General features: G+C 35.8%; 26 protein-coding genes and 2 long non-coding RNA genes across 42 annotated transcripts; 14 read left to right on the forward strand and 14 right to left on the reverse strand.

Moving 5' to 3' along the window:
• The first annotated feature begins 1,013 nt into the window (after positions 1-1,013).
• LOC128236068 (uncharacterized) lies at positions 1,014-24,020 on the forward strand. Its single transcript, XR_008261244.1, has 2 exons — positions 1,014-1,494; positions 22,191-24,020. It is a non-coding gene; the product is annotated as an uncharacterized LOC128236068 (long non-coding RNA).
• Positions 24,021-30,610: 6,590 nt separating this feature from the next.
• Positions 30,611-31,731, reverse strand: LOC128235644 (uncharacterized). The gene is made up of 3 exons (XM_052950448.1): positions 31,556-31,731; positions 31,071-31,233; positions 30,611-30,766 (listed from the first exon to the last, which is right to left on the reverse strand). The coding sequence occupies exons 1-3, from the start codon at positions 31,729-31,731 to the stop codon at positions 30,611-30,613; spliced, it is 495 nt and encodes a 164-aa protein (XP_052806408.1).
• Positions 31,732-61,310: 29,579 nt separating this feature from the next.
• LOC128235378 (protein artichoke-like) lies at positions 61,311-65,665 on the reverse strand. The gene is made up of 5 exons (XM_052950187.1): positions 65,618-65,665; positions 64,696-65,478; positions 64,164-64,325; positions 63,060-63,267; positions 61,311-61,548 (listed from the first exon to the last, which is right to left on the reverse strand). Exons 2-5 carry the CDS (start codon positions 65,472-65,474, stop codon positions 61,447-61,449), a joined length of 1,251 nt encoding a protein of 416 aa, XP_052806147.1. The 5' UTR covers positions 65,475-65,478; positions 65,618-65,665; the 3' UTR covers positions 61,311-61,446.
• A 2,045-nt stretch (positions 65,666-67,710) lies between these two features.
• LOC128234094 (DNA topoisomerase 2-binding protein 1-A-like) lies at positions 67,711-128,511 on the forward strand. 4 transcript variants are annotated; one of them, XM_052948088.1, is made up of 46 exons: positions 67,711-67,898; positions 68,744-68,827; positions 70,340-70,423; positions 71,305-71,447; positions 73,223-73,268; positions 73,854-73,940; positions 76,521-76,628; positions 77,495-77,568; positions 80,832-80,959; positions 81,907-81,972; positions 82,745-82,912; positions 83,336-83,496; positions 85,070-85,143; positions 88,276-88,365; positions 90,555-90,677; positions 90,872-91,005; positions 91,882-91,971; positions 106,555-106,659; positions 107,492-107,601; positions 107,859-107,971; positions 108,898-108,957; positions 109,564-109,692; positions 110,201-110,856; positions 111,369-111,428; positions 112,778-112,905; positions 113,788-113,883; positions 114,224-114,304; positions 114,480-114,608; positions 115,238-115,384; positions 116,335-116,418; positions 116,883-116,951; positions 117,910-118,203; positions 118,998-119,074; positions 119,836-119,873; positions 120,342-120,407; positions 120,932-120,982; positions 121,353-121,434; positions 121,758-121,914; positions 122,384-122,459; positions 122,925-123,046; positions 123,912-124,005; positions 124,764-124,870; positions 125,784-125,906; positions 126,401-126,522; positions 127,006-127,206; positions 128,082-128,511. In XM_052948088.1, the coding sequence occupies exons 3-46, from the start codon at positions 70,346-70,348 to the stop codon at positions 128,155-128,157; spliced, it is 5,223 nt and encodes a 1,740-aa protein (XP_052804048.1). In that variant the 5' UTR covers positions 67,711-67,898; positions 68,744-68,827; positions 70,340-70,345; the 3' UTR covers positions 128,158-128,511. The 4 variants fall into 4 exon arrangements, with proteins under 4 accessions (XP_052804048.1, XP_052804047.1, XP_052804049.1 ...); XM_052948087.1 differs by lacking the exon at positions 68,744-68,827; XM_052948089.1 differs by lacking the exons at positions 67,711-67,898; positions 68,744-68,827; positions 70,340-70,423; ... (3 more) ...; positions 76,521-76,628; positions 77,495-77,568 and adding exons at positions 78,564-78,699; positions 79,425-80,154.
• Positions 93,935-103,053, reverse strand: LOC128234095 (uncharacterized). Of its 3 annotated transcripts, none has more exons than XM_052948093.1 (2): positions 102,501-103,017; positions 93,935-95,765 (listed from the first exon to the last, which is right to left on the reverse strand). In XM_052948093.1, the coding sequence occupies exons 1-2, from the start codon at positions 102,836-102,838 to the stop codon at positions 94,373-94,375; spliced, it is 1,731 nt and encodes a 576-aa protein (XP_052804053.1). In that variant the 5' UTR covers positions 102,839-103,017; the 3' UTR covers positions 93,935-94,372. The 3 variants fall into 3 exon arrangements, with proteins under 3 accessions (XP_052804053.1, XP_052804054.1, XP_052804052.1); XM_052948094.1 differs by lacking the exon at positions 102,501-103,017 and adding an exon at positions 96,414-97,046; XM_052948092.1 differs by lacking the exon at positions 93,935-95,765 and adding an exon at positions 99,288-101,683 and having other exon boundaries at positions 102,501-103,053.
• Positions 128,512-131,359: 2,848 nt separating the features above from the next.
• LOC128235645 (uncharacterized) lies at positions 131,360-139,483 on the reverse strand. The gene is made up of 10 exons (XM_052950449.1): positions 139,433-139,483; positions 138,511-138,629; positions 138,138-138,204; positions 137,258-137,411; positions 136,479-136,639; positions 136,001-136,154; positions 135,466-135,738; positions 134,125-134,397; positions 132,852-132,951; positions 131,360-131,767 (listed from the first exon to the last, which is right to left on the reverse strand). Exons 1-10 carry the CDS (start codon positions 139,481-139,483, stop codon positions 131,623-131,625), a joined length of 1,497 nt encoding a protein of 498 aa, XP_052806409.1. The 3' UTR covers positions 131,360-131,622.
• Positions 139,484-139,749: 266 nt separating this feature from the next.
• LOC128234209 (D-ribitol-5-phosphate cytidylyltransferase-like) lies at positions 139,750-146,338 on the forward strand. The gene is made up of 9 exons (XM_052948290.1): positions 139,750-140,136; positions 140,348-140,502; positions 140,800-140,900; positions 141,371-141,520; positions 141,790-141,894; positions 142,483-142,528; positions 143,201-143,307; positions 143,961-144,218; positions 144,440-146,338. Exons 1-9 carry the CDS (start codon positions 139,988-139,990, stop codon positions 144,530-144,532), a joined length of 1,164 nt encoding a protein of 387 aa, XP_052804250.1. The 5' UTR covers positions 139,750-139,987; the 3' UTR covers positions 144,533-146,338.
• Positions 146,339-147,235: 897 nt separating this feature from the next.
• Positions 147,236-158,236, reverse strand: LOC128234210 (metaxin-2-like). The gene is made up of 8 exons (XM_052948291.1): positions 158,106-158,236; positions 157,245-157,292; positions 156,402-156,521; positions 153,985-154,061; positions 153,061-153,192; positions 151,367-151,492; positions 149,784-149,860; positions 147,236-148,767 (listed from the first exon to the last, which is right to left on the reverse strand). The coding sequence occupies exons 1-8, from the start codon at positions 158,146-158,148 to the stop codon at positions 148,602-148,604; spliced, it is 789 nt and encodes a 262-aa protein (XP_052804251.1). The 5' UTR covers positions 158,149-158,236; the 3' UTR covers positions 147,236-148,601.
• Positions 158,237-160,486: 2,250 nt separating this feature from the next.
• On the reverse strand, positions 160,487-168,975 carry LOC128234207 (uncharacterized). Its single transcript, XM_052948287.1, has 6 exons — positions 168,885-168,975; positions 168,546-168,599; positions 164,901-166,973; positions 164,272-164,439; positions 163,537-163,729; positions 160,487-162,403 (listed from the first exon to the last, which is right to left on the reverse strand). The coding sequence occupies exons 3-6, from the start codon at positions 166,963-166,965 to the stop codon at positions 161,506-161,508; spliced, it is 3,324 nt and encodes a 1,107-aa protein (XP_052804247.1). The 5' UTR covers positions 166,966-166,973; positions 168,546-168,599; positions 168,885-168,975; the 3' UTR covers positions 160,487-161,505.
• Positions 168,976-172,154: 3,179 nt separating this feature from the next.
• Positions 172,155-188,652, forward strand: LOC128234211 (ubiquitin carboxyl-terminal hydrolase 2-like). Its single transcript, XM_052948292.1, has 13 exons — positions 172,155-172,222; positions 173,238-174,144; positions 174,483-174,542; positions 175,596-175,722; positions 176,011-176,122; positions 178,614-178,727; positions 180,093-180,157; positions 180,715-180,818; positions 181,226-181,303; positions 181,472-181,550; positions 182,053-182,154; positions 182,917-183,040; positions 184,382-188,652. The coding sequence occupies exons 2-13, from the start codon at positions 173,311-173,313 to the stop codon at positions 184,470-184,472; spliced, it is 1,890 nt and encodes a 629-aa protein (XP_052804252.1). The 5' UTR covers positions 172,155-172,222; positions 173,238-173,310; the 3' UTR covers positions 184,473-188,652.
• Positions 188,653-190,683: 2,031 nt separating this feature from the next.
• LOC128234206 (mucin-17-like) lies at positions 190,684-213,469 on the reverse strand. Its single transcript, XM_052948286.1, has 9 exons — positions 213,336-213,469; positions 211,525-211,582; positions 210,194-210,326; positions 209,517-209,589; positions 209,012-209,092; positions 206,779-208,212; positions 203,351-203,487; positions 202,642-202,755; positions 190,684-202,239 (listed from the first exon to the last, which is right to left on the reverse strand). Exons 1-9 carry the CDS (start codon positions 213,370-213,372, stop codon positions 197,362-197,364), a joined length of 6,945 nt encoding a protein of 2,314 aa, XP_052804246.1. The 5' UTR covers positions 213,373-213,469; the 3' UTR covers positions 190,684-197,361.
• Positions 213,470-214,532: 1,063 nt separating this feature from the next.
• LOC128234208 (POU domain, class 2, transcription factor 3L-like) lies at positions 214,533-243,530 on the forward strand. The gene is made up of 9 exons (XM_052948288.1): positions 214,533-214,615; positions 230,173-230,240; positions 230,821-230,970; positions 231,710-231,922; positions 232,683-232,808; positions 236,919-237,059; positions 237,639-237,773; positions 239,761-239,830; positions 240,386-243,530. The coding sequence occupies exons 2-9, from the start codon at positions 230,184-230,186 to the stop codon at positions 241,075-241,077; spliced, it is 1,584 nt and encodes a 527-aa protein (XP_052804248.1). The 5' UTR covers positions 214,533-214,615; positions 230,173-230,183; the 3' UTR covers positions 241,078-243,530.
• A 1,692-nt stretch (positions 243,531-245,222) lies between these two features.
• On the reverse strand, positions 245,223-272,461 carry LOC128234603 (eukaryotic translation initiation factor 4B-like). 3 transcript variants are annotated; one of them, XM_052948921.1, is made up of 18 exons: positions 272,431-272,461; positions 271,247-271,396; positions 268,888-269,072; positions 267,261-267,368; positions 266,638-266,689; positions 265,486-265,569; positions 264,459-264,555; positions 264,180-264,334; positions 263,360-263,681; positions 260,475-260,494; positions 258,832-259,141; positions 256,573-256,673; positions 255,764-255,972; positions 254,140-254,307; positions 253,169-253,256; positions 251,524-251,707; positions 250,954-251,026; positions 245,223-248,251 (listed from the first exon to the last, which is right to left on the reverse strand). In XM_052948921.1, the coding sequence occupies exons 1-18, from the start codon at positions 272,441-272,443 to the stop codon at positions 248,189-248,191; spliced, it is 2,382 nt and encodes a 793-aa protein (XP_052804881.1). In that variant the 5' UTR covers positions 272,444-272,461; the 3' UTR covers positions 245,223-248,188. The 3 variants fall into 3 exon arrangements, with proteins under 3 accessions (XP_052804881.1, XP_052804882.1, XP_052804880.1); XM_052948922.1 differs by lacking the exon at positions 272,431-272,461 and adding an exon at positions 272,197-272,227 and having other exon boundaries at positions 255,764-255,954; XM_052948920.1 differs by lacking the exon at positions 272,431-272,461 and adding an exon at positions 272,197-272,227.
• Positions 272,462-274,445: 1,984 nt separating this feature from the next.
• Positions 274,446-278,868, reverse strand: LOC128233939 (uncharacterized). Its single transcript, XR_008260817.1, has 3 exons — positions 278,838-278,868; positions 275,791-275,955; positions 274,446-274,749 (listed from the first exon to the last, which is right to left on the reverse strand). It is a non-coding gene; the product is annotated as an uncharacterized LOC128233939 (long non-coding RNA).
• Positions 278,869-278,898: 30 nt separating this feature from the next.
• LOC128234047 (leucine zipper transcription factor-like protein 1) lies at positions 278,899-290,963 on the forward strand. Its single transcript, XM_052948006.1, has 10 exons — positions 278,899-278,983; positions 280,245-280,375; positions 280,843-281,037; positions 281,773-281,911; positions 282,581-282,646; positions 283,847-283,927; positions 284,797-284,865; positions 285,685-285,777; positions 286,539-286,642; positions 287,529-290,963. The coding sequence occupies exons 1-10, from the start codon at positions 278,981-278,983 to the stop codon at positions 287,551-287,553; spliced, it is 906 nt and encodes a 301-aa protein (XP_052803966.1). The 5' UTR covers positions 278,899-278,980; the 3' UTR covers positions 287,554-290,963.
• A 124-nt stretch (positions 290,964-291,087) lies between these two features.
• LOC128234046 (uncharacterized) lies at positions 291,088-311,504 on the reverse strand. Its single transcript, XM_052948005.1, has 7 exons — positions 311,229-311,504; positions 303,962-304,611; positions 303,620-303,715; positions 297,098-297,284; positions 295,733-295,821; positions 294,378-294,594; positions 291,088-292,929 (listed from the first exon to the last, which is right to left on the reverse strand). Exons 2-7 carry the CDS (start codon positions 304,569-304,571, stop codon positions 291,864-291,866), a joined length of 2,265 nt encoding a protein of 754 aa, XP_052803965.1. The 5' UTR covers positions 304,572-304,611; positions 311,229-311,504; the 3' UTR covers positions 291,088-291,863.
• On the forward strand, positions 305,551-306,215 carry LOC128235646 (uncharacterized). Its single transcript, XM_052950451.1, has 2 exons — positions 305,551-305,844; positions 305,931-306,215. The coding sequence occupies exons 1-2, from the start codon at positions 305,551-305,553 to the stop codon at positions 306,213-306,215; spliced, it is 579 nt and encodes a 192-aa protein (XP_052806411.1).
• On the forward strand, positions 307,310-307,744 carry LOC128235647 (uncharacterized). Its single transcript, XM_052950452.1, has one exon. It carries the CDS (start codon positions 307,310-307,312, stop codon positions 307,742-307,744), a length of 435 nt encoding a protein of 144 aa, XP_052806412.1.
• Positions 311,505-315,145: 3,641 nt separating the features above from the next.
• LOC128234893 (uncharacterized) lies at positions 315,146-334,336 on the forward strand. Its single transcript, XM_052949501.1, has 6 exons — positions 315,146-315,312; positions 321,660-321,764; positions 323,176-323,294; positions 325,971-326,028; positions 326,413-326,562; positions 327,582-334,336. The coding sequence occupies exons 2-6, from the start codon at positions 321,698-321,700 to the stop codon at positions 327,776-327,778; spliced, it is 591 nt and encodes a 196-aa protein (XP_052805461.1). The 5' UTR covers positions 315,146-315,312; positions 321,660-321,697; the 3' UTR covers positions 327,779-334,336.
• Positions 334,337-338,806: 4,470 nt separating this feature from the next.
• On the forward strand, positions 338,807-362,945 carry LOC128234111 (endoplasmic reticulum membrane sensor NFE2L1-like). 2 transcript variants are annotated; one of them, XM_052948125.1, is made up of 10 exons: positions 338,807-339,111; positions 344,096-344,227; positions 347,863-347,962; positions 350,030-350,109; positions 350,818-350,937; positions 352,639-352,860; positions 355,637-355,961; positions 356,265-356,540; positions 358,672-358,760; positions 359,046-362,945. In XM_052948125.1, the coding sequence occupies exons 1-10, from the start codon at positions 339,061-339,063 to the stop codon at positions 359,883-359,885; spliced, it is 2,235 nt and encodes a 744-aa protein (XP_052804085.1). In that variant the 5' UTR covers positions 338,807-339,060; the 3' UTR covers positions 359,886-362,945. The 2 variants fall into 2 exon arrangements, with proteins under 2 accessions (XP_052804085.1, XP_052804084.1); XM_052948124.1 differs by lacking the exon at positions 338,807-339,111 and adding an exon at positions 339,432-340,251.
• Positions 362,946-389,687: 26,742 nt separating this feature from the next.
• Positions 389,688-404,102, reverse strand: LOC128235060 (cyclin-dependent kinase 2-like). The gene is made up of 8 exons (XM_052949766.1): positions 403,875-404,102; positions 401,809-401,886; positions 401,073-401,193; positions 400,142-400,312; positions 398,278-398,379; positions 394,488-394,557; positions 393,915-394,048; positions 389,688-392,435 (listed from the first exon to the last, which is right to left on the reverse strand). The coding sequence occupies exons 1-8, from the start codon at positions 403,988-403,990 to the stop codon at positions 392,325-392,327; spliced, it is 903 nt and encodes a 300-aa protein (XP_052805726.1). The 5' UTR covers positions 403,991-404,102; the 3' UTR covers positions 389,688-392,324.
• A 2,275-nt stretch (positions 404,103-406,377) lies between these two features.
• LOC128235154 (dynein axonemal assembly factor 8-like) lies at positions 406,378-435,929 on the forward strand. 2 transcript variants are annotated; one of them, XM_052949895.1, is made up of 29 exons: positions 406,378-406,512; positions 411,255-411,430; positions 412,283-412,418; positions 412,821-413,264; positions 414,419-414,511; positions 415,079-415,357; positions 416,019-416,153; positions 416,753-416,879; positions 419,229-419,369; positions 419,589-419,756; positions 420,361-420,496; positions 421,027-421,168; positions 421,805-422,043; positions 422,391-422,532; positions 422,831-423,763; positions 423,998-424,219; positions 425,186-425,292; positions 426,033-426,165; positions 426,658-426,837; positions 427,080-427,329; positions 427,643-427,877; positions 428,760-428,955; positions 429,571-429,665; positions 430,218-430,308; positions 430,805-430,922; positions 431,437-431,527; positions 432,286-432,371; positions 432,649-432,745; positions 433,518-435,929. In XM_052949895.1, exons 1-29 carry the CDS (start codon positions 406,497-406,499, stop codon positions 433,596-433,598), a joined length of 5,289 nt encoding a protein of 1,762 aa, XP_052805855.1. In that variant the 5' UTR covers positions 406,378-406,496; the 3' UTR covers positions 433,599-435,929. The 2 variants fall into 2 exon arrangements, with proteins under 2 accessions (XP_052805855.1, XP_052805856.1); XM_052949896.1 differs by lacking the exon at positions 406,378-406,512 and adding an exon at positions 410,790-410,861.
• Positions 435,930-437,660: 1,731 nt separating this feature from the next.
• LOC128234213 (uncharacterized) lies at positions 437,661-449,573 on the forward strand. Of its 2 annotated transcripts, none has more exons than XM_052948294.1 (9): positions 437,661-437,848; positions 440,525-440,646; positions 441,349-441,477; positions 442,540-442,603; positions 443,168-443,295; positions 443,953-444,071; positions 445,428-445,560; positions 447,225-447,321; positions 448,192-449,573. In XM_052948294.1, the coding sequence occupies exons 1-9, from the start codon at positions 437,776-437,778 to the stop codon at positions 448,248-448,250; spliced, it is 924 nt and encodes a 307-aa protein (XP_052804254.1). In that variant the 5' UTR covers positions 437,661-437,775; the 3' UTR covers positions 448,251-449,573. The 2 variants fall into 2 exon arrangements, with proteins under 2 accessions (XP_052804254.1, XP_052804255.1); XM_052948295.1 differs by lacking the exon at positions 437,661-437,848 and adding an exon at positions 437,868-440,139.
• A 1,342-nt stretch (positions 449,574-450,915) lies between these two features.
• On the reverse strand, positions 450,916-463,244 carry LOC128234212 (zinc finger protein 37-like). Its single transcript, XM_052948293.1, has 5 exons — positions 463,141-463,244; positions 460,261-461,536; positions 459,725-459,892; positions 457,372-457,505; positions 450,916-456,232 (listed from the first exon to the last, which is right to left on the reverse strand). Exons 2-5 carry the CDS (start codon positions 461,510-461,512, stop codon positions 455,636-455,638), a joined length of 2,151 nt encoding a protein of 716 aa, XP_052804253.1. The 5' UTR covers positions 461,513-461,536; positions 463,141-463,244; the 3' UTR covers positions 450,916-455,635.
• Positions 463,245-474,804: 11,560 nt separating this feature from the next.
• LOC128234270 (protein mono-ADP-ribosyltransferase PARP14-like) lies at positions 474,805-495,990 on the forward strand. 2 transcript variants are annotated; one of them, XM_052948412.1, is made up of 25 exons: positions 474,805-474,904; positions 475,097-475,232; positions 477,474-477,590; positions 478,324-478,662; positions 479,112-479,369; positions 479,542-479,778; positions 479,987-480,140; positions 480,852-481,122; positions 481,567-481,896; positions 483,060-483,150; positions 483,816-484,404; positions 484,688-485,037; positions 485,821-486,249; positions 487,079-487,161; positions 487,322-487,561; positions 487,682-487,903; positions 488,464-488,566; positions 488,800-488,985; positions 489,150-489,335; positions 489,813-490,013; positions 490,113-490,282; positions 490,718-490,868; positions 491,035-491,168; positions 493,673-493,844; positions 494,412-495,990. In XM_052948412.1, exons 2-25 carry the CDS (start codon positions 475,118-475,120, stop codon positions 494,618-494,620), a joined length of 5,337 nt encoding a protein of 1,778 aa, XP_052804372.1. In that variant the 5' UTR covers positions 474,805-474,904; positions 475,097-475,117; the 3' UTR covers positions 494,621-495,990. The 2 variants fall into 2 exon arrangements, with proteins under 2 accessions (XP_052804372.1, XP_052804371.1); XM_052948411.1 differs by lacking the exon at positions 474,805-474,904 and having other exon boundaries at positions 474,923-475,232.
• Positions 495,991-502,654: 6,664 nt separating this feature from the next.
• On the forward strand, positions 502,655-531,007 carry LOC128234271 (protein mono-ADP-ribosyltransferase PARP14-like). 2 transcript variants are annotated; one of them, XM_052948413.1, is made up of 24 exons: positions 502,655-503,108; positions 508,427-508,690; positions 509,340-509,663; positions 510,031-510,288; positions 510,472-510,708; positions 510,908-511,073; positions 511,792-512,062; positions 512,505-512,837; positions 513,652-513,742; positions 514,418-515,006; positions 515,288-515,637; positions 516,421-516,849; positions 518,038-518,120; positions 518,330-518,569; positions 518,691-518,912; positions 519,475-519,577; positions 520,269-520,454; positions 520,618-520,803; positions 521,631-521,828; positions 521,932-522,101; positions 523,633-523,783; positions 523,952-524,085; positions 527,372-527,543; positions 528,177-531,007. In XM_052948413.1, the coding sequence occupies exons 1-24, from the start codon at positions 502,991-502,993 to the stop codon at positions 528,383-528,385; spliced, it is 5,484 nt and encodes a 1,827-aa protein (XP_052804373.1). In that variant the 5' UTR covers positions 502,655-502,990; the 3' UTR covers positions 528,386-531,007. The 2 variants fall into 2 exon arrangements, with proteins under 2 accessions (XP_052804373.1, XP_052804374.1); XM_052948414.1 differs by having other exon boundaries at positions 512,505-512,654.
• An 8,261-nt stretch (positions 531,008-539,268) lies between these two features.
• Positions 539,269-554,524, reverse strand: LOC128234808 (uncharacterized). Of its 3 annotated transcripts, XM_052949332.1 has the most exons (9): positions 554,337-554,523; positions 551,067-551,351; positions 550,169-550,468; positions 547,465-547,701; positions 547,213-547,338; positions 546,877-546,931; positions 546,021-546,040; positions 544,307-544,368; positions 539,269-543,446 (listed from the first exon to the last, which is right to left on the reverse strand). In XM_052949332.1, exons 1-9 carry the CDS (start codon positions 554,431-554,433, stop codon positions 543,366-543,368), a joined length of 1,263 nt encoding a protein of 420 aa, XP_052805292.1. In that variant the 5' UTR covers positions 554,434-554,523; the 3' UTR covers positions 539,269-543,365. The 3 variants fall into 3 exon arrangements, with proteins under 3 accessions (XP_052805292.1, XP_052805293.1, XP_052805294.1); XM_052949333.1 differs by lacking the exon at positions 547,213-547,338 and having other exon boundaries at positions 554,337-554,524; XM_052949334.1 differs by lacking the exons at positions 550,169-550,468; positions 551,067-551,351; positions 554,337-554,523 and adding an exon at positions 549,257-549,663.
• Positions 554,525-561,513: 6,989 nt separating this feature from the next.
• Positions 561,514-576,615, reverse strand: LOC128235387 (collagen alpha-1(XIV) chain-like). The gene is made up of 8 exons (XM_052950200.1): positions 576,575-576,615; positions 576,069-576,230; positions 575,244-575,323; positions 574,600-574,671; positions 570,429-570,636; positions 567,523-567,683; positions 562,782-563,055; positions 561,514-562,026 (listed from the first exon to the last, which is right to left on the reverse strand). Exons 1-8 carry the CDS (start codon positions 576,600-576,602, stop codon positions 561,905-561,907), a joined length of 1,107 nt encoding a protein of 368 aa, XP_052806160.1. The 5' UTR covers positions 576,603-576,615; the 3' UTR covers positions 561,514-561,904.
• Between the last annotated feature and the right edge of the window lie 101 nt (positions 576,616-576,716).

Below are 576,716 nucleotides of genomic sequence, written 5' to 3' on the forward strand. Positions count from 1 at the left end.
TAATTTAAAAACCATATATCATATTACCATAATTTGACAAATAAAAAGATATTGACGTCAAAATTTAATTATTTTGGTGTATGATATTACCGATTTCACGGAAAAACTGTGTTATTATTCGGTATCCATATTATTGCCTTTAAATGGAAAATGAGCCGCTCCTATCCACACAAAATTAAATCGTTTTTCAAAGAAGTAGCTCTATACAACCAGGAACAATCTTTAAACTCCAGGACCCATCCTTAGTCTTATCAAAATACGTATCCTGATTACTATGCAAAAGGTAAATATCTAAGGACTCAAAACAGCTTAAGTTACATATGAAAAGTACTTTTTAATGCTGGGATGGTACAAAGGCGGTATAACATTCAACCGCATGTATTCAAACATTTGGTGATGTTTCGCCGGTCGGATGACCCGGGGCAATTCAGTACAAGCTTTTAAATGCCATAGGTCAGTGCACCTTAATAGTGAGTGGGGGTGATTTAGTGCAATAAAATAGTAGGGTTTTTTCAACTGGTTTATGTTTTACGTTCACACACACACGCACGCACGCACGCACACACGCACACACACATACACACAGTTTAGATATTCGACATACGATCAGCTAGACACCCACCCAATTTCATACTTCTTACTGACAAATTAGGTTATCAATAAAAGGATTTTGTTGGACTAAAATTTACAATCCGCCAGTTGTCAATCAAATAATTAATTCCCCAACTGGTAAACTTGTAATAAAAAATAGCGCATGTCTTGCATTATCCAAATCCTCGGAAACAACCTCAACAAGTTGATGTGGTTGTTTCGGCGACTTGTAATTGGAAGCACATGATTTGATAATCGTGTTAAATCAGAGACAAACGTTGCGGTGTGGCTACAGTCAACAACGCACGATTGTATGTGGTCAGTTGGTTTGCAGTCATTACTGGTTCAAACAATTACCAAACAGGCAGCCATAATACTTGTTAATAGTTTGTTTTCAGCAAATCACAAACCATCGATAAAATGACCGTTAATTCAACCGCAAGCATGCCAGTTGTAAACAATAACATGTTTTTAAAGATATATTATGATAAGTTTTGCGTTTGGAATTTCGAAATATCCGTGTATAAAACAAGTACAAATGAACTGTTCAGGAAGTTAGTAAGAACTCGGTCACAAATATTTTTGAAAACATTGGATATTATGCAGTGTGTACTATATTGAACTGTAATTTTCTAAATGTATTACATTTTTGAAAACTGACCCTTAGAGGTTTCTACGAAACAATAAATATATTTTAAAAATGTATTATTCTTTGTTCTGTATTTAAGATACAAGCAGAAAATAAGCTAGTTGTTTATGAATAGTATGTGTATGAACGTGTTCACCACATGCGTCAAACATGAGCCGCCACATGTATTGCATCATCATTAACGGTCGAGGAAACATTCCAAACACCAGGAGAAAATAAAGGAACTTATTATTAAAACAGATATTCTTTCAAAGGTATGTCAACTATTTTAGTATATTAACTGAAGTTCTATAATAATTTATTTATTAAAGTAATGAATGTTAATGCATGGGAACATTATAAAGATGAAGCTATACTTTATCTATTTTCTTTCTTGTTTTAATGCACACAAAGTTATATATCGCCTGCATTAAGAACGTGTTTTTAGTGATTTAGTCTCCATTATAGAGTTTCCTATCTTTTAGGCATTTAGTGTCATGATTGACTGGTGCAATCTACTTTGACTATTGTATGGGAGTGAAAATTAAATTTAATTAATATGTGATTATTTGAAAGTATTTATAGTTTTTAAGCATTTAAGCCAATCACAGAAGGGCAAACGTTTAATTTCCATAAAGATCTCCAAATGAATGATTAAATGATCGATTTTTTTTTGTTTACTGACCCAGCAGGCTGTTAATTAGAAATATCAAAATCTGTATGCATATTAAGTTGAAGCAATACAGATGTAGATTTTATATTCAAGGTTTTGCAGTTTATGCATCTATGTCATTGTACATATAGTTTTCGTCTTCGTATATAAAGGTGAAATATATTTTCATTCAATATTTGTTTATTTACATTATCGCTTCTTCATTTAAGATCGTAATGTTGTTAGGATTGTTGTTGTTTTTCCTCCAAAATTTATGTGAATGACATTTGCTAAATGCATCAAAATAACGGGGGCGTTGTTTTCGTCGTGAGAATACATTCATAAGATGAACATTAAATAATAATGACTAGTCCCATTACTGAATCCAAATAATTACATTGTATGATGAATCTGGCACTCACGTCGCATTGGTGAGGCAAACTATTTCGTTTCAATTTGTATTCGAACGGCAAATATTACGACATTTCAATAAGAATACACGGCGATTAAAAGGTTGATAAATATCAAACTTGAAAATCATAATTTAAACATTTTTTAAAGAAACCACTTTTTTGTCACGTTTGTAAAACGAGTTCAATTCACTAACAAACATATTGTACCTTGATTTACAATATATTATAGTATGTTGTTATTTCGTTCTTGACTAGTCCAATGCATATGTGACAGTTAAAGTCAACACAAGTGAGAATAATATTTATCTTATTATATACATTCTACTGTTCAATGTATAATAATCAGGCATTTCACACATTGATCGACAATATATTCTAGTATGTTGTTATTTCGATATTGACTATTTCAAGGTATATGTGACATTATCAGTCAGGAATGTCCATCAAATTATATACATACTAATATTTTTAGATGACATTATGTATATTTTTATGTATATTATTATATCAAAATATATGTTTACCATCCCTGACCGATACGTTTACCGACATGTATCTTTCAGGGCATTTGCCCCCAGAATATGCGATGTGAATAGTGTATGTTGACAGGTGTGAGTGGTAAAATGGTATAGGTGTCCGCCTCTTGGAGAAAGGGATTTAAGAGTAAATAATATCAGATTTAAGTTGTCTTCACAATCGAGCTAAGAAAAATACTATTTACTAAACTGACTTGTTTCACGTTTTGGTCTTCTTTGCTTAGACTTTTGACCCGTATACCATTCAACAAGACCCCAATGGAGTGTTGAGAGAAGCGAAATGGATAAGGTGTTCGCCTCTCATCCAAGAAAGCATTGGTTCGATGTACATCTGAGAATCGGTCTCTTTTCCTCTCAAAATGTACAACAGTACTTGTTTCTACCCAGAAAACGGACTCGTGAGTGATCGATCTGGGTTTTTTTGTTCAGCTTGATTTGTCCTAGTAGTTCTAAAAGCATAAATTTATAGTGGCTTTGTTTAAATTCGGGGGAATAACGTACTAGTCCGAAGCCTGAGCCGCCGGAAAACCGGGTCAATAAGAAAATCACTTTTTTGATTATCTTAAATTTTCACATTTTGAATAACTAATCCTTTTTAGTTACCATCTGTAGTTTTAGTTCAAAACTCCCTTACTTGATTTTTACCTAGCTTTAAACCATTCCAAATGCTTAATGTCCGTATTGGCCAAGCGTTCTAGCCTATCCTACTGATCAAAGTCTTGATTTGATTAAGTACAATCTCACCTAGTGCCGTGTAGGCCGATCAAACACACGGATTATGCCGGTCATTTAGTGCCGCTATATCCGGCACTCGGCGGCGTACGTAAAATGGTCTTAAAGGGACTGTACACCAGATTGGCACGAAAAAAAGTTTTTTTCTGTAACAAATCTCAGGACAATTATCTAATAAAATGTGTTACGCTTTGATATCATAATTGTAAAAAAGTACCAAAAAGTTAAAAAAAAAAATTGTGTCGGAGACCGGGTTCGAACCCGTGACGCCAAAATTGCAGTCTAGCGTCGTATCCACTGAGCTACGAAGGCTCACTCTACTTTGGTGACATAATTTAGCTATACACTTACCTCGGTAATATCACGTGATAACACCGACTAGCCAATCACGCATAAGGAATGAATTCTACCTGGTAGACATACCCAGTAATCTTTTTTGAATGGAAAAATACGAAATAACTGCTAAACTAAAATAAATTGTAAACTTTGTGGTACTTCAGTTTGTAAGTTTCAATACATTGTACACATCGATGCCAAGTTTATGTCAGTTTTCGACAATTTTCTCTTTTTTTCGCTATTTTATCATATGGAGTACAGCACCTTTAAACGATTGGCTCCTCGGAATTTGGATTGTAGCCTGGCTTACTCAGGTGTATGCCATTGCAAATGTATGTAGCAAATAAAGCCATACCATTCATGTATGAGTAATGCCATTGATAGAATTTTGGCCCATAGACAAATACGTAAAACACGATATTTTAAGAAAATGTATTTGCAACTGAAACTAAAAATCTTTTAACGGCAGAATAACATTGCAAAAAGAAATGAAATAATTTGATTTAGATTATGTGATCATAAAAAGAAAAACAATATCGCGAAAACGCGCTAACTATTACGGTTTGTGTTCGGCTGGTGGTATTGAATTTTGCGGAGTTTGATATTGTTGTTTTCTTTTTTCTTACTTTACGTCATGAATAAATAACAAACGCCTGACTAGTGTTTTTGTAGATTTTTACTCAAAAGACGTAGGTTCTGAGGTAAACATAATTAAGTACGTGCAATAATTTATGTCTGAACTGTTTTTGTGCATTTTAAATAACAATTGTTATGTCGACTGTTTACCATTGATTTTAGTAACGTCCATATGAAGAAGAAAATATTAAACTATAACAATACAATGAACACTGCATGAACAAACCCAGAAGTCAACATTTCAACTATAAACCCTTTTAGAGGCCAACAAAGATAAGGGCCCAAGTAACACTGAATGAGAGACCGCGAAAAGACCACACATGCATCAACATAGCTTTACGAATAATGAATGGGAATAACGCCTTTTAATGTTTACTAAAACACAAAAAACTTGAACACGAGTTCACTTGGAGTTTAAAATACTTTATAAACACATAATTTCACACTTGTCTAAGCATTTATTAATAATTAAATTATTAAAAATATAAGCTTCCCCGAAGTATCTTAATAATGCGTTTAACTTTGATCTATATTTTTTTTTTTTTAATGTTTTATTTAAATGTGCATCGAAATTGGCAATTTTACAAAATACAAAAATACCTTTGATACAACAAAAATCTGAAAAGTATTACTTTCATGACTTATGATATTTTACATTACAACCAACATTAACAGCAAATCAGATCGCATATCGACCTTCAATAAACGTTAACAAGTGTAGTGATTTAACTGGACAGACGGGGCGCCATCATTTGGTTCACCACCTGCTGAAAACACGTTTTAATCTAAGTCAGCACTTATTGTGTAAAATCTTAATGGCTCGCTTTGTCTGTTCATGCCTTCTTAATCATTAAAATTTATTACAAGAAGGTTGATTAAGATTTATTTTAATTAGGTTGAAGGTATTTTGATAGCAACGACTGACGTTCTGCTCAAAGCTAAATGGCAAATGCATAGATATATCAATTGAAATGCAGGTTAAGGCTTGATATGTCACTGGGCCAGTAAATACGGTCGCAGACTGTTTAACTGAAATGTTCAGTGATAAATCATTCGCAGTATGAATGCTATTTTGCGTAAGTTTAATGAATGAGAGGAAATAACGGTCTCGTCAGTATTCGACATTGAGTTTAATGAATGCATCCACGACGTCACACGACTATTAATTAAATGAATGGATACGGAAAAGTGTTCGCTAATTTCTCGGTTTATCTACACACAACCTTGATAAGCTTTTAATAAAGAAACAAATAGACTAAACCATTATTTTTAACTTTTTCTGATTAAACCCATATATTCAACTTAAAAAAATGTCTATTTCGTCTGACTTTCTCCTTTCCAAAATAATATTGCAACTCCAGCATATATTCGCAGCAGTTATACCAGGTCAAAACTGTAAAACAATGAGATGAGGAATAACAGAGTTAAACAAATTGACATCCGTGCCATTGAATTAGAATAATATTAGGAAAAAAATTAAACAAATGTTATCAAAATATTTCATGATCATGGAAGGGATACTACAGTGGAAAGTCTTGAAAACAAATCTTTTGACAATGGGCTGTCACAGGAAAAAATATTTATTTCCTGACATAAGCTCAAAGGGAGAAACTCAACGCCACAGAGAGCAGACACAATGCACATTGCATGATAGCCACTCGACGAGAGACACTCAATGCAACAGACAACAGACACAAATACCATATTCAGACAGACAATCGACGAGAGACACTCGACGCCATATACTACAGACACAATGCACATTGCCTGACAGCCACTCGACGAGAGACACTCAACGCCAGAGACAACAGACACAAATACCAGACAGACAGTCGACGAGAGACACTCAAAGCCTCAGACAACAGACACAATGTACAATGCCTGACAACCACTCGACGAGAGACATTCAAAGCCACAGACAATATACACAAATACCATAATCTGACAGCCATTCGACGAGAGACACTCAACGCCACAGACAACAGACACAATGCACATTGCCTGAAAACCACTCTACGAGAGACACTCAACGCCACAGACAACAGACACAATGCACATTGCCTGACAGCCACTCGACGAGAGACACTCAACGCCACAGACAACAGACACAAATACCATAATCAGACAGACAATCGCCGAGAGACACTCAACGCCACAGACAACATACACCAATGCCATAATCAGACAGACAATCGACGAGAGACACTCAAAGCCACAGACAACAGACACAAATGCCATAATCAGACAGACAATTGACGAGAGACACTCAAAGCCACAGACAGCAGACACAAATGCCATAATTAGACAGACAATCGACGAGAGACACGCAAAGCCACAGACAACAGTCATAAAGGCATCAATCCACACAATCCATCAGCCACGGACCCGTATTACACAATCAATATTAAAGCTGCACTCTCACAGATTGAACGTTTTGACACATTTTTTGTCTTGGAACGAGCCAATTTTTGCAGTAGTGGAAATTTATATTATTTATGTAATTGTAGTTTTTCAAACGAATAATTATTTGAACACTTGTTATAAAGATTCACATCATAACATTTAAAAGTCGATCAGATTTTAACAAATTCAAAATTACTGAAGCATACACGTCAGAAAATTGCAGATAGTACATGTAACTAGTCGTTAAAGTCTTCAAGTTATGTCAAGTCCATTTGATTAATTAAATTTAAGAAACTATATTATGATTTAACCATAGTTTGACAAATAGCAATTTGTTGACATTAAAATATGATTTATCTGGTTTATGATTTTACTGAGTTCACGGAAATCGCGCGCTTACGTTTGCGGTCTATACAGTTGACTTTTAATGCGAAATTATTCGCACAAATGCTGACAAAGTTAATTGTTGTCTTTTTACTTTATTCTCAAAACAATGCAATGGATTAAATTCATGGACTCAAAAAAAGTTTAAAATTTAGCGCTGGGATGATATATACAAGACAGAGTATGACATTCGAACAGCATGTATTCGAACATCTGTTGCTGTCTGGCCGGTGGGATGACCTGGGGTTGTTTAGTACAGGCGTGCACTTTAAATACCATTTGTCAGAGCACCTCAATAGCAAGTGGGCGTCTTAGGGCACTTTATTTATTTTATTCTTCGTGTGGGTTATGTTATTCATTCACACACAAAAATAGTTTGTACGTTCGATATACGATAAGCTTGACACCCCAGCCTTTTTACCTTCGTCTTACGGAAAGACAAAGAGACCAAAAAAGGATTTTAATTATGTGACATGAATTGACCAGCCGCCATTTGTCAATCAAATAGTTAATTCATCACATGTAGGTGTATTTTTAATTAAGCATGACTTGCACTTACTAAAACACTCGTCAAACTCTCGATAAGTTGTAATAGTTTCTTGGCCGACCTGACAATTGTAGCACGTGATTGGATATCCATGTTTAATTCATAGAAAAAACGTTGAGGCGTGGTTACAGTCAACAACACACGGTTTTATGTGTGCTCAGTTTGGCCGTTTAAATGTGGCTTTGGGTTGCAGTCATTCTAATGAAATGACTGGCGTCATTACTGCTTCAAACAATTAGCAAACAGGCAGCCATAATTGTTTTTGATTATAATTATTATAAGCAAATCACATAACATCCACAAAATGACTGTTAATTGAACCGCAGGCATGTCAATTGTAAACAATAACATGTTTTGAAAGGCATATTATAATCAGTTTTGCGTTTAGAATTTCGAAATATTCGTTTTTGATAAAAGTTCAAATGAACTGTACCGGAAGTAAATATGAACTTGGTCACATATATTTTGAAAACATTTAATATAATGACGTGTGTACAATATTGAACAGTTTTCGAAATGCATAACATTTTAAAGGGATTTTTTTTTTTGAAAGCTGGCCCTTAGAGGCTTCTACGAAAAAGTATATTTTAAGATACTAATACCTTATTCTTTGTTGTTTTTTAAAGTTGTTCATACTTTTATTACTTACTATCAATATTTTAAATTAAACTGCAGTTTCCTTGATATTTACGAAACAAATAATAACAATCTCAAATACGCTAGCTGGTTATGAAACGTATTCCCCACGTGTGTCAAAACTTAGCCGCCATATGTATTGCATCACCATAAGCGGTCGTGAAAACATTCGAAATATCAGGGGCAAAAATTGGGAATTTACTATTAAAATATATACTCTTTCAAAGGTATGTCAACTTTTTGCGTACATTTACTAATTAAAGGTTTAAGACTAATTTACGAATAGAAGTAATGACTTTTAATGTATTGGGAACATTATAAAGCCGAAGCGACGTTTTATCACTTGCTTTTTTGTTTAAATACGCACGAAGTAATATATTGTCTGCATATGTGAACTCCGGTTTTCTAAGTCACCTATTGTTGCCTTTAAGGGTTCTTTCAATGATTCCTTTATTTTTGTCGTAATAATTAATTTATATATTTTTGTAAATGTTCATCATGTTTATTTATTTTATCTTCTTTATAGATACCGAACATATTTCCTTGACATTTCATCGTCTTTAAGTGGTACCTAAATTTTAGGCATTTTGTGTCCTAACCAACTTACTAAGATTCATGCACTGGTGATACTTCGGTTAAAAACGTATCGTGTATTGTTAATTCGAAAGTAGTTATAAAATTATAATGTTCAAGCTCACAACAAGACACCTTTTATTTTCATCAAGATTCCAAATGAAAGATACCATGGTTGCTTTTGTATTAAGTGACACAGCAGACCCCTTACAGACATTAATTAAACAATTGAAGACTACTCCCACAACTGAACACGAATAGTTACAATTTTTGAAATGTAATCTGGCGCTTACGTCACAATGATTAGACAATTTATAACGTTTAAACTTGTATTCGAACGGCAAATATATGGGCCATTCAACCATTTAATACGACAAGTTAAATGTAAATCAATATTGAAGTTAAAATTCATGATTTTAACTATCTACTTTAAATACAGCCACTTTCTTTGCCACGTTTGTTTATAAAAGTACTCAATGTATAAAAATCAGTCATTTTACAACTTGATCGACATTATATTGTTGTATGTTGTTATTTCGTTATTGACTATTTCAAGGCATATGTGACAGTGAAAGTCAGGAAAAGTGATATATTTTTACCGTCCCTGACCTGTGTCTCAGTGCAAACTAGAGGTGTTGATATGCGGCTTTTTTAGTGTGTGTTGACATATAGGTGAGAGTGGTCAAATGATGTAAGTTTCCGACCCTCACCCAAGCAATCATCGCTTTGAACCACTTCTATGACTTGTTCACTTGGCTTCTCATGAAAGACACCAGTATTCCAGCTTGATTTGTCCAAGTTGTTCCCAACGCATTATTTTATAGTGTCTTTGTTTAAGTGTGAGGATGTCGTATTGGTCCGAGGCCGGAGCCGCAACAACTATCTGGGTCATTTAGAAATCACTTTATTGATAATTATTTTAAAAACCTAATCCTTTAAACTTTTATATAAAATTAATTGACTTTGTATTATCCTATCGTTAAATCAATCCAGATGCTTGATGTCCGTATTGGCCAAAGCTTTAACCACTCAATGCTTGATTTCCGTACTTAATCCGTTTGATTCCTACAGACTCGTTTGAAAATAGTAAAGAGCAAAGCAATTTACATTGTATTCGTGGAAGCAGTAAGGTTTTACATTTTGATTTTGCTTGTATAAGTACATGATGCCACTGTTGGTATTATTGTTAGGTTGGTTATTTGAAAACAGGATTCAACCACACAAATGCGGCAACACTAACATTTTTTAAACCAAACTTCACATGAAGCAGAATTAAATAGAGCATCGGATGTTCTTAAAATGGCTACTTAGATGTGTAGTCTAATGGATTTCTTCTTTCGCTAGCATTATGTTGGCTTATCATATAAAAAGTGATTTGTTTGTCGTATTATCGGTAATTGGGCGTACGTCCAGAGAATTTCTTCAACGAGTGGCTTGTATGAACTGGGGTTTTAACCCGGCCTATTCAGGCGTGTGTTTTTGTAGCGAACATAGCCATACAATAGATGTATGAGTAATTACATCGATACAACCCGGTCGCATATACCATACGTCACAAAACACGAACTCTTTGTAGTAGTAACTAAAGATACGAGGGCAGACCCAGTAGTCCTCATACCCTGATTATCAACTGCCGAAAGACATTGCAAAAAGAGATTTAGATGATAATAAAATAAGGAAAAACAAGTTTGCAAAAGTACTCTACTTATTACGCTCTTGTGTTTATATGTGGTAATTATTTTTTCCAGGTTTGATTGTGTTGTTTTCGTTCATGATTTTCAACTTTTTTTCTAAGCAAAAGTTAAGTGCCCAAGTGAGATTGACTGAGAAACAAAACGTACAATCACCATAAGTAAAACATAAACTTGAATACGAACAATATCTGGATACTATTACAAACAAATCACTGCATAGCTGTTTAACGAGAATGCGTGTATCTGGTCACAAATTACGTGTGGAAACCGGACGATATGGACCGCACCGTGTCAATAGAGAAGATAGACTATGCTTATTATGTGTTAATGCTTTAAGAGACATTGAAGATGAGTTTCATTTTATTTTAAAATGTGATTGTTACAAAGACAGTAGGAAACGTTATATAAGCAAGTATTACAATAGAAACCCGAGTATGAGTATGTAGAAATTGATTGAGTTGTTTTCATCAAATAAAAGATCGGTGTTAAATCGATGTTGTACATATATAAGCAAAGCTAATGAAATAAGAAATTCGCTTATAAATACTATCCTTTAATTACACTTGTTTGTATTAATATGTTTTGTTTCTGTATTATTTGTATTTATTTACCAACCTTTTGTGTTATAATTATTTGTATGGATGAGAAACAATATGTTTAAATCCAAATAAATCATCTTTCTGTTCTGTTCTGTTCAGTAAACCTCACAAGCATCAAAAAACTTGTATCAATGATTGATGGGAAAACCGCCTTGTAACAGTTATTGAAACACAGTTAACTGGGACACGAGTTCACTGGGGGGTTTAAAATAGTTTATATGCACATAACCTCTCATTTATCAATTGTTATCAAATATTACATACTTAAAAATATAAGCCTCCCCGAAACATCAAGGCATCGAGGTATTTTAATATTGCGTTTAAAATTTATTTCATCGAGCTTTTTCATGTGTGCAACGCAGTTTTTCAATATATAAATAAAACATTGCTACAACAAAATTTGGTAAAACTTTGTATCACCTTCATGATTATTTATACTTAAGAATACAACCTACTTTAACAGTTAATGGGATCGCCTATCGGCCCCAAATAAGTGTTAAAAAATGAGGTGTTACAACTGGACAGACCCGACGCCATGATTTGTTTCTCCACCTGCTGGAACAGGTTCTAATTCAAGTCAGCACATATTTTGTAAAATGGCTCGCTCGCTTCGCTTTGTCCGCCCTTCCGAGTCTTTAAGATTTAACTCAAAATTTCTGACTAAAAGTCAATTACATCGGTTTGTTGTAGATATTTTCATATGACGTTCCTATTAATGCTAAGTAGCAAATGCATAAAGATATCAATTGAAATGCAGTTAAAGGCTTGTTGTTTCACTAGGCCAATAAACACGGCTGTAGACTGTTAAACTGAAATGTTCAGTGATATATGGTTAGCAGTATGAATGCTTATTTGCATAAATTTTATGAATAGGAGGAAATGACGGTCTCGTAAATGATCAAGATTTAATAAATGCATTTGCGATGTCACGCGACTATTCATTAAATGAATGATATGAAAAGGTGTCCGCTATTTTCTCGGTCTATCTACGTACAGCCTTAATCGGCTTTTGATTAAAACATATTTAGGTGTGATCTTATGTATGATTAAATCCATACAATTAACAGTTAATGATCTTAAAATACGTGTATTTAGTCGAACTTTCTCACTATAATTTCAAAATAATATTCCAGCATTTACTTGCGGAATTTATACCCTGTCAGAACTAAAATACAATGATAAGCGAAAATACAATCAAGTAGTATAACAGATTAAAAAGCGATTTAGATACAAGTTTAATTGAAAAGGTATAACAAATTAAAAAGCATTATTAAAACATTCCGTATCATCGATAACTGACGGAAAGCTACAGGGGAGAGTCTGGCTTACAATTATGATTACAATTGGCTGTCACAGGCACAATACGCATTGCCTGACAGAAACTCGAAAACGCCACGGACAACAGACACTATGACCATAACTAGACACTCGACGAGATACACTCAACGCCAAAGACAACAGACACAATGAACATAATTAGACACTCGACGAGAGACACACAACGCCGAAGACAACAGACACAATGAACATAACTAGACACTCGACGAGAGACACTCAACGCCAAAGACAACAGACATAATGAACATAACTTGACACTCGACGAGACACACAGCGCCGAAGACAACAGACACAATGAACATAACTAGACACTCGACGAGAGACACACAACGCCGAAGACAACAGACACAATGAACATATCTAGACACTCGACGAGAGACACTCAACGCCGGAGACAAAAGACACAATGTTCATAACTAGACACTCGAAGAGGGACACTCAACGTCGAAGACAAAAGACACAATGATCATAACTAAACACTCGACGAGGGACACTCAACGCCGAAGACATTCAGACACAATGACTATTGCCTGACAGTCACACAATGACCATCACTCTCTTGGAAGTGCAACATCAGACGAACCATATCTAAAAGTCATGAGAATCAGATATCGTTTTCTAATGGTAATTTTACTACTGTTGACGGTTCTGTTGACGTTAACATGCGCCAAATGTCAAAATTGTCAAAGCGTTGGCTGGATTGGTCTCGTGGATGTACGGTGCGGAAATGTGGGAGAAGGAGAATGCATCGATTTTGGAGATATTCCACATAACAATTGTGTCTGCGTTATACGATTTCGGAGATACCAATAAATGTAGGACTTGGAATAAACGCATTACGTATGAGACTGATCTGTTGACAATATGTTGATAACAGTACCTTCACAAAGTCATGGAAAATCTGTAAATAATCTGTTACATTCGATTTCTGAAAATGTTGTTAGTGATGAATAGAAAAAGAACGCAGTTGATTGCGCTATATTTATTTTGATTGAATTTATTAAGATAATAAATGGGATAAATAAGCTATTAGGACTGGGGAAAAGAAAAACAAAAAATGTTTTCCATATCGTTGTTCAAGGCCACAGTGCCGGAAATAATATATCATTAATTCATTCACAAGCGACTAAAGGGAAGACCTTCACCAAATTCCGAAAACGAAAACTCGCAAAGCCAAATAACGATGACAGGTACAATATAAGGAAATAAAAAGCGTTCTTTCTTTATATAATTATAAAGTGTTAACGGTATTATCGTATTGTTAAAACTGTGACATGCAATATTTTATGTATGATTAATGATGTCCGGAAATAACTAAGAAGGCATGATATGAACAAATCTCATTGACACTTTTGCCTTGATATAATGTTGCATTCAGTTTTGCCATTTTCGTGATTGATCATGTTGTTATAGAGGCTTAAAGGAAACATTCATTCTTTAAATAACTATAGAATGTAACGTTATAACTGTGACGTGCAATATAATGTCCGGAAATAACTACGAATGCATGATATGATCAATTCTCCTTAGAATGGTTTGTAACACGATGGACAAAGCACATAATGATCGTTACGAATTTATGGTATGCTCAGTTTGGTATGCTCTATGGATACCAATGGTCTTTTTTCCGGATTCAAATAAGTTCAAGTACATATTTAATAAGAACAATGTGATGGTGCATTTGTAATAATTGTATGGTGAGCTCTTTGGATGATCGTTTTAACCGACCATACATATACTGCAAAAGTACAAATTATATCAAAATATATGATATGCATCTTGGTGGTTGATGATGTTGTTTTACAGCCTTAAAGGCCCATTGCTATGGTTTGGTGTAAAGGAACATCATTATCTATCCATCTATACTTTTCACATAGCAATTAAAAAGAAAGAAGACTTATACCAGCAATTTCATATTATTTTCAACAGGTATTTAAATCGATGGATAACTATTGTATTTTACTTACAATACTATGTCAGTTGTTTTACTTTTAAAAGTTTCAGATATTAAGAATGCGTCGTCAATGACTTATAACGTGCCATATGCACATACATATACATGTCATGTACGTAAATGACTTATTGATTTCAGAACGAATTTGCTGATCCCAAACATAATGTTACAAGCTGTAATATGTTATTTAAGTGTTATTTGTTCTATGATTCGGAATGTCGAAAGGTCGAGATACATGTCGAGATGTCGGAAACCATCGTATATGGCCGCTTACCTTTGTTAATTTCATAAAGAATATGGAAAAATAATTCAGTATGTTATAAACTGAGGCGGTATAAACATAATAATTTTGAGTAAGCTACATTTCATAAACAAAAACATGAAAGACATAAATATAACTTACATAGTGGTATGGTCACTGGAACACCTGAAATTATAGTTTTTAGAAAGGTTGCATTTTTCAAATGTTTGTTGAGTGTGTAATTTTTTTTTTTTTATTTTTTTAATTTCAATCTGGAAACTCCAACTTAGACCCTTTCATCAGATTGTTTTATCATATTTTACTAAAATGTCGCTGGCCCTTAAACATCTCATAAAGTATTTCAATACTGAATTGGAGAGTGCTAAGAATACAAAGGTTCATCATTTATTGAGCAAAATATAAAATGGAGGAAAGTATCGAAAGGTCAACATCGTATGATCAAATATCCCTCAAATATGGAATGTATAGTTTATGATTAAATAAAAAAAACGATATTAATGACATGGAATCAAGCAAATGCTATGTAATATAACCTACTCAATTCTATTTTTACCAGAAAATCATAAACCAACCAGCAGATGTTCCCAAATCGGACCGCAAGCATGTGAAGTTGTAAACAATAACAGTTTCTCCTTTTTTGAAGAAAAACGTGTTATGATACGTGTTGCATTTTGTTATAAACAAAATAAAATTTCAAAATATTCATTTTTAAATAAAGGATAAATGGACTGTATCCTTGACGCATACATTTAATAGAATAACGTGTTTACGATATTAAGTTGTTTTCGAAATACATTAGATTCTCATTATAAAGCTGGTCCATAATCATAAGGTTTGCCTTCTTTTAAGTACGAAACAATTTATTTAAACACATCGAATATCATTTAATATCTTAAATTCTGTTTTAATATTAACGTTTTTTGTACTTTATTTAAAACTACTAAGAAATTAAACTGTATCTGCATTTTCTTTAATATTTAGGATACAAAAAATAAGTTTTTCAAATACGCTCTTTGTTTATGAATGATGTATTTACACGTATTCCCCCACGTGTGTTAAAACTGAACCGCCTCATTTGCATCACCGTTAATGGTCGTGGAAACATTCGAAACATAAGGAGCTTAAAAAGGAATTTGTTATTTAAGCATAATTGTATTCTTTCAAAGGTATGTCAATTATTTTTAAATTTACTTATTAAGAGGGATGGAATTTGGTAATTAAATACATGCCTTTTGAATTAATGGGAAAATAATCTAGAATTGAAATGCACATGAGTTAATATATTTTCTTGATTGTGTATTATCAACTTTTGTTGGAAAAAAATGTCTTGCCCGAGAGAGTTCTTTAAATAGTTTTCTTTTTCTGGTCGGTAGAATGAATTGATATAAATGTTTAAATAGTGCTAGTGCATCATCGTCATTAATATATATTCGTTTGATATGTTTCCTTGACTATAATTTAAAGTAGATGTATGGGGACAAAACTTTAATTTATGTATTGGTCATAGTTTATATGAAAATACTCAAAGTAAGGAAACATTCAATCTCAGCACAGCTGCGTATACTTTGACCTCTAAATAACTAACATTATCGTTGAACTTATGTTTGTTTACTGACAATGAACGCCCCTTACACACTTTTTGTTGTTCTCCCCTACCCCTGAAATGTGTACGGGTAATAAATTGAAGCAATATGAATGCCGGTTTCATTTATTACACAATGTCATGAACGAATATCTGGTCATTTACATATAATACTCGTCTTTGTATTATAAGATGAATTATATTTTCATTCAAATCAGTTTTTTCAACTGTATTTTATCTAATAACGTTCTGGTGGTATTGTTTTCCTTCAAGAAATTCTTCGAAGGGCGTGTCGTTCATGCATGACAGCATCGGAGCTTATGTTGTCGTCAAGAAAAATAATGATATGTTGAACATTAATTTAAACAGGCTACTCCATTAACTGAATACGATTTTTTTGTGATTAGTAATTTGCGCTTGCGTCACAAAAATAATAAGAGTTCAATTTGTATTCGAACGGCAAATATATTGGCAATTCAACAATCAAATATGATAAGGAAATTGTCGACCATTACTGCATTCAGCCATATATCTTCTATAACATCCTTTTTCGCCATGTTTTTATTCAAATCAAGTGAAGTTTTTTTTTATTTCACTCATTTCAATACGTTCATGGATAAATAAGGTAATACATAGAGAATACTTGGAAAGTGCCGTGGATGGGGAAAGATGAATTTTGAAGCCAAGCCAGGTACACATTCTCATACCGCGGCACCATCAAAGTATTCTATTCATCCTGTCACTTTTTTATGAAAATATGAGAAATTACCTTTAAATGGTAAAAAAAAATTCAACCGAAAACTGATCTCGATGATGCAACAGCTTATTTACGAACATATATGTATAAAGTGTAGATTGAAACAAAACGGCTCTTTCTTAAAACGGTTTTAATGCCGAAATGAGTTATTAAATATTGTGGAAAAAACTGCAAAATAGAGAGTAGGTCATGTATTTTTGAATATATGTTTCATGTGCTCGTATGTACTTAAAATAAAAAGTCCGTTACCGCGTTATTGTTTGTTGACTGTTATGTGATTGGTCAACTGGTTAAGATGTCTCCCAGCAAAGAGGTCACGGATTTGATCCACGTCCAGGGCTCGCCTCTTTTTTACAGTGGTTCGGTTAATATGCGGTGAACTGTGGAATTGATACGAAGATACGCAGTCGTAGTCGAATGCAACCACTATCCATATCAATAAATACTTACATTATGATAGTATCAATTAGATTCAAGTTTTAAATGATCCAGTTTAGATAGTTCAAATGAAGCAACTTCAGAAAGTTCTGCGTTTGCTACCGTTTACAGTAATCAAGCTATGTTGGTAACGCGCAAAACAAGTAAATCAGGCGAAACATAAAATCACAGTAATCATCCGATAACTGCTTTATATCAGAGGCGAACTATGGAGGTGTAGCACTATGCGATATGATCACATAAGACCTTACCAATTCAAACTATTTTGATTTTGGTTAAACATTCTATAGATTAACCATTAGAAAAAGTGCGGAAAAGGTTGAGCCCCTTCACCAGAAAGTCAACTCGGGTTTAACAGTCCGTTTAGATGGAGATTTTCTATGCAATGCTCGGAATCAAAGCAAAACGCTATGGGCGAGGCAGAGACATTCTATCCACTTGGAAACTAGTTGACTTTTTTACTAACATACCGCTGCATTGGAGTCGTCGTATAGCGCTCGATAGCAACGCTGCGCCGGCGATCAGTGTACGGATTGTTACCTGGCCTTTTCCGGGGTATGCCACTGTAGCGAATTATGTTCTACCATGAGTGGCATCGATTCAATCTGGACGCACAAAAATACGCCACAAAACTCGAGTTATTCAAAAATACTGCTTTGCATGATTGATTATGATTTCGTGATCGTTTTTTTGCCACTACAATGAACTTCGTATCAAGTGCAACTTCTATTGTGTATCAATCGAATTTACACATAATAGAAAAAACGTTGTGCACACGTCAGCGTTTTGGTTTATTCGTTAACGTATCGTGTGGAACTAACTACTTGCTCATTATCACACAAGGCATTCATGCATCGTTCATTTGAACAGTTTAAATCGTTTTCACTTCTAACGACAAGAAAACGTTTTGAAGATTTAAAACTGACTGTCCGACGATACAAATGTATTGTCTCTTTATTGCGAACGTGATTCGTAAAATTGAATGACGAGCACATTTGCTAAAGTTATTTGCAAACAGAAGAATTTATTCGCAATTTAAACTCGGGGTTTAGGTCAAGCCAGTTCACGTAAAGAAAATAGTTCGTGTCAGTGGTTGCCGAAATACACGGGAAAATAAGGAAATAAGAGTATCTGTTTACTTTTGTGGTATTTAAATCATAAACAAAAAATAAACCGAAAAACAAATTTCAAAAACGCCCTAATTATGTACGTGTGTTTTGTGTTTTCTTGTTCGTAAAGGTTTAATATAGTTGTTTCCCTTGTTCTCTTTTTTTCTTGGAATTGCTTTATTTGAACGACCACCAAGTGTTTTTTTCCGAACTATTTTGTTCGCTGTACGCAAAAGACGTATATGTTGTATATGTATCACAGGTAAATACGTATATTCAGTTCGTCGTCTGTAACATGACTCAGTGTTTATTCAAATTGTTTATGAAAATGGGAAGATCCCTCATTATCAGCTTATTTTAAACGTACTGCAGTCCGCCCAAACAAATGAAATACACATCAAACATTAAAAATAAGAATAAATCCTTAAACCCTTCTTTTTATCAAATGTGAATTTATTACTTTAGTATAGCATGTTAATTTCTTAATTAAATCTGATTTATTAAAAAAAAATATATATATATATATATTCCTTAATTCCACCCTAGAGTTATTTGAATGTTAAACATTTGAAACATATACAAAATAAAATTACAAACAAATGATGAGACTCACTATGAACAGGAATTAATTCATAGATGCATGCATGATATTTCGTAAACATGTTTACGATAAAACACGTTCATAAGATTTTATTAAGAATAAACATTCTATACTATACAAAGTTAACCATTGGTAAAAAGAATTATTTAATGATTTAACCTTATTTTTTTCAAACGGATTTCAAAGCAGAAAAACGTATTTGGTGGAGAAGTAGATCACAAGCATTGTTAAGATTAATTTCGTATCTGTATTTATCTTTTTGCTTCGGAAATATAAATACATTTCTATTCGATATTTTTTTCAATAACTTACCAACGTGTTCAAGCAAAACAAAATGTTTGGCAAAATAAATACAGGAATGGATAAGTGACATAGCAATAAAAAATCATGTAGTCGATTAAAGTTTTCGCAATTTTCGAAGTCCCTGCTAGAACAAATTTATTGTTTGGTGGTCGTTGATTTGCATGTTTGATGTGTTTAATTTGTTTGCTCGCGTGATCTGCAGTACGTTTAAAATAAGTAGATAATGAGGGATCATAGCTTTTCACTGAAAGAATGAATAAACACTGAAGTCATGTCGTAGACGACGAACTGAATATACTTAATTACATGTGATATTAAAAGACATATCTGTTATCAAGGATTATTTGTTGAATATTGGTCTGCTGTGTTTTCATTTTGTTTTCAATTATCTGTGTAAATCTCTTTATACAAGCAATTTATAAGGTATTGACTTGAGTTCCGCTGATAGAAATCGTGACATGTTTAAAGAATTAATGCCCCGGGGTTACAAAATGGGTTACAAGTGGTTTTATGCGGTTTAAATTATTGCAAATTAAAAGATCACTTAACTTAAATACGTTCAGAAGATTGCAACGTAAATGTGAATTTGACAGAGAGCCGATGAATCTAAGATACATTTTGATGAGGAACTGAGGGTAATAAGGAATTCTAGACAATTACGCAGAATATTGAAATGTGTTGCTTTACATTACCTTTTACGAATGGTCAAAATGTCCTCAGCCAATTTATGTCGGGTTTCATTTAATAAACGTTTCATAATCAATAAACTTGTGAGATGTCGCGTAATGCTACTGTTCACTTAACTTGTTGGAAGTCTTTAAGTTATTAAACAACAACCGTTCGAATGTCAGTTCTTTATTGTTCCACGTTCTTTCTAAGTATAATAATAAGTTTTAAATACAGCATGACATTTAAGGTAATCCCGCATTCTAACTGCCGTCCATTAAGGACCCAAGGCCGCTCTCTTTGCCTTGCCTAACCCCTCTGTCTCTTTACATCCAAAATCATCTCTCTTATACTAATTTGTGGTCTGAATATGACAGCTTTACAACCCAAGGAATACACGTTTTTGTAATTGACATGACCATTTTGTACATTTGTACCAGGTCGGCTGTCAACCACTTTCATATTCAAATGAAAATCAAATATGCCCTACATTACTTAACATACAGTATGTAGACACATATCCATTTAATTAAATCTTAATTATATCTTAAATATAACGTATTACGTCACATTCTATACTTAACTCTGTTACGTGACAGAGATAGAAGCAATGGCCATACATCCTGGTACATGAATAAAGTAATATTTCTTTCAGATACTTTTTTCAAAAGTTTAGTCAATCTACTCGCTGTCAAAAAATGGTCAGTCTCTTTCTCAATTTGTAAAAAATAATAGTGCATTTTAAATTAAATGTTATATTTGATATAAAGGATCATTTTCATAACTTGTTTTACTTATATCGATAAGATATTCCCTTTGAACGTACCGACTGTCGTTCTTTTCAAAGTGAGGAGGCAAAGGCGTTGATACATCTATTGAAATGACAGTTTGGGCTTAGTGTGTCACTGGGCCAGTAAATACGGTCGCGCCTGTCAAAATGTTCAGTGATAAATTGTTTTGCATTTAATATGAAAAGCTATTTTGCATAAACTAGATGAATGAGAGAAAATAACACTCTCGTATTTGCCATTCAATGAATGGTGTCTCGCATCCATTCATCAACTGCGTGGATAATGCAAAAGTGCTCACATACTTCTCAGTATGTCTCCGCCTTAACTTAATAATTTATGCGTTTCTAACAAAGAACGATTAAGGTGTACCTGTTTTAGTGATCTCATGATTAAACCATGTTTGACACAGTTTCTTTAACAAACATGTGTTTCGTCCAACTTTCTTCTACTCGGGTTGGCAGATATACCTTGTGAAAAACCGTAATGCGACAAGATGATTAAATTAAGGGGCTTTTGCCAAATAGTAATATAAAATAAATAATAAAATAACAAAGAAGGCAGCCAAAGTTTTATATTACGAATTTATATCTAAAACCTGCTGGAAGTACACAAATGGGAAGAAGTAGATTAATTTGGATTTCTCAATTTTGTGGTCGTCCTTATTACTGGCTCGATTAATTTACGTATATAGTAATAAATCACAACAACGAAAATGTAACACTAAGTTTATGTCAATTTAAGATTTGTTTTTAAAGCGGTTTCAATATCGCTATTGTTTATTCTACATGGTTTGTTCTTGTAGTTTATACGGTTCAATCTAATGCAATTGTGTTAGTATTCATATTGAGTTTCGAACAGTAAAATTTGTGCGATAATGTTTGCTATTGTATTTAACTCTCTCTCTCTCTCTCTCTCTCTCTCTCTCTCTCTCTCTCTCATGTTTAATTAATTCAACAATTAGTATGCACTTGTTGTTTTTTGTAGAATTTTATAGTTTTAACATAAAAACATTTATTTTTATTTTTTCAGAACAACCATGTGCTCTATATGATAGCAGTCGAATAGTGACGTAGGACGAACATTAATAAGAAGTCATGGGATTCGATTATCGTTTTCTAGTAGTAATCGTGCTAATGTTGACGGTTCTGTTGACGTTAACATACGCCAAACGTCAATATTGTCAAAGTGTAGGCTGGATTGGTTGTGTGGATGTAGGGTGCGGAGATGTGGGGGATGGGGAATGCATCAATCTTGGAGATCCTCCACATAACAACTGTGTCTGTGTTATACGATTTCGGAGATAGCAGCATGTGCAGGACTAAGAAAAAACGCTCAACTTATTGAAAGTGTTTTATGACTGTTCTGTTCAGTAAATGATTCCTTGTAATTTTGCTAATGGTGAAAACTGTACCTTTTCAAGAACAAGTATGTGATCTCTGACATATCTATCTATGTATGTTTGTTAATACCTGACTGTAATCTATTCCTTACGCTTTCGGAGACATTTGCAACTTAGGAAAGGAACGAACAACAGTTGGATGTATTAATCATAATTGGAGTTTTTAAATTATAAATGAGACAAATGTGTGATTGTTATACACTTGCTGACATTTCAGTTGAAATCAGTAAAAATAGTGTTTTTTCAGACGGCTATCAGTTTTTTGAAATGAGTGTAGCTTTATTATGACATGGAAAAATCAGAACCAACTATGTTTTATATATCGTGTTTCAATAATACCATGCCAGGAATCTAATATCATTCATTCATTCACACGCGGCAGAGGGAAAGACTTCCATCTATTTTTGAAAAAGTAAATGTGCATAGCTGAATGGAGCTTACAACTAAAGTACACCATATATCAATCAAAATAGTTCATTCATATCAGACACTACCTAAAGGTACATTGTGGCGTTGTCTGATGTCAACATACGCAATGTTATACGTGCAGCTTTATATATGTCTCTCCATAATATCTACCTCATTAATTCATGATAATTGCCAAGTCTAGAAAGCAAGCATGTGTGATAAAAGATGTTAGTATATAACTCAAAGGCTGCATCATATTAATGAATCTCCTTTTGAAAGAAGATGGAAAAGGCACATAGTGCAAAAATTGTATTGAATGTTATTTATGAATGTTTATTCAATTTGTTTGCACATAATGTTATGATTGTATTGTACAGTAAAACCCCTCTATTCAGACCACCTGTGGGACTTTGAGGAAATGGTCGTAATAGCGGGGTGGTCTTATTACTGAGTTTGTGCCGATTTGTTTTGTGAACGGTCAAGGGGTCGAATTCCTTGGATTCTTAATATGTACGTGTACATGCATTACTCGGTATAGGTAATATGGGTTTATAGTAAATTCTAATCAAGCAGAGAAAATAAATAAACAGTTATGTCTTTTATTCATTACATCACTAATATTGTTGTTTATTGTGTATGTTTTCTCGAATCGTAATGCTTGATGCTATGTATGAGTGTTGGGTGTTTTTACTCAAAGCGTAATGTTTAATGCTATGTTTGAGTGTTTATTGGGTGTTTTTACTTGTAGTGTAATGTGTAATGCTATGTATGAGTGTTATTGGGTGTTTTTACTCAAAGTGTAATGTTAAATGCTATGTATGAGTGTTAATTGGGTTTGTTTAAGCATATACTTATGCATGAACATATACTATCAAATTATGTGATAGTGCAAAATAGACGTTAGTTTTGCATCGTATTTATATTTCTTGATGTAAGACAATTTATATTGGAACGTGCTTGTTTTGTCATCGTTATTTTTATCATTGCATAATTTTCATTGTATGAATCTATTTAATTTCCGTGAGTTGAATAAATATGTTTGAACTAAATCATTTCCCATGACAGTCCCTCTGTTTATCCCCGTCAATGTTTTAGGTCGTTCAGAATCGTATAAAAGCTAGATCACCAGCTTAGGCGCAAGAGTTCCGGTATTAGTGTAACTTTCTAAAATGCTATTTTCTAAAACAGAAAACACGATTCTAAAGGAACTCCTAACGACAAAGAGTCAGAAAAAAGTTGTATTAGCAGTTGGTTTTAAATTTTGCCTCTAGAATATTAACAAGGTTTTCTAATAATTGGTCTTAAGACATAGTTTTAGCCATGACCATAGGTTTTAAGACATTTTGGAGAAGTTTTATGAATATTAGGTAAACATTGAGAGTTACTTACCAGTTCTTCTAAATAAAAATCTGTTTTTAGAGTAAGTCGGAAAAAGCAAACAACTTTGTTTTGCCTATTATTTTCCATCAATTCCATACGCTATCACTATTAATGTAGGTATAAGCACAAATTTTATCATTCGGAGCTCCTCAGCCATTTTTATCGAAAACCACGGATGTATTTGGACGGTTTACATACTCAAAAATTGGTACGTTTAAGTCCGCTGCAAGTAGATCACGTAGTAATTTAATTAAGCAGTTAAACTTAATGAGACTAAACTCTTGGGAATCTACATTATGTTTGCAAAAATACACTTAACTGGCAATCAATTTAAACTTAGATCAATAAATACAACTCTAAAACATTACATTTAATAATTATATAATTCATAAATTTACGAACTACTTCAAATGATGTACCGGCATACATTTCGAGGTTGTTTTCGATAAAAAAATGGCCGAGGAGTTCCGAATGAAATTTTATCCGACTGTTTATGTTCGTATCACTGATATTATTGTTTTTCATGTCTTTAATCTTTGGATGGAATGTAATAGAACTTTATACAATGGTACAGCACAATGAGAACGAGTTCAGTGTACATAAATCATTACACTATTTTAGAAAATTACAGAGTTATTGCCTTTTTCTGTGTTTTTTTTTGTCAAACCTTTGTCCGGACAATAACTTGAAAACTACTAGATTGAATTTCATAAAACTTCATACAATGATAAATCATAATGAAAGGCGGCGTTCGGGAGAATTAATCACCTTCAGTGATAACTCTAGTTAATTTTGTTATCATGCAGGCCTACAACTGTACGGAATTCAAACATTTTTAGTTCAAAAAATATGTTCTTATTGATAATGATTACAACTGTTCATTTTTAAGAAACACAAAGGTTGTAATATTTGTTTTAAAATTTCTTCTATTATTTTAATTTACATATATTCATGCTTTTTATCGATCACTTGCCATCAACATGCAGATACTCATGTAAAAAGAATTGTGTTAATTTTAGCGTAACTCCTGCTTTACAGCAAAATGCCCTCTGTAATATTTTATTCATATTGTTAATTTTCATAGCTGACACAAAAGAGCATTAACTTTACTTTTGATGATATTTCATCATTGTTACAAGCATTATGTTTGCCTTTCAAGTGAAAAATGTTTTTGTAATGACCTATGAAATGTGAACGAGCAGATTCTGTTACATTTTTTACGTGTTTGCTACTCGAATTCTGCAAAATAGGTGATGTGTGCCTGTTGAACTTTCATTACATGCGTGGAAACTGTTTGTAGTTGATAAAATCACTTTTTGGAATAAAACTGATATGGTGCTAAGTTGTAAATGAGTTTGAGATAAAATACCGAGTTAATGGAATTAGACTAAATAGTGTGCTTTCCAGCGATCCTACATTTCCTTCTTTTTTCCACTTCCTTCCTACTTGAAAGGTCTCCTTTTGTTTCCTACTTTTTGGTAATTCTTTCATAAAATTCGTCATAGCTGTGAAAATACACCAACATCATGCTATATAGAAAATGGTAAAAGGAAGTTCTTAAATTAATGAAAAACGTATTATTTTCCGTACCCTTTAAGCTGGATTTGTTTCTGTAGTTATTCATATAAATATTTATACCAACTGCATAACTGGTCAAATACTACTGCATGACCTCTGATTCTGTTCTCTTGTGCGCATTCAATGCTTTCTAGGAAGGATACTTTTGTCACTTTGTATATCATTCTTTTAATTATTCGACATAGAGTCACAAAGTATTTTTTTTCATAAGCAGCATCCAAAAAAGTGAATGTATCATTTCGTTCTCGATTCATTTCTACTGGTGTTTTCTTTTCGTGTTATCTTACATAATCTTTTTGTTCCCTGTACGCTCAAACTTACAATAATCCAAAATGTGTTTCCTACGGTGGAACAGAGGTGACATCCGTATACTTTATTTATATAATGGCCATAACTTAGTAAATTGAGGCCACAACTAGTAATTTGTTGTAAAATACATCTGACATCAACTGAATTTATGAATAAATCAGACACAAGCACTGAGAATGTAAAATTATAATGCAATATGAACACCGCTATCTTTCGTTTATGTTTTGCTTTTCTCGCTTAAGTGAAGTGATCACTCCCATTTGAAATGACAAAAGTTTTCATGGTGTTAAAAAACTTTTTCACTCGGTTGTTGGATAACATTGGTCATTTCTCATATTATGTACAACTAATTCCAGTTTCAGATTTATTTAAAAGAATGCAACATATGACAAAGTACAAATATGCATAATCAATAGAAACATAACAACATACATTTGTTTAAGATATTTGATTCATGAAACACAACCAGAATAAAAAAAAAAACAGAGCTAAAATGACAACATTTCAAAGTAAATAAATAGAGAATAGTTTTCAGCTAAACTATTCGAGGAATGAGGAGGTCTTTACTACTCGCCCCAGCGTCGGCGTCCGGTTCAAGTTTTTGGGCAAGTTGAGATTTTCACTTATAACTTCAATATTCTTCATTTAATTCACTTAGTACTTCAACACAGTTGTTCAGGGCCATGACGTTATGAGGTTAGATAACTCCATATTATGCTTTATACAAATTATTGCCCCTGATTGACTTTGGAATTTATGTTAATGTTTTAGGGCAGGTTGGGATATTTATTAATAACTTCTATACCCTCCACTCATTAGACTTAACAATTAATTAATACAGCTCTTGTTTTACAAAGAACTGTTTTGCCATGAAAGTGGTCACTCCCTGTTTTTTCAACCAGACTTGTGACTGGCTTAGGTCAGGTTAAACACTTGACAAAGGAGAAGTTACACACCATTACTCTGCCAGCACCCTTAAGAGCCCTCCCAGGCGGGTTATCTACTGTAGAGGTCCTAGCGAGGAGTAGTACTGGGCCTCTCAGAACATTTCTACGGGGCCACACTGGTATTTTATGGGCATAATGCCAAACTAATGATCAAGATACACGAAAAGATATACTGAAGCAAGTATCGCGTGCATCAGCCGCATAGTCCGATCAGTATCGAAGGGATGTCTGCAATCAACATCATGTACTTAAACCACCAGTCAGGCTTGAAAACTCGAATGAGTTCACCTTCAAACATGCATCATTGGGTAATGAAGCAATTGTTTGGCCACAGTCTCACTTTGTCTATTAAAAAGTAGGTAGGAAATGGTTACTAGTATCGCAGATACCTATTTCCGTTTATTTGTCATCACCATCATGACCACCACCACCAACACCGTGCTTATCACCATCATGACCATCACCTCCACCTCTACCACCACCGCCATCGTGCTCATTGCCATCATGACCAATACCACAACCACCGTGTTCGAAACCATCATGACCACGACCCTCATGACCATCACAATCACCACCGTGCTTATCAACAACATGACCATCACCACAATCACTGTGCTTATCACCTTCATGACGACGACAATCATGACCACCACCTCAACCTTGCTCATCACCATCATGACAACCACAATCATGACCACCACCTCCACCGTGCTCATCACCAATATGACCACCACAGTCATTACCACCACCTCCATCGTGCTCATCACCATCATGACCACCACAATAATGACCACCACCTCCACCGTGTTCATCACCATCATGACCACCACCTCCAACGTGTTCATCCCCATTGGACCACCACAATCATGACCACCATTTTCACCGTGCTCATCACATATGACCACCACAGTCATGACCACCACCTCCACGGTGCTTATCACCATCGTGATCACTACAGTCATGAAAACCACCTCCACCTTGTTCATCCCCATCTGACCGCCACAATCATGACCACCACCTCAACCGTGCTCATCACCATCATGACCACCACAATCATGACCACCATCTCCACCGTGCTCATCATCATCATGACAACCACAATCATGACCACCACCTCAACCTTGCTCATCACCATCATGACCACCACAATCATGACCACCACCTCCACCATGCTCATCCCCATCTGACCACCACAATCATGACCACCACCTCCATCATGCTCATCACCATCATGACCACCATAATCATGCACCATCTCCACCTCAATGACTATCACCATCACCACCAGCAAAACCATTACTTCAATATCCATCACTAACTCCACCTCAATCACCACCACCTCCACCTCCATCACCATCACCATCATCAACTCCACCTCAATCACCATTTCCATCTGCACATCAATCAACATCACCATCACCATCATCACTTCCACCTCCACCATCATATCCACCGCAATCACCATCATCCCCAATACCATCACCTCCACCTCAATTACCATCACCATCACCCTTCCATTTCCATTTGCACATCAATCACCATCACCTACACCATCATCACCTCCACCTCAATCACATTCACCACAAGCATCACCACCTCAATCATCAACAGTAACATCACAATCATCACCACCTCCACCGCAATCACTAACACCACAAGCAACACCACCTTCATCACCTCCACCATTTCCAACTGCACATCAATCACCATCATCATCACCATCATCGTCTCAACCTTCACCATCACTTACAACTCCATCACCACAACCTTCACTTCCACCACCTCAACTATTTCCAACTGCATATCAATCACCTCCACCTCCGCCATAATCCGCACATCCATCACCACCACCTCCACCCCAATCACCATCACCATCACCAACGTCATCTACACCACCATTTCCATCATCACCTCAGCCTCAATCTCCATCACCATCATCACCTCCGCCTCCATCATCTCCACCGTATCCTCAATCTCCATCCAAATCACCACCACCAGCATCATTTCACCGACCTCCATCATCACCTCTACCTCAATTATCACCACCATCATCACCTCCACCTCAATCACCATCACCATCACCATCATCACTTTCGCCACCACCATCACCTCCACCGCAATCACCATCACCACAACCAGCATTCTCACCTTCACCATCACCACCACCTCCAATACCATCACCTTCACCTCAATCACCATCACCATCACCACCACCAGCATCATCACCACCACCTCCATTATCACCTCCACCGCCATCACCTCCAGCTCCATCATCCTTCCATTTCCAACTGCACACCAATCACCATCACCATCATTACTTCCACTTCCACCATTAACTCCAATACCATAAATTCAACCTCAATCACCATCATCATCACCACTTTAAGTATCATCACCATCACCTCCACTATCACCTCCACCTCCATCACCTCCTCCTTCATTACCAACACCTTCATCACCATCACATCCACCTCAATCACCATCACAATCTCAAACACTAGCATCATCGACTCCACCTCCACCATCACCTCAACCTCATCACAACAACATCCATCACCATCACCTCCAACATATTCAACTGCACATCAATCACCAACACCATCACCATCATCACCTTCTCCATCACCTCCACCTCCATCACAACCATCTTCACCAGCATCACCACAATCAGCTACATCACCTCCACCTCCATCACCTCCACCCTCACCACAACTTCCAACTCCACCTCTGCATCAATCACCAACGCCATCAATGCCCTCAGAATCACCAACTCCATCACCTCCGTCCCCACCATCACCACCATTTTCAACTGCACCTGCACATCAATCATCGTCACCACAACCACCATCATCACAAACACCTCCACTATCACCTCCATCACCACCACCTCAACCTCAATCACCATCACCACCACCAGCATCATCAACTCCACCTTCACCATCACCACTACCTCCATCATCATCAACATCCCCATCATCACCTCCATCTCAATCACGATTTCCAACTGCACATCAATCACTATCACCATCATCACCTTCACCTTTACCAGCCTTCCATTTCCAACTGCACATCAATCACCATCACCATCACCACCACCAGCATCATCACCACCAACTCCATCACCTCCACCTCAATTACCACCACCTCCATCACTTCCACCTCCACTTCAATCACCATCCCCATCACCACCACCAGCATCATAACCTCCACCTCCACCATCACCTCCATCATCATCATCAGCACCATCATCTACCCCCCTCAATCACCATAACCACCAGCATCACCTCATACATCACCTCCACCATTTCCAATTGCACAGTAATCACCATCACCATCATTACCTCCATTTTCACCATCAATTCCATCTCCATTTCCACCACCTCCACCTCAATCATCATCACCATTACAACCACCTCCATCACCATCACTTACACCTCAATCACCGTCACCATCAGTATTACCAGCATCATCACCTCCACCATAACCTCCATCACCACAACCTCCACCTCACTAAACACGACAAGCATCATCACCTCCACCTCCACCATCACCTCCATCACCAACTCCATCAACATCAACTCCACCTCAATCACCATCATCATCACAACCACCAACCATCACCACCTCGACCTCCATCACAACCACCTCAACCTCCATCACCTCAACCCCATCACTATCACCATCACACTCACCACCTTCATCACCACCACCATCATCACCTCCACCATCACCTTAATCTCCATCACCACCACCTCCACTTCCATCAACATCCATCACCTCCACAATTTCCAACTGCATATCAATCACTATCATCATCATCGTCTAAATCTTCCCCATCACCTCCACCACCTTCACCTCAATCACCACAATCAGCATCATCATCTCTACCTCCACCTCAATAAACACCACAAGCATCATCACCTCCACCTCGACCATCACCTTAATCACCACCACCTCTAAAACCATCACCTCCACCTCCATCACCATCACCACCACCAAACCATCATCACTTACACATTCACCTCCACCATCACCTCCATCATCACCACCTCTATCACAACCACCTCCACCTCAACCTCATCACTATAACCATCACACTCACCATCTTCATCACCACCACCATCATCATCAGCACCATCACCATCATCACCACCTCTACCTCAGTCATCATCACCAGCGTCATTAACTCCACCATCACTTATACCTCCATCACCACTACCCCCACCTCCATCACCATCACCTCAATCACCGTTTAAAACTGCATATCAATCACCATCACCATCACCATCATCACCACTAGCATAACCTCCACCTCCATCACCTACACCATCATCACCACCACTTCAATCACCATCACCATCAGCATCACCAACTTCATCATCATCAGCAACATCACCACCTCCACCTCAATCACTATCACCACCAGAATCGCCACCTCCATCAACTCCACCATTTCCAAATGCACATCAATAACCATCACCATCACCATCATCACCATCACAATAAACACCTCCACCTTCACCATCACCTCAACCTCCATCACCACCATTTCCACCTCAATCACCACCACAAAAACCATCACCTCCATCACAATCATCTCCACCTAAATCACCATCACCATCACAACCACCAACATCATCGCCTCCACATTAATCAACAACACCTCATCTTCCATCACCTCAACCTCAATCACCACCACCTTCATAACCACCAACATCATCACCACCTCCACCTCAATCACCATCACAACCACCAACATCATCACCATTCACCTCCACCACTACCTCCACCTCCATCACCAGCACTTCCATCTCCATCACCATTACCTCAATAATCATTCCCAACTGCACTTCAAACATAATTACCATCACCATAATCATTTCCACCTCCACCATCATTTCCACCTAAATCACCATCACCATCACCACCACCAGTATTATCACCTCCACCAACACCTCCACTTCCATCACCACCACCATCATCACCTCCACCTCAATCACCATCACCACCAGCAGTACCACCTCCATCACCTTCACCAATTCCAACTGCACATCAATCACCATCACTATCAACATCATCACCACCACCTCCACTTGAATCAACACCAGCATCATCACATCCCCCTCAACTCCATCAAAACCACCTCCATCACCATTACCTCCACCTCAATCATCATCATCACCGCCAGCAGCATAACCTCCACCTCCACCATCAACTCCACCATACTAAAGTCACTTCCACCTCAAACATCATCACCTCCACCTCAATTACCTAAACCTCAATCACTATCACCATCATCCTTACCATCACCTCCATCGCCACCACCTCCACCTCAATCACCTTCACCTCCACCAGCATCAGTTCCAACTCAACCTCAATCACCATTACCATCATCACCTCCACCTCAATCACCATTTCCAACTACACATCAATTACCATCACCATAACCAACATCACTTCCATAATCACCTCCACTTCGACCTCAATCACAATCACCATCACCACCACCAGCATAATCACCTTCACCTCGAACAACACCTCCAACTCCATCACCATCACCTTCATCAAAATAACCATTTCAAACTGCACATCATTCTCCGTCACCATCATCACCTCCACCTCCACCGTCATGATCACCTCAACCTCAATCCCCATCACTATCACCATCATCACCTCCACCACCATCACTTCCACCACTATCACCTCCACCTCAATCACCATCACCATCATCACCTCAACCTCCATCACCTCCAACTCAATCATTATCCCCATTACCACCAGCATCAACACCACCTCGAACATCACCTCCATCATCACCACCACCAGCACCACCTCCACCTCAAAAACCATCACCATCATCACCTTCAGCTCTACCTCCATCTCAATCACCATCCCAAGCGCCATCGCCAGCATCATCACCTCAACCATCATCTCCATCACGATCACCATCATCACTTCAACCTAATTTACCATCACCACAAGCATCACCTTCACCATTTACAACTAAACATCAATCACCATCACCATCAACACCTCCACATCCATCCCTACCACCTCCACCTCAATCATCATCTCCTGCATCACCACTATAACTTCCACCACCATCACCATCATCACATCCACATTAATCACCATCCCAATCAACACCACCAGCATCATCACTTCCACCTACACCATCATATCTATTATCACTACCATCACCTATTCCACCACCAACATCATAACCTCCACGTCAACAATCACCTCGATCACCGCCACCATCAACTCCACCTCAATCACCATCAACACCAGCATCACCTCCACCATTTCCAACTACACATGAATCACCATCGTCATCAGCTCCGCCAGCATCAAAGCCTCCACTTCCACCATCAACACCACCAGCATTATCACCTACACCACCACCACCACCTCCATCACCTCCACCTCAATCGACATCACCATCACCTCCATCATCATCACTTCCACGTCCATCACCTAAACCTTTTCTAAATGCACATCAATCACCATCATCATCACCATCATCATCTCCACCTCAACCATCACCTCCATCACCACCAACTCCATCACCATAACTCCACCTTAATCATTATCACCATCACCACCACCAACATCATTACCTCCACATCCCCCATCACTGCCACCTCCGTCACCACCAACTTCATCACCATCACCTCAACATTCATCACCTCAACCTCAATCACTATCACCATCAACACCATAATAACCTCTATCACCACCACCTCCACCTCAATCACCATCACCACCACCAGAATCATCACCTCCACCTCCACCACCAGCATAACAACCAAGTCCACCTCCACCACCATCACCATCATCAACTCCACCTCAATCATCCTTTCCAACTGCACATCAATCACCATCACCATCACCATCATCATCTCCACCTCCACCGTCACCTCCACCTCAATGACTATCACTATCACCATCGTCACCTCCACCACAATCTCCACCACCACAATCATTGTCAACTCAATCACCATCACCATCATCACCTGAAACTCCATCCCCTCCAACTCAATCACTATCCCCATCACCACAAGCACCGTCACCTCCACATCCATCATCACCTTATCACCATCACCATCACCTCCTCCACCTCAATTGCCATTACCATCATCACCTCCAGCTCCACCTCAATCACAATCCCCATCACCTCCTCCATCTCAATCATCACCTACACTATCACCTCCATCACTATCACCATCAACACCAGAATCACCTCCACCGTTTCCAACTGCACAACAATCCGCATCGCCATCAACACCACCACCTCCACCTCAATCATCACCTCCAGCACAATCACCACCATCACCTCCAACTCCATCATCAACTCCACATAAATCACCATCACCATCAACACCACCAGCATCATCACCTCAACCTTCACCATCAACACCACCAGCATTATCAGCTCCACCACCATGGTTACCACCTCCATCACCATCACCTTCACCTCAATCAAAATAATGATCACCACTACCATCACCTCCACCTCCATCACCATCACCTCCACGTCCATCACCTAAACCTTTTCCAACTGCACATCTATCACCATCATCATCACTATCATCACCTCCACCTCCACCACCACCTCCATCACCAGTACCTCCACCTCCATGGCCTGGACCATTTTCGAACTGCACATCAATTACCATCAACATCTCACCATCAACACCTCCACCTCAACAATCACCTCCACTTCAATCAGCATCACCTCCATCACCATCACTTCCACCACCACCACCTCAACAACAATCATCATCACCTCCACCTCCATCACCTCCACCACCACCTCAATCACCATCCCCATCACCACCACCAACATCACCACCACCTCCACCTCCATCACCTCATCTTATCACTATCACCAACATCAACTCCACCTCCATCACCTCCGCCTCAACCATCACCACCATCAGCAACACCATCATAAACTCCACCTGAATCACCATCACTACCAGCATCCTCACCTCCATCACCTCCACCATTTCCAACTGCACATCCATCACCATCACCATCATCACCTCAACGTTCATCACCACCTCCACCTCCACCTCCACCACCTCCATCTCTACTTCAATCACCACCACCAGCATCCTCACATCCACCTCCATCACCAACACCTTCATCACCATTACCTCCACCTCAATCATCATCACCATCACCACAACCAGCAACATTACCTCAACCTCCACCATCACTTCCACCTCCGTCACCACCACCTTCATCACCATCACCTCCAACTCCATCAGCTCAACCTCCATCACTTTCACCATCACCACCATCATCACCTCTATCACCACAACCTACACCTCAATCACCACCACCACCACCACAAGCATTATCACCTCCACCTTCACAATCACCTCCACCAGCATAACTACCAAGTCCACCTCCATCACCATCACCGTCATCAACTCCACCTCAGTCACCATTTCCAACTGCACATCAATCACAATCACCATAACCATCATTACTTCAACAATCACCGCCAGTCCCACCTCAATCACAATCACCATCACCACCACCAGCATCAGCACCCCATCTCAACCAAAGCCTCAAACTCCATCACCATCACCTCCATCAAATCAACCATTTTCAATTGCACATCAATCACCATCACAATCACCATCATCACCTACACATCCACCATCACCTCCACGTCAATGACCATCACTATCACCATCGTCACCTCAACCACAATCACTTCCACCACCATCACCTAAATCACCATCACCACCAGCATCACCTTCACCGTTTCCAAATGAACATCAATCACCATCACCATCACCATCAACACGTCCACATCCATCACAACCACCTCCACCTCAATCATCACAGCCAGCACCATTAAAATCATCACCTCCACCTTCATCACCTCAACCTCCATCATCCTACCATCATCACCTCCACATCAATCACCATCCCCATCAACAACACCAGCATCATCACTTTCAATTCCACCATCACCTCCATCATCTCCTCCACTTCAATCACCATCACCATCATCAACTCAAGCTCCACCTCAATTACCATCCCCATCACCATCGCCAGCATCTCCACCATCACCTCCATCACCATCACCATCATCACCTCCACCAAATTCACTATCACCACCAGCATCACCTCCACCATTTCCAACCGCACATCAATCACTATCACCATCATCATCAACACTTCCAAATCCATCACCACCACCAGCATCACCACTATAATCTCTACCATCATAACCATCATCACCTCCATCTCCATCACCTCCACCTTAATCACCATCCCCATCACCACCACCAGCATCATTATCTCCACCTCCACCATCACTACCTCCATCACTATCACCTCTACCTCCATCACCTCAACCTCAATCACTTTCACCATCACAACCACCACATTGGTCACAACCACCATCATCAGTAGCACCAACAACATCATCACCATCTCCACCTTAATCAACATCACCATTACCTACACCAGCATCATCACCACCACCTCAATCACCATCATCACCTCCACCTCAATCACCATTTCCGACTGCAAATCAATCACTATAACCATCACCTTCAACTTCACCATCCCCTCAACCTCAATTGCCATCACAAAAACCACCAGCATCATTATAACCTTCACCTTCAACATCAACTCCATCTCCATCACCATTACCACTACAAGCATCATCACCTCCAACTCCATCACCACCACCTCCATCCCAATTACCTCAATCTATATCACCATCATCTCTTACATCACCATTACAATCATCACTTATCCTCAATCACCAGTATCACCTCCACATCTATCACCACCACCTCCACCTCAATTACCATCCCCATCACCAACAACAGCATCATTACCTCCAACTCCACCATCACCTCCACCCCCATCAACACCACCATCATCACCTCCACCTCAAATACAATCACCACCAGCATCACTACCTCCATCACCATCACCTTCACCTCAATAACCACCACCAACATCATTACCTCCACCATCACCACCACCACAACCTCCATCAACAACACATCATCACCTCCATCTCAATCACCATTGTCAACTGAATATCAATCATCATCACCATCATCACTTCCACATCCACCATCACCTCCACCTCCATCACCACCAACTTAATCACCATCACCATAACCATTTCCTACTGCACACCAATCACCATCACCATCACCACCAGCAGCAGCAGCATCATCACCTTCACACCAACACCATCATCTCCACCTCCATCACCATCACGTCCACCGTCATCACCTCAACCATTTCCAAATGCACATCAATCCCCATCACCATCACCATCATCACCTCAACCTCCATCATCACCACCAGCTCCACCTTAATCACCATCAACATCACATCAAACCACCATCACCTCCACCACCATCAGCATCATCACCTTCACCTCAATTACATCACAATCATCACCTCAACATCCACCATCACTTCCACCTCCATTAACTCCACCTCAATCACCATCCAAATCACCACCACCAACATCATCACCTGCACCATCTCCTACACCTCCACCATCATCATCTCCAATTCAACCAGCACCACCCCCTCCACCATTTCAAACTGCACATCAATCACCATCACCATCACCATAATCACCTCAACCTTCACCATCAGATTCACCTGCATCACCACCACCTCCACCTCAATCACCACCACCTCCACATCCACCTCCATCACCATAACCATCATCATCTCCGCCTCAATCACCATTTTCAACTGCAAATCAATCACCATCACAATCACAGTTATGACTTTCAAGTCCACCATCTCCTCCACCTAAATTACCATGACCATCACCACCAGCAGCATTATCACCTTCATCTCCATCATCATCTCCACCACCATCACCATCACCTCCATCACCATCAACTCCACCTTAATCACCATCACCACCATCAGCATCATCACCTCCATCTTCACCATCACCTGCATATCCATCACCACCACCTCCATCACAATCACTTCCATCTTCATCACCTAAACCATTTCCAACTGCATATCAATTACCATCACCATCACCATCGTCACCTCAATCTGAATCACTATTTCCACCTCCATCACCACCACCCCACTTCAATCACCATCACCATCGCCATCATCACCTACACCACCATTACCATCATCATTTAGAATTAATCACCATCATCATTTCGACCTCTATCACCACCACCTCCACCTCAATAACTATCCCCATTACAACCAACAGCATCATTATCTCCACCTCCATCTTCACCTCCACCCCCATCACCCCCACCTCCACCTCCATCTGCAACCTCGCCACTATTTCCAACTCCACCTCAACATGAATCCCCATCACCTCCACCATCAACACCACATTCATCACCACCTCCATCACCTCCACATCCACCACCACCACCATTTCCAACTCCACATCAATCACCATTATCACAACCACCACCAACTACACCTCAATAACCACCACCATCACCACCACCAACATCACCACCTCCACCATCTCCAACCTTATCACCATCATCACCACTACCCCAATCACTATTTCCAACTGCATATGAATCACCATCACCATCAACATCATCATTTCTACTTCCCCATCACCTAAACCTCTATCACCACACCCTCCATCACCATTACCTCCACTTCCATCACCTCAACCATTTCCTACTGCACACCAATTACCTCCAACATCACCATCATCACTTCCATCTCTACCTTTACCTTCACCTCAATCACGATCACCACCTCGAGCATTATCACCACCAACATCACCTCCACCTCAATCACCATCACCACCATCATTAACTTCACACTACCAACATTATCACCTCCACCCCCACCATCACCTCCACCTCCATCACCACAACCTTCATCACCTCCACCTCCATTACCTCAACGATTTCCAACTGCACATTAATTACCATCACCAACACAATCATCACCTCCACCTCCACCATCACCTCCCTCTCCATCACCAACACTTCTACCTTAATAATCAACACCATCACCTCAAAGCACCATCACATCCGCCGCCATCACCATCATTACCTTCACCTAAATTACCGTCACCATCATCAGCTCAACCTCCACCATTACTTCAACCCCCATTACCTCCTAAATCACCATCCCCATCATCGACACCAGCATCATTAACTCCACCATTACCCCCACTTCCATCACCTTCACCATCATCACCTCAACCTCAATCACCATCATCACCAGCATCACCACTTCCATCACCTCCACCATTTCAAACTGCACATCAATCAGTATCAGCATCAGCATAATCACCATAATCACCTCAACCTTCACCATCACCTCCACCTCCATCACCACCACCACCTCCACCTCATAAACCACCTTGCTCATTATCATCATATTATCACCATCCACCACCTTGCTCATTGCCATCATGACCATCACTATCCACAACCTTGCTTATCACCATCATAACCATCACCATCCACCGTCATGCTCATCACCATTATAACATAACTGTCCACCATCTTGTTCATAACCATCATAATCATGACTTTCCACCACCTTGCTCATTACCATCATATCATCACCATCCACAACCATGTTCATCACCACCATAACCATCACCATCCACCACCTTGCTCATCAGCACCATAAACACTACCATCCACCACCTTGCTCATCACAATAATGACCTTTATTATTCATCATCTTGCCCCTCACCATCACTCTCCAAATCCTTGCTCATCACCATAATGACAATTAAATTGTGAACATCCCTATCTGTCATTCACGCTCATTATCATCATAACCTTCACTATACACAACCTTGCTGATCACCATCATGACCGTCACCATCCACCACCTTGCTCATCACCATCATGATCATCACTATCCACCACCTTGCTCATCACCATCATGACCACCTCCATCCACCACCATCATACCATCACTATCCACAATCTTGCTCATCATCATCATGATCATAACTATTCACCACCTTGCTCATCACCATCATTACCATCACCATCCACCACCTTGCTCATCACCATCATGACCATCACCATCCACCACCATGCTCATCACTATCATGATCATCCCATTATGACCATTACCATCAACCACCTTTTTCATGACCATCATGACCATTGCTCATTAGTATCATGACCACGACCACCACCTCGGTGCTCATCACCATCATGACCATCACCACCACCACCATGCTCATCACCATCATGACCAAGACCACTACCACGGTGCTTATCACCATCATGACCATCACCACCACCACCTTGCTCATCGACATTATGACCACAACCACCACCAGGGTGCTCATCAACATCATGACCATCACCACCACCACCGTGCTCATAACCATCCTGACCATTACCACCAAAACGGTGCTCATCACCATCATGCCCATCACCACCACCACGGTGCTCATCACCATCATGACCATCACCACCACCACCTTGCTCATCACCATTATGACCACAACCACCATCACCATTGTGCTCACCACCATCATGACCACAACCATCATCAACATCGTGCTTACCACCATCATGACCACAATCACCATCACCATTGTGCTCACCACCACCATCACCATCGTGCTCACCAATATCAGCACATCCACCACAACGACAACCGTGCTTACTGCCATAAGCACATTCACCACCACCACCACCACCACCGTGCTTACTACCATAAGCACATCCACCACCACAACCACTGAGCTCACCACCATCAGCACATCTGCCACCACCACCATCGTGCTCACCACCATTATCACATCCACCACAACCACTGTGCTTACCACCATAAGCATATCCTCCACCACCACCGTGCTTAACACCATTAGCACATCCACCATCAACACCACTGTGCTCACCACCATCAGCACATATATCACCACCACCATGCTTACCACCATAGGCACATCCACCATCACCACAACCACTGTGTTCACCACCATTAGCACATCCACCACCACAACCATCCACCACCACTGTGCTTACCACAATCAGCACATCCACCACCACTGTGCTAACCACCATCAGCACATCCAACACCTCAACCATCACCATGCTATCCACCATCAGCACATCCACCACCACCACCATGGTGCTATCCTTTATCAGCACATCCACCACCACTACTGTGCTCACCACCATCATCACATCCACCACCACCACCGTGCTCACCACCATCATCACATCCACCACCACCACCATGCTCACCACCATCATCACATCCACCACCACCACCGTGCTCACCACCATCAGTCACTGAAACATGGAACCTATTCAGTCACTTATTGCAATAAAACTCTTATACATAATTCAAATAAATATCATAATTAAAGAAGCAAATATCATATATATGAATTAACGTGCTTATATTTCACGAATATTGTTTAAAATTAATTTAAATATGTTCACTACACTAATATATCTACATTGCTGTAAACTGTTTTCCACTTCTCAATTCATGAGTCTTTTCTACCAGTCTATTATAAGCCACGTGCAAAATTATACATATGAAGCCTCATAATTGTTCAACTTTTTAAATAAAGGTAGTATATAAGAATATACACGAATATGAAATAAACATTTTCTGATACCTGGGTTTGGTTAAGAAAATCTTGGGAAAGAATGCTGGTGCCTTTTAGTATTTTCGCTATAAGATTTAAAAAAACATCAGAAAATGTCATTTTCAGTTTTCATGGTTTTCTTAAAAAATAAATCAGATTTGTTAATTCAAAGAACATTTTAGAAAATAAATCAAAAATATTGATTAAATAATAAAGATTTGAAAATTCACACCACAATCATGACCACCACCATCCACCATCGTGATCACCACCATCTTGACCACTACCATTACTTCAATGCTAATCACCATCATGACCACAACCACCATCACCATCGTGCTCACCACCATCATAACCACAATCACCATCACCATCGTGCTCACCACCACCATCACCATCGTGCTCACCACCTTTATCACCATCGTGCTCACCATCACCATCACCATCGTGCTCACCACCATCATGACCACAACCACCATCACCATCGTGCTCACCACCATCATAACCACAATCACCATCACCATCGTGCTCACCACCACCATCACCATCGTGCTCATCACCACCATCACCATCGTGCTCACCACCATCAGCACATCTACCACAACCACAACCGTGCTTACCACCATAAGCACATCCATCACCACCACCACCACCACCGTGCTTACCACCATAAGCACATCCACCACCACCACCACTGTTCTTACCACCATCAGCACATCCGCCACCACCACCATTGTGCTCACCACCATCAGCACATCCACCACAACCACCGTGCTAACCACCATAAGCACATCCACCACCACCACCGTGCTTACCACCATTAGCACATCCACCATCAACACCACTGGCTCACCACCATCAGCACATATATCACCACCACCATGCTTACCGCCATAAGCACATCCACCATCATCACCACCACCACTGTGCTCACCACCATCAGCACATCCACCATCAACACCACCGTGCTCACCACCATAAGCACATCCACCATCACCACCACCACAATCAGCACATCCACCATCAACACCACCGTGCTCACCACCATCAGCACATCCACCACCACCACTGTTATTACCACCATCAGCACATCCACCACCACCACTGTGCTTACCACGATCAGCCCATCCACCACCACAACCACCACCACCATCGTGCTATCAACCATCAGCACATCCACCACCACCACCACCACTGTGCTATCCACCATCAGCACATCCACCACCACCACCACCACCACCATGGTGCTATCCACCATCAGCACATCCACCACAACCACCGTGCTCACCACCATCACATCCACCACCACCACCGTGCTCAGCACCATCAGTCACTGAAACATGGAACCGATGCAGTCACTTATTGCAATAAAACTCTTATACATACTGGTAATTCAAATAAATATCATAATTAAAGAAGCAAATATCAAATACATTAATTAACGTGCTTATATTTCACGAATATTGTTTAAAATTTAATTAAAATATGTTCACTACACTAATATAATTGCTGTTAACTGTTTTTCACTTCTCAATTCATGAGTTTTTCCTACCAGTCTATTATAAGCCACGTGCAAAATTATACATATGAAGCCTCATAATTGTTCAACTTTTTAAATAAAGGTAGCATATAAGAATATACACGAATATGAAATAAACATTTTCTGATACCTGGGTTTGGTTAAGAAAATCTTGGGAAAGAATGCTGGTGCCTTTTAGCATTTTCACTATAAGATTTAAAAAACCATCAGAAAATGCAATTTTCAGTTTTCGTGTTTTTCTTAAAAAGTAAATCAGATTTGTTAAGAACATTTTAGAAATAAAAAATGGTCATTTAATAATAAAGAATTGAAAATTATGTCCATAAATTTTAGGCAAAAATGATAAGCTCATGAAGAAGATTATTTCAATGGTGGCTGTTTTCTTTCTATTTAAAATAACAAAATTGATCCGACATTTCTCCACAATTTAAAATGCATTATAGGTTATTTTTACTTTGAGCAAATTTTAATACAAAGGAGTGAGCAAAAAATACAACATATCTTTGTTATTGATGTTGTCCACAGCCTATTTTGCGAACAAGACTGCCAATGTAGCCCCATCACAACTACCGGTATCACCTACGCCATGACAACCACCACCACAACCGCCATCATGCCAATGTCTCCCGGTGTGCACCAATCTAAATGAAACAGCTTAGGAACTATGGACAAGACATTTAAAGAGCTTAAAAGGTAAGCTTAGGGATATTCATTATCAATATCATTATCACCATCATCATCATCTTCATCTGCATCTTTATCACCAACATCATAGTTGACCACAACAAAAAACATTATGACAACCACTACAATCATCATTGTCATCACCATCCCCACTATCATCACCTCAACCACCACCACCACAACCACCATCAACACCAAAACCATCACCATCACCACCATCATCACTACCACCACCATCACCACCACCACCACCATCACCACCATCACAACCACCATCATCATCACAATCACCACAACCACCATCAACACCACTATATCCACCACCACCATCATCATCATCACCACAACCATAACCACCACCATTACCATCACCACCACCTCCACCACCATCAACACAACCACTACCACCACCTCCACCAACATCACCACAACGATCACCATCACCATCACCATAACCACAACCACCAGCACCATCGCCAGCACCATCACCACCACCACCACCACCATCAACACAACCACCACCACCACCTCCACCACCATCACCATAACCACCACCAACAACAACACCAACAGCAACACCACAATCACCACCAGAACCATCGCCATAATCACCACCATGACGACCACTACCACCACCACCACCATCATCATCACCACCACCACCTCCACCACCATCACCATAACCACCACCACCACCACCAACAACAACAACAACATCATTATCACTGCAACCACCATCACCACCACCAACACCACAATCACCACCAGAACCATCGCCACCACCATCACCACCACCATCACCATAACCACCACCATGACCACCACTACCACCACCACCATCATCATCACCACCACCACCACCACCACCATCACTACAACATCCACCACCACCAGTATCATCACCATACCCACAACCAACAACACCACCACCATAATCATCACCAACAACACTTCTACCACCAACACCACTTCTACCACCATCTACATAACCACCACCATCATCATCACTACCACCATCACCATCATCATCGCCCAAACCACCATCACCACCTCTATTACCACCTTCACCATCACCACCACCTCCACCATCAATATAACCACCACCACTACCACCACCATCATCATCACCACCACCACCATCAACATAACCGCCATCATTACCACCACCACCATCACCACCACCATCATCACCACCAATACCAATACCACCACCATCACCATCACTACAACCACCACCACCACAACCTACACCACCACCATAACCATCACCACCACCATCACCACCACCACCACAATCAAAACATCCACCACCACCAAATCACCATAACCACCACCAACACCACCACCTCCACCGTCATTATCACCACAACCACCATCACCACCACCAACACCACCACCATCATAACCACCACCTCTATCACCACCTTCACCACCACCACTACCATCACCACCACCATCACCATAACCACCACCACCATCACCACAATCAACACAGCAACCACCACCACCATCACCACTATCACTAACAACCATCATCATCATCATCATCATCATCAACAACAAATCATCAACATCATCATCATATCATCCCGATCATCATCACCATTATCATCATCATCATCATCATCATCATCATCATCATATGCAAGACCATCATCACCATCCATTACATACGTAACCCTTGTACACTGACTATGCATTTTTGTCATCAATTCTATTATTCATTATCTATATATTTACCTAAAGATGCTAAGTTTCATAAACTTAGATCGCCCGCTTCAATCCAGCTGTCAAGCTAAGCACCAGCATCAGTGAGTTGTCACCCATAACCTACTCAATTGCATGTGTCATCACTTCATTTGGATGTTGGACACTTCCAGTACAGTGGACACTGAAACATTGAACTGATCATGCAGTCATTTATTTCAATAAGGAGTTTATATATGTAAAATTAAAACAAGTAGCTGAATAAAATAAACACATATTAAACATATTTAGTGTTAATTAACTAATATTATTCAATAGTAATAAAAAATAAACGGCTAAATAACTATAACAAGAACCACCATTTCACACTTAAATTTATATAGACATAACTTTTACGACACCGTTCACCTAATGGCATTAATACATTTAAATAGAATAAATTAACACTTTCTTAAATGTTGATATAGATTTTACGGGACCTGCTGACACAATACAAACCAAAACAAGATCAATAGTTTTCATGTACATATATTGTTATGCGATGAATTGCGATCCAAACAGATCCGAAGATGTTGTGTTCATCGCTATATTTTGTTTTCACTTGTTCATTAAAGATATTCATACGCATTGTTTACTATTTAAATGTTTGACAAGAGAGGGAGGCTGACATCATAAGAGTGCGAGATTGTGATTGAAAGAAAAATCGGCAAATGCGGGTTGATGGTTTTGCTGTGGGCCACAGATCGTGTGAAATATTGTAACTAAATAATCAGTCCAGGGTGTGGAGAAGGCAAACCATCCTGCCAAACAACCCCCATGACTGAGTGAGAGTTGCCGTACCCTTTCCATGAAACAACATTGTTGCATGGTGAGAGAATCATCAATGTTACTAAAATACACTTACTTTACAGGTGCACCTGTATGTTATTAAGCTTTGCATCTCTTTATTCATGAATATGTTCTGTTCTAGATATATTTTTAAACTCTTAAATGTAGGTGCACCTCTTTCATAAATACAACTGCACCTCTATATTTAAAATTGAGGTGCACATCTTTAATATACAACTACACCTCTATATTTAGACTGTCATGCCTTTTCTTGGACCTACACCTTAAAAAATTAGGTGAAACTCCATTTTTTCAATTTACATCGCCATTTAGTAACTAATTTCCACCAAAAAGGTTAGTCAAGCTTTACTGGCTTGCTCACACTCAATAGCATGGTCAAGTTTGTTATATTAATAGCCATTGTGTCAAAATTCCTGCTTATTATTTAGTAAAAAGTCTAAATGAGATGCCTCAAGAAGTTTGTGTTGTTGACAGTAAATACTGTAAACACCGTCTGGATTCACTCAAATCCGTGTGCAATAAGACCCCAGCTTCTCGATAAATCTTAAGGGTAACAGACTTAAAAAGCTTGAACCTGTTATAAAATATTTCCATAAATTGGGGCAAAGAAACATGACATACAAGATAAACAAGAGCCGTCGTAAGACAGCGCGCTCGATAACGCCACTTTGACTTAGAAGTGAATACAATAACGATGTAATATTACCAAGTTTGGTCTCTTTATGTCAAACCCAACTAAAATTATTTGATACATAAGGTGACTTTGATGCTGCCCTCCCACCAGCCCGCCCGAACAATGACGCAAGTCATTCAAATAACTTTATTTCCCATTATGAAAATGTGATTAAGAATATACAAATATGCCTTTCAAAAGAAATTTAAAAAAAATATAAAAATCAAGGGCCATAATTTGTATTTAGGGTTAAAATGGAGTTATGTTTCTTGTTGCAAGATGGTCGTAAATAATTTTGAATTTTATTAAGTGCATTGAATGAACAGTATAGAACTTTTTTATTAAAATCCCAACTTGCCCTTAACTTTTACTTGCCTAAAACTTTAACCTTAGTCAATCAGGGGCCATAACTTGTATTAAGGATATGGAGTTATGTAACCTCATTGGGTAACGGTCCTGAACAATTGTGTGAAGTATTAAGTCAATTGATTGAAGGGTAAAGAAGTAATTAATAAATATCCCAACCTGCCCTAAAACTTTAACCTTAGTTCCATAGTCAATCAGGGGCCATTATTTGTATAAAAGATTATATGGAGTTATCTAACCTCATTATGTGATGGCTCTGAACAACTGTGTGAAGTATTAAGTCAATTGAATTAATGGTATTGAAGTTTTAAGTGAAAATCCCAACTTGCCCTAAAACTTTAACCTGCCCTAAAACTTTAACCTAAGTCAATCAGGGGCCATAACTTGTATGAAGGATAATATGGGGTTATGTAACCTCATTGTGTGATGGTCCTGAACAACTGTGTGAAGTATTAAGTCAATTGAACAAAGGGTTATAGAAGTAATTAATAAATATCCCAACCTGCCCTAAAACTTTAACCTAAATTCCATAGTCAATCATGGGCCATAATCTATGTAAAGAATAATATGGAGTTATCTAACCTCATCATGTTATGGCCCTGAACAACTGTGTGAAGTATTAAGTCAATTGAATGAAGGGTATTGGACTTATAGGTGAAAATCTCAACTTGCCCTAAAAATTTAACCGGACGCTGACGCCGACGCCGGGGCGAGTAGTATAGCCCACCTATTCTTCGAATAGTCGAGCTAAAAAGTCATGTACATACAGTGTACTAATGCTCAATAGCAATATGTTTGGTCATAAAGAAGTTGTGTTACTGTAGTAAAGGACAATTAGATTTCAGTGTAAATCACTTGTAAATGGGATATGTCAGATTAGAACAAATTACAAACTTTTTCTTGTATTTCTTAATACATCCATGCCACCTGGTTTTTGACATTACAGCTGTGGACTTATTTTCAGCAATGCAGGTTTTGCCATTTTGTGTATTCTTGGAGGCAATAAGTTTGGAAATAAACCGGACTAAATTGCCAGTGTGTTACTTGCTCTTGATATTAACATTCGCTTGTTATGACATCATGATCAGTGTTTATTTCCAATTGGATTAGCGTTACGTTGTTTAACTATTGATATCGAGGTTCCAAATATCAGCTATTCTTGATCGTATAATCTCATTGATATACTGTTTGTTTCTTTCCTAATTGAATTTCTTTCATGCCGTTTTTGGTGCGGCTTTGAGATAATATCATTTTCTTATGAAACTGCTGACTTGTATTGGTCTTTGGACTGTATTGTGCATCTATTCGTACATTTTGTTTGCTCTTTTAAGCAAACATTTCTTAATTGCAAACAAGTATCAAAACTTACTTCACATATGATGCAGAATGATGTTTCATTTAGTGTGCATATGAGATTCTGCTTATGAACAAGAAAAAACAATCACAGCAACACAATGAGATCCCTATCTAAAGAAATATTGCTTCTTTTCATTAATTCATACTATCAAACATTCATGAATATATTCATTTATTTGAAGTATATACATTGAAAAACTTGACATTTCTGAAGGCAAAAGAATAAATAGTGAGCTGGTTTCATTGAGATAAGAACCTTTTCCCTTTATGCATTAAAGAAAACACCTAAATACACTGAAAATGCCTTAAAGGGACTGAACACCAGATTGGCACCAAAAAGTTTTTTTCTGTATCGAATCTCAGGACAATTATTTAATAAAATGTTGTCAAAACGTTCAATCTGTGAGAGTGCAGCTTTAAAAACACTAATTTATTGCTTATTTCTATAGCTAGGCTGGTTGCTGAAGCCACAGAAGTATTTTCAAAGACAAACACCAATGCTGATCAAAACTTGGTCTTGTGATGGAATTCATTACCGGTTCTTGGCAAGGATTTCAGAGAAAGGAATATCCTCTCTAAGTAAGAAAGAATTCTAAGTATGTAATGTTTCAATGCTTTCAAACCTTTGAATTGTTAAAAACTGATTGCAAAATGTCCAAAAGACTACTGGTATATATTTAATAATTTTGTCAAGAAAATCTTTGAATTATGAACTTTTCTGCATATTTATCACATAAATGCCTTAGTACATAAAAGGTTGTGTATGCCTCCAATGAGTGTCTACAGGCATTTTCATTCTTAAACAGTAGAAGCAGATACTTCTATTCTGTGTCAAACACTGATTTTGTGTCTTGCTTGCAGATTATGATGTGCCAATAAGCTCCAGTTACGTGAAGCTGCGGCCTTTCGCCCTTGGTAGTTATAAGTCCTGCAATCTGAATCCTGAGGAGATGAGGCTCTGAATTCAATAGTTCAAAAGAATAAAGTATAGTACTTGTTTGTGTGTAAATTATTCCAAAGAGTGAGATTTATAGCAAATCAGGTGTAAATTAGCAACTTTTAGACAATGGTAAAGAGCTGTACTCTTAATTTTAAGCCAAATCTAGTCTTCAAAACAGATACTTAAAGCAAAAAAAAATATGAAATGGGCATAATAATGTTATTGCTGCATTTTCTACATCCTGTAGCCACCTCAAACATGAAAACACTAGCAGTTGTCATAATTTTTTCAGTTTTGGTTGGGGTTTCTGCCATTTCTTATGTTGCACCATTTGTCCCGGAAGCAATCAATTTGGCATTTAATGTAGTGTTGTGTAGAATGTCTATAAATTCATGATCACTTTTTTTTGTTAAACTGAACATTTCTGTTACCTTTGTATATAACTGGACCAGAAAATCATAAATTTGACCCTTTGAAACATTTCAGTTTGGCGCTATGTCATTTTTTATATAAAAAGCTAAGTCGATAAAGTGAAAAAATCTTATTTTGCTTAGAAAAAATGTTATAAGAGTAGGCAGGCCATTTTTGTAACTTGCTGTTTTATACTACACCATTGAAAGCTACAAGGAGGACTTTACTTGGTCTAATAATTCCAATGCATGAGGAAATAATGGCTCTTAAAAAGTTAATGGCTAACTGTTTGATGGAAACAGGGTTGGAACTTAGACTCGCATACTCGCAAAATGCGAGCGACATTTGCAAATTGCGAGTGGCTTTTTCTAGACCACAAAATGTTAAAAGGAAAGTGGAATAAACATGAACTTAACTCTGTTACAAAGTCAAGTGTAAACAGCCTATAAGTGGCATGTTTACAGTACCAGTATAAAGAATACAGTACAGAGTCATGCTCTAGTAAGTTTTTTTCAAAAAATAGAACAAATACGGAAAAAGCCGAGTTTTATCTTGAATCTTTCAGGGATGCTCCGAGGGGTGCATTATACAAAGTGAATTAAAGTGACGTTATCACCTAGCCTAAATTTGCGCACTCTATGCCAACCCCTTCAACCTTTGAATATATTTCTGCCCAGCTGTCAAAGTGAATTACGACTTCATCAATCAATATTTTTATGGTCCAAAGCATCCATGCTACATTTACTGTTATTTGTTTTAAATGTATAATGTTATCATTTTTGATACTTATATTCTTAGTGAAATCTGTAGCGTGCTTGCCGAATGGGTATTACTCGATAGCGAGGTTAAATATACAAAGTGAACGATGTCAAATTATTGGACAGCTTAAGTGTTATCAAAAAGCGGCCAGCATCTGATACGTCTTTTTGTACCCCCCCAAAAAGAATAAGCCATCAACAAGTTCTAGTAGTCCAGTCACTTAAAATTAAGATTGATACTTTTTAATATTCAAAACATGTCTTAGGTGTTAATTTCTACTTTAATAAGACAATATTATAAGGGAATAATTAAAGCAAATGATAAAATTGCAAGTTGATTTTTCATTTTGCAAGTAGCCTCAAAAAGCACTCGCAAAATGTTGTGAGCGCTCCTCAAAGTTATATTAAAACCCTGGGAAATAGCTCTTTCTGCCTTTAATGAAAACACCACAGGTGCTAATACTCATTCTGTGTTTAAGATATCATTTCAGTATGTGTTGCATACGGCCTAAAATTGAAGTATTTTAGAATTACCTTTAATTTATTTAACCATATGATGGAATATCTTCTTTGCTAAAAACCAGGTCCTGATTCTATTATATTTCCAATTTTCATAAATATATGTTAAAATTGGATATAAGCACAAATTGGATGTTCATTTTAAAGTCATATAAAGTAATGTGAAAGCGCTCCATATAATGCTGGAACTAACTGTACTGTGAGAGCCCAGGCACAGATTAAGCCCTGGGCTTTAGGACTGACCCCCCACCCCCACCACGATGGGCTCAAAGATATGCTTAGGGGAGGGCTGGTCTTTTTCCTGACAAATGCATGGCTGATTTGACCATTGTCTTGCAGAGTATTCTCTTATCACTAGATCAATACACCATGGTTTGTGACAGTCATCTGGTCAGTAGGCTACTAATCCCTTCCCAGGGGAGGGGGCAATTAGCTTTGTCTAGAATACTGTGACATTGTTAAAATTCAAATTAACCTTCTGAACAATTAAGTGTATTACCAAAGGATATAGTTTTAAACTGAAGGAGTTAATGAATGAGCTAATGTAAGCATAATTAAAGTACATTCTTGTTCTGATTATGTTGTGAACTGTTAAACTGCTTTATTGTGAATATATTAAGAGTTTACAACATATATATATATATATATATATATATATATATATATATATATATATATATATATATATATATATATATATATATATATTTTAATATCAATGACTCATGTTTTGTTGAATAATCTATGTTGTTAAATGCTATATATGTATTGTTGTTGAATGTTTATTATATAATCTAAGGTCTCATACATTAGATAATTAAATATGTTCATACTTTCGGCATACATTGTTATATTCAATGATGAAATGGTGCTAACAACGTCAACTACAGGGAATTTGATAACATACTTAGAGCCCGTCTAAGGCAGTGCCTTATTTCATATTATCATACTGTGTGAAAACTTGCCCCCTTAACGATTTTTGTATCAAGCTTTGGGACAGCTGTTTCAGCTGAACTAATTCTACTGAATTATGAGCGAATATTCAACTACTTCACGTTAAAAAGTTAGCAACGAAGTAGTTTATCACATTAAAAAACTCAAACCAAGTTCTGAACAATCGACCCATTGCTCAATCATTTCTTTCATATAAAAAGCTAACCTTAATTATCCACCATTGCGACACCAATGATGTGTTTCTGATTGCGTCTCTTTAGCCAACTCTACTGGAAAGGTTTCACTTCCGGTTAGATGGAGCGACACTTCCGGTTCCGTTGGCGCTGAAACATTGAACCTATATGTATGTTCAAAAATGCCGTCTTAAAGAGTTAACACGAATACCACTTAACTAACACCATTAATAAAAGACATTTTAAGATGTAACACCGAAGTAAAATGTATGAGCCGCATTGCGCCATTTTGGGCCTTCTGTCATCTCGTTTACGGTTATTATCTGATTGATTATTTGAATTAAATGACATTTCAGAAAGAAATTACTCAAAATTTTATGATGATATCACTTATGCTTCGAAAGATACGTGTTTACAAGTAAGACCAATGTTTTCCACATTTAGAAAACTACATTTGACTTCACGCACATGACAGACTTACGAAAGTACTTAATTGAAATCACGTGAAACATTGACGCATTAATATTTCAATATGCATATCATCTTCGTTGTTTTCTTAATAAGGAATCTTTCTGGAACATAAATAAAGAAATATTTCGTGAGTCATTTTTATACCGATAATCCGTAGGGCTGTTGAAGACAACTTCTATTTTTTTAGACAATTAAATCAGTCAAAATAAGTAGGGACGAAATCCGTGTTTTCTGTGGAAACAAGAGTAATTAAATGGTCATAAGTCGTCATTGATGCGCCAATGTCAATCCTTCAAAGGAAAGAAGTTTAGAAGAAACGAATATACATTTTTTTATGATTATTTCATTTGTAATAGTTTTGAACGAAGGCTTATATTCGCGCAATGCGGCTCGTATATTTATACACATTGTATTCTTTCTTATGTTTTCCACGGCCTTTTCTACCTTTACTTAAACTGTTAACCAATTTAACGATTTGCAGTATTATATGTAATACTATATACGAAAATGAAACAAATATATACGTATTCGGGCTCGGTTAATATATATAGGGAAAGAAGCAGACACCTGTATAAGAATGTTTATTGTAAGATGAATAAGCAGAAATTTTTGTAGTGGGTCATGCAATAAAGCTTTCTGTTAAGTTTCAGTGAATTTGGCCTGGTAGTTTCAGAGATGTTTTAAAGTAAAAAAGGAAGTTGGCCAGATTGTTGTTGTTGTTGTTAATCAATCGCGACCCCTTGTCGTATTTTTGTAGAAGGTTACCCAAGGAAGCTTCCTGTAAAGTTTTATTGAATTTGGACTGATAGTTTTAGAGAAGAAGTTTTTTAAAGCAAAACAGGAAGTTGCCCTTTTGTTGTTAATGTTGTATTTGTTGATCAATCGTGACCCCTTGTTGTATTTTTGGAGAGGGTCACCAAAGGAAGCTTCCTGTAAAGTTTCATTGAATTTAGAGTGGTAGTTTCAGAGGAGATGTTTTTAAAAGCAAAACAGGAAATCTGCTATTTTTTGTTGCTGTTGCTGGTGTTGTTGATTAATCGTGACCACTTGTTGTATTTTTGTATACGGTCTCCCAAGGATGCTTCACGTGTAGTTTCATTGAATTGGACGGGTTGTTTCAGAGATGTTTTTAAAGCAAAACAGGAAGTCGGTCAAGTTGTTGTTGTTGTTGTTGACCAATCGTTAACTCGTGCTGTATTTTTATAGAGGAGCACCCATGAAAGCTTCCTGTAAAGCTTCATTGAATTTTAAATGGTAGTTTATGAAGAGATTGTTTTTTTTAGGGGGACACCCAAGGAAGCTTCCTGTGAATTTTCATTGAATTTGGCCAGGCAGTTTCAGAGGAGATGTTTTAAGCAATTACTGACGGACGGACGACGGGCAAATACCGATCACAATAGCTTACCTTGAGCACTTCGTGCTCTGGTGAGCTAAACATAGAGAAGAAATAAAAAATAAGACTTCTTCTCATCTCCCTCATTGGCGAAAGAGATTGTTTGCGCACACAAAAACAAACAAACAACTCTTGATCTTATGATAAAGGTAACACTCTTGTGGACATTTTGCTTTTTGCCGTTTGACAACAATTGAAAGCAAAAAATAGCAGCATAAAACCAGTAGAAACAGGGATATTCGTACAAATCATTAAAATTGCCAGCAAGCTAAGTGCAAGGAAAACACACAACATACCTGCAATCCCGAATACAACCATTACGAAACATCCATCTTGTCCAGGTTCCCACCTTCACCTGACCAATGTAAATACAAGGCTGAATTTATCGCTCCATGCATTCACACCTATTCGACACATGTCCAGGGGCAAAATGCATATTATTATTACCTAGTGTCTATTTTGCTTCGAAACGTCCACTGAGAGTGTGGACGCGCTGGTCATGATTTCATGAATGATATATAGGGCCCGTGAGCTAATTTTTAAGCTTAACTACGTGTGTCTCAGGTGGACGAGTGTTTAACGACTTAACCTGTTGATCCGTCGACCCTGGTTCGATTCCCCAAAAACGGCTAGATATCTTTATTGTCCTTTGAAAGGTTTATCTCAGAAAATGAAATCTTTTTAATTCAGTTTATCTGCCAAACATTATTGACAGTGAAGATAAATGTTAATTCCATGTCATTATATGATTAAGATAATGCATTCTAAAAAGTTCGATATGTTTATAATTAGTTGCCCCCCCCCCCCCCCCCCATTTAGAAAGTCCTGGAGCCGCCCCTGGCCTGTTTCATATTTTAATACGTCATTCCCTTTTTGTGTGCAATAATTTCATTTTAATTAGTTGAATCCGTTTAGTTGCAGCGTGTAATGTGGACCATTGACAGAATGTAAGTGGACCATTGGTAGAAACATGTATAGTCTCGGTACCGCATCAATTGTAACTTTCTCGATACCAAATTTAGATAGTTCTCAAGATACCGCTACCAGGGTCTTGTAAACCCAACCTCCACCAGGGGGAATGACTTCGAAGCAAGTGATTAAGATTGCGTTTAAACATATATGTTCTACTTCTTTGGAGACCAAATGTCCCTGCTCCAAGTCACTTAAAGGGGCTGTACTTATGATAAAATTGCGGGAAAAAAAAGAAAAGTGTCGAAAACTTCATAAACTTGGAATTAATGTGTACAATGCATTGAAACTTACTAACTGAAGTACCACAAAGTTTACAATTTATTTTAAGTTTAGCAGTTATTTAGAACCGATATTTAGGCTGGAGGATAATTTGGTTTTGTTTACAAACAGTGTATTATCATCTTTTTTTATATCTCATCTGAAATGATTCTGGTCGTGTATTTTTGATAGAAATTGAGATCATCCTTTAGAAATAAAGCGTATTCGCAAATAGAAACATTCTAAAAACATTTAACACCAATCATAGTGAGATTTTATGAAATTTCCGATTGACAACACTGACTTATATCATTCTTTTTTCCCTTGTCAAACGCATCCGAATGTTGTTTTTGAAATTAATGCACAAAAAATAAAAGCCAATTTTACTACATATACTTTAATTTTTCATTAATTGTACGAAACAGCCCTTTGCTTAACAAAAAAAAAAACAAATTATATAAAAGATCTGGCCCCAATATCATGAATATACATGTACTTAAGTCAAATCTCAGTCTCAACTCATTTTCCAAATTACAGTATGGCAAAAATACTTAAGTTTTACTACTTTTAAAAGCAAATATGCATTATGTCTATTAACATTATTGTTCAATATTCTAAAAAAAAAATCTACAGCACAAAATGTACTTGAGTAAAACTCAAAAATAATAAATTTGACTCAAGTACAATTTTTTCTCTCAGATACTTTTTTATATAAAATATTGACCAAATTCTTTAATCAACATAATAAATGAGAGAATGCAAATTTAAAAAGGGTAAAACATTCACAATTTTGAATCATATGATGCTGTAATTTGATAAAAAGAGTTGAGACTGAGATAGATTAACTTGAGTATTTTCGTGATATTGGGGCCTGAATCGTACAAAATACGATATCTTTACTTTTCGCCCATTATTACGTCCACCGACGTCAAAGAAGACTGGCAAGCGACCTTGATGACACTATTCATCGAATTGCGGTAGCATAACAACGCATCCAAAAACCGGCCGGTGATGTTGTTGTTGTTATTGTTGTTGTTGTTGTTATTTCCCAGTTTTATGACCCTCCCGCCTCTTTACGAGGATATCAGGTGTGGACATACCAGCTTTACATGGTGGAGGAAGACCTCAGGTGCCTCTCAGGGCAATATTCAGGCTCGAGCTGGCCCTTTGGTACAACCACCGACGTTCCGAAAGCTAGCTATTGAGCTTCCTCACATGAATGGTCTTGACCGTGAGCCTCGCTGGCCCAATGGAACTTAATGCTTAATAAAACGGATAAGTCTCACCAAAGGGATATTGTTTCGCCGTATCAAATCTTTGCCAATAGAAACAGATGACCAAATGGAATCGGGATACATAGAGAAATCCTTTTGCAACTTTCAAGGTACACGGTAGAACATACTTCACATACATTACATCATTATTCAATCTCACCAGTTGGACAGTCTACATATGAATTATATCATACAAAATATTGCAACTTACCATACATTGCTGCAACTAATTCACTATATATCCACGGTTGGAATGTCATTCACAAATGTATAATACTTTTCATTCATAGAAAGTTGGTTGTAGTACCACGTGGGTGTCAAGTCATTGAGTACATACAAAAACACGAGTTAGCTCATGATATTCACGACTGGATAAATTTCACTCCATCTAACTTCTATTATACAAACACTCGGACTTTTGTGAACTACTTGTTAAATTTTATAACAAAATGTTTTATATAAACCTTCTAGATTTACCATTAATTGCAAAATAGTTCACTACTACTGACTAACAATCATTTATTTTTTGTTCACATTTCATTTTAATGCTTCTCGTTAAATTTTACCTGTTTGCTAGAAAACTGTTTGTATGCTTTAGGCATTATTGCCTGAATGCATTAAAAGTTGTTGTTGTTGTTGTTGTTGTTGTTGTTGTTGTTATATATGATTTATCGTTGACAAAAACGGAACATCAAAACTAAATTAAAGTAGATTTTGACTTTTGCATCGCAGCCGACCCTTTAGTCGTATTCACTTAAAAACACAGATGGCAGGTTGAAATTTTTGAATATACAATTTGCTACAAACGTGAGTTTGTATAATGTGTTGAAAGCTTCATTGAGCTGACCTTATTCGATCAGTGTTTGATAGGCCCTACATTTTTTTTTTATTTCGTTCGGGTAACCCGACCCTACATACGGAAAAGGCGCCGACCCTACCGTTTTTATAGTCAATTTGAAAAAAAAAAATGAAAAACTAAAAAAAAAAATTTTTTTTAAATTAATTGCTTTTCAATATGTAGTTTAAAACCTTAAATTCTTATACAGAAGATAACTTTAACACCATTCTCCAATGTTGAAAATTACATTCTTAAATAAAGCCTTATTAGAAAATAAAGCCTACCTACCCTACCTATTTTTGTAAAGGATGTTACGCTAACCAAACAATTCATTTTTTAGGCCTAGTGTTTATTTTCCAAAGAAGGGTGAACTTGACGCTTATGTAATAAAAACGAACTTTGAACTCGTGTTGGTTGAAAGTGACCTGATGTTTCATCAAAATTAGAAAGGTTTTTATAGTACGATACATATGGTACATATATGTCGGTACCATTCATGTGCCTACCTTTCACATTTCTTTTAAAATTCTTATTTGTTCATAAGGGGTTATAACTCAACAACAGTTAAAGGTGCACTCTTACTCCCAAATAAGATTTACCACAATTAATACAATTGTTTTAATAGAACAAAAAGAATGAATAACTTTAAAAAAATGCTTATGAAGGATACCGAGATTGATTTGAAAGGAAGGTACAGAGAATAAGGTATTTCTACCTTATGAAACAATAGTAGATCACAGTAAATATTTTACCACTCACCAATCATTTAATATATTTTTCGCGTTTTCTGCTATTGAATACACGGTTACAATCTTGTTATCAGTAATTAATAGTTTCCATAAATGCATTATTAAGTATGTAGTTTACATAGGTTTATCGCTCAAAATTAATGTTTGTTAAACATGTATAGGTAGTGATTTTGAATAAGAGTGTCACTTTAAATATGTATGTTCATTATTTTACAATAATAGAGGGGTTTTATGATTCACTTGTACATTCGTTGAAGTACACATACATTCAAAGAAAACGCTACACAGATTGGTCCCACGCCATTTCGTGGTAATTTTGTTTTGAAGTTGCATAACCAATTAGTTTTGATAGCGCACCATACATACAACACACGTCCAGGGACAAGTTTGCATTATGGTCACCACGTCACGTCCACTCATTCAGACTATAAACAATATACGTACTTAACGTCATCAAGACATCAGCGTATATTTGTCATCGTATAGAGACAAACATTTACAACGTGATAGTATGAAAACTAAATGTCCCAACACGCAGGGGCGTAGCTAGGGCTGTAGGCCCGCTGATTCCATGTGAGTTTGGGGACTTCTGCATGCACATAAAACGCAATCAATTATATAAATAATTAGCAAAGATCACAATAAAAACAAGCAATACACCCTGTAAACGTTGTTTAAATAAACACCAAACTTGCTTTGGAATAAATAAAACAAAGATTTGTGTTGTTCAAAGTGTTTGAATAGCTAGTTTGTATTGCATTTTGCGTTATTCAGATTTTGTCATTTTCCAGAAAAGTTGTAGGCCCAGGCCAACAAGGTCTATGTGTAGCTACGCCACTGCCGACATGGAAGGATACATGTTGGCGGAGCAAGAGGCGCGTTTTATCGACTTTAGCCACGTGTTTGGGGGACTTATTTTTCGACTTTATTGATTTTTAAGGCTCTCAATACTTTTTTACGACAGAATTCTTTTTTGATAAGTGATACATTTTCGATGACTGTCGGTATATATAAAAACATCGACGTTGCTCGCTCGAGACTCTTTCAAACAACACGAACATTATTTCTACAGTCGACACAAAATCCTTATAAACATAGCTATATAAATTTTGATGGTGTTTTATCATTCTTACAAACATGTTTTTTAGAATTCTGACCCTACATACGATGTAAGAGTCCCTTTAATATCTGATTGACTTTTAAACTACATCCTTTGCCGTACGCTAATATCGTTTTCACATAGATAAGACTATAGGGAATGCAATATTGATAATCGTGTATATGTAAAAGTGCATCGATTTTAAAGGCGCACAATATAGTTTGATGCAAAAAAATGATTTAATGCATTATCGTGTTTAAATCGCTTGATTGAAATGATCAAAACAAAAGCATATGACTATGTTCAGATCCAAACATATCAGCGATATTTTCGCGCATGTTTTATATTTATAGCTACTGAGCTATTAATTATTTATTTAAGTAAGAATATTTTTTATCTGTACCTTAATTGTGTGTTGTTGTTTTTTGGTTTTAGTCATTCTGGTCAAAATCTTTTTAATATGCATCAACCTTTATTGTGTGCCTTTAAATAACATCATTATTTCTATGACCTTTTATTTGTAAGACGTGTAAATGTAGAATAATGACAATCAGAAATTTAAATTTCTAACTAACAAAATGTCAGAATTTTTTGTGGAAGACATTTCGACTGATTTCGGCAAAAATTGAATACTGTCACGCAAATGCATTGAAACAAATAATTCTGATATATAAGCGGATGGTATGGTGATAATTAAGTCCAGAAGTAATGCCATGGTTTATGGGAAATGTCAAATGTTGACATGAATGTATTTTCATGTGCTAATCACTATTCCAATAAAAGTACACACAATGTATACATCATGGAATAGTGCATGATTGAATCTGTTTCCTCACGTAAATCATCTGCAAACAAAAACGGATGTTAAAGATTGTTTAGAGTTTATATCGTACATGCATAGAAAAACATTTGGCGGTCGAATTTTCCATATGTGACCTTTAAAACCATATATATGGACATGATCTGAATCCCCAACTACTGACTGGTTTATAGTTGAATATTCAACTAATCGACTTGAAATGGTCGAATATCCGACTAGCGTCTACATATACGAATAAAAGTGATTTAAAACAGTGTTTGTCGCAAAGATATATATGTGTACATGCATAAACAAACATATGGCGGTCGAATTGTCCATATGTGACCTTTAAAATCGTATATATAGACATACTCTGAATCCCCAACTACCAACTGGTTGGTAGTTGGATATTTGCGAATAACCGACTGGAAATAGTTGAATAGCTCAATATCCACATCTAACTCTGATTTTTCGAATCCCTAACTGGCAACTAGCAGGTATTTGACTATTCGAATCCCCAACTGGCAACGGGTAGGTAGTTGAATACTGTAGTATTAGTATTCGAATCCCCAACTACCAACTACCAACTACCTTCCAACTTTACCGACATATATATGTGTGTACGTGGACTGTAAGGGGTTTCCTCGCGTTTAAAAGGACTATCCACTAAAACACAAGCTTGCTTGTAACTTGAAATCCATATGAGTGAAGACGAAAAAAGTCTACGAAATAACATCTATTCAAATGAGAAGTAATTGTTTTTGATTTATTGAAAATCAAAACATTACTCAACTTTAACATACTTCGCGGAAAACAATCGCTATCAAGAATGATGTGAGAGAGTCGCCTTTTATTTCGCCAATGTCATCATAAACATTAAGAGGTAAGCTAAACATCAAATTCCGATTTGTTGACCAGCAGTCCTCGCGAGTCCGACATTGTCACTTGGATATCTTCGTCTTCTTTCGTGTACACCGCCGAATAATCCCCCTAGAAATGGAACGTTACAATTTATGTCATATGTGGCTTAATGGTTGGTAGCCAAAGGCCCGTTTTATAAAAACTATAAGTCTTGAATGGAAAATATTTAAGCGTCAAAATTACGTTATTTTGCAATACATGTTTAAAGACTGGACTTCTGAATAATTAAAGTTCAAATTGAAATACGATAGTGCGGTCATATATAATGTATCTACAGATCAAAGAGTTTTGAAGTAACGACTACATTTATTTATTGAAAAGGGCACTGTCGAACAAACAATCAGTTGACGAATCACAGGATTATAATTATTTCGTACATAAATATTACGGCATGGTTGCATTATTCAATGGATTATGAAGAACCTCGCGAAATAACCTCGACAAGACAAGCTGAAGTGAAATGTTGAAGTGAGTGAAGTGGCGACTAGCAAACGGCAATTGTTCACAATTGAAAACAATGGCTTTCTCCCACCTCAGATAAGTAGATAGATAGTCTTATCTTGCCCACAGGCGAAGATAAAATGCCCGTATGGAACTCCTTTTTAATGGTCACCACATTGTAATTACCTCCCTTGTTGAAGACTGTCGTCAGTAGCATCAAGGAAATCTTGTCTTATGGTAATATTTAGAACGCTAATTAATTATTTCTCGCTTCAAATGTCACCATAAAACCGTTTTCACGCACCATTCAAGAAATAATGCTTCATTCTCCTTAGAACTATTTAAAAAGACCGATTTTACTATTAACATAAACTGGATCACTGCGCGCATATCCATGACAACCACGTGATATCGCATATCCATACGGAATAATTTTCACTAAGCACAAAAGAGTTCCAGCAAAAAATACATTTTCATTTAATTTTGTTTTACTGAGGTGGGAGAAAAATCATCTACCATAGCCGCTCGTGTAAGATAGGTTCATCCCGACCCTCGCGCAGGGTGTTTTACGGAAACTCGGTAAACCTCGTTTCCGCAAAACACCATACGCTCGGGTCGGAATGAACCTATCTTACACGAGCGGCCATGAAGATACTTATAATCTTTTGGCCATATTTCATATTGAAAAAGTATTATTAGTTCATAAAAGCAAAAGGATTACTACAAGCCAAGTTATCCTTAACCAGAGGTTTATACAGTTGATCAGTTACCAAAACAATGATTACATCTTGTCGAGGTTGTTTCGCAAGTTTTGTTTATGATACATCCATATTTTAATAAATATATAGACAAACCGCAGCCATTTGAATAAAACTGCTTATCCTTTGTTGTTGTTTTGTCAGAGTTAGCAAAAATATGTTTTGATTGGTTGATACTTATCCAACAATACTCGTGTACTTCGTAGTAAACAGTTGATTTGCTATTGTTTTAATCAAATTTGGCCAAGTCTTTGCCCATGTGTTTGCCCATGTGTTTTATCATTGGCGTTCTATTTTGAATTTTAAAATCAGTTTGTTTGATTGTTTGATTGTTCTTGTTTTATCAACATCAGTTATGAATAATGAATAAACGGTAAACACCTTGTTGTCGCTTTTCGTTGCTCGCCGAATCTTGAACCGTCTCCGTATTGATCTAACCACGAAGAAGGCTATCAGCCCTACACAAACGGCTACAATTGCTGCCATGGAGACGATGAATATTATTTTTCCTGGTGGAATATTGCAATTCAGCTCTTCTTCGGGTAGAGAAAGTAAATCTTTGCCATTAACTCTTGAGAGGTAGCGACACCTAGAAATTGAATTGATTAATGCAAGTTAAAACAATCAGGCCAGTTTATTCCACTTTATAGAACACATTTAAATCATTTATTACCCAGAGAAACAGTTAATATACTAAATTTGTATATAAAAACTATAAATGCATTCCAAATTATAAAACAAATGCATCTCTTCAACCTTAGTATTTTTGCGATTTTGTTATTATCGGGGTATCAAGTTTTAAATTGAATGAATAGAAGTATATACTAATGCACCAGTCAATTGTAACCACGGTCCTTCCAGGTCCGGGGAATAGCGGGGACTTTGACTTTCGGTCCAGCCAAATCCGGGTAAAATCCCCGCCCTGCGGGGACGAACTGATGGTAAAATCCCCGCTAAAAGAACAGCACCACAGGGACACTAGGTAAGGCCCATTCCCCGCTATATTGGGCGCAAAGACAAAACCACCACATTCACACGACACTGCGGGCCACCAGGAACATAAAAATACGGCCCATTCCCCGGCTATCCCCGGTATATCCCCGGACCGGGGGGAGGGGGGGGTGTTATAATTGACTGGTGCACAGTACTTCTAGAAGTAAACCCAACAAATGACAAAGAAAAGCTGTCTGCATAAACCTTTTGCACCTTTTGTTATAAGAACTTTATCTTGCCTGAACTTCAACAGTTTACTTTTCATCAACTTGACACATTGAAATGCATTTTTCTTTTGAAAAAATACATCTAGATAAAGGATTTTAGTGATTTATGTTACTGTTAATGGCAAAATTTGCATTACACATAGTTCTTAATTGAATTTGATTGCGAAATTACTAATTAGTTGGTGTCCTGAATTACATTAGCACTGTCCGGTTTACCGCAGGCACTGGTCCAGATATATCTGAAATAAGGTTGCCAAAAACTTACTTTAAAACAATGTCTCTGTTTGCTTTATCTTCGACAACTGCAGAAGCGATCCACTTCATGCGACAGTCACAGTGAATTTCATTGTTGCTGAGGTCAAGGACTTTCAAAGTGCCAAGGTCAAGTGGAAGGTCGCCCGGAGCAAATCGCATAATTTGGTTATTCCTGTAACAACAAACGAATATAGACAAAAACAATGGGACAAGCTCAATGATAAGATAAACAATAACAATTGCATGCAAAATGAAATAAAATCACATTGCAATTGCATAGTCATGGACCGGAAACAGTGGCGTGTGCATGTCTTAAGTTAAATGCATTTATATATCATCGTATAATATGGTGGTTTTAGTAGCGTATATCCTTGCACATTGGCTGCATTAATTTGATTGTTGCCAGAAAAAAAAAACGCATCCCCGTGCTGTGTTAAAGAGAAACATTAATGTCTAAAGGAGGAAATGGCAGAATCATTGGACGAGAAAGAAAGCAAGTATTAATAATATCGCCATTTTATCCTGATAAATCTATCACTAACCTCATATAAAGGTTCTGTAAAGATTCCGCATAAGTCCAAATATGGTCGCCTACGTGGACGGTTTCTATGAGGTTGCTATCCAAGTACCAAGTCTGGAGCTCGGGCAAATGAGGCACGGTATCAAACACCTTGATCAAGTTATGGCTCATGTCAAGGGTTTTCAAATCATTGAGCATTCTTAACGCTCTTCTGTTGATTTCTGTCAGTTTGTTCCAACTGAGATTTAGTGAAATCAAAGAAGGCAGATCTATAGAACTCGCTTCTAATGTTTCCAATTCACAATAGGATAAGTCCAGAATTTGAAGCGACGGTAGTTCAAAATAGTTTAACAAATCTGCTCTCAAAATCTTTAATGGGTTCCTTTTCAATCGAAGCTCTTTCAACTTCCTTAAATCCATAAACATGTGTTCTTCCATCCCTGAACCTTGCAGATAATTTTTTGATAGATCAAGTACTTTAAGACCTTTTAATTTCATTAAAGCGTTTGGTTCCAGTATTGAAATCTGGTTGTCAGAAAGGTCTAACGTATCCAGTGCAGTCAAAGATCCGTAGTCAAGATAGGTGATGTTGCTTATGTGGTTGCCATGGAGATCTATGATTGTGGTTGGGGTGGGGATATGGATGCCAGTTGGAATATCCTCGAGCCCTATCCCCGAACAGTTGTATATGCCCTCGGCCGTCTGACATTGTCCGAGTATACTGTCCGTACTGGAAAGCCCGGTTATAGATGCAATGGTCAGTAAACAGCTGAACAAACTGACCCTGGTGCAGTGTACCATGGTACTGAAACAGAAAAATAGTTTAGAAGATTTGCTTCGGCATTATGTTTATTATAAGACAAATGTAAATACAATCGTATCGGAGCACCAGTTTAAACTAATTAATAGAATATAATTAATAACAAGGAGCATATAAGTCATACCTTGTTTAGTAATATGTCCTCACAGAGTTTGCCCTTCAAATATTTGGCTTTACACGTAAATGCATATAAATCATTACTTAAATAGTATTGTATCATTACTTAAAATAAGAAGTAGGCCCGTCGCCTAATTTTTAATTGTCGTTGCTTTGATGTGTATTCATAAAAATCTATCTTTGTTCTAAAAGCATAAAATGCAATGTGTCTATATAAAACTTGTATCGTGTTTTGCATAGCACTATCTCGTACGTGTATCTTTTCTTAATAATGTGTTTGGCTTCATAATGAAATAGGCGTTTAACATTCCGTAAACGGGCCTCAACGCGGTAAGCTTGCTAATCTGGTTGATGATGATACGCCGGCGCAATTGGCCGATAATGCTGATAGTAGTATAGATAAACCGTTAACAGTCAAAAATCATGAAATCATGATCTATATTTAAATAAAATATCATCACAACTGATATGGTTTGAATATTAATGCAATAGTATTAAATACTTTAAAATAACATCTAGCTTGCAAGTTGCGCCAGATAAAAACCGTGGTTTAGTTATGTAGACACCGTCACCGTAGTGTTATTTTTTAAAAACATTTTTTTTAATTTTTATACACTTAGAACCTTTCAGCATTCACCCTTCGATATGCTTAAATGAAAATAAAATTGATGTCATATTATGTCATATAAATATGCATAAGCTGCATGTTCGTGACTCTGAGACAAACTGAGAAATCTTCACACACTTTTTGTTCCATTCGTCATTCATGACTATCTCATAAATCGTACCAGACCGAAAGCCTGTCAGCGCTTTTAAGCGCTTTCAATTTAATTGTAAAAGTGTATAATAATGCAATTAGTAGTGGTTAAAGGTTGTGAGTATATTATGTAACACCTAACACATCTTATTAGTATATGTATGAATGGATGTGTACTAGTATATCCGGTAGTATTGGCCCAATCATGATGAAATATTTAATAAATACAATTAATAGATATGTAGGATTCCAAACAACATCAGCAATTTGGACATACCACCGAAGTCTGAAGACTGAAAATGTGGTAGAAAACATTTGGGATAGTTAGATCGCCGTGTGAGAAGGAATGACACAGTGCCACAGACCATCCCCGAGTTTCGGGCGAAAATAGTTTAAGAGAGGGTTGATCTACCACAGAAATATGAACACCGTTTAAGTAACATCCATAGGATGACGCGTTCATGCTGTGATCAACGGTTAGGGTGGTCAAACGCGGTATTTGCACAATGAGCTACTAGTATCATTGCATGATATTATTATTTTGCGACGGTGACTTTTTACGCGCCATTAAATTATTGCTCATACTGAATTAAATTTGTGTTTGTTATGAAATAAACTAAATGGAATATCATGTCATTTCTCTTTCCTATATAAACTGAAATTTCATCACGATCGGGCTAATAATATTGACAGAGATACGCGATCATTTATATATGCTCACTTATAGGACTTGTGAAGTACTGTACTTACATAAATTAATGGTACAATCGCATAATCATTTATTTTGTCACGGACCTATAGGTTTATAGGTCCGTGATTTTGTGTAACTACATACTTACAATCTTAAAGCCTTACTTAGTATTAAACTATTAGAGAAAAAAATAGTGAGTACAGTATATAACTATACACGATGCTTTACTAAAAAGATATGTTAGGGAAATACCAACGAAATTCCAAATTGGATAGCTGACGCACTAAATGCGAATGAGGGAGATAAGTGGGCGGAGCATAGCGCTTTGCAAACAGTACAAGAGCAGTATAAAGTGTATACTGTATAGGAAAACATAAAATAAGTTTACTTCTGCCCCCTGTGCATTTTTCAAATACAAGGTTTAAAAAAGACCAGTTAGCAGCACGTACCCTGTGCTTACCGGGGAAAATGACCAGTACACTATATATCATACATGTATGGTGATTAAAAAACTACATATAGTTTTTTATGCCATAAAAGCTATTCAGAACTTGTGTGACTTGATAAACATGTTTTAGTCTTCACTGGGGACGTTTTAAGGGGAGGTCACTGCGAAGAAATTGTTGGCGTACAAGGTGAACCGTTTGCTGTTTAGGGCGTAATATCTAAAATAAAATGGCGCGGAGTAAACAAAAACAAACTGTCAAAATTTGATTATCCTTTGGCTGAGAAACAGATCACAGAAGAAGGGACCCCTGCAATACAAATTAGATTTAATAATACTCTAAAATCCGCGGCATGTGTTAAATTTATGTCGAGAAAATTACTTTTTGATCAAATGTAAGTTGATATATTTTCGGACAAAATATATTTTGGATACTCTCAGATATTTATTTAAGTTAAAAGAATTGCTAAACGATTTGATCAACAATGTTTCAATTATTAATATAAAGTAAATTTATATTAGTTTAAAATTAATAGGATGAGTTACAGGCTGTAGTGTGTGTGGGTAAGCATCATCTGTCGGTAAGTTTAGTCAGTTTGAGTGCTGTGCCAGTGTTCCAGCAATTGTTGGTACCTGTTGAATACAGGGCACACTTTTCCTCCTTGGCTTACTTTTGTGGTGTCAGTTGTAAGACCCCCTAACCTGGCTAGACCACCATGTTACTGTTCTGGTGTTTGTTGTTTAAGCCCGACACCTGACACACTTTTCTTCCCCATTTAATGTACTTGTTGTAAAAGTAAATGGCAGCAATGCCTGGATCTGCCTTAAAGCATGGGTAAAAGTGTTTTGGCATGAGCTGTTCTTTCCTGGTTTGAGAAGTTAAAAAGACAGGTTTATGACCACACTCCTCAAAATTTTGATAGTTTCTCGGAGTTTAACAAAATGTATGATTCCATCACCTATATTTTTAGTGAGAAATGCCCTGATCTTGCAGGTGCTTATTATGCCGTCATGCTTTAACATGTTGAAAAAAATCTAAAAACAAGTACTGGTTGACGGTACATTTCCAAACAGGACACAAATCCCGAACGCCGGCTAAAACGCGCGTTTGTTTACCGTGATCGATTATTTGATGATCTAGATCAATACAGAGGCTTGCCTTGGTCACACTTGCGAAGTTTCATCTTGTTTTGTTAAGTATTTTTCTAAAAAAATGCCATTCAATGTTTATACCTTAAAGATCAAAATGTAGCACATGGGGGAATGACGTCAGAGGGCGCACGTGCATCTTTAGGTTTTGCAGTTATATTGACCTACATTCAAGGTATTTATAAATAGAAATCACGCTTTACAGTTTAATTGCATGTTTTGAAAAACATCGGAAACAACAACTAACTTTGCAGCTAAGTGTTTATTTAATATAACATACTTATTAATTATAGTTGTATGACCATGTATTTTCGCTTTGCAAGTGTTCAGTATTTGTGCTCTCCATAGCATAAATTTAAGGGCAATTTACTGTCCATATAATGAACGATTTCGTTATAACATTGATGAGATCGTGAATCTGTACTTTGACAGATGTTGTCACATTAACCAAAGATGTTTCATATGCAATTTTAAATTTCTACAACAAAAACTCTCCAAGATAACTGTGATAAACCTCAAAAAGGATCCGGATTTGTGACCTTAGCCAGTAGGGGTGTGAAAGGTTGTGGAAAGGATGTTGACATAAACAGTGAGATGGGAAAAATGGGCTTAAAAAAACTTCATTTGAGGGGTTAATTGAAATTGAATGGTTCACATCATATACTTAAATGTTTTATATTGCGGCATATCTTATTTAAGGAAGCAGTTGAATTAAGTATAATTACAAGAGACATGAATAAATGATATAAATGTGTTTACCTTTAACAACCCTTTGAATACTTGTGTCTCTGGAGCCTCCTGGGGCTTCTGGAACCCTAGCCAGGGCTTTTCCCTGGACCCACCTGGCCTCCAGCGATTTTTTCTGGTCTTTCAAATTTTCTCCTTTAACCCAAGTGAAAGTTTAATAGGGGAGGACTATGTTGTGTGCGTGGGCTAGAAACAGCCACCATGTTAGCTCTTTTAGTTTGATCACCTTACCAGTGTTCTGGCAGTCATGGATTTGAGTCCAATTCCAGGCAAATTTTTGCTACCAGCTTTACTTTAAACCATAGCAGCAATCATGCCTTTTTTATGGAAACTTTTCACTTTTCTCAACTCTTATTTCAGAGCAAAACTTGGAAAAGTGTATCAATATCAGTCATTATGAAAATGTCAAAACTAGTCTACATACTTGAGCAACTGAATTTGTCATGGTCAAACAGACAATCAAAGCTATACAGCTCAACACGCCCTAGTCAAATCATTTGCCACTTTTGAAAGTAGAATAACATAATTGCTATTTAAAAAATCTCTTTTTCAAATAAGGTGGATTTTTTTGCGAGATATTTTCTGATTGTGCTGTGATTATGGAAACATTCTCAGCTATTTCATGAAACATGTTGATTTGGCTTGAGATGCCTAATTTGTTACTTTAGTGGAATATACATCCATTAGCAGGGTATAAAACAATAAGGCATCATCATTGTCTATTACATCTGGGCATTTGCATGCCAAATAGGCATACACATGACGTATTGCGAAATTGGCAAACCACACACGTAAAACTGACACTTTCCCGAAGTTGGTAGCAACTTTTTTTTTACTTTAAAAGTTAAATTGTATCTTTTTGCTAATAATCCGTTTGCTGAAACAATGAAATACATTGTGGGGTAAGTGTTTAAATAACATTTATTATTGTAAATTTCAGATAGCTATGTCCAATTTCCAAGTTTTGTGTGTGAAGATTGGTGATGAAGGGCCAACCCGTTCCATCATCGAAGATGCATTTAAGGTATACTATAAGTATACAGGGATTTTCTTCCTGCTTGGTAGTACATGCCTTGCCTTCTGTGGGTGTCAGGAGAGAAGGGTGGGATAAAATAAGCATGCATAACTGGATAAGCCAGTCAGGGTAATAGAATCTCCAGAGGTGACTTCAACATTTTGGGAAAACTGCATAGTTTAAAAGTTATTTTCAGGGGTGAACTCATTTATAAACAGCCCCAGTTGTAAAGATTTTTGAATGTGTGTCACCCATTTATTGAAACATCGCCAGTAAGCGGAGCAATTTAATGTCAGCCAATCGGAATTTACAATGAGAACACCCTCCATATGATTAAGTGCGAAAGAATGATAAAAAATATCGTCAAACTGTTAAAAAATAAAGAAAACATTTGATAATTGCATTTAACAAACCAGAAAGGCCATTTTAAGTAGTGTTGCCTTTGAAGCATATGGTCATTTCAGGCATTTGTAAACATTAAAATCTAAAAAGCTTAATTCGGGATGACCCACTCACTCGTGGCCTAGACAGAAAGGGGGTTGAACCCCAACTAGGCACTGTCCTGGACCTGCCAAGGGTCTTAGCTTGGCCCCATAGACCCCTGGTGATTATTGTTTTCCACCATTTTTACCCCTTTGGTATATTAGGTTTTGGTCTCGAAAACTATATTGTGAAACAATTCAACATTCTTTTTATTGTCAAACAATTTTACAATTTTTATTTTCAAACAATTTCACACTTTTTACAGTAAAATAATTTCACATTTTCTGTAAATAATTGTGAAACAATATTATTTTATTGTGATACGATTTGACACTCTTTTTGGGGGATTACAATTTTTACACTTTTTGATTGTGAAATAATTTCTATCTCTTTATATTGTGAAACAGTGCCTTAAAGATGAGAAGATGTCCCCGGGGTGGTACACAGAGGACAAATGTCTCACTGTGAAAGAAAAGAAGAAGGGTGCCATCTACATATTTGAGAAGTTCTCGGGACCGGCTTATGATCACATCTCTGGTCTTGGCAATAGGTAACTTATGTGCTGCCTGTTTAAAAGTAAAGCTTTTTTACGACTTAAAAACTATTATACGCCAGGTAATCATACTTACTGTTTTACCTGTGCATGTAATGGTGTAATTTCAATCATGATTTGCAATTAAATAGAAATTTGAAAATCTGTAAGATGAATGCTTTGCAAATTGATACATAGAAATTTAACTGTACTATTTTTTTATCTAGATATGATTTAAGTTGTAGGATTCTCAATAAGTTTTGGCTGTAGTGTCCTGAATTGAAAGGTGTTTTTTGGAATGAAATATTTTTTGGCAAAATTGAATCGGCCTTCAAGTCATTTTAACTGTCCGTTTTGGCAGAAGCTCTTTCTTATTTATATGCCAGTATCTGCAATAATATGAAGTTAAATTGTGATTTAAAACAGTATTTCTACATGAAAAAGCTGTTTCATCAAAATTTCTTAGAGAGTTTTTGTACCTGGTAAAGGTTTTCTATTGCTGAAAACCTCTCATAGATACAAAAATGCTGTTAGGATTCTTGATGAATCAGCTCCCAGTTTAATAGTCTTCAGTCGAAGTTTGCTCAAACTCGCATTTTTCAAATTCTTTGTTGGCTCAAACTGGATGTAAAGGACCAACTTTTTTATACTGAAGGTAAGAATTCTCACTTGGCTCAAATTTTTTGAGACTCGAGGTATTGTCGCTGATCCTTGCGAGCCAACAGGGCTTCAAATGCGTGATATATTTCACAGTTAATTAAGTTTGTACTAGCTAGGCTTCCATTAACTTTCAATTTACGTATGATATATTGTCTGGCTAGTATGATTTTAGAAAACATTTAGGACTTTCTAGCACTGGTTTTATTTCAGTTAATTTTAGGGATGGCAACGAGTAGTAAAATTAATACTCGAGTACTCGGACGGTCGTTCGATCGAGTACTCGGGTACTCGATTACTCGGAAAAATTGAATATGTGTTCGCAAAGACAAGATTGTGTATACATGTATCGTTAATGACGTATATTGTGCGTTGGTCGTATTATTGATCATTTTCACATTTAAAGTAAACTTTCATTACGTATTTTTACTATTTTAACAAAAAATGATATAAAAAGGAAACAAATGTTGTTTCAGGCTTTTAATTTGTCTTATTCGTTTCATTTTATACAAGAATGCACTGCAGAAATGAACAAAAATCAGAATTACAATGAACAAAAAATTAATAGCATACATAAAAATATTCAATACGAAGTTCAGTTGTTGAGTTGTTTACTCTACATTTTTTTTTAAATTATAGTTTTTCGTACTGTGTAATTGTTGTTTACCTCATTAATATTCATAATTCTTGATTTAATATCAACCAATCAATTGTGATAATCATTGCAAAAATAGTTAAAATGCGCCCATTAAAAAATCAATTTTCGTAATGGTCGAATTGTGTAGGTGAAAGCACCGCTATCAAAACTTCGCTAATTGACATCAGTTTTAATTTGAAATAGGGGTCCTTTGTTGACAGTTTGCAACTATCATAACAACTGTCAACTAATTGATTGAGGTCAATTGTGTACACAGCGGGGATTAGAGGGACCGTAAATTGTCCTCTTGGCAACTAACCAGATCTGATATTTTGTCTGTAAATCGTGTATTTGGTGATTTTTATAGATTTTTTTATTTTTTTTCCGAGTACTCGAGTAGTGATTTGGTACTTGAGTACTCGGACGTTCGATCGAGTACTCGAGTACTCGGGTACTCGTTGCCATCCCTAGTTAATTTATATCCATATATTGTTTCCAGGGTTATTGGACCACTGTGTATACTGACCTGCCTGGCCTGCAATCAGGTTTGTCCATGTGCTTAACTTTGACAGAACTAACCCACAAAATTAATATGATCAGACATCAGCATTTTCTATCATATTTTTTTAATAAACGAACATCAATACATATCTCATTAAAATTTAAGATAATTGATGTTATAATATCATGGAAACAAACAGTTTTTGCATGTATCACCCAAAATAATACAATCAACATTTTCTTTAATATTTTCAAATAATTGCCAACAATAGAGATCTTATATGTATATAAACTTCTGATGATTGATGTTATGATATCATTGAAACAATTAGTTTTTGCACATTTTACATTAAATGAACAAACTTACATAGAAATGATCTCTATTTTATCTCCCTAAAAATGGGCATAAAAGTCAATGTGTGATTTTTTAAACATTAATTGGATATGATATAATATTATCATATAAATAATGAATAGTGATGCATGGTGTCTTAATTCCTTTTTGTTGCAAAAAATTCCTCTTTGGAAGGACCCTAGTCACATTCCCTAACAGCCAAAATATAGTTTAGTTTAGTTTAGTCATCAGGCGATTGTTAAAATAATCATGAATGTAACTTGTGTCTTTGCAGAACATACCTCGAAAGTACCAGCCCATCTATAACCTGGCGATGAAGGATATTATTGTCTGCTGTTCTAGCGTCAGTCGTGAAGACAGGGTGAGACATTTGTGCATTAGTGATGTTCTATCTTAAGTTGCGAAAGACAGGGTGAGACATTTGTGCATTAGTGCTGTTCTATCTTGAGTTGCGAAGACAGGGTGAGACATTTGTGCATTAGTGATGTTCTATCTTGAGTTGCGAAGACAGGGTGAGACATTTGTGCATTAGTGCTGTTCTATCTTGAGTTGCGAAGACAGGGTGAGACATTTGTGCATGATTGCTGATGTTTCTTGAGTTGCGAAGACAGGGTGAGACATTTATGCATGATTGCTGATGTATCTTGAGTTGCGAAAGACAGGGTGAGACATTTGTGCATGATTGCTGTTGTTTCTTGAGTTGCGAAGACAGGGTGAGACATTTGTGCATGATTGTTGATGTATCTTGAGTCGCAAAGACAGGGTAAGACATTTGTGCATAAATTGCTGTTCTATCTTGAGTTCGAAGACAGGGTGAGACATTTGTGCATAAATTGCTGTTCTATCTTGAGTTGCAAAGACAGGGTGAGACATTTGTGCATGATTGCTGTTCTATCTTGAGTTGCGAAGACAGGGTGAGACATTTGTGCATGATTGCTGATGTATCTTGAGTCGCAAAGACAGGGTGAGACATTTGTGCATGATTGCTGTTGTATCTTGAGTGGCGAAGACAGGGTGAGACATTTGTGCATGATTGCTGATGTATCTTGAGTCGCAAAGACAGGGTGAGACATTTGTGCATTAGTGCTGTTCTATCTTGAGTCGCGAAGACAGGGTGAGACATTTGTGCATTAGTGATGTTCTATCTTGAGTCGCGAAGACATGGTGAGACATTTGTGCATTAGTGCTGTTCTATCTTGAGTCGCGAAGACAGGGTGAGACATTTGTGCATTAGTGATGTTCTATCTTGAGTCGCGAAGACATGGTGAGACATTTGTGCATAAATTGCTGTTCTATTATGAGTCGCAAAGACAGGGTGAGACATTTGTGCATGATTGCTGATGTATCTTGAGTCGCAAAGACAGGGTGAGACATTTGTGCATGATTGCTGTTGTATCTTGAGTTGCAAAGACAGGGTGAGACATTTGTGCATGATTGCTGTTGTATCTTGAGTTGCAAAGACAGGGTGAGACATTTGTGCATGATTGCTGATGTATCTTGAGTCGCAAAGACAGGGTGAGACATTTGTGCATGATTGCTGTTGTATCTTGAGTTGCAAAGACAGGGTGAGACATTTGTGCATGATTGCTGTTCTATCTTGAGTTGCAAAGACAGGGTGAGACATTTGTGCATGATTGCTGTTGTATCTTGAGTCGTGAAGACAGGGTGAGACATTTGTGCATTAGTGCTGTTCTATCTTGAGTTGCGAAGACAGTGTGAGACATTTGTGCATGATTACAGGGTGAGACATTTGTGCATAAATTGCTGTTCTATCTTGAGTTGCGAAGACAGGGTGAGACAATTGTGCATGATTGCTGTTCTATCTTGAGTTGCGAAGACAGGGTGAGACATTTGTGCATGATTGCTGATGTATCTTGAGTCGCAAAGACAGGGTGAGACATTTGTGCATAAATTGCTGTTCTATCTTGAGTTGCGAAGACAGGGTGAGACATTTGTGCATGATTGCTGTTCTATCTTGAGTTGCGAAGACAGGTTGAGACATTTGTGCATTAGTGCTGTTCAATCTTGAGTCGCGAAAACAGTGTGAGACATTTGTGCATTAGTGCTGTTCTATCTTGAGTTGTGAAGACAGGGTGAGACATTTGTGCATTAGTGCTGTTCAATCTTGAGTCGCGAAAACAGGGTGAGACATTTGTGCATTAGTGAGGTTCTATCTTGAGTTGTGAATACAGGGTGAGACATTTGTGCATTAGTGCTGTTCTATCTTGAGTTGTGAAGACAGGGTGAGACATTTGTGCATAATAATTGTGTCATTTCTTAACAACACTCACAGTTGGAAAATATTGTGTCATTGTGTGCAAAATGCACAAAACTGAAAGGCCTTAGACATGTAAAAATTTATTTTTGGCTCAAATAAATCCAGCGTTACATTACAAAACTATATAGACTTAAAGGTTTTCCTTTAATATTTGTTAATACTTGAGTCAGGATTTAACCCATATGTTTAAAGTTCTGACAGAATTTGATGCATATGTTAATACTTATGGCAGGATTTAATTCATATGTTATAATGTTGGATTCAACCAATATTTATATTGTAACAGCAGCATTTGACTCATACATGTATGTTCGTATTACCGGCAGAATTTGATGTATTTGTTTATAATTGTGACAGGATTTAACCAATATTTTATAATGAAGGCAACATTTGACCAATTGTTTTATAGTTACAGCAGGTTTTGACCAATATGTTCATATAACGGGCAGAATTTGATGTATTTGTTTAAAATAACAGCAATATTCAACCCATATATTATAATGACGGCAAGGTTTCACCAATATGTTCATATAACGGGCAGAATTTGATGTATTTGTTTAAAATAACGGCAATATTCAACCCATATATTATAATGACGGCAAGGTTTCACCAATATGTTCATATAACGGGCAGAATTGGACTGATTTTTTTATCTATTGACAGGATTTGACCCAGCATCGTGTGGAGTTGATGGGAGGAGAGTTTCAAAAGGATTTCATGGTGGAGGTCACACATCTGGTTGTTGGTGCTGTAGGAAGTCAGAAGTACCAAGTAAGCAAAGTTAATATTAATAACGTAAATTTAACTTCAGCTCTAGTGAAACAAAAATATCAGTATACTGGTGGTGAAATGATTATTACATACTGAAGATATTATAATTGCATGCTTCCGTGAACAAGAAGTTCAAATTGTTTTATTTTACCTTATCTTTTTGCAAAGAATATGTGAGTGTCATAAAAAAAAATATGATTGAAGTTTGCTTGTGTCACACAAACTCTTGAACCTTTAAAAAGTCATTAAGGATATGAACTTGAAACTTGGTGAAAAAGTTTGGGTTGAAAATGCCTACATATGTAGCAAGTCCCATTACTCTTGTCTTAGAACATCCCCTTAATTGCCAGAGAAAAGCTTATATCATCTTGGGTATGCATGGAATTTAAGTTATCGTTTAACATTAACAAGCAATTTATTTTATCTGGGCTTATGTTAAAGGAAGTTTGGAAATATATTACTTTCTAAAATGGACTTGACCTTCCAAAGTTGAGTCTACAGATAGTGTATACTTTAAAGTTAAAAAGTTCAGAACCTGATGTTTTAGGTGCTTGTATTGCCATAAATTTAAATTATTTTTTTGTTTAAATATGCTTTTGTTAACTTTGCATGTTTAAGTTGCATATCATTATGACTTATCTCAAAAGAGTCATATCATAATGGGGAATAGGTGTGTGTTTCTCACACAAGAGTTTGTGGAATCCACCCTGTTTGTTAAGCATTTTTTGTGATTGCGAGTTGGAAAATTTCATATTTCAGAAAAAAACATCTAAAATTGATGCCAAGAAATCAATTTTCAATTTTATAATTAAAAAAGAACTTTAACGTAACCAATGTGATGACTAGTGTGTTGTGTTCATTTTCAGGTAGCAGCCAAAAACAACTGCCAGATTATGACCCTGGAGTGGGTTAACAAAGTCTGGGAGAAATCACAACTTGAGTGAGTACATACATAAAGATTTTAAGCTTGTTGGTTATTTGAGGAAAAATGTGTAGGTAACGTCATAGCCTTGGCGTTGTTGTCATAGCCTTGGCATTGTTGTCAAAGCCTTGGCGTTGTTGTCACAGCCTTGGTGTCATTGTTGTCATATCCTTGGTGTTGTTGTTGCCATAACAATGATATCATTGTTGTCGTAGCCTTGGCATCGTTGTTGACTTTACTTTGATGTCATTATTGTCATAGCCTTGATGTTGTTGTCTTAGCCGTGGCGTCGTTGTTGACACAGCCACAATTTTTATCAGAGAATATCATGATACAGATTTTTTTTTTTAATTTAACTTTCTCCATTTAACATTTCCTTTACTGAAATAGTCTTTGAAATCAAGAACTTTCCAAGATAAAATCCTACATCATATTCACTAACGTTTGAATCAATATGTTGAGTTTCAGACTCGGGTTCAGAAAAATGATTTCTTAAATGTCTCAAAATATCTATTATATAACTGATTTTGACCAGTGTTTGCCTGATTGTAGAATAGATTATTTGTAACACATACATATATTTTTACCATATTTGCTCCTTAAAGCTGCACTCTCACAGATTGAACGTTTTGACAACTTTTTTTTTTTTTTCTTGGAGCGAGCCAATTTTATCGAAACTCCATGGAAACTAGTTATATAAGATTGCTGACAAAAAATCATATCGCAGATTTTATATTTGATTTCGAAAATTGATGTTATGAACACAGGGATGAAAAAATTCCGGATTAATCCGGAATTCCGGATTTCAGGCCTCACGGATCGATTTTGAGATATATGTAATTCCGTTGTGTTTTTTTCTAGGGAGGGAGGGGTACAGGGAGCGATTCGAGCTATGTTCGAACAATATGGGTACGAAAGGTTATTTTTCCGGAAGTGTAAATCCGGAAATTAACGAACATATTTACGTCTTGCCAATCGAGCTATATGATTGGTTAAACGTCGGGTGATTACGGAAATTACCGATCGGACTAGAAAACAGTATCCGGATGGTTCGTATCCGGATATGACAGACGACGAAGATTAATAAACGAGTATTGGAAAAACACGACCACCACCAACTTCTAAAAACATCGATTCGTCGATTAAAAGGTATATTTGCTATTTAGTTTAAAGAGAAATTGCCGAAACGTTACTTTTAAAGTTAATAGAATGTGTTAAAACTGAGAATGGCTTTATGCGCATGTACTGATGTAGCAATATTTCGGACATCCCGATTCGGATTTTGTTATAATAAATGATTTTTATTTTACAAATTTTATTTGGCCGATTGAAGTTTACGATGTAAACCGTTTCTTTATTGTTCTCATAATGTTTGAAGCATTGTTCTCAATAAGAAGTGGCTGTTGACCATAATGGAAGGTTCAAATGAAAATCACTATCCCCACCCCTGACACATTCAAGGTGGCTGTAACAACCATTTAGCATTAGATAAGCGAGCAGTGTTTTTATCCTTTTACCAGTTCACCAATCACTTTTTATCATGTTACCTAAATTGTGTTCTCTTTTATACCCTAGTTCTCACTTTTCTGATGTGATTTGCCTCATCAGTTTTATATTTTTTTCACTAACAAGCCGGTGCACACCGTTCATGTCAGTAACACTCGGAAGAGGGGTTGACATTAAACTGAGATAAATAGATAGATAAAATTGGGTTGTTTAAAATTTAAAGAAAAAATAAATTAATATTTTGTAGTAGTAATATATATTAACTAAGAGCAATCAGTTTATTTTTTATTTGAAACAGTTCAACAAATCTTCTTGAGGACCCAGTTTGAGTGAGATTTAATTTCTATAGTTGTAATTTGTATTTCCAGGTATGTTGATGGTTCCAAAAGTCAGGGATGAACAGACACCTCAGCCAGTGCATCCGGTTGTTCCTGTCATTGACCGACAATTCAATTCAGATGCCATGATTCTTGGATTTATGGCTGAACATGACCTTCCATAACCCTGGTACCACATGTAGTGAGTCTTACTTAAGACTCTTGCCAAAGATACAAAAGCTCTCAGCGAATTAAAACTTCAAAGGTGTACAGCATCATATAAGATGACTTCCGGAGAGGCAAGCCATTTCAATGATGAACTTGTTGAGGAGTTAAGTGATACTCGGTGTGTGCTACTGGACACCTGTAACATCATGAGGAGAAAAAATCCAGCTTTGAGACCAGAATACGTCAACATGTCCCTCACCTCATAGACATTGATGGTGACACAGCCCGCCATGTCCACAACGGTTACCCTGCCAAAGCATTTACAATCCCATTTGGATATTACTTGGAATTCCGAATAATTATTAATATAATATATAATAATTAATAATATTATATTCCATCAAATGTGCAGATAATGGAATAAATACTCTTATGTCTGATATATAAAATTTGAATAAATAACACTTTACAATAAACATTTGCAAGCTTGATATTTGATATGTTATTCATTATTATTTATCAAACATCCCACAGTATAGACTATTCATACACAGGCATGTGATCATAGCCAGTTGAGTTTTATGGGAAGTGGACAACTGAACCAAAATGTCAGGTACATGTCTTATGCCTGTGACTTAAGGTGAAAAAGTAAATTTAACTTTGTTCAAAGACAAAGGTGTTAAACTTCACTGCTAAGTTGATAATTGTTCTGATTGCGGAAGTCTCCTGTTGGACATAATTATATCTACCAAACCGAAAGGTGAACTCCTTGAACACTATTCTAAGACAAAAAAGGGTATTAGAAACTCTGAAATACTGAAAGCTTTAGGGGGGCTCGCCCCCCTTGTCCCCCCACCAGGGCTTTGCCCTGGACCCATCGGAGGGCCTTTTGCGGCCCCCTGAACCCCACGCAGACATTTTCAGGATTGGCAACTTGGCCCTGTTATCATCCCTGTGAACAGAAAATCTATGATCTGATTTTTTGTCAGCAATCTTATATCATTGGTTTGCAGACATTTACGCATAAATTTGCTCTTTTCAAGACGAAAAATACAAAAGTTGTAAAAATGTTATATCTGTGAGAGTGCAGCTTTAAACAGCACTTTTTAAACAAAAGTTATCTTTTCTTATTCTGAGTCCCAAACTAAGTCAGAATGTTTGTGAATACATTCTCAGAACTTGAACAAACCTGTAATACATTTCACAGCGACGAGCTTTTGCTGATTATGACCAATAATTTAGTTGAATAGGAAGATACATGTTAATGATCATACTGGTTTTCTTTTACAGGGCTGTTCACGGGCTCGATGAGCAGTTTCAGGACTTGAAGTGCCCAATATTTCTAGGTTGTCAGGTGACGGCTTCAGGGCTCAGCAATGCCGACCGGAGTGAGGCTAAGCGACTTGTGGAGAAAGAAGGTGGACAAAGTTTTGAGTTGAATTAGTCCAAGTTTTTTTGCAGGGCATACCACAAGTCAGATATTCTGACCAATTCTAAATTGCAGAATTCTTTTAAATCCTGCAAAATGTCCCACTTTGACAAATTACCTTTGGTATAGTCATTCCTAATTTTAAGTAGCGAAGATATTTTGCCAACTACTAGTTACAAGATGTCCTAGAAAGAAGGGCCAGCAAGGTACTGCAGCCATTAGATAAAACTAGTTAATTCATCGGATGAATGTGTCCAAAGAATTTATTGTCAATATTTATCCAATTATTGCTATTAAACTATCAAATACAGTTGAACACCGCTATTCCGAACACCGTTTATCCGGAATTATCGCTATTTCGAAATTATTTTTCGGTCCTGATTTTACTTCTTCTTTGTTTTACTATGTTACTATTAAAATCAATGTCAGAAAATGAGCGATTCATTTAGGTGATGTATTGTGTATATAATTGCTGGTTAACACAATCTAAATATCATTTGAAAATGTCTATCTTATCTGATTCGATCTCTGGATTGCTCATTCGACCCGCTACCGAACAATCCGAATGCATACATGTGCTGTCATTTTGTTTTAAATGTTTTATGTTGTTTTAATAAAGAAGTAAAATAACGAATTATTTGTCATTTATTAAACAATAAATCAACAAATATCTTTGTATATGAAAGATAACTCAAACCGAATGTATCGTATTGGTAACGTGTAACCGACATTGCAATCTTCACGACTTAGTATTTCATGTATTCTATAATTCGTGAACACTGTCATTTGCGAAAAATTATTAATCTGAAACACCGCTTTTTGGAAGTAATTTGTTTGGTCCCTACGATTTCGGATTAACGGTGATCAACTGAAGTTACAATGCAGGATGTATTTTTCATTCAAAAGGATGAGTGTTTGATGATACATCTATTTCAGGGGGAACATATTCCGGGGAGATGAAGGTCAAAGAATGCACCCACCTCATCATAAACCAACCTAAAGGTATTCTATATACTATCCGTTGTTTGGTTAGCCCAGTGGGTAGGGCAATGGCTCTTCACTAAGTTGACCTGGGTTTGATTCCCGGTCTGGGCTCATGTGAGTTTGGTTAGTGGTCACCAAGCTGGACAAGTGGGTTATTCTCGGGGTTCTCCAGTTTCCACCACAACATAAGACTACACTCACACGCAACATAGTGCCAATGAGAGTGACATGGTAAAAGTTGATGTAACTTTCTTCACAATCATTGTCAAAATAAGTTAAGTTTAAGCTAAAGTTTTTATAACACTAGGGTTTTAGCCAGGTTTTTAAAAGGACAGGGTGCTGCAGGAAAGGTAAAAATGAGTTAGGTGTCAGGCTTTGAAGAATTTGAACATTATGAGTTTCACTCCAAATTCCATGAGGACGTGTTTGTCCAGGTTTATGATGTGACTAGTAAACCACTTTATTGGTTTAGCAGTTATGCATGATTATACCAGAGTTGTTCAATGTCATGTCCTTTGATTTGTTGACCTAGCATTAAGTGGTACAAAAATAATATATTGTCTACAGTCATACCGTGTAGTGGTAGTGGTGAGGAAGCATTATAATTGAAGTGCCAGTCACTTGTCTGTTAAAAGATATATAATAAACCTCTGTTAAAACAAAGCTTAAGAGGTACCAATTTCTCTGCTGGATTAAGTGGCCGCCTGTCTAAGCAGCCAATTTGACCTTTTCCCACTGTGACAACTTTAATAGTACAGGATTGACTATATTCCATATATCACTTCCACAGGCCAGAAGTACCACTTTGCCAAGAAGTGGGACATAAAGATCGTTCGGAGCGAGTGGCTGTACGAATCCATAGAGAAGGGCTTCTGCCAGGAGGAGGAGGGGTATGGACTGGAGGATGGGGAAAAGGGGCACATGCATACATCCACGCCAGAGAGGACAGGGGTCTCAGGTAAGAAAAAACAAATTTTCTGGTTCAGGTTACCCGACCCTTCCTATAAAATAGGCGCTGTCACTATAGTCTTAATGGTCCTAAGGTTTAAAAAGATAGAATAAAAATTAATATGTAGTTTAAAGAGCTTTATACTGAACATTCCTTTTACACCTTTTTCTCCATTAATGACAAAAACGTTCTGACATAAAGATTTAAAAAAAAATATTAAAAGCTACCCTACCTGTTTAATTTTATTTATTTATTTTTTTACCTATTCTGACCGTTTTTGGGTTAATTTTAACATTCAAATTTGGAGAAAATATATATACATTTTTGGTGGAAATGTAAGCCCAATTACAGCTAACAAACATCTTGAAAAGTCATGTTGATGAAATTACAGCTTCGATTTTGTTCTGACAGTTAAATGTTGGACTGTTTCAGCTTCAGGGATATCTGACATCAGCAATATTTCCATGATATCGATGGTGAATGTGAACGAAACAGCCAATGTCACAAATATGACCCGCTTGGAGCCTGCCGACCCCACCCATGGGCTTGACCTAACGAAGGTGCCCACTGACACGTTCCTAGATGAATGTAAGGTATGACCATCATGTGTGTGTAACAGATTTAACCCACAGCCCCTTGATCTGCAGGCCAACATTACAGTGTCACTATTAAAGCTAGCTCAATAGTGAGGTAGTAAAAGTGATTCTTTATATGCTCAACATGTTGTCCTCAATTTTCAATATAGTCTCAAATTTTGGAGATGTATCATGCTGCTTTTGAAAGCAGCTTTATAGCCTTTGTACAGTACAGCTTTGTCTCGAATTTTGTAGATGTATTGTTCTGCTTTTGAAAGTAGCTCAATAGCAAGATAGAATAAGTGATTCAATATATGCTCAACATCTTGTTCTCAATTTTCAATATAGTCTAGAATTTTGGAGATGTATCATTCTACTTTTGAAAGTAGCTCAATTGCAAGACAGTGTAAGTACCTCTATATACGAGCCGCATCGCGCGATTTTGGGCATTCGGACATCATTATTACAAATGAAATAATCATTAATAAAAAATGCCAAAAATAATTATTTTTATATGTAAATCAATTTCTTCCATACTTCTTTCTTATTAAGGTTTGTCATCGGTGCATCATTTTCTCAACAGTTTATGACCATTGGTTGAATCATGTTTCCATAGCAACCATGGATTTCGTCCCGACTGATTTTGACTGGATTAATAGTCTGTGTTTAAACCGGCCAAATGTATTAAAAATACAAAAATGATTCATTATTTTTATCTTAATTTATGTTCCTTAAAGATTCTGTGATAAAAAAATAACTGAAATTATAAGTAAGTTGTAATATTGATACGTTAATTTTGCATGTCATTTGAATAATGTGCTTTCCTAACGACATCACTTGAATGACGTCAAATTAAGTATTAAAAATATGCAATACATGGTCTCACTTGTTTGTAAACGCGTAACTTACGCAATTTAAGTGATATCAACATGAATTTTTCTGAATATCTTCCTGAAATATCATTTCATTCAAATACTGTAAAACATTGTAAAAGCAAATATGTGTCCGAAGGCCCAAAATCATGCGACGTGGCTCATGTGTTGTCCTCAATTTTTAATATGACTCAAACTTTGGAGATGTTGTGATGCTTTTGAAAGTAACTCAATAGCGAGACAGTATTAGGGCCTCTATATATGTTCAGCATGTCCTCAGTTTTCAATATAACTCCAATTTTGGAGATGTTTTGCTTTTTTAGAAAGTAGCTCAATAGCGAGACAGTTTTGGTACCTCTATATGTGATATGCAAAAATTTAAAATGTTTTTGGGAGAAAAAATGTTTAGGTTATGTCATGGCCTGCTGTCAATGTTATCGTGCTAGTACAACCTTGTGCATGACTAAAAATACATTTAAAATATTTAAAAAAAAACACAAAGTCAATACGCATGTATAGCAAAGTCCATAACTCTTGCGTTTAAACAGTAATTGTCTGGCTCTAATAAAGTTATGCCCGTATTTCAGCTGAAAATACAACAAAGGAGCATTGTAAGTGTTCACTCCAGGGCACTTTCATTTTGTAAAGCCTTAGTAAATAATATCCTTACCAGGAGGTTGGAGACTGTATCATCCTGATGTTTTTTTTATGATTTTTAGATCTATTTGAGCGGATTCAGGGGAGCCCAGCTGGAGAGACTGAGGAAGATCATCAATGCAGGGGGAGGGACAAGGTATACCAGATATGAGTACTTACAAGGCTAACAACCACTGTATAATTGTCATTGAAATAGACAATAATTGAAATAGAATATGGGTGTTATCAGGGAGGTATATAATGAGCCTTGCATCATTGCCATGCTAATAACTGCTGATTATAACATTTAAAGCTGCACTCTCACAGAGTTTTGACGACTTTTTTTTTTTGTCTTGGAACGAGCCAATTTATGCAGAAATGCATGTAAAACAATCATATAAGACTGCTGAAAAAACATAAGATTGCAGATTTTTATGTTTAAGTTCAAAAATTGATGTTTTATGCAATTTTCTATTTATTTTGTAACGGAAATATGAAAATCTGCAATCTGATCTTTTATCAGCAGTCTTTTATCTCTGGTTTGCAGATATATATATTTACGCAAAAAATTGCTCATTCCAAGACAATAAATGAAAAGTTGTAAAAACGGAAAATCTGTGAGAGTGCAGCTTTAAGGAATGAGCATAAAACATTCTCCATATATTAAAGATGACATACATTGATGTAAAAGGCATTTTATGTTTAGTCATTAAAGTTATACTTTAAAGTAAACAAGCCTGCATTATCTTTGTTTTTGACATGAAACAAAGCCCTGTTAAACATAAAAATATCAGAATTTGCGAAAACATGTACTTCCCCAGTGCTGGGCTTGTGAGCTTGGGGTTAACTTTGAGCACTGTTTGCTTGTTGGTCAGCTTAGTAAAACAGATATGCATTGATATCTGTATAATGTGTATAATTTTATTCTGCTACATTTATTATGCCCCCCTTCGAAGAAGAGGGGTATATTGCTTTGCACAGGCATGCCGGTCAGTTGGTCCGTCGGTAGACCAAAGCTTGTCCGAGTGATAACTCAACAATTCCTGGACGTATGGTCATCAAACTTCACATGAAGGTTGGGCCTGACCTGGAGATGACCCCTATTGATTTTGGAAGTCATCGGGTCAAAGGTCAAGGTCACAGTTACCTTTAATGGTAAAATAATTTTAAAGCTTGTCCGAGTGATAACTCAACAATGCCTGCACCCATGGCCCTCAAACTTGACATGGAGGTTGGGCCTGACCAGTAGATGACCCCTATTGTTTTTGGGGGTCATCAGGCCAAAGGTCAAGGTCACAGTGACCTTGAATGGTAAATGGTTGTCCGAGTGATAATGTGACAATGCCTGCACCCATGGCCCTCAAACTTGACTTGGAGGTTGGGCCTGACCAGTAGCTGACCCCTATTGTTTTTTGGGCTCAATGGGTCAAAGGTCAAGTTCACAGTGACCTTGAATGGTAAAAGGTTGTTCGAGTGATAACTCAACAATGCCTGCACACATGGCCCTCAAACTTGACTTGGAGGTTGGGCCTGACCAGTAGATGACCCCTATTGTTTTTGGGGGTCATTGGGCCAAAGGTCAAGGTCACAGTGACCTTGAATGGTAAAAGGTTGTCCGATTGATAACTCAACAGTGCCTGCACCCATGGCCCTCAAACTTGACTTGGAGAATTGGCCTGACCTGGAGATGACCCCTATGGTTTTTGGGGGTCGTCTGGCCAAAGGTCAAGGTCACAGTGGCCTGGAATGGTAAAAGGTTGTCCGAGTGATAACTCGACAATGCCTGCACCCATGGCCCTCAAACTTGACTTGGAGGTTGGCCTGGCCAGAAGATGGTCCCTATTGATTTAAGGGGTCATTGGGCCAAAGGTCAAGGTCACAGTGACCTGGAATGGTAAAAGGTTATCCGAGTGATAACTTGACAATGGCTGCACCCATGGCCCTCAAACTTGATTTGGAGGTTGAGTCTGGCCAGACGTTTGTCCCTATTAATTTTAGGGGTCATTGGGTCAAAGGTCAAGGTCACAGTGACCTTGAATGATAAAAGGTTGTCCAAGTGATAACTCAACAATGCCTGCACCCATGGCCCTCAAACTTGACATGGAGGTTGGGCCTGACCAGTAGATGACCCCTATTGATTTTAGGGGTCAAAGGTCAAGGTCACAGTGACCTTGAAAGCAAACTCGACAATTCTTGGACCTATGGTCATCAAACTTGACATGAAGGTTGGGCCTGCCCAGTAGATGACCCCTATCGACTTTGGGGGTCATCAGGCCAAGGTCAATGTCACAGTAACCTTTAACGCAAAAAAGTTAACAAATCTTCCCCCACTGATATCTCAACAATGCCTGAACATATGATCATTAAACTTGACATGGATGTTAAAGGTCAAGGTCACAGTGATCTTGAATGGTAATAGGTTGTCTGAGTGATAACTCAACAATGCCTGAACCCATGGCCTTCAAACTTGACTTGGAGTTGCATCTGACTTGTAGATGACCCCTTATGATTTAAGGGGTCATCGGGTCAAAGGTCAAGGTCACAGTGACCTTGAACGAAAAAAACTTGTCTTGTGATAACTTGACAATGCCTGCACCCATGGCCCTCAAACTTGACATTTAGGTTTCTGGTGACCAGCTGATGACTCTGGATTTTGAGTTCATAGAGTCAAAGGTCATGACGGTCATAACACACTTTATCCTCACACTTTAATGGTCATAATCTTAAAACAGCAACAAATCAGCTGTCATTTTGGTCCATGCATATTTCATTCAATTGTCCATATAATCCTGACAACATGGCGCTCAGGGAGGCATAATGTTTGACAAACATCTCTTGTTGATGGATTTTTATGAAACTTGTGTCACATGTTCTACCAATCAAGCAATGTGCAGAGCACATGTTTTAATAGCCCAAATTCAACAGCACAGTCAATGTAGAAGGTCAAGGACATGAACCTTGTTTTGAAGGATCTTAATAAAACTTGGTTAAAATGTCCTCAAATCAAGCAAAGCACAAAACCGATATTGGAACTGCCCTTAATCAAGGACACTTTCATGTCCTTATTTTCTACAATTACAGAAGATCCTTATGAAATTTTGCTCACTTGATATAAAAAAGCAGAAAAAACATAATACCCTCACTTTTTATTCCTTATTCTTTATTTGTCAGGGATAATACAGCTGTGGTTTGAACTTCCTTTTTAAGTTTACAATTACAACACTTCAACTTGTGTTGTATACAATACACCAAGGTAATTATTGAAAAACATCTAATCCATTAACTTCAGGTTCAACCAAGTAACAGACAACCTTACACACATTATAGTTGGGGAGCCCATACCGGCAGACATCGACAAGATCAAGGCTCTCAATCACAGGTACAGTGGTAAAAGGCAGGAAATGCAAATGTCAGGCAGCACAAATGTCATGCTATGCAAATGGCAGGCAGCATCAATGTCATGCTATGCAAATGTCAGGCAGCACCAATGTCATGCTATGCAAATGTCATGCAGCACCAATGTCATGCTATGCAAATGACAGGCAGCACTTATGTCATACTATGCAAATGTCAGGCAGCACCAATGTCATACTATGCAAATGTCAGGTAGCACCAATGTCATGCTATGCAAATGTCAGGCAGCACCAACGTCATGCTATGCAAATGTCAGGCAGCACTTATGTCAAACTATGCAAATGTCAGGCAGCACCAATGTCATACTATGCGAATGTCAGGCAGCACTAATGTCATGCTATGCAAAAGGCAGCACCAATGTCAGCCCATGCAAACTCCAGGCAGCACCATTGTCAAGCAATGCAAATGTCAGGCAGCACCATTGTCAGCCAATGCAAATGTTAGGCAGCACCATTGTCAGCCAATGCAAATGTCAGGCAGCACCATTGTCAGCCAATGCAAATGTCAGGCAGCACCATTGTCAGCCAATGCAAATGTCAGGCATCACCATTGTCAGCCAATGCAAATATCAGGCATCACCATTGTCAGCCGATGCAAATGTCAGGCAGCACCATTGTCAGCCAATGCAAATGTCAGGCATCACCATTGTCAGCCAATGCAAATGCCATGCAGCACCATTGTCAGCCAATGCAAATGTCAGGCATCACCATTGTCAGCCAATGCAAATGTCAGGCAGCACCATTGTCAGCCAATGCAAATGTCAGGCATCACCATTGTCAGCCAATGCAAATGTCAGGCAGCACCATTGTCAGCCAATGCAAATGTCAGGCAACACCACTGTCAACCAATGCAAATGTCAGGCAGCACCAATGTCAGCCAATGCAAATGTCAGGCAGCACCATTGTAAGACCATGTACATGTCAGGCATTACAAAAGACAGGCAATACTGAGGCCATGTAGCACAAAACTGTGTAGCTAATGCAAATGTCAGGCAGCACCAAAGTTAGATCATGCAGATGTCAGGCAGCACCAATGTTAGACCATGCAGATGTCAGGCGGCACCAATATCAGATGTCAGGCCATGCAAATGTCTTACCATGAAAATGTCAGGCAGCACCAATGTAGGACCATGCAAATGTCAGTCACCACCAATATCAGATGTCAGGCCTTGCATTTGTGAGACAGTACCAAGGTCAAGCAATGCAAATGTCTGGCAGCACAAATGTCAGGCAGCAAAAATGTCAGGAAAGCATATTTAAGACAGCACAGATGTCAGGCAGCACCAATGATAGGCAGCATCAATCTTATACCATGCAAATGTCAGGCAGCACCAATGTCAGGCAATTCATATTTCAACACTATTGTAAGACCACGTGAATGTCAGACAACACAGATAACGGACAATTCAAGTATTAGGCAACGGTAACAGACTCGGACAACTTTAAAATTTCAGGTATCACAATTGTCGGGCAACAGAAATCTTAGGCATCGTAAATGTCAGGCATCATAAATATCAGGCTACATAAAATGTCAGGCATCATAAATATCAGGCAACATAAATATCAGGCTCATAAAATGTCAGGCAACATGTCAGGCAACATAAATGTCAAGCAGTGAAGACTGGCAACTAGACAAATGCTAATTATTCCCATAGGTTAACTAAAGGTAAGTTATTGTGTATCTGAAAAACACTATTAAACAAAATAAAACATAAAATGTATAATTTTAGATCACACTGAAACAATCGAATGTTATGTCATTTTCCACTATTGTATTTTTGTTTGATGTCACTTGTGGACAATTGCCAGTGATTGAAAAATGTTGTTTAAAAAAGTAAAAAACTGTAACTCACCATTGTATGTTGATGCAACCAAAATGACAAAATAATATTTAAATATTTTTATATCGTCCCCCAAAGAGAGCAAAGAGAGGCATAAAGAAGTTGGAAAGTTAGTAAGTCGATAACTATGGTGACTCACTCAATTTGTTCAAGTTTTGATTAAACTTCAGGGAATGGTCAAGGAGTAAAGTACATGGGTTCAAACATCTAAGGTCAAGGTCATACTTAGAGGTCAATTGGCTATCAATCTAATGAGGCCGAATCGGAGGCAATAGTTATGTTCCTGTAATAGCTCTCATTGATTCTCTTTTTAGGCCAACTGTGGTGAACTGCCAGTGGCTGGTGGAATGTTACCAGCAGGAAAAGCTTGCACCAGAGGCGGCGTATATAAGCAATATATTACCCACTGCCAAGCCGAAAACACCTCCACCCAAAAGGTATGGACTGTTTAGTTATTCTGTTTATGTATGCCATGCCAGAATTGTTCACTTTTTATCAGCACATTGTATTACAATTTCTGTCATTTGGTAGGGTGCGTCCATCGCTTCAAGCGAAACTCTTGTTTTCGGTCATTTATAGTTGTTTATGCCTATTAAATTTACATCCTATTACCCTTTTCCTACTTTTCCAGCAACCGTCGAGAGTCACGAGTCCAAGAAGAGAAGTTGGTTACAGAGCAGGTGGCTGGTAACCATGGTGATGATATGGAGCACATCATGAGTCAGTACATGAACAACACGGCACAGGAGCAGCCCGAGCCTGCAGGTCAGTGCTGGTTTTATAAAGAGACTTTGAGACATCGTTGATCACATGTATAATCAGGGGTTCTTAATTTCAGGATCAAATCAGTATTGGGAGATTTCAACTTCAGACCTTGAAAAGAATTTATATGACTTCTGAAACAATTTTATAAGGGGTCTTAGCCCCTTTACCCTGTTTTTGACATGAATCCCTCATAATCGAACAAACCTCCACCTTTGTTTTTTGAGCATTGACAATTATAAGCTTAATGTTATAACCCCTGATAACATATCATTTTAATAATGGTCTTAATTCTTGACTGCTATTTTCATGCTTTTAAAGTTTTGGTGTATTTTGTGGCACTAAAGGATTGTGCTTCCACAATGTATTCTGATAATGGCAAAAAACACTGTACAATTTTCTGTAAACATCTGATTTTTAAATGTGTGGCCTTTTTTGTCAGTCAATTGACACAACTATACACATTTATGTGTAATTAAACATAAGGCCTAAAAAAAAAATACATTTGGTTCGGGTTACCCGACCCTACCTACGGAATAGGCGCCGACCCTACCGTTTTTATAGTCAGTTTGAAAAAAAAATGAAAAACTAAAAAAAAAAAAAAAAAAAAAAAAAAAAAAAATTCGTTTTTTTTTTTAATTGCTTTTTAATATTAAGTTTAAACCTTAAATGCTTGTACAGAAGATAGCTTTAACACCATTCTCCAATGATGAAAATTATATTCTTATATAAAACCTAATAAAAAAAAAAAATATAAAGCCTACCTACCATACCTATTTTTTTTAAGGATGTAACCCTAACCAAACAAATTTTTTTTTTAGGCCTAAGTATATCAATGTATGCGTTTCTGAGTATATATATATATTTGCCTTCTTGCAGGAGGTAGTAACGATACGACGATGGCGCCACCTATGGAGGTACAAGACAGGGGAAAAAAAAATTCAGGCCCTGATGCAGATAACACTACAGGTATTGTGAAAACTTGTTCTTATATGTTCTCTGTATGTCTGTTTTGTATGTCGTCTGAGAATCATGGAAGACACATAAGGATGTCTTTGTCAGGCAACGGCGTTTTACACTGTACTGAAAATGAAAGATTTGAGGCTTGAATTTACACAATTAGTATCTGCGAGTTGCTGTGTGGTGAATGTTCATTTAAGTTACAAAACCATGATTTCAACTACGTTTATTTTGTTTTAACCTGCATAAATTCTAATTTTAATGGTCCTGACCACAGTATCAATGATTTTTTAGCTCGACTATTCGAAGAATAGGTGGGCTATACTACTCGCCCCGGCGTCGGCGTCCGGTTAAAGTTTTAGGGCAAGTTGGGATTTTCACTTATAAGTCCAATACCTTACATTCAATTGAGTTAATACTTCACACAGTTGTTCAGGGCCATCACATGATGAGGTTAGATAACTCCATATTATTCTTTACACAGATTATGGCCCCTGATTGACTATGGAACTTAGGTTAAAGTTTTAGGGCAAGTTGGAATATTTATTGATAACTTCTATATCCTTTGTTCAATTGACTTAATACTTCACACAGTTGTTCAAGACCATCCCACAATGAGGTTACATAACTCCATATTATCCTAAATACAAGTTATGGCCCCTGATTGACTTAGGTTAAAGTTTTAGGGCAGGTTAAAGTTTAAGGGCAAGTTGGGATTTTCACTTAAAACTCCAATACCATTCATTCAATTGACTTAATACTTCACATAGATGTTCAGAGCCATCACATAAGGAGGTTAGATAACTCCGTATTATCTTTTATACAAATTATGGCCCCTGATTGACTATGGAACTTAGGTTAAAGTTTTAGGGCAGGTTGGGATATTGTTTAATAACTTCTATACCCTTCATTCAATTGACTTAATACTTCACACAATTGTTCAGGACCATCACCCAATGAGGTTACATAACAAGTTATGGCCCCTGATTGACTTAGGTTAAAGTTTAAGGCAAGTAAAAGTTAAGGGCAAGTTGGGATTTTAATAAAAAAAACTTCTATACCGTTCATTAAATGCACTTAATAAAATTCAAAATTATTTACGACCATCTTGCAACAAGAAACATAACTCCGTTTTAAGCCTAAATACAAATTATGGCCCTTGATTTTTTTTGGATTTTTTTTTTAATTTCCTTTGAAAGGCATATTTGTATATTCTGAACCACATTTTCATAATGGGAAATCAAGTTATTTGAATGACTTGCGTCATTGTTTGGGTGGGCTGGTGGGAGGGCAGCATCAAAGTCACCTTATGTATCAAATAATTTTAGTTAGGTTTGACATAAAGAGACCAAACTTGGTATTATTACATCGTTACTGTATTCTAAGTCAAAGCGGCGTAGTCGAGCGCGCTGTCTTACGACGGCTCTTGTCTTTTATGCCAATTGATAAAATTGAGAACAATTGGAAACGATTCTTTTTGCAGAATTAAAAAAATCACAAAATTTATCTGGTTTATAACTGTTTTTAACCTTTTTAATGTTGCATAGTTTATACTGGTTTATTGATGTTTGTTTATGCATTTATATTGCATTTTACCAGTATAATTGTATCTCTATAGATCCTATAAGACATTATTTTGCGCAAAAATGTATGCTTTATTTTGACGTTATCAACGTTGACGTCATTTGATGTTGACGTCATTTCCTGTTCATTATATACATACAACCTGATGAAGGCCGAATGGCCGAATCGTTGTTTCATAAATAAATAATTTGTGTTGAAGTTGGACTTCTTTAATTATCACCATATAGATTAAATGTTAAACATTGATAATGGAATATGGTGATAAACTAATTTGATAATTTGTTCTTTAATAATTGTAACATGATCACCAGCTTTCTTGATAAGAGTGATATAAAATGATGATTGAATGACCCTGTATACATTTAACACACCAATTGTTAATACTGAATAATTATACACACATTATTAACTGCAAACATACATATAACTGCATAAATCACATTTTTAAACCAATCCAAAACAACTGGGTTGGTTTTCATAATTAATTTATAACAATATTGATGAAGTAAAGATTTATTACTATTAAAAATATAAGCCTAAGACTACAAAGTGAATAATATGTGTTTTCATGTAATTAATGTATAAAATATTGAAATGATTTAAACTTCTTTTATTACCTAATAGTCAGGAGTTGACGCACAATGTTTATGTGGAATCATTAAAGTGATTGCACATCAATAACATCCTGAACAATAAGAATGAAAAAGATTGAAATTGCTGAAACTTGTAATGAATACACATGTAAATTTATTAATAAACTTAGATTTTTTTCTAAATTCTACCATTCAGTTGCAGAAACATGAATGTCTTTTTCGACAAACAGTGTCTACTGTAGGTCCATCACCAGAATATCATTTTGTTCTCCCCCAACAATAAGCCTGCCTGTGTGGGTGCTGTACCAGATTGCCTTTGTGCTGTTGATGCCATCTCCCTTCCTGACCAGTGTGGCCAGCTTCTTCCTGCCTTCCTGGTCAACTTGCACCACTGTCTCAGAGTTAGTTGAGCTCACAAACACATATCCACCCTCACTCACATGTACACTGAAAGGCCAGTTCAAGTCCGGGTCCTGCAGTGTGGCCAAAATGTTGCCTGTGGTGTCAATTGTGACAACACTGTTGTTAGATGAGGCAGGGATGAAAATCTGACTGCCATCAGTGCTCAAGGCGAAGCAGTTCACTGTAACTTCGCCAGATGTGTCTTGATATACTTTCTTGACCAGCCTACCTTCTGTTGTGTATAGGTACAGGGCAGTGAGTGAGCCCACATACAGCTGGCCCTCATGGTGGCTGATGGAGTAACATTTATGGTCAACTGAGAACTTCCTGGTCATCTTAATGGTTTCAGCTGACACTGTGAAAAAGTGGACCTCATGTCTTGCAGTCCCATTTTCAACAGCTACAGCCACTTCATGGTCTGAGATGTGGCAGATGACACGTGGAAACTCAGGGAGGGCACAGTGTGATGTCACATTATATCTCCTGTCTAACACCTTTACTTTGCAATTGCTATAGTCTACAAGAACAAGCTCTCCTCCAGGAAGTTCTGTCATACCAAAAATATTACCATCTTTTTTGTCAGTATTTAACTGTACTTTAAATCTTTCCTTCTCTTTCACTGTGTAAACCTTTGATTTATCATAGGACTGCATGATTTGTCCAGCTGAATGTTCCAACTGTAGATCAGGATACGCCTGGATGTTTGCCAGTGTCTTCAAGTCAGACAGTAGTTGTTCAACCTGTGTGTTTGGCTTATAAGTGACAGTCACCTCTGGTTTCTTGGTCATCTCCTGTAGAAGTTTTTTGGCCTCTTCTGTCTTGTCCTGGCATTTCCTGTGGCCAATGTAAGAGCTAGACTCACTGTCCTTGCCCTGGATTTGGACAAAGTCCAGTAAGGCCATAAGCTGGTCATGTAGGAGGTCACAGTGGTCAATATCCTTCTGTAGTGACTTATCAAGGTCAGCCAGGACACTGTCCATTTGTTCCACTGTCTTTTTCTCCAGCTCATCCAGCAGCTTGTTCAGTGAAGACCGGACTGCCTTAATCTTTGTCAGCATGGACTTGCCTGAAGCCTTGAGAGAGTTCTGGTTCTTCTTTCTGGCTTCTGTCACCTGGTTGAGGCTGGCTGTTACCTTGGTTACATTGGCTGGAAGCTGCTTGAAGTCTGCCATCTTGTGTATGCCCCTGGCCAGGTCAGATATTAGGCTGATGCTTCTGCACATCCTGTTACAGTTTTCAAAGGGAGATAATAAGCTGTTTAATGATATTTCCTAAGTTTTCGAATGTTAACAGTGTTAAAATTCAAAATTGTAGAATATTTTTTTACTGAAACTTTGAAAGGAATAAGAAAAGTAATTAAAAAACATAACCACAGAATATGACCACAGTTTAAAAAAACAACAATCCTTTTAAAGATGTGATATTTATTTCAAAACAACTTTACTAGTCTAACATAAGGGAATTTGTACGACAATTCCTGTAAATGAAATTCTTGATCGTATGGAATGTGTCCTACACTTGCTGAGAAGTATAAATATTTTAAACATAAACTAAATCCAACCCAATAATGTGAACAATACTCTGATGCAATTACATGTAGTCAGTCATTTTACAACCTTAACATAATTCATGAATATTTTTAAGTCTCAAGTCTACATTTTTCACTTTTTAGGGTATTTTATATAACGCATATTGATTACTTTGTGGTAAACAACAGAATAGTTCATACAGTACATGATATTTATTTATCTACCTCTTTTCAAATAGGAAACATGCTTAACCAGACTTTAAATCTGGAGACAACCATAATTGATGCATAACTGAACCCAAACACTTTTTGTATGAGTATTAAAGGATGAAAGAATGAGTTACCTATGGTTTAGTGACACACAGATGTGACAACAGAGTTCATTGTGACCCTCACACAGCAGTTCCAAGACTTTTAGAGGGTGAAGGGCACATGTTACCAGGGCGTCACCCTGCCCCACCCACTTGTCCACATCCTTTCGTCCTAACACAACATGGCGCTTGTGTAGTTTGGCATGAAAGGTCAGGCACTTGTCACAGTAATATTTTGAACAGTCCCCACAGAAATGCTTGGCCTCGATGTTGAGATTGTCATCTTTACACACAGAGCAGGAAAAGTCATGTATCTCATCAGAGGCATTTAACACTGATGTCCTATGCTTTGAAGCCATTTTTTTCCATAAAGTATTGTGAATTTTTTTTTTAGCTGTTTAAATAGTTCATGATTTTTCAACTCCTCAGTTTGTTTTGATCTCATCTCCCATGACAACCTGAACAATATATATCCCATAAGTCTTTGCTTCTTTATTTCCCAACCAGGAAGTTTAAACCCTTCCAATAATCTACTTAAGTAGACCTTAGGTGTGTTAAATGAATGTCAATAACTTCTATAGTAACTGAAGACTTGAATGAAATATACAGATCCATGACCTATGACATGCTCTTGTTATTATTCTCATTAACATTAATATCAATTATGTTAACTTTATCTTGGCACATTATCTCAATGTGCATGAATGTAACCCAATTGATTATTATTAGATTTAAATGAATATCTGTTAATGTTTTCTGGAATAGGGAAATATGAACCCAGCTCAATTTACAGATATGCCACTACTTTCATTTGTTAATTTTCTTTTATGAAAACAATTCAATTTATACTTGCCCTGATAATCAATTTAACACTGTCCATTGCTTGTAGCCTTGAACTGAATCAATACTTAATTTGCGTTTAAGGTCTGCATAACTGAAGGTCAAGTAGAAACAAAAAAAAATATTACAAGATAGGTGGTTTAATTGTAGAATATTTTACATGTTTTGTGAACTTAATAGCTCATAAACGGTTTGAAAAGGGTTATATCGGAGTCACCATGTTTGTTGGGCAGCCTTAGCATAAAGTTGTGGAGCGAACATCTGTTGTGAATGGGACAAGTGCCTAACATATTTTCTGCTCCTTGTCATTGCCCTTTAACTGAAATTTCACTTGATATTTATGTAATTATTTGTGGAGCAAAAAAAATAGTATACATTAATCGCCATGAAATGTTCCTACAGGGTAAAATATGTTAACAATTCAATAAAAGTTGGTTATGTGACATATACCTCCTTCTATGTTCACCATGGATTGTTCAATCGGTACACATGATTAGCATGAAATGTACAAGTGCCTTAAAATATTTGCAATTAAATTTCAGTTTTACTTGATGATTTTAGCATGACTTTTTACCTATTTTCTCTCTCAGTCTGTGTAACAGTCAGAATTGAAATTTTCACAATGGGTTCAGATTTGCAAATTTCAATTGTCCTGTGATGATCTTGACTATGACCTTATGACATACTTTCTTCTTTTTAAAGCCCAGCAATAAACAGCAGCTAATTTGGACCATATACTAATTTCAGTATTGTCCTTAGTTGATCTCGCTTGTAACCATTCGACCGACTTTCTTATTTTTGAAACTAAAGGAATGGAATATGGACCTTGTGTACAGTTTTGCAAACATCTTTCAATAGTGTGCTTTGGTAACCAAGTAGATTGTGTCCATTTCACCCACTTTGTTAGTTTGATGCCAAAGCTATGAAAGTTAGACACTTTGTTCAGTTTTGCAAACAGATTTCAATATTGGCCTTGGATGACCTTGACCAAATTACTTCATATTATTGATGCTACAGCCTTAAACATCAATTCAATTTCAAGGAACTACTGTTAAAAAGGCAACTTGTCATTGCTAAGCAACATTTTGTTTTCAAAACTTGTCACTTATGCAGCAATAACTTGTGAAAAATACATATGTTTTACTTTGTTGTCTGTTTGTATATTTTTTGGGGTCACCTGCAAAGCATGGTGGACACACTTCCTCTGGTAGTTGCATCCTAGTTGCTAGCACCACACTTTCCAATAACTCAGTAGCTTGAATGACTTGGTGTAGACTCTTTAAATTTGGTATGCACATTGGTCATGGTCAGTAGATCACTAGATGACCACTATTTATTTTGGAGCCAGTAGGTCAAAGGTCATTGTCATGATGACCGTAACTATTAAGATTTATGGGCACTTATGTTTCCAATAGATACAATTGAACAAGTTGGTGGAGAGGCTTTAAACTTGGTATACACATTGGTCACTGTCAGTCATTCCCAGTCTTTTTGGGGTCAATAGGTCTAGGTCATGGTTACCATTACTAGAAAACTTCTGGGTGCTCCCGATTGACAACACATCCGATTTACAGAATTATACTTGTACTTTGAACCAATATGAATATTAATTCCTAAGTATCACAACAAGAAGGCAAACTCCCACTTTCACAGTGCTATATTCATGTTATAAACACTTTTAGCTCACCAGAGCACGAAGTGCTCAAGGTGAGCTATTGTGATCAGTCTTTTTCTGGCGTCTGTCTGTCCATGTGTCCGTCCGTCAACAATTGCTTAAAAAACTTCTCCTCTGAAACTACTTGGCCAAATTCAATGAAACTTCACAAGAAGCTTCCTTGGGTGATCATCTACAAAAATTCAACAAGGGGTCATAATTGATCAACAACAACAACAACAGCAGCAACAACAAAATGTCTGTTTCCTGTTTTGCTCTAAAAAACATCTCCTCTGAAACTACCCCTCTAAATTCAATAAAACTTTACAGGAAGCTTCCTTGGATGACGCTCTACAAAAATACAACAAGGGGTCAGGATTGATCAACAACAACAACAACAAAAAGTTGTTTTATTTTTGAAGATTTTATATGTTTTGTATGGACACATGAATATTTAATATTTCCAAACTCATACTGAGAGCTATATATAAGTAATACATGTGCTGGGCCTAACCACATTCAATTTGATACATGCAAATAATTGGGTTAGTGTTTAAAATTATATTTTGTCAATTAGTCCTGCCTATGTTTAAATCGGCCAATATACCTGATTTAAATGTTATTGGAAAAATAAAATGGCTGACTGATGATCTACCTTAATCATGTTCAGCAGATTTGAAAAGTACTCAAATGAATTTTGTTTTTTTTGCAAAATTACTGCGATCCCATTCAACAAAAATGATTTGGAACACTTACAAATTGTTTCATGCTAGGCTGATTAAAGGTTTACGAGTTCATAGTAATAATTTAATGAAAGATGAAGACCAGATAATGTTAAACATTGATAATGGAATATGGTGATAATCTTTCTTGATCATTTGGTGTTTGATAAATGTAACTTGATAAGATTGGTATAGAATGATGATTTAATGATCCCATATAGATATAGTACACTGAATTTTATACTCAATATACACATATATCGTAAACTGCAAACATACATACAACTGCATAAATCTCGTGTTTCACATTATCCAATATAACTGGGGGGTTTCAAAATTATTTTTATAACAATATGGATCAAATAAAGATATGTTACTTTCAAAAGTAATGTCTTTAAGACTTACAGAGTGATTAAAATGTGTGAAAATGTAATGAATAGATATAATCAGAAAAGAATTATAACTTCTTTTATAACAAATAAGTCAGTAGTCAAGCCATAATATTAAGGTAGAATTATTGAACTGATTGAAACATCAAGGACATCCTGAACAATATGAATAAAAAAGATTGAAACTACTGAAACTTGATGTAATGAATACACATGTACAGGTATAGGTAATTTTGGGCATTCTTCTTAATGCTAGTCAACACAATTTAAGAAACTGAATTTGTTTTTTTTTCCACTGACAATGTCTACTGTAGTTCCATCACCAGAATGTCATTTTGTTGTCCCCCAACAATAAGCCTGCCTGTGTGGGTGCTGTACCAGACTGCCTTTGGCATGTTGATGCCATCGCCTTTCCTGACAAGTGTGGCCAGCTTCTTCCTGCCTTCATGATCAACCTGCACAACTGTGTTCGATAGAGTTGAACACCCAAACACATGTTCAGCCTCACTCACATGTACACTAAAAGGCCACTTAAAGTCAGGGTCCTGGAGAGTGGCCAGAATGTTGCCTGTGGTGTCAATTGTGACAACCTTGTTGTTAGATGAGGCAGGGATGAATATCTGGCTGCCATCAGTGTTCAATGCAAAGTGGTTCACTGTAAAATTCCCAGATGTGTCTTGATATACTTTCTTGACAAGTTTACCTTCAGTTGTGTAGAGGTACAGGGCAGTGAGGGCACCCACATACAGCTGACTGTCATGGTGCTTGATGGAGTAACATTTATGGTCAACTGAGAACTCCCTGGTCATCTTGATGGTGTCAGCTGACACTGTGAGAAAGTGGACCTCATGCCTGACAGTTCTTTTGTTTACAGCTACAGCCACTTGATGGTCTGAGATGTGGCAGATGTCCCGTGGATTCTCAGGGAGATCACAGTGGGATGTCACTTTGTATTTGCTGTCTAACACCTTTACTCTGGAATTGCTACATTCTGCCAGAACAATCTCTCCTCCTGGAAGTTCTGTAATACCAATAACATTACAATCTTTTTTGTCAGTATTTAACTGTACTTTAAATGTTTTCTTTTCTTTCACCATGTAAACCTTGGATTTATCAGTGGACTGTATGATTTGTCCAGATGAATGATCCAACCGTGGATCAGGATATGCCTGAATAATTGCCAGTGTCTTCAAGTCTGCCAGTAGTTGTTCAACATGTGTGTTTGGCTTAAAAGTGACAGTTTCCTCTGGTTTGGGGGACATATCATGAAGCACTTTGTTAGCTTCATCCATCTTTTCCTGGCATTTCCTGTGGCCAATGTAAGAGCTGGACTCGCTGTCCTTGCCCTGGATTTGGACATAGTCCAGTAAGGCCTTAAGCTGGTCATGTAGGAGGTCACAGTGGTCAATATCCTTCTGTAGTGACCCATCAAGGTCAGCCAGGACACTGTCCATCTGTTCCACTGTTTTTTTCTCCAGCTCATCCAGCAACTGGTTCAGTGAAGACCTCAGAGTCTTGATCTTTGTCAGCATGGACTTGCCTGAAGCCTTAAGAGAGTTCTGGTTCTTCTTTCTGGCCTCTGTCACCTGGTTGAGGGTGTTTGTTACCTTTGTTACATTGGCTTGAAGCTGCTTGAAGTCAGCCTTCTTGTGTATGCCCCTGGCCAGGTCAGATATCAGGCTGATGCTTCTGCACATCCTGTTACAATTTGTCAAAGGGTGTAATAAGCTGTTTGACAATTACCAAAGGGAGATAATAAGCTGTTTGATGTCATTTCTTTAGATTTTGAAAGTTGGCAGTGTTGAAAACTAAATATTTTAGATAAAAAATTTACTGAAACTTTTGACAGTAATAAGATAAGTATTTGAAAACAAAACCACAGAACATGACCATAAGCAAGATCATTTTCAAGAGAAAACAATCCTTCTTAAGATATGATATTTATTTCGTAAAACTACTGGCTTCACTGGTCTAACATCAGGAAAAAGTTAGACAATTCTTGATTTATGAAATTTGTCCTACACTTGCTGTGAATTATAAATATTTTAAACTTAAACTAAATGCTACCCAATATTGTGACAATTCTCCAGAACATTTAGTCAGAATGTTTACAACATTAAAAAAACAATTATTTTCAACTATTTTTTAATTTATAAGTCTACATTTTTCTTTTTTAGGGTATTTCTTTGGTTTCTAATGGTATACAACAAAAAAGTACACAGAGTACATGATATTTATTTACCTCTTGTCAAATAGGAAACAGGTCTTACCAGACTTTAAATGTGGAGGCAACCATAATTGATGAATAAACAGAACACCTTAGTGCAATAACTCAATAACTGCATATAAACATAGAAGCAGATATTGAGTTCTTGCACTAAGGTGTCGATTATTATACACTTTTTGCCAGGGGAAATGGGGCCAAATTTTGCACCTGAACAAGTCGAAAATGCCCTGTGTCTCATGTTAATGCATTGAAACAAACATTATAAGTAAGGTTGAAAGAATGACCTACCTATGGTTTAGTGACACACAGAGGTGACAACAGAGTTCATTGTGATCCTCACACTGCAGTTCCAAGACCTTGGGAGGGTGAAGGTTGCACATAACCAGGGTGTCACCCTGCCCAACCCACTTGTCCACATCCTTTTTGCCTAACACAACATGGCGCTTGTGTATTTTGGCATGAAAAGGCAGGCACTTGTCACAGTAATATTTTGAGCAGTCCCCACAGAAATGCTTGGCCTCTATGTTGAGATTGTCATCTTTACACACAGAACAAGAAAAGTCATGTATCTCATCAGAGGCATTTAACACTGAGTGTTTCAATGATGTACTGTGCTTTGAAGCCATTTTGTTTCATAAAGTTTCGTGAATTTTTCTTTTACCTGTTTAAATCTCTGAACCATTTCATGATTTATAAACTCTTGTCAGTTTATATTCACCTGACCTCACATGGCCATCTGATTAATATATATCCCTCAAGTCTTTGCTTTTCCTTTCCCTACCAGGAAGTTTAAACCCTTCAACAATTTCAAGTTGAATGAACAAAACTGATAGTGCGTAGGTGTAGTGTTACATCATGAATGTGAATTACTTTTAAGGTAGCTGCAGATTTATAAAAAAATGTTTACAAAACTAAAATCTATGGCATACTTTGGTAAAAAAAATCATGTTTTTTTAGGGTCAGTAATATTTATATTTTTATGTAAAATATAAAAAATACTGCTTGTTTCAATGATAAAACATTATCAGACCTTTAATGAATGAGTGTTTTATTTAAAATATGACAGAAAATGCTCTATAATTCACCGAAAGTATTAGTTACACTATTGAAAAGAAATTATTTGAATTATTTATTTATTATATTTTTTTTTACAAAATTCTGTTAAATTGATTGTCTGTCAGTTGCTGTTTGGTGAATGTTCATTGAAGTTAAAGTAAAATAACTTGATTGCAACAAATTAAAAAAAAAAATGTTACCAACAATTAACCTGCCAAACTTGAAGAGATGAGACAAAGAATAAGAATAGTGGTTTTATTCTAGAATAGTTCATATGTTTTATATCTACACATGAAAATTTAATATTTCAAAACTCATACAAGTCAAATCATAATACATTTAACAATTCTATTTAAAAATTTAAATGATGACATTCTACATTAAGTATTACATGTGCCAGGTCTAACCATGTTAAATTTGATAATCACATACATGTATAAGCGACTTAGTGTTTAAAATGATCTTTTGTCTACTGGATCAGCCTATGTTTAAATCAGCCAATATACATGAACCATGATCTGTTGTTTTCAAACTTATTTTATTACAATATGGATCAAGTAAAGATCTATTACTTTCAAAAGTATTAGTCTGAGACATACAAAGTGAATAAAATGTGTTATAAGGTAATGAATAAATATCATATAGAAAAGGTTTACAACTTCTTTTTAACATAATAGTCAGCAATCAATGCACAATGTACATGTATAATCATTGAAGTGATTGAAACATCCAGGATATCCAGGACAATATTAAAGAATGATAAAGATTGAAACTGTTGAAACTTGTTATGAATAAACATGTATAGGTATTGATAAACTTGGAAGTTTATTCTAACTGCTACCATTCAGCCGGTTAGTCCTTTTTATGCCCCCACAAAGTGGCGGCATATAGGGTTGCCCTTGTCCATACGTACGTACGTACGTACGTACGTACGTACGTACGTCCCGAAGATTGTTTCCGATCTAATTCTTGAAAACCGTTTGTCCAATCCTCACCAAACTTTAAACACATGATTGTGACCATAATATCTTGATCAAGTTCGATAGTCATGGAAATCGCTTTAGTCATTTAGGAGTTACGGCCCTTTTTTGCCAAAAATTCCCGAAGATTGTTTCCGATCTAATTCTTGGAAATGGTTTGTCCAATCCTCACCAAACTTTAAACACATGTTTGTGACCATAATATCTTGATCAAGTTCGATAGTCATGGAAATCGCTTTAGTCATTTAGGAGTTACGGCCCTTTTTTGCCAAAAATACTTCAAAAATATATGTTTCCAATCTAATTCTTGAAAAGTATGTGTCCAATCCTCACCAAACTTTACATACATGATTGTGACCATAATATCTTGATCAAGTTCGATAGCCATGGAAATCGCTTTTGTCATTTAGGAGTTACGGCCCTTTATTTGCAAAAAAAGACTTGAAAAATACGTCCCGAAGATTGTTTCCGATCTAATTCTTGAAAACTGTTTGTCCAATCCTCACCAAACTTTTAACACATGTTTGTGACCATAATATCTTGATCAAGTTCGATAGCCATGGAAATCGCTTTAATCATTTAGGAGTTAGGGCCCTCAGATTATCCTGAATAATCATTATGGCTTATTTTCTGTGACAAAAAATCGAAGTGGGGGCATCCGTGTCCTATGGACACATTTCTAGTTTAAAACTGCATGTCTTTTTTCACTGACAGTGGCTACTGTAGTTTAATCACCAGAATGTCATTTTGTTCTCCCCAAACAATAAGCCTGCCTGTGTGGGTGTTGTACCAGATTACCTGTGGCCTGTATCTCCCTTTCTGACCAGTGTGGCCAGCTTCTTTCTGCCTTCATGGTCAACTTGCACCACTGTGTTTGATGAACAATCTCTCCTCCTGGAAGTTCTGTCATACCAAAAGTATTACAATCTTTTTTGTCTGTATTTGAATGTATTTTAAATGTTTTCTTCTCTTTCATTGTGTAAACCTTTGATTTATCAGAGGACCATATGATTTGTCCAGATGAATGTAACAAGGGCGCATGTTACCAGGGTGTCACCCTGCCCCACCCACTTGTCCACATAATTTCGTCCTAACACAACATGGCACCTGTGTAATTTGGTATGGAATGTCAGGCACTTGTCACAGTAATATTTTGAGCAGTCTCCACAGAAATGCTGGGCCTCGATGCTGAGATTGTCATCTTTACACACAGAGCAGGAAAAGTCATGAATCTCATCAGAGGCATTTAACAAAGAATATTTCAAGGATGCCATTTTGTCCTTCTATTCGAGCAAGTATCGCAATTTGTTAGTTTTCTATTTAGATATCACACTTTGAAATGGTTAGGTTCAAAGTCGATTTTTGAAAAATTCTGTCTTGTTGATTGTAGATGTAAGTTACCTTATCACAAGCCACTTAGCCCATAAATCCTTGTTTTATCGGGTTTTGACAAGGAAGAATTTGACCTTGTTAATAAAGAGCTGTTAAAAGTATTATTCATTTCTGTGTAACTTAAAAGTTGAAAGTAAACGTTGTCTTTTTAAATTTCTCATGATACAAGTTTGCAAACATGATTTCTATATATAATTTATAATAAATGTTTTCTTTATATCAATGTGCACATGTAAACACAGTCACCCACTGTTTAAGTATCATAGTATGGACCACTCTAGCATGCCATTCTTATGTGCATATGTATAGTTACTCCCCTTGTTATCATACATACTGCATGCATCTGCCATTTACGGAATTATTAGTCCTGTAGTCATAAGAGTAAAGATTGTAAGATTATACACAGAATTATTATGTCTGTAGTAATAGAGTAAAGATCGTTGAGAGTGAACACAGAATTATGAGTTCTGTAGTCATAAGAGTAAAGATCATTAGAGTATACATAGAATTATTATGTCTGTAGTAATAGAGTGAAGATCCTTAGAGCACATTTCATTTGTAGTTCTATGAAACCCTTTACAACCACCATAACATAACACAGTTTGCATAACTGAAGCTCCTCAAAATCCTACTCAGACAATTAATCTGGGATTCCAAAGGAGAAGAGTTACTAGAACTAAGCTTACGCAGGAGCAAACCACTAAAAATCTTAAGTGCTTGCAGGGTCATAGTCAATGACGATCTAAGACTTGAATACTATCCTTTGTGTCTTTCTTAATAGCTTTTGACAATATTATTTCTTGTGTGCCGACATCTTGCTTGGGTTCCTGCATACAGTACAAGACACTGCAAGTATGAATGAGTGTTCTAAATAAAGCTTGTATTCATGATTTATACCCTTGTGTATTTAACAGCATGCGGGGAGTTGGAGTGTGTGTTTGAGGGGCTGACATTCGTGCTGTATGGGTTTGAGGAGGAGTCGTTACTGACCATTACAACCTACATACAGGACAGTCGAGGTTTGTTCTACTTTCGTTTCATTCACTAATGTAAAGATTTCCTGGGTTCTTAAATGGTAACTAACTTACCGTAGTAAGGAGAAATTTATTGAAGCATTTCTTGTTGTATGTTCTTCATTTGGAGGTATTGCCAGAAAAATCATCCTAGATCCATAAATTATATCAATAAATTTCATTGAATATTCTTCTTTGTTTATGTATAACTTTGTAGTCAAATATTTGGGTAGATTATAACTTCATGTATATATATATATATATATATATATCAATATAAACATATTTCTGCTTAAAACAAGACCTGTTTAAGATACATTAGGTGAGTTGTCATAACTACTGCTTATGTTTTGTTTGAGTTTATCAAGGTCTGCCCACGCCCATTGGCTGCATTATGGCTCGATCTTGTTATGACACCATCATGCATTAAATTGTGTTTAAATGCCATAAGTGTTATGAGATAGAAGTGACAGCAATTCGCTGTCAAATCCAGACATAGGAAGACTTGAAGAAACTGAATGAGATACAAGAGATCTCTTAGTTCTTTAATGTGCTCGATGTTAAGCACCCATTCACAGGATACAACTTTCCTTGGTTTAACACTGAGTTAATTTTCCCAGTACTGCCCTCAAATGCCAAGGGATGGGAATGGCAAGGGAGAAACATCTAATCGTTTGATGCGGAGGGGATTTGAACCCTGGACCTACCGTACCCAAAGTGAACGCTCTACCACTGCACTATCAGAGTGGTACTTACTGCTCAAATTTTATATACTGCTTAAATTAAAGACCACCAATTAATATCTCAATCAATATTCAGGTTTTTCCCACATTTTCAGGTGTAATTCTGCAGGCCAATGCACGAAGGATCCCGGACTATGCGGTGGTCCCTATAGATGGCTTCCCTGTAGATCGTACTGTGAACAACATCGTGACCAATGCTTGGATTGTAAATAGTTACAATCAGATGAATAGATAAACCCAGCTCAATTATAGGCTCCGTATAATTTTCTTTCCAATAACATTTTTGCTATATTAATTTTCAATAAAGTTATTTCCTTTATTCTTATCAAAATTCATTAACTTGTCAGGTGGTGTTTTTAATAGCAAAATGATATCCATCTTGATCTGTTTTTTAATATTTTAATTAATTAATGGAATATTATGCATTCAAATTATATAATAAACCTGAATGTGTGTTTTTAGCAAATGTGCCTGGAGCAAGGTCAGCTGCTGGATGTACATAGTAACCCACTGTTCAATCCTCTGGAGATCATCACGGACACACAACCCCTTCAAGGCTGCGTCCTGTCTGTGAGGTAAACACTGTACTAGAATGATAAACTTTTTAGCTCAATTGCTATTGTTTTATTTCAAGGTATTTTCCTTAATGTCTTCATAGGCCTTTGGCCATAGCTCAAAAACTTGTCAAAAAATGCCCATCGATGGTTTGAAATAGTCTTTCAAAATCTTTAAATATGCCATAACTTAAAGTGACACTCTTATTAAAAATCACTACATACACATGTATAACAAACATTAATTTTGACTGATCAACCTTAAAGAACTTACTAAATAATGCATTTATAGAAAACATTGATTACTGATCACAAGATTTTAACGGTGTATTTAAATAAAATGTAAAAAATAAATAAACGATTGGTGAATGCTAAAAGTTTAACTGTGGTTTACTATAGTCTCATAAGGTAGAAATACCGTGTTTTATGCTCATTTCTTTCAAATTAAACTCTGCATTCTTCATAAGGACCATTGTTTTCGTCATTTATTAATCTTTTTTGAATATTTAAACATTATTGTCAATTTAGGTAAATCTTGTTTGGGAGTAAGAGTGCATCTTTGATAATCGTTCAAGATAATTACTTGAGGCCTGGAAAATATTACCAGTGATAGGGTGCTAATTTGTTTAATAATTTCCAAAGATACAAGTGTCTCACCCAAAAGGTTGTAAGTTCGATACCCACCAGGGTTATCTCCTCATGACCTCTCAAAAAAGCATGCGGTACTGGTTTTTCTGCAGGAAACAGATTAGAGAGTGATTCGTATCAGCTTTCAACTGTTTTCACAATCAAGCTGTAATAAATTATATTAATCCAATAGCCACTTTAGGTTATATTCCCGATATTTCACACATATGCAACATGTAAATAACATTGACTGATGAATGGTCATTAAATTATCACTGTTATATGCAAAACATTATATATGGCATGGTGTTGTTTTTCAGTGGGTATGTAGGCACAGAGAGAGACACACTGGCTAGCATTGCTGAGGTCCTCGGAGCAAAGTAGGTGGCTGTTCTGTATTCATGAATATAATTCGGACTGAATAAATTCTGATTTTTCCTTTCCTTAAATCATATTATCTTGTAACCTGTGATATTAAGTGACCTTGATAAGAAATCAATCAAAATAGAATTGACATTGTTTGTGTTATCTTTGTGAGCATTGCATATTCATGTGCAAAATTTGGGGATTGGGGGGGACCACAATTAAAGAAAACACCTAAAATATTTAGGAATCATATGTTAGTCTGTTGAACTTTGGGGTTGAAACACTTTGAGTCCATATTTTTATGCAAGCACTGAGAAGTGATACAATCCAGAATTCTTGCTTTGATACATAGTATTTTTTTCATTTCAGACCTTTAAGTATTTCTAAAATAAAAGTAAAATAAGTTTTTATTTCAAAAGCATTTAAATTGACGGAAAAGGTATTTCTTTGGCAAGGAATTGCTGAAATCATTAGTGCATGTGCACAAAGATACTGTCTGATACAGATTAGACAACACAAATTTAACAAATTAACATATGATTATGTTCAAATCATATTTTAGACGGCAATTTAACAGTATGAATTAAAAAAGGTTTTATTTCCCAAGTGTTTCATTGCAGGTGTCAAATGTATTTTGTGCGTGCAGCCAAGAACACCCTGCTTCCCAGCACGCACCTGATTGTGTCTGCACCGGAGGGATCGAAATATGAGGCCGCAAAAAAGTGGGGCCTTCCTGCTCTCTCTAAAATGTGGGTAGTCCATTTCATGGTATTCTTGTCTGATTTTAGAAAGAAAGAAAAAACCAAGTTATTGTCATTGCCATGGTGCTGTTGTTAGCGTCCTGCATATACATTGACCTTGGAAATAACTCAATAACTGTTCAAACTATTGAAATAAAACTTAGTACAAATGTTTCAAGAGACAAAATGCACATGTATAGCAAAACCCATAATACTTGCTTTAATGATTCGGTTATAATAAGTTATGCCCTTTGATTGCCTATAGAAAAAAAAAATGACAAGCCTTGGCATTAACTCTGTGGCACACTTGTTTCTAATTTGAGGGTTTTCCTTAGATTGTATAATATTGAAATGTGACCAAAGAAACAGTTGCAGCACTTTTAAAAGGCTCATTTATGTGATGTATTATAGGCAAGTTTGAGATTCTGTACATTTAATGGTATGTATGTTTTGTACTTAATCCCATCTTCTAAATGAGGCTCAAAAATATCATCAGCATTTCTCTTATTTCTCTCAGGTGGCTTTTAGCATGCGCCAAGTCTGGGAAGAAGGTAGAGGAGGAAAAATACCTGATAGAAAATGTCTCTAGTGATAATCAGATGCTTACTCAAACACAAACCAGTCCAAATACCAGTCGCCAGTCTGCTGAGGAGAAATTAAACCAGTCAACAGGAAGTGCTTCCTCTGACAATCAAAACCAGTCCAGAGCACCTGCAGACTTTGCGCAGGTAAAGGAGGACAATGCTGCCCCTGACAATGATGATGATGATGATGACACAACTGCAGATCCAGAGGAGATTGATGGTGCCAATGATGTCAGTGAGGCTGAAAGAAGTGCAATTAAAGATGGTGATAATGACGCTGCTGAAAAAACAAGGACTGGAGAACCTGATATCTCCAAAAAGTCAGAGTCTAACATAGACTTTACACCTTACGAAGATACAGATGCAATGCTTATGGAGCTCAATACTCAGAATGATATTACAAAAGAGACAGACACATCAAAAGCTGATGTGAGTGTTAAGTTAGACAGATCTGTGAAGACAACGAACCCACTGCAAGCCAAGTCGAGCCCTGTAGCAGACTTGAACAATCAGCCCAGAAGCAAACAGGTGCAGTCTGTTAAAAGTGTAGACGCTACCAAGAAAACTGACACTCCACCTTTGGAAAGATGTGAGTTATATAAGATAAAATTGAAATTTTAAGCCGGTCTTAATTATGTTAGATATTTGCAAAGCTCTCTGACTTATTTGCCAGAACAGAAAAAAAGAACTTGTTACCTGTGTTTGTGTTGAACTAAGATTTGTTAATTTTAATAACTTCATCAAATCCTCTTAACGAGGACAAACATGTCAAAACAATTTAAGCTTGTCTGTTTAAAGTTGAGGTATTGGCATAGCCCTGGTGTCTTCTGAACCCATGTCATAGTACGAAAACTTAAATTGTCCATAACTCAAAAATGTTTAAGATATCCACAAGAAACACATGTTGGAAAAATCAATTTGTCCATGTGTAGCAAGGTCCATAACTCTTGACTTTAACAATTGTAAGGTAAGGCCCCATTTTTGACTTAAAAACCAATTGCAATTATATGCCTTTGGTCTTTGATTTACAGCTATTTTGGGGGATAAATAGATGTTTTTTTACTTATTTAACTTACCAGTATTTTTTGTGTTAATTTCCAGTCAAAAAGAAGTGGGGAGACAAATCAGATCTTACGGGAACGCCGATATTGTCCGACAAATGTGAGTAGCTGCCTTCTTGTTTGCAATTACCATAAGAGCTTTTATATGAGAGCTTTTGATATATTCTTGATGAATGAAGTTTTTGAATTATTAGGTATTCAGTCCATAGATGGAGTTCTTTTCATGTGTATAATAATGCTCTATTAATCTTCTCCATTAACTTAATATGACAAAAGGTAAAACTTGGTCTAGTGGTACAGGTGTCTGCCTTTCATTCAAGCAGTTGAGAGTTTGTGCTGCACCAGGAGTCTCAAATCAAATATAACAAAATACATATATGATACTAGATAAGAGTTGTGTCTCTTGGTTAACAAAGCTAAGTGTTATCTATAGCTACATGTATCATGAGTTAATGAACAGTGCAGTGGATTTAATATGGGTAACATTTTCTGATGTCATCAGATTATAGAAATGCACAATGTCAATGAGTTTAGAACCTTGTTTTCCCTTTCTCAATGACTGTTTTCATTTTAATGTTTACAAAACTTAAGTTGTGAATTTGATCATATCCTTGGCATTATTCTCACCTCGGGCCTTATTCAATATAAACCTTATCCTTGGACATGCCTCAGTGATTTCACTCAGTGTATTGGTCATTTATTTTGACTGTTTAATCAAAACACTCAAGAACCAATGCAGAAATCTGGCTCTTAAATGTTCACAGACACTCAAACTAATGTTTTCCTGTAGAACAAGTATTCTGGCGAATGCCAGAATTGATCTCGGTCCGCTTGATCATTACAAATTTAAAACAACTACTTAGACCCCTGGCCTGCGGAGACAACTGACAGTACAGGGTTTTTGAAGAGTATTTAATTGTAACATGCAATTTCATTAGAAGAAGACTTGTCTCATGGATATTCATATGAAGAAGATATTGACAGTCAATCTTCCGACAGTATGTATGAAATTTGACGTAAGAATGGATCATGGTTGCCAACGATGTGAGTCACAAGACAAAATGATGTCTATTGTAGTTACAACTAATGTCTTGATTTAAGAAGATGAATAAGTAACTTATGTTTCTGGGGCCCATTTCAGTAAGGGGAGTTGCATTTTGTTTTCAAAGTAGAAAGATAATTGCTAGAAGCAGGAGGCAATTTAAGAGCCGTCCCACATCAGGTTTGAAAGAGGCATCAAAAGAAATAGCCAGATGGGCTGACACAAATTGCTGTGTTTTTTACCCAGCTAAAAGGTTATTTTGGTAGCTATGAATTCGGATCTTAGATGCAAAGATGTTGCTGTCTGCAGATGTAAGATTTTGTAAGTCATAATTAAGATCCTTCATTGACACAACTGAATCATAGCTTACTTTGACCCTGACATTGATATAATATGAACTGTTTCAGCTGCATTTGACAAGTTAAAGGAGATGCCGGTGCCACGACGTAACTGGCGTTACGATGACTGGCAGACAAGGAATAGCACAAGTCAGAAAGAAAATGTAGCAACTCCGGAACCAACCAAGGCTATCAAGGTCAGGACCAAATTAATTTGATGTTAAGCATCATAAAAAGGGTTGTTGCTGCAGACTGCGTATTTACTGTGGCTTAATTTATGCATGGACTTTTGGTTTTCTACGACTCAATAACGGATTAAGTTTAATAACAATAATATTAGTCAAGCGATATGAACAGTGAAGTTCAGTTCAGAGAGGTCCACTATAGACCTGCAAATTGATCCTTTTTCTCATGATTTTCGGAAGTGAAATCTGCTATCAAGGTCATTTGTTTTAAAGATAAGATTTTTATTTCATGATGCTTTTTATTTTTCTTCTGGTTATTAAGGTTATGAATTTGTATTGAATTGATGCTTGGAACGTAGAATTAATTTTGTAAGGGTCTTAGCCTGACATAATCAAACCAGTTAATTGAATGACCACAAATGTTGCTCTCTTTATAGATGTAAAGATTGGCATAACGGGTTAGAAATCAGCTGCATGTTTGCTACATGTGGTCGGTTTGTGACATAAAATGCTGATGGTTACATTTGTGCACAGTGCAGGGTCTGTTACATGTGGTCAGTTTGTAACATGATATGCCGATCGTTACATCCATGCACAACTTGTGGCCAATTTTCGTAACAAATATATCACTGATCAGCGTTTATGAAGGGCTTTATTCTTGTAGAAAGAAGTAAAGTTGCCATATATTTGACCTCATTTCAATCATTGGGAAAATGTGTAAGAGTTGTCATTAGGTCTTTTCCATCCTTATTTATAGCATGTGTGCCTGTCTAATAACACTTGCATTTAATTTCTAATAGAGAAAACATTTGTTTCTGAGAAAATAATTAGTGCACACATGTTGTTAACGAAACAGAAATTAGTTGTGTGTAACCTATGGTTTGTTCCCTGCAGGAGCTGAGGAAAGCCGGAACCAGTAAGGAAGAAAAAGTGACGCCCAGCAAGTTCCTCAACCCAAACGTCAGATACATACCAAAGTTTGAAACAGAGGTACCAAAATAATTATAAAAGATCACTTACATGTAGATGACTGTGGAGTTCTTAATCAGTCAAGCACCTGTGACCTAAAATTTGTAATTCTAAGATTAACCCCCATTTTATTTACATGTAGTTCCAAATGCTATTTTTTAGGAGATATTTATTCCCTATTCTATTTTCAGGAGATCTGTATGTATTCCCATGCTTTTCTTAGCAGATCTTTATATCCCTTGATATTTTAGGAGATTTATATTCCCTACACTATTTTTAAGAGATTAATACTACCTATTTTCAGAAGATGTATATTCTCCATGCTATTTAAGGAGATAAATATTCTGTGTACTATTTTCAGGAGTATTTGAAGTCGCTTGTCACGCCAGAGCACATACGAGACAAGAGAGCGAAGGAGAAAGTCAAACACAGGAACAGTCTGGTAAATAATGGGACCATAGTTAGGACTTGTTATATATTTAATACAACTGTAAAACATTTATCCAAACTTGACTATATTGAAAATAAATAAAATTCCATACCAGGGGAGACAATTAAAATTTAACAAGATCAATAAAAAGAATAAATAAAAAACAAGTAAAAATTGTATTCTCCAGGATGACGATGCTTTGTATGAGGTCATGATGACACGCGCAGAAAAGAATATCGAGCAACGTCGCCGTGAGAAAGAGGAGCACGACCTCCTATCACAGCGAACACAGGACGAGGTGGATGGGGATGTGGAGGTAGGCAGACAACAGTTTTTGTAGCTTGTTTGATTGAAGAAAAATCATAGTATTGCCTTGTTTTTATTCTGATATCTCTTGATACATTGAGGCTATTATTATAGGACTCTTTTGTGATGTCCTTTATCATGTCGAGTTTGGTGTATAAGCATAGTGGTCCATTCAGATACACAATCAATTTTACACCAAACAAGATGTGATACTGGTCAAGGCAAGCGTCCTATTGTATTATTCTTTTACTTAATGTCTCTTTTAAATGAGTCCATCTTTTAATGGGTGTATGTAGTCTTAATTAACAAAACTGTTCGTTGTTTTTACATGACATTTTCCGGAATTACCTTTTCTTTGGCAAGAACACACATTTATATGCCATTTTGGAGAATTGGCCTGTGCCAGGTATTTCCTTCATAGAGGAATAAAGATACCATTTCAAAAAGGAAGGGAAGGAAACTGCACCACCCTTTTTCTGCTGAATTTAGCTTTTTGGCTAGAATGTAAACTAACAATAAGCTGGCCTCTCAAACATTGCTTGCCCTTGAGGAATGAAGTTACCATTTAAAATAAGGAAGGGAATAAAGTAAGGGTTTGAGTGTACACTGAACATCATTCATTTTTATGTTACATTACAGGAAGTACCCACAGCTCTAGTGGGCGTGGTTATTACAGTCGGGCGTAGGCTTGCCAAGGACCAGTCAGAGTTTAATGAGATAGTTACCTCCCTTGGTGGAGAGTACCGCTGGACGTTTGACAACTCGTGCACTCACTTCATATTTCAGGTATGTAGGCCGTATACAGGGCCCTACTTTTTATTTTGTATTAAGCCCTTTGTAGCTTGATTATTTTTTTGGTAGAAAAAGTACAGTCTTGGCTTTGTTGTCATTAGTGGGGTTCGTTTCATCAGCGTAGTTATTCAAAAATTGTTTGCATTGTCCATTACTCCAAAATCATTCAAGCGATCTTGTACAAAACATGGTACACATGTTGCCTTAGATGATAACTTTAAAGTGATTTTACAAACACATTAACAGTTGATCATAATAATCTTGAAGTTAATTTCCATAAAACTCTGCAAAACAATCATTATGCAATTTAAACCAAAGTAGAAACTGTGTGGTGTAGGCAAGTGATTAAAACTTTGCTAAATTGTCCACAGGTAATGTTTGGCTAGTTATGCACATTTAGATTATTTGATTTAGTAATTATTGGATAAATATTGACCAATCAATAGACATGATGGCTAACTTTTACCAATCAATTCTTGGAAAAATATTGACCAGTCAATAATCATTTTGGCTAACTTAAACCAAACAGTTATTGGATAAATATTGCCCAAACAATAAATATTTTGGTTCACTGACCAAATAATTATTGGATAAATTTTGACCAACCAATGAACAATTTGGCTAAAACAAACAAAAGGGTTATCCAGTTTTTTACAATTGGCTGCTGAGCTTGATCCGGTTAAAAGGTTCTTGGTTATAAGATTCTTTAAGAATTTGCGGCTAGTTGTCTAAGCAACTTGTTGCAAAGTTGCTTTCTGGATTATGTCCTTCCTTCTAAAATGTGATTCCATTCCAAAGTGTTTGGTATTTTTTCTCCACTTCTTTAAGTATGGTAGTGTAGCTGAAATTTTAATATTTTCTTTCAAACTTGCTGGAACTCCCTTTACATCAAGGATCCCTATTTACAATGTTATGTTCAAAGCATGAATTCTCACTTGTTTCAGGGTCGACAAAATGACACAGCAAAGGATTTCAAGCAGGCAAAGGCTAACGGCCTTAAACTTGTATCCCCACACTGGCTATACATGGTAAGATATTTCTTAGTGATGGTTTAATATTTTATTTTAAGACTCACATAAGGCTTGACAAAGAAAGGTTGTCCAGTAATTTATATAGTATCTTGATTGTCTTGATTATAAGCATTGTTTTATAAAAAAAATGTAACTCAGAAACTATCATAGAGGTACATGTATGTAACGGTGTTAAACTCTTGGAAATAAAAACATGCACACATTTCATGCTTTCAGGTAATTGATTTAGAAGCAAACATATTGTTTAATGTCAGAACTGATTTTTATGCCTGAATGATAATATGTATTGTGTCAGCAATTGCCAAAAAACACATAATGTACATGTATACAAATGATAAATCCCTGTGCTAGCTGATGGTTGTGTGATATATAGAGTCCTAAAAAGATAACCAGTTGGCCATCAACCTTGTATGACTGCTGGCCTATGGCCAACTGGTTAACATTTCTGTGTTTGTTTCCAGTGTAAGGAGCAGAATGTGAGGGTGGATGAGTCGCTGTTCCCTCACACTTTCAACCCAAACCTCTCACTGGTATGTACCTGTATTTGTAGAATTATTGTTCTCCTAATAGTTTGTACTCCTAATAGTTTATACTCCTAATAGTTTGGACATTTTTAACCCAAACCTCTCTGGTATGTACCTGTTCTTGTATATTATTATACTCCTTTTCTTGTAGAATTATTGTACTCCCAATACTTTGTACCAATAATTGTTTGTGCACCTTCAACCCAACAAAAATGTCTTGCTGGTACATTATTGTAGATTTACTTGCATACCTATCAGACTTAACCTTATAATTTGTACTCCTAATATTTTGTTCACCTTTAACTCAACCAAACCTCTCTGGTACATTTTTGTAGAATTACTTTTAACACCTAAGGATTGTACACCTAAAAAATAGTACTCAACTATCTCAAGTATCTACCAAATCTTTTTCTTTTGTAGAATTTCTTTGTACACCTTATAATTTGTACACCTTCATCTGAACCAAACTGCTCTGGTACATTCTTGCAGAATTACTTCGAACACCTTATTGTTTGTATATTATCTTAAAGGTTACACTAGTACACCAGTATTTCCCTGAGGTCCACTTTGGTTGTTGGTGTCGACAACCCCTTAAATGCTGAGCCGATGTTCTGACATGCTTTTATTGCTGCAACTTGCTTTATCCCTGCACACAACATGTCATAAAACCTATCACTTGCAAACAGTCAAGTTTTATGACATACCACATTCCGTTATTAGGCAGTTGAAATAAGGGCAGCATTTATAAATGTGTTGGGATATCAACCATTACTCTTAAACAGTCTGAAACATACAAGTTACACTATAAAAGAATAAAGGCTGAACAAAAATCTTACAAAAACGGAATGGTAACCCTTCCCTGACCCACATTGTTACCACTGACATCTCTTCATGAAGTCCTGGTGGAAATACTGTGATCACCATGCATGTACGGTATTCAATGCTTATGAATTCATTGTTTCAGTCTGTGGTTACAAAGGGAAGAACACCACTGAGGACCCCGAGAAGTACGAGACGAAATGCCCGGACAAATATGGAAAATTCTGCCAAAGCCATGAAAGAACCCATAGTTATCTCCCTTGACAATGACGAAAAATCCCCTGTAAGATTGATTAGTGGCAGTTCTTCAAATAAGGGGAGCAACTCAGCAGGAGGTAATAGCGATAGACCAAGAAGGGGAGGCAAATCACCTGTGAAAAATTTAGTGGAGAAAATGGATAGCCCTTCGAAATCTTCATCAGACGAGGAAAAGCTACAGGTTGATACTATGTTATTATTTAAATTGTGGCTATTATTTTAAATTTGTTTTTTTTTCCAAAAAGAAAGTGATTTGTCATGCAATTAGGCATTTAAATGTCTTTTGAAGATTTAGTCTGATTTATACTAAGAAAGTTCCACAAACTGATTTATTTCTCTTAGGCCAAAAAAAACTAATTGTTTGTTTAGGGTAACCTTCCCAAAATTTCTAGGTAGGGTAGGTAGGGATATTTTTTTATTTTTTTTTATATATTTTTTCAAAATCTGTCGTAAGTTCAGAGTGTTTTCTTGCACATGGCAGTCTTTCCTACATTACTGTCATTGCCTGACTTTGTTTTATCATATAAACGATAATTCTGATTAAAATCTGCATTTATCCGCCCTTTGTTACTCTCTATTCCCTAACGAATATTTTTTTTGCTCAGAAACGGAAAAAAATAGTTAGGGTTGGCGCATTTTTATAGGTAGGGTCGGGTTACCCGAAACAGACATTTTTTTTTTTAGGCCTTATGTTTTACAGCTGAACAATTTTAATTTTCAATAATTAGTGGATATCACAATACAACACTTCTGTCATCATTTACATAATTGACTTGTGTGTAAACATTTGGTTAGTTGTCACATTCTTTCATTAAGTGAATCGGATTCTAGTTTAATCCTTATTTTCTTGGTTAATTGTCTCTTGCTCTTTCCCTATCCTTCAAATATTTTAATGGTAAATTGACTTTTATTTTATCTCTTTCCTGCAAATATTGTCATGGTAAATTGTCATATGCTCTATTTCTCTCATTGCAGCCACAAGATACAGGTGGTTCCCTTGAGATGAGGGAGACATTGTCTAAACACCTGGAAGATGTCATGGCACAGAACAAGTACGTATTTACAAGGAGGATAAAGATTATGCATAATCCTTAAATAAGAATCAAGAGGTTTACTTTCAAATATGAAATTATATACATATATATATATTATTAACAGCTTTAAAAACAATCTCAAAAGGGGTCCAAGGTCTTTAACTTTGTGTTGGAATTGAATGCCTTGGAAAGTCTTTCAGGTTTGGGAATTAATGTTTGTTATAATTGGTGTATCTAATGCCCTTTATGATAGGGCTTCTTTAACTTCTCTGTTTAGAAAAAAAACAGCAGATTCATGTTTTGTCATACATAACTGTATTGTTCTTAAAAACAACAAAAAACACCAGTACGTTAGACGTGAATTTAAAACTGTTAAAGAAAACAACATGAAGCATATACGATACAGTCAAAACCCTTTGGCTTGATATCCCAGGGACTGGCCAAAGTACTTCGAGCCTCACAAATAGCGAGCCAAGCAGGAATGTTTACAAAGAGTAAAACAAAATCAGTCCTTAGCATCCAGTTTGAGCCAACGAGGGTTTCAGCTGTAGTCCATTTTTAACTGTGGTAATAAACATAGGTCTGTATAGCTAGTCTCATAACTCTAATTTAGGTATGTGTTAAGTTATGCCCCATTGATTTGCGAAAAAAGAAGATATTTTGGTAAATAAATATGCCAACATTGCAGGAAATGAATTAAGTTTGTGAAGAATTCTTTCTGTAATGCTAAATATACACCATCTTGATCACTAACTTTATATTGTTCCATTGTATTACAGAGGAAAGAAACGAAGAACAAGAAGTAAAAGGCTTAATTGTAAGTAACACTGATTGAGAGTTTGCTACTTAAGATTAGAAAATAAATTGTAAAATTCCACTGTGCCAATCTTTTGGACCTTAGTATCCTTTGTTACTCGAAAAATGATTAAGATCGAGATGCTGATGATATAACATGAATTTCCCATTGACACCTACAGCATGCTGTTCTATGGTAAATTATTTTATTATAATACATATTTCACATGAAGGAACTTATGTCCAAAAGTCAGAAAACCTTTCAAAAATTATGGTTGCATTAAGAATGTACTGAACATTAACACTATATTAATTACTCCATTCAACAAAGACTCCACTTCCAGCTAAAGACCTGATGACATGACACATTTTTCTATCACTAAATGTTATGGAAAATGCAATGGGTAAAAACTATGAAGACATATGTAAAAATAGAAAATGCTTAATACTTATACTGTGGTGTTGTATTTCTAACCCTGTGTCACTGTAGGCAGTGGACAGCTGAGTACGCCTGAAGATGCCGTATCCAGTGGGAGAAAGACTCGTAAAACTCAGGGTAAGTTGGTTTCATGCCTTATTTCTTAGTTTCGTAGGTTTTAATATGATTCAACTATAGGATAAAGGTGTTAAACTTGAATGTAGGAGGAGTACCCCATGATTGTCTATGAGAACTTATTATATGATAATACATATTATATTTATTCATATTGTTATAAGCTTGTCTGTTTTTCGAAGGAAAAATGTTGAAGTATAATCATATCATTGGTGCCGTTGCAGGCTTAAGAGTGCAAAACCTTGGGAATGGCCAAAAACGATAAAGGTTTTAGCATGAAACTTAAGGCAATGCACACAAGTAAAACATGTAATTCTCACCTTGATAATTGTCGAGTCATTCTCACTGGAAACATAACAGACAAGCATTGCCTCTCTTGTTTTTCATATTACATGTATCATGGACATGTTAACCACGTATTCATGCTATATTGATACTCATATACATTCATGGCATACACACCGAGGTATTGAAAAGCTGTTTAATGAAAATCTCTGAACTTTGCTTTTAATTTTCACACCATTTAGAGGCTGTGCAAGATGATTCTGGCAGCAAGGGCAAACCCAGTTCCGCAGATGGTAAGACAGCGCCAACATTTCCTTATAACAATTTGTTTTCATACTGATACAAACCAATGTTTGATTTTGTTTTTATTTATGCCAATAACGACACTTCTGTACCTCTGCAAGACCAATAGAATTGTGTTCATTATCAAGTAGGAGTAGTCTATTACTCCGGTTCCACCTGTGTTTATGTTTTGCTGTTTTTCTCTGTTAGTTTACACCAATAATTAAACTTTCTTTATGTGTTTTTCTGGAGTGCATATTCTGTAACATAAAAAACTTGGCGTCAAAATATCGTGGTCATTATGAATTAACATGTAAGTATTTGTGTTTGTATGTTGAGCTGTTCACATATACATGTTACTGTTATATTTGCATATTGCAGGTAAATCTAGGGAGGAGAAAAACTCAGTAGAGATGGCCCCTTCCCAGTCAGTACATGTTGTTTGGGATGACCCCATGGGCAGGTAGGCAGATACAAGTAGTTGATGGCAGTGTTGTAATCAAAATATAGAGAACATGGCCCTTCGTCCACTATAGAAGACCCCATGGGCAGTTAACAGATTCAAGACGGCTTTGTTATAAGCAAATGTAGAGAATATGGCCCTTTGTCCTGTAGTAGTTGCCTACTACAGATGACCCGTAGGCAGATACAAGTAGTTGGTAGTTGAATGCTATAGATGACCCCGTAGTCAGGCAGTTGATGACTTTATCTTTTCATGGACTGTCTTGCATAATCTTGTCTTATTCTACCTTATTATGCCAAACTTCATTGATCTTGTCTTAACAGGCTTGAACAGGAGAAGCTAGCCCTCCAGCTGGAGCGGGCCAACAGCCCAACTCAGGACGTGAATGGGCTGTACGATGTTGACCCGCCAGATGCCCAGTACTCTGATACAGACGATGAAGAACCCCACCCACCAGTCCCTACATTCCAACAGAAACAGGTAAAGTTTGGATGGTGACAAGTCAAGGGCAATATTCTGAATGGTATCGTAAAGCCCAACGATTGGTATTATATTGAGGATGGCACATGTTTTACCACATATCGAGTACTTATAATGGAGCTAAAATAAACAGTATGCACTCTAAATCATTTAATATACAGTTTATGTTCACCTTGTTGTTGTATTCTATTAAATTCAGGCTTATTTATGAAATCATGATTTAAAACTTTCGACTTCAGACTATGGTACATTTGAAAAGTGAGGTGGTTTTTGCTGGACATTTATATTAAAAAGAGATACATTGAAATGGATGTATATGGCTTTTGAAACTATTTTAACATTGGTCTCAGCCCCTTAACCCTGCCTGGGGCCTTATTCCCACAATAATTCCAAATCAGTTTTCGTGATTTTCATTTTTACAGTCTGAACAATTTATGAACAATAGGGAAACCTATTTGTTATGTTACAGGTTGAAGAGAAGAATACACCAAAGCAGGGAAAACAGGGCTCAAACAAAACCCCGACCCCTGATGGACCAACTATAGGTAGGCATGCCTGGTTATACAGTGCTGGATAATACAGTGCACATTGCTTTACTCACATTCTGCACCATATTGATAAAAAAATTAAAACACGTTGTTTTTTTCAGATTAATTAAATTCCCAAATCTTGTGAACTTATTAATGTATTTATGGTAGTTTAGTACAAATACTTAACATTTTGTGTAAACATTTTGTGTAAAGAATTCCAATTTTGTGTAAACGCCAAACTTACAGCAAAATTGACTTAACATATCTTTGTTTACATTTCAACAATGCTATGTCACCTATTTGAAATTTAGATTTAAAACGGTTTAATTTTTTAATTTCTTAGGTAAAAACCCCCCAGATCCTTACAAGTCCTTGGAAGGTTGAATGTTCTGCTGCACAAATACTGAATTACTGGGTGTCTACCTATTGGCTATTCTGAATTATAATATCAGTATACCTAAATTCAATTTCATGTTTTAGCCTTCCCTGTCAACAAGCCTGCACGGGTGACTCCACCACGACCCGTCGAGATGGAATCACGTGAAGAGGAGACGCGTCCGAGATCCCCACCTGTGATCATTATGTCAGGCCTTGATGCTGCTGTATGTATTACTGTATGCTGTATGTTTGCTGTAACCTCCTTTGCATTGTTATTTCACTTTGATGATAGATAACTTCTTGGGCCGTCCTTAAAACATAGTTTGATCACAATTGCCGGACATTTCATTTCATTCGGTGCGTATGTTGTGAATTATTTGAAAATTAAAATAAACAAGTAATGACAACACTGAACCAGAAAACAGGCTGCAAAATGGTTTAGTGTTGTTGTTGTTGGTTATTGTTGTTGATGTATGTGTGGTGATGTTATTATTTTTTGTTTGTGGTGTTGATATTGTTGTTGGTGGTTAAGGTAGTGATGGGGGTTTTCATACTCAAGATGACAGAAAGGTTTCGAGTCAAGGTATTTTTAAGTTATATGTGCCCCTGCAAACAAGTACAGTTATTACCAATGGTCTTAAAATGATTGGCTTCATTGAAAACAGAACTCTATGTGTTTTTTCTGGGAGGGTTTTGTTGTGTGTTTCGTAAATGAAACCAAGTTTCCTATTACCTGTAAATCATTAATATTTTGTTAAAATACTCTGCCATTGCTTATAGTTAACATTTCATGTACTGTGGCTGTAAAATTGGTCCTAACTTTCTTCAGGAAGAGTGGGACACTTATTGGGCTTTGATTGAAGAGCTAGGGTGAAATGTTCTGGTTTGGCCCCAGTTTAACAATGCTTGCTCACATCTCATCATGTATATTTAATTTTTGTATTCATTTTCTAGAAGTGGGGCACATATGGGGCTCTGATTGAAGAGCTAGGAGTTAAAGTGCTGTTTAGGGGCCAAGTTTAACAATGCTTGCTCACATCTCATGATATATGTATATTCAATATTCAACTTTTTGTTTTCATTCTCTAGGAGCGGGACACATATGGGGCTCTAGTGGAAGAACTAGGTGGAAAAGTGCTGGATTGTGCACAATTTAACAAGGCCTGTACACACCTTGTTATAAGTAAGTGTACCTACCTTTTCAACTAATTGTCAGCATTTAATAATGAGTGTTCTGTTTGCCTTAAGCTTGTTAATTGTCCATCTACACCTACACCTAGAATCTAAGTTCACCATGAAAGAGGAAATATTACACAGGTCCACTATAAGCAGTATTGGAGCTTTTACAATCTTGTTTATTCTCTTAATGCATTGCTCTCTGATTGTAGTTTCTTTATTGTATTGCTCTCTTTTTGAATCAATCATTGTATTGCTCTCTCATTCTAATGCTTTATTATGGTATTTCTCATTGAATTTTTCAATGTATTTTTCTCCTATTGTATTTTTCATTGTATTGCTCTAGTTTTATTTCATTCTTATGGTACTGTTTTCTTAATGTTTTGCTCTGTTGTTGTATTTCTCAATGTATTGCTCTGTCATTGTATTTCTCAATGTATTCCTCTGTCATTGTATTTCTCAATGTATTGCTTTGTCATTGTATTTCTCAATGTATTGCTTTGTCATTGTATTTCTCAATGTATTCCTTTGTCATTGTATTTCTCAATGTATTCCTTTGTCATTGTATTTCTCAATGTTTTGCTCTCATTGTTTTGCTCTCGCGTTTTAGTACCAAATTCGATTTGTTCATTCTCTAATTTTTCTCATCTAACGGATGTGTAATACTTGTGTTTGTTGAGACATATTTCAAAAGTTATATGGTCATAGGTAAAAGCTCTAAAAGTTTTTGTTATGCCTGAGATATTTGATTGAATACTTTTTCAGACAAGATAACACGGAACGAGAAGTTTCTGGCATGTATTGCCTCGGGAAAGTGGGTACTGCACAAATCATACTTTGACGCCTGCAGGGAGGCAGGGAAGTTTGTTCAGGTAAGGCAAGAGACAAATCATATTAACAATCTCATTCAGTTTTAATGAAGAAAATTTGAGTTGGTGGGCATAAGAATTTATAAATTTTTAAGCCCTTAAGGGATTGGATATAATAGTCACAATGTGTGTCCATCTGTCCATGTTTGTTAATCATTATCTAGTCTCAGATGTAATTGATTAGATTTGAATGAAAATTCCATCAAACTTCACAGAAATGTAAAACAACATGGGATGGTGTGTGACACATAGCAGTTGTGCCCTTGCCTCTATGGTCAAGGTCATACTTCAGAGGTCACTTGGCTACAACTCTGAAAAGCCCAAACAGGAGATCATTGGCTTAAACTGTAACAAGCCCAAATCATGGGCATTTGTCATATTCCTGTGACAGCTCTTGTTTAATAAAACAAAGATAATTTCAGGGATTCGTTGTATGATTAATTACAATTTTAGACTAAATAACAGGTGTAAAGTTTTTTTGCTGGAGAATTGCATTAAAAATATGAAGAAGTACCGTAAAATGGATTTAAATGCCTTCGGAAACAATTTAAATAAGGTATCTAAGCCCCTTTAACCTGCTTTGGGCCTGAATCTCTTATACTAATTTTCAGGATTGGTATTTTGTTCTGTTGCCATCCCTGTATATGGTTATGGTACGTTTAGATTTCAGGGCTGTCATCTGATTTTTTAACCATTTCATGCCATAATATTTTTTTCATTTGCCATATGGTTATTTTTACATCCAGATTATATTCAGATCAAAAGTTATTGTCAAAGTGTTTGTGTCAGCAAAGATGTCTTGTATTGCAGAAACAAACAGATTAGTGATTGTTATCAGCTTAAAGCTGTCTTTACAATTATGCTCAAATAAATCGTACAAACTAAACATAACAGGATAATGTGTTACTGTGTACAGGAGGACTTCTATGAGTGGGGTAACGAGGGAACCATGAGTCTGGTAAAGAATATGGAGAGTACAGTCCGCCTCCTTGCATCCGCTGCTCATGACTGGAGGATAAAAACACATCAACAGAGACTGGTATGTGGGTCGAAAATCAAATGTGCATTTAGTAATGTCCCTGATTCCAAGAAGCTTGTGTGTCAAAAACTAGGTCATTAGGAGAAATATTGCGAACAAACGGTACAATATATCTGCTCCAATCTTCATGAAATCAATCAGAATATTTGCCTCAATTATATCTTTGATTGGTTTGAAACTAGGTCACTGTCAAATCTTAGAAAAACTTCGTAAACACTCTGGAGGCAATAATTTTGCAATATCTCTGGACTTATCTTATTGAAACTTAAGGTGATAAGAATTTTGGCCTTTATGAAATCTTTTATTTGTTTTACACTGGGTAATGTGGGGTCAAAAACTTTTGCAAACAAAGTTGTATCTCACATTCAATGTTCGTAAGAGTCCATCACTCTGCAGCAGTATGCATGTTTCACCAAAACACTTGATTTCCATTCCATCTTGTTTGTCTAATCAGGTGGGTGATATCATTTCAACCAATTTGCTTGTAATTTCAGAAATCTCCTGAATGTTGTGGGGCATTTTCCAGTTGGCGCGTGATTCTACACTGTGATCCAGGAAGAGAGGGGAGCTTCACTCGATTACTGGCTGCTGGTGGAGCCACTGTCCTCAATGTCAAGTAAGTAATAGCAGTATAATAGTTGCATACTTGTATTTGCAGTCATTTTGACCAGATTATCAGTCTGCATGAATTGAACCATGTGTTAAAAGATACCACATTAGTACAACATTTGCTTCTTCAAGTTTTTGTTGCTAGCCTGCCATTCTATCAGATTTTGAACAGTTTGTTTTAATGTCAAATGATTAGTTTTGTCTTGAGTTAAAGCTTCACATACTGCTATTCTAGGCATAACCTCAAAACAAAAGTTGATATGAATATTTCTTATATCATCCCATTCAGATAAACAATGTATCACCATCTTTTCCAGGCCTCCCTACCCCTCGTGTCTTGGCAATATGAATATTTCATATATAATCCAAATCATCTTTTCAGGCCTCTGTACCCCTCAAACCCAGACAGTCAGGCCTTTAGAAACTTGTGTCTGGGCAACATAAATATTACATTTATAAACAAAGTCAGGTACATTTCCATTCTTTCCAGGCCTCCCTACCCCTCAAACCTAGAGGCGACCCACGCCCTAGTTGAGCTTCACAAACTGCCTCTCTCCGAAACTGATCTCGAGAAACTCGTGTCTTGGGGCTGTCTCTGTCTCCTGCCCGAGTACATCAGTGGCTTCCTGTGTAACCCGGACGTGGATATCGCCAACTATGTGCCGCCACAGATACAGGAACTACAGGCTAGGTGAGGCAGGGCATGGAAAATGTCATTGCTTATTTGCTGATGTATGCTTTTGGAGGGTCTTAATTCTTATTGTTGATATAAGTGATATCATTATGTCAATTCAAACTTGATGAAACAAAGTACCCTGTAGACGGAATTTATCAAAATTTATATTGTGTAACAAATGCTGGTCATAAAACAAGAACAAATTATTTTTCTAATTTAATGTACCGTAGTCTAAAATAGTCTAGCGGTAGAAATAAGTCATAAGCACTTGGTCAATCTAAAAAAAAAATTGTGCTACTGACTAAGATGCTCCTCCCATAACTATTGTTACTGTACCGGACTGTATTTTGCAATGATAAGTTAATGAAATGACATTTTATGATCATAAAGATGAAGGCAACCATTTTACCCACAATGTCATATCTGTTGATGTACCTGAGGCCCATTTCATTGATGGATCTAAGTCATAACTTAAATTATCTTGTAACTTTAATTATTTTGATTTTGTATACATTCAAAACCTGTTGGCTCATTATTGCTTTGCTTGATTTCCTTGTTGGCTCGAACTTCTTGTCAAGGACCGATTTTGTTTTATTCTTTGTAAGCATTCCCGCTTTGCCCGATATTCACGAGGCTCAAAGTATTTTGGCCAGTCCCTTGGATATCATGCCAATGGGTTCTGACTGTAAATGTCACTACTGGCAACAAGTTGATTGTTTTGTTCATTTTCAATACTCACTAAATGTCTTTTTCACACAATTTTAAACATGTTGCACTAGGATCATTTCAGTTTATGACCAAGATCAACCAGTCTTTATTGGGCCCCAGTATATTAATTATTGTTTTAGTAATTTTTAATGTCTTACACCTTTAAACATTTCTCTTTTCAGGCTTCTTGGTACTAGCAGCAAGAAACGGAAATGTTCGTCAACAGGAGTCTCGCAGAAACGATCAAAGCGCCGATAATCAAAGACTTCCACTTATTTAAGTGCCTTTACATGTGATTATAATTATATTTTTATCAAATTTTTATGTTCTTGAATGGAGCATATAATTATACTATATACATCACTGTTGAAATATTATTTCATGGTTATGCCTGTTTTGTGTTGTAGACTTGTGTAAAATATTGACAATAATTACAAAGTGAAAAATACCACTGTACATTATCTAATGTTAACAAGGATATTATATTTTTGAAATAAGAACTCCTACTTAAAATGATTGCAAAATTAATTATTAAAATCTATTTTTTTGTATGGTACAAGATCATGCTGTTATATCTAAAAGTTATCTATGCAATAAAGGGATTCAGTTATTTGTTTCCTCTTTGTTTCCCAGAAGTGTACTTAAAAAACGTTCCCCCACCCCGTTTACATTTGACAAGTAAATAATAGCTAGATTTACACAAATCAGATGTGTCTCCTGTCGGAGCATTATAAGATCACAGTGACCTTTGATCTTCTGAGCCTAAAATCATTTGGGATCATCACCATCACATGTGAATACCTAGTTTACTGACTACAAGAAGTCATTCAGAAGTTTTTGATGGGAATCGAAATGATGCTGATGCCACAAAAGCCGAGGTCAAACAAGCGTATCCCTGTGCCATCCTTTGTTGGCGACTTAAAAAAAACCCATTACTTATATAATAAGTTCCCCTCTTTATTTTACAAGGAAATTCATAGAAGAGCATAGAAAGTATAAAATAATTGCGAAGCTGAAACATTCAAATAAACATGGGTTTCATCTTGCTGCTGTAAGAAAAGGACATTACTCTGGATAAAAATATCATTGGAAATGGGACATGCCGGCAATATGCACTACTAGGGTTACCATTAATAATCCAATAATCCAGTGAAGTTTCATTAAATTTACCAGGAATAATTGAGATGATTCGAGACAAAAAGAAATGGTGAACAGCAACAAAGGCAACTAAAGCTGTCTGCAAAAAGCCAGCATTTTCAAACCCACAGTTAAATGAAACTTGACGCCGAATGGTGACCTGTCTGTAAGAAGGGTTTTTGACAAGCATAATAATTAATGCTCTTCTGTACGGATTGCAAGTCAGAATAAAATGAAGTTGAACAATAAGCAGAAAATTATCATGTTTATAATGGCAAAGCATTTGGATACATTCTTCTAGGTGTTATATATAGAGGTGCACCTCTAAATTTATCATGTACTCAATTTATCAATGTTCTAACAATATACATTTCAACTTATGACCTCATAGTGTGACATTGACCTTTGTGGTACATACCTGGGTCTTGTGCATGACACTCCACCTCATCATGGTGAACCTTCATGGCAAGTTTTGTGAAAATCCTATAATGCATGGTCAAGATACAGCCAGGACAAGGCTGTCTGGACAGACAGACCCTCATACACAGAACCTGTAACATGCCGCCCCAACATGGTGAACCTTCTGGCAAGTTTTTTTGAAAATCCTTTAATGCATGGTAAAGATACATACAGGACAAGCTTCAGTCTAGGTCATGGTAAAGATACATACAGGACAAGCTTCAGTCTGGACCAGTTCTATCAATAGTACTCATTTTCACATTAAACCTCTAAGTGTGACCTTGACCTTTGAGGTAAAGCTCTAGGTCTGGTGTGTGACATGCGTCTCATAGTGAACTTTCATGACAAAAATGCATGGCCAAGATACAGACATGGTTCAGTCCGGATAGTTGAACTTATGCCCACATGCATGCACATACCGGGAACTGCCATTGCGTCACCTATATATATGTAGCTCACAGCAAGCTGGATCAACAAAAATGAAACAGTATTCAAGTGTTTTCATGAATATGAACATCAATGTTTTATTAGCATTGTACTTTGACAATGAATGAAATTTGTGGAAACTTGAAAGTGAATCAAGGCAAAAACATGGTAATCTGACCAATGACACTTCAAGTGTAACCATGACATGCACCAACATGGTTTTTGCACATGACACGCTGTCGGTTTTTTAAATCCCCTGATGCATGGTTAAGTGACAGCCCAGAAAATAAAATAAAAGTTTTGACCAATGGCACTACAGTTTGACTTTGATCTACAGACATGACGCTTGTACTGAATTATTGAGTATCACTGCCTGGTAACAAGTGTATGGAGTTTTATGTTGTTGAAAGATATGACCAAAGGTTTTCACACAACAAACGCCCTGATGATGAAATTTCATGTTTATTTTTTATGAACAACAACAACCAACCTCAAAGTCACCCAAACTGAATATGAAGATAATCACTGTCTGTTCAAATAAGTCATTAAAGCACAAAGCAATAAGATTTTGAATGAATAAATAATCATATTTAATTTCATAAAATTAAATATATAATGTAATTAAATTTTTCACATGCTCAAATAGAAATGTTTTAAGTGGATGAAACTATATAGGCAAACACCGAGCAAAAAGCTTCAAAAACTTGAACATAGAAATCTTGTTATAATATTACACAGTCATGGAGTTCATTCAGTACATCATTGGAATATATATGTAGGTTTGCACATGTGAAAGTCACATGGCCAACAAAATATATGGACAGTGTGAAAAAATAACGCCTTCACACTCACTGCAAACAACTCTGTTCCCAATCCTATACAAGCACAATTCTTTCAATGACCTTCACACTCACTGCAAACAACTCTGTTCCCAATTCTATACAAGCACAATTCTTTCATTGACCTTCACACTCACTGCAAACAACTCTGTTCCCAATCCTATACAAGCACAATTCTTTCATTGACCTTCACACTCACTGCAAACAACTCTGTTACCAATCCTATACAAGCACAATTCTTTCATTGACCTTCACACTCACTGCAAACAACTCTGTTCCCAATCCTATACAAGCACAATTCTTTCATTGACCTTCACACTCACTGCAAACAACTCTGTTCCCAATCCTATACAAGCACAATTCTTTCATTGACCTTCACACTCACTGCAAACAACTCTGTTCCCAATCCTATACAAGCACAATTCTTTCACTGACCAAGTCGTTCATTTACATCATACCTATACCATTCATTTTCAATACAGGTTGTCAAGTCTATACAAAACTTCTACTCTCTTTAACTGTAAGACCTGAACATTTTTGTAACTTTTTCACAAATCTCAATATATCAAATCACCAAATTCTATGCACTTGCCCAGGTCATAGTGTATTAGACACTGGATTTGAAATACTTAATAAATACATCCCTAGTCTTAAAATAAAAATGGTTTTATTTCTTACAAACATTTATACAAAGCCCATACACAACAACTTCTAATATCTATACACACTATGTATATGTGTAGCACTCAACAGTATTTTCGTTCCCAGCTCGAAAAGGTTTCATTATGGACTAGATGAGTATTCTGGTTCCCAGTCTTATTTAACGAGACTGGCACTACAATGATTGTTTTGGCTCCCAGCTCTACAGCCCGAGAAACTCCCAGGGCTTAATAAACTGGCAAGCAAGCTCAAACTCATCACTGTTGAAGTAATCGTCTGGGTCGGAGTCTGAGTCACCAAAATGTCTGCATCCCAGACCAAGGGCCTCATGGACACGAAGGGAAAACCTGCAACATATACATGCTCATCAGCTGCTCATCATTACTGATAGGCAAAAAAGGGGAAAAAACTTATATGATAATAGTTGTATCTGATTGATAACAATGATGAATCATGATTAAAACCTCATTAAACTTTCGAACATTTCTAGTGGTTTTGATGTCACCCAAAAGTTGTGGGTTTGATTACCACCAGTAGTACTTTTTCATGGCCTGGAGTGATTTCAGTAAGTGTCCCATTTGTTAATCTTTTATAACAACATTTAAGTGTGGTTGTTTTTTTTCCTGAACACAATTTAAAAACTAGAAATATCGCAAAAAAATTGAATGACTCCGTATCATAGTTATCATAGCTCTTTTCACAATCGTTGCAAAATATATAATATTGAAACTAACTCCAAAAGTATTTGAGTTAATTATTTCAATCTTCATATACAGATAGATCTTACTGGGGAGAAGTGTAGTGCAAAGGATCCAGAACTCTATCTTTGGTTTGTCCAAAAAAGGGGTAATACTAGTCAAGGGCAACCTACCCATGAAGTTTCATGGTCCTATGTTAAATGGGATCCCAATTATTCTGAGAAAAAAGTTTTGATTAGACTGACATTGACCTTTGATCTTCTGATATCAAAAGCAATAGGGGTCATCTGCTGATGAAATGCCAATCTACCACTGAAGTTTTATGGTTGAGCCATTTATTGTGAGGAGAAGTTTTCACAAGCCTGTTGTCCATGACATTAACTTTTGACCTACTGACCTAAATAGGGGTTATCAGCTTATCAAGAAAAACCTACTACTGAAGATTCATGGTCCTAAGTAAATCAGTTTTCAAGTTATTATGACTTAAAAAGAGGCAGTTGACTTAGCTTGACCTTTGACCTACTGACCTCAAAATAAATAAGTGTCATCTGGTAAATTGGCAACCTACTATTAAGTTTCATGGTCATAGATCAAAGTGTTCTTGATGAATCTGCAGACAAAAGTTTCATAAGGTTATTGTCTTTGACCTTCACCCTTGACCTACTGTCTTCAAAAACGTGATTTACCCTATTTTCCAATATTAACTGAGATTAAATTCATCATAAAAGCTTACCCTATGTTCTCAAGCAGTTTGTCTTGGAAGGATTCCTGAACCAGCGTCTGAGCTAATTCACTCCTGAGTGTCTGCTTGTTATGGTGATCAACATCATAGTCTGGAGTAACAACAGTAAAAAAGTTCTAATTATTTATGCTATGACAATGCCCCCCAGAAATTATTGGAGAAACAGATAAGCTGAAAATATGAAACAAACAACAACAATGTTAAATAAATCACTTTTTTTGCAATGTTACACAAAAGTGGGGCCTTATGTTTTTTGGGGAACAGGAGTACTCCTCTTGTTCAGTAATAGTTTATCATGATAAGCTTTCAAATAATTTACTTTAAAAGTCATAAAACTGTTCAAGAGAATAAAAATACCGAATAAAAAATGGTGTGCTTAGCTTGATCCTGTTAGAAGGGTCTTAATACTTTTCAAACAAGAGCTGTCACAGAGACAGCACGCTCGACTATTCCGCCGCTTTTCAGTGTAAGGATTGAAAAGTTTTGGCAAAACATGCATGGATCACTGTTAGATTAGATATTTCATTACAATATTAACATAAATGTGGTTATATGTAAAATTTTAACCAGAATTTTTAAGTCTAATAATAAAGGGCCATTATTTGCAAAATACAGTTATCTTACTTGGTTATTCAATTAGGTTGGGTGGTTGAATACCATTGTTGTAGTCTCAATGCAATACATCAAATAGTTGCTGAGATATTATCCTATGTGTGCTAACATGCAAGACCTGAACCAGAATTTCTAAGTCGCATAATAAAGGGGCAAAAATAATATAAGATGAAAGAAAGAGTTATCTTACTTGATTAAATAGGAAGGTTAAATGGTTGGCACCTGTGTGTAAAGTTTCAACGCAATACATGATGCATTCGCTGAGATATTGACTTAAATGTGGTTACATGCAAAAGCTTAACGAGAATTTCTAAGTCGAATAATATAGGGCAATTATTTTGCTTAAAATGTAAACTAGAGTTATCTAACTTGGTTAATTAAGTAGGTTGGGTGGTTGAGTACCATTGTATGAAGTCTCAATGCAATACCTCAAGTGGTTGCTGAGATATTAACCTATGTGTGCTTGCACACAAAACCTTAACCAAGGTGTGACCCCGACACTGACGCCGACACTTGGGAGAGTAGTATAGCTCTCCTTATTCTTCGAATAGTTGAGCTAAAAATTGGGGCCCTGATTTCATTTTGAAAGACTATACTTTGTCTTGATAATGTTATAACAGATTGATAAGCAAAGCCACAAATACCAACTTACAACACATTGGCTCCACGATTCCCTTGATGGCCATCTCCCTGTGGTTTTCCCCATCTGTGTCCTCGCGCCGACACTTGTCTAATGTATGACGTACAAGGCTTCCACAGTGGCCGAAATATTTCCCGCAAACCACGCACTCCGTCCCATCTCGGAACTGAGGGGCATCATGTGTGTATCGAGTGTGGATGGTATCATGCTTTAGAAACTTCTGGAAGTAATGGTCCTTAAGTTTGTCAAAGGCTTTGTCCCCTTCAAAAACCTCCTTGCATATCCCTGTGAAAAACAAATTCATCAATTCATTATAAGTCTTTTAGCATAATATATGAGAGTTGTCCCAAAAAATAATAGCTAGGTACTGTAAACCTGCGCATGCAAATATTTTCAACATTAGGTTTATACATGACTTTTAATTTTGAACAGGCTATCAAAGATCTCTGCTAAATAACATGTGAACATCATTTGCAATTACTATGACGTCATATGTGAAAAATTGATGAAGTCATAAACAGTTGCTTAGTTTGAGGTTGCAGGTCAGGCTTTTTTTTGCGGTGCAGCTAACGCTAATCCAGTGAAGCACTGATGTCTGCCACATTAGCATTGAATAGGGATTTGCCTGCTGACTGGTTTGTTAATTGGTTCCATCTTTTGTGAAATGTCACCACTGATGCATGGAGCACTGCGTGGAATACTCGGAGAGAAAGGCGCATGACTGATCCTGGTGCTAACATTTTGAAGTCAGAAATTATTTGACCATGCGCTGTATATATGACAGTAGATGTGAGGTTTGTATTACCAAATTGTTATTTGTTACACATTTGTTTTCTGACAATGTTTATCATAAATATGCTTAAAACATATGTTAAAATTACTTTATTTCATTAGTTCCCTGCTTGTCATTGAGTTTTGGGTCAACTCTCATATATCCTATTTATGCAACTGATGATCCTTTCCATCTTAGCTCATGTTGCATCATAATTTATAGTAAACGCATTTTAAAATGTAGAAATATATAGGCATATATACTAAAATAATTAGGGGTCAATCAGTCTTCAGGTTAAGTTTGAGGATTATAGGTAAGGCATTGGTGACTAATGACTAGGACAGGCCTTTCACCATGCATCACGTTCAAGGTCACTGTGACCTTTGACCCAATGACCTCAAAATCGGTAAGGTTCATTTACTGGTCACGCCCAATCTCCAAATAAAGTTTGAGGACCATAGGTCAAGGCAATGTCGAGTAATCAAACTTTGGTCTACCGACCTAATGACCGACCAACATGTGCAAAGGAATATACCCCCTCTTCTTTGAAAGTGGCATAATTATATAAACAGCTAACCCACCACAATGAACCAGATCTAGCTCTGGTGGTTCTCTCGTATCCTCAGCAACAGTCTTTCTCCAAGCAGCCCAGCGATCTTTTGTTGCTCGTTCAAACATATCATCATCATCATCATCACTTAAGCAATCAACAATGTAATCCTCATCATCATCCTCATCATCTTCGTCATTGTCATCCTCATCATCGTCGTCATCATCATCATCATCATCACTGTCAATGTGATCTCCTTGGTTTTGAATACCGCCCCCTTTCTTTATACCTTTTTTCTGAGTATCTGTACAAATATTACAAACAAATAGTTTTTCTTCTTCTTTCCTCCATGTGAACATACCTTTTTCGTCCAGTCATATCTTTACAAAATTTCATAGAATTGTAAAATTTACTTCAGTAAGCAAATTGATATGAGATTAACCATTATCCAAAGCTAGGAGGATTGAAGTCAAACACACATTTAATTATTAGGAAAAGGATATTATCACAAAATAAAAGTTCATAAGAGTGAGAAGATTGTTAAGACACAAGAAAATTAGTTTCACCTTCCACAACATCACTGAAGACAGCATATATTGGATGGACATTCTCCACAGCAGAGGGTCGATAATGGATCGTGAGATCGCTGTCTTCATAGTCGCAATAGATGGTTACTCCAGACTCCTTGAAAACAACTTTCTTCAATGTGTTTTTGTCCAGCTGGAAAATTAGACAACAGCTGGAATATTTAACCTATTAATCAGCTGGAATATTTAAAATCAGCTGGAATATTAAATCTATCCAATCACTGAAATATTGAATAACAGCTGGAATAGTATCATATTGTTTTTTATTGCTGGGAAATCCTTTACAGACTAGAATTTAACCCTTCAGAATATAAATAACAAAAATGAATAATAAATAAAATGATGAATTGTTACATAGTTCTCAAATTAACGGGTCAATCTTAAAAAGTAATTTTTCAATATTTCCAAGTACACTTCACATTGTACATCATATATATATATTTTTTTTTTTGCTCACATTTACTGTGAAGATTGGTTTTTCAGGTGAGACACAGTCAAAGTAGAGTTCCATGGTCCATTCGTTGTCATGGTGAAATGCAAGAGAGCCATGTTTCCACTTAGTTTGGTCGAGAATTGGACAATCGTATTTGAGTTGACCGGTAAATACCAGACTGGAAACTGAAAACACCAGGGTTGGTATTCATAAATCATCTTCAGACATTTCCTTACTTAAGTCAATTTCTTAAGTTAAGTATCTCACTTGTCAATTATTTTATAATAACCTCATCATTGAAGTTATTGATTTACTTTTTATAATGTAAAAACATTCCTATGCTTTCCTTTTTAATATGACTTAAAAACTCTAAAGAAATGACTTAAGTTAAGAAATGTTTTATGAATATAGCCCCAGGGCACGTATTCAATACACTCAAATAAATATGTGAATGCACATTTTCCCTGGAGTATAAAAAACACTTAAAAATCCCTTTTCTCCTCAAAGCAATCAATGCGAATGTCCGGACAGCCTGACATGTCCGGTTTATTTCCATTTTGATTGACAAACTTCTATTTTGGGCAGTCACAATGTCAGGTAAAAAATAAGTTCATCACTTTCATTTGGTGTATAATGGGTCCATGCTTATTGCTAATTACTTTGTTATAAAATCACACTATAAAATCTGCTGGATGGCTATTAATTAATAATTTTACAATCTTGATGCAAAAAAAATGATTTTTCCTGATAAACAAAATATACTAAGATCAATTAACCCTTCTGACATTTTGATTTTGACATACCATACGGTTCCATGGAGCAAAGATCTGGTCTGAAGTCCGGAATATTGACCTGCAGCACCGGTTTTACGGATTTCATCTTGTGCTTTAATGCCCCAGCAATGCTCATCTTACCCAAGTCTTGAACCACCCGGTCAACTGGCTCAACCTCCTCTTTCTGAAGATAAACATGTACATTATGACTGCTGTTAATGGGAATCCAGCTAGTATGGGGACAGGGGCCTTCGAAAGCATTCTCATTCATCAAGAGGTTTGACAATGATTAATCTGTTGTACGCATAGCATCATCACTCTGGTGTAGGAGAATGTTTGAAAAGAAAAGGATTAGTCCCTTTTGGAAGGGAAATGGGGCCGTGCCCTTCCTGATAGGAATATAGCCAGGGCCATTTCAAAGGAAATTTTGCCAGCACAGAAATATAGAATACGCAAATATTATTATTCTAAAAAAATATTAAATATAACGGTAAAGGTTATTCATATATAAAAGAGAATCACATACTTATAACTGGATTACAGTGAAAAACGCATATTGCAGAAGAAATGCTTCTATTTCAGCTATTTTCCCTCCGCTTTTCGGTATTCACCTATTTTGTTATTGGTAAAAGTGACTGAATCGAGTCATTTATTTGGCGATGACCTCATACTTAAAAAATCCACTAAACCAAGTTTCACCAATAAAATATAAGTCAGTTATTATAGTTCATGTATTGCAATAAAACAAAGTTGCAATAAACAAGCTTTATACTATGGTCACTGTCACTCAATCAGAAAAAAAGGTTAAATTTGTAATTTAAGAACAATAACCTATACTTATTCTTCAAACAATCAAGCTCAACATTTAAAACTTGTTTCAAATACTATAAAATGCTATGATAAGCCTTACATTGGCTGGTTCTGGATCACTGTGGCTAAAAAAGCATTTATCGCCGAATCTACATCCCGACGGAAGACTGTAACAAACACAATATTAACAGCATATTATAAGCCAAGTTTGCTTAGAATTAAAAAGAAATGATAATATCTGATAAAAGGAGTACTAAATAACGTTTATGTTTACTTTAAAAGTCAGCAGAACTTCAATATAGGCTATATATTTATAATCACAATTGATATGGAAAAAATATAAAACTATTAAAACAATGCTATCACCACTGTTTAAAAGATAGTGTTTATTTTTGGCTTAAAGTTTAGTTTATAACTACAAATAAATGTATATTACAAAGGAATGAAAATACATTCAAGATTGTCTCACAAACCTGAAGAATCTACATGGAGGCAAACCACCCTCAGGTTGGCTGTGAACGAAGCGGCAATTATCTCCATTCCAGCATCCTCTTGGAGTGTTGAAGAAGTGGCAGGTAGTTCCACCAGTTGCCTAGAAATAAGCAATTATGCATTAAATTGTCTTTAATTTAGATAATCAATGTCACAACATGATTCTTTGCCCAAAGTTGACAAGAGAAAGCTATTGAAAATGTTCAAACCAATAGAATGGTATAAGGTTTAAATACTTTTAGTTATCAGGATGTACATGTACAAGTATGGTAAAATTTCAGGCTGCCGAGACTACAGCACAGTAGGGAAAGATCAGATGTTATACAGGTATATAAAATGTTCAATTATTTTCTATAAATTCATTTTAAATAGTCATAAACAATTATTACCCAGCCAAAAACACAAATTGTTTGTTACAAATAATGACCTTTTTTTAAAGACTACATTGTTTACACCATGTAGGTCAACCTCACATGTGGAAAGTTCTGGCTAGCAACTCAATCCCCAAATTTTTATGTCTTATAATAGAAGATGAAGTATTTTCTCAAAGGGTAAATAAAATTTCTAATATCAATTTATACATTGAATAGCTTTTTATGTCGTAAAATTTGTGATTAATGGCGGCAATTAAAATTGTTGTGCTGCATTCACTATTGAATTAACGACAGGGAGTATGGATGCCACAGGTCTGCGAATACTAATATCATACAATTTTTTGGCATAGGATTATATGTTGTGGTTTTACAGGGAAATATAAAAATATCCAAATAATAGATTTTCCCTGAAACACCAATTGTTGACCTAGAGACCCCTAAAATAAAAAAAATTCAAGTGAACATTTTTTTCATTATACTAGGAAATGAATGCATAAAATTCGTCAGGATGTATCATTTATAATACTACAGCGCTTTCTTTTGGACGTCCCTTTTCAACATGGCCTCCCCCACACCACATAATTTAAAACTCTTCTTTTCAGGGCATTAAAGTTGTGGTGTCGGAACATTGCATGGTTATTTGTCATAAAACAATTAATGATGTTAAATCAACATTAGAATTAAACCTTTCTGATACACAGAATGTTAAAATACCATTTTACGTTTACAGCTTTTCTGATAAGTAGAATTTTGACGTATCGCGGGAAATTGCTCGCGCACGAATTCTCAAGCGTTCACTGATCTTGATGATATCACCGAGGCGCTTGGATGTTGTAAACACTAAAAAAACGCGTAAACTGCAAAAAAAAAATCCCACATAGTGTCAATAAAGTGTTGTACCAAAACCAGTTAAGATGTCACTATTTTTGTCTCGTTCTCTGAAATATTCAATATTTTGACGCTGAACTGTATTGTCAGTGTTGAAAACTTGAACACTGGTGTCATTGTTCAAGTTAACAAAGTCGAGAAGACATTTTTTGGCAATCAGGCATCACTACTGTAGCTAGTGGTTCTGTTGGTAAACATGCTGTCTGCTGATGGAGTGAAGATGAGAGTGTCGGTTGTGCTTCCTGCAAGTGGTACCGGGGACAGATTTGGCACATGTGTACCTAAACAGTTTAGCCCTCTGCTGAACCAGCCTCTACTTCTTCATACACTCAATGCATTCCACAGGTTAATTTAAAACATACTTATAATGTTTAAATGTGAGTTCAAAGTTAACCGTACAATTCTAACTATGGTATGATTAAAAATAATGTCTTCAGAAAATATTATTTTTACAAGTTTGAGTGTCCTAAAAATAAATAAATACATCAGTTAAATAAAGTTGATGATGTTTTATGTGGATTATATTTTACTATCATCATGTTCATGTAAAATTCAGGCTGGAATGGGTAGGACATGTTGTGATGGTGGTGTCAGATGATGCCCTTGAAGAACTAACCAGCCAGCTCAAGGAATGGCCAAAGCTTACCCTGGTCTGTGGTCACTCAACCAGGCATAGATCCATACAAGCTGGCATTCGGGCACTCGCTGAAGGTAATAAATTATTGTATTGTTTTTAAGGTTACATGGATGTCTGTTAGTTTGACATCAATTAGTACCTCGTTTAGAGATACTATGTTGCTCACAGTTTTTGCAAGGTTAATCAAATATCAGTGGTAATATTTATATTAGATATCAAAATTCCTAGCTGATTATACTTGAATACACTTGCTATTATTCACATATAAAATATGTGTAAGAGTAAACACTTGAAAAGCCACTTGCCATCACGATACATAAAAATATTTAATAAGGAATGCATCATTTGCATCAAAACAGTATGTTTTACAGATGGGAGGCCCCCAGATGCTGTTATCATTCATGATGTTGTTCGGCCATTTGTAGAGGAAGAGTTAATTAAACAGGTCACTCTCGATGCAATCAGATACGGGGTAATGTCTTAATGTATTGTTTAACCATGCAGTAACATGACTCTCCGAAATACATGTATATCATCTGGATATCATGTACAAAAAAAGAGTCCTTATAAGGCTTATATAAATTAATCATTACACGTTATTTGTTCAAAAATTCTTGGTAAACTTGTTATTTATTGTAAAATATAATGGTGACCAATTAATGCTGTTTAATCAGTAAAAATGGCAGTAAAAGTATTGTCTGGGTTAAAATATACTGTCTGTTGGGTATCCCTTGTTCAAGTAACATAAGATAGCATTTGTTAATTTGTTCAAGAAGTTTTATTGCTATATATTAAGTTACTGTCTTCGTGTTATAGACAAAATTCTTTATTAAAAGTACACTTGTTGACCTTGAATGAATCTCTTGTATTCTTTTATGCATCTTACATTTGTCGCATGTTGTTTATTATGAATGCAAAAAATACCTTTCTTTAACCATCTAGGCGGCCGGAGTGGCAAGACCTCTTGTTTCCACGGTGATCAAAGTAGATGGGGAGGGCATGCTGACCGAGGCTCTTGACCGCAGCCAATACCGAGCCAGCGAGATGCCTCAGGCTTTCACCTACTCTGTGATTAAGGAAGCATATGACAAGGTTCACCATATTGAATTTTTGAAGTGTTATTTGTGTTTTAATATGTTTTATCATTGTCTATATTTATTAACCAGTTTTCAGGATGAACAATTAAAGGTGCATTTCATGTTTCATGTTGAGATGGTATATTTTGCTAATTTCTTATGGCAGGTATATTTTCTGCAGTACTTATGTGCATGTTTCAGGCAGTTCTCAATTGGGGATGATATATTTTGTTAAGTTCTTGTGCATGTATGTTCCGGGTAGTTCTTATGTTGTACATGTTTCAGGCAGATGCTACAGACCTTGACTATGGCACTGAATGTCTGTTGCTAGCTCTAAAACACACAGGCACCAGAGCCAGAGTGGTTCCTGGCCCAGACTACCTTTGGAAGGTCAGATACTACTGATGTAAAATTGTTCACACTTAATTATGTTTGTATAATTATGACCAGTATTTAAACAGAAATAAGGTTAATCATTCCTCAGAGATGGAGAAATGTTTGGGAAAGTTGAATATAAATGGTCAATTTGAATGTTTTTCGAAGAGAAAAAGTAGATGTATTGTCATAGCCTTGATGTCATTTTTGTTGTCGTGCAAAAAATTAACCTTTGCCGTAACTAAAAAAACTTATTCAAATCAAACATGTTTCCAAAGAAAATAGGCACATGCATAGTAAGGCCTGTAATTTCTGCTTGATTAATTGTTAAATTAAAACCTTGTTTGACTTAATAAAGATCAAACAAACTTTGGTGAAAGCTCTTTTGAAATGTGAATTTGTTAGAATTTGCAAGTCTTATAAGTGCAAGAAATGCATGGACCAGTCATAGTGTTTTGCTGTTATACACACCATTCCAACTAAAAGTTTTATTCTGAGTTTCATGGTTTTCAAACTAGTACTGTCTACAAACTGTAGAACAACATGTACCAGTATGTCAAGGTTTGTTTGAACAATTTAATTAAGAATATTATCTTATTCCAGGTTACCTACAAGAAAGACTTGTATGCTGTAGAAGGGATTATGAAAGGTATTATTTAACCTGTTGTTTCCATCAGACGCTTGCCTCCATACTTCTTCCTACTGTTTGCAGAAAGACAAAGCGTATGGGGCTTTTGAAATATTGAAATGTTTCGGTGATAACTTGACCCAAATCCATAATTGTCTGTTTTTAGAACATCATCATACAGCCAGTTATGGGTGTGTAATATTTTATGACAAAAACCATAAATTTCAACTGCAAGATTGCACCCAAACTAAAATCTCAGTTATTTTAGTGTGCTACTCATATCAATCAGAAGTCCACAAAGTCCTCAACTGGCTCAATTGTAAATTAAGTTATTCTGCAAACAGTAGAAGAATTTCTGATGAACTATGGATAACATTAATGAATTCTGATTTAATTTTACATGTTCGTTTTTCACGATCTTTATATTTTGGCAAGTTTAACTATGATTCATTATGCTTACACCATTGTTTTACAAAAGCAAAAATCCATTCATGATCAGAAGTTCTGCAAACCAGTCATATGTCTGTAGTAGCTTTGTACTTTTTGATAAAGATTTTCGTAGATTCAACCATTTATTTATATAACAATCCATGAATGATAAAATATCAAATAAATTTCTCAATTCAATTTGATCAAATTGAATTGAGTTCAAATAAGTTTTGTCTTCCATTTGTATGTTTACAACTGTTGCAGAGCAATTGCTGTGCGCTGCGGTGCGTTTTTCTGATGGCGGCGAGGATTTGGAGCTACTTGATGCAATCTCTACCTGCTGTCAGCTGAGATCTGTAACTGTCTTACGGGTAAGCAGTCTGTGGCGATGGTAGAGTGGTTAACAAATTGGAATCTGGATCAGAGGGTCCAGCGTTTGGCCCCCACTTGAAGCTTTGTCAATAATCAGTATTTGTTATCACCCATGAATAATTAAATGGTTCTTAATTAATCACATATAAATGGCAGATTTTAAAACTGTACATTGCTTTTCAGAGCTTCTGCTCTATTGCAAAGTAAATAAATATTACTTCTAACCTGTGTTGCTATGTACATACACATGTATTTATTAGGTATAAAGGAATTTCTCTTTATTAGTTCATTACAATATGCTAAAACAATGCTAATTCTGACTATTAAAGTATTATGTATTAACATTTAAAAAATGAACATATTGACAAACTCAATGGAATTAGAAAAAAACAAGACTCATGCAAAAAATGTTTTTAAATTATTATATAGCAGTTTTTGTATGTATTCCTTAACCATTGTTTAAGCTTTCTTCTGCTTGTGTTTACCTCAGATCTATGACCTGATTTAAATAAGAAACCCTATGAAGCAGCCATGATGTCTGCTTAAGACATCTGTCAGGGGGCTGGCCACCAGAGGATAGGCTGTGTTGGGTGACATTTAGCTTAACTCTACGGTATAACAACTGGCATTTAAGTTTTTTTCAATATTTCAGAACAATGACCAACAAGCTAAGTGCAATTCCTGGGTGTTCATCTGTAAGTCTGGGCCTGCTGACATGGACACTGGACTAGCTGACGTGTGTAATCATGTGACAGCCAAGGATGGAGAAACACAGTTTGTGAAACCATGTGTCATATGTGTTCTGAGAGTAAATTGTGAGGATACAGAGAGACACTTTAAGAATCTCATCTCGAATCAAAGCGAAAAACACCCCAGCTCCGTGTGGTATGGGATTGTTTCACGCAGGAAGGTAATGACCAGTTCCATTTCTTGTAGTGCAAAAAGTTCAATTATTCTTAGACTGAGAAAAAAGCATTAGATAAGCATTAAGTCTGCAATGCTCTTGTTAAAAATAGCAATTAATAACCTCTCATTACCATTTAATACTTGTAAAGAATGTAAGATAGGCTACATTAGGTTCATTTTAACATGCACTAGTGAAACTTTCCTTGTGGTTCTGTCATATTTTAGGTGTCTGATGCTGAAAAGATAGGCAAAATGGTGGCCAGTCTGCTGTGGACCCGAGAAGAGACATTGACTGGCCAGACATTTACTATACACTGACCTCTAGTCAGATATTTACTATACACTGACCTTCACCATACTTGGGAATACTTTTTTATGGTGATATAATTGTTGCATACGGTAGTAATTTACTCTTTTTATGGTACAAATTGTTGTCCCTTATTGATGCCATGCAAAAATTAAGAATGTGATGAACTAAATGTCTTTAAAAACAAATAAACTTAAGTTAGTTACAGCACTGATAATAGTGATTTTGGACATAAATGTTTGGTAAACTTGCCACCGAAACAAAATCTCAATATAAAAACACAAACAAGTTTATCTACTAAGAAACTAGTGATTATTTTTCATTTTATTTATTTTATCAATGTTTTATATAATATATAAATTCATGCCAAGTGTGTGGTGTCTGAAGGACTCAACACATACTATAACCAGCCCAACTGCATTCATATTCCCGATAATGACATCGATTAAACAATTTATTACTTATATTTACACTAATAGCTCATTATTTCTTTCCAGAATTTAAAAAAAAAAAATTAAATTCATTTTTAGAAAACATTACAGTAATTCTTGCTCACCCATTCTGTAAATAGAACGACACAACTGTAACCGGAAACAATTTATCATATGACATCACAATAACGTGGGAAGAAAGAAATGCTTCTGACACCAATACATTTAACAAATAATAAATTAACACTTCAACATGCTTAGTAAAAAAAAAATTGGCCTAGTAACACAAACAATAACATGATAAGCAATTTGTCATTTTATGTAAAACACAATGATTCATGGTCTGAAGATGTTGCATTCATCGGAATATATTCGCAATGGCCAAAAGGCGGTTAATTTAAGGAAGGGTAGTTTAGGTGTAAATATTAACAGATAGATGGTGCAACTCATATATGCCATTCTACTAGGGCATAAAGCAGGAGTAGTTCTGGATTTCCTTGTGATACACTCCTTGAACTCGTGACACATTGTTATCTTGTGTTTCAATAAATACTAATTTGACATGTTGATGATCTCTTTTTATATCTTATATGGGTGTGCATTCAATGGAATTTACACTATAACAGTCATAAGTTACATGTATGTATGAAAGTACGCAACAATTCTTATTCATGTTTTGTGTTGTCAACACTTGCTGGTCAGGTGAAACTTGAGTAATGTTTTATGAAAAAGATATTAGCACTATTGTGCATGGTTGTATTTGACCTTTTTTATATCCATTTTACTTTATACTATATTATTTTGGTATACATATTACTTAGATATTATTTTCATGTGCAATGAAATACTTTGTACATTGTACATGTAGCATTCTTAATTTTTAGAAATATTTATATTATGGTTGTGTTGCTTAATTGTGTTTTGAGTAACTAGTCAAGGTATTGTAAATGCCTTGGTCTCGGTGTCCTCATTGGGGATAGTTTGCAAAAACTTGGCCATAACTTTAAAAACCTTTGCAAGATATTCACGTGAAACTTGATCTTCATGTTGCCAGAAACATTACATACTTGTGTAGCAAGGCCAATAACCTGTCAGTGAGTCATGTTCCTATTCAGCTTGGGGAAGAAAACAGACGAGCATTGGCATCCGCCTGCAGTACTCTTGTTATCTGACAGTATAACTATTAGTGAGTTGTTGGGCATATTAGGGGCCCCGTTTTATTTATTGACAATACTCAAGCAGACTTACTTAAAGTGTGTCTTTTGTTGAGTATTAGACCAAAAACAAAAGCACAAACTATTGCGCCAATAATATAAGCTTGATGTATTAGAATGAGATTTTAAATGAAGTATTTGTAATAAAATAAATGTATTGGATTTTAAACAAATAAACTTATCATACCTCATTTGTTGTTGGATATTATGATTGCACTACAAGTTTCTACTGTGCAACAGACTAAACATTAGCTTTTCACTATTTATCACTATTTACCGCACAATTTTAGGTGTCATACTCCACTGAAATGCTATGCTTCAGGGGCAGTACTGAGTACGGTAGTTCTTGCATTTCAAAATTTGGCTCACTGAAATGCTATAAACACCATTTTAGGGGAAAAAGCCATTATGCTTGATGCATGTCTGACTATGCTATATACAAAACATATGGGGCAATAGCTGTTGTTTTGCTATCTAATTGGCCAACTTATACAGCACACATAACTTATATAGCCACTGATTTTGTTTTGCTTGATAAAATGGTTGACTGAAATGTCATACACCTGACTTGAGGTGCAATAGTTCCTGTGCTTGATAGATGACTTAATAAAATGTCAACTACATGCCTTTAGGGGCAAGGCTCCTGTGCTTGATAAATGACTTACTGAAATGTCGTACACATACCTATAGGAACAAAAGCTCCTGTGCTCAATAGATGGCTTACTGAGATGTCATATACATGTACCTGCCTTTATGAGCAATAGCACTTGTGCTTAATGGATGACTTATTTAAATGTCATACACATGCATGAGCAATAGCTCTTGTGCTTAATGGATGACTTATTTAAATGTCATACACATGCCTTTAGGAGCAAAAGCTCTTGTGCTTAGTGGATGACTTATTTAAATGTCATACACATACCTTTAGGAGTAAAAGCTCTTGTGCTTAGTGGATGACTTATTTAAATGTCATACACATACCTTTAGGAGTAAAAGCTCTTGTGCTTAGTGGATGACTTATTAAAATGTCATACACACACATATTTTTTTCTTGAATTAAAAACAAACCTTTTATAAATAATTTTATTTTTGTAAATACAGCATAGCATAGGTTATGTTATTTATCACGAAAAATGTTGCTAGCATAGAGTTATTCTACAAATTGTAATTGCACACTGGTTTTGTACTTCAAGTAGATGCTTTTAACAATCACTGTTTCTATGACTGTCATATTATAACTAATTTGATTTGTGACTCATGTCTGAACAGCTGTTATCTTACGCAGTGCCCCAGCTAGGCCAAAAATGTAAGGAGCGATTTCTTATCTAGGAGAATTTCACCAGTGCAGTACTACATGATTTGTACTGTTAAAAATCTCTCCTAAGTATGAAATCACCATTCTCGTTCACCAGAGTTACGTACCTTTCACCTGAGTGACGTACCACACTCTGGTTCAAACGCCCCGTTCACGATCGAACCTCTGATAAATGAGAATGGAAATCACTAACAGGTATGAAATCGCTCCTAGGTAAGAAATCTCTCCTAGGTATGAATCCCTACCAGGTATGAAATTGCCCCTAGGTAAGAAATCACTCCCGTGTGTGAAATCACTCCTGTGTTTGAAATCACTCCTAGGTATGAAATCTCTCCTAGGAATGAAATCACTCTGCCTTTGAAATCACTCCTAAGTAAAAAATCTCTCCTGGCCATTTGAACACAACATACCTTAATATGCAACACAATAATTGATAATTTTCCAAAAAAACACCAAAAGTACTTTTATTAATGTCATGTCTCGTTAGGCCTAATCTCCCAATATGATAAGGTCTAATAAAAGCAAATAGTGTCCATATTGTTAACAACTAAAGCATAATTATATGAACAAATAACATACTTAAGTTAAAAAATAAATGCTTCTTCTACCGTAAGAAGTACTTTTACACAAAAACTGTCAGTGAACACATTATATCTTAAGCACTTTGATTAACAAACAGTTTAAGCATTATATGACCAAAGTATAACAAGTCTATATTAATGACCTTAATGTTTATGAAATTATCGATTAAAAGCAGAGTATAGATTTATACTTTCAGTTATTTCAACTCCCCAGTAAACATGAAGATTCATTATATTCAAAACTTGCAATGCAAATCAATGGGATAAAAAAAAATGAATAAATTTCCTTTTTTTCAATCTGACTTCTGCGGTAGTCAAAAAGGCGCAAGCCAGCTTTTTCTGCACTAGCAATTTGCTCAAATTTGGGATAGGTCAGTCTTGTTATATCAATTGTTGGCAAGAACTGGTGCAAGATATCGAACTTGTTTATCCAAAAGTTTAATTATCCATGATTGCCCATGTATTATTCAAGATCTAAAAATAAAATGCAGCAAATAACAAAATAAAATATTTTGAAACAAAGCACATTTCCGAACAAATCAGTAGTCATTGTCCAGCTGTTTATAGTATTTCTGGTCGACTCGTTTACAAAACTGGACGAGGTTGTCGTATTTCCCTATGACCTGGGCAAATTCCTTGTTGGGCAGATCAGTAGTAAGCAGAGTGAAAAGGTGACCAAACACAAGGGCATCAAGCTCTGTTGGTCTGAAATCAAAGGTTTGTTTAAAAAAATGTTATTTTTCAATACTAAGGCTGATTGTTCAGAACTCTGTTGAAGAAAACAACGTTGTTTATGTCATCGTTGTTATCTTTCTAATCTTTATTGCTCTGGAAGTTTAATGGATACACTTGTGATCCGCAGTATTTCTAACAAGATAATGGACGACTGTTTCAGCAGTACTAGTTTTTTGTGACATAAACATGTGCAGATTTTTTTTCTTTACAAATATGTACTCTTTAGTGGGTCTTATACCAATATTAAAGAATTTATTAGTGTTTTTACAACACATGGGTCATATACAATCAGATGGCTTATCAGTGATTGGAAATTGCCCAGAAATTCAAGGTATCATAATTCATCTGGTCTCAGAATGAAATGGGTTTGATATATGAGCACGTCACCAAATAGTTCATGTTTAAAAGTTTACAACAATGTTGTTAATCACATTAACTTGAACAAAGTTCTGAACAATCGGCACAATATGTATCAAATTTGTGAAATAACTTTACTTAGGACCATTACAAACATTCTCTATGGCCGTATGGCCCCTAAGTAGTAAATTCCACACTTATGCGAAAAACAAGAAGCTCATTTGCTGAAAGTGGCAGTCGGCCTTCTTTGATGTGTGAAGTCAATGAGGGGCTAAAGATGTTGCACTTGATTCAAATTTCACTTGTTGTTTTCAGGTGGAACAAAAGCCATGATCATCCAAGTTCCAATACCTTCCAAAAGTTTAGTTCATTTGCAAACAGTAGAAACTATGGACATATATGGAAGATAATCTAGGTTGCTTACTAGGTTTGCTTTTTTTTTTAAATATTTTGCGTTGTCTCTATTGTCCTGATTTCAACAGTTAACCAGATTGTTCCCATTTATCTCAATTAAAGACTAAAAAAGCTGCTCAAATCTAGTTCCTGCACTGATGAGACTAGATAATCATCAAATCCTCAACAGTCATACATAAATTTCCATATGACTAGCGATTTACAAGGATACTTACTTTTTTCCAAAAAAGAAGTCCTGGGTGCCGAGTCTTTCAGAGAGAGCCTCACAACAGGTTATCACTTCCTCACAAACCTGCAGATGAAATACAAACACAAGCTTTATCAGTACACCTATAGAGATAGTGATACATGAGAGGCTTGATTTTGCAGATAGTTTTCCTCTTTTAAAGAGCTGCAAAGTCAACTGTCACACGTATGACAGTGTATCTCACTATCTGTCACACGTTGTATGACGGTGTATCTGTGACACACTGTATGACGGTGTATCTGTCACACGTTGTATGACGGTGTATCTGTCACATGCTGTATGACGGTGTATCTGTCACATGTTGTATGACGGTGTATCTGTCACACGCTTTGTGACGGTGTATATGTGACACACTGTATGACAGTGTATCTGTCACACGTTGTATGACGGTGTATCTGTCACACGCTTAATGACGGTGTATCTGTGACACACTGTATGACGGTGTATCTGTCACACTTTGTATGATGGTGTATCTGTGACACACTGTATGACGGTGTATCTGTGACACACTGTATGACGGTGTATCTGTCACACGTTGTATGATGGTGTATCTGTGACACACTGTATGACGGTGTATCTGTCACACGCTGTATGACAGTGTATCTGTCACATGTTGTATGACAGTGTATCTGTCACACGCTGTATGACGGTGTATCTGTCACACGTTGTATTACGGTGTATCTGTGACACGTTGTATGACGGTGTATCTGTCACACGTTGTATGATGGTGTATCTGTCACACACTGTATGACGGTGTATCTGTCACACGTTGTATGGTGGTGTATCTGTCACACGCTGTATGACTGTGTATCTGTGACACACTGTATGATGGTATATCTGTCACACGTTGTATGATGGTGTTTCTGTCACACGTTGTATGGCGGTGTATCTGTCACACATTGTATGACGGTGTATCTGTGACACACTGTATGATGGTGTATCTGTCACACGTTGTATGACGGTGTATCTGTCACACACTGTATGACTGTGTATCTGCCACACGCTGTATGACGGTGTATCTGTGACACACTGTATGACTGTGTATCTGTCACACACTGTATGACGGTGTATCTGTGACACACTGTATGACGGTGTATCTGTCACATGTTGTATGACGGTGTATCTGTCACACGTTGTATGAAAGTTTAATTTAGACGATATATCAACCACAAGTTAGTAACAAGGTTTGCAGTTAATTTTTCTATTTTAAAGAGATGTGTAGACAAGTTAAACAATAAGTTTTGGGTATCCGCAAGACTCTGCTGTTGTGTACTGAAGATGATTATGCAGTTCTTTTTTCGCATAATTTCTCATGGTCATCAATAAACCTTGAACGGTATAAATAAATATTACCAGAGATAATCGCATATGCACAAGATTTTTTAAATGACTGGTGGACAGTAGATGCACAGAAAAAACGATTGTGATATAATAATTAAATTGTAGAAAAGTAAAAAAGAAAAATACATAGATAAATTAGCTTGCTCATGTCAAAGTGACAAATATAAATTCAAAATGAATAATAATGTTGTAAAGTAACTTGATACTTACCTCATTAAATGATTTATTTAGCCAATCCACAACGGAAAGTTTTCTCTTTATGTCAAAGTATTTCTTGCAGGGTAAAATTCTGTTGAGGGGCCATGGCTGCATACAACCATATCGCTCTCTTGTTACCTAGAATAAAATATAATCATAAGGCTGCATACAACCATATCGCTCTCTCATATCACCAGTAAAACTAATATAGCAAAACTGAGGTGATCAGTGACCTTGACGCTCTAGACCTTGATCTTAAGCAAGACATGTCATCTTACATTTGTTACTTCAGCTGAATTATTTTAAAATCCCTCTTTGCATGAAAAAAATTATATATGGGACCCTACAGTGAGACAGTTGGAAAAAGAGACGAAAAATATTCCTATTCAGCCCCCACTTTTTGAAGTGAGGTTATAAGTATAGCCCCCACTCTGTGAAGCGGGGTTATAAGTAAAGCCCACACTTTGTGAAGTGAGGTTATAAGTATAGTCCCCACTTTGTGAAGCGGGGTTATAAGTACAGCCCCAACTTTGTGAAGTGAGGTTATAAGTATAGTCCCCACTTTGTGAAGCGGGGTTATAAGTACAGCCCCAACTTTGTGAAGTGAGGTTATAATAGCCCCCACTTTGTGAAGTGTGGTTATAAGTATAGCCCCCACTTTGTGAAGCGGGGTTATAAGTATAGTCCCCACTTTGTGAAGCGGGGTTATAATAGCCCCCACTTTGTGAAGCGGGGTTATAAGTATAGTCCCCACTTTGTGAAGCGGGGTTATAAGTATAGCCCCCACTTTGTGAAGCGGGGTTATAAGTACAGCCCCCACTTTGTGAAGTGAGGTTATAATAGCCCCCACTTTGTGAAGCGGGGTTATAAGTATAGTCCCCACTTTGTGAAGCGGGGTTATAAGTATAGCCCCCACTTTGTGAAGCGGGGTTATCAGTATAGCCTCCATTTTGTGAAGTGGGGTTTTAAGTATAGCCCCCACTTTGTGAAGCGGGGTTATAAGTATAGCCCCCACTTTGAGAAGCGGGGTTATCAGTATAGCCTCCATTTTGTGAAGTGGGGTTATAAGTATAGTCCCCACTTTGTGAAGCGGGGTTATAAGTATAGCCCCCACTTTGTGAAGCGGGGTTATAAGTACAGCCCCCACTTTGTGAAGGGGGGTTATAAGTACAGCCCCAACTTTGTGAAGTGAGGTTATAATAGCCCCCACTTTGTGAAGTGTGGTTATAAGTATAGCCCCCACTTTGTGAAGCGGGGTTATAAGTATAGTCCCCACTTTGTGAAGCGGGGTTATAAGTATAGCCCCCACTTCGTAAAGCGGAGTTATAGCTATGTGTTTATGTTAATGCATAGCACAATATAATAATTGTTTATGTAAATGTCTCTGCAAGTTCTGGGAGAAAATGTTTATAGGATACCCTTTAATTGACTTGATTTTTGTAAATGATTCATTCTGGCAGTAATTTACGCATGGGCAAAGATAGCATTTGTAAATTAACAAAAGACATTAAGCGAAATAGCATTGACTTTGTTTTAATCATTACTCTACTCTTCAAAAAAATATAGTTTTGGGATTGTGAATTTGGCTGAACTTTGGCCAAAAAAAATCAGGAAAAAACATTGAATACGGTCTCTTCAGCATTTTTGAAGTGTCCCTAGGTAACAAGTACATCAAGATCACAATATCTGAAAAGTATAACACATACCTGTTCATAAACATCTTCCTGTATCCAGGCTAGGTAGAGTTCCGCGTTGACTAGCGTGTTCCCGACAAGAGACATGTAAGCCTTCAGCTCGGACTTTTGTATGTCTGGTAGATCAGCACTTAATGTGAACCCCTGTTATGGGAAACGCAATTAATTCAAGTACTTTCCAAATTCTGCCATGGACAAAATTTAGTTGAAGAAGAATAAGAATAATTACAAAAACCTACCAGTTGAAGGGGTGATATAATTATTGCAAGCAAGATGTAATTAGTTGGAGATTTATCTCTAATGCTGAGGGTTAGGACTAGGTATCCCTGAACACCATTATCCCCTAAAGTGCTTACCAAAGAATAGCACATTTTTATGTCAAATAATTCATTTAAAAGAAAAGATCCATTAGGATGGATGGTATAAGCTTGTACTATCGGAATTCAGGAGCATTTAAATAATACAGAGCATTCATCTTGAGTGATGTCCTAAACCTGTTAAAATAAAATTCTAGGAAGATTTACTATTAATGCTCAGGCCAAAATTTCTCGAAACTTCTTTAAGTCCCTTATAACAGGATCAACCTAAGCTCAAGAGTTCTTTAAGAGTTTTTAGATTTTAAATTCGAAATTATCCCTATGATTATCACAATTATCTGTTTTCCATATATCAAAATAAAATTTAAGTATTTATTTGGCTTATGGAGCTAAGCGCTTGTTAAGCTTAAGACATTTCGAGAAATTGGGGCCAATGTTTTTTAACTAAAAGTTTTTAGAGCTTAGTTAATCAAACTATTTTACTATTAGTAGTCAGAGCTCAATTATTCAGCAATTTAACAACAAGTATTTAGAGCTTAGGTAATCATTCTATTAAACTATTAGTATTCAGAACTCAGTTTATCAAACAATTTAGCTATTAGTATGAAGTGTTTCTTACCCTTGTTTGAACAGCTGATATTATTGGCTCCATTTCAGATATCAAAAATGGACCAATTTGTATAAATGGAACCTTCCCTGAAATGTTCATCATACCCATTCAAATAAGAGATAAATATCCAGCTGCTTTTTTGTTGTGTAATTTTATTACATGCATATATATTTATATGATAATGAATATATATTCTGATATATCGTTATATACAATGCTATGTTTTTGTTTCAGACTGTGAATACCATGCTTTCTTTGTATTTTGTAATTAAAATGATTATTTTTTATATATATACGAACAAAATACATAATTAATTTGTATTCTTATGGTATGGAATAAGAACACTTTTCAGCTTTTAATATTAAACACAGATCAATCTGAAGATGTAAACAAACTAGATTATTTTGTATACGATTTCCAATTTAATATAAATTGTGAAACTTAAGGGGAAGTAATCATGTTTAAATTAATTTACTATTCATATATCTACCGTAAATGACTGGGTATAATACGATAGGGGGTATTAGACGCAGGGAAAAAAATCTGTGAAAAATCCGAGGAAAAAACTTTTAATCTATGTTTTTGGTTAAAAGACGCATAGAAAAAATGTCAAAATCGTCCGGCATTTTCAGCCACCATGTTTGTTGACAGTGACAAAAAAAAAATTATTCATGAAAATGGCGATGGTTATCTTTAAAACCATACAACCATACTGTCGAGAATGAAAAGTTATGTAATGCAAAAAATATTTTGACAGTGCCCATCTTTGCTTTTTTATATGTAAGTTTGATTATTGTTTAATTCAATTTATTATTCAAAATAATATTGAATACCGTAATTCACAAGAGTTCGGACACCATAAATTAATTATTTTTTTCGCTCTCCGAATACATAGAAAATTATCATTTTTACACTTTATTTCCATGTTTGTTTAACCTGCCTTTTTTCTTCATGTTTGCTTTTTACCACTTATTAATTTATCCGTAGTAATCAATGGTCATAAACTTATTTATTACGCCTATAAGTGTAAATCCTTCATGAAGTTAATTAAAACACCATTTTATACATGCACTGAACTGAATAAACACATTCTATCGGCTTCAGATCAAAGAGTCACACTGTGTGACGTCACATAACTTACAGTTATACCCACGAGGATCTCGTGGAGAGCATGGACATTGCTATGCAGGATTAATGTATAACTGTACGATTATTGCTTCATAGAGTCTATAAGTGTGGTACAAGTTTGAAAGCTTATTGGCAGATCGTTTTACAAACATGCCATGTCGATGTTTTCTTAATCCCTTGATTGCCCTTGTTGTTTGTTTAATCCTCAAATTAATACATCACACTTCCTTTTCAACAGGCTATACATCGTTTAGGATGGGTAGTAACTAATTAAATTGTCACAGTGGTGTATACGGTTAGGTAATCTAGCCAGGCATTGTAAAGATAAAAATCAATAATCTTCGTCTGTGAAACTTGGTAACCATGAAAGTTATGATTGATGTCCTTTGGGTGTCCGAAAATTAGGTACGCAAAAATAAATTATTTTGGGAAATAATTATGGGTGTCCAAATATTTAGAGTGTCCGAACTCTTAGGTGAATTACGGTAACTTTAATCGAAAAATATTTTTGTTGAAATTATAAACGTCTTACGATATACCGTATCCCGATCTTCAACTGCCGTTTTAACCCGTATATACTCGATCAATATGACGCGAGTAACATCCTTTTCTACATAAATCTAAACAAACTCTCGGCTTGAAATTGACCTCAGAAAAAAAAGTTCAAAAAATTGTTACTGGGTATTATACGCAGGCATTTTTTTGCATCAAAATCTGAGGAAAAAAAGTGCGTCTAATACCCAGTCATTTACGGTATTAATTACCGAGACACAACTCATGCTATTTTGTTCATGTTGAATGTTATCTAATATGAGCCGGTGGCCTGTAACTATAAACTGCTGAATTGATTTGTTTGAGAGTAGTGAATTTGATAATGATTCTACAGAAATTGTCTACACTATAACATGACAGGTCTGTCCTCCTATATTTGGGGAATGGGTAATTTAGTGTTATTTTTGCTAAAAAGGAGAATTTTGCAAGTTGACATTTGCAAAACATTTTAATGCAAATTGATGTAATATAGATATACATGTATCAAAAACACAGTACACAATGCAGTGTCAATAATAAATGTTTTGTTTTATTTACATTTGACATTATCAAAGTTTTTTTTTGTTTTTTTATTATGTTGGTGAAGTTTAAACCACAATTTTGGGGGAAAAGTATATTCCTTGGTTCAGGAAATAGGGCCTTATATCAGCCACAAAACTCTTTGAAAGGCAGCCCTGCATTAACAACTCAATATCCAATTTCTTTGACTAAACTTGCAGTATTGTTTCTTTTAAAAAATACAAACCTGAAGGTGACATTTCTTCTGCATTAATTTTCAACTCAGTTGTGAAGTTGAGGCCACACATGTGAAGATAGGTCTTCACACTCAGGCAAGCAGCATAGTCTGGAAATGTGATCTGCTCAACTGCAAGAGAAAAGTCAATGTTGCATCATTTGTGTTAAGAAAAAAGTCCTTATATATAATGTTGCCTTTTGGAGTCAGACAACATTAGCTCAATGAGCTATTTTGTGACATAACAGGTGAGATCTAACAGATATAATGTATTCTATATAAGCCAGTACTATAATGCCTAGCGCCAGGCAAGGGAGTTACTGTAATACCAGTACCTTTTTTGCACGGCACGGCTAGGATTGAATCAGACTAATCCACTCTTGAAGAAACACTTTGATGGATGATTAAAAAAATTGTGTTTATTGCACCATACTGTCATATAATGTTTCTTCTAAAATATGTAAAGAAAATTGTAAGCATTAACCAATTTATGGTCTCTAAACATGATACATGGAGTAATTCATTTTGCTGTGAATTCCTAGTCCAAAGCTCATTGGGTTTTTTTTTTCACAGGAACAATTATTCTTAAACATTTGCTTTGCTTTTTAGTAATGTGTGTAAAGAAATATGCTTGAGACTCTTGAATATATGCTCAGGACCCAACGTTATGAAAAACAAGTATCAAGGCTTTTCAAGAGGCTTTGAAAACGAATCAATGTTTATGTACTTTAATCATAGTGATTCTAATACATAAACATTTTTTATGATTAACCTGATACTTTATTTCTGACAGGGATAATGTTTATTATTGGTCTAAGGTTCTGAGTAGCATTTAAATAATACAACAGGTGTTACCTTGATATTGCTGGAACAGCTTGACATTGTCTGGCCATCTTTCAGTTGCTGGAAAAAAATGAAGTCTAATAGACCATTGAATGTTATGCACCAGTCAATTGTAACCACAGCCCCCCAAAGTCCGGGAAAAATCGGTTTCAGCTAATCCCAGGTATAATCACCACCAAATTACCAAAACAAAATCCACTGAAGGTAAGATAAGCCATTTTATAAGACACTTTCAAATTCACTTCCAGCTCTCTACAATGGGATGAAGATCATTGATTATACAACATAATGAAAAAAAAAAAAAATTAACGCATTTCTTATGAACATTATTTGATTAATGTCTAATTTACACACTAAAAATATTTTAGATTTCATTCCAGTAAAGTGACAAACATCAATTTGAACAGGCTGAGGCTATGGGGCCACATGTGTGCCTCAATACCTATGCCATCACAGTTAGAGATATATAACAAGATAAATTTCAGGAAAAGTCAAGTGCCACACCTTGAAGTCTAGATGTTTTTTACTGTTTAGTTAAGATGTGCTTTTGCTGTTCAACACCATAAATCAAGATAGCGCTGTCAGAAAAGGCAGTCAAATTTTAGCTTCGTGACTTAACGTCACGTCATTATGTACAAACAAATTTCCATAAAAATACATTTTTTTTGAAATTTTGCTGTTGTAATATTTTAACATTAATAGATAAAATTACGTTTTCAATATCAAGAAGTTGAATAAAACAACATCTAAACTATCAGATCACCTGTCACTAGTGTCAGTGTCAAAATAACTGTCGCGAAAATACATTACTTTTTCGTTGAAATTTAATGACAGCATATGCCATATACATATATGGAAGGTAAATCTACTTACCGCCTAGCTCAACCTTAACCGCCTCCATCAATAGTGATGTCATGTCAGAAAACAGAGATTTATGGTAAAATAATCAAAAATGTCTGCTTCGACCTTTCTGCGTCACAAAACGCGTTACAAGACGCTTGACAGAAATCGGGATAGTCAAAACGGTAATTTCAAAACCGGCTTTTAATATTCCAAATAATTTAGGAAGCAAGAAAAATTCAATCGTGATCCAGTGTGATTATTTTTTTTGCATAGCTTCAATACATACTACATTTGTGAATGTTAGAAAATAATTGTTTTGTAAAATGTTCTTAATTTAATCCAACTAACCTTTCTGCTTAAAACAAAATTAAACAGTTTAACAAAGACAGTTTTCAATATCTTTTATAAAAAAAATTGTGTAAAGTTTAGAACTTTCTTATAATATCTATGTTGTATTGAACTAATAATCATTCTCATTGATTGCAAGGAAATTTGGTGATTGTCTACTCAGTGACTGCGGCAAAAAAGAAAACGTGTGATGGGGTTTTTTACTTTCAACACCACAGAATTTAAGAAGGCTTAGCAGTAAATTTTCTGCACAGCATTTACACATTCACTCTGATATCAACACAAAGACTTGAGAACCTTTTTCTCAGCAGAATACAGTCTAGATTCTAAAAAAATGGATGATTTTTTAACAATAAGCTCATGTTACATTGATACAAAAAATGTGTAAAGCAAACTCCTATGGCAGGGGCGTCACTTAGGACTGTTACCTTTTGACCTGCGCCCCTCCCTTAGAACCAAAATTTATATGGTTTAATATTTTGGCAAATCTGGAAATAAATATTCCTTAAGTTAGATGCAATTTTTTTTGTATGTTTTGCAATAAGTAAGTTTTATTAGGAAAAATAACTCTTATTTCAGCATGTACCTCAAAATTTCAGTTTGCCAAAAAAAAAATCACATTTATTTTCAGAGGAAGAAGGATTCCTAAACTCATTTGAGGAAAATCACTCTTTTTTCGCACTCAAAAAGTTAAAAAAGGGCTTGTAGAGAATAAAATTCAACCATTCTACAATTTATCTACTCTATAAAATGATGATATGGTATTTCAGTACTCTAGAGATTTGTGTTCATTTGTACATTTGCTTTGATAGAATTGTGGTTGAAAAAAGGTCTACCGGTACATTCTTTTTATACCCCCCAAAACAAAGTTTGAGGGGGTATACTGGAATCGGGTTGTCCGTCTGTCCGTCTGTCTGTCTGTCTGTCCGTCTGTCTGTCCGTCTTTTTTTTGTCCGGGATTCATCTTTGTCGTTATTGAACGAATCTTTTTCAAACTTTCAAATATTAATGACCATGATGTAAACCTGTGCCTCCGTGGATTTGGTCAGAATCGCATGATCCTGAGTGGAGTTGTGGCCCCTTAATGAGTTAAATTGGGCAAAATTAGCTTTGTCCGGGATTCATCTTTGTCGTTATTGAACGAATCTTTTTCAAACTTTCAAATATTATTGACCATGATGTAAACCTGTGCCTCTGTGGATTTGGTCAGAATCGCATGATCCTGAGTGGAGTTGTGGCCCCTTAATGAGTTAAATTGGGCAAAATTAGCTTTGTCCGGGATTCATCTTTGTCGTTATTGAACGAATCTTTTTCAAACTTTCAAATATTATTGACCATGATGTAAACCTGTGCCTCCGTGGATTTGGTCAGAATCGCATGATCCTGAGTGGAGTTGTGGCCCCTTAATGAGTTAAATTGGGCAAAATTAGCTTTGTCCAGGATTCTTCTTTGAAGTTATTGAACAAATCTTTTTCAAACTTTCAAATATTAATAGCCATGATGTAAACCTTTGCCTACATGAATTTGGTGGGAAATAAATGTATTGCCTTGTGCGTTCTAGTGATACCATAACTAAGGCCAGGGCAAACAACCTAGACAGGGAAGGGGTGGGGGGTATTCGTTAGCCTTTGGCTTACAGTTCTAGTTATGGAAGTTTCTGGTTACGGTATCTCCCTTTGATTTCTGTCCCTTAATTAATAATAATCTATTACCGGTAATAGAAAATTATAATAATAATTATTGCTAATTTGTCTAATTATTGATCATTTATTGCTTATGGTTTCAAATCTTTTGCTATGATCCTAGGCTTATAGGACAATACTTTTAAATTTTATGTATTGAAAGCATCTAAAACCACCGAGACAAATATTCCACCATAAAGGTTGTATACTTGCTGTGTTCATTCTGTTGATTATACAAGTATTAATAAAGTGAAGTCAATTTTCTTGAGTGGAATATTGTGTACATGTCCATGTACATAATGCTCAAGACTAACTTTCAAATAATAACTCTGTGCCATGACATAAAACGGTACGGATTAATAATGATAAAATAACATGACATATTTAAGTCAGTTTTATTTTCAATCATAAATTATATAATATCTATATGGTATGGTATAAAAGTGTACAGAAAACATTTAACGAGATGAGACATTCTGCATTATCAGAAATCCAATAATTTATCGGTTACCCTCACATCGGACATTTCAACAACAATTAAGAAATAAAAAAAAATAATCACATAGCAAAGTCCTTAACACTTGACTTACAAATTCACTAAACATCATCATAAACATAGAAACCATTAACGAAAAGATAACAAACAATACATCCCTGAACGCAACAACTTGATGAACATCAACGAGAGAAAATAAACACTCATAACATAACGTACAATCACAGAATGAAGACTTTGGAATGTTAAATGTAAAATATATTAATGCTTAAAAGCCCACTAATAACATCCTCGGATACCCACAAGTGACCCATTCTGTTATACTCCATTTCTCGATGAATGGCAAGTCATGATATTGGGTGGATCGTAGGTATCTGACGATGAATAATAAGAACTTAATGAGTCTTTAAATATATTCATAAAATTAATTATCTGTAATGACTTGTTGTAACTGTATTTTCTGAATCTGAAGTAATTAATTAAATATCAATCAAATTTTAATTTTCAATAAAACCATACAATATGGTCACAAATGAGACATATCTTCGCAAACAAATAACAACTTTTTTAAAATCATTGTTCAAAACAAACAAAAACAAAACACTCAAAAACACACAAAATAAGAGCTATGCATGTTATAATTGAGAATAACATATTTCGCATAGAATCATGTAAATGGTACACTGTTCGATAATACTTTCATCAGGCATTAAAACAAAGCACAACATTGTTCAATAAAATTTATGGATATAAAAAAGAAATAATGCAAAACTGTAATGAACAGAGTATGTTATGTACTGATACATGTGTAATTCATGGAGAATGGACAAAAACAATTTTATGTCCTTATCCAAATTCGGTGATGGGGCAATATTGTCTAAGATTATTTGTCCTACTCTCATGTTTAGTACATATTCTGCAGTCTATATTGCTGACCCTGAAGACTCTGTATGCTAGAGCCAAGAGCTTCTTGCACAAGCCTGTGATGTTCCTGAAGCAACAATGTGCCATCCGCGTTCAAGGCCACTGATATCATCCCATCAGTGGGCCCTTGCACAGGGCGTTGGTCCCCCTGGGGCATCGGCCCTAACCTCTGGGGCTCAACTACACCTTGCAATATGGACGGGCCCATTCCACTTTGGTACGGAATGTTCGCCACTGTTGTGAGACCTGGTATACGAAGTGGAGGGTCAAGGTCACTTGAATTGGACAAAAATGACTGGTTAAGTGAAAGGGCAGATGTTGTAGACTGGTTCAGGTGTGTGATGTCATTGGCCGATCCCGAAGTTGGGATAATACCTGCAACACTCATACTAAGATTCAGGGTGTCCATTCTTGATGTAGAGGTCGTTGAAAAGTCAAGGTCATCCGTGCCCTCCCCAACCGAGACCAGTTTCTCATTCTTCGTCAAGGACTTTTTCTTTGGAGTTTTATCAGAGGCATTACTGCCAGCAATTGCATTGATTGTTGGTACCATTTCTTTAGACACACCATGATTAGTCTCCATGTGATTGTAAAAGTAAGTTTCATCCAGGAATTTTTCTTTGCATACCTGACACATGAACTTTTTACTGTTTATATGATACTGCTCGTGTTCAATAAGAGGCTGTCGCTCCTTGAACTTTTTCCGACAAAAGCTGCACTGATATGCAGTTTCAACATGGCACATTCTGTGCCGATCAAGATTATCTTTGCGAGAAAATTTGCTGTCACAAAGATCGCAGGCAAACTTTGAGTCAGTGATATGTGTCTGCTCATGTCTACGTAAACTTTTAGCATGCTTGAACGATTTGCCACAGTACCTGAAAGATGAAAGATAAAACTAGAAATGTGTACAATGAAACAGATGCCCCCACTTCCCACCTTACACAAAACACAAAAGCAAGAACCATAATTCCCCCATTGTCGACAAATTTGCATCAAAATAACGAGTGGCACAATGAAAGACTTGGGGCATAAAAAGGCAATACCAAATTTTCCGCCTTAAAATATTCCTACAAATTTAATCACAATAATTTACTTTGAACTAAAGATATGAGGAAAAAAACCTTTTTAACTATGTAAAGTAGCAGTGACCTTAACTCCAGGTGCACAACTGCACTTGCAGACTATCATCTTGGTGAGAGTTTTTTTACTCTAACTCTTTTTTTTAGATAAGCATTAAACTTAATTTATTTCAATTATGTCAAGGGCCATAACTCTGCTAGGCACAACCACAAAATTCCAGATGCAAACAAACCTTACAAAATTATCAACATCCTCTAAAGTTTCATGACTCTGGCTCAGAAACTTAAAGAGACAGACACAAGATTCCATGCTTTATATGTGATTACTTATTCAAGGGCCATAACTCTACTCTTACTGGAGGCAGTCACATAGCCCAGGCTAACAACTTCAATAGCTGCTAAACATTCCTGTAACATTTTGTGACTATGGTTCAAATACTTTTGCAGATGTGGGCGACAAAAGATTGAAGGCTCAATAGTCAAGGGCCATTACTCTGCAAGTACTGGGTGCATCCACATCTTCACATGATGTTTAAAACTCCTGTATGGTTTCATCCATCTGGCTATCATACTTTTGGAGGTATGCCCTACATAAGATTTTGTGTCAGACAGATGGACCTTTGAAAATCTTTATGCCCTCCCTTATAAAGCGGAATATTATAATTATACCATATATTGTTTTAAACAGTTATCTGACAAGAAAATTAAGAAGTTCTGACTGAAATAAACATCTTTACATTCCAAAATACTAGTACTTTATCACTTATTGTCTTGGAAAGGGTAACATATAGTTCCTGTTTACCTTTTTTCCAAAAGTAAAATTTCAATTAAGTTTAAAATGTAATACTCGAAAGTTGTCCGACATCCCATCATCTCTGATCAACCATTTTATAATTTACACTGTATCACAAATTTCAAATCAAACAAACCTGCAAGTCTGAGTGCGTTCATTTGAGTGGCTGAACATGTGTTCCTCAAGCTGCGACTTTTTCCCGTATCGCCCGCCACACACCTTGCACTCAAAGCGCTTGTCCCCAAGGTGCACCGTACGATGGTGATGCAGCAGTGATGTGCTGTTGTTGAACTCCGCACCACACACCGAACACAGGTATGGTTTGTGTCCTGCCAAAGAATATTGGGAAAAGTGTCAGATTGACTATATATGTTGCAAGGCTAAACAAGTAACATTAGCTGATGAGCATTGATGGTGATGAACATATGTTTAAAACCTGATATTAACATGTAATTAAGAACCATGTACCATTCCTGGCTGATAAAAAACACTTATCACGATGAAGCTCGGACTTGGCATTGAGCCCTGAAACTCTGATCCAGAGTCCAATATGCTAACCACTTGGCCCTCACCACTGATGAAATGTTCATTTAATAAGAGATACTTCATGTGAAAGAATCAGTATTTAAAGAACTTAAATTTTATTTTTTGCATATAGAACTTAGCAATGCATATTATGGGCTCGATATGCACATACAAAAAGCATTACATTTATCACCAGTCCCTGCTAATGATCAATAATGCACCTGTCAATTGTAACCACGGCCCCCCAGGTCCCAGAAATAGCAGGGACTTTGACTTTCGGCATGGGCATGGTTACAATTGACTGGTGCATAACTGGTAACTTGCTAATGTTGCACGGATATTAAACCTGTATGGGTGAACATGTGCATCCTGAGTTTATGCCGCATGGCGAAGCCGCGCCCACACACCTCACACGTGTGTTTGGTGGGCTCGTCATGGAGGGCTAGGTGGCGCTTTAACTTCCGCTCACTGATCAGACCCTTTCCACATACCTCGCATGTGAATGGACGCTCACCTGCAGTGGTCAAAAAATAAGATTTTCTTAATCAAACCTCAATATACAGATTTTTCTCAAAACAGGTAAAAAGTGTGTGTTTCAATATGTACATGTAGTTTAAAACCTTTATAGCTTCATACAGAAGATTCATTTACCACAATTCTCCAATGGTGATAATAACGCTCTTACATAAAGCCTTATATATGATAATAACGCTCTTACATAAAGCCTTATAAACAAATAAAATAAAAAGCCTTCCAACCATGCCTGTTTTTGAAAAGGTTGTTACCCTAACCAAACCATTTGATTATTTTTTTAGCCTAAGAGAAGATAGCTGAAGACATTCATTTATTTAATATTTCATATAAAACAAAGAAGTATGGATTTTTTCTAAGATTTGCAATTCAAACTAACATTCTTCAAATTCAATTGAGAACCCTCCATTCATACTAAACCATCTCATAACCAATTTGTTATACCAGTATGAAGACGAACATGCACGTCCAATTTGGAGCCAGGCACCATTGTGTTGCATATTTCGCAAATCTCCAGTAGCTTCCGTCCCTGTTTTTTACGTCCTCTCTTCTTCTGAACGCCATCTGCCCCATTGGCCACCTTGCTGTCATCTCGGTGAGTGAGTGTTTTATGTCGATCCAAGCTACTTTCTTTCACAAACTTCAGATCACATTCATCACATTCATAATTAAGCTGGTCCTTATGCTTTTGTCTTTCATGCTTTAGTAAACTTTGAGAAGTGCTGAAAACATCTCCACAGAGATCACATGATATGATTGTATTGCTCACACTGATCTTTCCCATTTTCAAATCTTTTGCTGTCTTTTGATCAGTTGTCATCATAATTCTTCGAGGCTTTGTTGATTTTCGCTTTCTCTGAGACCTTTTATGAATTTTATCAACGCTAAATTCAGCGTCTTTCGTATCAAGTATCTCATTATCTCTGGAATTATCAATCAGATCATCAACAATGTTTTCAGTGTCTTCCATTTGTAAAACCTTATTGTGTGTTCTGTCATCTATATCTTTAGGTTTAGGATGGACTGTTTCTGGAATATTGTCAAATAAATCATCAATATTGTCATCAAATTCCATCATTTGATCATCATAATCAGTGGCCACTACATCATTCTGACTTCCATCCAAACTTTCGACTTTAACTTGAACAAATTCTTCACTTTCATCTGGCTTTACCTTTTTCGGTCTTCCTCGCTTTCGTTTTGGTTTTTCCGGCAACAGCTCTCTTGAGACCTTACTTTTTCTAAGTGGTTTTGGTGCACGGAATTTCACAACCAGCTTTTTTGGAATACATTCTTCTGTTGTAGAGACATCTTCAGACAATCCTGCAGTTTGTGTCGATGAGCAAGCAGTATCAAACTTTGGGAAAGCAGTTTTCAGAACATGGTCATAGTGGTAAGAGCCTGTGGAACAATATGCTTGAAGATGATCATGAAGTTGACACATCACAGTAAATTTCTTCCCACACCCACCACAATGAAAGAAGTCATCAGTACAATGTTTGTGCTCAAAGTTTGATGCAACAATTTCAATAGAATTTCTCTGTGCTTTGTTACTTTTTACAGCTTTAGAAGATCGTTTCCTTGTTCGTACACCTTTTGGAGTAGGTAAGCTTCTTTGAAAAATACCTTTGAGGTCGGAAGGCATAAGACCAAGATTTTCAGAAAAAGTATTTTTCTCCTGCTTTAATTTTTCCATGAGTTTCTCTTCATTTGATGAATTTTCTATTTCACTGTTTTCAAAATTATTTTCCTGACTTTGACCTGTTGAATCATTAATGTTGCTATTATTTTCTTTAGCCTTTTCTTTTATCACTATATCATTAGAAGAACCGGATCTTTCCTCAGGTTTGTCTGGAACACCTTCTATACTGATGTCATTCGGCTTATCAAATTGCATCTGTTCTTCAGCTTCAACATCCATTGAGCATGTTTTAGCACATTCATCTTTCTCTTCTTTGGTATCAATAACATTGTCAACTTCATCTGCAATGATTTCTAATGCTGATAATTCATTCTTATGCTCTACTATCTGTTTATTTTCTGAATCATTGGCCTTTGATTTGTCACTTGCAATATTAACGTCAGAGTGACATGGGCCACTATGAAGATCATGAAAGTCATAGAAATCATTAAGGTTAACTGGTTCTTCAACTAGCACATACTGAGCATCAGGTATAATGTCAGAACTTTTATTTCCATGGTGGCTAACTTTAGCGGTTGAAGTAAGCAAGTGATCTTTTGTTATCGTTACAGTGCTGCAAAAATTAGTGCTTGATTCTGGATTGCTTACAAGGAAGTTTACAGGATTACTTCTATCAAGACTTGTATTAGTCTGGGTCTCATTCAGAATAGCTGATTCCAACTCATCCACATTGGATGGAGATCTCTGTGAGAAAGGGTGTTCAACAAGTTCTGACTGATCTACAAGGCTCTCTTGAAGTCTCAGTAGTTCATCCATGGCTTGGTCAATAGAAGAACTTCTTGGCTTTGGATCGTCATTCATCTCCATGGCTTGGCCTGAAGAGACATAAAAATCTTGAATCATGGTTAAGACTATGTTCCCAGCTTTATTGGCATACAGTGGATCAAAATTAACACAAGCTTGCAAGCCCAACACTGCTAAAATGCTTTCTGGGCTTTCTAAAATTCTTAATTCTGAACAGCAGGGCTCGTTTATTTTTTAATGTGGTAAGCACCTGTTTCAGTCATGTTCCTCCAAAAGTTTAATGTCAATCACTGGGATTAAATTGAACAAGTTGATCAAAATGTTGAAGGTACTCACCAAAAACTGGAACCATTTTACTCAAATATTGTCTTTGAAGACCACAATTTTCATTAGCATTAACAATTTTTTAGGTCACTTAATTATGGCTGTGGTGTTGCGTTATTTGTTGATTGGCATCATCATGTGATGTTATCAATGTATTGTAAAGAGGTCTAAATATACACCACTTATTTAGTCCTGGTGGCCTTGTGGTCTAGGCATCAGTAAGTTATCTAGGACTACCCAAATATCATGAACTCCTGAATGAAATTTAAACATGACATTGTAATAGACTGCACAACATGCATTTGATGGGAATCTAACCCATGAGGGCTCGCTCTACAGTTGGAAACTTTACTGCACCCTAAAGCTAGCTCTGAAGTGAGACAGAATAAGTGCCGCTATAAAAATATCAAATGCCTGGTTGCATTTCCCTCCTCCATTTTAAAATTCATCCAGGACTTTTGGATACTAGGTTTAATTTACAATGACCTTGCAGCTAAAATTCAACAGGAGTTATATCAGTTGGGCACCAAGTGACACAGGCTGCAAAAACTGCTATGTGCATCATTCTGATGGTGATCAAACCCATGACCGCTTGCTCTGCAGGCAGGTACTCTACTTTGTCCCTATGTAAGCTTTGACAGTATAAGTGCTGCTTTATACATATCACATATCCGGTTAAAATTTCGCCATCCATTTCGAAAATCATTCAGGAAACTTGGAGACTAGGATCAATTTACAATGACCTTGGGGCTTTACATCATAAAATGTGACATGAGTTATTCTGTTGTGTGCCAAATGTAACATTTTATATATGTAAAATTGTTGAATTTATAATCATTAGTGTGTACTTGTTTCATAATTTAATTGTTAATCATGCATATCTGTAATGTGTACTGGCACAGACCATGTGTATGGTCATTCAATGTCACAACCCTTTGGCCACGCCCCCTTATCTTGTCCTCCAATCCTGCACACTCAACAGTACATGTATTAAAAAAATGCAAGATTATGCAAACCAAATAAATATTCAAATTTTTGCATAATGAATAACCTTTCTTGTGAGTATCCAAAACTACGGATTCAATGATGTTCAAGTATTTTCTCAATTAAAAAATTGGTAATAACCTTACTGTCAAAAGTAGAGTTATGTTTTGTTTTATTATATAATTATGATTACTGTAGATTATTTTTCATAACAAGAGTGCGTGTGAGGCTAAATTAAAACCAGTGGGGGAGGGTTGGTAGGGATGTGGCATGGTAGAACAAAATGTTGTTTGATACAAGCTATATAACAGTACAGTATCTAAGTTGTCACACACCTGTGTTGGGGCCTCTGCACAGGGGAGATAACTTGTGCTCCTAACTTGGCATACCTGAAAATTGTTAAAAATTGTAATGACACCAATTGCAACTTATTCATCACAATGTATTAATGTAATTGCTATTGTTAAAAATATTTATGCTGTGCGATAAACAACAAATAATTACTTTGATATTCCAGAATAACTTTCCTGTCGAAGTGGAGGCCATGACACGTCCAAAATCGAAACGTCAAAAGGTCAATATTTTTCCGAAATCTTTAGACCTCAATTTGTAGTCAAACAAAAATAGTTAATGTAATGTTCACTAGATATATGCAAAATACAAAAACAATATACCATTTCTGTAGAAAGAAGCATGCAAAGGCCGTTGTAATGTTGACATTGCTGACCCAAATCTCGTATCAATGGAGGGCCTTATTTGCAAAGGGAGCCAACTACAAAATTAATTTTACAACCGAATGTTTTAATCGGGATGAGGCCCGTATTTTCTTTTTAAGGTAGCACATCCCTTGAAACTCTTCAATTTTAATGCTTTAGCCTATGTTTTTAAGCACAGGACTACAAATCTTTTGAGGGTTTCAAGGTAGTGGTTCGAATCCAGCCAGAAGCACAAATATTTCTTTATTTTTTCATTCTTTGTTTTTATTAGCTAACATTTTTTACAAAAGTTAATATTGTATTTTCATTAAAAAGTAATTATATACATTTTTACACATAAATATTAGCTTCTGTGAAGATTTTATAACTTGCAGGGACGGCTGAAATAGTTGGTTGGGAATTACAAACTTTTTATTTTAAATGAGACGGTAAAATATTTTGATTTTTTGGCATAATGTTCCCAAAAGATGAAAGATAATTATTAATAAAGAACAGGTCAGGCGTATTTCTAGAACTTGTTATTTTTGCTTTTAAACATTGATGTTCCAATTTTACGCGGTCAAAACAGTTTGTTGAAATTGAAATACCATATGACTTTTTCAGCACAGTATGATTATATTTGTTGGTGATGTGATCATTTCTTGTTACTCTGATACCAAATTATTACATTAATGTTGAAAAATAAATAAAATAAAGGATTGTTCTTGTCTCTCGGGTGATGTCGTTTTCATCGACAATTCTGAAATGGGGATAGGGTAATTCAAATTTAAATAAAATTGTTATTTGACGGTAAATTTTATTTTAAATTTTGTTTTTGAATCCAGGAAATGATACACATTAAGAAATTATCAAGCTGATCATAGTTTGAAATGGTGCCCATTAGGGGTGTGCTACCTTAAGTACAACAACATATACATGTACATGTGCCGTATTGTGCCGGGTTAGAGACACGTGGCTTAGTTAAGCTTACAAGTAAAGTATCGCTGTTTTTTAGTAAAACTATGGATCTAAATTGCTTTAGTTACTAAGTACATTTTCTGTATAAATTAGGGCGTGACACAACCAGTGAGTGAACAGCGATGCGGCAAATGAACAGCTGGGAAAATGTGTCATGAACATATTTATGAACATAGGAAGCTCTTCAAAGAGACTGTAATAGGTATACAACGATAATTTGGCCAATATGTACCGACCACAATACAAACCAAAGGCGCTTAGAACTGGGGATTCATCAAATTATAGAAAAGGGACAACTATAGATGTCGTCTGGTTGTTTTGGTCCCAGAAGGCTTACATGTTAAGAGTATACAAATATTTTCTTCCAAGTTTGTCATGATTATTATCCTCATTGACCTCTGATTTAATAACTTTTCAAACTACCAATGTTCCGCTTGCTGTAATTAAAAAGTGCAGGCGTGTAGGAGCTGGGTCCACAGGGGCCACGGCCCGCGGCATTTCGTTAACGTGGTCCATGCTATTCTGTGTCTACATGATCAATTTTTCGGGATATTTTAAGATATAAGATCATACAAAATATACGAAGTCTTGAGACAGGAATATCAATAAAAAACATGTATATGTATATATATATATATGTATATATTTTCTCGTCCTATTTTTTCATGTTTTGTGCTACATGAATTAAATTAGCTTTACACTCTGCTTCCAAATTGGAAATAATTTACTGTAAATGCCAGAATTTTCTATTCATAAGCACATATGGAAAGTCAAAAAGTAGCTCTTAAATGTACAATTTAACGTACACGTTGGTCTTATACATGACGAAAACAAGGTTAATCCTTTGAAATGTTAACTCGGGAAGAACAGCTAGGCACCATGCATACATTACATTTAATGATGATGTCGAAGTATTACGTCAACGTTTGTTAACGTCATTTAGTATAATATTTTTGACGTTGAGACACATTTACAAAACGGTTATTTCACGACAGTGTACATAAACAGAATATGTCCGCTGATAAATCATGCAATTTTCATACCAATTATTGCGTATGAATATTAATGGTTTCTGCGTAAGTTCTCTTGAATTCAGGCTGATTGAAGCGACGATCGAAAGCCAGCGCCTGTGTCCCATCTGACAACTGTTGATCGCTGATAGTCGCAATAAATGCGGGATTAATTGTTCTTATATAGCGGCACTGACTAACAAAAAGTTGTCTTCTTCAAGGTTTTTGATCATCCGGGATATGAATATGGACCATACACAGGCCCGTTTTAAACACCGCCAATAAGGACTGGATTGAGTAGTTTCGTTATGTTGCTTGCAACGCAATAACACCGACAAAAATAATAGTGTATAAAAAATTATACCGTTCACGTATGTCACGTAAATGACTGACGCCGTTTTTCAGATTGGGCGGTTCGGATTAAATATTGACATGATCAAATCGATGACAAATAGAACGCAATTTCCAAATAATCTCACAACCATGGTACAATCTTGAGTTTGGCTTTACTGTTTGTTTTATATGGAAATCGTGTGACTATTGACGCCAGACCTCTACCGCACCACGTACAGACGCTTGAATGATTGATAAAGTATAGGAGTTCACCGTGCACATGACCTACATGTTCGGGAAGCTATAAGTATATAAGTGTTTACATTTGAAAAATATATAAAACACTTGTGAGTGATATTTTTTTTGAAATTCAAACTTTTTTTTCGCATAACTTCTTTTGCTGAGTATATCTGGGAGTAGGATTAAATTGTTATATACATACATGTATATTAAGTATAGCGCGCGAGTTCGATAACGATCAACGCATTCGTTCAGACATCTAAGACATCTGCGCACAGAATAAATATGGAGATTGTATTTGACAAAATTGTATTTCATAATTAATGAAACATATCCAAATGTTTAATTATTTGTTTACACTGTAATTATATGTAAGGATATTTATAAGACAAAGAAATTTACAATTCGGGGTCTTTTGTAACGTTTCCATAGAGACACGGAGTAACTATGTCGTAATCAAGATGGCGACAAAAATGTAATCGGATAGGAGGCACCTTATTTATAAATCAAGTGAGTGGTTTGGAACCTCTTTAAATTCGTATTTGCTTTTCACGATATTATTAAAATTTAATGTAGTGTCCGTTTTTATATATTTTCTCCCTTTCTACCACATATGCATTTAAATGGGCGTGTCAGAAATATGCCAAATATTTTGACAGGTGATCGCACTTCGCAGCGATTTATTTTCTGCCTGGAAACAGCGAAAATGTTAACAGCCTCTGCTGACTAAGCGTTATCAAATAAAAAAAGTTGCAAGTATGTTTCATATGTTGAATCAAATGTTAGCATTTTTTCTACCAAATTGTATGTGTAAATGTATTTTTTGAAGATTTCTGAATCATTGTATTTTCATTGCTATTTGTCTGGTTTAAGGTATTTGGACTGCTTCCAAAACATGATAGGCATACATGTTTTGGTTTAAGTAAGTTGCTTTTGTTTGCAAAAAGTTGGAAGTCTTCCTTTTACAAGTATTTTATCAGAACAAGATAGTGGCTATGCCCCATCATTTGTGTTTTTGCTAATTTGTTGTTGCTTTTCGTCCACAAGTGAAAATGACAAACTATTGTTTATTATAAATTTTCAAATTGTAATTAGGCCTACATGTTTTACTACTATCATTCATATTGAGTCTGCAGTAACTAGGTCTTGTCAACAGATATAGCGTGCTTCATACTTTGCATTTTAAGGAATTGTTATATCTTTCATTTACAATATAAACATACAGTATAGCTTTGGGGCTTGTTCAATATAATTTTGATAACTAAGTTTTAGAGCTTCATACAAGTGCAATAGCTACCGACAATGAGTCAGCCAACAAGCTTGTAATTTTATTCAGTTTATAGATGGCCTGAAGTGTCCCATGTCTCTCCGCCCATTCTTAATCATGAAGATGTAACTTCATGTCATCTATTACACTAATGATAACAGATGAAATAGCAAAGCAGCCACCAACATAAGGCTTTTACTTGAATTCTTACTCAATTGCTTTAAAAGTTTTAAAGTTTAAAAATGAGAATTAAGATGAGCATATTATGTTAAATAATACTGTCTGAAAATGCCCTTTTTCTGGGATTGATGATGAGTCTTGAGACGAGTTATCACAGAGCTTTTAATGTAAAAGCTCTTGGTTTTCTAGAGGTACATTGTACATGATATTAGTTAGTCAATATCATGTATGGTATGGTGTTTATATTTCAAAGACAGAAGGCGGTTTGTTGTGGCAATGTCATTTTATTGGGATTTTTTTTTAAATTCTGTTATTGTTTTTCAGATGAAAAACAAACTAAAACATGAAGCAGATGTGAATAGCCAGTGTTGATAGGATTATCACCAGACTTACCTCAATGAGTTATCGTACACCCTACCTGTCTCCAATCCATGGTGCAACAACTGGACTAGGAACGATGCCTGGTAAAACGAGTGGAACTGCACTATACTCCTCATCGTATGGCAGTAGTAGTACACGTCTTGGATCTGCTGGCAAGTATAATACCATCACAGGCGCCCCGTCCAGTCACTATACACCGTCCAGACGCCCTCTCCCTGCAGGACCCGGACCGCTCGATTCTCGGGGAAGGAAGATAAGTGATACCTCCCTGAGGTCAAATAGCAGTGCAACTCGTAATGGACCTCTCAAGGCGGACCATACATTTGGGACTGACTCAAAGTATACAGCATCTATAGGAACACTACCTAGAAGATATAACTTGTCTTCTAATAACCAAGGGTCAGGGTCGTCTACAACGAATGACATTTCGTCACGACATGTTCGCTCAAGAAGTGTTTCAAATGTGCACAGGACATCTGAAAACTCAGCTGATAGGCTTTCTAACAATTTATCGAATTTACAGTTGACTAGTCATGAACGTGTTAAACCTTCTCCTAGAACTTTAGGTTACGATGATGCTGTTGGAACACGTGATAGAGAATCAAGAAGAGACACACACGACTATGGGGAAAGCGGTCGTGCTGGTTCAAGAAGTAGTCGAATGACAAACGGTTCTATATATGGTACAGATGATTTCAATTCATCTCGAAATCGGGAAAATATAAGTCGAGGTACTAGTTTGACTAGGGATTTAGACAATAGCCGGAGAAGAGACAGTATTACCGACTCACAAGCAGTCCAGGGCTCAAAATCTCTGTCGAGACAAAGTTCAAGTAGTTCATTATCAACAGTGAGTTACAAATATTTTTTAATGTATAAAATTTATGTTTTTGATATAAAAATATAGATATTTTTTTATGAGCATTATCATATTTTTGTTGAGAGCTCTATTATATTTTCCTTGAAGCAGTTGTAACAGTTGAAATGTTTGTTGTAAAATGTTATCTGAAAAAGTAAATATTTCTGGCAACTATTCTTTAAAAAGTATCAGCTGGATGATGTTATTACAAATTGTAATTTAATATTGTTAATAACATTACCATTTGTAAAATGAATTTTTATAAATTTATACATTGTGAAACTGTATGTATTTTTTACATATTAATTTTAATTGTCTTTGTTTTGTAGGGTTCATCTCATAAATACACCTATGCTGGACAAGTTGGGTTACGGAATATTGGCAATACTGTAAGTATTTATCATCATGGATTAAACATAGAATCAGTATGAAAATGGCTTTTTGATTGGCTTTTTCATGATTGTTTTTTATATTTAAATTTATAAATATATTTGAGCAAGGTGTGATTATGATTGGTGTAAAAGTTCAAATCAGTTTAATTTTTAACTTTGAGAAATTTTCTATAAATATAAACCTTTTTGTCTAAAATCTTGTTATTTTTATTCTAAAGAAATACATTTATAAAAAGGAGCTAAAAAACACAATTTATTAACAAAGGTCTTTTACTCAAATTTATCCTCTATTGGTTTTAAAAGTTTTGTTCACAAGCCCTGCATCTCTGTATATTTTTAGTGTTTCACATAATCATTTAGTGCCTTAGTACATAATATGTGACTTTGTATACCGGTAAATAAGTTGATAGGTCCGAATATCACATTTTTTAAATAAAAATCAAGTTTTATGACCTCAGCTGTACATAACATATTTTCCGGTCCGGAATTCACAAAAAAGTATTATATGGACCGCTGACGTCATAATACTGTTGAGTGTGTCTTGCAGTTTTCAAAACGCCAAAAAATTGTCACGAGTAAACATTTTTTGCTTCATATAACACATCAAAAGCTATTTTTGAATATTGTATGGTAATGTGTTAATGTTTGGTATAGAGTTAGAAATATAACGCACCACTTCAGGCCATATGGCTTTATAAGGACCTGCCAGTAGGCCCCTGAAGGTGAATGGACTTCGACTAATGTCTGGGTACATCTACACTTTCGGTTGCAGACTAGGCGTTCCCTATAATGTCATATAACCCTCAATGGTGTGTAATATTTTAGTGTTTCATAAAGCTAACCATTCAGTGCCTGAGTAATACACATCCATTGATGGAATATTGTTTTGTATATTTTCAGTGTTTCATAAACTCAATCATTCAGTGCCTGAGTAATATAAGTCCATTGTTAGAATATTGTTTTGTATATTTTCAGTGTTTCATGAACTCAATCATTCAGTGCCTGAGTAATATAAGTCCATTGTTAGAATATTGTTTTGTATATTTTCAGTGTTTCATGAACTCAATCATTCAGTGCCTGAGTAATATAAGTCCATTGTTAGAATATTGTTTAAAGGAAGACTATGTTATGGATAAAAATAAAACAACTAGCAAGTTGAAAGGAGGACTTATAGTGGGTGAGTTCATATTTAGTGCTGCCCTATATCGCTTTTTTAAGTTACAATAATACAATGAAGTAGAAGCATTATGCCTTTCTAGCAGTTTTTATCAACAAATATCTGGTTTTGCATAGTTTGAATTGATCATAAATTTTCTACCAAGTTAGAATCCATTCATTTGGATAATTTGCTTGTGCAATGTTTATTCAGCTGCCATCTTCTATCAGTGATGATGACCAAGTGTATTATATATAGCTGATTATAAATTGCGAAGTAACTCTAGTATGTCTATTTCCTTTTCTCAAGCGTATGTGAGCTTAATGACATCGTTTTGGAAGGAAAAGAGTACGACCTACGTGTCTCCGAATTCCTTCAAGTCTCAGATCCAGAAGTTTGCACCTCGGTTTACAGGCTACCAGTAAGTTGTATTTAGTATCACATAAGATTACACCACAGTTCACAGGCTGCCAGTAAGTTGTAAAATATCACATAAGATTACACCACAGTTCACAGGCTGCCAGTAAGTTGTGAAATATCACATAAGATTACACTATGGTTCACAGGCTGCCAGTAAGTTGTGAAATATCACATAAGATTACACTATGGTTCACAGGCTACCAGTAAGATGTGAAATATCACATAAGATTACACCACAGTTCACAGGCTACCAGTAAGTTGTAAAATATCACATAAGTAAGTTGTAAAATATCACACAAGATTACACATCGGTTCACAGGCTACCAGTAAGTTGTAGAATATCGCATAAGATTACACCATGGTTCGCAGGCTACCAGTGAGTTGAAAAATATCACACAAGTTTGCACTATTGTTCACAGGCTACCAGTAAGTTTTTAAACATCACAAAAGTTTGCATCCCAGTTTACAGGCTACCAGTAAGTTGTATAATATCACAAAAGTTTGGACCAAAGTTGCCACCATCCACATGTACATTGTACAAATTATAAATATTTAATTATTGCTCATTTTGATTAACTTTTTCTATCACTTAAATGCCAACCGTGATTTACCCACAATTAAGAGTGATTTCTAATGCAGTAAACAATCAGTTAAGAATATAAGTTTATAAAGTGAATAATACACATGTATATATGATTTCAAGCTTTATTGGAAAACATGAATTTTACATGGAATAAAAAAATCACCAGCACATGTTGTCTAAAGTCTGGTATTATGCATATATCGATGTCCTTACTTCCAAATGTTGAAGATACAAAATCCCATGTTTTCAGAAGCAACATTTTTAGTAATTAATTTTGGTAATTTGTTTACACATTTTTTACAAATGCCGAAGTTACAATTTTTAGCTCGACTATTTGAAGAACAAGGAGGGCTATACTACTTGCGTCGGCGTCGGCTTCCGGTTCAAGTTGGAATTTTCACTTATAAGTCCAATACCATTCATTCAATTGACTTAATACTTCACACAGTTGTTCAGGGCCATCACATAATGAGGTTAGATAACTCCATACTATCTTTTATACAAATTATGGCCCCTGATTGACTTAGGTTAAAGTTTTAGGGCAGGTTAAAGTTTAAGGGAAAGTTGGGATATTAATAAAAAAACAACTTCTATACCCTTCATTCAATGCACTTAATACTTCACACATTTATTGACAACCATCTTACAACAAGGAACATAAGTCCATTTTAACCCTAAATACAAATTATGGCCCTTGAATGATTTTTTTTTTCGTTAATTTTTTTTTTTGAAAGGCACATTTTTATATTCTTAGCCACATTTTCATAAAGGGACAACAAGTTATTTGAAAGACTTGCCTCATTGTTTTGGCAGGCTGGTGGGAGGGCAGCGTCAAAGTCACCTTATGTATCAAATAATTTTAGCTAGGTTTAAAATAAAGAGACCAAACTTGGTATATACGAAGAGTTTATAGACACCTTTTATTGGAATGCGTTTGAGGCCCCTAGGATCAAGGTCAAGGTTACTATTAAAAAATAGAAAAATGGTTGGTTTTGAATAACTTAAGTGTCTACATATTCAATTCATATTGTGACCAAACTTGGTATATAGGAAGAGTTTATAGAGACCTTTCCTAAGATTGTGTTTCGGGCCCCGAGAGTTATGGTCTAGGTCAAGGTCACTGTTGCTAAAAATAGAAATATGGTTAGTACTAAATAACTCAAGTAAGGGTTCACATAGTGTGACCAAACTTGGTATATAAGACAAGTTTATGCAGGGCTTTCATGGATTGCCTTTTGGCCCCCTAGGGTCAAGGTCACTGTTACTAAAACTGAATCTCTATGCCACTCATTAAGAACCTGGTTTTGTCACATCGCGATTCTTGTTCACTTTTTAATATGATTGTTTTATTGCTTTTGACAGGCACATATTACATTGTTATTGTATTCACTTCTAAGTCAAAGCAACATAGTCGAGCGCGCTGTCTTACGACAGCTCTTGTTGAAGTTACAATTTCTGAAGGTTCGGCATTTTTGCTTCTGTGAGATGTCCAATCATTGCTCGAGATTTTGATCACATGATACAACACCATAAATTATTCTCATTGGACTATTTACTCAGCATTTTGCAGTTAGATGCTGCTTGCCTTAATGATTTTAGTGATGTAAAAAATTCCGAAACAGAAAAAAAATGCTTTTTCGGCATTTTGAAGTGTGGCCATCGATATATCTTTTGAAGGACAGTCACAGGCATTTTATCAAGAACTCTTAAGAACAGTTTTGTTCCTAGAAATAATTTTCAACAGTGCATTACTACCATTGAAATACTGCTAAGAAAAAAATTGCTCCTAGAATTTTTTTCATTTTTCTTGAAAAGAAGTCATTTTTATGACCCAAGTGCAAAACTTTAGCCTAAATACATTCTATGACCAAAATGAGAAAATGCAGCTTTGCATGTTTGTGTTCCACAGGCAGCAGGATGCCCAGGAGTTTTTACGTTACCTGCTGGAGGGTCTGCACGAGGATGTTAACCGCATTACACAGAAACCTAAACACCAACAGATTGATGACGAGAAGTTCTCCAGGTATATAAATTATTAACTGTGATGATGTGAATTTAGGCTTGATAATGCTGACATGAGCCTTTTTAACTCAGGGAAAATCTATTAATGCTGTACCAAGCTTGTGTTAGTAAAATTCAAATTTTTACAATACCTTAGTTTAGTTTATACTTATTTCTTTCCCAACTGAGAAAACTTTCTTATTGCCTCACAGTAAGGTTGCGAACAACTTAAGCATAATTATGTTAGCTAACAGCTGTTGTTGCTATGTAGCTAAATGAAATTAGTGCTTATACTAAACTAATTGGATCCAGATATATACATATACATCACCGACCTGCCAAACATAAAACATACATGTAGGTCTTAAATCCATGGAATTGAAGTAATTTGATTGGCAGCTCAGACAGTGTTAATCACTAGTTATGATGTATTGCCTGTGAGGAATATTGTTTTCAAGTGATCACAATGGTTATTTTAGCTTCAGGTTTCCTAAGGGATTGGATAATTGATGTAATTATGAGGAGATTAATTGAACCAGACTGTTTATTACATTTAAGAGCAGTACGTATCTCGATGAAATTAATATCATAATGGACATGCGTCTGTTGTATTCTTTGCTCAGCATTGTTTTCTTCTTTTCTCTGTGTTGTGGCCTTTGAGAATAGCTCAGATAGTTTATGCACTGTAAGTTTTAGTTGTTGCTTCTAAAACTCAGTTGTTTCCCTTTTTTGTTATTGACTTTTGGAGTCATGGATTCAGGTGCCCTTTAAAAAGCTACAGCCATTACAGTGCATTTGATATGTAATTGAATTTTTTGAAAACTTTGTGGTAAATTAATGCTTTCAATAGTTATTTCTCTTTTATGATATTTACTTTTGAAATTATGGATGGCTGCCCTTTGAAAAGCAACATGTACAGTCATTACCGTACATTTTGATATGTAATTGAATTTTTTAAAAACTGAGGTAATTAAATACTTTCAACAGTTATTAAAACTCATTACTTAAAAAGATAAAGTATTGATCTACCATAATACAAGTATCAGAATGTGATTATTTTCGCAATACTAGCATGGCTAAAAATCGGCCATGAAGCTGAACATTGAGTTATTCTTTGGACTTCCTGGTATCATTATAAGTAAAGGGAAGTCAAAGAAGCTTGGACTAAATAAGATTGCCAAAACCAAAATTTCATTAATCAATTATTTCAGTATGTGATTATTGGTGACTTTCTTCAATATTATATCATAAACTTAATTGGTTTGAAGCATGTGAAATAATCCTACGATAAAACAAGAAGCATCATTCAATAAAACTATAAAAAAAACAAGAATCAGTTAATAAGTGCCCTTCTCCAAACTAAGTCTTTATATTGTTTCTGTTTCAGTGATTCAGAAAAGGCCCTGGAATACTGGAACAACTATCTCCGCTATGACCATAGTCGTGTTGTTGGTACGTATAGATATAATCTGAAGTTTCCCATCTTTGCTTTTTGCACATTCGATATTTGTGTGTTAAAGTGATCAATGTTTTGTACTCATTTTTTTATATTATTTATGGAACAAAAAAATAATAATTTGCCATAAACCCTTGATGTTGTCTGCTGAATCCGTCTGGTGGCAAAAACTAGGCCTTATTTTGAAAACTGTTCAAAATAGTATCATGAAACTTGGTGCTTATGTTCTATGATATCATTCACATTTCAAGCAAGTCCCACAACTCTTGCCAAATATTTGTAAAGTTATGCACCTTGATTGACAGAGAATAGGATGAGGGTTGGCATCTGCTTGCAGAACATTTCTTAAAATTCTAGAAGTTGCCTTAATATTGAATTCACAACATTTTGAAATAACTTGTGTCTTCTTTTCCAGTTTTATGCTGTGACTTACACAACAGAAAATGTTTCATAGATAAAAATGTTGAATCGCAATTGTGATTGTCCATTATATTCTCTTTAAGTTTTTGTTTGTCACTTTTTAGTCAACCTGATGTTTTTTTTTGTTTTCCAGAGATCTTTGTTGGTCAGTTGAAGAGTGAGCTGAAGTTTGACAACTGTGGACATCGGTCTGTGACCTTTGACCCCTTCTGGGACCTCTCTTTGCCCGTCTCAAGGGTAAGTCAGGATTCACTGGTTGTATAAATGTGACATTGTCTGCGGAATTGAGCAATGTGTAAGGCAGTCACATATCGAGAAATAGTCTGACAAAGTCACATGAATAAATTTTAGGATCATTATGATTAGAAAAAGATTTAACATATATGTGCTTTACAGGGGGGAAGAGCATGATCCTGAAATTACGTGTATTGCAAAGAAGTTGCAAATAGCCCAGATTTTTACATTCTTATGTAAAATGCATTATAGAAATAAAAAAAACAAAACTGAATTACTAAAAACAGCTGCACAAGGTTTTATATCTAAGTTATAGGAATTTTTTATCAGTTTAACTTCCAGTTTGACATGTTGGACAACATTGTCATATTATGTTACAAATGAGTGCAAGAACTTCTCTTTGATTTCAGACACGTTCGGAGTGTGATATTCTGGACTGTTTGGGACTCTTCATGAAGGAGGAAAGATTGGATGGTGATGAGAGCCCGGTAAGGAATATTTATATTTTGATTTGTATTCAAAAAATTATCAACAACCATTGGTAGAAAATTGAAAAAGAATATGCACGCTTTATAACACTTATTCAAACATTTTATTACTTTGTAGTGACATTTTCATTTTTTGTTGAGTTTTAGCAAAATAACTTTTCTTTTCAGACCTGTACTAAATGCAAGAAGAGAAGTTCTTGTACAAAGAGATTTTCAATACAGAAGTTCCCTCAGATATTAGTGCTTCGTATCCTTTCACTATATTTGTTTGTTAATGTTTTGGCTGCTTGAAGTACCTGGTAATATAAACTAGGGTTTTAGCTGAAGAGTTATGGAAGGGTGCTGGAGCCTGTGCTTTTTTGGTAGCACTCTTCTGTCCTTATGGAGACCAGAAAAGGCACCCTTCTGCCTTCCTGGAAATAAACGCTTAAAACTGTCAAATATTTGTTTATGTTTTTATTAAAATCGCAATTGTTTTTGAAAGAAGGTTTATAAACCAATAATGGGAATAGTGATTTTTATACTTTGTGCCTCAGTGCTTAAGAATTGTTTAAATTGCTCAAATTACCTTGAGAAAATCCCAGAAATGCTCATTGTACGCTGAAAAGGTCAATTTCTTTGCAAAGCCTGTATGTAGTACTGTCATTTATGGATGAATGTGTTTAAATTTTTCTGAAATGTTTTCAATTTATATATGTCCACACTTTACGGAATATGAGACAAATTGCACCTTAACCATATGCGTGCAGATTTAAAGAGGTTCAGCCAGGAGCGATACAGTCGAAAGATTACCACTCTGGTCAACTTCCCGATTTCCAACCTCGACTTCTCGGAGTTTGCGGCCGAGAAAGGTACAGAGTAATATCCTGCTGAATTAAGTGCTGAATTATTATACTTTTATAGTTTTAACAATGATTAAAACACTGACGATGAAATTAACATATTCTTTTCATTGTATCACCTTTTAAGATGTTTCAATTTAGTTTAAGGGTGGAGTAGGCATTAAGGTGACTTACCTGTACATGCGTGTTGATACCCTATGAAGCACATACCAAGTATTATGGATAGCAGGGCCTATATTCATCAATGTCTTGAATCTGAGTAGGAGACAAAGACTCGAAACAGCATATCTTAATGTTCATATAAAATTGCTCTAACAAGAGCAAACATGGTAAAGATTGCTGTATACATGATTAAAATCAGGCAACACTTTTTTGGTCAAATAAAGTTATATGGAATATAATTTGAAACATTTCTGAGCGCTTAGTCTCAAACATTATTGAATGTGGGCCCAGGCTGTACAATGAACTATAATTTGTACAATGAAATCTAGTGTCATGCTGGATTTTCCTTGTCGTAAGGTACACACAATCAAGTTTGTACAGATATGAGGTGGGGTCTAGTTGATAATGCGTCTTGCCCTATATCCAAGAGGTTGTGGGTTTGATCCCTATAGAGCCCCTCAAAACAGACACCAGTACTGGTTCCTACCCATATAACAGAATCAAGCATGGTTCTATCATCTACCAGCTTTCTTAACAATGAAGATAAAGATATTTGTACTAACGAAACTGAGTTAGTACGGTGGGTGTATACAAAGTTGTGTGTTACAGGTCAACGTCCGGTATACAACCTTTACGCGGTCAGTGAACACTCCGGAACCACATATGGCGGACATTACACAGCCAAGTGTAAACACCCGTACTCCGGGGAATGGCACAGCTTTAATGATACTCAGTAAGTAGACCTGCTGGGTTTTCCCAAGGAATTTTCATATGAGGGTTATCCAGTTGTTTTATGTGGTCCAAATGTTACTGTTTCTGATGGTGCTACCAGGGATACACAGTAGATTGGAGATGGGAATCCTTAGCTAGAAAATTGGTCAGTTTTGCATCAGGGACCTGAACTTGTAACAATTTGGGTAGAAATTTATATGGAATAAGTACAGGCCCCAATTTCTTAACAGGCTGAAGAAGCTTATTTCAATTAGCCAAAATACGTACTTTAATTTGATTTTGATAAATAAAATGGTTTATTTTGAATATCATAATTTATATTTTGGTCTGGTATCAATTGTGAAATGTTTACTTCTTTTGAGAGTTTTTAGACTTCAATTATCTTTAATATTATTATACAAACAGTTTGTACCAAACCAAAACTAGTGAGCTTACCTTGATCATGTTATAAGGGAAGTAGAAGTTTCGAGAAAATGGGGCCTGTTGCCTGATGGATTGATTGTGTAGGGAAATTCTTAAAAAAAGAAATAGAAAAAAAGATGTTTATTCACATATTACCAGCCATTCCTTCCCTCATGTGTTCTTGCCCATTCTACTAAGCCTGTATCTAAGTGTACAAGAGCAGCATAGCTTCTAGCGAGTTCACACAGTCAAGGAAAAGGCAGGAAAAAATGTTTTATTTCAAGGTCTTGGTAAAATCTGGGATTGTTCAATTGGTCAGGGAAATTTGTGAAATTGGCAAAAGTCAGGGAAAGGTTAGGGAAGTTTGTGAAATTGGCAAAAGTCAGGGAAAGGTCAGGGAAGTTTGTGAAATTGGCAAAAGTCAGGGAAAGGTTAGGGAAGTTTGTGAAATTGGCAAAAGTCAGGGAAAGGTCAGGGAAGTTTGTGAAATTGGCAAAAGTCAGGGAAAGGTTAGGGAAGTTTGTGAAATTGGCAAAAGTCAGGGAAGTTTGTGAAATTGGCAAAAGTCAGGGAAAGGTCAGGGAAGTTTGGAGCCTGATATCAAGGGCCGTGGAAACAATTTGTAAAATAGCAGAAATAATTTTGAAATAATAAAAGAAAAAATGATGAATTAAAAAAGCCAATACACTATACCTATGAAGGGGTGGTAAGGGTCGGCTGATTGAGAGGATGGAGGCCAACATTACACTCAAAGATTAGAATATAAATAGATGTTAAATTGATAAGATAGGAAAGGGAGCCTCATTCTGCCTAGTCACTAGTCCTATTATTTATTTACATAATATATTCCCTTTATTGGCTAATTGCATGACTAAATGACAATCAACATGGTGTTAATTGAGGTAAGATTATTATTATTATACTTATCTCATTATTTCAGTGTGAGTTCTTGCGGAGGAAACCAAGCCGTATCGTCAGAGGCGTACGTGTTGTTTTTCGAGCTGGCAAACTCGAGTTCATCTCGGCTCTAGGGCGACAGCACAACGTCCAGCTAGTCAACATTTGCACAACTGTGATAACTGTTAAGACGTTATGATGGCCCTTTGCTGCAAGGCGGCATAAACAACTCAGTTCTTTGATAGACAAAATTATGGATACAAAAATCAGAATAAAAAAAGCATTATTGATAATGAAAATATTACTGGTCTGTTTTTTCGAAGAAAAAATGCTGAAGAGCTGTTGTAGCCTTGGTGTTGTTGTTGCTGTCGATGTCGTTGTGCAAAGATTATTTAATTGGCCATAATGCCATAATCATTCAAGATATTCAAATGAAACTTGGTATACACATGTTTTCAGAGACTTGGTATACACATGTTTTCAGAGACTTGGTATACACATGTTTTCAGAGACTTGGTATACACATGTTGCCAGAGACTTGGTATACACATGTTTTCAGAGACTTGGTATACACATGTTTTCAGAGACTTGGTATACACATGTTTTCAGAGACTTGGTATACACATGTTTTCAGAGACATCACAAACATGTTCAGCAAAAGTCAACAACTCTGGTTTTAATTATTGTAGAGTTACTCCATTTTTTGCGACTTCAGAGTTACAGATGAGCGTTGATGAGCACTTGTTTCAAACTGGTTTTGTTATTTGTTGTAACGAGAAACATCGAAAATGGGATTTTAATACCTGAAATATGTTGGCCAGTTGTGTACATGAACTTGTATTTATTTTCATCGTTATTCTACAAACAGATATTAATGACCTGTTTCTGACTTATATCTTGGCTAGGTATCAAGTATTCGAATGACATGAGATTCCATTTGAACCTTGTTTGGTTAAAAATCTATCTTGGATAAGGTCCAGTAGCCAATTGCATAAACTGGTTTAGTCTTTGGTTTGGTTAAAGTTTGCCAAAATATTTATTGATTGGTCAATATTTATCCAAAAATTAATATTAACCAATGAAATCATTTTACATGCACACTAACTGAAATATAACCTTTGGACAACTTATCCAAGTTTTGTACAATTTGCTGCAGTTCACCAGACCAAATTCTGTCAAAAAATATTTTTTTGTTGCCATAAGAATGATCAAGATACGTTTAAAGGCCAAGAAGTCATTAAAGAAACTGGTCATTGGCGATTTACATGATGTGGAAGCATTAGTTATCATTTACATTTAGTATACACATTTGACTTATAATTGTTTTACTGCTATAACAGGTTTATGATATTAGAAATATATTAGGATAATTTGAATTATAATACCTAGTAAATTTTATAATACAATACATAATTATAGAAGCGAGTATTTATAATTTTGAAAATGGTTTTGCTTTTAAGTTTTTCTTATATTTGATAGTAATTAAGATAGGGTATCCTAATAAGTATGTATACTACTATGTTATAGTATTTTTTAAACAAAGTTTTCCCATTGGAATATAATGGGAGATAATTCCCAATGTAATTTTTAGCTTCTTATCTAGATTATAAAGATGAATGTTTTGGGGTGGGGGCTGAGGGGGTATATAAAAAAACATGAGGTATGTTGAAACTTTGGCACCTCTTCCCTGATTACAGTGCACTTCTCTACTTGACCGATATTTTGTCAAATAAAAAACATTGTGGCTGGAGGTTGGACATGGTTTAGCGTGGAAGAGAGTCTTAATATTCCATTTCTGGAATGAAACATTTTCACTCATTAACATGCTCTATTTCTCACAAATGAATAACATTGTAATCAGGTATACCATTTTCAAATCATTTGTTTTGTTTTTTGTTATTGCTTTTGGCAACGTTTGTTGTATAATATAAATATACATTAGTTTTATACATGTTCACTTTTTAGTACTGCACGCTTGTTGGGTTCTTTTGATAAACAATGAAAATGTTGATAAACAATGAAAGAGTTACATTATGAACAAAAACATGTGTTAGAAATTGTTCTGTTATAATGCCATTCCAATGCCCAAATATCACTACTCCTGCAAGATGCCAGGCATTTCACGATTTGACGAGTTATGCATGTAATATTTTAATTCAAAACCTGGGGAAAATATCCAAGAACTAGAATAAAGATGGTACTAAATTTACCCTCAATACGTTACATGTCGTCAAGTTATTAATGATTGGCCTTTGTATTAGTGGAGACTAGTGGCTTTTTAAGTACTTTAAGTTAAGGAGCTGAATTGCTTATTTTTCCAGGAAAAAAACTTAACTATTGATTGAAAGTTGTTAATTTGAATAAAAAAATTGCAATCAACATTTTTTTTGCAAGTTACTCATTTAAAATATTTATGTTTTTAAAGAATTTTTTTGTTGAAAAGGGATTATCTTTTATAAAGTTCCATACCTTATCATATAACAGTACTGTCATTCAATGATATGATTTGTTTTTAATTGTTATGATTTTAGATTGTGATATTTATAATGATTGTGCATATTGTGAACTTATTTATTTGTATAAACGATTGTTAAGGCATGTGTTATTTGTATAGCGTTTTTATTATTCAAAGGACAGTTAATTGTTGGAAAATTCAAGGTTATGAAAAATATTGATGTGATATTATCATTTACAATTTACTTTTTCCTCTGTTATTTTTATGCCACTTTTTCCGTCATTATTTATTTGTCTCAGCAATGTCTAAGGCAATTTAGATTCAAACCTACATTTTCAGCCAATGAAATCGTCAATAAGCGTTAAATAAGTATCAAGGTTTAAATCATAGACCAGAAGTCATAATTTGGTTCCCATCTTGCTGAAAACATGTTATAATCTACGTTAGAACATATTAAGTAAAATCTTAGCGAGTAAGAACATTGCTTGCTCCACCCACCTTTCTCATTTACATTTCACCTAATATGTTCTGAATAGGATTTGTGGGACATTCTGAATTCAAAGTTTAAAACTGTAGGATTATATGAGCTGTCTCCATTTTATTTTTTACAAAAGTTAAAGGAACTCACCTAGATTTTTCAACTTTATTATATATTATATATTGAGCTAGATTGTTCAATTTTATTATATATTATATATTGAGCTTGTTTAGAGTATTTTTGTCTCCCTGTTTATCTAGTACAGCTGAAACAACGCACACATATTTGTTTATACAATTTAGGTACACATACACTTATTATTTGAGATAGACAAGAGTATATTTAGAAGAGTACTCGTGATTTTAGTGTCTCGTATATTAACACTATTATACAACATATGTATTTACACTTACACAATAATTTTTCATGCATGCATCCTTGTATGGAATACAATAATTATATACATTTGCATACATTTGCCATAGTTAAGGGCTATAATTTGCCAGTTCCATGGCGACAGTTTTAACGTTTTTTACCATATAGCAGGTACTGTTTATATTTACCCATGTTTAGGGCTTATTGTTTACCCTTTAGTCCACTGTTTTTAAATTTCATGTTTTACCTGGTTTTCTCCCAAAAATGTTTGGTAGGATGAGGAAATATAAATAGAAGAAAAAAAAGAGAACTAATATACTAGAAAAAAAATCACATTATCCACCTCATTTCGAATGTAACACAACCATTCCATATTTTCATTGTAATAACACAAGTGTAATATACTTTAATAGACATTGACGATTTTCGCCGTACTAATTTAGCGTCAAACTTATCTGAAAAAAAAACAACTAAAATTTTCATTTTTTGGGAAAAATGTGTCGTCATATTAAAAAAAATCATATTTTTAATTTAATACAAAATTGAATATAACCGTAAACAGAAAACTGATGAAGCCTGCTAAAGGCTGACTATAACATTTCCTAAACTCGTTTCATAAATGTTTGTATTAAATAGCAACTCATGTAAAATCCTATATATTTAATCAAGTTTATTGTCAATCCCAAATGCAAGAGTTGTGTCAAAATCACCATATGTTTTAGGAAAACATAGGCCTCAAGTTCAGTACTAAAAAGGATAACTGGCTAAAAGTAAATAGATGCTGGATTTGAGAGTGGGATTTCCAATATTATTAAAAAAATGTATATATTTTTCTTTCCTTCTATTGTGCCAAGACATAGTCAGAAAATCAGTGGAACAAAAAATCTACGAACAGTGGCATAGCATGCACCTCAGAGTTTACCATTGCTATTTGTTTGCCTGCTGTGTACAACAATGTTTGTTATCACAGACACATAATCATGATAATACATCAGGCATGATTGTTCATTGTGTTGTGTTTTATTGGCTAGTCCCTTTCTTCCTGGATAGCGCAGTGGTTACACTCGCTTCTCACCAAGGCAACCTGGGTTGATTCCCGGCCTCGGCTCATATGAGTTTGGTTTGTTGTCCCCAAGTCGGACAATTTGGTTCCTCCGGGTACAACGGTTTCCCCCACAACAATTGTGGTAATGAGAGAGAGAACTATAATGTTATAATAACTTGTTTCCCAATTGTAAAATAAGTTTAAACGACAGTCCAGGTATTGTGATAGCCTTGTCCGTGGCGTCTTGCAAAAAAAACACCTTGGTCATAACATTTTTAAAGGCCAGTGATTGATTGTGTACTAGGTTTCTTGACAATTTTTTTAAACTGTTAAAGTAATACACTCTAGTCAAGTTTAGCAACATCCCAATTGCCCGTTTTTCTTGTACATCTTGCCGAAACTAACAGAAAGAAATGTAGGCATTAATACACGATACGGTGGTCATGTGTACTAAGTTTCAGACCAATCATATTATCGGGGGAAGTTGTTTGCTCCATAATTCCCAATAAATATAAAATAAGTTAACACTGAGGTTGGACCCTTGTCAAGGCAAGCGTTAAAGGGAGATCAGTGGTGCTCTTGTTTTGTTCAAACTAAGGCCCTCAGTGATCATTTTGACACCAATGGGATAATACTAGATCTGCACATGTTACTCTTTAGAGGATGAGAGTGGTCTATCGGTATACATGTAAGTATCCACTCACACAAGAAGTCGTTTTGAGTACCCTCAAAGAGTATCCACACAAAGTGGTGGTTTCTACCCAGAAAATGGCATCAAGAGTATGAGTAAGACATGTAAACTGTCAACTGTCTTCATCAAGCTAAATTAAATGAGTACTAAATTTCCAAGTAATCATTTGTGATGCCTGTTTGAAGAGCCCATTATTTAAAAAAAAAAGTATAACGCAGAATATCCTTCATATATTGATATTGATAGACGAAAGGAATTGAAAAAGGGGCATTCAATTTAAGAATGCAGAAATTTGGTTTGTCATTTCTACACATACATGAACCTGGGCCCAGACCGGTTCCATTGATGTCACGGGCTGAGTGACTGGTGCAACATGTCTTGGTTTGACCTAAAACCAGTCCAGAAAACCAGTTCTCAGGATACGTGCTAGACAAGATTTTCCTATAAAAGCTAGAGGAATCTTGTCAACTCCAGGGCATGGCCAGTTTTGTCTTTATGGGCACAATATGAACAAACTTGCTGGAGTACCACTTTATGATGCTACATACAAAATATCAAGGGTCATTGCTTAGCGACTTCAGACAAGAAATGTTTTTTATATTAATCTATAGGAAACTTGTAACCCCCAGGGCCGGGCTTCTTTTGGGCCTAGTGGTTTCAAGATAGAAGTTCCTCGCTGCAAGCGATCTTTAGTTATTGAGCAGAAAGCTTCTTTTTTTCACCCCGAGGTAATCGCAACCTTGATCTTTCACATTCTTATTCCAAAACCAATAGGGGTCATGATCAACTGGCATACCATTTATAAAGTTCCTGGGTGCAAGTGTTCTTTAAATGTTGAGCGGAAACTATTTTCAGCTCTAGCTCACCACCAATATATCACTTTTCACCTGAAGGTCTCCGCAACCTTGACTGTTGACCTACTGATCTCAAAATCAATAGGAGCCATCAACTGGTTATGACCTACCTGCATACCAAGTATGAAGTGTCTGGACCTAAAGGATCTTCAGTTATTCAGCAAAAACCTTTGTTTCATCTTTAGATCACTGTGACCTTGACCTTTTGACCTACTGATCTAAAAATCAATAGGGGTCATCTGCTGGTCATGAACATCCAGCATACCAAATACGAAGTTCCTTGGTCCAAGTATTTTGTAATGATTGAGAAGTGTGGCGTATGGACAGGGTAAAAACAGTATGTCTTCCCCAGAAAGGGGAACAACATAATACTGTAAGTCCCCTTTTCCCAGGGGGCATAGTCAATTAGTATCTTACACTAGCATGGGAAGAAAACAACAAACAGCATTACAAGATTATCTTATCTATATTTACTTGAAGCATTATGCTTATGGGACAAAAACAAGGACAGCTGAGCAGAATGTGCTTAACAAAATTAAAATGATTACTACAATTAACAAATATACGATGAATGAGTTTTATTTACATGTGGTAACTAAGTAAAAATATCTATAAAAGTGTGTACTTGTACTGCACATATTTACAATAATGTAAGTCAATCTATTATCAAAATGGGAAAAAATAAGTATCCAGCATAAAATGTAAAATGTCATTTTTTGTAACTTGATATTAAACAACTGGGTAACAATCCAGGCTGTTTTCACAGCAATATAGGGGAGAGGTAAAAACACAATCAAAAACAAATTTTAACATGTGCATGGTATTTTGAAAGATTGCATTGCATGAATGAGTGTTTAATTATTGTTGATAATGAGCAAAAACTGAGAAATACACCCACTGTTTTAGGTAATAGAGAACTCAAGATACTAATATGCCTAAATAAAACAGGACAAATGAACATTAAAGGCAGCCAAGCACAGATGGATGCTTTTACATGTATAAACCTAATTAAATACAAATTAGTGACAACATCTTGTACTAATCATTCATTTTCATTACATAATCAGTGCTTAAGTTCAAAGAAAATTGCAAAATAAAGCAACAAAAATGAAACACATTTTGAAAAGTTGAACTCCAATTGAAATACTTAGTTCTTATTTTAAAATTGAAATACTACATTAACTGTTTGCATTAGTTCCAAATACATCTAAAAATAGATCCTTTCGATATAACCCAGAAATTGGAAAAAAACAACAACATTTATTAACTTGCTGTATATTTCAAATAGTAATTTTGTACTTTTGTGATACTGCATACATTTCAATCCCAGAAGTATCTTCTTTTTTTTTACTTTTTTATTTTAAATGAACTTAGCTGCCTTTAAATTATTCTTAATATTATCAAAATACTGTGCACAATTTCTCGAGTCTCGAAAATGGGAAATGACAAAATAAAACATTTTTATGATTAAATGTAATGCTCCACATTTAACAATAAATAAGCAAACATTTTGTTAAATTCATTCACATTGAATATGTCTGATGATTTTCTTTCATTCAATGAATAACATGAACCAAAGACAACATCGTATTTTAAAGATAATTAAACAATTGACAAAAAAAAAAAAATTGCCATAAAGGATAAAATTTATTAATGAGATTCTTTTCAAATTGCATAAATTGCCTACAATTTGATCAACAATGAATTAAGTAAGGTTGTAAATGCATTTTAGGGTATAAAGATAAATGTTTGACACTGGTGTCACCATCTCCAAAGAATTGGGTAAGTAAGCCAGAATTTGCTGAAATGTCATTTTAGATAAAGTCGTCCTTGGCACCCCAGCGAATTCATAACAAAAATAATACCCGGGTCAAATCGGCTAGCGAAACTTCATAAAGCTTGAATATTTATAAGCAAATTCTGACCAACAAATTAGCCAAATATGCATTTCAAGGTACTCCCTTCTGTTTCTGATAGAAAAGTAAAAGAAATAAATCTTTAAACCTGTACAATTGTCTTAAGTTTAAAGCTCTAAATCCTGGTATCAGGATAAATCCTGACCTTTACAACCCCCAATTAACATTAAAAACAGCTCTCATTGACACATCTTTTTAAACTAGAAAATACCAAATGTACCCAAAAGGAAAAATTAACAGAAAAAAAGGGTTTTATGGCAATAAATACAATCTGTTCTGGTGGAATAAATTATGCTTTGTCCAGAAACCAGAAGCAAACATTTTTTTCAGTACATCATAGTGATATTTCTCAAGGTATCAAAAAAATGGCACTCTTCAGTTCTGGCAAAAATGTTCTCGCATGACATTGGCATTGAAAAATATCTATTTTAAAGGTTCAGACATCAAAAAAGAATTGTGTGAAACATGAGTAAATGCTTGTTTCAATGATATAAAATCATTTATTAGTCCAATTAGAGCTCTATTGTTAATATTTTTATTCAAAATGTGCATGAAAATGCCTGATTAAGCCAAAAGCATTAGTAGCACACTTAAAATTTGATTACTTTAAGCTCAGATTTACAAGAGTCTGTTTAAATGAGCATGTGCTAATTGTAGTTTTGTTTTTTGTTCATAAAAGTAAATTAATTTAGCTCAATTTCAACAAAGACTAAACTAATTGTTGCTGATATAATTTCTGTGAGGGAGACCCTTACTTTTCTTTGCTTTTTAGTCGTTGACTCAGATAAAGCTGATTTTGGCATTAATGCCTTCAATTCAGTCATATCAGATAACACACAAAAGATCAGATCTCAATTATTTGGAAAACTGCCGAAAAAGTGTTTTTTCTGTAAGCGTTATTAATAACGCTTTTAGCCATAAAACATAAATTTTTGAACATTAATATGAAAATCTGTGATAAGCAGCCTTATATCACTGTTTCCAGACATCTACGCAAAAATTTACTCCTTCCAAGAAATAAAAGGTTGTCAAAAAGGTCAATCTGTGGGAGTGCAGCTTGAAACCCTACTTGCAAATTTCGTGCAAATATGCAGATGTCAAAATCATTAGCAGAAGCCTGCAAGCAGTACACAGTTAAAATGTCGGGCTGGCTAGAAATCTGAATTCTGGCCAGGCATGTTACTTCAGCCAAATAATAATGCAATAATTTGTGTTTGTTGAATCAAAAGCCTAATTTTAATGATTGAACACAGCATTTAACAAATTAATAAAAAAAAAATAAACACGATACAGATCTGATACAGTTTACCCTAATTGTAAACACAGATATGCCTGACTTCAGAAAAATCCTTTATATTACCGATTTTCAAGGTATTTAAATACTATCATATGCAAATCAATCAAAACTTAACTGCCACAAAGTTTAACACAGGGCACTTGAACTACTTTTTCTATACAATAATGATATGTGTTATTCTGAAAATATAAAATAAAGTAATAATTATAGTTGTTAGAAAGATTATTCTGACAAGTATTTACATTTTCGTAAAAAAAGATAAAGAAAGCGCAAAAGTTATAAATAAGCAAGAAATAGATAAGAAGTAAGAATTTACAGTAACCATGGAAATCAGTTGGCCAAAAGAAATTTAGATTCCTGTGCTATTTTTTGAAAAAAATAAATTGGGTGGGTAGGGGCTTTATTTTTTAAATAAAAAAAGATTTCGTGCACTCAACCTATGGCAATGCTTTTCCCAATTTTTATCATTTCACACATTTTTTTAACAAATAAAATAAGGAGAGGTTGGGGGGTTCAGAAACAGAATGTTTTCACACTCTGGCCTTATGGTACATTAGTAAGTTATTATGTATAAAGCAAATATAAGCTAAGAGGTAGCATATCATGTCCTTCATATGTGATAGAGCGATAGAAATATGCTTATAGACAACTATCTACATTTTAATTTTTACAACCTATAAAGGTATATAAAATCTTTAAAAAAAACTGATGTTATCGTTCAAGATTGGGCAGTGTGTCTTTAAAATTGCAAAACATGTACTTCGAAATTATTTTTTAAAATGTTCAGCCCATTAAATTCCTTGTAAGTTAAATTTTTCAGTTTCTGCAATGAAACTAAATTAATAAGGAATTTGCTACGATAAAACTTAATTCACAAGGAATTTACTTAGCTTAATAACTCAAAGGGGCTTGACTCAAATATATAAAAGTTGCACTCTCAGAGATTGACAGTTTCAAACTTAAAAAGAAAAACATTTGATTAAGCTGATTTTTCAATGCCTTCAATTCAGTCATAGGAGGTAACTCAGAAATAGAACAGATCTCAATTGTTAATTTTTCTTACAGCATAAGAAACGCTTTTGGCTATCAAACATCAATTTTTGAACATTCAAATTTTATGAAAACTTCTATCTGCTGTTTGTCAGCAGTCTTATATCACTAGTTTCATACATCTACACAAAAAAAATGGCTCATTCCAATTCAAAAAGTTAAAAAAGTTTTTTTTTACTTTGTTTGAATCTGTGAGAGTGCAGCTTTAAAACATGAGCATACCCTTGTACCAAGTTTCAGTTGAATATCTTAAATGGTATTTGATTCATGCAGTGTTACAGTTTTTGCACAATGATGGCACAGCCACCTTCAACAACGCCAAAGTTATCATGTTACCCAGAATATTTTTCATTTATCAAAATAATTATTAAAGTATACCTCAGCGTTTTTTAAAAAGTCTCTCAGCGTATGTTATAAAGCCTATTTCAGGTAAATCATATTACACTTACAACAATTTAATAAAATAACCTTAATGACATTAATTAAATAAATGTCACAGCATGAAATCATTACATCTTCATCAAGTCGTAATAAAAGCAAAAAAGTATTAATCATGCCTTTCTAAGGCAGAGAATTTCAAACAATTACTGTATTATTTTTGCTAATATTGAAACTTATACAACAATAGTAAGACATCAAACATTTACAAACCAATATCATTCAATGTCATGTTAGCACCATAAAACGTTTGTCCATGTTATATACAGACAGACACATAGAGAGTACAAAACAAGGGAGCTGCAGAGAGAAAGCCAACGCTCATCTGTTGTCTTTGTGGGAGGGTCATTTGAAAAAGGGGGATAACTCAAAATATATTAATGCTAGAGTTGTGGGCATCACTGAACACATGCGTATTCATTCAGAACACCTGGGCCATTTTCCATTGAAAACAAACCCAGATGTATATGGACAGTTTACAATGTCAGAAATCTTTACATTTAACTATGCTACAAGTAGATCCCCTAATAATTATTTAAATAATTATTTTATTAAGAATTTTACAAACTACTTCTACTGATGTACCAGCATGCATGCAAGGTCATTTTTCATGAAAAATGGCAAAGCTGTTCCAAATGATGCGTATTGTCTCAGGTGACCTGCGTACCAAGTTTAAGTTGAATATCTTAAATGACAATTGATTCAAGCCCTAAGTTACAGTTTTTGCACAACGACCACCCTGCTGCAGACGACACTAAGACCATTACAATATCCCGATTTTTTTTCTTCGCAAAAACAGATGAGCTTTAAATCTTATTTACATTACATTCATTCAATAACAACCTGTACAGTATCAAAAACCTACCAACAATCCAGTATTATTCATATTGTAGAAATTTTGAGAGAAAATACATGTATCATACAAGTAAAATACTGTTAAAATATATTAGTATTATACAATCCATGTTATCGTGTGTGAATCTACACAACAGTTAATATTTCATTTGTAAAGCTATTAAGCATATATATATTTTATGATGTACATAAAATGATAGTTATTTTAGCAAAGGATATATGTAATAAACACAATTATAAGGAATGTCCAAACGCATGGCACATAATTACACAATCATAGTCAATGAAGAAAACACACATAATATTATAATCATATACAATTCATGATAAGTCTGTAAGTTCTAATTTAGCACTATATGAAAACCAAGACAAACATTGTTCATGTGAACTATACAAACATTGCATTACATTAGAACATTACCAGTATTGATGAACTCTTTCAATTCGAAGTACATGTACCGGTACTTATTACTAATTCACTATGTAGACTATTAGTTTGTTTATATATATAATTATATTACACAATGATAAAAAAAGGGCCATGAAATTGAAAACATTGAAAGACAGTACGACAGGGTTTGCATTCTGATCGCGGAAATCTAAGAATTGGAACGAGTTGCGTTGGCAGAGCACTATTTGAGAGAACAGAAGAGGCCTAATTACCTAAGCAACCGCAAAATTTTCAATATGTTACATGTCATAATAGAATTAGTTAACCAATTAAAAACAGAGCTCCAAAATGTCCTCACTGTTTTAACAGTATATTTTAGATGGAGACATGTTATGACATGTTTCTGCGGGGCAGCATAATCTCGCTACAGGGAACTTAAAAAGGACTTTCTTGTAACTTCCCCATGCATACAACTTTGCTTAAGACCCCTTTCAGGCTAACTGCTTAAGTAATATAGCCAAAGAATTCAAGTATTTTGAATGGACAGTAAAAATAACTAGCCAATCGATTAAATGGAATCACTGAGGCGTGTCTAAGGATAAGAATAAGAACAATATTGAATACAGCCCCAGAGGTAATGGACTAAATAAAGTATAAATAGTCCGTATGAAGACACTGGTGAATGTATGAAAGACAGGAAGTTAAAGATTGGGGACACACAATCAATCCATTTGTAACAAGCATATTTATATCTACAAAACAATTAGATTCAACAAAGTAAAGCCATTTGTTCAAAGCATTTGTTAAAGAAAATGAATACATGTCCATTTCAATTAAATAAAAAACACATAATGATATCAGGCCGTTCGTTTAAGAAGCCTATGAAGCAATTTTTAATTTAGTTTGGAGGAAAGATTTTCAACAGTATAATCTTTGTTTAAAATCTCCCCAGGTAAGAATTGGCTCCTAGGGCTCTTGACAAAAAAGCTTTAACTGTTTTCAAACCATTTTAACAGTGCTAAATTAACAATGATCAGTTTATAATTTCCCAAAAAATAATAATTGAAAACTAACTACTGAAAATATTGATGATGTCACTAAATGCTTTACCAGGTTATAAGTAACACATGGATTATAAACTTGTATATCTTTTAATGAGGCAAGGTCAAGGTTTATATCTAGTGGTCATGCATGGAGAAGTTTAGCGGTGGGATGAAGGATGGATGACCATGACTGTGGAAGGGACCCGCCATTGATGTCGGCATTCTCCCATCAAACCCATGGTGGTTCGATCCAAGGATGCTGTTCAAAGACATGACCCCTGGGTGACCTCGGTTGTACTGATGATGGTGCTGCATTGCATTGTGTTCCATTCCCTGGTAGTTTGTGTGGCCAAACTTTATTGGCGATATCGGCAGTGATGGCTCGTTCTGAGATGCTCCGTCGGAGAAAATGTTGTTCAAGTTAAAGTTCCCCATGTGTGGGGCCGTGTGTGGGGTCAGCTGGGGAGCATTGCTGTGGTTACCATGGAGTGGGTTCATTCCGAATCCAGGCTGGAAGTTCAGACCCAGTGGAGCATTCTGGGATCCCCGTGTCGGCATGAATGGGTTGCCGAATGGAGGGCCTATTTCTGTATTTTTTGGCACAGGAGTGTTTGAATTAGGAAACCTTGGGCCAAGACCAAAGAAGTTTCCTGGCTGGAAGTGTGGTCCTTCGTGCTGCATAGCTCTTGACTGTGGAGAAAGGTTCTGCATAGATTGGAAAAATGGTGCCATAGGTGTCATACTTCGGTTGGTCTCAAAAATGGAGTTCGATAAATTGCTATCAACCTCCATAAAAGGAAGAGCTTTGGACTTTTTAGAAGAGGAGGATGATGGATGCTTGGAGCTTCTTGAAGGCTGCTTTGCCTGTCTGGTCTGGCTAACCTGGGGGTTGGGCTGAGAGGGGGCATTGGCGATGGGAGTGGTTGATCGGTGTGACTGAGGCGGGGTAGGGCGTGGTGGTTGAGAACCACCTCCATTCATGGGAACAAGCGGAGGGGCCGCCTGCTTCTGGGGCGGCTTCACCACACTGGCCTGTGGGGCCTGGGGGTTGGCAGACTTCCGTCCCCCTGCATTTACTGGAGTGTGGCTTAGTGGCTGGGTGCCAGAATTGTCCCTGCTAAAGCTGGGTGGGCCACTGTCAAACCTGTTGGCAGGAGGGAAGCCAGGAACCATGGGGTTAAACTGTGAAGCTTGTGGGAGAGCAAACGGGGTTTCATATGGAGATCTCGTCATATTTCGTCCCCTCTCATCTTGTGGCATCATGCCAGGTGGATGGTGCAATGGTGCAGTGTTTAAAGACTTCGGTGGCTGGTAACTAGATGAATAGTAAGACTGTGGATTGTTGTGCATTTGTGGAGACCTTTCCATCGTGCTACCCCGCTTGTCTTGACTGCTGGATCGGGATGGTGGTCCTCCCATATCCATAGGCTTGTCTTGAGACTTCCGCATCTGTTCAGTAGGGCTCTTTCCAATATTTGACTTCATTTGGGGGTCCCTGAAGAAGTTATTGTCATGTGTGGAACTTGTGATATTGTATGGCAATGGGTAAGGATCCTGGATGGTTGCCGGACCTGATGCCTTTTGCATTTTCTGCTTACTGCAGGAGGGTTTACCAGCGGCAGAGTGACGTACCCCTTCATCTGACATGACAGCCTGGCTCTTGTCTGAGCGTGACATGCTGTCTCGGCCCATATCCCCTGCTGGAGGATGCATCACATTGTTTCCCCGGGGCATCTGGTCGGAGGCCCCCCTGTTGTGATCGAACATATGCATACCAGGCATCGAAGAGGGGAGGCCACTCTGTGAGGCAGGTGGGTTGGAGGCAGATGACAGGACCGGTGGGAAGAATGGAAACTGGTGCTGCGCCATGCTGCCTGTTGCTGTGGAAACCGTAGTGGAAGTTGTTGACAGAGAGAATGAGAAAGAGTTGAGGTTGTTTGTTGAAGGGCCACTAGAAGTATTATCCATAAAGTTCCCAGCTGTGCTTGTGATGGGAGGCAGGTTAAGGCTTATGTTGGGAAAGTCTGGCGAGCTCTCCGTAGGAATACGAGGCAGGTCACCTCCCTGGTTCGGAAAGTCACTGCCTGGCAGCATTCCCGCATGTGTGGCCAGCGAGTCCGGCCGATGTCGCATACCGTCATCTCTACTGTTTTGAACAAAACTGTCCACAGAGTAGGCATTGTTTCTCACCTTGGACATAGGATTGTCAGGCTTCGGCTGGTTCAAGGTTGAGATGTTCACATTTGGAGGAGATTTTATCACTTTCTCTGCCTGTGTATTGAATAGTGAGTCTGCTGAGTAAGGTACAGGATAGTTGCCCATTCCCGGCCCAGACTTTGACACATTGTCATTAGGCATACCATGGCTCAAGGCTGACATTGCCCCATACCCAGGATCTGAACCAAAGGTGGGACCGTACCTGTTGTTCTGTGAAGAATTCATCGAAGAACTTGATTGATTCCTTAGAGATGACCCCAAGGTCATTTGAGGAGTAAATGGACCATCCATTCCTGTGTTAGGGTTCCTATTGCTTTGATGAGATTTTCGGCTGTTATTACTATTACTATTTGCATTTGAGTTCATATTAGATGTATTTGATTGGTCAATTGGAACTTTCAAATTATCAGACAGATTACCCTTATTCATATTGCTACTGTCATCAATTTTAGCAGGGTTCTCAGTCGGCTTGGTAATGTCATTATTCGATGTTGTCATGGATTTTGAAGAGGTATTTTCACCAGACCCCTTAACAGGTGAACAAGTAACACTAGGCTGCTTATTCTTCTCATCAATACCAGATCCTCCTGATGCTACCTTTGTATTCACATCCAACACTGGAACATTATTCAAGGCACTAAAAGAGCTCACTTTGATGTCATCAAACTTATCTGGAGGTGAGGGCTTCTTCATTGGAGACGTGTCTTTCATAAAGTTATGTTTCGGAGAAGTAATGCTCTCATTATCCGACATGATACCCTGGCTGGGCGACACAATGCTCAATTTCGGTGACACAAGTTCGGTAGAAAACGAGCCAAGGGGTGCTGGAGATACAGTCGTAGAAGCATTGCTCTTCGGCGACACAAGCGCCTGTTTCGGCGACACCATGGAGTTGTTGTTCGGTTGTGGGCTGGGTTTGTTCGATTGCTGGGGTGCTGGCTTTGATGACGTTTGTCGATTTGTAGTCTGAGTTTCTGGACGAGGAAGCTTTTTCGATGGAACTGGGAACCCAAACAGGCTCGTAGTTGTGTCAATATCTGGCATAATTGGCAAAGATTCAGATATTTTATTGTTGACATCACTTGTGTCAGATTTTGTTTCAGCTGTTTTACTATTGTCTCTAATCGTCAATTTGTTCTCTGCATTATCAGAGCTATTAAAAACCAAGGACACATTGTTTTCTTTGGAGCAACTAGTTTTTACATTCTTGGTAACTGCAGCTTTCTGAGTTTGCGAGTTCGTCTTTTGTTTATTTTGAGCACTAGATTTGTTCTTGTCCTCTGACTTTTCATTCCCACCTGTCAACAAGCAGTCTGGCTTTGCGGGCGTCCCAGGCAAGCTGGAACTGAAATCCTTACCACTAAGTGGCAACAGAGAAGGCACAATAGAATCTGAATCATCAAAGTCATACACAGACAGATTTGCAGGCATACTTAGCAACTCCCGTGAATTATTAACTTTACTTTCTTTCACAGGCTCTTTACTGCTCTTGCGTTTCTTTGCACTCGGTTCGCTCTCACTGTCAGGAGCTTTACTCCTTTTACTTTTCGACTTCTTGCCTACCTTAGAGCTAGGACTGTCCATATCAGTGCTGCCCATTTGTTCAACCTGATCCAGAACGTCAGACAGATCATTCGGACTGAACTCGATATTGTCAGGGATATGTATTAAAGTACTTTCAATGTCCATTTGAGAATCAGAGTCCATTTTCTCCACTTCCGGAACTTTCCCTTTACTGTTTACAACATTAGACTGTTTCTTTGAAGTGTTAGCTTTACTTTTCGAAGATTTACTTGGTTTAGGGCCCATGTCTTTTTTACCTTCACTGTTCTTAGAACTTTTGCTTTTCTTTTGTTTCTCATTGCTTGGAAAAACTGAGCCACTTTTATTGGACACTTGTGCCACATTGTCTGTGATATCACCAAAGTCAAGCCCACCTGCTATTTCCTCGAGAGTATTTGATAGAGAAGTCACACTGTCAGTATTAACAACACTTGGAGTACTCACAACAGGCGACACAGAATTCACAACCTTTGTGACAGTTGTAGAAACTTTAATTGCTTTACCTCCATCTGCCACAGAGTTTAAACCCAGCACAGCTTCCTTCAGGCCACCCCCTGTACTGGAGGTTTGTCCAGTCTTCTTAAGCTGTTTTGAAGGTGACTTGTTCTCATCCTCCACCTCTGTAACACTGGTGTCAATGTGCAGAGGATTGTCATCATTTGCATCATTAAAAAAGCCACCAACTGTTGTACCTTCCCCACTTGGTGAGGAGAATATTGATTCAGCTGCTTTAGCAAGAATGTCAGTTGATTCTGATGATATTGCTGAAACTGTTTCGGGGTCGGTGGTCGATTCAGGTATTTGGATTTGCAAAGAGTCCGACAAAGAATCAGGCTGAATGGATTCCTTCCCTTTTGTTGAACTTTTTGAGGACTTTTTCTTTTTAGAAGGTCCGCCTGACACCCTAGGTAGCCCATCTGCTCCCAGGGGCTTCGGGCAGATGGCGCGTTGATTCTGGTTATTTTTGCTGTTCTTTTTCCCTCCTGCTGACGTCGTAGGCACGCTCTGAGCGGGTGTGGGTACTGGTGCACTTGTAATGGGATTTGATGTTATCTGACCCGTACTGGTTCCCATCGACTGAACAGGATTTTGTCCTGCAGGCTGACCTGGGTTAACGGTTCCCAGCACCTGCATGGTAACAGGATCCAGCACCACAGTGGTCAGCTGGCCATTGATGGGCAGACTGATCAATATTGGGGTGGCCGATGTTTTGTTTCCTGCCTGAAGACCCATCTGAAAATAAAAGAAAACACCTTAACTTAAAACGTTCTAAAATTGAGTAGCTTATATCACATTGCTTTATTGGTTTATCATTAATTTATGTAGATGTTTTCAGTTGACCCAAAAGTATTGAGATGCCATTCAACTATAGCATAAATTTAATTACGTATTTCAATTATTTATAAAATGCATCAAAAGCTGATAAAGTTGTCTCAGTCATACATCTTTGTCATTTGCATTTCAAACTTAATATGACAGAATTATTATCAACAATGTTCATTTTACATCATGCTGCAGCAATTTTGTGCCCAATCAACATACTTTTACAACTTTTCCCCATAACACAGTCAGAATGCAACAAAGGAAATAGATTATACAGGTACAAAATGAGGTTCAACATTGTTACTAACTAACCATGTTTGGTGGCGTCTGCACACCAGTCAGTTTGGGCTGGGTACTAGTGGAGAAGCTAGCCTGGGAGCCGGACATGGAAGCATTCACCATCTTCTGGCTCTGCATTGTGGATCCCTGACATAGATAAAACAGGTATAAATGCGGTAAAACACTTCATAAGGTGACGTCTGCTCATCATGGAAAAATATGATGCTATATGATATATGAAAAATAAATCGCTTGCTAATTTTCTGGCTTTGCATAGTTATAATCATTATTATAGTAATATCATAATCTATTCAGAATTTATTTACCAAACAAATACCATCATATTTGTCCATCTCCTACGCCATGAATGATGATCTCCCTTGATGAGCATATATCTCTTTCATGGTGTATGATTTGTGTTGTCATGACACTTATTATAATTGTGGAAAAGATACTGAGTGGCAGGCATGCTCTATATCATAATTCATGAATCATACCTACCATATCTCCTATTGAGTGATCTCCCTTGATGAGCAGATACAGCATCTCCTGCATGGAATCTGATTTGTGTTGTTATGAACATTTTATTGTGGAAATGATTTTCCTGTTTGTACTTAGCGGCATCCATGCTCTCAATCATTAATCATGAATCATACTTATCTCCTACAAAGTGATCTATCTCCCTTGAAGAGCAAAAATCGCCTTCATGGAGTTTGGAATCATACATCAATTAGAGAGTTACCTGTATTTGTGTGCACATGACACTGTTCATTGCGGAGGTGGGTATCACACTTGTACTGAGGGAGGCCGCTGTGCTGGACGTAGCCGCCATCAACAGATTTTGACTTCCTGGCCCCGATAACAGCTGACCTTCCCCACCTGAAAAAAGAAAAATTCAGTATGATGTTTCAGAATTTCAATAGTTTTGTTATAAGGCTAAGCAAGTTAATCTACTCTCAACTATATCAATGTTTACCACAAGAGCACAGCAGTGTGAGCACTAGAGCTTGTTGGTTGCTTTTCAGTTGAAAAAGGGACATAACTCAACAATTATCAAAGCCAGAGTTATGGGCCTTGCTGTACATATCACACGATGTGTATTTTGTCTCTGGCAACATGTATACCAAGTTTCATGTTTATCTTACAGGGATGTGATTGACATGGCAGCTGAAGGGCTGAAACCATTTCGGCAATGGGTTTTGGGGCGCTTTATGCCCCTAATTGGGGTCATAGGGGGTGAAGCACCAAGCCGCAGAAGCAAAACTGTATTTTTATAATCTCTTTTGACGGCTCTCCAGACTTAAAATTTGAGGCAAATTGTAGAGTCAATACTAATATCAAATGAAGTAACAACCAAAAGCAACCAGTTAACTTTATTAATCAGTTAAAAAAACTTATATTAAAAATGTTTCATTTTTTTGCTGTTTTTTTTTTTTAATCTGAGGAAATCGGCGAACCCCATGGCTTTTTCTGCCCATTTTGGGAAAAAGACCCTAGACATTTTGGGAAATTTTGCGTCGTGAAAATGCGGAAATTGGGAAATTTTACAGTGAAAAGAAAAAGCTGTCTAGTCTCCTGTGAATTAGGAAATGATTTAATATTAGCTTATTTTCCCTTTAAAAAACCCACAATGGCTGAAATATCAATCCTTGGAGTGTAAATATCTATTGCAATAAATCATGACAGATAATATTTCATATCTCTGAATGTGATGAAAATCAATGATTTCTGAGTTCAATTACCAAAAAAACTTCACATCACATAATTTATTAGGATGTTGAAAATGAACCAGTACAGGTAAAAAGATTTCTAAAAAAAAAAAAAAAAAAAAAAAATTTGGGGATTGGGATTTTTTTCTGAAGATTGGGAAAAATATCTTATATTTTGCTTTGGGAATGGGTCCGATAGTCGGACTCGTGGATACTATAGAAAAAGCCCTGAACCCATTGACAAATCACATCCCTTATGTTATTATTGTTTTTAGTTAGCAGCTGCCAATGAAAACAATGCCAAAGCAATGATAATAAGTCAACATTCTTCGAAAAACAGACAAGATTTGTTTTTGATAAGCGTGTACAATGCATGTCAAGAGGCAGTTGCCCAGTAGGAAGGTTTTGTTAGAAAATGTATTGCATACATCATTTCAAATAACATTTACACTATCCTAAAGACATGTACATACATCATTGAACTTGCTCCATCTTACCTATTTATTTTAGGGATGCAAACGAATGGCAAAATCTATATTCGAATATTCGGTAATTCTTTCGATTGAATATTCGATAAAAATTGAATCTTTAAAAAGTTATAGTTATCTATGTATTTTAGTTATAAACCACGATACCCTTTTCTTTATCTGTCGAATGTTTCTAGTGTTATCGTAATACAATACAATACATAGCAGCGTGTCGAATATTATTACATCGACATATGAAATACATATCTTGCACATAACAAGCACATAACAAGCACATACAATTCAATGAAATCACTCATCAATAAAATCATCACATATGATGGCCTTGTTCTTATTCAGAAATATTATCTTATCAACAAGATCACATGACAGTCTGTTTCTAAGTTTGTTAACAATGAGTCCGGCGCAGGAGAAAATTCTTTCTGATGGCACAGACGTCGCAGGTATCCCAAGCAGTTGGCGAGCAACATGTGCAACGTGAGGAAAGCGTCCCTCGTTCTTTTTCCATCATGCAAGTGGAGTGGCCTCCTCGTCGGAAGGTTCGTGCCGGTACCGACGCAGCTCGTCGTTAGCCGTCTTGGTCGTCTTTGGAACCATGAAGCTAAGACGGGGTCGTTTGGAGGGTGTTGACACACTCTCGTCGGGGTTGGCAACCGAAATGGAACATCGTCCAATCTACTCTCGAGCGCGTCTTCCGTGTAGCGCCGCTGTTCCGTTGACAGGAAGTCCAGGTCTTTGTAGCGGGGGTCCAATAGAGCGGCAAGGACTAGGGTGGATGTGGAGGTGGCATCGTTCGAAGGTCGGAAGCGGCGACGAAGATCAGCAGCAATAACAACCTTCACTTCCTTGACGACATGGGAATCAGCCTCGCATGCACGGAGTGTGTTGTCCAAAAGACTTGTCACGATGAGATAAACTTCACTGCATGACACGTTCTTCTCCGTTGACATATACGAAGTCGTCTCAGTCAAATGACTGAGTACGTCACTCAGCTCGGAGACGACGGTCCACTTGCCGTCGATTAGTCGTCGTGCCCATGTACGACAACCTCACACTGCATAGTTTGCACGTGACAGATTTCTTGTCAACAGAGCGCGTGAAATAAGTCCATACTTCAGATGTGGCTGGCATCTTTTACGTTGTTAAGAAATACAAATCTAATATATAATAATAATAATAAGTTTAACTTATAATGTTTTGCGAACATATATTCTGAAGGAATGAAGTGGTATCTACTTTCAGCGTATAATATCAATCACCGATTTGAGCAATATTGCTCAGCTTAATTGGCAGGCAAACTGACAAGAGGGTGTGAAGGCCGCTTCCTTAAATTCTTAATTGGCATGGTCATTTAAAAGAACTGAAAATCAATTAAACTTGTTTGATGTTACTTCCTAATAGCCAGTTATTTTACAATTATGGACACTGTTTATAGTACCCTACGATCGATCCCTAATTGACACATGACGCACACTCGATTGTCATCTCGTTAACGCCTCAGGCACAAGATGCGTATTGTTGTAAAAACAAGACAATATAATTTTAAACACAACAACTGCCCTAAAGACTCAAGGTTTATATCATTATTTTTTGAAAAAAATAATCGAATATTCGAATACCGATTTTAACATTCGAATACTAAACGTTCGATCGAATATTCGAATATTCGTTTGCATCCCTAATTTATTTTACTTCAGTAAGCAAAACAATCAGAACTGGAGATAAAAAGTCAGTCACAATATTATGTCAATCCAATTTAGTATCATGTTCTTGAAATACCTTTTCCCCTCTCTAATATTTGCTTTAAATACAAACAGACGAAAAAGCATGAATTCTTACACTTAAGCTTGGAATAAAAAAATTAACTTACCCCGCTGCATGAATACAAAATCGAGAAATTTTGACAAGCAATGAAAACATTTGACCAGTGCAGGGCTTGCAGGCATGTTAACATTTTTTTTAGTATTCCTTACCTGTGTGAATATGCGGTCCTGATATTCTTGGGGTGTGACCTTGACCTGGGACATTTCCGGGATTGGTAACCACAGGAACAATCTGCCCATTGGGCAAGATGAGGGCCGAGGGCAGCTGGCTGTGCTGACCTGGAACATTCAAGGTCATCTGACCCTGTTGCCCGGCAACCATGATGCTCTGACCTTGACTGTTCATTCCAATGATATGACCTTGACCTTGGAGCTGGCCCTGCATTTGAGGCCCTATCTGCTGCAGAATAGGGCCATTAGGGGTCTGAATGATGTTCCCCTGAAGCAACCCTTGTTGCTGCTGCTGCTGCTGTTGTAGAAGATTTTGGAAGTTTCCGCCTCCACCTTGGCCTAGAAACTGGTTTTGCAACATTGCCTGTTGTTGAGCAAGAGCTAACGCTTGATTTTGATCGATATTTCCTGACTGATCTTTGATTATTGCTTGCTGATTCTGAACGGACATCAACCCTTGCTTCTGTGCACTTTGAATCATATTTGGATTATTAGGGTCAATGCCAACAGGGACTTGTGCTATGCACGGAATTCCTTGTTCATTTATAAACATAATCTGCTGCATTTGTTGTTGGCCAGGGCCTACTCCAGCCATATTCATCATTGGCTGGCCACCAGTGGATAACATATTGGCCATACCAGCCTGAGAGCTTGTCATGGAACTTGTCATGGAGACTTGCTGATTACTGGCCGAGGCTGAGCCAATGGGGTAGTTTTGAGCGTCAGATGCACTACTTTCTGTCAACATTTCGTGGTTACTCGTAGCCACAGTAGCTAATGTCTGTAAGGGATTGTTCTGTGATATGTGTGAAGATTCATGTGATTCATGTGACTCTGCTATGGAGGGGGTGAGAGCTGCAGACGATGTCTGACTGGCCGCACTACTTGGGGTGATGCCAGCATCCTGCATTGCAAGCTGCAGAAGACCAGCATCACTCTCATCTGTTGAACGATTTAAATTGTTCACATTCCCCTCCCCTTGTGCTCCCATATTGTCATTAGGAGTGTGATTTGCCACACTCCCGTTCTGCTGCAATGTGGGCATGCCGGTTCCTGCCATCATCCCCGGCATACCTGGCACCATCTGGTTCCCATTTCCCATCATTCCTGGCATCATGAACTGGTTCCCAGCCTGCATCATCATAGGATTAAACATGGGCCCACTCATGAAGGAAGCCCCCGAGGGCATGTTCATGAACTGGCCACCATGATTAGCACTACCATCCTCGGAACCCGTAACTGACGAGGAAATCATTTCCTGTTGCTGTTTATCTTTCTCTCGCTTTTCCTGCATCTGTTGAAGCTGTGAGCTGATGGAGTTTTTCTTCATTTTGGATTTAGGCCTAGGGCTGTCCACTCGAACGTCAGTTGTTGAGCTTACACCATTTGTAGGAAGAGATTCTGTTGATAAACCTGAAAATTCACATATACGCATAAGTTAGAAGAAATAAATAATTATGGGAATTAACATCATTATAACTCATATGAGACATCTCATCAATTAATGTTCGACAAAATATCATAATATCTAGAAATTCATTTTTATATTGGGTAAGGGTCACAAACTAAACTGATTTGATTCAATCATGAAATCATATAAAATTTGCCTATCCTAAGGTTAATTAGTTTTGAATAAAATATTACGGCTACTTTGGCATAAGGACTTAAAAACTTAATTGTACAAAATGTGCATTGGTAAAAAGCTATACATAGCTTATATTTATATGTTATATGATATCCAACAAAAAACAAATATTGACTTGACTTGTTGATGAAATGGTCTCAGGGGCAGTATTCAATCAACTTCTTAGATTGAACTTAAATTTAAGATTAGAAACTAAGTGCTTTTATTGGCCTGTATATTAAGCTGACCAATAGGCTGAATGGAATCACTGAGGCATGTCTAAGGATAAGGATAAGATCAATATTGAATACTGGCCTGGTTTACTAAAAAAGTATTATTATCCTAAATGTTTTAATATTTAACATTGCATTTCTACATGTATTATAAGTTATCACTATATTTAGGTTGGACAGGCTTTGAAGCCGGTTGACGTAACAAAATGTAACATGTATATACAAAACCCATCCCTTTTATCACAAGATGACCATATTATGCTATTGCGATAATTCAAATTTCACACATTTTTTTTTATTAAGAAAGACATCAGAATGCTTAAGTTTTCGCATGATCAAATAATAACTACTGTACCGGCGGCCTTGATGATGTCTAGGTACTTGTCTCGTTCAATGTTTACAGTGTTCAGCTCCTCCATCAAGCTTTCTTCTACCACTGAAATAACAAAAACACACACCAAATATAAGCCCTTAGCTTTCTCATCACTCCTTACGACATTATCCATGATACACGTGATGTTCAATATATTTTCATGAAACAGATAATGCTTAATCAAGGACTGTCAACAGAGAAAAATGCTCCACAATAAAACCAGTTATATATATTTAAACTGCATACAAGCCTATTTTAACACAATAACCTGTAAATAACTGTTTTATTTATTTGAATAAATAAATCCGCCTGCAAATGAGCCAATGGAAGGATGTATAATGAGTCTTCTAAAAGTTTTCAACTATGGGTCAAGGAAATTTCCATCTCTACTAAATATTAATATCTTGAAACCAAAAGCAAAAGGAGGCAACCATAACTAGACTGGGCACTTCTTCATAGCAACCAAAATATACAAAATGGTACTTACAAGCAAACTTGGTTCTTGCTTCCTTCAGTTCACGCATGTAAGTCAGCGATTTCTCCACAATTTCCAATGTGCTCTGAAATTAATATTTAGTAAAAGATATTGAATATCATTGTTTAGTTAAATCAAATTTATAGGGACTCACTCATGTTTTTTGGACATGTTTTTTAGTTTTAAAACTCCATACAAAAAAGTGCATTCTACAAAAAACATGGGGAAGTCCCTTTATAGAAGGGATTAAAGTGACTTTGATTTTATTTAATGAGTCATAAACAAGAAATGTTGACATCGGCTTATAAGTACAGAAATTATTTCTGAATGAATAAAAGTGAAAAAAAAAAGATAATGAGAGTAAGGAAAATCCTCAAGCCTTAATTCCAACTTGCACGCCTCCACTTAAAAATCAAAAGCACCAATGATAATTTGTTGCTTTCCGTGAAAAGGTGTCATAACTCAAATATTATTAAAGCCCAAAATATAGGCTTTGCTACAAATGTATTTTGCAACATATGTACCAAGTTTCATATGAATCTGAACATTAATCAGTTATGACTACCACGGCTAAAGTTTTTGCTTGACAATGCCATCAACACAAAGGCTTTGACAAAAGCTAGACTCATTTCTTTTTTTTAAGAAGAAGAACAGTTGAGCATTCATTATCAAAGAAACATGTTACTAACAAGTCTCTCCGAAGTAGAGGGGGGAAGGAGCTCGCCCATTCTGGTGATGCAGGCCTTGATCTGCTCCTTGCGTTTTTTCTCATTGTCATTATGCTCACGTCGTCTTTTAGCTCGCTCACAGGGTACATGAATACTGAAACATAACACATAGTTTCTCAATTTAATTGAAATACTGTTACCACACGCAGAGGCATATGAATATGTATGTGGATAGTCAGTTTGTGCAAACGTTTATTTAAAGTTACAATATTTTGGGGCATTGAGAATGGGTTGAATATGTTCCGAAATTGGTATTTCCAATAATAATAATAATAATAGATAACCCAATATAGAACAGGTGTAATGAACTGCATAAACAACCCCCACTACATGCACTACTTCGTTACTATATACCCCAGATACAGAATGTAAACCTTAAAAAAAATCCCTGTAGACTGTTTGTCATAATCAGCTGAAACATTGGATAGGCAACTGCCGCCCCTGCTCTTGGGTCTCTTACAAGTGCTACTAAAGATATGGAATAATGGGTTGAACATTTTCCCACTTTGATTGATTGTTTATTCATGTTTAAACACACTCAATATAATAATATATGATTTTTAATACAAAACATAATGTTAACATTAGATTATAGCATGAACGGTTGAACCAAAACAATATATTAATGAAACTTATCACAACATGCTTAGTTTTAACATACAGGCAAAATATTAAAATTATTAGAATTTTGAAACTATAGTTGGTCACTAGACTTAAGTTAAGAGTGTAATATCAAAGGATTTTAAAATTTTAGTTTTACATTTTTAGGGCAACAAGCATTGAATAAAGATGTTTGTTTCAGTCTGATTTTTGAAGCACAGGCCCCATAAGGCCTTAGGAATAATCAAATTCTTAGGATAGATGGGAAAATCACAAGGCCCATGCAGTTTCATACCAATGCCAAAAAAGTGCATGTACAGGAGCACTGGATGTTCAGAAGAAAGTTTACAAGCCTCAGGCCTTTGGGCTTTTAAAGTACATTTTGTGCAGATCATTGAATTCCTATAGCCATCTTATGTTTCAAAGTAAAATGTTGCTGTGACCAATGGTTACATCTTGTCCAAAAACAGGTTTGTTAGGTAGGCTTTTATTTTTTTATTAGGCTTTATGTAAGAGCATTATTGTCATCATAATGGTGTGAAGGTTATCAGTTTTTATCAGTATAAAGCTTTTTAGACTCCTTTTTTTTTAACCAACAGTCTTAAAACTGCAAGGTCAGTCCTTATTTAGTAGGTATGGTTGGTTAACCTGAACACAAAATTATTTTTCTTTAGGCCTTATGCTTGTTTTACCTGTTTCCTGTGTCCTGCTTCTGTATGGAGCTTTCCAATGACTGGGATGTTTCTGAACCTGAAATTTGAGAATTTCATTAGAGAACATTTTGAAAATTTACTTGAGGCATGTAAAACAAAGATTGTTTTTCGTTTCCCGACCCTGGCCTTAATACTTTTAATTTGATAAGGTGTGAAAAACCGTTTACCACTGTTTACACATGACCTCTATTAGTTTATAAGGGCATTTGAGAAGTTAATTATGATTATTATACGCACTGTAATATTTCTATGTTGCATGTTTAGAAAATGTGCTTTTTGTCAAAATGAACTTTACTATCCATTCAGTTAATGGTTTTTCTTTTACATTTTTAGATTTAGAATACAACAGCCTTTACACATATGAGTTATATCCACAACGCAATACATAATCTGTGTCGAAGTAAACATTCGGTTTGTCGACTTCAAACTTAAAAACAACACTGAAAGACAATTCATATAACTGGGAAATGGAAACTCTGGTCGTTCAATACATCGGTTCCTTTGAGGTCTTAGCTTGTACCCTTGCATCCTCGAGCGATCACAGTTTTACTGTTTATATATAGAATTAGGGACAAATAGTGAATACTCTATTTCATAAAGAATTAATGAACTGTAGTGCATAAAAACAATGCCATTTTTTTTTTTAAAAAGCAGATTTTATGACTGCATTTCACATAATAGTACCTGTAAATGTGAAAAATAACTGTGACTATTGAAATAAAATACTTCATTATTTTCATATGTAATTTCTACTTAAAACATGCCATTCTGTAAAATATTTCCCAGGACACATGGAATATGGTTTCCATTTTAAAAAGTGGATTGCAGACAAGGACAGCATTCACATGAAAACCCGGCCAGACACATTTTCAGTAATGAGCCAAAGTTAAGCTGACATTGACAGCTGGTTTCAATTTATATCAACTATGTACAGTATTAGCTACAATAATGAGCGATCAGGGAAACTTTTATTATTTTGACATTTCTTATGTATCCCTGTAACGCTACAACTCTCTACCATTTAACACCCGGCAAAAGAATATATGGTAATGTTGTGTATCGATTTTGAATAATAATGACGAAGTTGTTCAATACATACCAGACAGTGATCTAAACTGGATTTAATTTGTCATTAGAGTCGTTATTTTCACATATATATATTCTGGGTCACAAATACCGTTATACATGTACACAACTTGTCAGATTTGTCCCAGATTTACAGATATCGAGATACTTGATAAACAATCAACTCATGTACCCGGTAAGTGTTTTATGATAACTGAACATGTTTTTTTGGCATAATGAAATAAATAAATATGTGTTTCATAGTAGGCAATAATATTTTTGTAGAAATGTGAATTTATAACAGAGATAATTTCAAAATTGTGGCCGCCTGAATTCTCTGCACACGGACAGTTCGCTACTTTCTGCCGGGATGGTGGACGTCACGAGTCTGCCATAGCAAAAATATAATCGTCAAAAGTCTCGTTGACGGCCACTTAGGGTGACTATGTACAGAATGTTCTTCAGGTTCATGTTCTTATATTTGTGATGAAAAAATATAGCTATTAAGAAATAGATAAAACTTATTTGTTGTACCATTTCGCCCCCCCCCCCCCCCCCAAATAGGAGAAATTATGGCCCATATATAAATCAAGCCTGCAAAGGCATACAAACAAACCCAATCAAAATGAAATTAGCTCCCTCAGTCACTCAGTCAATGACAATGTTTTGTTTGGGACAATTCATTCGGACAACCGTTAAAGTCTACACTTCAGTGGGCTTATTACCATGTTTGTCAGGCGTTGTAATCGACGAACTGTCCATACTTTATGGAATGTATGCTAAACTTAAACACAGAAGCGATTCATTTCAATAAAAATAACAATTTAAAGATCAAAGGGATTATTTCTCTTTCAGGAGCCGCCATTTTGTGACGTCATTAATAATCATCATCCTCGTTTTCGTCAGGGTTAGATTCTACTTATTCTTTTATTGTCAACATACTCTTACTGAACTCCATAACGGTTTTAGCTGGGACCATTAACAAATCCTACTCCACAGGTTTTTAGCGACTGTTTCAATTAAATATGGTAAAGAAATATATCAAAAAGTATGACTGCACCAAAGTTACCATTTGATAATAAAATAAGCCAACTTCTTCTATGAAGAGGACCCCAATGGGGCTGGGCGTAGGAAGAAATTTTTTAGCCCCCAAAAGGGAGTGTACAAACGACCACAACCACCACCTTACCCAAGTGCACCCCTCTAACTTCAACTCCTGGATCCACCCAAACAGATAGTTGCAGAAATGCTTTACAGGCGTAATAAAAAATATTTCAAATAATGTTTGAAGATAACTCATTTCCTCCATTCAGATAAAAGTGCTGCATCCCATCTTATCATTTCGTATATTATACCCTCCTACCCAATAGTCCAACCCAATTTACCTGCCCTGTCATACTCTGCTCTGCCCTGTCATGCCCTGTACGTCATGCAATCCCCGTCCTGCTCTGCCATGCCCATAACCGCCAAGCCCCGCCGTGCCTCGCCGTGTCCCGCCGCAACGCGCCCCGCAGAGTCCCGCCGTGCCCATATCCTATCCTATCCTATCCAATCCTATCCTATCCAATCCAATCCAATCCAATCCTATCCTGTCCTGTCCTGTCCTATCCTATCCTATCCTATCCTATCCTATCCTATCCTATCCTATCCTATCCTATCCTATCCAATCCTATCCTATCCTATCCTATCCTATCCTATCCTATCCTATCCTATCCTATCCTATCCTATCCTATCCTATCCTATCCTATCCTTTGTTCTGTGTATACCCTATATCCTATTATATATCCTTTCCTATACTACCCAATCTCCAATCATATCTCCAAGCTGAATCATATCCTTGGTTTGACAACGCCATTTATGATTCGACTTTAAATTTGCCGATTTATGAATAATTCATGCTCGGCAATATTCGTACATTTCCGTACAGGTCACATTTGCATTCGGAAAAGAGAAGCCAAATAACCAAAGTATTTTCCTCGCTTTTCATCATTGGTAAAGGATTTCGGTAAGTATTTGAAACTGCAGTGAATTTTTAAATGTTAATGTAACACAAATAGTATATTGTCACGACGTGAACTTTTGAATCAGTATTTTTACGAAAGATAATTACTAGAAATTATTATTCAAAATGGCGGACATTCTTGTCATTTTCGAATGAGAATTCTTTGTTGTTAATGAATCGTGCATATTCATAAAATAAAACTATGACATATCGATCAGGGAATAGTTTCATTGTATATTAACAATGAGTATCCCTCTAGAGATCAGATTTCATGAATATGATAAATATTACTTTATTTTGTTGAGACTTTAGATGAGTAAAATAGTTTGACTCAGACTTAGTTTAAACTTTAGTAAATGTCTTGAAACGGCTTCACATCAATTTTATCAGTGGTTTTCTATTTTTTGTATAATAAAATCATTGTTAAAATACCAAATTTGCATAATAGAAGATAAGGATAAAAGAAATTATTGATGAAAATCTTTCCTTTTATGACTAAAGCAGATTGCATGTAATTTTCGTAAAGCTATGTCACAGTATGTGTCTGTTAATTCTCTTAAATAGAGAGGTACTGAAGAACATTAGAATCACTAACCGTCTTTTATCGAGCATCTACTTAAAAACCCATCATCTATATATAATAAAAGTGATTTTTCTGGATATAATCATCCATCTTTAGACATCAGTGTTTTTTTTGGTGCAATTTACTGCCTTCTAAAAGGCTGTTTCCCCTTGCAAAAAAATGTCCATTTTTCCCAAAAAATTATAATTTTTTCCCAATTTGATAAATGCACATTATGTTGGTGAATAAAAAAGCAATGAATTTCTTGAAAAATAAACAAAATTTGGACAAGATTAATTCTTTCACAGCATAAAATATGCATAAAAAGGTGAAAACATATATATTTGCCATTATATTTGCTATTTTGATCTGGATTTTTTTTTCCAATCTGGACTTTTTTTCCCAATTTGCAAGGCACAGGCGGTAAAAATATTTAAAAAAAAATCACTGGACATTGTTTTTATGTTTTTGCAGCTGTTATTAAAACCCAGGCTGCTGTAGACCTATCCAAACATCAGAAATGCATTGAAGTATTTTTATATTGCAATAAAATGCATGTTTTCGTTGTAACAAAAATATTACAGTTATGTGTACAATTCCAATCAGGAAGTAGATCTCTGACAGTCACACTTTTTGCTTTGTTTTAGATTTATTAAATATGAAATGTCTAGTAAAACTCAATCACATATATTTGTCAGGGTTTCCGCCAGGAATTTCATAAGGCATGTCGGAAGGGGAGGGTTTGGGTTTCCCCTCCCAACGTCGATTTTTTTTATATTTTCGTATCCAAAATGGTGCAATTTCCTGCATTTTAAACAAGTTTACAGTTATGTTCCCATGATTTAGAATTACCAACTAAAGTCCGATTAACATTAAAATTATTTGTGAAAAGGTTTAATGGTTTCTCTTCCTTGATTATTGGTATTTCTCAAGTTTTCCGACAATTAAATATCGACGATATTGATCGACTCGTGTTTCGTTTAGTGCGGGTATTATTTATATTGACACCGTTGACATCACAGCAAAACGTGTAAAGCACGCTGCATGCTGGAACACAAAAGAGTCCGGAGCAAAGCGACTGCTCGTGTATTCGTATTTAAAGCTGCAACAGCTAATATTTTTAAAGCCTGGTTGGCTAAATAATAACTTAAAGGGAATGTAATGTGTATTTTCAGATTTATTTATCTTTTTTCTAAATAAATTAAAAGAACGATAAAATAATCAAAGGTTAATAATAAGCAACACAAAATATAACTTTACACTTTTAAGACGGTTCTCAGTTATAATTTAATAATTGGTTAACAAACGGACACAGGATTAAGAAACAAAATAAAACGACACATGATTTATGTTACCGAAATCAATTAACACTTATTGTTAACTTTGCGTTCATAGATGATTATAGGGATGAAGGTCGCAATTACGACAGTGGTGTTTTTCACGCATTCCCATTCTGATAAAGAATAGGAGGAGTTTGGTTAATTGGCACTGTTGAATCTCACCGACACGCCTTCATGCTGTCGTCGATCCTGAATGGCTGATACAAATGTCGTAATAGTCCCGACACGCCTTCTGGCTGTCAGTCAACCGTTGCAATCGCAACAAAATTGTGTATTGTCAAAACTGATGATTGTTTTGATAAGGATTGTCGCTACGCGGATTAAAGCATGTCGGCATAATTAACGCGTGTCGGTAATTGGCCTTGCCAGCGAAAGGCACGTCGGGCCCGACAAGCCATAAAGGGCTGGCGGAAACCCTGTTTGTGATGTTTCTTTTGTTTAGAAAACAATACACTTTTGTCTGCTTTTTTGGCATTGGTGTGTGTATGTAACAAACACGGTTTGTCAGACATCAGATTATTACGGAAAAAATATGTTCTGTGTGACAAAATTACACGGTATGTAAATGCTAAAGGACGGCTTTATTTTATAAGTATTTGTAATGTATAAAAGAAAAAAACAGTCTCTAAAATTGAAATAAATTTAATCACATCATCTTCAGAAAACATTTGAGAACTTCTACTAATCAAACTTAAATTAAACCCCATTTGTACACCTATTTCAGACCATAGAAAAACAAAAATATTTTACTTAATTTCCACTAATTTTGCATGCTTTTAACTGACAAATAGCTTAAGTATACTGTTCAGGAAAATATCTCCATAAATTACATGTAAAGGGTATCTTTAATCATTTTAAGAAAGTGTTCAAGATAAAGAACCTTTCTCTATATTGTTAACTTAAAGCCCAATTGGACAGACAGACTTTCTATTTTGCTGCAGGATATAAATTAAAAGAAAAACATGACTATCTTGTTTTTTTACTGAAAGCTTTAAAGGAAAGTAATTAATGAACGTAGTTTGCCACACAAAGATGTGTTGCCTCCCTTTACAAGCCCTGCTATATAAAATCCAGAAACTGATCAAGCCCGGAAAACATTTTTACCAAGCCTGGAAAGCGTTTACCTTAGGGCTCAGGCCAATTCTGCTAACCTTGGACAAATAACTCTGCCAATATGAAATCACCTAATTATTAACATTATAGTACAATTTATTATTATAAGCTGGTCAACTGCTGTATTACATGGTACAGAAAAAATAGTATTTAGTTACACATTAAATTTATAACTGTTAACATCAGGTAAAGCAGAACATTAAATCATCTATTTTAAAAGTAATAACCCTGTTCTTAATATTTAAGTTTTGGGACTTATTTATCCCTATGAAAAGGCAGAACCAGGCCTAAAAAAGTCACTATTGGTTCGGATTACCAAAACCTACCTACGAAATAGGCGCTCTTAAGCTCTATACTTAAGATAAATGACATTCCTCAATGATGGCAATAACATTCTTACATAATTTTCTAATAAAAGCCTACCTACTCTACCTGTTTTTGAAACGGATGTAACCTTAACCACACTATTATTTTCCTCAGTAAAATCTTTTTAAAATATCAGAGCTGTTGCAAAGCCCCTGAACTTGGCTTTTCAGTCAAACAAGGCGCATAACAACAATTATTAAAATGTTCAAGTTTTACCCATTGTTCAACTAAAAAATACAAATGAGGCTGTTGAGTCTCAAATAGGCTGAATACGGACAAAATTCATACAGTAGTGAAACTTGTGTATTCTGAAATGTCAGCAGTATCCAAACACAAAAGTTCTCGGGAAACTCTACAATCCAAGATGGTGTCCAAGATGGCTGCTATAAATTGCCTATTTACATGTAGCAAAAAAGTTTAATTATTGCAAGTTTCATTACATAGATAAAGGTGAATATTCATCTGGATATTACCTCTCTCAAAATGGCATATAACTATGACCACTTCAAGGCCAAGGTTGTTTCAATGTCAAAGTACAAACAATCAGTTAATGGCCAAAAGATTTGTCAAAAACTGTCACAACACAGCCTAATAGTTGTGGGACATGTTAAAAGCAGTGATAACAAGGAGTTGATTCAAGATGACCTTTTTACTGCTATGCAATCTAAAATGGATTCTAGAATAGTTCTTATTTTAGTAAGCATATGAGACGGCAGTTAATTGGACACTTTGGAGAAAAAAATACTTATTTCTTTAACTTGTTGATTAACAAATTAGTAACTTAAGGCAGAGAAACATCTATTAAAATTCATTGAAAATTGCAGAGAAGGAAAAGCTAATTCAAACTGCAGCTAAGTTTATCTCGGTGGACTTTATATTCAGATGACTTTTCTTGGTACCATTGGGACAATTATGACTTATTTCTTCCTAAGGGAATGGTATAAGAGACTGTGTACGCAGAAAATGTATTCTTGCATACCGGACGTGTGTTTCCGGTCATGTGACCAGTGCTGGAAAAACCTGTCTTACACCCCACAATGTCATGTAAGATGAGTCATGCGCAACAACGCACCACCTCTTATTTCTTTTATTGTATGGTTTATTAAAAGTATATTATGCCATTTCAATAAAGCGGAATCAAATATATAAGTAAGCAAGTCCTTTAATTAAAATTGAAAATAAACGATCATAAAAAAAGTGATTTTTAGACGTCAATAGTGATTTAATATTAATGCGCACAACTTCGCTCATGTTAATTTTTCCAGAAATTCATCATATAGTTATGCAAGAAAAAATATCAATCATGTGTTTCCGGTATGGATAGAAAAATCCTTCTCTCGGGCACGCTGCAAGATCGGTAACTCAGCAAACCTGGTTACCGGCTTACGTGCGTGCCACCTGGTCAGATTTTTTTATTGTGCTTTTTAATGTATTGACAACTTTGCTTCGGCCAGTTTTATAATTATAATTAGAATAAAAGGGATGTGCATGAAGTTTTCATTGAAAACAAAATAAAATATTGTTAAGCTCAATCAGTGGTGAAAATTGTACTAGATAGGCATAAAATCCTACCTATTGACACATTCTTGAGATACCTCTTATCAGTATTATCTGCTCAATAACTTAAGATGCTTTTTTCCAATCATCACCAAATTTGGTCAAAATGTGTATATCTTGGCCAGCTTTAATAAACAGCACAACCTTTGAAATGGCAAGAAATGTCTTTACAGTGTTGGTTCTCTAAATTTTGTTTAAATGTATTCCCACTTACCAACAAACTTTGTGCACTAAAATTAGGACAGGCATATTTTTAACAGATGGTGCTATTGTTGTTTTTTGCCTTACTGATTTATATTCCTGATAATCTGAGTGAAAAAAAGTAAAATGCAACAGCTTGGTAAAAAAGGAAAATCAAACTTGCGATGTTCTAAGTGATAATGCTGGTGTAGATTATGGTAGCACATATGATATAGTTAATAATGAATCCATGACCAAAGCTTGTTGTGAAAGCTATTAAAGGGAGGAGGGGTGTGGGGGTGGTCAAATAAGCAAGGCTTGGTGTCCTTAAATTAAGATGATCATTTTTGGTTACAGTGTTGTTGTTTTTTACCTAATTAGGATTCTAAGCATTTTTTTTTTTATTTTTTTTTATGATTGAGTTACTTCATTATTAATTAATAATACTCTTTCAAAATACTAACCTGTAGAATATTATATCTGTTGAAATCAAGATATATATTATGATATATGAGTCCTTCTACACCAGTGTCAGGTGAATGTCTTTTTAAAACAGGCTTACTAACAGCTGATACTAACACAAAGAACAAAGACAAATATTGGAAGGGACACTTGATTTCAACTGGTGGTGTCCCTTTGGGATCCCTGGAAAAAAAGTTATTGTCGACCCCTGTCCTCCACTTTTAATCATTCTGTCCATATTATATTTGATATTTAAAGAGACACTCATATTTAAAATCAATACATACACATGTGTAACAAAAATAAATTTGACTGATAAACCTTTAACTACTTACTATGGCCACAACAAATTGATCATTTGTTCTACGGATTTTGCAAAAAAAGTAGGAGCGAGCAAAGGTGAGCGCAAAGCGAAAAAAAAAGTTTATTTCTTACCAAATTGATCATATAATTATGTCAAGAAATGCTTTTTAATTGCAAACACAGGTTCTCAGTTATAAATGAAAAGGTTTTGATTGTATCACATGAAAATCTGTCTCAATATTTAACAAATGGCAATGAGATCCAGTGCTTTACTATTAACTTTAATTTAAAAGTGGATATATTGTAGACAACATTCCTAATAGTAACATGCAATTATTGGAAGACCAAATAGAAAATGTAAATAACTCAGAGAACATTTCTAAAAAAAGCTATGATAATTAAAGCAGCACCACAAATGTGGCAACGGTCATTATATTAGAGCAGGTGGTGGAATGAAGATGAAGGAACAGCCAACTTTAATCACAGGCCACTTTACTGGACTTTCGGTCCAGCCAACCCCTGGTAAATCCACCGCATTCACCCGGCACTGTCGGGCCTACTGGAAGGTTAAAACACTGCCTATTTCCCCGGCTATCCCTGGTATACCCCCGGACCCTGGGTGGGGGTGAATGAGGGAGGGTGGGGGTGATATTTCTAAAACATTTACAAGTCCTACTATTTTTATCAGTTAAAAACAATAGAAAATTGAGAAATGCATTTTAGTATTTAAAAAATAACATGTTCAATTGTTTTGTACTCAAAATCCGATTAAGTTTAACACTAAACTTTGAGTACAAAACAATTAATTACTTAAAACACACATGAATAATTATTGCCTCCGACGCTGTGAAACTGTTGTTGTTTACTGAAGACTATAATCCATTTACTATGACTATGACACTGATTTCATTTAAAATGTGTATTTTACATAACGAAAACTGAAAGTAACCTGAAAATTGATACCGGAAATAAATAAAATCGATGTGTCCTACAAAACAAGACTATCAACAAATATCGGCTGTTTTGCGGTTACACAGACCTGATTTTGTTCTGACACGAGGAAATTTTGGTCGCGAAGAATGTTAAGCATTGAAATACCTTCAAACAAAGGCAGGTCGACGTTGCAGGTTTAAATTCTATGTAAAAGAACGTCAGAAATAGAGAAAATTCAGAAGTAAACAAAAAAAGTAATATGCGCGGCCAAAAAGTATGTGCCGGCGCAAAAAAAGGTTTTTTTATTATTTTTTTCGTTTTTTAAATTTTAGGTGCGGCAAATCCGACGAACAAATGATCAATTTGTTGTGGCCTAAATATTGCATTCATGGAAAATATTAATGACTGATATCAAGATTAGAACCATGTATTTAATAGGAGAAAGCGCAAAAATATTAAATGATTGGTGAATGCTAAAAGATTTCTTGTGGTCTACTATAGTCTCATTAGGTAGAATTACCATGTTTTATGCTTATTTCTTTCAAGCTAAACTCGATATCCTTCATAAGAACCATTGATTTGACATTTATTCATCCTTTTTGTGTCGCCTGAAAAGACGACATATAGGGGTTACTTTTGTCGGCGGCGGTGTCGGCGGCGGCGGCGTCCGCGTCCCATTTTCGCTAGATCTAATTGAGGGCAAGTGCAGTGCACAAGAACTGTTACTCTTGCTTCCATATTTTGAGAGTTTTGCCCTTTGTTATTTTTCATGCTTAAAGTTTTGTCCGGGGCATATCTTGTAGAATATAAGAGTTATCAACTTGAAACTTCATATGTAGATAGATCTCATGGAGGGCAAGTGCAGTGCACAATAACAGTAACTCTTGCTTTCTTAGTTTTAAAATTATTGCCCTTTGTTAATTTTCATGCTTAAAAGTTTTGTCCGGGGCATATCTTGAAGAATATAAGAGGTATCAACTTGAAACTTCATAGCTAGACAGATCTCATTGAGGGCAAGTGCAGTGCACAATAACAGTAACTCTTGCTTTCTTAGTTTTAAAGTTATTGCCCTTTGTTAATTTTCATGCTTAAAGTTTTGTGCGGGGCATATATTGAAGAATATAAGAGGTATCAACTTGAAACTTAATAGCTAGATATATCTCATTGAGGGCAAGTGCAGTGCACAATAACAGTAACTCTTGCTTTCTTAGTTTTAAAGTTATTGCCCTTTGTTAATTTTCATGCTTAAAGTTTTGTCGGGGGCATATCTTGAAGAATATAAGAGGTATCAACTTGAAACTTCATAGCTAGATAGATCTCATTGAGGGCAAGTGCAGTGCACAAGAACCGTTACTCTTGCTGCCATATTTTTAGAGTTATTGCCCTTTGTTAATTTTCTTGCTTAGGTTTTGTCCGTGGCATATCTCGTAAACTATAGGAGGTTTCAACCTGAAACTTATTCCGTAGGTATATCTGATTGAGGGTTCAAATGCCACCTACACTTGAAAGTTAAATGGCAACATCATTGTCTATAAATGAATAAAATGCCAATCTTACAGCTATAATGTCGACAGTAAATAATTCGTCAGACGACACATCCGACTCGCGGAGTTCTAGTTGGAATATTAAAACAATATTATTAATTGTGGTAAAAATTGTGGTAAATCTTATTTGGTAGTAAGAGTGCGTCTTTTAAGTGACAATCATATTTAAAATCACCATGCACATGTATAAAAAACAAAAAATTTGAGTGATAAACGGGAAAACCTTAAATTAAAATGAGTTATTATAATATAAGTCTGTGAATTTGGCAAGTTAAAGTTGCAGATTATTTGATTTTTAATGTAATTGTTTCAAAAAAAGTTGAAATCGGGAGACTTAAACTTTCACATTTCAATGAAAAACTTCCAAAATTAATTGACATGAAGTTCATACGTCCAGTTTCAAATTCTTAATGGAAGCCCTAAATAATCAACTATCATCTTATAAGGTAGAAATACAGTGTAACTGTGTTTTCTGCACCTTTCTTTCAAATTTAACTTGGTATCCTTCATAAGAACTATTGTTTTCAATATTTATTCACCAATTTTGGTAATAAAAACAATTGGATTACTGGTGGTTCATCTTATTTGGGAATAAGACTAAAGTGTGAATCTTTAAGACTCTTTACTTCACCATTATACATGTACAGGAATGTGTGCTCTATTTCAAACATTTCTTTTATATTGTCAGCTGTTTTTCAGCTCATTATATTGTCCAGATTTGCATTTTATCTCTGAAATCAATGCTTCGTCTTGAATAACATTAATATTAATGAAGTTTTATTTAGAAAAGAAATGAATTTATTTCATGCTCTTGTGCTCTCTGGCCATAAATATGTATGAGAGTGTGAAAGACGCGTTTATTCAGACTCTCAGTCTGGTACATATAAGTTAAGAGTATTAATTTTTGTGGTCCTTAGAGAGACTGTACATGCATATGTAAGTATATTGTGTATATATAAGCATTTTGCATTTTTTGACAATTTAAAAAAAATATATATTCTTAAAAAATAAAATGTTTATTCATGGTTAAGTAATTCAAGTTGTTTGAATGAGATGTAGGGGTTGTTTTGAACTTTGTTTTTCACATATCCAACTGTGTTTCAAATAACAGCTTTACCCATGTACAGTTGGAAATTTCTTTAATTTGTATTAAAACATACATGTAGGGACTTAATTTCTTGTTCAAAGCCAAAGTTGAAATGTTAACTGTAAGCAATCAAAACGTTTATGATATTCTGTAAGTCATATATATATTTTCTGTAAAAGTCTAGCTGTTGTGATTCTGTTTAGGCTAGTGTTGGGAATCAGTTCTAGTTTGACTGTCGATAATTGGTTCAACTTAAGTAACCGCTTATCGATAGTAAATTGGTTTTTGACAATACCTGAATTGGAATTCTATTCTGGTGCAATAACTCGTTGTCCTTAACTATGCTTATGTTTATGATTGAAGTTATTTAAGGAATGAATTGCGGGGTTGATGTCATTATCGGGGATATGAACGCAATTGGGTTGGTCAAAGTACGCGTGGAGTCCTTCGGACTCCACACACATTCCTTATATTTACATGAAAGTTTTCCGGCATATGCCGGATTTTCCGGTTTTTCCTGATCCAGAGGGGTCGTTTTTCCAAATCGTGTAAATCCGTTGAGATTTTCAGAGGGGGGTTAGGGGGTATGACCCAACTCCTCTTCCGAATTTCGATTATATTTTGCAGAGGTCAACAATAAGTCCGATTTCACAACCTCCATTTTTGCAATCCAGCAGGTGCCCGCTTGAACAAGTGTGCGTTTTTATTTCATTTACAGAGATAGCCGATCTTTTTGTTCGATTACGGCCAAACAGACTCGGTGTGCGATCCTCTCAAAACCCTATATGTCATTCGTGTGAAAGGATACTTTTGATTGGCTTACTCGATTTTGCTCTCCAATGAAATAGCGTGCCTTTTATCACTTAAGGACTGCACATAAAGATGGCCGACATTGTTATTATTAGCAACTGTCATTCGATGCAGATGATTGTTTATCAAACAAAATAGTTCTGAAAATTAAGTTTTTGCTAGCGGGTTATAATACGAAGAACTTAGAAAAGGCAGTAAAAAAAGTGGAGGTGGGAATGTTTGTCTGAGGTTGACAAAAACGGTGATAGATGGGGAAATCACTCTGCGGAGCGTAATCATTTGGCGATGAAATAATGTGTAAAAACCAATCATTTGGGAATCTTCCCTGCAGCTTCTCAAAACTGAAAAAGCAAAAAGGGTTGCAAAATTACACGGACTGGCCAAACAGACGGTGCTTAAAAGGAAATGAAAAAATGAAAATGGTAGCAACAGTCAGAATAAATGGAAAAGAATCAAACTTGGTTGATTAATGGTTGTTAAAAGAGTGTTGACAAAAGCATCAGTTTGAAATATTATAAGTTTTTTTGGTCCAAATCTTAATCATAATAAATAAATGAAGAAATTCTACCTTATACATTTTTGTGACTGTTGATACATTTCCTACCAAACGAATCAGTTTAGGCATAAAATTCATTAATGGTATCATTTTCTAATATTTTTTCTTTTTAATAGTGTAGAAAATATTATTTAGCCATACATTAAAGTAATTTAAGTCAGGCTTCAATTTCATTTCATAGTCAATTTATACTCTGGAATGGCATTTTATTCCCTTAAAATTCTTAAATCTCAGGAGCTTCCGGGGGCCTCCGGCCCCCTGCCAGGGCTTTGCCCTGGACCCACCGGGGGCCCTGCGGCCCCCAGCAAAATATTTCAGGTTTTTCAAAATTTCCAACTTTCACCCATGTATTTACACCAATAGTTCATAATTTCTTTCAAGAATTGTTAAAAAAATACTTCATTTCATTTAAGAAAACCTTTCAGTTATCCGTTCTTACCCATTCTGTAAATAGAACGACCCGACTAGAACCGGAATATTTTTTTTCAAATGACGTCACAATAACGCGGGAAAAGATCAACCACTTGAAATCACTTTAAAACGTAAAATTGAAACACTTCTGGTACCAATATATTTAAAATATAATAAACTAACACTTTTAAAAATGTTGATCTATTTTTAACGGGACCTGCAGAAACAATACAACCAATAACAAGATCAATAGCTTTCATGTATATTGTTATGCAATGAATTACAATCCGAACATATCCGAAGATGTTGCGTTCATTGATTGATGAACGCAATTGCAGAAAGGCAGTTCATTTAAGGAATGGAAGTTGAGGTGTAAATATTTAGTCAGGTGTTGTTGCTTTGGCCATATTGTTAAAAATATCAACTGCATGAACACTTTCAAATGTATAAATGAATTCAAAGGAGAAATTTTGCGAGCATTAACCAACGGCAACTAATGACTGGAAAGAAGAAAATTGATGGTCGATTTATTATGACCAAATACAATCGATTGTTGCCAATTTTAGGCCCTACCAATCAATTTTCGATTATACATGTTATCAATCATCGACACATCACTACTTGAGCCATTCTTGAACATGTTTGAAGCAGTCTTAGAAATTCAGATATAAAGCACTAGCCTGAATGTATATATTCATAAAGTACCAAACATTTTACAAGCCTGAGTCTATATAAGTATTGAAAAAAGTACTTAATTTTTTCCTTTGCCTTAAATTTCACATTGCACATCATATTCTTTACTCAAGATTCTGCATATGCATTTTTTTCTGACCTTTTGGGGCTGAATTTCAGCACCATTATAATACCCAATGCTAAAACATAGACTTTTTACCCATAATTTTATGTAAAAATAAAATTCCCAATTATATTTTACTCTTTTTTTTTATAAAAAAAAATGGACTCCATTCTGTTTGTGTATGGAAAAGTAAAATATTTTAGTGTATTCTTAATGAAACAATCTGGATTATGAGGGTACCAATACCCAAAATTTTTAGACAAAAACTAAAAATGGTCAAAACTGTTAATTTGTGAGAGTGCAGCTTTAAAGCACTCAGGCTCTCGTTCATTTTTAAGCAAAATTCCCCAAAAGACCCCTACCTGCTCTATTCCCAAAGTGTTTAAAGCTGCACTCTCACAGTTTGAATTTTTTGACAACTTTTTTATTTTTTGTCTTGGAATGAGCCAATTTATGCGAAATGCATGCTAACCAGTGATATAAGACTGCTAACAAAACATTAGATTGCAGATTTTTATATTAAAGTTCAAAAATTGATGTTTTATGCATATTTCTTAAACCATTAGTAATAAGCCATAAAACATTAATTTTGGAACGGAATCATGAAAATTTGCGATCTGACCTTTTGTCAGCCAGTCTTTTATCACTGGTTTGCAGATATTTACGCTAAAAATTGTTCATTCCAAGACAAAAAATAAAAAAGTTGTAAAAACGGTAAATCTGTGAGAGTGCATCTTTAAAAATCTGATGCGCTTCTTATCAATTTCAACAATAATATAACGTTGCCCATTGTACAATATACTGGTAACTGGTGCATTGGTAATGGATAACCCATGAAAGGCCTTGCAAAATATGCATTTATTAGGGACACTTGTTAGAAGGGCGGACTAACTGACAAAGGATAAGTGGGAGTTTTATTCAGTTGAAGTTAAAATTTAATGAAAATTACTGTAATGTGACACATGATTTACTGGTAGACTTTTTATTAATTAGCAAGTGCATCAGATGAAATATGATGGGAACTTAATTTTTATTACCTAAATAAGCTCGTGTCCGTGGCCTATGAAAACTGATCTTGTGAATAATATGGAAATTTATTTCAAAGCATGATTTTATCTACCTTGACGTGAATATTTAATGTCTTATGTTAATTTCCATACAGAAAATGAGCATGATTTATCGGGTTACGTTTCAAAATTAGTTGAAATATTTGCATATTTGGTGAAATGTAAATTAAGTTCAACACATACTAGAATTCATCTGAATTAAATTAGACCATTGCCAGTGCAGTAATTTGTAACATGATGTTTTAATACAGTCAAATTGATTTAGTCTCTTTACAATCTTGAACTGAATATATTCATACTTTTTATTTTGTTAAAGTTCAAACAGTGCATGACGGCGGTGTATAGCAGTACATGCATACTTAAAAACAGGAAGAAATTTGAGATAAGGCCTAAAAAACAACAACGTTTGGTTTAGTTGACCCCACCCTACCTTCGAAATATGTGTCAACCCTAATGTTTTTATAGTCAGTTGGAAAAAAATAATAAAAATCATCATTTTTTGTGTCGCCTGAAAAGACAACATATAGGGGTTACTTTTGTCGGTGGCAGCGGCGTCGGTGGCCGCGGCGTCCGCGTCCCATTTTCGCTTGTCCGGGGTATATCTCCTAAACTATTAGTGGTATCAACTTGAAATTTCATATGTAGATTGATCTAATTAAGGGCAAGTGCAGTGCACATGAACTGTTACTCTTGCTTCCATATTTTTATAGTTATTGCCCTTTGTTATTTTTCATGCTTAAAGTTTTGTCCGGGGCATATCTTGTAGAATATAAGAGTTATCCACTTGAAACTTCATATGTAGATAGATCTCATGGAGGGCAAGTGCAGTGCACAATAACAGTAACTCTTGCTTTCTTAGTTTTAAAGTATTTGCCCTTTGGTAATTTTCATGCTTAACGTTTTGTACGGGGTATATCTTGAAGAATATAAGAATTATCAACTTGAAACTTCATAGCTAGATAGATCTCATTTAGGACAAGTGCAGTGCACAAGAACCGTTACTCTTGCTGCCATATTTTTAGAGTTATTACCCTTTGTTAATTTTCTTGCTTAGGTTTTGTCCGTGGCATATCTCGTAAACTATAGGAGGTATCAACCTGAAACTTATTCTGTAGGTATATCTGATTGAGGGAAAGTGCAGTGCACAAAAACCATAACTCTTGCATCTATATGTTTAGAGTTATTGCCCTTTGTTAATTTTCATGCTTAAAGTTTTGTCCGGGGCATATCTTGAAGGATATAAGAGGTATCAACTTGAAACTTCATAGCTAGATAGATCTCATTGAGGGCAAGTGCAGTGCACAAGAACCGTTACTCTTGCTGCCATATTTTTAGAGTTATTGCTTTTTGTTAGTTTTGTCTGGGGCATATCTTGAAGAATATAAGAGGTATCAACTTGAAACTTCATAGCTAGATAGATCTCATTGAGGGCAAGTGCAATGCACAAGAACCGTTACTCTTGCTGCCATATGTTTAGAGTTATTGCCCTTTGTTAATTTTCTTGCTTAGGTTTTGTCCGTGGCATATCTCGTAAACTATCAAATGCCACCTACACTTGAAAGTTAAATGGCAACATCATTGTCTATAAATGAATAAAATGCCAATCTAACAGCTATAATGTCGACAGTAAATAATTCGTCAGGCGACACATCCGACTCGCGGAGTTCTAGTATTTGTTAAAGGTGTGTTTTAATTTGTAGTTTAAAACTCTCAAATCTTTATACAGAAGATTAACAACATTCTCCAATGATGACAATATTGTTTTTACTTAAAGCTTAATAAAAAATTATCATAGTAATAAAACACCTACCTACCCTACCTGTTTTTGAAAAGGATGTAACCCTAACCAAACCATTTTTTTGGCCTTAGCATTAAACTGATATATTAATCTGTTAATTAAATCATTTTGTCATGCACAGAGGAATTATAAGTTTAATTGACATGTAGAACATAAAGATGATGTGTCACATGCAAATCCCATGACCCTACCTCAAAGGTCTAGGCCTTACTTACAGGTTTATCATTATGAAATGCTGCATATTCATATACAGTATAGTTGGCAATCATCACTTACTGTGACAGCTCTAAATCCTACCTTTTCTTGAAAAAACTCTACTATTCTGGCTTTATTGTGAAAGAGTTTAAGAAAAAACTTATTTATAACCTTGCACTTCATGTACATCAAAATTGATGAATTATTTGCTGCAAAAAGTTTAAAGAGTCCTACTATCCCTACTTTGTCAAAACAATGCTCCTACTTTTGTCCTAACTTTGAGTTTATTTGTCTCTTGAGAGCCTGTGTTTTGAATCAGGAAAATGCCTGTAAATTCTTTTTTCATAACTGATTTCTTTAAAAAAGTAAATCCTGCCGGACGGAACACCTTCACTTGTTGACAGCAACTCTCAAGGTAACAGGTGTACCGTCCAATATCTGATGGATGTAGATTCTCACCCAGCTGTTGTTGTTTTTTAGGTAGATGAGCCATGAAGGAAGACGACAGTGATGTAGCTGGTCGACCACAGCCGTTACAGTTACACCAGGTACGGTAATATCACTAAATATCACCCTCAACTTGTATGGCAGTATAGTGGTAACAGCTTCAGCCCTTGCAGCTATAACAGGTAACATCATTTAATATCACCCTCAACTTGTATGGCAGTATAGTGGTAACAGCTTCAGCCCTTGCAGCTATAACAGGTAACATCATTTAATATCACCCTCAACTTGTATGGCAGTATAGTGGTAACAGCTTCAGCCCTTGCAGCTATAAAAAGTACAGCAGCCAGGTAATATCACTCAATATTATCATCAACATGTAGAGAAGTATAGTGGTAACAGCTACAACCCTTGCAGCTATAGCAAGTAACAGCACTTAATATGACACTCAACATGTAAGGCAGTATAGTGGTTACAGCCCTTGCAGTTACTGATTTAACCAGTTTCCTTTCCTTTTGACTGCCAGCAGTTAATCCATCACTGATTAATTTGTGCAATAACACTACATAATAAAGTAACATACAGATACATATTTTGGCTGATTTATCCCAACTTTGGTACAGATGTTAACCATTTTACATTTAATCACTACCTATGTGATAAACATCCCTTTGATTGCTTCAGATGTCCACTTTGACCAGTATGTCGAACGGTGGCCAGAGTATCCAATCCAATGCCCTACCCTCCTTGACCCTTGGTCAGCTTCAAGGGGCCGGGATCCAACAGGGAGGCTTTGTTCTCCAAGGCCTGTATGGCCAGCCTGCTGTTCCCATGGTAACTAGAATATGCTGTCAGTTTTATCAGGGCTTATGCCTTTTTCATTCAAAAGATGCTTAGAAGGATTTTAGGTTGCACTTTCACTCATTAACAGTTTTGACATTTTTTACATGTTTTTCTCAGAGTCAGCTTATTTTCAATTTGGCATCAATGCCGTCAAATCAGTCGTATATATGATAACTCACAAATAATTCAATTGTTTGAAAAACTGCCGAAAATTTCAATTATTTTAAACGTTAGTCATCCTTTTTGCCCTAAATCATCTATTTTTGACCGTAATTATGAAAAACTAGGAACTAATATTTAATAAGCCTTCTTATATCACTGATTTTCAGACATTTACACAAAAATTGGCTTATTCCAAGACAAAAACACATATGAAAAAAGTTGTTAAAACTGTCAATCTTCGAGAGATCATTTTTAACATAATTTAATGTTTTAGTATTGTAATAAATTGGTGTATGACACCCTTAAAATGCATAGCTTTGTCTGAATAGTTCAGCTTCTGATTCAAAACAATGCATAGCTTCGTCTGGATAGTTAGCTTCTGATTCAAAACATTGCTTAGCAAAACTATGAATTTTAAGAAATGGATAGTCTTTATGGCAAGTTATGTGCAAAGTCTGTGTAAACAGTTTTGTTGATTTTAGGGGTCAGCCCAGTTGCCAGAAGCATGCTACATGTATGATCTTGTTATAGAAATACCTGTGACATCCTTTAAAATAAAACCTTACAGCAGTTACCAGTGTCATCTCCAGCCATCAGTAACATCCAGCTGTCCACAGAGAATCTGCAACAACTGCAGCAAACCATCCAGCTGCAGATCCAGCAACAACAACTACAACAGTTGCAGCAGCAGCAGCAACAACAACAACAACAGCAGACATTACAGCAACAGCAATCACTACAGCAACAGTCACAGGCAGTTACACTCGCCACATTACAGCAGGTAATACTGGTACGCCTTTTATTGGCGGCATTTAAAAACTTTGATTTTAGCTATTTAAGATATTTAAATTGAAGCATTTGTTGCTGGAGAATATACTTGCATGAACATCAAGGCCCATAATTCTTGATTGGAATAATTGTTGAGTTATGCAACTTTTTTTCGACTATAAACAATAGTGAATCATTGGTGTAACTGTTATAAATCTATCAAGTTACGGTGTAACCTTGTGATTCTTGTTATTTTATTGCATTACTAATGAAGATCTTGGCAAGCAAACACTGTGTGTACAGTGACTTTGATATTGTTAGTAGAATACAAAAAAACAAAAAGACCCACAGTTTTAAAGTTAGGACTGCATAAAGTACTTATTGCAATCAGGCTAGAGTATAATAATTTATGCCATTAACACCAGCATTTCAGTGATAGAATTAAGTGCACCCCTGCAAGCATGAATGAAAGCTTTTGCTTCAAGGATGAGATTAGTTTTGCGTAGGTTTTGTGAGTTTGTCCATATATGTTGAAATGAAATCTAAGGCTTTTAAATGCTTCAAAGCCAGGTCCTTAAGGGGTTTCACTACCTGTGACCTCCAAAAAGGCGCTGCCATTGACCTGCCAAGGGGCCTGAATCGGCCCCGTGGACCCTGTCATAAAATTCACCGACTTATGCTTTCATCGCTATTAAAATTGCTTGTAAAAAATTAAAGTATTCAGGCATGTTCAAAAACCTCTATTTTTCAATGACTGACACTCATTATTTCAGGCAATACAAAGTCAGGGACAGGCTAACTCCATACAGCCGATGCAGCAGATTATTTTCCTGAATCCGTCCCAACTGACGGCAGCTCTTCAGCCACAGTTTATGATCCAGGCACCCACTGCTGGTGTTGTAAGTGAAATTAACACTTGTTTTCTGATTCTAATAAGCATGTCTGTTTTGGGTGTGTGTTTTTATGCCCCCGAAGGTGGGCATATTAAAATCGCACCGTCCGTCCGGCTCTGTAACTTTCCCTTGTATGGACAGATTTTAAAATAACTTGCCACATGTGTTCCACATACCAAGACGACGTGTGGCGTGCAAGACTCGTGTCCCTACCTCAAAGGTCAAGGTCACACTTAGTGTTTATTCACAATGGAGTGCTGCATATAAGGACATAGAGTATAGGTTGTCGTGTCCGGGCTGTAACTTTCTCTTGTATGGACAGATTTTTAAATAACTTGCCACATGTGTACCACATACCAAGACGACGTGTCGCGTGCAAGACCCGTGTCACTACCTCAAAGGTCAAGGTCACACTTAGTGTTTATTCACAATGGAGTGCTGCATATAAGGACATAGAGTATAGGTTGTCGTGTCCGGGCTGTAACTTTCTCTTGTATGGACAGATTTTAAAATAGCTTGCCACATGTGTTCCACATACCAAGACGACGTTTCGCGTGCAAGACCCGTGTCCCTACCTCAAAGGTCAAGGTCACACTTAGTGTTTATTCACAATGGAGGGCTGCATATAAGGACATAGAGGATAGGTTGTCGTGTCCGGGCTGTAACTTTCTCTTGTATGGACAGATTTTAAAATAACTTGCCACATGTGTTCCACATACCAAGACGACGTGTCGCGTGCAAGACCCGTGTCCCTACCTCAAAGGTCAAGGTCACACTTAGTGTTTATTTACAATGGAGTGCTGCATATAAGGACATAGAGTATAGGTTGTCGTGTCCGGGCTGTAACTTTCTCTTGTATGGACAGATTTTAAAATAGCTTGCCACATGTGTACCACATACCAAGACGACGTGTCGTGTGCAAGACCCGTGTCCCTACCTCAAAGGTCAAGGTCACACTTAGTGTTTATTCACAATGGAGGGCTGCATATAAGGACATAGAGTATAGGTTGTCGTGTCCGGGCTGTAACTTTCCCTTGTATGGACAGATTTTAAAATAACTTGCCAAATGTGTACCACATACCAAGACGACGTGTCGCGTACAAAACTTGTGTCCCTACCTCAAAGGTCAAGGTCACACTTAGTGTTTATTCACAATGGAGGGCTGCATATAAGGACATAGAGGATAGGTTGTCGTGTCCGGGCTGTAACTTTCTCTTGTATGGACAGATTTTAAAATAACTTGCCACATGTGTTCCACATACCAAGACGACGTGTCGCGTGCAAGACCCGTGTCCCTACCTCAAAGGTCAAGGTCACACTTAGTGTTTATTTACAATGGAGTGCTGCATATAAGGACATAGAGTATAGGTTGTCGTGTCCGGGCTGTAACTTTCCCTTGTATGGACAGATTTTAAAATAACTTGCCACATGTGTTCCACATACCAAGACGACGTGTCGCGTGCAAGACCCGTGTCCCTACCTCAAAGGTCAAGGTCACACTTAGTGTTTATTTACAATGGAGTGCTGCATATAAGGACATAGAGTATAGGTTGTCGTGTCCGGGCTGTAACTTTCTCTTGTATGGACAGATTTTAAAATAGCTTGCCACATGTGTACCACATACCAAGACGACGTGTCGTGTGCAAGACCCGTGTCCCTACCTCAAAGGTCAAGGTCACACTTAGTGTTTATTCACAATGGAGGGCTGCATATAAGGACATAGAGGATAGGTTGTCGTGTCCGGGCTGTAACTTTCCCTTGTATGGACAGATTTTAAAATAACTTGCCAAATGTGTTCCACATACCAAGACGACGTGTCGCGTACAAAACCCGTGTCCCTACCTCAAAGGTCAAGGTCACACTTAGTGTTTATTCACAATGGAGGGCTGCATATAAGGACATAGAGGATAGGTTGTCGTGTCCGGGCTGTAACTTTCTCTTGTATGGACAGATTTTAAAATAACTTGCCACATGTGTTCCACATACCAAGACGACGTGTCGCGTGCAAGACCCGTGTCCCTACCTCAAAGGTCAAGGTCACACTTAGTGTTTATTTACAATGGAGTGCTGCATATAAGGACATAGAGTATAGGTTGTCGTGTCCGGGCTGTAACTTTCCCTTGTATGGACAGATTTTAAAATAACTTGCCACATGTGTTCCACATACCAAGACGACGTGTCGCGTGCAAGACCCGTGTCCCTACCTCAAAGGTCAAGGTCACACTTAGTGTTTATTCACAATGGAGTGCTGCATATAAGGACATAGAGTATAGGTTGTCGTGTCCGGGCTGTAACTTTCTCTTGTATGGACAGATTTTAAAATAACTTGCCACATGTGTTCCACATACCAAGACGACGTGTCGCGTGCAAGACCCGTGTCCCTACCTCAAAGGTCAAGGTCACACTTAGTGTTTATTTACAATGGAGTGCTGCATATAAGGACATAGAGTATAGGTTGTCGTGTCCGGGCTGTAACTTTCCCTTTTATGGACAGATTTTAAAATAACTTGCCAAATGTGTTCCACATACCAAGACGACGTGTCGCGTACAAAACTTGTGTCCCTACCTCAAAGGTCAAGGTCACACTTAGTGTTTATTCACAATGGAGGGCTGCATATAAGGACATAGAGGATAGGTTGTCGTGTCCGGGCTGTAACTTTCTCTTGTATGGACAGATTTTAAAATAACTTGCCACATGTGTTCCACATACCAAGACGACGTGTCGCGTGCAAGACCCGTGTCCCTACCTCAAAGGTCAAGGTCACACTTAGTGTTTATTTACAATGGAGTGCTGCATATAAGGACATAGAGTATAGGTTGTCGTGTCCGGGCTGTAACTTTCCCTTGTATGGACAGATTTTAAAATAACTTGCCACATGTGTTCCACATACCAAGACGACGTGTCGCGTGCAAGACCCGTGTCCCTACCTCAAAGGTCAAGGTCACACTTAGTGTTTATTCACAATGGAGTGCTGCATATAAGGACATAGAGTATAGGTTGTCGTGTCCGGGCTGTAACTTTCTCTTGTATGGACAGATTTTAAAATAACTTGCCACATGTGTTCCACATACCAAGACGACGTGTCGCGTGCAAGACCCGTGTCCCTACCTCAAAGGTCAAGGTCACACTTAGTGTTTATTTACAATGGAGTGCTGCATATAAGGACATAGAGTATAGGTTGTCGTGTCCGGGCTGTAACTTTCCCTTGTATGGACAGATTTTAAAATAACTTGCCACATGTGTTCCACATACCAAGACGACGTGTCGCGTGCAAGACCCGTGTCCCTACCTCAAAGGTCAAGGTCACACTTAGTGTTTATTCACAATGGAGTGCTGCATATAAGGACATAGAGTATAGGTTGTCGTGTCCGGGCTGTAACTTTCTCTTGTATGGACAGATTTTAAAATAACTTGCCACATGTGTTCCACATACCAAGACGACGTGTCGCGTGCAAGACCCGTGTCCCTACCTCAAAGGTCAAGGTCACACTTAGTGTTTATTCACAATGGAGTGCTGCATATAAGGACATAGAGTATAGGTTGTCGTGTCCGGGCTGTAACTTTCTCTTGTATGGACAGATTTTAAAATAACTTGCCACATGTGTTCCACATACCAAGACGACGTGTCGTGTGCAAGACCCATGTCCCTACCTCTAAGGTGAAAGATACACTAAGTGTTTATTCACAAGGGAATTCTGAATATAAGGACATAACAGTGTAGGTTGTCAAGTATGGGTGGTATTTTTTTATGTTCAGAGGCAATTTAAAATAACTTGCCATATGTATTTGACACGTAAAGGCAAGATCAACTTTTCATGTACTGACCTTGTTCGTAGGTCAATGTCACATTCGGGGGCATTCGTCACATACTGTGACAGCTCTTGTTTAAAACTAGGAACTTTGCCAGAAAACAAATCAAATGTATAAATATTATTGAGATTCTTTATTTAGGTCATGATTATGACCAGGGAAAAATCAAACTCATGAAAAATGTCATATTTTTCTTCCTCTATCACAATCTGGACATATGGGAAACTATCTTTTTATGTCTTTTTGAACCATTCCAATATTGTCCACATAATACACATGTATGAGTATGCTGTTTTAAATTTCAGGGTGGTTTTATTGTGCCCGGTCTGACATCTTCCCTACCTGCGGTGTCACTCACCCAGCAGGCCACACCTATAAGGTTTGATACCCCAGTCAGCCTTACACAATCCCTCGCACAACAACAGCAACAACAACAACAACAACAGGTAATACAGAGTTTGTTGTCTTATAAGCCCATACCCAAAGGCTGTATTTAACGACAATCTTAAATTGATCTGTATCGCAGGAGTGAAATCTGACATTTGGTATTGGACATGTTATTTGACCAATACACTGAATTGTATCACCGAGGCCTGTTCAAGTAGAAGGATAGGTATTTTTTGGAATTCGAGCACCGGGTTGAATTCAATAAGCTTCTTTAGTTGGCGTGTGGCTATGTGTCGTTGACTTAATTCACTGTATCCGTCCATTATTTATAAAATGTTATCTGATAAGCTACAAACTATGAACAACATCATCATTTTATACTTATTGATTTAAGCTCAATTGTGAAGACATCTGAAAGCTATTATAAATCACTCTAGAGTCTGTTTCCTGGGTAGAAACCAGTACTGTGTCCTGAAAGGGAGGCCATGAGAGTGTTCCCATGGTGTGAATTACACCCATAGCCTCTTGGGTGTGAGGAGGTCACCTATACCAGTAGACCATCCTCTAAGACCATCATTGAATACCGCAGGTCTTAATAAGTAACATGACCATTTTTGAATTTGATTTTTTCCATGCAGGTTACTGTGACGACAACCTCAGCGACCCCACAGTTGGTCAACATGGCGGTCACAAAGACGGAGCCTGGCTCAGAGGGTACCGGCATCAATACAGACATTTCTACATCCGGTCTCCCCTCTTTAAAGTTTTGTGAGGTAAATGGTATTTTATGATTGTCTTAGATTGACCTTTATCCATGTAGTAATTGAGAATGTATTTAGAGAAGAGCTTTTAGGTAATCCATCCATCATTAATACCAAAGTAATTGAGAATGTATATAGAGAAGAGCTTTTAGGTAATCCATCCATCATTAATACCAAAGAATGCTACTGTTTAAGTTCCGATGTAAAGCTAAAAAATGTTAAAAAAAGTTTTAATATTTCAAGTTTTCAATGTGATTTTTTTTATAGGCATTTTGTTATTTAAGAAACAAATTAATAAAACTGCTTATTGAGAATTTATATAGAGAAGGGCTTTAAGATAAATGCAGCTGTTTAAGTTCATATAATCATGGTAAAATTTGTTTTTATTATCTCCCTTTATCATAGTGTGTGGTAAAATTTGTTTTTATTATCTCCCTTTATCATAGTGTGTATACCATGTGATAAATTGCGTAATAAATGCTTTGTCCGAAGGCAATATTTTTATTTTAAAAAAGACTTTAAACAAAGATAACTTCACTATTTCTTTAACATTTGAAATGAAACATAGCGCAGTCTATGCCGCTTACGGAGCCCCACCTTCGGCCTTTAACCAGAATTTGATTGCGAGTTTAGATTCTTTAAACACTTTGACAAACCTTTTCACAATACGGCCATCTGAAGGAGCACTGTCAAAACATTATTTTGGAAACAGGTTTGTCGAAGTGTTTGATGAAACTAATGACCTCCTTAAATTTCGGAATTAAAACAAATGCGGGGCATAGAGTGCTCTTTGTTTCATTTAAAATGGTTTTGTAAATAAAAAGTTATCTTCATTTTAAGCAAATTTTTGCCTTCCGACATAGCATATATGACTTATTTATCACGTGGTATACACACACTGTTTATGTATTTGATCATAAGCGTCATCTGGTGTTAGGCCTTAAAAAAATAGTTATGTTTCAGGTTACCTGACTGACGGTGTATTTTTTTTATTTTTTTTGGCCATGCAAACATATAGTTGAAGACGACGATGACTAATGTTTCCGTTTTAATGGTGTCGCAATGCAATTTAATTGTGATAATTGTACTGTGTGCTTCCATCAAGAAGCTACATTTACTTAAGCTTATTTCTGATGAACTATCATATAATTTGATCTTAAATCAAATTGATTGTTTCAACAGTCAGCCTACAGCATCCAACCCCCTACCGACCATAATATTTTCAATCTCATATGAGGAAACATAACTCATGTTTTTTTAGGCCTTATGCAAAAATACAATCCATGCAAAGATTATAATGATGATAAATCTTTATAAACTAAACAAAGAAACATTTCAATTTCATATCTATTGTGCTAAAACACATCTGTGCATACTGATCATGGATGGCTTACCTAAATGCACTTTCAAATCTTTGCATCCTAATGATGAATGACTTATCTCATGCTTTATTTGAGAATTTGAATGATTAATATTCAATGAATATTTAAGCAATTTAATTATAATTTATTTCTCTTTTCAACTTTGGTAGGATTCTAAAATTTAATGAGGAGTTTAAGAATAACATGCCTTACTTTATAGGGAGCGATCATGCATGTAGACAAAAGACTGGTTTTGTTTGTTTTATGAAAATTAAACTTTTTTGTGACAAGAAGACTGGTTTCCAGATAGAAAATGGTTTGGTAATGGACTGGTATTGTGATAAAAATGCCCCAAATGGTCTTGTATTGAAATGGACTGGTTTTGTGATAGAAAATGCACAAAATAGTCTTGTATTATAATGGACTGGTTTCAAGATAGAAAATGGTTTGGTAATGTCTGGTTTAATGATAGAAAATGCACAAAATAGTCTTGTATTATAATGGACTGGTTTCAAGATAGAAAATGGTTTGGTAATGTCTGGTTTCATGATAAAAATGCACAAAATAGTTTTGTACTGTAATGAGCTGTAATGAGCTGGTTTTGTGATGTAAACTGAACAAATATGTTTTTGTTACAGGAAGAAAACATAGACCTGGAAGAGTTGGAACAATTTGCCAAGTCATTTAAGAGGCGGAGGATAGAATTAGGTAAGATGTAAGCATGGCCGGAACAACGGTTAAAATAGTAAATGTGTAGAATTTTTTTTAAATATGTTTCAAGTATATTTAACCTCTAATTTTGAATTTAGCTCTTAAGATATTGGAAATACCTGTATAAAAGTATGAAAGATCCATGGTGATATTTCCACTTCTCTTTTCCTCTATTGAAATCATAGTTGTTACCAGGAATTCATGAAGTTGAAATGAATAAAAAATAAGCTGTTAACAAGAAGAAATAAAATAATTAAAAAGGTGCAAATGTGAGGTTGAAAGCATGAATTTATGAAGAAATATCATGAATATGGTTTAAACGTATTTTATTGCGATAAAGTTCACAAAATGTCAATATAATTACATGTTCAATATTCAGGATTTAAACGGTAGAAAAAACTGATATAATAGTCCCTAGCCTTGGATTTGTTAAGTTATAATTGCACCATGGTTTTTTAAAACTTTTTTAACTGCTTGAATTGCATATTGACAAAGGGGTATGAAAACCCAAACTATTTTAATCCTTTTTACATGTATTCTTCTTTCTGTCAGGTTTCACTCAGGGCGATGTGGGGCTTGCAATGGGAAAGCTTTATGGGAATGACTTCAGCCAGACAACCATATCCCGCTTTGAAGCTCTCAACCTTAGCTTTAAGAACATGTGCAAACTGAAACCACTGCTCAGTAAGTGGCTTGACGATGCCATATCAGTCACGTCAACTGCAAACTCCGAGGGCCAGGACGGGGAGGAGGGGGGTGTTTCTGCAGAGACACTGGCTCGGAGGCGGAAAAAACGGACTAGCATCGAAACAACACTTAGGGTAACCTTGGAAAAAGCGTTTTTGAGCAATCCCAAACCGACTGGGGAAGAGATAGCTGGATTAGCGGAAAGTTTGAACATGGAAAAGGAAGTGATAAGAGTGTGGTTTTGTAATCGGCGACAGAAAGAGAAGAGAATAAATCCATCTACATCGTTTTCCCAGATGCAATCATTGAACCAAATGTTCACAGTTGTAGCAAAAGCTCAAAACAATATGGCTGACACTCCTAGTTCCTCTGCTTCAGTTGATAACTCGGCGGATGGACAGTCGCAAGAAAACTCTGTGACATTTAACAAGAATGGCAGCATAGCTCTTACACAGTCAAGTGGAACTAACATTATTACAGTTTTATCTAACAGTGGTGACAAAACAGCAAATTTAACTGACGGTCTTGGTGGTTTTCTAGTGGTCAGTAAAACTTAATGGTCTGTGAAAGCATTAGTTAAACATAATGGTGTGCTAATGCATAAGTAAAACATAATTGGCTTTAGTAAGACTTAATTTTCTGATAAAGCACTAGTAATACTTAATGGTGTGCTGAAGCATTAGTGAGACTTAATGCTCTGGAAATGCATTAGTAAAACTTTAAGGTCTGCTAGAGCATAAGTAAGACTTAATGGTCTGATAATGCTTTAGTAAAACTAAATGATGTGCTGAAGCATTAGTAAAACTTAATGGTCTGCTAAAGCATTACTTAATGGTCTGCTAAAGCATAAATAAGATTAAATCTTAATGGTCTGATTATGCAATAGTAACATGGTGCGCTAATGGATTGAATAAACTGAACAGATTGTCAATGCATTAGTAAAACACATTTTTCTTATAATGCATGTTATCATATAAAATGTTTTATTTTAAATTCTGTAACTCTTAAAATTGTCTTCCAATGTCTTCTTTATGTTTCTTGATTCATTCTGTGAATGAATTGCTTAATAGATTTAAGCTCATTGATTTTACTCAAGTTTTTGTTGATCTTGACTTTGTTAATGATATGACAATTTTACAAATGATCTATTATTCTTTATTTATATGAGTTTTGCCTCTCTAAAAAATGTTATTTCTAAATTATATCAGAGTTCAATTAAAGTTATAGGGTGGTACTTAGTCAACATGTTTATTTAATCATGACTTGATCACTTTATAGGTCTATTATTTATACTGCACAGTCTGATAAGCTGGGTTGTAAGGTTCAGTTGAGACATCAAATATCAAAACATGATTTTCAAATAATAGTCATGTTCATCATGTTCAAACTGGCAATTTCTATTTATTAACTATAGATTTTTTATAGATGCTCGTTATTTGCACTGACTTTTCCGTCTAAAGAGCATATTGAGATATACCAGTATGATGAAAATCAGGTTTAATGTCTTCAGCCAGCTAGAATTTAGGCTGCTAAATTACTTACAACTACATTTTCATTATGTAAGCAATTTAGTAAAATTGAAATGAGCGTAAAGGAATATTGCAGATTCAATATTTATTTTAAAATGTGCTATAAAATACGTGGAATAATAATTGATAGAATCTGTTTGTTTCTGTACATGTAACTTAAAATATGCTTTAAGATTATTCATAGAATCTTTCTGTTACAGTCTGTATCTTGTTATGGTCTCATTTGGTGCGTTTTAAATTGACTGAAATTTATAGGGTGAATATTGATAGTTCTTTGGTGGTATTTGACTCTGATCTTAGTCCTAGAGAGAAATATATATATTACGTTAGTCTGTTAAGCTGTTGGATTGTATCACTTCAAGATGCTTGTGTGAAGTCCATATTGCACGAAGACCGCAGGTGGAGTGTTATGTATCTTTACACAAGCAACGAGACTAATGTAATATTTCTTTTATTTCATATCTATCAAATATATATATTGGACCCATATGAGCTTTTCGCCCACAAACATGGCATGGCATGTGGTGATCAAGTATGACGTTGTCAGCGAAAAATAAGTCCTGCGGGAAACAGCACATTATGTAAGAAATAATAACTATCCTATGTAATTGGATGTACTGGTTTTAACCAAACTGTTTTTAAATGCTAATTTCAAAATAACAATGACTGCTAAGATGCACTACTTCATACAAATGACCTCAGTTAATCCTCCGCAGGACTATTTTTGCTGACAGCGTCGCATAATAGGTAGATACACACAACAGGATTTCAGACTGTTTCAGTAAATATCTTAAATGATATAAGATGTAAATTGCAATTATCTGAGTGCCATATTTTGATTAATTTGCTACATATTTTTGTGAATTTAACTTCAGCCAGATGAATACAAAGATAACTAAATTAAATAAATCAACTTGTTGACATTTCTACAAATTTATTAGTACTGAAGTTTGACTAAGATCCTTTACTGAAACAGGCACCTGGACCCTGTCTTATTAAGATAATAATTATCTTAGTCATAAACCTTGAGCTGCATAAGAGTTCTCAGGTTAAACCGTAAAGTAACGGGCATAATCTGTGTGATAAAAGGTCTTTACGATATTTTTATTGAACATAACTTACGCCAAAATCATAGTTTCGCCTAGAAGTTTTGATCTTAAGCCGAACACTGTTCAATGAAACAGGGTCCTGATGCATCAATTGGTTAAAATGGAACATGTAACAAAAGACACTTAATTTATCCTCAAGATCAGTTTTGAATGCCTCCTATATAACTATGATCCATGGTGCTTACATCTAATGGTTGTGATTTTCATGGCATTTTTCACTGTCACATAACTTTATTAAATAAACTCTCATTGTAACATTGCTCCGAAATAGTCATCAAATTACATGATTGTATTGTCAGTTTTTATTGTGAAGACACAATTGATTACTTTGATAACTCATAAATTGGAAAGAAAAATAAATTGTGAAATAACAAATTTTGCTGTTTCATGTTGCTGCAGTTGTCCTTTAAAATGCGAAGAAGCAGGATTATATTTCTTTGCACATTTCACTCTTTCGGTAGATCAAACCTTGTTGGATTGATAACGTAGAGTACTCCTAAGGTCCTCAAACTTGTAGGGAGGTTGGTTATGACCAGCATGACTAGAGTATGCTTGATCCTCCAGTCCTCAAACTTGGTAGGAAGGTTTATCATACCCCTATTGTTTTCGAGGTCAGTTGGTCAAAGGTCATGGTGACCATGGATGGACATGACCAGATGACCGTAATGATTTTTTAGGTCAAAGGTCTATGTCAGTGACCTTATACACTAGTTTGTCTGATCAAGAGTATGCTTGATCGTTCAGTCCTCAAACTTGATAGGGACTTTGGTCATTACTAGATGACCCCTATTGATTTTGAGGTCACGGCCGGGGTGACCTTAAACACAAGCTTGTCTGATTGATAACTGGAGTATACTTGATCCGCGAGTCCTCAAACTTGGTAGGGAGGTTTATCATGACCAGTAGATGACCCCTACAGATTTGAGGTCAGTAGGTCATGGTCTTTGTGGACTTGGACACAATGAGCTTGTCTTATTGAAAAGGTTATGATTGGTCCTACATATGCTTGATCCTCCAGCCATCAAACTTGGTAGGGAAGTATATCATGGCCAGTAGATGACCCCTGCAGATTTGAGGTCAGGTCATGGTCTTTGTGGAAGAGCTTGTCCTATTGAAAAGGTTATGATTGGTCCTACTGTCCTCAAACTTGGCATACATGCCATATTTTCTGGAGACCATTCAGGGGGAATTGTTCAGAAAGGCTGAAATTTAGGGGGATTTTGGTAGTATTCAGGGGGATTTTTTTAGCAGGTTTAAGTCAGCGAAATTTCAAAGTATTTTTAGACGCAAGAACGAAAAAATGTATTCACATATATTTTGCTATGAAAACCTCTAACTTTTTCATATACAGAATTATTTTATGTCATGATTTATCATATTCTTATGATACACTGTCATGTCATACTGTAATACTGTAAATTAAATTTACCTTCCTCCAAAGTCTTTTTAAAAAATTCTGCTTAATACAATCAGCTATGATGACGTTCAGACACTAAGAGAATGGAATGAATATTATTAATTTCTTCCTTTTTCAAAATAGTAATATTTCTTTGCCTTTGATCAGTACTTCAAATTAATTGATCACTTGTTAAGGTTTCCATTTGGCATTTATCAAACCTTTTTTAAACAGTAATTTCACCCTTGAGTTGAGGAGTTGTTTCTTTACATTCAGTTTTACTCACATACTGTGGTTTCACTTTGTCATTATTGCCTCATGTAAATTCTCTAAAAAAAAAAAAAAAAATATTTTTTAAATTCCGGGGATTTTTACCTCCCGCCGGGAGACCGGGGGGATGGATCGAAATTCCGGGGGATTTTTTCCCCCACCGGGAGATATGGCATGTATGACTTGGTAAGGAGGTTGGTCATGACCAACAGATGACCCCTATTGCTTTCGGGTTCAGCAAGTCCTTGTTCTCTTGGACACAACATGCTTGTTAGGTTGATGAGGATGCTTGAGCCAAGTTCAAAGATTTTAAGTGCCAAGCTTTTAACAAAACCCAGGCTAGCTTGCTCTCTTTGGGTAACCATTTTCTTTTCATATTCATAACAAGACAACAAGCATGTAATTTATACATTTAATCATTTTAGTTCATTTGATTATGTACAATAGGCAGTCAATTAAAATAAATATACCAACTTTATTATCTCCAAGACACTTCTACTCAAAACAAGCATCACACAATTATAAAAGAACTATATACAGAAACTATTCTCTAGTCTTGAATAAACAAACATGTATAAGAAAGCCAGTGCTAACATTCATAGAAAGACGCCCCCTCCCCGTTTTTTAGATAGGTGGACAAACTTTCCAAAGTGAAGGTGATTTTCTTAAGGTGAAGGTGATTTTTAAGTGTCAAGTGTTATATCATGGGGCTGGGGTGGATGCTGGGAATTTTGCCACCTATTCTACAATAGATGGCGGATTTTATCCTACACCTGTATGCAAGTACAGGTTCTGCAATTCTTTTGAGCAATTCTTACATACAAGACTAGCAACTAAAGAAAAGGCAACAATCATTCAGTTACCGCATTCAAACCATCCAGATTATTAGCATTCAGTCAAACCTGTATTAAGTGGCCACCTTTGGAAAAGGTCAAAATGGCCACTTAATCCAGGTGGGAAATTGCTGCCACTTAAGCTTCGTTTAAACAGGGGTATATTAGACATCTTTTAAATGGCAAATGACTGGTTCTTCAGTCACATCATATAACGTTCCCTTATCATCTATTGCTGTTATGTTCAACCTTGACATTTAACATTAAGAATCTTTACTTATCTGATAAAAATTTTGACAATTTTCTGTACAACTCTTGACAGATATACAGGAAGTCGTATCAACACAAACCTCAACCGCATTTGGGGAACCGCCCATAATGCTTTCTCTAATTTGAGTACCACGTGTTAACAAAAATATGTTCTAAACTTCAAAAATCATGGTCCTTATCTGTGGTAATACAGTCAAACCCCAAGGACTTAAACTCACTTGGCAAGAACTCCTTGATGCCTCAAACTGGAATTAAAGGACGGATTTCTTTACACTAAAGGTAAGCAATTCCTCTTGGCTTGACTTTTCTGAGAATTGAGGTATTTTCGCCAGTCCGTGGGAGTTCGAGCCAACAGGGTCTGACTGTACAACGAAACAAAGATATGGGACGAGTTATCCAAATATGGTACGACTTTGTAATGGTATGCGGTCCTTATTGATACGACTTCTGTTGTAATCCTCTTGACTTCCATAAGGTTGTACTATTAACTGTATAGAGAGTTAAAGATTGAATGATAATATCAGCAGTAGTAATACAAATAGTGACCACATGGCATAAATTAACAGCAGAGAATTGTTTACAATTGACGCTTAATAGAAGCCAAATACACCTTATAATTAATAAAGCAGAATTTAAATATGCATATTTATATCTATATGGGATCATCTTACTTGATGCCATTAAATACATAAAATTATAAAACAAGTTCAGGAAAAATTTATATAGCAAGTGTTTATTGAAGTGTCATAAAATAATACATGTATTATGTGGCAATGAATTTAAGATTCTTTTATCACCAGACACATTTGTTGCCAATGGTAAAAGTTAAAAAAAATTCTGTAAAAAGTTTACACTAAATAGGTAGGATGAAATTATGTAAATTCAATTCATTTTACACAAGTGTAATACAAGAAAATACCTATGTATTACACTCAAAACATTATGTGATAAAATGGTTTTTGTAATGGTTTTTGCTTACGACTATCTAATGAAATTAAGTCACACACATGTAACTCGATTCTTGCATACTAAGTTCATTCATAAATGTGATTTCAATAACAAAAGTCTAGTATGTATGAATCTTAACTAATAACACATGCTAAAGAAATGATTTGGATGACGATACAAATAGCATCATAATAATTAACGATGCATGTATTAGAAATAAAACAGTGAAATAAATGGCAATGAAACGATGATAAATGCTGAATGCATTACAAAATTAATGAATACTTATCTCAGTATAAAAATTCTCTTTTCTGATTTTGAAATACAAGAACAATACAAAAAAACAACTCGAGTGAATAAGTGGATATATGCTAACAATTATCAAACAATTACTAATCACTTATTTAGGATGCAAGCCATGGGTCTTGCCACACATGCATCTAGGCAATGGAAGCATACACATGTGATCTCTGTCCATGTACATGTAATATCTTAAATAGATTTTTTGAGGGTAGGGAGACAGTCAAGATTGCACCAAAATTTAAAAATAGAGTACAGAAGAGTCACATCCGCTGATTTTCTCATTACTGTTTATATCAAATGAACAATAAACACATTTACATGTATACAAAATGTAATTAAACCATTATTTACCATTATTACCAAAATTCCATAACACCTTTTTTTATCATCAAACGTTGTTAATGATAAGAAATCCATAAACACAATTAAAAACTTTTGTTGATAGGAAACCATTCAAACATTACAGATATTTACAATGCAGTTTCTCTTTTGTACAATTTTGCAAATGATGAATATTAATCTCCATATGTGCATAAATTATCATTCAACCACAGTTAATGCTTTAACCAAAAGGCAGCAGTTACACTGACAGGACCCACCCTATATTATTTTTTTATATATATATTTTCAAGAAAAAAAAATGATTGGAACATGATCGATTTAACAAAAATTCCATGACAAAATATTCCCAATATATTATATTATTTCTTACTTTGTAAAGTTTGTCCACCCTATTTTCTAAAAGAAAATGGGGAGGGGGGGGGGGGGGGGTCAACAAATAGGTAAATAGGTTGGGTCCTGTCAACGTAACTGCCGCCTGTGCTTTTTTACCCATATCAATAAAAAGCAGAGGTAAACCAAAATGCTCATCAATTCATGGAACTAATTATACTTAGAATCCATAAGGTTCAAGAACACATGTTGTCTGTGAGGAAGCAGACAACAGGCTACAGTTCAGAAAATGCAGTCAACAGTTTAGAAAATGTCTATGGTATGGTATAAAACTTTGCCTATGTTTCCTCTTCATCTTCATCATCTAACAACCCAGCAAATTTGTTACTGTCAACAAAAACCTGCAAAAGACATGTATAGAACAAACTATATATTAAGATTAATTAAAAAATTCTTCCAAACATGATCTTTAAACTAGAGGTATCACTGAATGTGATTAATACCCCTGAATGCTGCCCTAGTAGTCAATGTGACATATTTAGATATCCCACATTAAATTGACAATGCTGTGGATACAGTTATGGTTCTTGTACACTGCACTTCCTCTCATTGTGCTTTACAAACATTAATGAACTTAATTTAATTCCATTAAGTATTTTCAAGTTATGCTCCTGAGAAGAAAAAGTAACAAAGGGCAATAACTCTGTAACAAGAGATGTTTATCAAACATTATGCCCCCCCCCCCAGCGCCATATTGTCAGGATGACAATTGAATGAAATATGCATGGACCGAAATGACAGCTGATTTGTCACTGACGTTGGATGCCGTTGAGGCAGTTTTAAAATTATGACCATTCAAAGTTTGAGGATAGAGTGTGTTATGATCATGACCTTTGTCTCTATGACCTCAAAAACCATAGGAGTCATCAGCTGGTCACCAAAAATCTAAATGTCAAGTTTGAGGGCCATGGGTGCGGGCATTGACAAATTATCACACAGACAAGCTTTTTTCAGTCAAGGTCACTGTAACCTTGACCTTTGACCCGATGACCCCTAAAATCATCAGGGGTCATCCACAGGTCAGACACAACTCCAAGTCAAGTTTGAGGGCCATGGGTGCAGGCATTGTCGAATTATCACTTGAAACATTTTCGCATTCAAGGTCACTGTGAACTCAATAAAAGTCATTTTCTGGTCAGGCCCAACATTCATGTCAAGTTTGATGATCATAGGTTCAGGCATTGTTGAGATATCACTGCAAGAAGATTTGTTAACTTTTTTGCATTAAAGGTTACTGTGACCTTGACCTTGGCCCGATAGCCCCAAAAGTCAAGAGGGGTCATCTACTGGTCAGATATTCCAGGAATTGTCAAGTTTGCTTTCAAGGTCACTGTGACCTTGACCTTTAACCCCTAAATCAATGGGGGTCATCTACTGGTCAGGCCCAACCTCCAAGTCACGTTTGATGTCCATGGGTGCAGGCATTGTAGAGTTATCACTCAGACAACCTTTTACCATTTAAGGTCACTGTGACCTTGACCTTTGACCCAATGAGCCCCAAAAACAATACGCGTCATCTACTGGTCAGGCCCAACCTCCAAGTCAAGTTTCAGGGCCATAGGTGCAGGCATTGTCGAGTTATCACACAGACAACCTTTTAACATTCAAGGTCACTGTGACCTTGACCTTTGGTCAATGACCCCTAAAATCAATAGGGATCATCTACTGGTCAGGCCCAAGCTCCAAGTCTAGTTTGAGGGCCATGGGTGCAGGCATTGTCGAGTTATCACTTGGGCAAACTTTTACCATTCAAAGTCACTGTGACCTTTGGCCCAATGACCCCCAAAAACAATAGGGGTCATCTACAGGTCAGGCCCAACCTCCAAATTAATTATGAGGGCCATAGGTGCAGGCATTGTTGAGTTATCACTCGGACAACCTTTTACCATTCAAGGTCACTGTGACCTTGACCTTTGACCTGATGAGACCCAAAAACAATAAGGGTCAGCAACCAGTCAGTCCCAACCTCCAAGTCAAGAATGAGGGCCATGGGTGCAGGCAATCAGTCGGACAACCTTTTACCATTCAAGGTCAATGTGACCTTGACCTTTGGCCCAATGAGCCCCAAAAACAATAGGGGTCATTTACTGGTCAGGCCCAACTTCCATATCAAGACGATGACCATAGGTCTAGGCATTGTTGAGTTATCACTCGGACAAGCTTTAAAATTATTTTACCATTAAAGGTCACTGTGACCTTGACCTTTGACCCGATGGGCCCTAAAATCAATAGGGGTCATCTACTGGTCAGGCCCAACCTTCATGTCAAGTTCGATGACCAAAGGTCTAGGCATTGTTGAGTTATCACTCCGACAAGCTTTGGTCTTCCGACGGACCGACCGACCGACTGACGGACCGACCGACGGACGGACGGACAGACCTACATGTGCAAAGCAATATACCTCTCTTCTTCGAAGGGGGGCATAATTAGATGAGACAGAGTTACAGTCTATGTTCACTGCTGTTCTTCGAAGGGGGGCATAATTAGATGAGACAGAGTTACAGTCTATGTTCAATGCACTTCTTCGAAGGGGGGCATAATTAGATGAGACAGAGTTACAGTCTATGTTCAATGCACTTCTTCGAAGGGGGGCATAATTAGATGAGACCGAGTTACAGTCTATGTTCAATGCACTTCTTCGAAGGGGGGCATAATTAGATGAGACAGAGTTACAGTCTATGTTCAATGCACTTCTTCTCATTGTGCTAGTCAATTTTATGTATAAGGTAATCTAAGTTAAGTTAAATTCCAACAAGAAGTTTTCAAGAAACCGACCACAGGGTGACTCAAATATACCCCCTTCAAACTTCATTTGTCAGAGGATAATAATCTAATCTATTCTCTTCTCAAACTGGTTTTTAATACCATGATAACAAGGCATGAAAGATTTAATTCAGATTCATGTATATTCATGATCATACTCTGATTTGTGAGCAAATAGGAGGATCTTGAAACAACGGCCTAAGATTAATATGAAAATGTATATTTATGAGATATAAGTAATATATATTAAAACATTCAAATTTGTAAATTACAAACTTACCTTGGTAGATTTTTGTTCTAGTTTCGGCATTTCATCTATTGACTGGGGCAAAGGTTTTTCCTTCTTTTCCGTCCTGTAAAATATACGTATTTTATATAGCAAATCATTGCAAGAAGACAATTATTTACAAATTTGTTATAATTACTTACGAGTTTAAACTATTAACTAAATTCTAAATTATTGGCAATATCATTGTTGTTTCAGACAACATACATATGAGTTTATATTTTTTTGCCACAAAAAATACACAATATAGCATTATTCTCCACATAAAATAACCTAAATATAAATGGGTTTAGCAAACACTTTAACAAGAAAATGGAAATTGGTATCTCTGAACAGAGACTGAACTAGATGTATATTTGTTACATCAAGGTATGAAAAAAAATGCAACCCCAATGCTGCCAGCTGGTAAAATCTCTTACATAAGCCTAATGGCAAAAACTTGCATTGGGCTGTCCAGTTAATTGTTTTTATATAAGTCTCTACATATGCACTTTGATGTCAGATCATAAAGCCTTTGCATCAGAAACCATTTCCAGCAGACAGTATACATGTTCACAGGCTTACTTGCGTGGCTGTTCTGCTCCTCTGCCACGCCCATATCCTCCACCTCCCCTAGGGGCCCGTCCCCTCTCTGCGCCTCTACCCCGCCCTGCCCAGGCGTTGGGCACACCTGCAGGGCCTGGAGGAACTGAAGGTGGCGCTGTTGTGGGTTCAGGACCAGATGGTGATGGTTTTGCTGTTACAACCTCTGAAATCATTGGGAAAATCTTGACTTTTTTATGTTCATGTATGGGATGAAGACTACAGTTTAGACATTTAAGTATCTGTAAATGAAAACTTGCTACGCCACAATAATAGCTGCTATACCTAATGCTGTCCATTTCTTATAAGTGATGAGGAATACAGCTTCTTAATCTTATAATAACCTTAATACAGCATACCGGTACACTAGCATACCACTAAGATTTTAACTATCCGTCAGATTTCATATTTTTTTAAATTATTATCTGAAACAACAGGCGTGCAATCAGTCATATTTCCTATTTTTTGAATAATTATTTCAACAGCAGGCGATCAGTCAGTCATATTACATTCTTTTTACTAATGATCTCAAACAGCAGATACGCAGCTATTTTCCATCATTATATACACTATTATTTTGATATCAGCAAAGGGAGGATGATTTACTGTTCACAGAACAAGTCACAATAGCTCAAGTATAATGCTGTTATCACAACTAAAGAATATTTCACTATCAAACTGTCTTCTAAGCCACAACTGAGCACATATTTGTGGACCGTGTGAAGAGTTCACAGTTATATAAAATTGGAAAGTGAAAACAGGGGGGAGTTGTGTAGGCAGGGCACAATTCAGTGGGACCACAAGAGAACAAAAGCAGTTTAAATTGAATTAAATCAACCAATAGAATAATGCTGCTTCGTTAGGGAGACTAAATAATCTAACTTAATTTTAGGGAATCCACTCATCCCCTTTAACTGATCTTGCCATATCAAATAATGTGAAACACCCGTTCAACATACAGTTTTTCGAACTAATACGTGAGGCAGCAAAATTCTTGCCACGGGCAACTTCAAAAGCAGGGGTTTCAATTTCATGGCAATGCTGGATAATTGATTAAAGTAGGCGTGGATTTGGGAACTTCCCACATGCATTGATAAGATGGTCAAAACAAGTACGGTATGTAAAGCAACCTAAAGGTTAATTGAGGAAAAAACAAACACATTAAACCGCTTAAACTCAACAGTTAAGTTAAAACGTTACGGCCATTTTTTTTTTTTAAATTGTGTGGTTAGGGTTACATCTTGTCCAAAACAGGTAGGTTTTTTTCAATAAGCTTTTTGTAAAGAACGTTAAGTTAAGTTAATGAGCCTCTAAACGTTACGGCACAAGAACGTTATTGTTATTGTTATCATTGGGGAATGGCGTTAAAGAACTATTAAATATAAAGCTTTAAAGGTTTTTAAACTACATAGTAACACACTAAAGATTATTTTTTACCAATGGACTATAAAAACAGTAGGGTCAGCGCCTATATCATAGGTAGGGTTGGGTTACCCAAACCAAAAGTATTTTTTCAGACCCAAGCTTTAAGAACAGAAATCATTAAAGAGAACAGGAAAAGTCGGCAAGCACCTCTAGAGCCAGAGAGAATCACCTCGTTTTACAGAATTGACAGATTGTTGCTTACGTTCTTGTTTGCGCTTTGCCCAAACGTTCTCCTTTGGGGGTCCAGCAGCAACAAACTCCTTCTTCCCTTCCGGCTTATTTGGAGAAGCCTGCAAATTTACATGTTAATTTAAATAAATAATGATGAACTTATGGGGATAATTACTGTTTGTAAATCTGTTGTATAGTTGTGTGCGTGTGAGTGCCTGCTTTTGTAAGTTTTTTGTGTAGTGTGTGTTTGTTTTCTAAATAAAGTTAATTCATATACGAATATAATAGGAAGAGATGTTCGAGTAACTTCACTTCAATTTCTGAACAACCCCAGTTTCAGCGTATTTTTGATGCAAAAACTATTGCACTTCTCCAATTTGCAAACAGTGATGACAGCTTCCCAGACTGATCGTTGGTATGTTGCATCTTTTAAAACAGTAGTTGTATTTAGCAAATATTTAGGTTCTGACAAGAATTATCAATTTTGAAACGTTAAATCTACGGCAATTTGGAATTGTCCACTTTTAGTTTGTTTTCCAATCCAATTTCAACCCAGTTTTGGCAAGTTTGTGTCTTAAATCACCCTTAATTCAGTTCTTGGGAGAGTCAAGTTTACATTTTCGTTGCAGGAAAAAGCATTTTTGTATTCAATGAATTTTTGATAGCTTTGAAACTTTTCATGAAATAGCAAAGAATAAAAATCAACAAAGTTTATTTTTCGACTGTCATTTCATCTCCTCCATGTTAAAATTATTATGTAACAGAAATATTTCTTATTATTTTAGAATGAATACGATTAAAGGCAATTGGGACTTAGTAAAATTGTTGCAAATTTCGCATGGACGCCTATTTAAGAAACTACCAAAGTAACAATAAAAAACAACAGAAAGGTTACAAAAGAAGTTTAATCTTTATTTTTCATAATAAAATATCTTGAAATGTTCGAGCCACATCTTTTCTGCTTCTTGATGAGGCTCTCTAACAGCTGTGGTGAAATTATACCTCTGCTTTAGCCTGCTGCCTTGGCGGGGCAGAAGTACTAGAAGGCTGGGGTTGGGCTGGTGACTTGGTCTCCGCCTTGGAGCCAGCAGGAGGTGACCTTGGCTCGGCCGAAGGGGAGATGGGTCCTGCAGGAGGCGACCTGGGCTCAGGGGCAGACTGGCCTGGTTGCTATAAAAGTAAGTAACAGAAATTCATATATACTCTTTCCTACATGTTTTACTTAAACATGAAATAAGAAAACAAAGTATATACATAGAGAGATGAAAAATCGTTATAAAGTATTCAGTGTTCTCAATAAGAACCGGCTGCCGGCCAAAATGGACAGTTCAAATGGCAATAGGGCCGGTTCAAATTTGGAAAACTAAATGAATTTTCAGTAGAATAAGTAGAAGCTGGTCGGTTACTTTACTATTTGAGACGGTTCAACCGAAACTTATTGAGAACCATGAGTATTAATATAAAATTCCAATCTGTAAGTGTGACCATGGCCTTGTAAGCGTGTAATTTACATGCTACAATGAACTAAGTGTAAAGGTTTGGAGCACTAAATCATCACCAAATATTTACACCTCAACTTCCATTCCTTAAATGAACTGCCTTTTGGCAATTGCATTCATCAATCGATGAACGCAACATCTTCGGATATGTTCGGATCATAATTCATTGCATAACAATATACATAAAAGCTATTGATCTTGTTATTGGTTGTATTGTGTCTGCAGGTCCCGTAAAATATAGATCAACATTTTTAAAAGTGTAAGTTTATTATATTTTAAATATATTGATACCAAAAGTGTTTCAATTTTACGTTTTAAAGTGATTTCAAGTGGTTGATCTTTTCCCGCGTTATTGTGACGTCATTTGAAAAAAATGTTTTCGGTTATAGTCGGGTCGTTCTATTTACAGAATGGGTAAGAACGGATTACTGAAAGGTTTTCTTAAATGAAATGAAGTATTTTTTTTAACAATTCTTGAATGAAATAATGAACTATTGGTGTAAATATAAGGAATGAATTGCAATTGGGTCGGACTCCAAACACATTGACCAACCCAATTGGGTTCATACCCCGATAATGACATCAACCCCGCAATTCATTCCTTAAATGAATTTCTAATTGCAATTCATTCCTTAAATGAATTTCTAATCAATTGGAACATCTAAAACCTGTTGATCGACATCGCATATCAAGGAAACACATTAAAAAAACTTGACTGCCACCATCAGTGATTTTGGAAATACTTCTTTGAATCAGGATGAACTAACTACTGTAGAGACGGGCTCCCAAAAACACTAACCCTACCAAGGATCCATACATGTACCTTGCTTGCACTGGTTTCACTTCAACCAATTAAATCGTAGTTTTGAACAGCGCGTGGCAATTGACATTGTGATCGTACTAAGCTAACTAATTTACAAGCACGTTTATTTTCAAACAGCAGATATAAAACCTTTCACAAACAGCCTTGGACGAAAAAAAAGTGAACCAATTTGCAAATTGGTACATCACAGTGAGGAAATATGGTAGATCACTGTCAGTAAATATATCCCATTTATCTCATGTTATAAATATATCTATAAATAGACAGTGATTCTCTGAACTTGTTTATTAATCCTATTTCTCACCTGTGTGATTTTCCTCTTCTCCCAAATATTCTCCTTAGGGGGTGGTGCTGGAACCAGTTTAGCTGCCTCTTCCTGGTGGGCGTTGCCCGGCGAACCTTGTCCCTTCCCTACTTCTGACTCTGTAAAAACCTCCGTGTGAGACGGGTCGCCACTCGCCTGTCGAGATCTACCGGAGGATGATGTTACTGAACCTGCAGGGGAGGTTATTTCTGAATAGGATGGAAGTTCTAGAATTATGATACATTGTAGCTTTATTGACTTTGTCACCTTCCTTAACAGATTTCAGCCATCATCTAAATTAAAAAGAAGTAATTTTTTTCCCTGATTTGCCCCAAAAATCTTTAACAAATTCCAAATAAATAATAATTGGAAATGTTGTTTGTGTAAATGGTATAGTTGTGTTTGTTTTAATTGTATAACAAGTTTCCATTGTTTTTAATATGTTTGTAATTAAGCTTGAAATGTTTGGGCGTTAATACGTTCCCATTTTTGAAGTGTTTACAAGTTAAAATCCCCTAAAAATAAAATAGCAGGCCTCTTCTCAATTTCCTGGCTTTAATGAAGTTTTTTGCTACCAGGATGGTGATATTTTATACACATGCAATAAAATGCATGCATTATTTTATATATGTCACTGCAACATCATTTTGTCTGTGTTTAAACCAACTTGCTAAACAATATTACAATCAATTTGTCAATGAGGATAGCAGGAAAGTACATAAGAAATCATGTTGTATTTCAGAGAGTGTATGCTCCATGTTGGGAATACAAACTGGAAGCACAATCAAACTCCAAATGATCAAGCAAACCTTTTTTCTTTGAGCTGCCACTGGAACGGCGTTCCCTACGAGCATCCCCGTCCTCAGACCGATCACTGCCCGATCGTCTCCTCCCACCCTCTGGACGTGATCTATAACATCATAGCAAGATTTATAGATATTGTTATGAACTGGGAAGTAATTATTTTTTGCAAACAGCGTTCGACACTAACGGGAGTCCGGTAGTCCGAGACTCCTAAAATTCGGCTCGGACTACCGGATTTTCCGTCTAGGCAGTCCGTCGGACTCCTTCATTTCAAAATCCAATTGTACACAAATCGTATCCGAAGGTTAAAATATCCGAAAGCTCGTATGGTTATTTTGCGACTCGTCAAATCGTTATCATTTAGACGCTCTTTAAAGTAGTAAGTGACATCATAGACTGGTATTCATGTATCTTTTAAAGTTTGGAATATGGTAACTAAATCGATAAAACCCGTCAAACGGTGTTTACAAAAAATATTCCTCGTTGATTTTAGATGTAAACAATGTTTATGTCAACGGTAAAATGGATTTCGCCACCGGCAGCGAAAATAAAAGAACTGAAAAAGAAAAAATCATAAAGAGTTTGTAATTTATACATAAAGGATATTCAGCAAGCATGGTTAAAACAATTGTCTTGGCTGATGTTTGAACTGACATCTGTATGAGTACCTGACTGTAGGTAGCTTTGTCATTGTGCGCTCTAACGTGCGATTGAAAGCCATCAAAAAACTTTTAAGGGCCATGATAATATTATAAGCTAAGAAAATGCAAAAAAGGGAAAAAATAATTAAGTTAATCACCAGCTGACTGCTTGTTAATTCAGCTGAACAAAGCTATCTTTGACAGGTAGTGCCTTCTGTTTATGGATGCTGAACATTATTCAGAAATAAGGACAGTCCTACACAGACTATGTCACCATGTACCAAGCTTATATTGCAAAGTCTGTTAGCATTGACACAACATATAAGGCATGTCAGTGTCTCATTGCACTGATTGCAGATGAATGTTCCTATTAAACAAAATTCAGTATTTGATAATGCCCCCGTTCAATTCCCTTATATCTGATGGCTCCACAGGCGCTTCACAAGAGGCCAAGGTTCTATATGCTAGATCGTCAGTTTATGGCAATTTTTTCAAGTCATATTAGAATCTATAAGATAAATAGTTTCAGTCATGTTCATGTTATTTGAATAAAACAATTAAAATATAACTTAAATGTGCTCTCAGAATACAAATCTCTAGTTTGCCTTTCAGAAATGAAATACCAAAGGCTCTGTGAAATCATTGAATAAATAGTCATCAGTGTTCCAGCCAAATGACAATTTTGATGTGAATTAAATTAGCCTTTAAGGGACACTTGCAAGGGCCAGTACTCAACTTTTTATGTAATGTGATGTTACTTCTTTCAATACGGTACTTAAAGTTTGTTACCTCAGCTGTTAACTTTAAGTCAGTGTCAAAAGTATGTACATTTATAACTCATTTCTGGACATTGACTGGCAAACAAAAGGGCACAGCAGGGTGTAGTAAAATGGCAACCGGGTACTTGAAAAGGGCAGCAGGTGTCCCAACCTGTTATTTAGGGCTAGCTGGAGCATTGAGTCAATAAATTTGAATAAATGTTCTAATTATCCTGGACTCCTAAATCTCATGCCGGACTCCTTCATTTTGGAATTAAGGAGTCCGGTGGACTCCTTCTCTAAAAGTCTTAGTGTCAAACACTGGCAAAGGTAAATTTTTTGCAGAATTATTATTTTGGACTTATGTGTGCAGCTTTAAATTCATCCTTTTTTAATTTAAAATCAGAAAAATAACTTTTTTTTAATTATCTCTCCTAAATTTATCAATTAACTCAATGTGCATACAGACAGAATCTGTAGGCGATGTGCCCAACACACTTTATATAGAGTTAACACGTATAGAGTTAACACATTACTGGCATTTTTTAATTGTAAACAATGAATAAATATACAAGCATGTGTCAATCTGAAATGACCATACAGTACTAAATTAATTTTATGACCTTTATAAATGACACTGGTGGTTCAAAGGCCTGCATTCCAAATTAGACTTATAAATGGACAACATAGATAGAATAATTGTTTGGCATAAACATTTTCAAAAAGCTTGCAATATAAAATTAAGCACTTGAACAGGCCTGGAAGGCATTTTTTTATCAGTGCAGCATTTGTCGGCTTGAACTACTTTCGACCAATGTTTTTGTCAATTTCCTGAAATAGTTTCATACACATCTGAACGACTTACAAATTCCGGCTTTCTTTATCATGGTCTGTATGACTCTCTGTTCGTCTCTCCCTCGTATCCTCGTACCCTCTCGAGGACCCGTAACCTCTGGACTCGAGTGAACTCTTTTTTTCTGCGGGTTCTTGTTTCTGTCGCATCATACGCTCCTCAATTTCTCGTTCCCTCTGTGCTGTGTCTACCGGTTTAGCACTTCCGAATATGGATGCAGAAGACCGTTGTGGGGGTGGCTGCTTGGCTTTCTGGTTGTCTATAACCTCGGCTGGTTTCGTGCGTGGCTGAAGGTTCAACCTAGGGCGCTCCTTGGGCACTTCTGAAATACAAATTTATGAATCTTACTTGAATGATACCGTAAATGACTGGGTATTAGACGCATTTTTTCCCCTCAGATTTCGATGTAAAAAATGCCTGCGTTTAATACCCAGTAACAAGCTTTTGAACTTTTTTCTGAGGTCGATTTCAGGCCGAGAGTTTGTTTAGATTTATGTAGAAAGGGAAGTTACTCGCGTCATATCAATGAGTATATACGGGTTAAAACGGCAGTTAAAGATCGGGATACGGTATATCGCAAGATGTTTATTATTAAAACAAAAAATATTGTACAATTTTATTTTATTAAAATTATTCAATATTAATTTGAATAAAACAATAATTAAACATGCATATAAAAAAGCAAAGTTCGGCACTGTCAAAATATTTTACGTCAGTTGTACGATAAGGTGTAAAAAATTCACACTGCTTAAGACCTGTTTAACATACCAATACTACAAACTGATGCAATAATGGTCATGATTTTTCGCACTTTTCCATGTTCTTTATTCTTTTCTGTAGGTGTTGACACTTTGAGAACAAGCCCGTACAATATAGAGTTTTTGCATACAGTAACTTCGCTATTCATTCTCGACAGGTTATCGTTTACGATATACTGTCAGATAGAAATCTTACAAATAGTCATAAAACTTAAAGGTACATTTCAGTGCCATCCAGAAACAAATTGTCACACTAAGTAATTTTCAGTGCCTATGCTTACATTTAACGAATAAAAATGAAACATATTTTGCATTATCATTGTATGGTTTTTAAGATAACCATCGCCATTTTCACGAAAAATAATTTTTTCGTCACTGTCAACAAACATGGTGGCCAAGATTGGCAGACGATTTTGACATATTTTCTAATCGTCCTTTAACCCAAAACTTAGATTTAAAGTTTTTTCTTAGATTTTTCGCGGATGTTTTGGCCTGCTTCTAATATCCCCTATCGTCTTATACCCAGTCATTTACGGTACATGTTAGTAAAAATTCTAGGTTTTGGTAAAACTAAATAAAAACATTGTTTCAACATATTAAAGGTAAGTGCTGTGCTATTCCAGTTAAACATATGACCCACAGGGGAAGGCAATTATTTTCATAGTATTTGGGTGGGTGTTTTTTGCTGATTTTGACCCCAAAAGGGTAAATTTGCTTCCGTAGGGGGGTGGCATAATTTAGAGTTGCCTTCCCCTGTGGGTAACACTTTAAAATGGGATAGCCCTTATTATTTCAAAAGAGAATGACATGACTTCAAAACTCTTGTAAGAAAATAATACTTAATTTGAGGCTTTTTGATATAAATCTGTACAAAATGTATGTATTTCACAAGCTTACCTTGCTCTCTGCTGTCAGTTCTGAAAAAAGTTCACAATCACATTTAAAATTGTATCAAACAGAAATACATGTATGTTCGTTCTAAAATTACTGGTTGACGGTACATTTCCGAACAGGGCACAAATCCCGAACACCGGCTAAAACACACGATTGTTTACCGTGATCGATTATTCGATTATCTAGATCAATACAGAGGCTTGCCTTGGTCACACTTGCGAGGTTTCATCTTGTTTTGTTAAGTATTTTTCTAAAAAATACCATTCAATGTTTATACACTTAAAGATCAAAATGTAGCACATGGGGGAATGACGTCAGAGGGCGCACACGCATCTTTAGGTTTTGCAGTTATGTTGACCTACATTTCAAGATATTTATAAATAGAAATCACGGTTTACATTCAAAGCGAATGTTTTGGAAAAACATCGGAAACAATAAATCACTTTGCAGCTAAGTGTTTATTTAATATAGCATACTTTTTAATTATAATTGTATGACCATGTATTTTCGCTTTTCAGGTGTTCGGTATTTGTGCCCTCCATGGCATAATTTTAAGGGCGATTTACTGTCCATAAAATGAATGATTTTTTACATAGAATTGATGAGATCTTGAATCAGTACTTTGACAGCTGTTTTCACATGAACCAAAGATGTTTAACTTATATTTAACAAGAGATGTTTGTCAAACATTATGCCCCCCCCCCCCCCCCCCCCCCCCCGAGCGCCATGTTGTCAGGATTATGTGGACAATTGAATGAAATATGCATGGACCGAAATGACAGCTGATTTGTTGCTGTTTTAAGATTATGACCATTAAAGTGTGAGGATAAAGTGTGTTATGACCGTCATGACCTTTGACTCTATGAACTCAAAATCCAGAGTCATCAGCTGGTCACCAGAAACCTAAATGTCAAGTTTGAGGGCCATGGGTGCAGGCATTGTCAAATTATCACAAGACAAGTTTTTTTCGTTCAAGGTCACTGTGACCTTGACCTTTGACCCGATGACCCCTTAAATCATAAGGGGTCATCTACAAGTCAGATGCAACTCCAAGTCAAGTTTGAAGGCCATGGGTTCAGGTATTGTTGAGTTATCACTCGGACAACCTTTTACCATTCAAGATCACTGTGACCTTGACCTTTGGCTCTATGAATCTACTGGTCAGGCTTAACATCCATGTCAAGTTTAATGATCATAGGTTCAGGCATTGTTGAGATATCAGTGGGGGAAGATTTGTTAACTTTTTTGCGTTAAAGGTTACTGTGACATTGACCTTGGCCTGATGACCCCCAAAGTCGATAGGGGTCATCTACTGGGCAGGCCCAACCTTCATGTCAAGTTTGATGGCCATAGGTCCAAGAATTGTCGAGTTTGCTTTCAAGGTCACTGTGACCTTGACCTTTGACCCCTAAAATCAATAGGGGTCATCTACTGGTCAGGTCCAACCTCCATGTCAAGTTTGAGGGCCATGGGTGCAGGCATTGTTGAGTTATCACTTGGACAACATTTAATCATTCAAGGTCACTGTGACCTTGACCTTTGGCCCAATGACCCCTAAAATTAATAGGGACAATCTTCTGGCCGGGCTCAACCTACAAATCAAGTTTGAGGGCCATGGGTGCAGCCATTGTCAAGTTATCACTCGGATAACCTTTTACCATTCCAGGTCACTGTGACCTTGACCTTTGGCCCAATGACCCCTTAAATCAATAGGGACCATCTTCTGGCCAGGCCCAACCTCCAAGTCAAGTTTGAGGGCCATGGGTGCAGGCATTGTCGAGTTATCACCCGGACAACCTTTTACCATTCCAGGTCACTGTGACCTTGACCTTTGGCCAGATGACCCCCCAAAACCATAGGGGTCATCTCCTGGTCAGGCCAATTCTCCAAGTCAAGTTTGAGGGCCATGGGTGCAGGCATTGTTGAGTTATCAATCGGACAACCTTTTACCATTCAAGGTCACTGTGACCTTGACCTTTGGCCCAATGACCCCCCAAAACAATAGGGGTCATCTACTGGTCAGGCCCAACATCCAAGTCAAGTTTGAGGGCCATGGGTGCAGGCATTGTCACGTTATCACTCGGACAACCTTTTACCATTCAAGGTCACTGTGACCTTGACCTTTGGTCTGATGACGCCCAAAAACAATAGGGGTCAGCTACTGGTTAGGCCCAACCTCCATGTGAAGTTTGAGGGCCATGGGTGCAGGCATTGTTGAGTTATCAATCGGACAACCTTTTACCATTCAAGGTCACTGTGACCTTGACCTTAGGCCCAATGACCCCCCAAAACAATAGGGGTCATCTACTGGTCAGGCCCAACCTCCAAGTCCAGTTTGAGGGCCATGGGTGTAGGCATTGTCACGTTATCACTCGGACAACCTTTTACCATTCAAGGTCACTGTGACCTTGACCTTTGGTCTGATGACGCCCAAAAACAATAGGGGTCATCTACTGGTTAGGCCCAACCTCCATGTGAAGTTTGAGGGCCATGGGTGCAGGCATTGTTGAGTTATCACTCGGACAAGCTTTAAAATTATTTTACCATTAAAGGTCACTATGACCTTGACCTTTGACCCGATGACCCCCAAAATCAATAGGGGTCATCTACTGGTCAGGCCCAACCTTCATGTGAAGTTTGATGACCATACGTCCAGGAATTGTTGAGTTATCACTCAGACAAGCTTTGGTCTACCGACGGACCGACGGACCGACCGACATGCCTGTGCAAAGCAATATACCCCTCTTCTTCGAAGGGGGGCATAATTATGCTCATTAGTTAATAATAACACGAAAACTTCTTCATTGTGATTAATGGTTTGATATATTGAATAAAAAAAGTCCTAAAATACCAGTATCAGGAAATTGTTAAAGTTGCACTAAATGTACCTTTCCTCCCGTTCTCGTTCAAACCCTCCTCCGCCACCTCCATCTCTACGATCTCTGTCAAACCCTCCTCCGCCACCGCCATCCCTACGATCTCTGTCAAACCCTCCACCGCCACCTCCATCCCTGCGATCTCTGTCGAACCCTCCACCGCCACCTCCATCCCTGCGATCTCTGTCGAACCCTCCACCACCTCCTCCATCCCTACGATTTCTGTCATACCCTTGATCAGCGCGCGGCTGGTAAGTTTGTCTCTCCCATGCCCCACCACCATCACGACCCTCATCATCTCTTCGGAAACCAGAACCAAACCCTCGACCCCCATCTGAAACCAATCAGGATAAAAGTTACTTAGTTTGGGTGTTATCAATTTAGCCACACATTTGACTTATTTAACCATTGTTATTGTAAAAGTGTACACCAACACCATGTGTGTCGATTAAAAAGTGTTTTTATAATTCTTAAGCACTCTTATTTTTAGCCAAATTTATTACTACTTAACTTGATTTTAAAGCTGCACTCTAAAATAGTCACAGATTTTGTCTATTAAAGTTCAAAAATTGATGTTTAATGCATTTTTCTTAACCTGTTAGTAACGCTTTATTCCATAAAACATTAGTCACACTGTGAGAGTGCAGCTTTAGGAATCACAAAGGTATTTGTCATAATCATCTCAAATATAACTTCTTTTTAATGTGTCCAAATTTCTTAAACGAAAATTGTGTTGAGCTTGATCCTGTAATAAGGAATTTAAGATTATTTCCAGAATTTGAGGCTGGGAGATTCAACTCCTACAGTCCAAACAACTGCTAGTGGAACTTACCGTCTCTATTGCCGCCGCCACCAAACCCACCCCGTCTATCATCATCGTTTCTGTCTCTTCCGCCTCCGAATCCGCGGTCTTCACGACGCCCAAATCCCCCGTAATCTCCTCCTCGATCAGATCGCCTGTCACCTCCAAAACCTCGGTCTTCATATCTACAACGTAAAATCGGAAATAATTATTTTAAACCTCTTATATTTGTAAGTCCACAGAACTTAAAATATAAATGTACTTTGTTAGATATAAACAATATCTATTCAGTGATCTTTTGTGTCTTACCTTGCAGGTCCACGGTCATCTCTACTCGGCCCCCTGTCATCATAGCGACTTGGCCCTCTGTCATCTGAGCGACCATAGTTTCCTCTGTCACTATATGCTAAATACATAAAATAACATATTAATGAAGAGTTTTGTTTGAATTTAGTAAGGTGCTTTTTTGTTGGTTTTGGCCAAGACAAAAAAAAAATGATGTAGTTACGGTAACATCTTATCAAGAAACAGGTAGGGAAGCTTTGCTTTTTTTATTAGGCTAAATGTAATAAGGTATTGTCATCATTGGGGAATGGTGTTGATGTAAACTTCAGTATTAAGCTTAAAAGATTTTAAACTACATATTGAAGCACACACTAACAGTTGTTTTAACAGACGGAAAATTAAAATGTCAGGTATGGTTCACAAGGATTAAAATTTGAAATGCTACTGTTCAGCCTGTAGCAAGTATTAAGAAATTATCATTCTGCTAGGTCTTAAATCTGTGACCATTTTTTCTAAAAGCTGAAGATAAAACAGGCTGAAAAACCATGTCCAAATACCACGAAAATATTTAAGTCAAATCTCAACATCAGTCTCACCTTGTTTTACCACAAAAAGATAGTATGATTCCGAATCTTGCATGTTTTTGCTCTTATAAGGACATATTTCCAATAAAACATGTCGATATAAACCTTTTGTCAATATTTCAAAGAAAACATATTTCTAGAAAAGGGAAATATACTTGAATATTTCTTAAAAAACAATGCATTTTACTCAGTAATTTTTTTTGCTGTAGAATATATCTAAGTCTTGACCAAAGTTTGTTATCATCATTTTCTATGAGATTATTTTCTTTTAATCAATGTAAAAACATAAAATTATATGATTTAAAAAACAAAAACATTTGTTGTTACATTGTAATTGAGTTGAGATCAAATTTTGACTGAAGTGATATTTTAAAACACTTTGGAGTTTGGATGTTATGTTGTCAATGAGTTTAGATTAAAATTTGACTGAAGTGTTTTTGTGATATTGGAGCCTGAAGTACATGTACCTGAGTCTGACTTTGGTTGTGATCGCCAGTCGCCTTCTGTTCTGTCAGGACCTCCATCGTCACGACCACCACCCTTACGGTTATCTGATGAAGTTTAATAAACAATGACATGGTAGTAAAATTTTACCTATCAATTTATGATTCACAAACAAACACTTTCAGTGATTGTCTTTTGTATCTTTCTAAATATTACCGGTAACTGCACCTTTAGAGAATAACCTTCCAATTAAAATATACATGCCATTGATTGTTTCATGTATTTGGAACCCTACAGATTGTCTGAGTTCCAAATGAACGATCCTCCTTGTATAGTTGATGAATTTGCACCTGATATACAGTTGTCAAAATCATCAAAATCCCAAAAAGCCTGCCTGCTAAAGTATTTGTAGGGCTTGCTCACATTCTGAATCATAGCAGGGCTTGTTGTAAATTTTGCTTCGCAAGTAAAAGAGGATGAAATTGAGTGTGTTCATCTATAAGTCTAAATTTTATTGATAGGTGATGCTGTAAATGTATCAAGAAATAAAACCCGTTCAGTGTCCATAATCAGTAACGTCTCGAGTCTGAGTTTGTGACACAAGCTCAGAAAAATGATCTCTTATTTTTTCAAAATATCTATAATCAAACAATGTCTGTTTAATAGTAGAACATATAATTGTAACATGTACATCAATTTTTAATGTCTCTGCTCCTATAATGGCATTTTTTAAAACAAAATTAAAATTTTGCTTTTTTGAGTTCGAGTCGCAAACTCGACTCTCGACATTAGTGAATATGGTCCCATGGCTTAAAACAGGGTTTGGAAATCCAAAATTCTGGCCATTAATGTAAAATGTAGTTATCAATGCTATTTTGCATCTATTTACATTCTAAAACTTCTTTCTTAGTTAAATCTTGCCAAAATATTTCTAGTGAAATTAAAACATTTATAACTAAATATAATTATGTTTCTCCTATTTGCATGATTATGAGTTTATCTTTATTAAACCGCTGATTACATATCAGACTCCTAGAATTTTAGGAGAGTAGTGCGAAGGCCACCAGTGCATAAACAGATAGTGTCTAACACTTGTGTTGGTGCACTAGTAAGTCTCAAAACAGGAATTTGTTGCAAGTAATAGTTTTACAAACATAGACAACAGGGTTCATTACCATTCTGTGATTCTCCAGCCAAGTCCACTCTTATTTTTCGACCACCAAACACCTGCACAATATAAAATAAATGAACATTACAATAAAACCTTATTAAACAACTTTTGCAGTTAATCTATACAAAATCATTGCTTTGGAAATTAGATAACAATTCCAGGAAAAATACAACAGACGATCCAAACCACAAAAAATAACTCGATTAGCACGGAAATGTCAACATGAGGATGTTCAATAGTGTTTTTGTCAGAATTGATTATTGAAAATATATTTTTTGTCATTTCATTAATTAAAACCACCTTGCAAAAGAGAACTTCTCGCCAAAATGAACTATTTATTTTAAACTCTTCAATTTGTAATTTTAAACTCTTCAATTTGTAACTTTAAACTCTTCAATTTGTAATTCACTTTATTAATCAAAGCAAGATGTGAGTGAAAAGTCAGAAAAAACATATTTATTAAGATATTTGTGGTACTTAATGATGAAACAAAAATTAAAATGTGACAGGTTTCTACAAGCATGAATTTTTTTTAGAAAGGAATATATTGGTGGTATACTCCAACAGATTTCTTTGATCACCTCAGACAAGTGACCAGGTGAGGCTAGGCTTCAATTCAAATCTCACCTCTTCGTTCATTCCAAGTGCATCAATCAGTCCCTGTCTGGTTTTAAATTGCACGTATCCAAACCCACGCATCCTGCCATTGTCGTCAGGTAATCGCACATTATCCGGCTGAAATTTATTCACAACCATAAATACAGCAAGTTTTTAAACTGCAACAAAGACTTCCTATCAGATTATTTGGTTTAATTTTTTTTTTAAATTCAAAGGCTAAAATGGAAACCCCATTGCTGTCACAAAAAATGAGGTCACTACAGTCATGCATCAGTGATTCAAATACTTCAGGCCCTCATTGAAGATTAACCCGAATATCATTTTATTAATCAATGCTCACAGCTTATTGTCAAGGAATTTCATACAAGTTAATCACATTTACCAGGGCCTCACGACGTGTGCCACAATTATGATCATGGACCTTGTGAATCTAACATTGAAAATTATGCAGTCACTGTGTTCATTAGATATATACCAGGGGCCGTATGCCTAAAACATCTTAGTGAAAATTTTCAACTTAGTGGGCAAAAAAACCCTTGTCAAACTAGATTGCTATAAGTTTTTTGAAAAAGTGCTTGACTCCCCTTTTGTGTGGTTGTAGCTGAGAAAAAATAAATGATGGACATGAAATTTGTAATTTTGGACTGGAGACGAACCAACAGTGAAGTTTGGTTTATTCACCCGTATTAAATAGTGAAGAGAAAAAAGTGTTGTTGGTTAATCTTGGAAAATGTAAATGAAGTTTGCATTGTATGAAGTTCCTGGGCGCAAGCGTTATTCAATTGATCGGAAACCATTTTTCAACTCAAGGACATCATGACCTTGACCTTTGACCTACTGATCACAATATCAATAGGGATTATCTGCATGACCAACTTGCATACCAAGTATCAAGTTCTTGGGTGCAAGTGTTCTTTAGTTACTGAGCGGAAACCGTTTCTTCACCTCAAGGTCATGGCGACCTTGACCTTTGACCAAATGATCTCAAAATCAATAGGGTTCATCTACTAGTCATAACCGACTAGCATACAAAGTATGAAGTTCCTGGGTGCAAGCGTTCTTTAGTTATTGAGCAGAAACGAAGTGTGATGTACTAACTGACTGACTGACTGACTGACTGACGGACAGGGCAAAAACCATGAATGGGGGAGACATAAAAACAAGTTGAATTTAAAGAAAACTAACAATGTTTATACACCCAAAATATGAAATATGGCAAGAAAAAGGTCAACCTGATAAAGCATGAGAATAAATTTTGTTAAAAAATGTAAAATTTTCACTAAATTGAAATTTTTCACTACACACTAATAAAATATGAATACCCACGGCCCCAATCACACATAACTTTTCCTTTAAGCAACACAATATAAATTCAGCCTTTCCTGTATCCCCATTCCAATCAGTAAACTCTGCAAAGTTTAACACTTCCATTCATCAAAATTAAGACTATTGAACAATAAGGCCAAGTTCTTGCTCTTTGACTGAAAATAAAATCAGCCCTGCTCTGTCGAGTTCAGATTTTGAGCATGAACTTTGTGAACATTTAACCAGTGTAGGGCTTGCAGAAGTGTGCAAGTTTTGATCACTTCCAAGTTCATTTAGTATAAACCCTGATAGGCCTGAAACACAAACTTACATCAAGCTGCTCGAAGAATACCATCAACTTCTCTTCAGACGCTTCATATGGCAAGTTGCCAACAAATGCTGTGAATGGGGGATCTGTCGGAACTCTGGACATGTCTTCAGGACCTCTCGCAGCCTTTGGAGCAGTTGGTAGCTTTGTTCTGTCTATGCTTGGCAGTGAATATGCTGGGTCAATGTCTACAATTGATTTATACAATAAAATACTACATTTTATTTCAGGAAAATTGAAAGCAAACCCTACCCTTTACTCCCAACCTGCGTCATAAAATTTAATAAGATAAGACATTTTTTGCACCCTGTTCTGCAACTGCCTTTATTCGCCCTGTTCTTTTGTAATAAGTGGTAAAGAAATATACATGGTCAGCTTTACTTAGTTATATGTCTCTGCCATCAGTGTTGGTAATGAGACCAAATTTTACTACGGTACCTATCATCAAAGATGGAAAACCGATTGTTGATCAATTAATATTCAATTTTTTTAGGGTTTAAGCCGGGTTTTAAAAAGGATGGGGTGATGCAGAAATTTCTGAAAAGGGACTGGGTGCTGAGAGACACAAGTAATTAAATAATTAAAGCATTATGAATTTCATAGAAAATGTTAAAATTGTTTCTTACTTTATGTACAAATTATTATACAAAAGTTACATTATGTTTCAACTACTAAATATGTATTTAGTGTGTTTGAATTCATAATTATATTCCAAGTTTTAATAAAAAAAAAGAGAATATTTGATTATCGTAAGCATTAGTTCTTTGAAGGCAGGAGGGTGAAAACTCTGGTGTCCACAAAGGCAAAAGGGTGCTTCCAAATAAGGACAGGGTGCAGCACCCTCCCATAACGCTCCAGCTAAAATCCTAATTATTGTCATGCTTGTACAAACACTTCACTGTTTGCATAATTTTGGATACATTATTTTATAATCACAAAGTTCTACTGCATTTCCACACCTGTCCCTTTGTTTTCTTTTATCTCGCATTAATTAAATAAAAAGGATAAATAATTCAAATTTATAACTCAATAATTGATTATGATAAAATCAAGATCGATTGTCACAGATGTTGACCTTTTCAATCAATTTTCAATGATACAATCTTCAAAACAACACTATCTGTCATTCTTTAGTACAGGACTACTTCTACCAAAAAGTAGACTCAAGCCACATCCATAAACAAGAGATGTTTGTCAAACATTATGCCCCCTGAGCGCCAAGTTGCCAGAAATATTTGGACAATTGAATGAAATATGCATGGACTGAAATGACAGCTGATTTGTCATTGGATGCATATGAGGCAGGTCATCTACTTATGATAACTTAAGAAGGCAAATAAATGCCCAACTAAAATAGTAACATAAAAGAAAATCATTTCTATACAAACATTTATACATCAATCCCAATCATCTGTGCATGCATTAAAAAAATATGGACAATCAGAAAACCTTTTTTCAGCTTACAGTCACACTGACCTTGACCTTTGACCCACTGACCTCAAAATCAATAGGGTTCATCTGCTGGTCATGACCAATAAGCCTACCTAGTATGAGGTCCCTGGGTCAAAGCGTTCTCAAGTTATTGATCGGAAACCGTTTTTCATGTTAAGGTCACACTGACCTTGACCTTTGACCCACTGACCTCAAAATCAATAGGGTTCATCTGCTGGTCATGACCAATACACCTACCAAGTATGAGGTCCCTGGGTCAAAGCGTTCTCAAGTTATTGATCGGAAACCGTTTTTCATGTAAAGGTCACACTGACCTTGACCTTTGACCCACTGACCTCAAAATCAATAGGGTTCATCTGCTGGTCATGACCAATAAGCCTACCTAGTATGAGGTCCCTGGGTCAAAGCGTTCTCAAGTTATTGATCGGAAACCGTTTTTCATGTTAAGGTCACACTGACCTTGACCTTTGACCCACTGACCTCAAAATCAATAGGGTTCATCTGCTGGTCATGACCAATACACCTACCAAGTATGAGGTCCCTGGGTCAAAGCGTTCTCAAGTTATTGATCGGAAACCGTTTTTCATGTAAAGGTCACACTGACCTTGACCTTTGACCCACTGACCTCAAAATCAATAGGGTTCATCTGCTGGTGATGACCAATACACATACCAAGTATGAGGTCCCTCGGTCAAAGCGTTCTCAAGTTATTGATCGGAAACCATTTGGTATTCCTACCGACCGACCGACCGACCGACCGACAGACAGACAGACCGACCGACCGACATGTGCAAAACAATATACCCCACTTTTTTCAAAAGGGGGCATAAAAAAGATATATCAACCTATAGGGTAGCTAGGTAGTGGTCCCCATACTTGAAATATGTATAAATAAACCATGCCCACCAACCTGCCATGTCAGCATTGTCCATCTCTGCCGCCCAGTCAGTGCTTTTGCTGGAGAACACGTAGCTGGCTCCTGGGCCCTGCTGGTTTCCTGCCTCATCAGACAGGAAATCAGTCAGGGCCATCGTCTTGCCCTTCTTCTTGTCCTTTTTAGCTGTAAGAAAAGAAGCATAAAGGTTAATAAGATAAAGGTTTTTTTCTAATCAAGCTATTACAGCTGTATTAAATGTATTCATACTTGAAAAAGCTCAACAATTAGGAAAAGGACAGTTTGAAAACAACTGAAAAAAATATTTGCTTACCGTAAGCAAGTTACAATCCATTTTAACTTCACAATTAGGACACCTAAATTCCATGCACCCTGGTGTTGAACAGCTGATAAGGCTAATAATTTTATAAATTATAGACAGATTTAGATGTGCATTGTAACCTTTTGAGTTTAAATGGAGTCTTGTAAGAGAATCGTGTGACATAAATGGAGGAACATGAGCTGTTGTACCTCTTACCATGAATTTTTCAAATGGAAACTTGCCCACCCTTTTATTAAGCATAAAAATAAAGTTTGTCTGGTTTTGCGCAAAAAATAGAGTAGGTCGGGAAAACAGAAACAAGCTTCATTTTGTTTCCGCCTTATTGCTAATATTTCATTTCGGCATTAACATTGCAAAGAGAAATCTGATATAACTGGGCATTCTGGATGAGTTAAAAGATGCAATTGGTATTGACAAAACATTAGATCCTTGGAATGCAGAGAAACACAAGACATTAGATCCGTGGAATGCAGAGAAACAGGCCTGGCTTTTATTCAGATATGTAACCAAACTATCAGTAATTTCATAATCTTAAGCCATTCTGCTTATTTCATGATTGAAACTTTCAACTTTGATTAACTTTGTTTTAAAAATAAAACGTGAACAATGCAATTATACATGTAATCGACGCAATGCTACATACACGGAAGTTGATCATTCATAAGAAATGACAGGTGACTTGAATTGATTTAACGCGAATGCGCGAGAGGCAACACATTTTAAAGATTGTTTCGGGCTGCTGTACATGATCAGTAATCATGTTTGCATGTAATAAAACTAAGGCATGCATAATCAACGTTTGTTTCTAGTAAAGAAGTGATAACTTCGTATGTTTGTCGATATTGTCAAAATACACGTGTGCCATGTCGCAACCTACCCTTTGCCGCCATCTTGGAAATGGTACGAACTATTCGCACTCATGTCTCCTCGTACCACTATGGGGTTACACACTACTATCATAAATAACATGTGTTTCATATTGAGCGTATAAAATAAACTTGACATGTGATTAAAATTGGTTAAAGAGCGTAACCGTATATATGAATTGAGTGTGCCTGTGTTCATAGCAGAGCGGATAGGGAAACTGTTGTTCATGGGATGTATTAAGAAGAAAGGTGTACCGGGGGAGAGCGTTAATTAGTTGTTTAACTTTAAACTTTATGATATAATGTTAATATGCCAGTTCATTTAATTTTACATCAACGGAACTGCAGAGACAGTTCCAAGAACCAAACATCAGGCCCAAATACGTCAAAAATACTAGAGTCAATACTAAAATTTAATATCAACGCATTTTCGCCGAATAACAGCATTTATATATAAAACGATAATTTCACTCTTTTCCATGAGTGCAATTTTTCGTAGAATATGTTGATGAAAAAATGGTGACAATCAATCGAAAAATGATTCTAGACCAAAAAGTGTACTTCAGTTATTTTTTAGTTCGACTAACATACATAACTTTTGAGACCTTCGAGTCAAATATTGATTTGTGCACTGATAAATGATATTATATTTTTGCACTGCTGTGACACCCACGGCTGCGGCGCTGTTTATTGGTGTCATACATCACGACCACTAAATCTGCATCCAGTTATTGGTTTTGTATTTATTGTTGATTCGAAGGATATGCCGGGGAATAGATAATTTTGTCTAGTATCTTGATGTCTAACGGTCATTAGCATTCAATACGATATTGATCATTCATTTTTTTTATTTACTATACTTCATTTTTTATATCAATGAATATGATAAAAAATCAAATAACAAATCCTGCAGGCGATGGGACACGTACTTGCGGTCGGTAATAATTTCTGGAACATCATGGGCTAAACAAGAGTGAATATCAATACTGTATGTTATCTTCCTACCAGAACCTCAATTATCTTGACCCTCATTAATCTGATAAATATAACGATCTAAAAAATAGTTATATTCTGCTAAAAATAAAACGCCGGGATACATAATCACAGCGCGGAAATAGCCGAATAGGCAAAAACTCATACTCGGACTGCAACACGACCAATCCATTTGTATGGTTTCGACGTCATTCTGCTAAACATAGAGCGCATTGAGACAAAAAATGGGTTAAAACGACATGAATAGAAGTAGTTCTTTGTTGCCAAGTGGAATTTGTGGTCTTAAGACTACCTGCGCGCATGCGCAGATAGTCTAAGAATCAGAATTGATAATTACAAAACTAAAAAACAAAAATATTTCATTTCCTTATAAAAATCAAATTGAAATCATTCAATGAAGTGGTTTTTACATTTAAGAGAGCAAAATATGATTAACGTTTGTGAAAAAACTTTCAAAAATCACATTTTTTCAACATGACAAGTATGGAACTTGAATAAGGTAAATGGCTAGATATATGTCTTTAATACCCTGTTTGTATAATTTTCTCCCTCACATATTCCAATGAAATCTGTAGCGCGAATGTGCATTCTGCATGGTCCGAAAAGTTGGATATATACGCTTGTATATTTTTGCTCATGAGTATTGAGCAATGCCTTATATAATGTTCACCGTATACGTAAAATCGGATGTGCAAACTGTTCGACCTTTTACAGTGACCTTGACTTGCATCATATCTGTGATATGCCATGCATAAATGTACCACGCGTGATTGTGATATCAACAAGGACAAAGAAATAAAAAGTACAAGACGCTGCATAAAGACAGATATGCCATGAACTTCGACCTTGAAGAATGACCTTGACCTCTTATTTCTAGCATCACGGTGACACGTTTACGTGACTTTCATAATCACTCAAGACGGAATAATAATAGTTAGGGCGCAATTCGAAACATCATACGAACGTGCACAAACGCATAACAATCATATGAAAATGACACAGTACTGTTGATGTAAACGTTGCTTTTATTATATGATCACATTTTTGTAGACAATAGAAATATATACAAAAGATCGAACCTTAGTCTGACATGAGAGTGAAGAATTATAATGTTTTTGATGCATTTTTTCCAACACTTTTGTTCAACACTCGTAAAGCTTATATTTTGTTTGTAAATATCGCTCCTAAGGGAAACAACAATAGCATCCATGTCGCTGGTGTTGCCATGGTGACGGAACGGTTGCACAAATCGGTGCGACAGTAGCAGACACTCCCGAACCCGCTGCACCCATCTCTGATGATTAACAACTCCGTTGTCACGCAATCCCGTTTCACAGCTGAAAAATAGAAGGTATATATGAACCAATTCTAACATTAATGTAATGCAGAAACGGGGCAGATGATAGGTTGTCGTGTAGTAAGGTCCTGAATACAAAACACATGTCATCAAAACTAACGGATCCTCGTATCCGCTCAACGTATTGCTCTTCCGCGGCACCAGCAACACTGGCTAATAACATCTTAAAGATGGTTAAGTTAAAGGGCATGCATACAAGATCAATTTTGTAAAATTGTTACAATACAATGGTCATAACGCAGAGGTTAATGCTGCAGGAAGGTTAAAGGTTAAAGTTCGGAATAAGGTTGGTAAATATCGAATAGAACTGGTAATGTTAGGAAACGGACAACTTCGGTGGCTTTCTTAATGGTTATCGAGCTCATCTTAGAGTGTATGCCAATATACATTGTGACCATTTTTGTAAAGTTTGGATAAGATATGGTTAGTTCAGTTGACAATATCAATTTGGTCAAACTTTGACTGTTAAAGTTAAATTCATGAGTTACTAAAGCGAAAGGCCAGATATTAAGTTTGTCACATCAACAGTGTAACCATGTTTGGTAAAGATTGGATGAGAAAGTAAGAGAGCGGACAAGGTCAATATGCAGACTTTTGACATTTTGGATCGGTCACACTGGTTATCAAACGTTATCCAGAAATAAAACCCACGGGCATTGTCAGTTTGGTGAAGATTGTTTGGAAACTGGTCATCGAGCGGACCAAGTTAATTTGGTCAATATTTGACGATTGGAAAGCCATAACTTATGGGTCATTGAAGCCATCGGGCTTTTTTACAAGGTTTGGTAAATAATATTTACTCGGGTACTCGTTGCCATCCCTAGTAAATATCAAATAAAATGTTGAGTAAGAGAGCGGTCAACTTATGTTGACACTGAGCGCCCGCTCGATGATAGCTCTCCTCAGAGGATCCCATTATACGTCAAATTTCTTCAATAGGCGTATAAGCGCTATAAGTATATATGCGCTTAAACTGACATGTCATTTTAATGCTCTTTTTTAAATCGAAACCAATACTCACAACTAGAAAATAATAGTTTAGTCTTGGAACAGGCAATGCATGGTCCACCTAAGAAAGCGCTGGGTTCGTGGTCGACGGTCATGTTGATGCTGGGGTTGTCTGCGCAGTTGGGGTGAGAGTCCGTGTTGCATTTGTAACACATGAGGGCTGCTCCGGGCCAGGGACCTGCAATATTATAAATGTCAGAAACTTTAAAGGCGCACAATATAGATTGATGTCAAAATTTATTATTTTAATTATTTTAGTGCATTATCGTGTTTAACTAATTTCACTTTAAATTTTACCAAAAAAAAATGCTGCATATGATGAAGGTACTGTAACAGATAAAAATATTAGCGATATTCCGGCGCTTTTTAAACTTTCACAGTTACAATTTTGGCAGAGTAGCTATTAATTAAATGATTATGCACTGAAATTAAAACAATATCTCATCTACCCATATTCTGCGCCGTAAACATGCACGCCAGTACGACTCGGTACATTAACCTGAGGGAGTGAACAAACTACATGTATCTTCTTTTTTTGCTTTTTTACGGCATATCTCATTTAGATGTTTTGTTACAGGCGACTAAATTTAATCTGTGTTTTCCCCATATTTAGACGAACTGCGAAGCAATAACAACAATATTCGATGCAATTCACAAAATGACTACATGATTTCAGCATTTTCAAGAATTAAGAAAACATCAAAGACAAAACATCTAAGCAGCATAATTCGATGGCACCATTTAAAAATGCCGAACTTACATTTTTGTACTTTTTCAGGAGATACAAAAAATAAAATAAAATGTCATATACAATGACATGTAGGTTCGGGTTTTTCTGCAACTTCTACTGACCAGTAAACTCAATTTCTATTGGCTGTTATGTTAATAAAAAGATGAAAACCCCGAAATAGCAAAAAAATGTAGGTTCGGCTTTTCTAAATGGTGACATCGAATTATACCAAGCACAAATAATAATTAATAAATATAATGAAATACTACAACTTGTCAATACTTACCACACAAAGCAGTCAAGAAAACACTTGTTACGAATAAATGGAACATATTCCGTAGTGACTGCAGTCTTCAGTATAATTATGTATGATAAAGAAATTTTAGTTGTGTTTTAAGGTACGACTTTCCAAGAATATGAAAGATATCTTCAGTTTACTTTGTCTCGCATGAACGAATCAAATACACAAGATATTATTCAACTGTATCGGATACACATCTACCTCAGAGGCTACAATTTAACGTGCCGGGGCGGAGCATAGCCTTGAAATATTTATATACGTATAAGAATTGTGCTGCTAAGCACTTTTGAACAAGTCATTAATTTAGTATGCGGAGTATTTGGAAAAAAGTCAAGCACTTTGAAGATGTATATTGAAGAGAACTTAATATTTATTGGTGTACTATTTATGAAAAAGGTTGCGCCCCGACCGGTCATTTTTATTTGGTGTGAAAAAGTTTAAGCTTTTTCGCTATTTTCAGAAGTATCAATTTTGTTTATGAAATCGAACGTTAATGGGTGATCATTATTCAATCAACGATTGTACCGTTTGCTAAATGATTAAGGTTTTCGTTCATGGAATTTGTGAATGTTATGTCCGTAAACCCAAAATAGTTTGGCTGTAATTAAATGTCCATGAAAAGGAGGATAAACTGTAAACTCTAATCATATCATTTTAGCAAAGGTATGCTCATGCTCGTACTCAGCATATGTATCTACACTTTATGTTGATCAATTGATTTTCGTATTTTTGCATTGAACAAAATCCTTCGATTGTTTACCCCAAAGACAACAGGCGTTGAGAATAATGTCTTATGGAATTACCATTAATGATCTTATTTGGTTGATTTCTAGAACAAAATTAGTGTTGCTGCAGCTGTCCAAGTATTGTCCAACCAGCGGCTGTTGGAGTATAGAAGGGGGTCGATGTAACATTAAATTGTGACCCCATTGAATATTTATTACTCCAGGAGTATTTTTTAATGGATAACACATCATTTTTTTAATGTTGAAAACTTACCTCGTCTGTTAATTTATGGCCATTCGACGTGTGAAAAGTTAACTCTGGCTGAGGTAGGTTTCCAATATTAAAATAGTATATCCTAGTTGCTTGTTCTTTCCAGAGTCACCTTAGATAGTTGTTCTTTCAATGAACGCTTATGACAATTTATGACGTTTATATTAAATTTTAGTAACCGTTAAAAAAAGACCCCATTATTGATCAAAATTAAACACTGGTCGTTCTCAAAGACTGTTTTGATCAAAATTCAATGTTGAAATTCTGTCCGAGGGTCAATTTTTAACAAACGGCGTCAAACTTTAATGCAGTATTTTTTTAAACTTCTTATGCTCTCATCCAAGAGGTTGCGGGTTCGATCACCACTAGCTAGGGATACTTTCTAGTGGCCTCTCAAAAACGTCCAAAAGTACTGGTCTCTATCCAGGAAATGGACTCGGACATGGTTCTATAACCTATGAGCTTACGTCGCAATCGAACTAAAAAACTAAGTATCAACTAAATCCCTGAGTTCGAGGGTGTTACAAGCATAAAATACGTAAGAAGTCTATATGCCGTGTGGCGGTTCTGTCGTGGTCGGTGGTTCTAGACGAAGGACTGTTTTGATCAAAATTCGATGCTGAAATGTTGTCAGGCTCCTCTTATGTGTTATTTTACGATATTTCGTAAAACAATTAATTATGGCAGTGATAAATGCCCTATTTTCATTCAAAGCTTGTGTTACGTTTTTCTTTCATCCATACGAGTTCGACCCGGCCTGTGACTCAGTACTTTGACCTTGGATGTTGGTCAGACTAGATATAAAAAGTCCGTAAGACATGCCCAACTTACCTGGGGTGAGCAACTCGTTTACCAATAAATTATCGTAGTAGTAATAATTTTAATAATGAAAATAACAATGAAAATAATAATAATAATAATAATAATAATAATAATAATAATAATAATAATAATAATAATAATAATAATAATAATAATAATGGATGGTGTGGATGTAATTAATAATATAATAATGATAATTTAATGAGTTTACCGTTGTAGGCCAAATATTAAACTGGTGTCTGCTACTTTTGTACAGTTGGGTACAATATTTGTTAACTTCCGGTTTGTTCAGTGTCGCATCCGTACACAAACATATTTTGATATTTGTGGCTTGCTGGTTTGCTTGTCATAAAGATGGTACGTCGTTCATGTATAATAAACTTACTGCTAAGTTTTTACTGTTCTGTTTATTTGCATTGTTTTTCGAACTATTGTATCTGACTTCAACAGCAATTGAGGAATTAATGGTTGAGGAATGTTTATTTTTGTCAACATTGTGCTTGGACAAGTTATTTCCTCTTGTTATTATTTAAGGATGAATTTACATTTTTGTCCTTTTTTCAAGTGAGTTATAAAGCATTGAACATCACTAAAAACGCAATGAGTTTTAAACCTTTGCGTATGCAAACATGTTGGATTGCTTTAGTAAAATCAACCAAAGTGTTTGGCACAAGATCATGCCATATACCGTGCTGGCAAGAGACATATTTATTCCTTTATGTAAAGAAAAGATAATCAAATATATTTGGCAGAGCAAAGCCATTTACTTGACTATCAAGCTTTTACAACTTCCCATTGAAAAAACTCTGCAGAGCGGTTACTTCCCTTTAGTGTATGGTACTTCTCTGCTCTTCAAAAGTGAACATAGCCCTTTGAAGATCAATTCTATTTGCTATTCATCAAGGTACATGACTGATAGCCCATTGAAGATCAATTCTATTTGCTATTCATCAAGGTACATGACTGATTAGATATTATATTACTGAAACTGCGTAAGCTTCTTTCCACCAATTTAACAAAAAGTAATCATTGACAAAGTAAGAAGCAGACCATTGACAATTTGGGACCTAATTGGTTGTTTCAAACAAACTATCACAGGGATATTGATTGAAATAAACTTTTTTGATGAAAGTACTATAGCAGGTCTTTTGAAAAAAAATGTGTGGGTGAAGTTAACCAGGTTACATATGAGAAGTATGAGAAGCTCTGGACATGGATTTTTTTTTAAATGCACACTCTAAGATTTGCTACGCTTAATTGTAACATTAAGATGACTGTCATTCTGATATTTGTTGTAAACTTACAACTTACCTTCAAATATAAATACAAATATCTTAAAAAATTATAGCTTACCTTCAAATATCTTAAAAATATTACAACTTACATTCAACTGTCTGAAAAATATTACAACTAACCTTCAAATATAATTTCAAAAAAAATAAAGAGTGGGGGCTATTTGACCAAATTGGGGGCGTTTTGACCATTTTTTTCCAAATGGGGGCTATTTGACCAAAAGTGTGGGGGCTATTTGACCAAAATGGGGGTATTTGACCTGGGGGCTATTTGACCAGGTTCCGTTGTAAATCATTCAATACCATTATATGCTACACTTTTCCAGGCTACAAACAATTTGAACGTCAATGACCATCATTTGGCGCAGGTGCACAACTACATCCGTTTCACTCGCTACCAGCGGGGGCAGCGCATGAGAGCTGTTGACTTCTGCTTTGATGAACTCATTTCAACCAGGTTAATCTCTTTCTCACTATCCAGCCAATCAGTGCCCTGAGTAACGTGTGCTCCAGGCATTTTAGGGCCTTTCTGATCTGGAATAATGTTTTGCTTTTTCTTTATTTGGGAAATCCCATTTTCTTAGAATTTAACAATGATAATATAAAGAAAACAGAGAAAGTAAAGAAATCTATGAGCAGGTATGTTTAACAAATGATAATATATATGTTTCCTCACAAAAAAATATAATTTTTTGCCAAAATCATTTTTAACTTAAGTTATTTTTTAACATGACTGCTAACATGGATGGTTCAATTACGGTACTTCACCTCAGAACTCTAATCTATGACTCGTTGTAAAAGTCCTCATAATAATGGCTGCATCTATTATTTCAAAAAATGATGTTGAATAAAGTATGATTACTAGAGTTAATAATTTTGAAAGAGCTGTCATCCCTTATTAAGTTAATATCTGCACAATTCCAGACTTGATGAAACTACCTACACCATCGATGAAGTGAAGGACATGTTAGACAACCTGCTACAGAGTGTACAAGGGGAGCTGGAGGGGGAGCTGATTAACTCTGCCCACACAAACGTCCTCCTTCTCCGACAAATGTTCATGCAGGCGGAAAAATGGCATCTCAAACTCTCCGCTGACATCTCAGAGCTGGAAAACAGGCACGTCTTTCTAAAACTATTTTCTAGCATATCAGGGTTAATGGAAAAAGTGTGGTTGTTAAAATGGAATAGTATCATAATATACAATGTATAATGTTTATGACATGTTTTAATCTCCCCACTGACATTTCCGATCTTGAAAACAGGTACCTGGTATAGCTACGTATAGATTAGAAAGTGTCAGACTGATTAGCTAAGAAACGGCAACTTTTTTCTGAGAGCTGCCTTGGTCAAATTATAGTATATTTAATAATACATGAGGCCAATGTGGGTTTTGTTGTTAACACAGAATATATATATATATATATATATATAGAGAGAGAGAGAGAGAGAGAGAGAGAGAGAGAGAGCGAGAGCGAGAGCGAGAGAGCGAGAGAGAGAGAGAGAGAAATTGTTTATGACTCTATTCTGATTTACATTTTGTTTCACTCAGTAGGGAAATGCCGAAAATTCAGTTTCAATTATTGCTTATAGAAGACATTATCCAATATCAGTCGTTATAAAAAAAAATGTGCATGTACCAGTAAAATCTAAATCATTTGTAATGATAAATTAAAATTAAACATATTGAATAACAATTATTAACCAATGAAATTACACAATGAAATTTGAATCAGTATTTATGAAGTTGAATCAGTATATTTGAGGTTGAATCAGGATATATAAAGTTCCGTATTTAATATGAAGCTGAATAAGTTTTTATGAAGTTGAATCAGTATTTATGATCAATTGCAGAGAAATACTAGACCGGATAGCAGAGTTTGAAGAGCAGCAGTTTGCTGGGACAAAACGGGACAATGATTTCCACTCTGTGCTCAAGCACGTGAAACTGGGGCCCATGAATGAATCTGGTGGAACAACCCTCCTCCATATGGTATGTCTTGGTGAGAGTGAATGGAATCAGCAGTGACTGCTGAATAGTTAGCATGTCATTCTCTGGGTTAATGGTTATATACACATGTAGCAATATATATTTGACCTCCTGAACACCAAAAGTGAATGTTCACACATGGCTGGATAATTTTTGGTGCTCACTCGATGAAATATACATGAATAATGATCTTACACTGAAACAAACAATTATCCTCTTTATATTTAAAAAATCTTATATTACCACAAAGGCACAAACTCCACACAGTGTTACTTCCCTTACAGTACAGTAATCTCTGCCACCATGCAAAACAAGTGACCGTGTATTTCAGCTATATAAACTTTATATAAACTCTTTTTTTAAATATTTTTTCTTTTCTTTTTCTTTTGGACAGTTGTGATCAATTTCGAAATCATTCATGGTGCATTGAGGTAATAATACAAAAAAAATATTTAAAATAAAAGATAATTTATTAGTATATAGTCATCACAACTGTCCAAAAGAAAAAGAAAAGAAAAATTATTTAAAAAAAGAGTTTATATAAAGTTTATAATGCTGAAATCTAGCTGTACTCCCTCATGGTGGCAGAGATCTATTCTGCTTGTCAGGGGAGATCACTGCGTAGGAGATTGATATTACCTGTGATATATATAAACTTATTTTAATTTTCAGAAAATTGAAGAGTTGGAAGCGGAAAATGAGAAGCTGAAGAAGTCAGTTATGGGAATGGAAGCTGGTGTAAGTTTGTCTTAAAAATACACGTAATTCCATTTAAAGCTGCACTCTCTCAGATTGAACGTTTTGACAACTTTTTTATTTTTTGTCTTCGAACGAGCCAATGGGAATGGAAGCTGGTGTAAGTTTGTCTTAAAAATACATGTAATTCCATTTAAAGCTGCACTCTCACAGATTGAACATTTTGACAACTTTTTTATTTTTTGTCTTGGAACGAGCCAATTTTTGCTAAAATCCATGGAAACCAGTTATATAAGACTGCTGACAAAAAATAAGATCACAGATTTTTATATTTAAGTTCAAAAATTGATGTTTTATGCATTTTTCTTAAGCCATAAAACATTAATTTTCGAACGGAAAGAGGAAAATCTACAATCTGATTTTTTGTCAGCAATCTTATATAATTGGTTTGCAGATATTTACGCAAAAATTTGCTCTTTCCAAGACAAAAAATAAAAAGTTGTAAAAATGATATATCTGTGAGAGTGCAGCTTTAATTCTATTAATAAAAAGAGAATACTACACAATACTACCCAGGAAAACAAATAGTGTGCTGAGCTTGATCCTATTATAAGAGGCTTATATTAAGTAAGCCATCTGTCAACTCATTTGTACAAAAAAATGCTTTTGGTAGTGGTAAAGTTTCATTCTAAAGTTGCAAAGTGTTAAGTTTGAATATATGATTTTTACTGCAAGTTTTTTTTAAATATATAGGCATTATATTATTTAGAACAAATTTATAAAATTGCTATATAATCATAGAATATTTTTTATTATCTCTCTTTAAAATATAATTTTATCACAGTAGAGACAAAATGGTGTTATTTAAAAATGTAATTCATGAACAAGTTCTATAATGGTTTATCAATATAGATTAAATATAGAAATAATGTCAATGTTAATATCTTAAATGCACTCACACATATTTGCATCCTAATGATGGATGGCTTACCTTAAACGTGTTATAGAAAATTAGGCCTGCTGGTTATTACCATTGACTGGTAACTAGATCTTTTTGCTTAAACAACTGTACAGACATGTAAGGACATGTAAGGGGTCAGTCCATAATCAACAGGATGCTGGTTGTCATTCGGCCATTCAGACTGTTCATGAACATTTGCTGTTGTTAAAGCCTTTAAATATTATGTTATGAGTTCTTTTGTACATAATTAAGTTAACCTTCTATTACCATGTGTGTTACAGTCTGCAGCGTCCATGAAGCAGAGACAAGAGCTGGAGGAAGATCTGAAAAGAACACAGTCTCAGATGAGGTCTGGGGGAACCGTAAGTAGGGGTGTGGTAGAGGTGGGATTGGCATTGAAGGGGGTGGGGGCATTTGGGGTGTAAGTTGCCATATGGTTGATGGAGAAAAAAGAACAACTGAAGGATAACCTGAGTGTATACAATCTCATATGAGGACAGCTGAAAGTGCAATTTGGAATGAGTTTGGGCAGTTGATGGGCAAAGGAGAGGGGTATGGTACTGGTAAGTTAGACAAGGGAGGACTTTTCTTAATTTGGAAATATCATACGGATAATGGCTTGGAAAAAATACTACCAGAGCTGTCATTGGAAGTCGTGAGATCACTATCATAACTTGTATGTAATTAACATAAGAGTATTTACTCTGGAGGATATTGCATAATCACCTATAAAAATGTGTGTGTATGCATAAAGGCAGTTTCAAATTTAAGATTGATCATATTGAAAAAATATTTTTATTATTTGGCATTATACACTGATATTATATGATACCAATTATAGTGTGTGAAAATAGTCTATTGTTTATCTCTTGTCAATGTAAAATGAGAATCATCGAAAATTTACAACACATAAGTGTTCCTTCTAATGTCTCCAACAATATGATAGCCAGACAAATTTCTGATTTAGGTTCGAAAAGGCCAATGATGAAAAAACTCAAAAAAGTAAATATTTTTGATGTACCGTACACTTTTTGTAGCCTGACGGTGTCTATGTTGTTTGCAGGGTGGAGAAACAAATGAGATAAGACGAAATAGGTTTACCTACAATTTGAGCTAGACTCTGGCAATTTAGTTGTTCTTTAAGGACTCTGAAGTTACCATAGCACATGAGAATTTAAGATGTAAGGTTGTATCTGTACTTAAATAGCCTTATTGTTTCTTTATGTTACAGGGAGGGGAAACCGAAGAATTGAGACGTAAAATGGCCGCCCTGCAGGTCGAGCTTGATTCTAGCAAACCGGTGGGTTAATTTTTATTCTGTTGCAAGTTTAATTTCTTTATTTTGAGGTTGCTATTTTGTCTGTATAATATAAAAGAAGACATGTGTTAGTGTTATGACCTTATTGTCAGTAATATCAGTTTCCATGGCAGCATAATGGATAATTTGAACTTCTTGGCTGTAACTTGCAAAGGGGTGTTGCTCATGTTATCATTATTTAAATTCAACATTTTCATTTTGACAATGCGCTGTTTGTTCAGATTTTTGTCAAACTTGACAACATGATTAATAAGATTATTGATAACTTTTAAACATGATTTATTTGATCATGTAGTCATACATTTGAAAAAAACAGGTACAACTGAAATAGTTGTCTCAAATCTTGTAAGAAATACTGCAGGTGACAAATGTATCCATTAAACTACTCGAGTAGTAATGATTTTAAAATGAACAACGATGATGTTAACAATGTTGTTAACCATAACAAAGTTCTGAACAATCGGCCAAGTATGTGTTGCAACTTTAAGCAAATAACTTAAGTATGGCTGAAATATAATCACTTATCATCTTAACTGTAAATAAGAATGCTTGCAAAATGCAGAAATACCATCCAGTAATGGTTGATAAAACTTGCAAATGATTTATATATGTAAAATCTGGGAACAACGTTTTTTTCATACAATCTCTCATCTTTTTGTTCTCATGATTATCTCCTACCAGTATCTCAAGCCATGGATATGCACATTTATGGTAATATCATTCTCGCAGACAAATTGAGAAAATATTATTTTTTTCTTTCTCATGCAAGTTATATATAACACGTACGGTATTTACTTACAGGCCGGGTCTGGAAACGGTGCCATGGAGAATGACTTGGTTTCCACTAAACATGAGCTGCTCAGAATCCGAGAGATGCTGGAAATGGCGGAGAAGGTACGACAGACTTTTGTAGTGACAAATTTGCTGCTCAATGTACATAATGTCCATGTCCGACAGGTCACATATCAGAGAAAAAATGCCTTTTCTCACTGTCTTGTACCACAGGCAGTAAAATTATATTGATAGAATCCATTTTAACCTTAAAAAATCAGGCCATTGGATTATTGAAACATGACCATTTCTCATAAAAATCTCTAAAAAAAAATAAAAGTTGGTCAATGTAACCATTCAAAAGTCATCAATTATATTAAATTGAATTACTATTTTACATAATCATAATTAAGCTATAATTTTTCTTGTTGCGTATTATACACTAGGACTATGCAGTCTATTTAACTATTTTTCACCCATTTTGACCTACATAATTTAATGCATATTCAATCCATATAAAACTGTTTATATTTGACCAAATAATACATGTACACTTTCTCTATGTTATTGACCTTTGACCATTTTGACCTTCAGAATTTAATGCATATACAAACCATAGAAACTGTTGAAGTTTGACCTGATAATACATGCATATTTCCTATATGTGATTGACCTTTGACCATTTTGACCTACATAATTTAATGCATATTCAATCCATATAAAACTGTTGAAGTTTGACCTGATAATACATGCATATTTCCTTTATGTGATTGACCTTTTTGACTGTCAGAATTTAATACATATACAAACCATAGAAACTGTTCATGTTTGAGCCAATAATACATGTACACTTTCTCTATGTGATTGACCTTTTTTACCTTCAGGAGCTTGAAAAGAAGGTGAGTCTAACGGCTCCATTTAAGAACCTCAAACAGATGTTGATGAAGAAGAATGAAACTATGAAGGATCTCCGGAAACGATTACAAAAGTATGTGTTTCTTATAGTATACAAATTATAACTTAAGTCATTATTAGTTAACAACTATTTTACCTTTACTTAAGGTTTGAAAATGGGGGAGAAAAAAACACAACATAATCAAGTATCAAAAATAATCAGAGAATCGTTTTTTTATTTATCATTGATTTCATAACTGAAACTGATAAATTTGAAAATAAAAAGAGATATTGTACAAAAGATAACTAAATGTCTTAGAAAAATGCTATTTCAAGGCAGACCAGGCCACAATATCACAAAAAATACTTAAGCTAAATCGCAATCTCAGTTTCTACTCATATTACCACATAACATCAAAGTAATTAAAAATTGTGTATATTTTTTACAACTTCTAAAGCGTATTTTCTCATAAAATATGTTGATTAAACACTTTGGTCAAGATTCCATAGATAATATAGTTTACAGCATATTATGTAATTGAGTACAACTCAAATGTTTTTAACAGTTACTGAAGTTTATTTTAGCCATAGAATATGTTGACTTAAAATTATCGCCAAAGGTTTTTATCAACACATTCTATGAGAAAATATGTTTTTTAAACAATAAAAACATACAAGATTTTAATAATGTTACGCTTTTATGTGGTAAAATGAGTTGAGACTGAGTTTGAGATTTGACTTAAGTATTTTTGTGATATTGGGGCCAGGACTACAGTTCTAACCATTTGGGTGTTAATCATGTTACTACTGTGGATTATTATTACTTTGTTTTTGTTGAGATAATTTTTACTAATTTTAAATACGTTTTAAAATGTAATTTTATAGATTATAATGAAAGGATGTAATTGTACTAATATTTATTATAAGCATCATTGATTTTCAATCATTGTTTAATTGTTACCTGAACATCTTTATTTCAGGTACGAGTCAGTAGACGATGCCTAGATGACATGACTGCCGGCGTGTTCACAGTCTCCACATGGAGTTAACGCAGTTTTTTCCAAAACCTCAACCAAGTCTTGACTCTCTTCCTTTGAGTGTAAAACCATTGTGATATTACTAATACAAATTTATACAATTAAATGAATTCTTTTAGCATAGTTTATCTAGAATCCTTTTGATGAATGTTTAACAACCTGAATAATTTTACTTCAAAGACTTAACATGCTTAACGCAAGTCTTGGATTGTGATTATGTTTGGTAACTATGAGTGACGTAATATTCAGAAATATGTGCATGTGACATTGGGTCAGCTTTTGCTTCACACATACACACATACATGCCATATCCCTCGGCAAGGGGAAAAATCCCCCAGAATTCCGACCTATCCCCTGGTACCCCGCCGTGGGATCCATATCCCCTGGAATTAAAAATAAATAAAAATTGCTTAAGGGTTGACAGTGGAAAGCATCCATAATATTATGAGTGTGAAATTCCATGAAGGACCATGATGACTAAGTCCAAAAAATATTGTGATTAGAGTGTATTTCTGTATTTATTCTTATAATATAAATGTTATATTGTGCAAAAATATAAATATTGCGCTTAAAAATCCCCTGGTGTAATATCAAAGTCCCGTGGAATTCAGACCAAAATCCCATTGGAAGCCTCTCAGAAATATGGCATGTATGTACACATGAAAGATACTTGTATTCTTTGAGGACCAATTAAAACAATTTACACTTGTGCAATGCTATATTATATGTTTTATAACAAATGTAACATTATTATCCCTCTAATTTATGAAAACTTCTTAAGATTAATAGAAACTTGAATTACAATTTTGGTAGTCTAAAACCCTAATGATTCATATGCGTGGTTATTCAATTAAGAATTTATTAAACAAGTTTACTGAAATTTATGATAACTAGCCTTGTTGAAAATCTTATCACTGTAAGTAAACTACTTTAATTAAAAAAAATCAATGACCAGGATTGTGGTATTCTTTTTATATCAAAATGATAATTTTCTATACAGTATATTCATTTTCATCATAATTCATTTGTGATGTCACATCAATAGTTATTACACTAATTATACATCAAAAATATATGATGATGATATTATTTGATGATGGTGCCCTCAATTATGATATGAACTCTTTTAATTGTTGTTTATTTTATTTTTCATTCCAAAATATAATATCATTGTGACTGAAAAAAGCTTGGTATTCAATATTGGTCTTCATTTGGAACTCAAAACGATGTAGCTAATTGGATGACATGACATACATTACTGACCATTACAGTGAATGAAGTCAATGATCCATGTCCATAACTTAAGATTGACTTATGAAGCATGTTGAATACCACTTCATGTCTTTAAATAGGATTTAAGTGATGTTACTGTGTTAAAAATATTGTTTACAACTTATTCCATAATTTTAAAAGTCTGATATTTTCTCATCCATAAAACTACGCTATTTAGCACATCCTTTTTAGTGTAATTCATCTGTTTATGCCTTGTTATGGATTGAATCAGGAAAGTTATAAGAACTTCCAGCAAACTATCATCTCTTGTGCTGTTGTTATTGAATGTGATATTGTAAACTGCATAATATAAGAATTACATTCCTTTGATAAAAAACACAAGTTAGTAAATTTATTTAGTGGTTATTTTTACCTGTTTTTGTTTATTAATTTGTTATTTCTGACTATATCAACTTTTTTCAGTTGTTTGTGTGCAGATGAAACAGTTATACTAATCGGTCTCCACTCAACACCATGCTTTTTATGCAAGGATTTTATATCAATATCATGTATTTCTTTTTCGGCTTGTTGAGGTGAGGTATTGTCATAGCCTTGGTGTTGTTACTTGGTACACATGTGCCTGTCAATAGATCAACATATTCATATGAAACTTGGTACTACTTATGTGCCTGTCAATAGATCAACATATTCATATGAAACTTGGTACTACTTATGTGCCTGTCAATAGACCAACATATTCATATGAAACTTGGTACTACTTATGTGCCTTTCAATAGACCAAAATATTCATACTAAACTTGGTACTACTTATGTGCCTGTCAATAGACCAACATATTCATATGAAACTTGGTGCACATGTGCCTGTCAATAGACCAACATATTCATATGAAACTTGGTACTACTTATGTGCCTGTCAATAGACCAACATATTCATATGAAACTTGGTACTACTTATGTGCCTGTCAATAGACCAACATATTCATATGAAACTTGGTACTACTTATGTGCCTGTCAATAGATCAACATATTTATATGAAACTTGGTACTACTTATGTGCCTGTCAATAGACCAACATATTCATATGAAACTTGGTACTACTTATGTGCCTGTCAATAGACCAACATATTCATATGAAACTTGGTATTACTTATGTGCCTGTCAATAGACCAACATATTCATATGAAACTTGGTACTACTTATGTGCCTGTCAATAGACCAACATATTCATATGAAACTTGGTACTACTTATGTGCCTGTCAATAGACCAACATATTCATATGAAACTTGGTACACATGTTGCCAGAAACATAACACACATGCATAGCAAGGCTTATAACTCTGTCTTTACTGATTGTTGAGTTATGTCCTTTTTTAGCTGAAAACAAAAACAGATGAGTTCTCTTGTTGTGTAATTATATTTTTTCAACAAACGCTCTATAATAGACTTTGGTATTGTCTTAGGTGCTTTAAATGTTAGATTAGTCAATGATTTCTTTATGTCTCCACTAAACAATCATCATACTGCCCTGTAAATGATATCATTTAAACAACTTACACAATAATAATTGTTGAAAGGAGCAAATAAAAAATGCAAAAAGAAATAACAAAAAACAACATGTTGCAAATAAATTTATTTAAATGTTATATTATTTGATTTTAAATGATAACATGAAAATATTAATTGATGATATAATTGTTATTGATTTAACTTATCTTGTCCTACTACATGGAGGACCGTTTGACATTCAACTATTCTTGCTATTTTCAATGGTAAATTATCATATGTATTGTATAATACTTGTTTTTATCACGCTTAATATCATTTCTTCTCACAATCAATTTCAAAATCGCTCAATTTTTGGGGTTAATTTTTTAGGTATAAGGGGGATTTCTTTTAACTCCTTATTTAGTGTGGTATGGCACATTTCCATTTCTGTGCAAGTTGCTTATTTTGTGTGGAATGCTTAAAAAATGAGTATAACGGAAGATCCTATCTGAATGTATCTTGTTCGTATTGATCAGTGTATGAATTGTTTTTGACATATCACCACTATAAACCGTCCATTTATTCATATGATCTATTTTTAGATGTTCCAACATGTCATATACCGCTGTCTATTGTATGTAATAAAGTAGACAAACTCATTATTGCATATTTCAATTCTCCAATAAGTTGAATAGAAGACATCACTATGTAAACCAAATAACAATCTTATTTTTATCCATTTTTGCGTCAGTAGGGTGATGGCTGTATTAAATAAATACAATACAATAAAATATTCATTTATTTGATGTGTAAGGCCTCTAGCCAAAAAACAAACAATAATTTCAGGCTGTATAAAGAGTAATTTCATTTGTAATTTATGCATTTAACATGAATATACATGAATGTACCAAATCAAAAACAGTAAATGTTTAGCACAGCATACAGAAATAAAATTAAATTGATATCAATTGCAATATAAGCAATTAGAGGAAAAATAAATATGCATTCTGCATTTATATAAAAACCACTTAAATAGACATATAACTCAATACAGAATAGTTTCACAAAAAACACCCTATATGTTGTTTTTTTAAATCAAGGGACGTTACTCTTTGCAATAAATAATTACAAATGTGCAGGAAGTAAGTACTTGTACTTTGTTATAGCGTGCGATTCTCATGAAAATAGCACGCCCACATGCATACCACACAAATGTTGAGTGAAACCTTGGGAGAAATAAATCAACTGCGTGGATGCGCTTCAAATACAACGAAGAAGTTTAAAATTATTTATAGGATATAATAACATGAATGTTCGAGATATGTAGTAAACAAGCATATCCATATACACAGAAAATGTTAGCAAATGATGATTCACAGGTATTTTGTAGATATTTACAATCATGTAAAGGTTATAAAAACATTCAAATAGTAAACAAGTATAGCCATATACACATGAAATGTTAGAAGATGATGCTTCACACATATTGTGTGAATGAATATTTACAATCAACTTAATGTTTTTTATAAAAAAAATATCCAAATGTCATTTATGATAGTTCACAACAAGGGCTGACATTCGCTCTCCTCAGTTGAACATGTCTCTTGTCTACGTTCTGTCTTGCCATGACACAGCAGAGATTTCTCCTCCATATCTTTACCAGCTCTGCCCTTCGGATCTCCAGGAGAATATTCCGCTTCTCCTGATACACAAGAGGCAAACGTTCCACTCAATGAGTCAGCGTCACCATCACCAAGCTCAGAGCGTTCATTATCAGTATTCATTATTTTATCATCGTCTTTAACTGGAGCATTATTTCCTTGTAACAGGGATTCTTGGCCAATAAGATTTTCTGACATGTTTTCGTTCATGACTGTTGTTGATACCTGTATGTTGTATTTAAGTTTTTCGACCTTATGATCACTTTTGACTGTGTTTGTATCACATGTGGATTGACACAGTTCGCCACGACAGGCTATTCCGTCATCAACGTTTGCATCACAATTCCTTCCCTTTGAGTTCACACCAAGTGGTCCGGCTGCATTTTCATTGGCTGTCATATACCGCAAACTTTCAGACACACCACTTCTGTCACTTAGCTTATTCTCCTCTTCATTGAGTTGACCCGTTCGTTGTTGTGTCATCTCTCCAAATGGATTGGTCAAGTCACGAACTGAGTCCACAGTGTCTTTCACATGTGTGGCCTGCGGCTTATCGTCCCCCTTGTCCAATTCATTCATTTGTCCTGTACCGTTTTGTGTGCTTTTACCGCTTGAGCTAACAATGTCTTTCTCCATCTTTTGAATTTCCCGCTCTTTCTCTGATCTACGGTAAATCTCCTTCATCTCCGTACCGGGACATTTACTCTTGCAGGGACTTGATTGACTGAGGCCAAACTGACTCTTCTTTCCGGCCAGATTAAACCTTCCAAACAACTTCTCATATACAGCCTTCCTCACGCTCTTCAGCAGTTTCCATTTCTGTTTGTTTTTATCCGTCCCAGGTGCTTCCTTTTCCATATCGAACAAGGGCACGGGGATTGAGCTCTCAGGCTCCTCGATCTCTATGGGCTCTCCAGCCTCAGGGACGTCCTCATCATAGGGTGGGTCACAGAGGAAGTCGTCTCTGTAATAGTATACCAACACATTTATTACAATAAGGCACATAAGGTGTAGAAAAAATAGTTAATAGTTCATTGTCTACTTACCCGTCTGACCCTAATTTTGCCTCCTGATCCTACAATCTTTTGCGTTATGATCATTACGTGGATTTTTCGTAACTTCCTAAATCAATTAATTTATTTGAGAGAACATGTCAAAATTCGACCATTTTAAAAGGTCCTCGGGTTTGGAACAAAATCCCTCTTCTCAAAAAAAGTTATGCCTACCTACCTACCATATTTTTTTGAGATTTTAGAATAAAAAAAAATGTTTGGCCTATTCTAAAATAAGGATACATTTTTTTTCTATAAAAACCGAAGGAACTATATAAGTTAATGAAGCAGTTAAATAAACACTGGTTTATCATACAGACGACTATAAATATATTGTGTAGTTATTTACTTGTATCATTATGAAAATAAACTTTCTGTTATTGATGGTCAACAGTTTGCATTTTTTACGATTCATTATATGAATACCGAAGTAAATTTACAATATTTTTTGAATATCACTTCTATGAAATAATTCTAAACCGGAGATTAGCTCATACTTTTAAAGCCTTCGGAACTCCTCGGCCATTTTTTCAAAAACAACCTCGGATGTATACGGACGGTTTACATACTTAAAAAGTGGTACGTTTAAGTCCGCTGCAAATAGATCGCGTAGTAATCTTATTTAGTAGTTAAAATTTATGACTTAACTCTTGGGAATCGAAATTATGTTTGCAATAATACACTTCACTGGCAATCAATTTAAACTGAGAGCAATGAATACAACTCTTAAACACTACATTTAATTTAATGCTTTTATTCAAAAAATACGGACTACTTCAACAGATGTACCGGCATACATCCGAGGTTGTTTTTGAAAAAATGGCCGAGGAGTTCCGAATGACTTTTAAAGAATACTCCGATGCGAATGGTATCTTTCGCAGTGGTAAATCTACATCTGGGGTTCGTTCTCTTGCCCTCTAAGTGTTTTTTACCATTGGCAAGCAAACGGATGCAAACATGATTAATGCCTGCTAATAAGAGCTCTTTCTTAAAGCTGCACTATCATATATTGAAATGTATTGACATTTTTTTTCTTTTTCATCTCGGAACGAGCCAATTTATGTTCAAAATGCATGGAATTCAGTGATTTAAGACTGCTGACTAAAATCCGATCGCAGATTTTCATATTTAAGTTCAACAATTGATGTTTTAAATCATTAATTTTCAAACGGAAATATGAAAATCTGCGATCTGATCTTTTGTCAGCAGTCTTATATCACTGGTTTGCAAATATTTAATCAAACTGTTGCTCATTCAAAGATAAAAAAAAATTGGTCAAAACGGTAAATATGTGAGAGTGCAGTTTTTACGTTCGAGGTCAAGTATACTAAAATAGACTTGGACAACAACGAACACGCACCTGCTTTCGTCCACGATCCGTTGAATGCGCGACTTCACTTCCTGTAGTTCATCCGACTTAATCTTCTCCATGAAGAGTCCGTCCGTGAGCATACACCATGAGTGCTCCCGCGTCCCCTTACGAAACCAGCGCACACCCGCAATCCCCTTTAGCACGTTAGGCACGTGGTCGACGTCACGTGTTAGGTGAAACGGGATCAGGTTTCCGTTACCGGCACCTGGATAACGAGAATGGCGACGTTATACGTGTTTTAGTGGCTCAAAATTACGGACAAGTAGAAGATGTATGGCCAACGAATTTTGCACGTTCGTCCATGTGCAAAAGTTACGCATTTACCCCGTGTTCTCAAAAATGCACTCTTACTCCAAAATAAGATTAACCACGCTTAATGCAATTGTTTAAATATACCAAAAAGGATGAATAAATATAAAAAACATAATGGTTCTTATGATGAATACCGAGGTTAATTTGAGAGAAAGGGTCAGAAAACACGGTATCTCTACCTTATGAGACGATAGTAGATCATAGTAAATATTTTAGTACTCAGTAATCTTTTTTTTGCGTTTTCACCTATTAAAAAAACATGGATACTATCTTGTTATCAGTAATTAATGTTTTCCATAAATGCATTATTTAGTAAGTAGTTAAAGGTTTATCACTCAAAAATTATGTTTGTTATACATGTGTATGTATTGATTTTGAATACGAGAATCACTTTAAAGGCGCAAAATACATGTTGGTGCATTTTTAATGAATTATCATGTTTAAAGCATTTGACTTTTATGATCAAAACAAAATCAAAAACATAATTTGTATACAGATAAAAATATAAATATTTATAAAAAACGTTTTAATAAATAGCTACGTGGCCACAAATTCCCCATTTAAAAAGCGCCAATAAATCGCTAATATTTTTTTATCCGTGCACAAAGCTCATGTTCTGTTTTTTTATCATTTAAGTCGCACTAGTTCAACATGATAATGCACAATCGGAACACCTCGGCCAGTAACCAACAGAAATTAGCTCTCGAAGCTTGCCGGATATGGCCGAGTTTTTACGATTGTCTATCTCGAAGCTTGCCGGAGATGGCCGAGTTGTTACGATTGTCTATCTCGAAGCTTGCCGGAGATGGCCGAGTTGTTACGATTGGATAATGCATTAAAATAATAAGCAATTGTTTGCATCAACCCATACTGTGTGCCTTTAAGGACGCCATTAAATGATATCTGAATGCTACTTCAATAAAATCTGCTTTCACAAATTCTTTCTTTACAATAAAGATAGGTACATATAAATACAATCACTCAGGTCCTACTGTTTTATTTTAATCATGTGACCCATCGAGAGCATTTACCGTGATATGCAGTGTAGTAGACGGCAAACTGGCAGACATTGGATGCGAAGAAATACTTCGAAAGGAGGAAGATCACTTTTCTTCCGCATCTGAAAAAAGAGAGTAATATTTAGAGCAGGGGCGGCTCCTAGGGGCGTTACCTTTTGACTTGCTCCCCTCCCTCAGAAGTTTATTTGGTTTAAAATGTTGGCAGGGGGATTTCGGGGGAACTCCCTCAAAAATAAAATGATGATTTTTGGGCGTTTTTTATACCACTTTTTGTAATGAAGTGCTAAATTACAACAAGTAAAGACCAAAGAAATAAAACCATATCCAATACTCTGTGGGACCACTCTAGATGTCATTCATCGTAGGGCCCGCGGCATTTGGGCTTAGAAATTACTCATTTTGGCGAATATTCCACAAAACGGTGGGAATAAAACTCGCTCCACCCTTCCCCTTGGCATCAAAAAAATGTTTCAGTCACACTTGGGGATGTGACGGGGTCAAGCCATAATGCAGCCACTCATGATAGAGCGCGGGCAGACCTTTATAAACTCAACAACAACAACGAAATGAAATGTTAAGGCTGGATCACTATAGTGCATAAATACCAAAAGCGTTGAACGGGCGTTGGCGTGACTAGCGTTATTTTACTTTTTTTCATAATTATGTTCACAGGCAATAAAATCGAATCCAAATTTATTTTGAGTGGCCCCAAACTATAACTGATAAGTGCCTGTCATAACATAAAACAGTTTATGTAAATTTATAAAATTGTATACAATGCTTGTTTCATAACAGTAACTGATAGCGATGTCGTTTGTGCACTGAAGCATTTTAAAGCTGCACTCTAACAGATTGAACGTTTTGACACGGACCTATAAACCTGGTTTATAGGTCCGTGGTTTTGACAACTTTTTTTTATTTTTTGTTTTGGAACGAGCCAAATTTTGCGTAAATCCATGAAAACCAGAGATACAAGACTGCTGACAAAAAATTAGATCGCAGATTTTTATATTCAAGTTCAAAATTTGATGTTTTATGCATTTTTCTTAAACTGTTAGTAACGTTTCAAATCATAAAACATTAATATTTGAACGGAAATATGAAAATTCACGATCTGATTTTCTGTCAGCAATCTTATATCATTGGCTTGCAGATTTTAATAAAAAAGTTGTCAAAACGTTAAATCTGTGAGTGCAGCTTAAAGGGAATGATACTGACAGCGGGTCCAGGAGATTTGGGCCAAGCGGGAATGCTCACATTCAATAACAAAATTGGTCCTTCACATCCAGTTCGAGCCAACAAGGAAATCGAGCCAAACGAGTTCGAGCCAGCGGGGTTCGACCGTTTATTCAATAAAATTAAAATCCTGCAGCTTACCTTTCATCGATGACCCTGGCGGTGTCATTAAGGATGTATTTGCCGAATTTGAGGTCAAACTGGGGAAGGAAGAAGAGGGAGTCCTTCTTGGCGGTCTTGTAGAGCTTCATAATAATCTGGGCCATCCCGTAGTCCTCGTCCGCGAACATGAGGCAGGCTGTGTAGTGGGTCTCCTTCCCGAATAGGACTAGAAATTAGAGTTGGGGTTGACTAATATGAAATCTGAATCATGCCTAAGTCCGTATAGGACTGGAAATGAGAGTAAGAGCGGGCTGAAATGGTATCTGAGTCATACCTTAGTCCGTATAGGACTGGAAATGAGAGTAAGAGCGGGCTGAAATGGTATCTGAGTCATACCTTAGTCCGTATAGGACTGGAAATGAGAGTAAGAGCGGGCTGAAATGATATCTGAGTCATACCTTAGTCCGTATAGGACTGGAAATGAGAGCTAGAGCGGGCTGAAATGATATCTGAGTCATACCATAGTCCGTATAGGAGTGGAAATGAGAGTAAGTGCGGGCTGAAATGATATCTGAGTCATCTTTACACCGTATAGGACTGGAAATGAGAGTAAGAGCGGGCTGAAATGATATCTGAGTCATACCTTAGTCCGTATAGGACTGGAAATGAGAGTAAGAGCGGGCTGAAATGATATCTGAGTCATACCTTAGTCCGTATAGGACTGGAAATGAGAGTAAGAGTGTGTTGAAATTATATCTGAGTCATACCGTAGACCGTATAGGAGTGGGAATGAGAGTAAGAGCGGGCTGAAATGATATCTGAGTCATACCTTAGACCGTATAGGACTGGAAATGAGAGTAAGAGCGGGCTGAAATTATATCTGAGTCATACCGTAGACCGTATAGGAGTGGGAATGAGAGTAAGAGCGGGCTGAAATTATATCTGAGTCATACCGTAGACCGTATAGGAGTGGGAATGAGAATAAGAGTGGGTTGAAATTATATCTGAGTCATACCGTAGACCGTATAGGAGTGGAAATGAGAGTAAGAGTGGGTTGAAATTATATCTGAGTCATACCGTAGACCGTATAGGAGTGGAAATGAGAGTTAGAGAAGGCTGACATGGGAATAAGAGCTGGCTGAAATGATATCTGAGTCATACCTTACACCGTATAGGACTGGAAATGAGAGCTAGAGTGAAATGATATCTGAGTCATACATTTCTCCGTATACGTCTGGAAATGAGAGTTAGAGCTGACTGACATGAAATCTGAGTCATTATAGTCCATATAGGACTGGAAATAATAGTAAGAGCTAAAATAAATGATATATGAGTCAACCCTTAGTCCGTATAGGACAGAGAGCGGGCTTAAATGATATCTGCTTTATACCTTAGTCCGTATAGGACTGGAAAATTATATCTGAGTCATACCCAAGACCATTTTGGACTGGAAATAAGAGTTAGGGCGGGCTGAAACGAAATCTGGGTGAAATCCTAGTCCACGGGCTTAACGTATTTATATGTAAAAACATTCAGAAAACAAAATACGCTTTGACTATCTGACCAAACCCGTAGTCCTCGTCTGCAGCATGTATATTATCGCACATTCGTGGAAACTGGGGGTTTAGGTGGTATGTGCAATGACATTATCTAGTACATGGAGTGTTTGGCTCGCCGTGGATGGAATGGAATATAGTTTAATATACTATGTGAATACATGCATACATGCAGTATATATATACATGTATGAACTTGGCGTTACTCAACTGAAACCTTTATCTTATACTTGTTTATTTCAGCTCGATAATGATGCAACCTGAAAGATGATATGAATCTGTCCTGGGTAGAAACCAGTACTTTTGTCCTTTTAGGGATGCCACGAGAAAGTACTGCTGGTGGGGCTCGAACCCACAACCTCTTGGATGAGAGGTGGCCATGAAATCACTGCCCCACTATCACCCACCACCTGACAGCGTTGTGAACAGACTCTTCTTATCAGAACGCAGTTGTTTATTGTGGTTATGCAGTTTAGAACTTAGATAAACATGTAAAATGGCGGATATACCACTTTCATTAGGTTCTTATTTTATTTTATTTAGTTTTTGGCAAAAGTCTTAAAATTATTTAACATTCTTCCTCACTCTGTCAACACGCTGATGCTTTTGGCTTTTACCTCTTCTCAGAATGTATCGATCTTCCTGCCATTAAAAAATGTAGTAGCTCATTTGGATCGTAAGGTTATCCGGCTATTAAATTAAATATATGTATTTTACATCGCTTATGAAGGTAGGAAAATGAACTATTGCTAAGTCAATCTCGTGTGCACGATGTTGCGCGAGAGCGTAGTCTTGTTATTTGAGAATCAACGCCTTGGCACACCACTGCGCTTACCGGAACTTCATCCGGCTGTAAGATCAGCTTTTAAATGTCTGCACATGTGGTTTAATATCGAAGTGTTTTCATGTACTGATCGCATTATACACATATTTTACTGAAACTTTGATAATGATATAATACATTTTACGAAGTAATTCATTCTTTTTGACCAGAGTCACCAATGAAATCCACGTACTAGTTGCCAATTGTAATACTAACTTATAATTCCATGAATTGTTTGTCTCCCCTGGCGGGAGAGCCAATGATTACTAAATTCAACTTAATACCAATTTATAATGTTAAAGGGTTCACAAACTACAACCTTGAAATTTGAACTGCTTGCATGCCTCACAATCAATAGCGGTATTTAACTGTTCACGGTCCATCTTCTTACTTAGACCTGTGTCCTGTCTATTGTAAATATCGAGCAGAACCATTTGTTTTAATGAAGGTCACCCAAATTCTGACCTTTGACCTTCTTAACTCAAAATCAATCGCTTCACCTACTGGTCATGCTTACCGAGTTTGAGGACCTTATGACCGTGGATATATTACTAGTTTTCTGTAGGAAGGGTCAGCACGACCTTGACCTTTGACCTTCTAAACCCAAAATCAATAAGAGTCATCTACTGAACATAACCAAAGTGTAAAAAATGTCTTAGGAATCCACAACGTGTAATTCACAATCCTTCTAGAATAGGTCACAGCAACCTTGGCCTACTGACTCCAAAATAAATAGGACCATGACCAATATGCAAACAAAAGTAAAACAACTCGCAATAAGTAAATTAGAAACGACAGTCATGCTGGACAAAGTGATCACTCTATCTTTACAATCTAGTACTTTTTGTACAAATGAAGTTCTTTTTCGCAGTATTTTTTTGCATTCAAGATCGATGAATGCCCCCGAAATGAATTTCAATCCTTAAGTATCTATCATGCATCTCAAGTGTTTCAGAAGATAAATATAGAATTTATGAAAAATAATTTTGGGACACATGAATGCTCAACAGCACCCATTAGATCCTGGAAGTCATCGACGGACAAACAATAACATATTTCAAGTTTTAATAACAATATCGGTAGCAACCTTAATAACATAAATACATTTTGACAAGCATGCTTAACAACCAATGTAATATTATACAACAACTACAACACCTTTCGCTCCAAAATGAGCGTCATAAAACTTGCTCTTATTTCACTTTCTTCCTAATCTTATGTCCAACATAACGGAGAAGTCTACTTATCCGACCCCTCTGCTTTTTCCGACCAGAAGTGACTCCCGTCTCCGCGTCCACAAGCGGCTCCTCTTCTTCTATGTCTTCATCACACTCAACCGCCGGTGGACCGATCGCCATTTGCGGAGCTTCCGGTTCCTGATCCGGATAGAACACGACCGGCGCTTGTGGTGCCACATGATTCCTTTCATAGGGTGGGTCGCACAGGTAGACTTCCGGTTGCTCGTTCAATAGCTCTTCGAGGCGAGCCTTTGCGAGTAGGATTTTTTCCATACCAATGCCGTGGTCTAGAACGGATTCTATGAGCATGTCCAGATATTTTTTGCGCAAGATCCGATTGTACCACTTGATGCCATGGATGCCGAGTAGCACGTGCGGGATTATCTTCTCCTCCCGGGTCAGCATGAAGGGGAACAGGTTCCCCTGGTTCGTTTCTACAAACATTTCAAGAGGTAAAATCAACTGAAGCTCTTTCTACTAGACTGCTTTGTGCAGCAACTATTTAGAAAACAACGTTATAATGAGCCAATATCCATATATATATATATATATATTAAATACATTACATTTACATGTAATAAATTAAAAAAAAACAAAAAAAAACAACACTACAACAACATTTTATTGTTGGTGTTTGTTGTTGTTTTTTTTGCGTTACAGCAAATTCAAGTATTAAATTTTCCAAATGAACTAGTTAATCATAAAAAATGCCGAAAAAATAACTCACCCATATCACTCTCTTTACAAAAGTTGACGGCGAATCGGCATATATCTGAGGCCACGAAATACTCTGACACAATGAAGATCACCTTTCCATTGCATCTGAAAATGTTAGAAATAAAATCTGTATAAAAAAACAGCACTGACAATATGAAACATAATTGTTAAAATTTGAGAAATTCAATGCAAACAATTAGGCTGATTTTGACTTCATGTTTGGGCTATCTGTATGACATGTTTTAATTGTTTAATCGTATTTTATTGAAAAAAATATGCACACGTGATATACATAGTTTCGACAAACGATATTATTATACAATTGGGTTGGGCCACAAATTATGACAATATCAGCATGTTTAAATGCGTGCGCATGCAAAAAGGAAGCGTTATTTGATATAGTTTCGTAATATTTAACATAAAAACATAATTTATATGACAATGGAGATTTAAATTGATTTATATTGTGCATGTGTATATTTTGATAACAGTTTTGCGGTCTCCCTTCCCTTGGTTGGACTTGGTTTGGGACTTTCTTATACGTCCAACATTATGGGACTTTTACCCATTACTTACACTATTATGTAATCATTATCATACAAGTTATGCGGACTGGGTTGCAAATGCATCAGTCCTTTTCAAAATAAATTCCGGCAGATGCAATATGCATCAGCCCTTTTCAATCCAATTGGGTGTTAGTATTTACTGTCCCATAAACTTTGGATGTGAGAGCGCAAATATAAAACCAGTTATATTAACATATTGATGTTCGGTTCGCATTGAGCATGTGATTTGTGTTTAAGGTTACAATACATTCAAGGGGATTCAAAGAATATACCATAATCATTGTCATTACTTCCTAAAAACAAATAATGACTACATTGTATAAATGTTTCAAATATATAGATTCAGATTATGAGCGATTTGCAAAGCCCGGTTTGGGGAGGTTTTGATTTTGATTCCCGAAGGTTTGCAGTGCCTACCTAAAGTTTGCAAGACCCAATTTTGTGTGGGTTACATTCCCGAAGGTTTGTAAGGCCCCAATTTGTGTGGTTTTAATTCCCAAAGGGTCAAGGTCCAATAAAGTTTGCAAGGCCCATTTGGTTTTGATCCCCGATTGTTTGCAATGCCTGCCTAAGGTTTGCAAGGTCCCATTTTGAGTGGTTTTAATTCCCGGAGGTTTGCAAGGCCCCATTTTGAGTGGTTTTAATTCCCGAAGGTTTGCAAGGCCCCATTTTGAGTGGTTTTAATTCCCGAAGGTTTGCAAGGCCCCATTTTGAGTGGTTTTAATTCCCGAAGGTTTGCAAGGCCCCATTTTGAGTGGTTTTAATTCCCGAAGGTTTGCAAGGCCCCATTTTGAGTGGTTCTAATTCCCGAAGGTTTGCAAGGCCCAATTTGGAGTGGTTTTAATTCCCGAAGGTTTGCAAGGCCTTATTTCGAATGATTTTGATTTTTCAATGATTGCATTGTCCAATTTTTGGTGGTTTTAATTTTGATTCTTGCTTGTTTAAGGCCAATGTTGGGACGGATTTAATTTCTGTTCGTGGTGGTTAACATACTCTTGATACACTACAGCTATTTCAATGCGGAACTACGTATGTAAAACCAATTAATACGACACTTGAATGCAATCGTAACTATTCAGCCTGCAGCTCGGAAATTTAGATAATAGCCGAGGATGTTCCGAATGGAATAAATGATCACAAATACACGAATTACAAAACTGAAAGAAAAAAGCACGAAGATGACACAAACATTTGAGACTGCATGAGTTTTACCTTTCCACGATAACTCGCGCAGTAGCCTCCTTCACGTAAGAGCCTTCAATGAGGTCAAACTGCGGCAGAAAGAAACGAGTGTCTGGGTGCACGTGATGAAACATGTTCATAATAATACGTGCCATCTCCATGTCCTCTGGTGCGTGCACGATGCAGCACGTGTAATACGTCCTCGTTTTCATGACCACTAAAACACGTGCATGCGGGCATGAGATCATTGCTTAGAAAGACGCGTTCTGTGGTAAATGGCACGTGCAACAGCGGGAAAACAGTTCTGGCATTTAGATATTTGAATCTGTTCACAACGGCATCAATATTACTACCCATGGCAAATGTTATACTGACTTGTCAAGTACTTATCTTAAATTGTAAGCATTTCTCGTACGGAAATTAGTTGAAGAAGTCGAGTAGTTTTCAATAACGCAAAAAGGAAATAGCTATACACTCACCGTCGTGCCTGGTGAGCTGCCACGAGAGGTCCTTCCGGTTAGGCGGCCGCACGTTTGCCTGAAGCGCAGCCTTCTTCCACCTCATCGCGTCGCGGGCTGCAAGAAAATAACGCAGGCTCGTCAAATAATAAAATCATGTATACTGGTAATAACGTAATGTACACACGTCTTTAATTTATAGTACATGCACGTTAAGCAGTAAAACTGTTGAGAATATATTGATGTAAATTATTCATATACGCATTGAATCGTTATGTTGTATAATGTTTGTTTACAATTTAAAGCGTACTATAAGTATTACTTGTGCAGTCGCTAACAATTCCAGCGTACTCAAATACTCACTAATTTTTGCTGCCATCGTGTCCACTGCATCCAACCTGTCCATCGCCAGGAGGCACTCCCTCAGCTTCCCAACCGTGGCCGGCGGGATCCCCTCCCTCCCCGCGTCCTTGAACCACATACTCAGCACCTCATTAAACTTGTTCTTTGCATCTATCTTCGCGATATACCTTTGGAAAGCATCTTCCAGATTTAACCATTCGGCAACTCCTCTATAATCCTTACACAAACCCTCCGACGTCTGGATATCCATTTCCGGGTCGAGAAAGTACGTCAATGACTGTTTTGTTTCTTCAATGAGGCATTCTAATGGCACATCAAGAAGAAAGTCTGGAATGTCTATGAGCAGTTGTATTTGTTGTTCGAGCTTTATAATCCGTTGATTTATCTCTTCCTTCACTGTGTCACTGATCGGTTGCTGTTGACAGCTCGCCGCGCTGCTTCCGCCATTACTTCCGCCGCTATGTCTGCAGGAGTCTGAACCACCAACCGCTCCCACCAGAGAATCATCGACCCTGTCCCTCTCACTGGCGGCGGCATACACTTCCGGTCCAGACTTCCCGAAGCCTGAAGTCTTACTGGAGACACATGATTCCGGTTCGGCGCTAGCCATTTTTGGCTTCAAGTTTTGTTGAGACTAAATTTGTCGTACACTGAAATTAAACAGATGTTTAACAAACTCATAGCGAAATAATATTTACCAAAATTTTCCCATGAGTAATCATCGATACTTAGCAAAGGTTTGGTGCATAAAGGCTCCAAAAAGCTGAAGCTAGCAAATTGAAAATCTTCCGGGTTCAACGCATTAATCACTCCAACAGAATTGTCACCATATAACCCCCATTTATGGATCAGTAGCTCTGCATTTATATGAGTATGAATGCAGTTGTATTTTGAATTTTGCTTCCTTATTTAATAAAGTATTGAGTGTCGATCATTGAATGCACTTGATGATTTACTGCTGACTAACATATTGCTTCTCTGTTATCAAGTATACTGTATTTATTAATATGTTAGCGTCTACACTGTTCTTTTGTCACATAAGACTGGCCAACCTATTGATGTGTCACTTGAGACTATTGGCATGTCACATGTGGCTGACCAGACTGTTGCTTTGTCACATGAGGCTGACCAGACTGGTGCTTTGTAACATGCGGCTGACCAGACTTTTGCTTTGTAACATGAGGCTGACCAGACTGTTGCTTTGTAACATGCGGCTGACCAGACATTTGCATTGTAACATGCGGCTGACAAGACTGGTGCTTTGTTACATGAGGCTGACCAGACTGGTACTTTGTTACATGAGGCTGACCCGACTGGTGCTTTGTTACATGTGGCTGACCCGACTGTTGCTTTGTTACTAAGGCTGACCAGGCTGGTGATTTGTTACATGAGGCTGACAAGACTGGTGCTTTGTTACATGAGGCTGACAAGACTGGTGCTTTGTTACATGAGGCTAACCAGACTGGTGCTTTGTTACATGTGGCTGACCCGGCTGTTGCTTTGTTACTAGGGCTGACAAGACTGGTGCTTTGTTACATGATGCTGACCAGTCTAGTGCTTTGTAACATGAGGCTGACCAGACTGTTGCTATGTCACATGCGGCTTACCAGACTGTCGCTTTGTCACATGAGTGTGACCAGACTGTTGCTTTGTTACATAAGGCTGACCAGACTGTTGCTATGTCACATAAGGCTGACCAGACTGTTGCTATGTCACATGCAGCTGACCTTATTGGTGCTTTGTTACATGAGGCTGACCAGGCTGGTGATTTGTTACATGAGGCTGACAAGACTGGTGCTTTGTTACATGAGGCTAACAAGACTGGTGCTTTGTTACATGTGGCTGACCCGGCTGTTGCTTTGTTACTAGGGCTGACAAGACTGGTGCTTTGTTACATGATGCTGACCAGTCTAGTGCTTTGTAACATGAGGCTGACCAGACTGTTGCTATGTCACATGCGGCTTACCAGACTGTCGCTTTGTCACATGAGTCTGACCAGACTGTTGCTTTGTTACATAAGGCTGACCAGACTGTTGCTATGTCACATAAGGCTGACCAGACTGTTGCTTTGTTACATAAGGCTGACCAGACTGTTGCTATGTCACATGAGGCTGACCAGACTGTTGCTATGTCACATGCGGCTGACCAGACTGTTGCTATGTCACATGCGGCTGACCAGACTGTTGCTATGTCACATGCGGCTGACCAGACTGTTGCTATGTCACATGCGGCTGACCAGACTGTTGCTTTGTAACATGAGGCTGACCAGACTGGTGCTTTGTTACATGAGGCTGACCAGACTATTAGTTTGCTACATGAGGCTGACCAGACTGTTGCTATGTCACATGCGGCTGACCAGACTGGTGCTTTGTTACATGAGGCTGACCAGACTGGTGCTTTGTTACATAAGGCTGACCAGACTGTTGCTATGTCACATGCGGCTGACCAGACTGGTGCTTTGTTACATGAGGCTGACCAGACTGGTGCTTTGTTACATGAGGCTGACCAGACTGTTGCTTTGTTACATGAGGCTGACCAGACTGGTGCTTTGTTACATGAGGCTGACAAGACTGGTGCTTTGTTACATGAGGCTGACAATACTGTTGCTTTGTTACATGAGGCTGACCAGACTGTTGTTTTGTCACATGAGGCTGACCGGACTGTTGCGTTGTCATTTGAGGCTGGTCAGACTATTGGTTTGTCACATGAGGCCGACCAGACTGTTGCTTTGTCACTTGAGGCTGGTCAGACTATTGTTTTGTCACATGAGTCTGACCAGACTATTGCTTTGTCACATGAGGCTGACCAGACGGTTGCGTTGTCATTTGAGGCTGACCAAGACAATTGCCTATTCACATGAAGCTGGTCAGACTATTGCCTTGTCACATGAGACTGACCAGACTATTACCTTGTCACGTGAGGCTGGTAAGACTATTGGTTTATCACATGAGGCTGACCAGACTATTGTTTTGTCATATGAGACTGACAAGGCTAGTGCTTTGTCACATTTGGCTGCCCACATTGTTGTGTTGTTCCTCGAGTCTGACCAGGCTGTTGCCTTATAACATGAGGCTGATCAGTCTATGGTTATGTCACATAAACCTGACCAGACTATTGCTGTGTTACATAAGACTGACCAGACTATCGTCGAAAGACTATTGTTGTGTTACTTGAGGTTGACCACTTTTCTAATCCAAAACTCGTTTAAAATTTACCAAAACATGGATATTGGGCCCTGTAAACCGTGACGCCGAGATACTGGGTCCCGTAAACCGTGTCGCTGGGATATTGGCCTCTATAAACCCTGACGCCAGGATACTGGCCCCTGTAAATCGTGACGCCGGGAAAATGGCCCCTGTAAACCGTGACGCCGGGATACTGGGTCCCGTAAACCGTGACGCCGACAAACTGGTCCACGTAAACCGTGGCGCCGGGATACTGGGACCCATTAACCGTGACGCAGGGATTCTGGGTCCCGTTAACCGTGACGCAGGGATACTGGGCCCTTTAAACCGTGACGCAGGGATACGGAGCCCTGTAAACCGTAACGCAGGGATACTGGGCCCTGTAAACCGTGACGCCAGGATACTGGGTCCTGAAAACCGTGACGCCAGGATACTGGGTCCTGTAAACCGTGACGCAGTGATACTGGGCCCTGTAAACCATGACGCAGGGAAAGTGGCCCCTGTAAACCATGACGCCAGTATACTGGGCCCTGTAAACCATGACGCAGGGGTACTGACCCCTGTTAACTGTGACTTGTTAACTTGTAAACAGTGTTGAAGAAATGAAATAAATCTGTATGTTGCCAACAATGTACTTTTTTGTTTTAAGTCCTTTAATAAAACGGGTCCTATATGTGTTTTGGTATATATAAATGTGTTATAAATGATGCACGCGTTTACATTGCCTACCACTCAATTGACGTACGCAGTACAATTGTTTGTGTAGATGTCACAAATTAACCTGATGAAAAACATATCCATGTATATCGTTTATTTTAACCAGAGATTTGGCATAGATTAACTTGTTTTTTATGTATCGTCATAAGGACATGGGTTATATGTATGAGGGTGTTTTTCTTGATAGTTATTTTTTCTTTTAAAACAAGAATTTACAATATCTGTTAACTGTTATTTACACCAAATATACCGACTGTATATGATTATGTGTACTGTATATACAGTTGCGTTAAATTCTTTATGATCAATCGTTTTAACCGCATGGATTATATTGGTGAATATTTATTTATTTATTTTCTTTACTTTTTTGAAGACAAGACAATGAAATGTATGTGGCTGTTATTAACAGCTAACGTTGTTGGATATAAGTATTTTTGCTGTACAGTTGCAGTAACTTATTTATGACCCATCGTGTGGATTGGATATAATATTGCATATTTACTTTGCGTTTTTTAAGACAAGACCTTACAATGTTTACTGTTTTTAACATCCAACTTGCTGTATATGCCTTGTATACATCCGTTAATCATCAAGTCCCAATTTCTCGAAACCTCTTAAGTCCCTTATAACAGGATTAAGCTAATCTCATGTTGTTTGTTGTAATCAAGTTCCATAATAGAAACTCCTTTTAGATATGTAGACTTAAAATTGGAATCATCTTTATGATAATCGTAATAAACTATTTTGCATTTACCATAATCACACACTCTTTGACACTCTTATTTAAAATCAATACATTCACATGTATAACAAACATACATTTTAAGTGATACGCTTGAACAACTTACTAAATGACGCATTTATGAGAAAATATCAATTACTTATAACTAGATTGTAACTGTGTATTTAACAAGAGATGTTTGTCAAACATTATGCCCCCCCCCCCCCCCTGAGCGCAATGTTGTCAGGTTTATATGGACAATTGAATGAAATATGCATGGACCGTAATGGCAGCTGATTTGTCACTGATATTGGATGCTGTTGAGGCAGTTTTAAGATTATGACCATTCAAAGTGTGAGGATAAAGTGTGTTATGACCATGACCCTTGACTCTATGACCTCAAAATCCATAAGAGTTATCAGCTGATCACCAAAAATCTAAATGTCAAGTTTGAGGGCCATGGGTGCAGCCATTGACAAGTTTTCACACAGACAAGCTTTTTTCGTTCAAGGTCATTGTGACCTTAAGCTTTGACCCGATGACCCCTAAAATCATAAGGGGTCATCTACAGGTCAGACACAACTTCAAGTGAAGTTTGAGGGCCATGGGTGCAGGCATTGTTGAGTTATCACTCGAAGCATTTTTCGCATTCAAGGTCACTGTGAACTTGACCTTTGACCCGATGACTCCTAAAATCAATAAGGGTCATCTCCTGGTCATGCCCAACTTCCATGTCAAGTTTGTTGATCATAGGTTCAGGCATTGTTGAGATATCACTGGGAGAAGATTTGTTAACTTTTTGCGTTATAGGTTACTGTGACCTTGACCTTGGCCCAATGACCCCCAAAGTCAAGAGCGGTCATCTACTGGTCAGGCCCAACCTTAAAGTCAAGTTTGATGACCATTGGTCCAGGAATTGTTGAGTTTTCTTTCAAGGTCACTGTGACCTTGACCTTTGACCCCTAAAATCAATAGGGGTCATCTACTGGTCAGGTCCAACCTCCAAGTCAAGTTTGAGGGTCATAGATGCAGGCATTATCGAGTTATCACTCATCGACCTTTTATCATTCAAGGTTACTGTGCCCTTGACCTTTGGCCCAATGACCCCTAAAATCAATAGGGCCATCTACTGGTCAAGCCCAACCTCCAAATCAAGTTTGAGGGCCATGGATGCAGGCATTGTCGAGTTTTCACTCAGACAACCTTTTACCATTCAAGGTCACTGTGCCCTTGACCTTTTGCCCAATGACCCCCAAAAACAAAAGGGGTCATCTACTGGTCAGGCCCAACCTTCAAGTTAAGTTTGAAGGCCTTGGGTGCAGGCATTGTTGAGTTATCACACGGACAATCTTTTACCATTCAATGACACTTTGACCTTGACCTTTGGTCAAATGACCCCTTAAATCAATAGGGTTCGTCTACTGGTCAGGCCCAGCCTCCATGTCAAGTTTGATGACCAAAGGTCTAGGCATTGTTCAGTTATCACTCGGACAAGCTTTCAAATATTTTTACCATTAAAGGTCACTGCGACTTTGACCTTTGACCCGATGACCCCTAAAATCAATAGGAGTCATCTACAGGTCGGACACAACTTCAAGTGAAGTTTGAGGGCCATGGGTGCAGGCATTGTTGAGTTATCACTCGAAGCATTTTTCGCATTCAAGGTCACTGTGAACTTGACCTTTGACCCGATGACTCCTAAAATCTACTGCTCAGGCCCATCCTACATGTCAAGTTTGATGACAATGAGTCCAGGGATTGTTGAGTTAACACTCGGACAAGCTTTGGTCTACCAACGGACCGACCGAGCGACCTACCGACCGACATGTGCAAAGCAATATACCACTCTTCTTCGAATGGGGGGGGGGGGGGGGGGGGGGGGGGGGGGGGGGGGGGGGAGCATACTAACTGAAACGCATAAATATGAAATGATTATTGAGTGCTAAAAAAATTAGATTTATCAACTATCGTCTCATTAGATAGAAATACAGTGTTTTTTGCACCTTTTAAATTAAACACGGCATCCTTCATAAGAACCATTGTTTGTGATAAATAGTCTTCCTTTTCGGTAAATTTAATCATTTTTTGACTGTGGTACATCTTCTTAGGGAGTAAGAGTGCATCTTTAAGTATGTATTTAGGCTAATTGCAATATGCCACTTAAGCCTGTTTAGCTTAAGAAGTTTCTAGAAATTTAGGCCTGCAGGGGGGTAATCTTTTGACTAGACGGTAATACGTATTGCACGACATTTATGAATTATTTAAGACTCTATAGTTATTTAAACAAACACGTTATTTTTAGAATCAAATACTTAGTACTAGACTTTAATGCAATGTTAATTAACACACAGGTATGTTTTTGTAATGTTCTACGTTCAGACATGTCATGTTATCATTATTAATAATAAATGTACCAGCAGATACTATGATGTCTGTTTGATTTTTTTATTTCAATTGTTTACGCAAATCGAAAAGATATGTTTCCTTTACAGATAAACTTTCCGGCATTTCTTGAAAGCTAATAATAAAGTATGTACAGTACATGTATACAATGGCGGTCTTTCAATATGAACATTTTTATCAGATTTGGTTGCAAATAAAGTCTAGTAATATCATGAAAGTAACAACATGCGTAATACCTTACCTTAACTCCGAGGTACAGCTGTTACTCATTCTTGAGCAAAATGAGTTAATTCATCACTTACAGCCTAGCTGTCAATCCACAACACAGGTTATAATGTCCTTCTGTCTTTGCAATACAAGTCCTTTGATATTTGTTATTAAACTTACATAATCCTCACATGAGTTAGGTCAGAAAAAAAAAAATTACCTCTATGCTTGATTAGGATTATATTCCAAAAAGATATTGGGAAAAACCCAATCTATTAAAGCGTTTTTATAACACCTTCTGACTGGTTAAAAGAGCGACTACGTATGGTATAGAGGAGGAAGTCACGCGCAGTTCACATTCACAAATAGTTTTTTGGCTTAAGGCTATTAATGTGTTTATAAGGTTAGGTTGATGTATAGCAAAAACGCTACGACGACATTCTGTTAGTTAATTGGATATCGTATCTTTTTGAAATATATATCCAAGCCAACTTTCTCTTCAGCATGGTGGTGTTGGGGGGGGGGGGGGGGGGGGGGTGAGAATAATTTCATATAAAACATAAGTTGCATGTTACAGTGCAGATATACAAACAATCAAATTATATTTTACATAGCATCACTGACTGGAATTAGGACAAAAATATTCAATCGGGAATAGTGCAATTTATGCAAAATGGTGCATTTAAGTGATACATACATTGTATACAATGATTGTGTAAGAAATATTATAAATAAAAGATGTTTAAGTTATTCAACGACGCCATCGACCTATGGTTCATGCGCGTCAGTCCCAAAGGCCTGAAAATACATTTTGGTCGGGTAACCCGACCCTACCTACGAAATAGGCACCGACCCTACAGTTTTTTAGTGAATTGGTATAACTATTTTTTTTAGTGACACGTGTGATTAAAATCAATACATACACATGTATAACAAACAAATATTTTGAAGAATAAACCTTTAATAACTTACTAAATAATGCTTTTATGAAAAATATTAATTACTGATAACAACGGATTGTAACTTGGTAATTAACAGCTGAAAACACTCATATAGTAAAATGACTAGTGAGTCTTAAAAGATTTACAGTGATCAACTATCTTCAAAAGGTAGAAATACCATGATTTCTGGACACTTCTTTATAATTGAACACAAAAACCTTTATGAGTCCTTGTTTTCGAGATTTATTTATCCCTTTCGGTAAATTAAAGGAATTGTAATATTTGTGCAACATCTTTTTCGAGAAAAAGAGTGCATCATTAAGTGTTTTTGCAATATATACTTTAAAACTTTTATCGCTTTATACAGAAGATTACTTTAACACCATTCAATTTCAGTGATGAAAATAACGTTCTTATGTTAAGCCTAATAAAAAATAAATAAATAAAATGCCTGCATACCTTACCTGTTTTTGTTTTACTTGTAATAGCCATTTATGTTCCTGAAATATATTATGTGACAACATGTAAAAAAAAAACGGAAACCATACACGTGTCTAATTACTTAAATGTTGCGTCCGGCTAAATCATATAATATATAGGCATTCAGATTGTTATAGAAAGTGACACAGGGGCTGATCCACGAATTGAAACTTAGAATGGGTGCAACCTTTTGACATGAACCCGAAATTTACATGGTTTCAAAGGTTTCAGATGAGTTTTGGTGTTACTCCCCCAAGACTGTTTTAACAATTTAACTCCGCAATGGTGCATTTTGAGCGTATTTAATTACCTGTTAACGTTTTTTCTCTGATATTGACATAAAATTGGACAATTTTATGGGGGGTGGGAGCGGCTACCAGACAAATCGGCCCCTTACCAAATCGGCCCCTAGCTCAAACGGTTACCTTTTCGGCCCCTTACCAAATCGTCCCCATCCCGTAGACGTTTCGGCCCCTGATTACCGAGACGTTTCGGCCCTTATTTTTATTTTATTTTTTATATCTAAATACATTGTTTAAGTAAAAAACATGTAATTTCATTTTATTTTTTTAATAGACAAAGCTATATACATGCATACAAAGGTATAGATAAAAATAGATTTAAAGAAAATATCTGTACACTTGAAAACATATTTTTATTTTATTTCTAGATATAAGTAAAAAACATGTAATTTCATTTTTTTTTTTATTTTAAGAGACAAAGCTATATACATGCATACAATGATATAGATAAAAATAGATTTAAAGAAAATATCTGTACACTTGAAAACATGTAAAGATTTATTCACGAGATATTTTTATAAGACGAAATAGAGTTGAAGAAGAAATGTTTAAACTTCATTTTTTTTAAATAATCTTTAAATATTTTACATAACTATGTTGCTAATATTATGTATAATGACATGTCCATTGTCTAACATCAGTCTTGACCAAACACCTATCGCCCGCCGTAGATGGCACCAACATTTTTCAGGAACTCCTCGCAGGTGACCTTATGCGAATCGTATGAGTCCCACTCATCCATGATCCTGGCGTTGATGTTCCTGTAACGCTCTCGATACAAGTTATAAATTTTATGAAATTCAGTTATTTATATTCAAATCAGGTATATATAAGGATGAAAAAAAACTATTATTAATCTTATATTGAATACGTATGCAAAACCATACTGGCTTAAACGGTGATTTTAGACAGACGGTCTTATGGCGAATTGTCACATTCCACAGAGGTATCAGGCATTGAAATTGTGACACTTTGTGTTTACAAGCTTATAAATACGTCTACAAGGTTTGTTCCGACTTTCCCAACCGCTAATTCTCACACTTAGATTAATACCAAATATCTCTTCGCACCTCAAACAGAATATTATTTCACTTTTTATTACGTATATATTGTTTTACTCTTGTTAAAATGCATTTGAACTATCAAGTTGTATCTTGTTTGCAATTCATATCTATAAAACAAACATTATTTCCTAATTATGTTTAGATAAAACACTAATTGTCAAAAATAATAATTAATAATTATTCTGGAGCAATAGTATACCACATAGATAACAAATTAATGGTTGAAATGTAAAGGCATTTTTAAAAAACGCAACACGTTTAAAACAAATGGTACCCACTTTTAGAAACGATTTAATATGTATACTTACGTTGTTTATATTACTCAAATCTTCTTCAATCAACTCTAAATAACATTAACAAATTAAAGACAATTATTCATTCACACGTCTTTGAATGTCTTTTTCACACCCACAACACTAACAGTTTGCCTTGCAAAAAAGAACGCATGGTTCAAAGACAAATTTTCTTTGAAGTCTTTAATGATCAATTAATAATTAACAGTTATAACAAATAAAATTTCTTAGATTTTCTAACATTTTATATTAAAAATCAGGGTTAATAGTTATTTAGATTTTAATCATATTTTTATATCAGTCATATCAATGTTTTTCATGCATATCTGTCTATTTTTAAATTTAAAGATTTTATTTACAACTTATTTACAGATCTCATTGACATTTATAAGACGACCTACAATGTTTTTCTTTATACTCAAGATAAAAAATAAAATAAAATTAAGGGGCCGAAATGTCTCTATTGAAAATCACTAAGGGGCCGAAACGTCTCGAGTCATTTTAATTAAGGGGACGAAATGGCAGGGCCGAAACGTCTTAGGGGCCGATTTGGTAGTAGGCCGATTTGGTAAGGGGCCGATTTGTCTTGCTCCCGTGGGAGCCGGAGGGGCTTAAGACCCTCGGTTATCAGAACAAATGATAACATTGATGATTTTCTGACAGCCCTTCATTGTTGCTAATACCTTGGAGAAATATATCAATGTCCCATCTAGAAGCAACATCCACCAAAGTTGCTGGGGCTTTGTCCGTCGTCACCGCGCAGTCTTCTGTTCAGGGGAGAGAACTGCCAAAGAAATTGCAACCCACCTGGAACGGTTTAATCACTAATCGATTAATTTCACCTTTCCCGCAATCAAAGCAACCTGTCCAATTAGTCAACCGGCGCACCTGTAACTTGAGATTTAAAAAATGTATTTTGTGACAATTTAAGTCAGTTTTACTTATATTAGAATAGAAAGTCTTCAAACACTTGCTAAACTTATTTGTTATACTTAATATTATTAAAGTATACGATATTTTTTACACTTACGTAAACAGGTGAGTTGTTTTTCTAAATGTTTCGTACAGTGAATGTTTACAAGTCAGTTAGTTTCTCATAAAACAATCACTAACACAATTATTAACGTAGATATTATTCGGCATATGTAAAATATCAGTAATAACCTTAAAAGTATTGTAATTTAACTTGAGTTTTAGCAAAGTAACGTTAAATCTCACCTTATTTTGTGCTTGCTTGTCTCTATCCCACTGCCATTCGGTGAGCCCAGGTCTTATATATCTGTATCCCCAGTATTCAGTGGTAAATCCATATTCACATTTCCTTCACAAAATTTTCACAGCAGAACAAGATGAAGATTACTACGTCACGCATAGTAATATTTCACAAAATAGTTCGTTTAACTGAACTTTTAACAAAGTAACGTTAAATCTCACCTTATTTTTTGCTGCATTTAGAGATTAATTAACACATTTACATAGTGATGCCTTCACTTATATATATATATGATCCAAATGAAAAATCCATAATTACGAAACTATTAACTCACATATTCACATTTAAACTAACATAATGTATATATATAAGCACTGACTATTCAGATTGTAACATTTTCGAAGTGTATGATTCACTAACGCGTCCGTAAACATAGTGATTCAAAAAAACTTCTTTTGTTTTCCAGCGCCCAATTTTCATAACAGTTTCAGGCAACGTTCCTATGGTTATGGCGTTTGTAGCGCCGGTGGGTCGAAAAGATCTAGCAGTGTAACCTTGACCTGAAAGTCCTGCTAGCTTAATACTGTCACTCAAAATACCAGCCACCGTGTCTGCCGCAAGTGCTGTATAAGGTGCATACAATGTTAAAAACAGTGGTCTGTAATTCTCTGATCTAAGATGCTCAGTTCTAGCGATATAAGTCCGTAAACACTGTACTGGATCACAAAGTGGGTCATTTGATGGTGGAATATTGACAACAAATCCTTGTCTGTTAGTGTCTTTTTTTATAGCCCAGAAATTCACAGTCATAGATCTGTCCTCTTCAAATTGAATATCATCACAAGACATAAGTACGGAACTAAGAACGTTTCCGTCTGGATCATATACTTTTCCTTTAGGCGCAATGTCAGAAGGCCTAGTCATAGTAACAAGGGCTAACAACGTAATAGCTTTCAAACGTAATTCCTTTAAAGTTAATTCCTCATTTGGCTTCATATGCTTAAATAATTGAATGAAAGATTGCATAGGCATAGGTTTATGTCTTTTCATAGGCTTTTTAGTGGCTGTTTTGATGAGCGCCGTAACTAATCTCAGAACATCATGATCAGTCCCAGTAGATTTTTTACCAAGTGTTTGAAAAAACAAGTTAATAGCAGCTAAAGCAATTTTGAGTGAAGATTCCGGCCGATCAGAACAATCCGCAAGATAACATAAAAAATCAGCTAAAGTGGCGGTATTATTACTGTCAGACTATTGAGATTGTGAATTATCACAAAATTTTACATATCTTTTAACATAGTGATTGTAAGTGGATTTATTGCTTTCGGCTAAACTATGCACCGTCTGATGAGCCGCGTGCGGCGACCAACCTAAACAACGTAGTCGCGTTGTCCACGTATTCTCCAAGCAAATATTTTCCATCGAGTGTTTTTCAAAGGCTCCGCATTTGGCCCCACTGCCAAAACAGTCCTGTTTGTTAATGGATGTTCTATGGGATGGTCGATGGACATCCGCATCATTTCCTTGAACCATGGTTGTGCCGGCCACCACGGTGCGATAATTGAGGCAGTTGCATTTTGACGATTAACTGTTTCTAACACTTTCGGTATTAATGAAAATGGTGCGTTTACAAAGTTGTTCTCCTGATGCCAATTCAATTGTGCGAAGGCATTTATTCCTGCTGTCAATGGATCGTAATACATTGAATTGTAACGGGGTAACTGCGTTGATGTTATCGACGCAAATCGATCTATACTGTGTGGTCATTCTGAATAACGCCGGATGAAGCTTCCACTCGTATGTTGATTTGATTCTGGAGAGGTAGTCTGCTTTCCAATTTTTGCGACCCGAAATATAACGTGCGGAAAGATGAATGTTGCACTCTATTGCTTTTAAATGGCTATTTTGTCTAACGAGGTGACCGAACCTCCCATGCCGTTGAGAAAAGCCACAGTTGTAATGTTGTCGGACAAAACTTGTACGTGTTTCCCGTGAATCTTTTTCTTGAAAGATAATATTGCCATCAAAACCGCGAACAATTCTCGGAAATTGGAACTTGACTGACTGACCCTGCCGTTCCAGAATCCTTGTGCTTGCAGATCTTGTATCCAAGCTCCCCATCCTGTTTTAGACGCGTCGGTCACTAATTGTGCTTCAATGTTCCTATCAACAACCACATGGGTATTCCAATGCGAAACTGAATCAAACCACCATTGTAAATCATTAATGGAGTATTTATCAATAGTCAAAACTTCGTTCCAATGTTTGCGTAACGAAATAAGTCTGTATAAGTTGCGAAGTAATAATTTTGCTGACAATATACATTTACACATAGATACACACTGTCCGGCAATTCGTGCTAATCCACGGGCCGAAGCCTGACCTTTTATCAGAACTGTCTTAATGCTTCTTTTCAACTTTCTAATCTTTGGAAATTTTTATCACTGTCTTAACACCTGAATTGTCTATAATATAACCTAAATACTTCTTCACCAAATCAGGTTCAAAAGACGATTTTTCAAAATTCAAAATCCAACCTAATTCATGTAATGTTTGCAAAAATAAACATTTATGTGTGTCAATATCAGCTAGACTTGCGAATAATATAAAATCATCTACATACACCACAATTCGTAGCCCTTTGGAGCGTAAAAACGCTATCACTGGTCTCAACACTTTATTGAAAAAATATGGACTATACGAATGTCCGAACAGTAATACATTCCATCTGTAGAACATACACTGAAAACTAAACGCAAGGTAACGTTGGTGATCTTTGTGCACCGGTATGTGAAAAAAACCACTCTTAAAATCAGCAGTTATAATATAATCTTTTGGTTTGACTAAAGAAATGACAGTGTTAATATCTTCATTTTTAAAACTTGGCGCTGTACATTTTTCATTAATAATACGCAAGTCAGTTACCAAACAAAGTTTACCATTTTTCTTGGGAACACAAGTAATTGGCGAGATGTACAATGGCTTTTCATCACAAATGTCAATATGTCCCAAAAGTAACAAGTTTTTAATTTCAGAAGAGAGAAATTCTTCTTCTTTAGAAGTAAAACATTTATTAGAACATTCATAAGGCTCAATTTTTTCACAGAAAGGAAACTTGACACCGTTAGAAATCCAGTCTATAATGTTTGATGGAGCACCAATATCAGTCCATTTATGCAAATTTTCAAATAAAGTTTGTTTCATGATTACTTATCTTCACGGTCATTATGCTCTGAAAAGGGCTTGTGGCCTGGTGTTCTGAAACGTGATCCTTGTAATCCCGAAAAAATGTCATCATCTCGGCGCCCATAAGCACACCCTCTACCTATGAAACCGCGTTCTCTTCCGCGCGATTTTTTACTATCGTACCGGTTAGAAATACTAGATAGTTCTGCAGCTATTCTCAGATTGTTCAAACTAGACTGATCAAATTTCCACGTGTTAACAAACATGCATACTCAGTTTGCAGATATTTAACATTAGCAGTCAAAGTGGTAATGATAGGATTAATATCCAACGGTTCATCAGCTTTAGACTGACTCAAGAGTTTAAGAACTGTTTCTGTATAAGGAGCACAATTCGAAATAATATTCAAAGATTTTTGATCTTCCCTTTTAACACCTGTACGGGAATCATGTACCTTCAAGTTAGTTGGAAGAACAATCTTACTGACAGAGTCCCTGATGCATTTATACTCCTCCTGAATCTTACTATATTCAGGCCCTTCAGCGGTGTCTACTGGGTAGTCAGGACGGAAGGGATTATCAGTGGCCCGGTATGGCTTAGTAAAACTGGCCTGGTTTGGCGAAACGAATGTTTTTGGACGACAAGACTCATCAGGAAATGGTGGCTGCAGAAAACCAATATGGCCACCATAAGAACTACTTTCACCACGTGAGGCAGAATTGTCTTGTGATTTTCCTTCAAGGCGAGTAAGCCTAGCTTCAATCCGCTCTAGCGCGGTTACCATACGGTCATTATGTGACCCTTCAGCACTGTAATTAATAGTGGAATCGTGTAGATTCTCTTGAAATTCCTCTTTATCTTCGGACATGCCTGGGCTCGAACGCATGAAGTTTCACAGCAGAACAAGACGAAGATTACTACGTCACGCGTAGTAATATTTCACAAAATAGTTCGTTTAACTGAACTCACAATCACTTGTACCAACCCTGGATTGGAAACTGTCCAATATCAGTGAAACAATAATAGGAAATAATTAACAAACAAACTTTAGAACACACTTAGCAAGTATTTTGAATATGTAAGTTAATATCGGCAAGTGTTTGAAAATTCCGCCTGTTGGATCATTATTTCCGATGTGATCTCCAATAAAATATCGCTGCTCCACATGTTTAAAATCATTTGAGAAGCAAGATGACCCGCTAGTCTAAAATAATAGACGTGTTATACGGGATTCTTCCAATCCCTAACATCTAAACGAGAATGTGCAAAAAACGGGGGTGTTTTAAAAATATTGAAATTGTTTGAAGTATTTTATGGTTGAAATTGATCATAAAGAGTTATATTCATATTTTACCATGTAAGTGAAATGTTATTTTGCACTAAACAAGCATTTAATGCATTAAAACAAGTTGTTTACCTTTCCAATAAAACGAAAGTTGACTGACACAGACAACAATTATGCGAAGGGGGACAACTCGATACAATCGTAATAACTCGGCCTCCTCCGACAAAGCTTCGAGATAGACCTCGTCATACAATCGTAACAACTCGGCCATGGCCGAAATGTTCCGAACGATTTAAAACTGTGCCCTGAAGCCTTGCAGGTGCCCTTCATGTATATATCGTTATGTTTTGACAGAATGAAATGAAGAAAAGCCGTCAAACTCATAATTATAAGTTGGATATTTATTTTTTGTGTACGGAACTAATATAAAATAACATTATCTGGTAATATTTCTTATTTTTATGATATTTTATAGACGCTATATGCTTTAGCCCGGAATCCTGATCGGAACAACTACCCACTTTTGATACTAAGCAATTTGTACGTGAAGGATTTGCCATATCAAAAATCTAAAAAAATCTGTCAACGTACAATTATTTGGACTAGATGACCCGCATCCAACAATAAATAGCTCCTTTTTTAATATTAGTCAAGGCTGAAAACATTCATTTTTTTTTGTCTTTTTGGATGATTTTCTTAGTGTTATTGTATAAGACTGTCAAACTTTATTACAATCACTTAAAATAGAGCGATAAAAATAAAGTTCATGTTTTGATAAATCAAGCAGTAGCATCCAAATTGTCATACTTTAAGGACTTAAAACATTTTTTTTTGGTTTATTAAGTTTTATTTTTTGATAAATTAGCAAGAATGTTTCAGTCACTTTTGATTGAGATATGGCATTTTATTTGTTAATATGAATATTACACCAAATTTTACCAATTTCCATTCTCATATCTAGATTCACCTGTAATTTTCAAATTATTCCAAACTTGGTATGTAAGACATGTGAATGTGTATGGAATTGGTGATAATGGACTGGTGGAGTTTATTACCAAGCAAGACTGCTTCAATAACTCATGAGTTGTTAACCAAGCAGGGCTTTTTCTGCCCATTTTGGGAAAAAGACCCTAGACATTTTGGGAAATTCTGCGTCGTGAAAATGCCGAAATTGGGAAATTTTACAGTTAAAAGAAAAATCTGTCTAGTCTCCTGCGAATTAGGAAATGATTTAATATTGATTTATTTTCCCTTTAAAAGACAAAAAAATATCAATCCTTGGGTGAAAATATCTATTGCAATAAATCATGACAGATAATAGTTCATACTGATCTCTGATTGTGATGTAAATCAATGATTTCTGAGTTCAATTATCAAAAAAACTTTACATCACGTAATTTAGTAGGATGTTGAAAATGTACCAGTACAGGTAAAAAGACTTTCTAAAAAAAATTAAAAGAAAATAATTTTTGATTGGAATTTTTTTCTGAAGATTGGGAAAAATATCTTATATTTTGCTTTGGGAATGGGTCCGATAGTCGGACCCGTGGGTACTATAGAAAAAGCCCTGCCAAGTGTGTTGAGTTTAAGGTTCCAATATTGTTAAACCCTAATGACTTGTATGGGTTACAGGTCAAGAATTTCTGTATACGGTTTTCTCTCACTGTTTCACACATACACAACTAGTATTTGAATTTACAGATACAGATTGAGTCGTTTACTGCTAGAATCCTATCAAGATGGGGATGACATTCAAAGGAATACCGGTTGTAATACTTGTTGGCCTGGGACTGCTGAGTCTGGGAGGTATGTAGAGATAGAGTCTGGAAGCAGTGCATTTGTTCCTGAAAAAGGGGCTGAAATTTAGCCACATTCCCAATCCCAAGATTTTCATAAAAATTAGACTCAAAACTTACAATCCGTATTTTATTTTTGACTTTTTTTTTAAAAACTTGATCTGATATATGTTTAAATGCAATCTAAGGCTCTTAAAAGTCTTCAAACACAAGAGATTATAAGTATCTTCCATGGCCGAGAGTCTAAGATTAGTGATCTTAGTGAAAATCATTGCGTATGGATATGCGATAATTCGTGGTTGTCAAGCATATTTAGCAGTGATTCATATTATGTTAATAGAAGCATTATTTAAAGGTGCGTGAAAACTGTTTTATGGTGACATTTGAAGTGAGAAAAAATTAATTAACGTTCTAAATATTGCCATAAGACAAGGTTTCCATGATGCTACAGATGACAATCTTCAACAAGGGAGGTAATTACAATGTGGTGACCATTAAAAAGGAGTTCCATACGGGCATTTTATCTTTGCCCATGTGCAAGATAAAAATTTATAGCATGGTTAAATTATTGGATCTACTTATCTGAGGTGGGAAAATAAGTGATATTTGATTTGTTTCTTTGTTTAAAATATGTTATCATATAGTATGGTGAATACACAATGTTGGACATTTTGTTGATGTATTTTCAATTTCCATGTGCCCTGGCCCCATTTACAAAAAGGTTAGAAAAATATCCCTACGTTGATAATGTGGTGCTTTTGGTGGAACATATTCAGTGTTTTTCTTTTCCCCATTCATAATGTGAAAAGCGAAATTCCTAAATCTGAAAAATAATATTGATGACATATTTGTTCACATCATTTTTTTTTTTCCATCATTTTGTACAGACTTTTCTCCATTCCTTCATATCTATATAGGTGCATTTTAACATAGAAGTCACATTTATCAATGCTTAAGTCCCATTACTGCCACATTTACATATCTTATTGTTTTTAAACTCGGGCTCTTCACAATTTGCTATTTTCAAAATCATTGGCCCCTGGCTCAAGTCACAGAAATTGAAAAAGCGAGAAAAACTCTTGATTTCATTGCATGTTAAAGCTTAAATGATTAATTACGTTAGTGGATGGATGAATTATGAAGAAGGGAGCTCCATTATTCTCTGTAATAAAGATTAGACTTTATAATGAAAAAGCCTGAATTCTTACACAATGGTTTGTGTCATAAAAAGAAGCCATACTCTATAAAGCCAGAATTTGAGCAAATCAGGAAAGCATTTTATCAGTGCAGTTTGGGGCTTGTGCTAATTTCAACCACTGTATTCTATGGCATTGAATTTAATACTTAATACGATAACGTTGTTTATTATACTGATAAGTAACAGTGATTGTTCAAAGAAAGTTTGTGTGCTTTAATTTCAGGCTTGCTGCACCTCATTGGTCTTGCAACGCCATATTGGTACAGCATGTATTACCAGAACAATTTAGTGAAAGACGGGTATGATGGCCACCATGGACTCTGGGTGACATGTAGAAATCTGGTATGAAGATGGTTCCTTCGTTATTGTTTTATTGTGGCCAAGAACAAAAAAAAAGTTTGTTTCCAATCTGGATGTCATGTAAAAAAATAGGTAAGCTTGGGTCTGGCTTACGGCATTGTCTGATATCCACTAGATACATCTTCGTGCACTGGTGGCGATTTGGCTAGAAAAATCTCATAATCATGAATAATTAATGAAGGAGGTTCACTGATTGCGCAAGGTACCAGATACTTTGCCATTGAAGAATATTCTGGCGAAAGCCGGCATTGGACTGGGTCAGTCTTTTCAGTACCAATGTACTTTTCAGTGGTCAAGACCACTCAGCCATAGAGGCTACAGACACTACAGAGTTATTGAAGAGTATTTAATGAAAAAGATATACTCTTAACTCCCAAATAAGCAGTACCACAATGGTTCTTATGAAGGGTAACATGATTAATTTGAAAGAAAGGTGCAGAAAACACTGTATTTCCATCTAACAAATTTATAAACTTCCATATTGCCTGCCATCTTCCAATCTTGTTTAGAAAATGTTAATCTGCCTAATGAATGCCAGCCGGAAATAACAAATCATCATTACACTTTTATGGAGACGATCAGCGATCTTCATAAATACTTCATGACCCACCAGTCATATAAGATGTGTGCATTTTTAGCTATTAAATACTCGGTTACAATCTTATTATCAGTTTTCACTTAAATTGTAAAATACGAATTCAATGGAAGAATAATTGTCTCCTATGCCTCATGCATATTCATGACGATTAGATTTTGTCAGTCAAGTGTATCTTTTGTATTAACTCCATGGCATCAAGGAAGATGTGTATCTTTTGTATAAACTCCATGGCATCAAGAAAGATGTGTATCTTTTGTATACACTCTATGGCATCAAGAAAGATGTGTATCTTTTGTATTAACTCTATGGCATCAAGAAAGATGTGTATCTTTTGTATTAACTCTATGGCATCAAGGAAGATGTGTATCTTTTGTATTAACTCCATGGCATCAAGAAAGATGTGTATCTTTTGTATTAACTCCATGGCATCAAGGAAGATGTGTATCTTTTGTATTAACTCCATGGCATCAAGGAAGATGTGTATCTTTTGTATTAACTCTATGGCATCAAGAAAGATGTGTATCTTTTGTATTAACTCTATGGCATCAAGGAAGATGTGTATCTTTTGTATTAACTCTATGGCATCAAGGAAGATGAGTATCTTTTGTATTAACTCTATGGCATCAAGGAAGATGAGTATCTTTTGTATTAACTCCATGGCATCAAGAAAGATGTGTATCTTTTGTATTAACTCCATGGCATCAAGGAAGATGTGTATCTTTTGTATTAACTCTATGGCATCAAGAAAGATGTGTATCTTTTGTATTAACTCCATGGCATCAAGGAAGATGTGTATCTTTTGTATTAACTCTATGGCATCAAGGAAGATGAGTATCTTTTGTATTAACTCCATGGCATCAAGAAAGATGTGTATCTTTTGTATTAACTCCATGGCATCAAGGAAGATGAGTATCTTTTGTATTAACTCCATGGCATCAAGGAAGATGTGTATCTTTTGTATTAACTCTATGGCATCAAGGAAGATGTGTATCTTTTGTATTAACTCCATGGCATCAAGAAAGATGTGTATCTTTTGTATTAACTCCATGGCATCAAGAAAGATGTGTATCTTTTGTATAAACTCTATGGCATCAAGAAAGATGTGTATCTTTTGTATAAACTCTATGGCATCAAGAAAGATGTGTATCTTTTGTATAAACTCTATGGCATCAAGAAAGATGTGTATCTTTTGTATAAACTCTATGGCATCAAGAAAGATGTGTATCTTTTGTATTAACTCGATGGCATGGAAAAAGATGTGTATCTTTTGTATTAACTCCATGGCATCAAGAAAGATGTGTATCTTGTATTAACTCCATGACATCAAGAAAGATGTGTATCTTTTGTATTAACTCCATGGCATTAAGAAAGATGTGTATCTTTTGTATAAACTCGATGGCATTGAGAAAGATGTGTATCTTTTGTATAAACTTGATGGCATGGAAAAAGATGTGTATCTTTTGTATAAACTCGATGGCATGGAAAAAGATGTGTATCTTTTGTATTAACTCGATGGCATGGAGAAAGATGTGTATCTTTTGTATTAACTCCATGGCATCAAGAAAGATGTGTATCTTTTGTATTAACTCCATGGCATCAAGAAAGATGTGTATATTTTGTATTTATTATATGGAATCAAGAAAGATGTGTTTCTTTTGTATTCTTCACCACTTCAGTGAAAGTAGCAGTTTTGTAAGGTTGTGTTACTATTATATGTTGTGCCTATTCTTCGGAGTGAACCCAATGTATATATGGGAACTCGTCTGTAATTGAAGAATGGGTACTGGATAAAAAATCTCTACCTGTCCATGGCCTAGTTGCCAGGCGCTGTGCACAGACAATATGTAGCTCTGGTTAGAGAACTGTTACTCTCATGTTACTCTTAAAGCACTGCTACATGAAACCCCCATTTAACCTCCCTCCCAGAAGACCATAAGAATTCTTGTTAATGGTGAGTTAGGAATTGAACCTAGGACTCATTGGTTGTCGGTCAAGTGTCTCCTTGATCTGCATTACAAATATGTATATGAACTAACTGACTTTATTTGCATATGTTTCAGGGTCCATTCGGTCTAAAAGACTGTCAGTCACATGGTTCAGGAGATTTAGAAGTTGCAGGTAGGATTAAATTTTGATTGGTCAGAGCTAATTGATTTTTAGCTTGTTAATTTATTTTAAGAATCAAATTTAGGTGTTGTCATACTCTGGGTGTGTCATCTTCTTAAGCATTTATGTGCCAAAACTGTAACTTTGGCGTTACAGTTTAATGCATTTTGCATTTGATTTTTATACGCCTGTGACAGGGGACAAGCGCCATGCATGATATTGTTGAGCACTGGAGGAGCTTTTGTCTGACCATCACCAAATTGTTTGCCATTCTTGTTTAACATGACTTTTGTATGGTTCATCCCAAGAATCACATGCTGTCGCTGCTGATGCTGATGATTGATGATAATGACGATGAAGCTGATGACAATAATCAAAACACACATTTTCTTTCAGGGTTTATACAAGCTACAAGGGCCCTAGAGATTCTCGCTCTGCTCTTTGGTATAGTGTGCATCCTTGTGACAGGTCTCTGGTTCATTCTTGCTATCCAGAAACACAGGATGATCCTAATGATATCATCACTGGGCTCTGGATTTCTGTGCGGTATGTATTTCATAATATTAACATGCTATGTGTTTAATAAGTCATATGTTAAATGTACCATGTTCCATGTGTTTCAGAGTTTAACGTGGATTTGTAAACATGCCATGTGTTTAATGTGCCATTTGTTTAACTATGTTTTCTAATGAGTCCTCTACGCCAAATACTATGCAATGGTTTGTTAGCATAGAGTGCAACTTAGGACCCTTTAATTAGAATTTTGCTGCCTTATGGACAGAACTATTTTTATTCAGGATGTTTCATAGAAAGTGTGTTAAAATCCATGTGAACTTTCAGTTGGCAGGGCTTAAACTTTCCCGCTCTTTTCTCATTGGTCAACGTTTTCTGCTTCAACCAGACAATGGTTTTTTTCTATTCATTTCATGGCTTTGCATAAATAGGGCTCTAGCACAGACTGCCAGTACATTTTTTTTCAATTAAAAAAATAAATTAACAAAACATAAATTGCTTAAATTGGTTCATTTACTGTATTATATACATATCTTGTGACTCTCAAGAGTTTCAAATAGTTACTACTTACAAATATATCTTTTTTATAACTGTCAAACAAATTCAAATTTCCCAACAACGTTGACTGACAGATCTTGAAAGTTCATGACCCTCTAACAGCCAACGGAATTTCATTAACGATTCCTGTTTACTACAGGTTTACTATCATAGTATGAGGTTTTAATGGACATATGCCAGGAAACATATGGAAATGGCTTATTATAACACAATTATTGGTGAAAGTATTTGTCATGGTATATGAAATTTATCTACTGGTGTTCTCAAATGAGAAACCAATGGACAAATTCTTCTTACCACTATCAGAATGATATAACACCACAAGCCATGTGAATGATTACAATTAAAAACTGCTGACCTGAGCTGACCTCATAAACCCTGTTAACCACACCTCCTCTGCCAAATAGGCTTAATGGCTGCCCGGTAGGATATTTGGGGTCAGGCACCCCGGCCTTTAAACATTATGACTAAAGACCTTGTCTATTTTATTTCAGCATTGTTTGGGATCATCGGGATTATCGTTTATGGAGCAGAAGTGAACAATCTTGAAGACTCTTTGAATAAAGAAAGTACAGGGTACCTATGGACGTTGAGACTGGACTGGAGTTTTGCGTTATGCACAGTCTCCTCCATAATCGCCGTTATCTCGGTTATCCTTATAGCCGTTGGGACGAGGATGACAGATCGATGAATACTCTTGTGATAATTAAGTAGTTGTGTAGCAAGCTATGTTGTTATACATCATCATACATCGTATACCGGTAGAGGTATTTCATATTTTTACATTTGTATTCTCTTAGAAGATTGTTAAAAAATGTATACCTCGCTTCAAAAATGAACTTTATGTTAGTACAGCATTTACATATAATTATACTGAAAGATCAGCTTTTGGACATAATCAATCCAAAATATGTTTTAATTTGGAAAAAAATGTCTTTCACATACTTAAATGTTATTGGTTCGCAATATTTGTTCTTGACAAATTATTATGAGAGAGAAGGTACTATAGTAAATAGCTTTGTCACCTTATTGTAACTATGGTTGATTTGTGCTTGGCTGGACCAAGCCTAAATGTGGATTATGAACTTCTTTCTTTTTTTGCTTATGTTTGGAAATGACCTTATCGAAACACGCTTGTCAGTAAGTTTAACAAAACACAACCACAATGCCATTTTGCATCAAAGAGAGGGTAATATTTTTTTACAGCTGATGATGCCAGTCAGTTTCTTTGTTACGTGAAGTCAATCGACAGGCTATTTAATAGATAAAAGATGCTGTACTTGATTTGAAAAACAGCTTGGATAAGGGGGGAATTAAAGCCATGAATGTTCAATGTTTCAAGGAATTGAAACGCTACTTTTTAGCTCCACTGGCCGAAGGCCATGGAGCTTATGTCGTCACAGATTGTCCGTCGTGAGTGCGTGCGTGCATGCGTGCGTGCGTAAACTTTTACTTTAAACGACATCTCCTCTGAAACTGATAAGCGGATTTTGACAAAACTTCACAGGAATGTTCCTTTGGTGGTCCTTTACCAAAATTGCTCAAATGGTTCCGGTCCATTGCACAATATGGCCGCCAGAGCTAAAAATAGCAAGATCTTTAAATGACATCTCCTCTGAAACGGTTTGGCAGATTTTGATGAAACTTAACAGAAATGTTCCTTGGATGGTCCTTTATCAAATTTGCTTCAATGGTTTCGGTCCACTGCACAAGATGGCCCCCAGAGGTAAAAATAGAAAAACCTTTAAACGACTTCTCCTCAGAAACCGATGATCGTATTGCAATGAAACTTGACAGAAATGTTACTTGGGTAGTCCTTAACCAAAATAGCCCAAACAGTTCTGGTCTGCTGCACAACATGGGCACCAGAGCTAAGAATAGAAAAAAACGTTAAACTACATCTTCTCAGAAACCGATTATCAGATTTTGATGAAACTTTACATAAATGTTCATCGGGATGCCCTTTAACCAAAATTGCCCAAATGGTTCCGGTCTGCTGCACAACATGGCTGCGAGAGTTAAAAATAGAAAAACCTTTAAGGACTTCTCGTCCGCAGTCTTCACGAAAAACATTTTAACCTACTAGCCAGTTGGACTAGCATAATGGCATATTTTACTAGTCCGAATGACAATCTAGTAGTCCGACTATTTTGCCACATTATAAAACTGTATGCTTGAGGTAAATACCTATTTCAATTGAGCAGCTTGCAGTTTGAATAAACATTTCTTTATTATGATGCTCATGCAGTGATAGGGAGTGACATCCTTCTGTTGGGAATAGTGCTCCTTGTTTTTCAGAACCTATGGGTACTATGTAAAAACAAAAGGCATCTTGCTTGAATAGACTGTAATAATATCAACATGGTTAGAAAAGAAATGCCATGCTTTAATAGCTTTGATTACATTTTACTACTGAATTACCTCCCTTTAATAGAAAAAAAAATAATGTCTTAATTTTTCACGTATAGCATCTTTAAATAATTTTTAAACAATAATAATTTATGAGTAAACATATAAGCATAAAGTTCTCACAAAAAGATCAATTTAAAAACCTTACATTTATACATAGGAAAGTATATATAGACTGAACATTAATTTTCGTTTAAGTGACATTCTGAAAGTTTATGAAACAGCTATTTTTAGTAACTTAAATGGCCGAAAAGTGTAAGTGAAACACCAAGTCGATTCTATCTCGTCAGTTCTTGTTCAGGTTAGATATTTGCTTCATAATCTATTCAGATTAAATGTTAACCGATGATCAGATTTTGATGAAACTTGACAGAAATGTTCCTTGGGTGGTCATTAACCAAAATTTGTTAAATGGTTCCAGTCCACTGCACACCATGGCTGCCAGAGCTAAAAAATAAAAAAAACTTTATACGACTTGTCGTCGAAACCGATGACCTTTTTTCGATAAAACTTGACAGAAATGTTTGTTTGGTGCTCCTTTACTCAAATTGCCCAAATCATTTCGGTCCACTGCACAACATGGCAGCCAGAGCTATTAAAGTAAAATTTTTTTTTAAATAACTTCTCCTCAAAAATTGATGATTGTATTTCTATGAAACTTGACGAAAATGTTCGTTAGGTGGTCTTTGCTTGAACCTTTTGGCCAGTGGAGCACAGGCACTGATGTGCCTCTTGTTTTGTAAACATAATGATACTAAACAGCTAGCTCCTTGCCCCTGATCACCCTGCGTACATGTATGCAGTAATTTGATTAAATTGAAGTACATATCTCAGTGATCATAATTTGATCGTTTATTTTCTTAAATGTGATGATGTCAAACTTGCATATAAAAAGTGCACATGATAATCAAAAAATTGTTGTTTTTGTATATAAAAGTTTTTTTTATAAATAAAAAAAAAATATTGTAAGACTATTGACGAAACTGCCAGCTGACTGCCTTGGCCTTCTAATGAAAATTGTGATACAATGTAAAGCAAATAAATTGTTTCTTTCTTAAAGCTGCACTCTCACAGATTGACCGATTCAACAACATCTCAGAATCAGTTTATTTTGGCACCATTTCCTTCAATTTAATCATATAAGATAACTCACAATAGAACAGATCACAATTGTTTGTGAAACTGCCAAAATCTTATATTTTTCTTAAAAGTTTAGTAATGCTTTTAGCCATAAAACATCAAATTTTGAGCTTAAATATCAAAAACTGCAATCTGATCTTTTATCAGCAGTCCTATAAAACTGGTTTTCAGGCATTTGTGCAATGTTTGGCTACCAGGTAATTCTATGAAAAAAAACCTAAAAGAGTTGTCAAAACAGTCAATCTGTAAAAGTGAAGCTTTAATATGGAAAATCGTATACTTGTGTACTTTGAAGTATTGTTTGAATCTGAATTACATATATATTGTACTCAAATATTCAATATGTATAAAAAAAATAGACAGGTATCCATTACATGTACAGTATGTATTCCTATTAACTTTGTTTAAGATATATATATTCTTTAGTTAGAATGTATAAGAGAACATGTACACTACTAGGTTACTTTTAATGTGTATTGTAAAAATCTTAATTGATTTTAAGAAGACATTTGATGCTTATTATTCAAAATCGTATTGATTTTAACGAGTCAATTGTCATTGATTATGCAACAGTAATGTGTGTATGCATATATGTCATTAATTTATCACTTTATGAATATTCATGATTTAATTTTTTCATAGTGTCTGTTTACATGCATTTGTAGCAGACCATTTTTGTATTGTTAGAAGTCATGATCAAATATAATGATGCAATATTGTTCTCTTATTCAGCATTTTACTGTTGCCAAAGCTTGCATTATTTTTATGTTTTTTCCTGTTTTTTTTCAATTCGTTACAATATTACCCAGGAATACAGATGTGTTTGGAACACTTTTTGTGGATATTTTATATATTTTCGTGTAAAATGGCCCTTAATTTCACTGAGTGAACACTAAAAAGCTTTATAGCACAAGTGAAATATTTATTTTTGGTGTTCACTTAATGAAATTAATTGCTTTACTTTTTGCCTGATATGAAATGACAGTTGATGATTGTTGTTTTTCAGAAAAGCATGCCAAAATGATGGGAACATAACATCGTTTTGAAATAATGTCTATGAAATCTTAAATCCCATGCCCCCTGACCCCCTAGCTTGCAATAAACTTAGATTTAGGCCAGTTGAACAAATTCTCATACAGAACATTGCTACATGTACATCAAATTGGTGATAAGGTGTCAGTAGACATTGTTTGCTTCAAAAAGCCATACTATGATAAACATTTTATACTGAAAATGCCAATGGAATTTATATAAAATATATTCCTTTATCATCATTTTCGTACAAGAATTTTGAGATAGAAAAAAATCAGGTCATTGTAAAAACCATTGGCCCTAGTGTTAATCCTAAGTATTACTTAATAAGACTGCAGCTTCAAGAAGAGCATATCAGAATTTTACGATGAAAGATTACAACAAATTTCACACGTATGGTATACCATTTACTGCAATCTATTTTTTATGGCATTATTTCACTTTATTGTTTGTCATTATAACTTGTTGTGCCGATTGTTCCAACGAGCTAACATAAACAAAGTTGTTATCAACATGTTGTTAACCTTTGAAGGTAAAATATTGTTTTATGAGCTCGTATATTTAAGTAAAACAAGCAGTGCTGACATTTGTAAGAAGTACTGAGGATCACAAGTATTTCAATGAAATTTCCAGAGAAATTCAGATTTGAAGGCAAACCAGGATATATAATTAGCAATTTTGTTAACTTTAACAAAAATACTGAACAATCAGACTATTGTTTTTTATTTACCAGAGTGTCTATTTTATTTTGATATTTTTATGTTACTGTCATTGGTGCTTTAAAACTTTTTATTAATCAGACTAATGATATTATATTTGTTCCAATGCTTTAATATTCCTTGTTCCATTTCAATTTACGCAGACAAAATCGCATGTATTTGGATATTTAACATCAATTTTATATGTACCATTTGATGAACTAATTAAACTAATTTGTAAATTCTTGGTAATACTGGTATCAGCTTTGAAAGCATATCTTTTAACCAACAGTGTTATTCTTGAGCCACACAGCGCGATTTTGTGCCTTCAGACATTCCTTTCCATTTACCGTTTTACTATGTGTTTTAGTTAAATGATGTTTCAGGAACAAATACTAAAAAAGTCATGATTATATCTGTAAAATTTCCTAAGATACCTCTTTAGCAAGACTATACATTGTACATCTTGTTTACGAAGTTTGACCCCACACATATACAGTCATGACAAAAGTATATTATTGAAATTAAATGCAGAATAAATGTATAGATATTCAAAGAAGCCTATAAATTGATTCTATATCATAACATGGTGCCTTAATGGAACACAAATAAAGAAAAAAATGACGATTCATTATAGTATTTTTAAAGCGACACTCTTATTCAAAATCATTACATACACATGTATAACAAATATCATTTTTGACTGATAAACAATTAACTAATCGCTAAATAATGGATTTATTGAAAATATTAATTACTGATAACAAGATTGTAACCCAGCATTTAATAGCAGAAAGCGCAGAAGTATTAAATGATTGGTGAATGCTAAAAGATTTACTGTGGCCTTCTATAGTCTCATAAGTTAGAAATACTGTGTTTATGCTCATTTGAAGTCATTTCTTTCAAAAAGGACTCGGTATCCTTCATTAGAACCATTGTTTTCAACATTTATTCATCCTTTTTGGAATATGAAAACAATATTATTACTTGTGGTAAATCTTATTTGGGAGTAAGAGTGCATCTTTTAACAATTGTGCCGTTTGAAATGACATAATGACGTAATGAATGCAATTGAAATAAGTCAAAAGATGTAGTTGCTATAGAAACATGCTAAAGAAATTCTCATAAATCATCGAGAAAATGATGCGCCAATCAGTCTTTTAAAGAATGAAGTTTTGAAGAAATTGAAACAAATTGAAGGAAACATTATTTTGGGCATTTTTTAATTATGATTAGTTCATTTGTGATATTTGAAGTCCGAAGACTAAACATCAAGCTCACTTATAAGTAGTTAACTGTATATGGTTTCCATGATAAAGTTAACATGTATCTAGTGTTTCATGACGCACAATTTAGGTTGATGCAAAAAATATATTTTTTTAATTTCAATGCATAATCATGTTGAACTGATTTGGCTTTAATGATCAAAACAAAAAAAGCATATAACTTGTGTACAGATTAAAAAATATAGGCCTTTATAAATGTTTTTTTTTTAATTAAATAGATACCAGGCTGAAAATTTCATTGTTAAGAAATCACCAAGATATCACCAATAATTTTTTAATAGTACATAGATATTTTTTATTATTATTATTTTATATTTTTACTATTATCACAGTCAAAGGAGACATGAGAGTGCATTAAAATTCAAGATTATTTTCCAACCTTTTTAGTGTGCCTTAAGGGTTTATTCAAGACCACTTTATGAACCATGTTACTGAAAATTTGATATCTGAAATTGGGCATCAGATATCAAAATTTAATTTAAAATTTTGAGGCAATATGTCAGAAACATCATTTAACACAAACTCACCATTGCCGCTGTATTTGGACATGTATAATGGCGTCAACTTAGACTAGCAATTACATATTATATGTTTAATCTGTATACATATCAGTCAAAAAAGTATTTTAAAGTTTATATTGGTTTGTATATTTAACAAGTTAAAATAAAATATCTTTACAGTGTATCAATTGTGTTTTTTTTTTATGTATTTCACCCAAGGGAGGTAACAAATGAGGGATTGTTTAGTTTTGTGAATAAGTTATCTACACTTGGACCAGTTCTTCTGTCGCATGGTAAACATTTAAATCGTCTCGAACTTAGGAGTAGGATTTGTAGTTGGTCCCAGCCCATGCCTACTACACAAATCAACAGTTCTGAAAAAAAAATGAGAAAGGAATGCTAAGAAGGGCCAAGTTGATTATTTAAATGATGTTTCTTTTCTATACTATGTTCACTAAATTAAGATGGCATCACCATATATGCAATAAGGACAGGGAAGGCCAGTCTCGGATTCGATTCCCTACGGCGTCCTTCAGAAAGCCGTTAAAATAATACATGTAGTACCAGAAGCTGCCTTGCATATGAGTGTGGTATCAAAGACTGCGACCAGGGTTCTGTTCAAGACAGAGTCGTGGGCCGGTTCCAATAAAATATCTTAGTCGTAAACCTTACGCTGCTGAAGAGTGCACCCGTCAAAGTACATGTAGAATCAATACAATTCATGTTTTTACGATTATTATTTTTTTGAAACGCAATTTTTCCCCAAAACGGGCTTACACCTGGGATCTAACGATCTTTTTTGAAACGGACCCTAGGAATTGTTGATGGCACACGGCAGCCAGTGAGCGTCATCATGCCTTAGAACCACATTTGTGTGTATCGTAGTGGATTTTTGTCAGTATTTTTATGCCCCCTTTTGAAAAAAGTGGGGTATATTGTTTTGCACATGTCGGTCGGTCGGTCGGTCGGTCGGTCGGTCGGTCTGTCTGTCTGTCGGTCGGTCGGTCGGTCGGTCGGTAGGAATACCAAATGGTTTCCGATCAATAACTTGAGAACGCTTTGACCGAGGGACCTCATACTTGGTATGTGTATTGGTCATCACCAGCAGATGAACCCTATTGATTTTGAGGTCAGTGGGTCAAAGGTCAAGGTCAGTGTGACCTTTACATGAAAAACGGTTTCCGATCAATAACTTGAGAACGCTTTGACCCAGGAACCTCATACTTGGTAGGTGTATTGGTCATGACCAGCAGATGAACCCTATTGATTTTGAGGTCAGTGGGTCAAAGGTCAAGGTCAGTGTGACCTTAACATGAAAAACGGTTTCCGATCAATAACTTGAGAACGCTTTGACCCAGGGACCTCATACTAGGTAGGCTTATTGGTCATGACCAGCAGATGAACCCTATTGATTTTGAGGTCAGTGGGTCAAAGGTCAAGGTCAGTGTGACCTTTACATGAAAAACGGTTTCCGATCAATAACTTGAGAACGCTTTGACCCAGGAACCTCATACTTGGTAGGTGTATTGGTCATGACCAGCAGATGAACCCTATTGATTTTGAGGTCAAAGGTCAAGGTCAGTGTGACCTTAACATGAAAAACGGTTTCCGATCAATAACTTGAGAACGCTTTGACCCAGGGACCTCATACTAGGTAGGCTTATTGGTCATGACCAGCAGATGAACCCTATTGATTTTGAGGTCAGTGGGTCAAAGGTCAAGGTCAGTGTGACCTTTACATGAAAAACGGTTTCCGATCAATAACTTGAGAACGCTTTGACCCAGGGACCTCATACTTGGTAGGTGTATTGGTCATGACCAGCAGATGAACCCTATTGATTTTGAGGTCAGTGGGTCAAAGGTCAAGGTCAGTGTGACCTTTACATGAAAAACGGTTTCCGATCAATAACTTGAGAACGCTTTGACCCAGGGACCTCATACTAGGTAGGCTTATTGGTCATGACCAGCAGATGAACCCTATTGATTTTGAGGTCAGTGGGTCAAAGGTCAAGGTCAGTGTGACTGTAAGCTGAAAAAAGGTTTTCTGATTGTCCATATTTTTTTAATGCATGCACAGATGATTGGGATTGATGTATAAATGTTTGTATAGAAATGATTTTCTTTTATGTTACTATTTTAGTTGGGCATTTATTTGCCTTCTTAAGTTATCATAAGTAGATGACCTGCCTCATATGCATCCAATGACAAATCAGCTGTCATTTCAGTCCATGCATATTTCATTCAATTGTCCAAATATTTCTGGCAACTTGGCGCTCAGGGGGCATAATGTTTGACAAACATCTCTTGTATGTTTTATTTCAATACCGGTCATGCAAAAAAAAACAAAGCCAGTGGAAATACCAAGCTTGAACTTGCTCTTATTATAATTAAAAGCACGTTCATGAAACTTAGTATATGGAAAAAGGGCAATAAGGAACATTAGGTAAAAAAAGTTTTAATATCTCATCAGTTAAGCATTGCCGCGATCTGTTGAAGTAGTTGGTGCTGTGACCCTTTGTTGCACTAAAATATAAGACAATACAACACGTGCGAACTATGTCGGAGCCATTGCGTTATAAATTTGAGTCGACTTTCCATGTTTTCATGTAGATATATGAATAGGTTCACGGTCGCCCTGCCCCGATCTTTTATAGGGCCATTTCACCAAGGATCGTTTTGGTCCCGAGAGTACCAGATCTCTTTTTTAGTCGATCGGCCCTATTTTTGCAAAATAAGTCGGGAACCTGCGTGCACTAACGTGCACTAACCTATACCTTCGGGGTAAGATCTGGCGCGATCGCATTAGTCCCCCGAGGGTCGGGTACCTAAAAAGTGATCGGCTACTGCTTTTAAACAAGTTGAAAACCAGTAGCCGATCAAAAACAGTCGGCCCGTGGTCGTCTTGGTCGCCCGAGGGTCCTCTTGTCTCGCCCGCCCTCTGGAACCTTCTGGGGCTTTCGTTTCGCCTCTGCCGCTCTCTTCCGAGGGTCGTGCGTAGTGTCGTCGGAGTGTAAGCACCCGACCATCACCAGAACATATAGAAATCCTTTTGAATGTCACAAATAATTAATTGTTACTTAATAGAACAGCAACGCATATATTTACTCAAAGTAATTATAAATAATAAGAAATGTACAAATTAATACCAATGCCAGAGAACTATAAAATCTTTATAATAAAAAAATAAACTGCAAACTTTTCTCAGAACAGGTACTGAAACAAAACACAGGTGAAAAACCTTTAACAATTCACAACAACTTACTTCTTTTTAGCATATCTTCTCTCGACTCTGTTCCTCCCCCTCATCATACTTTCAAGTCTTGTAACATTTTGCTGTGCTATAGCAGTACGATGTTTTAAGTTACAACAAGCCCCAGCACTGCTTGTAGGTCCATGACCTTCACTGGCTTGTCAGAAAATGGTGAAAGGTTTCGATCTGGCTAGATTGATATAGTCGGGCCACAAAAACACCGATCTCTCGCCGATCTGGGCAACTTTAGTCGGCCAAAGATCGTTTAAATCGTTCGAAGAACGTTTACTTTCGGGTTTCTGCGGCTACATGTACCTGCGTCAACGTAAGCCTATATTCGGCCACTCTCGCGCGAAGAACGGCGTAGGAACGGCGGACATCGGCAGCAGAGCGGCCGAAAGCGTCCTCTCTCGAGCCGGGATCGCCCATTTTCGGTCCCTCTCGGCCGAACAACGCGCGAACATTGCTCACTTGCGCACGAGATGCGGGTCTCTACCGGGTCTTTGTCTTGTACCTGCGGGTACATGCGCGTACTTTCGCATACTTGCGCCCCTGAAACGTGTCGATCGCTCGAGGAACGTCCGAGAATCGTCCCTCGCCGTGGTTCATTGGTCGGGATTCAATCGGCTTAAAAAATGGGGACGATTGGAGGCGGTTCAGGACGACAATCTGGCCGATCAAAAAAATAAATCATCGGGGATAATCTGGTACAGATCGGGCCGATTGAAAAAAAAAATCCTTGGTGAAATGGGGGCAGTACGGATTGGGCCATTTGTGGCCATTGCCGAGAAATACGGATATTGCCGAGATAAAGCGAGTGTGTCCGAGTTTTCCGGAAATGGACGAGTTATTACGATTGGCTGGAAAGACAACCGGTAAATCATCGGGGTTGACATGCCCGTGCGTTTCGTGTCGTTTCCCAACGGACTGCATTTATAATTTACAAATGATTGGTTTATTTAATACCTTAAGAGTAGATATAAGACATAAATGATTATATTTTGCATGTTACGTAAATATACGCGTTTTGATTAATTTATTTAAAGTGCTCAAATGACGGTCTGCAGTTTCTATGGTCTGTATTCATGTCTACATTTTTCAAGCGGCACACAATTAATTATCACGAAATCTCGGCATATATAGTGTTTTATACCAGAAACAGTTGTTAAGTTTCATCTTGGGCAAAAGTCGTTCCGACAGAACATAATGTTTATATCGTGACGGGACAGTTTTAATTTACTTTGACATTTTCATATCCCTAATTGTTAACCTTCCTCTTAGATAAAATAGATATAAGAGCAAAAACTTTTTTGATATAAATTCTTTTTCACGTGACAAACCTTAAGCCAATGAGAGATATGTATTGGTTGACCTAGGCAAAGTAGGTTTTGCTACTCACTCCAATGACAGTATAGGCGGTTAGTTAGACTCCAATACCTATTGGTGTAGTATACAGAAAGACTCTCTCCACCAAGTGCCTTATTAGTGTTAAAATATTTCCGATTGCCATATTTTTGGGAAATTTTACTGTTATTCAAAAGTGATATATATTCATTGGATTTGTGAACGGATAGTTTATAACACTATTTGATTGTATATAATATTTTTAAGTTCAGAAACAGTGATCTAGTTTCAATGTTTTCTCGGATTAAACAGTAATGATGATGGAATTACCAGTTGTTCAGCCGCATAACCTAGCGGTTCCACAGGTATTGTATAATTTCTATATAATAGAGAGATGTCACCTTAAGTGCTTAAGGGATTTTAGTGTGATGGTCACTGCTAAGCATGATGACAAATAGGGTTAACAGTCCAGGTGTGTTGCAATTTTGGGAGTATGTTTGTTTTTCATTCTCACATTTTAGGTTGTTGTTGTTTTTCATCATCTTCGCAATTTCATTTGGTTTTACGGAACAATACCGACCAGCTGATAGTGAACTAGCCCTTAATTTGACTCTAATTAGGCCACAGAGTACCTGCTTTCCGGAAGTTGATACCTGTACACATACTAGGCATGCGCGTGATGACGTCAAATTCAATAACGCTGAATCACATTGGAGACAGACGGAAATCGCATGCCGGGGAAATAATAGACAATTCTGCTTTGTTCCTTCAGGATTTCGTGAACGTTTTAAGTGTGTTATAGATACATAATAAAACGATGTTGTAGCCGTTCTTATAAAGCCCCACAGGGCTGTTATTGCTTATTTTTTGAAGTTGTTGTAAAGCTGGGACTCTCTTTGTGAGTTATTTTTAGACTATTCGTAATCCAAGGGAAGTAATTTCCGGTTAATATTGAAACCGAAAGTAGAGCCATGCTGAAACAATATTTCACCGACGGTCTCATCCAAATAGCGATTGTTCTAAGTCTCTTGAGGACTGACTTAAACAATTATTTGAATGTTAATTATGTGAACTACCCGGAAGTTCAAGAAATATTACAAGGACAGACCGCTGCCTACACACAAACAAGTTTTCATCTTTTACAAGATGCCCATCTGGGCTCTCCAGAAATTTACAGGAAAGATATCGATGCTAATAACATTTTTGGGACTTCATTTTACAGAGACATTAGATCTTTTCGTCCCAATCCACACCAACTTAATGAAATAAACATTCCCACGTTTTTGTTGGTCTCGGAAAATGCTAATTTTGTTGCCCATGAGGCAGAGCCACAAAATGATGAACATGATGATGAAAACAACAACAGTCTGCCACCAGAGTCTCAGACTCAGACCATAGATGAATTACAGGAAGAAGGAGTAAATTTGCTTTCAGTGTTAGAGGAGAATATAAATAGTCTTACACCATTACTCCAAACCTTACAAGGAACGGACCCTACCAGAGAGGTACAAAAAATACACTTTGTATGCGACAAATATGTTAAAAAAAAATTTTTCCACCATTTTGGGATTAAGGCCAGGGCCGTTCCCATTTTGCCTTAAATTGACAAGATTTTCTTTAAATAGAAACTAGAAAAGATGATAGAATGAGATAAAAAAAAAATCTTTAGGAATACACCCAACTTTTCTTGACAAAAAAAACCCAGTTTGGGCTAATTTAGAAAAATGTCATTTTTTACATATTTAAAATAAGTTTATGTTTTAACTATGGGAATGGGGCTGAAATTTGGCCTCAAATTGGTCTGAAAAATCACTGATTCATGTATGTGTTTATGAATTCTATTGTTTTATTTATTTTTTGTAAATGTTTTAATCAGCATAACATGTATGACACAAGTACTCTACAGAATCTAAATGTATATTTCCCATTAGTCAAATAAATGATGTTTTTAGGTTTTGGTAATAATTTATTTTGGGACCATCTGGTGTCAAGTCCCTTCAAGACATAAAATTTAAAGTTTTCTGGAAAATACAGCATAAGCATATATTTTGGGTAGCACAGGTTAAATGATTGCCATAATTGTTTAATATAGCTACAGTACTGTCTTATTATCAGAATGAATTTTAGGCATGTTCAAGTTTTCGATAGGTGTTAAATTTATTTTTAAAGTGTTTATTATTTCTTCGATTTTATTGAGGTAGTGATGAGCTGAAACAAGTTTTGATTTCTGAATTTATCTAAATATTTTGGTGATCTCCAGAAAATGGGGCGAGAAACGCAAGTTGTATTCAGAATTACATTCTATCGACATTGTTTTACATTGTTCTTACAAAACTCAGCTTGGTTCAAGAGAAATGTTAGTTACGAGCCTGCCAAAGTAAAATTAAAACTTTGAACTAGTCTGATATTTTATCAGTTCATACTGCCATAGCTGGCTTATGCTTATTTGGACCGCCGACTGTTAGTATTCAAAATGACCATTGGCAGCTGTTAAAACATTCACATCTTGAACCTAGTATTGTTTGCAATTTTGTTTAAACCTTTCTTTGGTGTGGTATTGTAATTTTCACTTTCTGTCCATTTTCTATTGTGGATGTTAGCAAACTATTTACAGTTTCTTTTGAAAGATAAGTTTTAACCTTATGCTGACCTAACACTAAAGCTCTAACTATTGCAAATGTGGTTTTAAACTATCAGTAATCCTATCGTGGTATCTTAAATTTCGTAGCAGTTCCCTTTTTAAAGACGTTCGTCAGGATTAATTTTTTTCTAAATTTAATTTGTTTTCGCTTGCGGCAATGTTAGGGCAAATAAATTGAGAAAATGTAGTTATATAGAAATTCAAGTAGATCTTATCTAACAAAGAGCTTTTGTACTGAATAGGTATGGGTAAAACACACCCATGTTTGGAAGCGTTCAATTTGCAGGTAATACAAGTTGTAAACTTGAGTGTTATCTGAGGCTTCAGAGTTGTACAGCTCATATAATGAATCATTTTACCAATAAAGCCGGCATTTGTTAGCTTGCCATAGATGGTTAATGTAGCCTGACCCACCAAAGTCTTGAATTACATTTTGAGCTTGTATAATTCATTTATCAAGGATAATTTTCCCTTTTCAGTTTCGGTAAATTACACTTTGAGTGATGCACATTTTTCTCGGTCAAAGTGTCCTTTAATATCAAATATACTTAAAAAGTATTTTTTAACTGTTGTGACTTCTCTGCCTTGTCTCTGAAATCCACTCTAGCCTGGCTATGACTTTTTGTCGTTATTTTATATTACTTGCACATTTGCCAGTAACACTAAAATGAATATAATCATAATAAATTTGACCATCTTTCTGTTAACTTTTATTGACCCATCAAGTGACCACCTGTTCCATTATTTGTTATCTATGCTCATGAATTGTCATTATTGATAATTTATTCACATATTAATTAAGACCTCTGTCAAAAAACAGTTACCAATACTGTACATTCTCATTGTAACTGTTACGGTACAACACAGTTCATAGAAACTAAAACAGAATGATAAAGGGTTTAAACTGTTATGGATTGCCAATGTGTAGATGACATGTACTGGTTCATCTCTCACCTCACCTGTTTGGGAATGGTTACTGGTGATACTGTTTTTCACATATTAGTCTAATCAGTGTTTACATACTTACATGTACATGTATAAGTCATTGCCCCTGTATACTAAGTACTGGTTATTGTTTATTTGGAGTTCTTAAGGAAATTAAACATTTAAGCAGAATTCATAGGGGAATGTTAAATTTTCTATTAAGACCTTCAAATCAATGGCAACGTTACTTACATATATGATGGTTGAAATCATTCTTAGTGACTGATGAGGCCTTTCAAACGAACATGCTTTCGCTCATAGCACTGAAATCTTAACATGTAAGAAGTTGAAGAATATAAGAATACATGCAGGTACTATGTTCTGTCTAAAACAAGTCTAGTTTTTGAGATTTTGTTTTCAATTTGCCTTATCAATCTGAAATAAGTCAAAGTCTCTTTTCTTTCATTTATGACAGCTACGATAGCTTTGTTGTCTTTATGTAATGGTGTCAAATATAATTATAAACAGTTACAGTGATCTCCGTAAAAACCGCCTGCCGTCAGAAATGAATTGTTCAAATGGTAATTTGGCCGGTTCAAATTTGGTAGAAACAAGTTAATTTTAAGTAGAGTAAGTAAAAGCTGGCCGGTTACATTACTATTTGAGACGGTTCTACCAAAACTAAATGAGAACCCTGCAGTTACTACTCCCACAACTAAAGACAAATACGAAATTCTAACGGTCAAGCCTTGTCATCTATGTGCAATGTCGAGCCTTGTCATCTGCGTGCAATGTCGAGCCTTGTCATCTGCGTGCAGTGCTCTTGTTTTGTTTGGTGAGCCATGATTACTATTACCAGTCAGTTTCACAGTAAAACGGCTGATATTCGACCAATAAGTATGGCATATAAAATGTCAAAAAATATGAAATTAAAAAGTTTAATATTTGAAAAATACTGCCATCACACATGAATTCAAAATCATTTGAAATCATTTTCCACCACTGTTATACTGATGTGAATAAAAGATACTGTAGTCACGTTTACAATAAATTGTCATTTAAATAGTCCCAGAACTTTCAATACATGGAGTTCCCAAAGTTCCCAAGAACTCACAGTTTGTTGTGTCCAAAATAAGTCACATTCTGCCATCACCTGTCCGCCAGGATGTGTTAATAAAGTGCCATATTGTTTTCATTGTAAGCTCCATCCCTTCTTGTGTTGTTCATATATTTTTATGAAAGAGAATTCGAAATACCAGTAGTCACAGTTAGTGATAGGCTGTATCTTGTGGTGGCTGGAATGATCTGGAATTTCATAAGTTATATACTGTGACCGTAAATGCATCTTCAGAACTGTAACTAGAACTGTCTTCTCAGTTCTGTGCACAGTTTGAACATGCATTTGTTTGATTTAGATAAACGATGTGTTCAAAATATTGAGGTAAATAAAATAAAAATACTTTGTTTATTGTAGTGTTTAAAAATAGTATTTCAGAAAACCTGGGTTGGAATTAAGGCTATGGTGGTTAGTTTATCCAAAATCAGTTATACATATTAAAGTTATTTCATGCCAGTGCTTTTAATTGGCTATTTTGGACTTTTTCTATTTTCTTATTGTAGCAGAGTAATTTATGCCATTTGACCCAACAATCACGCGCGGTTTAAGTAATGTGAGTATTGTAAATACAATGATGAAAAAAAATAATGTTTTTTGGATGGTACAAACTGTCAGTCTGTTGGGATGTTGGCTTTACAGTAATGTTATAACATTTTATTTTTTTCAGGATCTGGATCTGATAGAGGTGCTATGGCGACAGGACATTGATCTTGGAATCGGTAAAGAGGTCTTTGACCCTAATCTGCGTCGAGAACTTGAGCGGGACAGAGAGATTGAACTGCAGAAAGACAGGCAGAAGGTCTGTTATAGTAATAATTTACTTGAAATAATAACATTGAAAAAAAGTTTCACACTTATTGATCTTGATTGCACTAGAGATTTGGAAGACACTGCTTTTTATGATTACCTTAGATGAACAGTGATTTTTATTTAACTTCTCAAAACCACCTGTGGCTTTACAATTGGGAAAATAAGCGTGTTAATTCCCAAAATTGGGAAAATACAATGTACATTAAAATGGTCATTTAAAATAACCAGTAACAATGAAACCTATCAAAACTGTTTCAACTCTCTTTAATGACAGTTACTATCATCAAAACATGTAAAACATGATTTTTGTGCCAAATGATCCCTATCAATGTTGGGAAATTATTCATAAATATTAACAAAGGATATAATTTATATAATACTTTAATGAATTACAATTGGTATTTTCATCATAATATACACTGACTCTGTTAACACCTTACATTGTTTAATCCCTTGTTTTAACTCTTTGAAATAAACAATTTCTTAATTCCTCTTAAATTGGATACAAAATCTGCTGTCTAATAAAAATGATGACTTTCACACTCATAGAGAGAATGGAATTAATATATCAATATTTTTATTTTTTCCAATTTCCAAAGAGTCTTGTTTGCAATTGATCAAAAAACAAATGAATGAATTTTGTAAAATCTCATCAACATGTTTCCTTCGGCATTCATCAAAAAGTAAATACACCATCATTATAATAAATAAATACTTTGTCATTTCACCCAGTTGTCTACTTTTAGTTTCATTTCTCAGTTCTGTCATTTTGCGATATTGGCAATGAAGGTCAATGTCATATATGTAAACATGTAGGTGAGGCATGACAAAGAACAGCATTGTCTATTTAATTAGTTATTTTAAACCCCTCCTGCACCGAATAATTAACTGTCACTTTTGAATTATTAATCCTTTTGTTGACAATGACACACGTTTTTAACACAATGTTTTTAACTCTTAATTTGTTACATACTCTCTGATTGGATAAAAAAATATATTTCAACCAATGAAAATCCACCTTTCACCATGACGCGGATGTTACATCATTGTATGTCTCTGTGAATAGACGCTTGCATGTAGGGGAAATAACTGTTTTGTTTACATTTCCATCGTCTTTTATTCTTATTATTTTTAGTTTGAGAACTCCAGATTTGGAATTTGTATTCATTAATGGGGAAAAAAGGATACTTTATGACATGAATACCGGCTATAAATATTGCCGGAAAAAAATATGACAATTCATAATTGTATTTTTTATTCATTTCTGAGAGGAATTGATAACCTTTTTTTTTGGAAAATATGACTATTTTTTGGGAAAATTGGACGATTTTCGGCGAGGGGAAACAGCCGTTATTCGGCGGTAAATTTCACAAAAAAAAAATCACTGATGAATCACTACAATTTACGCATTTACAATTTTCTGATGGGCATAAAGGATTAAATGCATGTTACGCATTGTGATTGTACACAAAGCCCATAAGCTGGGGGGTTTTTATGTTGTGTTAAAAAATCAGAAAATTTGAATAAAAAAGAAGAAAAAATGAATAATAAAAAATCAGCTGACAGCAGGATTGGAGCCCAGGCGCTGTTGGTCTGCAGTTGAGGACTGTATCAATTACACCACAGTACACAGTTACTTTAAAAGGGAGTCACTCATGTTTTTTGTGAAATGCACTTTTTTGTATGACGAAAAACCTGTGGCAATCGTTATATGTGTGTTAAAACTATCATAAAGTGATACTGTTAGCTGGAACCCTTTAACACATGTTGATATATGCTCAAATATTTTTTTCATGTCCACAATTTTGAATAGAATTAGTAAAGTGATTGAAAAAAAGGCTTAAAAGTGATTCCCATGATTGTATAAGAGTCCTTGTGGGCGTGAGGTTTTGATGTCAGTTTTCCTACTTCCTTGATTATATCAGCATGGATTCGCAACCCACTAAACCCAGAATATTTTTTATACTGTATTTGTTTTGCAATTTCGGTATCAAAGACAAGGAAGCTGGTTAATAAGAAGATTTCAAAAGCCTTATTTGACCGAATAGATTTTTTTTCCTTATTTCTGATTTCAAACAAATGGACTCGCCCAAGCAACATGTGTTGTCTTCAGATGAGTAACATTGTCCCTCTGATAATTGTTGTAAAATGCCCCTCTATCTTAAAGTGTGTCGGAGGTTTCTTACAAGATATGGCCTGATAGGTAACAAATCTTTGACTTAAATGTACATGACATGATAAGGATCATTTAAAGGAATGAGGTCAGACCAAGGCCAGCTACAGTATCATTTAAACCTAGGTATTTTGTGCCCCCCACGCTTTGTTCCAGTAATTAAGAAGATTTTAATCTCTGTTTTGATGTTAGTATTCAGACAAATTCAATACCAACTTGGGGATAACTGGTATCAAGACAATAAGCATTGTCTTTTGTTAACAAAAACTTAATCAAACAAATCAATGTTATACATACTTGTATAGCATTATCTGTCACATTTAATTTTGGATGTTTTTGTTTTGTTTTGTTTTTAAACAAATTAAACTATTAATAAGAAGAAAAAATATCCAATTAATATTTACAAGCCTTGTCACTTGCTGTTTGTAATAGATTTTCCCACAAAAACGAACTACAACTTGCAGTGATTGGAATATTCAATTGAAAATTATTCTGATTTTAATGTCTGTAAAAATAAATTATAGCTATGTTCTGACAGCAGGCCTCAACCATTTTAATGTTGATAGATCATTTGAAAAACAATAGAGTAGTGTTTTGTGTATACAGTTTTCTCTATTAATGGCTATGATAGTTTTTGATCTCTATTCATGTAGCCTTGTATTTGCATTCATTTTCATAATTATGTATTTTATAAGGTCGTCAAGCGATTCTTCAGTGTCAGGCTGTATCACATTAAGTTATTGAATCGTGAGCAATACTTTCTGACATGTTATGGTCTTCTGGTATGTTACAATTGCCAAAAAATGACATATTTTAAGAAAACACAAATTATTTCCTTCTAGTCATTTTAAAAAGGCTTTTAGTAGGTTTAGTACGTCACGTAGAAAAATAAACTAAATATTAGTCAAGTAGCTCAAAACCTACTAAAAGCCTTTTTAAAATTTCTAGAATTTAAAATTCATGGTTAATTTTGAAAGGTTAACTTTTTCATGATGTGCTCATATGTTTCATAAAACAAGCACAGCTGAAAGTTTGTCTAGAGCTTCAAGAGTAGTTCAGATTTGAAAGTAAACAACAATGACATTAACAACACTGCTAACTTTCACAAAGTTCTGAACAATTGGCCCATTTTTACTCAAATTCTATTGTTAATAATTTGAGTATTTAAAGATTTTTTCCTGATTCCGACCTGTCCCATAAAAGGCTCAATGTACAAAAGAGTCAATTTTTAGGAAAGATTAATTCAGAATTTCCAACCCATATAATGGTTAGCAATTTTAGCCCTGGAATGGGTAGTCTCACGTCTTTTTATCAGCTCAGAGTAGACCGATATCATTCTGATTAAATGTGTTGTGTAAAAGAGATATAATATGAAAATTTAGCATATATGTTTAAAAAGATGTTTATACATGTTACCCTGGTATCTAAAATTTTTTGTTTTTTGATTTTAGCAAAAAGATGAGGACTTGCTGCAAAAGAAGCTTGAAGAGCAGCGACATAATGAGCAACAACAATGGCTCCATGACAACTTCACCCAGGATGGGGAGACAGGTGAGTTGGAAGAAAAATAATGTGTTTTTTCAAAAGGGTCCAAAGGGATTGGCAGCCTTTAAATCAAATTTGAATGTTGATGTGACTTGGAATCAGAAGGATAAGTGTAATTGGGAAGGTACTGTTCGCCATGCAAAAATCCCTACAAACGGACCCATGTTTATTTTAGGCCATTAGCAGAACAAGCCTTTTTTGTAGACTTGTATGGAATAAAAATTCATTTTTAGCTAATAAATAATAACTGTAAACCAAACTGGGAATATTCGGGATCTTTTTAGCCAAATTTTGATAACCATTCTATATTCATCTTCCTAATACAGAAAAGATGAGGGATGAGTTGTAACAAACTTGGCCAGTTTCTGGAACTGTGTTAATGTTATTGATCATTTTTTCACATGATTCGAGTGTATATACCTTTGTTGCTGTAAAGTTAAGAATAACAAAATCTGTCCGATGTTTTGATCATCATGTACACACATAGTATGAGAATCAATTTTCTGTGTCCTTTTGCCATCTGATCTGACTGAGTAACTAACGTCCGCTTGCCAATATCTGGTCTGACTGAATTATTTAGGTCCTCTTGCCAATATCTGGTCTGACTGAATGATTTAGGTCCTCTTGCCAATATCTGGTCTGACTGAATAATTTAGGTCCTCTTGCCAATATTTCGTCTGACTGTAACTTACAGTAGGTCATCTTTTTAATATCTGGTCTTGACTGTGTAACGTAGATCTTCATTGATATATGGTTTGACTGAGCAATTTAGGTCCTATTTTTCATCTGGTCTGACTGTGTAACTTTAAGGTCCTCATTACTAAATGGTCCGACTGTGTAACATAGGTTCTCTTTTAAATATCTGGTCTAATAGTGATAAGCCATAGGAGTCAGAATTTTACACATATGAAATATGACCTTTTTTCATGCTTGCTGCTGAACATTGGTTAAAATCCAGATTTTACAAGTAAAGATCAAAGGAATCACATCTGGACTTCCTTGTATCTATCTCCATTTCATTAAGCTTATTGTCAAAATAGTGAAGAAAAACTACACAAAGTTTGATGTTTTTAAAACCTTTTTTTCTTAAGGACTGTACAGTGTCTTATGCCAGGAAGCCTTATAAAATTTTGGTTTGAAGAGGTTTTGCTTGCCGATTTCTAATAATATTGTATACCAGTATATATATTTTTTTAAACAAATGGCCAATAACACAAAATAGATCATGTTAATGCAGTTTGTGTTTATGTTCTTGATCTCATTTGAAATCAATTTTAAAATGACATATTTTGCAATCTTTTAAGGCCAGAAAAGCTAGTTTGTAATATTTGTTTCAGTATATTTTTACATTTTCTTGCTCTATAAACCAAACTTTCAAGTCATACCAATAAACCATGGGGTCACCATGCATCCAACTTTGTTCATCGGATACCAACAAGATCATATAAAAATATAATGTTTAATATGCCTTTTTTCAGGCTCTTTGTATTTACAATTATTGTCAAAGTTGAAATCTAATTGAGAGAATCTTTAATCTGATAAGTTGATATTCCTGGTTTAATGGTCAGATAGTGGTAGCCAAAGGCAAACTGCTTTAATTGCTTTATCATTGTCTTACATGGTCATCAGTTCAAAGGTTCACTTGTTTTTGCATACAAACCACTGAGACATCTAGAAAACATGAATATGGTTGTTTTAATTGCGCTATTAATTTTCCACTTTTTTTTTGGTAAGTTACCATGTCAGATGACAACATGTTTGAAATACCACTCAATTTGAAGAATGACTTTCATTTAAATGACACTTGTTATGTACTATCAAAGAACGAATGAGGAAAAACATCCTTTTTCAGTTGGGAAAATTGGGCCAAAAATCCAATTTTGCTCAGTTATTATTAAAGAAGAAATTTAAGTATTTTAATTCACACATACGAACAGTAAAACATTTTGATAAATTTGCATTAATATGGTTTCATTTGTACAATGCATGTTAAGGATTTTATCTCATAAAGATATTTTTCTTTTCAAATTACCTCCCTTGTATTAAACAACCTCCCTTGTGTGTGTGTTTCAGGAGAGTGGGTGCCCCTGTCGGGTTCTCGGGTGGCTCCCCCTTCCTCACAGGCGGAACTCACAGTTCTACCCCAAGAACAGGTAATTATGGATATATATATTTCCGCTTTTTCATTTTACCCTACCGATAGGGTACGCTAACAACTATATATATATATAACTATATATATTTTTTTTTTTTTTTTTCATGGCCATTACTGATTATTGGTTGTAGAAAATGTCCATTTAAATGTTATGGATATTCCTTAGTTTAAGACTTAAAATGTATCAATTACCTCTTCTCAACTGCCATACGTTTTTATGCAAGGTCAATAGAATTTTTCATCAAAAGTAAAAAAATTAAAGAGATAATTGCTCAGATATGTTTATGGATGTATCACATTACGAAAAGTCAGTCAAAGGTGTGTCTTTGATGTCGACAATATTCTTGATTGGGAAAGGCATTATGTCTTTGATGTGAAATTCTGTTAATGCTGCAATTGTTTGAAGTTAAAAAATCATTATCTATTGACTGTCCTTTATCACATAATTTTGTACATTTTAGTTCTTGAACAAATTAATGTCTATAATATGGTGTATTGCCTTCTTTGCCATACATAAATACATATTTCATAGTTTGCATTCTAATATAGATAGCATGTAACCAGTTTTCCAAACATTTCTTCGTCTTTAACATATATGTGAATGGTCATAGAGTAGGCAAATCATAAGATTTAAAGTAGACACTATAACCTATTTCTTAATTTTTAGTTTTCACACCAAAACATAATATTCTTGTATAATCTTCAGTTTGTATCGAGTTTTGATACAATTCCTCCGATGATGGGGGATGGGATGGCCCAGGAGCCACAGAGGAACTACAGCGTCATGCCCAGCCACCCCCCTCCAAGCTACGCCACCCAGCAACAGGTAGGAATATCAAACAGTCATTAAAATATGAGCTGAGAACAACAAGCGTAAGAAGGGGCCTTTTTATCAATAATCTTAGAAGCAGTTTTGTACCCAGGAGGGAATTTCATCCGCACCTAGGATTCATTTATAATCAAGCCTCCGTGTGGTTGTTTGTCTATCTGGTAGAAGCCTATCCCTTTAACTTGGGGGGGTGGGGGGGGTATACTAAGCTTGAAATCCTGTATTGGGGTAAAACTTTCAGTGGTAACTTCATAACTTTTGAGGATAACCAGAACTTTGGCATTTAATTTTTCTAGAGCCTTTCCTTATATCAAGTCATATTGGTGTCTTGTTTGTGTAATATGAGTAAAACCACTATTATTTGACACCTTGCTGTGTCCAACCCCTTCTCTCTGATGTTGAACAATTTTCAGCCTCTCTTCCCAAAACCTAAATGTTACTGATACATGTTTTCTAAGTATAAACTATCTTTATTTATCCAGAAATCCCACAATGGTTATTATGCATTACTGGAGCTCGCTGATTATCTATGAACAAATGAAGACTGTTTTTGTCACTAAATAAAGGCATTTTAATTTGTAACATTATGGGGACTTGCATCAAAATGTTTGTTTTCTGTGGGTAAATAATGATAGATTGGTATGAATTATCATTAATACACAATCATTTATTGTAATGGTGTTTTGCACAGTGAATACTTTTTATAACCAAAAAAGAATATGCATGTCTCCAATAAATAGAAAATTGCTTCATGCACGTAAAATATTATTACTCAAAAATTGAAACCAATTCATCACATAAAGAGTCAATGAGGTGTAAAAAAAGGCAAACTTGCTTTTTATTACCAAGTAGCATCACTTAAAACTTTATATTAATGAATGATTTTGACTGAATATTTTTTGTTGAAATGTTTTGTATTTGGAAAAAAAATGAAGACGTTTTATCTCCCATCTATGTTTTGTAGACATTCTCTTGCAACCAATGACTGGAGCTAATGTAATTGGCTCTATTAGTGTAATATGAATGCACCCTCTCTTGTTTCATCTTTTTAAGTCTTCCACAAGTTGAACGAGTTGACCACATTGTGAGGTTTCAGGATGGCTTAAAACCATCAATTTTCAATCAAGTGTAGTGAAAGAGTCATTTGTTATAAAGAATAGACCATTGTTTTTATGAAAGCCTAAACCTAACCAAACGTTATGCGTTGACATTAGTTTTTTAACCAGACATAATCTAAGGATGTCTCGATGTAATGAGATTTGCTAAATTATGTTTTTTAAACCATCCATGTTATTGGTTATCTTAATTTATGTATATTAATCACGGTGAAATAAGATTGTTTGTAATTCACAAGGTCCTTGTTTATTGCAAATATATAATTTTCGCCAGATTTTATATTCAAATTCAAAACACTTCTTTTATAATAATAAATTAAAAAAAAAGATAAATTAAGGTCTTTGTTTAGATCCCCACCTGGTGAACATTGTCTTTGCCTGTCCAAAAGGACTCCATTACTTGTTTCTACCCCCCAAAAAAACTGGACAGTGATTCATATCAGTTAACACCTGTGGACTTAAAATAAATTTGAATAAACTACAATCATGAAATATTCCTGACTTAAACTGTGAATATAAGATCTGCGCAGAATGTAACAAATGGACATGATCTTAACCTGCACATAATTGCTCATTCAAAAAGGGCATGTACAATGGCACGATGGCCCCTCCTGCCTACAACCAATCGATGGGCTCCGGGCCCCACAGTGGCCCTGTGGGGCGGTTCCCCCAGCAGTCGGTGGCCCCTCAGCGCCCCTGCCCCCAGGTGATGCAGCCTTACACTGGCGCCCAACCATCAGTTCACCCAGCTTATAATGCTACGGGCTCATACAGCAACCACCAACATAATTACACACACCCACAGGTATGTAACCGTTAGTGATGTTAACAGTTTGACATACTCATTGCAGCTTGTTTTATGAAAGACAATGACTATTATCTGAGATGAAAAATATGTGTACAAAGAACAACCGTATATGTAATGTTTTTTAGTTATAAATTATTGTACATTTTGCTTGTCCTTTTGTTTAAATAATAGTGAAATTATTCATTATAAGAATTTTCATAGTATAGCATTGACCAAAAATTAAAAAAAATCAGTGAAGGAAAACATCTTAATACAATGGGATATATCGATTTGTTTGCATATAAACTGGAAGAGGCTCTTGTTTTATAATAAGCAGATACCTGGGTAATACATGATAATCATATATAAACCTAGCTTGACTAACCATATTGACTAACAGGGTGACATATTGTGGTAAAACGATGAAATCTTAATTGTATATACAATTTTGATCATGATAAAATTATGTTCCTCTGAAAGTAGTTATTTATTTTCTTGTCGAAGATGTATCAGTGAATCTTCATGTAAATGATGTTACTTTAAAGTGCGTCACTTTAAATAGAGAATACAATTATTGTGATTTGTGTACATCAAGCCAATCTTTTCCTCATCTAGTTACGGTTGAACTAAATGGCGTAATAGAAATGGGTGTACACTGAGTGAATCTGTAGCAACCATTAAAATTAGATTGGCGAGTTACTGGAGCATAACTTTAAAAATGTTCTAACATAATTTTAATATATATATATATATATTACACCATCCATGTAGGTAAATAGGATTTTATATTGGTGGAAAAAAATGTCCGCAATTATATACCGATATTGATTTAGCTGCACCTGATATATGAATGCTGCCAAGTATAGATTTTGTTCTTAGCGGGATAATTTCCTGTTCGCAATATTAATGTTGGATAGGGTATAGAAAATGCACAATTGATTTTACCCTTGACAAATATTTATTTTAAAAGCTTGTGCTCCAAATTGAAACTTATTTATTCATGAAAGTATTTAATGATAATAGATAACGAATTCTCATGTATGCTTGTATAAATACTGATAATCATTATTTTTAAAAGCAATTTATTCCTATGACAATTATTCACAATTCAAGTCTGTCTAGGGGGGTTGGCAATGAAATTCAAATTCAAATATACTAAACTGTATGTCTGATGTATTGACTTTGAAAAATAACCTGCTGGGAAATGTAGTCACTATTCAATTGTTAAATCATTGCTTTATATAATGTACATAGACAAAAGTTTTGACCTCATCAATTGATAATGATTAGTGTAAATCATTTGCAAACAGCTGAACCTTTCAGGCCTGGATAACTCCCAACATATATGATTTACCAGAGATGTTTGATTGTCCGCTTTCATGTTTCCATAGCATTTATTCACTGTTCCATGTGACTGGTTCAAACTATTGTTCGGCTGGTTGAATTTCTTAATTTGCTAAGTAAGTGTATACTTAATTGTTCCATATGACTGGTTCAAGCCCTTGTTCAGTTGGAAAGATCTCTCCATTTCATAGTGTATACATCCCTGTTCCATATGACTGGTTCAAGCCCTTGTTCAGTTGGAAAGATCTCTCCATTTCATTGTGTATACATCCCTGTTCCATATGACTGGTTCAAGCCCTTGTTTGGTCTGTTAAATTTCTCTATTTCATAGTGTATACATCCCTGTTACATTTGACTGGTTCATGCCCTTGTTTGGTCTGTGAAAATTCTCTATTTTATAGTGTATACATCCCTGTTACATTTGACTGGTTCATGCCCTTGTTTGGTCTGTGAAAATTCTCTATTTTATAGTGTATACATCCCTGTTACATATGACTGGTTCAAGCCCTTGTTTGGTCTGTGAAAATTCTCTATTTTATAGTGTATACATCCCTGTTACATATGACTGGTTCATGCCCTTGTTTGGTCTGTTAAATTTCTCTGTTTCATAGTGTATACATCCCTGTTACATATGACTGGTTCATGCCCTTGTTTGGTCTGTAAAATTCTCTATTTTATAGTGTATACATCCCTGTTACATATGACTGGTTCATGCCCTTGTTTGGTCTGTTGGATTTCTCTATTTCATAGAGTATACATCCCTGTTTCATAAGACTGGTTCCAGCCCTCATTTGGTCTGTACAATTTCTCTATTTCATAGTGTATACATCCTTGTTACATATGACTGGTTCATGCCCTTGTTTGGTCTGTAAAATTTCTCTATTTCATAGTGTATACATCCCTGTTACATATGACTGGTTCCAGCCCTTGTTTGGTCTGTGAAAATTCTCTATTTCATAGTGTATACATCCCTGTTACATATGACTGGTTCCAGCCCTTGTTTGGTCTGTTAAATTTCTCTATTTCATAGTGTATACATCCCTGTTCCATATGACTGGTTCATGCCCTTGTTTGGTCTGTGAAAATTCTCTATTTCATAGTGTATACATCCCTGTTACATATGACTGGTTCATGCCCTTGTTTGGTCTGTTAGATTTCTCTATTTCATAGAGTATACATCCCTGTTTCATAAGACTGGTTCCAGCCCTCATTTGGTCTGTACAATTTCTCTATTTCATAGTGTATACATCCTTGTTACATATGACTGGTTCATGCCCTTGTTTGGTCTGTAAAATTTCTCTATTTCATAGTGTATACATCCCTGTTCCATATGACTGGTTCAAGCCCTTGTTCAGTTGGAAAGATATCTCCATTTTATAGTGTATACATCCCTTGTTCGTATGTTAGATTTCTAAATTTCATTAGTATAAAGAAAAAAAATATTTTGCAGAACATATCACAGCAACATCTTGTTCAGCACCAGCATCATCAACTGCAGCAACAGCAGCAGCAGCGACAACAGCAGCAGCAGGTAGCGGCAGTACAGGGAGGTAGACAGAACAATCTCGAAGCGACATGGCAGGACCTGGTCACTCTACTGGACCTTCCACAGAACAACCGGTCAATGGTCGGTCAAGATGAGATGGCCAATATGACCATGCCCGGTCACCCCCACTCTGGAGTCATGCCTGTCAACACCAGCTCTATGCTCATACAGAATGCTTCAATGCCAACCCCTGCACCCATGAACGGCAATATCACATTTAACAACTCCGGTAAGCAGCTGCAAATAAAGCAGTAAAAATAACTTGATTCATTGTACTTGTTACTATTGTGATATTTGGTTCAATCCTCATTGATAAAGTAAAAATATGTTCTTTTAAATGTAACAAATCATAAGCATTGTAGTTATTGTACAAGTTGATCAGGTTTTTGTGAGCATGTGAAGAAGAAAATTTTACTTAAATTTCCCATGCTGCACTTCTTATGGAAAATCAGTTCCTATAATGCATAATGGATTAATGATTTTGCAAACAAAAGAAACTATTGTTATCTATATGCATATTTCTTTTCTCTAGGAAGGGTGTCTGGATGTCACCGATCCCCTCCCCACAGTTCTGGCATGTTGTCACCATGCAGCAGCGAGGGCTTTAATTCGAGCATGCCTGGGAGTGGCTGCATGGCACCCCTGGAGATTGACACCCCTGGCGACTCCTTCTTCCCCAACATTTCCTCTGTGCTCAGCTCTGATAACCCAGGGGGGCTCGATAATGTTGATGATTACCTCCCTGACCTTATGGAAGATGAGGAACTGGAGGATATCAACTTCTCAGAGATGGGGCTTGATGATGGAGGTAGGGAATCATTATTTTGAGTTTTGAGAAAGGTTAATCATAATAAGCACAACCCTTACAGTAAGTCTTGCATTATTTAAATGTTTGCTGGGTGGCTTAAAATTAGATTGTTATACCACCATAGCTAGCCTTGGTAAATTTGATTAGCAAACTATCAATGTCTGAATTCTGGCTTGTTGGGGAGAGAACCATGAAGGGTCAAAGGGATATCCTTTGTTGAATCAAAGGCCTAAGTTCCATGTTATGATTAAAGCCATTTGCTACAGAAAATCTTTTTGGGTAAAAGAGGAAGGTGTCGATCTAAAGCCAGGTTTGATGATTCGGGTTGTAGACAATTCTGTGTTTGCAAACCAATTAAACTTCTCACTGTATTACCAATGGTGATTAAGGGATTAAACAATGATGAAGTGTTGTCTAAAATCAATTGTTCAAGATCTAAAAAAATCAAACTTGTTAAAAAAAATACTTCACAGAGCACAAGATTTTGCATTCATCTTTGGTTATCCATTGTTGTGCTCTTGTGAACATTAAAATGCAACTTACTTCTTTTAGATCACATAATTTTACGTTTGATTGCATAATCGAGAAATTGATTGAAATGGGTTGGCCAATTGTTTCTTATGATCAATTATGATTTTTGGACCGATTTGCAATGTCTGATGTCCATAATTTCTATTTTTTATGGTGTTAATTAATATTATCAAATAAATCTTTCTCATTACGTGAATTCATGCTTATTTGAAGGTTGCATTGCGGTTCTCATCAATTTACTTAAGAAAGGAATAAAATTTGACACCCCGAAAAAATATGACGTTTTTGTGACGTTTCTCTTTTGCATGTGTGTACCAACAGTCAAACCAAGACTGATCTGAATTGATGTTGTCTTAAATCATAAAGTGGCTTCTCGGCGCAATTTCTTTGATGTAAATCCTTTATCAGGATTTTTGATTGATAGTATTCATTAAGAAAAATACAAAAAAATATGATTGATTATTTAAATGTGTACTTTTGATGGTTATTGCATTGTTGTTTTGCAAGTTATACTCGTAAAGTACATTTAGATCAGAAGTTTCAGCTTTGGTTGAATAATCTTGTGTTTGTTGTTATTTGAGCTGTTAAAACAGTGTGTGTATACCACGTGATAAATTACGTCATATATGCTACGTTGGAAGGCAAAAGTTTGCTTATAATGAAGACTTAAATCCAAAGATAACTTTTCATTTACAACACTATTTTAAATGAAGCAAAGGGCAGTCTATGCCGCTTAAAGAGCCCCGCATTTGAATTATTTCCGAAATTTGATGAGGTCATTAGTTTCATCAAACACTTTGACAAACCTGTTTTCAAAATAATGTTTTGACAGTGCTCCGTCAGACGGCTGTATTGTGAAAAAGTTTGTCGAAGTGTTTTAAGAAACTAAACTCGCAATCAAATTCTGGTAACAGACCGAAGGTGGGGCCCCGTAAGCGGCGTAGACTGCGCTATGTTTCATTTAAAATGGTGAAGAAATAGTGAAGTTATCTTTGTTTAAAGTCTTTTTTCAAATCAAAATATTGCCTTCCGACGTAGCATTTATGACGCAATTTATCACGTGGTATACACACACTGTAAAAGGATTTATAAGGGCAATGCTATGAAAGATAATATGTACTTTTATAAAAACAAAGTCAATAACTCGTATCAAATATTTAAAAACATTATGTTACTATAGCAGTGGTTAGAATAAGCCCAAATCCACAAGCCCCTCCCTTGTGTAATGTTTGCTGGCTTGTAAAACAAATCTTCCTAGTAGACATGTAAGAATTCAAATTGTGTTTATCAAAATGATGGAGGTACAAACATCGCGAAAGACTTCAGCTTTTACAGACCAAAAAACTATTGTGTACTGTTTGTCCTAACTTCTTTGTCTAAGTACATTCAATTTGGCAATTATTTTACCAGACCAACCAAAATTTTGCCAGATTTTGATTATCCCGGTTTCACAAACTCTTTTGTTTTGGGTAATATGGTTCCACTGAAGGTATATTTTAGGTAATCTGGGTTTTACAAACTGTTTGTTTTTGGGTAAGACAGGTTTCATAAACTCAGTATGTAACTATAAACAATTAGATAATGTCTTCTTATATTTCAGCTATGACACCTAAGCCATCTGGCAGCAGGGGGGATGTTGACAGCAGCGACTCTGCAGTGTCGATGGGAAGTGCTGGCTCTCCTGATCAGGTATACAATTTCACTTTTTCACTGAGTATATGATACATTTTGTGTGTTGATTATAAACATGTTGATTATTCTGTTTTCTGATGTAGTGATAGAAATGCACTTGCCATCACTTACTAGTTGTTTTATTTCAAGAAGTCAATTTAAATGCCATTGTTTTTGGTTAAGAATTCAAAGCATAAAATATTATTTTTACTTTGCCCTGGCTAAGTTAACATTTAAAACAAATCAGTTTCTCTTTCCACCATTTTAATTAAAATATTTAAAAAAAAGTTTTTCTGCTTTCAGAATGACTTCAGTGATGGCGCCATTTCTCCATTTGACGGTCTGGAAGGTGCTACAGGAGGTCATGATTCCAGCTCAACTTTTCCCAAAACTTCAAAATACGACCCTGATGACTACAAGTACGGGAACTCGTGCAGCTACAGCAGCGGTGGTGACAGTAACTGCTCGTCTAACTTTAGCTCAGCGTCCAATGATACGGGCCGTGGCGGTCACTTTGGCCAAAGTAATGGGCATAGTGGCTACCATCAGTCCAACAACGGTCACATCAATCATAATCATTCATACCCTCTTAAACCAGGCCAGGAGCCTAAAGACTATTCTAAGAAAGGCTTGATGAAGGAAGGTAAGCATAAAGGACCACAGTCAAAGGACAATAAGCGAGTGGCTGAGCTCAGTATTCCTTACACTGTGGATGAAATTGTGAACACGCCGGTAGAGGAGTTTAACGAAATGATGACAAGGCACAAGTTCAATGACCAACAGCTTCAACTGATAAGGGACATTCGAAGGAGGGGTAAAAACAAGGTGGCGGCGCAAAATTGCCGTAAAAGGAAGATAGGGGTGCTCGAGCATTTAGAGGATGAAATGACGACGCTGGAAAAAATGAGAGACAAATTGCAGCGAGAGAGGCAGTTTATGGACAAACAAACGAGGGAAATGAAAGAAAAGTTGGGACTTATGTACTCTGAAATATTTCATTCACTTCGAGATGAGCATGGAAACCCCTACGACCCTTCACGATTCTCCCTCCAACAGTCCAGTGATGGAGACGTGTTTTTAGTGCCCAGAAACTATACATCAGAGGAAGACCCAAACAAACGGAAACGAAGTGAACAAAAATGATCCATGAAGAAACATCAGGCATTTAGTGATAAAAACTGTGATCTGGGTTGAGTGCTAATCCTAAATTCATTTCGGAACAAAATGTACACTACTCTCATATTTTTTGTACGAATACAAGTTTTTGGTTACAATCAAAGTACATTAGTTTGTCATGACATTGTAAAATAGCTTATCAATGTATTCTCTGCTAACTATTAATGCTAGCCTATGAACATGTATATCATTGATTATTCATCTATTATGAGAAAAAAGTAGTTTTTAGCTGTTTTGTCTGAAAAGGAATAGAAATGCTAGAAAAGGCAGAAGTGCTAAGCATATCTGTAAGTGCTATTTTAGTGAAAGGATTGCATAGAATGCTGTTCTGATTTGATTTTTCAGTATGTTACAGACCATTTGAGAATACAATATTCTGTTATTTTTCTCTGGTTGTATTTATTTGAGCCCTGTTTGTAACAAGAGATAGATGTGAACAATCTCACCATTCTACATGTATACTAGTGGAATGAAGAAACCATGCACAGTAAAATTTACCAGTTCTTAAATAACCAAGAAGCAGCAATTTTTAAAAATTCTTCTGTCTGAATTATAAAATACTTTTAGGAAGTTCCTCCCTGTAGCACAGTAATAACTTGAGGTATAGGTACTGAAATCACTGAAAGCCTTGGCATTATTTAAGACAATTCTTGTACTATGCATAGTTTCTTTTTCCCTTAGTAGTTTTTTTTACTCTTCTACATATCAAAAGGTGATGATTATTCATAAAAAAACAGAGGGAGGCTTGAAGCATATGTATGATTCTTATTGTGTTTTTTTTGTGTTTTCATGTTATCATTTTTTTATTTTCTTCATTAACTGGTTCTATTCTTGTTTGAGATTGTGTACTGAAAACTTCCATCCTCATCATAGTAATTTATTCTTTGTTTACTCGTAACTGCAATTAAAACAGTTTTTAACAGATTGACTATTTACAAATTTCAAACTGCATCAAATCATTGTTTTCTTATGTGAAGCGTGTATGCCATAAAAAAATATGCTTTCACAGTATACAGTGAAGTATACAGTGATTCATTTTGAAATATGCTTCGAGTACGTTCTTTGGGAGTCACATTTTTCACAACAATCAGTAATCAAGCATTACTTTGGGCACATTTTACTAAAGAACAGTGCATTGTTCGGTGCATCATCATGTTGCACATATTTAGGAATAATCGATCCTCATGCAAGACTCTAAAAGCCCAGCAAGATGAATCGCTATTATTTTCTTGTTTTTAGTTAAGTGTGAATTTATTATGGAAAAATGTTAACAAAAGATTGATTAGACATCTAAATGTGGTTTATGTCTGTTACACATTGTTGCCGCTCAATTTGTTTTTCTCTATGAAATCATAGCTGTAGTTTGGAATCTCATTGTTATCACTGTCATCTGCTGGTTGCCATGGTTATCATTGTCAATAGAACGCTGTCCCGTCTCTCATGTTGTGCTCACGCAAAAAATTCAAACATTCCAATTTTGTCGTCACAGATTTGTTAAGCCATTTATTCATTGAATACAGCTCTGTTCTGTGTTTTTGCCAAATAGGTTTCTTTTCTTAAGTTTTAACTCACAATTTTCCATGCTTAAGTTGACAAGCATGCTTAAGGAACAACATTATTTTCATAACAAATGACTAATTTTCGTTCTCTCTGTAAGTTAAGTTATATCATACATTGGTCTTATTTAAAAACATGTAGTGTATTGTATGTTTAAAACTATGTCATATTGTTTAATGTACTTATTTAGGCTGCATTTGTTTTGAGCTTGTCCTGCATTTTGCAGCATTTCTTTTCATGTGTTTGTGCATAATATATTTGACTGTTGAATATCTCAGCAAGTCCTTACACCCATGACTCACAGATCCCTCGGTATTAATGGCCGTAGGCAGGGAAATATTGAGTCAAATTTGTGGTTTGTCGCTCTGACAAATATGAACTTAATAGAGAATGTAAACATTTCTAGTGGTAATCTTAATTCAGACAGGGATCGCCTTGAATTACAAACTGTGAAAATAGGTTTCCTCTTATCAGCTGCAGCGATCATTTAAAAACACTTGCCACATTGTGCATTTAGGACATGACTCAATGTCTGGGAAGATAAAATGTACCGATAAATCATGTTTAAACCCATTTAAGTTACATAATAGTGAAATCCATACAAGGAAAATTCCCCCAATATGCACAGGTATCTTGTTTTAGATTTTCCTATTAATTGCCCCCATTCACATCCTACCTACAACATTTCTTCTTTTGTCTTTTTTTGGGTTATCCAAAGTTTTGAGTTTCCACAAGAATATTCCCCAGGTATATCATATACGGTGCAATAACATTAAATAAGAAAACTAATGTTCTCATATCAGGATTACCATAATTGTGCAAAATCCGGTTTCAAGTTTCTTTGGAAAAAATGACACATTTTGAATTAATTATCTCGGTTCAAGTAATTTAAGAAATAGATGCAACTTGAAACAAACAAAAAAACATACAGGGTAACATGAAGATCCTAACAATCTTACTTACATTAAGTACCATAGCTGACATGCATTATACTTTATTATAAAATGTAGCTTTTTGTTATTTTCTATTTGTGCTATATTTTTTACTTCTTTCCTTGTATGGTTGGTTTTGTGAACATGTGTATTACAAAACATTGTTTTGCTTGATAAGTGAAGTTGGATGGAAGGTTGACCTCGGATTTCTTAAATTTGTTGTCTATGGGTCATTTAACATCATTTCTCTGAGGCTGAATAACCACTATTACAGATGAATGAATATTTTAGCAAAAAGCTATTTCGCTAAAAATCAAATCCTTTTCATCTTTATCCAGAGTTTTGCTCTTGATTGAAGTTTCAAGCATTATACTTTCTTTTTGCCTAAATGGTGGAGTTGTCATACCTTCATTTAGAACAGCGGAAATTGCAATATATTTTGTTGAAAGTTATATGTATATGATGCACATTTGATGAATTTGTTGATGTTTTGTTGATATGTGATGAAAATTAATTATGAAATAAATATGAAACTGAACATTTTGTTTTGTTTTTTATTCAAACTTGCATGTCAAGACTTAAGGTGGGAAATATTCATCGAAGTACATGTAATGTTTAGGGGTCTCAGTACATTTCGGCCCATGGACGTTACGGACAATACGAAACGAACCATAGTTTCGGACATTACGGACATGGACAATCGGGACCAGACGTAACGGATCGTATTAATTATGTGACATTACGAACCATGGACATTACGGACCATGGACATTACGGGTCGTATTTTGTGACATAACGAACCATGGACAGTACGGACCAGACATAACGGACTATATTTTGCGACATTACGGACCATGGACAATACGGGTCGTATTTTGTGACATTACGAACCATGGACATTACGGTTCGTATTTTGCGAAAATACGAACAATGGACATTACGGACCAGACATAAAGGATCGTATTTTGGGATATTATGGACCAGATATAACACCATATTTTGCACATTACGGACCATGGACATCTTTACTTTTAAGTTACATTGATCAGTGTAAGCATAGTTTCCACAAAGGGAATATTATAAATTAAGATTGACATTTTATTGGTTTTGCAGGCTAATTGATCTTTTGAGTGTCTTAATTAATGTATTTGAATATTGAAATCAATTTGTTCAACGCAAATTTAGGTCAGCCAATTTGTTTGTCCTTCAAATGTATATCATAGATCTGAGTCGAGATAGAATTCGTGGCTTTGTTGAATGCATACTTAATATTTAGATATGAAAATTGATAATGACATTTCAATGTCTTTTTAGACATCAGATTTTCATAAACATTGACCCGAGATAAAGAGGGTCAAACATAATCGATTTATCTTTTTAAGTTTTAGATGAACGTTCGTTTGTGTGTACCTGTGCTATCAATTGTAACACCAACTCTCAAAATGACGCAAAAACTTAATTGAAATGGAATATATCTCAATAAACTTTAATGTTACCTCTTGTCCAGTTTTTTTTGTGCATTTTAATTTTAAAATATCTCGTTTCAAAGGATCTGTGAAACTCTATCTGTAAATGCCGAAACTCTAACCCACGTTTTACATAATTAAGCAATTATAATTCGTTTAATGAAATTTTAAGAATTAGCCTTTGGCAAAAAAAAGATCTAGTTTTAATGAATAACCGAACGTGTTCTAGTATTCTAAACAGCATGGCACACTAAGTGGCATAAAAGTGTACAATAACAAATTACAGTATCAAAAACTAACCATAGCAATGAAGAATATCATTTTGTTAATCTGGTGGGTAATTTTATTTGTAGTCGCACTCGGGCAAGGCCCATTCGGCGAGTACTCAATTTGTTGATTTGCCTGTATAACCAGTTTATATACGGAGCAAATACCGTAAATAATTAAGGGAACAGAAGTGCGGTATAGTTTTGGCAATGCAAATATGTTGAGCCTAAACAAAGTCATGAATAGAGGTCGTTGTGCCCTGTGTTTGCAGTGGATGTTTTTAAAGAGAATTGCACTTAAAATCCATAAAACTGAACTTGGTTTATGTTGATTTTAGATACCCTTTATATAATAATGTTAGTTTTTGTTCGAACCTCGAATACAGAGAAGGTCATGTCACCAGTGTAGATTTCTTTTCACTGTAACATCATACTTGCGAAACCTTACTACATTCACAATACGCCATTGGAAAAGCTTGAAATTGTATAGCTGGTAGATAATTGCGTTACATGAATGTCATGGCTATGAAATCGTCCGCTGAAAATTATACGTAGTTTTTGATTGAGATCAAAATGAAATCTTCGATTTCTGTTAAAAAGATCTATCAAAGGTTTAACATTATTGCATTATTTTGTATACAGATAAAGCATAGTAAAATATGTTCACCATAGATTTGAAGCACATTGTGATCGGCGTATTAAATATAAATAAAGAAACTCCTAAAAAGATATGCACGAGTTGTTCAACATTTAATAAAAGAATAACGCAAGATGTGCAGCATTTGATAAAAACGAGCTACTAAGCATTTGATAAAAGAACAACCGGGTTGCGCAGCATTTGATAAAAACGAGCTACTAAGCATTTGATAAAAGAACAACCGGGTTGCGCAGCATTTAATAAAAGAACAACCGGGTTTCGCAGCTTTGATAAAAGAACAACCGGGTTGCGCAGCATTTGATAAAAAATCAACCGGGCTACGAAGCATTTGATCAAAGAGCCAACCGGGTTGTGCAGATTTGATAAAAGAACAACCGGGTTGTGCAGCTTTTGATAAAATAACAGCCGGGCTACGAAGCATTTGATCAAAGAGCCAACCGGGTTGTGCAGATTTGATAAAAGAACAACCGGGTTGCGCAGCTTTTGATAAAATAACAACCGGGCTACGAAGCAGTTGATAAAAGAACATCCCGGGTGACGCAGCTTTGATAAAAGAACCAACCGGGCTACGCCGAGCATTTGATATAAAAACAACCGGGTTGTGCAGCATTTGATCAAAGAACATCCCGAGTGATAAATAAACAAAGCTTGTTGTTAGGTATTTGATAAAAGAACAACGCGAGTTGCGAAGCATTTAGTGAAAGAAAGACGCAAGTTGTAAAGCATTTAGTGAAAGAAAAACGCAACTTGTAAAGCATTTAGTGAAAGAAAAACGCAACTTGTAAAGCATTTAGTGAAAGAACAACGCGAGTTTTGAAGCATTCAATAAAAGAACAACACTACTTATGAAGAATTTAGTAGCAGAACAACGCGAGTTGTGGAGCATTTAGTACAGAACAACCCGGATAACGTACCAGTTGATAAAAGAGCATCGAGAATTGTCCGGCAGTTTGGAAAAGAACATACCAGTAGTTAGTTGCACAACATTTGCGAAAAGAACACCGTTTAATAAAAGAACAACACGAGCTGTGGTGCATTTGAAAACAACTCTTTTTTCAGTATAACTCATGTACGTTTCTTGCTTACAATCTTGATGCTTGAAGAGTTGCTAGGCTGTTCAGTGATAAAATGAGGTGATTCAGAATTAGTTATTTAAGAGAAACCAGGGCCTTGACATCTTTTTCCGCATTCGTTTTCAGGGTACCGTGTTTATATGTTTAAAATATCCATCTATCTTAATACATATGAAATCATTTTTAACCATGTCAGGCAAATTAAAAAAACTGTTTCGTGCCAGACACCGTTCAAAGTTGATCGGTGAAATGAATGATTCGCCTGTTGCAACCGTTCCCAGTTGGCACCAGCTTATAGATGATAAATTCTTCTTGAACAATAGACGCAGTTAATTGAATAGCATAATGAATTCTTAATAGTCGCTTGGCATGGATGATATATTTGAGGTATTGTCCGTGTTTGTGATGAGTATCGCCGGCTTCGTCTCCAAACCCTCGAATATTGCATGACATGTCCACATTTATGGAACCGGTGCATGTGAAGTCTGATTTACCTCAGCCAAGGTGAAATATTGATGTCTGAAGTTGGCATTGTTCTGCATTAGTTCCTCATGTAGGTCGCGCTGTACATATTGTCTGAGATTCTATGAAATGACATCGATCATTCAATAATTGGCCTCGTTTCAACTTAGTTGGCTCAGACTTATTTTTGTCCTAAGCCGTACATAATTTATCAATTGATATTTTCAAGAAGAAAAAAATATGTAACAGCACAATACAAAACTCCTAATGTAAATAGAGTGTATGAATACTTTTCGACTACAATTTTAAGTGGTCGAAATTATATTTTGTCTAACTGGCAGTTTGTTTCAAATTTGTCGTGCAGTTATTTTTGGGTGAACCATCAGTCAGCCATTATTGATCAGGGGAATGTGTAAATCTAGATTATAACTTACATTTTCACCTAAAAGGATTGCCTTACGGCCTCCAATAATTTAACTTTCAATCTCAATATCTTAGTGTTTTCTTATTCAAAATCAATACATACAGATATATTACAAACATAAATTTTGAGTGATACTACTTTAAATACTTACTAAAAAAATGCATTGATGAAAAATATTAATCACTGATAACAAGACTGTGGCCGTGTTTTTATAGCTGAAAACGTAAAAATATTAAATGATTGGCGAGTGCTAAAATATTTACTGTGATCTACTATATATCATAAGATAGAAATACCATTTTTTTCTGAAAATGTCTTTTAAATTAAACTCGGTATCCTTCATAAGACCCATTGTTATCGACATGTATTTATCCTTTTATGGTATATCAAAACAATAGTATTAATTAATGGTGGTAAATCTTATTTGGGAGTAAGAGTACATTTTCAAACAGAAGCTGGGCCAGTATCCTAAATAAGTTCACGTTTATTTGTATGTATGTTTGTGCGACTGTTTAAGATTACATAATTTATTTTGATAAATACTTACTTAGCCTGAACCTTTAAACATTACATAAAGACTTTGAAAACATAAAATACGTTTAGTTTACCAAGGAGCTGCACAATTGTGCTACATACGTACGAGTTTCGTGCACCAATTGCTAAAAATAACGTTTGATCATCTTTAAACAACAATTTTGTTACGATCTAGAGTTAAGTTTTCATATTTTATGTATCAATTAATTAAGACGTCTCTTTTTCCAACCCATTCACACAGTATGAACTGTGATGCGTGCCTACCATTCAATAACTTAAGGAATGTGTTAAAAATTGAAACCCTGATAACAATGAATTCATTGTTCGAGCCAATTTTAACGGCTAAATGACGTCACTTTATTGCCGTTCTTAAATCATTGGTGAAGAAATAAACGCGCGTTCAGTTCCCCAGTAGGTAAATTAAGTGGTTGTTACTGGTTAATTAATTTCTTAATTTTATATTAAAAAACACACAAATAGTAGCGTACTGATTTCTTGTTCGTGATATTTGTATCTTTTTATATTTATTTATGCAGGAGGGAAGGTAATTGTGGCGAAAGATAACCACAGAGGATTTTCACAGCACATGTTGATTTAAGTTTACAACTTCATTAATTAAAGTGTGTATTTGACGCAATGTAATTGTTTCGACGTGATTCCATAATAAATAACATCTATTTAAAACATCTTGAAAATGTCGACTTCGTGAAGATTTGACAGTCGGTAATTCTTAGCAATTACCGAGGTCTCGAAAGGAAATACCACCACGACAAAAAGCGAGAAGTTTGGACAGTAGACACATTGAAATTGAAACTTATCGCCATACGTAAGGTCTGCAACTCTTAAGGTCATCATTGTTTGGGAAAACGCATTCAAACAATAGAGCTCTGGAAATTGACAGCTCGTGCACATTGTTGTGAGCTGCATCGGCAATGGTATTTCCGGCTGCACATATAGCTTGTATTAAGGTGCGTTCAAGTGGTTGACTGGCACGTTTAGGAATACGTGTTGGCTTTGTTAAAACGAATACCACGATGTATTGATATATTTTTTTTTATTTAGTAGTTGGACAGTCAAAAGACTAGGTACTCGGAAAGGCAATAAAGCTTCAGTAAAAGTTTGATAGCTGTCCTACCTTTCGCTTGATAGTAACGACTCGGCCTTCTCCGGCAAGCTTCGGGATAGAATTATGTTTGATAATGGCCGAGATGTTCCGATTGCCTTTTGCCGTGTTCTAAGATAGGTCTTTGACAAAACAGAAACGTCCTTAAATATCACAGCAGCATGAACGTTTGTGAAAGTATGTATACTCGAAACCCGTTGGCTCGAACTCCCAGGGACCAGCGAAAATCCATCGAGCCTCCAAAAATTCGAACCAAGCGGGAATGCTTTCCTTCAGTATATAAAGAAATAGATCATTTACATCCAGTTCGAGCCAGCGAGAAATTCGAGCCAAACTATTTCTAGATATCGGGGTTCGACTGTACTCAAACAGTCTCTAACTTGCCTCTGACCACCCGAATAACTTGATAAAATGATATATACCGTCCCGTGTTCAAACCCCTTCCCCGTCATGTCAAAGACGTGTGTGAAAAGTTGTCTCCTGTGTATACATTATAGGTGCTTTACATAGGGGTATTTAAGAATCACAAGGGGTCTATTCGAAATAAAAGCTACTAAACATTGCATCTTGTGTAATATGATGACTAAACGCGGAGCCATGGTCCAAATTCTCGAAAATAATTAACGTAACAATATATCAGTAGATCATTTCATTACACTAAATTTCTTACGTAATCTTACCATTGCTGAAAATAAATTAGTTTATTTTGATTACAGTGGACAATAGTTTTAAGTCCACAAACTTTTATGAATGTTTAAAATAACACAAATTATACAAAAACAAAAATAGTGAGCGTAGCTTTATCCTGTTATAAATGACGTTTCATGAAATGGGGGCCATATTTGTGTCCAGTGGAATCTCATCACAATATCTAAATAAATAAAGGCGGGCCTCAAAATGATAATCGATAATCGATCTGGGCCGCAAATAGTCATGCCAATATACACTAAAACTCAAACACTGTAGAAAAGTGTTACTATATATAGTAACATACTTGTATTTTTAAAATACTCATACGCTGTTGTAGTAAATCAATTCAAAGCCTGTAGACAGTTCCTGTTTACGATTTTGTTGTTGACAGGTGTCGTAAAATTCTACTTTGAGGTGGTGGCCCTGAGTGGTCGCCGATGTTTGAAACAATGAGTAATTATGAAGGCTATCGTATATAACATTTCCGTAAGCAACCAGGCAGAAGTTTTGCGGTTTGAAGATTTGACTCACGGACTGCTCCAACCAACGTTTTATTGACGGTAAGCACTAGACAGCGAATGGGTTTTTGGTTCAAATGAAATATGATATACATCTTAACCATTTTAAAGGTCGCGGTGGCGTGACAGGTTGTGTACAAATTAACCTGACGTATTACTTAAGTGTTTGAATATATTTGTAAAAAGCATTACATCTTTGGTGTATTTGATAAAACATACATTAAATGTTAAAACCTCAAATAAAAATGTATTATTGTAGTTTTAATAGATCATGAAAATACCCTGCGACTTTATAGATTAATCATGATTAGGAAGGTTCAAAGGGACACACATGCAGACACGCGCGCACGTACGCACACACCAATTGATGGTAATATATATCAAGGTTTGAAACTTTGTTCATTGAATTGTTAAAAGTAAATTGGCAAAACAATAAAATTGTTTTTGTTTATGTTCAGCCCTCAAAGGAGATTAGTTTGTATTTTCGGAATGTTCGAGTGACCAAAATTTAATAAAGACGTTGACTGGCAGTAATCCAGTTAGAATTTGAAAAGGGCTGGATGCAGGATCAGAAAGGGCACTTACATGTATGATGCGCATTGAAAGGGCCTTAATGGGGGCCAATGCAAGGGTCAATGTTCATTTCATATTGTGTTTGTGTTGTGTCTATGTACTTTCAATTCTAATAGTTTGCAATAAATACCTTAGCAGTTATCCTTACTTTAGTGTCAAAATTATGTATATTTATTATTTCTATACTTACATGTATTTCTGAAAATTGTGTTAACAGTATGTTCAATAACTATCAAATAAATCTAATAAATATCAAAGGTGACTGTCAAACAAAAGGGCATAGCAGGGCGAAGTAAAAGGCAGCAGGGTGCAGAAAAAGGGCAGCCCCCTGTTATTTTAAGGAGTTCCGATTGAGGAGTTTCTTATTTCTCATTCGGAGTGGAGTATGTCACCTTCAAGGGTCTTCATGTATTGAATGATTGACACCAATCTTAATTTAATGAACCTTTCAACACGAACACATTAGCGCACGCACTTCTAACTAGTGTACTCTTACACTGTCGTAATTAAAATTTTATTATTTAAGAATTTACATGAATGAAATCAATTTGATGCACAAATCCGGAAGCGAATCATGCATGAATCACCTTGTGTTATATCACTTTCAGGGAAAAAACATACTACTATAACATGCAAAATATAACAAAATCAATAGATCTATAAATAGATGCTTTTCAGAAATAAAATATCTTATGGTTTGACAAATGTGTCCTGTTTTGAAGTGTTTGGAAGTAGAGCTCTCCAGCAAAAACAACCCAGACGGGTTTATTTGTGACCAGTATTGCAGTAGAAATATTTAATGTTTATGCTCATGTTTCCGCTAATGGGGTCGCAAGGTGTATTTGATAAGATTTCGACGGAAACGAAGGCCTAATACCCGGTCCTAAATTTGTTTAATAAAGTGAATTGTTTAGCAGTTCGCATATGCAGGCTTGATAGCATAGAAACATTCCGCGCCAAACACTAAGGCGCATAATATTTGTTTTTGATCATCTAATGATTTAAGTCGGTACTGGGTTGCGTCCGCCCTGCCGATTTTATGCCTTACAAAATTCGACCCTTCCTGAAAGAGTATAGTAATTTTTACCATGAATGATTTAGTGGTAGAAGTTATACAATACATTAAGATGTTATGCCCATAGGACGTTCGTAAAGAATAGGCGCACACATATTTTTAATTAAATATATGATATAACCATTTGATGTGAGTAATGTATCACTTAAGCCCCTAATAGACTATGATATCAGTGAGCTCGTGCTTTGCTGACCGCTCCATTCGGCGGCTATCCAATAATTTGCAACAAGGGGACAAGCTGTTAAACATGTTGATCAATTTGTTTTTATGTAATCATATAACTATGTAAGGAATTAGAAAAAAAAAATCTTCACTTGTTCACAATGTTTTGATGTGTTTCAAAACAATTCATCATTTAACTTTGACAAAAAGATGTTCGATTAATTACACTACTTTTTTATTAATAACTCGCCTTCCTGATGCAGTTCCAAACTGGCGTTTCATACCGAGGGGTGAATGCGAAAAGGTTCTTAGTGACATTAAATAATGAAGAAGATAAAGCCTTTTCACTTTCACCCCTCGAAATTTATTACAGAACGCCTCGTTTCTACGAGGCGCCAAAAAGTAAAGTTATCTTCATGCGTGTGTGTGGTCCTTATGCGGTATTAGTGAATGATGTATTTATATGTCTGTTTCCCTATGTCATCGTAGTTCATTTACTTTGCACTTTATTCATGATTTTACAAACTACACAACAAATAGGACAATTCACTAAATTACGCAGTTCACGCTGTATTGATATATCACATACATTTGTGTATTTGTAAAAGATAAGCCCGATAAAGCGAGAAACTCGTTCATTGATTGAACTTTTGTATTAATCGAAGACGCGACAGTAACTGCAAAAAAAATAAGACTTCCATTAATCATTTTAATTTCGCATTTTAACAGGTTAGCTTACTACCCTGGCCACACAAGCAGGTACATTTATATGGCGTCTTGAATCAAATCATATTGGTAATAATGGTTATAAATGTCAGTTTATCAGATGTTATGAACACGAGAAAGATAATTCATGTTAATATTGTTTCAGAAAGAAAAGCTAAATTTTACGAAAAATCCAACTGACCTTTTAATGCGATATGTTAATGAAAACAAGTAAAACTTGTCACGAGTGTAAAAAAACTACTGTAAATCAGCTGGGAATGCCCCATGGAAATTCATCTATGGGAATCTGGCTAAGTGGGAGTATTGCGGGCAACGCTGAACAGACATGATATAACCCTCGTTAGAAATACTCTGGCTATAGTTGCAAATAACAAAACACAACATCTGCTGCGGCTGTCACAGTAAGAAATCACAAATCTGATTCGGGTGTAAAAAGTAACCAATGCGAAATCACAAGGCTGCTACGGGTGTAAAATGTAACCAATGAGAAAACAGAATATCTGCTACGGGTGTAAACAGTATCCAATCGGAAAACACAAACTCTGCTACGGGTGTTAACAGTAGCCAATGGGAAAACACAAACTCTGCCACGAGTGTTAACAGTAGCCAATGGGAAAACACAAACTCTGCCACGGGTGTTAACAGTAGCCAATGGGAAAACACAAACTCTGCCACGGGTGTTAACAGTAGCCAATGGGAAAACACAAACTCTGCCACGGATATTAACAGTAGCCAATGGGAAAACACAAACTCTGCCACGGATGTTAACAGTAGCCAATGGGAAAACACAAACTCTGCCACGGGTGTTAACAGTAGCCAATGGGAAAACACAAACTCTGCCACGGGTGTTAACAGTAGCCAATGGGAAAACACAAACTCTGCCACGGGTGTTAACAGTAGCCAATGGGAAAACACAAACTCTGCCACGGGTGTTAACAGTAGCCAATGGAAACACACAAACTCTGCTACGGATGTAAACAGATGCCAGTGAGAAAGCGTAAGTGTGTAAAGAGTAGCCAATGAGAAAATGCAGAATGCACTACGGGTGTTAACAGAGCCAGCGAGCAGGCGCAAAATTTGCTATGAGTGTAATCAGTAGCCAGTGTTAAAATGAAGAATGTACTGTGGGTGAAACAGGTGCCAATGTTGAAATACAAATTCTGCTACGGATGTAAACGGTAGCCAATGGGAAAACACAAACTCTGCTACGGATGTAAACAGTAGCCAATGGGAAAACACAAACTCTGCCACGGGTGTTAACAGTAGCCAATTGGAAAACTGCTATGAAGTAAAGTATATGCGAATTTACAGTCTGATTCGAGGTACACAGAAAAAACAGAACCCAGTAAAAACTCGAACAGTTGATGATTTGCTACGCTAGGTATAAACGGAAACCAGTTGGTATTAAATAATTAACTTTAAAATTTCATTAATAAAATATTGGAAAGGAGGACTAAAATCCTTAACAATCATTCGGCATGTTTACAGTGTTTGAAAATCAGTATACAAAGCCACGAATTGAAAAGCTTACAATCAATCAAAAAAACAAACTTTACATAACAGAAAAACCAATGTTTAAAATGAAATTAATGCATCATGTTTGCTATAATTGAATTCGTGACATGTTTTTGCATTAAACCAGAAATTACCGTGTATCAATAAAAATAATTTAAGCATGAAACCAGTTTAAAGCTGTGATACAAATAAGGCATTGTTCAGTGCGTTGATGATGATGCGGTTTTAACCAAGGCCAAAAAAATGTGGTTAGGGTTAAATCTTCTGCGGCTGTAAACAATAGCCAATAAGACACAAATTCAGGTACGGGTGTAAACAGTAGCCAATATGAAAACACAAACTCTGCTATGGGTGTAAACAGTTTCCAGTAAGAACACACAAACTCTGCTACGGGTGTAAACAGTAGCCAAAGAAAAAACACAACTCGGTTAAGATGTAATCAGTAGCCAATGGGAAACACATTCTCTACAACGGGTGTAAACAGAAGACAGTGAGAAAAACACAAACTCTGCTACGGCTGTTAACATTAGCCAGTGAGAAAGTGCAAAATCTGCCACGTGTGTAAATAGTAGCCAATGAGAAAACACTAACTCTGCTAAGGGTGCAAACAGTAGCCAATGAGAAAATACAAGCTCTGCTAAGCATGTGAACAGTAGCCAGTGAGAAACACACTGTCTGCAACGGGTTTAAAGAGTAGCCAATGAAAAAATACCAGCTATTAACTATAAAATAGCTGTTGTTATCGAGAATAATCAACCCGTTTCATCACCTTTATGTTTACGTTAGCAATACACATCTAATCATTCAACAGATCCGCTTGAGGGCGCCTTACAGTATTACGTAATCAAAAGATTCCCGCGCCCGCCATTTCGTTAAAGCATTTCATTGGTTAAAACTTAAAAAGAGATTCAGCGCATGCGCTAAATCGAGCGCGCAACTCCACCGATTCACTTTCGTTCAGGCAGTCGAACCGAAAGGTCAGTTTTTTAAGAGCTAGGATTGCTATTTAAGAAAAATGCTTGTGAATTCGTGCTTGTGTAAATAACATGGGGCCTCGCCATTAAATCCAAACTTTAAATGTAAATAAAACAAAATAAAATTTTGACAAGTTATTTGCTCTGTTGTTTTATATAGCAAAAACGTATGGTAATGGTTGAACTTAGAGTAAGAGAAGCTAAGCGCTCCAATCGTTCTTGTAAGTTGAGGATTTATCGATAACGCATAATATATTTGTAACGGTTGTAAACAGTTGCTAATGCGAAAACGAAAAATCTTCTATGAAGTAAAGCCAATGCAAATTTGCAGTCCGATTCGAGGAAAACAGAAAAACAAAAGCTAATTGAAACCCGAACGGTTAATGATTTTTTTCCCGCCAGGTATAAAGGGAAGCCAATGGACACAAAATGTTAAACTTTTATATGTATTTAAAAATATGAATATGAAAAAAAAAACACAAACACGTAAGATTACTATCGTAAACGTTTCGGCGTAAAGCCTTCATCCGTAGATGTAAACAAACAATCTAATTGTTTTTATTGATGAAATATGGAATATTGATTAAAAATACTTAATATGTTTACAGTTTTTGAAATTCAATTAATTATGGCCACGAATTGAAAAGCTTATAATCAATCAAAATCCCTGAACATAACAGAAAAACAGCGGTTACAAGCATCAAAACATTGACTTGATTGAACTGAATGCATCATACTTGTTATTATTGAATTCGTGACATGTTTTTGCATTTTTGTATTAAACCAGAAATTGATCGTGTATCAATATAAATAATTACATGTATAAAACCAGTTTAAAGCTAATGTACATGTAAGGTATAGTTCAGTGCTTTGATGATGATGCGGTTTTAACGAAGGACAGCACATCTGGTTAGTGTTCTGCACCAGTCAAGTGTTATGACGCCCCCCCCCCCCGCCCGCCAGGTCCGAAAAACAGGCAGGGTAGGTAGGTTTTTTTAATTATTAGGCTTCATATAAGAACGTTATAGTTATCATTGGGTTATGGCGTTAAGTTTTCAGTATTTATCAGTATAAAGCTTTTAAGCTATACATTAAAACACACACTTATTTTGTTCTCACCAAATCACAATAAATTCGGTAAATTCGGATAAATTGTGGTCACCAAGCCGGACAAGTGGGTTTTCTCCGGGTTCTCCGGTTTCCCCCACAACACAAGACCACACTCTCGCGTAAAATCGTGCCAACGAGAGTGATTTATATAATGTTGTAATAACTTGTTTCACAATCGTTGTGAAATAAATATGTTTAAACTAAACTAAATTCGGTAGGGTCGGCGCCTATTTCGTAGGTAGGGTCGGGTAACCCGAACGATAAGGTTTTTTTTAGGTCCTAGAGCCGAATTCTTGGTTGATAAGCGGAACTGTAAATATTTAATGCCTATTCCATCGGCACTAGAATGTTCAAAAATGCCAATAAAGATCTAAAATGTGTCAATAGGCAACCTTTTATCAATAAAAATCTACAAATATTTGAGGAAATCGCTAAAACCTACGGAACGATAACACTTTTCATGAATATCCAGATTTTAACATTGTCTGATCAGATTTTGATTTTGTTCAGGACTTTTTACATTTAACACAAAACATGGTCAACCATATATGGAACTAAGGTCCCAGATTGTTCAGTTTTATTTGCATCACCCATCGTTAACCTCCATTTTTAACCGAATGGCCCCACAACGGAACATACGTTGGATCATTTTCAAAATTTCAACGCTTTACAAAATGTTGTGGCTTCAATGACTGCCTGGCGTATACATTGACAACCAAATGTAACGGAATTTGTCGGCCACCATTCCGGCTATTTCAGTGAAGGCGGAAAACAATAGGGCGGTCTGCAGTACACGGACCCGATAACTCAGTTGTAGATCGTCCGCTTCTGGTGTCGAAAGTCACGGATTCAACCCCAGACACCATACCCAGTGTGTGTATACCACGTGATAAATTACGTCATTTATGCTACGTCGGAAGGCAATATTTTGCTTAAAATGAAAACTCAAAACAAAGATAACTTTTCTTTTACAACACCATTTTTTGTTTTATTACCGGAGTTTGATAAGGTGATTAGATTAATCAAACACTTTGACAAACCTATTTCAAGATAATGTTTTGACAGTGCTCCGTCATACGGCCGAACTGTGAAAAGGTTTGTCGAAGTGTTTAAAGAAACTAAACTCTCAATCAACCTCTGGTAAAAGGCCGAAGGCGGGGCACTGTATGCGGCGTAGATTGCGCAACGTTTAATTTAAAATGGTGAAGAAAAAGTGAAGATATCTTTGTTTAAAGTCTTCATTCGAAGCAAAATGTTGCCTTCCGACGTAGCATTTATGACGCAATTTGTCACGTGGTATACACACACTGATACCGAAATATATTAGAAATTGGTACCAAAAATTTCATTTCTTCTTTCTCGATATTACTTGTTGAACCCCAGAAATTTGTTCACCGTGTATCAGTGCTTTTCAAAGGTTGAAATCCTAACCGAGGGGTTTATTCGAAAAGAGCTAGGGAACGCACCCGGACTTCCTTGACGAATGAGGATGCTAATATTTAGTATAAGAAAACGTTGTATAATGATAATCATCATTTGTGTACATACTTTTATGTTTTTATTCACACATTTATAAACGCCTGTAGTGATGGGTAACTTTCATTTAAGTTGATTAATAATTTTATAAGACGAATACCATTTGGTTATTGAATGTCCATTGTATAATGATATTTGGAACTCTTTATTGCCATCCTACTATTTACGACATCCTAGTATGCACAAATTTATAGATTTAACACTAAAATGAAGGAACATTGAAGAATTTGAGTGTATTTGTTTACAAAGCTTTTCACATTATTTTATGTCAAATAGACATTTTGTAACAGTCTAGTTTTACAGCCATTGTCATCAAATTTATAAGTTAATATGTTACCGCACAAGTAAATACTATTTGTATTTGTCACCATTGTTCACTGCCTCATGGGTCAACGACCTTCTGGTTTATTATAAATAAAACTTGAAAACTTATAAAATATGATTTTATCGCCAAAAGTGAGTAAGAATCTAAGCATTTAAAAACACATTCATGAAACCATTATCATTGTATGTATGGAGAGTTTTATGAATAGTCGGAGCATCTGATTCCATATTATAAATCGAGATCTAACAAAGACATGGAAGGGAAATCTTACATAATTTGTCTATACATGTCTCGGTAACCAAGGAAGCTAAAAACAAAATAGGTCGTTTTATTCCCATTGCTAACCTCTAAAAACACATATTTTGTACTTACAAGAAGTCAAACGCGAATCTAATATAATTGTATATAGGTTATTGTTTATTTGGAGGTCTTTATGGAAATTAAGCGTTTAGAACTAGCGCATCTAGGCCGCCGAAAGACTTCCAAATAAATGAAGACGTATATAATGGTTGAAAATCATTCGTTTTTACTGGTAGGGCACGCTCCTTTCAATTGAACATGGTTTCGCCCCTATAATTATACACGGTTTATGGTACATTGTAGTTCATGGACACTAAAAGAGAACAACAGAGCGTTGTTTTTTAACTTATTTTTGATTGTCATTGTATATAGATTGTATACAAAATGTTTGTTTCCTTTTACTGGTTCATCTCTGATCTCACGTGTTTGGGAATGGCTACTGGTGATGCTGTTTTTCGCACGTTACGTTGATTTATTATTAGTCATTGCCCGGGAAAAATGGAAATTAAACGGTTAAGCATAGCACGTGATATGGCGGTCCGTGGTCAGGTGGTAACACACTTGACTGACAATCCAAGGGTCGTAGGTTCAATTCCCGGCCGCACCACTGATCGTCTTCTGAGGGGGGGGGGGGGGCACGTTAAATAGGGGGTCCCATGTGACAGTGCTATACATTTTGTATATACTCTGATGTACGTTAAAGAACCAGGGTAGCTCTAACCAGGGTTACATTCTGTCTGTGCACTGTGCTTCAAAACCTTAATTGACTAACAATCTTAGCGGAGCACTCGCCGAATGGGCAAGACCCGAGTGCGAGTATATATAAGCTTACACACAAAAGCATAGCATAGTTAAGCGGACGTTGAATTTGTATAAAAATCCCAAATGAATGATAACGTCGTATATGGTGGTTGAACTCATTTTTTTTCTCTGGCAAGGCACGACACTTTAAATCGAGCATATGTTCGCATCTACCGCTGAATGATATATACAAGAGACATTCGGAGCTCCTCGGCCATTTTTTCAAAAACAACCTCGGATGTATGCCGGTACATCAGTTAAAGCAGTTCGTAAATTTTTGAATTAAATCATTTTAGAAATGTAGTGTTTTATAATTGTATTTATTGATATAAGTTTAAACTGATTGCCATTGAAGTATATTATTGCAAACATAATTAAGATTTCCAAGAGTAAAGTCATAAAGTTTAACTGCTAAATAAAATCACTACGCGATCTACTTGCAGCGGACTTAAACGTTCCTCTTTTTTAGTATGTAAACCGTCCAAATACATCCGAGGTTGTTTTTGAAAAAATGGCCGAGGAGTTCCGAATGATACAAGAGAACGACGGAGTGTTGTTTTTAAAACTGTTTTCCATTGTCTATAGATTGTTTACAAAATGATTGTTTTCTATTACCGGTTCATATCTCGCCTGTTGGGGGAATGGTTACTTGTGATACAGAATATGTTTGGGATTGTCAATGTTTATAGATTGTTTACAAAATGATTTTTTCCTATTACTGGTTCAGCTCTCATCTCACGTGTTTGGGAATGGCTACTGGTGATGCTGTTTTTCACACGTTACGTTGATTCAGAATCAGTCATTGCCCCCGTGTTTATGGGAATTAAACGTTCAACCCTACTGCAGCTAGGTGAACGTTTTGTATAAAGCCTCCAAATCAACGTCGTATATAATGGCTGCAATCATTAAAAGCTGTTTAAGACAAGGCATCCCTTTCATGTAAACATGTTTTCGTCCCTACCGTCATCTACATGTAAAACTCTTGTGTTTTTGGTTATTCATTCAAACTAATTTTGCAGTTTAAAATATTATGTAACCTTAAACAGAACCTCATTATGGCAAATACCCGTGAACTTCTTACAGCACTGTCATTGAAATTCGACAAGCTTTTTCGTTTAGAATTTAAGGTTAATGGCCAATATATTGGCGTTTCAATAAAAAAAACTACGGCATGTAAAACGTTTTTCGGTATGGCATTTAAAGTCGAATATTTTAAGAAAATACTGCCATCCCATTGGTTAAAAAATGAGTTCTAAAGTTATAAATATTTGATGAAAAACAACGTAAAAGTAAATATACATGTATACTTATAATGTCCATAGAACGACGGAAGTTTCAATATAATATGCAGAATCAACTATTTTTTTGCTCTAGTATAAATTTTCTTCGAAATATCAACAAAACTTTTTTATCAACACATTTCATAAGAAAATATGTTTTTAAAAACAATAAAAAGATACAATATTTTGAATCATACAATGCTTTTATGTGGTAAAGTGATTTGAATCTAAGGTTGAGATTTGAATTGAGTGTTTGTGTGAAATTAGGGCCCGGAGGCTTTACGTTGACGTCTACAGAAAGGTTTAACCACCTTGCTGCGCCATCCATAACGCTTGCCCACGCATTTTTCAAAATTGATTGAAAATGCCGTTTTTACCTAATCTTCGTGTATATGGCAATGTACAGAAACGCAATTTTCATATTTAGTTTTATCGGGTGTTTAGGATATAGGTTAATGTATACGTTGTCCGTGGGCTCATGGGGTTAAACACCGTTTATTACCGATATCTGCACTGTTTTGCGGTTTATATGTAGGACTACAGTCGCCAAGACTGGAGCGTTTGTGACTATAAGGACAAAAAACTCCTGTCTATTCCAATTACATTTACAATCAAATAAATAATATCAATTTATGACATGGGCTTGATCTGCGCCCTGCGCTTTCTCTGTGCTTGGCTCCAATTTCTGTCGAACGCAAAAAAATAAGATAAAACACTTACGAGTTGTTCCTAGTCGGAAACCAAATGGCATGAACGTTAGCTGCAAACACCTTCGTTGAACACAGTGCTGGCGTTAGTTACCATGATAACAGAAATTGGAATCGTAATCATTGGATACATTGATGATTGACACATTCGCCCATTCGACAAGTTCTGATCGATACTTGTCTAGCATCGAACGTAATACCAAATACCGTCGAATGTTCCCGTTATCTCAGTTTTTACTAAGGACCATTCGTTTATCTTTAAAGTTATATACTATGCCCTTAAACACAGATTGATTATAATATGTATTTAATATTTCACACTACATTGTATAATTGTTATTGTAATATATTTAATATGTATATGAAATACAAAAAAACTGTATAGTTTACGTCTAATAAATTCTGTTCTGTATAAAAGTATGCCCTTTGGGTGTATTCTGTAAACAAAACATGTTTTTTTCTTTGTTTTTTTCAGAAAGAAGACATTGGATTACGATTAAAAATTCCCTTTGTGACGTTCCGACATTATTGCAGATACGACTCCTTCATTAAAAGAGGTACCTGCCCGGAGTTTAGTCGCTCACGTTAGTTAACTATTTTGTGGTGTATCCCTGTTGCATCGCAGCGCATACCCTGTAAACTTTCGTCGCAAATGTTTGTCACAGACGTTAGTTGCAAACGTCAATGTTGGTTTTTGAGTTCGGTACACAATGGCAGCGCCCAAACGACATGTACGTTGATCAATGGTCAAAACTTCGCATAAGACCGGTGCTTAGGGGACCGAGACAATGATACAATCCTACTTCATTTTCCCGGTGTCAAGGGTAGATTCCAATCTGTGGTAAACCGCTTATACACGCCCTGGGCCTCAATGGCGCCCGGTCGTGTCTCATTCTGATGCACACAAAGACGCCCGGTCTTTTTGAGGGGGCCCAAGGCTACCTGGTGTCTCAATGGCGCCCGGTCACGTCGCATTGTGAGACATTCAAAGAAACACCGTGTCTACAAAATGCCATGCCGTGTCTCATTTTGAGGAATTTAAAGACGCACGGCTTCACAATGGCAGCTGGCCATGTCTCATGTTGAAGCGCCCAAATATGCTTTGTGCCTTATTGGCGCCATGTCGTGTCTCATTTGAAGGAGTCAAAAGACACCCGTCCTCACAATGACGCCCGGTCAAATCTCTTTTTGCGGCACCCAAAGAAGGCTGATGACTTAATGGCGCCCGATCGTGTCTCGTTAAGAGGCGCCCAAATTCACCCCGTGTCTCAATGGCGCCCGGTCGTGTCTCTTTTTGAGGCGCATACAGACGCCCCTTATCTCAATGGCGCCCGGTCGCGCATCATTATGAGGCACCCATAGACGCCCCGTGTCTCAAGGCGTCGGTTCGTGTCCAATTTGAGGCACCCAACGACGCCCCGTTTCTCAATAGCGCCCGGCCGTGTCTCATTTTAGGGCATCCAAAGCCCTGCCTCTCGAAGGCGCTCGATCGTGTCTCATTTCGAGGAGCACAAAGAAGCTCCGTGCCTCAATGGCGCCCTGTCATGTGTTATTCTTAAGCATCCGAAGTCGACTCGTGTCTCAATATCGTTTAAAGACGCCCGTGTGGGTCTCAAATCTGGGGTAAAACTTAAGTGGTATATAGTATCAGATATAGCTGATATATCATATAAATATAAATAACTATATTTCTCTCTGACCGATGCTGCCACTTATTGAGATAGCATGGATACGACAAATTTGTTCTATGCTTTCATATATGACTCGCTCATGTGTTTGTAAAATGCACTTTTCTGAATGACGAAATAAAGTGTTGCAAATCATTAGGAGTGTTAAAACTAAGATACTGACGGTTGGACCCATTCAAGAAATGATGATATATGCTCAGATATTGTCTTTGAAGTCCACGATTTTGAATGCGTTAGTAACGCTTTTCAACAAAAGGCTTGGATCTTAAGGTTATCCTTACATTTTGCAGAGTCCTCGTGTATTTGCATTTTGCAGAGTCCTCGTGTTATTGCATTTATTTGCCTCGTGTTATTGCATTTTGCAGAGTCCTTGTGTTATTTTTTGTCAGTTTTCTAATCGTTTCCTTGTCTGTAACGATGTGGTTTCGCTCCCCATCAAAGCAGAATATTTTTGTTATAATTTAAGTGCATTTTTTTCTGCAACTTCGGTATCAAAGAGTAAAACAGTTTTAATATAAGTGTTATATTCATGCCCAGGAAAATAAAAATTGGTGCCAAAACATGAACGAGATCCTTATTTGGAAACACATTTTGAAGAGTTGAAGAAGTCAAATACTTATCTTCGTTTGGTAAAATTATTTAATTAAGCTAATTTGCAGGCAATGATGAAAAAAGATGCCCAGACAATTATATCAATCATGTTTCACGAGTTTCGTAACTTAATTGCGCTAACAGCAGTAAAGTTGATAGAATACTATAGCTTATTTAATTTGAAATCTCTTGATAAATTCTATACCATTCACATTAGCATTTATAAATTATACACTTTTAATGTCTTCCGAAATTGCATGCGTTTTTGATGCATAAATCTGCGTACAGGTAATTGAAACATGTTAAGGACAGCGACATTATAGAATCGGCACAAAATAAAGATATAAATCTACAAAATCTGCCAATCACCGCCGAGTTCAAAGGCTTGCCACGTGCTTAATATAGTCAGAAAGTGCTGAATATAAGCAATTTAAATCGTCCTCGTTCAGAATTTTAATTATTTGGTATCAAACGGCTTGTTATATAATAGGAACATTGATTTATCATCAAAGCAAAACGAGTTTCAAAGATATGGGCGCGGACTACAACACAGCGCAAAAGAAAAAGACGTTCTTAGCTGTTATTCATTATCTTAATGGTCTTAATTTCATTTAAGAACGATGTAGCTAACCGGATTACTGGTTATAAATAATTGACATAAAGAGCGAATGAAGTCAATGATGTATGATCATAAGGGTGGCTAAAGATGAATATTGAATAACACCAAAGGCTTGTCTGGTAATGGAGTAGCAACTTGCTAAATAGGGGGATGGGGACACTCAAAGGGGTCGAGAAAAAACTGCAGATGATGTTATCTTAATCCATCCGTCGGTCAAACCAAAATTATTATAGCCAGGGTTATGGCGATATTTATAAAATATTTTAAGTCATTTATTAACTAAAGCCAATTTCCTTCGACTGTCGTAGTCAAACTTAAAGAAATGTTTAAGTGTTTGTTACATAAAAAATGCATTTTGTATCAAATCAATGATCGGATGATATGAAGCGATTATCTCGTTTGATAAGTGAGATATTTGACTTAAGAACAAGACTTAAGCTAGGAAATAACTTCAATTGTTTCATGTATATCGCCCACATATGATTCCTGCACTCATTGTCAAAGTTAACATGCGTGCCAAGTTTCCAAGTTATTGTTGTAATGCCGTTATGTTTAAAGGATGCCACGATGCTGCCGGCGATGTCAGTGCTTTTTAAAATAAAAAAAAATAACCCGCGGCTCGACCTTTCATGTTCGAAAAACGGACGAGCTACAAACGTTAACGGCGTTTAGTGGTCTAAATTTTATTTTGTCTAATGAGAATGCAGTATTTCTCAAGTGTTTTTAATACATTAATATCAGTACATCAGCATTCAACCGGCATTGATTAGTGTCTGGCCCGTTTCGTTGGTAGTTTATACAATTAAATGTAGACCACTAAAAAGTTAAAGACTGCTAGTACGTACATACACAAAATGAGAATGGTTATGGTCGCATCAAACCATTTATTTCCGTAAGTACAATGTCTACTAACAACCATTAACCATTACTTAAATTAACCGACACCGCCATATTGCGCCGGCCTGTATTCTTTTATAGTCAATCGATTGAAAAGATAATATTCCGTTTTCGAGTGTCCCATTTATCAAGAGTGCTGTGGTGCACAAAATATAAATGTTCAGTTATCCAAACACAAACACTAGCAACTCAAACATTGGGTCAGGGATCAGGCTTGACGATACGATCCAATTTATCAACACACTTTAAAATATTGGACCGAAATGATAGCAAATAGGTTCAACGAGAGATAAGTTCAGAGTTTATCGTTCATGAAAACGACTGATGATAACTATATATATATATATATATATATATATATATATATATATATATATATATATATATACATATATATATATATATATATATATATATATATATATATATATGTCTTTGCAATATCAATAATGAAAGACAGTCGTACTAATTTTCTTAAGGCTTTGCACTGACATATAAACCGTATATGTTACACGAGTGATAAAAAATCGGTATATGCTGCCGTTGTTTTTGGAATGTCCATGATGTGGCATGCGTCCGTGTTCGTCCGAAAAAATGGGAATAGCAACGTAAGAGTTAAATTGCATCCACTACATTACCCACTACAGCAGCCACTGCAGCATTCACCACAGCACCCACTGCAGTACCAACATCAGCACCCATTGCAGCACCAACACCAACTACACCAACCACTGCAACATTCACCACAGCACCAACTACAGCACCCACTGCAGCACCAACATCAGCACCAACTACAGCACCCATTGCAGCACCAACACCAACTACACCAACCACTGCAACATTCACCACAGCACCAACTACAGCACCCACTGCAGCACCAACATCAGCACCAACTACAGCACCCACTGCAGCATTCACCACAGCACCAACTATAGCACCCACTGCAGCATATACCTAAGCATGCAATACGCGATATATGAAAATAGGGAAGTAGGGACACTCAGCAGAGATCCAGAAAAACACTGCACCTGTGCTCTGCAGTATTTCTAACAAGAGTTTAGACAACTGTTTCAGTTTTAATTGTTTTATTTAAATTATTAAGCTCATCATCAATTCTGTCACGTCTTAAAGTTCGTGAATCACGTTGTTAACGTAAGCCGGGTTCTGAACAGCTCATTGTCACGGTTTAAGGTTATTTCGCGGTACGTCTGGTTACCGTTCTGATACGTGAAGTAATTGTATAAACGAAAGCTAAGAATCAAAACACTTTCCATGTGGTACAACAGCTGTTTGGTGATTTCGTTTTGATCACAGGTCATTGTCACATAATTTTGCCATTCAGTCCTTTGATATTGTTTAAAAAGAAATAATATGACATTTCAATAAAATCGCAAGAGATTTAATATAAAATAAATCATGAATATTTTTTTCAAGAAAACATTGTTTACGAATTCACAAAATAATAGGTCGATGAGGTCTTTAAAGCATGACTATTTTATTTTCGAGACTATCTTATGCACCAGTTAAGTGTAACCACGGCCCCCAAGTCCGGGGAATACTAGTAGTGGGGACTTTGACTTTCGGTCCAGCCAATCCAAGGTAAAATCCCCGTCCTGCGGGTAAAAACTGCTGGTTATTAAATCCCCGCAAAATTCCCCGCTCCCCCGGGACATTCTAGGTAAGGCCCATTTCCCGCTATTTTCGACGCGAAAACAAAACCACCTCATTCACTCGGCACTGCGGGCCACCTGGAAGGTAAACACACGGCGAATTATATTATTAACGAATTTATTTTATAAATAGAACAACTAATTTGCCAATCACCAATATTTTATTTTTATTGTGTCTAATTTCAAATAAACATACACACGTGAGACGTGAATTTACATGTATCAAGAGCTTTTATTTTAGCAAATTCATTCCGCCAAGTATTACTGTAAATAATGTAACATCTGCAACATGCCATTCAATATATTGTGAAGCCGAAGTATTGCAAATTTCATTACAAATGTTGACTGGAAGCACTTCGACAAATCATGGCGTCGTGAAGTAAAAAAAGGCAATTTATTTATAAGATTGTTATCAGCCCATTTTTTTCTATGCCTTATCTTAGTGTGTGTTTTTTTCATCAGTTTATATGAAACAACTATAAGAGCAGTTAACTTCTATTTGGTTTTCTTTTTCACAGTTCTTAAGTTTAATATGGGACCAATAAAAAATCATACTCCCAGGTTAAATTAAAGATGCACTCTTACTCCCATATAAGATTTACCACAATTAATACATTTGTTGTAATACACCAAAAAGGATGAATAAATGTCGAAAACAATGGTTCTTATGAAGGACCACTTTAATTTGAAAGAAAGGTGCAGGAAACACGGAATTTCTACCTTATGAGACGATAGGAGATATCAGTAAATATTTTAGCACTCACCAATCATTTAATTTTTGTGCGTTTTCAGCTATTAAATACACGGTTACAATCTTGATATCAGTAAAAAAAATAATCCATAAATGCATTATTTAGTAAGTAGTAAAATATTTAACACATAAAATGGATGTTTGTTATTTACTTGTATGTGCATTGATTTTGAATAAGAGTGTCACTTTAAGGTTACGCAATTACACAAATGCTTATGAAACCCCTCGTAACACAATAATATTATATAGTTGTAAGGTCAGAAACCTTTCACTTAAGGCCAAAATTGTATGAAATGTATACCTTTTTTGGAGAAAGCAAATGTGCATTAGTATTAAATGTAAAATTAATCAGGTGTAAGAGGTCAACGTTAACAACAGACCGCAAAACATTTCACGAAAAGGATGATGGCTCCGTGTTAAACGTAATTTAAGTATTTCTACTAAGCTAATTTCGCCCATGACTTTCTCAATCCCATTTAATTCTTATTTGAAAATTTATGATCACATTCAAATTCTGTACCACGTTTCAAGAGGTACTCGGGTTATTTAATATCAATTAAATGTTCAGTTATGTTTCATTTGAATATTGAATAATGCAAACGTTGTATTTTATAACCCAAAACATTTTCAAAACACTCCGTGTTCCATAACATTGGTTTTCAAAATTCCCTAAACACTAAACAGCGTTTATTAGAATACGATATTGTCATATCTATACATAATCTGTTTCATAAACGATCCCAATTGGGCGAGTCTTTGAAAAATTGATAAACATTACATAAGTAAAAATATGTTTAAAAATACAAAGCCTGTCTAAATACAGGTGGGCGGTTTCAGGAGTTGACGTTAAAGGGGGCGTAGCGAAGGGGCACAACCTTTTGGTATTCGCCCCTCCATCAGAAACCGAAATTTAAATGGTTAAGAATGTTGGCATTGGAGGAGGGGTACTCTCCATATATTTTTACAATTTCTAGTCCGAAATGGAACATTTCGGAGCGAATTTCATTACTTTTTTGTCCGATATTAACATAAAAAGTGAAAAGTAAATTTGGACGATTTTATGGTCGGGAGGAGGTGGGGGAGGGGTCTGAATCCGCTAGTGATATATACAAATACACATACCATCATATATACTGACGCTATTATATATCCTGTTTATGAGTTACATAACAATGTAAAATATACTGACCATTCCTCATCATAACGGCTCAGTGAAATTTCAGAACAGATGTTGGTTAAGTATTGTAGTTTTTTGAAACTATTTAACTACCAACCCACGCAAATGTTTGAGGTCATTAAGAACAAGTAAACGTGGTAGGTTTTTAAACAAGAGTACCGCGAGAGCACCGCGGAGTAAGCATCAACGCTCCTGAGTGTTTGTTTTTTTCTCAGTCGAGCAAGGGGCATAACTCAACAATTATTAAACCCAAGAGTTATGGATATTGTTATGCGTATCCGTTTTGTTACCAACCTGTGAGTAAGATTTGTTCTTTGGTCCCAGCTCCAACGCTTCATTCAAAGTTTGAACGTTTTTTTTTAGTTATGACAAAGGTTTAAATTGTTGAACGTCAACGACTTGGCTATGACGATACACGCAGTCATGTACATGTACTTGTTTTCTTCGATACACAAACAATCCATGTGTAAACCACAAAATGATATATAGATATCCCGGGTCGAATGAGTTAAACATGAGCTCTTCTTGTACAAGGTAGAGAGATACAACATTTCATGGTAGTCACAAAACCATGAATTACTTCCCATGTCTCTTCCATTTTGATATGGCAAACCAACTTGTACATGAGAATTGCATATCAACCGTTAAACAAGAGCGCCGCGGATGAAATACCATCGCTCGTCTGTTGTTTTCTTTAGTCATGCAATGGGCAGAACTCGTTAAAATATAAAAACCAGTTATGGGCCTTACTATACACGAAGGCATCGTCTCTGGCAACGATGCCAGGCTGACATTATCTCGACTTTTTCCTAAGAACAAAGGAAAGAAAAAAACTTTTAAGATTTGTCGAAGCAATTTATAAATAGGCAGAAAGAATTATTATATTTTCTTTTTTCAAGTTCAGAAGTTGCTGTGAATTCATACCTTATCTCAAAATATTATTGATTATTGTTATTGTCGCTCCAACTCTCCTGATAGAGTTGCAACATTTCTTGGCCAGTATTGTACTGTACACAAATAAATTGCAAAACTCAGGAATAATAATCCGCTTCTACCACTTGGCGCATTCGCGCCTTCCTGTACGCATGCATATACGATTGAGTATCCGTTTGTAACCCCAAATGGAATAAGAGTCAATGAAAGGAAAGATGGCTGAAAATGCAGCGGTGTGATTTGATTAGAAACATTTGCGCATGCTGACCGGAAGGCGAAAATACGCCATGTGGCAGGCCGAAGATATGACGGATGATTATTTTTTATTATCGCCCCGCCACATGGCTCGTTTTTGTCTCGCTAAATGTCGTAGTGTCGTTTTTTCGCCCCGATAATTGGTTTGATGTAGGACGAAACTAGTCATGTATGAACATTGGTTCATATTTTTTGCCTATGCGATAATCCGTGAGGGCGCGAACCGGTATCGTGCATGAGTAACAGAGTTGGGTAGAGTGTCGAGTGTAGGCAAGCCTAGGTGGACCTGGCGCGTAATTCAGCCACCGGTTTTCAGCATTCGCGCCTTTCCATGGATCCCTATATCGAGTTGGCAGAAATCATCCACCACACAAGAATGAACAATTCACGAAAAAACAATCTTTTACAGTGTACATTTAATAAACACATTAACATTTATTCGTTGTACACACACAATATTTGCAAGATCCCTGGTTTAGGTAAAGCATTACTCCTGCGGCCGTATTGTATTCATAAAGCATCTAAGTGAAAATGTTCCCCTTAGTGAAAAAATATTTTTTTCTAAGTTGAATTGAATAAGAACTACAGTCGAACACCGTTGGCTCCAGCTCTCAGGGACAGGTCAAAATACTTGAGCCTCGGGAAATTCGAGTCAAGCTGAAATGCTTTCATTTGGTTAAACAAAATCGTTCCTTTATATCAATTTCTAGCCAACGAGGACATCCAGACAAGCAAGTTTGAGCTAACGGGGTTCGACTATACTTTTACACCAAAAGTAGGAGCATAAGCAAAAAAAGGATCCAAATAATAACAGTATATTAATAAATTTGATAAAAAATAAGGGTTGATAAAAAAATAAGGGTATTTCAAATATTCCTTTGTTAAATTTGAAAAATTTCACTTAGTTGAATATTTTCACTAAAATGCTTTATGAACCCGGACCATAACATATTTGTAAAATAAACAGCTAAAACAGAGGAACACACATGGTTCATTTAAAGGCAAGACATTTAACACAATTAAAATATGAACACAGTTCTGACATGTTAGAGTGAACACATTATTGGTTATCACATAAAATGTTACAAAGAAATAGGCCATACCATTTTATTCCTATGTTTATCGTCCACATATCATGCCAAAAGACACATTTAAATTAAATGTCCTAAATCTTGGATGTATGTTTAATCATCCCAGCCTAAGTATGCATAATGACTTAACAGCATAAATAGTCCACACTGACAGCAATATTAATAAATCTTCAGTTTTTATTTTATGTTCTAAACAAGTTTATTTTTTTTAACAATGAAAAAATGGGCTTTTGTAGCATTGAAATATGTTATTTATATATTTCCTTAAGGTAACATTGCTACGGAATCAATTTGTCGTCTATTTTATTTTATTTTTTAAACAGGTTTCTAATTATTAAGCTGAAGATAAAAATAAAAATAAATTAGTATGGCCTTATTTATGCTGTGAAATTAACGAGTGAAACACGGCTGAATAAAAGTGTACAATAAAACGACTATAACTATTTTAGTATGTAAGAGGAGACTTTTTTTATTAATACTTATTATAACAGCACCACCTAGATGTGATCTAACTTCTTTTAATACTTCAGTTTTCAAAATTATATTTTGTCTAATGGCTTGGCAGTATTTAACTATTTTGGTAAAGCAGCAATCAGCTGTTATTGATTTTAATCAGGTGAATCGGTCAAATTGAACATTTAATCAGGTGAATTGGTCAAATTGAACAGAGGCTGGGCCAGTAGACAAAATATAATTTTGAACACTTACTTTGTTACAGGATTATTAGTATGCATTTACCAATAAATGGGTAAGTCATTCCAGTCCCATTTATTTTGGCAAATGTAAACTAGTAACCTCGAACCATTTCTACATGCATAAAATCTTACCAATACTGATAAAAGCACTACATGTATACCATGAAATTATCATTCTTAAGCAATCTCTATCCTAATGCTTAACAAGTACTTATAATCAGAAAATCGAGAACACAATAGTGAAAATACCCACTACATTAAAACTCACCGCAAACCACTAAAGCCTGCTTTTCATCTTATAATCATATCGTAAGCTCATACCAAAAATCTGGTCACTAATATGCAAAAGCACAGTTACTTATAAATGTTTTTTGTTTTTTTTATAACAGAAGTAAAATGGATAATGTATAATAATACATGTACAGTAAATGAATACATGAACAGTACATCAATACATATATTTCACTTTACTGTCTTACATGTACTTGGCAAATGCATTATATACATATTAAAGTAACATCATTAGCGGAATTGAGTCCTGCGGAGAAATCAAAACATCTTTTGGCGGAGTAATGTAGCTGTTTTGAAATCTCTTCAAAAACTAGCCCTACTTCAATTGCATGGATAAATCTCCCTTGTTTTCCATAATTGATGATACGAATTCAGATTAAGTTTATTGTTATGACTGCCCTCAATAATTAAATTCTGAATGTATGGATAAATCTTTGTTTTTAATAATTGATAAAACACTTAATCCGATTATAACCGCCCTCCATAATTAAAATCCAAATTTGTATGGATAAATCTCCATCGTTATCAAAAATTGTTATGCCATTAAATCGGATTATGACCGCCCTCAATAATAACTGGGCTTTTTTTTCCTGACAAAAATTCAATTAATACAAGAACACATGCATTTTTGTATCCAGGGACTCCTTTGGTTAAACATTTATGAATATTTATATACAGGGTGGTTTGGCGTGATGTTAACTTAACCCTTCCCTTCATAGATATGCCTTATTTCTTCTGTATCCATAATATACATGCAGTTCTACTCAAAGACTGTTACAACAAGGCGATTAATAACAACAAGGGGATTAACTAGGAGCGGCCGATGTGTCCACTTCTCTATGAGAGAAATAGTTAACTGCCTCCAAAGAACTCATTTTCGCTGATGACGTCACAAATAAGGCACATACATGAAAGTTGTATGTACAATTACACCCAAGTACTGTCAGACACAGCAGTAGGATTATGTCTTTATAAATGGAGCAGGCTTGTCCCTTACAACTCCAGAGAAGTAAGGATGTGACAGGGCGGTCTTGGCAGATACTCTTTGGCTTGGTTCATACTTCATCATTTTCTAAAACAGAGACAGACATTGGTTTAGTTCCATTTCAATTGGTAACATGTTGGAAGTTGAAGCAGTATAAATAGCTTGAATAGCTAATGGTTCCACATAAACATGCAACCCACCACAGAGAGCCTAGTGTTTCTGCTCGGCGTTTTGAGCATGGCGTCACACAGTGTTGCCCTTTTGAATGTCAGAAATTAGAGTGCTGCCTTTTCATCTTGCCCTGTGCCTTGTCATTGTACAGGTTCTTGCTTATTTGTGTAATGAGCAGTCATAATTGGTAGTCTCCAATTATCTGACGAATCTGAGTGGCATGTTAGGCAAATATTGGAACATCGCCACTAGGCAGAGCAATTGAACATTAACCAATCAGAACGAACATTATAAAAACACCCTCATAAAATAATTAAAATTTGTTAATTGTGATAGAAAAAGCAACGAATGACGACAAAAAAATCTACAGGGGAGGTTCCTTTTTTCTGACCACCTTTTTACGTTAAATAATTATCTAAACTAGGACCATACAATTTGAAAGTGACTTTATGTTTAAATGAAATAGCCTTTTTTTTGTTTACAAAAAACTTATTGAAAAATATCAAAATGAAATAAAACATGTTATGACCAAAAAAGCTAATTCTCAGATAGGTATTATCAGTCATAATACAGCCAAATTAATAAGAAGCTAAGTGCACAAATAGCTTGACTATGAAGGGATTCAGTAGTACGTACATATTTTTTTTATATCATAAATAGATATTCAACGGTTTTTGGAGGGCAGAAGATTCTCTTTCAGTTGTAACACAAAAGTTCCAAGGCTCTCACAAGTATAGACTGAAGTCTTAGGGCTCACATTTTTTATTTGGTTCAGATTTGATAAAACTAAATATAGTATAAGGAAAATAACTCTAAAAAAAACCAGGACTGAGTATTGGTTCTCCTCAATTATATTTGTCTGAATAAAAAGTTATGCTCCAGACAAAAAAATAAGATTGAACAAACATGGTAAAGGGAAGATAATCCAGTAAATATGGAAGGTAGGATTAAATTTCTTGTCTTGTACAATTCCTCTCTAGTATTTATTAATGTTCCATGTTTCACTTAAATGCCATCAGGACTTTTTGAGTTAGGGTCAGAACAAACAGCTTCCTTAGCAATGCGTACTGTAACAGTGAAAGGGGACATCATTCAGCAATCACTGAAGGAAGGATTATGGTTCTTGTGCACTGCACTTCAGTTGTACATATAACCCTCTGTTTAAGTTTCATTGAATTATTAACTGGACAAGGTTGTGACAGACGGAAGGACGGAGTGACTGTATATGCTCTCCCTTTCTGGGCGCATAATACAAGACAGAGTTATGGGTCTTCCTTCACATGTGTTATGCATATTGTCTCTAGAAATGTGTCTACTAATCTTATTCAAAAATCTTAAACATATTTTGAGCTCAAAAATCATCCTCAATTGTACTAATATATCTAGGCCCCATACCGTCAGTAGATCCTGGCCGTCTGGACACAGGTGAGGGAGGATGCTGCTGACCGGCTGCTGGGGCCACTTGGGGAACGAGGACTTGAAGTCAGGCAACTGGGTCACGTTTGGCCAGATAGTCTCATCTGGGGTACCTGAGCGCAGATGTGAACTTTTTAATAAAAATTAAGTCATCATAATTAGACTTTTGGATATGTTTTACATATGTTAATTCATTTTTGAGGGAGTTTCATTTGTTAAAATCGTAGGTTGTCAGGTAAGCGCAGTGGTTAGTGCACTCCCTTCACACCAATGCGACCCAGGTTCAATTCCCGGCTTGGGCACATGTGAGTTTGGTTTGTGATCACCAAGCTGGACAAGTTGGTTTTCTCCGGGCACTCTGGTTTCCCCCCACAACACAAGACCACACTCTCGCGCAACATCATGCCAACAAGAGTGACTTAGTATAAGCTATCATAACTTTCTTTACAATTGTTGAAAATTATATACTGTTTAAAATAAAATTGCAGCCGAAAAATATTGTATATTCAATTTGAAGATAGACACTAAATCAAGCTGAAAAAATGGGTATACCCAATGTTCTGAATATTCTGAAGAGTTGATCTATCTCCGAGTCTCCAGGAAATAATGGCCTTCTTGTAATCTGAAAAAAAGCAAGCAAAAACACATAGGTTTTGTACAAATTAAATGTCCTAAACAAGAGCTGTTACAGTATGTGACGAATGCCCCCGAATGTGACATTGACCTATGAACAAGGTCAGTACATGAAAAGTTGATCTTGCTTTTACATGTCAAATACATACATGTATATGGCAAGTCATTTTAAATTGCCTCTGAACATAAAAAAATACCACCCATATTTGACAACCTACACTCTTATGACCTTATATTCAGCATTCCATTGTGAATAAACACTAAGTGTATCTTTCACCTTAGAGGTACGGACATGGGTCTTGCACGCGACACGTCGTCTTGGTATGTTGAACACATGTGGCAAGTTATTTTAAAATCTGTCCATACAAGAAAAAGTTACAGCCCGGACAAGACAACCTATACTCTATGTGCTTATATGCAGCATTGTGAATAAACACCTAAGTGTGACCTTGACCTTAGAGGTAAGGACACGGGTCTTGCACGCGACACATCCTCTTGATATGTGGAACACATGTGGCAAGTTATTTTAAAATATGTCCATACCAGAGAAAGTAACAGCTTGGACACGACAACCTATTCTCTATGTCCATATACCCAGCATTTCATTGTGAATAAACACCTAAGTGTGACCTTGACCTTAGAGGGCAGGACACATGTCTTGCACGCGACACGTCATCTTGGTATGTCAAACACATGTGGCAAGTTATTTTAGAATATGTCCATACAAGAGAAAGTTACAGCCCGGACGCGACAACCTATACTCCATATCCTTATATGCAGCAGTCCATTGTGAAAAAACACCTAAGTGTGACCTTGACCTTAGAGGTAGGAACACGGGTCTTTCACGCGACACGTCTTCTTGGTATGTGGAACACATGTGTCAAGTTATTTTAAAATCTGTCCATACAAGGGAAAGTTACAGCCCGGACACGACAACCTATACTCTATGTCCTTATATGCAGCACTTCATTGTGAATAAACACCAAGTGTGACCTTGACCTTAGAGTAAGGGACACAGGTCTTGCACGCGACACATTGTCATGGTATGTGGAACACATGTGGCAAGTTATTTTAAAATCTGTCCATACAAGGGAAAGTTACAGCCTGGACACGACAATCTATGCTCTATGTCCTTATATGTAGCACTCCATTGTGAATAAACACTAAGTGTGACCTTGACCTTAAAGGTAGGAACACGGGTTTTGCACGCGACACGTTGTCTTGGTATGTGGAACACATGTGGCAAGTTATTTTAAAATCTGTCCATACAAGGGAAAGTTACAGCCCGGACACGACAATCTATACTCTATGTCCTTATATGTAGCACTCCATTGTGAATAAACACCTAAGTGTGACCTTGACCTTTGAGGTAGGAACACGGGTTTTGCACGCGACACGTTGTCTTGGTATGTGGAACACATGTGGCAAGTTATTTTAAAATCTGTCCATACAAGGGAAAGTTACAGCCCGGACACGACAACCTATACTCTATGTCCTTATATGCAGCACCTCATTGTGAATAAACACTAAGTGTGACCTTGACCTTAGAGGTAGGAACACGGGTTTTGCACGCGACACTTCATCATGGTATGTGGAACACATGTGGCAAGTTATTTTAAAATCTGTCCATACAAGGGAAAGTTACAGCCCGGACACGACAACCTATGCTCTATGTCCTTATATGTAGCACTCCATTGTGAATAAACACTAAGTGTGACCTTGACCTTAGAGGTAGGAACAAGGGTTTTGCACGCGACACGTTGTCTTGGTATGTGGAACACATGTGGCAAGTTATTTTAAAATCTGTCCATACAAGAAAAAGTTACAGCCTGGACACGACAACCTATACTCTATGTCCTTATATGCAGCACCTCATTGTGAATAAACACTAAGTGTGACCTTGACCTTAGAGGTAGGAACACGGGTTTTGCACGCGACACGTCATCATGGTATGTGGAACACATGTGGCAAGTTATTTTAAAATCTGTCCATACAAGGGAAAGTTACAGCCCGGACACGACAACCTATGCTCTATGTCCTTATATGCAGCACTTCATTGTGAATAAACACTAAGTGTGACCTTGACCTTAAAGGTAGGAACACGGGTTTTGCACGCGACACGTCGTCTTGGTATGTGGAACACATGTGGCAAGTTATTTTAAAATCTGTCCATACAAGGGAAAGTTACAGCCCGGACACGACAACCTATGCTCTATGTCCTTATATGTAGCACTCCATTGTGAATAAACACTAAGTGTGACCTTGACCTTTGAGGTAGGAACACGGGTTTTGCACGCGACACGTTGTCTTGGTATGTGGAACACATGTGGCAAGTTATTTTAAAATCTGTCCATACAAGGGAAAGTTACAGCCCGGACACGACAACCTATACTCTATGTCCTTATATGCAGCACCTCATTGTGAATAAACACTAAGTGTGACCTTGACCTTAGAGGTAGGAACACGGGTTTTGCACGCGACACTTCATCATGGTATGTGGAACACATGTGGCAGGTTATTTTAAAATCTGTCCATACAATGGAAAGTTACAGCCCGGACACGACAACCTATGCTCTATGTCCTTATATGCAGCACTTCATTGTGAATAAACACTAAGTGTGACCTTGACCTTAAAGGTAGGAACACGGGTTTTGCACGCGACACGTCGTCTTGGTATGTGGAACACATCTGGCAAGTTATTTTAAAATCTGTCCATACAAGGGAAAGTTACAGCCCGGACACGACAACCTATGCTCCATTGTGAATAAACACTAAGTGTGAACTTGACTTTAGAGTAAGGGACACGGGTCTTGCACGTGACACGTCGTCTTGGTATGTGGAACACACGTGGCAAGTTATTTTAAAATCTGTCCATACAAGGGAAAGTTACAGCCCGGATATGAGTTATTGAGCCGGACGGACGGACGGTGCGATTTTAATATGCCCACCTTCAGGGGCATAAAAACAAGACCCTTCACTCAAATTTCAAGACTACCCCTTTGACAAATTGTACATGTTGTAAGTATCATGAAATGCCAGTGTGGTTTTTCGTTCCCATTCACAATCCCAAAAAGTATTCTTTTTCAACAAAAAAATGACTATCTTTTTTTTAAATTGTTAACAACTAGTATACATATTTAGATGCAATCTTAGGACCTTAAATGCTTCAAACCAGACCCAAATTTCTCGAAACTACTGTCTTGCATCCCTTTTAACAGGATTAAGCTAGGCTTGCTATTTCTACGGTTATATAATTTTGAGTAAAATTAACCTTTTTGAGAGTTCTTATACATTATTATATTCATGATAATTTCAATTAACCATCTATTATTTAACAAAAGTTCAATTATGTATTAAAGCTACTTGAAATAAGCTCCTTAAAGCCGGTTAAACTTAAGAAGTATTGAGCCAGGACTTCAAATATTGAAACATCATAAAACCATTTTCAGACATGTAGCAGTTTCAATGTTAGAATATATATATAGAATTTTCATAATATAAGCATATTGCCGTTACGGTATTTTCTAAATTCTAAGGGCCATGGCCCAGGCCCATCACAATTAGGTAAAATGCCTTCAACAAGGAAGCCATTTGATTACTTCAACACACGTCTGTATACATCCTGAAATATTCACATCAAAATGCATTCAAACTTCAAAATTCAAGAGATAAAATTAGCCATGAGCAAGATTTTGTTAAGATAGCTTACCATTTCAGCAAAGATACAGCCCAGGCTCCACACATCTACAGGTGTGGAGTAGAACTTGCTGCCCAGGAGAATTTCTGGTGCTCTGTACCATAGTGTCACCACCTGAAACAAGGCAATCATAAAAGTTAGTCTTGGTCACTTGGTGTGGTGAACTTTTGACCAGTGTTTCTTGAAAATACTTCAAGGGGTTTATAGGATATGGTACAAACACAAGAGTGTGACAGATGGAGGGACATATGCACATAAAATGGTAGGTCTCTCCCGGCATAGCAAAACCGGAGACATAATAACTAAGACCATGGGGTCAATTTTCATAAAGAAATATTACTGTATATAATCACACTAAACTATCAGGCTGGAAGTAGACAGGTTCAAAACTTATTTCCTGCCAGATGTATATAAATTATTGAGACAATCATTCGAAGATTCAACAACTTAAAATCAAGGGATGTGATTTACCAGGCAGCTGAAGGACTGAAAACATTTTCACAATGGAATAGCCCTCCAAATGTGAAATGGGTTAAAGTACTCTGCAGTAGGAGCAAAACTGACTTTATAGAATACCCTTGAGACCCTCCTGACTTCCAATTTGATGCAAACTGTAGTGTCAATACTAACAACAAAAAAAGTTAAAACAATAAACAACCAGCTGTCTTCTTTTCATCAATTATAAAATAAATATATATATATTTTTTTTTAATTTTGTTCGGTCCCGGGAGAAAATAGATCCCCAGAAAATCGCAAATAAATCAAATCCCTGAAATATGAAAGCACCATTGCCAATCCCAGCTGCACTGAACAAACACTAACCATAATTTATTAGTAAACTCAAGGAAATTTTCACACATTTTGCTTAAAACGTGTTCTCTGAATAAACAACTCATCCCTGTCTAAAAGCTTTAATGACAGTAGAGTGGACAGTTAACAAGGTGCGAAAACTGATTATCACATTTGGCCAATTAATAGACACTCTGACATCAGAAGAATGTCATTTTTATTCTTTATGAATGTATGATGCTTATGAACCCATATTTGTCTTTTCCTGTTATTCATTTTAATTGGTGTGCATGTATAATGTTCTCAGATTTTGAAATGTTCTTAAATGTTTAGATTTTTTCAGTATACAGGTTTTAGGACCTTTGAAATTTCAAATAAAAATGTTACTACCGTTTAATGCTATGTAGGCACTTAATTTAAATCTGCTGAAAATGTGTAAGGACTCTTGAAATTTCAAATAAAATTGTTATTTTTTTTAAATAAAATATTTCTACTGATCTAATTTAAATCGGCAGAGAATGTGTTAAGTTACCTTATTACTTGTATTTCGTACTCTGAACACTTATTTCAATGCAACTTGATCATGTCCAGATAAGGCGTGAAATCAAATGCGCTGTGCATGTGGACATCTTGTGCCAATAATGCTACCACAATATAAGCATGGCCATGATGTACCACCCTTTTGTTATAATAATTAAACGTTTAAACTCAACTAGTTAAAAGCAATTAAACATTTTGATTAATTTTACATCAAAATATGTAGTTATTTGAGCATTTTTTCACAATGCAATATTTAAATAAAGGCTGCACCTGGTAAACATCTTGTATAATTGTATGCTTTACATTACATTCTTCCTTGGCGCATAGAAAATAGTTAAAAAATATCTGACAACCCAGTATACCATTTAGAATGACTAACCACGTTATGGAGATCTTCAAATTTTTTGACAACAGACTGTTGAAAACAATGATTTGTATACACTGAATAAAAACTCTGGCTGGAGTACCAAGGTCAGTCTGGAGTTATTGCCTCGCTGCTGTATATTATATTTTTTTGTGAAACTAGGCACTGAGGAACCAGCCTTACCTCATGTGTGTAGGTCCTTACAGGTACACCAAAGGCGCGGGCGAGCCCAAAGTCAGCCAGTTTGATGTTGCCCTGCTTGTCTATGAGGAGGTTCTGGGGCTTGATATCCCTGTGCAACACTCGATGGGCGTGGCAGTACGAGATACCCAGTAACAACTGGTACAGGTAACTCTGCAAACAGAAAGTATAATACATAGTGATGTTCCGATGATCGATTATAATTGAAAATCGATTGGTTGGGCCTGAAATCGGCGACAATCGATAGCATTTGTTATAATCGATTATCAAAAAAAAAAAATAGTAAGTGTTCAGATGTTATCTTTAACAAAATGGCTGATGAAAGCCACAATGAGCAATAACTTCAATCATAGACATAAGGTATATGCATATAATGATTAAGAGTTTAATACTGTACATGAATAAAACTACAACTCGGGTACTATCTAGTATTTTAAAAACCGATTGTACTATCGATGATCGGTTCCACTCAAGTAACCGATTATCGATAGTAAAATTGCAACCGATTCCCAGCACTAATAATACATACCAAAATCAATTTCATTAGTCAAAGGTAAGGTAATTCTATTTCAATTAAACAGTGCCAGAAACCTTTTAGATGTTTTGCTATGAATAAGTTTTGACAACAATATCTAATATATAAAAATTTCCTCACTGCTAGACACTTTTCTTAGTCCAGTAATGGCAGGTTCACATATGTTTTATCCAAAGTTATGGGACTTGCTATATGTATTGTACCAAATTTTATGCTGAAAGTTTTTTAAAGGGATTGCCAACAGTTAAAAAATTTCAACCCCATGATAACAAAAGAACTACCTAAACAATACAAAGGAAACAGTGAATATTTAGATATTTATCTTCAAAAAGCAAACAAAATCATTATTAGTCAAGGTTTCTGATTAAAGTTCCGTACCCGGACAAGGTTTTCGCCAAGGCCAGATGGTGGACAGCTGTCCATCAGCTTCTTCAGGTCCATTTGAAGGAACTCAAACACCAGATACAGCTTCTTTTCACTGTGAACCACATCCAGCAACCTGTTCCAAGAAACACTTGTGAAAACATTGTATGAACAAACATTCAAACATTTACTTTCCAAAGATTTTTTTATATACTCACATGTCAAGATCAATAATAATTTGAGTTCATGTTTTATATTAATATTGATAAAAATAAACAAAAATGAACTGTGCAAACAAGTAGGTAAAAAATACTCCAATTTCCGCTAAGTGCAGATAACTAAATTTTAATTGCATCGTTTAACTAAATAAGTTGTCATATCTGGTGTGGAATGCATATTTTGAAACTACAGTGAATTTGTAGGGCTGGCAATGCTATTATATAGAAGTTCATTACACATGAAAATACTTTCTCCCTTATAAATGAGAATAACACGATTTTTTTGTCAGAACAGCCTACCCATCTGTGTGTGAAGTTTCATTCAAATAGCTTTCTTTTATCAAAAGTTACATCGCAAAAACCTTTGTTTCCCGGGCAAAAAGGGATCACTTACCAGTATAGGTTACTTCATAAACAAGTACATGCTGGTATCATAAATATTGTACTCCATTACGAATAACTTTCTTAAAACGCACTAGGTCTTTCAATTATAAAAACTACACATAAAAAGAGAAGAATACCAATAACCTTACCTTACAATATTGACATGGTCGAGTTCCTTCAGTAGAGATATTTCTCTGATAGCTGTACTAGGCACACCTTCCGAATCACTGAAATCATTAAAATTGAATATGAATTTATAATTCAAACTAGCCCAACTTCACACAAAAAGGGCAGTTAAACACGGTTTCTAATTACACTTATAATGTAAACCGGTTGTAAATTACGATATAGAACTTGGGTTTACGATTTTGATATGCACACAGGTCAGAGGCGGCTCCATAACTGTATGTTAGAGGGGGCATAATTTGGGGGTGTAACCTTTTGACCTGCACCCTTCCTGCAGATCTGATGTTATTTGGTTTAATGTGTTGGCATGGGGGATTGGGGGTACTGGCCTAAGACATTTTTATCAAATTCTAGTCCGGAATGGTGCATTTTTGGCATACTTTATCAAATTTAATTCTCCTATCAGTGCTCCAGCTAGCCCGTTTTTCAATGGCGCAGCGCCCGTGCCCCTTTTCTTTCCGCCCTGCCCCCTTTTTGAGTAGTGCCCTTTTCACAAATACTCTATTAGGGCCAATTATACCGTTAGTGCCCTTTTTACTATTGAAATCATTATGAAAGAGCAGCAGCCCTTAATCCGCTGTCATAATTTAGACAAATTACGTAAGACTTATGATAATAGTGTTCCCGCTAGGTGTCACCATGCCCCCATTGTCTGCTTAAAATATGCCGTACTGCCCTTTCATCTTCCCATGTGCCTTGTCCAAGTCATATGACAGCTAAGTGTGTATCTGTGTAGTGAGCAGACGACCTGTGTATTCATAATCGGCCATCTTCTAATTCAATAATTAGGAAGAGCCAAATACGGGAACATCGGCAGGAGGCGGGGCTATTTAATGTCAGCCAATCAGAATATACATTGAGAACTCGTTCATTCAATCATGAAAGTTCGTAAAATGCGATAGAAAATGTGAAGGGATGGTGAAAAAAGTTGTCAAGCACAAATCTTTAAAAGTAATTGTTAACTGTATTGTACTGACAATACTCGCCATTTTAAGTAAAAATTGTTGATTTGAAGCAGACGGTCACTGCCGATTTGTAAACATAAGAAAAGTGGCGCTGACACAATCAAATACATCACCTTTTCAGTAAAAGTTTTGAAAGTTTATTTGTAAAATATTCATGATGAAAGTTTCTTTGTTACCCACAAAAATATGTTGATGTTTTATGTAGCATTAATCTACCATGTCCACGATCTTGTCAAAATTCGCCGAAACCGCCATTTTGTCAGAACATTTTTCGGAGTTATTTTTATCAATGCTCTATGTTTTATAAGTGATTTTTTAAACCAGGGAAGTGATTTTTATTGTCATTTTATTCTAAAACATCAGCATATTAAACATTATTTTACCAAAGACAATTAAATAACAGCCAGGCTGAATGTAACATTCGTACCCAATCGCTATTGTACCAAACTAAGATTCGTCCCCAACATATTTTTTTTTGTATCTATTTATTTGATTGCTTCAAATGTTTAACTGTGTTTGTTTTTTTCTTCATTTAACATAATTTTTAGGAGAAATGTGTGACATTGCACTAAAGAAGATGCCAAACAAGTACAATCATACTACCACAGACAAAAAGACAAATTTTAATTTCGATATTAAAACACACCCTTCTAATTTAAGAGAAAAAAAACAACATTTTGTATAAGTCTTAAAATCATGAAAAATTATTTAAATTGAGTATGTAAACAAAACAAATTCTAGGCGGAGACCCCCCCCCCCCAACTAAAAAAAAACACCTTGTGACAGGGGTTGACCCCTCCCATGACGTGACCCCCAATCGCCCCTACACGACTCATGTAGCTTGCCCTTTTCAAAACTCCACCCTGCCCTTTTCAAATCCTGGCTGGAGCACTGCCTATATTAAAATATAAAGTTGTATCCTGAAATGACAACCACTGAACCAGGCACACATTCTTAATTAGTAGCGCATCACTGTATCAGTCGTGGGGGCCACAGCCACTGGTGGTACTAATAAAACTTCAGTGAAACACAATTAACTTCATAAAGAGTGTATAAAATATTACGCATCCAGGCGGATTTTCTTCAGCGCCACGAGTTGCCCAGTGTTGCGGTCAACAGCTTTATAAACAACACCGTATGTGCCCTCGCCTATTTTCTCTATCTTCTGGAAGTTTTCCATAGCTTTATATCAGCAGAAATCGCTGATTGTAGGAAGGGGGATGGGGATAAGTTCTACATTTTCTTTGATTCAATAATTTCAGGAAGTGTTCTTCTGCTTTGTTTACATGATTTCCCGCGTAATTTTACTTGCAAACGATTGGTCCGTTCTTTGCCTTTTTAACTCAATGAAAATCAAAACACCAACTTTATGACTTACGGTCAAACTCTGAACGCAGTGACCTCCCCCATAGCGCGTATTTCGTAAGTTGAATTTGTTGTTCTTGTTTGCTTGTTTCTGTTAATGTCATAGTCACATGCATGCCATCGTTTGCTCATAAATGTTTTTGTTCAACCATCCATTATTGTGCATATTTCTTTGTGGCGAAGATAACTATTTTTTTTTACATTATCTCTGAGCAGTATTTGAGGAAAGGAAGGTAGACACACACTTTATACATTTGACTGTGTAAATATAGTACGAACGGATGGAATATGCATTATTTAATATAACAAAGTAAACTATGAGCTAATATAAGGTTTTCCGGATATTGGTCCGGACCCGAAGCACTCACAAAAATGGTAAAGTCACAACTTTAAGCGTTGTCTACGTATTGTTAAGCCATTGAATTTACATATGAATAAGTATGAAAAATGCAGGGACAAGTCCATTATCATAGATACATGAAAGACAAAATTATCAAGGCGAAATAGTGGCTATTGTGTAGTATTTCTTTGTTGAATTGTGTCGTTGTGTGTCTCTTGTTAAATGTCTGTTAGAATAGTGTGTCTTAAAACTGGGTCTTCGTTAAATATTCGACTTCTAGGCTTGTCAGCGTAGTTGCCAGTGTATTATTGGGACTCAACGAGCGACACATAACTTCACAAGACACCAAAGTTGAAATTACCATGATACACTTCATTGATCTATAAACTTCTATAATTATCAGTTACCTGATGCTTTTATTTTCAAAACAAATCTTTATCAGTTTATCAATTTCTAAATGCATCATGAAACTACATGTAGCTAATCGTACTAAAAATTCATCAATTTGCATTACCTATTCTTATGTAATGACACGCTCCTCGCGCCTACAGCTTCCGTGTTTTCAGTGCTTTCATGTATTTATAGCAAACGTAGTTTTATTCACTACACCACAAATAACTTCGGTGACGACACTTACACATTGATTATGACAATACAATGACCCTATCCTGCAGGGAAACTCAGAGACTGTTTCGGAGTTATTGTTATTGTCAAACTCGCACTAAAGCGCTAGTAGTGAATAATTCAATAATTAAGGAAGTGGGTGACGTAAGTGTTGTGTACAAGATTGCCAAACTAAGCTGGCGGTGTAGTGAAAAGTGTTGTGATTTATCTGCATGCTAGATGTTCAACTGTTAAGCTCCGCCCATTTGTTTCCGTTGAAATAAGGGATTTAAAATAAAGATTCAAACAAAGGAAACACTCTTAAACATTGTCCAATGTGTGATTGTGTATGTGCATGGGTGCGTGCGAGTGTGCGAGCGTGTGCGCGTGCGATTGCATTTTTGTGAAGGGGGTGGCGTTGGCGGTGGGGAGAAGGCGTGCGTACACGGGACTTTAAAAGGCGAAGGATCCCCGAAAGGTTGACAGGTTCAGTGAGGCCGTCTCTCGGGTTTTTGCTCCAGGGATGGGATTTAGGCATCAAATTTGCAGTTTGTCTTAATCGTCTGTGTGCGCCTCCATCCTGTTTGGATTCAGCGTTGATGCATAAAAATACTTGCATAAAGCAGTTAGCTATTAAGTTTCTCAAAATTCCATTGTAGTACCCCATTGTTGTGGCAAAATATATCATAAAATTGCCCTATTCACTTGTTTGTTGTTGTTGTTTTAACTCAAGTTGAAATTAAGACAAACACAAAGGTGTTTTTTGTCGAAATATAACATTTTGTTAAAAACTCGTTCCTTTTCTAAATGGTTCGAATGTTGTGTATAGGACAAAATACTAGAGACAATTAAAGAAACTTTATTTAGAGTCGGGTATATGATAACAAGATAAATTACCTCAATGGGCTATTTTCCGACATGAACAAGAAACATACATAACATAACAAAACATATATTATACAGTATGCAAATAAAAACATATTGTTTTAAATAGTTTACAAATTGGAGAAAGTATTTACAAAAGCTGTTTCTAATTATATTCATGCAGACAACAAGTAAGATTAATAAGAGCACGGTTGTTCCCTGTGTGCTTTTATTGCTTATATTCACATTTTTTGCTTCCAGTTTAATCCAACGAAAAACAATCTTTTAAGTTTTAAGAAATGCTTACAACGACCCCCTATCGCTGTTTCATGTAATTTAAAAGTATGGTTGTGTTCAACCTATTTTCTTTGCAGGTCTATTCTCGTAGCGTTCTTCTCGTGACGTAATTTCCGGATAAATACCGACAGTAGTTGGTGTAGTAAATAGTAAAATACCTTTTTTGATATGGAAGAAAGGAATTATAAAGCTATATCCTGAATTATTGATAAATAAAATGACCAAAAATAAAGGTAATTATAATGCACGATCTCAGGCAAGTTTTTATATTTCAAAAATTAACAGCGTTCGCTCTGACATGTTTTGACATCAACCGGAAGTGTTAAAATGTGTACATAATTGCTATGGCTTTTTTTCCAAAAGAATTCTATTAAATTGACATACACGAATTTTATACAAATACGCTTCTTATTTATAGTTTAGTTTTTATTGATATAAAAAATGTTGTTGTGTTTCAAGGTTGAAGATTAGCATGTAAGAATATGACCTACAATCAGCAGCTTACTAACTCAGTAACTGTAAGACTAAAGGTTAAATGTGTATGTGGCATAAATCAGTACACTGCAAGTGTGCATGTGAAATGTGAACTTTTTGATGATGTGCTCTTCTATTGAAATAAAACAATTACATCTAAAACTTTAATCTCAAAAATTGTTAGAAAATACTGCAGATCAGAAGTGTATCCATTAACCAGAGCAGTTAATAATTGAAAGTTAACAACGATGATATTAACAATGTTGTTAACTTTATCAAAGTTTAGAACAATCAACCTAATGGTAGTCCATTCTTAAAAATGAAAAACAAAACAAAAACAAAGTATTTATACACACTAAAAGCCACCACTGGCCTTGGTTGTGTTTAAGTTATTATATCAAACACTTTAATTTTTTCACCATTTTTAGAATGGGGCTGAGTCATTGTATTGAACTTAAAAAAATGGCAGTCGCTGTGACGGCTTCATGCCATCTGAGTGTAGTTGTCCAATAATGTTTCCATCTAGAAACTTGACAGAAAATGGGATCAAACCCGAAACATTTATAGAGTTAATTTATAACTTTCATCCACCTTCAAGCGTCACGTTAACTATCAGAACATTGATGTCAACATCAGTAAATGGAGATAATCCTTATAGGATATGTTTTGCTTTTTTTTTTAAGTTAGATCTTTGAAAGCAGTTTTAACTATGAAGGGAGTCCCATGGCTTTTTCTATGGTACCCACGGTTCCGACTATCTGACCCATTCCCAAAGCAAAATACATGAAATTTTACCCAATCTTCAGAAAAAAATCCCAAACAATAGTTGTTGTTTTTGGTTTTGTTTTTTTATGAAAAACTTTTGACCTGTCCCCGTTCATTCAACATCCTAATAAGTTATAATATTATGATGTAGAGTTTTAGGGATAATTGAAATCAGAAATCATTGATTTTCATCACATTTAGAGATCAGTATGAAATATAATCTGTCATGATTTATTGCAATGGATATTTACACCCACAGGATTGATATTTCAGCCGTTTTAGGTCAAGGGAAAAGAAACTTTTATTTAATAATTTCTTCATTCGCAGGAGACTGAAAAGCTTGTTCTTTTAACTGTAAATTTCCCAATTTAGCCATATTAGCGACGCAAATTTTCCCAAAATGTCTAGGGTCTTTTTCTCAAAATGGGCAGAAAAAGCCCTTGCATGAATGGCTTTTTGGGGAAATTGTGCAAAAACCACTCCCAGTACAGCTAGTTGCAGCAACGACCTACTTTACCTATTTTCCAGACATGTCACAGGAACCATACCTTTAATTGATACTAAAATAAAACTGTGAAAGGACTTTCAGGCCTTTACCAAGTGTTTGCACCAGTATTTTTAATTTCATTTTTCATTCATCTTTGTTGGGAGAGCAGAGGTTATTGTAAGTTTTTGTAAGTGTCAAAACTATTTAAACAAAATTGAATTAAGTTTTTATTTAAAAAGTTATTCATGCACAATGTGTTTGTTTAAATGTGATTTGTTATGTATATAACTTATTAAGTTTTTCAGAAAATCACAACTGAATCAGTGAATGTGACGGGGGTCAAACACACATTCAAAGTTCACAGTGCATGGCTAAAGGCCTTCCTGCCTTTTTTGTGTGGAAAATTCCCCTGAACGTCACTAGCTATTTTAAACCACCAATAATAAGTATCATATAATTATACGATACATTGTATTTAATATATTATTTTTCAAATTCACACAAGTTTGAAATTTAGATAAGTTCTAATAAGGTGACAATGAAGTCTGAACACTTTCACAGTTGTAAAGCATAATTTTCAGGGATCAAATTTTGAGTATCAACCAAGTGATTTGTAGATTACGGGTCGAGTTTGTACAAGTTTAATAAAACTGACTTAAATTATATTTATAGGAGGGGAGCAAAGAAATAGCCTGCAAAAAATTTGAAAACAGCTACCTTAATAACCGTACATAAACACTTTTGCAATGCCCTGTACAGCATCGACTCAAATTGGGGGACACGGGGCAAATTAGAGAAATGAACGCCTTGTGCAATTCACTAAAGTGAAAAATAGATTAAAAAGATATCTTCCACGGTAAGGAAAAATCGTGGCGATTAGCATAATCTGCAAAAAAAGGGGTGATAGGTAGTGTACATTTGAATTGTTTTTACCTAGAACTATTGTTCTGCAATGGTATCATAACATTAAAAGTAAAATTTAATCATCAACTGAAGTGGAGGAAATGAGCACAAGCCCGCAAAATCTGCAATGGTAAAATGCTTTCCAGGCTTGCTCAATTTCTGGGTTTTACTGTGAAATCATTTATATTCGTTGACATGAACTTTCATGGTTTGCCAAAAAATTTCAATTTCGTGGGTACTTGAATTCATGGTTATTCTTTTTTGAAAAAAATAAATAATCGAAACTGCGATCGTCCTAGATCGACTGCATTTTTGCTGTGTTTTCCGTCTTCTACGTCACTCGGTTTATGACACTCGCTATTTAAAGTGGTACGACATGCCAATTAGTGCATATATCCATGTCAATTATCGATTTAATTGGAAATTAAGGTCATTGAAGAAGATGTACCATGGTCCTAAATACAGATAGACGAAGTCAATGAATGTCAATTTAGAATTTTACAAACTGTGAAAACACAGAGAAGGTCAGTATATTTGAGTAAACATTCCCCAAAGACAGCTGATGTTTACCAAATCAATCACTTTTGAATATCATCTCATTCAATATTCATGAACATGTTTTTGTTTAATAAGTATATTGATCGCGTTGTTTTGTACATTGTCACGTTGGGTGCTCAGTAACCTCCAATGTAATCGGTTAATTATTTCATTAAAGAAAAAAATCGAGAACCGACACTCATCACTCACATCTTGTAAACCTAGAGATTTTCATGAACAGCACATATTTAGGAACATGCTTCTGCCATTTGATTCATTAAAACGCATTAAAATGATTTGGTTTATTATAAATAAGGCAGATATAATATATTAACAAAAATGATAGTAAGATATACAGTGACGGATATTAACGATGTATACTGCGGCCTCTGTAACGAATAAACTATCTAGAGTATGTACATAACATGGCAATTGAAAAAGTGAATAAAGGGTCTATATTTCGTGGGATCTTGATTTCGTGGATCACCCAACCCACGAAAACCACGAACATTAATGCCCCACGAAAATTAATGATTTCACAGTATATAGCAGGGCCTTAAAAATGGTGGTGCCAAGCACAATTCTTATTGTTAGGACTCAGACTCTATAAATTTAATGACTGGAAACAGTCTACAGCTATGTTGAATGTTTAAAAACCTAGTGTTTTAGCCAGGTTTTAATAAGAGGAGGGTGCTACAGACTGAAAAGGGCTCATTGTAGTGGGCTGTGAAGCCCTTAAATGTTGTGAATTTGACAGAAAAATATAAGAACTTGTGTTTAATTCAAGTAATTTTTGGTTACAACTGCCATGTACGTTAAGTTTGTATGCATTTTTAATAATTTTATTAGTTTTTAGCAAAACAAAAAATATTAGATAAACTATTTTAAGCATTCAATTCTATGAACACAGAAGGGCATATAGGCTTGCCTCCATGAGGGCAGCAGAGTGCTCTGAAAAAAGGACAGAGTGCAGCACCCTTCCATAACTTATTAGTTAAAGCCCTGCAGAACTGCTCAATATATTTTTTCTTCATATGAATTTCATTCAATTTGAAAAAAACAAGTGACATCAAAACACGGCATGATTTGGCATTTGCTTTATCAGTGTATCTAGATTAAAAAAATACCCTGATATGTTTGATTAAGTATAGATATAACATGTATGTGTTCTAAATTTTGCTTTTATATTTTATTGATAAATTTAATGTCTATTAGCATTTCTTTGGCAATTTGACAGAAAAATACATGTACCCGGTACCTGGCTAATTGCATAACCAGAACAATTTTGTTATGGAAAGATTTAACTTGCTCAAGGTTGAAGAAATCATTCAAATAATAAGTTATGTTTTATATAAAAAGAAGAACAGTAATCGTGCCTTGGATGGACTTTTCAATCTTTATAAACAGTTGAAGACAGTAAGATTTAATGATTGCATAATATAGGTTTGATTTATCAGCTCATAACACATCAAGTCATTTATAATCTTATAAGTATGAAGTGAAGCTTCTTTAGTAAATAACAGCTAAACTTTTTCAAACATTCTACTGCATTATTAATGTGTCTTTACTGCATTCATCATATTTTGTTTCTTGTAACTGTACTTATCAAATGGTAACATTTTTTCATCATCATCATCATCATCAGCAGCAGCAGCAGCAGCAGCAGCACCACCACCACCACCAGCACCAGCACCACCGGCAACAGCCCCTACCACCCTTTATTACTGATTTGCATGCTAGATATACATCAATATACCATAGGCATTGTTTATACATGCATTGTCCAAAAATTATTTTTCTGTGTTGCAGGGGCCAAAAAGATGTCCCAGCACAAACAACAGACGGGGGAGAAAGGGAAATTCCCGGTTGACGGAGTGGAAGATGATATACCTACAGGCCTGCCTTTTGAGCTGAAACCTAAACTGGATAAGATATTCGCTGAAGTTGAGGAGAAACTGCCAAATATTGACTTTGATCTTTCTGATGTATGTTGATAAACTCATTTCATGAACTAAAAATCTCACAGGAAGTCTCAGTGACCTAATTTTTTCTTAAATGCTTAAAGATCTACTAACATTGACATGACCATCAAAACCAAGTTCTGATCTTTTAAATGTGTGTCAGAGATAAGCCACATTTTTAGCTTGTAGAGGTATTGTCATAGGCTAACCATGAACCTCGTTGTTGTCTGCAATGGCTTTGCCAGCATACCTAAACTTTAACATTGGCTATAACTCACAATCATTTAAAGATATTCAACTGAAACATGGTACACATGTTCCAAGGGATAATACATATGTGTGCTTTAGTTTTAATTAATGTTGGGTTATGCACTTTTTTCTACTTAAAAATAATCGACAAGCAATGGCATTTGTTCCGAAGCACTCCTGTTTCTTGTTTGAATTGACTGACTGCATAACTCAGCTAACATTCCAGTGTGCAAAATGAAGAATCCAGTTTGCCTAAGACTGGCAAAAAATTTTGTGGGCATATACAGGGTTTACATAGGAATATTCAGCTGGAGGGACAAAAGGGGGTCTCTGGTAATTTTTATTGGTTTCTTATTTGGCAGCTTCTTATCCCTTTACGTTGATTTTTGAGTTCCCGCAATTTACAGAAAGTTTGAAATGGGGGTCCCTAACCTGAAAATAGCTCTTGGGACTAAAGTCCTACCTCTAGATATATTGTACCATGACAGGCCTGGTTGAAGGACCTTTTTTTCGCATTGTACATTCTGAAATTATGGGCTTAGAGATTTTCTAACCTAATGTCATTTGGCTCAGGCTGCTTGAATTGTGGTACACCTTTCTACAGGATCCTATACATTCCATATACAGGTTGACTCTGACGGGGAAGATGTGACCCCACTGACCTTTAATCATCCAATGAAAACACTGGAAGAGGACAAGGACCTCGACACAAGCCAGGGAAGTGAATCCATGCTCGAGCTTCCCGAACTCTCCAGTAATAAAGGTAACCAAAGTTCCAGTCCAGGTGGCCAAAGTAAGTACAAGCCTGATAAAGGGTTTGCCTGGCTTGCTTGAAATATTTGAAATTGATGTTGCTATGATTTGATAGAAATTTGTTTCTGGACTGTTTAAAAAGTAATAGATCTGAGATTTAAAAGTTCATGTAATTTGCATTGTTTAATGGTTTTATCAGGGTATTAGCATCTTACATACACAAGAATGCACCATATCAGATTGAAAGTTTAATCCCCACCCCCCTTACCATGTTTATATCATATATTACTGTGAGAAAAGGTGCATGTCCAAAGTTGTGCCCCCTCTTATGCCAAATCCAGGAACCATGGCAGTTTTTTGCATTGATAGCTGTAAACACACTTGATAATAATTATAAACCATCTCTTTACAGATAACTCAGCTTTTGAATTCTATGACAATGACCTTGCCTTCGCTCTACAAAGGAGCGGTGTAAGCCTTACCCCACCCACTGTTTCATCCTGGGCAGATGTTCCCACGTCTAAGGGCGTAGACAAGAATAAGCAGGATGCCTCAGTTTCTACATGGGGTGATATTCCCAGCTCACCCAGGGACAAAAATAGTGAACTTGGTGACAGTGAAAGAGTTGAAAACAAACTGGACAAAAATGTTAAGAATGTGTCATTTGACAACAACACAGTTGATAACAGAGAGGCTGATTCTGAAGGTTTGAGCTTGAATGGTTTGGATGATAAAGGGATTCGGCGTCAGCTGAGTCGTGAAGAGAAGAGGAATAAAGATAGAGAGATGGCAACGAGTCTCATCTCTCCTCGAGCTCCTGTCCTCTCTATATCAGCCCTCGAAAATATTGACATAGGTAAGCAAACAAAGATAATCTTACTGTAGGTTTTTCTCTTGCAGAAAATAGTTTTAAAACATATTTTAATACTGTGAAATCTTTTATATTCGTTGGCATGAAATTTCGTGGTTTGCCGAAAAATTACAATTTCGTGGGTCGTCCTAGATCGACTGCATTCCACGCGCTGGCCCGCAATTTCTGTTGTCTTCGTCACTCGATTTATGACACTCGCTAAAGTGGTACGACATGCCAATTAGGGCATATATCCATGTCAATTATAGATTTAATTGGAAATTTAGGTCATAAAAGAAGATGTACCCTGATCCTTAATACAGATAGACGAAGCCATTGAATGCCAATTAAGAATTTTGCAAACTGTGAAAACACCGAGAAGATGAGTAAACAATCCCTAAAGATAGCTGATGTTTACAAATTCAATTACTTTTGAATATCATCTCATTTCAATATTTATTCACACGTTTTTGTTTAATAAGTATATTAAACGCTTTGTTTTGTACATTGTCACATTGGGTGCTCAGTAACCTCTAATGTAATCGATTAATTATTTCATTAAAGAAATAAAATCGAGATCCGACACTCGTCACTCATATTTTGTCAACCTTGAGATTTTCATGAACAGCACATGTAAAAGCACGTGCTTCTGTCATTTGGTTCATAAAAACACATTAAAATGATTAAACAAATTAAAAAGATTTGGTTTATTATTTATTAAAGGCTGATATAATATATTAACAAAACAATGATAGTAAGATATACAGACGGATATTTACGTTGTATACTGCGGCCTCTGTAACAAATAAACTAGAGTATGTACATAACATGGCAATTGAAAAAGGGAATAAAGGGTCAATATTTCGTGGGATCTTGAATTCGTGGATCACCCAACCCACGAAAACCATGAACATTAATGCCCCACGAACATTAATGATTTCACAGTATACTGAATATGCATTTATAGTGAATTTTGGAAAACAACAATTTCTTTTGCAGAATCATACTGATATACAACAACCAAACAGTGTATGCATTGAAAATGATTAATGTTTAAACTAACAGTAAGGCATTGAAAGTTGAGGGATCAAAATTTAGATTACAGTATAAAAATGTCTGAAATTTAGATATTGAGTGTATCATCTCATTTTTGTTTCCAGATGCTTTGCTGCAGAATGTAGAGAGTGAGAGGCGGTCCACTGCACCGGCCCCGAGACAGGCCTGGGGTGAGCCTGCAGCTACAAAAAATACAGGTATGACCAGCATGATGTCTCCTCTTGTTACTCAAGTGTTAATTCCTTTATACCACGTTTTGCCCATAGATGGCCGTACTGACCAGAAATGGTTAATATTCTTTTTATTTCAGATATATTTATACATTTAAAAAGCAGGTATTCAAGATTGTCTTCAACCCTTGCTCAAAAACCTGAAATTTAAAGTCATAAAACAAACCAAATAAACACATTCTTGCACTTGACATTGATGTCCAAATACTTTCCCAATAAACTGTGTTGAAAAGAAGTTAACGGTTTCATATTTAATTATATATTACTCTTTTCTTTTCACCTTTTTTGTACTTTATGGCAACCTATAGTTTTTGCCCTATCTGTTAACAATGTACCCAGCTCTTTTCAATGGTCGAACCACATATTTAAAAAAAAATCATTTGTATTTCTTATTTGTAAGAGATATAGTCAAAGAATACGAAACAAATAATAACTATTTGATGATGAGACAAGTTTCTGTCGGGTAAATTATTGAATAGCTTATCCAAATAATTGCTAGTGATTTCTAGTAACCTTTTGATTGTCTTTTCGTAGGCAAACCACAGACTGGCGGTCTTACCCTGATTCAGAAGCTAGCCCAGCTTACAATGTCTCAGTACGGGGCTGATCTGGGTGATATTGACCCAAGCACGGGAGCACGAAGGAAAAACACCGAAAACTTCAACAACGTAGACAACTCGAACAACAACAGGTCCAAGACGGAAGGTCCCAATGTCGAGGAGAGTCCCATAGGGGTCAAGGTCACAGATGTCATGGTCAAGGCCTTAGAGGAAGAAGAGAAGTGGGCCATCAAGGTTGAGCCTCCTCAGACAGGTCAGTGCTAATACTGGGAAGTCTAATCAAGATAAGGCAAATTTGTTTAAATTCTTACACCTGGTCAGCTACTGTGCTGTAAAATGTGTTTTTGTGCAAAGTAAAGATTAGTACATGTTCAGGATAGTGCTGTTTACAATGACAATGTGGCTATATGTAGCAAGTCGCAAAACTCTAACCAAAAAAGGACCTGGGTTAAATGTATGCTTTTTGATGTACTGAGAAAAAATGACAAGCCTTGGCAACTGTTCGTAGTGCTCTTGTCTAATATGTATTTATCACCAGAAGGCCTGGCTCAAATGTCATGAAAACACTTAAAGGGGCTGTCTCACGTATGATAAAATAGCGAAAAAAAGAAGAAAATTGTCGAAAACTGACATAAACTTGGCATCAATGTGCACAATGCGTTGAAACTTACTAACTGAAGTACCACGTAGTTTACAATTTATTTAAGTTTAGCAGTTATGAGTTGAGATTAATATTGTGATTTGACTTAAGTATTTTTGTGTGCTTGAGCCTAAATTTACTTTTAATTTAGAACAATGTCATGAACAACAGAATCTATCATTTTTGATGACCTTTTCAAAATTGTAGCAAGATTATTATTAAATCCTGACATTCCTATATTGTATTTTCATTAGAATTGTTCAATCTTTTCTAGCACCTAAGAAGCAGATAGCTTCCTGTGGCACAAGTACAAGCAATACAAGTGAGCCACTTAGAGTCATCACACCTCGGGTGCCACCAAAAACTGCCTCGCCACTTCCCCAGTCCAGGCCTGCTAACTCAATAACAGGTAAAAATACTGAACGAATAAGAATGACACTTCAATTCGGGACATGAAAAAAATCAAAGCAAAACTAGACCAGTCTCAGCTTTTCTTATCTGTTGATTTTGATCAATGTGAAATGCTGAACATTTACTGTAGAATGATTGCATGTTTCACACACAATGTAGTTGGTACTACTTAAGACACATCCTTGTCTTATTTCACTCATAAAAGCTAGTGAGACCATCTTGTCAACGATCGTATGAGAAAATGTCGTAAGATTAAAATTTTCAACTGAATTCTAAACCAGTGTCTGAAGTTAGTTAATCTAAATTAGCAGAGTATCATTTCTAGCCAAATGTTTTGTTTCAAAATATATGTTGTTTATTTGTTTCAACCAATAACATTTTTATTAAAAAATTGATCATATGATACTATCGTTGAATAGATAGCCCCAATATCTGTAGTAAAAAGCTTTGCAACATTATGGTTTGGAAGTTATCCAGTTAATGTATAATCTATAGATATTATACATATATGCAATAAAAAAATAAAAAAAATAAAAATTTTGGTTCTTTTTATCTTAAAAAGTCAACCACTGAGATGAATCACATGCTATATTTCAGATGTCCTGAAAGGCAACAAGGAGCCAACGGTGTTTATTGACCTCCGAAACTTTGAACAGGTTCGCCAGGAACAGCAGATGAACATTGAGAGAGTGCAGCAGGTCCTCGGCATCCAGTCAGAGAAAAAGTAGGTCCTGAGCAAAAGTAGATCCTGAGGGCATTTATATTGTATGTTCCAAAGAAAAAAGTACCTGAATGTCTGGAGAAATATTAAGTTCTGTAAAAATATAGGTGAAGGTTCGGAGTAAAAGCAGGTCCTATGCAATAAAAGGACATGAGGGAACAAATATTTCATGTTTCAAAGAAAAAGTACCTGTATTTCCGAAGAAAAGTACCTTCTGAAAAAATTAAGGTTCAGAGAAAATTTGCATGTAGGTCTATTGAAAATCTAAGTCCTTAGAAGAATTATGTCCTGAGAAAAAGAAATTCCTTTGAGTGAAGTAGACAGCCTGAGGAACCTTACACATCGATAATGCTAGTCTATGAAATCAAGTTGGAGAAATATTAGGTTCCCCTCATACCGGTATGTCATGTACTGTTTAGTTAATAGCATTTTATTCTCTGATGTATAATGTAGGATGTTAATGACTTGCCTTTAAACAAATCTTTAGAGAATATTGTTACATAATTTCCCAGGTGGTCATGAATAATTCATTTCCCCAAAAAAGTCATCAGAAAAAGTTAGTCTGCCATGCACAAAATACTTGGATACATGCTATGCATATTCATTGTTATTCATGTGTGGTAAACAGCTTCCAATAACTGGTAATGATTGCTGATCACATCTTGTAAGTTTCAGTGTACTTGTATATCATATATAGGTAGGAAGTATAAATTTTATGATTTACATAGACAGCCTTTGTATTTGTGAGTGCATAAAAATAAGGACAATGCTAGATTATAATTATGTGACGACTGAGATATTTGTGTGTTCCTGCAGCTCTTAGTGATATACAACTAAGGGCAATGTTAAATTATATGTGTATGACTGATGTATATATATTTGTGTGTTCCTGCAACTCTTAGAGACATAAAACTAAGGGCAATGTTAAATTATATGTGTATGACTGATGTATATATATTTGTGTGTTCCTGCAACTCTTAGAGACATAAAACTAAGGGCAATGTTAAATTATATGTGTATGACTGATGTATATATATTTGTGTGTTCCTGCAACTCTTAGAGACATAAAACTAAGGGCAATGTTTTAAATTATATGTGTATGACTGATGTATATATATTAGAGATGCAAACGAATGGCAAAATTGATATTCGAATATTCGGTAATTCTTTCGATCGAATATTCGAATATTCGATAACCAAAATACATCTTTTCAAAGTTGTATTAAACTATTATTATCATTCGCCAGTAATAGCCAATTCATTTTGATCCTTCTTTTTCGTAGCAACTACGCGCGGCGGACCCTGATTTCCCCATATGAGTCTCTGAAATTCCCCATTTTTATATAGAAAACGGTAATTCATTATGAACAATCAAAAATCAAAATCGAATAATTCCGCTGCCTTCATATTGTGAAACAATGTGAAATTAGATGGATTCCTAATCATATGGCGTAATGAGCCAATGGAGGGTCTTTCCGTAGGACGAGCAGTCTCGTTCTGGGATAGACCTCTACCTTATATACCAAACCAACTCGAAACATATATGAATTTGATTCTTCTACATCAATAGGGGCAATATATCCTAAAACGCTATACTATACAGTAACATTTCAAAGCAAGAACGGTGCATCGAAACATGGAAAACAGTTAACAGCACATGTATCTGCATTATTGTAGCAAATGCCATACATAGTATCATTTGAGCAATGTTGCATAGCTTAATCTGCAACCAAGACAGCGCATTAGTGTGAAGGCCGTTTCCTTAAATCCTTAATTGGCAAAGGCATTGGTGTCACTTGTCCAATAGCAAGTTGTAAAATTACAGGGACTTTTTATAGCACCCGGCGATATGTCCCTAAATGACATATGACGCGTGTTTAGTGCATTGTCATCACATTCACACCTCTGGCATTAGGGGCCAATCATTGTAAAAACATGACAAAAGAACTAAATACACAATTGCAGCCTTGTAGGTCAAAGGTTTTTTTATTTTATTTATTCAACATTTTTTTTCGAATATTCGAATACCGATTTTGCCATTCGAATACCAAATGTTTGATCGAATATTCGAATATTAGAATATTCGTTTGCATCCCTAATATATATTTGTGTGTTCCTGCAACTCTTAGAGACATAAAACTAAGGGCAATGTTAAATTATATATGTATGACTGATGTATATATATTTGTGTGTTCCTGCAACTCTTAGAGACATAAAACTAAGGGCAATGTTAAATTATATGTGTATGACTGATTTATATATATTTGTGTGTTCCTGCAGCTCTTAGCGATATAAAATTAAGGACAATGTTAAATCATATGGAATAACTGAGATACTTGTGTGTACCTGCAGGCCAGTGTATGTGGACAGTGATTCGGAGGAAGAGGAAGACCCTGAGGACTGGAGACAGCAGAGACGCCAGTTCAAGCAACACAATTTCAACAACGCCCGTACAAACAAACAGACTTACACTAACACAGATAAACCACCGCTGTATGTATTTAAGGATTAAATATTTTTAATTTAATATATTGAAATTCACCTGTGTGTTAAATGCATGCACTGACCGCGATAAAACTACGCCCAACAACCTTACAAGACTGATATTCTACTAGGGCCGATGCCCATGGATAGGTCAGTGGTGTGGTAAAATCAACCTACACCAACATTTATCATTTTGTCCTTGTGTATTAAACCTGTCACTTCTTTTAGGCATCGGCCCCCTCCCCGTGTGATCAATATGTCAGGGATGGCTAGCCGTAATGAACCAAGGCCCCCAACAGAGGGAGGGGTGACCTCCCCCTCTCCCGCTCAGACCCACCCATCACAGCAGAGGTCACAACAAGAGATTGACAGGGACAGACAGGCTGAGACAATCAGGTAGGCCAAATATTTTCTGACTTTAACAGTGGTCGAAATTAACACAAGCCCTGCACTGGTAAAATGTCTTCCTGACTTGCTCAAATTCTTATTTTATATAGCAGAGCTTGTTAAAAAAATTGATGAGAAGCAATAGTATTAAAATTCTGGCTTGTCCATCCAAAAGTCTAATTTCGATGACTGCTTTAATATCTTAAGTTCTAGAATGCTCACTGATATTTTCAACTTAAACACTTTTATTATCTTAGATTATATAAACTTATGAAAACACATTCTTTAGTTCATGACACAGTCATATTTAAAATATTACAAGCTATAGTTCTAGGTCTGATTTTTCTGTGTTTTTTAGTCTCACATTATAATTCAGTTGAACTTAGTTGCTTGTTAGGGTTGTAGCCTAAGGGCTATTCCTTTTAAGCATACAACCCTCTACAGGAAGGCACTTTAGATTTTATTTCATGTAAATAGGTAATAAAGAAAATCGGAGAGAATGTCATCATTTGGCTGCCTGGGGGGGGCTGTATGTTTAATTGGAAAGCCCTAATGGTATTTTATGTCAATAACACAACAACTATCATTAATATCTGTTGTCTGTGTTCTACAGGAAGCTACGTGAACAGCATGAATCCGAACGTCAGGCGAAGCTTCGTCTACAGAAGCGTCTTGAGGCCCTGCGACCTACAGCCTCTATCAGTGGCCGACAAGACCCAGCAGAGGCCACACCCACTGTATTTGACCTGGTCTGTATTGGTGCTTGCTTATAGTTTCAGTCATTTGAAGGAAATGTTAAAAAAATGAGAGTTTGGTTAAAAGTTTAGAACTTGAATCATAGATAAAATAAATACTACTTAAGTCTTCAATAGGCCTAAAGGTAAACAAATTATTTTTCAGTCTTAGTTGAATATTTTTTTGTCTTATATTCAAGAAATTCTGCTTCACAGATATATGTGAAGCAAATTATACTTCAGTATTATGTGAAACAAATAATACTCCTATCTTATGTGAAACAAATTATACTTTAATCTTAGTTAAGAGAAAGTAAACTGCAGTCTTTAGGTGGATTAAAATCAACTTCAGAGTACCAAAACATCAAAGCCTTAGTTCTTTTAAGGGCAGTGAAAATGTGTTCCTTAATTTTTATATAGAAACAATGTTTCTGCTACGACTGATTCAACATCCTTTTGATGTATACAAAACTTTGGTTGTAATAGTCTGGGCAAGCCAATTAGGTGAGCATCTTCATTATCATAATGAATGTATCTTCTATCAGGAGGCATCATATGAATCAGCCCCCAGGAATCTACCACCAGTGATGTCACAGGACACGGACTGCGTTCTTCTGACCATCCATTTGTCCTCGAATGGCGAGATTGTCCTACACAGAGGCAGTGGTAACAAGAGCGTTGACACAGGTTGGTTTAAACTTTGGTTCTACTGATGTTTGCTTTGCATTTATTACAAGGATTCCTGACGAGTCTGTATATATTGATATCGTGTACTTTTTAAAGATACTGTAGTTTTTAACTGTGTACTTGGTATTGATTAAAGTTTGAATACTAATACTTAATTTTATACTTTTAAGTTATAACAACAATTTTTTTTTAGGTAAGCTATGTTTATGCCCCCACAAAGTGGCGGCATATAGGGTTGCCCTTGTCCATACGTACGTACGTACGTACGTACGTACGTACGTATGTACGTACGTACGTACGTACGTCCCGAAGATTGTTTCCGATCTAATTCTTGAAAACCGTTTGTCCAATCCTCACCAAACTTTAAACACATGTTTGTGACCATAATATCTTGATCAAGTTCGATAGTCATGGAAATCGCTTTAGTCATTTATTTCATATTATTTTACACTGTTTATTCATTTTCGACAACATTTTATTGAAGGTTTCTTTTTTTAATTTGCATAAGAAACAACAATAAGAGGCAAAACAAAATGGCTTTTATTGTATTTTCACATTATTTTTATGTTCATTGTTTATCTATCATATGTTTATAAATGTTCATGTATTGTTCTAAATTAATCTATTACTCTTCAGGTTGTGGTCTGTCAGCGAGCTACACAACCCTACTGACCTGGCTGCTGGCTCTTGTGCCACAGGACTTCACATTCCTCAAGGGTGTGGCTGACGGACCCATGGTCCCCTGGATGCTTCCGTTCTACGTGGTCGGCCTGCAGCAAGGTCTCCTTGACAACCAGCTCTGCCTCATGGTTGCTGTAACGCCTGTGGAGCAGTTTGACGCTAAGAGTGTGCCAACCAAGGCCAAGAAAAATAAGGTATCTTATCAGTTCTGGCAGACCCAGGGTCTGTCATTTGGCAATTTATTGAAAATCAACTGTAACATCTTAAATTATTTATAAAAAAAACCATATGATTATTGGCCATGCTATAAGGATATCAATTAAAGTTTGTTTAAATTCACTCTCAAGTGGTTTTTATATGCATTCAAACTCTTAAAACTTCAGAAGTAATTCATGATATCAATTTAATTACCAAACGTCCTGATTTAGAAGAATTGGCCTTTAAAAACCCTTCTCAAGAAATGACAGAAATGCACAGATACTTCCAAGTGAAGTTTCGCAATCACTAGACATTACATATAAATTATTTATCATGGCTTCAGAAGTCTGAAAGCAGTGTGGGCGGGGCGTTCCAGCAGCACTTACAGAAATACCTGTCTGTTAACTCGCTCCACTCCGTCTGTCCCTGGTTACAGAACCTTGTCTCCATGGAGGTCGCCCCTGGCCATGAGGATGGAACACCAGGTAACCTGAAGGGGTCATGAGTTAATGTTACTTTTTCAAACAGTAAAGCTCCAAATTACGAACATTTATAGCTTTTAAACCAATACATGGAATGAAAATCTGTTAATGTTATCTTCAGTTTAAATTTCCCCTTTTTGAAAATAAAAAAATAAAAATGAACTTCTCTGAATGAACCTCTGTTAATTTTTAAAAAGACGATGACAAATTTAAAAAATGTGTCATAATATTTCTTTATCATACCTTTACAGTCTTCATCATGTGAAAGTGAAAATATACATAAAACCATTTTATATTCAAGGGTATGTGTACAGCCCCCCACTCCCCAATATCACAACGAAGCCCCTGTCCACCTTTATCCACGTTCATCCGGACCCACAGGCAGCGGCCAAGGTTTTCAACACATCAGTTGGTTTCTTCTGGCAGACGGTTGACAGTGATGAAACCCGCTCTGACCAGGATTTACATGATAACGGTGTCAACTTTGACACACAGAACACTTTATCTCTCATTTACAAGAAGATCTATCAAGATCCTTCCTCAGTTATGGGCATATTTAACAGGGTTTTACAGTTAGGTTTCGATTTATCAGCCATAAGGTTAGTTTATCCGTCCCCTGAACAAATGAATGTGCCTAAAGCAGACAATGCCTCTGTGATGCCAGAAATAGACATATTGAATAATGTTGGGGCTGTGCTTGCTCTTTGTATTCGTGGAACTTCTGCTCGATCAGTGTGGCTAGACGCAGTTGGGCCCTCAGACCCGGTCCTGGCCCGGCGTACCGACCCAAACTCCCTTTGTGCACTGTATGGTGGGGACTCAAGGGAAGAATGTCTCCTGTTTTGTCCTCGGACGGCAGCTAGGGTTCACCAGGAGATTGTGCGCTGGTTCGGAGGCAGAGTGCCGCCAGGAAATGTTATTGATGTCGGAACTCCATACACGAAGAAAGACAATCTGAGAAGTGGTAGCCCAAAGGGTCGTAGGGGCAAGAAAGTGAGTTTTGCTGAGGGCACTAAAGATAGCTCAAATAAGAGTAAAAAAGATATAGATAGTACTGTGCATAGACCACTAGCAACTTTGACGTCTACAACAAAAAGTGAGATTATGCTTGTGATTTCCCCATTGGTGCCACCCAAGTGTTTTGGAATAGTTCTGGCTTCATGTCAGAGGCGAGGGTTCCAGGTGACGGGGGTCCGTAGGTCTAGATTGTCCAGCAAGAAAGCTGCTGCTTTAGGTAAGGATTATGAAATATTTTTATAAATACTCTAGTATATGATCAAATAATATGATACTCTGACATCAGTTGAAAACGTGCTGAACATTTTCACCATGTGATGTGTTATTGTATTTAATATGTTGGACAAAAGTTGTCATGTGATAAAACTCTCACTTAATCCTTCCCTTTTTTCATTGTGCTTTTTTTTCATTGAAGAAAAAAATAAATTTAGAAGTGGTTTTTATTATTTAGGTATAGCAGGCAAAGGTCTACAGACTTTCTGTCCAGGATCGCTGGCTGCTGAATCCTATGATGCTAGCCTGGCGGGTCATGTTGACCGGCAGGGGGAGGGGCAATGGGAGGAGTCAACATTTCCATCCACAATCCTACAGCTAGTCAAGGAGAATGCAAGTCACAGTGCAGCCAGTCTGGTAGAGGACTGTATGGTCCAACTCACCCTGCAGGGAATTATGGGTAAGATTCTTAATTGCATTCTGGGTATTGTGGAATTGCATCATGGGTAATTGAAGTTGGTTTTGCATTCTGGGTAAGATGGATTTTCTTTGTGAGTAAGATGGCTTTGCATTATGGGAAAGGTAGAAACAAATGTATAGGGCATAGTAATAATTGAATCTCAGAAGATTTAGACAGAATTTCAAAATAGTTTTGAAGTCTCACATATAAAATGATTTGTTTTTACCATCAGGCTCAAATTTTTCGAAAAATCTTAAGTACCTTATAACAGGATCAAGCTCAGCACACTAGTTTTGATTTGGTGTAAATTGTGTTATATTCTCCCTTTCAAGGGTCTTGAGGCTTTAATAGGAAATATAATTTGAGATAAATAAGATAAACTACCTTTTGTGCTAAAAAATCTTATTTAAATAAGTAATTTTGCTAGATGAAATAAGATACTTACGTGAGTTACGCTTAAGAATTTTTGAGAAACGGGGGCCAGCTGCTTTGTTTAAATCTTGGATAAATGTCCAGGTTTTTTTCAAACTAGTTTGCACATGAAACCAATTGCTAATCAAACCAAACCAAAGAATTAAGCTGTTTTACACAATTTAGTGCTGGTTTTCTTATTTCATCTACATTTCAGTCATATTTAGGGTACTTGTACAGTCATTGAAATTAGACTTTCAGATGAACAAGCCCGAATTCTTAAACTATTGCATGGAATCATATTTTTGAACAAGCCCTGCTATATTAAATTCAGAATTTGAGCAAGCCCGGAAGACATTTTATCAGTGCAGGACTTGCGGGCTTGTGCTAATTTTGACCACTGCTGGTATTATTTAGATCAACTATATCTTAGTATAAATGTATGTGAGCTTTATGTGTATGTGATATGAATTTAATATGCTAAAATCCAGCTACGGTATTCTTTCTATTTACTATTTTCCTACAATGGTTTTCACTTTTCTTAACTTTCTCTAGGTAAGCTACAGCAGCGTGAGGGGTTCCCTCTGGAGTCCGCGCACATGTTCCATGCTGCTAGATTCTCTGATACTCTTCTTACAAACCTTGGGGGAGACTTTAGTAAGGTAAGACCATATTAAATAATTCGGCTTTTCTTCTTTGGAGTCTGCCGACATGTTCCATGCCACGCGATACTCTTCCCATGAACTTCCAGGAGACTTCAGCAACTTCTACTCATAGTTTGTGATTCTTGTTTGCCTTTCCATTTACTGATAAAAGAAAATGATTACTTTGTTTTGTTGGCATCTTACAAGTCTAAATATATTGTAAATATAGAAGTTACAAGCTATGTTATAACTGTCTCTTTAAAATTCCATATAGTATGTATAACATTCCAGTGTTTTGACCCTGATATCCAGGGGCCATATTCAATAAGCATTTTAGATTGAACTTAAAATTAAAATTAGCCATGTCTACTGGCCCAGGGGTCATGCTAACGAACAGTCTCAAGTCTTAGTTCAGACTAAGTCTCAGAAAAGCATTTTCATCTAGTAACAAAATTAAAATCATCTTAATATGTAAATATTAGTAAACCATTGAAATAGTAATATCATATAGCAAAGCTCACTGTTCAATACTTTGATAGTAGGACAGTTACAATGAAATGAATATTTACAATTTTTAGTGTTCAGTTGAGTCTGAACTCAGACTTGAGGCTGTTTTTAATCACTGTCGGACAGTCAATCCTAGCTACATGATGTCCCACCCATATCCAATCCAAGAGTTGGAACACATTGCTGCATTAATTCTCATAGTTCCCACAGTCAATAATTCCTACATGTATAAATATATTGGAACATTCCAGTGTTTTGACCCTGAGGTCCAGATCAACCCTAGCTACGTGGTGCCCCAGCTGTACACAAACCCAGAGTTGGAACAAGTCACCGCCCTACTGCTGCTTGGTCATACCATTCTTAAGTCTTCTGGCTTACTACTTGGTGAGTATTATTTTTGATGCTTACTGGGGCCATCTTATCAATGCACTTATCGTACGATAACTCTTTCAAATTAATGTATCTGCCTAGTTTTACCCTCCATTAAAAAAACAAAAGCTTTTATGGTCATTTTAGTCAAAGTGTTTATGATTTTGCAAGTAAAACTTTCAATTTAAATTGTGTCACTCAATAAATATTTAACAAAAGTTCTTAAGATATTTGATTATTCATCAATGATTAGTTCAGCAGAGAACACATTTGTATATTAAACAGGACTCAGCAGTGTAGCGGTATGGGAAGGTGTGTCGTGCATAGCATTTATGTTGTTGCTTGAAAGGTCAAGTTCACATGTTGAGGTCATTTTGCTTAGCCTTACAAGGCCAAAACAAAAATCGGGGGAATTTGTCACATTCCTGTAACATTGATTCTTGTGTAAAAGGACAAGCAACATGTCACTCATTAACATGCGTTATATTTTTATGTGTGATTTTGTAGGTCGGTTGCTGGGCATGGTTCCCTACAGTCGCCAGCCGGCATCCCTGCCATTTCCCGATGGTCTGGAGCTATTAGGGATGAAGTGGCTCGCGGGCCTCTCTACATCACAGGCAAAGGAAGTCACACCGTATGAGGTCGGTGATAAACTGTGGAGAAACAGTCTTCACAAGCTCGCTAATGGTAAGAAAGAGATTAAATTTGTTTGGAGTCAAAACTAGTAGAGTAGAGTAGATTAGAGTATAGTAGAAGATTGAGGTTTTTAACAGACATGCCAACAATGTGTTTTCTTGATTGTTTTCAATTATTCACTGGCTTGAGTAGTTATATTCTCAATATCGATTTGTGAAAGCATTTGATTTATAGACATTATAGAATAGAAAACCCCACATATAATTTCACATCTTTGTATGTTGTGTTTTCAGAGCCTGTCCTTGTGCTGGCCGTGCGAGGGGTGGATGCATTCAGGAAGCTGGAGAGTGTGGTCCCACCCCGCCCCTCGTTGCTGGCCCCAGGGGCAAAATGTGACATGGAGATGATCCACGCCCGCACAGCAGAGGAGGCTTACACGTACATAAGGCAGTTCTTCACAGAGAAGGAGCTTTTCTCAGACCCCTTTGCTCGCCCAATGCTGCCATATATCCCACATTTCCGCTCAAGGCATGAAGTGCATAGGTGAGGCTTGTTATTCAGTAACTATATCTCAAACATGATATACCATTCAAGTATGCTTAAACACATCTGCATATTAACAATGAAAATGAAATGTAAGACTTGAAGTGGTTTAGTCTGTACTTAAATATTTTGTAATCTTATGAAATTTTGTGATAACATAATGCTTTGTATGCTAAATTGCTAATAACGTCTGCTTAATTATTTCATTTTAAGTCTAAAGGCTTGATTTAAAATGAAACTAAAAAAAAAATATTGAAGAGAGATTCTCCTCAATTATTAACAGTTAGATCACAGTTATATGTATTCCTTACAGCACAAAATCCAATAAAGAAGAGCCCACATATCCATTGGAAGAGTCCATATTTGAGCTGATGCAATCTGGTCCGAGGCCGTTTCCAACCTTCCTTGTGATAAAACCGCGGGCTTTCCACAAACACTTTACCAAGATCCTCAAGAAACTGGCTCAAGAAGGGTTCAAGATAGTTGGACTGAAGCTGCAGGTGTTGACAGAAGGACAGGCCACTAGGGTTATACCAGGATGTGTGAAGGTTGGTTTTGCATTGGAAATGTTTTGGATTTCAAAATTGATATTATAAACAAACAGGAATGATTCTTTGTGGTTTCAAGTTTCATGAAATTTCCATATTGGTTTTCGCGGAAAGGAACTGTTGTCAGTTTAATGTGATTTCTGAATCTAAGTGACTATAGACTGTACCAGTTTAGAGCATGAGATACTTTAAAGCTGTTAAGGTACAATATATCCTATTTTGGGGTATACAGAACAACATTTACCCGCCTCCTTGGGTTCATTTTTTCACCGATCCGTCAAACATGTGTTGTAGGTAAACTTATATGTGTGCCAGCAACCATACATGTGTGTAATCTAATGTGTAATCATACATGTATGTAATCATACTTGTATGTAATTGTACTTTTGTGAAAACAAAATTGATAGTAATCATACTTGAAAAACAAGCATAACCGTTATACATACACACACATGCAGTTTAGCTTTACAGACTTTGTTTAGGGTCATTTTCCTGGAATAAGTTGAGAATGGTATTTTCATTGTTGATACATGTCGTAATCTTATTGCGATATAATTATTATGGGAAAAGCTGAGTTAACAGTTTGAGAACCAATAAGGATAATGTTGTTTAGTCTATACTACATGTAGTTTATTGAGCTTGGTGATCATGAAAGCTTATAGCTTATAGAGTCAGGCTTGAGTCATTTATTTGGTAGAAACTGATACTTAAATCAATTTTACGAGGCAATGAGAACGTTCCCCTGGTGTGGACAGCTCCGATAACCTGTTTGATAAGAGGCGGACACTTATACCTCTAGCCTACTCCCATCCTTATGCGCTGTACGACAAGAGTTGTCTTACGTATAGAGGTTCTTACATTGTTCTGGTAATTTAAATTCAGGAAGCAGATGAGAGGGCACGACACCTTAAGCACCTAATCTCTGGTCCCAGCCTGTCACTCTGTGTAGAGCGAGAGAATGCTGTGAAGAAACTGCTAGATCTACTGGGTCCCGAGGATCCACAGAGCGCCAGACGGCTGTCACAGTTCTACTGGCGGGGTGTGTTTGGTGGAGATTTAGTCACCAATGGCATATATGGTAAAGATTGTTTGTAGAATTGACTGCTGCAATTGAACAATGGAACTATATCATAATTATGATGAGCTAAGATGAATTCGTGGTTATTTACTGGTCACTAGCATCTATTGGAGCAGATTTACAGGACATGGTTGATTTCTTGTAAAGTTGCATATTTAAAAAAAAAAATGTGCGGTGTTCAATGAAGCTGTCAGGAGAAATTAATTTTATCCGATGACAAGTCCGGCAGCTTTGATTATACAGTAACAGTGAAAATATAGTTCTGCATAGGAATTATAATTAAAATTTATGTTAAATAATTAACATGATGCTAGTTGTCATTCAGCCATCCCATTTACAAATATTTCATAAATCTAAGATAGCACATGGTCACATAAATTGATAATCCAATTGATTAATGAAATCTACGACAAAGGACCATGCAGAGTGAGCTGCCATTTGCTTGTTAAATACCAAGATTTGACTAAAATTTTGAATATGGCAGATAGTTTGTATCAATGCAATGGAGAGTAAACATGGGTTACCTGCCCCTGAATCTTAATTGGCAAAGTCAAATAACTCACTTAGAGTCATTATTATTGCCAGCATGATTAACTATTTTATGTTTTTTTGCAGCATCTGGGACATACCAGGGAGCTTTGGATGACCTAAGGTGTTTCTTTCCAGAAGGTCTCTGCTGCGAGGAATCTGAAATCTCACAACAAGAAATAGTAAGACCATTGAGCAATATTTTGTTTTCATTAATGTTAGCTACCTTATTAAATATTGTAGATAACTGCAGAAAAAAAGCAAAAAGAAAACAGTGGCAAATTCTTACAGAAACTTTGTAAAGAGATAATTTGACTGGATTAAATGGCTCAATGTACGGTAATACATTTACTAGTATGCATCATTTTTCCATCAAGTTTGTTTAAGCTTAGTTTATAAAAATCCTAACAGAGAGCTTATATAAAATCTTTGGTGTTGAAGAATTGAAAATCAGTAAATAACATAATGATTTAAACTTATTTATTTTACAACACTTGTCAAACAAGTTATAACGACATTATATTTATCACCCTTGTTGGGACGATGCTGCGCAAGAGTGTGGTGTTTCGATGTGGGGGAAACTTGAGAACCGGAAGGTTACTCAATTGTCCAGCTTGGTGACCAAAAACCAAACTCACATGCGCTTAGGGTGGGAATCAAACTTGAAATCCATAGATGAAAGTGAATGTGCTTACTCAGCTAACGGTTCAACTAACATGATGCTCTGATTACAGATCCAGTGCCCTGCCTATGACATGGATATTGAGATACAGTATTCTAGTTGCAGAGACATCATCTTTACCCACAACCCTGACCTACCTCATGGTAACAACTTATGCTTTTTTATGTGGCAGTTAGTTAAACTTTTTTCTGCCAAGGATTCGGAAAAAACAAAGGGCCTGATGGAAAATGATACTTAAAAACAGGTTCATCTTTGGAAAATGGTTGCACCAATTGGCCCTTTAAAGGAATTTTGATGTGCCATTTGAAATTTTATAGCACTAATGGCACAAGTGTGTGACTTTGGCAGAAACCTGAGTAAAATAATTATTAGATACCGTAACTTATTATACCAGCATGCTTCAGATCTTATTAAGGTTCAGATAGTTAGTTTCATAATTGATTCCCCATAATTGTTAGGCTAACTTGATGTTATATTCGTGATATATTTTTGATATTGTATTTCTTCGATATATGTACAAACACACAAAGAAAAAACTGTCTAAACTTTTTTTGCAGTTATTATTATTATTTTACCAAAAAACATTGAAAATTGAAATCATGGAAGTTATACAGGAATCTTATTTTGTTATGTGTTCAGATGCCCCCCATGAACTGTTAAGCCAGACAACGTGCATCGTCCTGACGTCACTTTTACTGAAGAAGTTTGGTGCACACTTCGGCTATGTTGACGTGATCGAGGGGCTTGTTCACCAGGGGTAGGTTCAAGTTATATTTACATCTTACGCATGATGTGATTTAGATGTACAGTAAAACTGCGATCGCTTCTGGACCAAGCTCCGACCTCGAAGGAACGCCGGTTCTCGAACGACCGCTTCGAACGACCGCAGTTTTACTGTAGTAAGAATCAGTTGTTGAAGGCAACACAAGCTTGATAAACATTATGTTGATTTACATGTAGTGAGAATCAGTGGTCAACACAAGCCCTCTAAGTGTTCAGTTATTTTCCGGACTTGTTCAAAATCTGAATTTTATCTTGTTGCAATTTCTACAGCCAAGTTGTAAGGTCAATTCGGCTGTTCATTCAAGAGCCTTATTTGGCTAACTGGTGGAAAAATACATACTGAAAGATTTCACTTAGTATCAGGTTATAAAACTTGAATTAATCTTTAAGGTCTGCTAAAGGTATGATTTTAACAAGTATTCCCTTCTGAAGTTACTTAAATTTGGTATAGAAATTAATTAACCTTTTACTGATTTTTGGTGTTCCAGGTTTGAGTTTGTTGGTGGTCGTATGGCGTGGCTCACCCGAGAACAGGCTGAACACTTACTGTGTGTGCTAGAGACTGGCAGCTTCCAACAGGTACTGTTTGAAACAGTAGGGGCAGGGCTATCATGGGAGGTTGGGGGTGGGGGGTTTGGGGTTGCAAGGGTCATTGGTAGGTTGGGTTCACACGAGAACAAGCTGAACACTTACTGTGTGTGCTTCAGACTGGCAGCTTCCAACAGGTACTAATACAGTACAGGGTTACGCTCACTTAATTGGAAGTATTAAGTTGACATTATATTAGAAGTGTTAAGCTGTTTCAAACAGTGAAGTCTGATTTGATATTTTTCACTGTTTTGAAATTTTAGCCTGTAAATTGTTATCCAACATCAAACATCCGTGTGCACAGAGCTGAGACTCAATATCAATAAGTTATTTCTGAAGTGTAAATGAAATTATCGGCGCATACAGATTTGCACAATTTTCTAATAAATTACAATTAAATGTCTTTTAATACCACTTTGGGGCATATAGTAAAAGGAAAACTTGTTTTATTCTGTGTTAGTGCATTTTTGCTATCACTTATGAGCTATAAATTTTGATGCTCAATATTTTAACATCTTGCACTGAAACAAACAATTACCCATAACTTAAAAGGAAAAGTGTGACAAAAGAATAACACCTGTATCATTGAAAAATGCATAGGTCTACTTATGATACTAAGGAGTCTACGCAAGTTGGTTGACCAGGTTCTCAACCCCAACAGATTCGTGCAACTGCAATAAGTACAAAAATAAGTCCTTTCGTCACTCAGGGTTGAATATCAAAAGCAACCATAATTGCATGCATTTCAGGTTCCCCTGTTGCTGTCTGGCCCCTGCATCATCCTGGCTCTGCAGAGAGACAACGCCGTGCTTGCCTTTGACAGCATACTAAGCCAGTGAGTATATTATTACGGTACATCTGGTTAAATCAGTATAAATATAAAGACTTATTGTCACAAATAAGATGTTAGTGTATTCTTATCCACAGTTTGACCAGTTTGAGAGGCCAAAGAAATCGCCCCATGTGTGGGTTCGAATTCTAAACCACTTGATTGAAAGGCTGACACCTATACCACTAGACCACTCTTCTGCCTAATTAATGAATAACATTAATCAAAAGTGCATTGCATTATTGACTGTTGCAGAAATCTGACTGGATTGTTTCCCTTACAGGACATTTAGCACTGAAAGCTGCCAGGGTCGCTCAGTGACTGACACAATTCTGCACAAATATGGACGCCTCATTCTTCGACCAACTGACATCAAGCAGGTATATACATGTATAGGACTGCGCAATGGTTATTACAAAAGTACTTGTAGCCTAAGACTAGCTGGTTGCTTTTTGATGCAAACATACAATCTACACATGTAAAGCAAAATTTAAAATTGGACTGTCCCCCTTTAAAAGTTGGTTTAACTTTAAAGAGCAAAAAACGAACAAGAACTTGCCCTTCAGGATATCTTTTTTTATTCCCTCTCTATTTTGCCTACCAGGGCCTGTATCAGTAAAACATCTTTCACGTCATTTCCTAGCTTAAGTAATTTTCTTCAGTTTAGTATATCACTTATCATATGATATAATTGCTTCATAGCATCTGAAATAATTTATTCTCATTGATTTTGATTCAAAATGCATAGCTCTATGTAAAAAAGACTTTTCCTTTAATTTGACTTCAAAATTTTAGGAAATAGACTTAAGTTAAGAAATGACTTATTTAAGCTGTTTTATGAATACCGCCCCAGGAGTGGTTGTATGTTGAAATGGAGTAGCCCTTACTATTGCTAGTATGAATTTTGAACGAAAAAAGTATTAGTAAATGTTAGGAATCAAATACTTAATTTTTTAGTTTTAATAAGGAGAATATGGCCATTTTTACAAAAAATAGTTTTATATAAGATTTTTTTAGTGGTAAACATACATGTTTTTCCTTCATGGAATTATTCCTTTTACAGATATCAAACAGTGCTAAATCGAAAACACAAGGCTGTTGCCAATTGCTTTCATTGAATCCATGCCATATGTTGTTATTTGTATATTTCAGGCAAGCAATGCTTTGAGATTTTTCTTCAACAAGCTGATTCCAGATAGTCAAGCTCAGATTGTATCCATCAAAGAAATTTGAACATTTTTCCCTGGATTAGCTCAAACTTCTTGTTTTTAACATGTTAAATTAATTTTGTGAATATTTGTAAAATCTCAGTACCATGTACCATGTACTTTTGCGGTGAAATATTCTGTGTGAAAGAATACTAAACATGTATGTTTAAGATGCATGCATGTTCTTGATGAACTGACCTGTTTAAATATTTCTTACATTTTCATGTACATGAAATATTGAAGTGAGCTTTGAGTATTGTCAAACATGTTTGAACTTTGTGGGTCATGTTTCCTTACCTATTTATTTTGCTGTGGAATATAATTATTTCATTATTTGTTCTCAAATGTTCTGCATATACTTGCATACTGTGTTCATACGACCTGTATAAATAAGTTGTAGCTTCTTTTTTCTTTGATTTGAGATTCTTCTGTGTTTTCCTACAGTAAGCATTATACTAATCTCAAAAGTTAATTAGTGTTGTGATCTTGCATTCCGTCCTAAAATAACTGCATACATATTTACATGTATTTTTACAAACATTTCTGTTGAATAATATTTATTTATATATTTATGCAATTTTATATTGTTAAAAGCGGTTCTTAAAAAAGTGAAATTGATTATTGATTTCAACATTCCGTCCAAAAATTGTTGGCTTAGCACAAGGAGGGCGTATTTCCTTCTGTTTTTACACTGAGGAACATACACCTTGCGTTTAATCCCAGCTTTGCTCATATCAAAGTTATATTAAATTTTATTTATTTTGTGAAAAAGATGATAATGAAAACTTGATTATTGATTTGTAATTGATGGTTTTAAACATTCCATCCACAAATGCTGCTGCTGATGTAATCTTTAAGGCAATATTTTGCTTTGTTGTGTTTTGCACTATGCAGTTTTTAATAGGAGCCAAACAACAATGAGTCTGTCTGTCCCTAATTTTATTGGTATATTTTTAGAATCCATGCAACCCATTATGACATGTCAAGTTATTGTTGATATACAAAAAATGTATCATTGGTATTAGTTGTCGGCAGATATCGATTATTTTTGAATAGGTATATTTTTTTCATCAATATTATTCATGTAGCTCGGTTAATTAAAGTTTGAATAATTACACATAAAATTGATAATGTATAGTGTACTAGTATTTACATCATCTGGTACCCGGGGTAAACTACTGCTCTATGCTTTGTTGTGTACTGTGAGCAATTGGCAAGGAAAATCTCTTAATTATGAATAACTAATCAGGCAGGTGCATTTCTTCAGCATGGAACCAATACAGAAGTATGCACTGACACTGCAAAAATTATTCTGGCGATAGCTGGAATTTTACTCAGCTTGCCAGATCAGTGATCATCCCTACAAATTGTAAACAAGCCACTTAGACCACTCGCCCATGGAGACAACTGACAGTACAGGGTAATTTGAGAGTATTTAGTTGTAACTGAGAGTTCATTGGAAGAAGAGTTATATCCCCTGCCTCATGCATATTCATTAAAACAAGATTTTGGCGGTCAATTTTCCCATGGTATATGAAGTATCACGGAAAAATATGCCGTTCATATTTTATTTTTCTTGTGCTGTATATGATAAGTGATCTTAAACAAGGTTTTTAACAATAAACTGTAAAATTACAAATATAGAAATGAAGGACTATTAGAATAAACAGATTTAAATTAGAACGAGTCCAAGTTATTCAAATTTATAATTGTATGTGTACATGTCACTTGTATGTAAATTAAACTGTGTTCTATACATTCAGAATTGTTTGTGACAGCCTGTGCCTTGTTAAACTGAAATGTATCTGTGTTGCTGTTAAAATTTGTTTATTTGTTGACACTTGTTAAATGATGAGTTATAACGCCACTGTTAAATTATACACTTTAAAAAAGATAACAGTACTTTATGTTAGGGATAGTGGGGTTTTTGAAAGCATAAAGAAACAAATGTAACATTTATATTTGGTCAAATGTGTTTAGCCCACCCATAATGCCAAGATGAATGATTTGGAATTTATTTTATATTTGATTCCTACTTCATTAATTATAAAATGTTATATAAACACATGGCACCAACTTGGAAGTCCTAGACATGTTCTTCGTAAATCTTAAAGTTGGTGCTGGAATGTTCATACTGATGAAAATAGATATTGATTTTAAACTTAAATTTGGCAAATATATTAAGTATTTATTGTTTGGCTGTTTTCTAAGACTTGTAATTTGTCAGAGAACATTGCATGTTAATTGTCAGTTTAACGTTACTATGACTGTACTACTGTTCTGTGATACACATTAAAGGTCATTCCATTATGAATCTGCTTCAGTATTTTTGGCAAATAAAGTTTTATTTATTTCAGATGTGTTGTTTGGATTTAGTGTTCAAAAGTACATAAACAGTATTGTACACATGACCACAATTTATAGGACCATTACATGGCTGTGTCTTACTTATTTCAACTGGTCTTGTATTTGTGGAAAAGAAGCCATAGAAGCTATTAAACTACACCAAAAGTGAATAGATTAAAGGAAAAATATTTTTTTAGGTATTTTATATTAAAATAAGTATATACAATCGCTTGGTCTGATTATTGTTTAAGGGAGGTAACCGCTGCATAGAATTGGCCCTGCGGGCTGTATAGTTTAATGTAACCTAAATGGAAAACCCGGGCGATACTATTTCCCGGTCCCGGTCCCGGTCTCTGTTTTCCAAATTTTATAGTAGCTATCGGGCGTGATCGAGAATGTGTTAATGACCGCGGGGATTAGGGATAGGATTACAAAAGATGACAGTTGATTAAAACGTAAGATATTTGATGATAATTATGTACCATTTATTTCATATTTTATATCAATAAAACAAATAAAAAATTACGGCAAAGATAAAATCATAAAATATGCACATGTACTGAAATTAATGTCATGAATAACACACACATTGTGTGTGTTTGTTTTCATATTAAATTCAGTTATAAGTATACTATTGATAATAGTAATACAAAAAGAAACAATGCATGACTACATGTAAATCAAATTTGTAAGTTAACTCAGTACTTCAGTTTAACTATTGATTTTGTTGCAGCAGATGCACTGCCACGACCAGTTGTCTTATGTATTTCTGCCAACTGATCTATTTTTTTATGCCGACCCATTTCATGTGGAATCTTTTCCTGCATGTTCTATTTTCGCAAATAACTAAACTATCGACGAATTCTGGCATTTCACATGAACAGAATGTTTTTAATTTGAAAGTCTTAGGGATCGCGACTTTTCATTTTCTTTATAAAACGGTATTTTTTTTTATTTTCTAGACAGCTGACTAGATGTTCCCTCATTTCACCTACAACGAAATTGACATTTGTATTTACACAGCCTTTCTTAAAAAAAATCCGCAGCATTAGCAATTGCAAAGACACCACTGGTATGTACATTTGGTTGTTGTAGAACTCGTGGAACTTTATAAGCTGAGATTTGTTACTTTTTATAAATTAGGAGCATCGTAGTTTCACCGATAATGACGACTTAAATAAAGTTTCTTGTATCTTGTAAGTTATATTTCATTTGTAAAATAGCCTTCCGAATATTTCAGAAGTTTATTATTTTTTATTTTTTTTTAAGGAACTCTTCATAACAGGTTTATGACAATACACAATAATGTCATACCATCAAAGGTGTGAATGCGTTATACAACGCGTGTCAGAGATTAGCGAATGTCCCTCGTTAAGGGCATGATAAACGGATTAGCAGTTTTATTACACACGCATGGCTATTTACTGTTCGGTTCATACACTAAATATATTGTTGTTTATTAACAAGGCAATTTTATAGAATAATTAGTTGTAATTCCAAGGCTCTAATAAAGTTTAGAAATAATACGATGATAACATATAACCATTTTGTTACATATAAAAACAAATAAGATTGTCAAATTAGAGTAACAAACATCGGCAACACAATCCGTTGCCTGGGGCCATAAGATATGAAAACCGGGAATGATGAGACCGGATGAGACCGGATTTTACGAGGAGAGACCGGGAAATAGTATCGCCCGGAAAACCCGCAGTATTCAATTACTTCCCTTATATTCAAATCTGCCCTGAACAGTGTTAAGAAACTGGCCTAATCCAGTTTTTAGCTAGTAAAATATTGATCATGTACTTTCTATAAAATTCAAGCTGAGAACAGGTTTTTGATCAAACATAGACATGCAGGCGTCAGCGGAATGGTCTAAAGCGTTGGTTAAACTTGTGCAAACAATCAACAACTTTAAGTTTGAATGTAAGTAACTGTTTATTTCATTTTGTTATAGTGCCATTTTGATGGTTCTTACAAATATAAATACATATTTTAGTCATAGTCTTCGTTTATGACTTCACTGGATTTTAATTAGTAATGCCATGTTACTTGGTTTCTTGCCTAAATATTACTTTTCAGGGTTTCCGCCAGGAATTATTGAAGGCTAGTCGGGGACTGCCTAATGGGGTGTGTATGGGAGGGGTATCCCCTCTGTACGAGATTTTTTTATTTTTGTAGTGCAAATTGTGCGATTTCCAGCATTTTTAGCTTAACTAACCTTCTACGTAGTCCAACTGTAAATTTTCTTTTGTATTACTTTTTAAACTTTATTTCACATGGTAGTGAGTAGTAATGTTTATAGAACAGAACAGAACAGAAAGTTGATTTATTTGGATTTAAACATATTGTTTCTCATCCATACAAATAATTATAACACAAAATGATGGTAAATAAATACAAATAATACAGAAACAAAACATATTAATACAAACAAGTGTAATTAAAGGATATAGTATTTATAAGCGAATTTCTTATTTCATTAGCTTTGCTTATATGTGTACACAATCGATTTAACACCGATCTTTTATTTGATGAAAACAACTCAATCAATTTCCACATGCTCGTGTTTCTAGTGTAATACTTGCTTATATAACGTTTCCTAATGTCTTTGTAACAATCACATTTTAAAATAAAATGAAACTCATCTTCAATGTCTCTTAAAGCATTAACACATAATACGCATTGTCTATCTTCTTTATATTGACACCGGTGACATACCAAGTGTAATGTGTAAAACACGGCCTCTCCAGAGTCTGCTCTCCTTGTATATTAAATGCGGGGATCACGTGAATCATGCGATCCTAAATGATAATAATTAAGTGCAATAAAGTTATATAATAAGCACACATTCATACAGAAAGGTGACTTATATTATTGTAGGAAAAAAGTCTTCAATATTCAATTATACTACGGCGACAATATCCTGAGCTTCACCTTCACGACAGTTGACGTTACCTGTACCTTAAAGATGCAACTCACTCCCAAATCAGATTTACCACAATTAATGAAATTGTTTAAAATAGGATGAGTTAATGTTGAAAACAATGGTTCTTATGAAGGAAACTGAGTTTAATTGGAATGAAATGCGCATAAAACATGGTATTTCTACTTTATGAGACTATAGTGGACCAAAGTTAATCTTTTAGCATTCATCCTTTAATATTTTTGTGCTTTCTGCTATTAAATGCACGGTTACAATCTTGTTATAAGTAAATAATATTTTCCATAAATGCATTTTTTAGTAAGTAGTTAAAGGTTTATCAGTCAAAATTGATGTTTTTTTAAACATGTGTATGTATCGATTTTGAATAAGAGTGTCACTTTAAAGAACGATGAGATCGCCAGACTCCTAGGAGGCATGAGGAGTTTGCATTTAGACATGTTGAAATTCTTCGACAGAATGTTTTGTCTTCCATGTAAACTTACAATTGAAACTTCTTCATAATTTATCATTCTTGATTTCTAATATTCAATTGCAATGGCAGGGTGAGGAATCATGTGACTTTAATGGTGTTCTCACATGGGTCAAAGCTGACAAACAAACAAGAAAATGATGTTAATTTCTTAATATCTTTTTTGACAAAAAAGATATCAAAATACTTCCCAGTCTGTAAATGACTATGTTATTTTCTGCTTCTACTTGTGTGAAATATTTTAGATTGGCTTGTATATTAAAGATGCAATCCTTGCCAAAAAAATTCAACTTGACAGAATTTTGTAGAAAGATGCAATACTGTGTGCGTTTAAATTTTCGCGTTAAATTACAAATGGAGTACCTCCATCAATTAACACATTGTATAATTTGAAATTGAAGACCAATAATGTTTTTGATTGGAAAGATGAAGCCCGAAGGTCAATTGTTTTTCACACTTAATGCCAATTTAGATGCGATTGGATGATGCATCAAGCGAAAAATTTCAAACATGCCTTCTGGCGATCAGCCAACCATTACAAAACAGCTAAGCAGACAATTATACGACCAACACGCCATTTTGCTATCGGTCTACTATAACGGAAGCATTAGCCTTGCTTTTCAATATAGATTACTGTTACGATAAGGCCTGTCGCTCCTTGGATTAAGGCATGTCGGTGCAATTAACACGTGTCAGTGATTAGCCTCGCTGCTGGGAGCCACGTTTGCCCCGACAACTCATGAAGGCCTAGCAGAAACCCTGCTTTTGATGGATGAAGTGAGCTCACTTTAGAAATTCCAGGTGAAAATGTAGAGTCATTATAGTGCACCTAGGTCGTCAACAATTTTTTGGCTATGGCAGACTCAAGTTATTCAACATATATATTCATAGTATTGATACCGTCAATATTTTCTGTCCAGTCTCTAAATGGGAGAAAGTTGTAGTGTCACAGGGATACATAAGAAATGTCAAATAATAAAAAAAGTATCCTTGAACGCTTGTTATTGTAGCTGGGGTCAGAAGTATAGTATAGTATAGTAAAGTAAAAGACTCCCGGGATGGGAAGAGATATGAACCTCTGTGACTGTATTGTTTTTTACTTCAATATATGTTTTGTTTTGTTTCCAGACAAAACACTTATCATTTTGTGACCAACCATTTATCATATTTCAATGGCCAATTCCAGCTGCATTCAGTAAAGAGGGATGTGTACCATTTTATGCTCAAGGGATGAGGCTGGGGATCATATCACCTGAAGTCCTTAATACGTTGGAGGAAAAATACTCAGATGACTTCATCATTGATAAGGTAATTCTTTATGGACTTGTTACACGAATACAAATTAACATATAATAGTACTGGCCCTTTAATAACAGTATCAGGATTAAGCTCAGCACACTAATGTTTTGTTTTGGTATAAAATGTGTTATATTATTCTTTTAAAGATTTTTTTTATACTTTTTAGGGAAATTATATATTTAGATAAATAAAATTATCTATTTTTGTGTTTTAAAATAATGTTAAGTACAAGTAATTTAATTAAATGAGATAATATACTTTAAAGCATGTTATTAAGTTAAGCATGTTACTTGGTTAAGCGTGTTACCTAAGCTTTTAAGTGCACAGTTTAAATACAGATGGAAAGGCTTAAGATATAAAATATTCTAGGCATTTGACCTTGTTTTTGGCTTGCATGTAAACTGTGTTTCAATAAAAAAATATCGTAGGGACAGCTATCGTATACCGGTAGATTCTGCCCGTAACTTTATAGGTGTATCTGAGCACTCTTAAGCAGCGTTAGGTTATTAACAACTATGTTGTATCTGAGACATGGTCCAGGTGTTTTTAAGAGAATTTTGGGCCAGGGTACCACCCTCACACCCTACAGCTATAAGATGAAGTAATTAGCATCAGCTTTATTTACTGTTAGTTTTCAGTTATGATAAGATATTATAAATTAGTAATTTAGTATTAAAAGCCAATCTTACTCTTTATTTCTTGTGTCTACAGGAGAGGAAGTCTGTTTGTCTACATGAAAAGTATAAGACAGAAAGGGAGCGAACTGATGCTTTCCGTAGGCTTCTTACGGACATGCGGGAAAAAGAGGTTTTTCGAAGTTTCAAAGGATGGAGAAATGAGGTGATTTTTTTGGTTTATCAAATATGCATGTATAAATAAATAAATATAGAAACAGGCCTTTTACTAATCGTTCTTAGAACACATATTTGCACCTAAATTAGGCGGAAAAAAAACATTGAACATTGAAAACAGATTAAAATTCCACGGGTAACATGTAAAATTGGGGATAAAGAATTTTTCCATTGGAAATGGGTTAGAATATATCTGATGCTCACAAATACGCCTGTACGCTTTTGTAATGCAATTGAAATAGATTTATTAAATAATTTAATACTGGTTTTTCAAATAAATCATATGCTGGTTAGTAAATTATTGTACAGACTATGCATGTATACCACAATGCTTATCTCTCTGCGAAAGAGTTAAAAGTAGTTCAGAGTTATTTAGGCCTTGTTTGTTTTATGACTGTGCTATCCACGTCTGTCAAAAACAGTTTATCCAACAACAAGTTGTATCATATCAAAGAATGTTTTCTTGATATTTTGTTAATGCATTAATAATGATAACCATTATAAGCAGAGATTTTAGTGTGCAATAAGTATGGTGGGGCTGAATTATAACTTTATTCCAGTGTTCTCAATAAGAACCAGTTGCAGGCAAAAACTGGTCTAAATGGCCATTGGGCTGGTTCAAATTTTGAAAAATAAGTGAATTTTATGTAGAATAATTAGTAGCTGGTCGGTTCTTTTACTATTTGAGACAGTTGAACCAAAACTTATTGAGAACCCTGTATTCCAATATATGAATGCTACGTCTTGGAACATGGGCATCAACTATTGGTTTCTGCCCTATTACGTAAGTAAGCATTGATGGATAGTGATTTGACTTGGTGTGGATGTAGCTTGGGATTGCTTTTGAAAAGGATGATGAGATCAAGGTCAAGGTCACAGTAACTAAAAATAGAAAAAAAAATCAGTTATTTCTGTTTTTCCATCAAAGTAAAGAGTAAGACTGCTGGGTATACAAGAAATTAATTGACTATAATTTGTAATTACCCATATGAAAAACCAGGTTTTGTCACATTTCTAGTGTAAAACTCAAATTTAAATGTTTTCATTCCAGACGTATGGCATTTACTATAAAAGACATGAAGCCCCAATTTTTCATGTTGAGCGGTCATCTTGTGGTAAGGGTTTGTTTGAGATTAAACCTGTATAGTTTATTTATTTTTTCTGTAAAGATAACTTGATGCTGATTATTATGAGGCTGATTCGAATAACGCTCACAATCTCAAAAGGCCAAATCAAAATAAAATTGTTTGGTTAGGGTTACATCCTTTTCAAAAACAGGTAGGGTAGGTAGGCTTTTTATTATTTATGTATATATATAAAGCTTAAGGCACAGCATTGAGGAATGGCATTGATGTAATATCTGTATAAAGCTTTAACGTTTTTTAGACAACATACATGTACTGGTACTAACACAATGGACTATACCAATGGTAGGGGTGGCACCTATTTCGTAGATAGAGTAGGATAACCCAAACCAAATTTGGACAAATGGGAGCAATTCTCTCATTGAAAATTTGACATAGAATTTACCCTGCAATTTTTTATTTTTTTAAATATAAAACAGAAACAAGTTTCTTTAAAGAAAAGACTATCACTTCCAAGTAATTTAACCTGGTTTTCATACTATATATAAGTATAAATGTATATTTTTACTCCAACAATTCTCACTGTTTTTTTAGCGGTATTTGGTTTCACTTCTTACGGGGTACACATCAACGGCTACACATATCGGGACGGGAAAATCATGATGTGGGTCGGAAGGCGGTCTCCTACAAAACCCACCTTCCCTAACATGCTGGATAACATGGTAGGTCATGGATGAGCCAGAGATAAGGGATATTCCATTTAAACATATAACCCCGGGGGTTAAGGCACGTTTAAAATATACCACCCCTTACAGAAGCAAATTTACCCTTTCAGGTTCCAAATTAGCAAAAACAGACACTCGCCCATATACCATTTAAATAATTGCTTTTCCTCTGTGGGTTATATGTTTTACTGGAATAGCCATAAGCACAATGCCTCCTGCACATTTGTGAATTGTTTATATTGATTTGTTTCTGCTCAGTTGTGAAGACAGCTGAAAGCTGATATGAAGCAAGCTCAACTCCTTTTCCTTTGGCAAAAACCAGTACTGGTGTTCTATTTTAGAGGCCATGAGAATATATACAAGTAGTGACAATCTTAGCTTACCTTTGTCTAGTAAGGGGGGATTTTGAAATAACATTACACTGATATTTGTCTCAAAAATGTAACTTGTCATGATTGGGGGGTAATTTGAGAAAAAATGCACAAATATCAGTCTGGCACATTGGGGGCAGCCCTTGGCATTTGTTGAAAGCCTCACATGTGTTATAATGAGGCTCGGCATCTTATACATCGCTATACTACATGATTTACATAAAAGCATAGTGAAAACTTTTACGTGGAATTTCTCAAAGGTATGTCTATTTTCTCACTTCAGTGTGCAGGAGGTTTGGCATCAGGCCTTGGTGTGATGGAATGTGCCATCAAGGAATGCAGAGAGGAGGCGTCTGTTGATGATGAGACCCTAAAATCCCTCAGACCTGCTGGGGCTGTTAGGTGGGTGGCGAGGCTTGGGATTAAGCTGTTGTTTTTGTTTAGCTTATGGCATTTATTGTATAATTTTTTATTTGCATTGTAATTTATTACAAAGTAAATGAACAAAAATCATGCCATATTCACTGGTAGTGTGAAAATCCATTGTATTAAACATTCTGTTGCAATATACATATAATTTGTAGGCAATTTTGTAAAACAAAGCTGGATAAAAAATCTGAAACATACAGTTTTTTTATCTGTAACTCTAATACATTTTTCAGCTGATATTCTTCTAACAGATGTATGTATAAAGCACATCAAATACCTACTCATTGTCTATATCAGCTTTCAGAGTTATATTTTTCTATAAATAGGGTTTTAGCCTAGTCATATAAAAAAGGGCGGGGTGCTGCAGAAAAGGAACATGGTGCTAAGGGAAAAAATGGCACACGGTGTCGGATGGTGAAGAATTGGATCTTATGAATTTGACATTAATTGCTACGAATTGAAGTAAATATTAGGTTTCAACTGCCAAATATGTCAAGTTAGTAAGAATTTAAATTCACATTTTAAGTTTAAATCAAATAGAAGAAATATTTTAGCCTTTAATTCTATTTAGGCAGGAGGGTCTTATATTGGTCTTGTAGGCATGGGGGCAGAAGAGTGTTGCCAAAAAAGGACAGGGTGGAGCACCCTTCCGTAACTCTTTAGCTAAAAACCCTACTATAATGGCATCTGAAAGTATATTGGCTAACAGTTTTACTTTGAGACACATAGCTTTTACATAATTGGTTTATTTTATGTACCACCTGCTTCCTAAAATCCACTGATTGTCATCTTACTATTACCATGTTGGAATTTGAATTGTGGATTTTCTCTTGCAGTGCTACCTAATTATGACTGTATGCTTTTCCAAGCATGTGCAAGATTTCATGCTATTATTAAACAATTTTACAATATAACATTATTTCTCAAAAGTAATTCTAAAGTATTCATTATACTTATTTATAACTTATATCAGTTTAATTTAGTTTTGAATTTATCTTAATTAATTCTTACTTATGTGTAAACACACTGGAAAGGATTATGAAGTAGCTTTTGTATTCAGTAAGCAGTTTTAGCAACCAATGTTTATGCCTCATAATAATTGAATTTAAGGGTGGGAGTGGTCTAGTGGTATAGGTGTCTGCCTCTCACCCAAGAGGTTGTGGGTTAAATCCCCACCAGGGGAACTTTCTCATGGCTGCTCAAAATGGAAACTACTACAGGTTTCTGCCCAGGAAACAGACTCGAGAGTGATCTTATAAGCTATCAGCTTTCGTCATAATCGAGGTTAAATATTAGTATAAGCCAATGAAATTTATAATTCTATTACAGCTACTGTTATCGTGACCACCGAGGAATATTACCAGAGACAGAGTATGTATTTGACCTTGAGGTGTCCCCTGACTTTGTTCCTCGCAGCGCTGATGGGGAGATGGAACAATTCTACCTGCACTCGCTGGAAGAGGTAGTCATTTGGATTCAGTTTATACGTATTGGCTTTTCTGTTTTCAAAGAAAGTTATTAAGGCATTGTGATAGTCGTATTTTTTTGTCTGGCTACATTCAAAATCATAAACCATGGACAAACTTCACAAAAATGTTTAAGATTTTCAAATGTGAAAATTAGTACTCATATTGCTGCTGACCATACACACATGCCAAGAAAGGCCCATCATGATAGCTTTAAAAATTTTTTTGTAATGCCCCTTTTCATCCCCCCCCCCCAAAAAAAAGAGAAGGAAACAGATGAGCATTGGCATCAGTGCTCTTGCTTTTTAACAGTCCATTAATAACAACTTGCATTTTGTGCTTACCGGTATATGAATAATATTTTGTTCCTTTGCAAAGAAAATTCATGAACAACTTAGGCTACAACTAATAAATTTTTAGTTTTGCATTTTCCAATTGATTTACAAAAAATATCTTTCCCAAAAGCCTCTCATGTACTCATAAAAGATCTTAGTAAAGAATTTCAGTAAAAAAAAGCTTTTTTCTATGTTGAATTTAAAGAAAACTGACAGTGTTTTTACACCAAAAGTACGAAAATAAGCAAAAATAAAAGTCCAAAATTATAAAGCCATATGAATAAATTTAGTGAAAAAAAAGTGAAATAAAATATTCATTTTAAAAAATCAAAAATAAATCTCTCATATCTAAAAATATACAAGTTGAAAAAAATTCACTAAGAAACTATATGAATATGGGCCGCAGGGGTCATACTTTTTCAATTACAGAACTTTTGGGTTTGAAAGTAAAATAACCCTACCTGCCTACCTACCCACACCTGAAGTAAGGTGTAAATAAACACCAAATGATGTATATTGTGGCCATACTTGGTACATTATTTGGCTAGTCTAAGACTAGGATAACTCGTAATTATCCACTAAAACTGACAACTTTAGGTTGTTCGGTTAGCGCAGTGGTTAGCACACTCGCTTCTCACCTAGGCGACCCGGGTTTGATTCCTAGCTCGATCGCATGTGAGTTTTGTTCGTGGTCACCAAGCCGGACAAGTGGGTTTCCTCTGGGTTCTCCGATTTCCCCACAACACAAGACCACACTCTAGCGATGCCATAATCTTTCCTACTTGTTGAATCTTCATAATGGCATCACAGTGTATCCCCAGCTGCTACTTTTTCCTATAGAAATTGAGATCAGGGTTGAGGGAATGTACTGTTTGACATATCAATAGAGTTGATAGGGAGCAATTGGCAAAAATAGCTATACTGGTCAGCAAAAGCTGTTTTCTAAATTTAAGAAAATTGTACTTAGAAAATTTCATTAAATAACACAAATTTAGAGCTGAATTGTATTTACAATTTATAATAGTGCGTATATAATTCAAAATGGAAGAATTAACTATACTATGAAGAAAAGCGTAGCATTACTAAGAATCCGGATTAAGTGATGAATATATAAATAAATAGAACAAAATAGAAATACAGGTAACTAACACTTAATAATGTTCATTTGCATTCTGTTTTGATATATATATATATATATATTATTATCACTATGATATTATTATCTCTAAATGAATTAAAAATGAGTTTGTAGTAATTTTCATGTGCACATTCATATATATATATGTGTTCAAATGTATTAAAATAAAATATCCTGATTGTTTCAGATACAGAGTCTGATCATTAATGAAGAGTTTAAACCTAACTGTGCTATGGTTACTGTGGACTTTATGATAAGGAGAGGTCTCATTGCGCCTGATGAAGGTTTGTAAAACCCCCCAACTATTGTTACTAGTAATGTCATTGAAAAGAATAATAGTTCTTGCCTTTGACTTGAAACTCAGATAGTAGTGATAAAATGCTGTTAGCGTATGAAGTATATAACCTGATTTAGGGACTAAAACCATAATTGATGATTGATTATTTTGATCAATCATTGATTTCATAACTTAAACTGAAGAAAATCAGTTGTCATTATGTGTTTATATACTTGACTTTGGTAAAAAGCTTTTATGAGATTTCATCATGTAAATTACAAAAAACCCTTCTTATTTAATATTGTTTAACCCTAATAAGCAATAAATTATTTTTTATTTACACTTCTACACTTACAAACCCACAAAACATATTTCTTAAAATTATTACAAAGTTGGAAATGAAATGCAATTGACATGATGCTGAATCGCTCCAATATAAATATTCTTAACTGTTAGGCCAATGAAAAGATTAACTAGTCACAAATTAAACATGGACAAACAAATGTAATAAAACTATGTGGACTTCGATCCAATATAGTATTTTGAAAAACAAAGTACATATTGCTAAATATTTTTGAAGGTGGCATAAATTTGATTTAACTTCATAACAACAAGGCCAAAACAAAAAAATGGTTTGGTTAGGGTAACATCTTTTCAAAAACAGGTAAAGCATTTTATTTTATTTTTTTATTAGACTTTGTGTTACAAGGTAATTGCCATCATTGGGGAATGGTGTTACAGTAATTTTCTGTTGAAACCTAAAGATATTTAAACTACATATTATAACAAAGATAGGGTCAGCGCCTATTTTGTAGGTAGGGCCAGGAAACCAGAAAGTTTTTTTAAGGCTTACTATGTGTTATTTCTGCTATTTCAGAGCCGAATTACTCATACCTCGTGGAGCGTATGCACGTGAACCTCCAACCTCCATGCTGACCTCTATGGTTGCCTAGCAACAATGGACATTCCATGATGGACGCCTAGCACCTCACTGTCTTTATGACAACACACAGTCAATGTCTAGTGATACTTTACATCCTTTACTTTGTATAATATTACAATGTCGTATTATGTGTATCTGGTTATTTTCGCCAGTGTCCATAATGATGTTCTTGCACAATGTTACATTTCTGGGTATGAGTAGATTCTTTTCTATGCTTAGTCACCTTAGTCTAGAATCAAGACTGTAGAATAACGCCAGCTTTTAAATTTTTCTATTCTTATCTTGTCTGTTTTTTCAATGATAAAAGGTCAGTGTATTGTGATAGCATGGTTGTTGTAGGCAATGTTGTTGTGTTAACTCTTGAACTTGGCCATAACTCAAAGCCGTTCAAGATATTTCGCTGAAACTTAGTACATATGTTGCCAGAGCCAATATGCATAACATTATATACATAAAGGCCCATGGCTTGAAGAATTGTTCAGTTATGCCCAAATGTTATAATGAAAATCAGCAACACACAAGCAATGTCAATTGCCACATGGCAGTCTTGTTTTATTTGATTACGTTTTAGATAAATCAATTTTTATTAAAGAATTTTTTGGCTGGTTTTTGTTAATTTCTTTTTCATTTGTTAACATTGGCATAGACATTGAAACTATGTTAAGAAGTGCACATTTATGCAAATTATTATTCTAAGTAGATTTTTACGGTACATATATTTACTTAGACACAGCTATTAAATTGTTTCAATTTGTGCACAAATCCTATTTATTTTGTATAGTAAAGCTGTTTTATCTCTCTCTTCTTTAGGCACAAATACCTTAATTGGTTTTGTTTCCGATTTCACTGCCTAAATACATTAGTCTGGTAGGTCTGATAACTTTTTTTGTAACTGGAAGATTTTGGCAACATATTCACACTTGGAACTATCTTTTTTTGTGTGTGGGTCACTGTTTACTACATGTAGGTAAGAAAAGCCAAAGGCTATTTTCTAAAAGCTTTGTTTATGGCTCACCAATTTTAAGATTTTCTTCCAAGTTCTCTTGCTTGTAGTAGTATTTGCTTTTTGAAAGCAATAAATAGTAAAAATCATTTAGCAATTATGGTTGAAGGCAAATGGCATGATGGGACACAATGGAGAGAACTTATTGCAACATAGTATGGTTATAAGCAATATGATGGTACATTGTATAAGTGCCATATAATGCTTAGTGTCCAGACTTGTTGATTTTTTAGAATAAGTGAGAGCAAATCATCACTGTATGAAATAAATTTTGATGTTAAATGTTTTGTAGAAATAAATTTTGAATTGGAAATTTTCTTTTTATGGGTAAAAACTGTATTTACAGCTAAGATGTAAAAAAGATTTAATTTTAAACATCTTCCACCAACCAGGCCAAGAATAATGGCCCAGAGGTAATGGTTTGATCTGCACAAGGGGTACTTTCTAATGGCTTCTCATAAAGACACAAGTACTCATTTCTACCTAGGTAACAAGACTTCAAAGCGATTCATATCTGTGTATAAAAACATGAAAAATATATATTTGTTTAAAAAGTTACTAAGGGCCATAACACTTTCAATGACAACAGACAAACACCGGATCACAGTAGCTCATGGTGAGCACTTTGTGCTCAGGTGAGCTAAAAAGGATCCCGTTTGAATTAATTGCTTGCACTTTCACGGGTTATCCTTGTTCCCAAGAAATACATACATAGTCACTGTTAACTATTTACATTTACAGTAAATTAGCCTGGCGAAGTCCCTAATCACGGTGGCTTTCTTAATTGGAAAGATTTCATAAGCTAGCCTTTATCAAATTAGTCAGTCCTTGTGTGATGAAATTATCATGTTAAATTTATAAGCAAGTATTGTTTATACTGTTTATTTCAATTCAGATGTCTACTCTAGCATGCATAGTTACTCTATTAACAGAAAAAAATACTCGTAAAAAACATGCAAAGTATAACTTCTAAAGCACCAGAGGAATAAAACGGATCAGCTCGAGATAAGTCCATAAGGGGCATAACCCATGAATAATAAAACAAGAGTTATGGGCTTTTAAACACAGATATTAAGATAACATATTCTGACAACATTAGTACTAAGTTTCGTGTGAATATCTTGAATGTTTTTCTAGTTATGGCCAAAGTTTTAGGACAGCGAAACGAAGGCAATCACAACATACCTCGACGTTTTCTTTGAAAAACAGGCAAGCTAAAAATTATGGCATGTAAATATATACAATTGTCTCTATCTCAGCAAGCATTACAACATTGAAAATTTCATGCAATATATGTGTATATTTTGTAAATGGGTACATGTACAATTTCAAATTTTATATGTATAAGTTAAATCAATAATATCAACAAATTACTACAGATTAAAAACTAATTTCATCATACAGTCAAATCCTATTGGCTCGAACTTGCTTGGCTCTAATTCCTCGTGGCTTGAACTAGATGTAATGGACCGATTTACCTTAAACTGAAGGTAAACATTCCCACTTAGCTTGATTTTTCTGAGGCTCAAGGTATTTTGGCCTGTCCTAGGGAGATCGAGCCAACGAGGTTTGACTGCAGCTTCAAAACAAAGTACACCAAAAAGTGTCGGAGGTCTACAATACATAGAAATTACTGGACATATAAAACACATATATTCATCTAATGACTAGTCTCACTCTGTAGCATGCATTCTAGAAATTTTACAAAAGCACTGTGAAAACAAGCCAACACCAGACTGTTTCTTTTTTTCATACTAACAATGGTATAATTAAACAATAATTAAAGACAGAGTTCTGGGCAATGCTATTCATGTGTATTGTCTCTTAAAATGTGTGAACCAGGTTGTATTTCAATATCTTGAATGTTTTTTGAGCTATGGCTATAATTAAAGAGAATATCACTATAACGACGATGCCATCAACAACAAGGCTATTTCAATACCCAAAATGTTTCGAAAAAAAAACCAGTAAAAAATATGACAGTCTAAATTTTGTGTATATTGAATATCATTTTTGAAAATCATACTTATGTCTTTTGGAAAAAAACATAGGAAAAGTAATGCCTTTTCCACATGCATATATGAAAAAATCCATTGTATACACAAACAGCGAAAGTTAAAGGGACTAGACACCAGATGATACAACTGCAAGAAAAAAAGAAAATTGTCAAAAACTTTCCTAAAATTGATAGCGGTGTGTACAACTCATTGAATCTTACTTACTGATTTATCACATCGCCTTTGCGTTATTTGAATTTGAAATTTACTGGGGTTGTCTACGTAAATACCAGTAAAGTTAAAAATAGCTTCGGTATATGTATCTGTACTAATCACGTTGACTTTCAGATGCTAAATTTACACACTATGGACTGGGAAACTGTTATGCACTATTTTTAAACAGGTCAACTCAGCTCAGACAGTAACAAAATATTCTTTTAATCATGTAAATTGACGTATTATTGGCCTCATACTACCTCTAATTGACAATTCTATCCTTGTTTTGAGGAAATAATGTATTTGCAGATTTTCGGGCCATATGGTGTCTAGTCTCTTTAAAGACCACAAGGTTAAAATTCTGATCATTTCACAATTGCATTTCTCTATTGAGAATAATTCAATTCACTGCAACATATAATGATGTTCATGTAAAACAATAAGTTATGTTAATATACATGCTTATGAAAACAATATGTTTTATATAAAAATGTTACAGTCAACATAACAACTCTCAAAACATTTGATATACATTGTATAGGTCCGTGACATTGTATACATTTATTGCAGTGGAAAAAGAAGTGAGAGCATTTGTGCTTCCTTTCAAATAAATCATAAAATACACCTTACAATTGTTGGAAATTGAAATTTTACTCTTGATTATCTGAGATGTAAAATCAGGGCTTTTTCTATAGTACCCACGGGTCTGACTATCGGACCAATTCCCAAAGCAAAATATAAGATATTTTCCCCAATCTTCAGAAAAAAATCCCAATCAAAAAAAAAAAAAAATTTTTTTTTTTTTTAGAAATTCTTTTTACCTGTACTGGTTCATTTTCAACATCCTAATAAATTATGTGATGTGAAGTATTTTTGGTACTTGAACTCAGAAATCATTGATTTTCATCACATTTAGAGATATGAAATATTATCTGTCATGATTTATTGCAGTAGATATTTACACCCCAAGGATTGATATTTCAGCCATTGTGGGTCTTTTAATGGGAAAATAAACTAATATTAAATAATTTCCTAATTCACAGGAGACTAGACAGCTTTTTTCTTTTCACTGAAAAAATTCCCAATTTCCGCATTTTCACGACGCAAATTTTCCCAAAATGTCTAGGGTCTTTTTCCCAAAATGGGCAGAAAAAGCCCTGAAAATATATAAACAACCACTATTCTGGTGCATGTACAAACACTCAGTTTGCATATTAGCTAAATTATTTACATATATTATAACTTGACTGTCTGTTGCAATTTTTTTAATCATCTAGTCTTGATAAGTTAAATTAACTTTACACATTATACTCCCTAGGAAGGATTAGAGGGGACTGGGAGGGGGTTAGAAAAAAGAGCCTGTTTTGAAAGTCAGGGATGTGATTGACCTGGCAGCTGAAGGGCTGAAACCATTTCGGGATGGGTTTTGCGGGCGCTTAAAGGCCCCAAACGGAATCAAGTACCCTGCTGCAGAAACAAAACTGGCTTTTAAGTGGACTTTTTGAGGGCTTTCCTGACATCAAATTTAAGGCAAACTCCTAAAAAAACAGTTAACTTCTTAAAACAACCAGATAACTTTTTTCAATCAATTAAAAATTCTTTTTTTAATTGGATTCTAGAGCCATTAGATCCGCAAAATTACGCTAAAATAATATCCCTGAAAGAAGATAATTAGGACCAAAAAGTATAAAATTCTGCAACAACTGCTTTAAGGATAAATTTTAATGACAAAATTGCAACTAATAGTAGCCGTTGTTACCGTTATGATTAATTTTACTGGAACAGCAGTATGCCCTTTATCTTGTTCTATACATGGGACTTAAGTCTGAACACTTTTTGGTTGACATATTGTCTTCATTGGATTGTTCTCACTTCTCTTTCCACCAGAATATTATGAGCACTCAATATGATTACACACATGTTTTTGCTTCAAGTTATATAGGGAAACCTGATAAGCATGTACAAAAACCTATTAAATGGAGTCAATCTAAAAACAAATGTCTAAAACTGATAAAACTGCTAAACAGTTAGGAGTTCTTTGGCACATTATTGACGGAATAATTATTTACATCCCTGCTTAAAAGCTTGAGATTCCTTAACAACAAAGTTTATAAGTTAACAATGAGTTTCCTACCAACAAAGATAAAAACTAACAATAACAGGAAAATAATCAAAAAATTTCTGTACGTAAAAAGTACAACAGTAAAAGTCAGGCACATTCTCACAACTTACTTAAGAGGTTTACACTAGGAATAGTTACGGCACCCACACCCCCAGTTATTGAAATCATACATGAGCACTTTAGCACCAGTGTGTAATGTCAATAAAGAGGATGGTGGATGACCAGGGCTTCCGTTTAAGGAAGTTTGGAAGTATTTTCTCCCTTAAAGTGTGCCATAAATTGAATCCTTGGAAGTTCAAAAACTTCCACTATTTTGGAGAAAACTTCCGAAAGTGCAGGATTGGAAGTTTAGAATATATTAAAATTTTGTGTCAAAGTTACTTAATGGCCAAATTTTTAAAAAGTCTTGAAGTAAAAATGATATGATATGAAAAGTATTTAGTTGGACAATAGTGGAAATCCTTAGAGTCATCAACTTCCACAAATCAGAGGAAAACGTCCAATATTGATGTCAAGGAAGTTCATAATTCCAGATTAAAATTCTAAATGGAAGCCCAGGATGACCTAACTGTGTTGTACAATGATGTGATGAAAAAAGTTCAATAACAAGCATTCATATAAGTGAATAACCTTGTAATTTATCCGTATGATAGTTATAGAATGGATAGGCTCTGCCTTAATGTTTCTCGTTCCGATATTCGAGTAAATGTATAGACGAAAACAAAGAAAACACTCTATATTATTGTACAAATAGTATAAATGTCATAAGACATTTAACATTTAATTAACATTGGCCCGATTTTACAGAACTTTGCTAAAGTCAACAACTTGATTAATGACATCATTGTTAACTTTCAGATCGTTACTGCTCTAGAAGTTGAAAGCTGCACTCTCACAGATTGATCATTTTAACTTTTTTATTTTTTGTCTTACAAAGAGCAAGTTTTTGCGTATATATCTGCAAACCAATGATATAAAATCGAAGATTTTCATACTTCCGTTCAAAAATGAATGTTTTATGGCATAAACCATTACTAACGGTTTAAGAAAAATGCACAAAACATCAATTTTTGAACTTAAATATAATAATCTGCGATTAAATTTTTTGTCAGCAGTCTTACTTAACTGGTGTTTCCATGAATTTTCGCAAAAATTGGGTAGTTCCAAGACAAAAAATAAAAAAGTTGTCAAAACGTTCAATCTGTGAGAGTGCAGTTTTAATGGATACACTTGTAAGCTGTAGAGGTCTTGACAATGTTTGAGACAACTATTTCAGCTGTACTTGTTTTATTTGAATTTGTTAACACATCATAAAATGTTTCACAATTAAAAGTTAACAACGATGATGTTAATTATGTTGTTAACTTCAACAAAGTTCTGAAAAATTTACCCAATGTAGGATATAATTGCACTTCAGTGAACACATAATCTCTGAACTTGCAAGTACAGTCTGTTCAAAATAGGAAGAAACTGAGGGATCAATACAAGATTATCATGCAGACAACAGACTGATATAGCTAAGTCTCTCTGTTATAAACTGTTGTTGCTTGAATTTTGATCCCCTAAAAGGAACTTTCTGACCATTCATGAAAACATATTTCAAAGTTGTCTTGTACCTTCTAACAGTGATCAAAATTAGCACAATACCTGCACTCTTGAATGCTTTCCAGGTTTGCTCAAATTCTGTATTCCATAAAGCAGGGCTTGTTAAAAATATTTGAGACCAAGCAATAGTGAAAGAATTTGGGCTTGCTTATCCAAAAGTCCATTTGCAATGACTGTATTACAGGGGCCAAATATAGGTTGATGCCAATTAAAAAATTATGAGCCTTATAAATGTTTTCTTTTTTAATTAATAGATACATGGCCACAGATTCCCCAGTTAAAAAAGTGCCAAAATATCGTAAATATTTTTTGATCTGTTCACAAATCATATGTTTTTTGGGGGGGCTTAATCATTACATTCAAATGAGTTAATTATAAAAATGCATTCAAGTTTTTTTTGCATCAAATTATGTTGTGTGTTACAAAGCAAATACATCAATATCCTGGATGTTGATAATAAACCTGCGGATCTCGTACTATAACATTGACTTCTCTCATGACATTTATTGGATCTTTGTCTGCAGAATTTTTCAGTAAGGCAAGTTCTGAAAAATTTCTTTGCAAGTCTATGTGTGTGTGGATGTTCGGATCCTGATATCTTTGCTCATCTGGTCTTGAAGCTGCCCCTGGGGCATTCAGAGGCGGGTAGCCAACTACGGGCTTTTCTGTCCCTGAAGTTTCAGTCACATCTGTATCTAGTTCCTTTCCCTCACTGAACCCCTGAAATTTCTGATTATCATCAAGTCGGGAGATGCTAGTTTTAATGCCCAGCCGTTTTTTCATCTCTTGAATGTCCTTTAATCGTTTTTGGGCAGATTCTTTATTGAGCCCGTGTTTTGTCTCCATGTGCACCCAGAAAGGAGTGCTCTGTATGAAGGCATGACCGCACACGTGACACTCATACTGTTTCTCGCCCGTGTGAATTCGCTCGTGGCGTCGAAGTCCACACTTGTCCTTGAACTTCCTGTCACACATCGAACATTTCAGTGTTGCATCAAAGTGGGTCACTCGATGCGAGTCAAGACTGGATTTCTGAAAAAAAGAGAAGATTCTTACTAGTGCATGTAACAGTGCTTCAGCTAGGCCTAAACAGCAGGGATGTGAGCCTAGCTGCCTTTTTTCTGGCCTTCTGCCTTTTTTCTGGCCCTCTAATGCCTTTTTACTTCTACCAACTGTGCCCTATTGGTTGACATTTCAATTATTTAAAGTAACTAAGCCTTTGAGTCTGAGTTGCTTATCATGTGACCTTTTGGGAAAGAGCCGCAACTAATATCTGACAAACTCATGGCCTAATCCCTTTGTACGCTCTTTTTTATAGGAACATAAACAATGTTATATTGCACTGCTTCTGTTTCTCTATTGTTTTCTTCATCATAGATTGTGTCATGCAATAAAATACGATTAGATTAAAGTAAGGCCTCTATAATACTGGTTTATGCCCAGCATTTGATCTTAATTTTAAATGTTTCTGTCCAGCATTTGATCTTGATTTTAAATGTTTATGCCCAGCATTTGATCTTGATTTTAAAGGTTTATGCCCAGCATTTGATCTTAATTTTAAATGTTTCTGTCCAGCATTTGATCTTGATTTTAAATGTTTCTGCCCAGCATTTGATCTTGATTTTAAATGTTTCTGTCCAGCATTTGATCTTGATTTTAAATGTTTCTGCCCAGCATTTGATCTTAATTTTAAATGTTTCTGTCCAGCATTTGATCTTGATTTTAAATGTTTCTGCCCAGCATTTGATCTTAATTTTAAATGTTTCTGTCCAGCATTTGATCTTGATTTTAAATGTTTCTGTCCAGCATTTGATCTTGATTTTAAATGTTTCTGCCCAGCATTTGATCTTAATTTTAAATGTTTCTGTCCAGCATTTGATCTTGATTTTAAATGTTTCTGTCCAGCATTTGATCTTAATTTTAAATGTTTCTGTCCAGCATTTGATCTTGATTTTAAATGTTTCTGTCCAGCATTTGATCTTGATTTTAAAGGTTTATGCCCAGCATTTGAGCTTGATTTTAAAAATATATGTCCAGCATTTGAGCTTGATTTTAAATGTTTATGCCCAGCATTTGTGCTTGATTTTAAGTGCTATCGACTCACAATAGAGAGCTCTAAATGAAATCAGAATCACATAGGAATAATTGTTTATCTTTACTGATAACCTCACCTTGAAGAATCTCTTATTGCACTGGTCACACTCGTATTTGGTGATTCCCATGTGAACGTTCGCTTGGTGGTTGTGAAGAGTACCCTTGCTGAAGAAACGAGCATCACACACATTGCACTGGTGCGGACGCTCACCTGCAAGATACATGTAGTGTAGTAAGGCAATTCTATATTAAATTGAGTCTGCTCAATTGTATCTGCAGGCACAAGCCCAGTAGCCAAAATATTACAAAGACGCTGTTTAAAGGCGCAAGGCTGACACACTAAATGAGAGAAACAAAACGCGCACACATGCATTAAAATATTTTTTATAAACAAATGTTTGGTTAACCGCCTTGAAACAGTTAAAAGAACTAGAGATTACCAGTGGTTCAACTTAGTTTATGAGTACTTAACCCAATAATTGTCATAATATGAGTACTCAACCCCTCACTTGTCCCAATATGAGTACTCAACCCCACACTTTTCCCAATGAGTACCCAACTCCACACTTGTCCCAATATGAGTACTCAACACCACACCTGTCCCAATATGAGTACTCAACACCACACCTGTCCCAATATGAGTACTCAACCCCACAGTTGTCCCAATATGAGTACTCAACTCCACACTTGTCCCAATATGAGTACTCAACTCCACACTTGTCCCAATATGAGTACTCAACTCCTCACTTGTCCCAATATGAGTACTCAACCCCACAGTTGTCCCAATATGAGTACTCAACTCCACACTTGTCCCATTATGAGTACTCAACTCCACACTTGTCCGAATATGAGTACTCAACTCCACACTTGTCCCAATATGAGTACTCAACTCCACAATTGTCCCAATATGAGTACTCAACCTCTCACTTGTCCTGATATGAGTACTCAACCCTTCACTTGTCCCAATATGAGTACTCAACCCCACACTTGTCCCAATATGAGTATCCAACCCCACACTTGTCCCAATATGAGTTCTCAACCCCTCACTTGTCCCAATATGAAAACTCAACCCCACAGTTGTCCAAATATGAGTACTCAACCCCTCACTTGTCCCAATATGGGTACTCAACCTCTCACCTGTCCCAATATGAGTACTCAACCCCACACCTGTCCCAATATGAGTACTTAACCCCACAGTTGTCCAAATATGAGTACTCAACCCCACACCTGTCCCAATATGAGTACTTAACCCCACAGTTGTCCAAATATGAGTACTCAACCCCACACCTGTCCCAATATGAGTACTTAACCCCACAGTTGTCCAAATATGAGTACTCAACCTCTTACCTGTCCCAATATGAGTACTCAACCCCACACCTGTCCCAATATGAGTACTTAACCCCACAGTTGTCAAAACATGAGTACTCAACCTCTCACCAGTCCCAATATGAGTACTTAACCCCACAGTTGTCCAAATATGAGTACTCAACCTCTCACAAGTCCCAATATGAGTACTTAACCCCACAGTTGTCCCAATATGAGTACTCAACCTATCACCAGTCCAAATATGAGTACTTAACCCCACAGTTGTCCCAATATGAGTACTCAACCTATCACCAGTCCCAATATGAGTACTTAACCCCACAGTTGTCCCAATATGAGTACTCAACCTATCACCAGTCCCAATATGAGTACTTAACCCCACAGTTGTCCAAATATGAGTACTCAACCTCTCACAAGTCCCAATATGAGTACTTAACCCCACAGTTGTCCCAATATGAGTACTCAACCTATCACCAGTCCCAATATGAGTACTTAACCCCACAGTTGTCCCAATATGAGTACTCAACCTATCACCAGTCCCAATATGAGTACTTAACCCCACAGTTGTCCCAATATGAGTACTCAACCTCTCACCAGTCCCAATATGAGTACTTAACCCCACAGTTGTCCCAATATGAGTACTCAACCTCTCACAAGTCCCAATATGAGTACTTAACCCCACAGTTGTCCCAATATGAGTACTCAACCTATCACCAGTCCCAATATGAGTACTTAACACCACACTTGGCCAAATATGAGTACTTAACCCTGCACTTGTCCTAATATGAATACTCAACCCAAAACATGTCCAAATATGTCCAAATATGAGTACTAAATCACACACTTGACCCATTATTTATCATATAAACTATATAAAATAGGCAATGCACAGCTTTTGAACTTACTATTTATGACTACCAGTAGCTATGTAAGACATAAACGATATGTAACAGTTTTTTTTCTCAGATAAAACTTGAGTTAATTTATTATTATTTCTCAATTAAAAATTTACACAGACATTATTAACTCAACAAAGGATAAAATTAATCCTCCGAAAGAGGCCAAAAACACTGCAAACTTCACTGTTACAGTTTATGGTAAGAGTACCTGAATGTACCGCCATGTGTAGTTTATAGTCTCCCTTCTGACAGAACTGAGCTTTGCACACAGAACAAACCCACGGCTTCACCTCTGAGTGGATCAGCAAGTGCCGCATCAGGAAACGCTTCCACTCAAACGACTTCCCACACACTTCACAGATAAAAGGCTTCTCACCTGTGCAAATTGTGGTAAATAATTATTAGTGAATAGATATTGCCAGTGAATAAACATTTAGATATTTTCTTTAACACCCTTAAGGGACTAATACAAAACTGAGTTATTTTTTTTATACTATAAGTGGCTAGTAAATATGGCCCAACTGTATGTGACTGTTCTTTCTTTACTGGCAATAAAAACTGATATTTTATGAAAAGAACAATGACTTTACAGGGGATTCAATATGACCACAAATCAGAATTGTTGGAAATTCCATGTTTTCTAGTAATCTCTGAGATTTTGAAAAAAAAATATGTGAGTTCTTTCAACATAAGTCATTTTGACTATACAAGGATGTTTACAAACTTGAAACATTAAATTCATACCTCTATGCTTCATCAAGTGTATTTCCATCATGTGACTTTTCACAAAAAGTTTACAAATTGAGCATTCTTCAGTCTGGTTTCTCCATTTTTGTTTTATTTTCTTGTCCTTAGGCACTGAAATTTTCTTCTCTTTCTTTGGACGGTTTACCAACATACAAGGTATTTTATCAGATTTTCTAGGCCGGCCTCGCTTTCTTTTCATAACTTTAACACCATCATCAGCATCAGGTGTAGAATCAGGCAAATTGTCATTCTTTAAATTGTGTGACATATCTACATGTAACTCATTGTCCACAGTTTCCTCAGAGCATGAGTTAACCTCAACCTTAATCTCCCTTTCCTTGACTAATTTACTCTCATTTACTTTGATTTTATGTGCTTTGGATTTCATTTTTTTCTCAGATACATGGACTTTACTGGGGTTCTTGACTTTACCAGGTTTCTTCTTGACATGTTTTTTTCTTCTTTTGTAAATATTTTCATTGTTCTTGAGAATATCAATATTTTCCCCAAGCTGTGTGTCAGTATCTGAATCGTAAGCTGCCTCCAAAGATTCATTTCGCCCTGAGAACATTGTCCAGTCTGTCTGAACAGCACTACAGTTGGTCTCTTTCTTCGGGTAAGCTGTTGATTGCACGTGATCATATGAGTATGATCCGCCGTTCCCATGAGATTTCATATGGACATGCAGATACAAGATATCAGTAAATTTCTGCAAACAGCTTCCACATGTTAACAGAGTTCCTTCCTTTGATGCTACATCATGAACAGCATTGCATTGACAGTCTTGTTTTCTTTCAACTGTAGGATTCTTTGGAGGCATACATGTACTATCGTTTGAGATCTCACTACCATTTGTAGTAACTGCTTCACTATGTAAACATGCAGCAGATATCGGTTCATCAACAATACCTTGACCCCTACAAGTTGCTAATTCCAACCCTTCACTGCTTTGAAAAGAGGGACCAATAACCTGATAATCGTCATCCATACATGTATAATTTACATCTAAATTTGGTCTTTTAAATTCAGTCATGTTTGTAGCTGAAACATCTACTGACGGACTGTGATTTTTCAAAATTGGAACATTAACGTTTGTTCTTTCATTTTCAGGCTTTTCTGTTGCTAGATCAAAACACTCCACTGACTGACCATAGTTACCAGTATTCTGGTCATGGCCTATCGTCATCATGTTACTAAACGACATGGTCATTATATTCTGGTATGTTGGTATAACTGGAACCTCTGCCATTTGTTTCTTTTTCAGACTGTGATTCTGAAATGAAAATTGAATTCATTCATGAGTAAAATAATATGACCAAACTACAGTACACTCAACGATTTAGACGCACTTTCCTTGCTCACTCCGAGGGATAAAGTCGATGATCACGGGTTTCCTCCGAGGGTAAAACTGTTGCCCTTGCTAAAATCCCCCCCGAGTTCCTCAGAGTGGCTGGCTTACCGCTGAGTTTAATATGAACGATAGCGTTGAGAATCGTCCGATTTTATGACCCCGCGGCGGAACTCCGAGTCTAAGCAAGAAATCATTCTTATTTAGAAGATATTTATTTTTATGCTTATGCACATTGTTAAGCGTAAAAGATTCTTACATGTACCAACGTTTAATTTGTATTTGTGTCTGTAAACGCCAATTGAAAATTGTCTTGAATAATAAACATTGAATCATTAAAGTATTGCCACTAATTTTATTGCATCATAAATCAGCCGACAAGTTACACGATTCTGAACCATGACCTCTGACGTCAAGTGCGTGATCAATACAATGTAGAATATACTATTTATTATTGGTGGTTAAAAATAGTTATGACGTTTAATGGAATTTTCCACAGAAACGAGGCAAGAAGGCCTTCAAAACCATGCACTGTGAACTTTGAACGCATGTTTGACCTCCTGATTTTCCGAAAATGTGTAACCTAGCCTTTCTCGGATGAAATGTGTTTATCAATGTATTCAGTCATTAGCAAAAACATGTTTATAAGATGCATGCGCAACTTGTGAAAAACGACTGCATTCTTGTGGTAAGCTAACTTCATGCAAAACTGGCAGAGGAAAAAGAATAATAGCAATTTACTGGAGCTGTCGTAATCGGTTGAAAATTTTAATAAAAATAAAATAACTTTAGCGTAGATTCTTATCAAGTGTCCGCAGAGTCTTGCGGAGTTAACCCCTCCAAGGAACGCCGCGTTCTTTATTCTTCAGTTGACTGATTACCCTCCGAGGGCCTTAAATTCAATCTCTGAGGAACGCAGTTGATAAATCATTGTGTTGTCCGCGAAAGCGAAAATCCGCGGAGGGGAAACGGAAAGTGGATCTAACTCGTTGAGTGTACTGTAGTAACATGTGTCATTATTTAAACTCCAAGTCCTGTGACAAACGTTACAGGAACTCGAAATATTTGCTTATTCCTGTCATTTGGTGATCCTTTGGACTCGATAACAAATATCTGTGCAAATATTTCTGTTGCTTTATCTAATTAACGATTTTGTCTGTTCGCAAACACAGAGGATTCTCTCTAAAAAAATTACCCTATATTTATTGTAGCAATACCTCAATCAACGAAGAGACAAATATTGAACGCTGTATTTAGCATGCTTATCCTCTTATATATAATATATACATAGTTTTGAAGTTGTAAATTTAGATTACAAGATAACTAAGATTCATGAAGATTATTTCTGATATTGTGCAAAGATTGAAAAACAAAAAAGCACCTCATTACATTGTTAGTACTAATGAAACGTAAACTTCGCAAAATTAAACTTGTTGAGTTTGCATTTGACTTTTACTAGTCACGAAGTGTATAATTGTCCTCAAGCATCTTCGTACAATAAGTCACAGTATTCCAAGAAAAAAATATACCTTTTTATGTATGAGTATCACTATTTGTCTTCATTTATAGGATTAAAATTATTAAAAAAGGATTTTTTACTTTTACAAAGAAATCATTGGAAAATGGCTAAATTAAAAGGAAGGGACACAACCGATACGATCAGACATTCAAAGGCTACACGCAACTATTTTCTTCTCACTATCACCTTCTTCCACTCTTTAGGGCCTCTCACACCAGGCCAAAAATTAGCCACGGCTGGCGACGGTTTAATTTTTTAACATGATTATTTTTTGCCGTTCATCTGCCGTAGCGAGCAACGGGACTTCAATGACAGTTTATAACGGTAGTCCAAGTAATTACGGTGGAGAACCCACGTGACTTATTTGGTAAAGTGCACGGCAACAAATGTCAACAAGTCTCGACTCAGGTAAGGTTTTTAAAGATAACTTTCTTAATATTTGGAGAATTTTTGTGAAATAAAGACCATAAACCCCGCATTTAAAAGCTACATCCACGGTAATAAAGAATTTTCTCTAATATTCTAAAGTTTTCCTGAAAATCTTGACCAACTGATTTCTCAGAGTTGAAATCTAAGGCAAAGTACACGGCTTTTGACAAATCTATCGCTTAACTTCATGTTAGCCGTAAATAAATCTCATTTTAAGCAAATTTTATGTATTTTATAGATTTCAGCGTGTATTGTTTAACTTCTAAGATAGAGACTTGTTGACATTTGTTGCCGTGCACTTTACCAAATAAGTCACGTGGGTTCTCCACCGTGGTAATTGTCATGCTGTTGTGGATTTTTTTTACGATTTTTTGTATGGCAAATCCCGCATAACACTTATATCATTTTGGACTATATATAACGGTAGTACTCCGGTATGGCTTCGTTAATGTCGGTTAAGCACCGGTATGACCCCGACATGGATCGGCGGCCCTCCTTAGGCCACGAGATGTACCGTACTGATACAGATCGATGTGATAACTGTAGTCCTGCCGATGTCACTAGCGATGTACTACCGTCCATAACGATGTGATATACCGTACGCCGGTAGTACAACTGCAGCGCAACGGTATCACTCCGCTCGGGTCACGGTGGCACATCGGTATAACAACGGTGGGGCCTCCGTATCGGTGACAGAAAAGTGCCGGTATTCGGCAGCACATCGGCTCTTACGCCGTTAGACTAGTCGTTTTTAGTCACGGTCATAGCTTCATTATTTATCTACATATTTGAGTGAATTAAAATATAGTCAGTATTAAAAATGAGCACACAGTTGAGGAATTAAAAAGATCAACGTGTTGTCATTTGTCACCTTAACACAGATATAAGATAATTAAAGTTACGACTAAAGTCCTACATTGAAACGACCCCGGTCTATGATTCGATGCTAGGTGGTGTGTAAGCTTTTTTATACTCGCACTCGGGCATTGCCCATTCGGCGAGTACTCCGTTAAGACTTTTAGTCATTTAAGGTTGTTGGAGCATAGTGCACAGACAGAATGTAACCCTGGTAAGAGCTACCCTGGTTTTTTAACATGCACCAGTGTATAGCACTGTCACATCGGACCCCCATTTAACGTCCCTCCCGGAAGACGATTAGTATTTTTTTATTGATGCGGCGGGGAATCGAACCTGCGACCCTGGATTGATAGTCAAGTGTGTTACCACTAGACCACGGATCCGCCACATTCGATGCTAGTTGTTTGTCACCTCTGTTATAGATAGATGTGGATCATTGTTAGCTTCCCTAGAGCCACCAGTTACAGCCCCTGCATCTTAGGAGTTTTGGAAAGTCTTTTTGAGGATAGGAGCAACCTGGTTCGAAGCTACTTTAAGTATATATGTTGGTATGGGGACTGGAAATGCGACCTTCTATGGGTTGAGATTTTGAAGCAGTTTGGCTACTACTAATGTAGTTCAATATAAGTGTAGGCAGAGACGGTTGAGTTGGACTCTTGTCTGGCATATTGTTGAGGTTTTCACTGGTGCAGACGGACAAAAACTGTTAATTCGGGTGACATCTCTCTTCAAGGTGTCACTCTGTAGCCATCCTTGTCCAATAGGGATGATACACGATTAGCATTGGTTTCTAGTTTCTTACTTTTGTAAATAAATAAATGCTATCCAAGATGTGTGCAATACTTGGTGTTGTGTATATCGATTTTAGATGTTATATAAGTAATGTATAGTATTTTGTTTTTGTATCTCTTATAACTCGTATACTGAGTGGCAATTAAGGTTTTTAGGTATATTTATTATGTGATGTATGTATATATGTTGTATTGATGAGACTATCAAATATCTGCTTTTAATGATTTAAGGGACTGTACACCAGATTGGCACCAAAAAGTTTTTGCTGTTACGAATCTCAGGGCAATTATTTAATAGAATGTGTTACGCTTTGATAAAAAAAAGTACCAAAATGTAAAAAAAAATGTGTAGGAAAAAATAAAATGTTTTTCCGCGCCCCACCTATATTTTATTGAAATTATGTGATTAAAGATAAATTGTAATATATATATATATATATATATATATATATATATATATATATATATATATATATATATATATATATATATATATATATATATATATATATATATATATATTTATAGATACAAATAGGGAAAAGAAAGAGAGGGGAGAAAGAGAAGGGAGAGAGGAGGGAAGGTAAAGAACATATGGTGAAAAGAAGGGAATAAAAGAGGAGAGAATGGGGAGAGGAGTAAAAGAGGGAAAAGAGGAGGGGGAGAAAAAAGAGGAGAGAAAGAGGCAGGAAAAGAAAAGGAGAAGAAAGAGAGGAGTAAAGGGGGGGGAGATAGAGAGGGAAAGAGAGGGGAGAAAGAGGAGGGAAGAAATAGGGAGAAAAGAGAAGGGGAAGAAAGAGAGGAAAGAAAGGAGAGATAGAGGGGAAAAAGAAGGGGAAGAAAAAGAGGAAAGGAAGAGAAGGAGAGAAAAGAGGAGAGGAAGATTGAGAGGAAAGGGGGAGGGAAGAAAAAGGAGAGTAGGGGGGAAGAGAGGATAGAAAGGGGAGGGTAGAACTATTAGGGGTAAAGAGGGGATGAAAGATGGTGGAGGTGAAGGAAGAAAGATAGGGGAGAGATATATGAGTTGGAAGGGAATTGAGAGAGAGAGGGGAGAAAGAGAAGATAATGTGGTAAAGATACTGTTGGAGGTATGTGAGAGATACAGGCGAAAGTGTGAAATGACAGGAGAAGAGTGAGGAAGAAGATAAGATACGGAAGTTGAGAGGTTGAAAGCACATAAGAAAGTCTTTGAGATTTAAAAAGAAAAGAGGGGAGGGTGTGTAATGGGAAGATAACGTGTGGGGAAGGGAGGCAAATATAAGACAGTCTTCAAGATATGATAGATCTCGAAACATGTGCGACCACATACACATGTACGATGGTGGCTCATAGAGCCAGAAAGAAAGACAGAAGAGAGGAGACAGATCTCGTACCATGCACGACCACACGTACGAGCGGTGGCTCTGAGAGCCAGACTCGAGAACCAGCACCGCTAGTTCCCGTACAAATTCATCCAAGATTTGAAACCCTGGGTTTTTATCATAATACCAAACTTGAAGGCTTATATGGCAGATTAATATTACATTTCCGTGGAAATGTTATTAGTTTAAATTCATGCAGTGGTACGAAAAAAAACCCACATGTTATAATATTATATTTTAAGAGCTTTATACTGGAATGACAATTCTTCAAAAATGAGTTAATTGCCTTATTTTATCTATTTAGTATTATTTTATGCATTCCGTTTATTGCTTATTCAGTCTATTTATATTATTATTAAATATTCTATAAATAAGTGTATTATTATAATAACAATTATATACAGTAACGCCTTTGGCCATCACAATAAAAGGTGCGAAAATATGGCCATGAATGAAAATTTGAAGTTGTATACCGGCAGAAAATTATAGATTAACTCTTGAAATATGAAGAGTTCTGAAACAGTGCCGTATACAGTGCGACATGGAGGCACCACGCCGCCGCATTCAGTACGCGGGAGATATATCACTGCATTTTGGTCGCGTAACAGTGCCCCGCATAAAGCACCATTTGAAATACTTAAACACCGTATGAAGATGTTCGTTTATTTATTATTGACTGTTTTGGGCAAATAGTTGATACAGTTTTGGGCAAATAATTGATACAAACATGAAGGAAATGAAAATGAAATATAGTGGCCGAGAAACTAAACAATAAATTTGCTTAGCCTAATGCAGAAAATGCATCTTTACAGGAAAACGGAAATGTTATTTGTAAAGAAATGTCCTAAGTTCATTATGATTCGAAATTGGAAGCCAAAATTGTAACTTCATATCTAGCAGGCTTAATTACATAAACTAGTTGTGTAAAACTCCGGAGATTCCTGTGTACAATCCTTCCATGCAAAAGGTTACCACGCTCGCTGAGCCTGAATCGGAGGCTTTTCGTGATGATCTTGCCGTGCAAGACTTCGGTGGCAACCCTGGAGAAACACGGCTTCCTCGTTATCGCAGGTGTCATGGCTTCCTCGTGATCGTACGTGAATCACGGCTTCTGTATTATCGTAGGTAAATCACGGCTTCCTCGGCTTTCTCGTTATCGTAGGTGAATCACGTCTGGAGAAGCACGTCTACCGCGCTATCTTAGGTGATTCACGGCTTCCGCGTTATCGTAGGTGAAACACGGCTTCTTCATTATCGTAGGTGAATCACGTATTCTGCAGTATCTTAGGTGAATCACGGCTACCTCGTTTCAGTAGATGAATCACGGTTACCTCGTTATAGAACGTGAATAACGGCTTTCTCGCTATCGTAGGCGAATCACGGCTTCAGCGTTATCTAAGGTGAATCACGGCTTTAGCGTTATCGTAGGTGAATCACGGCTTCAGCGTTATCGTAGGTGAATCACGGCTTCAGCGTTATCGTAGGTGAATCACGGCTTCAGCGTTATCGTAGGTGAATCACGGCTTCAGCGTTATCGTAGGTGAATCACGGCTTCAGCGTTATCGTAGGTGAATCACGGCTTCAGCGTTATCGTAGGTGAATCACGGCTTCAGCGTTATCGTAGGTGAATCACGGCTTCAGCGTTATCGTAGGTGAATCACGGCTTCAGCGTTATCGTAGGTGAATCACGGCTTCCGCGTTATTATAGGTGAATCACCCTTTTTTCACGTGTTATAGTACACATACATGGATAAGGAAAAACAATCGACGCCTTTTCATCGTTATTAAAATGTGCCAAAGATTTACCAAATTTGGGACGAAACTTGGTTCTTAAAATTACCAGAATGAACCAGTAAGCATTTTCTTAAATATGCTGATCTATCTCCAAAAACTTGCGATATGCACTCGGAAAACAATAACAATACATTTGATTGACCAAATCACGGTATCAGATGAGAATTACACGAATGAGAACGGTATAATATCGTTGTTTTGAAGAATAAAGTGCATTGAGTTAGTCGGTCACCCTATTAAGAACGTGCGTTAATTTGACGAGATATTTTAATACAGCCATGCTTTTTATCTAAAACAAGCCTCATCGTAAATTAGCAATTGCTCTTCATTCGGTGCACAAGGTCATTTCTAAAAAAATATCGCTTTAACATAAAGAAAACAATGGTTATACTCACCGAATCGAGGACGTTTTTCACCCCAAATGAACCAGGAAACCTGGACGCACCTGACATTACTTCCCTTGTAATTACAAACGATACAAAAAAAGGTTTCAAAAACAGAATGCATCGAACCGGTATTTGCAGGTAAGACCGGACCCACTTCACCGTAGAGACAGGTTATTGAAGAAGGTTTTATGAAATACATAAACACTTTAAAACAATTTGTAATTTTGGGAGAGTTTGTAAGCTTTTAAGCAAACGTGTTTACATTCACCGCATTTGTATAAGAGAGTGACCTGCCTTGTTAAAATGAACTCAACGAGAATTGACCTGAATTTTTTTAGACATTTACTCGTTTTTTACCACAAAACAAAAAATACGTAGTTACCGGAAGTAACAATAGCGACATCGATTGTGGACAGCCATTATCGATTGTCGCCGACATAGCATTGTCAGCGACGAATTATCGATTGTACTCGATATTTTTTTTAACAGTAACCCTCAAGGCAGTCAATATTTTTATACTATTTACAACATGGGTGAGAAATAAATACTGTAGGGTTTTCTTAAATTAAATAAAGTATATTTTTTACAATTCTTGAAAGGAACAATAGTTATTGGTGCAAATATAAGTAATGAATTGCCTGATTAATGTCATTATCGAGGATATGAACAAAGTTGGGCTGGTCAAAGTAATCGCTTATACCCCGACAATGACATCGATTTCACAATTCATTCCTTAATTGACAGAATGCATGGATGTTTAATTAAATTGTTAATTAAATTAAACAATCTAATTTATTCTTCTTCGCTTCATTCCACATTTATTAACATACATACAACTGTCTTTGCAATCCTTCTGGGTGATATAGGTCGCCTCTAATTATCTGTTCCATGAAAAGAGAGAGCTTTAAGGAGTTTGATGTAAAGTTATGAATTCCCCGAACTATTTGATTATATCTGTATATTTATGATAATACTATTGCAGACAAATCCCTTGTAATAGACTGACTGGTCAAAAGCTGATACTCTTTATTTCTTTGCTTCTTGATCAATGTAATGTACTGCTTACCAATTAACTTAATGTTAAAGCTGCACTCTCACAGATTGAACGTTTTTACAACTTTTTTTATTTTTTTTTGTCTTGGAGCGAGCCAATTTCGCGAAAATGCATGGAAACCAGTAATATAATTTCAAAAAATTCAGATCGCAGGTATGTTCGAAAATTGATGTTTTATGCTTTTTCTTAAAGCGTAAGTAACGCTTTTAACAACATATCATTAGTTTCCGAAAGTAAATATGAAAATCTGCGATCTGATCTTTTGTCAGCAGTCTTATATCACTGTTTTGCAGATATTTACGCAAAAATTGGCTCATTCCTAGACAAAAAATAAAAAGTTGTCAAAACGGTAAATCTGTGAGAGTGCAGCTTTAAAACATATGCATAATATTTGGGGCTATTAAACGCAATCAAAAAGTACATACAGTGATAATGAAATCATTTAAACTTTAACGCTTAAACTTATGAGTTTCAAATTGTATAGACACAAGAAGTCTTATCAATATAAAAAAAAATAGTTCGCAATTTTGTGGCCATTTCCCGCGTATCATACGAAATTCTCTAAATTCCTTTATAAAACAAACACAATTAATCCCCCTTCTTTTAATGAGCAACCTGATATGATAACACGTCATCGATAATTCTTACGAAAACTATTAGAACTGCTGTTGTTAATTATAAACGTAAATTCAAAAAAGACATTAGAAATATGTATAGTAAATCACCTAAAGATTATTGGAAATATGTGAATAGTTTGAATGATAAGTCTAAAAGCTCATGTGTTAATGAAAAAATATTTCTTAACTTTTTTGAAAATTTGAACTCTGCAAACGATGATGTTATGGAAGACCCTATTGCAGATTTCCCAGATGTTACTGTTTTACATAGTCTTGACAATGACATTACTAGAGCTGAAGTTGCAAAAGCTGTCAAGAACCTTAAAAATGATAAAGCTTGTGGTTTAGACCAGATAGCTAATGAATATATTAAATCATCATGTGACATTTTTTCTTGATATCTATGTTAATTTGTTCAATGTTGTTTTACAAACTGGTATCTTACCAGAATCCTGGCTTGTTGGTGTTATATTACCAATCTATAAAAATAAAGGGGACATGCAGTCTCCGGAAAATTATAGACCGATTACAATTTTGAGTTGTCTTGGCAAAGTGTTTACTGCTATACTGAATAATAGACTGACAAATTTCCTGGAAGAAAATGAATTACTGTTAAAAAACCAAGCTGGATTTCGAAAAAATCATAGCACTATTGATAATATATTTATATTGCACTTGTTATCCGAATATTGTAAACATAAGAAATCAAAACTGTTCTGTGCCTTTGTCGATTTTAGAAAAGCTTTCGACTCTGAATGGAAAGCTGGCCTCTGGGCAAAGTTGTTAAAATATAATATTAATGGGAAAATGTTTAATGTAATAAAAAATATGTATAGCAACATAAAATCATGCTTGTTATTAAATAATACTACCACAAAATATTTCCAATGCTGTAACGGTGTTAGACAGGGTGAAAATCTATCACCGATACTATTTTCCTTGTTTTTAAATGACCTAGAAAACTATATGTTGAACAAAAGCACACCATGCATTGACATTACTGATGTTGACTTAGATATATACCTGAAATTAATAGTTCTATTGTATGCTGATGATACTGTAATATTTGCAAAATCTGAGCAAGAATTTATATGTATATTAAAGAATTTTGATGACTATTGTAATATATGGAAACTAGATATTAATGTTCAAAAAACAAAAGTAATGGTGTTTGGAGATAAACCAAGACGAAATAGAAATATTATTGTAAATAATAAGCAGTTTGAGGTCGTAGATACATTTAAATACCTGGGTGTTACATTCTCTAAAAACACACATTTAGTTAATTGAAAAAAGCATGTTGTAGAACAAGCTAGAAAAGCCTTATACTGTTTGTATGTTAAGATAAGAAATTTATGTTTGCCTATAGACTGTCAACTTAAACTATTTGACAATACTGTTGTACCAATATAACTTTATTCATGTGAAGTGTTGTGCTACGGTGATCTTAACCTTATAGAAAAAGTCCATACAGACTTTTTGAAGCATATTTTGAATGTTAAAAAAGTACACCACATATTATGTTATATGGTGATCTTGGTCGATACCCATTAAGCATTATGTTAAAAAACGCATAATAGGTTTTTGGTATAAGCTAACTCATTACAATTACAATTTGTCATCTGTTTTGTATAAATACTTGTATAAGGATTTCTCTGTTAATGGCCATCAGTATGGATGGTTTAGCAATGTTAAATCGATACTTGATGCTTGTGATCTGAGTTATATATGGCAAAGTCAATACTTTCCAGGATCTAAATATGCTTTGTTAAACTTAGTTGAAACTTCATTAAAAGACCAGTACAGACAGCACTGGAACAGTGATATTGTTAGTTCATACAAATGTATTAATTATAGAATATATAAGTCAAAATTTAGGCTTGAAAATTGTTATATTAATGTACATGATAACCTCATGCAACCTCTTGTAGATTTCAGACTATGTAACAACCACCTGCCAATTGAAAAAGGGTAGATGGCTTGGCATTGATAGAAATGATAGAAAATGTAATTTATGCACTTTTAATGAAATTGGCGATGAATTCCATTATCTTCTTCGTTGTCCTTATTTTATGAATGCTAGAAAAATGTACTTGCCTACTATAAATATGCAAAATGTGAATATACTTACATTCAAGAATATTATGTGTGAAAATGATCCTCATAAGATAGATAACCTTAGCAAATACCTAAAAATTGTTTGTAAAACTTTCAAAAACCCACCTGGCAATAATATCTAATATTTAATAGCTTACTATTCATAATGATTAATACTGTACTTATGCTGTTTTGTTGTCTATACATGTAGTCTATATTTATTTGTACTTAGTACACCTGTTTTGTTAGTTTAACTTCTAACCATACAGCCTGGTTACTTATAGAAACTGTTTTGTTATACAACACATGTTTAGATACATACATTGTATTGTATTATACATGTCACCTCAAAACACATACTTGTAATATGTGATGAGAGTAAAATAAAACTGTAAAACTGTAAACGAACTTTTTTTTTCTATAATTAGGTAAATACATAGAACAGCTTGAGAATTCACTTCCTTTCTGAGTATTGAATATAGACATAAATGTACTTACTCATTTTCACAACTTTATTAAATTTCAATGTGCTTTTAAGTATCACTAAGTAGTTATAAGTGACCTCAATGAGAACCGTTCGCAAACAATGGTATGGTGAAAGTAACTGCCAAAACCTGTTTTAAAGCCGCACCCTCACAGATATACCGTTTTTACAACGTTTTTATTTTTGTATTGGAAAGATCAAATTTTTGCGTAAATATCTGCACACCAATGATTAAAGATTGCTAACAAAAGATCAGATCGCCGATTTTCATATTTCCGTTCGAAAATTATGGCTTAAACCATTACTAACGGTAAAACATTATTAAAATCTGCGATCTAATATTTTGTCAGCAGTCTTATAAAACTGGTTTCGATGCATTTTCGCAAAATTAGCACGTTCCAAGACGAAAAAAAAAAAGAAAAAAAAAAGTTGTCAAAACGTTCAACCGGTGAGAGTGCAGCTTTAATATGTAATATTGTATACATGTATGTAAACATAGGGTAGATAGTAGACAAAAGTGTTTTCCATAAGCTACACAGATAATTTTACATTGAGCCTTTTGGTTGATTACAAAATATTGATGTACATGTTTAATAGAACTAAGTCACATACTCTAAACCAATTATCAAGTATATGTCCGCATGTACAGGTATTTCCGGACATTTTCCTTAAATTTGGTTTAAAGGTTGTGAATAGATTAATTTAAAGTTAGCAACCTTGTATTAAAGCTGCACTCTCACAGATTGAACGTTTTGACAGTTTTTTTTTAGTTTTTTTTGTCTTGGAACGAGCCAATTTTTGCGAAAATCCATGGGAACCAGTTATATAAGACTGCTGACAGAAAATCAGATCGCAGATTTTTATATTTAAGTTAAAAATTAATATTTTGTGCATTTTTCTTAAAACGTTAGTAACGTTTTAAGCTATAAACATTTATGTTCGAACGGAAATATGAAAAACTACGATCTGATTTTTGTCAGCAATTTTATATCATTGGTTTGCAGATATTTATGCAAAAAAATTCTCTTTCCAAGACAAAAAATAAAAAAAGTTGTAAAAATGGTAAATCTGTGAGAGTGCAGCTTTAAATACAGTTCAACACTTCAATCCATTGTTATTGCATGTAAAAGTGGATCATATTTTTGTTGTTTTTATATTGAACATGTTAAATATTACGCTTAATATTGTTGCTCTTAAAACACACTTTATGACAAACAATTATATAGTCTCCCAAAATTGAGATATTCCCCGGTTATTAGCAAAAATTGATATTCTGAACTCCAACCTATATGACCAAGAGTCACGAACGCTTAGGCGTATGTTGTTCAGGCGATGAAGTTGTGCACAAGGGTTTCGTTTCCATCTTCACTTAGTACAACCAGAGCTATAGTCATTGAATGAGCAAACATTGGCACATTTGGACTTGTTGAACTTGTGTCGCTCAAAACTTCAAAATTATTAGTCATACATTCGTAAGAACTTTCAAGAAAGTATTTTATGTTATTAAGTTGTGGAATTTTGATGCACATTTATGAAAAATGGATAAAATAATGACCCTTAATTTACAAACGCGGCATATGTGGACACCCGTGTCTTATGGACAGATTTCTAGTTTTAATATAGCATCATCATTGTCATATCATATTCAAGAGTACATATCATTAATATTGTTTCCAGATGTATACCAATTTAAAAGATATAATATTATCACGATTAATATCGAATTTACTACTTTTAGCGAATGCATGAAATTCATGTCATGCTTTGTCAAACACAAGATACCAAATCTCTCATCTTTAAATATTTGGTTTATGGTTCGAGCATCTAAATTTAGAACAAGCCTTAGGACTGCGGTCAACCGTTGCGAGATCTTCTTGTATTGATTCTATTTACGCAAAAGGAAGTATGTTACGTGATTTATACAAGAATCTATATGTCTATATAAGTATCTACTATTGATCATGAAATTTTACTTCCCTATTAAATAATCTAGAATGTTAAGTGTTAATGTTTATTGATGCGGTTTAAATATGGACATATTTTAAGAGTGTAAATCTATTAAACAAGATTTGGTACGTTTATTTAACGAAAAAAGGTTTAAAAAACCGTCGACGGGATGACGGACGATGGCGATTACATGGATATGGATCTTGCTCGTCGCTTAAGAGAACAGGCAGCTGTTGAAGATGAAAATCCACCTGAGGTGAAAGTCAAGATGGAAGAAATGGAAGGTGAGCAAGAAACAAGACTTAATTAAACTATCTAATAGAGTAAGAAAGAATAAGTTTATTAAGCGATGTGTTGACAATTTTGAAATGGTTTTTTTGACAAATCTTAATATTACTACAGTTCTCGTTTGTACCTCTAAGTTCTCGTTTGTATAACTATCTAGGTTTCTACTTAATATATTACCTGTGCTTCAAATATCGTCAGCAATTCAATGAAGAGTCCAATAATGTATTAACTCCCATTTAATCAAACAAAAACGAAATTTTAGATTTAATATCATTACCATATACATATATACATAGTGCCGATACATCATGACCTTGTGTTACGTGTTCAAACAAAGGGGGGTGGGGGTGGGGGGTGTTCGCTATTATATAATTGTTTGTGAACATATTTCTTGCAAATGGATTGTAAAATTATGGTTATCCTTTCTGTGTTCCTAAAAATAACCAATATTTTTTGTTTCTTTTGTATATATTATTGCTTAAGTACCAAAAACAGTATGTGTCCCATTGTCAAAATAAATGTATTGCTAAATTTTTATGCATTGTTTAAATGGGGCGGTGAGTGACATTTTATTTTTGTTTTTGCATATTTTGTTTATTGTTGCCAAGGTACCAAAAACAGTATATGTCCCATTGTCAATATAAATTAATTGCTAATTTTTCATCCATTTTAATAGATTACTGTTCCATCGTCGAATATGAGTTCATGCTCTTTGTTATTACATAAGGGACCATATATATATATGTGTTTCTAGACGAGTCACGAACATGGTCGTGACAATTCGCCTTTTTACACGTGAATGTTATACATCGATACCGAAAGTATGAATTAACGCCGTTACCGGACAGTACCTGACTGATACCCGAATACAGACCCTAGTTCAACATTTTAATTTGAATCAATACAATTTAAGGCACTTTTTTCTAAAAATAAACCAAACGTGATTATTTCACTCGTGGCTAAGTCAATCGTGAAATTTATCTTTGGTGCTTACTCGGTACAGTATATTACGATCCTTCACTGAAACCGACACTTATCCTCTTATCTATTTGCAAACAATTTTTGTTTTCTTGTAATTTGTCCTGAAGAGCAAGCGAAATCGGTTGGCAAATACATAGGGTGTCTTTATTTTATATATCATATGATTGTGATTTGTCCTGATTAGAATAAAGCGAAACCGGTGTCGTTTATTATTTACCACATGCTATACAATGTTCCGGCTTTAATATTATTTATTTGAATAAAACATTTAATTTTTCATTTAAACCGCAAGAGAAAAATATTCTTACTATTTCATCACTTACTGATTTTAAGTGCCTCGCTCATGTTTTTGGACCAAAAATTTGTGTTCCCGGTAATGCATCTGAAAACACTATTATTATTTTACTCTATAATATCGAAACTACAGAAACAAGTACAATTATAGAATACAAAAGTATTTTAGTTTTAGTTTGGCGCGAACCCGCGCCGGTAAAGTCGATCAAAAAATAAGAAAGCTGACGCCTTAACTACAAGACCACCAGGATTGGTATCCAATATACAACTTAAGTCAATCTCATGGCTATAGATCATTGACTTTAGTCACACTATCGGTCAGTATTGTTACTAACAAGTAATTCAATAAGCTACATCGTTCTTAGATCCAATTAAGATCAATACTGAATACCAGCCCAGGACTTTAACAAAAGTGCTGGATTTGTTTTTACTTTTTAACAATACATTGATAACATCACGTGATGATGTCAATCAACTAATAACGCAACAACAAAGCCGTTTATCGCGTTATCGACGCTAAGGAAAATTGTGTTCTTCAAAGACGATATTTGAGAAAATATCAACATTTGCTGATGTGTTCCAGCTTTTTGTATCTTAATTTTAACACTCGTTATGATTTGCCACACTTTATTCGTCATACAAAGTAAAGCTTAATCTTACAAAAACATGAGCGAGTCCCTTTAAACAGGAAATGACGGCATGAACATATCACATGTATGACGTCTACTTATCGGCTGTGAGGTCACTGTTTAAATGAAAGCAAATTCGTTAAAATCTAAGTGCTTATGTTGTCCGACAGAGAGTTTTCTCTTCCTGTTGAATGGTGTCCATTCTTAATTAAGGTCACCTAAAACATTCTATTTTGGTTCCACAAAACAAGATTTGTAAACATTTTTGGTAGTTGTCAGAGTTGTCCCTGTCCTGTATATGTTGCTTTATCATAAATTCAAAATCTTAATTAGAGCAAATTGAGTACGAGAGCATGAATGCAGAAAACATGATACCCGACGAACATTTGACCCGTGACATTCACACTGCATCTTCCGCGACGAGGGAAAGCGGAACGACTTCCTTATCAAGTGAGTTTCTAGAGTTTCCATTCCATTATCAATGATAAAAACCCCGTTTCATTGGGTATATTTGAATTTGATTCAGTCATTTTCTTTTTCTTTATAAGATGTGTTCAAAATGAGAGAATATTTAAACAAAATATGTATTAAGGGACAGACTATCTAAGATTTTTTTCTTGAGAATTATGTGTTTAAAGCGGGCATATCTTTAAATCTGAGACAATATAACAGTTGTCAGTTATTCTGGTCCCTGTTTAGATTGATGCAAAAAATAGCTATAGTTCTAGAGGTTTGGCCCAACGGTTTTATGTTTAACTGTTTTTGTATAACTGTACGTACTTATCACGAGTTGACACTGTTGCTCCGACTGGATTTATTCGATTAATAAGTGTTTTAGATTTTTTTTAAATTTTCTAATACATGTATCTTCAAAAAGGTCTCCGATTAAGCCTATATTTTCACTTTTACAATTATTGATAAATGTTGGGTCAAGTTTAAAGTTGTGCACACATTAACTAGTTAAACCACCCAGTGAACTATAGTTTCGCTGACGTCTCCTATTCGGTGACCCGAACATTTATTGCTTTATATATTATTATGCATGAGTGATATGTTTGTGGCGTTTGTATGTGTGCCTATTGTTAAATATTTGTTAGACCTAAACATTTTGCATTTAATCAAGGTCTTTGTTTATGTTTTTGCTACTGGGCTTGTCCCTGTATGTTCTTTTGCATTATTTCAGAAACCTGTACCCCACCATTACTTCCACCGAGACCACCGAAAGAACGTCTTCATCGCATCAAATCGAGCCAAGTACGGGTTATTAATGAAACCCTTCGCAGGTCTCGGCGAAGGTCCTTGTCGCCAAGTCATTCTCCAACGCGCTTTGGTAGATTGTTTGAAGACACATCAGTCAAAACAACAAGGTGTGTAGTTGTGAAAGGCCTTGACGAAGGTGTTAATCTTGATCTAGTCAAATCATTCTTTGAAGATGAATTTCCACATCAAGCGGGTGATATAACATTCATGAAGAGGTGCGACCTTACATACGATATCATCATTGAATTTCAAACACTCGAAGGTAATATATAATAAAGTCAATACAATCACATCATAATGTGATTTATTCTGATTTTAAGTATACACAATGTATATAAATCATTGACAATTTTATTAATGAATCAATATTTTACCCCAAACAAATATACGGTCTTAAACGTTTTATGCAATAAGTAACCATTTTATTAGTTTGAACCGGCTACATATTTTCTTCCTCATTTAAATCGAATTTAAAAATGCTTCTAAATGCTTAAAGTACATGTGTGTTTAATATAACTATTTTCACAAAGGTTTGTAAAATTGATTTTTGATATCATATGACACGATTTTTACAATTATTGCTTTTTTAAACAACATTTTCCCATGAAATTGATATTTGCTATTTTTAGTCTTGAGTCTCAAAATCAGATTCACGACTTTAGTAAATTTGGGCTCAGTAAAATATGAAATCACTTTTTTTTGTCTTCGCAGCTTCTCAGTCGGTACTTACGAAAGCACGATCAGGGACAATCCGATATTACGTTTCTAAAGAATTCATTACGATAGAACCGTGTCCAGAAAAAGACAAAACGAGTCTTCTGGTCAACTGTATCGATGTTAGCACTACCAAGGCGGATATTGCTGAATATCTTCATGACCACTGTGCCATTGCCAGAGAAAGATTTAAGAGTATACAGTTCGGTACAAAAAAAGAAGCTGCAGTTATTCAGTTTGATTCACCAAGACCAGGTACTATTTACAACTTTGAGCAGTTTTCATTTTATATCTACGATTTTCTAGTCCTTCGATCTGGCTCACTAGTCTTAACATTGTGCCTCTTATCAAGTCTTATTGAAATTCCTCATGTAATACAATGCATGAGTATTTCTCAGTTATTTTAACTTCTCATAATGTATTACAGATATCGAAACCATTCGGAAACGATTGAGTAAAAGGCCGTTCAGAGGGAAATTGATGAGATTTGACGAGATAGACACATGTAGAAGTATTATTGTTCAAAACGAAGATCCAAATCTGTCTGAGGATGAAATTGTAGAATACTTCTCAAAAATGGACCAAAGCGGTGGCGGAAAAATAGACGCAGTCCATATCTACCTTCCCCTGAATGCATATGTTGTTGTCTTTCGATTTGCTGAAGGTAAGCTTTGGTTTTTGCGTTTTGTTGTTTATGAATCGCTTTCATGTGTGTATTTTGTCAGTAAAAGTTTAACTTGATGAACCATTTTGTAATAGTTTAATTATAAGAAGTATTCTCCTTAAAATTGATTGGAAGTTTTTGTAACGACATCATCATAACAGGCAGTTTTAACATAACTACTGAAGATGATCATTTCATTTTGTTTCAGATGCTCAACGTGTTTTAGCGCGAAATCCGCATATTATAAATGCAAAAGCACTTACTGTGCTGCCATTCTTTGCAAGTCTTCAAGCAACATCTATTAATGAGATCACTACACAAGAGCCTCTTATTTTCAACGATTTGGACAGATACATCGTTAGGTTTGTATTTTTTGTCTTCTTACGTTATTAGATCTTTATCGAGAGGAACGAGGATTGTTGCATGATCTTTATGCGTGATCATGTGAACCATTTACGTGTTAATTATTTGTTATTATCAGATACGGATTTAATATATTGCTTCTATCACTGATAAAACATTTACAAAAGTTCAAGTAAGCTCTATTGTTGCTAATTATTGAAACATGTGACAGAACAAGGTCTATTTTGCCTAACGCAATTGAAAATGGAATAATTTTAAGCTTGTATTTAACACATTCTTGTCATATGAATATCTGCCAGTTGCTGTATTGTCTTTGTTCATAACAATAGGTTAAATAGTTCAATGATACAACTTTATGCAGAATTGTCACCAGTATAAAATATGTGAACGAGTTGTTTATAATAACACAAAATTAGAATAGTTAAAATCAATATTAGTTCAACACTTTTCATAATTTAGTTCGGTTACAATGGAGTGACAATTTGCCACGATACCTATACAATACATCTACAATCAACGTTCAAAACGTCCCTTTGCCATTTTATTTGTTATCGTTATGCCTCTACATAAAATCATCGACTGCTTTGCTTGTACCTGAACATGTAGTTATAATTAAAGTAAAAAGCAAAAAGGTTTCTATCCGCTTCTTCCTATTATGTCACCTACAACCTTTTCAATGAATCCCTCATATTGCTTTAAAAATGTTTCAGATTTGTACGAAACTCAGAAGAATATCGAAATGATTTAGAATGTAAAATAGCTACGCTCAATGGAAAGGTGGTTTGGCCATGCAAATCGTATTCTGACCGAAACGACGAAAGTGAAAAACACCTACAAGTTATTTGTACAATTGATCCGAGCGAAATGTCTGTTAAACCTCTTAAAGTGATTCTTAAAAACTGGCAGCACATTTGTTCGGAAAACATTCAACACTTTTTTCAACAATTTGAGACGACGAAAGCAATTCTGGTCGCCGACCAGGTGTGTATATTTCGTTACCCGTGGTTGCATACACTGTTATTAGGTATTTTGGTAGTCTATTAATTGTCGATGCTCTCAACAGATCAACAATAGTCCTAGCAGGGATGAGAGTGCTTGTGTAGCAATACTGTATAGGCATAAATCAGCATTCAACTAGATAAACTTACCAATCTTAATATTTCGATCGATCCACATAATAGGACTTTATCAGACTTTAACATTTAAACATGAATTTTAGTATATCTGCTTTATAACAAGCCACTTAAATAGCAATGGCAACACAATTGTATTAAAATGATCCTACTATACGGTTGGTATGTAATCAACTGTGTAGATGCTATAGTTAAATTCTACTTTATACGTTTTACTTACACATAACCCATAATGCTTCTTTCAAGAGTTTATGTATTGCAATACAGTGGACATGTTTTACTCACCATCTAGGTCTGGAACACCTTAAATCGGTACATTGACAAAATGGACGACTCTAAATGGAGGGATAGAGCTGCGTTCAGAAATAGCCAGTTTTTAAGCGTGAGAATAGTCGGACGAAAGGAATTTACAAAAGACTTGTACACAATCATTGCACGGAAGGTGGATGAACTCGAAACAGATTATGTCGCTTCACATAAGACAAATGGTGTACAAAAAGTTATCCAACTCAATTCCAACGAACTGTCTCTTCTTCGGTATTCAAGGGAACTCGAAGATATAGGAAAGCGAATGCCTACCGTTATGATAAAACCGTTAGACGTAGATGGCCTTGAACTTTCGGTAATTATGAATTAGTGTGTTGAAGGGACTAGTACATTGTTCATAGGGTCAAACATCGAATAATAAGTTCATGTAAGATGTAAACAAAACGTTTGTAGCAATGATTAAACAAAATCATAGGTTCAAATAAAAGCAGATATAGAAAAAGGCGACATAAAGTTTTATGTTAAAAAATGCAAAATTCTGTTAAAACCTGAGTACCTTCATGTTGCTGTTTAATATGTGTTAATAAAATGTGAAACAAATCAAATGTGACAAAGTCTTAAGAAATGATATATCGCCATTGAAAATATGTCAACGAGCCCCCTTTTTCAAAATCTTACTCAAATATGTAACCTAGTATTTATGGATACACTTGCAAAATACTAGTGCATTCAAATATTTGCACGCACGAGCACCCGCAGTCATTTGTGACAACTAAATCAAAATGAAAGACCTTTAAGCTGAATGAAAATGTATGGCAGAAAAGTGTTGCCAGATGGATTTATTTTTAAACGGAAATAAATATAGCTAGATTGTCTTGTCTTAGAGAAACATTATAAGTTCTGCTTTCGATTAAATCAATTTCAAAATATCATACATGCTGTCGTAAACCATTTTATGTTGCAATTTTATGTTTGATATATATGTTCAATAAAATATGATTAAGCTCAAATAGATTTAACATCTTGAAATCCTTGGCATTAAATAGTTTAATTGTCACAGTGTTTGACATCATAAGTTCAACAACACATTCAATATACCTCTGTCCGTTCCCAGTAAATTTACATTTAACTGATCGTTCCAAGGTGGTACCTAACAATTCTTACTAAACATACCTATTTTTTATGTAAAGTTTATGTATACACTGTGCTGTTTGTGGAATTTTGTGCTGTTCTTCTATGTTTCTTGTTTGTGATTTTGCGTTCTATGTCTTTGTCTTTGGCCCAGTGCCACTAAACCGGGTTTATGAGCTTGTTTCTGTAGCTTTTTGCATAAATATTTAGACAGAATTCTGTCCAGATATGTACAGGGGGCGTAATGACCACAAAACATTGATTTGAAAATCAAATTTCTCAGAACCAAGAGTACTATAAATTTATTGAATTCCAGTCAACAACTTTTAAAAAGAAAAAAGATGATAACAATCTGATTTCAATGTGTGTTCTTATTATATATTTCAGGGCAATATTGATTCGATCGAAGAAGTAATCGATACAATACAGTGCAGCTTGAACAGTTATTCGAGGGAAGTGCTAAATAGCGCCAAACATGGTTAGTATCCAGTGATAAACATGAATTGGCCGAATGTTAGAACTTTGTTAACAATGCTTTAACGTCATCGTTGTTAACTTCAATTATGTATTACTCAAGAAGTTTTATATATACACAACTACTTACAAATAATATGAACACTTATTCTGCTGTGCTTTTTTTTATTTAAACATATTAGATTATCATATTCTGTTTCAACTTTAAATGTTGTTAACTTTTAAATAGTTCTGAATAATCGGTCAAATGTATCATTTATATTCCCCGGTATATTTGTCTCTTTTCGGATCAATCATAAATAGACGCTGAAAAAATAATTTAAGAATAGTGTTTTGGACATGTTTTAACAAGCTTTGAATAATTGTATATGAGGATTATATCCACATATGTATTGATAATTAAATATTTATTGTAATATCCATAATTGTATGACTGTCTGTATTTTAAAATTGAATATTTGTGATTAATTATTGTTATTTAAAGAAAACATATTCTGCATTTTAGCTTTAAATGTTCGATTTCACTTAAGATATTACTTAAATGTATTATCATGTATATATTTAATGTGTCTAACTTTAATAAACATCAATCAATCAATACGATCTGAATATTAATAACGAAACAACTTTGTTCACTCGCACAAGTGGGTATTTTTTTCCTGTTTTAAGGAATAACTTGTAGGACACTTGACTTACTGAAGACTCAGGAAACTGAGGCCTACATCGCCGATAAAATCGATAAAAAGATAGGAGGAAATACCAAAGCTTGCTATGGTCTAGACATCGACAACAACGTTGAGGTTTGTGCTACGGATAAAGAATCTCTTACGAAAGCAATCATAATTATTAGAGATTCAATCAAGGAAAAAGAACTCAAGTCATTAACTCCACGGCATCGAGCTATGCTATGTGGACATGACGGTGATATCTTGTTTACCAGTTTGCAGGAGAAACACATGGGTCTTTTTGTTAGCTTCAAACACAAAGATGGGTCGATTAGCTTTGTCACCATTGATTCTATTTTTGAGGAGGTGGAAGAGATGATATCACTGTTTATAGACAACCATGAAGTAATTTCGGAATTCATCGAGGTTGGCAGTGGTCGTTTAGCCTACCTTTTGACGTATAAAGCAAACGAGCTTGAAACCATTGAAGACGAATACCGACCAAAAGGCGTTGAGATATCAGTTGTAGAAGGGATGAAGAATGGCTTTTCCATTAAAGGAGAAAAACAATATTGTCGGGAAATAGGTCAGAGGTAAGATGAATATAAAATAATTTGCTCACGTGAGTGTTCGGCAGAATGTTAGTTGGCGTTCATCCGTTGTTATTTGATGAACATTGCATGGATCCTATTATTATAGCGCTACCGTTTAAATTAACTTAACTAGGATCCCTTTTTCAATATAGATAATGTATAACAAATAAAAGTACCTTAACAAAGGATTGTTTTCGTAGAAAGACCTCCCTTTAGCAATAATGTATACATCCTTGTGACTTGATATACTTTACATTTATTTTCATTTAACGTTTGCCTACAGGCTACATCTGATGGTTGACATAATCTTTGAAAGAAGTCATGAACTAAAATGGGATGGTTTCCATGAATGCCTCAAGGGAAACAAAGGACCCGGCGTTCAGTCCAAGATTTCAATGATTGGGCTTGAAAATAAATGTGTGGTAAAGATATTGCCAAACAAAAGAGACAACCCAACAAACACTAGCGCCAGTTTGATCGATACGAAGTTTTTCACCACAATTGGGAATCTAAACAAATCTCTGTACTTGGTTGCGGGTGATATTACCGACCTTGAAGCTGACATTGCTGTCGTCCCATCAAATTCAAGTCTTGAGCTATCTGGTGGTGTCGGGCGAGTAGTAGGAGCTAAAGGTAGACATAGAAACGTTTCAAAAAATCATAAATCTCAAGCACGAGCTCGCTAGGTTCAATTTTCTCATTTCCCTGGTAGTTTAAACAAATAACCGAATTTTACACTATATATGTTATAAGTTATTTCCGCATGGCTCGTTGAGTGTCTGCGTGTCTTGTGTTTGGCGTCTTCAAACGAGATCATAGCTATTTATACCTCCGTAAAAGGAAAAGGGTGTGCATAGCAGAGACTTTTTCGGTCGATGGGTCTGTTAGTTTTTACGGTGCCCGGACGATAACTCATGAAAGGGTTGAAGGATATAAATAGTTTTTGCTACACTTGTTGAACACATGTTTAACACCGGAAGCTACATTTCAAATCCGACTTTGGATGGTAACTCCTAATTTTAAAATGAGTTATGGCCCTTTTCACTTTAGTATTCGCCAAAAGAACGATGACCGGACAATTGCACATGGAAGGGTTTAAGGATTTAAATGATTTTTGGTATACATGTCTAATACCAAACAATATAAGTCAAGCTCGAGTAGTGTCTCGTTTTAAACTTAAAATGTGTGATATCTTATCTCAGGTACAATGAATTTAAATATTTTGGTACACTGGTTAAACACTAAAGGTAAAGTTACAAATTGTTATCGACATTCTTAGCAGAGTATATGTTACTTTTCTACACATAACCTCGCTGCTCAAAATTACCATCAGCAGGTTTATATCAAAATCTAATAGAAAATGAATTCTTATATCGATGTTTTCACAAACAACTTTCAATAATGCTCACATTCCAGGAGGTTTTGAAATTCAGAAAGAATGTTGTGACAAAGTTAAAGTAAAAAATGGCCGCGTGTCACCAGGAGATGTGTTTGTAACAACAAGTGGAAACCTTACTGTAAAACGTTTACTGCACGCAGTCATCCCGTACAATGATGATCTCGAACAAGATGCTGATGGTATTCTGGCGAGTTTGGTAGATCAATGTATTTCAAAGGCATCAGTACTTGGATGGAAGTCTATAGTGTTTCCGTTGATTGGAACTGGTCAATTCCACTTTTCTCTGGATACAGTTGCTAAGATTCTTCTCACGAATATTATGACATTTTTTAGAGAAGAAAATGATACCGTTTTAGAAAGAGTTTACATTTGTGATTTGGACGAAGAAAAGCTCAAGAATGTCATTATGCAAGCTAAACAGATGTCAGATTACAAGGACAAAGATGGTAACTTTATTTTAGAAACAGAATGAACTCATTATTTAGTAGATACTCGTGTAATTGGCTTTGTAAAAGTAAAAGAATTGTGGGAATGATGTGTTTCTTTAAACTTTATAGCCTTTAAATTGTTGTTGCCTCGATAAGGCTATACTATTTTTGAATTTATTTATAAATGGTTGGGGACATGGTTGTTTGGTCGTCCGTACACCAGATGAGACGCCTCAGTAAGTTCCTATTCCTTTTTGCTTGAATGGTTAGTCTGGTTTCCGAATGCTCTGATGAATAATATACAGATATAAGCTATGGTTTGTATGGTTTTCAAATGCTCCAATGAGTAATATAAAGATGTAAAGTATGGTTAGCCGGGTTTCCAAATGTTCCAATTAATAATATACAGATATAATATATGGTTAGTCGGGTTTTCAAGTGCTCCAATGAATAATGTTTAGATGTAAGATATGGTTAGTCGGGTTTTCAAATGCTCCAATGGATAATTTACAGATATAAGCTATGGTCAGTCCGGTTTTCAAATGATTCAATGAATTATATATAGATATAAACTATGGTTGGTCGGGTTTACGAATGCTCCAATGAATAATATACTGATGTAAAATATGGTTAGTCGGGTTTTCAAATGCTCCAATGAATAATATACAGATTTTAGATATGGTTAGACGGGTTTGCGAGTGTTCCAATGAATGCTTTGTCGACTCCGGTGTTGCTCTAAAGTTACTATTATTTCCATTCTCTTGAACATTAACATGGTATATTGACATGACAGGCAATAGTTTAACATCATTGTTTTCACTGCCTCATGTTTTTATGCCAAATTTAGATTCAAGTGAAATTCCAACAAACCGTCAATGTGGGAAGTCAATAAAATGCGATGTCACAATGGAGTCTCTGGCCGAACTGCAGGTAGGTAGTTGAAAAGTTATCTTATTCCTAACCTTTACTTTCTAATATATCATGCCATAATGCAAAGTCATATTGCAATGCAAAGAGCGATAAAAGGGATAAATTCAATAGTACAATACACAGTAATAAATGATTTAGTCTGAATTATTGTCCTCATCAGGCGGACGTTTTTGTGAATGCTGCGACCCAGGATATTAATCTTCGGGTAGGTGCTCTTGGGAGGGCTATTTTAGATGTTGCTGGAGATGAGGTTTTGGACGATATCAAACGCGCTTATCCTGATGGTGTTCGATATGGCGAAGTAGCTATTTCTAACACAGGAAGAATGAGAGACCGCGTTAAGGCATTTTTCCATGGACAAATCCCTCACTGGAGTCAAAACCATGGATTTGCAGAAATCGTAAATACGTCATTTTTTATTTCCTGAAGTTACAAATAAGTACAAAAATGCCAAAATTACAGTTACCTGAAATACGTCATTTACTGATTGTTATTTTCAGTACCGTTTCATTCTTATCAGGTCTTATCCAACTTTGTTACTGAGTGTCTACAAGAGGCTAATCGGCGCAGTTTTCGCTCAATCGCATTCCCCGCGCTCGGATGTGGCAAGAGAGGATACCCGCCTGTCGTTGTAGTGACAACTATGCTTCGTGCGATAACCGAATATGCAAGAAAAGCTCCAAGAACTACAGTTGATCTTGTGAAATTTGTTATTCCTCAAAATAGTTCAGATCTTTTCGAGGTAACTTTTTCCTGAATAAAAACGAAATACACCCTTTAAATTAGCAGAAAGTTCTACATGATACAAGATGATGTTTATGTTTTGCAATATGAACATTTGAAAAGTCTAACTCGGTTAATATTTTTGTATGTTTGTCCGATGTGTTATTCTTTACACCATTTGTGGTCATATTCCTTTGATAAAAAACACAATGTAGTGATTGTTCATTTTTTTAAAGTTCACAAATTGTTATGTCATCGTTGTCAGCTTTCAAATCGTTGCTGCTGGAAGTTAGATTAATATTCTTGTGATCAGCTGTATTTCAAACAGGATTTGAGGCAGCTGTTTCAGCTGTTCTTGTCTATATTAATATGTGAGCATATCATCGAATATTTCACGTTTAAAAGTTAACAACGATAACTTTCATCATGTTTTAAACTTTATTAAAGTTCCGAACACTCGTCCAATTGTTGACCAAATAAGTCCGATACGTTCACGGTCGTAGGTCAGTATTTCGTCTTTTTTCTTTAGAAACTAAAGTGTATTTTTGTTTTCTAACAACATTACTTTTCCTTTTGAAGGTGTTCAATGAGTTTGTATCTGAAAACAATGGTATTGAAACGAGAAGCTTTGTCAGAGAATACTTTGGTCGTTCTCGGTCATTCAACGACCTCTTTCTTCAGAGTATGTAAAGTATAATGTACAACATCAACAGATGTTATTATACAAGTGATTCTTGAAAATAGGATACCACTTAAGCAAATACGCAGAATGTATTTAATATACGAATAATGTAGACTTGTTCCGTAAGATCACTTCATTTTAAAACATTGGGTTGTTGTATTTACTGCTTTAAAATATGCCGATATGATCACCGAAAATCATTATCACAGTGTTAATACTAAGATCTATTTCAGGAAGCAGTCACCAGATTCAAGTAGGTCCTGTGTCTTTTAAGTTGATCCTTGGAAACATCACCATGGAGAGCGCACACGCAATTGTTAATTCCACAAATGTCGCCTTGAATTTGAATCTTGGTCGTGTGTCATCTATGATTCTTCTAACTGCAGGAAAGGTCATTCAGCTAGAATGCAACACTGACGGTACTTTATTGAGTTACTAAGCAACTATCACAGTCAGCCTTACAAATAATTTGTACATTCCCAGATCAAGTTTATTATGTGATTATTTCATACGATGGATATGCTTGTAAACACGATTGAAATAGCCCCAACGTTTCAATTAAATACTTATTTTTTAAAATCAGAAAAGAAAAAACAAGCCCGGGAAAATAAAGTAGTTGCAACAGGCCCAGGAAGACTGTTATGCAAGAAAATCCTGCATTTGGTCGCCGGAGAAAATATTCAGCAGTGGAGAAAATGCGTGAAACGTTGTCTCCAGACGGCGGAAGCGGAGAATCTGCCAATTGTAGCATTTCCTGCAATCGGAACAGGCACGTGGCGACTGTTTTGATGTGTATCTCTTAATATATATATATCCATTTGGCTCATACCCCCACCGGGTATTTGAAAACAATTTAATGGAAGCAAACGATGTCTAAATCGTTTTGTGCTTATTCTAAATTTGACATTAATGACATTGGTATTTTTTCTTGATTCACTTATAAATAGAATCTTAGCGTTCGACATTTTATCAACATTTTAGTTATTAAAACAAGTGTGACTTCATGATTTAAAATAAAGCAAAATTAATCACTAGTTGGCCGATTATGCTGTGATTTCGGCTGGATTTTGTCTCCAACTTCTTCCGGCCTCTTATTTTTGGTAGGAAGTTTGGCTATTTTGACCAGAAAAAGAATTTGAAGAAATAATCATGACAAACCTATAAATACAGTTTATGTAACGTTTTTCAGGTGAAATCATACTATATAGTTAAATGGGTAAATCAATGTTTCCTTTCGATTTTATAGGTAAATGTGGACAATCTGCCCATGACATGGCCGACGTGTTGGCAACAACTGTGAAGAAGTATGTTGAAAGCATCAAATACAAGGGTGTCCTCAGAGCTATAAAAATTATCATCTTTGATCAGGAAATGTTAGACGTGTTTAGAACAACCATTAATAATAGGCTGTTTGGCAGACGGAGGGAGTCTAGGATTTCTAAAATCTGTAAGTTTAAAATATATGAAAAAAGCTCAGTCGATTCTTAACCAATCCATCGATTTATTTTATTGAAACTTAAATAAATTGGTAAATTGTCATTATCAGTCATGAGAGGGACAGAGGAAAGCTTTGAAAGTGAAGCTGATGTCAAATTCCACATATTTGCTGAGACAGAGAAAGAAACAGAAGGAGCCATTCAAGAACTTCATTCCTTGAAGACGGAGGAGAAAATCGCTTTTCCATCGTCGGTTGTAAGCCGACTTTCAGAATCACAGGTGATTAATTTCAATAAAAACAATTGCACCTACAGAAAAAGGCCAAGTAGAAAAAAGTATTGAGCTGTGTCCATGTTAACAGCCACAAGAGTTTATTGTGAACATAAACAAGGGATACTCAATAAAAGATGAGGTTACTACCCTGGAACAACCATTAGGGGTTAACTGAGGGTGCAAAATCAGTTAACTGATACTCAATGTCACACTTTACCCTTAATGCGTATATTGAATATCAATCTCCCTCTAAACCCTTAAGGCAAAGTGTAGCGTAGGAATGTTAGCATGATATATGCTTTTCAAATGTAATGTTTCGTCAAAAAAGTGTTTTTATACTATACGTACCACACAAATCACACACACAAGTAGACCACATTCATGAATTCGAATGATCATTGACAAATATCATCAGTTATGAGAAATGTCGGTTTGTTTCAGGAACACGCACTTAAAGATATAGGAAAGCGTAGAAGGACAGTTATAGTTGGTATAGACAGGAAGGATGGATCCATTGCCGTGACTGGCTTTGACAGTGATGTTGCACAGACCAAACTAGAAATAGAAAGATATCTAGCAAACCATTCAAATGGTATTTCATGTATAATAATATTTCGACTAAACGAACGACATTCTTGTGACTATGTTTCATATAAATAAATATTGTTCTAATTTTTTAAACAAAACTAGTTGTTTTCTTTATTGAACGTATAACCTGTATCTTAATCAAGATATATATAAATAATATTGTTTGGCAGTGACACTACCAGTCCATTGGAATATGAATGCATCCGAATCTATAAAACTTGTTGAGCTGCAAAAAGATGACTCAGAATATAAGATGGTACACAGTCTTTGTGATCAGACGCTTCCTTCTGGTACATATGTCAAGGTATGTAGAGCAGAACATCGTTATTTACCTTCAAGCCCCTACTAGCCGAGTCATATTTTTAGTCGGGGTAATGTTCACATTGAGTTAATAATTTGAAACTTGGTACACTTGCAAAAATATACAATATGTAATCCTAAAGCTTAGGACCCACTCATGATGCTTTCAATATGGCAGCCAAAATGCAAAATATGCTCAATTACCATACTTATATTAATATATAGTTGTTGCACTTAGTGTGAACGTAATACATTCTTTGTTTAGTGCAATTTAATGACCATTGAACTCTTCCATCAAATATTCTTCGATAACATTTTTTTGAATAAGTCAATACTTATTTCAAAGTATGTTTGTTTGGCTCTGAATTGGGCTTTTTTGTTTGCCAAAATGTGGTACATGCTGCTCTTGCATTTGTTTGGCTCTAAATGTGGACTGACCCTTTGAAGTTTGTTTGTCTAAAAGAATCTTGACTGCATTAGGGAGTGTCAGATTCTGAATGTTTTTGTGTAGCAACGTTGTAAATCATGCTGAATAAAAAGCGGCGTGAGTATTGGCTTGACATACGATGGACTTAATTGTCAGTGTGTGTATACCACGTGATCAAGAGCCCCACCTTTGTTTTATTACCGGAGTTTGATAACTTAGGTGAATAGTTTCATCAAACACTTCGACAAACCTGATTCCAAAATAATGTTTTGACAGTGCTCCGTCAGACGGCCGTATTGCGAAAAAGTTTGTCGAAGTGTTTTAAGAAATAAACTCTCAATCAAACTCTGGTAAAAGACCGAAGGCGGGGCTCCGTAAGCGGCATAGACTGCAGTATATTTCATTTAAAATGATGAAGAAATAGTGAAGTTATCTTTGTTTAAAGTCTTCATTCAAAGCAAAATTTTGCCTTCCGTCGTAGCATTTATGACGCAATTTATCACTTGGTATACACACACTGATTGTAGAGCATTTGTATTATTTGGAACTTGGTTGGATGGGTTTGATGTTAATAGCCCTCCTGTGTTGTGTTTGACACTAGATGAACTTTATTGACGCTGAGTTCGAATTCACTGGGCAGTGCACACTGAATCGGTTTGATAACCTACATTGGATTTTTTTACACTTAATGATTTCAACTACAGCAAATTTATACACTTGATAGAGCTTCATTCTAATTGTATGTTTGGCACAATGGATTGACAAAAGTTTTTTTGGACACAAAAGTCATTCTGTGGTGACTTTATGGCGGAATTGGGTTGATGGTAGCAAAAATGTGGTTTAATGAGCTCGTTTTATTTGAAACTGTTTAGTGATGTTATAATTATTATGACTTTTTTCGAGAATTGAATGAAGAAATAAGCTGTCGATATTGCCATATTTGTATTTTGACATTCAAACGGGGTTGAAATGCTTAGTTTTATGTTTGTAAATATGAAGTACATTATAAAACAGTTATCATATATTCATTAGATATTTCTTACGTTTATATGAAAACGGCAACTCTGCATCAGGGGTCATTTATGGAAGCCTTATATGGTAATTGAGAAAATTTAATAGTCCTAATAAAGTTGTGTTAAGAAAGAAAACCATACGACATAATGGTGTAGCTAATATTACTTTAGATTTTTTTTATCAATATCTGTAATTAACACAGCTCCTATTTACTTAAGATGCTGTAGTTCAGAGAAGCTATATCGAAGTATGTGTCTTTCTAAAATAAAAAATAAAAACTGTAAAAAAACAGTTAAACTGTACTTATTTACTCACTCTTTCTTGATTCTAAACGATTAGAATCAAGAATGTGTTAAAAGATAAGGTGATAACTTCGAAAAATTTCGTCTGGAATAGGAATGTAATAGCTTTTCATTGAAAGATTTGAATTTTCGATATAATATGATTCTCAAAGAAAGACTATAGAGTTAATCTTCTATTTCTAAATATTTGTCAATTATTTACTGTAAAACCCTGCAAAATTCAGAATACCCCTGGGGCAAATGAATCACATGAAATACCCACAGGGCTAAATTTATCCCACTCCCAGACTCGGGGCAAAGTTGTCGTTTCGATACGTTATTACTAATTGCATACTCACTATATTTAATATTTGGGTTGCATTTTTTCATACTCCGATATAAAAGAAGAAATAATTATGAAGGTATTCATCCTTATCTAATTAAATGATTGTTATAGTAGTAGTAGTAGTGTAGTAGTAGTAGTAGTAGTAGTAGTAGTAGTAGTAGTAGTAGTAGTAGTAGTAGTAGTAGTAGTAGTAGAGGTGGGAGCAGCAACAACATCAGCAGCAGTAGTTGTCGTCGTAGTAATGAAAAGGGCACGTTATAGCAGACAACGAACGAAATAAAAACTCGACTCATGTATTGTCAGCAGGCTAAAACCTAAAATACTCGTGTTTATATTTCTTAGCCCAGGCTCTTTAAAAGGCATTAATTGAGGTATTGTCCTACTCTTTGTTTCATTGTCGTTACAAAGGAAATGCTACTTCAATTTATGGCTTCTTTCAGATTGAACGGATTCAGAACCCATTGTTGTACATACAGTTTGAAGAACGAAAACGTAAAATGACGAGTAAAAAAAGTTGCGGAAGTCAAACGAGCTCTTTATGGTATGGTGGAAGAAGTGCTGAAGATGCCTCGTACATTTCAAATCACGGATTCGGCAGGCTTTGTGGAACAAGTAAGACATATACTATTTGATTATATCTTATTCCGAGATTCATCTTGTCATTGCATTTCTTTTTCAGATATTTGTGTTGCAGATAAGTATTCATTGTATCCCCATTAGTAATTCAAGTTATTAGTTATTAGTAATTAGTTATTAGATATGACCTTACAAGTTATTAAAAGTAATCAGATAAGTTATTCAAAGTTAGGTTTTTATTTATTAAATGTAACTTCTTTAGATTTTCAGTTATTCATTGTAATGCCATTAGATTTTTATTTATTCATTGTAATCTCATTAAGTTTTCCGTTATTCATTGTAACCTTATTAGGTTTTCAGTTATTCATTGTAACCTCATTAGGTTTTCAGTTATTCATTGTAACCTCATTAGATTTTCAGTTATTCATTGTAACCTCATTAGATATTCAGTTAGTTAGTTTCCTGAATGTTAGATGTGCGTCATTATACTGCCAAACATAATTCTAAAAGGAATTTGCATTTATAAAATAAAGAAGTTATTATGCTAGTTACATTTGTGTATGTATTGTGTAACCATAACAGACTTCTAATAATCTTTTTAAGGCTCTTCATGCGGAACGGGAGTACGTTTTACCAAACAAGTTCAGGCTGCGTATGAGTTCTGCAGTCAGGATCTCACAGGAGTGAAGGTTTTGATGCTTGTAGATGTGCTTGTCAGTGACCGATCCGCAATGGACTTAGATGTAGTTCAAATAACGGAGTCTAACCATGCTTATCCGAAATTTGTCATTTACTTTAAGGAACAGATTTAAACAAAAGAAACTCTGTGCTGTGGGTTTATCTTACTTTTTAAGTATTTATTTGCATATTTCATGTAAATGTTATGACATGTTAAAAGTATTTTTATTTAGTCAAATCAAAATGTCAACTGATTTGTTAATTGTTTTCCAAATACTGCTATAAACCAAACAAATCATTTAAAAGTGCAACCTAGCCAAAATATAACCTGCTGACAACTTATCAAAGTGTTACACAATTGACTGCAGGTTTTTAGGGTCGTTCAAAAACACGAAGTTGCCACGTGATAAAAAACAAACATGTTTTGTAAAAATTTGCTTGGATCTTAACATGACACACAACTTGTCTTTTTAATAAGTGTCCGTTGGTCCGTTGGTGCGTCAAAACCACTTGTGCAATTATTATGGAAGTCTATAAGATCGCTTTGTCACTTTCAGGGGCTATGAGCTGTTTTAAACAAAGAAAAGCAATTACCATATAGCTAATTATTTGTTTCTCTACAATGTTTAATATGTACGATTTCTTCCGTTTACTTTTAATACAAACTGATCTTTTAGTACATGTATTATACGATTTTCGGTGGTCTATAAAGCTTTTTAATGAAATACAAAGGGTATTTTACTGTTTAAAACAGCAAATCCATTAATTTGCTATTTTGCACTGTTTGAAATTTCAGCCGACTCTGACGTCCAAATCAAACATCAGCGCGCACATGACTAGAACACAATTTAAGCAACATTAAATCCAAAACGACTTTACGTTCGCAAATATTTATACGCGCATTTGGAAAAAAGTACAATTTAATGTGATTTTATATCATTTTTAGGCACATAATAAACAAGTTTTTGTTTCGATGTAGGATCGCAATAAATTTCACCTCAGCACTAAAAGTAAATATTTGAAATATGGATTTTGGTACTCACTTCTTACACGGAAACAAAAAATTATCTCATATAGAAGACATGTTATATTCCAAAAATGTGCAGTTTTGTGATAGATTCATTTATTGTGTGCATTATTGTGTGCACGATTGTTTCGAAATTTAAAGCTTTATCTGCTGTGTAAACCAGTTCTATGCAGACATGATTTTACAGAAATCTTTCATTTATGTATATTTGTTAATTTATAAATATATTGCACATATAGTAGTGTAATAAATTGTTTATGTTTATAGGCCATATGTAAGTTGGATAGCTATGCAAACAGTTTGCCGATTTGTATTCACTCATGTAAGTTTTTTTCAATTGCACTGTTCACATTTGCCACCTAGTATTGTAATACATTGTAAATGAGTTGAAGACGAAATGTAATTTGGAAGGCTATGGATTTTTTCCGAAATTATCTTATTGATGTATATGTTTCATTTATAGATATTTTAAACATTTGCCGCGTCGTTATTCAATGTTAATTTGATCAAGGCAAAATGTAAACTGGAGAAGTTATGAAAAATATTCATCGCATAAATCATGTATATCAATCAAAAATATTAACTTTGTAAGAAATTATCAAATTGTCTTGTAGAAATAATGGTTTTCACACGAGGCTTTTGATTTATTTGCCATTTTTCTACACAGATATGCTTGGCATATTTTTACATCGTACTTGCCGAACTACATACAGCGGTTACCTCCCTTTATCATATACTAATATAGTAATAACTGCCACCAGTCATGTTGTGATATGATCATCAAAATCACGAGACTTTATTCAAAGTTATTTTTGTCGTTTGAAATAACGGAAATGCTTTTCAACTTTGAAAACAACGCATTTTAATAAAACGTTGATAAAGTATTTCTAAAATACTTGTAAATTGAAACAAAACAACAACAAAAATCACTAAAATCCTGAGCCACAGCTTTTTTTGTGAGAGGTGGCAGTGGTCTTATCTGCTCGTCAAGGGAGATCTTTACATAGGATATTACGTACACGCATATAAAATGTTTATGTTCAAGGTTATAATAACGGTATGTATATTGAATGTTGTCAGTCATCTTCTTTATGATATACAATTGCTAAGGGTGTTAATAAATACATTTTTAATTACTTCAATAAACTCATTCATATTTGAAATAAGCAAAATTTATAAATAAACCATACTTTTATGAACTTATAACGAATTGTACGCATTTATGAGTACACGGTAGAGCATGTTATTGTCTTATGGATTCGTCGAACTCAACCAATGCTCATTTCATATTCGAAATGTCCCAGCACTAGTCCGATTTACGCACACACAAGTTTCCTTCAATATGAGATCATTATTTGTAGGAGTATATGGGACAACCTGTCTTGAAAGATAACGCATTCGTATCCCGAATCTCACCTGACCATTCGTTATCTATACGTTGTATTTGTTCTGTTGAAGAAAATTATTAAGTCAGTGTCGGAAACACAAGAATCAACAGACCCAACATTTCTCAATGATAATATAATTTCAGATCAACTTGCGCTGCAATTGCGGTTATTGTCAAGGCGTGTTTCTTGTTGTGTGTCCATATCGTCCGATTTAATATTTGCTGTGATTTATTCTTGGTTCGAAGACTAAGGGTCGAAATATATCACTTAGTATGTTTTACATCTATCTGGAACATTTGTTCATTTGTTTTGCCCATTTTCATTTTTAAAAAAAAAACGATTTGAACATAAATGCCCCCATTTTCAAATTGCTTCCGATAAACTTTTATTAATACATAAGCCTATGTTTTGGGAAACCAGGTAAGGGTTCGAACAACACTGAACGAAATTCACACACGTACAAATAGCGCAAACAAACTAGTTTAACAAGAAATGATTGGAATACCGCTTTGAAACGGTCAGGGAAAATCGAGTTCATTGGAACATGATTCTACCGGGTTCTAAAGTTTTCCGTGTCACCCATTACACCTGGTTTGTGGTACTACGTGTATTTCACTGTAGCAAGTACCAGACAAAGACGGAATTCAAATTTGGTACAGATTTACAGCCATATCATATTAAAAGAATACATGAGTATGCCTAGGGTGGTTATCTTAATTTTGTGGTAAGTGGGCGTGTTCCCATCAAAGCTGGTTGATGGTAGTACGCCTAGATCAGCCAAGTGAATAGTTGACCATTCCGTAATTCGGGTTTTTTACCGATTTTGTGCAACAATTGCAAATTCTTCAATCGACTTAACAAGTTTTCCATGAGGAGAAAAGTATAATTAGATCGTGGTTGGTGTGTCTTCCATGGCTATAGTCAAGGTCGTACGAGCGTCAATACGCTTTACACTTCGCAAATTACGATATCAAGTCAAGCGCCTGTTTGACAGTGTGTGTATACCACGTGATAAATTACGTCATAAATGCTACGTGGGAAGGCAATATTTTGCTTCGAATGAAGACTTTAAATAAAGATGACTTTACTATTTCTTCACGACTTTAAATAAAACATAGTGCAGTCAACGCCATTTACAGTACCGCGCCATTGGTCGTTTACCAGAGTTATAATAAGACTTTAGTTTCTTAAAGAACTTAGATAAACCTTTTCGCAAAACCGCTGCCTGATTGAGCACTGTTAAAACATTAATTAAAAAAATGTTTGTCGATGTGTTTGTAGAAACTAATTACCCTGATCGAACTCCTGTAACAAAATGAAGTTTAGCGGCATAGTCTGGCCTTTGTTTCATTTAAAAAGGTGTAGAAAAAGAAAAGTTATTTTTATTTTTTAAGTCTTTATTTAAAACAAAATGTTGCCTTCCGACGTATCTTATATGACGTAATTTATCAAGTGGTATACACACACTGTTGAATAGGAAAGAAAAAAAAAACGTTATAAAGACTTACCGTTACTACGATCAATTTTCCGTTTCCGGAACAACCAATTTGACTAAATCGTCGATGACTGCCTAGCCAGTATAAAAAGGTCTAGGTCCACAAGGAAATTCTCTTCGTTGTCATATGTAAAATTACTCCTGTTCACCATTTTATTATGAATTTGCAAAACAGATTTCAGCTTTGACACTATTTTCCCACAAATTATAAACACTTTGTAAGTTGATTTAACACCAGAATACCATATCAAGATAGTTTCGTTTTTCAGCTATCATCATTTCTTTACAATCACCATTTATATAACGTCCAAGTGGCACAGACATGGCCGCATCTCTCAATCAATACACCCTAGAAAGAGGTCCTGCAAAATTTCATTCAACCACATTAATTTCTTCAAGTATCATATACATCATGTGTAAACTTGAAAATACATGCAAGAATGCAATGTACACATCATCAAACTTGAAATTTCATACAAGAATGCAATATACACATCATCAAATGATACCTAATTGGGAAAAACATTGTTTTTAAGAACTACTTTATGGGATACAGCGACCCGAAAGCATTTCGTTGTTGGCCGACACCATAAGCAATTCAACTCCTAAAGAGTGACTCCCTTGATGAACTTAGCTTTTAATATAAAAAGGATAACAACGATCTTTAATCGATTATTTTCTACGGTTAGGATTATATCTATCGGGCATGTAAAACACATACAATTATGCAATTTAATGTGCCAGTACACTTCATGAATTGTCGCTACAACTCATTGAATGGAATGCAATGTACAATACACTTTACAAAATGGCATATGCACGTAAACTATAATTTAAGTACAGCCTTATATGTAGGTTTGGTCTCCTACTGCAACTGTTGATGGAACTCCGTCTACTTCATTCTAGTTAGTCTATAAGTCAATGTCAATGAGTAGTGACCTTTATCGGATGGTAGATTGGCGTGTCCCCTACAACAAGTACCAGGTCGTACTGTGCCTACATGTCCCAAGTGACTACAAGACCCGACTAGAAACTGGTTTTGTGGCAATTTATGCCCCCCGCCCCGAATTGCGATTGTTTTAAACTAGTTAACGAGCATTCAAATAGTGGTGACCTATATTTGGTGTAAGACGGGAGTGTCCCCTACAATTGCCATGGTGAAAATCAGCCTGATGTTCTGCAGTGAGAACCCGACTCAGTCGGAAAACTGGTTTTGTGACGATTTGTGGTCAGTTGTGCGTGTGCTTTGAACGCGAAGTGAATTTCCCAAGAATGGTGAACTATACAGAATGGTTGGTGGGCGTATCCTTACAACACATTATAGGCTGTCCTAAGCTTACTTCACTCAATTACTAAAATGAATATAGGCCAAATTTGCGAGTGCCTTAAATGAGGTTTTCCACATATATGGATTGTAGGTCGATGTCCCCGATTCAACATGTATAGGGTGGTAGTCTGCCTTCTTCACTCTAGTCAGTAGTAGACCATACCGGTGAACATACTTTGTGGCAATATTTGGCTGATTTTGCGAGTGTTTTAAACATGTTGATGTTGTTTTAATGGTTGTGACCTGGGTGGGCGTGTATCTAGTCAATAATATCTAGTCTGTGGTAGTCCGCTAATTCAACTCCAGTGTGGATAAGACCCAGCCGATGAACAAGTTTTGTGGATATCAGGTGCAAACTTTTCAAGTGCTTTGAACAAAGTAACGATTTTTCATATAGTGTTAAAGAAAATAAGATGGTGAGTGGGTGTATCCACTACATCACACGTTATGTGTTTCTCCGCTTATATCACTCTAGTCAGTACATGGCACTGCATGAAAACGGGATTTTGGGTGATTTTGGTTTGACTTAGCGAGTGATTTAAACGAATTAACTAGCAGTGACCTATATAGGTTGGTGGTCGGCGTGTCCCATTCATCACTTAGTAGGTTGTACATCCTTCGTTGGAGTACAAAACCCAGCCGAAAAACGTTTGATATGAAGATTATTGGCCAAATTTGCTAGAACGAACTAGAGCGGTTACCTATAAGGGATGGTAAGTGGGTGTGCCCTTCACAAAACATACTATTTGATACTCCGCCTACTTCCAATTATTGAGTACCAAACCCAATCGGAAAACGGGTTATGTGGCGATATTGGGCCGACTTTGCTAGTGCTATAAACGAATGCACGAGTATAAAGACTAAACGAGATTCAATAGAATGGGAACTTATATTGGATGGTAGGTGGTGGTGTCCCCTACAACACCTAGTAGATGTTACTCTGCCTCCTTCACTCTATTGAGTACAAGACCAAGTCGGAAAACTGGTTTTGTGTGAATTTTCGGCCAACTTTGCGAGTGCTTTAAACGATAAAACGATTTGAACTAGTGTGATGACTTACAAGGGGCGGTATCTTGGCGTGTCCGCTTCTACACATACAGTACGGCTAACCTTATTGAGAGACAGATCAACGAGTAAACGAGCTTTTATGGAGACGTGACCTATATGCGATGGTAGTCGGGTGTGCCACCTAGTTGGTAATACTCTGCTTTCGACAATCCTTTGGGCTGAATTTGAAGAGTAATTTAAATAAGTTAACGAGATTTCCGAGAATGGTAACGTATATGGCAAGGTAAGTTGGCGTTTCCGCTAACACCACCTCGTAGGTGGTACTCCAGCTAGTTAACTCTAGTGAGTACCAGACCAAGTCTTAAAACGGGTTTTGTTGGGATTTTGGGCCAATTGTGCCTTCATTAATTAAACGAGTTTAGCCAGAGTGCTGACTTTTATGGGGTCCGCTATTACATTTACTAGACGGCACGTCGACTCACATTATTGCAAAACAGATGAAGCATGAAAACGGGCATTGTCTTTTAATGATGATTTCATATACAATGTGTACTGTTTTACTTTCTTAGGGATTAACGTTTACTCCACTGGTACTTTCAATGATATATATATATATATCTGAAGTCGGGAAAATTTGTAATTTTAATAATATAGACAAGTTATATCACAACTGTTGTAAATATATAATTGGCTCATTGTCAGTAAACATCGAATACGGGTGTTCTTGGTGAATGTGGTCGCTTCCCATTATCTGTATATCATGTAAAGAGACAGTGCTAAACTTTTGGGGTAAAGTAATAAATTATCCGAGCTCTTTAGTTTTATCTATGTATGGTTATATTGTTATACGTAAATCCTTTGTAAACGTTAATGCAACACAGAATGTTCAAGATCTATTTGATGTATTAGATTTTAGTAATATTTGGTAAAATTATTACAATGACAAAGACTGCGTGATCAGCATGCTCAAACATGGTTCGATTTTGTTATTTACAGAATAAGTTAGAATATAACATTAAATTTTAAAAGAAATTTAAAATTTTAAAAATTATATTGAACTCGTTGATAAATAAAATTATGGAACTGCTCTGCAAAGATTTAGTTCGAAACCGGAGGATACAAGATCATTGATCGACAGAACAGGCAATGTAAAATATGTATCAATACGATTGAATCAGAGTTTCACTTATTGTTATACTAATCTGATAAGAAAGTATGACCTGAATCGATAGTTTGACACTTTTAACATTTTTTTATCCATTAGTTCTCGAACAAACGGTCGAACTACTATGATTTTTTTTTATTTAAAGCTGTGACAAAGGGGACTGTACTCTTACTGTCCTTGCTTTCGCTTTGATGTTATGTATTGCTGTATTTATTTTATATTTATATGCATTTATGAAGCTACAACTTAATTAAAGATATACGAAATAACATTACCCTATTTATAATAATTAACTTTAACGCTTAAACTAAAAAGTTTCATTTTATAAAGACAGAAGTTTTCAAGTTAACACACCATTTTCGAGCCAAATCATAACATATTCTTCAAATTCAATTTCACTTTTAACTTTTTATTCATATCTAACATGCAAATCAATATAAATATGCCCTTATCGAGAACCATATATATATATAAACAACCTGATATGACAACTTTACAACTAAGATACTCATTAAATAGATTTACCTAAGATTTACAACTTTGTATTAAACATAACTATAATGCAACCCTTCTTCTAACTATTGTCATTAAATATATACCCATTTTCAAAAGTGACTTTCATACTTGGTTTCATGTTTCATGTTGCATGAATAAATATATACATGTATACCTATATTTATATATATATGAAACATGAAACCAAGTATGAAAATCACTGTTTTAAAAGTTTCATCATTTTTGTCGACACTTTTCACAAACATGAGGAAGTTTAAAAAGAAGCGTTCAACCATATGAAACCTGTTATCTGTTTCTTTATTCGTAAAGTATTTTTCTGTAGCAAAATGTTATTATGCGAAAGGATATATGATACGGATGACAAAAAGCAGCAGATGTATAATTGTACATAAGTGTAGGATTGTTATTGTTATACAGGATATGTTATTTCCTTCCCGAATATTTTGGAATGTTAAATATTTATTTTCGTTAATACGGTCTAAATATCAACATATGTTAAGAGTGTAAAGCTATCATACAAGGATTGTTATGTGAAATTTACGAAAAAAAAACCCACACACAATAAAAGCGTCGCCGGGATGACCGATGATGAAGATGCCATGGATATGGATCGTGCAAGTCGCTTAAAGGAACAACCAACTGTTGAAAAAGATGTAATTCCTCCTGAAGTGGTCTTCAAGAAGGAAGTAATGGAAGGTAAGCAAGAAATAATAATTTCTTATACTAGTTAAGAAAGTGAGAAAGAATAAGTGGAAATGTTTTTAACAAGTGTATTTCTTTATATTATTTTGTAACGTGCGAGGCCAAAGACGCAACTGATCCCTTCTGAGAACAGCATGCTCAACCCTGAATGGCTCACTCGACTTGACTTATATACAGTATATTCTCCGTCTACACGGAGAACTGGTTATACCAATTTGCATATAATCGAGTACATAAACGTTCTACACTAACTATCGTTCAACCGGCTCCGCCACAGCATTTTCTGCATCTCTTTTAAGACTGGTGTACCTCGGAAAATGGTTTAAAATCCGCACTTCGCAAGTAGCAGCTTGGTTAATGCCGACTAATGTTGATCAAGGTCAATGTCATCTTCCTCAATGCGCTCTATGAATACATCAACCACGGCTTTAGAAAGTGCTGGTACAATTGTGTCTTCAACTATAATAACTTTTCTTTTTAAAATAAGAAAGGTTGTTATAGCTGAAGACACACTGCTTATCAGTGGATCTCTGTGCTACACTATTATGTCTCGACTCAACAGCATGTCGGCTAGACCTTTCTTCCCACTTACCGAAATGTCAAACCCCAGCAGCGCATCGTCTCTATGTCTGCTACAGCCAGCTCTGCTCTACCTCGAGTTCACCCAATGTAACCGTAAAACACTCTTTGCCCCACTCATTAAGCAGGGCCCCAACCGCTCCTTGTAACACGGTTGACCCAATCAAAGCAGGTCGCTCCACCTGCTCGTACACTCTGCGTGGAACTATGGTTCTTGTAGCCCCTGTGTCCGTTGTGAAAATTACAGGCGCAATACCGACCCTACCTTCCATGTAGATCCCACTTTCAAGGTTACTCTTAACCCTACGTTCTTCCCGCCCCTGCTGCTAACGCCCCATCCTGTCGTTAGATCAATGGCCCTCGTCTTGATCAACGCCCTTTAATTAGACGCCCCGCTGGCCTCGAGAGAAGGTCCCTGCCTGTTATAAGGTAAGATTCGATTTTGCTGTGTTATGTACTGACGCGCTGAGTAGCCTTTGGCATAACTGTTTTTTCATCTTTCTTCCTTTGGCACTCTCGTGCGACGTGACCCTGCTCATGACAAAAAAGCATTCAATTGTACTACCCTTTCTTTGTGTATACTGGAAATTCTGTTTCGCTGCGGCTTCCAATTTGCTTAACCTTTTCATTAGGTTTTTAATCAGCTTTCTGTTCATCACCTGGTTCGGGCTTCCAGTCAGATTTGTTTCTTCTGTGGTTAGGAAACTTCATACTTGATAATCGCCTGGCCATTTGGTCATTTACCCTATCTTGGTCGTCATATCCGTCATCAACCAGCCGCCGTGCTGCATGCCTGCCTCTGTCAGAACTCGTCCCTGTTCTTAATTGCGATAAATTCTCATTGAAGAAAACAGCCTCATCTATGGTCTTGAAATTTGAAACTTAACCGTCACTCTTACTTTTTGGTCGAATAACCCATCCAAAAACCTCTGCACCAGATCCTCTTCTGATGTTCTCCGATCCCTGAAACCATTGTCTTTATCGTACAACATTTTGAGCTCCGCTGCATAGTCCAGCACCTTCTCTCATCATGCTGAAATTTGTTGCGAACGATCTGGCCGTTTTAATGGCTTTGGTTCTGCTGTTAAGTTCACTCTTCAAGTCTTTAAAGTCGCTCTATATAGCATGCTTAAGTTGTGAAAATACTAACTGAGAGGCCGTTCCGCCGAATCTCGGCAGAAGCTGGTCTGGCATCTCACCTTCCGTCCATTGGAACCGATTGAAACCTAATGTTGCAAAACCCTTCGTGTGGTTCTGGTCCTGAAGTGGGGAAATGATGTCGACCTGCAGCCTCACTTCACGTGTATCCAGCTCGGCATACATCACAGGCTGGTAGCCCCGTGCTATAGTTAGTGGTCTCTACCCGTTCGAAGGACGACGCCTCTGCAGTTAAATGCTGACTCGATCTCTGCCATGCCTGGAAGCTATTATTATTAACACCACCTGTTGTTGTGGAAGCCGTAGTAGCGTCACTCGTGCTGCTAGCCATGTAATTTTTAAGGGACTGAAACTCCTTCGCCATATCTTTTAGAGCCCTCGTCACTCCAACCATCATCTCGTGCAGCTGCCCGACGTTTTGGTGTTCATTTGAAATCGCATCTCCAAATGAACCGGACTCGCGGAATCCAAAGTTTCGTATTTTTCTGCGCCATCAGCTGTCCCTGTGGTATTCATAATCAACCCCCCGCTTTCAACCTCCCTAGGTGTGGCCATACTTCAACCCCGTGAATCCCCGAAGTGTCAGTATAAATCGATCGTATCACTGGACCTGTTGTAAAAACAGATCCCATCGCTGCCACCAAAAAGTTGTCAGGGGTTTGGGGTTCTGTTAATCGGGGCCGGCTTTCATCAAGGACAGGGACACGCAATGGCTAAACAAATCGTGTAGTTTAGCGATACTTTTCAGTAAATACACCAATTATTACGGTATTTCTCTTTAAGACTGTGATATACAGTTTATGTTCATAGTTGTTCACCAGACATTTCTTTATGATATTTCCATGCCTTAGTTTTGACAAAATACCCATTGATTATCGCGTAAATCTGTGACCGTATATTATATGTACTTGTGTATAGTTTATATTATAAAATAAAAATGCATTTAAGTCAGCCTTCATTTCCACATTCAGCACTATCATTAATGAGAGTATATCAATAATTGTAGATCAATATAGGTGCTTGGCTAATGCACTTTCCGATTGATGTAATTGGTGTAATGTGTTTATTTGGCGATGTGTTAAAATGATGTGTATCAAACCTTAGCAATACTATAAGTTCTCGTCTGTATAACTAACTAGATTTATTTTTGCATAAAGATTGCATGTCATTCAATCATTTACCGAATCTCGTTGATCATATACAACGAAAATTGATTGCATTACCAAGGCATTTTAAAGATGCACTATTACTCCCAAATAAGATTTACCACAGTTTATGCACTTGATAAGATGTACCAAAAGCATGCATAAAAGTGGTTCATATGAAGGATACCAGTCTAATTTGAAAGAAATGAGCAGAAAAAACGGTATTTCTACCTTATGAGACTATAGAAGATCACTGTAAATCTTTTAGCATTCACCAATCATTTAATATTTTTGGGTCTTCAGCTATTAAATACACAGTTATAATCTTGTTATCAATAGTTAATATTTTCCATAAATGCATTATTCAGTTAGTCGTTAATGATTGATCACTTAAAAGCTATGTTTGTTATACATGTGTTTGTATTGATTTTGGATAGGTGTGTCACTTTAATATAACTGTCTATACAGCATAGCCTTGTTTTACGTGTTCGAACAAAGAATGGTTTCAACAATCTTGATTGACCCCATTTTCGTTTACATTTTATTCTCATTATTTTACTTATTTGGTCCTGGAAATGGTTTTTATAGATATGATTATCATGTGATCCTAAATATTACAAATAGTTAAAACATGCTTGTGACGTCATCCATTGTTTTTTCACTGTATATTGTTATTGGACTGCGTTCTGTTATTAATTCTACTAACTGTCCAATATTTTAAGAATGGACTGTCCAATATTTTAAGATTGGACAGTCATTGTTCTTATAATGGACGGTCTGTAGAAAAAGTAGTATGGTAGCATCAAGACGTGTGTTTACAAACTTGTTTTTCTTGCATTGTGTAAAACTATGCACTTATTTAAAGAAAACAAACTTTAAAACCTTTCTTTTACTAAGGTTTAATAAAAAAATTATAAAATGTTGATTTTAATAAAATCCCGACTTTTAGGTTGTAACTACTCAATGCACAATGAAGATGTGACTGAGGTTTGTGCATCCCTTAGGGAAAAGGAAAATGTTTATTAGTTGTACGTCCCTTGAACAGTAGAAAAAATACTTTAAAAGTTTCCGTATTAAGTGAATAATACACAAGGAAATCACAGTTTGCATGTGTTATATACAAGTAGATGTTTTAAGTAAAATTAAGATGGCATAAATAAAAACCTTCGTTACTCTCAACCCGACCATTCTTAATCATTAGAATATACTTAGAATACAACCTCATTGGCTGATATACTATCAACGCAAACTCTGACGCAGTGATTGTGTATCGGATGGGTGGCAGTGGGGGGATCTTTCAACACCCGCGAAAGTTGAAATTCTTAAAGATTTATCCTAGTACTAAATGATTGCCTATCTGCCAATTCATTGGATGTAAATAGAGGTTGTATTCTAAAAGTGATTATTTCAAACACTTACAATTTATATGTACATGCAAATGAGCGCAACATTATTTTGATTTGTCTAAGAGATTTTCATGATTTGAATCTTTTCAAATGGCGAGACAGTGTCAAATAAGTTGACAACAGCGCCATGAATTCATGATTTGACTTCGTTGTTGAAATGTTTTAAGTAATTGAAACGCCTCAAACTGTCAATTATGTCACCCTCACATATTGTTTTCTTTTGTATATAGTGTTGCTAATGTTCCATGTATGTCCTATTGCATAATTTCACTTTTAAATTATGTTTTCTATTCTTTTATACATATTACTGTGGAGGCAATTAAAACAGTAAATTCAATTAAATTGAATGCAATTGTTTAACGTAACAATGTCATTTTATTTTAATGTACATTCCACCAAATTGCTTCGTGGTTAATAACTTAAAATTAAGATAAAATCCCAATGATTTCAAAAGGACAGTTTGTATTAATAATTCAAAGTATCAAAGTTTATAAGAACATTGGCATAATGTATTTTCCCATTAATTTCCAAAAAAAAATATGGCCATAATACATAGTTATATAAGGCTTTCCGGTGATTTCAAGAGATACATTAGTAAAATAAAATAAATTGATACTTCACTGTTTGTAACAGTGAGGATATCAATTTACCTTTTGTCACTGTTTTGAGATTGAAGCACATTCTCACGTCCAAATCAAACCTAAGGGCATAGGGTTTGGAATAATTTCAACGACAAAAGATCCGAAATCATAGAGACAGCCATGTGCATTGAAATAATGAAATATAATTGAAATAAAAATGATAAGGAAACGGAACTTTCCTAAAATTCGAGGTATGTAATTAGTTTTACCTAGCTCCTGTGACAGGTATTCCAATTTTGTCAATTATATAGCATTAAAATACCGCTAGTATTTTTTGTGTCACTAAATAATAATTGAATATATCTTTGGCTGTTGTCAAAGCTTGTTCCTGAACCGTTTATGTTGTTTTATTATAAAATACAGCATCTTGAGTTCTTAACTAGAGCACCCATACGACAGTGTGAATGAAGAGTCCATGTTAACTGACGAACAATTAGCCGGTAAAACTGCATCTGCCGCGATAAAGGACATCCACACGGTTTCATCAACTAATCGTACACGTCGTTTTGTGAAAAAGAAAAGCACTTCCAATGTCGAAACAAACTGTGCCTCAAATCCCGATTGTACTGATGGTGGTTGTTTGACAGTATCAGAGTTGAATTCACACACAAATAAAACACAGGGAAGCGGAACGACGTCCATATCAAGTGAGTTTCTATAGTTGCTATTTCATTATCAATGATAAAGATAAATGGGGTAAATTTTTATTTGATTTGGATTGGTTTTTTTTAAATATGACCAAAATGAATGAATATTTAAAAAATGTGCAAAGAAACGGACAAATTACAGAATATCTCGTAAACATTCTGTGTTTTAAACGAGCCCTCAGATCTAGGCCAAATATAATAATTGTCAGTAGTATTGGTCCCAGTTTAAATGAATAATAAAAAGCGCTAGTTCTGTAGTTGTGTGCTTTTTATAACTGTATCGTATCTATGCGGAATTGGCAGTGTTGCTCCGGCATAATTCATTCGGTCGGTAATGTGAATTAGTTAAACAGTGTATAGGCTTTGCTCTACTTAATTTGATTGTCTAATCTAATATTTTCAATTTAACAATGACTGATAAATGTTGGTTCAAGTTTAAGCTTGTGTTTACTTGAACTAGTTAAACCATCTAGTGAACTGTTGTTTCGCTGATCGTTCCAATGCGTTGACCTCAACATTTATCGGTAATGTTGATGCATGTTTGATATGTTTTTTTGTTTGTATGTGTACGTCTCGATCATTTGTTTTGGCTTTAACTGGTGCTTCGGCTACTGGGCTTGTCGTTGTATTTTCCATTGAATTGTTTAAGAAACTTTGGGTCCACCATTACCTCCAGCAAGAACATCGAAAGAAGATGTCCATCCAACATCTTTAACATCAAATACCGTACGGGTTTTTAATGAATCCATTCGAATTCGTCGGCCTATAACGGGCAATGTTAGATGTGTTGGAGAAGAAACATCAAGCACTACATCAAGTCGTATAATTGTGAAAGGCTTAGATGATGTTGATGATCTTGATAGCGTCAAATCGTTCTTTCAAGACACACGTCGATTTGGAGTGGGTTATATAACATTCATTGAACGATGCGATATTACAAACGCTTTTACCATTGAATTTCAAACACCCGAAGGTAATATCGTATAATTCCTTTTGATTTTTAAAAAACACAGTGTATTGAAATCATTGGCGAGTTTATAATAAATAAATATGTTTTCTAAGACTGCGTTTAAAGCAGTATAGTAAATATTAAAATGAATATTTTGTACTGGGCCCATGTTTACTAACGCCTTGAAAAAGGAATCTAAAACTGTTACACAATATCCTTAATATAATAATAATATGTGCAAACTATTGTAAAACGTGTTATTCAGAACATATAAGTATTTTAACTCTAAAGAGAAAATAATATTCCCAATTTTGAGTCTGAGTTTCAAATTAAGACTGGAGAAGTAAGTGATTGTGGGCCAACTATAATATTCACTCTTCCTTTTACGCAGCTGCACAGTCGGTACTTACGAAAGCAAGATCAGGGACACTACGATTCGGCGATTCTAAAGATAACATGACTATAGAACCGTGTCCAGAAAAAGACAAAAAGTGTCTGCTTGTCAATTGTATCGATGTTAGCTCTACACAAGAGGCTATTACAGAATATCTTCATGAACACTGTGACATTGCCAATGAGAGAATTATGAGTATACTATTTGGAACAAAAGAAGGGGCTGCAGTTATTCAGTTTGATTCACCAAGACCAGGTACTTTTTTAAAACTTTGAGCAGTTTTTATCTTTTATCTACAATTTTAAGGCCTTCGATCAGGATAATTTAGCATGGCTCAAAGTTATGCCTCTACACAGGTCTTGTACCGGTAGTTCCGATTATTATAATACAATGCATAAGTAATTCTCAGTTATTTAAACTTCAAATACTGTATTACAGATATCGAAACCATTCGGAAACGACTGAGTAAAAGGCCGTTCAGAGGGAAATTGTTGAGATTTGATGAGGTAGAAACATGTAGAAGCATTATTGTTCAAAATGAAGATCCAAATCTGTCTGAGGATGAAATTGTAGAATACTTCTCAAAAATGGGCCAAAGCGGTGGCGGAAAGATAGACGCAGTCCATATCTACCTTCCCCTAAATGCATATGTTGTTGTCTTTCGATTTGCTGAAGGTAAGGTTTTGTTTCGTCGTTTTGTTGTTTATGAATCGTTTTCATGTGCGCATTTTGACGGTAAAATTTTAACTTGATAAACTATTTCGATATAGTTTTATTATAAGAAGTAGTCTCCTTAAAAGTGATTGGAAGTTTTTGTAACGATATCAGGCAGTTTTAACATAATTATTTAAGATGATCATTTTATTTGTTTCAGATGCTCAACGTGTTTTAGCGCAAAATCCGCATATTATCAATGCAAAAGCACTAACTGTTGAGCTCACTGTTGATCCATTCTTTGCAAGTCTTCAAGCAACGTCTATTAATGAGATCACTACACAAGAGCCTCTTATTTTCAACGATTTGGACAGATACATCGTTAGGTTTGTATTTTTTTGTCTTCTTACGTTATTAGATCTTTATCGAGAGGAACGAGGAGTGTTGCATTATCTTTATGCGTGACCATGTAAACCATTTACGTGGTAATTATTAAAAGGGACTCGTTCACGTTTTATAGGATCAGATAAGGATTTAACAACTTGCTTGTACCATTGATTAAACATCTACACAAGTTCAAGTAAGCTCTAGTGTTGATATTTATTGAAACATGTGATATAATAGGGTCTATTTTGTCTTACGCAATTGAAACTTGAATCATTTTAAGTTTGCGTCTAATACATTCTGTACAATCTGCCAGTTGCTGTTTGGTCTTTGTTTATTTCAGTAGGTATAATAACTCAACGATAACAACTTTATACAAAAATGTTGCCAACATAAAATATGTGAATGAGTTGTTTAAAATAACACAAAATTAGAATAATTAAAATCAATTATTGTTCAACGCTTTTCATAATATTGTTAAGGTACAATCGAGTGACAATTTGCCACGGTATGTATACAATACATCTACAATCAACGTTCAAAACGTCTGTTTACAATTTTATATTTTATCGGTATGCCTCTGAATAAAATCATCTACTCCTGTACCTGAACATGTAGTTTCTATTCAGGTAATGAAAGAAAAAAAGTTTCTGCTTCTCCATTTTATGTCACCTACAACCTTTTTAATGCATCCCTCGTATTGCGTTAAAAATGTTTCAGATTTGTACAAAAATCAGACGAATATCGAAATGATTTGGAATGTAAAATAGCTACGCTCAATGGAAAGGTGGTTTGGCCATGTGAATCGTATTCTGACGGAAACGACGAAAGTGAAAAACACCTGCAAGTTATTTGTACAATTGATCCGAGCAAAATGCCTGTTAAATCTCTTAAAGTGATTCTTAAAAACTGGAAGCACATTTGTTCGCGAAACATTCAACACTTTTTTCAACAATTTGAGACGACGAAAGCAATTTTGGTCGCCGACCAGGTGTGTATATTTCCTTTTCCTAGGTTGCATAAAGTTTTAAAGGTATTTTGGTAATTTATAAATTGTCGCTGCCCTCAACAGATCAACAATGGTCCGTAGCAGGGATGTAAGTGCTTGTGTGACAATACTGTATAGACATAGAGCAGCATTTAACTAGATAAACTTGCCAATCTCAATATTACGTTCGATCCACATAATAGTACTTATTAAGACTTTAATTGCAAACAGGTATTTTAGTATATCTGCTTTATGGCAAGTCACTTAAATAAGGCAGTGGCAACACAATTGTATTAAAATGATCCTACTATACGGTTGGTATGTAATCAACTGTGTATATGCCATAGTTAAATTCTACTTACGTTTTACTTACACATAACCCACAATGCTTCTTTCAAGAGTTTATGTATTGCACTGTATTGAACATGTTTTACTCACCATCTAGGTCTGGAACACCTTAAATCAGTACATTGACACAATTGGCGACACTAAATGGAGGGACAGAGCTGCGTTCAGAAATAACCAGTTTTTAAGCGTGAGAATAGTCGGACGAAAGGAATTTACAAAAGACTTGCACGACATCATTGAACAGAAGGTGGATAAATTCGAAAAAGATTTTGTCGCTTTACATAAGACAAATGGTGTACAAAAAGTTATCCAACTCAATTCCAACGAAATGTCTCTTCTTCGGTATTCAAGGGCTCTCGAAAAAATAGGAAAGCGAATGCCTACCGTTGTGATAAAACCGTTAGACGTAATAGATGGCCTTGAACTTTCGGTAATTATAAATTAGGGTGTTAAAGGGACTCGTTCAATGTTCATAGGGTCAAACATCAAATAATTAATTCATGTAAGATGTAAAAAAATCGTTTGTAGCAATGATTAAACAAAATCAAAGGTTCAAATAAAAGCTCTATTGTTAACAGATATAGAAAAAGGCGACATAAAGTTTGCAAAATTCTGTTAAAACCTGAGTACCTTCATGTTGCTGTTTAGTATGTGTTAATAAAATGTGAAAGCAATCAAATGTGACAAAGTCTTATGAAATGATATATCGCCATTGAAAATATGTGAACGAGTCCCCTTTTTTAAAATCTTACTCAAACATGTAACCTAGTATTTATGGATACACTCGCAAAATACTAGTGCATTCAAATATTTGCACGCACGAGCACCCGCAGTCATTTGTGACAACTAAATCAAAATGAAAGACCTTCAAGTTGAATGAATATCATACATGTTATCGTTTACCATATAATGTTTCAAACATATGTTTGGTATATATGTTGAAAAAAATATATTTAAGCTTAAAAAGATTAAACATCTTGACATCTTTGGTATGAAATTGTTCAATTGTCACAGTGTTGGACAAGATAAGTTCAACAACACATTCAATATATCTCTGTCCTTTTAGAAACAATTCTATCCAGATATGTACAGGGAGCGTAATTACCAAAAAATCTTTTGATTTAGAAATCAAATATCACAGAACCTAGAGTACAACAAATTTATTGATTCCAGTGAACAACTTTTAAAAAGCAAAACGATGATAAGAATCTGATTTCAATATGTACTTTAAATATTTATTTCAGGGTGAAATCGATTCGATCGAAGAAGTAATCGATACAATACAGTGCAGCTTGAACAGTTATTCGAGGGAAGTGCTAAATAGCGCCAAACATGGTTAGTATCCAGTAATAAACATGAATTGGCCGAATGTTAGAACTTTGTTAACAATGCTGTTAACGTCATCGTTGTTAACTTCAATTATGCATTACTCAAGAAGTTTTATATAAACACAACTACTTACAAATAATAAGAACACTTATTCTGCTGTGCTTTTTTTATTTAAACATATTAGTTTATCATATGCTGTTTCAACTTTAAACGTTTTTAACTTTTAAATAGTTCTGAATAATCGGTCAAATGTATCGTTTATATGACCCGGTATATTTGTCTCTTTTCGGATCAATCATATATAGACGCTGAAAAATTAATTAAAGAATAGTCCAAGTGTTTAGGACATGTTTTAACAAGCTTTGTATAATTGTATATGAGGATTTTGTCCACATATGTATTGATAATTATATATTTATTGTAATACTAGTATCCATAATTGTTTGACTGTCTGTATTTTAAAATTGACCATATGTGATTAATTATTGTTATTTAAAGTAAACATATTCTACATTTTAGCTTTAAATGTTCGATTTCACTTAAGATATTACTTAAATGTATTATCATGTATATATTTAATGTGTCTACTTTAATAAATATCAATCAATCAATAAGAACTGAACATTAATAACGAAACAACTTTGTTCACTCGCACAAGTGGGTATTTTTTCCTGTTTTAAGGAATAACTTGTAAGACACTTGACTTACTGAAGACTCCGGAAACTGAGGCCTACATCGCCGATAAAATGGATAAAAAGATAGGAGGAAATACCAAAGCTTGCTACGGTCTAGACATCGACAACAACGTTGAGGTTTGTGCTACGGATAAAGAATCTCTTACGAAAGCCATCATAATTATTAGAGATTCAATCAAGGAAAAAGAACTTAAATCAGTAACTCCACGGCATCGAGCTATGCTATGTGGACATGACGGTGATATCTTGTTTACCAGTTTGCAGGAGAAACACATGGGTCTTTTTATTAGCTACAAACACAAAGATGGATCGATTAGCTTTGTCACCATTGATTCTATTTTTGAGGAGGTAGAAGAGATGATATCACTGTTTATAGACAACCATGAAATAATTTCGGAATTCATCGAGGTTGGTAGTGGTCGTTTAGCCTACCTTTTGACGTATAAAGCAAACGAGCTTGAAACCATTGAAGACGAATACCGACCAAAAGGCGTTGAGATATCAGTTGTAGAAGGGATGAAAAATGGCTTTTCCATTAAAGGAGAAAAACAATATTGTCGGGAAATAGGTCAGAGGTAAGATGTATATAAAATAATTTGCTCATGTGATTGTTACGCAGAATGTTAGTTCGCGTTCACCCGTTGTTATTTGATGAACCATTGTATGGATCCTATTATTATAGCGCTACCGTTTAAATAAACTTAACTAGGATCCCCTTTTCAACATAGATAATGTATAACAAATAAAAGTACCTTAACAAAGGATTGTTTTCATAGAAAGACCTCTCTTTAGCAGTAATGTATACATCGTTGAATCTTGATATGCTTTACATTTATTTTCATTTAACGTTTGACAGATTACATCTGATGGTTGACATAATCATTGAAAGAAGTCATGAACTAAAATGGGATGGTTTCCATGAATGCCTCAAGGGAAACAAAGGACCCGGCGTTCAGTCCAAGATTTCAATGATTGGGCTTGAAAATAAATGTGTGGTAAAGATATTGCCAAATGAAAGAGACGACCCAACAAACAATAGCGCCAGTTTGATCGATACGAAGTTTTTCACCACAATTGGGAATCTAAACAAATCTCTGTACTTGGTTGCGGGTGATATTACCGACCTTGATGCTGACATTGCTGTCATCCCATCAAATTCAAGTCTTGAGCTTTCTGGTGGTGTCGGGCGAGCAGTAGGAGCTAAAGGTAGACATAGAAACGTTTTGAAAAATCATAAATCTCAAGCACGGGCTCGCTAGGTTCAATTTTCTCATTTCCCTGGTAGTTTAAACAAATAACCGAATTTGTACACTATATATTTTATATGTTATTTCCGCATGGCTCGTTGAGTGTCTGCGTGTCTTTTGTTTGGCGCTTATGGATCATAGGTATTTATACCGCCGCAAAAAGAAAAAGGTGTGCATAGGAGTGAATTTTTCGGTCGGTGGGTCTGTTAGTTTTTACGGTGTGCGGACGATAACTCATGAAAGGATTGAAGGATATAAATAGTTTTTGCTACACTTGTTTAACACTAGTTTAACACCGGAAGCTACAGTTCAAATCCGACTTTGGTTGGTTTCTCCTGATTTTAAAATGAGTTATGGCCCTTTTCACATTAGTATTCGCAAAAATAAAGATGACCGGACAATTACACATGGAAGGGTTTAAGGATTTAAATGATATTTGGTATACATGTCTAATACCAAACAAAATTAGTCAAGCTTGAGTAGTGTCTCTTTTTTAACTTACAATTTGTGATATCTTATCTCAGGTACAATTAATTTAAATATTTTGGTACACTGGTTTAACACTATAAAAAGGTCAAGTTCCAAATTGTAATCGACATTCTTAGCAGAGCATATTTTACTTTTCTACACATAACCTCGCTGCTCAAAATTACCATCAACAGGTTTATATCAAAATGTAATAGAAAATGAATTCTTATATCGATGTTTTTACAAACAACTTTCAATAATGCTCACATTCCAGGAGGTTTCGAAATTCAGAAAGAATGTTTTGACAAAGTTAAAGCAAAAAATGGCCGCGTGTCACCAGGAGATGTGTTTGTAACAACAAGTGGAAACCTTACTGTAAAACGTTTACTGCACGCTGTCATGCCGTACAATGATGATCTCGAACAAGATGCTGATGGAATTCTGGCGAGTTTGGTGGACCAATGTATTTCAAAGGCATCAGCACTTGGAGGGAAGTCTATAGTGTTTCCGTTGATTGGAACTGGTCAATTCCACTTTTCTCTGGATACAGTTGCTGAGATTCTTCTCACGAATATTATGACATTTTTTAGAGAAGAAAATGATACCGTTTTAGAAAGAGTTTACATTTGTGATGTGGACGAAGAAAAGCTCAAGAATGTCATTATGCAAGCTAAAAAGATGTCAGATTACAAGGACAAAGATGGTAACTATATTTTAGAAACAGAAAAAGCTCATTATTTAGTAGACACTCGTGTAATTGGCTTTGTAAAGGTAAAGGAATTGTGTGTATGATGTTTTTGTTTATACTTCATAGACCTGAAATTGTTGTTGCCTCGATAAGGCTTAAAATGTTTTTGAATTTATTGATAAATGTTGGGGGACAGGGAAGTTTGATCGTCCGTACACCAGATGAGACGCCTCAATAAGTTCTTGCTCCTTTTTGCTTGATTTTATTTATATTTACGTTCCGCTTTCTTTATTTCATTTTGTTTTTAAGGCAAATATCCCTGTCTGAAAATGGATCAGTGCCTTTGATAGCTGTATTCCACCTATCAGTGATACAAATATTTGAGGGTCCTCAGATTGTTCCTGTCGTTTCCATTGTTTGATTGGGAATGAAAAAGAATAATATACATATTTAAGTTATTGTTAGTCGGGTTTTCATATGCTCCAATGAATAATATTTAGATGTAAGATATGGTAAGTCGAGTTTTCAAATTCTCGGACGAATAATATACAGATGTAAGATGTGGTTTGTCCGGTTTTCAAATGCTTCAATGGATAATATACAAATGTAAGCTAAAGTAAGTCGGGTTTTCAAATGATCCAATGAATAATATACAGATGTAAGATATGGCCAGTCGGGTTTTCAAATGCTCCAATGTATAATATACAGATGTAAGATATGGTTAGCCGGGTTTTCAAATGCTCCAATGAATAATATACAGATATAAGCTATGGTTGGTCGGGTTTTTAAATGCTCCAATGAATAATATACAGATATAAGATATGGTATTAGTCGGGTTTTCAAATGCTCCAATAAATAATATACAGATGTAAGATATGGTTAGTCGGGTTTCCAAATGCTCCAATGAATAATATACAGATATAAGATATGATTAGACGGGTTTGCGAATGCTCCAATGAATAATATATAGATGTAAGATATGGTTAGTCGGTTTTCCGAATGCCCAAATTAATAATATACAGATGTAAGATATGGTAAGACGGGTTTGCGAATGCACCAATGAATGCTTAGTCGACTTCTGAGTTGCTCTAAAGGAACTATAATCTCCATTCTTTCCGACATTAATTTGGTATATTTTCGTTATAGGCAAAAGTTTAATATTATTGTTTTCAAACACTGCATCATGTTTTATGCCAAATTTAGATTCAGGTGAAAGTCCAACAAGCCGTCAATGTGGGAAGTCTATAAAATGTGATATCACAATGGAGCCTCTGGCCGAACTGCAGGTAGGTAGTTGGACAGTTATCTTATTCCTAACTTTTACTTTCTATTATATTATGCCATAATACATAGTCATATTGCAATGCAATTGCGCGGTAAAAGAGGTTAGGTACGTTTTAAACAAAATTTAGATTGGGTAGTGTGATTATAATTAAAAATCAACAGTACAGTAATCAGAAATAAATAATTTAATCTGAAATATTGTGCTCATCAGGCGGACGTTTTTGTGAATGCAGCAACCCAGGATATTAATCTTCGGGTAGGTGCTCTTGGGAGGGCTATTTTAGATGTTGCTGGAGAAGAGGTTTTGGACGATATCAAACGCGCTTATCCTGATGGTGTTCGATATGGCGAAGTAGCTATTTCTAACACTGGAAGAATGAAAGACCGGGTTAAGGCATTCTTCCATGGACAAATCCCTAACTGGAGTCCGAACCATGGATTTGCAGAAATCGTAAATACGTCTTTTTTGATTTCCTGAAGTAACAATTAAGTAAATGCCAAAATTACAATTAACTGAAATACGTTTCGTCATAAACTGATTTTTATGTGCAATACCGTTTCATTTTTATCAGGTCTTATCCAACTTTGTGACTGAGTGTCTACAAGAGGCTAATAGGCGCAGCCATCGTTCAATCGCATTCCCCGCGCTCGGATGTGGCATGAGAGGATACCCGCCTGTCGTTGTAGTGACAACTATGCTTCGTGCGATAACCGAATATGCAAGAAAAGCTCCAAGAACTACAGTTGATCTTGTGAAATTTGTTATTCCTCAAAATAGTTCAGATCTTTTCGAGGTAACTTTTTCCTGAATAAAAAAGAAATACACCCTTTAAATTAGCAGGAAGTACTACATGATACAAGATGATATTTATGTTTTGCAATATGAACATTTGAAAAGTCTAACTCGGTTAATATTTATGTTTGTTTGTCTGATGTGTTATTCGTTTCACCATTTGTGGTCATATTTCTTTGATAAAAAAAACACAATGGAGTGATTGTTTATTTTTTCAAGTTCACAAATTGTTATGTCATCGTTGTCAACTTTCAAATCGTTGCTGCTGGAAGTTTGATTAATATTCTTGTGATCAGCTGTATTTCAAACAGGATTTGAGGCAGCTGTTTCAGCTGTTTTGTTTATATTAATATGTGAGCATATCATCAAATATTTCACGTTTAAAAGATAACAACGATAACTTTTATCACGTTTTAAACTTTATCAAAGCTCCGAACATTCGTCCAATTGTTGATCAAATAAGTCCGATACGTTCACGGTCGTAGGTCAGTATTTCGTCTTTTTTCTTTCGAAACTTAAGTGTATTTTTGTTTTCTAACAACATTATTCGTTTCCATTTGAAGGTGTTCAATGAGTTTGTATCTGAAAACAAGGGTATTGAAACGAGGAGCTTTGTCAGAGAATACTTTGGTCGTTCCCGGTCATTCAACGAGCTCTTTCTTCAGAGTATGTAAAGTATAATGTACATCAACAAATGTTATTATACAAGTGATTCTTGAAAATAGGATACCGCTTAATCAAATACGCAGAATGTAAAATGTAGACTTGTTCCGTAAGATCACTTAATTGTAAAGGAAAATTGGTTTGTTGTATCACGGACCTATAAACCATGGATTGGCATCCCTCGTCTGTGTAAATGCGATTAGCTCAAACTCACGCGTGCAGCGCGATTTCATTCCGAGATCTTGCCGTGTGGTCGTTTTCGAGACGTCCGACATCGGCCGAATATATACATGTAGGAAAACATTAATTAAAACTAAATATAAATTTAATCAGGAACATATTAGGTCCTGATTAATACTTCGATAATTAGAGAAAATACAATAACGACGAACTACAAACATATTACACGCGACATGTCGATCGGTGTAAAAAATAAGTATCAGCAGAGCTGGCGGAAATAACCGAAGATTGCCGTTTATCACCGATCGGAGATTCGGCGGTGTTTTCCGATATTTGCCGAGCGCGCTCTAAGGATTGTAAGTAAATTATTATTTCATATTGTTTCACCGATATCGGGCAGTTGCCAATCCATGGTTTATAGGTCCGTGATGGTATAGTATAAACTGCTTTAAAATATGCCGATATGATCAACGAACATCATTATCACAGTGGTAATACTAAAAATCTATTTCAGGAAGCAGTCACCAGATTCAAGTAGGTCCTGTGTCTTTTAAGTTGACCCTTGGAAACATTACCATGGAGAGCGCACACGCAATTGTTAATTCCACCGATGTCGCATTAAATTTGAAGCTTGGTCGTGTGTCATCTATGATTCTTTTAACTGCAGGAAAGGTCATTCAGCTAGAATGCAACACTGACGGTATTTTATTGAGTTTCTAAGTAACTATCGCAGTCAGCCCTATAAATAATTTGATGCATTCCCAAAACAAGTTTATTTCATACGATGGATATGCTTGTAAAACATGATTGAAATAGCCCAATCGTTTCAACTAAATACTTGTTTTTTTTCTCTAAAAAAACAGAGAAGAAAAATCAAGCCCTGGAAAATAAAATAGTTACAACAGGCCCTGGGAGACTGTTATGCAAGAAAATCCTGCACTTGGTCGCCGGAGAAAATATTCAGCAGTGGAGAAAATGCGTGAAACGTTGTCTCCAGACGGCGGAAGCGGAGAATCTGCCAATTGTAGCGTTTCCTGCAATCGGAACAGGCACGTGACGACTGTTTTGATGTGTATCTCGAAAGATGTCTACAAGGCATTGATGGATGTGGCTCATTTAAAAAAAAAAACAGTCAAAAAGTGGCTGCTGGACATGTATCTGTGATCTTCATTTTAATATTATTACTGCTTAAAGCATATTCACTTAATCATTTCCGAGTGCACATATTATGAAATCCAAGTATTACTCTTTCTAAGGGGTTCTTCATGTTATAATATGGGTACATTTTATATCAAAAGCGTATTACACGCGCAAATATTCGTCAACATTGTTCCATTTCTGTTGGCCAGAAAATACATCGCTCCGCGTATTTGTAACAATTTAATGGAATAAAATGATGTCTTGACTGGCAACTTTTCTGCTATTCTGCTTATAGAATTTAAGCGTTTATCACTTTATCAATATTTTATAATAAACATATACCATCATGACGTTATCAAAACAAATGTGACGTCATGATTTAAAATAAAGCAAAATTATTCACTAGTTGGCCGTTTATGCTGTGATTCTGGCTGGATTTTATCTCAAATTTCTTCCGGCTTCTACATTTCTGTATACAGTGAGGGAAAGGTCTTTCTTTTGGTAGGAAGTTTGGCTATTTTGACCAGAAAAAGCATCCAGGATGAAATGAATCTGACACTCGTCGTCATATGATACACAATTTTATTCAATTCGTCGAGGAAATAAGTTAGTGTTTATACAATGACTCATGAAAAACCTATATTATATATATATACAGTATATATATAACGTTTATAACGTGAACTCATACCATATAGTTAAATTGGTTAATCAATGTTCCCTTTCGATTTTATAGGTCGATGTGGACAATCAGCACATGCCATGGCCGACGTGTTTGCAACCACTGTGAAGAAGTATGTTGAAAGCACCAAATACAGGGGCGTCCTCAGAGCTATTAGAATTGTCATCTTTGATCAGGAAATGTTAGACGTGTTTAGAGCAACCATTAACAAGAGGCTCTTTGGCAAAAGGAGGGAGTCGTGGAAAAAAATCCGTAAGTTTAAAATGTAAGAAAAAAGCTCAATCGACTGCTAGCCAAACCATCGATTTATTTCATTGAAACTTGAATAAATTAGTGAATTATCATTTTTATTCAGTCATGAGAGGCACAGAGGAAAGCTTTGAAAGTAAAGCCGATGTCAAATTCCACATATTTGCTGAGACAGAGAAAGAAACAGAACGAGTCATTCAAGAACTTCATTCCTTAAAGACGGAGGAGAAGATCGCTTTTCCATCGTCGGTTGTAAGCCGTCTTTCAGAGTCACAGGTGATTAATTTTAATACCGTAAAAACAATAGCACCTAGAGAAAGAGGCCCAGTAGACAAAAAAGTATTGAGCTGTGACCTTGTTAACTGCTACAAGGTGCAATAGCGAACATAAACAAGGGACACTCAATAAATCAATAAATGATGAGGTAACTGCCTTGGAACAACCATTAGGGGTTCACTTAGAGTGCTTAACCAGTTAACGGATACTCAAATTCACACTTTATCCTTCATGCGTATATTGAATACTCAGTGTCACACTTTACCCTTCATGCGCACTAGTATATTGAATATTCAGTGTCACACTTTACCCTTCATGCGTATATTGAATACTCAATGCCACACTTTATTCTTCATACGTATATTGAATACTCAGTGTCACCCTTTACCCTTCATGCGTATATTGAATACTCAATGTCACACTTTATTCTTTATACGTATATTGAATACTCAGTGTCACACTCTACCCTTCATGCGTATATTGAATCCTCAATCTCACACTTGACCCTTCATGCGTATATTGAATACTCAGTGTCACACTTTACCCTTCATGCGTACTAGTATATTGAATACTCAATCTCACACTTTACCCTTCATGCGTACTAGTATATTGAATACTCAATCTCACACTTTACCCTTCATGCGTATATTGAATACTCAGTGTCACACTTTACCCTTCATGCGTATATTGAATACTCAGTGTCACACTTTACCCTTCATGCGTATATTGAATACTCAATCTCACACTTGACCCTTTAGGCGTATATTGAATACTCAGTGTCACACTTTACCCTTAATGCGTATATTGAATACTCAATCTCACACTTCACCCTTTAGGCGTATATTGAATACTCAATCTCACACTTTACCCCTCAGGCGTATATTGAATACTCAATGTCACACTTTACCTTTCATGCGTATATTGAATACTCAGTGTCACACTTTACCCTTCATGCGTACTAGTATATTGAATACTCAATCTCACACTTTACCCTTCATGCGTATATTGAATACTCAGTGTCACACTTTACCCTTCATGCGTATATTGAATACTCAATCTCACACTTTACCCTTTAGGCGTATATTATATACTTAGTGTCACACTTTACCCCTCAGGCGTATATTGAATACTCAATGTCACACTTTACCTTTCATGCGTATATTGAATACTCAGTGTCACACTTTACCCTTTAGGCGTATATTGAATACTCAGTGTCACACTTTACCCCTTAGGCGTATATTGAATACTCAGTGTCACACTTTACTTTTTTGGCGTATATTGAATACTCAGTGTCACACTTTACCCTTTAGGCGTTTATTGAATACTCAATATCCCACTTAACCCTTAAGGCAAAGTGTAGCGTAGGAATGTGAGCATGATTTATGCCTTTCAAGATGTTATCGTTCGTAAGTGTTTTTATACTATTCGTATCAAACAAATCACACACACGAGTAATCTATATTCATAAATTGGAAGGTTTAATGACCATTGACAAATATTATCAGTTATGAAAAATGTCGGTTTGTTTTAGGAACACGCACTTAAAGATATAGGAAAGCGTAGAAGGACAGTTATAGTTGGTATAGACAGGAAGGATGGATCCATAGCCGTGACTGGCTTTGACAGTGATGTTGCACAGACCAAACTAGAAATAGAAAGATATCTAGCAAACCATTCAAATGGTATTTCATATATAATAATATTTGGTTAACGAACGACATTGTTGTAATAATGTTTCATATACATATTTCGTATGTTGTTCTTGTGTGTTTCTTACAAAAATAGTTGTTCTCTTAAACAAAGTATAACCTTTATCTTAATCAGTTTATGAAAATAATATTGTTTGACAGTGGCACTACCAGATCATTGGAGTATGAATGCATCCGAATCTCCAAAACTTGTTGAACTGCAAAAAGATGACTCAGAATACAAGATGGTACACAGTCTTTGTGATCAGACGCTTCCTTCTGGTACATATGTCAAGGTATGTAGAGCAGAAGATCGTTAAATACCTTCAAGCCTATTTTAGCCTGATCATATTTGTTTCTAGTCGGGGCAATGTGCACGTTGAGTTAATATTTTGCAACTTGGTACTCTTACAAAAATATACAATATGTTATTATAAAGCTTAGGACCCACTCAGGATGCTTTCAATATGGCAGCCAAAATTAAAAAAATATCCTCAATTACCATACTTATGTTAATATATAGTTGTTGAACTTAATAAATGCATTGTTTAGTGCGATTTAATGACCATTGTAATGTTCAAAGTGAACTGTTCCAACAAATATTCTTCAATAACATTTTTAATAAGTCAATACTTATTACAAAGACATGTCTGAAATAAATATCCATTTAATCTTTTGCAGTATTGCAGAAGTTGTTAAACTTGACTTCGTGCAGTTATGCATAATGAAAACCAAGAAATCCATTATTGCGTTCAGAATGTCCGCCATTAATATATTAAAAATTTGATTAGTTGTTATCCCTTAAATGTTCACACTTTTAAATAGAGAGGGACAGATATTTCATTTCCCACCCAAACGTCAAGGCCATTTTAATGTAAATTTACAAAATTTCCACAAAGTTTGAGACTTCCTGTATAATTTTCTAGTATTTGATGATAATGCAAATTTATTTGTATCAAAAATGGTATGGTATAATTTATTTCACAATTACTTTACATCAGCTAACTTTTAAATGGAATCGTTGAATTGATTTAGATAACTTCTAGTGATGGTAACCTCTAAGAATATTATGGCCACCAACGTCATATGGCCACAATGTGATATTGAGTACTAGGCTTTGTTAAAAGAGCTGCGAGTAGGTTTGTTTGGCTTAAGGCTTAATTAGAGCTGCCCATGCGTTTGTTTGGCTCTGAATGTGCTTCATTGTAGTCACAGTTAAAATGAGAGAAATGGACTGACCCTCTGAGGTTTGTTTGTCTAAACAAATTCTTGACTGCAATAGGAATTCTGAAATGGTTTGTGTAGCAACGTCGTGTTGTAAAGCATGCTGGATAAAAGTGGGTTTAGTGTTTGCTTGACAAACGATGGACTTAATTGTAGCAGCATTTGTTTTATTTGGAACTGGGTGGATGGATTGGATGTAGAATAGCCCTCCTGTGTTACGTTAAGTTCTCGATGAACTTTATTGCAGCATTATTTGGACTCACTGGACAGTGGTTCTGAATCGGCTTGATAACCTATATAGGATTTCTTGACACTTAATGGGTTCAAGTACAGCAAAACTATAGAGCCTAATTATTGTTGTATGTTTGAAAACGGATTGACAAAATTACTTTGGGGGCATAACAGTCATTGTAGTGACATTGACATGGCAAGACATCGAAAATGTAAATGAAACAGAGAATATTTCTGAAAAAAAAGATACAGGGGATTGAATAGTTGGACAATATAATTGAAGGAGTACCAAACAAATCTGCAAATTTGGCACTGGTCATTATATTAAGGGCAGGTGGTGGATTACAGATGTTTTCGTTTCAAGACCCCGCCTTCACCACGGACCTATGGTTTATAGGTCCGTGCCTTGAAAAAGAATAACATGACAGCCTCCATAGCTTCAATGCCCGTAAGAAACAGGCCATTTTTATAACAGGCCACTTTATCACTAATCGATCAAAGAAAATAAGTGCGATAAGAACAAAGAATTGAAAAAAGTAGATGTCATTTTTCTTATAAAAGGTTTCATTTTCTGATTTTACTGATGTTATTATAATACTGTATGTGTAAATACAGACATTTCCTAAAACATTTACCTGTCCTACTTTTTTATCTGTTTATAACAATTATGAGTATATGAATACTGAGAAATGCATTTTAGAATTTAAAAAAATAACTCACGAAAACATGATTAATGGTTGTAAGTCGTGTGTCCGGTGTGTATTTGAATATAAGTTTTGCACTGAAAATCTGACATAGTTATTATTTAGCACTAAATTTTGAGTACAAAACAATGAATTACTTAAAACACACATTAATAATTATTGCCTTCGACGCTGTGAAACTGCTGTTGGTTACTGAAGATTATAATCCATTTATGACTCTGACTTTCACTTAAAACGTTTATTTCACATTACGAAAACTGAAAGTAAACTGAAATTTAATACCGTAAATGAATAACAACGGTGCGTCCAAAATATTCCCGACAAAAAAGACTGTCAACAAATATAAGTTGTTTTGCGGTTACCCGGACGTGATTTTATCCTGAGACGTGGAAAGTTTGCTCGCGAAGAATGTAAAGCATGGAAATACCTTCAAAAAAGGCGAAGTCGACGTTGCAGGTTTAAGTTCTAAGAAAAAGACATTCAGAAAATAGGGGAAATTCAGAAGTAAACCAAAAAATAATCCGCGAGGCCAAATAATATGTGCGGGCGCATTTTTTTTTTGCGTTTTTTGAATTTTAGGTGCGGCTAATCTGATGAACAAATGATCTTTTCTTGTGGCCTTTATGGAAATCATAAATTATTGATTACAATAATTTAACCGTGTATTAAGTAGCTGAAACGCGAAAAATATTAAATGATTGGTGATTGCTAAAATACCTACTGTGATCTACTATCGTCTCTTAAGGTATAAGTGTTTTCTGCACCTATCTATTAATTTAAACTCGATACCCTTCATAAGAAGCATTGCTTTCGACATTTATTCATCCTTTTTGGTATTTTAAAACAATTGTTTTAATTGTGGTAAATCTTATTTGGGAGTAAGAGTGCATCTTTAAATTTTCCACTTTTTATTCACACTCAAATCTTATTGCTTGTCTTTTCAAATGATGATTATACGTATGAGATGAAAAAAGTTTTTTTTTGCTTTGGGAATTTTTCATATTTGTTTTAAACCACAGACAATTAGAATAACAACATATATTTTTACATATTTACAAAACACAAATATATATCGATATAGAAGTAGTGGAAGAAGTAGCAGCAGAAGCAGTAGCAGGAATTTACTTACTTTAAACTTAATCATATGTTTACATTTCGTAGCTCAAACTCTTTCAAATGCATTAATCGAGGTATTGTCCTACTCTTTGTGTCAAAACTCAATAACCGTTGCAGGGACTAATTTTAAACTTTACCATATCTTCACTATTACAATACACATCCACGTTAAGCAAGCAGCATAACTTAGAATAATTGACAAGTTATCCCCCTAAATCGACGAGATAAACGGAGAGGTGTTGGTACCTGTTTCTTTTGTTTGATGCGCTACAAAGGAAATGCTAATTTCATTTATGGCTTGTTTCAGATTGAACGCATTCAGAATCCGTTGCTGTACATACAATTTGAAGAACGAAAACGTGAAATGACACAAAAAAGAAATTGCGGAATTTTTATGAGCAATTTATGGTATGGTGGAGGAAGTGCTGAAGATGCCTCGTACATTTCAAATCATGGATTCGGCAGGCTTTGTGGAACTAGTAAGACATGTACTTTCTTAATTATATCTTCTTGTGAGATGCATCTTGTCAACACATTTTTATTCCGATATTTGTGTTTAAGGTAATTATTCAATGTATCCTCATTAATAATCCAACGTAATCACTTCTGTTTTTCAATGTTACCTTATACGTTATTAAATATAACCTCATAAGTTATTCCAAGTAACAAGATAAGTTTGAAAGGTAATATTTTCAGTTATTCAAAGTAACCTCAAAAGGTTTTAGTTATTCAAAGAAATCTCATTAGATTTTCTGTAAATTAATGTAATTTTATTAGGTTTTAAGTTATTCATTGTCACCTCATTAGGCTTTCAGTTATTCATTTTAATGTCATTAGATTTTCAGTTATGTATTTTAACCTCTTTAGGTTTTCAGTTATTCAGTGTAACCTAATTAGGTTTTCAGTTATGTATTGTAACCGTGTTAGGTTTTCAGTTGTTCATTGTAACCTTATTAGGTTGTTAGATATATAAGGTTACCTTGATGAGCGTCATTATACTACTTAAACTATTCTAAAAAGAATTTGCATTTTTGAAATGAAGGAGAAGCTGTGATAGTTGCACCTTTGTATGTATTGTGCAACCATTACGGACTTCTAATTTTCTCTTTAAGGGTCTTCATTCGGAACGGGAGTACGTGTTACCAAAGACGTTCTGGCTGCGTATGAGTTCTGCAGTCGGGATCTAACAGGAGTAAAGGTTTTGATGCTTGTAGATGTGCTTGTCAGTGACCGATCCGCAATGGACTTAGATGTCGTTCAAATAACGGAGTCTAACCATGCTTATCCGAAATTTGTCGTGTACTTTAAGCAACAGTTTTAAACGACAGAAACTATGGCCAGTGCGCTTATCATACATTTAAAGTATTTATTGGCAAATTTAACGTAAATTTTATGTCATGGTAAAAGAAATTTTATTTAGTCAAAGTAAGCAAAAATGTGAACTGATTTGTTAATAATTTTCCAATTATTACTACAAACCAATCAATCATTTAAAAGTGCAACCTTTCCAAAATAATCAACAACTTATCAAAGTGTTACACAATTGACTGCAGGTTTTTAAGTTGCAAGAACGTGATAAAAAACAAACAACTTGTCGTTAAAATTTGCTTGGCTCTAAACATGACACACATATTGTCTTTTAAAGATGTGCCCATTTTGGTCCGTCGAAATCACTTGTGCAATTATTATGGAAGTCTTCAAGATCGCTTTGTCATTTTGAAAGGTATTAGCGCAAACACTAAAGGGGGGCGTTAAAAACCCCAAACAGTTAACTGTCATTTTATGGGTATTTTAGGTACATGATATTTATTTTTATTTATTTTCGATGTAAGATCGCAATAAATTACACCTCATTAACACTAAAAGATTTGAAACATAATTTAATTTTGATACTCATTTGTGATCTTACACGGAAACAAACAACTATCTCCTATGTCATGGCTTGCGCGTCAAACTATTTATCAACATTGAACCAAAGGAGTGCATTGTCCACAGTCCAATAACAATTCTGGTACTTGATACAATGTTCTTAAAACTCCTCTTGTAACTTTAAAAGCATGCTCTCAGTAGCTTCTAATAAAACTTGAATTTGAATAATTCAATCATGATCAATCACAGTTTCCTTTGAGCATTTGTACAAATTTCTCCATTTATTTTTCGGTATTGTTTGTCTGTTTCTGGAATTACTGGTACTATTTAAGTACTTTTATGGGTGTTTTGGTATGTATATATGAGCAATTTGATCGAATTGTCTTGAATCAACACAGAATGGCTTGTGATCAGCAATGCCTTTGAGTGCGGTCCGCACAGCATGTCCTACGAAACGAAGACATGTTCTATTTAAAAAATGTACAGTTTGGTAATAGAGCCATTTATGGTGTGAATATTGTCGCAATTATTAAGAGAGCTTGTTGTGTTGTATTAACCAGTTCTATGTAAACTTCTTTTGCAAAAAGTATTTAATTTGTGTATATTTATTAATTTATTAACATATTGCAACTATAGTATTGCCATAAATTGTTTATGTGTAAAAGCCAAATGTAAGTTAGATTGCTTTGCAAAAAAGTATTTGCCGATTTGTATTCACTCACGTATGTTTTTTTTTTCAATTACACCATTTCTTTTTACCAAAACCTTTACCTATACACTATCATGATACGATAATGTAGCGAAAAAAGTAGGTTGGATAGCTATATATGCAAACTAGTTATTGCCCGGAGTATCTCATGCGTGTTTATTTTTCAAATTCTAACTTCTTTTCACGTTTGCCACGTAGCATCACAATACATTGTTAATGAGTTGAAGACGAAATGTAATTTGAAAGGCTGTAAATTTTATTTATACAGATTTTAAACATTTGCCGCTTAGTATTTCTATTCATGTTACGTGATAAACGTGAACAACACGGAATGGCTTGTGATCAGCAATGTCTTTGAGTGCGGTCCGTACAGCATGTCCTACGAAAAGAAAACATTTTCTATTCCAAACATGTTCAGTATAGTAGTAGAGCCATTTATGGTGTGCAATTTGTCGCAATTATTCAGAAATCTTGTGTGTTGTGTAAACCAGTTCTATGCAAACCTATTTGCAGAAAGTATTTCATTTATGTATATTTATTCATTTATAAACATATTGCTCATACAGTATTGCCATAGAAGAAGAAGAAGAAAGTTTATTAAAGCCATAAATTGTTTATGTGTAGAACGCCAAACGTAAGTTGGTTAGCTATGCACACAAGTAATTGCCGATTTGTTATCACTCATGTATATGTTTTCCAAATACACCAATTGTTCACCTATACCTATACGTTTAAACTTTTAACAATTGTTCACGTCTGTCACGTAACATTGTAATACATTGTTAATGGATAGAAGACGAAATGTCATTTTGAAAGGCTTTGGATTTATTTTTGTCGAGATCATTTTATTGATGTATATGTTTTATTTATACAGATTTTAAACATTTAGCGAGTAGTATTGCTATTCAATGTTAATTTCATCAAGGCGAAATGTAAGCTGGAGATGTTATGAAAAAATAGTTCTCGCTAAAATCATGTATACAGGTATCAATTAAAATATAGTAACTTTGTTATAAATTGTCAAATTGCCTTGCATAAATAATATTTTTTAAAACGAGGCATCTGAACGTTTTGCCATTTTTCTACACTGGTTTGCTAGGCATAATTGTACATCGTATATGCCAAACTACATACAGCGATTACCTCCCTTTGCCGCATAGTAATCACTGCCACAGGTCATGTTATCAGATGATCATAAAAACACCACGTGACTTCATTCAAAGTTATTGTTTCTGTCATTTTAAATAAAGCAAATGATTTTTTAACTCTGAAATCAGCAACTTTTAATGAACCGTTGATAAAATATTTTATAAATATAATTTGAATGTTAACATTATTACTTCAGTATAATCATACATATTAGAAATAAACAACATATATAAATAAACTATACTTTTCTTTTTAGAACCAATGTCGTCTTGTACGTATACATGAGTACAAGTTACAGTTTGACATTCGGCGAAAAAAACGAATGCTCATTTCATATCCAAAATGTTACTTTATGTGTCAGTGTGTGTATACATACCACGTGATAAATTACGTCATAAATGCTAGGTAGGAAGGCATTTTGAATGAAGACTTAAAACATAACCAGTATTTCTATTACTTAAATGAAACAGTTAGTTTTCTCAAACACCTCGACAAATCCTTTTCCAAAATAACGTTTTAAAAGTGCTCCGTCAGGCGGCAGTTGATGGAATAGGTTGTCGAAGTGTAAGGAACTAAACACCCAAAAAAACTCTGGTAAAAGACCGAAAGCGGGGCTTTGAAAGCGGCCTAGACATTAAAAATCATGAAGAAAAAGTAATGTAAACCTTGTTTAAAGTCTTCAACTTCTCATCTGGTAAAATTACACTGAGTGTCTGTATTACGGAATCATAAATAGGAGTATGTAGTCATGAAAGATTGCTTATTCGGATTACGAATCTCACCCCGACGGTTCACTATTTATACATTGTATTGATTTTTTTGAAGAAAGTTATTGAGTCAGTTTAGGAAACACAAGAATCAACACACCCAACTTTTCGCAATGATAATATGATTCCAGATGAGCTTGAGCTGCAATTGCGGTTTAATTGCCAAGGTTTGTTTCTTGTTTTATTTCCATTTCTTCCGATCAGTAAATGTTGGCTGTAATTTATTAATGGTTCGAATATAAAAGGTCGAAACATACCACTTGGTATGTTTAACACGTACCTGGGACATTTGTTTATTTGTCTGGCCCATTTTTATTTTGTCAAAACAATAGGAACAATAATGCTGCCATCTTCTCATTACTTCCGATATCCGTTTCATTAATACATAAAACCCATGTTTAAGGGTCCAAGCGACACTAAATGTGGTACACACTTGTACAAACAGCGCAAACAAACCGCACACACATCAAACGAGTTTTACAAAAAGATGATGTGAATACCGCCTTGGAACGGACAGGGATTTTAGTGTTTACTGGATGTTTCTACTGGGGTTTATACGTTTTCTTGTCCTAGATTATACCTGGTTTGTGGTACTCCGCCTACTGCACTGTAATGAAAACCAGATACAGGCGGAATTTCGATTCGGTAAATGTCTACAGCCAAAACATTTTAATCGAATACACAGTTAGTGGTAAGTGGGCGTGTCCCTATCAACCTTGTTTGATGGTACAACGCCCTCTTCAGCCAAGTGAGAAGCAGACCAAGGTTCGGGTTTGTACCGATATGGGGCAACTTTTGCTAATTCTTAAAACGACCGAACGTGTTTTTCATGGGCGGCAAAGTATAAGTTGATGGGGGATGGGGTGTCTCCCATGGCTACAGTCAGGGTCGTTCGGGCGTAAATACGCTTTACACTACGTCATTTATGATATGAAATCAAGCATCTGTTTGAATCTTTTAAAAAAAAGCAATTTTATAAGGACTTATCGTTTCTTCGATCAATTTTCGACTGTTTCCGGAACAACCATTTTGACCAAATCAATGATTGCTGCCAAACCTAGGCGTCGGAGAACAGTTTTTTTATTATATTTTTTTTATATAGGCACTAACCTAGCTTTTAACTTAATCATTGAACCGCCTATCGAAATCGAGTACAAATACATAACCATAACGCCAAGGAGTTTATCGGCTACAAACGACCAATTTTCAGTTCCCATGGGCTATGTTTTTTCCCCAACATTTTCGCTGGAAACTCTCAATTTCTGCAATTGAGTGTCAAATTTATTCAAATTCTCTCCAAGTTCTTTTTTCTGTGTCATATAAGTTTAATTAGATATTGATTCTTGAAAACAAGCACTTATTTTCTGTATCAACATCCGGATTTTGGTCAACGAGGAGAAGATAACTGTGGGCTTGAGCCAGTATATTAACCATTCAACTTTTAAAGAGTGATCTCCCTTGACGAACAAAGCTTTTTTATAAGTAAGCGATGGGTTGTGTCTTTAATCGATTCATTTCTAAGTAAAGGATCAGATCTATCAGGCATGTATAATACATATACGTTAGTATATGTGCCGCTACAAGTTATTGAATGAAATGAAGTACAAACTTATCGGAAGGTTTGGTCTCTTACTGCAAAATTTGATGGTACTCCATCTTTTTCATTCAAGTGATTTCAAAACAAAGACGGATTTCGGATTCGTTACAGCTTTTTAGTTCATCTTTGGTGGAACCCAATTCTTATTTTTATACGTAATGCTATTTTGTCATCGTTTTTATGTGTGCTATATACTTTCTTTAACAATTTTTTTTTGCTAGGATACTATCTTTTTCCAATATTTGATCAGGTTATATTTTCTATAAATAGATAATGGGGCTCGGACCAGTTCTATGTAAAGGGCTACAAGGGTTGCATATTTTTCAATCCTAGCAAGCCTCTTAAAATCTAGTGTGTATTAATCCCCCACACTCCAGAACCGAAATTCAATATTCATCCTACTATTTAATAATTTGAGAAGAAGGCAGTTGAGGTGTTTCCAAAATATTGAATAATTTGTGAAGAGCGAACGAAACATGTTGTGTTATAAGTTATTGTGTTTGTTTTTATTATCTCAGAAAGCTTCTGTTTTTGAGTTCATGGATGCCAATATATTTAAATGATAGAACTTCTACCGTGCAAGTCAGAATATATATATTTTATGAGATCGTTTTTAAAGAACATTGCTTAAAATGGAACACTCGGATCCCTCTATTTTACACCAGAAGAATAGTCGAAGAAAGGAGATAACTATGAGTTAAATTTAACACACAGCTTGGAAGAGTTATGCATAGCCTTCAAAGCTAATACAAAACGGTTACTGATAAAAAAATGAGCAATATTTGCCAAAGAAATTGATGATTAGAGCGGTCACATTGCTGGAAATCTACGAAAATACAGTAGAGTTTCTCTTTTTCACTCAACCTTTTTGAAAATCCGACTGTCTAGCGTTCTTTCCCGAAATGTTGACCTATAGTGGGTGATAAGTGGGTGTACCCTTTACAAAACATAGTATTTGATACTCTGCCTTAATCGCACTGGTAAGTTCCAGAGCGAATCGGACAACGGTAATGTAGCGATATTGGACCGACTGTGCGAGTGCTTTAAACGAGTTCACGAGTTCTCCCAATGAGTAGACCTACCCGGGATGATGGTTGGAGGTTTCTCCTGCAGCACCTAGTTGATGGTCCTCCGCCTATTTTATTCTAGTGAATAAAAGACCCTGCCGAGAAAACGGACATTGTAGCGATTTTGGGCCGATTTTGCGAGTGCTTTTAACTCACTAACGAGTTTTCCAAGTGTGTTTACTTATACGGGCTAGGCGTGTCCTATGTCACACGTAGTAGGTGGTTGTCCGCTTACTTCACTCTAATGAGTACCAGTCCGAACAGAAAAAAAGGAGTTTTGTGGCGATTTCCCCCCAACTTTGCGACAAGTTTAATATGCTTAACGAGATTGAGAACCTATATGAGAGGGTAGGTTTGCGTGACCCCTATAATATCCAGTAGACGTTATTTCTTCTACATCTCTCTAGTGAGTACCAGACCCAGCGGAAACTCGGTGTTTGTGTCGAACTTTGGCCAACAGGGATTGCTATTTTAAAATTATTTAACGAGTTTAACCAGAGTGGTGGTGAGATGGTAGGTTGGCTCGTCCCCTACTACACCTACTAGATGGAACTCTCCCTACTTCACCCTATTGAGAAAAAGCTTCAACCGGTGAACGGTTGTTTGCGAGTGTTTTAAACTTTAATAGTGCTTGGAATGAGCAAATGAGATTTCTGAGACTGGTAACCTATATGAAATGGCCGCTAGTGGTTTGAATGAGCAAATTAGATTTCTGAGGCTGGTAACCCATATGAAATGGTTGCTAGTGCTTTGAATGAGCAAATGAGATTTCTGAGACTGGTAACCCATATGAAATGGCCGCTAGTGGTTTGAATGAGCAAATGAGATTTCTGAGGCTGGTAACCCATATGAATGGTTGCTAGTGGTTTGAATGAGCAAATGAGGTTTCTGAGATTGGTAACCTGTATGAAATGGTTGCTAGTGGTTTGAATGTGCAAATGAGGTTTCTGAGATTGGTAACCTATATGAAATGGTTGCTAGTGGTTTGAATGAGCAAATGAGGTTTCTGAGATTGGTAACCTGTATAAAATGGTTGCTAGTGGTTTGAATGAGCAAATGAGGTTTCTGAGATTGGTAACCTGTATGAAATGGTTGCTAGTGGTTTGAATGAGCAAATGAGGTTTCTGAGATTGGTAACCTATATGAAATGGTTGCTTGTTGTTTGAATGAGCAAATGAGGTTTCTGAGATTGGTAACCCATATGAAATTGTCACTAGTGCTTTGAATGTGCAAATGAGGTTTCTGAGATTGGTAACCCATATGAAATGGGCGCTAGTGGTTTGAATGAGTAAATGAGGTTTCTGAGGCTGGTAATCCAAATGAAATGGTCGCTAGTGGTTTGAATGAGCAAATGAGGATTCTGAGACTGGTAACCCATATGAAATGGCCGCTAGTGGTTTGGATGAGCAAATGAGGCTTCTGAGACTGGTAACCTATATGAAATGGTCACTAGTGGTTTGAATGAGCAAATTAGATTTCTGAGGCTGGTAACCCATATGAAATGGTTGCTAGTGCTTTGAATGAGCAAATGAGATTTCTGAGATTGGTAACCCATATGAAATGGCCGCTAGTGGTTTGAATGAGCAAATGAGATTTCTGAGATTGGTAACCTATATGAAATGGTTGCTAGTGGTTTGAATGAGCAAATGAGATTTCTGAGATTGGTAACCCATATGAAATTGTCACTAGTGCTTTGAATGTGCAAATGAGGTTTCTGAGATTGGTAACCCATATGAAATGGGCGCTAGTGGTTTGAATGAGTAAATGAGGTTTCTGAGGCTGGTAATCCAAATGAAATGGTCGCTAGTGGTTTGAAAGAGCAAATGAGGATTCTGAGACTGGTAACCCATATGAAATGGCCGCTAGTGGTTTGAATGAGCAATTGAGGCTTCTGAGACTGGTAACCCATATGAAATGGTCGCTAGTGCTTTGAATGAGCAAATGAGGTTTCTGAGACTGATAACCTATATGAAATGGCCGCTGGTGATTTGAATGAGCAAATGAGATTTACCAGAGTAGTTACCCATATGAGATGGCGTGTCCTTACAATACCTAGTAGTACTAGACTAGACGGTACTCCACCTACTCCGCTTATTGAGAAACAGATTAAGAATGAAAACATGTTTGGTTGCGATTTGGGGCCAAAACTGCAATATTTTAAAAGAGTAAACTGGTGATTTATATGGTACGGTAGGTACCCTAGTCACATTTAACACATTGAAGGTGCTACACCGCCGACTTTACTGAGAGTATTCGACGCAGCCGAAATAAGGGATTTGTGGCCTTTTTGGGCAAGCTTTTCGATCGTTTGATTTGAATGATTAAAAGGTTTTTCACAGACTGGTGACACATATGGGAAGGCAGGCGGAGGTGTGCCCTACAACACGTTGTAGGTGGTACTCCGCCTGCTTCATTCTAATAAGTACAAGACCCTGCCACAAAACGGATCTGTTGGCAATATTTGGACAGCCTTTGCGAGTGATTTGAACAAGTTTATCCAAAGTGGTGACCGGTGGACATGCCTTTGTAGATAATATTCTGAATCAGTTAAACTCGTTAAGCGAGTATACAAACTTTTGAAACTAAATTGCTTATACAAATTAACATTGTTTATACTTGGTGGATGTCACAATAGTAGAAATCACCTTTGCATATTTTCGACCGTTTTGTGTATTTTGTAAGCTTAGTTCTAACCACAACTGATTTTGTTTCCATTTTGTAGATTAAAACACCGGCTGCAGTAACTTTAGTTGCGAGGTTTCAGTAACCGCTTCAATTGCACAATGAACTTACGAACGATAGAGGATGGTCTGGATAAATATTTCTTGTAAAAGTACTTCGATTTCACTAAATTTAGTCATAAACTTGGCTAGTAAATGTTAATGGACAAATAGATTGAATAGTGAAAACGGAAGTACAAACAATGGTATAGTTTGAAACGCTTAATCATACTACAACGATCCCTCTAAATTCATAAAGAGCTACTGAGAGCTTCCAAGAACTACTTGGAGATACTTAAAACACTAATGTATACTTAAACATTACCATGAAATCAAACAATGAAAGGAAATGAGATAAGGACAATAATTAAAAGGAACTTTATTCTCAAGTTGTTTCATGTATTTGAGTATTAATATAAAAGTTAAAAACAATATTTATGCGATCTTCGATTATAGGGATCTCAACAAGGCATAATAATACAAATATACATATGTTAAAGTAAAATTGTATTTTAAGGGTATACGGAATTTAAAGCACCTGGAATGATAAGGGTCGAGAATGAGATCATCGTCAATATTTGATGATGTGCTCAATTAGTTGTCGCAAATATTGTTAGAAATACCGCACACCACAAAATTATGAACTCCCCGGACATTTTCTATCGAAAACATTCTCGGATTTTAGCCAGTACATCAGTAGAAGTAGTTTGTAGAATTTAAAATTGTAATATTAATGAACTGGTGTTTTAACGTGCATTTTGTACGACTGAGTTTAAATTGATTGTTTAACTGCTAAATTGAAATAGTTAAGTAAAGTAAAGTGTTTGTTTATTATAGTGTCACCCCTCTTAGTTAAGGGCCAGTCCGTTGGGCTTATGAGACACCTACATTCGTGAACATCTTTACCCCGATTCCTTATCCCAAAATAACAACGCGATCTACTTGCAGGGTAGTTAAATGTAAATAATTCTGACAATGTAAACCGTTCATATACATCCGAGGTTGTTTTCGATGAAAAAGGCCGAGTTGTTCCGAATGAGATAACAAGTGTATCCACTAAACTACAAGAGCAGAAACGATTTGACAGCTAAAACGTCTGATGTTAACAGCCTTGTTAACTTTAACAAAATTTCATCGGAACATTTTGAAACTTTCTTATTTCATGTTCATAAGAACTCCAAACTTACCGTTATAACACATACATAGTTTTGTTCTAAACTGAATGATCTGAACAATGAAATCTTAGAATGTTATGTATTTTTTTACCTCGTTATAATCCGAGAGACAATACCAACAAAGGGTGCATTCGAAATACCAAACGAACTATTGAGCTTCTCAGGAATTCCCGTCTTTATTGTATTTATTTTAGAATCTTTCATTTCACTTCCTTGTTCCATCACATTCCCATTTGAAAAAAAGATGACATAAAAATCAAAATCTTCATGTCTTTCTCTTAAAAGATGAGAAACTAAATATTAAATTTGCATTGCCTGAATTATAATTTAGCCGTAGCTGAAAATAAACAAACTTGTCAAACACAAGAATCTATACATGTATTGGCTATTTGAATGTATATTTTGAAATGGCTGCACTGTTTATTTTAGTTATAATTTATGAGAAAGTCAATGCTTTTACGTTAAATTTTCAAGTTTCATTGCAGTCTTTAAATCGTTTGTTTCAAGAATTTTCCAAAGCCTGCCAATTTACGATTTTGATGACCTTTTACAATCTTTCGATAAATATATAGTTAACTGAGGTTCATCTTTTTATGAATTTCACATTTTCTATCAATTGATTCGCTGTATGATTCAACATGCTGTGTTGGTTTACTTTTTAAATGGTCATCGAACACAAACAAAAAAATCACTGAATATGCTGTATTTACATGCTATTTAAATTCATCGAGAATTCTCGAATGAAAATGTTTAGCAATAATTATTAAAGCCATGGCAAAACGTGTTACAATAACAATCTCCTTCAGATGACATCAATACCATTTTAACAAATGCACATTATTTTCGAAGTCACAATGAAAACTGTTGGAATGACGTCACTGAATCTGTCCCAGCTCTAACTGCGCTAACGTTATTTTAACTGCAAAAACTGGTATCAGGGAGGCATTTTTTACCATAATTAGAGTAACCAATGGCATATGACAAAGCATTTGCCGATCGTGTGCTTGGATAATTATAAACGGTTAAATTCCAGATTAGTTTTAAAGACGAAATCAAGGTTACAACTGGTGGAACTGAAACTATTATGAAAAGCCAAGCAAAAAAAAATATCGATTGATTTAGTGGCGCAAAGATAAAAACATTAAGACAAATAAAGTAAAGACATTTATTCAACTATACGCTTGCAGTCTATGAGGTTTATAATTTTTTTAACGTGTTTACTTCAGTGAAATTTTCGTACAGCTTTGAGTATATCTGCTATAGTAACACCAACGAATTTCAAAAAGACAGATAGACAAGACACTTAAAATGTATACTAGGAGAAACACACTGTTTACATCAATATATTAATACAGTTTTAATATCAAAACATGTTGGGGTCACCGCATCCGAGCGGACCAACAAATTTATATGCGTACACTATCAGAGTCATCACAAACTACATGACAAATAAAAAGCATAAGTAGACGTAACAACTTAAACATTCATTTCAAATACTCAACGACCAGATACGGTCATAATTCGCCTGCAAATAAAATAGCGAAGCAATACAAGCTTTCTTGCAATCAAATAGAAACGCTTAAATATCATAAATACAATTGAGTAAATCTTAAAACATCATTGAGTAAAGTTTAAAAGATACAAATGCTCAAATATTAAAATATACAATTAAGGAAAGACTAAAATGCAACATTAAGGAAATATTAAAATTTGACGTTGAGTAAATGTTAAAAGATCACATTCGAGAAGGTTGAAATATAACATTAAGACATGGTTAAAAGATAACATTGAGGAGTGGTAAAAATCAATCACTGGAATACAAGGCTCAATGAAAACATTAAGGAAATGTTAAGATAAAAAAGGAAGTAAAGATATATCATTAAGTAAAGTTTAAATCATACAATTGAGTAAAGACAGTTAAGTTTAAATAATACAATTGCCCAACATGTTAAAAGGAACAATTGAGTCAAGGATAAATGATACAGTTGAGTAAATGTTTTAAGATACATTGAGAACTGGTTAAAATATAAAATGAAACGGACAAAAACTATTAAACAAATAAAACATATATTTCACACAACTATCAGTAACAATACAATGGAAAATTAGAAGTGTGTCTATAGGACAAGATGCCCCTACTTTCCGCCTTTGTCATAAAGGCAAGTGCCTACATTTCGCCTATAGCCGATGAAAGTGCATCAAAATAACCAAAAACAACATATGCGGATAAACAGTCAAGTAAAGTTTGATGGCTTTTAACCTACATACCATATGTTATTAATATTGCTTTATTTGACCTAAAGATATAACGTAAAAGCAGACTGATATCTATGTGAAGGTATATGACTCTAACTCAAGTATTTTTTTAGAAAAGTGAAACTCAACTTTGCATGCTCTTTATGCTTTTACAGCTGACGAATATTCCTATTAAGCTTCATGACTCTAGCTCATATATTTCGCGAGATAAGGGTCACACAATATATCATGCTTGATATACATATTACCTAAATCAAGGATCATTACCCTACTCTTATTCGAGTAGGCTTCAAGCCATTCACCTGGTCTCAATTTTTCATGCTGGTTAGTATTCCTGTTAAGTTTCATGACTCTGACTCCAATCCTTTTGGATCTGCTACAAAATATGTAATGCTCAATATGCAATATTTTCAAAAAGGCAATGAATTTGCGGTTCGATTCTCGGCATGGGCGCATGTGAGTTTGGTTTGTGGTCACCAAGCCGGACAAGTGGGTTTCCTCCGGGTACTCTTGCTTCCACTACAAGACAAAAAACCACTCTCTCGCGTAACATCGCGTAACATCGTGCCAATAAAAGTGATTAATATAAGGTTATAATAACTTGTTTCACAATCGCTGTAAAATGAATAAGTTTAATCTAACCCCTTGCCCCTATTTTTCGAAAATACTTAAGTTCCTTACTACAGGAACCAATCTCACAATTTTTGTTTGGCATAAAATGTTTAATATTTACATATTAAAGTGTGTTTCTTTTACCTTAAAAAAGAAAAATCATTTCATGCAAATCATATTGATCTAATTACTATTTAGCAAAACAACGATTAAGTAAAAAATTTGTCTCGATAAATTAAGCTACATAACCTTGTTATGCTTAAGCACTTAAACAAAAGGGGCCTTGAGCACAACATTTCTGTAAGTTTTGTGACTCTGGCCTTCAACTTTGGAGATACGCGCGAAGCAAGAATACGTGCTCAACAAGTTAACGTTAATTAAGTTGAGGACTTTAAATCTGCCGATTCACATACAAAGCCCCAGTTACTTCCCATGCAGCTTAACGTTCCTGTTTAAGTACATAACTCTAGCTAATACACTTTTGGACAAACGCGCGAAACCAGATTTTGTGACGGACGGACAGAATGACCAACAAAGGCAAATCTTTATAAAAACGATTGAATCAGTAAAGGTGGAACCGTACATTTGAAACTACACAGACTAATATGTCGTTGCTAAATAACACAAAGATAAAAGGTTAACATAAAAACAAACAAAGAAAATGGCATAACATATGATAATTTACAAAAGTATCAATGAAAGTCGATGAAAAAATGCTCAACTTTCTAAAAGGAAAACTATACAAATAAAGCTACAGACACAATAAAACAATGAAAACTAAAGGGAAATGCCTATAAGCAGTAAATCAACCATAAACCCTATTTATGTCCAAAAACACACAGAAAAAAATGACATACAATGAAATAGACAAAGAAAACACAAATAAAACTAATGTAACAATGAAAAAATGCCTGTCCCCGGATAGGTGAAGACAAATAGTGTACACTACAGAATAAAGTTTGCATTACTTTTGCAAAATAGGTCAATTCCAAACAGACAAACATAAACAAAAGAAAAGCAATTTACACACATATGAATTTAAGTATAATATGAACGAGAGCGGTCAAAATAAAAACAATGATCTTGTTCAAGGGATCATATTGGCTGGCTATTGCGTAGAACGATAAAAAGGCGGAATCATTAAGTGGACTGCCAAATATCGTATAAATTAACGCAATGGATGGATTATAATTTGGGCAGCATGCTTAGTAGGCATTACGTTTGTTAAGCAAAATGTCATACGGAAAAATCTGATAAGTGCAACACCTTACTAAACTATGAGAAGAAAAGGCACATTTTGGAATGACCATTAAACTCATTATATATGGCATGGTTTCTTATATTATTTTAACATATCTTGAAATCACCTACCAAAGAAGTTTATCCGGTAGTCATTGACCTTAAGCATAACGCTCACATGAAACCACTTATGTACAGGAAGGCGCCATGATTTACATAGATCAGAAGCTTTTGATAATTTAAACACAATGTTTTCGTACGATTATAAGCATACGTGCAATTTTGAGGATACAATTGGCCCTGTAAACCTTCTTTGAAGTATGCAGTTTCTGTACATGTAATCATTTAAAGAACAATGCTTTAGATATTGAGTTTCGATGTACTTTCGTAGACGTGCACTTTATGTTGATTTCTCTGTATTTGTTAAGTCACTTCCATATACACAAAGCAACTGCCGAAAGTTTTAAATGTAAACACATAACTGATATAATGATACAGTCTAAAAGTAATATAAACCCTTAAAGTAACATGGACCTTGTCACAACAGACACTCAATGAGATACACAACACAACAACAAAGCACACAGAGGTTACAAATAATACAAATAATACAATACTTGGATTAACGAACTCGCTCTGTCGGTAAAGAAAATTGTTTAGTGAAGTAGAGTTAAACTGGTTTACGAGTTATAAACCAAACACTTGTCCACAAACATGGATCAGTCCAAAACATCGAGCAGTCTCAAAACCTGGGTGAGTCCCAAAAACATGAGTCAGTCCAAAAACATGGATGAGTCTCAAAACATGGGCGAGTCCCAAAAACATGAATCAATCCAAAAACATGAATCCGTCCAAAAAAACATGGATGAGTCTCAAAACCTGGGTGAGTCCCAAACACATAAATCAGTCCAAAAATGGATCAGTCAATATGGATCAATACGGGCAAAGTTAAATGTGTTAGCCAGCTCGACTCATAAGATGCAGCGTCAAATCGAAGAGTCAATATCAGTTTAACGTTCTAACTGTCTTTCTATGAAAAAAATATACTTTCTTAAGGTCTTATAGAAATTTGATCGTCGCACGAACCGGAATGGCAAGACTTATGAAGATAGCCAAACGTCCCAAAATAAATCAGTCTTGCTTAGGACCGGGAAGTAAATGTTGTAGTTGCGCTTCCAGTGTTCATCGCGTCATAGTTGACTGCGGCATACTCCCGGTCGTCCTATGCATTCAAACAAATGGACATATAGATACGTGTTCACAGTAAGCAATGTAAATTATACAAATTAAAAGAAGAATCGGGTAACAATACATGCTCCATTTGCATCCTCATTTATTTGCTATGTTAAATAATACGGTTCTACTGAATAAGATGAGTAGTTTTAAAGGAAACTTTAATCGATATAAATTCTTACATCTGTTTTTTTTAATTTTGATATTGATATTGAATAGTTCGTTTCCTAGATATTTATTTAAAACTTTCTACTGATATTTTCCTGGACAAATTAATACCTTAGACTTAAAAAGGATACCTAAGAGTTTAAACAAAATCCCGGGTTAATATCTACATACTTAGTATTAATATATTATGATAGAGTAATGTGAAAGTAATACTTGCAACTTATATGTGGTATTCTACAAAACTATCTTAAAGCAAATATGTGATATCTGATTTTGTGTTACTGTATAATCCTAACAGCCTTATCTATTATATTGCCCCTCTGGAACAAAGGACCATAATAAAATACAAGTTGACTCTTTTTGTGTTATCCTTGGTATTGGTGATCATGTAATGGTGCTTTAGAGCTCATGTAGCAATCGATGTTTAATTTTGTCACACATGTTATTTTAGTTAACAATTTATTATGATTGTATTACTTGCCAAAATAAATCGATTTATTTATCATGGTGTTTACAGTTTATCTTTACAATAAAAATGCAAAAACAATACATCAAACCTAATATTTGTTTAATTGTATAACTAAGTTCGTAAGCAATGGTCTATAGGCAGACACTAAACATATAGAAAAAGCCATTAGTGTGACCGTGCGTATTGTGAACCTGTCAAATATTAGGCCATACCAATGTAAGGGCGCCGTAGTTTGCTTCTTGTTCATCTTGACCTCTATTCAGACCTTCATAATCTGAAACAATACAAAATAAAAGAATTGGTTTGTGTGTTTCACGTAACTGGGCTTTTTATAACATGTTTTTTTTAATTTTTGAAATGGTATCAAAATTTGTTGAAATGTGTTTTATAATACAATGAAAACTACAGGGACAAGATCAGTTGTCAACTTTTCAACTAACAGTCCCGTTCGTAGGAAAAAGGTAAGGGCCCTAAGGACATGAACGAAAGACACAACCATACACACACCATAAGCAGACGAAACATGCATAAACATAGCTTTAACAGTAAGTGTTTGGTTTAGGGCCTTGGAGCGGTCAGTGAAACTCCAGTTCGCTTGAACAAAGGTTTACTTGGGGTTAAAACCAGATTTACATGCACCTGTTCTCAAATTACGAAAACAAATTCTGTTTCAAATGTCTAAATCTAGGATATCTTATTTCGAGAGTGTAAAATCAGTATTGTTTTTATTTCAAATGTTTCTGAGAGTTTATATTTGCAGTGAAAACAGACACACATCGTTTGCTTATTTTGATTATTTTTTTACATAATATGCTGTCGGTTGCTATATAATACAATTATGGAACTCTGTTCGGGACAACGCGGTCTCGTAGAACCGCGCCCTCACCCTCGAGATTTACTTGTTCTATTCTTTCAGCTCGTATTACAAATGAAATTCTGGGCATTTTTTGATACATTGACACATGAAATGAAATGTATCTATGTATCAGTGAATGAATTCGCATTTGTTTATGGATTTTGAAAGAAAACAGGTATATGTAGAATTTTGGGTAGAAAACTGATATATCAAGTGTCCGTCTCCGTGGCCTAGTGGATAAGCGTCCGCCTACGGAGCGGGAGGTCGTGGGTTCGATCCATGGCCGCGTCATACCAAAAGACGTTAAAAGTTGGTACAAGTAGCTCCTTTGCCAGGCACTCGGCATTTAAAAACTAGTGCTTGGAAAAGTGGTGTACTCAGTACTGGTTTAACCCAGGAAAGTTGTACCCCGTGTATCGGTGCTTTACACCGAGCACGTAAAAGAACCAAGGGGTCTCTTCGAAAAAGAGCTAGGGTCTCGCACCCGGACTTCCTTGTATCCCACCACTGTCTCTTCAGCGTGCTGTCCCTTCAGCAAAAACAAAGGACCCCGTTGGAAATAAGTGCTTGCACTTTCACGGGTTATCCTTGATCGCAAGGTCTAAAGAAATACATACACAAGTGTATTTATTGAACAAAAATATCCGACAATGTATGAAAGAAATCTCGCAAGCTTTGTGAAAATCTATTGACGAGACCGTTTTTTCACTTACCGTTGTGTTCATAAAATAAATATTTCTTGTAAAAAAAAACTAACAATAGTATACTTTTTTAACATGATACTTTAAAAATAAAAATAAACCTTCGTTCTACAATGTAACAAACACACCATAAAATATGTTCATCTTAATATAACGGAATTGTGGAGGAAGTGAACTGAAATAGGAATGAGAAAGCATTTCTGTTATTGCAGAAATTGATATGACATTTGCAGTATGCCTTATGGCAATAATGATAAGACAGCATTGAAATGCAGCAATATTTAGTTGATACAAATACACAAATAATAAATCTATCATCGTAAAATATATATAATATTAAAATATGGTATATAAACTAGGAAAACTTACTTTGTTCTGGAACTTGATCACTGAAAAAGTAAGTAAGTGATAGATTAATCTATAGATCACACTGACACGGTACTGCTGGCAACATTTGTTGATGTACGGCGAGGTAAAACTAGCCTTTAATCACCGCGAATGGTCTTAAGCTATAATCGAAAGGTTTGGTTAAAATGTGTTTATTTTGACTGCATTTTAAATCGAATCGTATGTTCCAGACACACAGCAGCATTTATCTTCAATACTCTTAGGTCTATTTTGAATAGTCGTTGTTAATCAGTTTGACAGGTTGGAGATCATAGCACAAAGGTCAGTGGTAGTCTGGGTATTCTTCCGACAAGTTGCAAGTTAGATTATGGGAGTTGAACAGCTTCAGATGGAATCGAATGGGTTAAAGACTAATCACGTTTATATTAGCCTTTTGTGTGATGATCGCCCAACACAATCAAAGTGAGATTAAAGAATAATAGTTACTGCACTCACTACCCGGGTTATTCACATTATATTCAACAAATACAAAAAGCGAGTTAAGTATAATTTCATCAGGAGTGTTGGATGTAGTAACTGTTTCGTTGTACCATGTACTTAAGCATACCGTGCTTTAAGAAACGTGTGTTTATTGTCATTGTAATTTATCCGCAGGCTACCTATTGCACAACAAGAGCTCTGTTTACTAGTTAACGTTCTACTTAATTCATGAATTAGCAAAAAAAACACCACGCACTCAAATGTTTTTGTCTTCCAATGCAGTCGCAGGGAGTGACATTTTGTGCATTAGCAATCAATTAATTATTTGACCAATAACGTTTAAGTTCAAGAAGTCTATACAGATTGTTTCAACGCTACAGCTTCAAACAGTACTTACTTATTTGATCTGGTATTCGAAATTTTTTCTTCTTGTTTTCTCTTACGAATACCGCCTGAAAATTAAAATAGTGCTTACCTTGTATTTAACTGATAGACAATTGGGCAAAGATAAAGAACGACCCAAAGTTTCATTCGTATAACAAAAACAACATTACAGGCACCTTGCAAGTAAGGTACATAAACAAAAGGTTTCAATATTTTAGATGTTTTCTATGCTTAAGTATATAATATAGTATATTAATATTTTTTTATGTTTATCAACAATAACAATAAATAAATACACAAGAAACAACTGTAAAAAAGTTTATTCTATACAGAGAGCCTTTATACATACATATCATGAAGACCACGGAGCAGACAGCAGTAAAACCTAAGACTCCAGATAACATTGCAAGTGCTATGACCATAGAAGATGACTGGGATTGCACCTCTGCTGTCTCCATAGGTGGCGCAATCGTTCCTTCGATTGTAAAAGTTTAGAAATATTTTGCCCGAAAGTAAAAACAACATATTGGAGATCCATGGTCCCTAATGTTAAACATTATTTTTGATGACAAACAAATTACAAAATAAATAAATGACCTACCGCGTGAAATGACCGAAAAATTTCTGAATTCCTCTGTACCATACTGAACAAGACAAACAAGAAAACCATCGACAACATTTTCTTTAAGCGTTACAGAACATTCTTCAATCGAGTTGCATTTTTGACTGTTAAGACGTCGATCCACATTAAAGAGCAAAGTTATGTTGGATAGCGGTTCACTTGGAGCTGAACACGTGACCATTTTACTGTTCTGAGTAATGGTGATGTTTGGTTTATCTGCGAATAGAAACAGGAGATACATGACGAGTTAAATACAGCCATATCTTGTTTCGTAAATTTAACAAAGATAATTGCATCTACAAGACTAATTTAAATGCAAATTATAAAACACATCGCGAAAGTTTTTGAAATATGACTTTAAGGTAGAAAATGCAGATCACCAGCAGACCTTGTCTGGGATCACCGGATACAAGTATTATTTAGATACTGAAGGAAATCGGATTTTCACCTCAAAGTCACCACGACCTTGACTTTGACAAACTGACGTCAAAAAGTTAAGGTGCTGGTCATGTTTGAGGGATCACTTCCAAGTTCGAGGTCGCTTGGCTCCAGTGTTATTCAATTATTGATAGGAATCTGCGATTTTTCAGCTTACGGTCACAACGACCTTGACCTTAACCCAATGAACAAAAAATAGGGTTCATCTGCTGGTCATGACCAAACTGCCTTTAAAGGTATTCGTCTTAAGCAAATTTTAAATATTTCCAATAAATGATACAAAATGAAGAAATATTTCAAAAATCAAATTAGAACTTCAAGATGGTTTTATTGCTTTAGCGTAGAAATGATAGAAATAATCATGTAAATATCTTAATTAAACTTAAAAAGGCTTATGTTTTAAGTACCAGTCCGAGTATCTTTTAGTTATGTAAACTTATCCAAATGTATGTAGATCCAAATTATCAAGAAATGCATTTATCGCAATAACAATTAGCGCGCACATCGTCACCTCGATATTTGCATATCACGTGACTTTTTTAATGCAGTGAATACCATATTGCTTTATATACTAGTAATTATCATATTTATTTAAGAACAAACTCATTTGAATATTTTTTGGAACAAAATAATCATAGTTATACTATAATTTCCATATATTATGAATTTTAAACATAAAAATAAAATGAAATAAAAACAAAAATGATAATACATCAATGATTGAATTTTAGCGCTTCACGCAATGCTTGTTCGTTACAAAAGGCATAATATCGATTGCGATTGCATTGGTTTGTTAAGAGCCCGTGATGTCAAGCTTACAATGTGATTGGTTCGTGAACAAGCGCAATAAAATTGAAAGTAAGACCGCGAAACAAATAATTTATATGCGCGTCTTACCAACGAAACAGTTTACATTTCCAAACCAATGAATGAACTTTCCTAGCAATTTATATGAATGCTTTTATATCAATTGTATTTATACTCCACCTGACATGCTGTCATTATCGTATGAAAAATTAACACACTTACATAGAACGTTTAGTTTGCAGTATCCTGCAGTCGCCTGACATGCTTTCCATATAGTATGAAAAACGTACACACTTACATAGAACGTTAAGTTTGCTGTATCCTGCAGTCACCTGATATGCTGTCATTATCGTATGAAAACCGTACACACTTACATAGAACGTTATGTTTGCAGTATCCTACAGTCGCCTGACATGCTGTCATTATCGTATGAAAACCGTACACACTTACATAGAACGTTAAGTTTGCTGTATCCTACAGTCGCCTGACATGCTGTCATCATCTTATGAAAACCGTACACACTTACATAGAACGTTAAGTTTCCTGTATCCTGCAGTCGCCTGACATGCTGTCATTATCGTGTGAAAAGCGTACACACTTACATAGAACGTTAAGTTTGCTGTATCCTGCAGTCGCCTGACATGCTGTCGCTATAGTATGAAAAACGTACACACTTACATAGAACGTTAAGTTTGCTGTATCCTGCAGTCGCCTGACATGCTGTCCATATCGTATGAAAAACGTACACACTTACATAGAACGTTAAGTTTGCTGTATCCTGCAGTCGCCTGACATGCTGTCCATATCGTATGAAAAACGTACACACTTACATAGAACGTTAAGTTTGCAGTATCCTGCAGTCGCCTGACATGCTGTCTATATCGTATGAAAAACGTACACACTTGCATAGAACGTTAAGTTTGCTGTATCCTGCAGTCGCCTGACATGCTGTCGCTATAGTATGAAAAACGTACGCACTTACATAGAACGTTAAGTTTGCAGTATCCTGCAGTCGCCTGACATGCTGTCATTATCGTGTGAAAATCTTACGCACTTACATAGAACGTTAAGTTTGCAGTATCCTGCAGTCGCCTGACATGCTGTCATTATCGTGTGAAAACCGTACGCACTTACATAGAACGTTAAGTTTGCTGTATCCTACAGTCACCTGACATGCTGTCATTATCGTGTGAAAAGCGTACGCACTTACATAGAACGTTAAGTTTGCAGTATCCTGCAGTCGCCTGACATGCTGTCGCTATAGTATGAAAAACGTACGGACTTACATAGAACGTTAAGTTTGCAGTATCCTGCAGTCGCCTGACATGCTGTCATTATCGTGTAAAAATCTTACGCACTTACATAGAACGTTAAGTTTGCAGTATCCTGCAGTCGCCTGACATGCTGTCATTATCGTATGAAAAACGTACACACTTACATAGAACGTTAAGTTTCCTGTATCCTGCAGTCGCATTGAAATATGCATTTTCATATCGACACTTCAACCATTTCCCATTCCATGCCCGAGGCACGGAATTAACTGATGCAACGCCAATAGTATGTGATACGTTTCCTTTAGAAAATGTCGAAGTCTCCGACTCAATTACTTTGTCACTGATTGTGATCACGGGGCGAGGGGGAGGTCTTCCCCCAAGTATGGTACACGTGAAATTGGCGGGATATCCTTCCTTAATTGTTTTAGGTAAACGTAAAGCATCCAACGGTAGCCGAGGTTTTTCTACAATGTTTACAAAGTAAAGATATATATCAAATTTTATCAATATGGAGCTAGATAAACCAGTCGAGTAAAAAAGTAACAAACCTATACATTGATTGGTTAAGGAACAAAGTAAAAACTGGATTTTAAGGGACATATGTAGTTTTTTGGTCGAATATTTAGATGAATTGAATAACATATCATAAGATACATATGTAAGTATTTTTAAGAGAAAAGCAAATTTACGAAAGAATATTTTATTAAGATTATATTAAACGTTCAGGTGTTAAAATGTTTCACACTATCCACTCGGGGCATTTTGTATCTTTTTAATTTATGATAGATCATCATATCAAACATATTGATATTAAAAAAAAAACACTTTTCCTTAAAAAGGATAAAAACAAATTTAACACATCCCTCATAAGACATTTCTTTTTTTCTTTTTTCAACTCCTTATTACATCATAACATGTTGCAATGGATGCGTGTTAATTTCCCCCCACACATTTTGTATTGTAAAAAATCCTTAAGTTATGATATAAAGTTAGTAATCTGTGTGTAGGAAGATGGGAATTTTTCAAAGAGGACTTTAATATATCTAGTTGCTTTTCCTTTACCTAATAAATAAATCAAATGTACAGCGCTTTGAAGACGTGATTCCTCAGAACAAATTAAAGTGTTCAGGTGATTAATTCGGCTAGCAGGAATTATCCCAACGTAGGCGCCAGCTTCATACTCCGTGGCACCATAAAAGTAGCTTCCAAATCTTTCACCTTTAACAAACTCAACGTTTCTTTTTACGGTTGTCGTGTTACACCAAACCGTTAGATTTTCTCCTTCTTTCGCCACAATACAATTTGTACAGTTCTCGACCTTCGTCGTGGGGTAAAGGATCGGACGATCTGAAATATGTAAAACAATTATTTTCAAGTTCAACTTTCAAGTTTTATTCACGCTCAAAACGTATACAGTAAGTGGTGATATTCATGATATATTATAAAAGCACACTAATAAACCAGGCCGTCGGGGTCAGATGTTATAGAATATAATATTTGAATATGAAAATACATGAAATAAACTAAATAAGCATACAACCTATTCATAAAGTAAATTCGATCAGGTTAGACTTCATTGCCAGGTGAGTTTCCTTAAGTTGTAAATACAACAGAGATAAATGTATAAAAAATTATCTTTATTAGCTCTTTGCAATCATTCTTACACATAATCCGTTAAAAACATAATATGTTGATATTAATTATATGTAAAGCTTATAAACACTTTCTTCATTTATTTGCAGTTTTGTTAATCTAGGCAAGTAGTAAAAACTGTTACTAAACTAAAACAAATAAAAGGTATATTATTACATGTAAACAACATTTATGAAATATGTCCATCAAGACATCTGAAAGTTATAAACGGCTCCAGCTGAGTAGATTTGTTTTACGTGAATTGACTCTTTAGTCGCTATATACCTTAATGTGCTTAGTCATACTTCAATTAAATTATGGGCTATTTGCTAGTGAAATGAAATTTTGGCAACTGAGCAGCCGAAATAGATATACATCAGTGTAATTTATGGTTTTTTTTTCGTTATTCGTTTGGAAGTAAATGTACAATTCCACGAATTTCCCGAACAAACCGTTACCGTTATAATAATGCTTCAATCTTAGCGTCTTCGTTCAGACGCCTTGCACGACGTAACGGCTGTGTCATCAAATATGGACTAGTTTAATTTAGAATTTGTAATGTTGATAATGATAAAGATTACTTAAACACATTTATTTTAGTTCAATTGTGGAGACATCTGAGAGCTGATATGAATCACTCTCAAGTGAACTTTCCTGATAAAAGCTGATGCAGTACTGATATCCATCAAAAGTCGGAAACCTATTCCATTAAACCACTCCATCGCTCTGAAGTTGTAATTAAATCATAGAATTTGTATATGTTATGTAAGATTTTCATGATAACGAAAGACATAGATGTTTCAAAGCGTTGCCATCACTGTCATAATTTTGGCCACAATCGACCCCGTTTCATCTGCATGCGTCTTGTGTATGCCTTATAGACATAACAACACTGGCCTGGCACATTGACGATACCGCGACAATGCTTCATAACAACACCCCTAAGATATTATAACTTGATCGTGCATATACGTACAACCATCCTAAACCAATTCCTGTTCGATGCTAGTTCAGTCCGAAAGCTTACAAACTACGAATGCAAAATAGTTTCATGCGAAATATCAAGCATATTTTACGGTTTAATTGCGAATCTTTGGCGGTCAACTTGATAATTACCGACAATACACGATCAACTACGACTTCAAATTCATCGACGAAACTCTTGATTGTTTTTATCACCATGGTTATACAAACGCTTACTTATGTAGCTGCTACGATTATGACCGAATCATCACGATGTCACAAAATACAGAGAGCAAAAAGTGAATGATGAGGAATTTGACTTATCCTACACCGATCTTATAAAGATTTATTAATCTTACTATCAACTTCGCTGGACATTGTCACGTACTGATCTCCTTTAACGATCAAAGCAGATCTCCGCCACAACCACGAACAAGCTGGATTTCAGCTACATGTTTATAAGGTGTTTAAATAGTTTTGAGGCAATATTATAATATTGTTTCATTAAATGATGCATTTTATTTAAAAAGAGGAGTTTAATGAATGCAATTTTGCATATCAAACTGTCTTTCAACGTTTTGAATGATGTCACGTGATTTTGACCAACAGCACATGACAGGCATGGTGGTAATGATAACTGTTCGGCAAGGGAAGAAACTCTGAGTAGAGTATGGGATCTTGATCTTGACCGTTATGCACCAGTCAATTGTAACCACGCCCCCCCCCCAGGTACGGGGGTTTACCGGGGATAGCCGGGGATAAGGGCCGTGTTTTTACTTTCCAGGTGCCCCCGCAGGGCCGGGTGACCGCGGTGGTTTTGTCATAGCGCCAAATTTAGCGGAGATTGGGCCTTATATAGAGTCTCTGTGGTGCGTGGGCATTTGGCCGGGGTTTGACCATTAGTTCGACCCCAGTTTTACCCGGGGTTGGCTGGACCGAAAGTCAAAGTCCCGGCTATTCCCCGGACCTGGGGGGCCGTGGTTACAATTGACTGGTGCATTATCTCGAACTGACGTGGACAATTATAAGCACTTCTGTCTGAACCGCACTCAAGCCTGTCCCACTTTGTCACGATTTCAGAGTCGATTTCTGCCGACTTATTGTATAATATAAATCGAAACAACGTGGTCTCACGTTTATCTTTTTACGAATAATGACGATTGAACTACGGAAACTAGCTAAGCTTTCACAAACACAGAACGAATAACAACATTATATGTACGACGAATTAAAGAGTCCTCTGTCTGTTCGTATTGTATCCACCATACAATTAAAGGCACGCGATCAACGATGATTATTTACGGTTTATCTACGAAAAAGCAATTATGCCTATTCATGCCTTTATGACTAGTTTCGAATGCAATAAAATATACCCGCACCTGCAGCTTTGTTTTGTTCAAAACAGTCGAAATCGTGTAAGTGATAGACTTACACGTATAGCACTGAACACCGAGAAGTACATTTTAATTCATCGATCCCCAAAGACAAGCTCATACTTTAGGGATTGTAATGTAACTAAAATTAAACAATATACAAAATGCGTTTTGTTAGACATATAAACGTATCATGATATATTGTTTGAAACTTAAAATAATAAACAAGTATTTATAAATATAATGCATAAATTCAGGATTACTTCTCATGTCTGACACCAGTGAAAAGTATACAACATGTATTCATAAAGGCATTTTGTTCATATAAATGTTAGAAAGAAGAAACATAAAATTTAATACATACCGATAGCTAGTACAAAATTTAGCACCAGAATAAAACACAAAACTTTGCAGTAATTCTTAACGTTTTCCATGTTTGCAAATATATATTGCTGTTGCATATAAAAATGTAAATTGCTATGCGACAATCTGAAAATATTTAAATAACGGGATGTTTAGAGATTGCATCAAGGATGTCGCACTTACAACGTCCTGAGACTTACGTACCGAGACCGATACTGTTTTTACCTTATACTTGTTGAGTTGTATAACCCGATCAGTTAATAAATACCGATTACTTGTTAAAACACGCGTTTTTTTTTTTACCTCGATCGACATTTAAAGATAATTTTACGGATAAATTTAAAGTTGCAGATGAATGTTGATGGAAATGAAACACTGTTATGATGATGAGGAGGATGATGATGATGATAAAATGATGTAAGTGATAGAAATGTTAATATAGAACACAATACTATTGAAAGCCAGAATTTTTTTAATGACCAGGCCCCAATTTCTCGAAACTTCTTAAGTCTTACAGGCTTAAGTAGCTTATTTAAATTAGCCAAAATACATACTTTAATTGCATGTTGATAATTGCAAAATGGTTTATTGTGATTATCATAAAGATAGTTCCTATCTTAAGTATAAAAAGATTTCAAGAAGTAAATATTACACAAATTATTGAAACACACAAATAGTGAGTTTAGCTTAATGCTGTTAAAAGGGACTTAAGAAGTTTCAAGAAATTGGCGCCTGTAGCTGCAAGCGCCTTTTTTAAGAATGCATGACATTCAGACTAACAGGAATTTATTTTTGGTATGCAAAATGGTGTACACGATACGTCTGCCTGGTCATCATATGAGCTACAATTAGTTAAAGAATTGCATTTTAGTACATTTTTTAGAACTATATGTTAAAATGTGAAATTTCGGGCCAAGCATCTGATGTACAAGCGCAACAATTCATAACCGCTTTGACTATGCCGAGCAGGTATTTTTATTTTGTTTAAATGAATGTTTTATGCTAAACTTATGTAGTACACTTGATTTTGTTTTTAAGCTGTATGCCTGTATGTATAAAAATATATAAAAATGTAAAGCACTTTTGAACGTATGTGCAATATGAAAAGAGTGCTATATAAATGTGGTATAATAAATTAAATAAAAAATAATAAATACCCAAACTTTGCACAGGAAGTGGGCCATTTTTTCCTCAAAACAGCAACATGCGACTGCTTTGAGGTGTGCTGTATTTCATCTAGTGATTTCTATGATTTATTGGTTAATATATGTAACAGTTTTGCCATCTCAGGAATTGTTATAGGTTAAATGGAAAACGTTTATAATTTGTTTATTCACTAAAAGGAACCATTTACAGAGGAGCGCTCACATTGGCTCTTCGGCGCTCTTGATTGAATATAACTTTATTGATATCTAGTCAAGGTTCCCTGGCGCTACTGTTAAATCGTTATGTGACAATTTAGCAGAGTTACGCGATTTCAGCCCTGACGTTGTTGTGTTGGTCGTTGGTATTTGTGACATCAACAACCCTTATGACACGCCTGCCAGTGTTTCTCGACCGATCGCGGACTATGTTGATACATTACTTTTCAAGCTATCTGTGCACAAGGTTATCGTTCTGCAGACTCTACTTATATATGAACGCGCTCCACAAATTAAGTACCAAGTTGATACAAGTAGCCTGCTTTAATGCCAAGGTTGACGAAATCAATATACACCATTGTTCTGTGCTATAACATGGTTTAGTTATCATGTCATGTTTCATGTTTCTTCGCATTGTTCAGTCCATGCCTTTCGTTTTCCTCTTGAGCAGTCTGTTTGCCACCAACACAGTTTCGTATCCGCTGGATAACGTTCCAGCACTCTAGTTATACAGGTAATTCGGGCTGGGCAACAATATCACCTAGCACCGCTGCGCCATTTTGTGTTTTGTTCCAATCTTCCTTTTCAAATGAAATGAACATCTAAACCGCGGAAAAAAAACAGCCACAAGTTCTTGCTCTTGCTATGCGGGACCGACCATACCGTTCACACTTTCTAGTGGGAAAACACCCTAGCATCCTAATAGGAAAGCAACCACAACTGAAAGCCAGACCACATCACGGCCGACCACTTCTGAGACTGGTTCTAACTATTGGCTCTCCCCGGGAACATTTTCCTCTTCATGACCATGACGATCTTCAAGAACAAGCCGTTTTCACCTCCGCTTCGGACCTTACGCCAAATCTCAAGGCTTCATTTCCTGTGCCTCCATCCATCCATGATTCACCGTCCGCCACCAATCTTAGGCCTTTTGGACCTCTTTCTCCTATCACTGCTTATCCTCTCGCCGATAAAGACTCATCCGACTCTGCCTATAAAGACTTCCCAGACATCAACCATGCCGTTCGGACACAGTCATGGCTAAGACTTATTTCCAGGTAACATTATTATGCTGAACCCATCAGCACGCCAATTTTCCATCAGGTGGAAAAAATCGCTATGTCAAGACATTTGGCGTAACAAATTTATCGACCTAGCCTCTCTCTTGCCCTCCATTTCTTCATCCTCTCAGTCACCCGTTCAATGTACGCTCAACTTGGATCAGCATTCTAACATTTCTGTCCAAGCCTCTACTCGTTTACGCAAGATCAACTCAATTTATACTTGGACCTTTTTCTTCGATGATTAGTTGCTATCTACACTGCCAAACTCCAAGGGTATGGGGAAAATCAGGGACCGCCTTCACACTGAATTTTGGTTGATGGCTTCTACATCATTCCATCCCCAGACCTTTCAGTCCTTTCGTTCCAATCAGCCTGCAAACAACTCCTCCCTTTCCCGTCCCAGACGATATCACCCGAGTACCTGTTGGAATTTCTTCAAAAGCACCAAATGTCTGTCTCACAATTGCCCAAACCCACACAACTGTGGCTACTGCCTCAGTCCACACTAAGCTTACAATTGTAAGTTCACCGGTTAGGAACAAGCCGGCAAGAACCCTCACGCCAAGCCACCCGCTAACCATTTCCCACCCAAATAAATTCACTCCAGTGACCCCTATAAAAATCGATGTTCTCATCAGGTCTTTACACGATTATCCGTTCACTGATTATCTACTTCAAGGATTTTCATGCAGATTTCGATTTGGTTTCCATGCCCCCGTGTTGCTATCCCGTCTATTACTTACGTTCCTATTTTGACAAACCAGACATGTTGCTGAACAAACTTCGTTCTGGCCAAGACGCTGCGAACATTCTTCCCCATTTCACTGCTCCACTATTTCCCAATCTTTGGATCAGTCGATTGCAATCGGTTAAGTTTACAAAAGGTCCCCCGGCCAATTCCGACTAATTCACAATCTAAGTTACCCACACGGCAATTCAGTAAATGACTGCATTGACCCTGATCTATCTAGTGTCTCTTACAGTTGTTTTGGTGGTGATGTGGCTTCCCTTGGCCAAGGTTCGCCTTTAAGCAAGACAGAATTCGACTCCGCCTTTAGCCTCATCCCAATTAACCCAGATGACCACCATCTCCTCGATTTTTAATTCCGCGATAAATATTGTTTTGACACTTGTTTTACCTATGGGCGCATTTTCCTATTGTGCCATTTTGAAACGTTTCAGTTCCGCTCTACACCATATTTAAATTTCGGTGTTGGAAATCAAACATATGGTTCATATCCTTGATTTTTTCCTCATTTTGGGACCCCCTATTCCACCATATACCAATCTTATTTGGACCGTTTCCTCCACTTTTGTTCGCAAGAGGGTGTTCCCATCATGAGAGAAAATTGCCATTATGGTCATAACTTCCATGGGTCTAGAACTCGATTAAAACGCCATAAAAGCCCTCTATCTCTGGACAAGCTGGAAAAATTATGCGCTGTTCTTTCCACTGCTACTTAACTTCGAAAAATATCCTTTAGAGACCTTAATATAGTCCCTTTTGGATCTGTTTTAAACTTCTATTACCAAGTTGTTTTACCAGGGCGCTGTTTCATGAGCCATTCAACTGATCTCACCATTACTAAACCCGATCACAGGGGTCATTTTAACTAGGGAAATTTGCAACAATTTAGCTATCTGGCACCCTTTCATATTCCATTTCAATGTCAGAAATCTGCCCTTACACAAACACTGGCTATCTTCTGACAATTTTCACCTCCATACTGATGCTTCAGCTTCCGTCGGCTATTGGGCCATTCTCAAATCACATTGGTTCCACGGCACCTGGCCCCCTTTCTGGCAACACCAGGACATTCCTTTTGAGGAACTCCTCATTGTACTTTCCTCGAAGTTTACTTGCATACTTACTAATAAATGCATCGTTCTGCACACCGACAATCAGCGTTGATTCACAACAAGCATTTCAAGTTCCGGCCATTATGGCTCTTGTTCGACCTTTGGTGTTAGCTAGCATGAAAATCAACATCTTGTTACTAGCTGAACACATTCCTGGAAAATACAATCTGTTACCTGACATTCTTTCACGTTAATAGATCGAGAAATTCCGTTCGTTGGCCTCAACCATGGACAACAACTCAACCATTATACCTTTCGACCTTCTCATGTCCCTCTGAATCAAGCGGTTAACCGCCTTCTGGACACCTCCCTTACATCTTCAACTAAACAACTAAAGCATGTTACAGGAATGCATTACATCACTATCAGAATTTCCTTTACATCTATTACCCGACGTTGCATTTAATGCCGACTAACTCGCACAGTTTATTGCTACTTGCCACAGCCGGGACCTTCAGCCCTCCACTTTCACTTCTTACATTTATGCAATTTGATACGTCCAAAAGCTACACAATAGTGTCAGACCTGCAGATTCCTTTGTCATCAAACATTGTTGCACAGTATTCGACGTAATAAGTTTTCAGATGTACGCAAACCATTCACAATAGACAACATACAGGCTTTGCTTCTCTCCCTTAAAGATGCACTCGTACTCCCAAATAAGGTTTACCACAATTAAAACAAGCGTTTTAATTTACCAAAAACGGATGAATAAATGTCGAAAACAATGGTTCTTATGAAGGATGCAGAGTTTAATTTGAAAGAAAGATGCAGAAAACACGGTATTTCTACCTATTTCTATGACACGATGGAAGATCACGGTATTTTTTTTAGCATTCACCAATCATTTATTATTTTATTTGTGCGTTTTCAGCTATTAAATTCACTGTTACAATTTTGTTATCAGTAATTAATTTTTTCAATAAATGCATTTTTAAGTAAGTAGTTAAAGGTTTATGACTCAAAATTTATATTTGTTATACATGTTTATGTATTGATTTTGAATAGTGTTTTAGCAAATGAGTGATAGACGGGTGCTACACCCTGTCCTTTATTGATAGCACAACTCTGCCATAATGGAGACAAATAAATTATTATTAATACATACAAACTTAATAAATCTGGCAGGTGAAGCCTTAAGCTACTTAAATTGAACACAGTTATAATATTGTTTGGCAAAATTATAATAATAAAGTTATTCACACTTTCCTTTTTTTCTATATTATCTTTCTTTGTAAAACTTGGGTAAACTTATAAACATTTTTAGCTTTAATTTTTTCTATGAATAAGCATAGGGATTTGGAAAGTACTATACAAATTATATACTTCTTGAAAAAATACAATGGCTTGTACATGCTAAGTAGTCAGTATGTTATCTATTGTTTTCGTTTTGTTTAAATGTGCCCATTTATTAACTGATCTAATTATACAATTGTGAAAAATGATGCAGTATTGTTATGTATTTTCATTTACATGTAAAAGTGTATATTTACCTCCACTTCATGTTTTTGAGCAATGAATTAATATACAAAAGTCACATTTGAGATATATTGGTAAAGTTGGTGTGAGTATATGTTTATGACCTGTTGCCATTGTAACTATGATAAAAAGCAAACACTTTTAGACCATTCAAATAAGTAATATTATAGTTAATAACAGTGTTATATTCTTTAACTTTTGTATATATATATTATTTATATTAGGTGCAAGTTCCAATCTAATGTCCATTCATTGTTCTTTCTTTAAAAATCGCCAAAGAACTATGGTATTTGGCGAAGAGTTTTCATTTGTTCTGACATATTCAGGGATGTCGAATACATTCACAAGGATTCAATATATCAAGCATCTAATAATTTATTATTGAATGCTTCAGATGGCTTGCAGATGATACAGTGCACAAGGACCAAGGGCGCTTTTTGCTTTTTGTTAAGTTATTGCCCTTTATTATTTTATACATATACTTGTTCCTGAGCATATATTGAACAGTCTTACAGATCTCAAACTTCATATACAGATAGATGGCACTAAGATAAAGTGTAGTGGACAAGGACTATAACTCTGGGTGCAATATGTTTTGAGGTTTAGCCCTTTGTTAATTCTCAAACATATTCTTTGTCCTGAGCATAACTTAAAGAAAAGTTTTCACTTCACTGAAGTATTGACTTCAAATTTCATATACAGATAGATCCTATTGAGGAGTAGTGCAGTGCGCAGAAACCATAACTCTTGGTGCAATATGTTTGTAGTTATTGCCCTTTGTTTTCATACATTTGTATACATTTGTGTTTTTCTTTGTCCAGATATCTTGAAAAGTCTTTGAGGTATTGTTTTTAAACTTGCTATACAGATAGATCCCATTGAGGAGAAGAGCGGTGCACAGTTACCATAACTCTGGCTGCAGTATTTATTTTCACTTATTGCGCTTTGTTCATTTCCATTGGTATTCTATTTCGAAAGGCGAAGTTGATACTGTTCTTAATTCGGTGGGGGATATGGCAGTCTCTGACACCTCTTGTTATTTCTTACTTTTAGAGAATAACCCCAAGAACCACATGTGCTGCTGGCGTGCAAGCATCAATATTGATCAACAAGTAACAGTAACCGTTTTTGACAATGTGCGTATACTTTTACAAAAGGTTGAGGCCAAGAAAACTAAGTTCATATATTTAAACAAAGCTGACAACACATGCCATGATATCAGCATAGTTTGGCGCGCAGCTTCTATTGCGGAATGCGCAGCCATTTTAATCGTACGACCATGTTGGTTCGATGTTGTTTTTGTTTGTTTTTTCTTTGTTTTCATCCAAACAATTTCAACAACCAGACTCAATTTGAGGTTCCTTTATAAACACAAAAATAAATTGGAATTAGTTTTATCTTTAATATTGTACTGTCAAAATAATTTATCAATTGCAAATAAGTTTGGAATCAAAAGTTAAGAAAATCAACATAAAGTCTCTAAGTGAATAATTCCAACATCATATTGCACATTTTGGAATTTTTGCAATCTCTATTTTAATACTCTTAATTTTTATCAAATTTATTCAAATGCGTTTATATTATTATTATTATTATTATTTATTTTTATTTATTTTTTTTTTTTGGGGGGGGGGGCAATTTCTTGCTTATATTCATATGTTGGTGTAAAGTTAATTTCTTGAAAAAAAAAACAAGAGCACTTCCTTAAGTTGAAATTTTTCACTGAGATGCTTTATGAATTCGGCTCCAGGTAAACACTTTTCAACGCATTTCCCCCTTGGTGCCAATAACCGCCGTTTGAGGGTTTACTGATTGCAGATAACCTGCATGAGTTGGGCGATGATTGTGTTGAGCGAGCTGTAGGTGTGCACGTCAAACACGTGGTGTCTATCCGTGGCGATGGCCTGTAGCTCTTGTGCGTCAAATCCTGCAATATTTAAAAATGTGCGTGGTTCACTTGTGTCAAAACTAGTATCTGTGTGTTGCCTGCGTGAAATGTATGTGTTAAGTATGTGTGAAATATCTGTATTAAGTATCTGTGAAATATATGATTAATGCATGTGTGAAAAATCTGTGTTATTTTTGTGTAAAATATCTGTGTTACGTATGTGTGAAAAATCTGTGTTATGTATATGTGAAATATCTGTGTTATTATGTATTTGTGAAATATTTGTGTTATGTATATGTGACATATCTGTGTTATGTATGTGTGAAATATCTGTGTTATGTTTGTTTCAATTGGACCTATTATGTATATGTCAAATATCTGTGTTATGTACTTGTGAACTATCTTTGTTGTGTATGTGTGAACTATCTGTGTTATGTATAGGTGAAATATCTGTGTTATGTACTTGTGAACTATCTTTGTTGTGTATGTGTGAACTATCTGTGTTATGTATAGGTGAAATATCTGTGTTATGTATATATGTAAGATATCTGTGTTTGTGTCAAATGTCTATGGAATGTTTTTGTTCAAACATCTGATATTTTTGTGTCTACTGTTTATGGTATATGTGTCAAACATCTTTGACATTTTTGTGTCATATGTATATGGTATGTATTTGTCAAACATCTGTGTTATTTTTTGTGTGAAATGTCTATGTTATGTTAAATATCGGTCATTCGTTATTTGGTCAACTATTTAGTTATTTATATGACTCATTGAGGAGATTTCTCATTTACCTGAGCCGATGACGATGCTAATGACGTCTTTGCTAACTGCGTGTAGCCGAGTGGCCTCTCGAATCGTGTCGATCTTATCATTGGAACGCCCGTCCGAAAGAACTATCACAACGTTCTCGGCGTTCGGTCTGTCCCCGTTTTGTGACGTCAGCATCTGTGTGCGCACCGTTTCCAGTGCATCGTTCGTGTTGGTGATCCCGCCTTGGTACGGAACGTTTTTTAGTGCGGTGTTTATTTGGGAATATGTTGACAGGGTGTTTAAATTCCAGGACACCTGATGAGATTTAAAAGTGTTTCATCTAACAAACATTTGGGTTATTAAAAGAATGAATTGCAGGTTTGATGTCGTTATCGGGGTATGAACGCAGTTGGGCTGGTAAAAGAGTGTGGAGTCTAGGCGTTCTTTAATCAGCCCAACTGCGTTCATATCCCTGATAATGACATCAATCACGTAATTAATTACTTATATTTACACCAAAAGTATATTATTTCATTCAAGAATTGTTTGAAAAATACTTCATTTCATTTAAGGAAATCTTACAGTATGTTTTTTTCTCACCCATTCTGTAAATATAACGACCCGACACTAACCGGAAACAGTTTATCAAATGGCTTAACAATAAGGCAGGAAATATCAATCACTTTCAACCACTTTTAAACGTAAAATTGAACCACTTATGACAACAATACATTTTACATATCACAAATTAACACTTTCTAATACGTTGATTTAAGTTTTTCGGGCCCTGCTTCAACAATACAAACAATAAAAAGATAAACAATTTTCAATAAACATGTATATAATATTATGCGAGATGATTTGCGATCCGAATATGTTGGTTTCTTTGAAAAGTATTCGCAATTGCCGAAATGCAGTTCATTTAAAAAATAGACGTAGAGGTGTAAATATAAATAATTTAAAAATGTAACGATAATCAAGTAAAAGCATATGCGCCATGAACATAAGTATCCAGATAGGATTGTTTAGCATTTAAGTTTTCGAGTGTTTGCATTAATTAGCTCTTAACACGTAGAAACAATAGTATAGGTTCCAAAATATTGAGAAAAAACATGCTTTATTCAACTTGAGAGATCAAGTCAAGACAATGTGCACCCAAAAACCATATTATAAGCTTCCGCGCGTCAAAATCTTTACCATAGCTTACGTGCGTCAAAGTATTATCCATAGCTTCCGTGCGTTAAAACCTTTACCATAGCTTACGTGCGTCAAAGTATTATCCGTAGCTTCCGTGCGTTAAAACCTTTACCATAGCTTACGTGTGTCAAAGTATTATCCGTAGCTTCCGTGCGTTAAAACCTTTATCATAGCTTACGTGCGTCAAAGTATTATCCGTAGCTTCCGTGCGTTAAAACCTTTACCATAGCTTACGTGCGTCAAAGTATTATCCGTAGCTTCCGTGCGTTAAAATCTTTACCATAGCTTACGTGCGTCAAAGTATTATCCATAGCTTCCGTGCGTTAAAACCTTTACCATAGCTTACGTGCGTCAAAGTATTATCCATATCTTCCGTGCGTCAAACCGTTATCAAAAGCATATATGCAGCATACCATTATCCGTAGGTCACGTGCGTCTAAACCTTATCCATAGCAAACGCCGGTCAAAGTCTTATCCGTCTTATCTTATATTTGCCGCTAAGCTTAATTCGTAGAATACGTATGCACAAACCTTATACATAGCTTACGAGTTTCAAAACCTAATCCCTAGCATATGTGCGTTGAAACCTTATATCCACCTGATGTGCGTCAAAACCATAGCATCAAATAAATTACCGTAACAAGCGTGCACAATACCCGTATCAGTAGCATACATCACACATGAGCCAAAACCCTTCTCCGTAAAAAATATGCTGTCAAAACCTTATCCCTAGCTTACGTGCGTCAAAACCTTTCCCCAATTTACGTGCGTCAAAACCTTATCCATAGCTTACGTGCGTCAAAGCCTTTCCCCAATTTACGTGCGTCAAAACCTTATCCCTAGCTTACGTGCGTCAAAGCCTTTCCCCAATTTACGTGCGTCAAAACCTTATCCATAGCTTACGTGCGTCAAAACCTTATCCATAGCTTACGTGCGTCAAAACCTTATCCCTAGCTTACGTGCGTCAAAGCCTTTCCCCAATTTACGTGCGTCAAAACCTTATCCATAGCTTACGTGCGTCAAAGCCTTTCCCCAATTTACGTGCGTCAAAGCCTTTCCCCAATTTACGTGCGTCAAAACCTTATCCCTAGCTTACGTGCGTCAAAACCTTTCCCTAATTTACGTGCGTCAAAACCTTATCCCTAGCTTACGTGCGTCAAAGCCTTTCCCCAATTTACGTGCGTCAAAACCTTATCCCTAGCTTACGTGCGTCAAAACCTTATTCCTAGCTTACGTGCGTCAAAACCTTATCCCTAGCTTACGTGCGTCAAATCCTTATCCCTAGCTTACGTGCGTCAAAACCTTATCCCTAGCTTACGTGCGTCAAAACCTTATCCATAGCTTACGTGCGTCAAAACCTTATCCCTAGCTTACGTGCGTCAAAACCTTATCCATAGCTTACGTGCGTCAAAGCCTTATCCCTAGCTTACGTGCGTCAAAGCCTTATCCCTAGCTTACGTGCGTCAAAACCTTATCCCTAGCTTACGTGCGTCAAAACCTTATTCCTAGCTTACGTGCGTCAAAACCTTATCCCTAGCTTACGTGCGTCAAATCCTTATCCCTAGCTTACGTGCGTCAAAGCCTTATCCCTAGCTTACGTGCGTCAAAACCTTATCCCTAGCTTACGTGAGTCAAAACCTTATCCCTAGCTTACGTGCGTCAAAACCTTCTTCCTAGCTTTGGTGCGTCAAAGTATAATTCCTAGCTAAAGTGTGTCAAAACCATATTCCTAGCTTACGTGTGTCAAAACCTTATTCTTAGCTTCCGTGCGTCAAAGTCTAATTCCTAGCTAAAGTGTGTCAAAACCATATTCCTAGCTTACGTGTGTCAAAACCTTATTCTTAGCTTCCGTGCGTCAAAGTATAATTCCTAGCTAAAGTGTGTCAAAACCATATTCCTAGCTTACGTGTGTCAAAACCTTATTCTTAGCTTCCGTGCGTCAAAGTATAATTCCTAGCTAAAGTGTGTCAAAACCATATTCATAGCTTACGTGCGTCAAAACCTTATTCTTAGCTTCCGTGCGTCAAAGTCTAATTCCTAGCTTACGTGTGTCAAAACCTTATTCCTAGCTTACGTGCGTCAAAGTCTAATTCCTAGCTTACGTGAGTCAAAACCAAATTCCTAGCTTACGAGCGTCAAAGTCTTATTCCTAAAGTCCGTGCGTCAAAGTCTTATTCTTAGCTTCCGTGCGTCAAAGCCTTATTCCTAAATTCCGTGCGTCAAAGTCTTATTCTTAGCTTCCGTGCGTCAAAGCCTTATCCCTAGCTAACGTGCGTCAAAATCGTATCCCTAGCTTACGTGCGTCAAAGCCTTATCCCTAGCTTACGTACGTCAAAGCCTTATCCATAGCTTACGTGCGTCAAAACCTTATCCCTAGCTTACGTGTGTCAAAGCCTTATCCCTAGCTTACGTGCGTCAAAACCTTATTCCTAGCGTACGTGCGTCAAAGCCTTATCCCTAGCTTACGTGAGTCAAAACCTTATCCATAGCTTACGTGCGTCAAAGCCTTATCCCTAGCTTACGTGCGTCAAAGCCTTATCCCTAGCTTACGTGCGTCAAAACCTTATCCCTAGCTTACGTGCGTCAAAGCCTTATCCCTAGCTTACGTGCGTCAAAACCTTATCCCTAGCTTACGTGCGTCAAAACCTTATCCCTAGCTTACGTGCGTCAAAACCTTATCCCTAGCTTACGTGCGTCAAAGCCTTATCCCTAGCTTACGTGCGTCAAAACCTTATCCCTAGCTTACGTGCGTCAAAGCCTTATCCCTAGCTTACGTGCGTCAAAGCCTTATCCCTAGCTTACGTGCGTCAAAGCCTTATCCCTAGCTTACGTGCGTCAAAGCCTTATCCATAGCTTACGTGCGTCAAAGCCTTATCCATAGCTTACGTGCGTCAAAGCCTTATCCCTAGCTTACGTGCGTCAAAACCTTATCCCTAGCTTACGTGCGTCAAAACCTTATCCCTAGCTTACGTGCGTCAAAACCTTATCCCTAGCGTACGTGCGTCAAAACCTTATCCCTAGCTTACGTGCGTCAAAACCTTATCCATAGCTTACGTGCGTCAAAACCTTATCCCTAGCTTACGTGCGTCAAAACCTTATCCCTAGCTTACGTGCGTCAAAGCCTTATCCCTAGCTTACGTGCGTCAAAACCTTATCCCTAGCTTACGTGCGTCAAAGCCTTATCCCTAGCTTACGTGCGTCAAAACCTTATCCCTAGCTTACGTGCGTCAAAGCCTTATCCATAGCTTACGTGCGTCAAAGCCTTATCCATAGCTTACGTGCGTCAACACCTTATCCCTAGCTTACGTGCGTCAAAACCTTATCCATAGCTTACGTGCGTCAACACCTTATCCCTAGCTTACGTGCGTCAAAACCTTATCCATAGCTTACGTGCGTCAAAGCCTTATCCCTAGCTTACGTGTGTCAAAACCTTATTCCTAGCGTACGTGCGTCAAAACCTAATCCCTAGCTTTCCGGCGTCAAAACCTTATTCTTTTTTACGTGCGTCAAAGCCTTATCCCTAGCTAACTGGCGTCAAAACATTATTCCTAGCCTACATGCGTCAAAGCCTTATCCATTGCTTACGTGCGGTCGTGTGCTGTAGGTCATGAGTCCTGTCATCGCATTGTTTGGACCGATCTGAATCTGCTGGACGATCTCGCGAACAAAGTCAAGCGCATGCCCGAAGTTGGTTCGTCCCACGCTTCCGGAGTCGTCCAATACGAACACGATGTCCCGATTACAACCTAGAGATAACACACCCATAATATTATAGAGACAGTAAAAGACAGCTTGTAAAATAAATGGACAATAATACAATGAAAACTACCGGGACAAGCCATATAGTCGAAAAGTTGAAATAAACATATCTAGAGACACAAGGCAAAAGCCAAAACAACAATGAACTAAAGGCACGTACGTATAAACACCAGATAATTGATTTTAGACCAAATAAAAATTGATGCTCACGAGCAGAACAGAAATTATCATTTTTAGAACGTGTACAATTTGCATTGTCTTCCTATATATAGTATTTATGTATTGAACAAGGTCAAGGTTGTGTAGTCAAAGGGCGGGTCGAACTCGTACAGATGAAGGGAAACACAAACACATTGCGTTGGACTGAAATCAGGATAGAACGAAATATCGTTGAGGAAAACGCAAAATTAGTTTTATAAAAAAATCGATGTACATGTAGCATTAATATTATCTGGGTGAAAAAAATCCGCCCGTACATAGTAATGTGACCTAGTACAGGAAACATTTATTGAACTAAATAGATTTTAGTATATTTACAGAAAATCTTCAGAAGTGTTATTATTAGACAAACATAAATATGATATATTGTATATGATAACAAACAGATCATATATATTACTTTTCAACTATATGTAAAAAAACAATGGAAATATACTAAAACAATCAAGTGATTGCCTAAAGGGAACGAGATAGTAAAACGAAGATGTAGAATTAGAAATATATTTAGTGGATAAAGATGTGAAGGCGTTGGAGGTGGAGGCTTGAAAACTTTGATGACTGGCGAAGGCTTCACCCGCGAATAAAAAAATACAAAAGGAAAGGCTGCTGGGTGCTATGATTGACTGATAATGTTGTTAATTAATTGGATGATGCGATAATCCATGCGTAGAGATAATCCCGTTCAATTATTTGTACACCGCCATCGATAAGAACAAACATATTAAACAACATATGCACAGGTTGTATGTATGTATGTATGTATGTATGTATGTATGTATGTATGTAGTGTATGTATGTATGTATTTCTTTACACCTTGTGGCCAAGGGTAACCCGTGAAAGTGCAAGCACTTATTTACAACGGGGTCCTTTGTTTTTTGCTGAAGGGACAGCACGCTGAACAGACAGTGGTGGGATACAAGGAAGACCGCGTGCGATACCCTAACTCTTGGTTCTTTTACGTGCTCAGTGTAAAGCACCGATACACGGGGTACAACTTTCCTGGGTTAAACCATCACTGAGTACACCACTTTTCCATGCACTAGTTTTTAAATGCCGAGCGCCAGGCAAGGGAGCTACTTGTACCAACTTTTAATGTATTTTGGTATGATGCGACCAGGGATTGAACCCACGACCTCCCGCTCCATAGGCGGATGCTTAACCACTAGGCCACGGAGCATATTAAATATTATTATATTTTTTATGGATTTTAGGAATTTTATAAGCATATAAAAGTTTAACATATTATATTATGTGTTATTTTGTGGAGAAGGTCTGCCTAGCGAACACTTTTTTAAGTATGCAGTTTATGAAAACAAGTCGAACTATTTTAAAGAACAATGCATTAAATATTGAGTTTGATTGTACTTTCGTTAACGTGCAATCTCTGTTTATTTTTCTCTCTTTGTATTCAGCCAGTTCGTCAACAGAGAGTACTGAAAATGATGCTAAAACTATGAATCTGTTATAAACTGTCAGCGTCATGTATTATATTAACGGTGTTGATGTGTATGTTCCGCTTCTTCTGGAAGTGTCTAGGGTTTAATGCCATCGTCAAATCACGTGTAATATAACCCCTTAAAGCTGCGATATCACAAATTCACAGTTTTGACATTTTAAAAACAAAAATGTCTCAGAATCAGCTTATTTTGGTTTCAGAGCCTTCAATTCGGTCAAATAAGATAACTCACAATAGAACAGATCTCAATTGTTTGATAAACTGCCGAAACCTCTTTTTCCTACATCGTTAGTAACGTTTTTAGCCATAAAACATCAATTTTCAAATGTAAATATGAAACAGATTTCAATTGTTTGGTAAACTGCCGAAACCTCATTTTTCCTACATCGTTAGTAACGTTTTTAGCCATAAAACATCAATTTTCAAATGTAAATATGAAACAGATTTCAATTGTTTGGTAAACTGCCGAAACCTCATTTTTCCTACATCGTTAGTAACGTTTTTAGCCATAAAACATCAATTTTCAAATGTAAATATGAAACAGATTTCAATTGTTTGGTAAACTGCCGAAACCTCATTTTTCCTACATCGTTAGTAACGTTTTTAGCCATAAAACATCAATTTTCAAATGCAAATATGAAACAGATTTCAATTGTTTGGTAAACTGCCGTAACTTCATTTTTCCTACAGCATAAGTAATGCTCTTAGCCATAAAACATCAATTTTCAAATGCAAATATGAAACAGATTTCAATTGTTTGGTAAACTGCCGTAACTTCATTTTTCCTACAGCGTAAGTAACGCTTTTAGCCATAAAATATCAATTTTCAAATGTAAATTTGAAAACTGCGATCTGCTATTTTCTCAGCAGTCACATACCATTGGTTTCCAGACAAGAATAGGCTCATTCCAATACCATAAAAAGATAAAAACAAAGTATCAAAACAATAAATCTTTGCGAGTGCAGCTTTAAATAGTAATGTTCATGATTTCATGAAAATAATATGCATGTTAAAAAGTTTGAGAGCAAATCAAAACAATCACATCTAACTGTTACCATTTGGAAAGGGTCCAGACGAAGTCGGTGGCATTGTTGTTGTGGTGGTGAGCACTGGGAAGTTGCAGTAGTCTACGTCACAGCACGAGAGGGCGACGTCACGTCGCGAATGTGCATGCTCCTCAATGTCACTCTCATCCTCCTCGTCAAACATGGCAGCCCGCCGGCCAACGATTCCGCCAAATCCGAACGTAAGACCTTCACAAGTCTAGAGGATACAGGTTATCTTAAAGCTGTACTCTCACAGATTGAACGTTTTGACAACTTTTCTATTTTTTGTCTTGGAACGAGCCAATTTTTGCGAAAATCCATGGAAACCAGTTATATAAGACTGCTGATAAAAAATTGATCGCAGATTTTTATGTTTTAAGTTAAAAAAATGATGTATTATGCTTTTTTCTTAAACCGTTAGTAACGGTTTAAGCGATAAAACATTAATTTTCGAAAGGAAATATGAAAATCTACGATCTGATTTTTTGTCAGCAATGTTATATCATTGGTTTGCAGATAATTACGCAAAAATTTGCTCTTTGCAAGACAAAAAAAAAAAATGTTGTAAAAAAGGTAAATCTGTGAGAGTGCAGCTTTAAAATCTTATCAGTAAGTTAGAATTTCCGTTTTTCGCCAATCTCATTACAGTAGTGCTTTAAAATACATATATGTTGGGAAATCAGCACATGCTTGGGTTTAATCAAATGATTACTATTAATTTATGTCACTTTTAATATATATAATACTTTATGTAGATTTTTTATATTGTAAAGTGATGACGTTTCAATCGGTTGATAAGTAATGAGCACGTGTTATCTAGTTTCCGTCAGCTGCTTCACTACTCAGTCTAGGGAAATTGTTCATTGAATGAGTCCTTAATGAGTCCTTCTGGGCTTTTAACACAATGTTCATATAGGGACAAATGATACATTTATATATACCATCGTTCATTATAATGTTAACAAATGAATAACAGCTTTCACTTTTAAACGTCTGTGACGCTTAAATTTTCTGCTGATTTCGCAAAGTGCATTTCTAGTAAATAACTATACTGCTACTGCTACTCCTACTGCTATTGCTACTGCTACTGCTACTACTACCACTACCACTATCACTACCACCACCACCACCACCACCACCACCACCACCACTACACTACTACTACTACTACTACTACTACTACTACTACTACTACTACTACTACTACTACTACTACTACTACTACTACTACTACTACTACTACTACTACTACTTACTGCTGCTGCTGCTGCTGCTGCTGCTGCTACTGCTACTACTACTACTACTACTACTACTACTACTACTACTTACTGCTACTGCTGCTACTACTACTACTACTGCTGCTACTGCTGCTGCTGCTACTGCTACTGTTACTGTTACTGCTACTACTACTTACTACCAATACTACCAATACTACTACTACTACTACTACTACTACTACTACTACTACTACTACTACTACTACTACTACTACTACTACTACTACTACTACTACTACTACTACTACTACTTACTGCTACTGCTACTGCTACTACCACAGCCACTGCTACTGCTATGACTAAAGTCACAGACAATAAAGTGCTTCTAGATGAAATTGAGGCTCCGAGGCAGGAAAATGCGGCCCCTTAAGCTGGATATAACGGCAATTGTTGAACAAGAGGCTTGCTAGGGTCTCAACCCAACTGACATAATGAAAAGAAGAATAACGACCGACGTTGCTTCAAATGCAGGCCAATCATCTACAAAACAGATGTGTCCGGAATGAGGACAGAGAGTTTCCTGAATTGGTTGGATCTTTTCGCTGTCGTTATTACATGTCAGCGGTGAAACGAAGCTATAATTGTGGTTCTGGTCGCATCTAGTTCGCAGGAGCCCTCTAAGAAGGCCTCGCGGAGAAAAAAAAAGTTGCAATCGAATGATTTGGGCGGACACGTTGACACTGTGAACCTGGTTGCGATGGTTGAAATCAGTGTGACAGAGGTAACGTCGGTGGATTCCAAAGTACTTTAACATTGTGATACGTGACAGAAGATGTTGAAAGTCTTGAATATGCAGCTGGTCGAGTGTGCACTAAATTCAAATAAGGCTCCGGAGTATACTGAACGTAATATCTGGAAAATAGTTCAAAAAAGGGTACCAAAGAGCACGAAGACCGTCGGGGAGACCATCATCTCCCTTGTTGGTCTTATCCAACTGGTATCACGGTGGCAGTTAAGAACAATGATATGTCCATTGGCCTTTCGTATATAACATCTTTAACTACATATACGATACAGCAGAGATATGACCTTCGTGGAAGCCTCATATTCTAGTAATCCTTTTGTGCGGATTGACATCGCGCATGTATATATTGAAGCGACATTGTGCTCAGTTTACTAAAGAAGGTCAAGGAGGCCGGAGGCAAATTCTTAGAGGAGGCTTAATTTGCCGTCCGACAAACGCTCAAAGCGAATAAGTCACTGTCCACCAAAATTGTGGTGATTCTTGACAAGTCGTTAACACACTCGTAACGCCATCTTCTTTTATAATGCTGGGTCGTGGGTTTTCCTGGTAAATTGGGAAAAAGACCGTAACGCAGTCGTTACTCAAAGGGTATATATTTAATACTTGCCCTCACGTTCACGATTAAGTCTACGATTAGTCCCGATTGATCAAAACCATTTAAGTCGTGGTGAGTCGTGATGAGCCGGAGCTCAATTTCACATTCATACGAATACCGACGATTGCCATATGACACGAGAACGAATATCAACGATTTGAGTACGACTTAAAACAGATGTTGAACGATTGTATGGCGATAAGTTACGATCCCATACAATGGTCTAGAACGGTTTGTCTAGACTGCGTTCAGACCGTGTCACGATAATAGACGAGTTTATGCGATTACTTCCGATTACTTCCGATCACATCCGATTACTTCCAATTGAAAATAAAAATAAAATCAAAACGTTCAATCTGTGAGAGTGCAGCTTTAAGCATCAGGTCGTACTAGACTGTAGATCAGTCTTGACCGTCAGAATATAGCGACGAGCACACACGATTACCCACGAATTGCCACGACCACGTTTACGGTGGCTGTACAAATGTGCTCGATTGAGATTTGAATGCACTGAGATTGTGCTGCGGTGAATCATGAACCATGAAGTGATAGTCATCCGTGCCATCCATTTCGTAGGTAATCGCGGATGATTGTAGCTGATCTTGAATTTAATTTGATGACGATTCTGTCAGAATGGACAGGACTGTTTTACGATTCAATACCATTTGCTTACCAATCGAGGATAGTAATATCTTTTTGAGTAATCGTGAGGAATATTTTAGTCGTACACACATCGTTGCTATTCATATTCGCGTCAGTATTTGTTATTGACACCGCTGGGTGATCGTTAGCATCTGTATAAAAATACCAGGAAAAATGTCTCTACGATAAGTCGTTGGTAACTGTGGCTTAGTTCACGACAGTGAGAGCCAGGGGTTCCCGTGGTACGAAATTTGCAGATTTTGTCTCACACGACATAAACATGACTTACCACCTTCACCCCACATTGCATTATTTTCCCATCGAACGAGACTCACCGCCTTTACCTCACATTACATTATGTTCCCATCGAACGAGACTCACCGCCTTTACCTCACATTACATTATGTCCCCATCGAACGAGACTCACCGCCTTTACCTCACATTACATTATGTTCCCATCGAACGAGACTCACCGCCTTTACCTCACATTACATTATGTTCCCATCGAACGAGGCTTACAGCCTTTACCTCACATTACATTATGTTCCCATCGAACGAGGCTTACAGCCTTTACCTCACATTACATTATGTTCCCATCGAACGAGACTCACCGCCTTTACCTCACATTACATTATGTTCCCATCGAACGAGACTTACAGCCTTTACCTCACATTACATTATGTTCCCATCGAACGAGGCTTACAGCCTTTACCTCACATTACATAATGTTCCCATCGAACGGGACTTAGCGGATTTGACTTACATACAAATTACACTTTTAAACAGTGCAATTAGTTAATGCTATTATTTGAATGTTTACGAACAACTTCTACTAATGTACAGGCATGCATCCGATCTTGTTTTCTATGGAAAACGGCTGAGGAGTTCCGAATGATGATATGAGTGTAGAACGAGACTTACCGCCTTGGCCTCACATGACATGATGTACTCGTTGTGTCCGTCCAGCGCGGTCAAGTGTTTCATCATGCATGTCTACGTATAAATGGACGAAACATAATCTTAGTATGTATTAAACAAAAACAAAAATTTAGAAAATATAAAATGATATACTTATCAATAAGTGTTCAACAGAAACTTAAAACAAATGTGTTTCCATTCCACTTAACTGAAATTCTAAGTAATAAACAAGCGCTATTTTCACAACTTAACAATATGAATATATATCTAGCTAGAGTTTTAAGTTTGAAATGCATGTGCACATTTGTATATACCCATCGCAGTGGTGTCCATTAATATGTAAAGAGGGGAGATTGAGCTACGGACCATATCAGAGATTGTTATAAAAGGGGGAACAAATGACTCTAACAGTGGGCCGGATCCCTATAAGAACCTGACCCGGACTTTGGTCAGGGCCCGTATATAATATAATACTTGTTTATATTCTTAGATAGGCTAAAGTCATTTCATATATTGCTCAATGTATAGTCCAATGAAAACAAAATTTACTTCTTTGATTATGGTTAACCTACATTGTGTACTGATTACATGCCCTAAGACCCCGTTTCATACAAAGGGTTCGTAAATGACTGCGACCCTTAACGTACCTGGCCGACGGCACACGTTGTGGTGGTGTTACAATCATTTGGGTTCAGGACAGGCGTCGGGCAGTTGTAACACTCCAACGCTGGATTTGTACAAACAATAGATCATTTCTGACATTTAAAGCTGCACTCTCACAGATTTACCATTTTTACAAGTTTTTAAAATTTTGTCTTGGAAAGGGCAAACTTTTGCGTAATTATCTGCAAACCAATAATATAAGATTGCTGACAAAAACTCAGATCGTAGAATTTCATATTTCCGTTCGAAAATTAATGTTTTATGGCTTAAACTAACGGTTTAAGAAAAATGCATGAAACATCAATTTTTGAACTTAAATATAAAAATATGCGATCTTATTTTTTGTCAGGAGTCTTATAAACCTGGTTTCCATGGATTTTCGCAAAAAAAATGGTTCATTTCAAGACAAAAAAAATGTCAAAACGTTCAAACTGTGAGAGTGCAGCTTTAAGTCCATCCAGATACCAACTTCGAAGGCGTCGCCACCATTTTAATTCTACAAACTACTTTCACTAATGCACCGGCATACATCCGATGTTCGTCGTACGGTGGAAAGGGGCGAGGTGTTCCAATTGCCTCGAGTTATCGCACATATAGACGGGTAACTCGAATTTTGCGGTCGGTCCTGAACCTTCTCGAGTTATCGCCTGTTAAGTTCAATGATTTCAACTGGTTTCACTTTGTGGCCAAGGCATAACAATCAAAATGAGTTACACCAAAAGGCAGATGTACTTTATTGGTTAATAAGCGTGGTTCCATAATGAACAATGCATTTTAAACGAGCCAACCAAATGAGATTTAAAACTTACGACAGTTTCCACAAAACCGGACACAGCTGCTTTGCGCGAAGGCTGAATCCGAGCAGATGTCTGGCTTCGCCTGGGCGAACAGTGCGCATGCGCTGGAGTCCAGATCCTGGCAAGCGCTCGTTGGTCGGTCTATCTGACCTCTGGACACACCCACCAGCAAGCCTGTTCACGGATATGTTGAAAATGTACCAGACACGTGTTGTCAATCACTTTTTAAGTTGCTTTTTGTTTTGGAATATTAAATATTATCATTGCTCAATTTGAACCTAAATGGTTCCCTTCCTCTCTATATTGGAAGTTGTCATTGATAATTAGCTTTGTTATTTATGTCTTTCATGTTTGAAATTTGAAAAGCCAACTGCTGTGTAGACCTAAAGGTCGCGGGGTTGACTAAGACTGTTAAAATCAGGTCTATATTTTTTCATATTTGAATAGTATATATACAAGATGTTTGCACAAATGCATGGTTACTTATATGATTTATTCAAAACAAAAAGTCTACTTACACAGACTTACAAATCCTATAACCTCCATTGTTATCAACTCTTTAAGGGGAAAACTAGGGAATAGATAAGGGGAGTGTTCCAAATATGAAACCTATATCTGAGATATTGCAATGACATGTTCCGTTAAACCAGAACTTAGTAG

The sequence above is a fragment of the Mya arenaria genome, chromosome 5, assembly GCF_026914265.1.
Source record: "Mya arenaria isolate MELC-2E11 chromosome 5, ASM2691426v1".
Lineage (NCBI taxonomy): Eukaryota > Metazoa > Mollusca > Bivalvia > Myida > Myidae > Mya > Mya arenaria.

What these genes read in the sequence shown, in the direction of transcription:
- LOC128235644 (XM_052950448.1), bottom strand. Translation starts at nt 31,731, where the DNA reads ATGGTGGTGATGGAGGTTGAGGTGATGGTGAAGGTGGAGGTGTTTATT. An exon ending in ATGTTGCTGATGATGATGAA is followed by an intron (nt 31,234 to 31,555) that starts GTTGGTGATGCT and finishes TGGTTGTGATAG; the next exon opens with AGGTGGTGATGATGGAGGTG. An exon ending in TGGTGTTTATTGAGGTGGAG is followed by an intron (nt 30,767 to 31,070) that starts GTAGAGATGATG and finishes ATGGTGATTGAG; the next exon opens with GTGGAGTTGATGTTGATGGA.
- LOC128235378 (XM_052950187.1), bottom strand. Translation starts at nt 65,474, where the DNA reads ATGGTACACTGCACCAGGGTCAGTTTGTTCAGCTGTTTACTGACCATT. An exon ending in AACAGAGACATTGTTTTAAA is followed by an intron (nt 63,268 to 64,163) that starts GTAAGTTTTTGG and finishes TTCAATTTCTAG; the next exon opens with GTGTCGCTACCTCTCAAGAG. An exon ending in CAACGAAAAGCGACAACAAG is followed by an intron (nt 61,549 to 63,059) that starts GTGTTTACCGTT and finishes TTCCATTTCTAG; the next exon opens with GGGGATTATTCGGCGGTGTA.
- LOC128234094 (XM_052948088.1), top strand. Translation starts at nt 70,346, where the DNA reads ATGTCCAATTTCCAAGTTTTGTGTGTGAAGATTGGTGATGAAGGGCCA. An exon ending in AACCAACCAAGGCTATCAAG is followed by an intron (nt 112,906 to 113,787) that starts GTCAGGACCAAA and finishes TGTTCCCTGCAG; the next exon opens with GAGCTGAGGAAAGCCGGAAC. An exon ending in GATGTCATGGCACAGAACAA is followed by an intron (nt 119,075 to 119,835) that starts GTACGTATTTAC and finishes ATTGTATTACAG; the next exon opens with AGGAAAGAAACGAAGAACAA.
- LOC128234095 (XM_052948093.1), bottom strand. Translation starts at nt 102,838, where the DNA reads ATGGCTTCAAAGCACAGTACATCATTGAAACACTCAGTGTTAAATGCC. An exon ending in TGTGTGTCACTAAACCATAG is followed by an intron (nt 95,766 to 102,500) that starts GTAGGTCATTCT and finishes AAACTGTAACAG; the next exon opens with GATGTGCAGAAGCATCAGCC.
- LOC128235645 (XM_052950449.1), bottom strand. Translation starts at nt 139,483, where the DNA reads ATGTGGTGTGGGGGAGGCCATGTTGAAAAGGGACGTCCAAAAGAAAGC. An exon ending in GACGTCCAAAAGAAAGCGCT is followed by an intron (nt 138,630 to 139,432) that starts GTAGTATTATAA and finishes GCTTATTTCTAG; the next exon opens with GCAACTGGTGGAACTACCTG. An exon ending in AAACTGCTTGAGAACATAGG is followed by an intron (nt 131,768 to 132,851) that starts GTAAGCTTTTAT and finishes TATATGTTGCAG; the next exon opens with GTTTTCCCTTCGTGTCCATG.
- LOC128234209 (XM_052948290.1), top strand. Translation starts at nt 139,988, where the DNA reads ATGCTGTCTGCTGATGGAGTGAAGATGAGAGTGTCGGTTGTGCTTCCT. An exon ending in TTAAGGAAGCATATGACAAG is followed by an intron (nt 141,521 to 141,789) that starts GTTCACCATATT and finishes TACATGTTTCAG; the next exon opens with GCAGATGCTACAGACCTTGA. An exon ending in GCCCAGACTACCTTTGGAAG is followed by an intron (nt 141,895 to 142,482) that starts GTCAGATACTAC and finishes ATCTTATTCCAG; the next exon opens with GTTACCTACAAGAAAGACTT.
- LOC128234210 (XM_052948291.1), bottom strand. Translation starts at nt 158,148, where the DNA reads ATGACATCACTATTGATGGAGGCGGTTAAGGTTGAGCTAGGCG. An exon ending in AGAAGAAATGTCACCTTCAG is followed by an intron (nt 154,062 to 156,401) that starts GTTTGTATTTTT and finishes TGAACATTTCAG; the next exon opens with GGAAGGTTCCATTTATACAA. An exon ending in TAAATAAATCATTTAATGAG is followed by an intron (nt 149,861 to 151,366) that starts GTAAGTATCAAG and finishes TTTCATCTGCAG; the next exon opens with GTTTGTGAGGAAGTGATAAC.
- LOC128234207 (XM_052948287.1), bottom strand. Translation starts at nt 166,965, where the DNA reads ATGGAGATGAATGACGATCCAAAGCCAAGAAGTTCTTCTATTGACCAA. An exon ending in GCACATGTTCACCCATACAG is followed by an intron (nt 163,730 to 164,271) that starts GTTTAATATCCG and finishes ATTCTTTGGCAG; the next exon opens with GACACAAACCATACCTGTGT. An exon ending in GAACGCACTCAGACTTGCAG is followed by an intron (nt 162,404 to 163,536) that starts GTTTGTTTGATT and finishes TTCATCTTTCAG; the next exon opens with GTACTGTGGCAAATCGTTCA.
- LOC128234211 (XM_052948292.1), top strand. Translation starts at nt 173,311, where the DNA reads ATGAGTTATCGTACACCCTACCTGTCTCCAATCCATGGTGCAACAACT. An exon ending in GAAAGGAGGACTTATAGTGG is followed by an intron (nt 175,723 to 176,010) that starts GTGAGTTCATAT and finishes CCTTTTCTCAAG; the next exon opens with CGTATGTGAGCTTAATGACA. An exon ending in GGAGTTTGCGGCCGAGAAAG is followed by an intron (nt 182,155 to 182,916) that starts GTACAGAGTAAT and finishes TGTGTGTTACAG; the next exon opens with GTCAACGTCCGGTATACAAC.
- LOC128234206 (XM_052948286.1), bottom strand. Translation starts at nt 213,372, where the DNA reads ATGGACAGTTCGTCGATTACAACGCCTGACAAACATG. An exon ending in AAGCAGGACACAGGAAACAG is followed by an intron (nt 210,327 to 211,524) that starts GTAAAACAAGCA and finishes GTTATGTTTCAG; the next exon opens with TATTCATGTACCCTGTGAGC. An exon ending in CCTCTACTTCGGAGAGACTT is followed by an intron (nt 209,590 to 210,193) that starts GTTAGTAACATG and finishes TATTAATTTCAG; the next exon opens with AGCACATTGGAAATTGTGGA.
- LOC128234208 (XM_052948288.1), top strand. Translation starts at nt 230,184, where the DNA reads ATGAAGGAAGACGACAGTGATGTAGCTGGTCGACCACAGCCGTTACAG. An exon ending in CCTCTTTAAAGTTTTGTGAG is followed by an intron (nt 237,774 to 239,760) that starts GTAAATGGTATT and finishes TTTTTGTTACAG; the next exon opens with GAAGAAAACATAGACCTGGA. An exon ending in GAGGCGGAGGATAGAATTAG is followed by an intron (nt 239,831 to 240,385) that starts GTAAGATGTAAG and finishes TCTTTCTGTCAG; the next exon opens with GTTTCACTCAGGGCGATGTG.
- LOC128234603 (XM_052948920.1), bottom strand. An exon ending in GAACGAGAACGGGAGGAAAG is followed by an intron (nt 260,495 to 263,359) that starts GTACATTTAGTG and finishes AACTTTTTTCAG; the next exon opens with AACTGACAGCAGAGAGCAAG. An exon ending in AGAAGAGGAAAATCACACAG is followed by an intron (nt 254,308 to 255,763) that starts GTGAGAAATAGG and finishes TTACTTTTATAG; the next exon opens with CAACCAGGCCAGTCTGCCCC.
- LOC128234047 (XM_052948006.1), top strand. An exon ending in ATCTCAGAGCTGGAAAACAG is followed by an intron (nt 281,038 to 281,772) that starts GCACGTCTTTCT and finishes GATCAATTGCAG; the next exon opens with AGAAATACTAGACCGGATAG. An exon ending in CTCCGGAAACGATTACAAAA is followed by an intron (nt 286,643 to 287,528) that starts GTATGTGTTTCT and finishes TCTTTATTTCAG; the next exon opens with GTACGAGTCAGTAGACGATG.
- LOC128234046 (XM_052948005.1), bottom strand. Translation starts at nt 304,571, where the DNA reads ATGGCTAGCGCCGAACCGGAATCATGTGTCTCCAGTAAGACTTCAGGC. An exon ending in CACGATGGCAGCAAAAATTA is followed by an intron (nt 303,716 to 303,961) that starts GTGAGTATTTGA and finishes ATTTTCTTGCAG; the next exon opens with CCCGCGACGCGATGAGGTGG. An exon ending in GCCAGGGTCATCGATGAAAG is followed by an intron (nt 295,822 to 297,097) that starts GTAAGCTGCAGG and finishes CTCTTTTTTCAG; the next exon opens with ATGCGGAAGAAAAGTGATCT.
- LOC128235646 (XM_052950451.1), top strand. Translation starts at nt 305,551, where the DNA reads ATGTCACATGCGGCTTACCAGACTGTCGCTTTGTCACATGAGTGTGAC. An exon ending in TACTAGGGCTGACAAGACTG is followed by an intron (nt 305,845 to 305,930) that starts GTGCTTTGTTAC and finishes GCGGCTTACCAG; the next exon opens with ACTGTCGCTTTGTCACATGA.
- LOC128235647 (XM_052950452.1), top strand. Translation starts at nt 307,310, where the DNA reads ATGGCCCCTGTAAACCGTGACGCCGGGATACTGGGTCCCGTAAACCGT.
- LOC128234893 (XM_052949501.1), top strand. Translation starts at nt 321,698, where the DNA reads ATGGGGATGACATTCAAAGGAATACCGGTTGTAATACTTGTTGGCCTG. An exon ending in GGGTGACATGTAGAAATCTG is followed by an intron (nt 323,295 to 325,970) that starts GTATGAAGATGG and finishes CATATGTTTCAG; the next exon opens with GGTCCATTCGGTCTAAAAGA. An exon ending in AGGAGATTTAGAAGTTGCAG is followed by an intron (nt 326,029 to 326,412) that starts GTAGGATTAAAT and finishes ATTTTCTTTCAG; the next exon opens with GGTTTATACAAGCTACAAGG.
- LOC128234111 (XM_052948124.1), top strand. Translation starts at nt 339,718, where the DNA reads ATGCTGAAACAATATTTCACCGACGGTCTCATCCAAATAGCGATTGTT. An exon ending in CAGTTCTACCCCAAGAACAG is followed by an intron (nt 350,110 to 350,817) that starts GTAATTATGGAT and finishes TATAATCTTCAG; the next exon opens with TTTGTATCGAGTTTTGATAC. An exon ending in TATCACATTTAACAACTCCG is followed by an intron (nt 355,962 to 356,264) that starts GTAAGCAGCTGC and finishes TCTTTTCTCTAG; the next exon opens with GAAGGGTGTCTGGATGTCAC.
- LOC128235060 (XM_052949766.1), bottom strand. Translation starts at nt 403,990, where the DNA reads ATGGAAAACTTCCAGAAGATAGAGAAAATAGGCGAGGGCACATACGGT. An exon ending in GCTGTATCTTTGCTGAAATG is followed by an intron (nt 394,558 to 398,277) that starts GTAAGCTATCTT and finishes GCTTTTTTTCAG; the next exon opens with ATTACAAGAAGGCCATTATT. An exon ending in ACGGCCAGGATCTACTGACG is followed by an intron (nt 392,436 to 393,914) that starts GTATGGGGCCTA and finishes TCTCTGTTTTAG; the next exon opens with AAAATGATGAAGTATGAACC.
- LOC128235154 (XM_052949895.1), top strand. An exon ending in CCAAGGCCAAGAAAAATAAG is followed by an intron (nt 422,044 to 422,390) that starts GTATCTTATCAG and finishes TCATGGCTTCAG; the next exon opens with AAGTCTGAAAGCAGTGTGGG. An exon ending in AAATCTCACAACAAGAAATA is followed by an intron (nt 429,666 to 430,217) that starts GTAAGACCATTG and finishes CTCTGATTACAG; the next exon opens with ATCCAGTGCCCTGCCTATGA.
- LOC128234213 (XM_052948294.1), top strand. Translation starts at nt 437,776, where the DNA reads ATGCAGGCGTCAGCGGAATGGTCTAAAGCGTTGGTTAAACTTGTGCAA. An exon ending in TCAAAGGATGGAGAAATGAG is followed by an intron (nt 441,478 to 442,539) that starts GTGATTTTTTTG and finishes TTTTCATTCCAG; the next exon opens with ACGTATGGCATTTACTATAA. An exon ending in CTAACATGCTGGATAACATG is followed by an intron (nt 443,296 to 443,952) that starts GTAGGTCATGGA and finishes TTCTCACTTCAG; the next exon opens with TGTGCAGGAGGTTTGGCATC.
- LOC128234212 (XM_052948293.1), bottom strand. Translation starts at nt 461,512, where the DNA reads ATGGCAGAGGTTCCAGTTATACCAACATACCAGAATATAATGACCATG. An exon ending in ACACATGGCGGTACATTCAG is followed by an intron (nt 457,506 to 459,724) that starts GTACTCTTACCA and finishes TGTATCTTGCAG; the next exon opens with GTGAGCGTCCGCACCAGTGC. An exon ending in GCAATAAGAGATTCTTCAAG is followed by an intron (nt 456,233 to 457,371) that starts GTGAGGTTATCA and finishes TCTTTTTTTCAG; the next exon opens with AAATCCAGTCTTGACTCGCA.
- LOC128234270 (XM_052948412.1), top strand. Translation starts at nt 475,118, where the DNA reads ATGACGGACGATGGCGATTACATGGATATGGATCTTGCTCGTCGCTTA. An exon ending in CAAGATGGAAGAAATGGAAG is followed by an intron (nt 475,233 to 477,473) that starts GTGAGCAAGAAA and finishes AATCTTAATTAG; the next exon opens with AGCAAATTGAGTACGAGAGC. An exon ending in GCGAGTAGTAGGAGCTAAAG is followed by an intron (nt 485,038 to 485,820) that starts GTAGACATAGAA and finishes CTCACATTCCAG; the next exon opens with GAGGTTTTGAAATTCAGAAA.
- LOC128234271 (XM_052948413.1), top strand. Translation starts at nt 502,991, where the DNA reads ATGACCGATGATGAAGATGCCATGGATATGGATCGTGCAAGTCGCTTA. An exon ending in ATAGTTCAGATCTTTTCGAG is followed by an intron (nt 518,913 to 519,474) that starts GTAACTTTTTCC and finishes TTCCATTTGAAG; the next exon opens with GTGTTCAATGAGTTTGTATC. An exon ending in GCTAGAATGCAACACTGACG is followed by an intron (nt 520,455 to 520,617) that starts GTATTTTATTGA and finishes CTAAAAAAACAG; the next exon opens with AGAAGAAAAATCAAGCCCTG.
- LOC128234808 (XM_052949332.1), bottom strand. Translation starts at nt 554,433, where the DNA reads ATGCAACAGCAATATATATTTGCAAACATGGAAAACGTTAAGAATTAC. An exon ending in TTTTTCGGTCATTTCACGCG is followed by an intron (nt 547,339 to 547,464) that starts GTAGGTCATTTA and finishes TTACAATCGAAG; the next exon opens with GAACGATTGCGCCACCTATG. An exon ending in CTCCGTGGTCTTCATGATAT is followed by an intron (nt 546,932 to 547,212) that starts GTATGTATAAAG and finishes TTTAATTTTCAG; the next exon opens with GCGGTATTCGTAAGAGAAAA.
- LOC128235387 (XM_052950200.1), bottom strand. Translation starts at nt 576,602, where the DNA reads ATGGAGGTTATAGGATTTGTAAGTCTGT. An exon ending in CAACGTGTGCCGTCGGCCAG is followed by an intron (nt 574,672 to 575,243) that starts GTACGTTAAGGG and finishes ATTTATACGTAG; the next exon opens with ACATGCATGATGAAACACTT. An exon ending in TAGCATCGTCATCGGCTCAG is followed by an intron (nt 562,027 to 562,781) that starts GTAAATGAGAAA and finishes TAAATATTGCAG; the next exon opens with GATTTGACGCACAAGAGCTA.